Source organism: Anopheles gambiae, chromosome 2 (assembly GCF_943734735.2).
Source record: "Anopheles gambiae chromosome 2, idAnoGambNW_F1_1, whole genome shotgun sequence".
In the NCBI taxonomy this organism is placed as follows: Eukaryota; Metazoa; Arthropoda; class Insecta; order Diptera; family Culicidae; genus Anopheles; species Anopheles gambiae.
Genome location: NC_064601.1, coordinates 11,158,031 through 11,626,349, shown reverse-complemented (window position 1 = coordinate 11,626,349; position 468,319 = coordinate 11,158,031). Strand labels below are relative to the sequence as shown.

Below are 468,319 nucleotides of genomic sequence, written 5' to 3'. Positions count from 1 at the left end.
CTTTTTTTTTTTGGTTCTATGTCACAACGACCGTCAACAACAAACGTGCCCGATCCTCATCACCGTGCGCTCTGCTATGGATCATTTTCAATTTCATCGCGCCGACAGTGTGTGTGTGCGTTTGTTTTATGCACACGCACCGCCGATCATAATCTCACCCTCGGCCGATGCTGCGCGCAATCCCGCACCCCAAAACGCGATGAATTCGTCCTTTTCGTCGTCGTCGTCGTCGGCGCATCTAATGTAATAATGCAGGAGACAGCAGAGGGTGCAGCAGCGCCACCACATGTGTGCCACTGCTGCACCGGTGAGCGATTGGAAGGGGTTTTGTTGCTGTGCGATTGTTGTTGCTAGACGGCGAACGATCCCTGCAACAACAACAAAAAAAGGATACACGCTACGGGATCGAACATTAACCACGCCAATTCGATGTCGCTCGAGTCTATGCTTGCTTGGATGCGCCCCGGATTTACATCCACAAAGCCTGTCTGTTACGTCCTGTGCATCCCTGCCATACCTGCTGCACGTCGTTCGGGGGATGAGGCAATGGTGCAGCAGCAACAGACAACAAAAAATCATAAAACTTAATCTCCTTATGCAAGCGTAATGGTTTTCTATGCACCCTCTCGCTTTCGTTGCGTAGTTTTGGTTGGATTTGGTATGTACGTTTTCGTTGCTATTGCCCTCCGTTCCTTTCGTACCTTCCTTTCGTCATTATTTGTAGCCTTCCAGATCCCGTGCTGTGTTTGCGATTCCCAGTTCGTCTTTTTAAAACCCATCGCGGACGTATCTCATTAATACGCTGGTTTATGGCCGGGATCAAAATTCATTTTTCCATTCATTCAATCGCGTACCTTCCCGCGGAAGGGGAGGAGAAGGGAGAGCGCGGGAAGCCATCCTCTCACCCTACGGTACGGATACGAATTCGCGTTGTTTGTGCGAATCAGGGGCTTTGGGTTGAATACAACCATCGTGTTTCGTCTGTTTCGATGATACGCGTTGACTCTTGGGGCGAGAAATAGGTTTCCTATTTGCATTCTTCTTTCTTGCCTGGTGAGCCCCGGGTGCGATGGGTTCGATTGGAAATAAACGTGCTTTTGCTTCGAATAATGATGTGTCGACAGCTAGAACGAGGTGTCCTCTGTGCGATGGCAATTTTTTGTTGTTGTGGTTGTTGCTTGCACTGTATGATAGCACGGCGGGAAAAGGGTAAACTGTAGACGCTTTTTTTTTCTATGACGATTCTACAGTTGCAGCTTTGGTTGATTTACTTTTGCTGTCATTTTGTACTGCAATATTCTTCGGATGATTAATTAAATTATAATATTGTTCTAATTTTTGGCTATTTACAGCTGGCTGGCTGGCTGGCTAATACTTTATAGTGACTTTGGTCCTGGTGGAGTCTTTCGTCGCTGTTATTTTTTACGACTGATTAAATAATTATTAAATGTTATACAATTAATGAGTGATTGCTCCTAAACATGTATATACTTTAGCACCCACATTATTGGCTCACTCAAATTGATATCACTGCAGAGGATTTGTAGTGTGAGATAGCCTGTTTAGTTTTGTGAAAATTTAATTTGTTAGAATGACCTTGTTCTTTTTGGGATATTTATTTTGTTTTCGTTTTTGTAATTGAAAGAGTAGCTTGATTCAAAATAGTTGTTTAAGGGTGAATTAGATTTCATAAGATTAATTCCATAAACTTTTTTGACCACAAGTTAAACCTGTCAACAAATTGGGCCGTTATATGGCCCGAGACTTAAGACAATGTTTCTTTAGTTCTCTTTGACTTTTATTTTTATGAATTTTGTGGAACTATTGTTCAAAAGAGACTGTTTTCTTCTGTATGTTGTATGTAGCCTGACGGATTCTTACATATATGTAATTTATTCTTTCCGATTAGAAGTAAAAATAAATGACATATAGCATATAATGTACCATGCCCCACCAACGACCGCATATACAATATTTCTCTTCCATTGTCCAGAGCAAACGGTAATAATTAGAGTGTTTTAACCCCTGCTGTTTCTTGGCCACTTTACTTTTGCCTCCATGCAAAACGGACAGACTGCCATAAATTGTACATGCAAATTTGCCGCTTTCCACCCAACAATCGCTGATCGTGTATAATGCGAGGCAGCTTTTCTTGCGTGCTTCCGGGCTGTCCCCGCGCTGAATGTGAAGTTGTCCAGTGGCCCCGGCGTGGTGGCTCGTGGTCAAAAAGTCTACAGCACACTCCAGCCGGCTTGTGCCACCGGCTATGATTAGTGGCCTTTTTATTCTAACGAGATACACAGAACGCACGCAGATCAGCACGCGCGCGCGCGTATCCTTTGCATGCATGAACCGCATTGTTGGTGGGCTAACCCCCCTCGTACCCTAGCTTGTTTTAGTGGTGCACCGTCAGAGATTAGAGAGAAAGGGCGAAACTCTCTAATGCATGATGAAATGGCCAGCCAGCGCAACGTGCGTAACTAAATATGCCCCCGGGTGTGTCCTTCGGAGTTGTGTCGTTGTTCAGCAAAGACAAGCAACAACAACAGCAAGGAGATTGACGCTAGCCGATGGAAAACTGAAATTGGGAAACTTTATACGCCGTCAAGCCACGTCAAGGCTCATTTCAAAGCGCGACTACTCAAACTAATCAACGCGATGGTGCACTTATGGGTTTCTTTTCCCTTTTTTTTTGGTTGTTGTTGCTTTTTCTGTGCTGTAGTTCGTTAATTTAAAATTCAAAATTTTCATTCCACCCCATCCCCTCCCCCTCTACTGCTGTACTGTTTTGGGCGGAGGGCGAATAATTGAAGTAGTTCCCGTAGTGTGGTGGCAGGCTTGACATTTTCCCAAATTTTTAACACGCTTTTTCGGTCCCGTTGCATGCTTTGGCACCGTTTGGCTGTAGTGCCGTGGTGTGCTGTGTCCTTCCAGCTCCCCCCCCCCACCCCTATGGTTCGTCCGCGACTTGAAACACCACAAGAGCCATGCAAGCAAACACGCAATTTCCAGTGCGAATGGAAAGCGCTTGTAAGGAAGCGTGCGCGTTGCACGCTGTTGTTGGGCGGCGCTGCCTTCCAGTTGTTGGTTACCGTGGCAATGGTGTCCTTTCACAGTACTTCCCCACGCCAGCTTGATGGTTGCAATTTCCAGCAATTTCCCAAAATATTTTTGAAATGCAATTGCATCGTTCGGTGACATTCTTTGTGTTAGAGATTTATTGCACCGTTGAGAGGGAGTTTGTCTAATTTGTTTGTTTCTATAGAGAGCAGACGTTGAAGTTCCATTTTGTTTGGAAATTAAAAATATTTTGGGAAATTTGCTACATCTAGCAGTACAAAGAATTCCTCTTTTATAGCATTTGTCATTAGGTTTTATATGAGCTAAACGGTTACTTCCAAAAATTGTCTAAAAGACCCTAACATATGCTCAAACAGACACACACACGCACACACATGTCACCTACACCCGTGGAACGTTCCGCGTTGCATTTGCTCGTGTACATAAAAATCAAAATCATGCTTTGCAACCATGTCCCCTGCCCATTCTCTTTCCCCCTTTCCCCCCCTTCGTTGTACGTAGACATTTTGCCATTTAATCAATTGTGCTCCGTCATACAGCGCAACGCATACACGTAAACGTGTATTTTCCCTTCTACACACGCTTGCAAAGCGCCAGCCGGTGAGGGTGCCCGAGGGTGATCCTTTGCTCCTGTGCCATACTGTGTGTATCGGTGTATGTGTGTGTGTGTGTGTACGTGTGTACTGCTGCTAAAATGTTGATTAGGACGGCGTGGTTGGACGTAGCCACGCGCGTCACATTCCATTCCACACACACACACCCTCGGAAACAATCTCTCCACCCTAGCCGCTGGACTGCCTATTAAAAGGACACTCACGTCTCGGTCTCGCAGAGTGCAAGGAAAATGGAGTAGCAAATGAACAAAAAAATAAAACGCTATTCAAACGAGATTGTTATCCGCAACGGGCAGTAATGTAATGTTTTACAGTTTTCCGTCTACACATGTCAAGGCGGCGCGGCAGGATGACAGGGGCCTTAACCGACCGGGTCCCCCCCCCCCCCCCCCGGTTTCGTGCACTTTGTGGATGAAAGATCCTCATTCAGTACAGTAAATCAAGTCGCTTTAAATGTGTTTTTTTTGTTGGTTTACCATTAGAATGGGCGCAGAGGTTTTAGGGTGTTGGTGCAGAATTACCGTTTGCATAAACAAAGACTTTTCTCTCGGCTGGCTGTAGAACAACCAAACTAAGCGAGGTAATTTCTTTCAATGAACATACTTTGAAGCCTTTCGTTCCGTCATCCGGAACTTTCATCATGTCAGACTAAAACATGCGTACGTTTTAAGGTCATCCTTAGATTTCTATTAATTCCTCCTAAATTTTCGCAACAAAATTGTTGGAGCTTTTGCATCATATTTGTCCACAAAACAGTTAAAGGATGTTGGACCAATTCTCGGACTAGGGTGTCATATAGAAATTCCTCCGAAATTCATCTATAATGCGTGGCATTGAGTTTAGGCTTCATTACTCGCCGCTGCGAAGTCAGTGAACGCGATTTCTGCTTCCTGATATGTTTGTTCATGATTCCCAGGTACTATTTCAATGTTTGGCCGGTTCCATCGACTTCCTGGGCAAGCGAACGCTTGCTTCGGTCTTCATCTTCAGCATCATTTGGAGCTTCTGGGCTCTCTTTAAATGCTCTGATTGTTGTCTAATAGTCCCATGTTGTAGATACAGGAACCGGTAGGTTTATACGCCGTCCACAAACTACAGCACGGAGTCCGTTTAAGACGCTACGGGGTGTTCGTTCTTTGATGGCGCACGCTTCTAAAAGAAGTTGCCTCACTGGTTTGGCCATCACGGTTAGAGTTCGACTGATCGAGGTGTCGAATTTTGTCTGCTGACTCGTGGCATACTATTATCGAAAGTGCAATTAACGTTACATTAGTGCAAGTGAAGATACATTTATGAAAAATCGGCAATTTTCGCCCCTTTTTTAATGAAAACGGTAGCATGATGTTAGTAGCAGAGTTGAATTTTGAATTAAGATTTACATTTATTGGCTTAAAAACTGTGAAAACACATTTTTGACGTTGGGTCCAAACCTTCCTGGAAAGGGAACGGGTACTGGTAATGTCTTACAGGATTTTCCGCGAAAATTTACAATGTCTTCAACATTTTTCTTTGATTTCAAAATGGTTTTCAACAGCTGTCAAATGTTCACAATCACAATAATATTTCAGTTCTTACACATGAATTCAAAACGATTCAAGCTGGATTAAGTTTTACAGTTCTTTATGCTATGCTGAAAATCATGTGTAAGAACTGAACGTTTATTATGATGTAAATGCTCCATTTGGCAGCTGTTGAAAGAGCTTCTTGGAGGCGGTACATAATGATGTGCATATTCGAAAGTGACTCAGAAACCCTGTATTATAGGGACAGAAGCCATTTTGGAAGAGCTATTGTTGCTATTGAATCCATCCAGACACTTCACAGAATAGAGCGTGATACGGAGACAATAAGTCCTTCAAACCTGTGAATATCCACTGTTTCGAACTCCAATCGAATAAATTGTAGTGCAACCATTTGAGGAAAGAAGATCCTTCTTCGAACTACTACTAATAACTTCTGTTTATTCATAAAAACCGTAAAATTTAAAATTGTATTAGACCGTTTCCCCCAGCACTACTATTCATATCAAGCATAACTATCTCATGTATGCGCTTTGTAACCGATAGCTGCAAAACCATTGAGCGATGCGCTTCCTTCACACGCTCTTTCGAAACGGTTCGTCACTTGCATCCTGTTGATTAGTGTGTGCACACAATCCTGGCATGTGTTCGCGCCGGTGTGCCTACGGTCCATCCGGTATATGCATTCAAACTGGCGTAGCGATTCAATCAGCATGGAACGCTCACAACAATAGAGAGCGTAGCACGGAAACCCGTATCCTATTTCCTGCCGGGTGGATGGCTTACACGCTTAGACCAACGGTTTACTCCCTCTCTTTGTCTAGCAAGTATCTCTCCCCCGGACGTGTGCAACGCTCACTCTGTTTTCCGGAGCTGATGAACCGGGCCACATCCTGTTACTCCAACCCTTTCGCTACTCCATTGATCAGCAGGAAACTCTTCGTTCGCCATCTCGTTAAGGTTTAGTTTGACTGTGCGAGACGAGTTTCCATTACAATGAAGAAAAAAAACCCAAAATTGGTATGATAATTTTATTGATCTAACCAAGCCTTTCGAACAAAAAAAAAAACTTAAAACGTTCCCAAAGAGCATTCAACCAGATCGGAGCTGAGTCTTCCCCCCCCCCCCCCCCACTCGGCTATAGGGGCATCCGCTTTGTTTGCGAACCTCCTTTTTCGATCTTAGGTGCGTCCATTTCCCTTCAGAAGAACAAGAAAACGGAAGAACCATTGAAGAACGAGTATCTCACACCCCAGTGCCAGTGTGTGTGTTTGCGTTCCCTTGTCAGTGCTGCGCGTGCGCACAACATTATCCTTATCAAAAGCTAAAAGGAAGCACACGTACACAAAAAAACGGCAGGACGAGATTTGCAAAACCTTCGTCCACCCCTGCAGCAGGGAGATGTGTGATGAAGTCGTGTGTGCTAACGCGGAACAACCACGCTCCTAAGGACCTAGAGGGGAAGAAACGCAAAGTCCCCTCACATTTGACTGCGCCTCGGGAGGATGGTGTCTACTTGAACTGAGAAGGCAGCAGCAGCAGCAGCAGCAGCATACACTACTCTATTTGTGAAGCACTCGAATTTCACACTAGAAAGTAGCTGCTCTGAGTTCCATTTCAGTTTACATTGTTTATGCCATCTTAAGTGCATCGTACGAGGCGCTCTTTAAAACAAAAAACAATAGCTCCTATTCCTAGCTCTTTGCCAGCACAGGCACAGCCCGGTACGTGCTGGAGTGCTCAATCTGGCTCAAAAGCCTTCCAGCTGAAAGGGGCCCGTTCCGCCGGTTCCGTTGGTGCATTATATTGTTCTTGCATATGATATATGCACGAGGCGAAAAAAGGTGTTATATCTGTGCGCACCACACAATGCTGTGCCGTGCCAAAAAAAACCCCCCATAAGGTCTAAAAGGCACATGGTGCATGTGTGTGTCTCGCAGGACCTCTATAAGGAGAGCAAAAATTAAATGGCCTACCCGTTTCGATTCAGTTTTTGGGTTTCCCTCTATTTCCACCCTTGCTTGTTGTTGTCGTCGTCGCGGCACGATAAGGATAGACGGACGGACAACAAGGGTCCGTTTTAATGACTACCCAGCACACACGGTCCAGTGGAAATGCAAATGGAATTCGTCCAGTCCACAGCGCGGCGGCATCGTCAGCGAGTCAGCTGTAATAACAGTTACGGCGGAATCGAAATGGATATGTAAAACAAAAACGAAATTTTCACTTGCATTTTGTATGTTCCATCCCCCTTCTACCCGCCCGCAGCCACACTGCAGTGTGCACGAGTTTGCATATGTGCATATGTGTATGTATTAATGCTACTCGATAGCAGCATTCTTTTCTACTCCTCGCTTTCCTCCCCTCGGGTGGCATTGTATGTTTGATCCTGCGAATGGAGGAAACCGCGCATATTGAAGTAGGAAACGCCACCACCGGGTCTGGTGAATGTTTCAGGTCCCATTTGCTGCTACCGGTACAGCAGGAACAAGTTTTTGGGAAATGCTTTTTGTTTTCCAGCGGGGTTGAAATAGCAGCAGCACTCAACCCTTTTCCCGTTTCGGGGCTGTTTTTTGTTTTTATTCGTTTGAGTTTGCTTTTAATTCTATACCTTTTGCTTGTCGCCGCATCGGGATGGATGGGACCTTCGCTCGTCCTTTTAAATGTGGCTCATTAACCCTTGGATGGTGCTGAGAATGAGCGTTTGATGTGGCTTGAATTGTAAAGGTTCAGTTCGAGCACATGCTCCTGAAACTGTGCACATGAAGGATAGAAATTCAATAGAATTATTTTGGAAAATGAATTAAAATGCAATTAGAATTTTATTGTTGCTGTAAGGTCCTAGACCTCATTTCTACCTTAATTTGCTAATATGTTGTAATGAACGTTCGGACAAAGAATTTCCTTATTTTTGTGTGTGTGGAATATCTAATTCCTTATCAGAATCAGATTATCCAGCTTTTTTCTGCTTCTACCATGAACTGTGGAATTGAACTCCTTTTTTTGTAGAAATTCTTCCAAAATTCATACAATTTCAGTATCTTCCTCCTTCCATAATTCCACTCGCTTTGACACAACAGCGGGGGAAGTTGTTTCGTCCTTACGCTGTCAGAGGGTTATTGTTTCATCTCGCCATGTTCGGTTCAGCCCCTCGCAATGTCCTTTATTATTCCCCCCGGCGTGTTTCTGTCTGCGCTATCGTCCACAACCCCCTCGTACTTTCTTTCTTCCCTCTGTTCTAAGCGAACAGGTTTCCCCGCACGCTGAACGTCGGCTCGGAACCGGCGGATGGTGGTCCTGGCGGAAGCGCTCAAGGGTTCGTTGAACGCACAAACCCCCTCGCCTCTGCCACCAGAACACAGGGCACAGAACCATATCCTTGCTTCCTCTCTCTTGCTGCCGTGCACCACGGATCGGCGATCCAGAGCCCGCTGGGTGTTTGTAGAGCTGTGTGTGGCTGTGTGTGCCTTCGATCGACGGGAACAGATGCGTGGATGCAGCAAAAAACAAAAATAAATGGAAGAAACCTCTCGGGGATCTCGATGTACGATCCCGCTTTTTTTTATTTTAAATGGCACCGTATTGTGCTTCTGTTTAGGGCAGGCACACAGCACACAGTTGGGCGCATGCGTCTGTTACTAATTAGATTTTGTGTTCATTTTTTAAAGCGGTTTCTTTAGCCCAGGTTCGCATTATCCTGGTTCGTTTGAGAGGCTGCCCACTGGGACACGATTGCTTTTAGTAGTTGAAACCCGTATTGGGTACGGCCTATCTGAACGCGGCGAGAGGCCACATCCTGGCTGATGCTGTTCATGGACCTTTTAATTTTTGGGAGGAGAATAAAACGGCCTTAAAGAAAAAAACAAATAATCATCTCACAATAGCATCGTACAGATGCTGCTTTTGCTGAGGAACTGTACTATGTATCTGTTACGCACAGTAACGTACAAAGCTGCACGTTCTGTGGAAAACGTCAGATAAATTGTGCAAAACAGTAAATTATATTCAATATTTCCTCTGTTCGCATATTTGCTTCTCGCCGCTACTGGGATCTTAGGTTTTACTTCATATTTATGTCAGGGTAGTATTATCACTACTATTTGTCTTTAAAGAAATGTCATTTAAAGAAATATCAAATAACAATTTAGTATTTTCTATAATTATTTGCAATAAAGGAGATACGCCGGTCTCGTAGTACAGTCGTCAACTCGTACGACTTAACAACAAGCCCGTCATGGGTTCGATCCCCAAATAGACCGTGCCGCCATACGTAGGATTGACTATCCTGCTATGGGGGGAAATCAATTAGTCACTGAAAGCCAAATCCCACAAGTGGTACAGGCAGGCCTTGACCGACAACGGTTGTTGAGCCAAAGAAGAAGAAAGGAGATACACTTCGACATAAGTCGACAATAAGGCGGAGACATAATCATTATTGAAATTTAAAAAATAAATAATAAAATAAATAATTACCAGATGCTAGTGGCAATTGCTAGGATGTATCGCTGAAAGCGACTATAAGCACCCCATTTCCCTGTGTGCAGCGTTTTATCTCGACATCAGCTTCACCATGTCTCGGATTCTGCCATTTTGTGTGGAATGAATCGCCCGGGCTTTCCACAAAACCTTCCTTGCAGAAACCGGTCGCAAGGCGGCCGCGTGAATATCGATTTTCCGACTCTCATCCGTTCGCCCACGCCCTCCAAGGAGTGCCGGCAAGCCGCGTGCACACACACACACACCACGACAAGGAGGGCCCGTTTGCCCGGGTATGTTCATGCGCAGTTTGTGTCCTCGCGCGAGGTCCTTTTCGGTGCCGGGGCTGCTTTTGCCAAGCCCGGGAAATTGGAAAATTTCGATTTTCTAGCTACTGCTCGCAGTACTCACACTCTCACACACAAACCTAGTATGTGTGTGGGTGCAAGAGCTGCTTCCTTGTGTTTGTGTGTGTGTGTGTGTGTGGTAGATAGCCATCAGGACCAGAGCCAGCCACACCCAAAGAAGCGAGGACGACGTTATTTTTTTGTTGTTGCTTTTGCTGCTTTGCTCGACCGATGCGTTGCCTTTGTCGGGCCGGGCCGGGTATGAAACCACGCCGGAAAAGCTATTTATAGGAGGAAAAGTCAATTTGAAGCGGTAAAGATTGCGTGCGGCGTTGATGTTTGATTGATATTTATTTCACATTTCCAATCTGGTGCTGCTGGTGCCGGCGCCCTGCTTTTGCACAGTTTTTCTTTCCTCATTTCCACAACTAACCGCTCATTTTCGTAGTATGTATGTTAGAATTTTCTTTCTACTCAACGTTACTTGTTGGCTGTATGTCGCACCACAATAAAACAAACGACTACAAAACGTTCATATTTCATACTTCTTTTTGTTTTTACTTGCTATGATACAGAGTTTTGGCATTAGGGTTTTTGCTCTCGCTCTTCACGAATAAACACGATTTTTTCCCCCATTTCTGTTGTACGTTTGTACTATCGGTGAGATATGGTTTACGTCCTTTTGTCTATATGTATAATGATTCTCACGTGCCTGTGGCAGCACTTTCGTGCCGCTACAACAGTTGCTTTTAGCTATCTATATACGCGGCTATCATATAATTGGTAATCAGTCTTTGTTTTTCAAACATTTGGCTGGCCTTTTTTTACGGACGTCCAAAAAGGGGGTGAGTGCAGCAGCCTGCGGCTTTAATCGTTTGGCATTTGTTCGCTTGCAAAACAAACCGTTGTATGTTGTGTGTTACAAACGAAAATTAACTCTTCTGACGACTTTTTCACAGCCACTGGAGCCAATGATGAAAACTAACACAAACCAAAAGTAGGGCTCACTGTTGATAGATATAAGGGGACAATCACTGTACAATCAAACATAAAAAATAAACACAAACGATTGTCTACAATCAGGCAAAGAGTTGTAGATAAAGGTAACACATTTTGTACACAACTTTGCCTCCTAACTTTAATCTGTAACAATAGCACCGCTTTTTTCCTTTACTAAAACTGCTGTAAAAACTGTTTAACAAGTCTGATACAAGAACACTTCAAAATTTCAACAACTAACAAATGGAAAAGTGTTTAAAAAGGGAAGTTGCAATAATTTAGCGTACAAACTATGCCCTGCTAGCTTAAATGCATACATGCATGCTCGCCACAATCCTCGATTTTGACTGCATTACATCCCTATTTTCTTTGGTATGTACTAAAGCCGTCACCTTTCTGTTTTGAACAACTCCTTTTCACAAAATCGCTTGAACGGCTGAACTGGCTGCTGAAAATAAAGTGAAAAGAAAACAACAACAACAACAACAAGAAACAAACAAACAAATTATCTGATTTTGAAAATTAGACAGACTTAGGGTGGTATAAAACTGCACTTGCAAAAAAAAAACAAAGAAAGAAACTGCTCAAATCAAACAACTTTCGCAGCAAAAACTGAACTGAAAAGAAGATAATAGAGAGCAGCGGCAACGGCAAGCATTGTAGGGCTGCACTCTGCTATACTGTGGCCAGTAGTCCAGTCGATGGCAGAGAAACGTAATATAGATATATGGAACAATAATGACAACAATAAGTACACAGCTAACAACGTATGACGATAATGGTAAATGAAAGAGCAATACAGTAAGTAAGAGTAACAATACTTGTGACTAGATTAGAATGGTGTAAATAGTAAACGTGAACAAAAGAAGTAAATGACAGTGAAACTAGGTAGTAAGAACATGAAAAACAAACGAACAACTCTCACACGCACACATACTCTCACGCATACACACACACACACACCGAGTGTAAAAAAGGAAAGAAGATTAAGTGAGGCGTTACTTGGTTGAAACTATTAATATATAGCTGCACTGAAACACATTGACCAAGGCAAGTTGCAAGATGCAAAATGTTGCTCTTTTTTGGGATGGATGGAATGATTTTGCTCTGAGGGATTGAACTTGGGCTGGGCGCGGCATGCGTTGCTTTCGCGCGTCGTAAGTGAAGAGAAGGAAATCGGGAAACAAATGATTGAGGTTTGATCAAATATGATGCTCGAGGCAATGTTTTGAACAATAATAGAAAGTACTAACAAATACGATAAACAATCAAGCGATTATAAACTACTAACACAAACAAAAACATTAGTAAATGGTACCACAAAATAGTTTCTCTGCTTGCAAAATGCTTTCAATGTAACAATAAACCGAGAAAAAAAAATCATACAATTTGCACTAAACGATACAGTTTTTGAAAACACAAACAAAGTGTACAGTAAAGAATTTACTAAAACTAGCTCTGGTACGAAACGTGTATGCCCAACGATACAAAACAAGCAGGTGGTGGTGTTCTGTGTGGAAAAGTAGTGATGTTGTGAAAATGCGTTGTTTGCTCTTGTTTGTGTTCTATTCTTCGAAGAAACAAAATTTACTACTTGCTTGATTACATTGTGTGTTTGTTTGTTTTTTTATTCTTTGTAGTGTTTTGCTTTAGTGCCTTGTTGACTATGTATGCATGTGTGTGAGAATGATGGCGAGTTTTCACTTTGTGTGGTGTCATTTTCTAGTCCTAGTATAATCTTCTCTTTTTCCCTATTCACTTGTTATCTGTCGTATCTGGGGGGAGGAAGAGTGGGGGGGGGGGTGTTTGTGTGTGTGTGTGAGAGAGAGAGTTTATGTTGGTGCTAGAGGTTTGAAGATGGTGTGTTTTGTTTTTACTTTTACAAAATACAATAAATAAAACAATATTTATATATTTGATATGCTTCATTAAAAAATAACAACACATACAATCATGAATATCATACATATTTTGAAAAGCAGAATAAAATGGAATTGAAAGTAAGAGAAAGAATAACAGTACTTACTTACCCACAAATACAACCGAAACAGACACAACAAATGGAACCCAAAAGACCAAATGAAATGAGAGCGCAAATCGAAGGAACGAACGAACGAACGAACGAACGAATAACTCTTTGTACCGGAAACAACATGGCCGCGGATTGTGGGGACGGAGATGGAGGCATTTTTGTTTCTTATTATGTTTTTTTTTAATTTACATTTTTTGGTGGTGATGGCGGTTCCGATTTCAATTTGAAGACAGACTAACCAGCCGACCAGGGACCAGGGGGTAGTAGTACGGGGAGCGTGTGTGTGTATGTGTTTGTATGTGAGAGTGAACCGAAGAAACATAAGACACGCTTGAACACGGGGCACACCCCAATAGAGGACGCACACACACACACACGATTTAAGAAGGCAAAAAGAAAACCACGGGGTTTAAACAGGTGAAACAATAGTCTCAAAGCATTTTTTAGCAGCGCAGAGAATGGAGAACGAAACAATGGAAACAATCGAACGGAAAATCATGTGAAATGTTCGCGCGCGTGTGATGATAGGAAAGAGAGCTCAAATGGGAAGGCCACGCAGTTGCCCAAACATAAGAAGGAAACACACACTCTCTGTCACACACATACACATACACACGCACGCACACAAACACACACACTTTGATTGCAAGTGCACACAAGTGGTTGGAGCTGGGGCTGGCCCCAGAGCAGTTTGGAGCTGTGTGTGTATGCCAAACGTTCACAAAACATTGAAAGACGGACACACACACGGATCGGTGCTGTTTAGTACGACTCACCAAACCAAAAACAAAAACCAAACTGGGTGCCAACAATGGAAAAAACAAGAAACACTAGAAGAGAGGGTGTGTTGGTCTGTTTGTATACACCTTCCGCTTGTTCAGTGTCGGTGTGTCGTTCATGTCCTTTGAATGTCGCTGCCTGCACGTATCTGTGTTTGTGTAGCTGGGTTGGGTTGTACGGGTTGTGCGTGTCCTAATTTTGAACGATAGGCAACAGCAGCACGTGGCCCTCATCCTTCATTTCGTCCTACCAAATGGAGCGATCGTTCATGTCGATGATCGAGTGTTGATGATCGTAAAAGGAATTGTCTTCGCTTGTACATTGTACTAGTTAGTTGTTTGAAAAACTACTAATACAAACAATGTGTGCTATGTGTATGCGTGTGTGTGTGTGTGTCTAATATATGTATGTAATGTTTAGTGTGTGTGAGTATGTGTGAGTAAAAATTTTAAATACCACAACAGACGAAAAACCGAAGAGAGAAAACCGAATCAGGACCAAGAACAAACCGAAAACGTTTGATGATAAGAAAGGAAATCAAAAACGAATACGTACTTAAATAATAAGATTTTTATTTTTGTTCTGTTGTTTGCTTTTCTTCCCTTTTTTCCTTTTTTTTTAATCGGCTGCTTCTCTTGCCAGGTTATCAGGGACTCCTCGCCGCCACACCTATTCGCTCTATTTTTCTCTTAGCTTCTGTTGTTTTGCTGCTGCTCTATTATGATATATATGAAGGTGTATTATTTCTTTTCCCCTGGCGTTTTGCTGTATTTTTTCTTGTTTTCTGTGGGCTGTGTGGGTTGTGTTTTCTATGTTTGCCTTTTTTTGCCAGCTTAGAGTTTGATTATTCTCCCCCATCCCGCCATCGAGCTATTTGGATTGTTGGGCTGTTGGGTTTATAATAATTTAAAATTATTTACATAGTAGAAGAACATCGGGTTGAAAAAATGGAACGGAAACGGATTTTTAGAAGAAAATTGTACAAAAACCCAAACCAAACTCTCTCTCACTCTCTCTATTCTGTATGAACCGCTCCAAATACGACGGTGGTGTGTGGTTCGTTGCAAACTTCCATGCATTTCCAGTGCTATTTTGAACATGTTCACACTCATTTTAAATTCGTGACTTATATTGTGCTGGAAGTTATGGTGCGGGGGACGGTTGCCCCCCCCCCCCCCCCGTAGCTCACTTGTGTACACACAGCTGTGATACTTGGGCTTTTGCTTGCAAAAAACTACAATATTATTAGTAAGGAATCAGTTAGTAATGCCTCTTGCTGCTTCTTGTTGCCCGAATCTCACTCATCTGCTCTCGCTCGCTTTCTATTTTTCACTATTGCTTGTTACTACTGCACGTCCCAGATTGGACACTTCAGTGTGTTTGTGTGGGTGTATGTAGGACTATAAATAATAATAAAAGAAAATCTTGCAAACATCCCCAGCGTACACAGCACAGGGCTGCTGGATAAAATATATCGATTTATTTCGCAATAAAAATAATAATATTTTTTACCATAAATAGTCACACACTCTCTAGCATCTTGTAAATTAGTGAGAAAGGAAAGAAAGAAAAGAAAATTAAACACAAACAAAAATCAAACCAATCAATGTTACTCTATCGTGCGCGCGCGCGCATACACACATGCACATTTCTTCTTCTCCACATTCGCGTCAATCCTCAGAACAATATTCCCTTGGAAAGCCCAAGCGCCAATGTGTTCGGCTTCGAAATGATGAGGAGAGCAAAATAAACACTAATACCTTATACTACACAGATGGTATCGATAAATAATTAGATTGGATAAGATTAAAAGCGGCAGAGTAGGTAGTTGTTTGCAGTAGGAGTAGTAGTAATAGTATACTAGTAGTAGTAATAGAGTAGCAGTGTATATGACGGAAACTAAAGAACATTCTATTGCACACACCTCTCGTTCTTCTTCCTCTATCATTACTTGCTATTAAAAGAGCTCCATGCTGTGTCGCTAACACACGCTGCTGGCCCTCTTTTACCACTCCTCACATTTATGCACTAAGAAATCTTAAACCCCCATAGCGCACAGACAGTGGGTACCATCATAGTTGGAAAAAATAATATATCTGTTTAAAAAAAAAGAAAAGACTGACACGCATCGTAATGTGTAAAGAAAAAATAAAAATAAAAATCATAAAACTCGATGATAAATCCCCTTAACCATAATTGCAAACGAAACTCACGAAAACGTTAATACACACGAATAGGATTAGACATTGATTTTCACGCTAAATAAACAAAAAGTTTTGTGTTACAAACTAAAGCATTAACTAAAAGGGAGGGCCCGGGTAATATTACGAGAATCGTGAAAGTGTTGTGTAGAATCGAATGTGAATTGAACATCGCGCGCCGCCACAACGTCCTGCCTAGGACGACACTCTTCCTATCTTCCTTTGCATAATGCTTTTGTAGTTTTTTTTCTTTTTTTTTTTCTTCTGATTCCTGCTTTTTTGTTGCTGTTGTTTTTGGTATATGTAACGGGTTATTTACTGTTTCGAGTAATCGTTTCTTGTGTGTTTTCTTCTTATTATCTACTTCACTTGTTCATTTGTTTACACCACTTTTTTTCCTGTTATTCCAAGTTGCTTTGTTTGTAGTAGCGTCTGTGTCTGTGCTTTTTTTGACCCTTGTGGTTCGATTCATTCTTTGGGCTGTCTAATACAATCTTAAAACATTCTTCCTCGTTACAAAACCCAATGCACTAAAGTAATATGATGTCACATTTTAGTAGTTTTGGTCGCAAAAGATAAAAGAAAATGAAAACTCATAAGAAAGTAAAAAACACAAAACAAACGAAAAGCTAAACAAAAGTACCAATGTTGTTGTTGTTTTTTTGTTGTTTTGAAACACCACCACTTAGAAGTGTTAGAGAGAGAATGAGGCAACATAAAAAAAAAAAAAACAGTAAAGTTTGACAAAAGTATAAAAAGGGTGCAAAAGCATAAGCCAGGTGAGATGAAAGGGATACTTTTGGGAGAGAAAAAAGTTACCCCAGAGAGTAAAAAACAAAATAAAGCAAATCATAAAAAAACAATGATGAAAACAACGCTAAACCAGAACAAAACACTGGTCCTGTGAGTGGAACCGGTGGGCAGGATTGATGATGAGTCTCCCCCCCCCCCCCCCCCCCCAGTCATCCACGGGGAAACGGAACACTGTGAGCTGAAAGCATCCGCATGCTTATACAAGCGGAGGATGCAATTTGGTTGGGAAGGAGGAGGAGGAGGTGGCTTACAAAGAAGAGTTTTCGTATCACAGCTTTAAATGGAATCGTTTGAAGGTTTCAGTAAATCAAAACTTTAACTGACAAACTCTCGTGCACTGCATGCGTATAAATAGGGGCATCGGGAGAAGCTGGGAGCATATTTCGATACTCCGCTACTTCCATTGTTGGTGAATTGTTGGAGCAAACAACAATCGGCGTAGAACAATTGAAAACAATTGTTTAAAAAAATGTAACATTTCAATCCCATTCCAAAAAAAAGAAACAACAAGAGTAGAATGTCTTCCTTTCTCGCTCTCGCTCTTTCGATTGCTTGATAACTCACAGAGGAAAAAGGAACTCAAACAGGACATTTGGCTATTTTGTTGCTAGAGAGTAAACAAGCTACCCATTTTCACCGTATATCGCTCGCTCCTGGGGGTTCTGGCCGTACCTGACCTTGTATGTGAGTGTTGTGTTTGTATGTGAGCTGTGTTTGGCTCATTGCGTTTGCGTGTTTTTACTGTACATATAATAATCATGATTTATTTGCTTTTGTTCGTAATGTATGCTTGATTAATTCGGGTATCAAATGCCAACTCTGCAGTGGGTGCTTTTGTATGTGTGTGTGTGTGGGGATGTGTTTATGTGTATAATTTATATCTAAACACAGTTTGCCCTTACATTAGTTAGCCCTTTCCGGTTTTCCAAAAACCGAAGCAGCAAACACATCCTCATCGATGCCTCCGATTCCCATCTGCTCTCAATACTAATTAGTACGTCTATGCTACGAAGGGGGGAAGAAAGGGGGGGGGGGGGGGATAATACCATTATTTTCAAGGATTTTTCCTTTTCTCTACTATTTTTTCCTAACCCTTTTCAGGACCATTGTTGCTTTAATAATCGTCAAAACTATGTTTTTTACGTTACATATGCTGCTTGTTCTGCGGTTTGGATGTTGTTTTTCACTAAGAAAGAGTATTTTCATTTCATGGTTTTCATGCTTTCCTGTTTCCTTCCTTCTCACGCAAGCACACACTTTGACTATACGTTTGCCGCCCCCTCCCAAACAACTGCTTCCCTCCCCTCCAAACGGGTGTCGGGGGAGGGCAAGGAGCATGTATATAATATGCATGTAGAATAATAATTATATACCATATATAACATTTTTCCCCTCACTGCCTCTCCCTTCCGCGCTTTCGCCCACAAAATGCGCTGCGGAGGGAGGGAGGGATTCGGTTTGTTTCAACACTTTGCTTAAAAATTACTGTGCGATATTCATTCATGTTCAACACCATTTTTGTTGTGGTTTGTTGCCTGCGTTACACACACACACACACACTGTGGCTGGTATGTGTGAGTGTTTTGTTTGTTTGTTTGCTGCTGCTGCTTTTTTTCCACTTTTGGTATCGAACTAAAAGGAAAAAAAGAAAAAAAATAAATTGCCCAAGGTTCAGAGTGTCCTGTCCTAGGGTTTAGCCAGTAGAGCTCGGCTCTTTTTTTTTGCAGCCGGAGCAAGGCCCCCCAGCGCAAAATGCTTCACGCTGTGCGAGTTCCTTGCTAGAGAGTGGAGTGGTACGTTATTAGAAGATTGAGTCGTGCAGAAGTAAACTACTCTGTGGCCACGTGGTTTGGCCGCGAACGGATTGATTGCTTGCCTGGTTTTGCGCGCAAAAGAGCGCAAAAAGAGAGGGAAAGAGAGCGAGAATAAAAGTAAAACTAAACATAGAGATGCTGTTGGAAGGGACCAGATCGGCTCATTTCACAATTGAGATCGATATTTTCTCCATTTGCATTGCAGCGTTCGTGTTTTGTGTGTGTGTGTACGTGGTTTTGCTAAGTTTGCCTTTTTTTATCCATCATCAAGTAAAACGTGGAATTTTATACACAACTGTTCCTGCTCGTGACGAGGCTTTGCATGTGTCGTCGCATCTCAAATAATGTTTCCAAACGTGGAGGTGGTGGGTTTTACTCACTGCGATTCAACATTCAAAGTAGCACGAGCAGTTCGAAGGAGTCAATATAAGTAGATTACACTAGAATGCTTACGATCCATTGTCCTTCATGCTTTCCCTCTCTCTCTCTCCCCCCCGCTTTCTTTATCGGTTTCATCCCTACACGCTCATCTTTGTTCTTTCACCTGTTCTTCTAAATTCTTGCCCTTTCATCAGCATTTCGACTAGATTAGAGTAATGTGCTTCAGGAAGGGGAAGAAAGCTGTTTGTGCCATTTCCCGTTTTCATAACACTAAAAGTATAATGTTTCTATCGTTTCCACTTGTTTGTTTAAACATTCTCGAGACTCTCGCGTTCTGGTTGAGATCAAAAATTCAATGGATGGACAAATCGAGAGGAGTAGAGGATCACCGCATTCACCGCAAACATATTGGCGAACACGGTTGAATGTGTGCTTCTAGGTTTTTTCCCTTGCTCTCTCTCTCTCTCTCTCTCTCTGTCCTAACGGGGAAGAACAGTAAGTTTTCGCTACCAGCGTTTCACCAGCGGAATCCTTTGCTTTTTAGTACGTGTTTGTTTTTACTTAAGTACGTTCTGTTTAGTTTTCGTTTGTTTTGTTTTTTCTTTGCTTTCTGTTTGTCTGCTTTCATCTCATAGCGCGCGCCTTGTCCACTACTTCGGATTTAAGGGTTCTGCGCTTCATATATAATAACGGCCTCCTTTTTTTTTGGCCGATGCATTACAAGCCCTCTCCTTCATTAGTTTCTCTACCGTTTACGCTGACATCATTTTATACTAGCGTCTGTTTGAGATCAGCTGTTAAATGTGTGGTGTGGTGGTGTCCATTTGCTGTGGTATGCAATATGCTCATACTAACTTCATAGAGAGAGTGTGTGTAATATATGCGCCCATGCCCACGTCTTTCAGCGATTAAATGTGCTCAGCAGTGGTGCTGCATTCATAATATGCCGTTCAAAGAAAACGAACTAGGTGTAATCATTACATGGTTTTCCCGGGGGTTCTCATAGTTGTGGGACACTTCCTTGACTCTTTCTTATGGGAAGTGAACTACATATGATTGTAATTGGATTCTATGGCACCCATTTTGGACAGGCTCCTTGGAAATTCCTATCGGATTTGTCCAACAAGGGTGCTATAGAGTGCAATTGCCATTACATTAAGTTCATTTCACGCAAGAAAGCGTCAATAAAGTGTCCCACAGCTATGAGAACTCCTGGATAACCCTGTATATACTGCACACGCTGCCGTTATACACTGCTTATCTCCCGCTATGTGATTTGAATCGTGTTTGTATGCCATATTGTTCCTCTTTTTTTTGCCAAAGGGACATTTTCTTAGGCTCGTTTTACTGGTTTGACGTCGTCCGGGGATGAATTAAAATCAGACACACCGCACATTTAATCTTTCCATTTCCGTGTGAACCCCCCCTGCTGTGGGTTCGCGATCTCCAGTACTTTCGCCTTACGCAGCAGCAAATGTAATAGTGGATGTTGTGTCGTGACAAGCCCTTTAATTCCTCTAAAACCCCCTACCACGCACACGTGATGCATTTGTCTATGCGCCTCTTGCTTTTCCTACAAGTTATCCCAAATAAATAAGTTAAGCAAATAAATAAAATTCTCCTAATTCCAGCATTCCCTCCGCTCCCCTACAATCTGTTTATACATATATGCATATACTTTTATCATCCACCGGGGCCATAGTTCTAAACTGATTAGACTATTTCGACAATCGAGTTACACGGGGTTGCACTGCCGAACAAACAGTGTGTCCACACTTTGTTTTTCAAAGCATTTTCCTAAGTAAACGAAAGGTAATAATATATGTATATATTGCATGTGCCGGTGAAGGATTGTTTTTTGTTTTTCAAATTATTCCTTACACCACTATTGCAACGATATCAATATAAATCAGCTCATTTGTGATGTACTACCTTCTTCTGGTATATGCTGCTGTCCTCGAGTGGTCGGCTGGTGTGTATGTTTTTCGTTTATCATTACCATTTACCCATCTTGTTTTTTTTTTGGTAGCAAACGTTTAGAAAAATGCACATGTTTTCCTGTGTACAGTATACTAATAATATTTTTATATATAAAAAAACCTAGAGTTTATAAAATATAGGCAAAAAACATATCTTGCATGTTTCATCTCTGCATGCCACTTGCTCTCTCTCTCTCTCCCTCTCTCTTTCTGCCGGGGGATTATTATTCCTTCTAAATTGTCTCCAATGTTAGGTCACCTGACGCTTTCGTGTTGCTTCTTTCCATTGCTGGACTTTTGACTAGATTTAAGTTTACCTGCACACTACCCTCTCTGTCTCTCTCCCTCTCTCGCTGCAGCACTTGTGTGTAGGTGTTGCTTTCCTTGTACAGATGCACCGATGTTAATTGCCATCCTGATGAAAGTAGGTCCGATTCTTAACCGCCAATTCAAAACACTTGCAACGGTGCTCTCACTTGCATTTTGCATTTTGATTAGAGGGTGAGAGGACTGTACTGTTTGAAGCTTTTAAACGCGTGGCGGGATTTATCAGTGTTTACTATTTTTCCCTTCTCTTCTTCGAGCGTACAGCTTCGAACATATCGACGAAATGCTAGTTTAATGGGGTTTACCTGCTGCTGCTGCTGCTGCTGGTGGTGCTGCTTGGGACACCTGCGGTTCACGGGGTTTCACTCCAGACCTTCGCCACCCGCGCACTCACCAATCGCTCTCTACTGTCCGGCTAATAGTGTGTGGTTTTGGATTGTTTTTTTTTTTGTTACAGTTTCAATGATTTTTTGCCTGCTATTTGCGCCCAACAGTTTGCCATCCTTTAATGTTGCATACTAAATGGGGGAAGGGAGGGGATTGAAGAGAGAAAGAAAAATATATCATTTAGCGTGGGGTTAGAAGAAAATGGCATTGTTGTTGGTAAGTGAATTTGATTAGAAAAATATTGCGCGAACTCCTTCAATTGACATTTGATAAGTACGCTCTGTTATTAAGTGTTGTTAATGTTATCTGCATTCAACAGTTACGTACTATTGCACTCTGCCCGAACTACAAGGAGAGCGCGATATTGAGACAAAAGAGAGCATTACATTGTTAGGGGTTATAAATGAAGAACCGGGGTTACCGAGAAGACTGGGAACTATAAATTCTACTTGGATTTAGACAGATTAGTGACATTTGGGTTAGAAATGTATTAGACAACAGATACTAATAGCAAAAATCAGTTGGTTAGTTGAAAGGACAACAGCGAACAACACGCTCTTGTGTACTTTCTTTTACGCTATTGACTGTCGTGTTTAGGGGGAAGCCTGAGGAGAAAGTCGTCTACAGACCCCAGCATTTTCCGCCAACAAATCTCCGGCGAGGATTTGCGGAAAAGAAGTAGTGGGAAATATAGCACAACCCTCGTTATGTAGGAAAATTATAACCGCCACCGCTCATTTGTGCCAATGTGTTCAGACATAGAGACATCGCTCGTCCCCGTTTCGCACAACTCACGCTTTAGCTCCTTCCTTTGCGCTGCATTCTTCTCCATCATTCTGTGGTCACCCTGCAGCATCCTTTGCCTGCACACCTTCTTGTACTGTACCATGTCTGTGCGTAGTAGTAGTAGTTGTTGTTGTCGTTGTAGGGTAAGAGGGATGTGAGAGAGTATATGGCTTCTGGGTGTTCGTTTCTTCAACGGCTGTGCCCCCCGTTTTAGTTTTCACCCATATGGCCGCCGCTGAAATTGATCGTGGAGCAAGCAAGGAAGGAACGTTGGATTTATTATATTTACATGACACGCGGATTCACACTCCGGGGGCAGCAGCGGGGTGGGGGCTCGGGGGTAATAGCAAAGGCGCTCGCTCGGAGCGAGCCAAAGAGCACGGTGTGCTGACGTGCCACCCGAGGGAGGGTGGGCGAAATTGCACTAAATTAGATGAAATTGAATGGGACGACGAGCGAGAAGCGTTTTTGTGTATGTGTGTGTGAGGTTGTGTCTGATTGGGTGGAAGAGGACTAGAAGCAGCGGGAACAGTAAAGCGGAGCTGTGTGGAGTAGTAAAAGATGCAGGGAAATATTGATGACAGAATCAAACGCCCAGCAGTAAGTAGCAGAAGCGGCTGGTGTTGATCGCCCCGATAAGATTGAACCGAATGTAATGCTCTCTTTTGAACTTTTTTTTTTTGCTTTCTCCCGATAAAAAGGAGCAATTGGGCAAACATTGCTGCCACCGAACGGTCAGTTTAATATATCATGTCAAACTGACAGTTATGGAGGGATCCAAGCAAGCGACACTATAAAAGGTTCTAGTTTTTTTTTGCTGTTCAGCTCAGGAGCAAGTGCAAATAGGAGTTAGCAAAAGCGGGAAATAAGTGGAGCGGTGGAGCGGCATAGACTTGAGCTAGAAAGAGCGAGCAGGTGGGTAAAAAGGCTCGGCGTACCACGGCCTCTCGTCAGACGGCAACAAGCAGCTGAATAATTCAGTGCACAATTGTGAGTGTCGTATGGATCCAATTGCCCTTTCGGGCCAAAGAGGCGTAGCGCGGAAAAGGAGCATTGGGAAGGGGAATGGAGTATTTTTCGCTTGTTTGTGGAAATGTAACGAATAGAGAGAGAGAGAGAGAGAGAAAGGAGAATCAATTTACTTTGACTTGTTGGTCTTGAAGCTGACTTGCAGGACGCGCTGACCGAGCGTGTAGCCGTTGAGGGACCGGATGGCCAGCATCGCCTCCTCGTAGTTGGTCATCGTCACGAACCCGTACCCCTTGCACTGGTTCGTGGCCGCATCCTTGATGACCTTCACGTTCTGCACCGCACCGAACGGGCCGAACAGCTGCCACAGCGTGTTTTCTTCCGTCTCCGGTGCGAGATTGTAGATGAATATGCTCCAGCCACCGGACGGGGCCACGTTCAAGCCGTTGGCGGGTGCGGCGGGCAGCATCATGTCCAGCACCTCCCCGCCCATGGGCGAAAACCGGGCCAGCCCCTTGTTGATCGGATGGTGAATCGCGCCGAGCCGGCGCGTCAGCTGCGGGTTCAGGAAGGCGGGCAGGGCCGGCTGCACCACCTTGGCCGCCGCATTCTGGCCCGGCGTGTTCGAGAACTTGACCGTGATCGGATCGGTCAGCCCCTTCGGCGTGGTACCGTTCAGCGCCTGGATCGCCCGCTCCGCCTCCTTGCGCTGATCGAACCGGATGAAGCCGACGCCCTTCGGCTTGTCGTTGCCGTCCTGGATGAGGACGCGCGACGTGATGATCTCGCCGTACGGCCGGAAGATCGTCTCCAGCTCCTCCTGCGTGATCGTCTTCGGCAGGCCGGAGATGTACAGGTTCGCACCCTTGATGCCCTCCGAGCTGGGCCGGGCGAACGACACCTTCAGCACCTTGTTCTGTAACCGCAGCCCGTTCAGCACGTTCACCGCCTGCTCGGCATCCTGCGGCCGGTGGTAGTTGACGAAGCCGTACCCGAGGCTCTGCCCCTTCGGCTGCCCCGGGTAGATGACGTTCTTGTCGCGCACCAGCTTCACGCTTTCCACCTCGCCGACGCTCGAGAACAGCGACCGGATCTCTTCCTCCGTCATTGTCTGTGGCAGATAGTTCACGATCAGGTTGGTGCGCGAGTTGTTGTCCGAGCTTTGGCCACCGCCGCCCGCCGCACCGCCGGCCACCGTTTGGCCTGCTTCACCACCACCACCACCACCGCCACCGTTTGCGCCATTCTGCTGCTGCTGCTGTTGCTGCTGTTGCTGCTGCTGCTGCTGTTGTTGCTGCTGCTGTTGCTGCTGCTGCTTCTGGAGGTCCTGCACCGCCGCCAGCACCTTGTTCGTCATGTTTACGGTCGTAATTTTGAGGCTGTTTCAAGAGGTCCCGCGGCCAAGCGCACGGGAGCTAACCAGGGGTGTGTGTGTGTGTTGGGTGTGGGCTAACAGACCAGAGAGAGCGAGATTAGCGTTAAAAGAAAACCCGTTACACACCTCCTTAGAAGGTTTGTTGGCCTAGCCGAGCTGTGCGTTTGTACGATACGTCGTGTCTGTATGTGTATGTGTGAGAGAGAGAGCGACACGACGACGGTGTTTAGAAGACGACACGCGCGTGTTCTTTCGTGATGGGCCACACGGGAAAAGGGAAAACACTTCACCACTAATTCGCACCGCTTCAGTTCGGTGGCACACTATTTCACTGTTTTTGGGGCGGTTTTTGCACTTTGCACACACGCAGGACGGACGGCCACCGACCGATGACCGGGACACAAACACACGGGACACGGGGTACTGCCAGCGCCGAACGCACGGAACAAATGTGTGTGATGGCAGCGAAGAATGCTCAAGCTGACAGAACACAACTTTCCTCACCCCCCTTCGAGCGTGTTTCGATGTCTGCTGCTGCTGCTGCTGCTGCTGCTTCTGGCTGCCCTGTAGGGTAGAGTAGTAGGGTGGTAAAAAAAATGGCTGCTGCCAGAGAGGAGGAAAAACCAACACACAAACGCGGCGACGGATGCTTGCTATCTGCCTCTCTCATTCGCTCTGTACCTCACTTCTGCTATCTTGCCTATTCGCTTTGCCAAATGGGATTAGAACATTCACTTCCTTCCGACGAGCGAGAGATCACACCCATTCGCCGTGCTTCTCGCTCTTCTATACTCGCGCGACACACGCGTCAACTGCACGCACTATTCCCAAGCGCACCAACACTACGATCAGCTATTACTTCACACACGATACACACACACAGTCACACGCAACGCACACTCGTACACGTACTTTGCTGCTGATGGTGTGTTGGTACTGCTTGGTGCTGCCTATTTGCCCCTATGCGCTTTGATGCTCTAAGTCAGGCGATACTTTGTAGCGAGAAATTATTCCTTTTTCTGATCACGATTAGCTCACAAACGTCACTTTGCTCCAACAAACGCAAACGCTTTAAAGCCCCGTTGCTGCACACGCGTGCGGTGTACGGGTGAATTATGCCTTCGTTAAACCTACACAAACGAGATGACCAATTCTATGCTGCTGCTGCAAACTGCCGCGCTATGCACACACGGCTACAAACTATTCGAACACAATCGCTCACTGTGTGTGTGTGTGTGTGTGTTTCTGTGTATGTATGTGTGGCGTGTGTATTGCGGGAGTACACTTTACTGTGTGCTCCGTTCTCCTTCACTCTTGCTGCACACTGCTTTTACAAACCTCGCTATTTGCGCAATCAATACGGATGCGCGCACGGATGTGTGATGATGCGGCGTAGTATGGGGATGGTGGTAGTGGTTGACCGATAGAAAAAAAGAGCCAAGAGCGAGCGAGCGACGCACACCACGCACACGGAGGACTGCCGAAATACAATTGAGCAGAAGCTGGCCTGCAGGGTTGCGCTGCACCTTCGAGTTCGAGGGTTCGTGATTCCACTTGGCAGTTTCTCGTCGGCACGTCGGTGCGCATATAGGTTTTTCTCTTTTATCCGCCACATATCCTTGCGCACGTACGAGCAGGACGTGCAGGGCGTCCGTGGATCCTGCGAGTGTCGCGAGCTCTAAAACGCAATCCCCTTCGTAAAAGGTTCGTGTCAGGACGACGATATCCTATCGTCTGCGCAAAAGAGGTAGCAATTGGTTCTTTTTTTGTAATACGCTATTTACTCCTATCGTTTCAAACAAGGATACGGTTCTCGGTTCGATTGACCATGCGTGAGAGCATATTCCAGCGCTAGGTGCAAACATCCTTTTGTGTTTTTTTACAATTGTAATCCCAAAAAAAAAAAAACTGCGAAACATTCAACCATTCATGAATGATTTGTCCAAATTGTCCAAATTGTCTAACTATCTTCTACATCGCAAGTATTACTACATTAAACCAACGTATTTTTAAATTTTCTTAAATGAAGCTTCCGATAAAACAATTTAGTGTTTCTATAGACTTTTACGATGATGATGGTTTAGGATTATGTTTAAGTTCAAGGATTTTGGGAACTACGGGAAAGCATTTTGATGAGGTTAATTGAGTTGTCAAATCACATAGACAACCATGTAGTGCGGTTGACGATATTTTAGTGTTATCGCTTGATAACGATCATGTTCATCAAAAAAGCAAAAATTATCCACTGTCTGTAGAAATCAAATTCCATTTCTAGAGCACTTCCTCATTTCGGGCTGTTTGATTCGAAATCAGTTTTTGTCAATTTCGAACATCGAGCCGTCTGCGTCTATACGCCCGGTTGGCGAGTTTATTTCTTGGCCATATTTATCAAAACAAAAGAGTGTGTTTGCGGTGGGTGCATGTGAGAAAAACAGGTGAAAATTATCCGCATCGCTGACTGAAACCATTAATCTAGGACGGTACTGTGACCTATCAGAGCATGAGTGGGATGGTATTCTAATGTTTTGTTTGGTTATCCTTTCAGAGCAATGAATTTTCTGCGGCAAACATTCAATCTGACAAAGTCTATCGCCGGCGAAGGTAGGTGATAGCGAATAAGCATTGGCGGCGCATGGAAGATTGTGTAACAATAGACCTACCGGCACCTGGCTTTTATATCTACATTCCGCATGTGTGTATTCGATGCCGGATGCTGCGAATATGTCAGACATAATGAATTTATTGATGATAGCGAACGCGAGTGATAATAATATCAATGATTTATCCATGTGCAAGCAATTGATTCCGGTGTGATCACCATTGAGGAAATGGTTACAAGGTATCGACCTCGTAGATCATGAATCTAAATCGATAAATCGTTACTGATACTGCATTTTCTAATTCTTGTGGAAATGGTTGGTTGATACGGTATACCATCTTCCGCAGTGATTATTTGCTGCTTGCGCAATGTGAAGTGAAGTTGTTAGCGTTGCAAGATAATTAAGCAAGTCCGTGTATTTCTTCCTGTATTTAATTTCGCTTAACTATTAGGCAAATTCCGCGTTTAAAACAAAAGCTAAAACCCGTAGCAAACGATTGTAGTTCTTTTCCGTAAGCAAACATGTCATCCACGCGATCGTAAAATGTGCGCGCTGCAACTGACAGCTTCTTGAATGTCAGTGCGGGAAGTAAAAAAAGCAAAACAGTAAAATACCCAGGCGCTACAAACGGCAAGCCCAAAACAGCGAATGCAATAACGAAACATTTTCTTTAAAATATTGTATGTTTTGGAAGGTAAATTGAAGTACTCCGACCTATTTTGGTTTAATTACTGCAAAGTTGTTCATTTTACCTTTCGAAAACAACAAAACACGTTCAAACGGTTTCCAAAATAGACCTTATTAACGTCTTGTTAATAGCTCGTTGTCGAATGGTGGAATCAGCTGTCACCTGGGCGCGATCGAAACAGTTTTGAAGTACGGAAAGAAAGTGTCTGTCCGAAAGCACAAAACAAGAAGAGGCTCATATTTTTGCCGTCCTTCTGCTGTGTGGTGAGATACATGGAGACGGAAGTTAATCGCGAAACGGTCGACTGTACGTAACGAGCGTGAATCTCCCGTGTGCGTGGTGAACGTAAAATGGTGCTTTGGCTGCACTTGAATGTGGCGTGGTTCTGTTGTACTGTGTGACCGTACAATTGCATCAACGCATCCTCACCTAAGCCCTAGCGGGCGCGCGCGTGTGTGCGTGTGTGTGCAGAAGAGTTGTTGTTGCTGTGCAGTGTGTGCGCCCTAGATGATGTTCAAGGTTTGCACACAAGGTTTTCCGTTTCTGGGAAAAGCATAGCCCGTGGTGCTGGTTGAAAAATGCGTCTGTGGTGATGGGTGGTGTGCCTGCGGTTTCTGCAACCACACCGCTATACGCACCAACAGCACGAGAAGCAGGAAGAGTGTATGCGTTGTGTTGCGAGTAGTGTAAATCCGTGCGGCGTGTCTTGCCACTTGAACAGTTTCGAATAAGCAGCCACAAATGTGTTTGTTTTCCATCGTGAATGTTTCTTGAAGGCACCGTACAACCCTGTGAAGATGTGCTTCTGAACCCACTCCGTATCGTGCCGTCTTGTGTAAAGTGTGTCTTGGGTCATGTACGTGTGTGTGTATGTGTCTAGGGCTGACAATCCCTTTTTATTTGGACTACACACAACCGGATCCGATTCGTGAATGTCACCGACGCTTTGTTTTTTTTCCCTCTAAACACCATCCGGGTGTGCATTTCTGTCTAACTCTCTGTCTCTCTCTTTGTGTCTCTCTCCCGCGTGAGTGTGCGTGAAGGTAGGATGGTTTCAGGCACCAAGGCAACGCGAGTCACCATAATCTTCATCGAACCGGCACCTTATCTTACCCTCACCACCCCGCCACAAACGTACGAAATGAAGGGGAAAACGCATCAAATATCAATGACACAGCACACCCAGTCGTACGGCACGAAGGAGGTGGCCTCTGCATAGTCTAAGGTGGTTCAACGCCATAGTCAGTCTTGCTGTCGTGAATTTTAACGCATCACACCACAAGCCGAAAGAAGGAACCTACCCGATAATTGCGATACACGAAGCAAAGAAGCACGAAAACGTGTCGAAAGTTCGAAACATCGTTGACGCCGAGTGCATGCGTGCAACGGTGGGGGAGCGCAGTGGCTAAACTGTGCATTCAAACAGGTGTGCAAGTGTGCAAACCACCGAACACACCACCGATTCCAATGGTGAAAAAAGGAACCTGACGGCCTGACACTGAACCTGCAAGAATTGTCGCAATAAGTACTTGCCGGCCCTTCAGTATCGTTTAGTATAGTTCACCGCGGTGCTTCTCTCGGCCGTATTAATTATGATTGCTTTTTAGGGATCAATATTTGATGGGAAACAAGCGTCGATCATATACCCCGGCAAGCATCGTCGTATGCAGCGAAGAAGGAAAAGGAAAACATAACCCCCCCCCCCCCCCCCACCCCCCACGAGAGCGCAAATCCTTTTAAGGACAGAAACATATGCGCCAGTTACAATTACAGGGATGCAAGCAGTCCGTCATCCAAAAAAAATCAGCTCCTCCGCCTGCTTTTCGCTGCAATGTCCGATCCCGTTAGGCTCGCTGGCAGCGAACGCCAATGGACGAAGCAACAGAATACATTATTCCGACCGCTGATGCTGCGCAAACTGTCGCCCGGCGAAATGTTGCAAATTGCAAAAGGGTATCACGACCCGCTGCTGCTCTCCCACCTCCTCCCTCTTTAACCGTCCTTCATCGGTAGGAACTGCAAAACCAGCATGTAATGCGAAATGAGGCCAACGCACACACACACACCCGCGGGGGGAATCGAATATCGGCAAGACCTCTGCGCAGAGAAGTCACAGGAGGAGTAGCAGTAGTAGGAAGGAAGAGAGAAAGTGCCCCAGTGGGTTGGCGGGCGGTGCATAGCGTTGATGCGCTTCCTTTTTCTTGTCCCATTTTTGGGCATCATGCGTTTTTTTGTATTTGCATCTTGAAATAGAGATCACTTAAGTGACGTGATGGAGTGATCCTGTTTGCATCATGCTAAATCTACTTTTGATCATTTAATTACCTCCGCCACTAGTCGATAATGTAAATCACACTATTAGTGATTGGGTCATTTAGACATCCCCTTTTTTCATTGTTGTGCGAGACGTGTTTGAACCAAACTCGGCATAGGAACGTAGAACAGAACTAAACCGAAACGGTACCGAAAGGGTGCAATCAAATGGAGAAAGGTTATTGTTTGCCAAAGCACGTTCTTCTTTTGATGTTTTGATTTGGTTTGATCGTTTCTCGATCGTCGTGCCTGCAACCTGCCCTGGTGCACACGCAAAGGTTCGTCGGCCCGCTGCGCGCTACCAGAAGGAATTGCAGAGGGAATGATGTCCTCTTTGATTCACTCTCCTTCTCTCTCCTTCTCTCTCTTTTTATCTCTTACTCTCTCTCTCTCTCTCTCTCTCTCTCTCTCTCTCTCTCTCTCTCTCCCTCTCTTGTATGACCAGCAAGCGAACGGTTGCGTTTTGTGCGCTTTTCAGCGTCCCTTGGGGTGGATATGCTGCGTTGCGTGTGAGAAGGCAAAGGTAGAAGGAGCGTTTGTTCGTCACAAATTGTTCGCAATCGAGCCAGTACGATGATCGTGCTTTTGGGGTAGGTTTTTTTTTGTTGTTGCTTTCTTTCGTTTGTTCGGGGTTTGTTTTGTCGGGGACCGCCCCCCCCCCCCCCCCTCCCACCACTCCCTTTAGTGGGGTATACTTTGAAGAAGTTATTACCAACACCACACACACGCGCGCGCGCACATTTGTGTGGGACGGTCGTGTGCGAAGGAAATGGTGATGGGGCAAAGCGCGAAAAAAAGAGGGAGATAGGGAAAGGAGGAGGACACGGGCGCACAGATAGATGTAGTCACTGTTGCGGGTTGCAGATTGAGATCGCGAACGCCGGGTTGTTAGCTGAATGTTACCAGTTTTTTCCATCTCTCTCAATCCATCTCCCTCTCTCTGCTTTAGTTTCTTTTATTGCCTTCTTTTGTACTAAATTGTGGTTGCTTGCTTTCGTGATCAATGGAGCGCGAATTATGTACGCAAGTGTGTGTGGTTTGAAAGGCAGTGGAACATATAAAACAAATGAAACCACTTAACAAGCATGGTCAAGTTTATATTATACTCCACCATTCGCTTGCTCGTTGATATATTGTAATTTTGTTTTAATAATTGAAGAATTTTTATTTTGGAAGAAACTTGGCGCTCGAGAGTTTGAAAATGGCTTTTATTTAGAGGTAGAGACAAGATCTTAGGATACTTTTCTTTTTTTTGCACCATTTTCGTGTTGTGCGAGCAGTGTACATGTTTTGTCCATTGATGCATGGCAGTAAACCAGGTGCACCGATGGATATTAGCTTCAATTAGCTTTTCTCGCCCAATAAGCATACATTGCACTAGTAATTGTCGGCAGTTAAAAGGGCTTTTTCGCCTCATTCGCTTGATTACTTTTTTTAAAATACTTTTTCCCCACCGAAAGTCCTAACCCTCGCTCAAAACGAGAGCTGTCCACTTGTTGACATAAACGAGGCTTCCTAGAAGCACAGAACATACGCCTTGCACACCTTGCTAGGTGGGCTTAATGGCCATGGGTAGTACGTTTTGCTGTTTGCTGTGCAAGTTGCATCAAAAACAGGTCACATCTGTCGACAGCCCAAGCTCCGTTTATGCGACGACATTTTGGCGCACGATGATGTGTAGTAAAAGATCAGAACAGGAAGGACTGTTTTTTTTTTTAAATTATCATTTGTTCAACCCCTCTTATTTTCCCCGCGTCGTGCTGTGTTGTGCACTGGAGCGGGGCACAAGCGAAGAACAGTGGAGACAACAAAAAAGTCGTTTCCAAAATGATAAGAAACTGGCGGTGGGAACGTTGAAACAGTAGAAAATGCCGATGCCGCTGCAATCGGCGTGGGGTCTCGTTAACCCCTTAACCCTCAAAACCGCGTGTAAATGTGCCGTTGCTAAATTTCAACCCCCTTCCTTCCAACCAACCCTGCCCGAACGGCGCAACCCTATCTCCTCCAGAGCCCCTCCGCCGGGGTCCGGTCCGTCTGCTGCGGCGAAGGGAACGAACGTGAGTGAATGTGCATCCGCTGTCGCCGCCGGACTCGTAACCGTTTCGCTTTTGGAACGAAACAAAAAAAAAACGTTTTGGTCGACGGCGACGGGGGTCACACTGCGACACGCTCTGTGACAAGTGTCGAACCGGCTCGACGTTTTGGTGTAGTAGTAGTGGTGGTGGTGGTGCTGACAAAACAACCGACAACGCCGAATACACTGTGCTGCTGGCCTGTGTGAATCGATTCGAATCGAGAACTTTTCCCCCTCGTGGAGTGGGGCTACTCCCCTTCACCCCCCCTTGAACGAACGAAAGATGGCAGGGTGCGAATGTGTGCAAATTTGTGCCTCCCATCTGACCGATTCGTAAGACGTAAATGCCTCTCTCCTTCCACCTGTGCATCTCGCGGTCGCTTTAGTCATTTCCTCTTTCCCCCCCCCCCCTTGTCACACTAGGAATAGGAAACTTGATCTTGGCTCTTCTTGGCTTCTCCCCGCCATCGTCTGTGTGTGTGTGGGATCCTTTCCTCGGGTTGTGGAAGATTGGCACTGGAAGTCGTCCCGAACGCGCGCGCACACAACAACACAAAAAGCCCATTTTGCTCTACACGGGCCAGGAGGGCAGTGAGCCGTCCCTCTGGTTTTTTTTTGTTGTCTTTTCGCCCCACTTTGGGGACGATGGGGAACGACACAAAAACGCACACATTGATGCATGCATAAAAACACACACACACGCACACACACTCATACAGTGATCGAGGGAAGTGGGAAACAGTCTGCAAAAGGGAAAAGAAGAGACCGCGCTGCTCATTAATGCATTTCGCCGCTTTTTACTCTTCTCTGGCGGAGCTGGGGCCACCGCCGACTCGAGTGGGAAACACCGTGTGCGACCTCTCGTGCGCGCATATGTGTACGTAAGGCGAGCGACCCACTAGTTCATCATATCGACAGTTGCCTGGAAGGGTTTCGCAAGTAGCGCCGGCCGGCCTGCTGCGGCGGTGAAGAAAACGGAGGTGGCAAGCAAGCGTGTGTGCTCTGAATCGCACTCTGAAACGCCGAGAAATCGAACCGGTAAAAACGGCAAAGAAACACCGAGCAAGAGCTGATCAACCAACCTGCGTTGCTCCCTTGCCGTCCCCTCCCCGCGTCTATTCCGCTTACCGAAGGAGGAAGCGAATATGCTGTTGTACCCAGCAAGCATCAGCCTCTGGTGAGGCGGAAATGGTGGAGGGAGGAGCACACGTGAGAAGCTGGTGATGCCGCGCGAAGGAGCATCGGGGCAGAAATTTGCCAACGGGCAAAACATGAAGTCGAAAGAGAGGAACTCCCCGATCCCCTCTGGTCCGGTAGCAGCACACTGGATGCGTGTGTGTGTGTGTGTGTGTGCTTGGATCGATTTGAGTATGATGAAACAAGGAAGAGCTGGGGCCAGAGAATGAGGAAGATGGCGAGAGAGAGAGAGAGAGAGAGAGAGAGAGAGAGAGAGAGGATCTGATCCGGTCGGGCAACAGCGCCATCGGGTGCAATCGCCACTAGCGGGATCACGCTCCCGGGGCAGCAGTTTTCCCTTCGCCGTCTGTCCATCGCTTACAGTTGCTGCTGCTGCTGCTGCTGCTGCTGCTGCTGCTACTTCTTGCCCGTATAAACCTGCCGAAAAGGAAGACAGAATAAAAGAGGAAAAGCATATAAATCAACCAACGCTGCTCGCGCCGCTCTCTCGGTGGAGTTTTGCTGCACGCGAAGGAGGGGGAAAGGAAAGCGATGGTGGTGATGGAGGTGGTGGACGCATTGCAAATGAACTCTGGAAGACCGCAAGAAACCCCAATCCCTCCTTCCCCAGCCCAATCCAGCCGGCAGTGCACAGCGGTGCGAACGTGCGAAAATGGAGTGAAGCGGAACAGCGCAACACACACACACACACACACTGCGGGCATGAGCGGCAGCAGCAAAACCCTCCTTTCGGGAGCCACAACCACCGCCTCACCGACGACCACCTTCAGGTCCTGCTTCTCATCATCATCATGGCGTAGCGAGAGCGATCTTACCAAGCCTCCCCGGAGGAGCATTGATCGAAATCAAACTGGAGCTACTGGAGAAGAAAAGAGAGAGAGAGACAGAGAGAAAGAAATAGAGAGGGTGCCCCGGCGGGAGATCTTGTTCTCGTACGGGTGCTCTTCGTCCGTCGCGAGTAAAGGTGAGGAACCGCTGGCACACCGCGAAATCATCACAAACCCACTCTTGTTGTTGCCGATGATCATTGGCCGATCAGTGTGCGTGCGTCCGGTCGGTCGGGCATGGTCGGGTTGCGCGAGTGCTGCGCCCGCTTTCTTTCTAACGGAAGTGCAGCTTGTCTTGCAATTGGAGGAACAATGGGGGCTGGGGGTGGCAGTTAATTTTCATCTCCAATCGATGAGATGAGCTCTGCTGTTCAATGTAGTGCGTTTGATGCTGGTCTGGTTGGGGATACAGAAAAACAAATAAAAAAAAACTGTGAATAAACATCATCAATTGCAACCACTTTTTAGAGATTCGAAGCTTAATAACAGACACTTGAGCTGTGTGCACCAGGAACAGAAATGAATCGTATCAAGTGTCCAAAGTGGTTTTGTTGCAATTGATGACCGTTTGCTTCTCTTCGGTTATGGTAGTGCCCTTTACCCCTATTGTACCCTTGCTTCTCTTCCTTCCGGTTGTGCAGATAGCGTGAGCCTTCGTCTGTGTGATCATCTGTCTCTGTGTGTGTGCTCGTAGTGAAGTGCTGAAACGATCGAGTCTTCCGCTCTTCCCTCCTCCCCCACACCGGTCCTGCTATGGTGTTACGAGTGAAGTGTCTAGTGCTCAATTACAACAGCAGCAAGTGAAGGTGATTTGCAAACAAGAGTGATTCGCTTCCGGCCTCTTCCACTAGCCCTTCCCCCACCCGGGGAACCGCTTAAGCACGAGGGCGGGCTCCGTTTGTGTGGCCAGAGACGTCAGCCTCTGACGGCTGTGGCCACATACAGCAAACGCATCTTTCCGGTTCGTCTCTGCGCGCGTGTGGGTGTGTGTGTGTGTGAGTGACGACCAATCGCGTGCAGCCAGCGTGATGGGTTACGATCTGGCCCGCTTTCAGGGTGATGTCGACGAAGAACTGATCTGTCCCATATGCTCCGGCGTGCTGGAGGAACCGCTGCAGGTGAGTGTTCCGAAACTGATCGCGTTACCGTGTGTGTGTGTGTGCGGAATTGGGGATCAGCGACTACGAGGAAATGCTCTCCTATGGTGATGGATTGTTCCCACTACCACAATGTATTATTATGTGCTGTGGGTTTTTTTTAGTTTTACTCTGCCTGGGTGTGTGTTTCTATTGCATTCATCATCTTCGATCGCAAAACCGCCGGTGGTTTGTTGTTGCTTGCGGAAGAGAAAGTGAATGCAATTTTCGGTAATTTCCTAGCGTGTGGCGGTTGCTGTGGTGTTGTGGTCGTAGCCCGCCTTACACGATTGTTTAATCACCAACATCGGGCATACCCATACCCATAGGCCGGATGCTTTTTAGGGTGAAACCCAACACTGTTGCCTTTAGCTTCGCGTTTATTGGGAAATTTGGCATAAAATAGAAGCATACGTCTAGCAAAAGGGTATTGAAAGTAAATTAGTTTGTTATTTTGTTTTTTTTTTCTTTGTAATATTTCCTTTTGATTTGATTCTTTTTCGTACGCTTTAGGCGTATGGCTTCACACTAGAGCTACAGTCATAATTAAAGTCAGATTTTATTTATCGTTTTATGTACGGCTGATAAGAGTTTCTTGTTGATTGAGATAAGAAAGAAGCAATAGCTTTTTGTGGTGATTAACCGCACAGCTGTACATCAGAAGCCTACCACACTACTGTTGTTTTTTATGGCTTACATTACTTACTGGTGTTTTATCGTTAGCGATAAGCCCTTTTTCTAATAGTCAAACAAACCGTCATTTTTCCAACAAGAATTATAAACTAGTTGTTGTACGAAAAGCTTTGTGAGAGCATTTACTCCCCGACGCTACGATTTCTCAACAGTCCGCTACAGCGTGCACACCGGTATATTCGAATTCAAAATAAAGACCATGTACTAATTATGTGTTTTGCTCTCCAATTTCACCCTTTCAGGCCGTTGCCTGCGAGCATGCATTTTGTCGCGGCTGCATCACCGAATGGCTGTCGCGGCAGCCGACCTGCCCGGTCGATCGCAACCCCATCACCAACAACAACCTGCGCGCCGTGCCGAGAATACTGCGGAATCTGCTCTCCCGGCTAAACATCACGTGCGAGAACGCGATGTACGGCTGCACGCTGGTGCTCAAGCTGGACACGCTGGCCGCCCACATCGAGGAGTGCGAGCACAATCCGAAGCGACCGCTGCCGTGCGAGAAGGGCTGCGGGTTCGTCATACCGAAGGACGAGTACAAGGACCACAACTGCTTCCGGGAGCTGCGGTCGCTCGTGCACAGCCAGCAGCAGAAGATGGGCGAGCTGAAGAACGAAATCAACGATCAAAATCTGGTGATAAACGAGCTGAAGCGGGAGCTGAACCTGGTGAAGGACTTTATGCGAGCGATGCGCGTCTCCAACCCTGCCATGCGTGCCATTGCGGATCAGATGGAGCGGGACGAGGTGATGCGATGGTGCAACGGGCTGGCAAGGGCTCGCGTGACACGCTGGGGCGGCATGATCTCTACCCCCGACGATGCACTGCAGGTAAATGGGCAGTGCCGCGTGTGCGGTACGAGATTTGCTTCTTGCTGTAAACGGTTTGGTTTTTTTGATTGTTTCATCTGCAGCTCATGATTAAGCGGGCGCTTTCGGAGTCCGGCTGCCCACCGCACATACTGGACGATCTGATGGAAAACTGCCACGAACGTCGGTGGCCCCGCGGACTCAGCTCGCTCGAAACACGCCAAAACAATCGACGGATATACGAAAACTACATCTGCCGGAGAGTGCCGGGTAAATGTCTATTTATTAGTTCAGTTCAGACAGTCGTGTCCACGCAAAGGCAGCGTTACTGACGGGTGCGTTGGTTGCATTCATTTTTCTTTTTAGGCAAACAGGCGGTGCTGGTCCTGCAGTGCGACAACACGCACATGAACGAGGACGTGATGGTGGAGCCGGGACTGGTGATGATATTTGCTCATGGCATCGAATAGTTAGCGGGCGGGGAGTCGACTAGCACCGCCAGCTATTGAGGGCGTCTGCAAGATGCCCCCGATACACTGGCACCGCTAGGGAGCGGATGTGTTTTGTGAGAAACTACTGGCAAATGGATAGCATTTCTCCCCGCCCGCCACCTGCGTATCCATCGCCCGTTTGTGTGTATGTGTTTTGTTTTCTGTAGTGTGTGTGTGTGTGTATGATGTACGTTTTACTTTGTACCGTTGCTTTGTAACGACTAATACGAATGTTTGATCTCGGAATGGGTTTTGGTCAGCGAAATCCGTTCCCATCCTGCTAGCTGCGTTACTACCAGGCGACACTCAGTCCATTCTTGGTGGCGTTTGCGCCTGTCCACCTTCTCATAATCGCGCCGACTTCCCGCCACGCAACGTTCACTGATTGTCTTCGGTCCTTCGGTAGGGAAATTCGGGGCTCACACGGGCTGTCCGGCAGTACTTACAATTTTGGTTTAAGGAGCGAAAGGAATCCAAAGCAAAAGAGAAAGAGAGGGAGAGAGAAAAGATGTTTGCTTTGAAAACGTCCAACATTTGATAAGCCATCTGGATGCTTCGATAACAAGCGCAACACTCGACACCGTTTGTGATTTAATTACAGTTTGCTCTATACGTGCGTCTCGAGTGTGTATTGGAGAGATATAACATAAGCCAAAAGTATTTACGCTAAAAATGCTACAATTCACAACCCTGTATCTGGGCACGAGACGAATCAGAAGGAGATGCGCAGAGTGTAGGTTTAGGAGTGTATGGGAATTAAAAACGTTGTATATGGAATTCTCAAATGTCGCGACACGATTAATAAGGGTTTGTTTTAGTTATTCTTACCTAGCCATAAAGAAACTGAAAATGAATACATCGATAGAAGAAAATTGCATATAATTTTCAAATCTTGAAGACCGCCCCCCTCTCCCCCCATTGCGTCTAAAACAATTCCGTCGCAGGAAAATCCACTACTCATACAACTATCGCGCTTGCTTGCCTTACACAGAGTACTAAACAAACCGCTCCTAAGCCCTTGAAAACCCCCCACTAAAAACAAACCTGATCATAGAATGCTTTGTGCGCGTTATTAGTTTGGATTAGATTTAGTTTAAACTTCAATCGATAGAACAAAGGGGCGGCCCTCTCTATCTTTAGCGTTTGTGTGATAAGTTACGCAGAGGAAAGGAAAAGAGCAAACCAAGCGAATCATTAGTCCTCCGCGGCGAGAGTGTTGTTCTTCCGTTTTTATCGCAATCCGGCAAACCGTTACCGAGTTTACCTAATGCTCGTAACACCGACGAATAGCGGAGCAACTTTTCCGTTGCCTGTTGGGCATGTACTTTATTCACACTCTTTATTAAACACTAGACGATAATTAGAGCAGGAATTAGGTGGAAAGAGACATACATTATAATTATGTCTGTGTGTAGATGTATGTGTGAGTATGTGTGAATGATATTTTGAGTGCATATGAAATGTTTGAACGAGGCAAGTCCGCTTGTCGTGCGTGTGTGTGTGTGTGTATCGAGAAAGTGCACAAAAGTGGTCAAATGAAAACGTGATTTATGTTGAGAATAGAATGTCGAAAAACACAAGCAAATAAATGCACACCCCCACCGCAAGTGGGGATGAAAACTGCAAAAAAAAAGGTTTTATTTGGTTCTTCGACTTATTGTGTATTAACGATGTAAATAATTCTGTCAATTTCTGATTCTGCTAATTTACCTAGAAAGAATCATCTAATCTGATCAGGGATACTATTCCGTACCATGGAATTAAGACGTTTGCTTCGGAATAAGGACTACATTTGCTACCTATGGGTGAATTTAAACATTTTTTTTAACCTATTTATTGCTACTGACCCCAACAGCGGTTGGAGTATATTTTTAAATCGAAATTAATTAACAATAATGATAGCTTTGTAATCGATGGGATTCAACCACGAATCCTTGTTGCTCAAAAGGATCGAAACACTATGAATGAGCTTACGCTATTGGCCGACAGATGGCGCTAGTGCGTTTGTGGTGAATACAAGTGTGGTGAGAATATAGGGGAAAGCGGGGCAAAATGGGCATGTGGGGCAAAATGGGCACCCTCTATTTAAGCATTATTTGACTACAAAAATACTTTCCAATGCTCAAAATGTATTCATTAGAGTGTTCTATGAACACCATGTAAGTTTCATAACCCTAACACAACAAATAACCAAGAAAAGTGCAAAATAAGGTTTAGTAGCATATTGATGTAATTTTTGTCACTTCGAAAATAAGCTTAACCCAGTGTCACAGGGATGCGTTGAAGTTTTACATTATATATTATTAAAGATATGATATTTCTATACAATTTGTCTGAAGAAAGCAAGGCGATCGAATGCGTATTTTTACTAATATAACATAAAATACAAAAATGCTTCACGTGGGGCAAAATGGGCAGTTACGCTTGGGGCAAAATGGGCAGATACTTTTGACAAATGGCGTTTGGTGAGGCTATGGTGTTGTATTTGTCGCCTCAATAATGATAACAGACACAGCTTCAAAAGAATCGATTTTGTAGATTTAAACGTGTAAAAACTGTTTTAATTTTGATAACATATTTTTGGAAGAATTTTAAGGGCTTTTCTGACCAGCAAAACAAAAGATAGAACGAAAATACATTTCACGACACGTGCGCAAAAGCATAGACCATTACCTAAGCGCAGTTGTTGTGGCCCATTTTGCCCCAGTGTTTTGACGTTTCACAGTTTGTTTACATATGCCCATTTTGCCCCAGGGATATGCCCATTTTACCCCGCGTGTCAAAAATGCTTCTCGTAAAACATCAACTTTTATTTTACATTATTTACATGTTTTTAAGTTGTTTTCATTCTATGTGGCAATTTAAATCCATAGATAAATGGTGGAAGCATGCAATAATGAAAGAAAAATTGTGTTTTATGGCATATTCAAAGGAATATTCAGTAAACTGCTTAACATGCCCATTTTGCCCCGCTTTCCCCTATATGTGATAAAGAAAAAGGCACAAATGGGTTTCGGCAAGAGGCTTTTTTATTGCTTAGGAAAAAGTGTCAACGTTTTTTTTTTAAATAAAATCCGTGCTTCACAGCTCCTGGGGGGTGGTGGCCATCTGCTCCAAGAACTCTACCACTACCAAACCCTCCAGTGTGTTGAACCAGTTGAAATTGTTCTGCACCGTACTGCGGGCACTGGTGGCGACCGATTCAGGGATCTGCGAACCCAGGCTGACCAGCAGCGCATTCAAACGGTCCAGCTCCGGCTGATTGTTCGTACGGGAGGCAATGTTGGACACCGCACTGTTCAGTGCCGACTGGCCCAACCGCTGCACAAACTCCGTCACCCGCGACGGTACCATGAGGAAGTCGAGCACCGCATCGACGCCCTCGCGGCTTGCACCGTACACGGCGGATACGATGCGCGTGCGCTCCGTTGCGAGCAGCGCGTCAAATTCGGCCCCACTGCCGAGCGCCGTCGTGAGGAAGGATTCGAGCTGGGCGGGCTGGCGCGAGCATGCCAGCGCGTCGATCAGCACGGTGCGGTGCGCTTGGTTGCGCGAGCTCTTAAACTGCTCGTACACCCAGACGAAGATTTCGTCGGAGGCGTCGACCAGCCCGTTGCAGTACACGGCGGTCGCAATGTCGGGATGCACCGGCGTCCTGGCCTGGTAGGCCGCGGCAAGCGCTTGCTTTGTTTTCGCCAGACAATCGCCGTGCCCGACGCGACAGGCCCAGGTGGTGATGAATTGCTTGAGATAGAGCTGCAGCAGCGTCTCTTGCGCAGCGACACTATCGATCGCCAGCGTCGGATAGATGTCGAGCAGGAGATGATTGGCGTACACCTGGAAGTGGGCGTAGTGTGCCGTACCGCGCAGCTTGTTGTACAGATAGGTAAGCGCACTGCCCGCCGCCGTCCACGGTGCGTATTGCGTTTCCCTGCGCAGGTAGCTCATCAGCCGGAGCGGCACGGCAAAATCAAGCCACTCCGCGCGTGCCAAATTGTAGGCATCGTTCACGAGCTGCGCCCGGTTGCGGTGGTGGATCTGGGCCGGATCGTTGTGCAGCACCTCGATCAGCAGCTCCCAATTGTGGGCATCGTAGTTAACGCGATAGTAACCGTTCTGCTGGCGGTTGAAGATGATCCACTGATCGTTCGGTACGCCGGTGGCGATCTTGTCCGCCTTCGCGGCCAGCCAACCATACCCTGCCGGGGTCGGTTCGAAGTCGGGCGCATGGCCGCCGGTAAAATCGTACGGCACGTAGTACACGTGCCCGCTCGGGAGCCGCTTGCTCGAGAGGAACCGCTCCTGGGAGAGGATCGCTTCCTGCCGCTCGCCGTACGTGCGGTACACCGTCAGCACCGGGAAGCCCGGCTCGGACGTCCACGAGTCCATCAGCTGGCGTAAGGTGACGGTGGCGGGCAGCAGGGTGGGTGCCAGCGATACCAGCGCCTCCTGCAAACCGCCGTACAGATGGTCCGCCGTCGCACCATCGAGCTGGCGGGCGGTCATGTACGTCTTCAGGCCGTAGCGCCAGACCGGGTCGCCCAGCACCGCACGGAACATGTTCAGCACGCTGCCCGACTTGTCGTACGCAACCGTATCGAACAGGGCGGCAATTTCGCTCGGCGTGGCCGCGTTCCAGTTCATCGGGCGGACGGTTTCGCTCGCATCCGCACCGAACGCGCTGTGGATCACCTCGACCGTGAACAGCTCCCAGTACTCGCCCTCCGGGTACGCTAGCTGGGCGGCATAGTACTCGTACAGCGTGGCGAACCCTTCGTTCAGCCAGATGTACTCCCACCAGTGCGGGCTGACCAGATTGCCGAACCACTGGTGCGCGTACTCGTGGGCGATGATGGTCGTAACGCTTTTCCTGTTGCGATACGTGTTTATGGCCGGGTTGAACAGCAGGACGGGCTCACTGGAAAGGGGAAATGGAAGCAGTTGCGATGCGGGATATGAGAAACGGCCGATTGAGAAGCACTTGTAGTGGATGATGTGCTGATTGTACAACAATAATGCGATTGTTAACGACCAGATAAGCACCGATTGCACGCGCCGCAGGAGCATTGGTCCCCCAACACCACCCCACCCGTGGAACATATTGAGCATGCGGACATATCAGTTCGGTGTCCTGCTGGCGCACCTTCAAATCGCAATGAGTTGCCAGTTGGAGAATCAACCACACGGAAAAGCAACATTGCCCATGAATGTGAAGGTATCAGTATCAGTAGCACACACACACACACCCTGTTTACAGCATATCGTAAAATGACTATCACTATTCACTTTTTCCCAGGACAACACTTACCCATACGCGACCAGGCCCCAGTTTTCCATCGCACCGGTGCCACGATCGGGGATGGCAATTTGCGTCATCTTCGGCATATAGTCGTAGTACGAAATGTCCATATAATCGCTCAGCGCGTCCAGTATCCGGTTGCCCGCCTCGAGCGGATAGGCCGTCTCCTCAAACACGTTGGGGCGCGCGTAAACCGTCTGCCGGTCGGCGGTACGGATCGTAAAGTCGGTCACGGCGAACGCCAGCAGATAGGTGGACATTAGCGGCGTAACTTCGAACCGGCTCGTCACGTAGTCGGCATTGTCCGGATCGGGTGTGGGCGTACCGGCCAGTGGCATGTTCGCCACCGCGTTATACTCTTTGTAGTGCGTTAGCTCCAGCTCGAACGATGCCTTCAGAAGCGGCTCGTCGTAGCACGGAAAGGCGGAACGGGCGTGCGTTGGCTCGAACTTGCTCGAGGCCAGATAGCGCCGGTTTCCGCTGTTGTCCAGATAGGACGAGGCGAAGAATCCCATATTGTTGTTGTTCTGCAGCGCGCCCTCAAACTCGACGCGAAGGTAGTAGCGCGATCCGGGCAGCAACAGCTGCGACACGGCAAGCGTTAGATGTTCCGTGTCAGGATCGGTACTGTGGGCCACCTGTTCGATCTGCGCACCGGCCCCACCACCGACCGCTTCTTCGTGCAGAAACGCTCGCTGTACCGTAAGGCGGCGGTTGTGCAGCGTCACCGTTGTCGTTGGTTCGAGCACTTCGAACAAAACCTTAACCGTGCCACTGAACTGGCGACTGTTTTCGTGGATTGCCGTCCGGAGCGCGAGATGGTAGTGGATGGGTGAGGTGTTGTTTGGAAGACGGTAGGATTCATCGACCGCCTGACGCCGGTTGGGAACCGGAAGCGAACCCGCCAGGTCGCTCAGCTCTCGCTCGAAGGAAAGCGTAAAATCGGAAGGTTCACTGAGCCACTTCCAGGCAGGCCGGGTGGCGAATGTGGTGGGGCTGGCCAGTAGGCAGAGCAGAGCGGTGATCAGTACGGTTCGGGCCACCATCCTGCTGCCTTGCCGTGGCCGGTGGTGGGCTAGACACTACTAAAGCAAACTTTGCAATTCGATCAATCCCTTTGGCGGGATTAACACTAACTGAACAATCGGAGGTCGATCGTAGCCTAGTATATATGCTTGCTTTGGGGTTGTTCTATCGATGTATGACTATTGTATTGCTTGTACCGGGTGCATCGTAAAGATAAGATAGCGCGAGAGAGAGAGATACAGGATGATGGACGATCTCCGGATAGAGATAGGCATATAAACAGAGCGCTGCCCGTGCCCGTGTGTCCATGCAAACGTCACGCAAGCAATTTCCATTTATCATCCTACCGTTTGAAGGTAAATGTAATGCATAGCTATTTAATTTTAACTGCACAAGTTTCAGTAGCTTGGTACAATGTGGTGGACCATGCTTGTGGCAGTTACAAACGAAAAGCAATTGCCTTAAGCCGCTTGTTATCGAATGATGCTACTTTTATTGAGTAGCGAGATAAGAAGTGATTACGAAAGCCGTCTTCGACCCACTGGCGGCCGTCACGGCGCTTGTATTGTTTGTTTCATAAGTAAGTGACTTTTAATCGATTGCTGTGCTATTATGAATGAATTGTTCGCATAATTTTGTATCGTTGTATACTGCTCCTGATAAGAGCAGCAGAAACACTTGTCATGTGTAATTTATGTTCTGTGCTACCGTTTCTATCGAAGGACAATCAAGTAATGTTTGGCTCGTGATTTTAGCCGCTACAAGTTATACTATTTTTTAATCAAGTTGTATTTTTATTGCATTACACAAAATCAAACTCTGTCCTAATCAGTGTCGTTCAAATTAGTTGGTAAAGTCAGAAAAGTACGTCGTAGAGAGGACTCCTTCGTACGTTTCGAACCAAGCGGCATTTGTCTTAACGGTACGTACCGCAGCGGCAGCCGTTTCGGGGCTGATCAAATCACCCAGAGCGGCCAAGAACTGCTCCAGCTGTTCCAGCTCTCCGTCGTTGTTGGTACGCGAGGCCACATTCGAAACGACGTTGTTCAGTGTTCCCTGGCCGAAGCGACCAACAAACTCCTGAGCCAACAAGGGATCCGATAGGGCCTCAATCATCGCCTCCACGCCAAACCGACCGGCCGAGTAGATCGAGGAAACGATGCGGGATCGCTCACCGTTCAGCAAGCTGTTCAGCTCGGAATTGCTACCAATGGCAACGGTAAGCAGCGAGATGAGTTGAGATTGGTCCTGAGCACAGCCCAGCGCATCGATCAGCAGCTGTCGCTCGGCTTCGTTGTTGGAGTTGATCATCTGATCGAATAACCAACGGTACTCGTCATCGGTAGCACCCTTGAGACCATAGCAATACACCACGTACGACACGTCCGGATGCACTGGGGTGTTCGTTTCGACGGCCGTATGCAAAGCTTCGGCCGTTTGGCGAAGACACTCGGTGTAGCCAACCCGGCAGGCCCAGGTCGAGATGAGTTGCTTCAGGTACTTGTCGAGTAGCGTTTCGTCCTCGGGCACAGTAGCGATGTCACCGAAGCTGTCAAAGACTGGGCCAATGAGAGCATCGACGTACACGATGAAGTCGTGATAGTTGGCCGTTCCACGGAGCTTGTTGTAAAAGTAGTTCAGGACACCGTTGGCCGCAGCCCACGGGGCGTATTCGTGCTCGTTGGAGAGATATCGCAGCAGGTCCAATGTGAGGGCCAAGTCGTGACGGCCAGCCCGTGCAAGATTGAATGCGTCGTTGATCAGCTGTGCCCGGTTGAAACGATGGATAGCGGAAGGATCCTCGCGCAAAGCGTTCGCAATCATCAGCCAGTTGTGTGCGTCGTAGTTGACGCGATAGTATCCCGTCTGCTGCTTGTTGAAAATGATCCACTCGTCGGCAGAGGCGCCGGTTTCAATACGTTCGGCCTTGGTCGACAGCCACTGGAAGTCGGAAAGGTCCTCAAAGTCTGGGCTGGAAGCACTGGCGAAAGAGTACGGAATGTACCAGACGTTGGCGTTCGGGGAACGTTTGTCAGCGTAGAACCGCTCCTGCGAAAGGATCGCCGAACCATCGTTGTAGTTACGGCGCACAGTCAGCACCGGGTAGCCGGGCTCCGTGGTCCAGCTATCCATCAACTGCTTGACGGTGTATCCGTCCGGGAGTACGTCCTTATCGTCGATGGCGGCCTGCAGACCAGCGTAGAGATCGTCAGCAACAGCACCGTCCAGTTGGCGGTTCAACAAATAAATCTTCAATCCAGCGCGGAAATTATCGTCACCAAGCGCCATACGGAACATGTTCAGTACGCTTCCAGCTGGAATAGAAAAATAATAAGGTTATGTAGTGGATCAAGATAAGAACCAAGTAGATTGCAACAAATCCTACACTTGTCGTAAGCAATGATATCAAATAGCCCCGCGATTCCGGACGGTGTCGTAGCATCTTGAGTCATTGGTCGAGTGGAATCAGTCGCATCGGGTCCGAAGGCATTGTGAATATTTTCAATCGCGAACAGATCCCAGTAGCGCTCCGATGGATAGGCGAGGTCCGAGCCAATGTATCCGAATAGTTCAGCAAAGCCCTCTTTCAGCCAGACATAGCTCCACCAATGTGGTCCGACGAGGTCACCAAACCATAGATGAGAATACTCGTGCGAAATGACCACCGCAACTGATTTACGCACACGGTAGGTGTTTCGATTCGGGTTGAACAACAGAGCCGTTTCACCGTACTTTACTAGGCCCCAGTTTTCCATTGCGCCACCGCCACGGTCAGGAATAGCCATCTGTGTCAGCTTGGGCAGATAGTCATAATAATTCACATCAGTGTATTCGTTCAGCGCATCCAATATCTTGACACCCGCTTTCAAACCAAACTCGGCCTCCTCAATTGCATTCGGGCGGGCATACACCTGCTGGGTGCCATCCTCAATTGACACGAAATCGGAAACACCAAATGCGAGCAGATAAGAAGACATCTTGGGCGTTGGTCCAAACTTGGTCGTGACGTATCCTTCGTGCTCCTCCGACGGCACAACCTCTTCGACAGGCATGTTCGACACGGCGTTATATTCGGCAATGTGTGTGATCCACAGGGTAAAGCCAGCCTTCAACAGTGGCTCGTCATAACACGGGAAGGCCATGCGGGCGTTGGTCGACTCGAACTGCGTGGTACCGACGTACCGACGCTCACCGTCATCGTTGACGTACGACTTCAGGAAGAAGCCACTGTTGGAGGACGTTTGAAGCAAACCACTGTACTCAACAGTCAGCACATAGCTGCCGATCGGTAGCACCTGACCCGGGTGGAACGTAAGCTGCTCGGTGCGTTGGTCAAACTCGTGGTGCGGGAATCCAAACTCAACCAGCAGTCCATCTTGATCCTTGGCGTAGAGAGCAGCCGATGCGATCAGCAGATCACGGTTATGCATAACGATCGCATCAGTCGGCACAATGACGTCGAATTCAATGTCCACGATACCACTGAATGCGCGACTTCCAGTGTGCAGATCCGTATGGAGACGGATCGTGTAGTGCGTTGGGACGCTATCGGTCGGTAGACGGTAGCTCTGATCGATCGAATCATCCCGAGGGCTGGAAGTATCCGGCGCTGGTGCAAATTCACGATTGTTCCATTCCGGATGGGCAGCTGATCGCTGTCCAAAGACGGCAAGCGTCGAGCTGGACACCACCAGCAAGAGCAGCACAATGTTCTTTCCCAAATGTAACACCATCTCGTCTGGAGCGAGACACTGAGGTGTGCGTTGGAACACTGTCCATGTTTTATACCGTATCGTCCACCCATATCTTTTGCAAGATATGCTAATCGGAAGAATGATTGACAATATACAAGAGCCACTGAATTACACAATAGCGTTGTCTCAATCGGAGCTCAATTTCATCCCGACATGTTCGATGGTTCCGTTGGAAGAGAATGAGATAAGGATACAGGTCTTTGAGCAAATTCATTAGCCTATCATGCTCCGTGGGCTGGGCCGGTCTCGTGGTACATTCGTCAACTCGCACGACTTATAAACATGCTCGTCATATGTTCAATCCCCGAATGGACCGTGCCCCCCCCCATACATAGGGCTGACTATCATGCTAGGTGTAATCAATAAGTCACTGAAGCCAAGCCCACTAGTGGTACTGGCAGGCAGGCCTTGACCGACAATGGTTGTTGTGCCAAAAAGAAGAAGATCATATGTGCCGTAGTTATCTTTTATTGTGAACCAACGGAGTCGTGGTATGTTGGCTTCATCTGATCGATTGCAGCGCGGAAAGGTGGAACCTTTATTGACTTAGTCGATCTCTATCGAAACGATAATATTCCTCATTTGTAATCTCGATGATCCGTTCTTCCGTTGTAGTCACTACTGCAAATAACAGCTACCATATCAATAATGGGACAAAAATTAGTCGATAGCAATACTCAATTCAATACGGGAAGCTACAATTTTTTAAATAAACCTAAACAGCTTAAAAAGTTGTGTTACTGTCTGGCATAACAACCTATATCTTTGATTGGCTCAATGGTCTGAAAGGACAGTGAAGAAATTGATCTTGAGATATCAGAATGCATTAAATGGACGAGATATTTTTAATGCTTTACTTTGTGTATTCGCTACTATACAGCAATGATTGTAGTAATCTTACGTTGTGGAACTCACATGTTTTGTTTCTTCCTTTGATCGACTACACCATGTCATTTACATGAAGGAATCAATGTGTATTTTTATTTGCAATTTTTAACAAAACACCCATACTTTGTTCCAATTCGTGTCGTCCAAATTAGTTGGTAAAGTCAGAAAAGTACGTCGTAGAGAGGACTCCTTCGTACGTTTCGAACCAAGCGGCATTTGTCTTAACGGTACGTACCGCAGCGGCAGCCGTTTCGGGGCTGATCAAATCACCCAGAGCGGCCAAGAACTGCTCCAGCTGTTCCAGCTCTCCGTCATTATTGGTACGCGAGGCCACATTCGATACGACGTTGTTCAGTGTTCCCTGTCCGAAGCGACCAACAAACTCCTGAGCCAACAAGGGATCCGACAGGGCCTCAATCATTGCCTCCACGCCAAACCGACCGGCCGAGTAGATCGAGGAAACGATGCGAGATCGTTCACCGTTCAGCAAGCTGTTCAGCTCGGAATTGCTACCAATGGCAACGGTAAGCAGCGAGATGAGTTGAGATTGGTCCTGAGCACAGCCCAGCGCATCGATCAGCAGCTGTCGCTCTGCTTCGTTGTTGGAGTTGATCATCTGATCGAATAACCAACGGTACTCGTCATCAGTAGCACCCTTGAGACCATAGCAATACACCACGTACGACACGTCCGGATGCACTGGGGTGTTCGTTTCGACGGCCGTATGCAAAGCTTCGGCCGTTTGGCGAAGACACTCGGTGTAGCCAACCCGGCAGGCCCAGGTCGAGATGAGTTGCTTCAGGTACTTGTCGAGTAGCGTTTCGTCCTCGGGCACAGTAGCGATGTCACCGAAGCTGTCAAAGACTGGGCCAATGAGAGCATCGACGTACACGATGAAGTCGTGATAGTTGGCCGTTCCACGGAGCTTGTTGTAGAAGTAGTTCAGGACACCGTTGGCCGCAGCCCACGGGGTGTATTCGTGCTCGTTGGAGAGATATCGCAGCATGTCCAATGTGAGGGCCAAGTCGTGACGGCCAGCCCGTGCAAGATTGAATGCGTCGTTGATCAGCTGTGCCCGGTTGAAACGATGGATAGCGGAAGGATCCTCGCGCAAAGCGTTCGCAATCATCAGCCAGTTGTGTGCGTCGTAGTTGACGCGATAGTATCCTGTCTGCTGCTTGTTGAAAATGATCCACTCGTCGGCTGAGGCGCCGGTTTCAATACGTTCGGCCTTGGTCGACAGCCACTGGAAGTCGGAAAGGTCCTCAAAGTCTGGGCTGGAAGCACTGGCGAAAGAGTACGGAATGTACCAGACGTTGGCGTTCGGGGAACGTTTGTCAGCGTAGAACCGCTCCTGCGAAAGGATCGCCGAACCATCGTTGTAGTTACGGCGCACAGTCAGCACCGGGTAGCCGGGCTCCGTGGTCCAGCTATCCATCAACTGCTTGACGGTGTATCCATCCGGGAGCACGTCCTTATCGTCGATGGCGGCCTGCAGACCAGCGTAGAGATCGTCAGCAACAGCACCGTCCAGTTGGCGGTTCAACAAATAAACCTTCAATCCAGCGCGGAAGTTATCATCACCAAGTACCATACGGAACATGTTCAGTACGCTTCCAGCTGGAAAGTAAAATACAGAAAAGAATACAGAAGGAGTTCCCCATGAGTACGATAAGAATGTTTTTGCATGAAAACTACTCACATTTGTCGTAAGCGATAGAATCAAACAGTCCCGAAATGGCGGACGGTGTCGTAGCATCTTGAGTCATCGGTCGAGTGGAATCAGTCGCATCGGGTCCGAATGCATTTTGGACGTTCTCTACCGCGTACAGATCCCAGTAGCGCTCCGATGGGTAGGCCAGATCAGCTCCAATGTACCCGTACAGGTTGGCAAAGCCTTCGTTTAACCAGATATAGCTCCACCATTGCGGTCCAACCAGATCACCAAACCACTGATGTGCCAACTCGTGAGCAACTACCACTGCGATTCCCTTGCGCGTGCGGTACGTATTACGGGCCGGGTCGAACAGCAGTCCCGTTTCGGCGTACTTGACAAGTCCCCAGTTCTCCATTGCGCCACCGCCACGGTCGGGAATAGCCATCTGGGACAATTTCGGCATGTAGTCATAGTAGTTCACATAAGTGTATTCGCTCAGCGCATCCAATATCTTGACACCCGCTTCCAAACCAAACTCGGCCTCATCCATTGCATTCGGACGGGCGTACAACTGCTGGTTGCCATCTTCAAGTGCAACGAAATCGGAAACACCAAATGCGAGCAGATAAGAAGACATTTTGGGCGTTGGTCCAAACTTGGTCGTGACGTATCCTTCGTGCTCCTCCGACGGCACAACCTCTTCGACAGGCATGTTCGACACTGCGTTATATTCGGCAATGTGTGTGATCCACAGGGTAAAGCCAGCCTTCAACAGTGGCTCGTCATAACACGGGAAGGCCATGCGGGCGTTGGTCGACTCGAACTGTGTGGTACCGACGTACCGACGCTCACCGTCATCGTTGACGTACGACTTCAGGAAGAAGCCACTGTTGGAGGACGTTTGAAGCAAACCACTGTACTCAACGGTCAGCACATAGCTGCCGATCGGTAGCACCTGACCCGGGTGGAACGTAAGCTGCTCGGTACGTTGGTCAAACTCGTGGTGCGGGAATCCAAACTCAACCAGCAGTCCATCTTGATCCTTGGCGTAGAGAGCAGCCGATGCGATCAGCAGATCACGGTTATGCACAACGATTGCATCAGTCGGCACAACGACGTCGAATTCAATATCCACGATGCCACTGAATGCGCGGCTTCCGGTGTGCAGATCCGTGTGGAGACGGATCGTGTAGTGCGTTGGGACGGTATCGGTTGGTAGACGGTAGCTCTGATCGATCGAATCATCCCGAGGGCTGGAAGTATCCGGCGCGGGTGCAAATTCACGATTGTTCCATTCCGGATGGGCAGCTGATCGCTGTCCAAAGACGGCAAGCGTCGAGCTGGACACCACCAGCAAGAGCAGCACAATGTTCTTTCCCAAATGTAACACCATCTCGTCTGGAGCGAGACACTGAGGTGCACCACGAAGGATTGACCACGTTTTATACCATGGTGATATCATGAGGAAGATATGCTAATCGGAAGAATGATTGACGAGACATCATCGGTTACACAATAGCGTTGTCTCAGTTGATACTCTGTTACTCAATGTTGGCCTCAAAATGGCCGCGATCGATTCATTGGATATGTAAATGATAAGGCAGGCAGGTGTGTACATCCGACTTATTTGCTTATGAACAAATCACACTCTAGCTTCTTTTATTATGATTCAACCTTATCAGTCAGGCGCCGATTGACTTCACGTGATAGGCAATCGGAGAAGGTACAGCCTGATAGTTGTTGACATTAAAGATTGACAGCCAGAGAGATAGCAAATCTTAACCGTACATTCTAGGGAAGATTGTATTGCTCCAAAAACTCGCCCACGATTAGTCCCTCCGCTGTAGTGAACCATTGCGGACGTGCAGCTGCCGTATCCCTGGCATTATTGAGTGTACCTGGCGGAAGGATTCCATTCATTGCCGTGAGCATCATTTCGAGGCGGGCCATTTCCTCTGCTCCGTTAGTGCGCTGGGCAATGTTCATGACGGCATTGGTGATCGTTCCTTCCCCAACAATGCTGTGGAATGAGAAAGAGGTATAGTTGAAACATTCCTAATAAGCAGTTTTTGCATACAAACGGATCAAACACATACGCCAAAAGTTGCTGCACCGAGACGGGATCACTGAGCACATTCATGAGCGCAAGCGTCGGTGCTCTTCCACCGGAGTAGATTGCTTGGAACACTCGATTCCGTTCCTCCGACAGGTAGACGAACGTTGTGTCCGGTGCGGCACTGAACACGATTGTCGCTAGGAGTGAGGTAATGCTGTCCGCATTCCGAGCACAGCCAAGCGCGTCTATAAGATCAGTCCGCTCGGCCTGATTGCGCGACGCCATCAGCCGCTGGAAGATGAGCTGGAACTCCTCCGCACTGTCCTGCTGCAAACCGTAACAGTACACCACGGCCCGCACATCCGGATGTACGGCTACGGAGGACTCTCCCTGACCGGGCAGCAACTCCTTTCTGAGTGCCGCTCGCGATCGCTCCAAACAATCCTTGTAGCCGATGCGACAAGCCCAGCCGGTGATCAACTGCCGCAGGTACTTGTACAGCGTCGACTCACCCTGTCCGACCGTATCCACCGAAAGTGTGGCGTAAACCTCCTCGATCAGCTCATCTACGTACACCAAAAACGCGTGCTCATGCTCGGTGGCACGCACCTTGTCGTACAGGTAGGTCAGCACCTTGTCAGCCGCGTACCAAGGCGCATAGTCGCGCTCGGCGCGCAGATAGCGCATGAGCCGCAACACAACCGCCATATCGAGCAGATCGGCACGGGCCAGATTGAACGCATCGTCTATCAGTTGCGCACGGTTGGCCCGGTGTATGGCGTTACGGTTGGCCATCAGTGCCTGCGCCAGCAGGTCCCAGTTGCGGCGATCGTAATTCACGCGATAGTAGCCCGTCTGCTGTTTGTTGAACACGACCCACTCATCGTCCGGTACGGGTGTTTCCAGTTTGGCTGCCCGGGACGATAGCCAGCCGGCGGTGGTGAGATCGTAGAACGTTGCGGACGATTCGTACGCATAGTTGAAAGGGATGTGCCACACGTGGCCGGTCGGCAGAACGCTCTGCTCTAGGAAGCGCTCCTGGGAGAGGATCATCATGCCGTCCCGGTACAGCCGGTACACGTTCAGCACGGGAAAGCCGGGCGCATCGGTCCAGGAGGCAAGCAGATCGCGCACGTTTGCCGTTGGCGGTAGGATGTCCTTCCCCTCGACGGCACGCTGCAGGTGCAGCGCTAGGTTCTCTTCCGTTGCAGCATCATAGCCACGGTCGGTCAGGTACTGGGTCAAACCCTGGCGCCATTCGCTTTCCCCTAGTACATTGCGGAACATGTTCAGCACACTGCCGGCTGGAAGTACAAGTATTTTAATCACTCCCATCGCAATAAAGCATTCCATTCTCTTGCCCAACAAACCTTTCTGGTACGCAATAATATCGAACAAACTGCTCACTTCCGCCTGTGTCGCCGCCTGCCAATTGATCGGACGAATCTGTTCGTTCGCATCCTGAAGGAACGCTCGCTGCACGACCTCCACACTGAACAGCTCCCAGTACTCATCGCCCGGTTCGGCCAGCCGTGTCGCAAGGTACTCGTACAGCGTCGCAAAACCCTCGCTCAGCCAGATGAAGTCCCACGAGCGGGGGCTAACCAGATCGCCAAACCACTGGTGCGCGTACTCGTGCGCAATGACGGTCGTAACGCGTTTACGATTGCGATAGGTATTTACGGCCGGGCTGTACAACAGCGACGGTTCCCTGCAATATATCAGTCGCTATCGATGAGCATCGGTTCTAATAAAACCAATCCCGCGCTTGATTATGACACCACTTACCCGTACGTCACCAGGCCCCAGTTCTCCATCGCGCCCGTCCCACGGTCCGGCACGGCGATCGAAGTCATCTTGGGCATGTAGTCGTAGTACGACAACTCCAGATAAGAGCCCAATCGCTCCAGAATCGTCGACCCGACGGTCAGCGCGTACATCGCATCGTCCTGCGCATTGCTCCGCACCACTATCTCGTGCTGGCCGTTGCGCAGCGTCTTAAAATCTGTCACCGCGAACGCCAGCAGGTAGGTGGACATTAGCGGGGTACGTTCGAACCGGCTGACCAGATATTCCCTGTCGTTGGGATCGATGTCCGTACCGGCTAGGGGCATGTTTGCGATCGCCGTGTACGTCCGGTGGTGGGTGATCTTCAGGTCGAAGGTCGCCTTCAGGGCCGGCTCATCGTAGCACGGAAAGACGCGGCGGGCAAGTGTCGCCTGGAAGTGGGTCGTTCCCACCGAGCGCCACTCGTTCGCCTCGTTTCGATAGCGCGACACCAGGTAACCGCTCTGGTAGTTGCGCATCGATCCAGTGTACGCGACCTCTAGCGCGTAATTGCCGAGCGGCAGCATGCCGGCCGTGCGGAACGTAACGTGCTCCCGGACGATATCGATCATGTACGTCGGTGAATCGATCCAGATTTCATTGCCCCCGGTAGAAGCAATCCGATACAGGGCCACACTTGCGATGTTGAGCTCCTGCACATGCATTACGATCAGATCGGTAGGTGCCAGCACGGTCAGATAGATGCGCGTGATTGCACTAAACGTTCGCACATCGTTGTGGATATCGGTGCGCAGCGATATTGAGTAGTGCGTTGGGACGGTTGTATTCGGCAGGAAGTAAGTGCTGTCTACGTCCCGCGTAGCGGCGTTCGACGACACACTGGCGGCGTGATAGAGCACATCACCTTGGTCGGGTAGAGGGCTGGCTGCAAATACACCACGAGAGGAGTAATCACCAACGAGAGCCAATAACACTAGCAGTAGTATGGGACCGGTCGGACTACTAATCCACCGCCGGTACCCAGTTGGATGCCACTTAACCATTCTGTAAGCCGTCGAAACGGAGACTGAGCGAGCTTCGCGTACAGGTGCGGCACTTAAAACCTACATGTCGCGGGCAAGATAAGCAAATCAAGCGGCCCGCCGTTTAAATGCAGTCATAAAATTGGAATGCATCATTTAGATATCGAACCGAAACTGATTGTCCCCATTTTAGTGTGTAGTTTGGGCTACTCCCATTCTCACAAACAACACAAGTCTATGTATGTGTCTGTGCGATCGCCCTTTGCTAACGTCATGCGGTGTCTTCGCGGGAAACAAAAGCTGCTGCAATGTATTGAGCTTGTCCAGCAACGATTATCGCCATTCTTGCTACACATTCTGATAAGGACTATCATTGTCCGGGGATCCTTATGTATGTAAGCTAATTAAATTGAACTTGAACTGGAAAGATCTTGCACAGCAGTATCTAATCTTTCAGGAATTATTCAACAAAAGGAAAAGAGTGTGCTTGCGATTGGGATTGTATGGTTTTTAATGCTCTTTTTAGTTCAGTTTATACACACCAAAAATGAAAAAAAATGAATGCTAAAAGCGACCACAGTGAGAATGACAAACTCAGATCAATAGGTCAATTTTGGGAGCAGCTTTTGTCCCCGTCCCGACTCTACTTTAACTACTTTCTCCCGCGATGTCCCTTTCTAGGTGTAATTATGCACACCTGCATACACACACCCTCGCACAGGATCGTTTGATCCTGACCGTAACCAATCGCAAACAACAACCCATAACCCTCACCCGATTGTATGCAATGTGTCAAAAGCTTTACCCCATCTCTTGCAAAAGCTTCCAGCAAACAGCAAACGCGCAAAGACAATCCAACTGGAACGGGAAAACGCAGCAACAAAAAAAGGAAGCTGTGAAAACGCAGGAATGTTTGGCGGTCGGAAAAGTTCATTTACATATAGATTGGATTGCATTGTTCGCACACCGGCTAATCTCCGGAGCTGAACGAAAGCCGTTTTCGTCCTCTTTCTGTTTCGATTGATTGGGCTGACCCTGTTGTGGAGTTGACAATCGTGGTCAATGGTGCATTACGCGCGTCGGTTGCTGGGATTGCTTGTGCACGTGTGAAAATGGAAAGGATTTTAACGCTCGGTGGGAACTTGCGCATCTCCAGCAGGTGTGACTACTGGGGAAATGTTTTTTATTGCAAAAGCACATTGGGAGCTTTTGTGTGTTTTTTATCGTTTGCATTTTCTGCAATAATTTTGATATGAAGATAGGGTGTGAAACTGGGTCACTAAATGTGTCTTCCGAATACTGTTAATTCCTTTATTTTCATCTATTTTACAAGCGTCAGTTTTGTAATTAAGTGTAGAACCTTAATTTAATTAAAGTCACACAGAAAGCAATTACCTTCGATTTCGGACAATTCTGCAATTTGTTTGGCTGCTCGAACAACATCCCTCGTCACAATGTCCGGCAACGGGGTTGAACCAAACATCTGCCATCGCAACGGACGGATGCGTTGTGTCGTACACGGAAGCGTAATGACCACACGGTGCATGTATCACACCACCGGGGCCCCTTCTTGATTGGAGGCTGCAAAACAGAAAACAGAGCATTATGTTGCACTTTCTGCCCAGCCAAAGGATTAGTCAGTGGACGGGTGTGCAGGACGAATATATCAACCGGCCATTTCTGATGGTTTGCTTTTTTTCCTTCTTTCTTTGGTAGCTTTGTTGGGTAAGGAAGAACGGGGGACGGCTCAATGGCTCAATATGAGCGGCGTGTCCTGTGCAAGATTTAGCTGCGTCACGATGCTGACCGATAGCTAATTCGGTGGTCAAGGCACGAAAGGATGGCGTTGCGGAGGGTTAGCATGTTGGTATTGGATACGATTAACGGACGTTCAACAACCGAAAATGCCACGAAAGAGTGGCAACAAATGGCGAAAGAAAAAGGGACCGACGTCGTAGGAACGCGCGCTCTTCTTCGTGTTGCAAAGGAACGGATGGACGCTGAATGCATTTAAACCCTTCTAGATTGCGGACGTTGATGTGCTGTGTCCACACACACACACACACCGATGGACACGCATCGATTGACAGGCGAGTTCCCGTTATGGTTTACTGATTTCACTACGTGCCAGGTGGATTGGAGGATGAAAAAGCGGAGATGAAACAAAAAAGGAACCAAAAGCTCGATCTCTCGTCGCAACGTGACAGATGAATCTCGGCGAACGTGGCCACACTAAATGTGGACAATCGAGTCAGGCTGCTAATTTTGGTTTTTTTCTTCTGTCCGTTTGGCAAAAAGGGCGAAGGCTTGAGCGATTTCAATCACGATTTTGCGCGACTACCTGCGGCGCCCAGCTGACGGTTTGTTGTGTCCATCCCGGATTCGATCCGGATCCGGAGAGGGTTTGTCCTGTGGATTAGGGCGCATAACCTCCTTCAAAGTGCGCATTCCACAATCCAATCCCAGGGCACCGGTTGGGTGACGGTCAGATAATGCTTACGTTTCCGCGGCCAGTACCTGCCAGCAGCAGGCCTGTCCACTCAGATCGTGGCGCTCACACTCCTCCGCACTTTCCACTGCAATAATGATCGCTCGTGCGTTCGATTGATCGATCGATGGGGGTGAATGCATCACAAACACCTTCTTGCATATTGCACCTACCCTTTGCATTTTCAAACAAAAGACAGTAAATCCATAATATGGCTTTTGTTGCCCCGTTGAGAATGTCTCTATTGTGGCTTGACAAAAGGATGAGGTGGTCTAAAATTGGTCACCCCGTGCGGTTATGATGCAGCACCGTTCTTCTCGCTTTTATGCAAGCCCTTTCTTTTGTGACCACATCGAATGAAATCGAATTAACCGAACCACTGGCCTAGAGGAGAACGGTCCGATGCGATGGGTCCAACAGTAATAAGGGGCCAGGGAAGAATGGTGCCTAATCGATCGATCTGTCAAGAGTGTGTGTGGTGTGCATTGTTTCTTCGGAGCGTTTTGCTTTGTTTGTAAGCCCTACTACTACTATTACTAAGAAAAGCGTCCACAAAGCGTAAGAACAAAAGGGACGATGGTTAAGACACAGCAACGGCGGTGTCTCGCAAGGAAATAACATTGGGCTTTGGTGTGTTGCGCTTATTGTCGTCGTCCTTTATCGATCCTTCTTCGCTACCATCGTAATTTAGATGATCGGTTCGGAGGAGACGGGTTGAACATGGTGATTACAAGACAAGCCAGCCCGTTGACAAGCCGCCAACACAATCGTGCCGGTACGATCTTGGTTGGGTCGGGTGTGATCGATGTGTTTATTAGGACATAATTTATGAGAGATGTATTTGGTACTGAATTTGATCTTATAAATACGTTCCAATCCTGTAAACATTCTCCAGTATACAGTAATCCTGTAATATAAACATTCTTTCCAAACTTGCCTTTCCATGTATCCTCTACTGTAAACAGCTCTCAACGACAGTCATCTTCTGTCGAGTTGCAATGAAGATCTTGCTGTATTCTTCTCCTAAGACATAAGCAAATATTCATACCTAGGCTCATTACAACGATATATATTCCCAATCAAACTTGCGGTGTCATCTTAATCGTCTTCAGCAAAAGAGTTTATTTGCCAATAGACCCAATTGGCTGTTGGATATTAATCACGCAGCATCCCATTCGCCATGGATCGAATAGGCGAAAGGCAGCTGCGCGCTCGCCAAACAACAAAACCCTTCCCAAGTCCCGGAACGAAAGGCACACAAATAGACGACGCACGCGCGCGCGACCTCCGCTTCTTATAGCACTCCCTCTCGCGCGCACACGCACACGTGCCACCAATCGGATCGATCGTATCGTGATGCTTTAATGAACCCTCTTTCTTCCTTTCTTCTTTTACAGCGATCTCCTCGTTTCTGCAGCGCAGCACCATGGCCACCCTCAACCAGATGCACCGAACGGGGCCCCACTTTAAGGTGCGACCGCCCCGCCAACCACTGGACGGGAAACCGTTCGCGAAGGGCGTCGTGCTGAAGACGCTGATCAAGAAGCCGAAGAAGCCCAACTCCGCCAACCGCAAGTGTGTGCTGGTGCGGCTGTCGACCGGCAAGGAGCTGGTAGCGTACATACCCGGCATTGGGCACAATCTGCAGGAGCATAACATCGTGCTGGTGCGCGTGGGCCGCTGTCAGGATTTGCCCGGCGTGAAGATTAAGTGCGTCCGCGGCAAGTACGATCTGCCGCACGTGATCAAGCAGAAGTAGTTGTGCTGCACTGCGGCGCCAGTATGCTTTTGATTGCTGTAGGCGAGTTAGGCGAGTGACCTCTAGTTACTCGCGCGAAGCTGTCGTTAGAAGAGAAGAGGTTAACTGCCACGCTGTAAAATAAATCCTGGAAGGATTCCGGCATAGCATTACTACTACACCAGCACAGCGAGTGACGATCATTTGTTTTTCTTTTGCAGGATTTTTTTTAGGAAAATTGTCTTTAAAACACACTCTCCAATGAGTTGTTTCGTTTCTTTAGGTAAGAGAAGCTTTAAAGCGCATTGTGCGGTAAAGGAGCAATCGCACCTCCGCACCAAAGAAACCGACGGAAATTCCAATGAAAGAAAGTTGCCATCTCACGGTCGCAATGGTCGCAGTTCAAGAAAGAAAGTAGCGCTTTGAAAATCTTCCTGCTACCGTCCCCAGTGGTCCGACCAGCTGTCCGAACATCATCAAACCTCAACCGGGCAAAACGCAGAACATCATTTGCATGAAAATGCTTGCCTTCGCTACGGGGATAACCTTACGCAGAAGATCACCGTGCAAGATCTCTGGGGAAGGTGAGGCGGTGTGTGTGTGTGTGTGTGTCAATAGAATGGTAATTGTTTGAGCAAAAATTAGCAAATCATTACGAAAAGCTGCGCAGAGCACTGGAAGACAGCAATTTGCCGCAACATTTATGACTCTTTCCTAGTTACCTACCCAGCTCTACACCTAACTGGCCATCGAATCGAAGGATCGAGGGAAAAAGGGGTGTACGGATTTGGGCAGGGATTGTGCTCGGAAGAGCAAGCAGCTTTCTTTACCGATCTCTTCTGATTCCGGAGGGACTCGGACCCCGGGGTCAAACAAATCCAGCAATCTATGGTCAAGCAAACGGAGCTATGTGTGTGTGTTTGTACATTTCCTTGGAAAAGCAACCACTTTCTTGAAACTGTATGGCCCCCGCAAACAATCGCCCTGTTCCGAAGTGTTGTTCTACCTCCTAAGTGTTGCATCTACCGGCGGCAGGGAGAAGAAGGTGGATTATGCCATTTTTTGTGTTAGGGTTAGGGGTTTACTTTGCATCTTTGCCTTTCCTTGCAATGCTGTGTGCACCTTTCTATTACCTTTACCCGTGCGTAACTTTGTGGCTTCTTGAAGCAAAACGGAACGTTGCCAACAAACAGACAAAAGGCAGACAAAATCCCGTCAATTGAATGGTCAACGTTTTTGGAGTTTGCTCTTGCTCTGTTTGTTGCCTCTTGCCTACACCGTTGTAAGCGCACTGTTGAGAACTTGTCCTCCTCCTCACTCACTCACTCACTCACTCATCCAGGCTTTGCTCTTGTCGGGCAAGGTGCGTTACGTTATGTCAAAAGCAATAACGAGCAGATTAGAATCTAATCTGCGCAGCAAGAAAGACGGTTTAATTGGTGTTTGGGTTAGGGATTTTGTGGGCTCTGTTTTGTGGATAGAGCAGTGCAGATCAAACAAACGGTCGCTTAAAGAAACAAGAGCAACTGCATTGGAACTGCGTATCTGTTTGTCTGTCACAAGATGTGTTTACCGTTTTGTGGAAAAGATTGCTTTATTTAAAGTCTTGCATCCCACTGTAATTATTGTATTCGCTGGATAATGCATAGTTCTTGATCAATTCAAAATCGAACAACGCTTCAAGATGCGATACACGAGCACATTGTGGTTTTGTGTTTGATAGCGGGTTTTTGGCATCAAGTTTGAGGTTTAGGATGCAGTAGAAGGCACTGATTGATTCTTTGAAGAAGGAGTCTTCCAGACGTAGCAAAGAATAAGGTTGTACTGTGATGGAATGCGCGCTAATCCTCTAGTGGCCTTTGAACACCGTTTGAGAAGGTTTGGCGTTTTTGCTGACATAGATCGAACAGGAGCCAAAATTTTGTTGCGCGGATTGGCAATTGATCGTCCAGGCGATCATGGAAACCTATAAGAGGCTTCACTCACTGAAAGTGTTTGAGCTAAGAGGCTACACTTTGGACCAGGAGGACTTACCAAGCTCTTGAATTGAGATGATGAATAGATTTTTAGAGAAAGGGTATTGTCCTATTCTGACAGTTCGAACGATTTTGATGCCATGATCGGTGGTGGTTTTATTTATCCGGCTTATCGTAAGTTGTGTGTTTGAAAGTTATTGTTTTCTCCATGGTAGTTCCGTCTATATGGTTGACAAGAACGATGGTTCTTGCCACTAAGTTCCTGTTTTGGGTTTCAATATACTGTTTTTAGCTGTTAAGTGTTTACCTACGCTGCGCTTTTGGTGTGTTTAAGAAAGAATATTTGCTATTTACATTGTATGTTCTGTGGTTCTGTTAGCTCTAGTATGTGCTATGTGAACTGTTTAGCAGATATGCTACAATTTATTAATAGTACATCTTCAGCGGCCAAATCTTGTTGCAAAGAGATCTTTATCGAATGGAATTAGAACATTCTTTCAAGACCTTTCAATGCACAAGGCTCTTCGTAACGTTTGTCACTGTTTAAAAGATATCATTGAACTCAATGACCAACTGGCAAGCATCCTTTATCAATTTTGGCACTGTTTTATTTACAGAATAAGCAAAGAATAAGAGTAGCGTGAGATGCTTCCATAAAAACTCACCAAAGTTTTCACACTCAACCTTTTGTACCAACAAATCTCCCATAGGATCGATATTCTGAGGATCGCAACCAGCACACAGATTCGCAGATTTTGGTCAACTCTTGCGGCTTAGCTTCACCCGAGCTGTGCCGTGTGCACCCGTTCTTACGATTAAACTCTTTACAGCAGAGAACGACCTGGTTGCTTACTAATAAAAAAAGGATAAAGCTAAGAAAGGATGAACGTAAAAACGATGCTTTTATTGTGCCATTCTTCAGAACCACAGTAAGATAAAAGATATTTGTTTGTTTTGCAAGTGCAATGTGTGTGTTTGCACCTTTTTTCGTGGCAAAAGGGGCCTCCCGTTTATTGATTCTACGAAACAAAGCCACCAAATGCACATACAGCACAACGGCCTGACGACAAAGGTACGAGAGGGCGTTAACGAAGCGAGTGCGATTAGGGAATTGTGCTTGTTTGCACACCCTTTTTTTGTTTTTTGTTTTTTTTTTTTGTTAGCCGAGCTCATCTTAGGCAAATGTCACACAGACGCTGAGCAGAAAATTGGAACACGGTTACGATTGGGCAGAAGCATCTTCCTCCCAGCGGGTGTTCTCGTAGGAAACAAGGTAGAGTTGAGTTAATCTCTTCCAAGTAGACAAGCAAGAGTTTATCTTCTCTCTTCACAATCATTTAAGTCGGAGTTTGCGATCGGTATCGTTTTGTGATTTGAGATGTTATTGGTCTCGCTTTACGAAGGAAAGATGCATACGATCGATCGTACCTTAATGATGTTTTGTTTTAGCTTGAGCTAAGGTTAGATTGAATTACACGTGTTATGTTCTCGTTTGACATCTGTTTGGATATATCTCTTCCCAAACCTTTACCGTGCTACAACTGCGAACATCGAACACTTTCATACAAAAAAGGCTTAAGATTTATAGAAATGTTTTCCAATTGGTGTATGAAACATAGCGTTAACCGGCAATGAAAACCACCGGGTCCCACTGCACAGTGTTGGCAAGTCGTACGTGACGTGCGCGACGTACGCGTTCCAGGCTAGTCATTTCAATAATTCAGAAAAATTAGGGCAGGGCGCCGTAAATGTTACATAAACCAAGAACCGGATCGTCAAAAAGGGACGAACGCCGGGGCCCAGGTCGACGCAGGGACCTGTGCGCCCTTAATTAGCTACCCGGGGCGGCCAGTGTGTGTGATGCAACGGTCTAATGTTCCAACGAATCGTATCAGTCCCGCGCGACATAATTGCAACCTAACCCGTTCTTAAGCGATGTCTTTAGCCAAACGGGTGAAAGTGTTGCAAAGAACTGTGTGCGTGTTGCTTTAACGACCGGCGGCATTGGTGAAAGTGATCCTCCATTCATGGGTGGTCAGTGGACGTTGGACGGTGGTAATTCGTTACGCGACTTCCGTCCGGAATGTGTGGCCGGTACTACTAGCAGAAGCCGTTAAACATTAGCGACACGAATTATGATTGATCGATCGAGCACGAGCAAACCAGTGCAAATGTGTGTCCATTGCCTCATTGGCTACCGGGCTTTCAGCTTCCTTCGACGTATGATCCATTGTCACCGAAGGGTAGCAAGTAAGGTGCAGGTACATGCTTCCGGGGTTTGGTGGATGTTGTTTTTTATTGTTGCCAGTTTCGGAAACGAAGAGTTTGTTCCGTTCAAAGAAGTCTTCACGCTTCCCTGATTCCCACGGTTGCTTTGCGGGCGTCGATGAATAGACTCGTTTATCGCCGGTCCGGAAGATAAACCACAGCAAATGGACAACTCAATCTTCCAATTCATGTACAAACCGCTATGCAAGACACACAAAACGGTAAGCCGTGGTTATAGATCTGTGCTTGATCTCTATTGCCCTGAACATTTGGCTGCCTGATCGTCAGTTTTTGTGCTCGGTAGTAGGTTGACAAATGCAACCACCCAACCAACCAACCAGAGGACGGACGACAGGATCAACGAAAGATCAACACTGTCCTGGGGAAAGCAAAATCGCCTGTGCCCTTCTAAGATGGTTCGGAACACGTCGCTGCTGAAAGGTAAAAGAACGGCACTCCACCATGAAGGCACTTGAGCAACCACCACCAGGGCAAAGATCTAACCGGATTAACCACAACCTTTGTCTTAGCTCATGGGCTAGGGAGCATCCAAAAGCGGATAATTGATCATTTGCATGCGGAAAGCTCCTTGGTCCAGTGGTCAATTTTAAGCCCCGCAATGGTTGCCCATTAACGCCGGCATTCGCTTGGCATTGTGGCGTTGGGAGAGAATAAGCAAGAAGTGCGGAAGAGATCATAAACCAATAGCACAATATGCGTCTTACCTTTGGAGTGTTACTTCTTCACAATTGTAGTGAGATCGAGCATGATCCTGTACGCGTAAATTCCTCATTTGGTAACAATAGTTACCAAGATGTGGCACAATTTGTATTTTACCTCGTTACCCGTTCGTATTTCTAGAAGAACTAGCATCTCCAAATCTAAACCTAACTGCCGTCAGAAGTGCAGCAAACGTTTCCAATGTGACATCTGGCGCAGAATTCATCGCTTAGCATTGAGCAAAACAAATGCCGTTGGTGTATAACTTCACCTTCGTGGAAATTTGTAATCCTTCCACGCCAGCCTACCGTATGCATTCGTCTCGTTTCTCCATTTTACGATAGTTGGCTGTTTATTTATAAACATCCATTGCTCCCTTCACTAGCTCCCTGCTACCCAACAAATTATTCGGGCACGTGATCGTGTCCCGTGATCATCATCATCATCACCCAGCAGCCACATACATATCCCATGCAACAACAGGGGAAAAAAGTATCCTTTTACCCTGTGTTGTGCCCTCCTTTGCCGTCGTTTGTGTGTGGCTTCTTCAATCGCGTCAGCAGCCAGCACGAGCCAAATCATGAAGCGATCGGACGAATCTTCTCCACGCCTCAAGTGGTGGGCTAGATGGTTTATTTTTCTTCCAATCATCGTGCACTCCTTCGGGTATACAGCAACACACACGACGGACGGGTCCTTTTTCCTTTTTCCAACCGATCCCTGTTTGCTGTTTGCAGCAACTTCTTCTCAATCAAATAAACAAACGCCCATCGCGTGCGCGCGCGCCCGCTCGCCATTGCCCTCCCGAGATTTACTTCAAAACCCTTTCTACTGACTGCCAGGCGACGGTGTCTACCCAATGCCCATTTCAAGATGAAAAATGGTTTCTTGCTCTGACGTTGGTGTTGCTAGATATCTCCCAAAAACGTCAATGTTCTAATGCTTTCCTTCCGCATGCAGATGTTTTCGAACGCGCACATTCTCTACTTTTACTTTTGCAGGCAATATTAAGTTGACCTGCAGAATGGGTAACAAAAACAGGGCTTCAAAAGAAGCTTCAGACACCAGTGTGTCCGCCAGTAAGGGTGCCAGCAAAGTGATAGAACTGAGTGAGGGCAAGGGTAGAAGGAAAAAGCTTACAAAAACAATAAACAAACCGATGCAATTTCACTCAACAGTTCCGAGAAAGTGGGGGAAAACCCCCGTTCTTCCTGCGTCTGTCCGGTGCACTTTCTTCCGCTCTGCGAATGATGGATGGATCGACGGCTCGAGCAATTTGTCATCCAACAAACACTTCCGAACACTCCGGTCCGGTTGGAACCCCTTTTCTTTGAGCTCTTCCTTTGGGTCAAGCACAATGGCGGAAAGAAGGGCTAAACATTGTCTGCAGGAGGAGGTTTGAGGAATTGTTGTGCTGTAATTAATTACTTTTTGCTCCGAGTACGGCCTGTCTTGGCTGGCTGGTTGGCTGTGATCAGCTGCTATTGGCGCTGGAGCAAACCCATTACATCTTGATTTGTTTGTAGACTTGTTTGTTTGGAAGGACTGTAGAGTGAAGGGTTCATTTGAACGGATTTTTTAATTTAAATTTAAAAATGAACGGTTAACCCATTCATTTATCTCTAAAATAGGTTGCTCTCTCTCTCTCTTGTTGGCCTGCTCGCGATAGAGCACCGTCGATGTGACATGGCCCGGTCAACAATCATTCTCCAGGATGCTCGGTCGCTGGCTGCAGCCTCCCATTCATGCAGACACCCGATCTCCGTCAGGTCTCGCTTCACCTGGTCCAGCCATCGAGTTCGCTGTGCTCCCCTGCGCCTTATGCCGAACTGGGGATCGCTGTCGAACGCCTTCTTGGTGGGCCATCAAATAGGTTGCTATTCCTTTATAAAGTGTTCTTAAATTGTAACTGATTTCTTCACTAAAATACAATCTCAAAAAAGATCATCAAATGCCTCATTCTTAGCGACTCTTCGCTCCCAACAGTAAGGAGTGAGATTGAAGGATCAATCAACGGTACTTACGGAGATTGATAGCCGTAAATTCGTCCACAATCCGTTTGTTCCCAATAATAGAAAAAAGAGTTGCCAAAAGCCATCCCAAAGCCATCACACCCAAAAGCCACGCTCCGTTGTGGATGGCACTCTTTAGAATAGAAACTCTTTAGAACGAACAGAAACACACCTTCTCTGGCATCAGTGAGAAGAAGAAAAAAAGACGGGGGCAAGGGTGACAGTTTATGGATATTAATCCGCTTGCTTGCTTGTGCTCCATTGCATTGTGAAGAAGGTGGCACTTTCCCAAGGCTCGTTTGATTGAACACCTAACGGGAGTTTTGCAGCCACCGATTCGCATTACGGTTAATCTCACTTTCCCATGGCCCATTTGGCCCGGCCCGCTTTTGTGTGAGGAACCGCACCAGAAGGACCTAAGATTACGGTACCACCCGGATGGATGCGGCATGATGATGAATGCACACGCGAAACGGAACGGAAGCCCAAAGCTGGAACTGTCATTTCTCGTCAAATATTTGATCGTGGACCGATCCCACTGTTGTTGCGGGATTCGATCGGGATTAAACCCTTCGGGCGGGGTTCGAAAAAAGGGGTTCTCTTCTGTCGAGTGCCGACCATGCCCACCGGGCAAAGTGGAGTGGCAAATTTGCAACAGGCCACTGGCTTCGAATGGCTAGCAAGCCCTCCCAGTTCCCGTTCCCGCCTGGGGGCCATATAAATGTGCAAAAGCAGCAGCAGCAGCAGAAGAAAAACAACAACATAAAAAGGATCTTTATTACGGTTGTGGGTATAAGTGTGCGCGTGCAGGCAAGCGAATGCAAACAAATGCAAGAGCCCGGTTTCGGAAAAAGGTGATGCCAATGCTGTGGATGGATTCAATCGATTCAAGCCTTTTTCTTTTCGGAAAGGCCAGTGGCAAAACGGGGGTTTGACAAAGGGTTGACTGGCTGGCAGGCTTGCCGGCCACGGCAGCAGGTACGTTCGGGAAGTGTACCGGAATACGGAAAGGCAAGGTGACAACATGTACAGTTAGGTTCGGTTGCAACGGGGTGATGTTGGTTTTGGGTGGGGAATGCAAAAACGGGCACCAAGCTTTATTCGCACACACGTCCTCGTCCTTGAGCGGTAAAAGGAAAAGGTGTGTGTGTGTGTGCAGCAGCAGTGTGTCCTTCGAGTGTTGTTTCTGCTCGTGTGCCGGTTACTCCGATGAGTGGGTTATGCATAAATGAGGGTTGCAGTTAGAGAGCAAGGCTTAGTTTATTAGAAAATGGCAGCAGAAGAATGTGATGAAATGAGAATCCTTGAACTTTTTGTTTATTTTCATGAAAATGTCATCTATTTGCGCCGTCACGATCCCGTCGTCACGCGATCATGCAGGCTTTCGAGACTTATTAAAGTACCGGTCTCATACGGGGTTTGAACCGACGACGACGGGGATGTGTGAGTTGACAACTGCACCACGGGACCAAACGTGACATGTGATTGTGGCGACTAATAGCTGCTTAAACTTGTCAATACCATTAAGATGGTCCTACACCCAGAGGTTAATCTCATGCGTTATTTACATTGCATTAATTTTGGAAGTTCACGAAACTAGGAAATCAACGTATTCGTCCATCGCAAAATCTTTCAAGTTAAAGCCATGGAGAATATCTGCTGAAAGAAATTATCTACTTTTTGGTTTTAGATGCACAAACACTATGTTTTTAACCTTCGATTAATCACTTATATCTCTCAAGTAGTGGTGGGAGCTCGGAATCGGACCTACCCGATTCCAATTCCTAGTTCGGAATCAATTCCGGCGTTGATTTCGCGTTGCTGGAATCGATCCCGATTCCGGAGCCGATTCTGGAGATGATTCTGGAGCCGATTCCGGAGTTGACTCCGGAGCCGATTCCGTAGTTGAATCCGGAATCCATTCCAGAATCGGATTAGGTTCCGGAATCAGAATGGGCTCCGGAATCGGAATCGACCTGGGAATCGCAATTTGCTCCGGTAACGGAAGCAGAATTAACTCCAGAATTGGAATTAGCTCCGGAATGAGAATCAGTTCTTGAATTGAAATAAGAAGTTTCAGTAGCGAAATCAGTCCTGGAATCTCTATGAGTATCGATCGTTTACAAGTAAATTTTGATTCTTTGTGGCTATCAATACGTAGCATCATTGGATCCAAACGTCTCTTCTTATGGAGATGCCGAAACCGACTCCTATTTCGAAGCCGATTCTGATTTCGGAGCCAATTCCGATTCCAGAGCTGATTTCGATTCTGGAGCCGATTCCGAAACCAATTCCGAGGCCGATTTCGGGAACTGATTTCGGATCTACTAACCGGAATCGATTCCAGCATACTTTGGAGCTAGCCGGAATCAATTCCGAGGAAAGCTTCGTTTTTCCCATCACTACTCTCACTATTAAATTTTTGAAATTTATCTAAAAGATCTATCACAAATCTCGAACAAAGGTACACACGATCAACCATATGGCATACACATAACCTGTGCTTGTGCCGAACATGAAAAAAAAAAAAAAAGGAAAAGAGTTCACGATGCCAAGTTATAAATAATCTCGAACGATCGTAAAACTGGTGTAGTGAAGGTGGTGCCCATGGCGTACCCAAACACGCCATCCTCTTTCTCTCTGGTCATTTAAAGACATGTTCATCGTTCAAAATATTTAACCATGTGTTTAATTTTTCCATTTTTCAACCAGCACTTTGGACATAATGAGGCAAAAACAAGAAGTAATGCAAAATCCCCTTAAGGTATGCAGCCAAATAATGTGTACCTCAATCAAAGGCAATCGACACGACGAGGGATTCATATTTTTTTGGTCTAATAATCCTCCCGCTGAATCCTTTTCTGTGTGCGTTTGCAATGGAACGTGGAAAGTGCTTGCGATTCTAATCCACCCAGCAGAACGATCCCAATTCCCTAGGCCCGGTTAGAAGACACAGAAGCCAGAGCCGTACTTCCGTACGGGGAACGCTCATCCGTACGATAAAGAACGGAAACAAGATGGTCACTGTGAGATACCGATGGTGTGCGGTTCATTCATAAAACTGTTCATAAATTATGAAAGGCCCCAAGGCCAGAAACCAAAAAACAAAAAACAAAGCGAACGGTGGCTTTAGAGCAGCAAGTAGCAGAGGTAAGCCGTGTCCCGAAAGCCACAAAACACGACACACCGGAAAAAAATGAAACATTGCAAATCCGATTTCGTCCGGTGGTGGTTGAAGCACGCCATCGTACTAAGGCGCAGCAGCAGCAGCAGCAGTATAGCTTTGTTATCAGTCCGTACAGGAAGCAAGCAGCGGAGATGATGGGCAAAACGGGGAAACAAAGGGAAGCGCTTTGGCTAATAGGATTTAAGGCAATTACCAGGCAAAACCGGGCGCGCGGTCCACAACAAAGCCATTCCCGAAGTGTGCGATTTTGAAGAGCAGGATAATGTGGGCGCACAACCGAACAGAATGAAGCGAAGATGGCCCCGAAACATGGATCAACCCGATCTGGTGAGCCCAACTGCTCACGCGACCAAACGTGTCCCCGCTTCCGGTTACGGACACGGTGCGAAGCAGGCAGGCAACAGCAGAAGTAGCAGCAGCAGCAGCAGCACTTGCACAAAAGGTGTCTCCATTTTCCTTTCTTTTGCGCTTTACGGGCCCGCCCGGCTGCGCAGCAGAGTGTGCGCACCGGACGCATGTGCTTTCGGAGGCGTATGCTGGCGTGGCCCGCAAATTGTTTGAGGAAGAGATTAACCAAGATGGGACGATTTCTTCGGTTATTGGGCTACAGGTTGTTGAAGCAGATTTTTGAGCGCTCTTTTCTTGTCGATGTACCTTTCTGTGTACCAAAAGAAGAAGAAAAAAACCCACTCTCCACTCTCAACAAGTCTTAACGTTTTACCGCTCAGGAGGGGAATACCTCTGATTTTCATCCTTCCGTTCTTTCTCCTGCTCGCGGTGTATCACGAAAAACCTTCCGGAAATAGACACTTAAATCGATCTTAGCAGGCCAAGCAGCTCGCTTCAGCCCCCGGCCCGGAAGAAATAGCGAAGAAGTGCAACGTAAACAGGACTGGTTACCGTTTGCAAAACAACGGCCTACTACTTGTGAGTTCTACTCCGTGGCAGTAATAGCAGAAGCAAATGTTCCATGCTGTGTGCGTACGTTGAAACGTCACGAGTCAACGGGTGGAGGGTTTATTTGTTTGTAGAGCGTTTTGTGGATTTAAAAGCGTCTAAAATGGGCGATTGCTTTGTATGGTTGTATGTTTGTGGTATCTTCTCTCATTAGCAAGATGTAGAATCAAGCCATTCGTTTTCCATTGAATTCGCATTGAAATTAGAGGTGTTGCTGTTTACTGAGACATCAACAGTGGTTGAGTAAGTGTTCTTTGTACGTTTAATGTCGAGTTTAGATGTAAAGCTATAGCAGAGTCTTCTGTTTCGGTTCCAAAGTGTTCCGTTTTCATCTATTAAAACCTTTTAATTTCTTTGCAATCACTTTCTTTCCTTATCTTCTCAAAGCAATTACTCCTTCCAGAACGCTTTTCCCAGGTTTTGCAGATTTCCCTTCTACACTTCTCACATTGTGTCTCGTGGACATTAATAATCTTCACCGTGTCTGGAAGATTTTTTCCCGCACCCCTTCAAAACAATCGGGAGAACCACTTCTCCCACGACTCCCACAGGAAACCAGGGGCGCATTCATTCACTTTCATCCACATTTTTTCCACTTCTTTTTACTTTTCACTCCCTTTTCGAGCAACCTCCCAACAATGAGCCGTTAATTAGGTACATGTTTCTATTCGGCCCAGCGAAGCATTTTTCATTCCTTTTCTTTTCATGCCTCACGAATCACACGACCAACGCGCGGCCAACCTAAGCATCAACTCGTCCATCCGTGGGTGTTATCGAGCGGACACTTTCCCATAACCCCTTTTTCGTTTGCTTCTTGAAGGTAAAATCCTCGAATCCTTTTGCCTCGAAACCCCGATTTCAATACCTGCCAACAATTACTGTGTTGATCCTTGCCGAGCGAGATATATCCTTGCCGAACGAGAAAGGATCCGCAAACCGCCCCGGAGGTGTTGTGGGATAAAACGGACCGGGAGAGGTGGAGGTGGGACAATTTTTCGCTAAACCGGCCACATATTCGCACAAATTTCGGCGCAAACTGACCTTTTCCCATCCCGGGCCACAGTGCAATGATGGGCACCTTGGCCGCGCATTGTGTGCAGTGGATTCGATGCCTGTCCAGTAGGTCGAGCGTTACAATTTCGAAAAACGCGCTAAACCCCTTTTGCAATGCAGTTATGGGTTTATTGTTATTATTTGTACGAGGTTCGAGGCCGCCAGCTCTCGATTTCCCCCTTTTCCTTCGTCCCGGGCCCGGGCGGTCAGGGTCAGAAGGATGCAAGGGACGCGTGGCGTTCTCTGCGTGCGACCCAGCACTAAACGGGACCTTCGCTGAGGACACACCCCCTTTGCTCTCTGTGCATAATGTAGCTGATTTATGGGGCAAGGGTGTACGGGTGTGTGAGCCTTGCGACTGTACGGTTATTACGAAGAGGAAGCTGTTGCCTTTTTTGTGTTACATTTGGCCGATTTGCAACGTTGCTAAATCATGTCAAGTATATTGGGAAATATTGGGCAAATTATTGAGATTTTGATGAAATACTTTTAAATTTTGTATTTTTTTATGAGTTTTTGAACTGCTTTATCTTTTTAGGGCCCACGTGACTGTTTTGCTAATAAATGTTAGGTAGTCAATATTTTACACAACAAATTTTAGCGCAAAAGTTCAGTATGTGCAAGAGTTTGTTGTTCTTTTTTATCTAAATTTTTCAGCTTTTCAATTAAATTATTTATATCACAAGATAATAAAGCATGAAGTGTGATACCTGGAACTATATAAACGAATCAAAATCCTATTGGTTTAAAACTGTTTCGTGCTTAATTAATAAATTTAATGCACTTAATTCATCAAGCATCATTAAACAGACAAAAGAGATGAAAAATATTAATCTGTTTTTACTGTGAAGTTAACTGAAATGATGATTGATGAATTAAATTTAGTTTCTTTTTATATGATGTATAATATTTATTTATTTATTGATTTATTTACTTAAAATTACTCTTGTATAAAGAACACTCTTTCAACTGTTGCTTGACGAATAACACTTTGTAGTCCACTTTGTTTAAGGAAAAAAGGTTTTAAGAGGTTTTTTTTATTATCAATTGTTCACAAATTGTTAAAAGTTGTGCAGAGTTTACTAAACCTGGAAGATCTTTGGATTTTTTTTTTGTATAAAACTTGCATTATAAACTCTGATGAACCCTGTATTACTCTAGCTAAGTTGCAAACTTTTGCCCGTATTAGTTTTATAAATGGTTAATTATAGTTTTTTGTAAATTTTGTAAATTTTTTGTTACTTCATTTTTATAGACAAAGACTTTTTACTAAACTTCTTAAACAAACAACCCGCTCATCTTCATTGCGTGTGTTGCTTGATTATGGTCGAAACACGACCCATCTCTCCTATTCTGTAACCGCAAAAACTCTCCAAAATGCAACTGTCAATAACCATGTACCCATAGCCTGCAATCAGATTGATTAATCCATCCAACCCACTAACACGCACACACACAGTCGCCCACACAAGCTAACCCTTTTTGCTGGCATGCGGAAGCGGAACCGTTCTAGAGAAAATATTTCCGTAATTGACTTCCCTCTTTCTCTTACTCTCTTTCTATCTCTCTGTTTCCCTTTTACCTTCAGCAAATCCATAGAACCCCTAACCTAACTGTTCCGATTCCGGTCCCGGTCCGGCAAGCGGCGGTGCGATTTTGTTTAGTTTCCTATTTTCGACTCAAGTGCATCATCGTACCCGTCGCCAGCCCTGCGGAGGAACCCTTTTTGGCAAATGCGGGGCGATTGACATTGCTGTTGGTACCTGCGTGTGTGTCTGTGTGTGTGTCTGTGTGTGTTGGTGCATTGGTGTGAAGCTGATGAATCCATTTTCCACCAGGAGGGGGGGGCCCTGCTGGACGGTAAACAAAGCACGCGGTTGCTATGTTTGAATAGTAGAAGAAGCAGAAGAAGCGAGATGTCAAAAGGGATGTCATCGTGGAAGCAGTAGAGCAAGAGAGATGACAAAGCAAGCGAGAAGGCAGCAACACACAAACACGGAAAACGTTGATCGTGCGGATAGCAGAATGGCGAACCATTTTACTTACCCGGCTTTCGCCGGTCCCTTTTCCGGGATTGGTCGAGAGTAAAAGGGTGCCGAAAGGGAGAACGAACCCGACGGTCAGCAGTGGAGTGGCACAGATGGGCAGGGGGGGTAGAACATTCGGGGACTGTCTCTTTCTAGAAAGGGTTTCACACGAGTGAAATTTTGGCAAAGCCTGCTAGGCGAAACGGGAAGGGAAAGCGGAATAAAGAATTGCCCACAGGCAGCCGATTTAAATACGAAAAGGATGAGGTGTCGGACGCACACGGCACAATGGTGGAAGGTGGGCGAAACGGGGATGGGAATGAGAAGGGGCAGAGGGCTGGTGTGTAGGTGGATGGCCCTACGCTCGGTATAAAAGCAAACCGGTGGTCAAGTTCGGAGGTCAGTTCTATTCAGATTTCGAGCAGCGAAAGAACTTCTTGCTTGTGACATTGGGACGCAAGCGTCAAAGAGCGTCAACGGTGAATCGTTTGGTGTGTGCGGAAGCATTTGTCGAAAGCATTTGTGTGAACTCGTTCTGTGTGGTGTTTTGGAGCGAAGTGAAACCAATCGAACGCTGGTTTGCGAAAATGATGGCTCAATTTATGATGGACTTAAAAACAGGTAAGGTGGCCAGAGCATCCTTGTGCATCCTCTGCTTAAGCCCTTTCGACCCAGTTGAATGTGTACTAACCATGTGTTCTTCTCCCAACTATAGAACCGCGCCTCAGCCCATCGCTCTACTCGCCCGCATCGCCCAAAATGGCCGACTCGAACGGGCGGCCCCAGTCGACCGATTCCGGCGTGCTGGACCTGTCCAAGCGGCGCGACTCGCTGGACGCTACCCGCAAAACACCCTCGCCCGCTTACCACTGCTTCAGCGAGGTGGCCGGTACGCCGCCCCCAAGCAACCACAGCTCCCCGCAGCAGTGCGAAGTGACCGATTCGAACAACCCGGAAAGCACACTGCTGCTCAACTACAGCGAACTGGTGCGAGCTCGTCGCCTGTCGCCCACCAAATCACTGCTCCAGTTCGATGAGCTTGCTCACCACCACACACCGAGCGCGCAGCTCCCCCCGGCAGTCCAGCAAGCGTTCCATCGGCACGGATTGGGCCTGTCCAAACCGGAAACGGACATTCTTCAGCAGCATCTTCTTCAGCAGGTCCACCGAGCTGGCCCTATTCCGGCGTACCTGTTGCCTGCCTCTGCGCTTCATCATCACCATCACCAGCAGCAGCAGCAGCAGCAACAACAACAACAACAACAGCAACACCAGCAGACCTCTCCGGCACCCTTCTCTCCCAGCCCGATCCGTCTGCGCGAACTGGACGCACTGTCCGAGTCCGGTTCGGAGGGCACGTCCCTTGTCAGCTCGAGCCAGCGCAAGCCGAAGGACCTGGAAGACGGTACCGTGCCGAAGGACGGCCAGCAGCAGCAACAGCATCAGCAGTACCCGATGGTGGTCGGCCGGGACGGTAAGCTGTCCCGCCCGTTCAAGGCGTACCCGCGCGATCCGCTCAGCCTGGCGGCCGGGTTCGTTGCCAGCGACACCATCCTCGATACGAACTCCGCCGAAAAGTACAACCTGTTCCGGAAGCGCATGCTGGAGCAGATACACGCCGCCAACGGGGGCCAGCCGACCGTGTCCAATCCGAAGATGCGCCGGCTAGCCAACGCGTCCTCCTGCAAATCGTCCTCCTCCAATGCACCGTCCGCCGCGATGAGCGACGCATCGTCCGAATCGTGCGATGAAAAACCGCCATCGGTCGAACACGTGGGCTCGAATCGCGCGCTGCTACAGCAGCACCACCGTAGTATGATGGCGGGCAGTGAAATGGCGCAACATGTCGCAACCACCAATCAGCGCCTGATGACGACGCCATCGTGCAAGGATGCTGCTGCGGCTGCTGCTGCTGCTGCGGCGTGTGACGTCATTGGTTCGTCGGATGCGTCGGGGGCGGAGTCAAGCGCAACGATCGCCGCGGCACCAAGCAATGGCAGCAGTGGCAACACCAGCAGCACATCGGTGAAAGATTCGGCCTACTACGAACGGCGCAAGAAGAACAATGCGGCCGCGAAAAAGTCACGCGACCGGCGGCGCATCAAGGAGGATGAAATAGCGATCCGGGCCGCGTTTCTCGAGCGGGAAAACATTGAGCTAAAGTTTGAGCTGGCGGCCGCCCGGAAGCAGCTCGCACTGTACGGCGTGACGACGTCGGTTGCCGCTTCGTAGGACATTGGCCAATTGGGTGTGTAAATAGAGGGCACAGTTGAATTAATAACTATTGTACAGTGAAGTGCTGAAAGCGGTTAGAGGATGCATTCGCTTGACGCGATCGTCCGATGCACGCATTCAGCGCGTTAGAATAAGGGTGGTAACAAAGTAGGCGGAAGTGTTTATGGGGATTTTCTCACCTCGACTCTTCGATGACTGATACCTGCAAGCAGTATTCACTAGTTAAGGCACATTTAGCTTGTAAGAACCGCAAAACTGAAAATAGAAAAACCATTCGTCAGAAAATGTTTTGTTTAAATTTATTCCACATTCGTGTTGTTGGCTGTTACATTAATATTTCCTTAGAAGTAACACTTTTATGGTGTTATGGACGATGAATATTTGGTCACATTTTCCCATTTTTGTCCAATACCACCTCTCGTATTGGTTTGACTGGAATGGTCAGTGTTTTTATTTAATTCAACACATGGACATCATTCTACGATACAATGGGCTTACTAAATTGTAAAACGTTGTATTTGTGATTAAACAAATTGCTTAAAAATTTAAGAAATACAGTCAGAATTCAATAGTTGAACGCTTTTTAGTTGACATGCTTTTTAGTTGAACGCTCGATAGTTGGCTGACAGTTCAATTAAAAAGCATGCGATTGTATGGAAAACCCGGTTTTTGAAAATTTCACAAAAATCTCATGGCCGGCCGAGAAAAATTTCATATTTTTTTGTATGGAAAAACGTGCCAACTAAAAAACACATATTGAATAGTTGGCAGGGAATCGAAGGTCATCCAGTGAGTTCAGACAGTATAAGCTCTTATTATTCCTTGATGAGGAAGAAGTCCGATCCGTAGCAAAAACCAATTATACCGTCGCATGGTATAAAGAAAGTCTAGTAAACCTCTAGTCTACTAGCAAGATCGTTACGATCACGTGGTGGTCACGATTAAAAGGACAAACTGTACTTTATATTGAGTTTTGAAGTACATTTTCCAATTTTGTTTGTATTGCATCCACTTTGCAGCGATAACTTCCCCATTTGACTTCCGGTGCTTGTGCGGGGTTTTTTTGGAGGTCGTGGTCGTGATGCACAAAACAGACTGCGGAACAAAAACAACAACAACAACCCTACTAAACCCGATCCTGTTGTCGCTACTTGTCGCCAAAAACAAAGAAAACGGTCTGAGCGCCCTTTCAAAGGACGAAATGTGAACAAATAGAACAAACAAAAGATGTATTTCGTTTTTTCTTTCTTCCAACCGTTGTTGTGCCATGTTGACATAACAGTTCCTTGCGGCGGCGGTGGCGGCTACTTTCTGCCATCCCAATGCCCGCTGCTGCAACTGTCGCGTCTTTTCAACCCAGCACGGCAAAAACCAAAGCCTACTCAGACGCCATCCAGCGTTTGGAAAAAAAAAAACATCTAGAGCGGTAATGTTTGCCATTCAAAAGCGTCGGCGTATGTGTTTCCGGCTTGCGTGAAGAGTTTTTGGCGAAAAGCAGTCCCTGGTTGACGGAATGGGCTAAATAAATATTTTCTTTTTTCATTTGCCATACCATACCCCTCCACCCCTTTCGGGGAGAGGAAGGAGAGAATGGTCAACGCTGTGTTGGTTTGCTGGAGGATAGTGCAACACTAGAGAACAGTGGACGCGATGAACGGAGTGCGGAAACACCTACCCGCCTAATGGTTTCTTCCAAAAGCATTGCAATTTTGTACTAATTTTCCGCTTTTTACAAGTGATCAGTCAACGTTAGTGTTTCAGATTCGTACTTCGTACGCTGCACCGTACTGTGCATTAACAATTGAAATGACTGCCAACCTACAACTGTAACCCTTTCCGTAGGGTCAGCTTCGTGCCATGACCTCTCAGCTGGAGCTGAAGCTGTAAATTTCCGATGGTCAGTTAGAAATGGTGCGTATTCCGTACGCAAATAAACAGCTTCGTCCAGAGAGATAGAAAGAGAAAGAGAGAGAGAGTGTGAGAGAGAGTGAGAGACGTGCCTGGTTGCTGCACAGGAAGGGTTAGACAACAAGAACCTAAGAAATCCGTTTTGCTTGATCCTGCCTTCGACTGCTTTCGTTTGCTGGACGAAGGACTCAAGTTGTCCATCGGCTTTAGAGCCGCTTTTACCTAATCTTGCCATTTATTGGCTAAAATCGGCTACAAAGGACAGCAAACCTTGACCAGGTCCAGGCACTACGGGGTTCGCTTACGGGATAAACATGAAAGATGCAACTTTTTCGAAGAAAAGAAAAAAAACATAGAAAAGGACCAACAGATCCCTAAAAGGACACACAGCTCACGAAGTTAAGACACCGGTGCCCCCTGCCCATGCTGTCCATCGATTGTCCGGCATAATCCTTTTCGTTACGGTATGCAAATATTGTTTCCATCATCAACATTCTTCCAGTGTGCGTGTGTGTGTGTGTGTGTGTGTGTAGTGTTGTATGTGTGCCTGTTTGGAATGGGTGAAGTAATAAACGACTGGTCATTGCCGTGATGCTGGACGGATCCATCCACACAACGGTGATGTAATTATTCCTTCGTTACCTTGGTTACCACCCTTTCCCTTTTTCTCATGCACACTTTGTAGGGCGCGGCGTTTTAGTTGTTTATTGCCTCCAAACTCACTTATTGCACTTACACACACGCGCTCTTTCTCGCTCTCTCTCTCGTGCAGGCACTCTTTGTAGTTTGTGAATCTTTTACCTTCCATCTTGATTTCTTGGTGACAATAAGGAAGGACGGCGGTACAATACGGTTTTATGAGCGTTTGTTTAACTTTATTATTTTCCGCGCATTGCCACATTGGTAAGTCAACAAGTCGGCCCACCTTTTCGCATTTTATTGGCGTAGGTAAGGCGGTTCCCATTTTTGGTTTTGGTTTCCATCGTGGGGTTAATGAAGGAGGTGTAAAGTTAATATGTATGTATATGCCCGAAGGACACAGTCCCGTCAACGGCGGGTTTACGGGCCGGAGTGTTGCTGGAGGAGAAATTTTATGGTGTGCCTATGGCCTGACATTTTATTGTGTGACTTTGCGTCCAATGTGAACTGGGATAGATTTAATCCTTTTACCTTCAGTTTACAGTGTTGTATCCGTGGCGGAATCGTGATCTTGCTATTGGTTTTAGTTAAACTTGTATACGTTCCCATTCTCTCCTGCGTATTTTACGTATTAAATTTATTTTTGTTATATTTTTCATTTATATTTTTTTATCTGTTTCGACTAGGTAAAACAAAACCATTGTTCATTTCCGAAAATTTCTCCATTTTCGCTTAATTCTTCTGTGGAAATGCGCATCGCCCTCAAGCTTAGCCTCAGCATGGGCATCTTTTATTTCATTATCACTTTACTTTTCACCCTTCTTCCGCGTTGTTGGATGCAAAAATTAGGGAAGATTCCCCCAAACAAAGCTATCAAAGGGTGGCCCCTCCAAATAAAACGTTCACGTTGCGATGCATGCAATTCCTGCTGTGTAATGTAAACTTCCCCGTTCCACTTTCCCTTTATGGAGGGCATGCAGCGAATGAACAGTAAGTAGAGTCGGCGTCCCCTGACTGATTTCGCCGACAGCACCATTTCCTGGTTCGCATTAAACCCCGTTTGTGTGTTTGTGTCCACAGAGCACCGTTTGCCGGATTGGAGGCGGAAGCTGTCGTCCGAAATATCGAAAGTTTCCTCATTGTTTCACATGCTGGCACATAGATGCTCGGCCGTAGATGTGCAACCAATTGCGACTCTGCTCGCCCCCAGGACAACGATGATGAAAGGTTCCGTATTCCTGTCGCGTTTTATCGTCACAACCCTTTTCCCTTGATCGATCGATCGGTTTGCCGGAGGAGGCCGGAGCGCGAACCAGAGTGAGCGGTGTGCGGTGCGAACAAGGTTTCTTTCGGACGAGTGCGAGGGAAAGTGTCTGTCTGTTAGAGGGTTTTTTTTTCATCGAAGGGATGGCGTACCCTTTTCCGTGGCCAAACCACAAGATTATCCGACCCTTACTAATAACACTGGTGATGCTGCCCTTCGTAATGAGGTTGAAATTGAGGAAGAGTTGAGTAAAAGTGATTCCGTTCGAAAATCGCGTGTGCGGGATGCACACGCTGACAATAGTGTAGTAATAAAAGCAATATTAGAATAGGGGTCTGTTTCACAATTCACGCTAGGAGACAATTCGGAAGGGTTTGTGAGATGGAAAGGTACTAGGCTGCTATGGTTAAGATATTGGCTGAATTTGATTAAGCAGATTGAGTATGAGCTTAAACCATACATATTTTTCTTACAGTTTCGTAAAAGCCCTTAAATGATCGTAACAGGACTTTTATTAAAATTATACATTAACAACTTTATTCCCCAGCAAAGCAAAATTTACAACAGTTTGGTTGCAATTTTCTTGTTCCATTAGTGAGTTTTAGGATAATAGCATATTTTTAAACGACAACCCAAGTGCCACAAATCCACTAAACGACCACTAAACGGCTTCTAAACGACTCAAGCACTCCACCTAAACGGAATATAGAAAGACTTCGTTTAGCAGACGGCAAACGACTCATGCATTCTAAAAATAGCAAAAAAGGTGGTGGCGCCATCTGTTGGTGGGATACCCCAACCAGTTGAGCTTCATCGCTTGGAGGAGAGCTTTCTCATTCCCTCTGTACTGTTGTATGGTTTCACATTGAAGTTATGCATCGCTAGAACTAGAACGGCGATACGATTGTTTAAATACTAAACTCCAATAGAAACCACCAGCACTGAAGCATGTGAGATTTGAGTGATGGTCGTTGGTGTTGATACCCACGTATCTGACCACACGACCATTCATATAGATTTTTGCTCAGAAAGTTAGGAGGCTATATAGGTCATGATAAGATGAAACTTGTCGAAATACATTGCAAGAAAAGGATAGCAATATAATGATGAGTAGTAATACGCCATCTATGGATCAAACCAATGAAGCTGTGGAGCTTTCATTTTTTTCTATGGATATTCAATTTTCCAGTCGTTTAAGCTTAATCTGTGGCGCTTGGAATGGAGGGCCGTTTATCTGGGTACCTTTTATCCGGCAGTCCGTTTATCCGTGCTGTTGAGAAATGACAGTTCAATACAAAAGTGACATTGCGTGCTGAGGAGGGTATTTGCAAAAAAACGGTTACCACAGCCCGTTGGCATAACAAAAAACGCTGTAAACCATGGTACATTTCAAATACAGTGAACCCTCTCTTATTTGAGAGGCGATGGGACTGTCGAATAAGAGGGGTTTTCAAATTACAGAGGTAGAAAGTGAATGAAAGGTCCATCCAAACAAGAAAGAGAGAGAACATTTAGTATGCAGCCTTAACTGTTGCTATAGGAAACTGCGAACAGGATTGCCAATTTGAGCATACATCATTCAATAACCATGGCAACACCATACACAAATAAGAGGGACACAGATTTCAGAGGTTTTCCAAATTAGAGGAACAAAAATGTACTGGAAATCAAGGGACTGTGCAAAATGTTCAAATAAGAGAGGTTTTTCAAATTAGAGAGGTGTCAAATAAGACCCAAATAGCCAGAATTGCTTAAGCAGCTCATTTTGGCACGCTAAAGATCGCTGCTCTAATTCGCCTTTTGCAGTAGATAAACAGCATCAAAGTTCCAGGCAGTCCTTCTAAATAGCGCCTAAGCAGCTTCCTTAAGCTACGGTGCCGGGGATTATTTTTCTTTGTGTTTTATTTTCAAGCAAGTGTCATCGATGAAATAAACAACAGGATTTGTTTTGTTTGTGTACATGTGTATATTTTTAAACCCTTAATATTCATAAATTACACGAAACGTATCACAATTTACTGTACAATCACAATCACTTCCTTCAAAATCCCTTCTTCAAAGAACTAATCTAACTTGTACAGCAGCAATGAGATGATTGGCGGCGTCTGTCTTTGACACTTTGACAGGACACACCTTGTACCGATGTCATGCATTAAAAAGCTATGAAGTTCCACCAAGTTCGGTACACGTTCTTAACAAGCCTTAAAGTTCCATCATGAACCCTACACATAGTGCTAATCAGCCGCAAAGTTTCAAAGAGTGCCAAGTGCCTGTTAAAAAGCTCCAAAGTTCCGCAAAGTACCGTCTATCTCTTAATCAGCCACAAAGTACGACATTGGAACGATTTTTCGTTAAACAGCCCTAAATCAGCTATAAAGTACGAGCTGGCTATTTGGGGAGAGGGTTCACTGTATTCTCATTGGAAAATCATGAAATTAATGATAACTGCCTAGTTTTAACCAAAACGTTATATAAATTTCCAAAAAAATAAGGAACTTGTGATAAAATATATATTTCGACTCATTATCCGTGTTATGTATTCCAGTATACGGGCGTGGTCGAGTACAGATGCGCCCGGATAACCGGCGCTCCACTGTATAATCCCCAAAACAAATCAATATTTCAATTATAAACAATCTATAATCAGTGACATACGATAAACGCAGCATTTCCGCGATATAACCGGTAGCAAACATGTTGCATGTGTTTGACAGACAACCGGTTTTCCTGCAGTTGTCAGAGCGGTACCTAAGAGTGTGATGTTTGGGAAAACAAACGAGCGGCAAATTTTGGACCGCACTGTAGCGAATTTGACAGCTTGGTCGCTTTGTTTTGATGCTTGTTCAGAAGCGGCGCCATACGCAACGCAACCAGGTGAATTGCGTTAAAAATTTCAACAAAAACCATCCACTACCATGGAGAAACCACAGAAAATGCCCAAAGTGGCAAAGGTACGTATTGCTTGCGCTGTTTGGCAACAGTTTCGTTTTGTAACACGTCTCCATTCGAATGGTATTTTAGGTGAAAAACAAAGCACCAGCGGAGGTGCAAATCACCGCAGAACAGCTGCTGCGTGAGGCGAAGGAGCGTGATCTGGAAATTCTGCCACCGCCGCCGAAGCAAAAGATTTCCGATGCGGCCGAGCTGGCCGACTACCAGCAGCGGAAGCGCAAAACATTCGAGGACAATCTGCGCAAAAACCGCATGGTCGTCAGCAACTGGATCAAGTACGCCCAGTGGGAAGAGTCGCAGAAGGAAATTCAGCGCGCCCGGTCGATCTGGGAGCGTGCGATCGATAACGACCATCGGAACATTACGATATGGCTAAAGTACGCGGAGATGGAGATGAAGCACCGGCAGGTGAACCACGCGCGCAATCTGTGGGACCGGGCGGTCACGATACTGCCGCGTGTCAACCAGTTCTGGTACAAGTACACGTACATGGAGGAAATGCTGGAGAATGTGGCCGGCGCCCGGCAGGTGTTTGAGCGCTGGATGGAATGGCAACCGGAGGAGCAGGCGTGGCAAACGTACATCAACTTCGAGCTGCGCTACAAAGAGATCGACCGGGCCCGCACGATCTACGAGCGGTTCGTGATGGTACATCCGGAGGTGAAGAACTGGATCAAGTACGCCCGGTTCGAGGAGGCGCACGGGTTCATCAATGGGTCGCGCACTGTGTACGAGCGGGCGATCGAGTTCTTCGGCGACGATCACGCCGACGAGCGGCTGTTCATCGCGTTCGCTCGTTTCGAGGAGGGCCAGAAGGAGCACGACCGCGTGCGCGTCATCTACAAGTACGCGCTGGACCACCTGCCGAAGGATCGCACGACGGAACTGTACAAGGCGTACACGATACACGAGAAAAAGTACGGCGACCGGTCGGGCATCGAGGATGTGATCGTGTCGAAGCGCAAGTTCCAGTACGAGCAGGAGGTGAACGAAAATCCAACCAACTACGACGCCTGGTTCGACTATCTGCGCCTGGTGGAGAACGAGAACGATCCGGAGCTGATACGCGAAACGTACGAGCGGGCGATCGCGAACGTTCCGCCGGCGAAGGACAAGAATCTGTGGCGCCGGTACATCTACCTGTGGATCAACTACGCACTGTACGAGGAGCTGGAAACGGAGGATCTCGAGCGCACGAGACAGATCTACTGCACCTGCCTCGAGCTGATACCGCACAAGCTGTTTACGTTCAGCAAAATCTGGCTGCTGTACGCGCAGTTCGAAATTCGCTGCAAAAACTTGCAAACCGCGCGCAAAACGCTCGGCATGGCGATCGGACGCTGCCCGCGGGACAAACTCTTTCGGGGGTACATCGATCTCGAGATACAGCTGCGCGAGTTCGACCGGTGCCGCATCCTGTACGAAAAGTTCCTCGAGTTTGGACCGGAGAACTGCACCACGTGGATGAAGTTTGCCGAGCTGGAGTCGCTGCTCGGTGATACGGATCGGGCGCGCGCCATCTACGAGCTGGCGATCCAGCAGCCCCGCCTCGACATGCCCGAGCTGCTGTGGAAAAGCTACATCGACTTCGAGGTGCAACAGGGCGAGTTCCAGCTGGCGCGCCAACTGTACGAACGGCTGCTGGAGCGCACCGTCCACGTGAAGGTGTGGATATCGTACGCCAAGTTTGAGATAAGCGCCGAGAACGAGGAGGAAGGCCTGAACGTCCCACTGGCAAGACGCATCTACGAGCGGGCCAACGAGTGTCTGAAGGGTTTGGCGGAGAAGGAGTCGCGCGTGCTGGTGCTGGAAGCGTGGAGGGACTTTGAGCGCGACCACGGCGACGAAGCGACCCTCAAGAAGGTGCTGGAACGGATGCCGCGCAAGGTGAAGAAGCGCCAGAAGATCGTGTCCGAGTCGGGCGTGGAGGAGGGCTGGGAGGAGGTGTTCGATTTCATCTTCCCCGAGGACGAAATGGCACGCCCGAATCTGAAGCTGCTGGCGGCGGCTAAGAACTGGAAGCGGAAGCAGGACACTGACCCACCGGTGGCGGCACCGATGGAAACGAACCAGACTGAGCAGGTGGAAGGTTCGGAAGAGCAACAGGAAGAACAACCAGCCAACGATGAAGCTCCTAACGACGACGGAGCAGAACAAGAACCATCCGCGGAAGCGAATGAAGCGGCGGACGAATAAGATGCTTACCGATTTCCCATACTATTGCGGCGGAGCTAATGTAATAAATAGCTGCACTTTATTTTTTGTTCACTTCCACATTCGCTGCCTCGTTTGGGTCGTTATCAATCCACCTCTTCGGGCCGTACCGGGTGCTCCAGCGGTATGACGGACTTTTTGTGAACATCCCTCGAGCAGGCCTTCCGCATGTCGTACGCATCCTCGTCCGGATCGCCGACGTAATACTCGAGCACCGTCCGGTACACGATGTAGCCTAGCTTGGTGTACATCTCGATGGCAATTTTATTGCTCACGCGAACAAACAGATCTACAAAGTAGCACCGTTTCCTGGACGAAGAGGAAAAGACACAGAAAAAGCGATTTAGCGAAAAACCAATGCTCAGGGCAAGGTTAGGCTCGTGCATACTTTTCGCTCACATCCTCCAGGAAGCTCATCAGCGTAGCTGCTAGGCCGAGCCGTCGGTAGTCGGGCGACACGGTAAGAGCCGTTACGTGGCCGTGCCAGCTTTCGCCTTGACCTTCCGCCTTGCCCATAACTGTGGAAAGCGAAGTAGAAATATTTCTCCATTACAATCACACTCGTGCGATACGTTCAAAGTTACACGTTACTGTAGCCCATGATTTCTCCGGTCGGCGATTCTGCCACCTGGAAGTACTCTGGCCAATGTGCTAGGTACTGCATGTAGAACGAAAGACAGTAGGTTTCGGTCAGTGGGTCCAGGTTCCTGTGGGGCGGGGAAGAAAAGGAACAATCTTGTCGTTAGCAAACGCACTATACCAGAATGCGCTGCATCGCCAAGCTCTTTGCACGCACACTTTGTTGAACCGGAACATATCGTTGCAGGTGAAGGGCCTCAGGGTGGTCATGTTGGCTAGGTGTAAGTTTTTAATTGGGAAATTTCAATAAAAGTAAATAACTAAAAAGTGCACGAGCTCTCGCAGCCGGCTGGCAATGTTTTTCTTTTGCACTTTCTGTCAACTCGGTTGATACGGTTCGATTATTCACCGAGCGATTTAGTTCACTTTCAAAGCGATCTAATTCACGTTTGGGCAAACGTATCTAAATTCTATTCTTGAAGACGAACCAAGATGGATTCAAGAAACCAGGTGGTGGTATAAAGAGCATTTTGACAATTCATCACTTGACATAAGGTCTATTCAAACTTTTGTCTACGTTGCTTCAACTTGTTCATATAATTAATTTACAACATTTTTAAGATTTAATATACTTTTTAAACATATTTGGAGCTTTGTGAGTTCTTATTTAACATTCAAACATAGATTGAGAACAAATTTTGCAAGTATTTAATTATAGTGTTATTTCGTGAATGTAATGTGTGTTTTTTACATATTTAAGGATAAAAACCAAGTAATCTTTTATTTCCATATTTTCACATTCATTGATCAATATTTACGAGGCGCATGGACGTTTTAAATGAAATTGATACTTTAATTTACTCTATTTTAAATCTCCTGGGTAGCAAAATCATCTACTATATCGTTAATTTGACCTTTTTTCGTAAATAATCAAAAAAACATACAAACATAACCAAGAAATCTGTTTTTCTTGCTATAATTTGTGTGCGGGCCCCAGTGGTTAACGCTTTTAAAATGACGTAAGGTCCCTCAACTATGGCGATCGCCCAAAGGCGCTTTTCATCACCTGATCTATTTAATCCACCTTAAGACGAACGATAAGGCCATTTGGCAACGTATTGGTAATTAGCAAAGGACAAAATTAAAGTTTTATTTTACGGAATATTTACAAAATCTGTCTTCAGGAGTCCTTTCTAAAAAATGCATTTGAATGGCCTTTTGTGGAATCCGTTGAAACGCAAGTTATGAAGCCTTGAACGACGCACAATAAACGGAACAAACGTCAAACAGCAAACGTTTTCCAAGCGCGGTAGGATCATGAAGAGAAGCACAACATTCACGAAACAGAAGAAGAAAAGAAAGCCGAATTCACCGTACGGCGCTACATGTTCCTAGCTTGTTGGAGGCTTAGAAAAGTGTAGTTCAGTGCAACTATCATTAAACTCCCATAAAGCATCCTTGCAAACAAATCGGACAATCATACAACGCACCGTAAGAAGATCAAGAAGTGAGAGTTAGCGCGCAAACCAGGTCGTAAAGTGGATGAAGAAAGGTGTCGCCTACTGGAATTTGGATACATGGTAAATATAAAGACCGCTCTTTTCCGGGTATCGTGCGTGCAGTTCAAATTGCTTGGTGAAACAATAGCAACAAAGCCGACGACCGTGCCGAGGCAGTGCTGTGTGGTGTGCTTGGTTGGCTGTATCGGTGCGCGTGTGAGTAGCGCGCCTTCCCTTAACGTCAGCGCGCGCGTTTGTGTGCGTGCCTTCGGAAGTATCGAGGGCATCTCTTTGCGATTCATTCATCCCCACGACCTTCTTTCGGTGTGCTTGTTGTATTTTCTTTTGTAAGATCCTTTGTGCGACATTTGAGCAATTCGAGTGATTTTCGCCGATTTCTCCCGAGCCCATCCCTCACTAGTGCGTGTGTGTATTTGTGGTGTATTGAGTGGAGGCAGTTTCTCTGTGTGTAGGGAACATTGAAGACGGGGGAAGAAGTTAAGCCGTGTTGGGCTACGTACATACGCTCCGTACGTAGACACGCATGTGTTTTCGCACCATCCGGTTGAGTGGCTTCTCATAGAGCGCTTCGTTTAATTTTGTACGCCAAAAAAACGCATTTTCATAGCACCAGCATCGATGCGCCAGAAATCGGGCATAAAATCGGGCCCATTTTTTTCCACGGAGGGCCAATTGGCCACTGTCTGTCTGTTTGGTTGCGTTCAAGCGGGTTCCGAGAAGTGAAGTATTCAACCAGGTAGCAGCAACCCCGCCTGTCGCGCTGTCAGTGTGTTGGTTTTTTGGTGGTGTGTTGGTTGGTTTTTTGCTGGTGTGTTCGAGGGTTGAACTGCAGAAAGAAAATGGTCGTCGACATACGCAAGCAAACAGCAGCTTGCCCCAGCCAACAAGCACAGCAGCTGTGGGGTTGCGGTACTCGTCCGATCCATGTTCGACAACGTTAGCCCAGCAGCAGCAGCAACCTGCATTATTTGGTGTGGTAACGCCGACGTAGCGGACCCGCGAACCAAGCGACGGCCAGCTTTATCCGCACGGGAAAACGGGGAAAAAGTGACAGCGAAACATTAATCAATATAATAGTAGAGTGCGTTATTTGCTGATCAATTGTGTGCCCGAGTGTGTGGTGTATTGCATGTGTGTATACACATATGCTTGACTGTGGGTGTGTGTGTGTGAGAGTGAGTGTGTGCGTGCGTATCGTGTCTCAGAGGCAGAGCGCGTTGTACTGCTTCAGGTGGAACGGTGTGTTTTTTCTTTCTACGATTACCTATTGCTTCGGTTTTGGTTGGTCCAGGAAAATAAAGCAGCCAGTGTGGTGCAAAGATTGTGTGATGATGAGAGCGGGTCGGCAAAACGGTTGTAGAGTTGATGGAATGCGTGGGGGGGATGGTGGTGAAACGTAGCGCAATTGGCACGCAAGAAATCGCTAATAATTTCCCTTTTCTTCCCATTCACAGTGATGACCTCTCCATATGCACATACACACACGCAGGTGGTGTAAAGCTGTGCCGGATTGATGCGCTTACCGTTGCACCCCTGCGGAGCTGTAAACCTTCGATTTGCAATTTTTCCCCAAAATAAAGGCAAAAAGACCGATCGATCCCCGGCGGGTGTGCGGGTGGTGTAGTAGTGTCGTGATGATGAAGATGTCTATGGAGTGTTCAGTGTGAAAAGAAGAAAAGAAAACGGAAGAAACCAGAAGTGTGCAAACTCGTTGGGAAGGGGAGACGCGCGTGACGCTTTTCTGTGTGTGTGTGTTTGTGTGTTTTTGTGCCGGAACGGACAAAAGGTCCTTGTTTATATTCCGCAATCTCGCGTTAAAAGTGCCTAAGAGTATGAAAGCAAGTGCGAAGCATTCCTCCCCCACGACGTAAGCATTGTGTGAATTGTATTGCGCGAGTGTGTGTGTGTGTTTTAGTGTGCAAGTGATTGATTGGTTGGAAAGTGTGTGACGATATGCAGCAATCTCTCGCAAGGACATTCACTTGTCTGTAGACGAACCGCGCGGGGCAATGCGGTTGCTTTTGGTGGCAAACGTCATCGGCAAGCAATGGAAGCGTCCATCGTCAAGCATTTTTCGTCCTCTTGGAAGCTTGGGTACCGAGACCTGCTAGTAGTACTATCACGCCACGAGCGACAACAACACGACACGGCAGCATTTAACATTCGTCGCTAGCGCGCCGTCCAGCTAGGAAGAGATGAGCAGTGGCGACAACGATCTGGCAGCATTTGATGGACGAAGGATTCAGCGCGAAGTGTCGGACGAGCGGACGCAACAAGTAGCCAGTGTTGTTGGGGACAGTGCACTACTAGCGACTTCTATTAGCATCCCAAAGCAACCAGTACATTACCTAGACAACCAGCAGCAACAGCAGCCCGACGAATGGGCAACGGTAGTACGATCATACGGCGAAGCGAATCTTAAGCACGATGCTAATGCGATTGTAATGGATGGTTCTTTTCAACAGCAACACCACGCGATTATTAGCACACATCGAGCAAACGTCGACCGGAAATCGCCAGCGTGGCCACCAGGGTCCTCCCTCCATGCTGCAGCATCGAACGCGACCAGCGCACAGTATGTGGAGCATTCCGAACCGCGCGCTTTAACGGAAGGTAACGGTGTGCTCGCACCGGACGGATCGCTACTGAACGCAGCGCCACATACAGACAGCGTGAAGCAAGTGATTGATCATAGCACGAGCAGCGGCAGCGGTAGCAATAGCGTCATGCGCGATCCTCAGGAATCTCATCACCGGGCAGCTCCGTCGGCAGCACCGCTCGGGGAGGTCGAATCGGGCGAGGACGACAGCGACTGCGTGGTCGTACCGTCCACCGAGCGGAAGGTGGAACCGTTAAAAATTAACCTTGCCCGCGACCGGGAACCGATCCGGACAGTCATCAAGCTAACGTCCGGTGCCGCCGGCTCCGGTGGGCCGGATCACTTTCAGCAGCTGTCACCCACGATCCGGGAAGTGCCCGGTTCGCCCAAGATCACCATTAAGCCTCCGAAGCCACCGCCGTCCATGGTGGCAGAAAACCCGTCGATCAGCGGGCTAGCAGCGACAGCGTCATCGTCGGCCGGATCGTCCACCACGCTGACCGGTACCGAGCATCACGGAAACAATTGTGTCGGCTACAGTGCGGTTTTACCTGCGTATAGCAGCATTCCAAAGCTTACCATTAAACCGATCATCAATCCGGCCGACGAGCCGACCGCTACGGAAGGATCATCGTCGGCGACGGGTACGGGGGCGGCGGCGGCGGCCACAGTAGAGCAAATGCATATTATTCCTAAGTTACTCATCAAGGGTTCCGCTTCCTCGCTGGAGGCAAGCCACGGCCGGGACGGAGCGGTGGAACCACACATTGTGCCTAAGCTAACGATACGTGGCGTTAATAACCACAACCATCATCATCATCATCACCAACAGCAGAGTCCGCTGGACACAGCGACCTACCCCAGCGATGGACTACCCTCGGTCGGGGAGAGCCGAGGGGAGAGCAGTGGAACCGGCTCGCCAACGCCGCTAGTTCCGAAGCTAACGATTAAGATGGACAACCACCATCCGCATCATCATCACCACCACCACCATCACAACAGTTTGCGCGTGAAGGAGGCAGCGGACGGTGTTGAGGCAGGCGTCCCCGGTGGCCCGATTCCAAAGCTGCACATAAAGACGAACCAGCAGGACGGAACAACGACAGCGATCAATAGCTCCCTGTCGGCCGGTGCGAACTGTAGCACCTCTGCTACACTCGGGTCTTCCCCGGTGCTGACCAGCTTGGAGGGCGTCAAAGTTACCATCAAACCACTACCGGAGCCACCGAAGCTGCCAAAGCTAACGATCAAGACCACTGGCCTCGGCACGGTGGCGGAAACGAGCGACGTTTCGATGGTGTCTTCGACGAGCAATAGCTTCTCGCCCAAGCTGCTCCCTTCCGTGGTCGGCTGTTCCGGCGAGCAGCTGCAGCACCATTCGGTTGGGGCGGGCGGTGCGCCAGGCGTTTCTCAACTGCTGCAGCAACACCAATCCCAGCAACCGGCTTCCCCGAGCGATCAGCACTCCAACATCAGCTCTAGCTCGATCCCAAAGCTGACGATCAAGCCGATGCCGCCGAAGGAGACCACCCAAAACTGTTCCGCGGAAGGCAGCAGTAGTGCCGGAACGGCGGAATTGCCACCCACTGTACCGAAGCTGACGATTAAACCGATTCTGCCACCGGCGAAGCAATCCGGCGAGGACAGCAGCAGTTCCAGTGAGACCAGTATTAACTCTCTCGAATCATCGCCCATTTCATCGTGCTCGTCGGCACCGACGTCGGCCGCGGTAACGACCTCCCCGACGACGGCACTGAGAATGACAATCAAGGTACCTTCTTCAGCTCCACACCAGCAGCAGCAGCACGAAACTAACCCTGCGGGACACTCGGCGAGCACAGCACTGGCCGGGTCGCCCACTTCATCCGCAGCGGCTGGTGGTGCCGCGGTTGTCACAAGGCTTAACATCAAACCGATTCTGCCTCCTCCTCCCCAAACAAACGCAGAACTGATGCCTGGCACGGTGCACGCCACGGACCGCTCGCTGCTGACGTCAGACGATGGTGATTCGACTCCGCCTTCGTGTGACGATTCGCATAAACCGATCGTTATACCGAAGGTGACGATCAAAACGCTAGCCAATCCGCGTGGCCAAGAGACGGAAATCTTATCCACGCCCAAGGTGACCCTGAAACCGATCCCGAAACCGCAGGACGATGCTGCGGGCAGTCCGGTCGAGCGTCATCCGCCGCTGGCCAACAATACCGGCCACTCGCCGACGAACAGTGCCGCTGCCGGTATGCCCGATGGGACGGATTCGCCGAGAATTATTTTGAAAATTAACAAAGGCTCCTCGTCGACGACGACATCGACGACAAGCGCGGAACAGCTGGAAGGTGCCGCACTGGATGCTGCACAGCCAACGAGTGTAGCTCCAGCGGGCGGCAGCATTTCCATACTAGCGAACGAGCTGAAACGACCGGCCGCGAGTGCAATGGGAGGCACCGCAACGCTCTCCTCGTCTGGCTCATCCTCGTCGGTATCGTGCGCGTCGTCGACCTCCGTTTCGGCATCGGCCACATCATCGTCCGCCGGGTCGGATCCTGCCTCGCCGTCCTCCGGTGATGGCGGTGATCAGGGCGAACCCGGGTCGCCCGAGGTGAAGAAGAGCAAGCTCGATCACACGCAGCTGAAGCTGTCCCAGCAGATGCAGGACGCACTGGAGCAGCAGAAGGGCCTGCTGCGACAGTCGATGCTTCAATCGCAGCACCAATATCAGCTACAGACAGCACCAAACGCGGAACTGGGCCGGCGGCAACCAGCGGCCGCAACCGGCGCCACAATGTCAAACAGTGCCGTGGCCGATGTGATTGTGATAGACGACGACAGTAAGTCGGAGAACGAAGCGCCGAGGCAGGAGGGTGGTGCTAGGGAAAAGTTTGCCACTGCACGAGCCCCCCACCCGTCCGCCGGTGATCCGTTGGCCCTCAACGATAGGGAGCTGGCCGAGCGAATGTACCCGGCATCGTTGCTTGCCGACGGTGGCGCTGTTGCCGCGCCGTCCCCCAGATCGAGACGCACGCGAGGGACACCACGCGGTGCTGCTCGGCAATCGCGAAGGGGTCGCGGTGCTGCTGGATCAGCCGCCGCCGCCGCCGCTGCCGCAGCAGCTGCTGCAGCGAGACAGCAGGAGCTGGATGCTAGTGCTGCCGTATCGCAGCTGCTGGGGCTGCTGGCACAAGACGATCCCGAGGAAGGCTCCAGCTCCGACTGCATGATAGTAGATGAGCCGGCGCGCGCACTGAACGCGAACGCACCGACATCCTCCTCCGCGGCCGGGCTGCGTGAAAGCTTAACGCTTGAAAGTCTGCTGCGCGGCGGTTCGAAACCATCGGCTGCATCGCTGAGCGGAGGGGGCAGTAGCTTCTACAGCAGCGTCCCGATGGCTGGCGGTGGCGGTGGCGAGGTTGAGAAGAATGGCACCGCCAGCAACAGTTCGATCGGCAGCGTGACCAGCTCGGTTAGCAGCTCCGTCGCGGCACCGGCTTTGGCGACGCCGGCGGGAGTGGCGAGCGGCCGGACGCCGGCTGCCGGAGTGCGCATGAGTACGCGCCGTGGCGCTGGGCAGCTGCTGAAGGATGCACTCAGCAACAAGCACCAGGACCGGGACTCGGGCGTGGACGAGGCGCGCACGGACGGTGAGTGCGGTGGTGGGGCTACGCCTTCCAAGAGGCCGCGCGGGCGCCCCAAGAAACAATCCGTCGATGTCGCGACGGAAACGAACGGCGGCGGGAACAGCAACTCAGTGGACGGTAGCACCAACGACAACAACGTGCTGCTGGCGATGGCAATGATGGGAGGCGCTGATGGCGGTCCCGCAATGCTACAACCGGAGGATCGGGCGTTGCTTGGCGCACAGCAGTTGATGGAAGGTATAATGCCACTGCCCAGGACGCCAGCACGGACGCCAAGGTAAGTGTCGAGCAATGTAACGTAAACATTTAAACTAAGGCTAAACGTATGTGTCAAACTCTTCTGCTCTTGTTCACTTACTCTTCCCTCAACATATCTGATAGAATACCCCTTTAAAGTGCTCCGTCAAGATAAGATGAATGTTTGTGCAAAATAAGATAGTACTACAACTCGTTTCTTTTTTGCGGGCTACGATAACGCAGCTAACGCTTACTCCGGCTCGATTTCTCCCAACAAATTTGACACTTAGTACCGGTAAATCGTGTCGCATATTTCTATCAGCGCCCGAGACACTACCAAACAAAACAACTTCTGCCCCACATATACACACACACGCGCACATTACACGCTTCCTTGACCTCCCCGGCAGCGGCCGATCTCTACCGGTTCTTTCCAAACCCCCCACCCTTTACTACGCCCAACGCCCGTGCGTGTCTAGTAATCGAATGCTGCTGCTGCTGCTTTCTGCTGGGGCGATGCGCGCGCGCCCGCCTATTTTGAATCTCCTCCGGGCGGAAGGGGGGGAGCGATGATGTTTTTTTTCCGATTCCGTTTTGCTGCTTCCTTTCATAACAAATTTTCACCTTGCCGCGTCAGAGTTTAGGAGGCAGCCCAGCGTTAGGCTAAGGCAGCGAACCAGCCAGCAGCAGCCGGTGTGCGTCGTCCCTGGGCACCGCTCCGCATCACCGCATACTACTATCTCACATGCATGTGTACGGGGTGTACGCGTACTCGTATCATCGTACTCGCGCTGCTGGGGGTCGCGCTCTCTCTCTCTTTTCTTTCCTCTCGCGCACTTCTCTTCTCGGGGCACGGTTGGTGTGCTCTCGTGGTTGTTGTTTGGTGCGATGGGTTGTGGTTGCAGCAGAATCGTGACTCTCCTGCTGGCGTGATGACGGGGGGGAAGCTTTTGTTGGATATCGTGTGCAATCCATGCTACTTCCGTTTTAGCCCGTTCGTGCGAATTAAGAGCAAAGGTATTTTTTGTTTCCCTCTGAGTGTTGGTGTGTATATTGAAGATTATTTTGTAACAGTAAATGTGGTAGATTAATTACGTTGAATTATTAACAGTTTCGGTGATAAATGTGTCACCTATTACAGTTTTTCTTCCAAAATAAGCAAATGTTTTCCAATTACGTGTAGGGATAACGTTTTTAAGTTGATTAAAATGGGGAATATATAAAGAAATAGGCTTTAATAGTTCCTAAAATAGGAGTTAAATTTGCCCAATGCCCAAAACATGAATTGCAAATTTCACGCCTTTTCCGTGTCAGTCGTATGACGAGTACGTCTTCTGTGTCACTTAACCTACGGAGACAGCTAAAAATCTTATCCTGGAACGAGAGATTTTCCGAGATGTTTTTTTTGTATTGTCAGATTAGAATGATTTGTAGACGAATAATCGTTTTCCGATCTTTGCTTTTCAAAGTAACAAAAGTTTTTGTATAACGCATGGCATTTTATTTTATTTTGAACGACAACTGCAACCGTTGTACTCGCCTAAAGTCAAGAGCCCAGCAGAAATTCCAGCACTTGTGTATTATTGTGAGTAAAACTATTCCGACAGCACCCCGGGCACACGTGTGAGGAGAAGGCGGTCGGCCGACAGAAGTAACCGCGTGATTTTTCATGAGAGCGATGGTGCGTGCGTGGTGGAGGAGGAACGACGAATAGCGACGCCGATTTGCCTCTGACCAGCATTCGAGTAAAGCCCGTGTCTGTGCCGGTGAACTCTGTCACCGGCGGGGGTTTTCTATGCAACAGCAGACGCAAAAAAAACAACGCAAGAAGCAAGAGAGTGAACGCACGCAACACGAGAGCGAGAGAGAGAGCGTAAGCACGCGCGCGTCCCGGTAATTTCCGACGCATCAGCTGACGAGACGCTTGAGCGTGCTCGCATCGGTAGATGTCCTTGGCATCAACACGGCGGTGGGCCCGGCTGCCCGCCCGCTGGTCCGTTGGCGGCGGTGGTGGTGGTGGTAGTAGTGTGGGTTCTTCCAATCGGTCGTTTTTTGTTTGCCTCTGTCCCTCGCTGCCTTTTCGGAGCGCCGCGCCTCGATTCCATCCGGTTTACATGCAGTCGGTTCACTTCTCGACTTTCATCACCCATCATCGCCCTTCTTTTTGTGTTGCAATTTTTCCAATGCCTACTCTTCTCCACCTGTGTAAAAGGACAGGAGAACTCTGCACGAGAGAAAGCGGAGAGAGAGAGAGAGAGAGAGAGAGCGGAAAGGATGCTGCGATAAGGGAGCTAAACGGTATGTTGCACGATATGTTGTGCCGTGCCTCTGCGAGTTTTTTTTTTGTTGCTGTTTGGTAAAACGATAAAAAGAGCGAGAAAAATTACACATAAAAGTTAAAATTTTCCTGGACGTAATTATTAGGTTTTTTTTAGCAATAGCAAATAGCTGTCGCAAATAGTTTACTAAAGGTCTTCATTTTTTACATTTTCTTCACACAGGACAAGAGGACGTGGACGAGGCAGAGGTCGAGGAAAGCTGAGTTTGGCGGACGGTGCAGCCAGTGTGTTTGGCGGGACGCCCATAGCGGGAGCATCACCTGTCGATGGAAATGTAGATCCATTGTTTATCGGTATGTTGTAATTTGTACACCCAGAGCATAATATGTTTTACAGATTGATTTACATCCCTTTTGTCAACCTTTTCCTCTCTCTCTTTCTTTCTTTCTCTGTAATAGGCACGCCAAACAGCCACGATCCTTCCGCGGATGCAATGCAAGGCTTTCAGCTGTTGTTCGGTCACCTTCAAACGCCCCGCGGTGCTGGTGGTAGTGCACGCTCGCGGGGCGGCAGACGGGGCGCCGGTTCGCGAGGACCCCGCACACCCAGGGGCGGTCGTGGGGCGGCAAAGGCGGCAATGGCAGCAATGCTGGCCGCTGCTAGTGCCACACCACCGGCCGACCTCGTTGGTTCGTTTGCGGATCTAACGGCAGCGGAGGAGGCGGCAAAGAGCCAGTTGCTCGATGCGCTGCAGCAGCAACAGGAGCAGCTACTGCAACAGCAGATGCCACTTTCGCCGGTAGGCGCTGCTATGGTGGACGTGACGCCAAAACCGAGAGGCCGTGGACGAGGGACGCGCGGCACCAGTGGTATGGCGAGCAGACGGAAAGGGGTACGAGGAAGCGCTAAAGCAGGCCGGGGACGGAAGACTCTGGAGCTGGAATCGCCGATGCTGCTTGGTGTTGGTGGTGGTGGCGGTAATGCTGCCAGCGAGTTACATTCGGGACCAACCGTACCCGGTGACAGCAAGAACAACGCCATCTTCATGACACCGATGGCGGGAGGTTTGGTAAGTTGTTGGGACGAATTTGTTGATTTCGGCGCATGCAAAAACCGAAGGCACCAACTCACCCTCCGCCGGCTAGCTTCGAGTGGATTTGAAATCAAGCCGAGCGCGCGTGGTAGAAGGGCGATATGATGAGTGGTAGTGGTGGTTAGTGTACACATTTGGGGTTTCCTTCGGGAATTTATGTTTGCCTGGTAGTGGCACACGAAAGCTAGACGAACGCGAAACCGCATCGTGTGTGTGCTCTCTGCCTGTCATCGTTGCGGTGTGGATTCTCCGAAACCGAGTACACCGAGCCCCGGGTGAGATGGCCGGTTGCGGTTCGACGCTCGTGTTGTACGGTCGTCGACATTTCTCGCAGATCGTCGGCGCGGTATCGCGTACGAGTGGTTTGCTGCCCGACGTTTGTCCCAAAGCCGCGATGATGGACTCGGAAAATGCTCGGCTTTCTGGCCGCGGCTGGCTGCAGCCGCCGCACTGCTGACGAAACGGGCAAATGAACGCATTGACCTGTAGCATACATCACCAGTCGTGATGATAATCGGGCGGTTTTGTTGTTTTTTTTTGGTTCCCATTTTGGTATCGAGCACGGATTGCACAGTTAAAAGACAGCATTCCATAAATGCAATTCCATAGCTTCTTCATTTCAATCATATTCCGTATTTAGAAGGAGATTGTCGAATGGAAAAGGATGCGGCAGTGTCTTTTAAGCGGGGCGTGCGGGAGTGAGTGTGCTTGAAGCGTGCTGGCCAGAAATAGCTTCACACACAGAGGGGAAAACAATGATGGAAAATGGAAAACCTTCCTTGCTGGGGGGCGCTTATTTTCCTACTGCATTGGTGTTGGTTATGTCGGGGTGCATTAACCTAACGCACGCTAGAAAGAGAGAGAGATTCAGAAAAAGAAAAAGAGAGAGAGCTTGAAGGTTAGGAGAGGCTGTTGGTGAACGCATCTTTGCGGTCGGGCGTTCCAGCTTGAAATAGACACCGAGAGAGGCTTGTCTAAATCATCGTACCCCGTGCGCCCCCGGGGGTGCTTGTACATGTGGTGTAATGCCCCTTGAAACAAATCGAACTTAGACAAGAAAAAAAAAACAACATAACAACTAATTTATATCCACTTTCAACACATACAGGGGGAGACAGTTTGGTCGACAGTATAATGTTTGCATTGCGCTTTGCTTTATTGATTGCTATCGATCGTTTCTACTACACAAACCGAGTGTGTATTGGTTGCAATTTATGGAAATATTTTTTACGTGACTTTCCTACATAGAGTGATGATGATGATGGTGCACGTCAAAGGCGAAGACGTTGCTCAGCAGTTGTACTTTTGAAGACTGGCTGGGAATCGATCAAATTACATCATCGCCCTTGTGTGTTGGAAAGGCGATTGCCATTTGCACAACCGTCGGAGTTTCATAAAAAAATAAATACGGAGCGAGTGGAGCCAGCAGTCAGTCTCCCCTTCCCCCAAACACAACACACGCCAGGTGGTGTGCTGACTCGCGCAATTGCTTGCCAATATATGTGTGTGTGTCTGTGTCTGTGCAACTTAGAGTGATAATGAATGAGCTGCTGCTTTGGTGGTTGTGTTAGTTCGTATTAGTAACAATTTGATGTTACTGTTCCGGAAGCGCCATAGATGTACAAACAAATGATGATTTTTGTATGACATTAATTGTAGCCGACATGGGATTATTGCTTACACAAAAACGGTAAGCGATGAAGGAAAACCTTATAGTTTTAGTGGTAAAGGTTCGAGCGCCACCTTCCGCGAGCACCTGCTCGTTGCACATGCTTTCCACCGTTTGCGTCTATGTATGCGCCCCATTGCCATTACATATGGTCGATGCGACGAATGCAACATAGTTCAATCCATTCTAGCTTTCTCGCAATGGGGTGTTCGTGTGTGTTGCTTTTGTGTGAGTCTCGTGGCGTCGTGTGTGCGTTAGTGTGTCAAGAAACGAGTTTCGTTGCATTGGCCCATGTGATGGCCGGTATGGGCACGGGGAGACGGAAGGAAGGAAGTGTGACACACGAGAAAGGGAAGTGCAATTGTGATTTTCAACGCAATCTTGCCACACCAGTCTGCCGCTTTGCTTCGGTCTGTCCCCCCCAAACCAACACACAGCGCAACGGAACGAGTGTGAGATAATAGGGGGGGTTGGTGGGAAGTAAATACCAACACACATGTAAATCGTGCGGCTCTATTCGTGCGTTTGCTGTGTTTATACTGGGGTGTGTGAAGCATTCCACATCAAGGGTGTATTCTACTGCTATCGCGTAAACGAGAGTCGTCTTGACACAAATGTATTGAAATAAATTTTATTTTTTTTTTTGCAGGATCCCAACCGACCGAAGCTGCATATGCGTGCACTGAAAACGCCGAAAAATGAGATCAAAACCAACACACCGCCATCGAGCGCGGAAAACACGCCGTCTGCTGGCGTCACGCCTTCGCGCACGACGCCAACCGCGGATGGTGCCGGCGGCACGCCGGGTGGGCTGCAGGTGTTCGAGGAGGATACCCGCATGAGCGGAGACTTTAACTTCACCACCCCCGTGCGGCTGCTCAGCACCGGTGACGGGTGCTTGCAGCAGAACGAAGAATCCCAAAGCTCGTACCTGAGTAGCACCAGCGTTACGCAGGATGCTACCAACCAAACGTTACCGAGTGCGGCAACGGGTGCCCCGGTGGACGGAAAACCGGAGGCAGAACTGGGCACGGCGGAGGCACACGTATCGGAGGCACCAAAGGAAGCCATCTCGGGTGCGACGTCCGCCGGCAACAGCAACAGCAGTAGCAGTCGGCGGCCAAACAAGGGCAAAATGGAGGTGCTCGATGCTCAGTAAGTGATCAGTTTTTTTTTCACCAGCTCCACTCTAGGATTGTGACAACATTTACTTACCGCTCATGCTTTTTCCCTTTTTCCCCTCTGCAGTCGTGCTCAGTTTACGGTGGACCTGCTGGCCGAGTACGAGTGGCCGCCGCCCAGCCCGGGCACGCGGGGTGCCGACACGTTCATGATACAGGAACAGATCGCGGAGTATTTGGGCGTGAAGAGCTTCAAGCGCAAGTACCCGGACCTGATGCGGCGCCCGGTGGACATGGAGGAGCGCAACTTCATCCTCGAGCAGGGGCTGGCCTCGGAGAAGATGTGCGATCTGGGGCTGACGGCCGTGTACGCCTCGGAAATACTGGACATCATGTGCGCCGACTACCCGGACAAGTACGAAGAGTACACGCGGTACACGCGCGAAAAGCATTTCCGCGAGCTGAGCAACCGGCAGCGGCAGCAGCAGGAAGCGATCAGTGCGGTGGTCGCCGCTGCACCAGTGGATCGCGCGCAGCTGGCGAAGGAAAAGGCGATCGAATCGGCTGCTAATTGGAACTGTAGCTTTAACAAAGAGTGAGTATATTGGCCCGTTGAAACGAAAGCCTTTTTACTATTGCTTTCTTTTTTATTTCTATTGACATAATGCTCTTGTGCTTGCTTATTACCGACAGACGGCGAGAATCGAGGCGAGCGTGCATGGACCTGCAAACTTACGTGGTGCAGGTACCGAAGCGACAGGAGCTCACCCGCCCAGAGGGCCACCAGCAAACGACGCCGAAGGCACAGCCCACCAACTATCCGGTGGCGCTTGTACCCGGGCAGTTCAGCGAGTATTACACTACTTACACACCGGAAGAGTTGGCGTAAGTATTGATCTTTGGAATCCGTAGATACTTTCTATGTGCAGTGAACTAAATGCACTGTTTGGACCATTTGCAGGTGCTATCCAATCAACACAGTGCTGCTGGATCCGTTCGAGTTGCAGGAGATTGTTTCGTCCGAACGCTATCGCAAGCTGGTGGCGGCTGAAGAGGCGCGTCTCCTTCAAGACGATAGCAGCAGTAGCAGCAGCGATAGTGATAGTGACGACAGCAGCAGCAGCACCGACAGTGACACGAGCAGTGGAAGCAGCGGCAGCAGCAGCAGCAGCAGCGACGATGAAGCGGAAGGGGGGCGAAGTAAACGCGCGCCATCAAGCAGTGGATCGTCCTCGAGCGATAATGAAGGTGACGGTAATGTGAGCGTAAAGAAAGAATTACGTCGTCAGAAGCGCAAAGGACGCCCCAGTGCTGCGGATGGTGGTAAGGGCAATTTGGTGGAATCTACTCCTACCGTTCCTTCGGCGGCCGTTGCTGCTACTCCTGTGAGACGTTCGAGTCGAACGATGAGTGCCGGTGTGCCAGCAGTAGCACCTCTCACTGTCGTGTGTAAAGAACCTACCGATTCAGATGTAAGTACATTTGCATGATGTCTGCATTTTCTCATAACATTAATTCTTCGTTTCTGGTGCTGTTGTTTTTGGCAGGATTCCGATGTTCCGCTGATTGCCGTTAAGAAGAAAAATAATCTCGCCACAGGTGGTACGGTACCTTCGGCGGGTGGTGGTAAACGAATGCAGGAAACGGTTGTAACACCGGTGAAACGGCCCCCGTTGAATCCGTTCCTGTGCGCCGTTTGCATGGGACCAGAGAATAAGAACAAGTACAGTAAACCGGAACTGTTTGTACGCTGCACTCGTTGCCGTCGGAAAGGTAATTATCGCACTGCTATGACTGGGGTATATGCTCGGTATGTTTGATTGTGTGTTTTCTGTTCCGCTCCAACCCCTCCAATAGCCCATCCGTCCTGTATCGGTATGTCTTCGGTGATGTATAAACGTGTGCAGCAGTACAAGTGGCAGTGCTCGGAGTGCAAGCTGTGCATGAAATGCAACCGGCAACCGGCAGCAATCGACAGCAAAATGGTGTACTGTGATCAGTGTGACAGAGGATACCATTTGGCTTGCAAGGGGCTTCGCAATTTACCCGAAGGTAAGCTTTTTGGTTGTGTATGTTAATGGGACTGTGCCTAACCGAAACCACTTCCAATCAATTATTCTACAGGACGATGGCATTGCAACATATGCACCATTTGCGGTTTATGCGGCGCCCAAACGCCCGAAGGTCACCCGAACCCGCACCTTTCCGCCCAGCAACGGCAACAGCTGGCAATGGTCGCCGAATGGACGCACGAGTACGGCTTAAACTCGCTTACGAACATACGGGAGCACCTGCGAACGCTCTGCGTTCCTTGCGTGCGGCAGCGAAAACAATCTCAGCAGCAGCAGCAACAGCAGCAGCACCCAGTTCCGCCCAAGGGAAACAGTGAAAATGTGGCAATGCTTAACCACAACAATAATAATAACACCGAACCGAGGAAGCTATTGTCAGGAACAACTCAAGGGGTGAGTGGGATAAGGCCATCGCCGGTTGTTAGTGGTCCCGGCGGTGTGGTTTCCATGAAACCACAATAATCACAATTCTTGGATGGGTATCATCATGAAAAGTGAAGGCGAACATTATTACTGCTATGCCACAGCTGGGTGGGTACGGTTGGGGAGTGGTAAAGATGTTAAGAAGACGATGCTATTGATATGGCACGATGTTATCGAATGGAGGCAAAGTTAGGTCAAATGAAACAAAACAAACCAGAAGCGCAATGGAAGGACAGGGACAGGTTCGCATAATGATGTTACATTTTATTTTTTATTCATGTTAGTCAATAATCGTACTAATTTGAACTTGAATTTGCTATCCGACTTGTTTTTTTTTATATGCAGCTTATTGCTTCCGTTTTGTTTTTTTTTTACTCCTTTGATTCCTGCAAATAGCTCCGAATCTTCGTACTGCACGCGTAATTTTCTCTTCTTTTTTTAAATCCAAAGCATGTACAGGCCAACTCAACCACCTTTTTGTAAATACACAACCCGGCGGGGGGAAGAAATACTGTTTAATAATTGCACAGTGCCGCTCGAATGTGTGCTGGCAGACACTAATTCATTTAATTATTTTTAATGGTTTTATCCAACATGTATGTGCAGTAGGAAAATAGTTTGTTTCGTAAAACATGTTCGTTAGGCAATTAATCCAGGAGTATCGTTTCGTAATTACGGGAGGAGATGTAAAAACGGCTTGTTTCATTAACTTTGGCTCTAGTGTTTAGTATTATTACTATAATTTTATGAAGCTAGGAGCAACATTAGAACTTTATTTTGTTACGCTACGTACGTGGGCCTCGTGCTAGTTAGTTGGTCAAGTAATTTGGTAAGTCACAATGCATCTTGAACATTCACTCTACTTTCATCAGTCGTCCCCTTTGAATATAACCATGTGGTCCAATGTGGTGAGGCTTGTCGACAGAAACTGGCAGAATGATTGATGAGGGGACAATAGACACCAGCGGCATTAATGCTAGAGTTTAGATTAAGTTTGTTCTAGGTTGAACGGGGCTTGAGAAAAAGCTTTTCCCGACTTATTAGTTCCACATGCAGTGGAAAATAGAATACAGAACAGCTGCTATATAACCCCTGATCTGCTAGTTCTTTGTAAGTCTTTTGCTAATCTCGTCTTCTGTAAGACTCTCGTTTAGATTTAGTTAGATGTGTTATTTTGTCAGCATTGCCACTAATCCCACTACACCAGGCGACGGTGGAGGCGACCGTATGTATAGTATGGATTCAGCAAGACTAAGCGCATAATATGAGAGTTGTGTGTACATGCTTGTGTAATATGTTTCGAGCCTTGTTGAAACAATCAGATATCGTTAGCGTGTTCGCGGTCCCTGCGCCCAAAACCATGAGTAAGTGTGTTAACAAACGATGCATGGATTCCCATTCCTCTGACACGTGTTGTTGCTGAGGAGCATTTTCGTGTGCCACCAGTAGAAGAAAAAAACGATGGCCAGGGTGGCATTTGTTCGCTAGTTAGTTTTGGGGAATCTCGCTCCCGATTTCAATGGCTTACTGTAACGGGCCCGGTAGGTTAATGCTAATCAATTAAAAACAGAAGAAAAAAAACACACACACATACACAATTATTACTTGTATTTTGTGACAATGCACACATTACGCTATTTTTTGTATAAATTAGAAATCTAAAGCGCCCAGGCCATTGTAGAAGCTGGATATAAAGCATCAAATCTACAACAGCGGCCGGTGTCCAAGCAGGAGAGATGTGTAAGAAGAAATGCTTGTAGCCCAGAGCACACAGAGGCACACGCGAGACTTGTAAATGTGTAAGCTGCTTTGTGTTGTTGAATATCCGAGAGAGAAGATAAAATCATGTTAATAGGAATAAAGCAATCAAATCATCCCGTCTCCGTAGGTCCGAAGCCAGTGTTCGGACGGTGGAGATTGTATATATGAGGAGCACACATCCCCCAGTCAAAAAAAAATTAATGCGTACATCCAGTAATATTGTAAATGCACATATTCGGCGCGTCGAAAAGAGAAGTTTAAGAGCAAATTATAGATTGTGCGATTGGGTGCGAAATGTTCGCACAGTGCAAGTAATAATTTATCAGCTAGCGTTTCTTAACGTAGGATTAAACAGAGCTATCTAAACATCAGCTATTATTCACTTGTTAAGTGCTGCTACTGCGGTTCGGAAGAAAAGCATACGAAAAAAATGTAGGAAGTTGTAGAAAATGGAGAGTGAGTGTGCTGAGGCTTGCAAGGAGCATTATATGCACGACGTAACATTGGTTAAAAGAAGCATCAATGCACATTGATGAAAAGATACGCAATGATAGCATGTAATTTATTGGAATCCGCGCATTATATTGACGAATACATTTTTTAAAAAATATCCGATTCACTATCACGGAAAGTACCATCATGATGACTTTTGTAGTTTTGTTCTGTCTGGTTGCAGTTGGGAAACGCATGTGGTGTTACATTAGTTGTAATTTGTAAACTGTAAATTCGTAGTTCCATGGTTCAAATTATTTTACTTTTTCATCGTTTAAGTTGTGTCAATGATTTTGAGAAGGAAAACAGTTTAATTAGGGTTTACGTTATATTAGTGGTAACTCGGGACATTAAATTAGATTCATCAATGTTTCGTATTTAAAAATAACGGCCTTTATGTCGACCGCCATGATGACCACAGAGAATATGGGAAATGGCACACGTGCAGCCTCAACGAAGAAATCGCTCTGCAAACCTAAACACAACGGACGGCTGCGAAAAATCGTACCGTACCCAAGTAACGAGAAACAACTGCTGACCAAAACTAATCTATTCATATCCGGAATTTCTTAAATGTTTCTACTTCGTACTGCAATAAAATTAAAAAAAAACAGACGATTTAGATTATTTTATCAATTATCAAGATGTTTATTCTTACTATTCTTTACCAAATGTAGTATGAAAATTCGTACTACACAAAGTACGTTATTTCAAACGCGCTCTTCTTTTTGTCCGTCACTGTGTCCAAATTGACGCACTGTCATTGCCTCTCCGGATGTGAGTGTGTTGGGTGCTTTTTGCATTTCATTTCAACTGTCGACCGAGCAGGGTGTGCATTACCATCGTCGTGAGCATTCCCTCGAGCGCAAAGTGCAATCGCTTGGGAGATTTGAGATTACTTCCAATACCCTAAGTAGTGTGCGGTGGTCGAGTGAAGTATCGGGAAAAAGTGCCCCATAACAAAAGTGAGCATAAAACTTGCAGCAAGTGAATCGGTGCGGGTTTCGGCTAGCAACATTTGCAGGAAGTTTTCGCCGAGCAGCAGCAGCAGTGAGACACATCAGTGTGTGTCAGAGTGCGTGCGTACGTAGTGTGTGTGAGTGTGTTGTGTGTGTGTGCGTGTGTTGGATGCGTGCTATAGCCGTGCTGGAAGCTTGAAGTGGAGCGTGTAAACGGCAGTGCAAGCGAGAAGGTGAGCAATACGGCAAACGGAAGAAAAGAAAACGCAGATAGTCTGAAAGCAGCCGCAGCAGCAGCAGCCAGCAGCAATTCAAACAAAGAGCAGAAGAGCAGCAAATAGAAAGAGAGAGTGAGGAAGAAAACGAAGATAGTAGGGCTCGTGGACGTGTGTGTTTTTGTGTGTTTGTGTGAACAGAAGAAGCTGGTGGTCGGTTGTCTTCCTCTTGGGTGCGGTATTACAGCGGGTCTGTGGTATGAATGTGTGTGAGTGTGTGGGGGAAAAGCGTGAAATTTTCGATAAAGGTAGCGAAATTAGGTGAAAATATTGAAGCAAAACTACACTCCCGCGTGCAAGCAGACTTGTCCACCACCGTCGTTAGTTAGGTACGAGTGAGATCATTTGCTTAGCTGGTGAATGTGTGTGCGTGTGTGTGGCTGTGGGTTTTGCATTCGGTAAATCAGCCGCTAGAAGACGGGAAAAAATGTGCGCACTTGTGGCGGTTGTGGGTTAATTAAGCTCCGGAGGATGGATGTTGGATGGATGTGGATGCGGGTTCGCAAATTTGGCCATCTTTCAACTGGTTTGCTCAGTTTTGCATTTGTGTGTAGAAGTAACGAACGCCGTGTAACCGCGAGAGTGCGTTGACACATCGCACACATGCAGAGAGTCGTTCGGTGTTGGCCCGGTTAAAAGGCGAAGAAAAAGAAAGGAATCGAATGAAACTGGCTCCTTTTTCGCTTGCGGTGAGTCAGTCACTCGGTGAGAAGGCTCGGGCCATGAGATGAGAAAGGGTTTTTCGGTGAGAATGAAGCGTCAGTTGCACACGAAACACGCACGCACTCACACACACATACACACATTAACAAGCAGGCAGCGCCGTTAAACGAGATGGATCTTTTTTTTTTTGGGACCCACGCGGTTGTTGGTGGATCGCAACACATACACACAACCGCAGCCAAAAGTCAACCATGCGTCGATCCTCCACTGGATCTAATGGAAAGTGTATGAGTGTATATGTGTGTATGTATGTGGCTCAGTGTTTAAACGCGAAGAGGCCAAGCAATGGGCGATAAAAAGAAGAACTTTGTCGCCAGAAAATCCAGAATGAACCGCTCCTAAGCAAATGGTCGAAATTCTTACCGTGGGGTTTTTTTTTGGTCTGGTTTTTTGCAGTCGTCCTTCTATTACCATACCTAAACATGAGGAGGAGTTTTCTCGTTTTGTTTTAAAATGCGCCATTTGCTTCCTTTTCCTTTGCTACTCCAATTCTCGGTGTGTCGCGGGTGAACTGAACTGTTGAAGGTGCAATTCGAATGCACGAAAAGAAATATGGAGTTGTGTGGTATTTGTGTGTGTGTTGTTGAAGAATAGAGAATAAGAAATTAACAGAAGGTAGGATGGAATTGGAAAGGGCAGCTAAGCTGTGCTCCTCATTTGGCCCAAGACTACACGTACATGTTTGTAGAATTTCTTTTCTTAAGATTGTCTTCACTTCGATCTTTATTATGCTTGAAAATCAAATTTAAAACTACCAATTAACGTACACGCTCTGGGCGCTACTCACTGCCATGAGTAAAATTGGTAGTTCAAGATCATATTCCTCATGGCCTCATGGCATGGCGGCAAACCGAAGAGTAAAAAGGCTTAGACAATCATCTTCAATATAGGAAAGTTTCCCCCAAATGAACCAGTTCAATTTCTGCATCATCATCTTGCCAAAACAAAAACATAGAAGGCGACGAATAAACAATGTCATCGCGTGCTTAGATGCTCAAGTTTCAACAAGCAAGCGAGATCAGCAGTCAGCCAGCCAGCACATGTCATCCAGATCGAGCGTGGTGTGGTGAACGTCGCCTAGCGTCAAAATTCGATAATCGAATTGAACAAATTCAATTAGTCATTCCATATGCTTCATCCTTTGTCTCACACGATGCCTGGCCAAACAAGCCCCTGGATATGGCATGGGCGGTCTGTGTTTGGCGAATCTGGAATGGGGACGTCTCCCCCCATCGTCAACTGCCGGCATTTCAGAGGCGGATAAGAAGAAGGTCACATCAATGTGCAGCACTCCCCATTCAGCATATTATGATAGTGGTCATGGGCCGTCGGTCATTTAATGGGCTTGGATTCACACTATCATTCACCGTTGAAATGGAGTTGACTGTTCAAGTAGAGACGGAGAACCCCCGAACGCCACGTGATTGGGCAAGTTGGGTGAGCACCAGAGATTGGCGTTATCTGCGAACAGCGAGAAACTACCTCTGATAACGCAATATTGCATGGGTTGTACGCGTTATTGCATACACAAACACGCATACGCACACGACTGCGGCAATTATAGCAAAATGATTCTTAACACATGAATCATTCGATTGCCGTAGTGTGCATTCCTCATATCGGTCATTCCGCTGTGTAATAGGTCATCATAACTCGATGGAAAAATGCGCTTGGAATCCATTTTTTTGGACGTCCCACTTCATCATCCGCTTGGTACATTAATAGTATCAGCGTGGGAGCATATTTAACAAATTCGACCAAAAAAAAGGTTCGCTAGAGTAGTGATTTGAGACTGATTCATAGCAGTGCTTCATACATACATACATATTTGTCCTGCACAAGGGAAAGGCAACGGGACCGTCACGGAAAAGCTTGCTGCCCTTTTGCTGTAATGACGCGCAGGACACGTTGCTTATGAATATTGATGCGTGTTGGGTTGGTCTATTATCCCTTTAAAAGAGGGAGTCGCGGATGAGCCTACTATGAGCGTGTATATCCCCTCCGGGTTTCGAGAGCGCCACTAAACGATGCGGGTCTCTAAGCAAAGGGGCGGATGTGTGCGTACTTTGACCGGATGGGGAGGTGTATGCTTGTGGCATGGTGCCGTTGACATTGGCATAAGCCGACGCTAATTGTAGCTGTTAATTTTGAAGTCAATTTTATACGGGAAACGACCCGATCGGTGCGTCATACATTCTGTGGTGCCCTTTGCTATTAATCACCCTTCCCGTTTCATTGTAGCGTTAAAAGGAGTGCGGCCACGGGAACGTATTTTGGTGCGTAATCCTGCGTGAAGATTGATGATGATGTAATCCCGATTTAGGCATCTAACTCACACAACTCGAAGGACTCTCGATGATGATGCTGGAAAGGGGCAGATAACGGTGCTACTTTGGCCTGCGGAAGTCATCAGTCGCCCGTTGACGAAGGATATCCTTGACCTTCTTCCTTTTGCAATGGCAGTGGACCTGTTGCGCAGAGTGAAGCAAGAAAAGAAAAGGTGCCTCAGGGCTGTTCTTTTGTTGCCAAAGAATGAGCTTATCTCGGCTTCGGTTGGTAGAAGTGCCGCGGGCATAGAGCTTTTGCGGGAAGTTAGATATCGGGCACACGACGCATCTTCCGGTAACCGTCGTCAAACTATGCTCGAGGAGAAATTGCGTGCGTTTCGCTATGTCCTTCGTCTTACTGCAGCTACTAATGACGATATTTTTTGTGTGGTATTTTTGTCAAATCACCAGGAAGTTGTGTAGCTTCCGGGATTGGAGCCATAGGACAGGAATGTCATTCTTTGGCATAGAGGTGTACGATGGAAAGTATACTCACTTTGTACCTTGATCTTCATTTACTCCATGCAATTCTTTGCGGTGTCTATCATCAAATATGAACGATTTAAATTATGAAATGATTTCGTATCATTTGGTTGGTCATGGTATTAATTGAACCTTCCTCTTCATGGAAAATAGGCTTCACTACGGTTCCTGAATACCCCGCATTGACATGACATTTCACTTTCTACCTTTTACACCTTCTCAGGTTGTTTTTAGAAGCGGACGCCAGAGACCGGTCGTACGCGCGATGAGTAAATTAACGTTATCATCTTGGATGAGACAGAAGTACAGGTGTCGTGCACGATAAAAGAAACGGCAAGCGGCGATAAAAATGATTTCGCTGTGGATGAGTTGCTGAGCGCCACCATCATCTGGGAAAATTCGCCTCACCCCCAAAAGAGAAGAACGCTTGCAGAGTTCGTTCTTTTTCCTCGTTGCACGGTTCACGGCGGTGTCGTCTGACCCCCCCAAGTGACAAGAGCCCTTTTGCTTGTCATAATAATGGGCAAAAGTGTGTAACAGCATGGTCGTAACATGGTTCCGGGAAGGAACAATTGCGCCAATCTCACGGGCACAAGCGTTTAAATCATGTGCCAGCCAGGAAAGGGCAGCTAACACGGATACGAGATGATGTGTGTGTGTGTTTTTGTTTGTACGTGACCGTTGGAGGTGGGCTCCACGAGGGATTTTAATCGCAGGAGAGCAGGAGATGACGGGTGGAAACAACGCGCAGCTGCTGCCCACGGACGGGGACCGATTTTATCACAATCCCGGTGTGGTCATATTGCACCGCCGCGTTTCGAGCATGGTGGGAACTTTTTTGTACGATGGCGGTGGCTTGTGTTGCGGCCTGACGGTCAGAAGAAAAACCGACTGTTGCCAGAGCGATTGGATTTAGTGTGTCATGCAGGGTCGTACTAGCTTTTATAGTTTTTGTATGGCTTTTTTACTGTTGTTCAAGCATAAGTATTTTTCATCCATCCAGTTGATTGGCGGAGTGGAATAGTATGTCGATTAATGGGTGTATAAATCTTGCACCCGTTGGTTTTGTTAGCTGACGGAATTATTGACCAAAGCACAGGAGCGTTCTGTTATATATGAGCTACTAAAGCTACTAAATGCCTTCAAATGGACAAATTACTTAATTTCTCAATAACAATGCTTAGAAAGGATAATGAAAATATGCCCGAAAGAGTGTACCGGACTGAGACATCCCGATGAAATCGAATGAGTTTAGCTTTTCAATTGATTGTTTGGTTGTTGAAGATTTCGCTAAAACTAAACTCATAACACATTTTCCTTCCTTTGCTATGTGCATTACTGTGTGTCCATTACATCCAACATTTCATCGATGTCACACCTTCTCTGTGGTGTAACCGCGTAGACGCTGCTTAGGAATGATTAACGATTCCACAAACGAACTTCCGGTGGTGGTCAATTTGATCGACCGATGCAAGAAAAGAGACATTTCCGCCAGTTGTCTCTCTCTCTCTCTCTCTTCCCCTCTCAGTCTCTCTCTATTTCTCTCCCTAACGCTCTGTCTCTCACACACTCATTCTCTCTCTTTTTCTCACTGCTGCACGTCTATCAACTCAACCCTATCATGGGAGATTGTGTGTTGGCTTCACGGGTTTGTAGCATAGACACTTGTTGACGTGCTTTTTTTTAATTAATCACCTGCGTCGATGTGATGCACGTACATGGTGAGTATCGGTATGTGGATGAAGAATGTGTGCGAAACAGACAGACAATTTGGTGTGTGTGTATGTGTGTGTGAGTTAATTTGAGGCTTGCCCGTTCGTGACTCATTTGCATATTGCACAGTGAACAGCAGTACCAACAACATGGTGATCATGATGATTGACAAATGTTTACCGAATTTTCGTTTTTTATGGTTCCGGATAGTTACTCGGTTTTGGGCCCATTTCAACGACTTAGCCTATCATTTTTTACATCCTTATTTAAGTGTTTAGTTGGTGTAACTACCGCAGTAGTTTTACGCAGCAGTCGAGGCCTATTCCATGCTGCAATACAAATGGTATTGATTTTGGAATTGAATCTGTTCTGCACGTCTAAAAACCGGTGGTTGGGGGGAGGTATCATACTAACGCATAAACGATACTGTTTTTTTTTAGTTTTACAGTGTTATTATAACATGTTTTGTCCTTCGCCACACAAACTAGCTAAAAACAGAGCAACTAAAGAGTGGAGGAACTCTTCAAGGGCAATTTCTTCTTATCCTCCCGCGGGCAACAGTGCTTGTTCTGCACACGTTTGCGCATATTTTGTTTGTCCTGTGCTGTTTGTGAGTTGTTTATGCACCGTTTTTTTCCTTCCCCGGTGTTCCCTATTGTTTGTTATGATATCTGGGTACCGGTGGCACAAGCTAAACCCATGCGCATGGTGGTTAGCGTACGTTGTGTAATGATTTTTTTTTACTTTTTTGTCACCAAAAGAAAACACGACCCGGGCGCTGTCTTTTTAATACTGTTCTGCTATACTATGCAGCAAGAGGGGGTCGCGCAAAGTTTTGCCCATTCGATGGTAACGCAAAGCCAAGTGGTGAGCTTACGCGTGTGTGTTTTTGGGGTTCGGTGGCGAAGGTGTTGCTCTATCGCTATTCCTCTGTTTTGTTGTTGTTGTTGTTGTTGTGCACATCGCATGGTAGTGGTACATCAACGTCATGCAATGTATTTGCTCTTTTATACATTGCGATGATCGTCCTAGTATATGATGAGTTTTGGGGAGGGATATTTCGTTCCAGCGTGTACTGTACGAACAAATCAACGGGGATGTTTTCAACGAATGCTTACTCCTCACGCAGCTCTTTTTTTGTGCCTTATAGAACCATGTATGCTTTTTCGTCATTTGTACGTTACTTTGGCCACCGTAATCGCTCAACGTGTACTAAAAACTCCCACCATTTCAGAGGAATTTCATTCCCATTCGCTTCGTTTGTCGCGCTAAAGGGAAGACAAAAACAAGCGTTAGCTTACTGGACACAATTTGTAGCTGAACACCTAAAAAAATGTGGTGAATCTTGCACGGGGGTAGTTAATTTATCCTGAAAAAATCTTTTAATGAACATGTGTAGCACTTGTAATTGAAATTTCACTTAAAATATGACGTAAAATGTAAACCAACCGGCAAGCAAGATGGACAGAGTTCTTTGGAAACAACTTTCCTGTGGTAATGTTGTGAAACAATTTCAATCACATTTTAATTTGTTTATTGTATATGCTGCACACTTGCTGTTGTTGCTTCTATGCGGCTACCTTGAAGCAAACTTTATGAAGGTGAATTAATTTTCTCTCGATTGCATAAAAATTTCCTTACCTGGCTTCTGTTGCGGCTTTGCTGGTTTGGTTGAATAAAAACAAAAATCGACCCACCAGCAAAGGCCCGCACCGATACAGGTGAGGTAATGTTTTACGGAGAAATAAAAAAAAACAACATAACTTTGGCAATGTTTGGAATTATGGGCATTACAACGGCAAGGTGGCTGGGTTTTTTACCGGCGTTTGCCAAACAGTAAAATTGTTTCACACCATCTCACTCTCTCTCTCTCTCTCTCTCTCTATCTTTCTCTCTATTCGCTTTGGTTGCTCAAATTCGCTCGGATAAAGCTGAAATCTGATCGTTTTTTTGTTTCTTTTATCTTCCTCTCCATCAACGGAGCACTTTGACCGTGCGTTTCTTCCTCCCCCCGGCGGGCGTCTAGCTCATTACATTTGTTTTTGTGCTCTTCTGCGCTCTTCTGCGAATTGAGTTCTAACTTGCTCGGGCTCGGTTCTACTGTGGCTCGTGTGCCCTATGACCTTTGGATTTGCATTTAAAAAGCCTCTACTGGGGGCGCTCATAATTCATCCCCCTGTCCTCTAGAAGCGAAAGGAGGAGGCTCCTCCTCGAGGAGAGCGAAGCTCAAACGTGCATAACCATCCAGTAATCATCATTATTTGATCTGACCGTTAATTTGTGTGCTTTCTTCTCTTTTTGCAGATCTTGTTGACTATTCATCTCACACATTCCCTGCCAAAAAAGCATTAGAAGGGCCAGAGTAGGCGAGCTACAGTGCAGTGCCTATAGGAAGAAACGTGCGGGGTTACCACCAGCCGGTATCAAAAGTGTCGTAAACACGCTGACGATAATATAAGAGCACCAACCAGCCTCCTCTCTAACGACGGAATCCTTACCCGTGCCGGTGTATTGTGGTCAGATACAGCAAGAAAAGCCCCAAGTGTCGTCCCCCCAGTGTGTGTTCTCAGTGCTCAAAATGCGTGAATATAAAATCGTCGTGCTTGGTAGCGGAGGTGTCGGCAAATCGGCCCTGACAGTGCAGTTTGTCCAGGTAAGTGAGCGTTTGAATGATCCCCAATAGCGCGCGCGAGCGAACGACCGAGAAGTCGTTCAAGTTCTGTCCACTGTGAAGAGACACAAAAAGTGCCATAGTTGTTGTCTGTGACTGATCGATATGAGATTTGAAGCCAGAACGAGCACGTTTGTTAGATCGAACGACCTGCCGACTATACTACGGGACCGATCTAAGGAATAGTAGATTAGAAGCTGACCCTATATCATTCCAGTGCACACAAGGCAAGGATGTGGAGGAGCCTAGTAAACGGGGGTTTTGCAAAATATTTACCTCCAGCTGTTCAACTCCACTCTCTATCTGTCCTGTCGAATGCCTTTCCGTCGCTTCATCGAATACAGAGAAACCGCTTTGATGGTTACGTATCAGCATCGGGCTCATTAAAAGCTCCCGAAGGCTGTGTCTAACCACCGATCAATGCTCTCGATGAGGCTCGCCCGGTCGCTTCTAACCCTTTAAGCCGTCGCGTATCTCCGGCCGGTGCTGTACTACCTGCTACTCCACACAACCAACCACGACTGCTTGGGTGGCGGATGGTGGTGTACTGTATTTAGTTTGCTCTGTGCTGCTATTTAGAAAATTCCGCTACCATCCACCAACCCACGCCCAGGGGTGGAAAAAGAAGACGAAGCAGAAGAAGAGTACAACCCAACCAACGGTCGGGTTTCGGAAGTGGCTAAAACTTTGATTCGCTGCCAACACAGCACGGAAAGCTCCCGGGAAAATTGTTCGATGCTGCCGTGGATGGTGGTGGTGAGCTATTTGCATGGGAGACGGTCGAGTGCGAGGAAGAAGAGGAGGATGTGGGGAGAGAGGTTTGCACATTTTTGCTGCTACATTGCTGGTGTAACCGGCGGAAGCTGTGGTGGTTAATTTCATGAGCGTCTTCTTATTCTTCCAGTGTTCCAGTCGAAAGGATACACGTGACAAATCCGGGTTGTGCTTGTGGAGCCCTTTCCGCGAGGTTCTCCGGGTTCCTGCTGGGGAGCCTGCACAAGGACGATCACATTGAAGAGCGAGAGAGACCAGTGACATTCTGCGTTGTTTGTGTGGATGCGTGAGCGTGTATTGTTATACAAACACTCACACAGATAAACACGTAGGAAAGTTTAACCTCCCATATGTACTCGACAACCGCTGCTGCTGCCCGTCAATACATGGGTTGCATTACCATTTTTTTTGTGCAGATAATGTTTTCCTCGCAGTATGTGCTTCACATTCGCACATTAAGCCACTAACTACCGAGCTCTGAATGTTCGTCATTTTGGGGGAAAAGGGGCAAGATTTTGAGCCAGGAGGCAATGGCTGAAAGTTTCCAGTTCCCGTGGGAAATGGTGGAACACAGAACCATCCGTGGAACGGTACTTATTTGCATTTGGCAACAAACTCAGGTCGCACCATCGCTCGCCAGTTTGTTTGAGCAAAACTTTTGACAGCAAAATTCTAATTTCGAAATGAATTGCTGAGCAGATGAAAAATGTCACCGCTGCTGTGTGTTGTGTAAATATCGTGAAGGTGGAAATGGGCGAAGGCAAAACAAAAAGATGTGACCCACTCTCTGTGTGCGGGCACACTTTTGAAAGGATCACTTGATTTGGTTTATTTACTATTCTGCAGGAAAAGGGCTCCTTCATTTGGCCATCCATAGCATCGCTGAATGTGTGCAGAAGAACGAGGAAAAGACAATAACCCGCAACACACTCACCAGCAGCAGCAGCAGCAATAATCAACATTCTTTTGCCGTAATCCAATTCAACGAAAAAGCTCTTCTACACAATCTCTTTAAAATAGTTCACAGAGTTGCGCAGCAGTAGATAAAGAGAAAGGACAAGACAGGCAGGACAATGGGGAGGGGAGGCTGCACTCTTTGACCGAAGGGAGTGCAGAACTGTAGTAGCAGTGTGAGGCTCGGGCCCGAGAAAGTACATCATAATAATGCACAACACAGCGTGCTGGGAGGGAGAGAGGAGAGAGGGGTAAGGCGGTGGGAAATGATGGCTGCTTTTCCGTGATTTCAGCACCATTATTCAGTGCACGCGAATTCACTGCTGCCTGTCACTGGGCAAACACGGGCAAGGATTGTTGTTAAGCAATGGCCAAAGAGACGTGAAATCCTTCTCTCCCGCCCTCCCGAGTGTAGCAGCAGCAATGTAAAGACGCCATATTTCTTTCATAAGACACATCTTTCAGCCCTCAGCACACCCCCCTCCGCCTGCCAGTGGTCTGTGCCATCCAGTGTGCACACAAAACTTGCCTTGACTTTGCAACTAGCGGATGGAAGGCGAGCCTGGAAATTCCCTTGGGAAGATTGTACACACACACACACACACACATACACACACAAAATGACTGAACATGGAGAAAAAGGAAAAGTTCGCGTTGTGTTTTTGTTCTGCTAACTATTCTCGTTTTAGTGATGTTGCCGTGCTGGTGCTGTATGATGTGATGGAGTTTTCTTTCGCGCCCGTTTTCCTGCTTTTTGCACACGTCTGTCTCAACGCGATGTGGCTTTATGCTGCTGCTGCCGCGCGCCCTGCATTATGTGTTCTGGTTTGGAAACCATCCATTTGCAACTCGACTTAATAGTTCAGTTCCTGGGCACTTGTTTTGCTCCTCCTCGCTCCTGGTGACACTCTGTCGCTTGTCTCTGTGTACTGTGTGCTCTCTGTTACTTCTGCTCTAACCCTTACATACTTAATGTTGTACTGTTTCGGTTTCACACAAGTCATCTTGTTCGCTCCGGTGACTTGTGGAGCGAATAGTTAAGGCGAGAGAAGAGGTGATTCGTTCTTCGCCAGTGTGCTGTTGGGCACACAAAAACTGTAAGACGATAACACGCTTTTAGCGGTCTAAATGACTAAAAAATCGCTATTACTCTCAATGTAAAGTGTTGATCCGCTTGGGTGTGAAATTGTCGTTTGTTTGGAGGCGATTGCTTGCACACACAAAAAGAGAGAGAGAAAAAAAAACTTTACCACCAGATGACTCATCTCACGCGTCCATCGCTTTGCGAGCGTTATGAAAGAGCTTGTTCTAATTTGTCTGTGTACTTTGCCAAATATTTAAGACGGACAAACATCGCTATCAGACGCAGCTAATGAACACTGAACTAAAGCAGTTATGGAGTCGCAGTGGCTTGCATTGAATTGTATTGAGTGTTGCCGGATCTTTGAAGGTGAACACACACATACACACAATCGTGAAATTAAGTACATCTATTACTGATTCGTTGCTCTTCTTGCTCTTTCTTTTCAAAGTTGATCTACAAATACTATCGCTTGCCAACAACGTCCTCGAATTTAGTCATTATAAAAATCATTTATTACCCTTCAATAATACTATTTACCTGCAGCTTATCTGTCGGTCCTTCTGATCTGCTTGCCTCGCTTACGACCACGAGCCGCTGTAAGCCGCAAATCAAACAGCAAAAGGGATTTACTCTCCAAGCGGCAGGGGACAGCGGCAGCCCTTCTTAGCGCCGAGTAGCTGCCGCTCGCTACTGTTATCGTAATTAATACACGCTTTAGCACCCGTCAATGTTTATTATGCAAACAAAATCCGCTTGCCACGTTTCCGTTTTTCCCGCAGCATCCTTCCCTTTAACGATTGAAACCCGTGTGTGTGTGAGGAAGAAAACTTTGCATATGGGGGATGGCGTCCTTTGAGATATTCCCGAGCTGAGTGAGCTCGCAGGAGGAAGCAGAGCTGCCCCACCGGAACAAACGGAAACGAGCGCACACAAGCGCCTCCCTCATCCGGCTCTCGGAAAGAGGATGATGGTCCTCGAGAGATACATCTCTAATGTCAAAATGAGCCCCAGAGAGAGAGAGAGAGAGAGAGAGAGAGAGAGAGAGAGAGAGAGAGAGAGAGAGAGAGAGAGAGAGAGAGAGAGAGAGAGAGAGAGAGAGAGAGAGAGAGAGAGAGAGAGAGAGAGAGAGAGAGAGAGAGAGAGAGAGAGAGAGAGAGAGAGAGAGAGAGAGAGAGAGAGAGAGAGAGAGAGAGAGAGAGAGAGATGCGATACTTCTAAAAAGGAATAAAAGAAGGAAAAGCGATAGTCTTCTGGTATGGGGACAGACGATTGGACGGACGAAGATTCGATGCTAGCTGACGACGAACGGGGGTGTAGAAGGAGATCGACCTGTTGCGCCATACTCTGCAGTCGTGTGCTAAGCTGAAGGTATGGCCCCCATTCCTACACGGTTGTGTGGCGTGAAAGAATCTACGCGTTCGCGCGAAAGAGCAAGCATGAGCTGGGAAAACAAATGAAGACGTTTGGCAAATAGACACGAACGCCTTCCCTTTCCCTTTTGGTGTGGTGTGGTCGATAAAGCGCAGTAATATTGGGGAAAAAAGGGCATCGTTTGTGCTCGGTGCTCTTGTCTCATCCGGGCTCGAGTTTCATCGTCCTTCGGCATTAGGAGCAGGCAACACAACAACAATACCAGCAAACGAGCCCCGGGCAGTGGAACGACTGTGTGTGTGGGTGGTGTGGTAATGCGATCTGAAATTAGAATTATTTATAATACAAATTCATCTTGGTTGTGAGTGTGTCCTTCTGAGCGACACGAGGGCCGCGTGTGCCATGCAATGATGATTTTCGGTCACCGTGGAGAAAATTGCAAAGGAAAAGAAAAGTGGTTGCGTTGCGTGGGTGGAAGCAGTGCGGGGCCCAGTATCGGAAACTGAACCCACCACGACCGCTCGTCAGCTAAGCAGCTTGTGTGTAACAACATGAAAGATGCGGAAAATGAATTGCCAAATTGCGCCGGAAAGCAAACGAGTCGAACGATGAGAGCCCCTCGCCATGGAAATGTGTGTGTGTGTGAATGGAAGGAAAAAAAAATACAATTGACATTAGCACGCGGGAGTGTTATTTACCGTTTAAGATCCTCCATGCGTGAGCTGCCTGATAATGCATGCTGCTACCTGGGAAGAAGAGCATCGCCGACGACGACAATGACGGGTCGATTTGTTTGTTTGGTGTGTTGCTCTGAAGCATAAAATTGTGTGTCGGCCGGTTTTTTTTGAGGGGTGAGGGGCACGTTTCCCATCCATCCACGCGTGACTTCCATCGATCCGTGTGTGCGTTGTTATCTTGTAGCCCGCAGCAAAGCCATTGGCAACAACCACACCCACATTGCCCCGTCGGTGTGCTTTATAAGCTTTCCTTCACCTTCCAAAAGTTGCTTTACAGTCGAACGAAGCGACCCCTGCTTGTGGGGGATGGATGGATCCCGCTCCTTCCGTTTTCCCGCGACTGCTTTTGATTGCAATCGAAAGGTAAAGGTCAAGCGAGAGTGGTTGAACGCCAACTCACATCAGTGGATGGTCCATCCGCGGAGGTAGTAGGCTGGAGGGAAACCAGAACCAGGACAACCCGGAAAAAGGAAGTCGGCAAAGTGGTAGGATGCTGCTTTTAGTAAGAATTATCAGTGTTTGGAGGTTGGGTCAATTTTCCTGAGAATTGGGAACATCCCGGGGGTGGCGAAGGAATTGTGTGGGTGTGTTTGTGTGTGGGAAGCGATGGCACACAGTCCTAGGGACTTGGTGTGACTGGCAGGATCCTCGGTGTTTGTGGTACGTGTGATGGAAAACCAAATGGGACGACACAACAGGACGCCCTTCTATAGTGGAAGAGCACAACATCACTTCCTTGGGACGTTTTTGCTACTCCTTTTAAAACATTGAAAAAAAAACCCACCAAAGCTCTTCAGTCCATTTGTGAATAGAATGAAAAAAACAAACATTGTAACCCACGCAAAACTTCTCTTGGAGTCTCATGGGGCGTGCGGTAGCAGCAAAGAACCTGGTGGTAACATTTTCGAGTGTGCAACTTATGTGGTCCTTCAAATCCCATTTTCAAAGGTAAATGGTGGTCAGCCTAATATATGTATGTTTGTTGAGGGGTGTGAATGTGATTTCATTTATTAATTTATTAGTTTTTTGAAGCGATTCCAGTAGCTACATCCGAAGGAGAAGATAATGATCGAGCTTTTAATTAGTTTAATGTGTCCAACAGTGTGAAATATGTTTAAAAAACCCTTCTCTTTATCATTTCATTTATGGATTTGTTGATGTTTCACAATTTACCTTTAGCGGTATTTACTGAGTGCGAATGATAATGAATGGCGCACGGTACGGCGCCGGTACGGTTGATTCGAAGCGCTACTCTCATCTAAGTGAAAGTAATTAATTACCCTTTTTGATGAGCTATACGGCTATACCGTGCACTTGTGTAGAAACGAATCGCGGTTCATCAGCAAATAATTGATTGTTTTATCTATTGATGTTTATGGAGCTGGTTCATCTCATAAATCATTGTTAGTGAAATGAACCGTGGCGGGCTACTCGGTAATTTCCTGTACCTATAACCTATAAAATTATCATCACAGGGCATGCACACACACGCATCGATTTTTCGCCTCAAACCCTTGAAAAATAAACCAAGAAACGAACACAAAAACACTCGTTTCCTTTGCACTCTGCTATCGGAAGTGGGCAGCATTCTTACATTCGCACGTTCGCTCCAGTAGGCAGTAGGTCGTGCTAGTAGCAAGATTTAAAAGACAAAAAAATGCTCCAAAAGGGGAGAGAAGGAAAGCGAAACCAAATCTATTGAACTGTTCGGTCTGTGTCGCGGTGGTGTCGGTGGCGGTCGTATGTCCTTTTCTGGCGCTTGGGGATGTAGCAGGTAGTTGCGTCATCTCTGTGGTATTTTTTCGTCATCATCGACATTTCCGGAGCGTGCTTTTGTGTGTGTGGTCTTTGAGTTTGGAATCGGCTGGGCTGCTCTAACAAAACGCAACACCCACAAATGTGTGCTCTATTTCGTTGTTTGTTGATTTTTACTCTTCCGGGGGGGACAACACACCCGGGGCTTGTGGCGGGGGTTGTTGGTGGTGGTGGATTTGGGGAAATCTCGTTTGAAAAAGGTGTTCTTGTGCTGTGTGCACAAAGAATCAAACGCTTCGTTTTGCTCGCCCTCGTACCCATCGCGCGCAATGGAGGGCGTTGATGTTTAATGCAAAGCCAAAGGATTTTCGGGATCCGTTTAAAAGGATATTCTGTGTGCTGGTGTGTGGTGCAGCAGGTGTCTGTCAGCCTTTCGGTCCACCAACTGTGTATATGGCGCCCCATCAAGCGGCTTTGTGTGGGCTGACGGAGTGTGAAATTTGCATCGATTTTGACGGATGTGTTGGAAGGGATAGACGCGACGCGTAAGTCGTAAAGGGACACAGACGACTGTCACACAATTGTTATCATTGTTACCCTTTCACCCCATGCGTACAAATCCGGGGCCACGTCTGTGTCGAGTCTTTACACGAATAAATCCGTTTTTAGATGGCCGTTTCTATTGGATTTTTACACAGAAAAAAAACATTCTCTGCGACATCAATTGCGATGGCGAATGTACAGTTTGGCAAGATCCAAACTCGTTTGTGCAATGTTCAATTACTCTGTGCGACAAATTACAACTTTTGAACTGTTGGGGTTAAATTAAAAGCACCTCATTCGTCATTGAGCGTTCGGCACAGCAGTTTAGGTCCTGTTGGCGAAGCAGTTATGTTCTCCGCGAAAACGTTCGATGTCTTTTCGACATTTGTAGAGACCGCCGCCGCCCCCCTTTTGCCAACCTTGTGTTACGTACGTCGGTAAACTATTGTTTATTCTTCCGAGCACGGTTCGGTGCTACCTCCGTCAGCAGGGACTGGCCGCACACCATCTGCCGGAATTGAGGCCAAACGGTTGAATGACGCCCGCGCCCTGCCCCCGGGGGAGGCAGTAACGTTTCCGTCAAACGCTCTCTGTGCTGCCCGACGTATTTGTACGCGAGATGACTTTACCCTTCCCCTTTCCCCCACCAACACCCTCCCAGAAGGCCCAAACCAGCAGCACATATTTGTATTGGTTCGACAAATGGTTTGTTGGGCCACCACCATCTTGTCCCTGCTGGCCACCGTGTTGCTGTTGCTCCACCTCACGTACGCTCCACTCCTACGCTTCTACCGAGCCTCAGTGGGGTCGCCGGTTCCGGTGCGATGAGCAGCGCAAGTCGTCAGTTACACTCAACCCAAAAGCCGGTGCCGGAGGGTCGCCCGCTCATTGCGATGTGTTTTGATTGACTCTCTCTCTCTGTCTATCTGGTGCTGACTGGCGGTGATGATGGTTTACGTTGTTGCTTCGGTGTCTTACAGGAGCGATCCGGTTCAAATCATAACTTGCTATCGGTGATGGGAAGACTCCTTCTAGGAAAGACGCGCCACAGTTAAGCAGGCGTCAGTTCAGCATGCTTGTGTCAGTTCCATTTGTCGTCAATATCAACGGCGAGGGTAACGCGCGCACACTGCACCAGCAGGTATGTGAAGGTGGTGACGTCTACACGCACAACATTCTGCTCTGGTGCGTCATCCGCACATACATCCGGGGTGGAAGGGACACACACACTATGCCACAACCCTTCCGTCCAGGCGCGGCGCACTACTGCCATTCACGAATAGTGCTGCGGCGGCTGCTACCGTGCGAACGCAATTGCTCTGCAAAGCACGCACACACACACGACGAAGGGAGAGGGAAGTTTTGGTGGGACAGAGACAGAGACAACGGAGCCCCATCCTCGGACCAGACAGTCGTAAAAGAGTGCAGAGAATGTGGGAAGAAGGGGGTGAGAAAACTCACTCTGCGGCATATGGTTGGCTTCATCGTAATCGATAGATTTATTGGTTGTCGTTGGTCGTCGTCGTCGCCATCGTAGCGGGGATGCGGAATCGGGGGCTGTGTCCTGTCACGACAGCCGCCCCAAACGGTAATTGCTCATCAGCAGAGCAGCTTGCTTCTGTTTTGTGTCGGTTGCGCCAACAACTGCAGGCACTGGGGCGGCGGTACACATTACATCAACACACACATATATGCGCGGACGTATCTTGCCGGGAGGAGGGACGGTAGGAAACAACCCGGACGCGCGTCTAGTAGCTGCAGCAGCAGCAGCAGCTGCTGGCCTGCCTCCGTGTTGTGTCGAACTCTGTGTTGGTCTCGGACGGGAAAAAGTTGAGCGAACTTGTCCCACCTTTCTCGGTTCTTGGTGTGTGCGGTAAAAGGGAAAGCATTTACTACGAGCGATGAGCTCCTGTCACGGAAGCTGTGCAGTTAGGCAGAGAGAACGAGGAGGGAAACACACACACACACACCTAGAAACATACTAAGCAATGTCCTGCGGCATCGAAGTAACGAGCACACAGGAGGACGACGGTTTGTCACCGTTTTCTTTTTCCTCCACCTCATCTAATAGGCAAGGGCGGCCCCATGCCACCATCACCGGGGAATGGTTCCAAGTGTGAGCTATGTTTAACAGTGTGGTGCTGTGTGTGTTTGTGGGGGATGCCGTAATGGATAGATGTAGGTCACCCCGGTGGCATCTCGCATGAGCGAACAAACGAACAAACGACCGCTGTGCAAAGGCGCGCGTATGTGTGTGTGTCGCCCGTGAGAACGAACCGGATGAGCAGTGTTTTGGGGGGGATCCCTTGGCCCTTCGTTGTTGTTGTCGTTGTTGTTGTGTGGTCAGAGCTTATGTGTGGTGCGATGTATTGTGCGAGAGGAGCCTCCTCTCCAACAACATATCCTGATAGCGGCGTGATATAAACACGAAGACGATGCATCGTTCTTTGAGCAATCGAACATTTTGGTGGTCGTTCCTGTTTAACTGCTGTTTCCAAGGTTGGCTTTTGCTGGGTGATGTGAAGTTTATGCAGTAGGCGATGCAGCAGCAGCTCACAGCCAGCCAGCCGGGTACATTTGGTTGTAAAAGACTTGAGGAAACTGGGTACCAGGCGCCGATGTTTCTTATTCCTGGAATGCGAGCAGCGAGCAAACTGTGGAGATTTGTTACACTACAGTCACGAAATCAAAGAAGCCTGATATCGGATGGTGAGTTCAGAAGGGGGAGCGAAATCCTGAGAAGAGATTTCAGCTAAACTTTGGGCAGCGTAGGCAAAGTCTTCCAAGAACTTAACGATTTTAAGGAAACTTCTTCTGCTAGTTTACCTCTTAAAGAGCTGGACTTAGACCGCGGTCTCCTTGAATGCTTCTGTGGAGGGGAGCGACAATACCTGCTGCCCTTTGACCTTTGAACAGTTTTTTTAATTTAAATTTTCCGCGAACTAGCTCTCCCTCACACGTACCTTAAATCGGATCATATGCTGCGAAAGTTACCGAATTCTTCGTGTACCTACACAGTGTAAACGTTTGCTGGCTGGGATTTATTAGCACAATTTGTTCTGTGTTACGCTTATCAAGCGCGCGCGTGTGTGTGTGTGTGTGTGTGTGTGTGTGTGTGTGTGTTGTGGCGACTGTTTTCCTTTGCAGCAGTCCTGTCCCCCTGCCCATGCCAGGGGTAACAGTGATATTTGCTTTATCTTGTCCGCCCCGGGTTGGCGTCACGTATTGTAACCGGCGCGTACAATCACTGTCTGCTGCCAAACCGCCCACCCACCTACTCCACAATGGTGTGGGAGGAGATGAATGTGTGTGTGTGTATGTGCTTGCGCACCGTATCAACATCATATGGCTCGTCCGTGGGTATTTGGTCATGTGCGCGCGGGGCTCGCACATACGTGGGAAGAAGACCGTGTACGTACATTTGGCTGTGATTGATTTTTTTGTGTGTTCTGCTGGTGCTTCCCCCGGTTGTTTGTTCTTCTGCGATTTTTGTGGGGTTATTATTTTTTTTCTTCTTCTCTCGCTTCAAACGAATATTGCACTCACCCAACAATCCCCACCCCGTTCGTGTACGTCAGCTCAGACGTCAGCTGATTTTGGCAATCCATTACCCAACCATATGTTGCGCGTCGATGGTGGTGTACTGCATTCGCTTTGACCTTTGCGCATCACTTTGTATTGATGTTAGAAAGTTTTGTTTTGTCTGTTGTTGTAAGAGAAAGGAGTGGGGAGGGGGCGATCCTAGGCCAAACTACTCGAGAGAAAGAGAGATAACACGCTGCAACATAGATAAATGTCCATACTTTTCGTGATTAAAGCCAACGATTACTTTATCTGCTGAGTGTGTGGGGGAGAGTTTTAAACCCCCGTCACTACATGTCCTTTACAGCCTTATCGATTGCCCTTATCATCATCGCCATAGCGACAGCTCTAAACCCAAGCGTGTGCCACGCCAGAATGCTGTTTTACATCGTCATTATTTTATCATAATCGATCCGATCACTTGCAGCAGGTGAAGCAGCAGCAGCAGCAGCAGCGGCGGCATCAGTCAACTCGATTAAATGCAATCCCCGCTTCCCCCCTTTCTGACCTACCAAGAGAGGATGGAAGTGGGGGGAGAGCTTTGGTGTAGCGTAGCAACCGATTTAATGATTTTGTCATTCAAACCTACAACCGCCCCATTCCCGAAGAGAAGGAGAAGGGTGACATGGTGAAGCCATGCTTTGCTAGTTAGCATAAAATACACCCACCCAACTCCCCCTGAAATGGGTGAAACATTTCGCCAACGCACACACACACACACATATACACGCACATACAATTTCGGCTTTTTGTTCGGTTCGGGCGCTCCACACAACAGCGCACAGCAGACAACGCACACACACACACACACACAGGGTAGTGGGTTATTTGCATCGAGGTGCCTCTAGAAAAGACACAGGAAGTCGTAGGCGCATTTGAATATCAATTTGATGGAAACCGTAGCGCCGCCGTGTGTACCTGGCTTCAGGCGGCGCTTCCCATCCCGGAGTATAGGGGGCGGTAAGGGGAGGAGGAAGGGAAGAAGTTCAATGTGCAGAATGCTAATGCCGCCGGTGGTTTCGGTTCGGCTGTGTTTTGGACCTTCTCCCGTTGGTGCATAAAAGGGAGGAGGGGAGATGGGTGGATCAGGGGGTGTAGAGAAAACTGATCCAATGAATATTTACTTTACAATCCCCGGGACGAGATTTAGCACACATCTACGTGCCATGTGTGTGTGTGTATGTGTCGTGTTATCAATATACCTCCCACCATTTGGCCCCGGCAAAGGCTGGCGTCAATTGGAGAATGATGACAATAAGCTGACGAAGCAGCTGGCCAACCACGGACACCGTGTGGCACTGTGTATGTGGGTGTGTGATCCAAATTGTGAATCTAAACAGAACTACTTAATTTAACGTTCACGCCTGCCTAACCACTACACACGGCAACTACAGGCCAACCAGTGCAGAAAGAGAAGCGAACGGTCGGTGGAGAGGCAAATAGTGGCAATATTTGGGTGGGGTTTGGGTGGAGGAGAGCTGGCCTGTGAATAGGTTAGTTGTTTAAACAGTGAAGAGCCAGAGGTTCGTTTCCGTTGCTGCCTATAAGCTGATGGAGATTAAACCTACGCACACAAACACACATATACAAGTGTGCCGCTCGAAGGCTCTCTGTAGGTTAGCAGGTTTCGTCCTACAACTGACGCATCTTGTCAAGGCAATCATCCATCCAGAGCAGGGCACAGAGGTGGGTGCACATCAACATCAACAACAATTTTAGCTTTTTGTAGGACCAGCGTTTGTTGATCGAATTTGAATGAATGGATTCTGGTCGGAATATAGAGGATTTGTAGAAGATGAGGCTTCGTTCGAGCTTACCGGTTTTTGGAATGTGTGTAATGGACAAGCTTACCAAACAAGAACTCCGTACTCAAAAGGCTCTCGGACAGGGGGAAATAAGTCCGTTCCAAAAACTATGTACATTGGTCAGCTGCGGATTTTTGTTTTTCTTTTCGGACAACTTTGCCCGATTATCTGTTCATATTTTCCCGAATAAACTTTCGATCTTTGGGATACGAGCGATTAGCGAGTGGGATACGAGCAGGGATTTACTACCAATTGCAATAACTTCCTGCCAGTTACACATGGCGCGGACGAGAAACAGTGCAACGCGCGACGCAAAGGTTTATTTGATTGTGCAATGTAGGTGTGTTTCCACCGAGGTGTATGTGTCCCACATCTACACTGCACACTCGCCTGGTCACATTTTGCGTGAGTGGGACGTGTATCACATCGCCCACCGAACAAGTGAGAGATTGAGCTAGTTTTAGGCCACGGTATTAGAATAGAACCAACACCAACACGATGGAAAGCAGGTGTATCAACAACGTACCCAAAACTGCAATAAACGAACAACTGGTTGGGATTGGGATTACATCGCTGCAGGTCGAGTTCTGTAATGTTTACCCATCGGGAATATATTGGATTGATTAAAGTGCCTTTCGGAACACTTGCTTTGAGTTAATAAATCCATTCAAAGATAGACAGACGTCGTATCTGGTCCTCAACAAACTCTCAACATCAACTGACAAACTTCAGTATCTAATCCTTATCCAAAATCCGTAATTCCAATGACACTCTCTCTCTCTCTCTCTCTCTCTCTCTCTCTCTCTCTCTCTCTGTCTCTCTCTTTCTCTCTCTCTCTCTCTCTCTGTCTCTCTCTTTCTCTCTCTCTCTCTCTCTCGCTCTCACTATTTAACTTATGATTGAATCGTGACGGTTCCCTATTCTATACCATCCTGCCTAATTGGCTCGCATGCACGATTTATTCTGCGCTTCTGCCAGGTCTTCAGCGCCGCCAAGCTCACTCCGACAGCAGCTAGTACAAGTCGGGTTGGTTGGTGGAAAAAGAAGGCAAGAGGCATATAAATGAATCACTGATGTATGTGAATTCTCTGCTCCGGCGTGATGTGTTGGTGGCGGTATGTGGCCGCGCCCCCCCGGCGGGTTCATGACTCTCCCAGGATCATGCAGTAGCAGCAGCAACATTCCTTAGCAATCAGTTAGTCACCGTGTCGCTGATTGCATCCTTTTTTTTTGCGTTGTAATGCAATTTCAAACCTTGATTACGAAACACCATTTTCGTGAGTTCGTTCGGTTGGGTGGGTGAGTGGGGAAAACCCGGGGAAAACAGGACGTGCCCACTCCTCGTGTATCATCGTTTTTTTTTTCTCTCTCTCTCCTACTTTGGAATTCAATTTCGGCCGCCAATCCATCGGGAGGTTCACATTCGTTCATCGATCCCATTTTGCAAAAGCCTATTACACCGGTGTAACGGTGTTCAATGCGTTCCGCCTCATCCCCCCAGTTTACATGCTCACTTAATTTAACGGGGTCTTTTTATGTTTTGTGTTTTCAAGTTGTTCTTCTTTTGTGTGTGTGTGTTTTTTTGTTGTTGTTGGTCTGCTCCTTCCGATTTAGAAAGGGAAAGCAAACACACCCACCCTCCACGATGGTGTTGTGTACTACAAATTGGTATTGATTTTTGCGAGCTTCAAGCGTACTCCTTGGTTTGCAAAATCCGTTCCAATGGAGGTCCAAACAAGTATAGTTTCAAAGTAGTGGGGAAAGTTTTCTTTTTTTCATCGTAACGAACTTCATCGGCCGTTCATCTGCCGAATATTGGCGGCCTCTTCATTCGTTCGTTGTTTTAGTACTGCTGCTGCTGCTGGTGCTCTGCATTTGGATCATTATTGGGTAGTCCATTGCATTAATTAATCGCCTGACGGTTGCCCCTTTCATGCACACAAGGTTTGCAAGTCGGCGGGGTTTTGCGTTCGTTCGTTCTGGTGGCGTTCGAATTTGGCTTTGAGGGTAATGTTTAATCATCACTCAACACGCATACACATACGAGCCACAGGCGTCTTCCATCTTTCACAGTGCGCTTCTCCTAACCGGTTGCCTCAGCAGGGCACATCAAGATTCCTCCTTCTCGGTTCGCCTCCTTAAACCATGTGTAACTAATCTTGGATGTGGAAATCGTATCTACGTTAACGCGAATGTGGAGGTATTTCCTCCAGGTTCGCCAACATGCCTGTACAGTGAATCTGCCACTACAAAGCAATTCAATATCGTATCTCTCTGTCCCAGTAGTTTGTCAGAGAAAAGTCACCTACTGTTTGTTTGTTAAAGCAGCAGACATACACTGCATTGCATTGGCCGACTAACAACATTGTTTTGGAAGTTAATCGTCGGCTTGGTTTATATGCACTCACTTCACTCGCGCAGCCATGCCGAAATGTATGGACTGTTTGGATACTAAACAGGGCCGCGGGGCAGTTCATTAAAAATGCCTCTCGGGTTTGGTTAATGACTTGTAAAAGGGCGAGCATTTGAAACACACACACACACACACACACACACACACAGTTTGTTGCTCCCTTTTCTCGTACCTGATGCATTGCGTTCCACCGCTCCTCCAAGACAAATGGTGTGATCTCTTCCTGTTGCATATGCGCATGTTTACAACAAACACACCAGTGTGATGTGCATGATTGAACCTCCCCCTCGCTTCCCTTCTGTGCACTTTTACTTGCGCCTACCAAATGCAACGGCTATTTAATAGCTTAAGTAAACGAAATATTCAACGACCCCCGATCGGTTTCTCTTCGGTTGGCTGAGAAGAAGAGTGTCTTCGCCCCGACCCTGTGGGGTGGTGGTGGTGGGTTGATGCGTGTTTCAATGTGATTTCACCGCCCAGATAGAGTAGAGTTCAATGTAATGGCCGACCTGGGGAGGGATTTTAAGTAAATATTCTTCAAATACACACACACACACACGTCTAGCTCGAGGGTCTGGCTTATGTTTCGGATTCGGTTTGGAAAGACAAGCGCGGCGGCTACTACTACGCCCCGCGCTCGATCGAGTACCACCATCATCGGCCGCCGGAACTAGGGCAAACCGCTCGTTCTATTATACAGACAAATTGATTCTAACCATTAATGCCCTGCTTCCTGCTGCCTCACATTCACACACACACGTAGTTAGTCGTGTGTAGCGTAGTCTAAATCCCGGGCGCCTCGGTCCTCGGCGGTCTGCCCTGATGGTTATGCCCTTTCGTGTGCAAGACCATCAAAAGACGCGTTGCAGTCAATAACCTAACCCCCGATAGTGATGTTCCGATACGTGTGTGTGTGTGTTGTTGATAAAAGGGAGCGAGCGCGCGCGCGAAGAAATAGGGCCCCGTGGAATGCCCGTGGAATGCTACTTCTATGATGGCGCAAAGGGAAACAGAAAGTGAGTGGAACGAGTGAGAAAAGAAGAAGCATGATGCAATAGCCAGGTCCTATCCATACCAGGTTAGCAGCGCATGTACCTAGAGACACTGCCCTGTCATACCCACCCCTTTCTCTCTTCCTTTTTGGGTCTCTCTCCGCCCTTAATGCCCAACCACTTGACACCACCGATGGTGCCTGCGCGTGTGTACCGATGGATACGATAAATTTAATCTATTTTCCATTATTTATTCATTCATCGCAGATGGGTGGATATGTGATGCGATGTTGTTTACCCCCCGGTGGTGGCCGTCCGCTGGGAACCCTGGGGACGCCGGGCGGGACGTGAGGAGGAGGAGGCTGTACAGTAGCAGTGTATCGGCTCCTTTTGTGTGTGAGGGATTTTTAAAGCCCCACATTCACCTCACAAACTGCTGCTCAACTGGCTCAACGGAGGGGGAGGAGTAGTAGTGTGCAAGTGTGTAGTGAATGCCAGCAATGTGATAAGGAATGTGTGAAGGACCGGCATCGGTACGGCATGTTTCTGACTCTGCCTCTTCGGCTTTAACGCGAAAGGGATGTAACTGGCGAAAATAATGCAATATTCATGGTTATTTCTTTTAAATAGTGTGATGGAATGATGATGCTTCCAGACGAGCTTTATATTTCCATCTCTAGTGGGGTCGATTAGGTGTATCTACATTTTGAAACACAATTACTTCCTATGGACGAATAAATGGTTCCAAACATTTTTGGGGCAAATTTCCACGATTTTGTTATGTATTGCGAGAAAACCCGTTGCCAATGGAATGTTTTCCAGTGAAATCACGTTGGTGGGATTGAAAGATGTAATTTAGTGAACGACATTTTCATTTTCCATAAATAGCCAATGCGTCACGTGCCAATTTATTAATCGAATCAAAACCTCCTGAAGTTCGATTGTGCAAATAGGCGGCGAAAGTGGTGACGTTTCCACTTATAAAGTTAAAAATATTCCATCGCCTAGCATCTGCCAAACAAAAGGGCTTTCCAAAGGGGGGGCAGACGCAAAGGGCAACCATTGGAGGATGGCTGTGTTGGGGTGCGGGGTGGCGGTGGTGGTGGTTGTTGTGCTGATAAAAAATAATACGAGCTAAAAACGCGCGCGTGGTGTTGCGTTTCGTTATCAACGTACTGCAATCGATTCGCTTCGCCGGCCGTCAACGGCGATGATACGACGAACCGACAAACCCCCCACACACACACACACACACAAACAAAATGGAATGATGAACTTTGAGGGCTTTTTTGTTGTTGCTGCTGTTCCTTCCTCTCCTCCCTCCTCCGCATATTGCTTCTCTCTCTTCCTGTGTAACTGATAAGACGCACATGACAAGATGTCAGAGCAGCTTTGGTTAGTGTTGTGTGCGTGTCTCTCGGTAGGTCGTCGTTTCCACCCTATGTCCTGTGGAGCGGCCCAATCGGGCCTAAAAGCATAGATAAGCCCCACACACACATGAGGGCGCAGTAGTGCCCTGACTGACTGGGTGCGGAAGGCCTAAGAAAGCCAAAGCGGCGGGGCAGAGTAGACTGCAACTGCTCTTTTTTAAGAAGGTTTCCCTATCAGAATGCTGGCGAATCCAAAGCAATCTTCACCGGGAAATATACTCCATGTGACTCTAGTTTGGCTCTTTTTTGTCTCTCTTCCCCAAAGGGGCATGTCCAACATCCTCCCAACAACCCACATGGCAACGATTTTTGATAGTAATGAACACAGGGCAGTGAATGTGAACCGAAGCCGAAGAGATAGACACATTTCGATTTCCTTCCAAGCGGAAGAAAAGATATATCGTGATTTGATGGAGGTAGGAAGCGAAATGGGAAAGCATAAAAAAGTAAGGAAATCGCTCCGCGAAAACGAGAGGGTTATCTATGCTGTGGTTGGTTGAGGAAATAAATTCTTAATGTAATTGGCCCGGGGTAGATAATTGGGCCTTTCTGCTCCTTCGCGGCCTCCTCCTTCACGGTTTTCCACGATTTGCAGAATGGCATTGGTGGATGATGGTGGCGCACAGCACAATCCAGCCGATAATGAGGAAAAGTCGCTAGTAGACTGACGTGCGCGCTCCGGCTGCTTTAGGTACCACTGACGGTGGCGGCAATATATCCAACGGTAGAGAAACTCCCGAAAGAGGTAGGAGTTTCTTATAGAAAGGAGTAAATAAGTGATTGGTTGATTGAATGTATTGAAATCCATCAGGTAGAATGCTTATTTGTACCGTTGATTCCGCGGATTGAGCAAAAGAGTTTATGTTCCCCTTTTTAGCTAGTTTGGAAATTCTAGTCGTCTTCAATTAACGAGCTCTCCTTTAGTGAGGTGAGATGTCCCGAATTTTCTTGTCATTCTGCTGAAACCCTTATGCCATCTATCATGTCCTCCCCTTCCTCCAAACGACCTCCCAAAAAACCACGTGCCGTGCCGGCAACAAGTGAAGTTTATATAGGTACGTTTTCCCGGCACTACACACACGCTTTAGTGCACGATGATGTGGGCTGTGTGGTTTGCAAAAGGATTCCAAGATGTTCTGTTGGCTTTCAGGTACCCAGTTCCACCAGATCTTCGTCACACACCGAGCCGTAATTTGTCAAGGAAAGGCTCTCCACATTTGAACACGTCGTCCGTATCTTTCTCATGCATGCATTCCGACTGATTGCTTTTCGGATGTTGTTTGTGTGTCTTGTCTTACACATAGGGATGCGGAATATTCAATTTAATTTTCTATTAATTAATTTGTCTGGAATAGTGCCGACTCTTTCGGGCTTTTGTTGCGTGCACACGAAACATCTGTTCTTATTTACATTTACATTACATTCCAGGAGAGAATAGGCTCCACATTAAATCCCCTCTTTCCTGCTTGCTATGAGGATCATGGGCGCTATATTGCCAAGACGCGCGTCGGTGGCATCTATTAAGGGCTTCCGTTATAAATCCTGGCATTCTTCTCATTTGCTCTCATGGCGGTTTGGCATTGGCATGCTCAATGCGTGGGTATTTTCTATTCAAGTAGTACCTCCAACACATTGCCGATGTATTACACTCGATTCGATAGCACGTGGGCGAGATGGTGTCACCAAAGCCCTAATGTATTGCAACCGGAAGATGGTGTCCTTCTAGCGACAGCTACTCCCCATCACACGGAAGCATCAAATGGGACTTTGATTTCTCTAGAACTGATTTTATTTTAAACGTCGGGGTGTCACCTTTGAATTGAAATACATCTTTTGAAAATTTGTTGCCCTACCTACCATTTCAATCTTTGTCTTTTCCCCGTTTCATTTCCAGGGCATATTTGTGGAAAAGTACGACCCAACGATAGAGGACAGCTACCGGAAACAGGTCGAGGTGGACGGTCAGCAATGCATGTTGGAAATTTTGGACACGGCCGGCACAGTAAGTTTGGAAGCGAAACGAAAACATTCCATTAGAATGGAACATTAATATTAATCTGCTCTCCTCCCCTCCCTACGCGCTTTGCCAATCTTCTTTCCAACAGGAACAATTCACCGCCATGCGAGACCTGTACATGAAAAATGGCCAAGGATTCGTGCTAGTATATTCCATCACTGCACAGTCGACCTTCAACGATCTGCAGGACCTTCGAGAGCAAATTTTGAGGGTGAAGGTAAAAGGGCGGCGTTGAAAAAGCAACTAAAACATGCTTCCATCTTCATCATCACTTTAATCATTCGGATCTGCTCCTTTCTTCCTTCTCCCCGCATAAGGACACCGATGACGTTCCAATGGTGCTGGTCGGCAACAAATGCGATCTCGAGGACGAGCGAGTTGTGGGCAAAGATTTGGGCAGGAGTCTAGCCGCGCAGTTCAATTGTGCATTCATGGAAACGTCTGCCAAAGCCAAAATTAATGTTAACGACGTAAGTAGCCGGTGCTCACGGTGTTTTGTTGTGTGTCTAATTGGTTTTTCGCATTCACCATTCACAGATCTTCTATGACTTAGTGCAACAAATCAACAAGAAATCGCCCGAACGGAAGCCCAATAAAAAGAAGAAATCGCTATGTGTGCTGCTGTAAAAAGATCTACTTAGGCAAGGGAAGGGTCAAGAAGCTGATGGACAAAAGCAAAACCGCTCACACTCACACAAATCCACACACACGCACGCAGCCGCATAAGAACAATCCATAGGAATCGAACGTGGGGGATCTGCGTGGGGTGTGGTGTGTTGCTGGGGTGAGATATGTTAGATGTGCTGCAAAGGATTTAAAACAACAATATAATAAAAGGTAGGCAGAAATGAAGAGTAAGAAAGATGATAATCAACGTGTTAGGAGGAGATTTGGAGGAAAAGGACATGGCAAGGGTACATTGTATGTGCGTGTGTACCACATGAGATAAGAGGAGCTATGGGGGAGGGGGAGGGGGTTCGATCCACACTATGGCGAAAATAATTAGGAAGTTTAAGGACGGATGAGAAGAGCAGTTAGAGTGGTAGATATGGACACAAACAATTGACATACATACACATACACTCTCCCGAAATATACAAAAAAAACACACAAACAGAACACTAGACGAACTCAAAAAAGCAGACGCTACGAAGGACGGAGAGTAGGGAAAGCGAAGAAGGATAAAAAATGTAGTACGCACGAGAATGAGGATGTATTGGTAGAGAGAGAGAGAGTGTGTTAGCGTTAATTTAAGGGATCATCCGCGCAGAGCAAACACATCCTCGCTTGATCATATTCATGTGGAGAAAAGAGGAGGTGGATAAATAGGTTCAAGAACATAACGACTAAGCATATAACGTTTACACACATTAACCGGACAAGAGAAGCAATCCCAACACCACCGTAGTACCGGACCGTACACTGTCGAAGCATTGATCGACTGGAGTTTTTCATCGTGACGCTGAAACAGAGGAAAGCAGCAGCAAAAGTACGGTTAACAAACAAATCAAGATAAAACAGTCTATTACGGGAAGAAATACATTGACACACACACACACTGAAACAACTCACTGTGAAGGTTCGGTTCTTCGGTGAGAACAAACCCTCAATTGCGGGAAGATGGAGGGTTATCGACGATCGTATGTGCCGGCTCCTCCACACACCGGTGTATCCATATCCGTAGTTCTTCTCTTCCGGCAGAATGCCGATTCGGCCCTCACCACTGTTAGAATACACAAGAATTGTTGCAATAGATGACACAGGACGAAAACACAAAATAACAAGCAAACGGAATACGCTGATCGACCGCGAAATGTGAATGTTGAGTAAAAGAAAAACAGTCTACCTTATACATATATACATGTAGCTTCTATTTCTATTTCTTCTCTCCCTACCTTTCTCTTGCACATTCTCTCTCTCTCTGCTCTACCTTATTTTAAGTTGATTTTGAAAGAAGATTTTCTTAAGAACCCTGATCGTGTCTGTACCATAAGTGATCGTTGTTCAAGTTGACCAATTGCTTCACTAATCTATCTATCTCTTTCTCCATCTTTCTCTCACTCTCTTTCTCTTTCTCTCTCTCTCTCTCTCTCTCGTTATATTTGCAAACCTGAACACTCGGATGAAAGTTCGCGCAGATAGGATTATATATTTTTTATTCTTTTATTTTGTATTTGCTCTATGTGGACCGACGAAGTGAGATAATAAATCAAGCCGCATTTTGGCGAGGAATCCTGGCAAATGGAATTGACGGTATGTGTGTGTGTGTGATAACAGCAGACGCGTAGTTATTGTTGCTAACTGCAAGTAAGGAAAGGGTTAGCCGGTTGAAGGAATGGAGAACGGTGAAGGTGGGAGAGGGGAGGGGGTTGTAGGGTTCCCATGGTCTTTTTACAATCGCACCACGCAAAAGCTTTATTTTTCTACTGAACTGTTCGTGCAGCCTTTCTTCGACTGAATAAAATCGATTTACTCTATGTGTTAGAACAAGTAATGAGGTAGAATAGTAGTCAGATAGATAAGCAAGAGATCGTGCGCAACCCGAATTCAAACTGCGAGGGCAGAGATGAACTTGTCGTTAGCTTCGATCACAACAAGCAATGAACCAAGCAGAGGAAGAAGGTTTCCACGCTTTCATCTAATTGATTACATAAAACACTCCAAAGCTCGATTTTAATGCGCTAACATGTGAGCCGGTAGATACCACGTCCGTGTGGAACTGTTTTAAAACCAAACCTAGGGGAAGTGAAACACCTTTCCCACAGCTCTAATATATGTGTAGTGCATTACTGATGTAAGAAATGCTGATCATTTGCTGGGAAAAAGAGCAAAGTTAGTAGTCCTTCCTGGTGTGCTTGATTTTTTGTTGTAGCTAATTCGCAATAATCTGTTAGGCTTCCCACCATCTATAGTGAGGTTTGGTGCCAAACGTTAGAAAACGCCTAGCGGTTACTATAAACGACGGTGGCGCCATCTGTTGTATAAGCGAAGCATGATTATAATGCCAGTTTCTCTCTACCTGATCATGAGCAAGATCGTAGCAAAGGGGTAACTGATGGACTGTGCGCGTACTACATGTTGCACCATTTTCTTGTAAAATGCACCCTAACCCCAATCTCTATGGGGCTTCACAGGAGCACAGGAGCTCGCAGCAGTTAGCGATCTTTTACAGTGTAATGGACGTGGTGTTAGGATCAAACAAACCGAATCAAATTGCAATTACTATACATTCAAAGCAGTGCAGTGCATATAGCAGTTATGAATATAAACATAGCAAAATGTTACAAAAATACAGGAGGGAATGGTGGGTGTAGCGCAAAACAGCAAGGTAAAGAGTTATCTTCTCCTGCCCTGTCTCAAAGTAATAGGTGTGATCGTCTCGTTGTAGTGCAAACTGAAAATAGCAGCAAAACAAATCCGATATATTGTTGGCACAATCTCTTCCCATCCTGCCGTACCCTGGCCGAGTTTAACTGAGAACCGTTGCCCGTTTTCGAGCTCAAATCCTGTCGTTTTTTGTCCTGTCCAGCAGGCGGCACACGATCGTTATTGGAATAGATGTTGTTTGCCGAACCTCACGCACTACTGGCTCTTCTGGCTGTTCCTCAATCATCATTACAAACAAACGAAAAGGTTGCTGAAATGGTACAATTTATACACAAACATTACACATGTAGCGTTCTCAACCAGGATCCAGGAACCGCATGTATTAAAATGTATCGTAATGTTAAGCAACACAGATAGCGAACAATTACTTTTTTTAAGTAATAAGTTTGGGAATAGTACTTTGTGCCCATTCCCTCACGACCATCAAGGACTAGCGAAAGGAAAGAAATATCGAAAACATAATGATAAAATGGTGGGGTCATGTGGTTTAAGTTTATTTTTCATTAATATGTTTTTGACATACAGATAGACCCTACAGATCCAGTTGTTTTCTTGGATGTTCACTATCTATCTTCCTGTCCTCTCTATCTCTTATTCTCTCGCTCTCTCTCTCTTTCTCTTTCCTTCCATGTCTGCCTTGTCCAGTCACGTGTACGATGGAATAGTATTACTACACACATTCGAATCGAAAGTATCGAAAAGGTTAAACATAATTAAGAGAAGAAAAAAAAACACTATTAAAAGAACCCCGCATGCAATATGTGCGCAATCGGCGTGTAGGTATGTTAAATAGAATAAAAGCAAAACATTATTGCTCCGGTGTGATGATTTCTGGCCAGAGTCCTTCAACTCACACATTAATTCGGAGTTAAATCGGTAAGGTGTGTATGTGTACACTAATAGACTATCACCAGCCCAGAAACAGAGCGCAAAGGTAACGTAAAAGGGAAAGAACACTTCAATCGATCATTAATTGTGTAACCAACTGCAAACAAAACAATCTATTTTCTAATGAATAAAAGAAAATCATATACACATAAGTATATACAAAACGGAACACAAACCAGCGGAGCGCGCGTTCTTCATTCGGCCTTGTCGGAGTCTTACCTTCGTTTGATTGTCTGATTATCGATCCGAAAACAGCTTAGCACGTATTCTGTATGATTTATTTCAATGTTCAGGCTAATTTTTATTCACATTTTTACGAAGCTTTTGTAATTGCGCGAATCACTACACTCTTTCGCATGCACCTGTCAATTCAAATCGGTCGAATGGGACAGTTTGACAGATACGATCCGCGGTGACAGATCGGCGCTGCGGTGTGTATGTGTGTTTGCATGTGGTGGTGCATGTAGGGAGGGGTGTATTTTCTTCTGTGTGTGCCGTGTACGGTGGCTCGCGTCATTTAATTTTATCACCAATTCATCGTCGCATCACATTCGGCTGCACTGCGCTATTGTTATTGTGGAACGTTTGTTGCGAGCTACAACGCAAAGCAGCAACAACAGCTGGAACAATCGAACGGATCGAAACGGGAAGGCAAAATTCGGCAATTCAGTTTGTTGTGACACACAAAACCCGCGACACACGGACAGCACCAGTGGGTTATGAGTTTGCGTTTCTTGCGTTGTGTTTAGTGTGGTCCTTCGAGCGTATCCTTCCTTTTTTTGTTGCTGTTGCCGATTGAAGTGCAGACGGTGCTGTAAAGATATCGCCGCTCCAAAGGTCCAACTGTTGTGGGTTGTGAAATTGCGTCTCTGGTTGCGATAGTTTCGCAGCTGGCTACAAAGTAAATATTGACCCTTTTGGCTCCGATCCCCGCGGAGTTCCGGGCAGGTGAAGTGCACAGGTGGGAAAACCGGATTGCTGGTAGGGGGAATGTGCAGCGGGGGATAAGCATATTCATAGTGCCGCTGGTCGGACTCACACTGGCGTGTATTGGGTAAAGCCCGGAAAGAAGAACTAACTGTACTCGTGCATTAATCTGAATCGTCGTCGTCCGCTAGACACCGTAGGGTAAAGTATTGTAGGTCGTGTTTTGTGTCGCCAGCGATCTATGTGGAAAGCGTTGGATCCGCCAGATTTGTCCATCGCAAGCTACACGGGCGGTCAAACCTCTCAAGAGTGAAAGTGAACGATTCGAACCCGTAATCCAAGACGGCGCTGTGTTGATTTCTTTTTTTTTTTTCGTTGTGCCTCCTGTTCCGTGGCACTCCGGCGCAAATTAGTACGGTATTCCAAAATGTGTACCCCACCCCGGATTCGACGTGTATCGGTTTGCCGGGAAACGATTCCCGCCATGCCTATCGTGCTACTTATGCTAGCATTATTACATACTGGTAAGTGAAATTGAACCCTTGTCTTTTTTCGACGAAAAAACTGTCTCATTTCCTTCAACAAGAAAAGAACCAACCGGGTGGTGTGTTGTACAGTCTACTCACTACTAGCGTGGGCATTTTATCAGCATTACTCATCATAGTAGCCCAGCATTATCATGCTCAATATTTGTTGTTGTTTTTTTGTTGCTGATGTGTGCTCTAATTGTGAAAACCCCGGAATGCGGGGTCTGATTCTGTTCCTATTGCAGCCTATGGCACCAATTATCGGATAGACTTGACGTCCTCCGGATCGGTAGTGCTCGGGCTGAACCAGACGATCGAGTTCAGCGCCGTGCTGTATACGGACGGGAAACTGGAGAAGGATGATTACGTCGTCGACTGGTCGGACAACACTTATCCGCAGCACAAGCTAGAAGTGAGTAGGGCCGGAGGGACAGAACGACATCATGGAAATGGCTTATCAGAAACAAAGCTGAAAGCAAAAAAGATTGGGCACCACACTAAAGCACCAAATGTGCCAGCGATAGACCTCTCCCTCTCCCCAATGTCCCAGCAAAATAGAGCATTTTTTGTATTACTTTTTATTTCCTTTTTACTGTGTTGATTACAATACTTCTAATTAAAAAAGAGTTATGGCATTTGTTCGACCATACAGGAGTTGGGTGTTTGTGTGTGTGTCTGTTGTAATGCTTTTCTACCAACTGAAGGTCATGCTCATCGATCCGATACTCTAATTTTAGGGTGTAACGTCCAAGATTCCCCGCTTCAACTGGACGGTGATGTATGCACATCCGGTAAAACCCGGTACGTACCAAGCAACGATTACGGTGAAGAAAACTTTTGTCGTAATTCCATACGAGCTAAAGTCCGCAACAATATCGTTCAATCTTACGAGTAAGTATGCCTCAATGTGACTATTATGAAAGTTGCTTTAGCAATAACAACACTTTCAAAATCCCTCAAACCTATCCCAAGGTATGCTTAACGGGCAGCTAATGCTAACGCAGAACGATACCGTGGTCAACAGTACGTACGTGTCCAGTACGCTTCCGCTAAACCAAACGATCGCCCTTTCGGAGAGTGATCAGCGTGCGCTTTCCAGAGCAGCTTACGTCCAGACGTTCTGGTTCATAAACTGTCAGTACATTGGCACCTCGGATGAGCTTTCGACGCTGAGCAATTTCACCCAGGAAAATAGCACGTACACGGTAGAAGCTCTGGTTGTGGCATCGTTTGAAAAGGTAGGAAAAGCAACACACACACTGTGACCGTAACATGAAACAAAATGATGAATAATTTGCATGTTTCGTTTTAGCTTCCGGAACCTACAACGACCACAACGACGACAACAACGACTACTACCACCACTACTACTACGACCACAACAACTACAACGACGCCAGCCACAACTACTAGTACGAGCACGACGACTACGACATCCACGCCTACACCTCCTACTACGACATCATCCACCACCACACCTGCCACTACTACCAGCACTACACCCAAGTCGACCACCAGCACGACAAAGTCGCCGGCGGTAAGCGATGGGTCGGGGTCCACCGGACCAAGCGATGCAAGAAGGAAGCGTGATACGGAAAGGGAACTGTTAATTGGATCCAATCAAACGTCGAATGTGCTTGATGGCATTAGTCCTGCCCTGTTGAATCTTACCGATCGCAATAGTAAGTTTCGCTGGCCGTTGTGTAGAGTGAGAAGCATTGCTTGATGTATTTGATTTTCCTTTCTGTTACATACTCACCAGACATTATCCTGCCAGATGTGTCGAAGGAAACGGTCATGGAAGCTTCCCCCAACCAGGATCCATTTTTGCGCATTGCCAAAAAGTCGGACAGGTTTTACAATCTGGAAGACGCGCGCCAACCTTACATCTGCGACAACAGCTCGATGGTTGCGCCCGATCCGAAAAAGGTGTACGGATACTTCCAGCGAACCTTTACCGTGCAGCGTACGTTGAATCGGAATAGTGGAGGATTGGGTTGGGAATGGGTTGTACTAACGTGTGTCGTTCCGTTACCTCTTTCCACAGATCCCATTGCGAGGTTTAACGTGTCTGGACAGCAGTGGGTCAGACAGGGTCAGCCGGTTGATCTGGTGTTCCAATGCAGTGGCACACCTCCATTTGAGTTTTGCTACAATTTGAATCATGGTAAATATGGCAGTGATAAATTAAAACCGAATTACTCATATGCCCAGAATGATTTTGACACCGTTCCTTTCGCATCCGCGCAGGCCAGCACAATATGACGAGCAACGAAACGTGTAAGAGCGAATGGGAACCGTCGCGTACGGCTGAGTGTCGCTACAAAATCCATCGTTTCTTCTTCACCAACGATCAATACTCGATCGTCATTTTCGTACGCAACCGGGTGTCGAACTACTTCACCCAGATTGGCATACAGTTCTACGAGAGTGAGTTGCTAGAAATGCGCACCGTGTTGGTTTTGGTTCCCACATTATAATCTGCCCATTTTGCTTCTTCGCCCTTAGATCAACCAAAGTCCCAATTGTCGGTGATCATTGTACCGATCGCGTTCGGTCTGCTGGCCGTGCTGATGGTCGTGTTCGGGATGGCGTACTACATTCAAAACCGGGACCGCTTTATCGTGGAGGTAGCCGATTTCAATTTTGGCGACACGAGCTCGCTGGATGACGACATGGAGTACAAAACGTTCCACCAGCGATTGGTGGACAGTTTGCGAGATTCGGTCAGAATACCGCGCTTCAATTTCCGGCGCTCGAGCGCCCACGACGTGGATGACATTTCACCATCGTCCGGTGCCGCCGGTGAATCTTCGCTGCGGTACGGCTCTATGACCTAAGCTGGAACGTGAGGCAACAGCGTCAGGTAGGTTTTTGTTCGGCGGTTGCGTCGGAGCGTTTCTTTCCAGAAAGTGAGATCCTCTCCTTCTCCACCTTCCTTCAATCGTCTCCTAAACTCCCTCTCTCCCCCCCCCCCCCCCCCCCCTGCTATCTCTGATGATGGACGGGCAGTGAAAGTGGTGATTAGTCGTGAGGTGAATTTACTTTTCGCACAAGAGCTCGATCAGTAGTGATCGATTGGAACGGTGTACGGTTTAAAACGATCGGTGGTATCAATCGAGTCAATTTCAAGTCGTAGTCCAGTGAGTCTAGTAGTGAAGCCGTCGAACCGCTATGAATTGGATTGTTAATGTTTTAGTAAGCAGAAAAAAAAGATTACCATATAATGCTGATATAATAGTACGCGTATAGAAATGAACTAAAGTATATTGATATGAATGAAGCGCAGGTGTTGTTGAGATGGGAAATGCGGCATGGGACGGCATCGCGCATTGCACAACCATTGGAAGAGAATCAAAATTATGAGACTGCATTTTTTGCTTTCGTTTTCGCTCGCCATATTTTATTCGATCGTGCAACAATTTGTACCTTTCTTCCTGTTTCTTTCCGCGATATGAGTCACATTAATATGCAATGCAATAAGGGAGCGTGCGCACGGCACCATACAATTGGACCGTAACAGTTTGATGCGGTTTTAATTTAATATTGCTTTTGTTGCTGCTACCCTTTCTCAAAAGGGGGTTTCAAATTAAACGTAAAACACGCTATAGGCGAGGTCTACAGTGTGAAGCAAAAAAAAAAGGGGTAAGGGCAGCTCAAAAGGCTCTGTGAAAGGGAGAGAGAGAGAGAGAGAGGCAAAGGAAATGTAAGCTTACTAATCGAACAAAAGAAGTAATAACGTCGTAAAAAGATTAAATATTGTGATACTGATGCATCTACGGTTTATTTTACACAGTTATATTTTAAGTCGGTAGCAACGTATGAATCGCCAGGCAAATTCCGTTTCGCAAAAGAGAAAACAAATCATTAGATTGCAACACACAACTGCCAAAGTAAAAATTTGTGGAAATTAGCAATTTTCTATTGTCCGTTTCGTACAAAATTTTGAATATTACACAATTAGGTTTGGTTGCGCGCAGGCTCGAATATGTGCTGGAAGTTGTCCATAGGTGTGAAACGGCCAAGTGGTGTGGCAGTTCTGCTTGTAGCAGGTCAAATGCAGATAGCGAAATGAACCGCCAAGACGCAAAACAAAGCAACGCAAATCATTATTCAGCAGAAAGGCAAAAAATATCTGCGAGCGGGGATATAGAAGCAAATGTAAAAAAGAAAAGCAAATATAGTAGATAGTTTTTACGAAACCACTAACTGGCAGGCACCGTGGCACATTGCACCTAGAGCGCGCACTGTGAAAGGGTTGGTTTAAGAAGATGCAAGAATATATTTGGGTCCGTTTCAGGCGGGCATCGTTTGCAAAGTAAAAGACCGTGGCAAAAGTTAGTGTATCAGAGAAGATATGCGAGATATGTTTATGGGAAGTACATTAGTATAATAGTAATAATTTCGAGTCAACAAATCAAATTTAACAGACTTCCTTTGAACATCCGAATCCCCTGAAATCCCCTTTTTCGAAACGTGAAGTTCTCTTTTCTAAGCTTCAATTTCCCTTTTCGTGGTCATCTTGCTATATGCACCTTGCGGCTCGTCGGCTGTCAAACTTGTTTTGGTCAAGGGCGATCAGTGTTGTTGTTTACGTCCCAACGTGGTGCGATAGATTGGTTCAAACGAGATGATATCTTGACCAAAATGGCCAGCTCAAGTACGGTTCCGTTTGTTCCCATAAAAACCAAGGCTTCGATTGCGCTCAAGGACAAGGCAGAGGAGTCATTCAAAGTGACGGTGTTTGAGCCAAAGAAAGCGGCACTGCAGAAAAAGCGCTCCCGGCCACCACCGCCACCCAAGAAGGATGACAGTGAGAAGAACAAGTCTGACGACGACGACGACGACGATGAGGATGATATTGATGATATCTTTTCCGATGCGCCGCGCAAAAAGCCGAAGCGAAAGGAAGACCCGACCGTGTTCGATATGACGAAAGCCCGGCGCGACATCATGAATCTTGGCTTCAGCGGGTTTGACAAGGAAAGCAAACACCAGGCAAACGTTCGGCTGGCCATCAAGCTGGGCGCCAAGCCGCCGAAAAACCAGTACCGAAACTATCGGGAAATTCTGGAGGAAAAGAAGGCGGCCAAAGAGCAGGAAGAAGATACGACGACGAAGAGAAGGCAAGGGCAGCTGGCTTACGGGGCAATACAGTCATACAACAAAAATCAGCAGCGGAAGCGTGAGAAGCAACGAAACCCGAACGCGATCATGAAGCATTATGGCATTGCAAAGCCTCGTATAGGGAAAAAATAAATAATTTTGTGGAAAACATGTATTAGCTGTGCTGTACTAGCTTTCCCATGGCAATGATGACTCTTGCGAACGGATTTTCCACCGGTTTCGAACAAATGCAGTGTACCCAATCTCAACTCAAGTAGTTTATCATGCACTGTAAACGCGCAGTACATAAAATGTTAAGGTATTTGTAGACATAATGGAGTTCTTGATTTCCGCTGGACATTAAAACGCAAATAATTATTATGGACTGTTTCGAACATTTCCGTAAAGAAAGATACGCAAATAATATTTTGTTTCCACTCCTTCACAACAGTGCTCCCACCCGCTGGATCGAACTTGAATGACAGAACGTCAGAACGCCTAACCACCTTGTCTGACAGTGCTCTAGCTACCTTGGTCGGTTTTGTTGAAGCGAAAAGTGTTCAATGCGTGTTTTTTCCTCGCTGTAACAAAAGGTGCGTGCTACCGTGCAGGAAAAAGGAAGATGTCGTTACCGTTCGCTCCCAGCTCTGCGCAAATTCCATCCGGCAAAGCGGTCTCGAAGCAGCTGAAAAAGAAAGCTGCCGAATTCTTGGCATGCACGCGTGCAACCTCAACCCTCGTGGAGATCCTAGAGTACTTTAAGGTGAGGGGGCTTTGTCGCATCAGTTCCGCTGCTACCAGCGAGAACCAGTTCAGACTCCGGTTTGTACGAAGGATGTGCGTGTGGGGCAATGTGTGTGTGTGTGTGTATGTGTGCAAGCGCGTGTGTGTGTGTGTGCGTACGCATATTGAACAGCAGCCAGTGGAGCGCCGGGGTCGTCGGATGGACGACTGCCGCATGCTCATACGAAACGTGACATTCAATTATCATATGGTTACGTGCATCGTTCCTGTTTGACCTTTTTCTTCTCCCTTGCAGGAATGTCTTGCGCGGAAGGCACCCATAACGCCGTGTCTGCTCACCCTGGAGTATCTGTTCACGGAGCTGATCCGTCGCGGTGATATACGTCCGGCCGACACAGGCGCACAGAATAATGTGCCTTTAGGTAAAGATTGACGCCGCAGCTTTCGCCTTTCCCATCCCGAGACTGGGAGGCGCAGTGATGTCATCGTCCTTTGTTTTCGCTTCAATCTGTATTCTCTTCTCTCTCTACCTCTCTCTCCGGCAGCGAAAGATCCCCAAACGAACCACAAACAATGGCTGCAGGCTCATTACGGGGAGGCGTTCGATATGATTATCGACGGTATGCACCACGAGAAGGAGGGCGAAGCGAGTCAAGCGCTGGCAGCGGCCATGAAGCTGCTCGCGGTCGAATCTCACCACCGACCGGAGGCGGACCAATTCCCGATGGCGAGACTGAAGCAAATCCTCACGGCAATGCTATCCACGGAGTGCCTAAACAAGCATCTGTTTAACCGGTTTCTGGAGTACGCGTCGTATCTGGACGTGATTTTCTATTGCTGGAAAACGGTCCCGTCGCTGGTGCCGCGCAGCGGTGCCCCGCCGAGTGATGCGTTCAAGCACAACTTTCTGCTACTGCTCGACGCGATCCTGTTCGGCAAGGAGAAGATGAAGGAGGCGGACAACGTGCTGTGCGTGCCGCTGGGCGATGGGTTCGATTACACCCTCGTCCGGAAGCAGATCAATCGCACGTGGGGCTTCGTGATGAACTGGCAGCACAGCGTGGCCGTGCACGAGCAGCTGCTGATACTGCTGCTGGAAAAGGTGTTCATACACCTGGACAAACCGGTGCTGCTGACGGACTTTCTCATGGATTCGCTCGATGTCGGCGGCACGGTCAGCGTGCTGGCGCTGCAGGGCGTGTTTGTGCTGATCCAGCAGCACAACCTTACCTACCCGAACATCTACGAGAAGCTGTACTCGATGTTCGAGCCGGAAATTTTCCACACCAAATTCAAGGCCCGGCTGTTCTATCTGGCCGACATCTTCCTTAGCTCTAGTCATCTGCCGGAGGGTTTGGTGGCCGCGTTTGTGAAGCGGCTGGCACGGCTGTCGCTGATCGCACCACCGCAGGATATTGTCATCATACTGCGCTTCATCGGCAACCTGATCCTGCGCCATCCGGCCCTGAAGCGGCTGATCTTTCATCCGACCGGCGGCGAGGCGTCGAGCGATCCGTACGTGATGGAGGAGCGCGACCCGATGAAATCGAAAGCGCTCGAAAGCTCGCTGTGGGAGATTGCGGCGCTGCAAAACCACGTACTGCCATCGGTCGCTTCGGCGGCACGCTTCATCTCGAATCCACTTCCAAGCGTCGAATGGGACCTGTCCGAGGTGCTAGAGATTAGTGAGAACGATGTAAGTGGATGGTTTTTTCTTCATGGCGACCCCTCAACTAACGCAACTAATTTCCTTCTGTTTTTGCAGATTTTCCACAAAGAAATGATGTCGAAAACGCAGGATTTCTTTGTTAACATCGATCGTCCAACGGGTATGTTCGGATACTGCGGAGGTCAGGTGGCGTCTCAGTGCTGGAAGCTATTCTAAAGCGTAGCTGTTCACGTTCGATAATGGGTGAGTTTGCTGCGTTCGGCGAAACAACGTCTGTCGTGCGGTGATATGTCCTACCTATACTTTCCAATGCTGCGTCGTCCTGGTCGTTCTCATTTTTCGGATATGAGCAGAAGTGATATGCGCGCTCTAAAAGGACTGTAATCGCCAAAAAGGACTCTCCTGCTTACGATTCAAAGTGTGTCAACGAGGCAAGGATTAACCACCGCGAGGCAAACCCATTTCGTCATTGGATGAACGCTAGCGCTGAACGAGAAGATGGCATCTTATTTATTTGAATTCTTTTATCAGCACCGTATCTGGGTACCACAACTTAACGCTAATGTGTGTTATCTTGCGGGACGGTGTATTTGTGTGAAACCGGAGCACGGCAGTAAAAGGGGAGACTTGCTCCACAGCAAGAGCACTAGAGATAGTACTAGAATATTCAAATGATGCAGATGAATGCATCTTTCATGGTATCGTTTGTTCGTGTCAGGCTTCGTCAAAACTGGACCCCACAGATTTATGCACATTCCTTGTACGCAAAGCACATTTGTGTACGGGAATTGTAGCATTGTAAATCCGAGTATAGAGCTATAAATTGTCTTGTAGAGAACAAGCAAACACAACCCAGTCTACCACGCTAAGGAGCCACAATCATTCGAAAGTGTGCATACGCAACAAACAGAAAACGTTCCTAATAATCTCGTACACAACCGTATTCTATGCAGGATTGATTTGTTTTATTTTTCTTGTACCACACGTCAGCTGCACGTAAAGCATTTTGCTTTTTATCCTTGTTTTAACCACATTATTTGTTACTTTTTATTCGGCGATCTTTTAACGTCTAACGAAGATCGCCTAGCTACTAGGCTATATTAATATTTCTTAGTTTGATTTAGCAAACAGCAAGTGCAAAACGAAAAAGTGGATAAACTATCGCCATGTCGTGGATCGGTGGGAGCTAAGGCTGAGCAGGATACGGGAAGGGATCATCGTGGAAAGGGATAAGGAAGCAACGTGGAGCGTGGATGCGCTATGTGTGATAGAATACAGATCAAGCTGATTTGAAGGTTTTGACTATAAGTGACATAGTTATATAGAAACATTTGCGTGTGGTTCATTGTGCGGACGGCACACTTCATGCGTTGATGGAAGCAAATATTTTCGCCCGTTTTCCTCCTCCCTATCTCTCTCTCTCTATTCGTGATAATAACCGATAGGCTTGCGGCTGGCAAATGTACGGATGCCCTTCCCCTCCCAAGCAAAGCTAGTGCGACATTATCGTCCACATAAAAAAAGGACATTGAAAATGGCATGAAACAATAAAGTATAAACACATTCTTTAGGATAACCAGAACATTTCGACGGTTTTCGGTGGTCTTTTGAATAGTGAAAAAATGATGGTAAGTTTTTTTTAAATTATTTTGTTAAAACACACGTAAACAATCTTAAAGATGTGTAAACAACTGCTTCCGTAAACAGGACATTCAAACGAGGCAGCGACATCTTAGGAATGCTGGCAGCAGGCCTTGTACGCTGAATACGTTTCATGCGTGTATGTGTACGTGTGTGTGCGCATTATAAAGAAAAGAAAACTATTGGCAGTAGTGGTGCGGTTGCTGTGGGACCAGCAACAGCACGAACGAAAAGAAAGCAAAGATAAGAGTAGACAGTCAGACAGAGACAGCGATGGAGCGACCAAGGAAGCGCAGGTAAACATTTCGCCTGAAGTTTAGCTAACGTCTGTCAAAAAACGCACAAAAAGGAAGCATTTCTCGCGGCGTGTGCAAGCAGAAGAGCAGTGTCGTGAAGAACGTGGTCGAACAGGGTAAGAAGCATTCTCGTTTTTTGATGAACCATATAAATCCGCAACACTTTTGGGATGTTTGAAGAAATCATCTCCTGAAATGTGTTTTTTGGATGGAAGTTAAAGCATTCATTTCTTTTGTCTCTACAACCCTCGATCAATCCTCTTCTAAATAGTAAAACACGCACAGCTCCAATTGGTAAGCCAGAAATTAGATCTAGCGCGCTGCTTGACGTTTGACGTTTTGCCAAATAGAACGAGCGAAAAAAGAGCGAGAGGCAGTACGCAAACAAGGCAACAACGCACGTACGGCAACGACTGCTGCAAACATAGTTTCACGGTGATTTCATCCCTTTTCGCAGCACCGTAGAGTAGACAAAAACAACATTCCCTGTAACACGCACACACTCAACGACGACATTCGCCCAGAGGACAGCAGGTGCGGAATCTGTGCCCGAGCTTTGCTTTCATACCGAGGTTCCCCGCTATACCCCGCTACCTTTTTCGACAACCATCAGCACCACCACCACCACCGCCGACCTTCCGGCAACGTGTCCCGCTATTCCATCCATTTCGAATCGCGATGGATTCGGTGCTGAAACCGATCCAACGCTTCCTGTACATCGGCAGTGACGTGCCGTTTGTGCTGGATCCACCACAACCGCTGGATGTGGAGATCGGGAAGAAGATTATTGGGACAGTGGTGAAACCGGCCGCATCGGAAGCAGCACCATCAACCACCGGTGAGACAGTGCAGCAAAACTCCAACCCGAAAAAGAACAACCCAAAGACCGTGAAGCAGGAAGGCGAAAAGGGGGTGAAAAAGGAAGAGGGAAATAAACCGAACACGACGAAAGATGCAACAGCGTCAGAACCGGTGCCGGCCAAACCGCTGCATCCGGTGCTTGCGCTGATTAAGACGGTAAGTACTGTGGCAAGTAAAAGTAAACAGTGTTTACAAGCTTCTCTCTCTTTCTCTTTCTCTTCCTCTGCTCTGTTGGTAGACTTACAAAAGCAAAACACTCCGCCGGACGGATGAGTGTTTGTTTGCGTTGGCATACTGTGCGCGGAACCTTCCCACACCCGAGGAACGGCACACCGTGTACGATCTGCTGGTGGAGCTAGTCCGCGCCTCAAACGATCTGCTAGCGTTCGTCGCGTACTACATCCAGCTCGCCACCCAATCCGGTCACGCCGGGTTTGGGCATGGCTTGCGCAGCGCCATCACGCGCTGGTACGATCGTTTCTCGCCGACCGAGCTGGCGGAGGTGCTCGTACGCAGCACCGCGTACGCTGGCTGGACGCACAAGGATCTGATTGCGAAGGTGCATCCGAAGCTGCAGTGCGCCGACAAGCAGACGCTCATCGATGCGGCCACCAAGCGGACGAGCCAGCTGCAGCAGAAGAAAGCGCCCGAGAAGAAGGGCAAGAAGAAGAAGCAGAAAGGAAAGGCCGCTGCTCCGCTGCAGCAACAGCAGCAGCCTCCGGCGGCAAACACTTCGAAAGCGTTCAAGCGCTACCAAGTGCTGCTGCAGTTTAAATCGGTTATGACCGTTGGGAAGGCGCTGGAGCTGATCAAGCTTCATGGCGGAAAGGGGCGGCTGGAACTGCTTCCGAAACACCTGCGCCGTTCGGCCAAGATATGGGAGGCCCTGTACGCCAATCTGAGCTATCGCGAGCTGCTGCACGCGGTGCTGCCATTGCAAGACTTCCGGCTGCTGAAGGAAGGTGAGCCGAACGCGAAAGCGTACGCCGACTCGCTCACCAAGCGGATCGATGCGCTGGAAGCGGAACACATCCACCCCATCGAGGTGCAGACGGTGGCCATACTGTACGCAAAAGGGCGACGCTACGCGACGCATGTCAAGGAAGCGTTTCACGCGTTGCACCAGACGGAAATGTGCCCACCGGTGAAGGACATCCTGCTGGGGCTAAATGACGCTTTCGAGCATTCGTTTGATCACCATCCCAAGACGGGTGTGCGTTACTACATCGCACTCGATCTGCGTTGCGTCCACGACAAAAGTAAGTAAAATGTTCTTCTCAAGCCCAATGCAGCGCATGATGCGAACGATAATAATCTTCCGTTTGTGCGCTTCTAGAGCAAATATTTCGCAACGAGGCCGTGACCTGCTTTCAGGCTAGCGTAATGCTAGCATTCTGCATCTTCAAGCGGGAAAAGGCCGTCACCGTGGTGGCGTTTACCGACGAGGAGCAAACCCTCGCCCCGGTTGCGTTTGAACCGACCATGACATGGGACGACGCGCTCAAGCATTGCGTTGGCTTGATGTTGCCCAAAACGAAGGTATCGCTGGCCGCTCCGATCAAGCACGCCGATGCGCAAAAGGTAAAGGTGGACATGTTCATCACCATCACCGATTCGCTGATTCGTGTAAATCCCACCCGGCGTCCTCCGGTGGCCGAGATGGCGGAATATCGCAAGAAGACAAAGTTGCCACTGAGCAGGTACGTAACGAACGCACCTCCGCCCACTGTGGGCACGTAAGACTGATGGTTTTTATTCGATGCATTTTCAGATATCTGGCAATTTCACTCAGCCGCCACAAGCCGTCGCTGGAGTTTTCCCCCGACAATGATACGGGTGGAATCTTGGAAATGGTTGGTCACAGTGCTGGCAATGCCAAACTGATCGAGGCATTTGCCAAAAACCAATTCTTCTAGGATGGCGCGAGCAACGGAATGGATATGGTATGTCACGCTGTAAGCACACCCTCTCCCTCGCCCACAACAATCTGTTTTTTCTTCTTTCATTCAAGTTCCATTTCACGGCAAAACATGCTCGTGTATGGTCGTCGATATCGTACAGGAAGAGCCTTAAGCGCCACTTGTACTATATTTACTATATTTAGGTGTTATTGAGAAACTCAATAATTCTGAATTTCTATTGGTTTAATTTTACGTTATTCCGTTAATCAATTTCGGTTAATGTTTAAGTTCAAATGCTCCTTTAAATACTATTTTTCTTCTCAATCTTCGGTACGCGAAGAATCTTTATCTGTTGATCTGTTTATTTGGTTTTGAAATCTTCATCGTCCAAGATTATATTGAGTTGAATTGGGTTAATGTTTTACCGTCATTATGTGCGACCTGTGTCATTCAAATGGCAAATCTTTGGAATTGGCCTTAAAACATAAATTAGGTATTAGTTGTATTTCTTTTATGAAGTATATATTCGTTGAAATCTGAGTCCAACTGGATCATGTTCGCAAAAAAATACACGGTCTATCATCCTATTTACATTTATTAGAGTTGAATTAAATAATTCAGATATTATTGTTAAAATCTGCATAATTTCCTATATTTTTCTTCGAATTGAATTTAATTATTAGTTACTTTTGATTGTTTTCGTAGAATTTTTCGCCAACAATCTACACATGCCGATGCTCTGGTGGCTATGTTTACTCTGCGTACACCATTTTTGAATAATTTCCATTTCCATGAAACTGTTTACCTAGTCAGTTATTGAACAATGTCTAATAAGGACATGCTATTAAAGAACTATCCATATCGTCACATTACACGAGGCCGGTTGGTACCGCCAGTCTACACAAAAAAATAGAACAAAAGATTGAGTGAGTTTATCCATAGACACATATGTTAATGGGTCAAAGGTGTGCATCGGTCGAAAGCGTTTATTTATGTTTCGAACAAAGTTTATTTGCTTTCAACTGCTTACTCTTATTAAGCTCCTCTTAAATCACCTATGCGTATGTTGTGTGTATTAATGGTGATAGAATAGTATTCAACGTTCTCTCATTATGTGTAGGACGTGTGAGGTGTGTTAGCTGTTAGAATGTAAGACACTAGGTTTGTCTGTTGAATGCGTCGCTATCACGTATATGAGCATCCCGTATAAACAATCTTAACCTGTGCATACATCACCAAAACCCTGCACAAACCTCCGCTGAACACCTTTTCTTTTATCGTGTTTATTATTCATTCACTAATTACGTGTTAGTTCCTCTACTGATCGGCTAGATAGTTGTAAGGGAAAATTAGAAAGTAACGACTTAAAAAAATCCAAAAAACAAACACAAATCACAAGTGGTAATGGTTTTGTATCGTGAGAGCGAACATATGGAATGAAATTCTAAGCAAAATACCCAACCTTGCAAAACGAATCCAATCAAATTATACAATAATTGATAATATGCTGTGATCCACAAGAATGGTAAAAATTTACCGACCATTTTTCCCACGTAAACTGTTCTATATTACGTATTCTTCACTGTTAAAGTATGTTTTTGCTAGAATTGACATGTTTCATTCTTTTTTTTTACATTTATGTAATAGTTACAATTTTAAAATTTTTCTTCAAACAATAACGCAACTCTTATAATAATCCAATGTTCTAATAGAATTAAGATCGTAATAATTGAATGAAAACCCCTTGAATTTGTGAGATTATTGGCGCATTCATGTAGGATATCATAAGGTTTTTTTGTGTATGTAGATGCAACATGCAAATAGAACATAAATCCGAGGTCTAAAACAAACCAAACTGGGCTATAGTTTACGATAAAAAAAACGATAAAAAGTGCTTCTTAAATAATGTTTTAGAGCCGAATCTCAAAACACAGATTGAAAAATATCAACCCATGTACTATGTACTATTCCGTTCAGCCGTTAAACGATATCCAAATCAAAGGAGATGAAAAAACGGCACACATGCAGCAGTGTAGTGATGAATTTTGTTCAATTGAGTACAACATAAACGTACATTAATGAAAACGAAACATGGCACGAAAAAAAATAACGAAAGCATCAGAATTTGGAAGAAGGAAACATATAAGTCAATCGCACTTCACAAACTGCCGCTGCAAAGACGCTTTCTATGGTTGATACTAATTTAGTTAAACGAAAACAATCAAATCAAACGAAACACTACCGGAGGAAATGGTTAAAAGGACGTGTATTGTTATGTTTTACATTTTTATCGTATTAATGGCCAGTGACACTTTGAAAACGTTCACACACACCCAATACTACAAGAGGAAGCGACTTAATCATAATCATAGTGATACAAACAAATAACAATGGTAAAACCAATCATCATCTGCCAAGTACGGTGTAGGGTTGGGCCGAGCGGACCGGAAGTATAGCGACAAGTATTGTTTTATTAGTATTTTTAGAGCAACAAAACAAGCGCAACAAACAAGGCAACACGACAACACAGGCTATTCGTTACAATAATGCCGTTTGTTTGTTCTGTTTCGAACAAAGCCACGCAACAAAAGAAGACTGTTTAAGCGTTTAAAGTAAAACCAAAGGATGTAAATTTTCGTTTGTTCGTGTACAATATTTGGTGATGTAAAATGTACCCCTCTGGCAGCTCGTTTTACACCATTTCCGTTGCACCGGATGCACAAATTTGCAGCGAACGAAAATTACACAACACTAAAAGACGGGTATACCTTGATGATAACTATGTAAATTAGAACTGTACAGCAGGCACGAATTTAAACGTAAGAGCAACATTTTATTATTCGTACTCCGTGAGCTATATGCTGGCCGCTCGCCCACTCTTAGACCCTATCCGTCGCGCGCGCTCTCTCTTTCTATTTCTCTGTACCCTGTATGAATGTGATAAAACGCAACTACAAAAAAAATATAGCCAACTAAAACGGTTCCAAGCTCCAAAAACGGACTTAAAAAGGAAAATCCGATACAACATTTAGCAAAAAAAAGAAGGAGAAAGTGGAAAAGAAGAAAGTAACCAGCAAATGTTAAATTACCTTTTGCATTCGAAAACTAAATAGAACAATAATTAATTGCGAAATCCAAATGCGAAGGATTTAGGCATGGTGATATTTTTGAAGCAACATCAAACAAATTCTAAATGAAAGCAAAATAGCCTATCCATGAACGCGTTATGCTTTGATTTATCAGCGAAGGAAAGAGATTACTATTCACCCCCCGCGATTACACTGAAAACAGAAATCAATACAGATAAATATCGTTTTACGAGCATATTCGATTTCGCTCCACTCACTGCACACGAAAGTATTTAAACATAGGCATGCCTATCATATGGTAAAACCAGACAACCTGAAAACGCTTAAACATTTATTGTAGTGACATAGGAAGTGGAAGCAACCCCGTTATGAAATCCCTAAAACATACTTGTTTTGTTGTTGCTCTGCGGAAATGAGTTTTTTGTTTTGATATTACATATTTTAAGTGATAATTCAAGCGACCTTTTCGAAGCGAAGAACACACACACACTATCTGTACAATTATATACAGGTGATATGATTTGTCAGGCCGTTGGAATATTAGCTCATCACGTTGGAAGAAGACTGAAATTTGGTCAAAAATGTTCATATACCCAGCACCACATACACGTCACAAAGGACTCCGCGTCTATCACAAAACAAATCGGGATGAGCGATGAATAGGAATGTAAGAATCTTATGAAACAGTGAACAGCTCTAAAACTGACCAATTCAAACACACAAACCATAATAGACACAAGGGAGGAAAATTAAACCGAAAATCGAATCGATGATTTCCCCATATTCGAATAATTAATTTTCTTTTGTTTTGAGTTAATTTGGCACATTGGAGATTTAGATGGTTAGTAAAATGAAGCTGAAAATAATATTTAAATGTAATGTTTACTTTAAGCGTTTAAGTGCTTCTATTTCTTTGCGCGCTCTCTCAAACCGCTCCCTGCGAGGCGCATGCTGATTTGATCCTTTTGCGTATACTATTCACAAGGACATTCACACGCACGAGGCTGCAAAAGTATGTGCTTTATGTGGATGGAAGATGCAAATTTGCTAAGTTTGCTCCACCGCGTTATATGAATCTTTAATTTTTACAGTAGCATTAAACCAAGAATCGAATCATTTTGATAGCTTACTCTCTGCTACAAACTACTATTGGCTAGCAATATCTAGGCAAATAAAATTAACCCTGCGCACCCGAAACACGTGCGAAAGGATAATGAAGCAACACAAAATGCCATAACCTCTCGAGATAGTTAATATTTTTGAAGCGAAGAAAGTGTGTCAGAACTAACAAAAAGAAAAAATGAACTGAAATCGTTAAGAAAACTAAACAAAGGCACACCAACAAAAAAACATACAAACTAAAAGCAAACCAGTCAAACAGACCACCAAAAATGGAGGAAAAGAAAAAAAACAATGTTATTTTTGTACGAAAAACAAGTTTACGATAAACGAACAAAAAACAATAATAAAAAAACAACAACATTGGGCTTTATACAAATTCAAACCCTCAAAAGCAAATCGCCAGAGTTTGGGCTCGTTTTAATGCACGTGGAATGTTTTGAAAGAATGTATTTAAATATTTTGTATTAGCATAATAATCTTTACTTTACTTTTGCTTATCAAATCCTGACAGTAAAGTTAGGAATGCTCTGCGTTACCTTGCAAACATTAACCTTCCCCGACATTTCCCTCCGAGACGGGATCTTTTCGAGTGCATTCATTGCGTGGTAAACCTGCCGCAGCCGAGTAAAAAAGGAAACTAACGCTTCCGTGAAGTGTGTTTGCTCACGAGCCGTAAGGAGGAATCGTCAGCACAAACACACTTGACCGGAGCAAGGGTTTTCGCGCGAATCGGCGGCAGAGGAGGGATGCTTCTGATAGCCCAAGTCGCTGAGATAAACACACGCGTGAGCGGGACGTGAGAACACACTGCTCTGTGCCGTCCGACCCGAAAAGCGAGAAAGGCAAATACACCGTTCGGATTACTGAATGAATTGCGTGCTGGGGGTGGGGGGGTGGTGTAAGCCTAATAACGGAAACCGTGGCCTCCGTTCACTTGCACCTCCCGTCCTTCGTCCTCTCGCGCACGATGGAGCGCTGGAGGAGCGATTCTGCGCAATTAACTTGCTCTGTGTTCGTGCATTCTCCCCAATGTGAGCGGTGGCCGCCTCATAGTGAGAGGGACAGCGAGCAAACGGTGAAATGAGTAGGCTGAGGATGATGATCTCGGTGTGAGTGTGTGCCGTGCCGCGTCTGTGGAGCCGTCCAGAGAGTGGCAGAGAAGCGCTGAGCAGGTGAGCAGAAGCCGTATGTAACCGCTCAGTAGGCTCCGAGTATATAATCGGCACTTTTCCGCGCTGCGAGCTCATTCAGTCCGTGCCGAGTGACATGAGAGTAAAGACATCGAAAGTGATCGAGTGCAAGACATGTTTCAGCATGCTTTTCAAACAAATCAATTTGGAAACGGTAAGTAAAGGGGCAGGGAGCAAGAGAGGGGGTAGTGTAGTGTAGTGTAGTGGCATTGTTGTATCGAAATGTGTAAATTAGCAAACACTCCTTGAGTGGCGTGGCGTTACCTCCTGGTAGACGCCCATCGCTCCCAACCTCGGCGCGCGAACAGGTGCAAAAGCGGTGTGTAATCGTCGGACCAAGTTTGTGTGTGTGTGTGTGTGTGTCTCGGCTCGGCGTTCGATTGCATCATTCGAATTGCTTTGCGAAAGTGGGCGATGAAATATGCTAGTTTAGAGAAATCCATCGGTTCGTCGACGTTCCGTTGCGTTGAAATGCTTGCTGGACAGTCCTCGGGCCAAGCCGAACTGCTGTCCCACCTTGACGTCATCGTGCGACGTCTTTTCTGTGGGCGCGTGACGGACTGCAAGCGAAATAAAAAAGCGAAGACACCCGTCACGAAACTGACTGCCGCCGTGCTGCTGTGGCGGACCGCCGGTTTGCTCCATCAATTAGCGCCGATCGGCAGCGGTGATGTAGCTGAACCCGCGTGGTCTGCTCTAAAAAAAAAAAAGCCGGCCGTAAACCAATTTTTGCGGGGTGCCCTTTTGATAATGACGCAAGGCGGTGCAAGGCGGTATAGCTTTTTTGCTTCCTCAGTGTGGTAGCAGATTTGTGAGGTTAAACACACATAGGCGCTGGGCGGTGGGGGGGGGGGGGGGTGGATTTGGTGAAAAATGTGTAGCGAGAAGGGAGCAACATACACTCACACTCGAGGATAGTCGGTGAAGTGAGAAGCGACCCCAACGACTCACTGCCTTTGGCTGAGAAGCGCTTTGAGAAGCGTTTTCCACCTCGCTTTTGTCGCTCCTCCGCCACGCTCCACTACCACCGGTGAGGAGGAGGGGGGGGGGGGTCTTCATGCGGCGGTGTAATCCTCCTTCCTTACATGGCCTTACCCAACGAATGCAACTGTCGCCGCTCGGTTCTAGAGCGACCTTCACTCGACCTCGTGGAAAAGCGTTCCCCGGATCGGGTTGGTCCCCCGCACCACACATTATGATCAGCGTGGAACAGCGTCCGAAAGTAATGGAAATGGTTAGTAATTGCACTGATGGATTGAAATTAGTTCCCGCTACAAAGCGTGAGGGAGGGGGGGGGGGGGGGGGATATCAGTTACTACGGCAAGAAAACGCGCCATTTTGGTGTTTGCCAAATGCTAGATCCGACGATCCAATGCTGGCCCCACAAAAAGTGCCCCCAAGATATGTAGGTCAAGGTTTTGAGCGGTGTGGAGCTGGCTGGGCTGAACGGGCAGCATCAATTAAGTGTGTGCTTGATGATTGGAATGCTGTTGCCGCCGCTCGGTATTCAGGCACAGCCGCCATCTTGCAATTCTATGACGACCTCCCCCCAGTAGTAGTGACCGCTTGGACCACGCACCATTGGCAGGATCAATTGGCGCGGAACTGATGAATGGATTGTGCGGGCGGTTCGCCGCACGCAAAACTGGTTGCTATGGGTTGTGCCATTGATGGGAAATGCTTACTATAAGGGAAGAATGTGGGATGACAACGAGAATAACAATAGCTTTTGAAAGGTTTGTGACAAGGTTGATTAGCTTGTTGTTCGTTTTTGCTGTACGGAAAGCTTGCAAAATGTATGTAAAAGTGTCTATTGATTACTTGACAACGCGCACTTTCTTCACGTTTCATCTATTAGTTTTCCACATAATCAGAAATGTAATTTCACGTTGATTCCTCCTTGTGTAATCTCTCCTAACACACGCTCTAATCTTGACATTTGCTTACGTATTAGTGATATCTGATTTGCCTATCATAAATCCGGCACAAATCCGCCAGTGAGAAGCAATACAGCTGCCAGGCGGACGGGTTCTTGTTTGCCATTAAATGGCATACCGTGAATCCCGTGTGAGGCAACGTCGCGCGGTTCCAGCAGCTTGTGCAACGATGTAAGTCGTTCCTCTATTCACCTTGGGCGACTCGAGGCAAGCACGTTTCACGGTTTGTTTTTGCACATTTTGGACGAGCGAATACGTGCTCTAGCAAGGACTGCACACCCTGAATCATTCGGAAACGATTATTTTCTGCAAATTGTTCTGGAGAAGCGTATTACCATTTTCATTATTCGCTACGTGAAATATGACCTATACTGACACAGTAATCCTGTCCGCTTTTTAAGATTAATATCCATCGCCAGATTGGTTGTACAGGTCGAGGGGCGAAACTGGGGCAGACAACACACTTATTGAGAACCAATCACGATATTATCGTACCCCGCCCCTTGCGTGCTTTCTTTGCAACTCTGTCGCGACACTGTCCCGATCCACTACCCTCCCGAGATTTCGCTCGCCATAAATCTGCTCCCAAACCGGAATAAGAAAGACCAGGAACCAGGCGAACACAGAAACCATGGCGGCCGTTATGCCAAATGGTCCAGCATGCGCAGCTTTCCGAACCGCGTTTAGCTCAATTGACGTTCAATTAAAACTAATTGGTTCCAATCGACGCAAAACGCTCGACGACGAACACGATCGTCAAATGGCGTCAAATGGCCCGAAAGCAGGGGGGGTGAGGTTATGTGGTTTTTTGTTCATTTTCATTCTCATACCGTTTGCTAAACCGTGAACCTGAATAACATCCAGTTTGTGTGTCGTAGAGATCGTATTTATGCGATAGCGTGGCGCCAGTCACGGGATGGTCAGTAAATCTCCATCAACACCCCCGGTTTGCTAATGTGTGCGCTAATGGTTGGCCATGTAAGAGCCAACACGTGGCCAAGCTTTTGCGACACAAACCGCCCGTGTGCGACTTTCAACGTGAGCTTTCCATTGGCCGGCTTGTGTACTTGATCTTGAACCTGATACATCATTTATCATCATCATCATTCCTTCTGCAGTTTGTAATGGAAAGAACATAAATTATCCAAGGCACTTTGCTTTAGCGCCCGTTTGTCTAGGAAAGCAAAACAAAAAAAAAAACGCATCAACATGGAGACAAACAACTCGACGGAGCAATAAAACGAAGTGCATTTGGTTTTGTGTATTCAAATGACTTAACTTTTTCGCTTTATGAGCAACCCATTGTCGACTCTTTGATGCGCACCGAACAAGCACTGACGAGTTGCTTTATCCTTTCCTCGCCTTCCCATGCCCCGAGTCGTGATTGTCGGGGGTTGTTGTCGCTTTGTCAATAGACGCCTGCGCAACATCATTTCACTCCACTTGATTGTGGCTGGGCGAAAATATAGTCGCAGCAAATCTCTGCCATCCAGACACTGGCTTACAGAATGGCAATCGTCTGCGGACGGTCACAGCTCTCGACCGCGTAGTATGTGTGTGTGCGTGTGTGTGTTTGATGGTGTGTGTTTCATAACGCATTTCAAGCCATAACTCTTTACTGGCACGAAATGAGAGACGAACGCGCAATGAATTTATCTGATTGGATGCAATGGTGTGTAAAACTGGAGGGGGCTGTGTGTCCTCTTTTCCCCCCGTTGTTTTCTTCTTCTCTATGTCACGCCAATTTGAAAGCTGAACGAGCTCAAGAAAGCTACCCCTCATGTCTTCCATCTATCATGTCTGTGGTGACGTTTTCGTTCCACATTACGTGCAACGGAATGCCTCGTCAGCTTCCGTGCAGTCAGTAAAAGGTGCAAGGCTTCTTGCCACAGAATTGACCATTAATTGAACATTCTCGGGACGATTTTTTTTCTTCTTTTCTTATACATGGCAAGTCAAGAAGCGACATTCCGGCATGTGTTTTCTGGTGCGCTAGAATGACATTTTATTGGTCGTAACCTGGAACGTGGAATGCTTCTGACTGACGTGAAATGGGAAAAACTGTCTTCAAAAAAAAAACGGAGGGAACACACTCAGCTGTATGAATAGAGCGTATATTGCACATTTCCGTTCCACCCGGAAGCCAGGCAAAGAGTGAAGTGGATGAGAGGCAGAATGCGGAAGGATGCGAGAAAAGCGAACGACAAATTATGTGTGGAACAGGTTGTTTTGTGTGGTTGTGCCCACGGCATGGCTCCATTCATCACAGTTTCTCCCACAATGAGTGCAAAGTGTCGCTCCTCATCTCGAGTTCGATGCAGCATGGGAGGGGGAAGAGGATGTGACAGGTGTCAGATTTCGGGGCCGGTGCAATTGCATTTCCGCGAGATGAAAGTAATGCCACTTAATTGGTCATGAGCCATGAGTCGCAAAACGGCGTATGTTATGTGTGACACACACACACACACACACACACACAGATGTCCATGGTATGCAGTGGAATCATATTTCACGTGTTTCCATGCAACAGAAGCATTATATTTCATTTGTATTTTCCCTTTATGTTGCACCGCGCAATTAAATTTCTCCCAATCAATGATTCTACGAATTTGTAAATTGTGTTAGCGCCAGCAGGGACTCGCTCCTGTCCACTAGCCTTATGGTACCGAAGGCTACCAAAGCTTCACATCGCACCGAGCCTCAGCACACTACAGTGGGAAAAGCTATTCGATTTTCGTGTACGGACGATGGAGATGTGCAAAAATCCTAATCCAATTAAATCGATCGTTCGCAATGGCGGACGAGGCGGAGCTGCTGGTACCGGATCCATGCGGAATGTCTGGCGGGTGTTGTAAAACAATCGAATAAGCCTGTTAACAGCGTCTGTTTCAGTTATGATTACTTGGTGAAAGGCACTTAAAATATTTCCCATATTGCAGTTCTGTAAATAAAACACTTTTAAAAATGATCATTCTGCAATGGGAACAAAAGCCGTTATTCATTGGTTGATAATGAACTGCGTCATTTCGAGTCTCGTGGTGGTCATGTAAAAGCATCGTGTAAAAAAACGGAAATGTAAAATCAGAAAACAGAAGAATCCTATGAATTCACAGAAGAAAAAAAACTGTCCATTTGTATTGTCGGTGAACAATTACGCACAAAAATACACAAATTATGATCCTGGATTTCAATTTCACTACGAGTGACCCCACAACAAACCCTATTGTGCGTGTGCGTTCGAGTGTAAAAAAAAAGAAATTGCATTCCTTCCTCTACGAAACGGCTCCAAACGGTTTCCACTTCGGTCCAAGCGGAATGGGCGCCTCCATCCGTCCGACAGGAGAAGTGAGAAGTGAGAACCGTGAGCCAGCCGCCCGCCTCGGTGAGCGGTGAGCGGTGAGAAAGAGCTTCGGCAAACCAAATTCACCGCTCTTGTGCTTTTCCTCACGTTCTCTCTGTGGACTTGCGCCGTCAAGAGCACATTCACGACCTCTCCCTCGTATCGAGAGAGATGGAAAGAGCGAGCGGGAGAGAAAGAGAATGTGAGAAGTGAGTTTTGCCCTCCTGCTCCCCATTTCCTCTCATTCCCATCCTTCCGTTCATCTTGCCGAACGACCGGTGTACCGAATGGAATTGTTATCCTTTCGGAATGTGTTTGCTTGCTTCGGCGCCGCTTCCACGTGCACGCCTCGTTCGGTCTGCCGAACGCGTATCGCCCCCTTCTGCACACTCGCCGGCGTATCGCGATGGCCGGTTCCACGTGGTAGTGCTTGCCGTGCAGGAGCATGTCCGGATCGACGCTTCAAGGACACTGAACCGGGGACTGCCGGGGTTTCTCTGCCTGCGCTTGCCCGCGGTGTAAATGGAAATCGAAACCGCCGTTCTATTCTAGCGCTGCTCTGATTTGCTCTCAGCTAGGATCGACCTCTCGCTCTTTCAATCGTTGTTTGGCTCCAGTGCTTTCAACCAGCGCACCCGGAAACCAGCTGTAATGTATGGAAAGCTTCTAGCACGTTTTGCATTGCCTATAACCTCGTCCTGTGACTGCACGTTCGCCGAGCGAAAGTTTTATTCTACGCATCGCAGCAGCAGCAGCGTGCCTTACAGCTGGCAAATTGCGATGTAAGTTTGTGAGAATGCTCAATGACAACAAAAGGACACTCCATGCATGTGTGTGTGTGTGTGTCATTGTTGGCGTTCGCGTAAAGTGGGGGAAAAGGTTTCGAATGCGATGGGGCAACGCCGCCTTCCTTAATTAGAATATTATTAAACACTACTAGCACTATCAGCGTGATTGAAAACGGCGATATTTATAGTTTATGACTCGAGCTGCGGTAGTACCACATGGTGCTGTACGTGTGTGTGTGTGTTTCCGATGGCATGTGACGTCAGATATTGACTTTGTAAGCCATTTCATTACCAAATCCCCGGTGCTTTTCTCCCTTACCTTTGCCAGAAGTGGAAACTATCGTAAATCAATCCAGTAGGGGCCAGAGCGTATACTTTAATTGTTGTTCTTTTTTTTCGTGATGTTTGCCAACCGCTCCGCAAATCGTTCGGCGGGATTAGCTCGTGACGATCGCGCGAGCAGCAAATATAATAACAACACACGCTGCGTTGCGCCTGAATGACGCCGTTTGTTTCATTCTAGCGACTTTGGGCGGAAAAACGGTTCGCAAAACCAAACACTTGGATTATGGTGTGGTTGTGTGTGTGTGTGCGCACTAGAACAGAGCCAACAAGATGATGATTACGATTGAATCGGATCGCGCTGTATTGTTGTGGTCCCATCAATGTGTGCAGCGGTGTGTAATGGGTGTTAATGGATGCACCGGTTGGAATGGGCGGCTTTACCCGCAGCCCCGGTTGATGGATTAATTTTATAATTACACTTGGCACTTACTAGACACCCGTACCAGGCCTATTCCCATCCGTCATGTGCATTCAACACCAGATCGGCGAAAGGATGCGGCAAGCAAAGAGGAGAAACAGAAAAAAATAAAAAATAAACATGACAATTCAGTCCCTTTTTTGACGACAATCATTAATTGGGGGAAGAAAATAGCGCTTCGAACCACGGAGGAATGCATCTAGTGGATTGCGTTTTCGTTCACCCCGAGTATTTGATGAATCTAACGGACGGGAGCTGACAATCAACCGACCACGAGTCACGAGTTGAATTTTGAACGTGCAACACACGGGGCAGCAAGATGAATCGTAGGGATCGTGCCCATTACCTGTAGGGTAATGAAAACAGACAGTTAAAAGGGAACCATTAGTACACAATCATCCGCCTACCGTCGGGCTGAAGCTTACAAGCCTTTTGGGTGTGACAAATGCGTCCGAAGATCATTTTTCATTCAGCTGCTCGCTGGTGTTGGTGATGATGAGGATCTTTTCCCCCGTTTCTCCCCAAACATTTTTGTTATCTTGCATGAAATCGTAAGAAAGTGTGTCTTTCGTAGGGGGGACAGATGGTGCGGCTTGGTGGTTAAACCTTGGAAAGAACGGAAGAAGGCCAATGTCGAGGGGGAAACGGACAAGCGGAATCGTGGGTAAGCGACCAGGCGAGGCAGCGGTAGGTCACGAGGTTCCCAAAATAGACGAGATACGCACGGTCGACCTCCCCTCCCATAGCGTGAGCAGAGCATGAGCTGTCCGAACATTCCGGTCCAAATCCCCGCAAGATACGTTAAACTGAGGGAAAAGTATCGTCACACACACACACACACACACACACACACACACACACACACACACACACACACACACACACACACACACACACACACACACACACACACACACACACACACACACACACACACACACACACACACACACAAACCGACACATACGATTTTGTTACTGCACGGGAGGAATGAAATTCTTTCCCCCAAACACCCCTCCACCGATGTTATGCGAAAGGGTGTGACGGGTTCATTAATTCATGTGCACCGGATATGTGTGGCACGGTGACTTCTGGTGGTGGTGATGGCGCACAAAAGCAAGAAAAGCAACGGTGTAGTGCGTTTAGAACGGGCCGATTGCTTGTTTAGGACGGGCTTACTCGGTTTGCCCGTTGTTGCCTGCGTAGCTGGTGCTGACCTACGGTCACAAGCTGACTCACATACACACAGACACCGGTTAACCCGCTGCGAGGATGCTGCAGGCACCGGACCGAACCGGCTTCACTGAGAGGTGTTGAAATCGGTTTGACATCTGGCCGGCAACACAAAAAAGAGCCGGAAAGACGATCAGGAGCCAGTGCTCTTTCCATCCATCTCTTGCGCTACTGACGGTATCAATTATGGCACCATCCCTGGGGTTGGTTGGAGGTTGGTGGCTTTTAGAGTGACCTTTTACGAGCAATTTGCTTCCATGTTACGGGATTGTTATGGGCGCCATTGGGGCGACCGAATTTGACAGGTGCCATAACGTGTTACGAGCAATTGATTGCACGCATCGGTGTGTGATGCTTTGAAACGGAAGAGAAGGTGGTTTGTTTTGGGCACAGTGAAGTGGTAAAAGCAAAACTGAGAATAGATTGAATTGCTACTGCTATTTTTTGCTAAAAGAATCATTAAAAAGATAACTTTGTACTGCCTTTTGCATACATTTAGGCGGTTTTCTGTTCTGTCGAGGGAAATCATACAAAAGCAGCAATTCATGTCAAAATCGATACAACCACGAGACGCTATAGCTGTAGGCAAGGCTCCAACCAGTTTGATGATCGCTGATGATCATGTCACGTTGTTTATTTACCATTAACATTAAGCTAATATGCCGTCATGTGATACGGTGTAAACGTATGATCGCGGTCGCAAAATATCATCATCATCAGTTTGTTTAACAATATTAAGCGTGTTTACTGCTGTCGACTTGATTTGTTAAAATGTCTCTTGCTTGTAGTGTACCAGCTTGTGTGTGTGTGGGTGTGTGGGTGTGTGTTTGGGGGGAGGGTAGGCTATTCACACATCGATTGTGGCCGGTACTTGCTAACGAGCAAATACTCTACCCCGATGACGTGTGCGTCAGGTGTGTGGTTTGCTTTTTTTGTGTGTGTTCAACCTTTCGCTGGTTGAAGCGTGGTGCGTGTAATGCTTGTTGCTGCACCTGCGGATGCATCTCTCACGCCCCTGCGAGACTAGTCTGGCCGGGGGAGGTAGGAGGGCAGGGGGAACGGGAGCGAGATCCCCACACGCGCACACCGCCACGTACTGGCGCCACATGATCGCGTTTGCACGGAGAGCCACAACAGCGCACGGCACACGGTGTGCGGTGTCGCGCTCTCAGACAAGTCAGGCTATTTTTGACCGATTGAAATCCACTGAACTCGCCACAAATCCCGCCACTGGCTAAAGGTTTCTGCGAGGGGGAAGTTCAAATACTTCTTATCCCACAACCACACACACACACACACACGAACACAACCGTTGTTCCGCGCGCCTGGTGTTTGGCAATTCTGCGGAATAGTTTGGCGAACCGTGCAGCCGGGTGGCGATGGCACCATCTCGGTACCGTTTCGGGCTGTGAGTGTGACGATTCCGTCTCGGGCTGCTCTCTTTCGTGTGTTCGCTTTCTCTCTCCCTCTCTCTCTCTTTCTCTCTCTCTCTCTGTCTTGCTCGGGATTTTGGGGACGATCTCATTCCGAGCAGCCCGAACGACCGCCCGGTCTATAAAAACGAAAATCGCGGCTGAGAAATCTTTTCAGTTAAAGTTCGTACCCGACCGGAGCTAGATCAAGGTTTTCGGGGATCCTGGGCAAGCGTTCGTCCGTTTTTGAAGCTTTTTAGGAAGTTCGGCTACGATCGGTTCCTTTCTCTATTGGAAAGGTACAGGGGAGAAGGGAGTGATCGCCAATCACTGACTGTTTGTGGAGTGTATGCGTATATGTCCCTGTCTCTTTCTTGTGGGTGTGTGCGTGTGTGTGTAGTACGTGTCTTGCCGCTCGACTAGAGACGGATAATTGGTGCGCCACGTGGTCGTGCTCGGTACCGACAAAGTGTTTCCGTTGCGTGTCTCGTTGAATGTTTGTCCGTGTGTAGTGTGTGTGTGTGCAAGTAGTAAACCTATTTGTTTGACCGACCGCACCAAACAAAACGACATCACACAGCATCCCCACACCATCATTCTGCCCGCGCGATCACGGCCGACCAACACACCCGTCGGATAGCCAATTCGCTCCCGGACGCTCATGCCATGCGCAGCTCAATCTCTCAGCTCTTCTCGGCAGCGTCAGACCACGATGCCGGAGGGCGCAACGCACATCAGCTACAGGCGGCCGGTACGGGAACTCCCACACAGTGCACTAACGGCTATGCAGGTGCGTGTTTTCCATCGACTTTCTCGCATCCCCCGGGGACGCGTTCGCTTCTGCGGGAGCCGTGGTTCGGGTGGTGTTTGCCCTACTAGCCGGCTGTTAGGTTAAGAATGGACTAAAATAGCCGGGCGGTTCAACCAAACAGCCAAACGTCCGTTCGTCTGCCCGTCCGGTCGCGATCGGCTCGCGTGAGCTGGCGGCTGAAACAATTGCCAATTGCGACGAAACCGATCGGGCGATGATGGATGTACGTCCATTAGGACAGGAGTGTGAAAATCGTGCACAGTCGTTGAGCTCCATTTTGTGTCTGGTATGCTTAGTTGGTGTGTCCGTTTGTGTGTGTGTGTGTCTATGTATGATCTATTTATCTTCTTCCGCACATACGATAAACGGAACACTATTCCAACTGCGATTCAGGGTGGTTTTGGTGATTATTATCTGAATCCTCTTCCTCTGTGTGTGTGTATATGTGTGTTTACGTTTCGGTTGGGTGTTGGTGTACCATTCCGTTTACCAACCAGCCATCTGGGACGTGGTGGTGCTTCTGGTGATATAACACACAGCGCGCGTCCATTGTCTTCCTCGTTCCTTGAGCGGTCACCTAATGTAATATGCCGGCGTGCGTTGTGTAAACGAGGTCGATCTCACTCTCTCTCTCTCCCTCTGCCTGTCTGTCTACCTTTTAACAAAAAGTGGGACAGTGTCCGTGGGGTCAGGGTGAAATAAGCTTATGCGTCTGGAGGTGCCATAGACCGTTAAGTACTAGGCGCCTCCATGCGGCATTTCGCGTTTTCAATATTTTTAAAGCAAAATCGAAACGAAATGCCTAAAAAAAGAATTTTCTCAATACTATTGCGTAGGTGACGCGAAATAAATGAAGAATAACAAATGGTTCAAGGCCATCCTTCATGGCCGGTGGTGGTGGTGGTGGTGGTGATGGTTTCGATCGTGAGATTACGGCTCGCCAACGTAGTGTGAATCATGCCAATGAAAACAAAAACAAGATGAACGTACGCAGTAGTGCTCCCCTTCCATAGCACCAGCATAAAACGTGCTCATGCGCCGACGGGTTGATATGTAGCAAAAGACTATAATGTGTTTGTTCGTGCTCCGCCCAATGATGTTGGTTGTGGTGTGTTTAGGAGTAGGCAAATGGTTAATTTATTTACCCGTTCGACCGATCGAAATGTATGCTGTTGGAGTGACGTTTGAGCCGCGTTTGATCCTCCTGCGAGCAGTGATGCTGGAGGCATAATACATACCCGGCAAAGTTCATCGTCCGCACAGCGCGTCCGCCAGTTCCAATTTGATGGCAAATTATAACGCGTTCGCCCGTCCCACGATTGTGTGTGAACCGATTGGGACTCGTTAAGATCAATTTTGGTGTGCTGTTTGTGTGTGTGTGTGTGTGTGGATTGATCGCTCAAACACGAGAACCCCTTCCCGCCGCACCGCGCGCCGACGATGGCGAGACGACGAGATGATGATTTACGGAAACCGGTTTCAAGTGGCTTCGACGGATGTGGTGGCATCCGTGACGCTGTTAAATATATCCTTCGGGCAAATTAATTAGCACCCATCAAGCACATGTGCCATAATTAACATGAAAACACGTCCCCAGATCGTGGCTTCGACCGTCTCCTGTGTTTGGCTGTTCGGTTTCGTCTGTTTCGATTGAAAGATGGATGTCGCATGGCAGGAATGTTGCATCCTTTGTCACCGTGTTCGATTAGAGGCGATGACTGTGTTACTGCGCAACGATGGGCGCGTAGGGTGCATATGAGACTTTCCTTATCCTCACTAACCGTTACATCTTTTCTTTTCTCTGCTCTCCCGTCCACAGGACACAGTGGATCAATTAAAGATGTATCAAAGACAGACTGGAATTCCCGCATCGGGGACGGAACAGCGCAGCTCAACGGGACTCTCGGGCGAGGGACGTCCGAAACGGCAGAGACCGACTCATCAGGTAAGTGGGGGTGTAGGGTGGAGGGTGCACTTTGCGGTAGTATCGCGCAAGATTCGCGATCCGAGATTAGGGATCCATCCTGCTTGATGGCTCGTCGTGCCGCGCACGGAAATTTGCTTAATGGTGTGTAAATGATGAGAAAAACTGTTGAGCGAGCGAGCGGGCACACGATGAATGCCGTGCTCATTCAAGCAGCGTAATGGCCATGAACTTCAGTGTGTTTCCGGTACAGCTCCAGCGGCATCGCGAAGATTATCTTTCCGGCAAACTCGTTGCATTCCGCCCTGCGTGGTGTGTTTTTTCTGTTTTTAATTGGGGAAGGATAAAGTTTGAACGATTTCCGCCGTACCACTTAACAAGATCCGGAACCTGAGTGCTGTTTTGGATGGGCGGCTGGCTCTAATTTGTTAGCAAGAAAACTATTTTTGGAATGTTTGAAACTATTTTTGCTATGTTTTTCCGAGACGTTTATCGTTTTGTTTACAAATGTACACGTAGTAGCAGTAAATGTTCAAAAATAGTTCTCCGTATTTAATTGCACCCCAAAGTTGTAAGTAGTAAAGTAGGATCAAAGTACTGTTCGCCATTCAAAATAGTTCTCATCGATCTTTGCGAAAGTTGTTCGAAATCAAACATCCACCATGAGTGTACCCACCAACTGCTATTTAACATAATTTCCACGCTCTCTCTCTCTCTTTTCCAGGGACCGGGGGGATGCGGGACGCGTTGGAGGGGCCGGGCTCAGCGCAGAACGACGCTATTCACCTCAAGAGACGGGTGGGACTCTTCAGTGGGGTTGCTTTAATTGTCGGTACCATGATTGGTAAGTGGTTGTAGCTGTGGCGGTGGTCTGCGACGATGGCGTCGAATGCTTTCGTCTGATACGCTAATGCCTTGCCTTCCTTCCAGGGTCCGGAATTTTCGTGTCGCCATCTGGTTTACTGGTGCGAACTGGTTCCATTGGTGTGAGCTTTATCATTTGGATGGCCTGTGGATTGCTCTCGTTGTTAGGTAAGTACTACCCCGTTTTGCATGAAAACTCATTTCTCAACTCACAACACTATTCTTGTGACCAGCTTAGACCGTCGGTTGTTTGCGTCATCATGCGCGAAACCATAGGCAGTTGACAGACTGTCAAACAATTTACCAAAACATGGGATCGTTCGTTTGAAATCGTGCGAAAATTATTTGCTTCTTCCCCTTAAAAAGCCTCCCTAAATGGCCGCTCAAAGAATTGGGAACAGAAATTGCAGGGCGCAGGAAAGCAGGCGACATCCGAGAGGAATACAACAGAATCACATGGCTTGCCGGCTGTCACGTACGTACGTGCGTCACTTGCCTCACCGCTGAGTGTGTCCGCTTCTGTCCATTCCGTCCATTCCCTCCCAATGGGGTCGTCAGGTGATCGTTATGTCCGTTTTGTTCCGATCCATGCTTCACTGTGTTGACGCTTATCGATCAACCTGTCGCAGATCGGTAGTGATGCAACTCGCAAGGGAACGCAGGGAATTGTTGCATTAAAGAACGCGCCAGCTCAAGTCGTATCGTTGTGTGACACGCCACACGGGATATGATTGCAGCTAAAAATAGCGCCTTTTAAAACAACAGCCGATATCTTTTATTCGCAAAAACGGTCACAGCAAGAAAAAGAAGGCCAAATCATCGACACACACACACACACACACACAGGGTCAAACGGTGGACGACTTTGCGCTATCAACGCAAGATGGATGCGAAATGTGGCCGGTGCGAGAGTGCCATGGGGCTGGTTTGGTGAATTGTGACGATCATTTCCTCCCCGGTTCGTATGAAGGAGGGAGTGTGATAAATCTTGCGGTTGCGGTTCCTTCTAGAATGTGATGCATTATTTTTACGCCTTATTTAAATTTCCTCAATGAGCGGAACAGCTTTTCACACGAACGACGGGGTGGGCTCGTCTTCGGTCGGTTTGGGGGAATACGTAAATTTGACACCTAACGATGTTTGTACAACACCATCACAACGGGCGGTATAAACAGGCACGTCAGTAGCAAGCTTTTGAAAGGAGTTATTTTTATTTTATCTTTGCTGCTTATTTATCATATGCAATCACATGAAAAGTTTACATACTGTAAATTAAATTGTACCGAAACTTTTTTTTTATTAAATGTTAATTCATTTATATTTTTAACACTTTGACCGCCGGCCTGACGTCACAGTTTGCGAGTGAGCACGTAGCGCATGACAAGAGAGCGATGAGAGCGACAATTGTTCGTGCGACTATTATCACTCTTTTGTTTCATTTCGATAAGCGGCGAAGCACATGTCGTTCTCGTTCTCTCTTTCCTACCTCATTCGTTATCAAGAGAATTGGTGAGCGTCAGATACAGAGCTGAGCGGTGAACAAAGCTGTCGTGCGATTTCATATGACGCGGCGCTTAAAGTGTTAAAAGATTGGATCAGCAACATGGAGACGCCTAGTCTTTTATAAACTATTGCAATATAAAGATATTTGATTTTAAAATAATGGTGCGTTTTAACATTCACTAAAGTGTTATTATGTAAATAATCTACTTTTATCAAATGCAAGATTAAAATGAAGACAATTTTAATACCAATTGTGCATTAAATTACAAAAAAAAAACACGCCTCGATCAAAGCAGAACGCAAAGTTTCTCTCTTTTCAACTGCCAAATGGTCGTGGCTCGAAACTTTTCTATCACAACCGTTACAGTAAATATTTACAAATAAATTTACGATGAGACATGAATTTGCAAACGATCAACACTTGCCACTTGCCGGGGGTTCGTTCCCGGATTTGCCTAGCCGAACCAGCAGTAACGAAGAGAAAAGGGGCTTATTAATAGCGAACGAGCTGTAACACGGGGTTGTGACGTAGTATCATGTGGGGCTGCAAATCAAGAAGCACCACAGGGGTGCTGCCTTCACTCGATCCCTTCGAGTTGCCTCGAAACAGCGTGACGAGATTAGTGCAATAAATTGCAAAAAGAATGTTGTGCGGGTCTATATATACATATAATCCTTGCAAGGCCCATGTTTCTCTGATTGATGTGTGAAGGCGTGGGACATTTTTTCCCCTCCCTGTTCTGTAGTAAAGCACTTTGAACTTTTGCGTACAGTGGGAGAGAGAGAAGCTTTGCGTCGGCAAGTAAGTTCGATAACATTCGGGGCCGAAAGCGAAGTACATGCGCACGATAGTTGGAAAAGTTGCGCCTCAGCAAAGGATCAAAAACTTGGTCCCAATTTTGGACATGTTGTCCGGGAAAGTTGTCAAAGACGTGCTCGGAAAGTTGAGGAAGCTCGTTTAATTTATGCACCACCAGCTACTTATCTCTATCGCTCTTCGTTATGTTTCGTTGCCGGAATTGGTAATGCAATGACCTTCGATTGGAGGAAATATTTGAATGAGCATGTGTAATAAGTTGCCCAGTTTTCGCATACATCCTTACAAATTAAACGAGATTAAATAAAGCTCCTTGTGGATGCTGACTGCACCCAACGGTGGCAATAAAAATGTAATAATTCTTGCTTAATTCAAGCCTCAAAGATCAACGCGAAGGTGGTGATACACGTGAGCACGGCATATTAACATACGAATAGCTAAACGGCCCATAACTCCATTTCGAAACTGCCACCCTGGTTACGCTATTAAAACGAACGAGCCAAAGTTACCGATTGCCCGGGCCACAAACACGGCCACAAAAAGGGACAAAATGGCATCGTTTGGGAAGTTTTTACCCCGCTTGAACGCGTCGCTGACAGTAATTAAATCGGCGAACAGCGGAAGCATGTGCACTTGTCGCACTGCCAAACGGCCGGTAAGACATGGTGCAGGCAATCAACACACACACACGCACACTCACACAACCATACATCCACCCAACCATTAGATATTAAAACAAAATGAATACTTTTACCTACACCCTCTCTTCACCTCTTTATCACGCTGTTTTTTTTTTTGTTGCATTCCCTCCACACCAGGTGCATTGGCGTACGCTGAGTTAGGCACGATGAATACTTCGTCCGGAGCAGAATGGGCATACTTTATGGACGCGTTCGGGGCCTGGCCCGCCTTCCTGTTCTCGTGGGTGTCGACGCTGGTGCTGAAGCCGTCCCAGATGGCGATCATCTGCCTGTCGTTCGCGCAGTACGCGGTCGAGGCGTTCGTGTCCGAGTGCGATCCGCCGCTGAGCGTGGTGAAGATGGTTGCGATCCTTGCGATCGGTAAGTGCGCGACGGGACGCTGGCCGTCCAATACCGACCGACCTGAGCAGGAGAGAGAGAGAGAAAGAGAGAGAGAGAGAGAGAAAGAAACAGAGAGATTAAGAGTACCGAGACATGAGAGCGGCTGCTCTCGCGTTACACTGTCACAGCTGATTGTTTTGGCGCGCTCGTTCCCGGCACCCATCCTTCGCCTTCCGGGAATTGCGCCCGTGTGTGTGTGCGTACGCGCACGCATTCCGTTTCGTTTCGGTTCGTTCTGTTGCCTTCCGTTTTTCGGTTGCTTGTTGTGTAGAGCCGTGTGTGTAGAACCGTTCCCATTCCATTCCAGAGCATCGGACACGGGCACAGACATTATGTTCGTGAGGCCGATCCGGCAGTCCTGCGGGGGGGTGCCAATGTGGAGCACTGAGCACGGAGTAAGGACACACCGCACACACCGCATGAGCGTGACTTACAGAGTCCACCAAACAGAGAGCGAACAGAGAGAGAGAGAGAGAGAGAGAGCACACCCGTGTTGTGATCGACGGAAGGCAGTACAGTCTTCTCTGCGACCATCTTGACTCTGCTGCTTTAAAGTATTCTCTTCTTGTAGAATCCGCCGAGCATCTGGTACGTGCACCCCTCACACCCGCGCAAAAATGGGGTGGAGGGCAGGGGAGAGGACCAACGGTCATCCACAGCCACATCCTGGATCGTCCACGCCTCTGTGTGTGTGTTATCTCTCGTGTTTGGTGTGGCTCTTGCTCTAGCTCGAGTGCATGCGTACGTCGATCCTTCCTGCCAGCCACCTTTGACCCGGAGAAACGCGGGTTAATACCGAACTGCAACTGGAAGAAAAGAACGGAGGGGCGAAATGCTTCTTTTGCTCAGTTTTCATTTGCCATCATGCTCGCCATCATCACCATCCATCATCTATCCGGCAACAAGTAGGAACAAGTGAAGTAAAGCTTTCAAGATGTGGTTTTCATTGCTTACTAATTGGTGCATTGCCTAACAATTGTGGATTGTCAAATGGAAATCGAGTTTTTCTTTGTTTTAACAAATGTATTTCGTTTTAAGAACAAAAAGGACATTTTCTACACTCGTGTGAATTTTGGAAAATTTAATTGAGCAACTTCTTTTTGTGATTTAACTTTAACTGATTAAGAAAACTGTTTTTTTTTATCAAGTCAATGACGCAATTTGATGTTTGTTTAGTGAATTTCTTTCGAGCTCAGAAGTGCAGAAGTGAATTTATTTCTATTTTGAATCACAACACAGCAGATCAGACCCAAGACGCGCATCATCACCGCCTCATCTCATTAATCTTTTGTTGCACCGTTTTTTTTAATCGACTCTCTGGCGTCCTTGTTGCTAAAACCCTCCCCTCTACTGTTATTATTTTGTTGCAAACAAACACACACCCACACGTTCACAACACATTAATTCATAGAGGAGAGGAGTGGGAGAAAAAGTCGAAAACCAAAACACTCAACTCATCCTCAGCAAACGTCGCGTCGTCTCCGAGCGGGCTTATCGTGTGTGTGCACACGTGCAGCAAAAGGGAAGTCGTCCGAGCTGGTCGCTAATCGAGCCTTTCCGTTCCGCTTACCCCCCTTTTCATGTTCGCCCGATCGACGTACCTTCCCCCCTCCCCCGTCGCGATCTCTCAGTGAGCATCCTGTTCGTGAATTGCTACAGCGTGAACCTGGGCATGGCCGTGCAGAACGTGTTTACGTCGGCGAAGCTGATCGCGGTGCTGATCGTGATCTGTGGCGGTGCGTACAAGCTGTGCCAGGGCAACACGCAGCATCTGCAGAATGCATTTAGCGGCACTACGCCGTCGCTGGGTGCGATCGCGACCGCTTTCTACACCGGCCTGTGGGCGTACGACGGTTGGAACAATCTGAACTACGTGACGGAGGAGATCCAGAATCCGAGCAAGTACGTAAAGGAGGAGGAGGTGTAGCTTTTTCCCTTATCGTGCCGATGTCGTAACCTTGGTTTTTCTTCACCTGCAGAAATCTTCCCCGCTCGATCATCATCGGCATCCCGCTGGTGACGCTGTGCTACGCGCTGATCAACGTCTCCTACCTGGCCGCCATGTCGCCGACGGAGATGATCGAGTCGGAAGCGGTCGCGGTCACGTTCGGCAACCGCATACTGGGCGTGATGGCGTGGCTGATGCCGCTGAGCGTCACCATCAGTACGTTTGGCAGTGCGAACGGCACGCTGTTTGCGGCGGGACGGTAGGTTGAAGCCGCTCTGATCAAGCTGTACAGGTGCTGACATTGGTGTTTTCTCTTCACAGACTGTGCTTTGCTGCCAGCCGCGAGGGCCACCTGCTGGACATACTGTCCTACGTGCACGTTCGTCGTCTAACACCGGCGCCTGGGCTAATCTTTCACGTAAGTAATGGTGCAGATTGAGTAGGCGTACAATCGTTGAAGAGTACAAAATGTAGTACGCTGGAACTAATACTGAACCCATACCGGTACTGGAACTGATACTGAACCTAAATCGTTCCTGCAATCGATACTGAACTCATATAGGTACTGGAAATAATACTGAATCAAAACCGGTCCTGCAACTGATACTGAACGCATGCCGGTCCTGAAACTGCTCATGAACCCATACCAATCCTGGGACTGATACTAAACCCAATCCGGTCCTGGAAATGTTCATGAACCCATACCAGTCCTCGAACTGTTCATGAACCCATACCGGTCCTGGAACTGTTCATGAACCCACACCGGTCCTGGAACTGCTCATGAACCCACAACGGTCCTGGAACTGCTCATGAACCAATACCGGTCCTGGAACTGCTCATGAACCCATACCGGTCCTGGAATCGATCATGAACCTATACCGATCCTGGAATCCACGATGAATTCGTACAGGTCCTGGAACTGCTCATAAAACTATAGCGGTTCTGGAACTGCTCATGAACCCATATCGATCCTAGAACTGATACTAAACCTACACCGGTCCTGGAACTGCTCGTGAACCCATACCGGTCCTAAAACTGTTCATGAACCGGAACCGGTCCTGGAATCGATCATGAACCCAACCCCGGTCCTGGAACTGATACTAAATCCACACCGGTCCTAGAACTGCTCATGAACCCAAACCGTTACTGGAACTGCTCATGAACCCATATCGATCCAGGAACTGATACGAAACCTACATCGATCCTGGAACCGATCATGAACCCAAACCGGTCCTGGAACTGCTCGTGAACTCAAACCGGTCCTGGAACTGCTCATGAACCCATACCGGTCCTCAAACTGCTCATGAACCCATACCGGTCCTGGAACTGCTCATGAACCCAAAACGGTCCTGGAACTGCTCATGGACCAACAACGGTCCTGGAACTGCTCATGAACCAATACCGATCCTGGAACTGCTCATGAACCCAAACCGGTCCTGGAATTGATCATGAACCTATACCGGTCCTGGAATCCATTATGAATTCATACAGGTCCTGGAACAGCTCATAAAACCATACCGATTCTGGAACTGCTCATGAACCCATATCGATCCTGGAACTGATACTAAACCTACATCGATCCTGGAACCGATCATGAACCCAAACCGGTCCTGGAACTGCTCGTGAACCCAAACCGGTCCTGGAACTGTTCATGAACTCATACCGATCCTGGAACTGGTCATGAATCCACACCGGTTCTGGAACAGATACTAACCCCACACCAGTCCTGGAACCGATCATGAATCCATACCGGTTCTGGAACTGCTCATGAACCCATACCGGTCCTCAAACTGCTCATGAACCCATACCGGTCCTGGAACTGCTCATGAACCCACAACGGTCCTGGAACTGCTCATGAACCCACAACGGTCCTGGAACTGCTCATGAACCAATACCGGTTCTGGAACTGCTCATGAACCCAATACCGGTCCTGGAATCGATCATGAACCTATACCGGTCCTGGAATCCATTATGAATTAATACATGTCCTGGAACTGCTCATAAAACCATACCGGTTCTGGAACTGCTCATGAACCCATATCGATCCTGAAACTGATACTAAACCCACACCGATCCTGGAACCGATCATGAACCCAAACCGATCCTGGAACTGCTCGTGAACCCATACCGGTCCTAAAACTGCCCATGAACTAGAACCGGTCCTGGAATCGATCATGAACCCAACCCCGGTCCTGGAACTGATACTAAATCCACACCGGTCCTAGAACTGCTCATGAACCCAAACCGTTACTGGAACTGCTCATGAACCCATATCGATCCTGGAACTGATACTAAACCTACATCGATCCTGGAACCGATCATGAACCCAAACCGGTCCTGGAACTGCTCGTGAACCCAAACCGGTCCTGGAACTGTTCATGAACTCATACCGATCCTGGAACTGGTCATGAATCCACACCAGTCCTGGAACCGATCATGAATCCATACCAGTTCTGGAACTGCTCATGAACCCATACCGATCCAGGAACTGATCATGAACCCATGAACCCCCGGTTCTGGAACTGCTCAGGAACCCATACCGATCCTGGAACTGATACTAAACCCACACCAGTCCTGGAACTGCTCATGAATCCATATCGGTCCTGGAACTGCTCGTGAACCCATACCGGTCCTAAAACTGCTCATGAACCCGAACCGGTCCTGGAATCGATCATGAACCCATACCGATCCTGGAACTGATAATGAACCCAAACCGGTTCTGGAACTGCTCAGGAACCCAAACTGATCCAGGAACTGATACTAAACCCACACCGGTCCTGGAACCGATCATGAACCCATATCGATCTTGGAACTGATACTAAACCCACACCGGTCCTGGAACTGCTCATGAGCCCATACCGGTTCTGGAACTGCTCACGAACCCATACCGATCCTGAAACTGCTCATAAACCCATACCGATCCTAGAACTGCTGATGAACCCATATCGGTCCTCAAACTGCTCATGAACCCGAACCGGTCCTGGAATCGATCATGAACCCATACCGATCCTGGAACTGATAATGAACCCATACCGGTCCTGGAACTGCTCATGAACCCATACCGATCCTGGATCTGATACTAAACCCAAACCGGTCCTGGAACTGCTCGTGAACCCATGCCGGTCCTGGATCTGATACTAAACCCACACCGGTCCTGGAACCGATCATGAACCCATATCGATCCTGGAACTGATACTAAACCCATGCCGGTCCTGGAACTGATACTAAACCATCCCAAAAGGTCCCTCTTGGATAACAGGAGATCATGCGACACAGGAGGCAACATTTTCAGGTCAGAATGTCGCTTTTTTAATGCGGACCTGGTCAAACACAAAGTAACAGGAGAGTATGAGATAGAGCGGGCTACATTTATCACATTTCATGTTCACAAATTATCGTATCGTTCGGTGTGCTGCAAGTAACAGGAGAGCATGGCACTGAGAAGCTCGACGGGGAACAATTTCTTTTTATCGAAAATTTCTGACCGATTTTTCGATCAGCCGGGTACCAGGAGAGCATGCGACACAGGAGTTCAGTTTTATTAGAAAATTTTGAGTAAAAATTCAATTCTCAAAGTAAAATTTCTCATTTTTTATACCCCTCTCTCTCTCTCTCTTCCCCAACAGTCGCTTATTGCCGGTGCGATGGTGCTGTACGGTACGATCGATTCGCTGATCGACTTCTTCAGCTTCACCGCCTGGATCTTCTACGGTGGCGCCATGGTCGCCCTGATCGTGATGCGCTACACCAAACCGAACTACCCCCGACCCTACAAAGTAAGTGGTGGTCGCGTCGGCGTCCGGCGGTCGATCCGCTCCTGGCTGGCTGCCGTCACTCACAGACTTTTCACTCTCTCTCTCTCTCTCTCTTCTCGTCCATTCCCTCTCGAACAGGTCCCACTTATCATTCCAATTTTGGTTATGGTCATTTCCGGCTACCTTGTGGCGGCTCCCATCATCGAGAAGCCGCAAATCGAGTACCTGTACGCAGTGCTGTTCATACTGGCTGGGCTGATCTTCTACGTACCCTTCGTGCACTACGGCTACCATCCAAAGTTCATGGGTAAGTGGACAGTTTACGGTGGCTTACGGTGGGGAAGGAAAGGTGTGATTTTAAAAATAGCCACTATACTCTCACAGCTCTAGAATTCTGCTTTCCGTCCGGTCTTTCCCCCTCCCCCCCATCCGCTCCCCTCCATTTCCTGAACCAATTTCCCCACCGCAATCATCGCGTGAAGGTTATTGTGTGTCGGTGCAAAAATTATTAAACCCTTCCCCTCTTGCCTCTCTCGTGACTTTTTAAAGGCACAAGTTGAAGGGGCCGGTTTGTGTGTTGCACTGTTTTTTTTTGCACAAACCGAGGGAAAGCAACATGCCACCGTGCCAATTGTGCCATGCCCAAATAATGCAGCAGCAGCAGCAGGTGTAGAAATTAAATGATGAGAAAATGGCGGAAAATGACGGCGGTGCTACTTGCGATGCGTTGCTAGGCAACGTTCAACGCGTGTTTTTTTATTTTAATTTTTTTACTGTGCCGCTTAAGCGACGCCTACTGAAAGCTGTTTTCTTCGTTGTTTCACCTTTATTCGTGTGCATTGGGGGAAAATAATTACCTGTTTCGTTTAATAAAAGAAAACAAAATTAATGTGTTTTTCTTCCATCTTTTTTTTTTTGCAGACAACGTTACCCTCTTCTTCCAAATGCTGTTTGAGGTGGTGCCCACGACGTCGATGGCAATGTTTGACTAGGATTGGATACCACCACTACCACCCGCCACCCCCGCCGCCACCATATAGACCGGGGCAACAGACAAAAAGAAACTCCCAACACTGCTCAATGCATCCAATGCAGCAGCAAAATGGCACAAAACAACAACAACAACAAGTCGTCTATCTATAATCGCCAACGAACTTGCATCCACTCACTACTCCTGCTACTACTACTACGACTAGCGCATAACTTTCTCCCGCGTGTTTGCGCGTGGTACACCCGCCCCCAATTACGATCGTGACATTAGTAATACTTAGCTATGTTAGTAGTAGTTTTCTAGTAGTAGCAACGGCAGCAGCAGCAGCAGCAGCAGCAGCAGCAGTAGTTTATATATATGTGTGTGTGTGTTTGTGTATGCGCTGCGTACTTAACCTTTCAGGCGCTTCTTCCTGTGCGTGACGATGGCGCAACGTCGCGTGGAATACACGCGCGCGCGCGCGCGAACAATATGGGCAATTTATTCGCAACAAAAACATAGCAATAATGGACTCTGTCGTACTGTATACCTTCTCCCATTAGTCTGCTGATGATGCTGGTGAAGACTACCCGAAGGCAATAACCATTGATGGCTTTCGCTTTATACACTATTGGAGCAACGTAGCGTGACGATGATGATGATGGAAGGATCCAGTGTTTATTGAACTGGTTGGGAACAGCATAGGTTTCGGGAAGATGTTAGAGGAAGCTTTCTTTCTTTCGCCAGTAAGAGCGGATTCTTTTAGCTGCTGGGAGGAAAAAAAAGGGTCAAACCACAGTTGTAACCGACTGCTGTACGCGTTGCCAAACATTTACGGTGGGAAATTTCGATTTGAAATCCCAACCGGGTAAAACAGAACTTTTCGGAGTTGCTTTCAAGGGAGTTTTTGTGTGTTTTTAAAAGTTGCTTTCACCCCACAAAATACTCGTTTGTTTGGTTTTGTTTTTTGTTTTTAAGGACAACGATAAAGACAGGACTATCCACGAAGGGGCAGAGGTTACATTTAGTTGGAGAAGATCAAGAAATCATGCAATAAGAGGGGGACGACGAACACACAATTAACCTTTTTACTCTCTCTCTCTCTCTTTATGAAAGCTGCACGGATCATTCCCGAATGGTCGTTTTTGTGTTTAGTGTTTTATTTTTCGCGTTTTTTTTTTTGCGTGGAGTTCACTCCAGATGTGATGATGGACCAGAGTGAAACGACCATTTTCTGTCATCGGCTTAGTGCAGGAGTCGATGATGAGCACGTGCCCTCCCACCAATGCTGCGAAAGGGAAGAAAAAAGGGCAGTTTGGAATGCTGTGTGTGTGTGTGTGTGTGCGTGTGTGTTTGTTTGGATTCGATCGGTGCACCAACGGAGCTATCATTCCGCACCGAAGGATCCTGGAAGCAAACACACAAACACAAAGTGTCCCCTCCCCCCTCGAATGCCTTTGATTGGAGGAGTTCCTTTGTGCTTAAAACTCATCTTGGCTTACAAGCTCCAAATATTGAATATCGTTAATGAGCGCTGGTTTTTTTTCTGTTGGAGTTCCCGGGGCTTTTGTTTCTTAAAGATGCAAAACACACACACGCGGAGACACCGGGAGGAAAGTAGTTTGGAGTAGAAAACGACGGCGGTAGCAAAACCAAAGAACAAAACAACACCAAAATGGAACGGAAATTTGGATTTTGATGCGGAGGAGGGGATGGGGGGAAGGGGGGGAGAAAGCTTTTGCTGCGCGAGAGAAAGCAGCTAGAAGGGGGAGAGAAAAGGCATGAGCGAAGGAGAGGAAACGTGACACTAAAGATAACCAAAAAGAAAAGGAAACAAACCCATATACAATCATTAATTTATCAAACAATCCCCCCTCCCTTTTTGAATATTTGAAGCAAATGAGCGTTACAAGTGGCTAAAAGAAAAGGGAAAAGAAAGGGGAGGGGAAACCAACCCCCCGAAGAGTCTGTGTGTGTGTGGTGGATGTGTTGTAATACGGAAAGTGATGGTTGCGAAGGGGAAAAAACCAAGAAGTGATTAGTGTAAATGACGATGCTGATGATGATAATTATTTTCTGTTAACGAGTAGTTCTTTTTTGAGTTTTTGGACAATTGATGAAATAAAGAGACGTTATTTATATATAGAAGAAAAAAAATGGCGGAGGGAAATAATGAGGTGCGCAATGGCAGACCAACCCAGCGCAACATCCCATCCGAAACGGACGTTAGTTTGTGTAGGTAGCACTAAGAGATCACTACGTACTTTAAAAAAACGAATTCCTTTCTTTGTTGTTGTTGTTGTTGTCTGTTCTCATTCTTCCATTTTATTTTCTCCTACTTTCTGCTTTTTCCGCACACTCGTCTGTTCCTTCTTCCCTATTTTACATGTCTCTGTCCCTCCTCTCGCTATCCTTCTCTGTTTAATTACTCTTTCCACTAAGCAGCGTTACGAAACCACCTCTCTCTCTCTCTCTCTCTCTCTCTCTCTCTCTCTCTCTCTCTCTCTCTCTCCCTCTCTCTCTCTATCTCTCTCTCTATCTCTCTCTCTCTTATACATACACACACACACACACAAACCCATCACACTGTACCAACATAGAGCGAAAGAGAGAGAGAGATAGAGAGAGACATTCACTATTGCAATCCAATCTTTCGTTTTCAACATTCCCTTTTTGCTGCTTCTATCTAAACTCACATACTCTGTCGCATGGAAAAGTGTGCCATGTTGGTTTGCTTGTGTGTGTGTGTGTGTGTGTCCATCGGGGTCTGTCTGTCTATGTGCGTGTGTATGTGTGTGTGGTTTTCTTTTTTTTCCTTTATAAATAATCGTCCTACCACACTCTGCACTGCGCGGCCCCTTCGTTGCCGTGCTAGTGAGAGTTTGGTAGTAGTCTCTCCACACGTTTTGTTTCGTTTTTTTTCTCCATCTTGTTGCTTGTTGTTGCAATATTTCATAATAATAATAATAATAATAATAATAATATTAATAATAATAATAATAATAGTATTTCGTTTAGATAATAATAATTATAATAATAGATGACTATTTTTCTCGCTCTGTTTTTTTTCTTCTTCTCGTTTCGTCGTCGTTTTGATAACACATTCGCCACCGCCATCGTCGTCATCCCGTGGGTCACCCCGAGCTATCCTTTCCTTTCTGTCCATAGTTTAATCGTTTTGCGTTTCCACACATGTTCAATTTCTTGCTTTGTTTTGTCTTGGCTTTATTTCCTGGGGGGAGGGGGATTTTCCCCCTTACTCTCTTGCTTTATATATGTTTGTTGTAGCAGTTTTACAGAAGTATAGGAAAAAGGTATAGCGGGTGAGTAAGTAATTTGTATGCAAGGTGAGAAAGCAAAGCAATGTGGTACTATTGTACAAAATGTTATATGTGTGTTATATATATGTGTGTGTGTGTGTGTGTGTTTTTGGTTTTTGGGTTTTGCTCCCCCATTATCCATTCATTACTTGACTTGGTTCGTTTTTACAAAACGTTGTCAAAGAAACAGCAGAAGGTAACACACAGCAGGCCAAGAAAGGCGCTGGCGCGTCGTCTTTACCGTCTGGGCGGGCAGCAGCCAGTGGCACAAAGCCTGTGCGAACGGAGAGGAAACCTTAGCAACCGCTACTACAACACAATCGCTCATCAATCCTAGTAGGAGGAGGACGATCATCACATGTGTGGACGATGAACGATTCGCTGCGTTGGCGATGTGTACAAGCTGTGCTATTTTTCTACTACAGTTTTCTTACAAATTTAACACCCACCCCGGGGAGGCTTTAATTGCACAATTGTAACATAGCCGCAAGTGTGTGCGTGTGTTTCTGTGTAATTGTGTACAAGCGACGTGATTGATGATGAAGGACACTTCGGACCCAAGAGCGCACAATTGCGTAAATATAGCTATTGACTACAGTTTCATTTGTTTTAGAGCTGCGGATTGCGATTTTTTGTTTGTTGTTTGTTTTTGATTATCATACGATTTGTAGTGAGGTAATGATAGAATTTGGAAACACTGCAAAAGCGGACCGCAACAAGCAAACGGGCAAAAAGTAAGGAAACACACAGCTAGCAAGAGGGGAAGGCAAACAGAGTATAATTCCCCTGCCACAATCCTCACGTGCGCAAAGGACCGCAAAGGAAAATAAATGTTAAAAACAAAACAAAAAAAAAAAGCAAACCATCGAAAAAGGTCTCGTTGGTAAAATCTCGAAAGCTCCAAGCTGAACGATACACCATTATTGGGTGGTGTCCAAACTTTAAACATCACAATAACCACACCGGGCTCAAGCGTAATTACACGCGCGCAGGTACTAATGGGTGGTTGGTAGTGGTGGTAATGGTGCGATGGGCGATCGGCCGTAAGGATAGCGATAAGAATTGTTCTTACTTCGTTCCCAATTCGATAAACACGCTTTTTTGTATCCTATATAAACTACAAACGCAGCGCATGCATTGTGACGGTGCGCGATCGCCACCTGTCAGCTGTGCCGCATTTGCAAGCGTAATAGCGCAAAGCGGGTTTTGCGCCACCAAAATGTTCGCGTGTTCTAGCTACGGTTGCTTTGTTTTTGCTACTACCAATGGGGTAAATGGGCGCTGTGGTGGCTTCGTTTTTTGTTTTTTTTTTTTGGCGAACTGTTTACATACCTCCCAACACCACCTTCGTCAGCTCCATTCTCTCCCACGTGGCGAAGTGGTTGGGTTCGTTCGAGTTGTTTGTTCGTTTTTTGCTTTGTTTTCAGGCTGTTGTCTTTCGTATTGTTTCTTCTTCCGCTTCTCTTCTCTCTATTCGATTTTCGACATTTCGTGTGTGTGTTTGTTTTTTTTCGCACAAATTTGTTTCCATCCTATATATACCTGAGAGGCAGCGTAATTGTTTGTATGTATGTGAGCATCCTTCGCCTTACTACTTAACTAGAGCGCGTTTTGGTACAATTGTTTCTTAGCATGGGTGTGTAGTATAAACGGGAGACAGAGAGCCGTTTTTTTTCAATGGCAGTTCTTCTCCTTCTGTTTGCCTTTTTACCTTTGAAAAGCAGCATAATGGCAGCAGCTAGGAGGGCGGAGGGGAAGCTCAGCAGCCAAACTTCTGTCCGTCCGAATAAAGCAGCACCATCATCGGGTTCTCCAGCCTGTCCCACTACTCCAGAAAGGTGTACATCGATCACATGGCCAGGATTTGCAGTCCCACTCATTGCTCGATCGTCGTGTGATAGGGACGCCGGTGCGGTTCCGGGGTGTAGTTGATGCGGGCCCGCAAGTGTTGCGGCGAACCGGGAGCACTTTCCGACGCGCGCCGCGGCGGCAGGGGAGGTGACGGGGAGGTAGAGTTGAATCTACGAAACAGAGCAGGGCCAAAAGCGGTAAGGAAGTGGTTTGTCATGTTCTGTGCATAAAGAAGCAATACTTACGGCCTTCTATTCATCAGCGGTGAGCCGGTGTGACCGAGCTGTTCCAGTTTACGCTGAAGTAGCAGTGGCGATTGACCACGATTTAACCTACAAACAGAAGAAGCGATTGAAGAGGTGGTTTAGCGGTTTGGGATAATCTTTTAAATACAAGAAACCACTCCACGGCCAATCCAAACATGAGCGTGCGTAGACTCACCTGGGCGGTGGATCTGGGCTGCGGTGGCGCCGATCAGTCGCCGGACTGTTGAGCACATGTGCCAGCTGCGGTATGGCGGAAGGAGGTTGTACTATCGACGCTGCGGACGACCCGCCGGAAGGGTACGGTCCCGCACCGTACACCCCACCCATCCCACCCGCCGTCATACCATCGAAAGGATTCGACGACACATAATGCTGCTGCTGATGCTGCTGCTGTTGCAATAGAAACTGTTGCTGCTGCTGCAGCAGCTGTTGCTGCTGTAGATGTTTCTCCTTCAGGGTTAGCCTGTCGCCGGCGGTGGTCGTGCCCGTCCCGCTCGCTCCTGTAACATTGTTGCTGAGGTTTAGCTTCACGAATGAGGCAAACTTTCGCTTGATATCTGCAAAGGAATTGAACCAGCCTGTGTGTTGTGTTGTTTGTGGTTTCGGTTGTTTGGCCCACGTGGCATAGGGCCAGATTCCCCGAGCCCCGAGCAAAACAGATGAGCAAAAATACACGCACACACACACACATGCGCACACACAGTGGTGGATGTGGTGCAGCGCAGCAGTTTTTTTTTGTGTTGCATTAAACGAATTATTGTGCATTAAACGTTGGGCGAGTGTGCAAGATGAAAGTTGGCCAACCGTGGGTACAGAAAAAAGCGCAAATGATAATCAACAACAACAACAACAACAACGATTGGCCACGTACGAAATGATCGCGGGCGCGGCGCAATAGGCGAGCGAGAGCAGCATGGCGCGAGCAAGTGCATAACATAACGATGCAAACAGATAAATAAAACGAGATAGAAGAAGAAAAAACAAAACAAATAAACTAAATGAATGCATTCCGAATGAGTGTGCAGTGAGTGGAGTGAGCGGTTTGAGCGGAAAAAGGTCGACGAGCCGGCTTACATGGTATTCCAAGACACTTTTTTGACTCTTTCTTATGTGAAATGCACTTAATGTAGAGGGAATCGGATCCTTGTTGGACTAATCCAATAGGAATTTCCAAGCAGCCTGTCCAATAAGGGTGCCGGAGTCCAATTTCCATCACAGGAAGTTCACTTCCCGTAAGAAAGAGTCAAGGAAGTGTCCCACAACTATGAGAACCGTGTAATGGTAATCGATCTACCATACACCCTTCACCCATCATCCAACAATCGGTTCAGGACGTTCAAAGGGTAAAGGTGGATGGTTGCTAAGGTGTATGGCGAACGTCACGCACATACCTTCCCAACTCTCTATCGACCTTTTGCCGCAAACGTAGCAAGCCACACTACGAAGCCTAACGGTAAGCGGCATCTGTAGCAATGGTGCGGAAAGAGGAGCAACATGTGTATACGAAGCGGTGGGATTCACGTTACCTGCATCTTCTTTGCTGCCTTCCGGCATTGCAAGCCCTGCTCCTCCTCCTCCTCCTCCGTTGCTAATTCCACTGAGTGCACCGTGCCGATGCAGCATCGACGACGTATTAGGCTGCCCCTGATGATGATGTTGGTACAGTGCTGTTTGGTGAGTGGTGTTGGTGGTGGTAGTGCCGGCATACAGCGACCGATCGGCAGCACCACTCATCATGGTCGGTGGTGCGGCGGTGCCACCCCGATCGATCACCTTATCGCCCCGACCACCGCTCTTCATGCCACGGCTGAACGTGTTAAAGAAGGAGGAGGATTTGTGCTTGGGGCTGGCGGTGGTTTGCTGCTGGTACACCGGAATCCCGGAAGGTTGTGATGGTGCTAGCGGCGCCGCCGGTTCGTGATGCTTGTAGAGCGGGATGGCGCTTTGGTGAAGGGTGGTGGTGCCGCCGGTGTTGCTCAGCACCGGATGCACCCCATGATGTACGGTCCGATGGGAGGGTAGCGGACTGTAGCGGATTGGCCGGGGTGACGCTTCGCTTGCCGAGGGTATCGGCGATGGTGAGGAGTACCCGTAAATCACTTGCTGCTGTTGCTGTTGATGCTGCTGCTGCTGCTGCTGCTGCTGCTGTTGGTGGTGATGATGCTGCTGCAGCGCCTCTCTTTGTTGCTCTTTCAGTTGATTCTGTTGGTGGTAGAATCGCTGAAGAACTGCAAAAAAGTGAGAAAAAAGTGTTACAGCGCGGGATACAGAGCCAGGAGGACATCTTGTTCGTCCGCTCACCAATTGGACTAGTGTTGCCGTGCAGATGTTTATACTGCGTTTCCGTTTCCGAACCGTCGTGGTGTGCCTTCCGGAGCAGCAGCAGCGGCGAGGAAGGACTGCTGCCCATACCACCGGCACCGGCCCCTCCACCGCCGCCACCATTCGCATAGATCGTCGCGGACGCTACGGGCATCGGCGAGGGGGAGGCCGGGGGCGGATAGGCAAGCTTCGACTCGCCGGGCGGAAGCGATTTCCGCTGGGCGAACGGTGATGTGGTCAGGTTTTTGAAGATGCTCTGCCCCAAACTGCTCAGCGTCGATTCCTTCTTCGGGCTGCCGTTCCCATACTCGGAGGCGGTGCGGCGCGACAGGAACGGCGAGTGTTTGTACTTTCGGGCCGGTTCGAGCGAACCGTTGCGTTCGAAGGCCGGCCCACCGCCCGACGCGATCGGTACGCTGGTGCTAGTAATGGCACTTTTTGGCTGCATTTTCGCTAGATAGTAGGCCTGCGGGGAGGGCGAGCGGCGTGTATCGAACGCACCCGCCCCCGCCGCTGAGGAAGACGAGGTAGGCGTGTAGGAGGATGCTGGTACCGGTGTGGATCCTGCCGCCGCCGCTGCTGCTGCCGAGGTGGAGGACGACGAGGACGCTAGGCTAATGTTGCTAAGTTTGCTCTGGAGCAGCTGCTGTTGCTGGTTGAGCTCGTGTTGCGACCGCTGCTGCAGATCGCTCAGGTTGCTAGGTGCTTCGTTGGCAATGTGGGGGGATAGGATGGTCGCGGTTGACTTGATCGGGATCGACGAGGCGGCGATGGCGATGGTTTGCTTTTGCTGGTTCGACTGCGCCTGGACTACTTCCGTCAAGCTTCCGAGCGGGGTCGGTATTCTTCATTGGTGGGTACCGACGCCACCGCACGCACGCAGCAGGCAGGATGATGAAAGAAAGAGTAGTTATAACATAGATGAAGAGGGAAGAGACAGGAGCAGGGGAAGAGAAAGAGAAGAAGAGAAAGAGAAAAGGATAGGATAAGTGAAACTAGCGCAGAGGAGGAGCAACACGACACTTAAATCGACCCACATTGATATGTACAGTTACTAGAGCAACTGGTGATGCAACTGTCCCTGTTGGTATGGTTCTAAAATGTACAGGTGGATTGTATACGGTACGGCTACGCAACCGTTGTAATGCCTTTTCTGGAGAATGCAAGCTGTACAGCGTCTTTCGAAATGAAGACTAACCCTCCTGCTTTCGATAAAGTACAGGGAACGACTACAACTAGCATGGTACAAACACTTTACTCTACTTCAAATATCTAAGCTTCGGGTTAGTAGCGGGTCTGTGGCATGCACGTAATGAGACGAATTATGTATTGTCAGCTCATGGGTTTTGGTAGGATTACAACTAAAGACACTCATTCCGACAAATAAAAGCAACATAAATGTGTAACAAACTTAACCAAAGAGAGAGAAAGAGAGAGAGAGAGAGAGAGAGTTGCATATAGAGCGAGTAAGAAGCTTTTAGAAGAATCGTGCAGGAAGGTGGCAAGCAGCTAGTCTCTTTATGTCTGTGTGCGTGTGTGTGTGTAAGTGTTTGTATGCCTGCAGGTACGCGTGTGTTTGTGTTGGATGTAATCAGTGCACAGATAGTGAGCGTGCGATGTCGAATAGCAAGGCGAAAGGACGTTAAGGACGCATGTATAACATTCGTGATCGTAAGTGTTGTTGATAGTGTGGTATACTTACTCATAGAACAACTTAAAAATTACTAAAGAAATAGTTACCTACAAATAAGAAAAATCAAGTTTTAAAACAAACAAACAGCAAACAGACAGACAAAAAACGCAAAACGGAACGCAAAGTAACGTGACATCACACTGGGGTAGGAGGGGTAGAGGAAGGATCTGCGAGAAAAACGTCGAAACAGATTGGATATGCTTGCTTGGATTAAGAGAAAAAGATGATCCAATCATTCTAAATTTTACGGGAAAGCAGTGGTGGTAAAGATTAGTGTATCTTTGCAGAAATCGTTAAGGGAAAGTGAAACAATCGTGTAGGACGGTGAAAAACTCACACTAACAAACTTCATACAATCCAAACAAACAACGAAAAAGATCACACCTAAATCAGTCGCTGTGGAGGTGAAAATATTAGAGAGCATACAGAGTGCACAACTCGCTTGTAACGGCTATTTTTGAGACAAGCCGGGGAAAAAATTGAGTGAGGCGAACGCATCAAACCTCCGCGTAAGGGTACAACTTCCTCCAGGAGAGTTGAGGCACCGTGTACATCATGTTGGAACACATCAATTGTGTATCATAGTTTGAGAAACCAAAAATTGCAAGGAAAATAGCAAGGAGGGGTGACCGCGCAGCGTTCGCTTACCTGGTTTGTTCCGACGACGCGGTCCAGGTTGGGGGTGAGCTGACGGAAGCGGACGATCCGGCGGTCGGTGGTGGCGGCGTGCTGGTCAGCTGAATGCCGCAGTTAACCGCCACATTGCGGAACCATTCGCCCACGTTGATCGTGGTGTCGTGCTCGGCCCGCTGCAGGAACGCGTGCCGCAGCAGGTCCGGATACTTGGGCCGTGCCTGATAGTCCTTCTGCAGGCACAGCTGCACAAAGTCGCGAAACTCCGGACTAAAGTTCTGATCCTCGGGCAGCCGGGGCGGGTTAGAGGTGAGCACCTGCGTCAGCACCTCGAAGTCGGTCACACAGCCACGATAGGGAAAGACGCCCGTAGCCAGCTCGACCAGCGTGATGCCGAGCGACCACACGTCGGCCCGGATGTCGTACACCGTTTTTGCTGGATCGATTCGTTCCGGCTGCAAAAAAAGGTCCAGAGCAGAGGTTAGTGAATGGAGGCAATAGAGCAAGCGAGCCGACTACCCTGTCTTACCGCCATGTATGCAGCACACCCGGCCGAACGGGTACGGGCATTCGAGTCCACCAGCCGGCCGCTGATGCCGAAATCGCACAGCTTTATGTTGCCCCGGTCGTCGATCAGGATGTTCGAGGGCTTCACGTCCCGGTGGATGACCCGGTGGTTGTCCTTGAGGTAGGCCAGCGCGCGCACCGTTGCCACCGTTACCTTGCCGAGGATTTCCTCCGGTACCGGTTTTTTGGACTTTTTCTGCAGCTTGTCGAAGCACGTCGTCATCAGCTCCATGCAGATCCACACGTCCGCATCGGTGATGAAGCAACCGAGACACTTGACGATGTACTTGCAGTTTTCCGACTTCAGCACCACGTCCAGATCCATTATGATTCGTTTATTTTCTTCGTCGTTTCCGGTGCGTCTCATTTGCTGGGAAGGGGTGGAGGAGGAGGAAGGAGAAGAATGAATATCGAGCATGGGTATGTTTCGCACCGAGCACGCCACTGGGGCAGATTCCATACCTTGACAGCAATGATGGCTCCACTCGGATTGTGTCGCATCTTCACGACATGCCCGCTGGTTCCGTTCCCAAGTTCGCCCAAATCCTCCAGGTCGCTGAGCTGCGTACGGTAGATCTTGTCGTTAATCTTCAGCAGCCCGCTCTTGTCTACGATCTTCTGGAACTTGAGTTCCGATTCACTCCGCCGCGTCCCGGAGACAATGGGCAGATTCAATCCCAACGACGGTCGGTTGGCTAGAAGAAAAATGTGTGAGAGAGAGACGGCGTTCAGCACGGGAGAAGGGCAAGGCTGAGTGAGTGTTATCGCCGGCACTTACGTCCACCCATGCCCCCGCTTCCGGTGCGATTGAAGCGATTCGCTGGCGGCTGCGTCGAGATCGGCAGGGACAGGGAAGGCGTGGAACGGGGATTCTGGATCATCTGTTCCATCATCGTGATGCGGTTGTCGATCGAACTGCCGGACATGGTGGCGGTGGTGCTACCGTTCTTTCCGACCTCGCTAGCTCTGCCGTCGGACGGTGCGGTGGCCGGATGCGTACCCGTCGGTAGCATTGACTTTCCGTCCGGGTTGCTGGTCCCGGCGGCACCAAAGGCCAAAGTCGAGGAGCTCACGTCGGAACACGGGCGGGTAAACAAAGCACCCGAAGCGAACAACCCCGTTCCCGTTGGAGGAGGAAAAAGGCACGAAACCAGCGGCGCTCCTCACTGCATTCACTGCACCGCGGCACTCCGCATCTGAGGCTTACGGGGCGCAGTTTCGCAAGCACAATCCCGACCCTGCACGGAGAAATTGATGGCGTTTTTGGGAGCAGGAAAGATTTTCACCCGAAAATATATGATAAATATACTTTTCTTGTTCTTTTCTTTTTTTCTACACAATGATGTTTCGTAGCTGTCATTGCGAAGTCAAAGTCGAAGGGCTGGGCGCGCCCGTGGACATGCACATGACAAAGGAATGAAATAAATGTGAAGTAAATGAAAATCTTACAAACATAGCCAATGTTTTCTTTATAAAAAAATTAAATGTGATTTTAGCTGTATTGTCTCACCAACAGTAAAATGAATAATTAAATAAGTGAGAATCGTCCATTGTTCGAGGACGGCAATTCCCAGTGGAAAAACTACCACATGACGCGAACAGTGGAAAAACAAAGTATTGGAGCGTAGCTTATAAACAGCTGACCGTTGACCGGGTGTTTGCAAAACAGCAACAAACGTAAACAAACAATCACAAAATATCACTTTCCGTGCTCGTTCACGAATATTCTGTTAATTCTGTAGTAATAAGACTAAAATAAAAGCACAAACAACTTCAAAATGCATAGAACCAGCGGTACGGCCCGATCCATACTGTCCGAGATAAAGATGGAGGTCGATTCGCACACACAGCCACGGGCCGGCTCCTCGAAAGCCAGTACCGACGACGACGATCTTTACGAGGAGGAATTTACGCTGCTGGCCGATTTCGACATATGCCTGGACGTGGACGATCCGAACCTCCACATCAAGGTGGTCGGAATCGATTCCGAACATCCCGTGATCCAGGTGAACGACGAGGTGTACCAGGGCACAACGGACTTCGCCTTCGGCACGAACGTGTTCTTCGAAAAGGATGCCAAAGCGACGGCGGATCTGGATCCGGTGTTCGAGAACAACATCAAAGACCTGTACCGGCACGTGGGCAGTACGGATAAGGTGCTGCGGATGAAGCGAATATTCATCACCGCAAAGGAGCAAGACGCCCGCGAACAGCAGGACCACCAGTCGTCTGCGGCGAGCGAACGGAACAGTTCGGGCGATGAGACCCGGCAACCGGACGGTAGAAAGAAGTGGGAAGTCAACATGACGTACGAGGAGGCACTGAATATGCACCTAGCGGAGGGCAGTGTACCTAGCCGCCGCATAACGGGGACATTAAATGGAGAGGAACTGGTGCAAAATCGCAACATCAAGGGCGAACCGATGGATGCTGAACATGATGATGATGATAATAGTGGGGATGTGTAACAACACATGAAAAGCGCCATTCCTTTACGCATTCGTTAAGTACTCCCCGGAAGATTCTTTCAAACTCCCGCGTTCCACGTCTGCAACAAATACACTTTTTACATAAAATGCATTAAGACTGTCTTGTCGATAGGTTTATTTTGTATACGTTTTATATGCATTGTATATGTGTAAAAATACGCTATGAACGAACGGCTAAGGAATTTGCGGAAGGAGGAGCGGGAAGTGGCGACAACACTAGAACGAAACTTTCCATTTTTCCCGCCAATCTCGGAAGGTATTACACTACTTCACACACGCGACCCATCTCTCCGCTATTAAATGGAGGAGACGGGGATGGGGAGCACTTCCTTAAAATTGTAGTGTAATTTCTTAGCATACTACTACGAATACGAGTGGAATATGAGTTGTATGGTAGAAGAGGGAGGGAGACGACCAAGAACACTGATAAGCGAAAACCGAGGGAGAAAAAAAACTCCCCCCCTTTAAAAAGCGTCTTCACTACTCTATCACAACACGTCGTCGTAGAGGCAGCAGCAGGCTTACTTTTGGCGGTGGGCTTGGGGTAGCATTACTTCGGCAGACCCCACACCTTGGTGTTGGTCCGGCAGTGTTTTCGGTAGTAATTATTGCTCGCTTCTCTCTTCCCTTTCCTTCCGTGGCTTCAATTCCAGTACTGCAGGCATGTGTGTGTGTGTGTGTGTCTGTGTTACAACTAGCACCGATCATCATCAGAGACGCCCCGTGTGTGTCTCGTTGGTCGTGTTGCTACGGTTTGCAAGTCAACGAACAAATACGAAAACTCCCTCTCCGTCACTTGTCTTTTCTAATTCCTAAGCTTAATCACATGTTCATATGCAAAACGGTGCTACTACTACTGCTACTGTTGCTGATGCTGCTGCTGCTGCTACTAACTGCTAAAAAGGGCGCGCCCACACACACTACACTACCACTGCACGCACGTGTCGATCGTGGAGAGGGGATCGTCCTCTTATCATATCGTTTCCGAAGCCCATTTTTACTCTCCTTTTTTTTTTTAAATCCACGTACGTTAACAAAAACCACACAAATATCGCACCGTAAGCGTTGCAATGTAAAATGTAATATGGATAATTGTGGCATCAAATAGGTAAGCGCAACACAGCAGCATGATGATGCACACGAAGCTGATGTTTGCGGACTGTTTTTTTCTACGTTCCTTTCCTTTCTTTTCATCAGCACAGTTACCAGATATTGCATATTGGCGTGCGCGTGTGTGTGTGTTTTTATGTCCCAAAGCGGTTCCATACATTTTGGCGCATGCTTCTTTTCGCTGTGTTCTATACATTTCCAATCCTTAAAAAAGAGCAAAACCCTTAACCTAACCCGCCTATCGCAGAGACATCAATCATTTCCATCATTGGCGCACGGCAACATCGAGCTGGTTTGCGCAACTTCCTTCCTTTTCCGTATAAATTTTCACAATAATAATAGTTATAATATAATGATAGCAGTAATACGAGTTACGAGTAGTGATAGTGTAGCAATAGTACTTCTTACATCCTTGACCTAAACTCTTGTTTTGCTCTCACTTCTACGAAGGAAACGCTACACGCTCTTTATCTTACCTCCGCCCTTAAGCGTTTGCCGCTTTCTTATCGTAAAACAGGGCGATACGACCAATCACAATAGTGTTGCAGTGTTTCGTGCTAAGCTGTGTGTTTATTCGTTTTTTGTTTTGCATTTTTGCATGGCTCTCTCTTGCTCTCTTTTCACTTTCCGCAAAGCAGCAAACCTAAAAGGAGAAGAAAAGACGTCGTGCGTACGACTACTAAATGTACCCGGGCACAGGCAGCTACCGATATCCGAGGAATGTGTGTTTTTAACTTTAGTATTTTTCCCTTTGACTTTTGCTTTGCGTTGTTCCTCGTTCTAAGCAACGGGCAGCTGGAAAACGATCATGCAACACATCGTCCTCGATCGCTATGCAAAAGCGTAACAGCGTGTCTATAATTTCTGTATTCTCGCTCTCCCAATCTCTCTAATTAGTTCATATAATGATGTCACAACGGAGGGTGACTAAAGAAGGAAGTTCATTGTGTGGATGGTGTGTGTTTGTGTGTGATTTTTGGCCACTTCTTTCATGACGGCACACGGGTGTACACGTGTTCATCCTCTCTTTCAGTAGGGATGTGTGGATGTAACTCCAAACACAATAATCCAGAAAAGAAAGAGAAAAATTCATAAAACTGCAAAAAATGGAATGTTTTTCACGTTATATGTTCAATTACAGACCACTACAAAAGAGTACAACTGCTAAGCGACACTCGCCCACATGTCCCGTGCGCCCCAGCAGTTTGGGACACACAGCAAATGGACTTAAAATGGTGGAAAATTTGCAATTATTAGACTGAAACTGTTTACATCCCGGGAAAGCAACGACACGAGCGCTGCTCCAAGTCGACTTTTGCCAATGAAAAAAAAAAAAACCCCAAAAGAAACTATGTATATGTATCGTTTCGGCACACAAACCGACAGAGAACCGGATGTGGCGATCTGCGATCTTCGCTTGATGGAGGAGCCGCTATGCTTGTCCTCGCGCTACACTATTACACTGTGTGTGTGTGTGTGCTGTCGTCTGCAGTTCGATTCAACTAAAAACTAAAGCATAAACTCTGTACAAAATGTATGTGTGTGTGTGTGTGCTGGACCCTGTGTGCGAAGGTGTGTGCCTGCCCTAGAACAGCAGATCCGTAACGCGCGTGCCCTGGCTCCAGTTAACCGTCTGTTCGTCCGAGGCCGGCTTAAGGTACTGAATGCTTTCCGGTTCGCCCGTTGCCCCATTGAACAGCGCATCGCCGTCGGCTGCGCCGGTTCCGCCGTTCAGGAGCAGGGTGGCACCACCGTCCGGTGATCCGCTATGGCCGTTGCTGCTGTGCAGACCGTTGCTGTTCGATCGGTCCACCGGATGGTGATGACCGTTCGGTACAGTGTGCGGCAAATGCTGCTTCTTCTCACTGCTGGTTGAGGATGAGGCGGATGTGGCGGAATGATGACTATTGCTGCTGTGGTTCGAGGCGGAGGTAAGGCTTCCGTTCGAGCCTGTGCTGCTGGCCGTACTTGCTGCCGACGGGGACGGTGTACGGGTCACACCCAGCTCGAAGGTCGTGTCTATGGCGGCTTTAACTGGGGTATAGCTAGCGAACGGTGCAGAACCTGCAAACGATGTGAGAGAGAGAGAGTGGAATGGGAAAAGAAAAGTGTAATTAGTATAAAGGTGTACTAATTGTGAAGGTTTGATACAAATAGAATAAAATTAGCAAAACAAGAGAAAAAAAAGAATCTAACTCATTTCAAGATGCGCAAGACAACGAAAGACAACTCCAACACACACGCGCGTTCGGCGCCCGTTGCTTCTAAACAATCGATTCATTGCCGATTGGAAGAACGACTAGCCGCGTGGTGGTAGTTAGTGTAGACCGCGGTTTCTGACGAACCGTCCGGAAGTACACGGTCGTTTCGGGAGCACGCAGCACGAACGGTGCCGCTACCACCACCGGGCCACCAACTGGACGATGCTGGCGCAGGGGCTGGTGGTGAAGGTACTGAGGATGATGGTTGCGGTGCGGATGGCGGTGGCGTGCTCTCTGCTGAGCCCACCAATTTTCATGCCGCACCGCTGTGGTGGTGGTAGTAGTTGGTGCTGATGCTGCTGCTGCTGGCCCTGTTACTACTACTGTCTGTTGGTTAGTTTGGCTCGCTTTCACCAGTCGCGGCGGCGCAGCAGTAGGCACCACCACTACCGGGCGACGGTGGCCAGCCAGGCCCGGAATGCTTTGGTCGTGACCGTGGTGTTGTTGGCGCTTCAGGACAGCTGAAGATGCGCGCGTACAACGCGTTGGCAGCGTGTGGGAAAGAGGTCAGGTATGAGTAAAAGAACACAGAAGCAAATTCTTCGCTGGGGTATTATTCCCGAAGGTATGCGCGCGAAATGGTGCGTATGTGATTGACAACGCAGCGCGCAGCAGCGTGTGCAAGGTAAGGCTGAGCTTGGTTGATGTTGGGAGGAAGGAAGAGCAACAGCAGCAAGAAGGAGAAATTAGCTTAGAAAGGCAGGGCGCGTTATGGCCAACGTGTGCTTAATCATGATTCGCAGGTGATGCACAAGAGAGAGAGGAAGAGAGAGAGAGAGAGAGAGAGAGAGAGAGAGAGAGAGAGAGAGAGAGAGAGAGAGAGAGAGAGAGAGAGAGAGAGAGAGAGAGAGAGAGAGGGGATGGCATATTTTGCAACCCAGCGCTACTACTAGCAGAATGTTCATGAAAAGTAGCATCAAGATCGTTTCCCCTATATGAATTGAAAACACAGGAGAGGCGATGGGATGCATTGTAGCAGAACTACTATGAGATAAAATAGTTACATTTGGGCCAGGAAAACATGTTCATTAAACCATCTTTATCTTTTTTTTTCATTGTCTTACAAGATTATCAATAATTAATTATATCATGTATGATCTGACATTCACATCGGCCGTGGTTCAGAAGAGAATCAATCTTGTCCGGTCTTGCAGAATTCGTTGCACCTATCCAACAGACCACCGGGCCTTGAGATCTAGCAAACGATTAAGATTTAATTTAAACCTTTCCTGTTACTGATACAACTAATCCTCTTCTGATTTGGTCATTTAGAATGAAGATAGGATATTATATTAACACGTAAGGCCGCGGGGCCACGGGGCTTTCTCAAGCTGAGAAAACGTTCTTAAGCACTCATTTAAGTTTCTCAAGCACTCAAAACTTGTTCTCAGACTCAAGCCCGTGGCCGTCGTCAGTTTTTCTCACTCTGAGAAACTGATATAGACACTCAAGCTTTATTTAGAGCTTTAAATAGAAAAACAGTTTTTAATCGCATATTTTTTTAACGATTTCAATTATAAACATTGAATACATTTTCCAAAGTGATTTCCGATCAACAAATAGCACAATTCTCCATATTTCAGTTAGCCGATCGCTGCATCGTCGACTTTCTCAAAGATTCTCAAAGATTCTCAAAACCGATTTTGTTCCGATTCGACAAACGCTGAGAACGAGGATTTCTCAAAAGCACTCATGAGAGCTTGAGAAAATGAGCGCTGAGAATCCTCATGGCCCCGCGGCCTAATGTCGCTGATATGGGTGATATCAATGCTCGTTTTATTTGTGACATATTGTTCGATTAATTTTACACAATCGCGAGCTCGTGTGTGAGTGTATGATATTCCAAAGCACTGCAACACACGTTAGGAGCAACATCAATCACAATAATGCGATAAATCACCTGCTTCTAACCTCAAAACAACGGGCACGACACACATACTCCCCTACGCCCCGCCTCATCGAAGAAGTTTGCCAGCAACATCACCGTTTCCAGCTGAGTGATCATCAATCGGTCACACATACACACACACACATACGAACAAACAAGCTACAACTCCAAAAAAGCTTCCACAACGGTGGGTGGCTGAAGCTGATGTTAGTTTGCCGGCGCGTTGTGAGGTGTGGCGCACAAGGGTGATGTTAATGTAGCTTCCTCTTGCTCTTCCAGCTCCTCTTCTCATGCATACCAGAATCGGGAGGAAAGCGGAGTGATTTACGGTACTTTTTTGGGGTGAAATACCCACACACACACACACACACACACACACAATATGTGGAGCCATAATTTATCGAACACCGATCGGGATGATCTTGCCCCGCGTGCGTTCGGTTGGTGGAAAGGTACCGTTTTGAGCTCTTTTTTTTTGGTTGGTTTTCTAGCTCTTTCAATGCCCTCGCCCCTCCTCTCCTCGGCCACCGGGACCAATTAGGCACAACCGAGTGGGGCCAGAGAAGATGGTGGGAGAGCTGCACGGGGTCGCTTCATGCATCATGCATCCCGTTCTATTTTCCTTGCTCTTGTGGTTTTGTCATGCTGTGATACACACCCGTCCGGGGGTCAGATGAAACGGAAATTTTCTCCGGTGAAAGCCGTAAGCTGCACTGCTTGGACGTGGCCTTGCCCTCAAACCTGCTGATGAGTCGTCCATTCAAGCGTGCCTGCTGGCTAACTTTTATGACAAGCAGCGCTCTTTCCATATGACAAATATGCGATCAAAGCGCGGTAGCTGCTGCAGCTTAGGTGTGCGCAAAAGGTTGTAGCAAACGCACACGATCATCGTGCCCAGTACGCACCCGTGTATTCGCCGCCATTCTCGATTGGCTCTGATGTGTTGTTATGCTGCGCGTACTTTGCGATACACACAAAACTAACCAACTTCCCGATGGAAAGCGATACTGTGTGCTTCTTTGGTGTGTGTGTGTGTGTGCTTTTCCCTTTCTCAACTAATACTTTATTTTCACTGTCTAAGCGCGGCTGCGGACGACGATGTTGGCCAATGCAAGTGAAAATTAAACAAACACGTTCAGCGCGATCGCATGCCACCGACCTCACCGAGCAAAAGCAGCAGCAACAGCAGCACCAGCGCCCAAAGATGGGCTAGACAACGACGCGATCCAAGGAGAGTAAAAACAAACTGCGCCTGCACACATAGGGCTCAATTAAAATGCCGGACCATATTTCCTCCCCAGCTCACACACTGCATCATCATCCCCCATTTGTACTTTTCCCCCCCATTTTCCCAAACAGACGGCGAGCCGGTGAGCGAGCTTTCGATGTGTCTCGTGTGGTGGCACGCCTTGTTGGGAGTGAAATGCAGCAAAAGCTGGACATGGATGCATGCCGGCAGCATCAGCAGCAGCAGCAGCAGCACTTGGCAAATGGGCATACCGTGAAGGCAAACTATTTACACCTCGTGCTTTGGATGATGGCGAAAATTAGCTCCGTTTGTCTTGGAGGTAATGTATTGCTAATGGGCAATTCGTTACTGTTTCAATCTAATCGTAGTTTTAAGCTGCTCGATCATGCGACGTACCAAATGGACCTAGGAGTTTATACAAAAACCTTTCCACAGTGAGAGAGAGAGAGATAAATAATGAAATCAGTTACATCAAAGCGAAAGAGGTAGATTGAATGAGTTTTAACACGAAAACTTTGCACGATAAGCATCTTACTGTTTAGATTGACAGCCATCATATTCTAGGCGACAAAGCAATCCCCGTGTTGAGGAGAGAGAGAGAGACCAATAGAACCTTGGTTAATGAGATATTGGTCGCGACGTGCTAATGATGCGTCATCGAAATGCTATGCAACACCAGAACACAGTACAGCCTAGACAACAGACGACACACGCGTCAAGGTTGCGAGGTTGCAATGGAGGAAAGAACTCCTATCCCACCGTGTCGCCATGGTCCCGGCGTCGGAGGTGTTCGGGCGGTGCGTCGAAGGGAAGCCTCACTAACAAGTCTGTTTCCGCTTTGGCGACACACCAATAATCTTACCCTCGGGCTTCCTGTCAATGTTACACACACGCCGAGAGCTTTTGGGCCACTCGTTGGGCGACCGCTTGGGCGGAAGCAACGAAGAACGATTTCCTTCGCTTAAGTACCCGGGGCACGGCAACCCGAACGACCGTCTCGAGGTGGATAATTTAGCGCTGACTGTGCCCTGTGCCGATTGTCATAGCATAGCAAACCTCAACCTGAACCGGCAAAAGACCACAGCGAAACAGTAGTTTTCACGGGCTGGGTGCGGGACAGCTTCTACTCGGCAAGTAGACGTGCCCGTAAAGCTTTCACGTGGTTTTGTTGCCAATGTTTAAAGTGAAAGAAAAGAAACACACACACGGACAGACCAGTGAATGTCTCTTTTTTTTCACTCGATGAGACTTTTCTTTGCTAATTTTTTTCTCTCCCGGCATAGCGAATAGAGGTGGAAAAAGACACACACACACACACACACACATACACACACACACACACACACACACACACACACACACACACACACACACACACACACACACACACACACACACACACACACATTTCCCTACCCAGTTGGCCGGGCTTAACCGACACATTCGTTGTTCCGGAGCTTACGGTCGTCGGGTTTGGCCGGTCGGTCTTCCTAACGAAGTGGCCACCGTGCAGTGCTGGACACGCATTTTGCGCTCATTAACCCAGTTTTTTTTTGGGGGGTGAAGACCATTCCAGTTGGCATGCATACAACGTGCGAAATAATACGTCAGCAGGTGGTCAGACTGCAATGTGCCATCCCCTAGGTATTTTAGTACCTCTCCTTGTTGCCTAGTGATCTTTTTTCTTCTTCTCCTGATCAAACCCATAATAAACCATCACAATTAACATTTTCATTAAACAAATTGCGTAAAGAAAACCATGCATTGGCGCTTCCTTTTGGATGCACTTTCTCTCTTTAATTTCTTTCACATCTTCACCTACTGCGCAAAACTAGTTAATAAACTGAACCGTCAGCAGCCAAAATTGGAAACGATAATCATCAAAACAAAGAAAGAAGTTGACGTCAAGCTGGTGCGCGCACGGTGGTGGTGATGACAGAAAAAAACCAACAAATTTTCCGTTTGCAAGCGATCGCACACACATACCTACGATTGCATCACACTGCGCGAGCAGGCGGTGCAATTGCACTAATAAAATGCAGGCCGCAGTTCCGCAGACCGGAGGGCTGATAAAAGTTTCATTTTCGTTTACGAGACACATTCGCCACCAAACCCAATATTGGTGGGAGATGATCTCGGACAGACGGGCGGACGACAGCCAGGCAGATAGATAGATAGGTGGGTGGTTCCGTCATTGTTATAGCACGGTACTCTGCAGCTTCTTTCTTCCGTTCCAATCAGTCTCAAATTTCGGATCGAATTACAGCTGATGCAATATTGCAATATCACTTGGTGTGCGGTCATCCAATGGAGGAAGCGACAGCAGCTTCGGTTGGATGGGCCCTCGCGTTCCCGGGATACGGATCTCGAGGTTGTGCAATTAATTGAGCCCACTCTTGACAAGGAATATAAGCACTGGATGATCATCGGATGATCGCTTTGTGTGTGCTGGTGGCGGCCGCTGGCTGTCCAGCGAGACGCGACCGTGCAAGTGAAGCTGTTCCTGATGGCGTGCCACATATCTGATGGCAGTAAAGGAAGATGAAACATTCTGACAACCAACCAAACACCTCAAGCTATAGCAAAAAACTTTATCCTACTGGAGAAAACGTCTAGGAGTGCACACCTTTGAATGTTCTTAGTACCACTCGCACGTAGAACAGAATAAGAATAAAACGAAACCGAAATACTTTCAGAATATTTTAGTTATTTATTTACGTTAATCAATATAGCAAATGGTATACTGCCACATAAAATGCTCGAGTAAAAATCGAGTTTTGTTTCGCTTGCTTCTATTTTGGGAGCATGTTTATGTGTTCGTTATTGTTTACTCCAAAAACCGGAAGCAAACTAAACGTTACCTCGGTAGTAAGGGGTAAGAGTGGCGTTCTATCGGGGCAATAAAGAGATAGTTAATAAACCATTTTAATCATACGATCGTACATCTTCTTCATCTTAAATATGTTGGACAATTAATTTCAAATTCTGGATTACATTAACGCCTTGTGAACTTGAGAGTTCATGGGCCAATCTCTTAACCTATCAAAACAACTAAAAAGCAGCGCATCTTGATATCGAAAACAACTTAAACACAAACACAAATCCAATGTGATGCTCACTCTTAACAAACAATTATTTCTTCCAAACTGAACGATAAGAACGAATAAACTAAAAGTTACTATTCTACCTAAAGCGTGTAATAAGAATGTTACAATAGTACAGATGTTTAAGTGTGTGTTTGTGCTTGTTATGCTCATTTGCTTACCGAATCACGACGTTATCCCAGAATGAATGTCTAGCGATGGTGGTTGGAAGGAGTGTGAGTGGGTGGTGGTGGTGGTAGGGCAGTATTCGGGTGCGCGCAAGTAAGTGCCGACAGTTTACGCAAACGGCCGTTTAGCAGCGTAGAAACGAAATTACGAACGCACAAAAGTGTTACTGGACACGACGACACTCGTCTGGCTACTACTCTACGGGTGAGATGGAGGATCTTACGGGAGGAGAAGCGGATCTACAGCTGCTACGGAAGGACATGCAGAGGAGTTTTGTGGGTATGGGTGTGTGTGTGTGTGTGTGTGCGTTTGTCCGTAAAGACATGCCAGGGAGCCGCACTCTAGGAGCGAAAGGAGCAGGATACTTTTGTGACAGGACATAATCGAGAGAAGGGAAACAGAGGACGAGAGAAAGAGAGAGAGAAAGAGAGGGTGGAGAGAGAAACAATTTAACGGGATTTGTTGTTCGGTTTCTGTTACGGGTAATGTTAAATCAACTATTACTGCCTAAAAGAGCATGTGACGATGATGATGATGATGATGATTATTATAATGATAAACGATGTACACAGGTGTACCCGTGAGACTTAGCCTATTGCTTGCCCGATCCGAGCGATCGGAACGATCGGATCGTGTTGGAGCACGCGGGAAGGATTCGGCGGGAAGCAGGGTTCGTGGACCGGCGGCCGGTTGGTGGGATGGGAAGGTGTCGGACACTTACCAAGTGGCACCGAGGAGAGGAGTTTGTTCGTGTGCGAAAGGAGCCCGTTGTCGGCGAAGGCGCTGGCACCGTTCGTGTCCGTCCCGTTGTCCACACCGTCGAATCCGTTCGTCTCTTCCAGCAGCGACGTTTCCGACGGGTACTCGTACGTGGAGGTAAGCGAATCGTCGAACTGAATTTTGAACTGTAAATGGGAAAAAAAGCAAAGAAAAGGAAAATTTAGATAAGTTTTGAAATATTGATCTATGATGGTACGCAAGTTTTACGGGGTTTTCCAGGAGTTCTCATAGCTGTGCGACACTTTGTTGCCTCATTCTTACTTGAAATCAACTTAATGTAATGGGAATTGGACTCTATAGCACCCTTGTTGTAATCAAATAAGAATTTTAAAGGAGCCTGTTCAAAAAGGGTTCCATGTAGTCCAATTTCCATCATATGAAGTTCATTTCCCATGGAAAACTCAAGAACTCATGGAAAACCCTATATCCCCACAAGGATTTCGAGGATGGAAAACGCTTTCGCGTTGGTTCGCGTTGAGCTCACGTACACTAAAACCCAAACAGCAAACATTAATTATATCGTTCGTATTATTGAGGTGTAGCCGTCCTATTGATTTTACAGCAATTAAACACTAAACCAAAGCAATCGTATCGAAACAATCCCCGGCAGGGCAAACAGAGCAATGCAACAGAAACTGAACTATTAATTACTGCTGACCCACGCCACCCGGCGCACATGGATTGTTTACACAAAACGCCAAAGGGGAGGGGGGGGGGGGAGAGAGTGATAAATCCAGGGGATCGTAAATTTACAATGACACCACACAGGCACAACCGCACCAGAAGCTTGCAAATGCTGTATACTTTAACGTGTACACAGCCATCGTTGTGGCCGCTGAGGGTATCGCACTGTACCCGGTATCAATTTCATATCGGCAGCGCACACATGGAAACGTTCAGGCAAGCGTCGGATTGCCCGAGTGGCCGAAATGACCGACAATTGGGGCACTAACAAAATTCAAACCAACGCACCAAAACCCAAAAGTCAGGACGAGCGGCAGGCAGAGCGGATCTCAGAGACACACAGAGTGGTAACAACAACAACATAAAAAAAAAAACGCAAAAGCACACCAGCGATAGGAAGGAAGTTTTTATTGTGTGTGCGCGAGCGAGCATTCATATTGGCGCCTACCACAAGGGGGTAGAGGATGAACGAGGGGCAATGGAGGATTGTTGTCTATCGCTGCTTTTTTGCCTGATGATTGAATGTGGGTCGCGAAAAGTAAAAATTACAACACCACACCGGGGGTAGCAGCAACAATACCGAGCAAAAGCTTGCCTTCTCATTACACGCTTACCCGCGAGCGCGGCGCAGCGTTGAGAGTGAGATGGTTACAGCGTTAGCCATTGGAAAGACCGAGTGCCGAGATACACACACGGGGCATGCATTGCCAACATGCTCTCGGAAGCCCCAAAACAATTAGTGTTGTCTACTGGAGAAGGGGGGTGGGGGGACCGACCCAAACAACGGGGATGGTGGTGCCGTCCGAGTAGGCGCAAAAGAGCGCTAGGCGAGATGCTGGATGGTGGTGGTGGTGGTGATGAAAATTGGTGGAAAACAGAAGTAGGGAAAGCAAGCATGCAGTGTGGCCCACAGACCGAGGCGCGCGTGTTCGGTTGCCGCTGGAAAATACAAACGAGTCCACCATGCGTCAAAATGGCTCCCCCAAAGCCTCCACCAGCTGCGCCAGGCGCTGGTTCCACCCGTTTCTCTTCTCTGCCCAGAGAGAGAGAGAGAGAGAGAGAGCGAGAAAAACAACAATAAACAGCATATGAAAAGGAAGCAACAGAAGAAAAAAAAAACACATCAACTATCACCCACTTCCCAGTTCCAACTCCATTGGGTGGGTGGTGGGTGATTGGGGTGCAAAAAAAAAAAAAAAAAACAGTGGTACCCCACCCTCACACAATCCACAGCTAACCCACCGATAGTGTCGAGTGTGTGTGTGCGTGAGTGTGACTGGCTGTGTTGCGTTATTGTGTGGTCACTTCCGCCAGGCCAGCAGCGGCGGCGCAAGAAAAATCACATCACAGCTCTTCATGCGTCTCGGCACTCGAACGGAGCGTGTTTTTTTCAGTATAGGAAGTGTACAGCATAATTGGGTTGCATGTATAGAGTTGTGGATGGAAAATAGTGTCAATGTAGAGATTATGTTTCCTCTCCCTTCTTCCCATCATCCCTTGCAGCAGCGGGTGCTTATGACCTATCAAAACATAATTTACCACTGTTAACTATATTGTTTTCACTGTTTTCGTTTACGCCCCCCTTGTTGGGCGTGGTGGTGGTGCTGCTGCTGCGTTAGTACTTTCTTCTGCTCCTCGCACGCAGCATCACACGCTTGATTCACTTTATCATTTGCGCCAGAAAGCGTGTGCGCGTTAGAGTACGTCTCCTCTTCAGTGAGTGGTTGTGTGTGCGGATAATATATGACCTTTTACTTGATTTGTTTTTTTCTCTCTCTCTCTGTGTCTTCTGCTTCCGGTGTTGATCCAGCTTGACTTTTCCACTATACAGTGCAAAGACAGGGCGACGGCTATTTGTCAGTGATACTTCACCGGAATTAAAATGCATAATTTAGAATGGTTTATGAGGAAGGACACATAACTCACTCTCTGTCGCTCTCGTGCGATGTTCCCGTTTCCGGCAGCCATAGCAGAAACCGGCCACGTTTTGGAAGCGAAGCAAAGAGCGGTTGAGTTGGGGATGCAGTTTTATTGACGTTTGAGAGGACATTTCTGACAAATCTGTGCAGCTTGCTGACTGAATATTAGCAATTATTATTATAATTTATAGCCCATAAATTTATTTCTCTCCGAAACTAACGCTAAGCTAATAAAAGCTTTTGCAGAAGCTCTGTTTGTCTTTTTCTCTTTCTCTCTTTCTCTCTCGTTATTGTCCAGGAAATGATTAATTATACGTAGAAAGCATTCTGAAGCAAACCTACCGAGAGTAAAATATTCCGGCAAACGGAAGTGCAAAAATAATTAACTTTACCACCACCACACCGATTCTCAATAAACAAAATCGAGCTCAATCGAGGACTGGCTATGTGTATGCAGCAGCATATTCGAATTTGATTGCATACATTAGAAGCACTCTGAGCAAATGAGTGCCACTTTACCCGCGCGCTGCTCGTACACGCTCAAAGTGCCTCTGGAAGTCAATTTGGTCAATCGGTGTACACACCACCCCGTTTGCACACCACAAAAACCGAACCGATGTAACGGGTATTATGCTCCCCGGGAGCATTTGGTTTCGTTAGCGTCCATTCCCTCTCCTCGAAAGCGGGGAGGGAGTTGGGTGGAAAATAAAATTCAAATGGAAACCAATCAAGAACATCAATTTGAGGCAGATTCTTTTCTACGGTATTCTCCTCCGCATGCTGCTCCGAGTGCGAGCATTGGGTGAATGGCGGTAAAATCTTCTTAGAAAACAACCCCCCAGTTAGACTCGGATGCGTCTTTAGAGTTCAATGGGGTACTGACAAACGGGTGAGCACACACACTTACAGCTGAACTCATCAATAAGATTTCTTTGCTGAAATGAATGAATTGATTTTGAAACGAATGGCCAGCATGATGATGGGGGTTTTATGAGCAAGAATCTGCTTTTCTCAAGATGACAAATCCTACTAGCAAGTGCATAAAAATCATTCAATAGAACACGAGTTATGCAGGGTGGAACGGTGGATCAATTGAAAAAAGAGCATGAAATGGAAGATCGAAAGGGAAACCCTCTCTATTCATCTTTTCCACTGAAATTAAATAAGGGCATTTATGTAAGAGGTTGTAACACATTTTGAAGTAGAACGTTAATTATTTCGAGTGTACGGTATACAGTGTGCATTTTGGAGCAATAGCATTTTGGAAATGAATAAATCAGACTGAACTTACATTTAATAAGCAGATTTTGGACAACCTTCAGGGATATTTTATCAAATGAAACAGTAGTACGATAATTCTTCATTAGTTGTATAAGAATCATTGTATTCTGAATTCTGAACAGGGAACTTCTTGCACACAAACAGAGCATTTCAAAATTGAAAAGTAAACCAGCTGCACCACACCCCAATCACAGTACATTTTACACCTTCATAAGGATCCGCATGGCTGCAATTTAATACCATAGCAATCCATTTCCATCCAGTGGACAACAGGTCAAACAACTTCACTAGATGTGATCCTCCTCCTGTTGTCCCGTACTACACCAGCAACCTGCAAGAATGGTAATCTCTTCTGACACTCCATATTTTCCCAACCCAGGCACGATCGAGCGATTGACGCAACTCGAACCAGTGGGGTTTTTGCACATTTGCTGTTGAGTATACGCGGATCGACGCCTTACGTGACTCCTTAATGCCACCTCTCCCCTGTGCCTCCTAACCTTTCTGCTCGGGCGCGTGTTTCCTTTACAATTTATACGATTCTGCACAGTAAAGCCCGCTCTCGCAGCTTGGTCACGCGGACAGAGTTCAGCAAAACTTTAAAAAGTGGATTTCAATCACGACCAGCAGCGTAGAGAGCGATGAAAAGGGGAGGGGCACTAAACAAACAGGAAAGAAAGGGGTAAACCATTGATCTGCAAATGCAGCCGTGTGCTGTTGTGAGTGAGTGGACTGCACCCGTGCACCATGACATTACTTAAGTGCATCGATTTGTCCACCCGGTCGACGATATCTATTGTGACAGTTCAAGTGGAATCGGAACGTTTGCGCACTCGCTATCTTTACTACAAACTGCTTCTCTATTACAACCCGTAACCCGCAACCAACAGCCGCACACCCCTGCCCTCGCTGCTGAACACTGATACTGGTGGAACAGAGGTACGAAAAGTAAGAGATGGCGCAATCAATTCGATTGCACTGTAACCCACGAACGGCGGAACGTGCAAAACCCCAAATCTCTATTCATCACACGACCGATCGGAAAATGAAAGTGGTTGCGATTACATTGCCAACACACAACCTCCTCCTGGGTAAAGTGTAACTTTCCCAACATAAATGCACATAACAAAAAGTGGGCAAAGCGGGGGCATATTTTGTTGGTATTTCGATGGGTATTTATTTTTACGCATTTGCACTTCGTTTGCGACTTTCATTCATATTCCACTCACATGGCCATTAAGGATGAACGTTGATGTAATCGAAAAATTGGTAAGTACAACTAGGCGGGCGTGTTTTGTAGTAACCCCGCCACGAATTTCGTGATGCGCTGGGTGCGAAAGTTTGTTGAACTGTCCAGGCTGGTCTCTGATGTCACTTTCTGTGGCGCCAAATACCAAACAACGTGTCCAACGTGTTGGATTGGCTATTTGCTCAAAATATACCTGTTTGTTTGCCCGTCCTACTAGAAAGTTATTTCATTCGTAAGAGGGAAGTAAAGGTACAGCAGATTTTTAATCAAGAGCCACTAAGGACATTGGGTTAACAGCTGGTCAATGTATCAAAGGCAACCACCTGGTTTGTTTGATCGAATCGTAACAGCATGACGCTTTTCCATCTCGATCGCTCAGCATACTTCAGAGCCACCAGTGTAAAGGTGCCATAGCAGCACGTGCCCTGCTGCAATCCAATTTCAATGCATGTTTGCGAAATTGTAACGACCACGACCGACGCCAGTCAAGTCAAACCTCACCGGGAAACACGTAGCCGGGCTCCCCCTTGAAGGAAACAACAATGGGTCGCCTACCGAATGAAAGCGAATGCAACTGCTGCAGCCTAAGCATTCATTGCCATTCGCGCGGCCCTCACACCTCACCTTGCACGCTTCTTGAAGCAGTGTGGTTCGGGTTGATAAGAAAAGGGGCTTTAAATGGCTGCAGGCGCGCATTGGTTTCGCATTGCTGGCGCATGTAGTGTGTTATAAAAATAAGGGGGGAGCCGTCGTTCGAGCAGTAGAACTCCACCATCTCCCTAAATGGAACACACAATGACGCATAGGTTCGTTGGATACTGTTTGCTGTAGAATTTAGCGAAAGCAATGAACCGAACGAAAAAACGGGCAGCAAGTGGGAGTTGTCCCGGGCGGTGTTGTCTAGTGCTTTGTGCGAAATAAAACAGGGGAAACAGTAACGAGTAAGTGATGCACTTGAATGTATGCTAAAATGGGCAACAGGGCATGAAGTGGCGTTTGAAAAGCGTTGGTAGAAGTAAGTCTACACTGAGAGAGTGATTCATCTGTGAGTTTCATGTTGCCATCTCACAGGCAGTAAAAATTCATTTTATGAGGAATATTTTTAAAATGATTTTCAAAACTGTTTGTTAGTTTACATAGACTTTTTAGTTACACTATTAAGCTTCTTTGCAACGCAGTATTTCTATGGCAATTTTCATTTCTTAACGGCCTTTCTCAACTACGTTCTACCAATTTTGCAATCCGCTGGAAGCGACCTCCAAATGCAATTCAATTTAAAGCGCGTTTGTCACACAACCACCTCCATACGGCCAGTCCCTGGCCATTCCATCGTACCTCAAGCTTACCGCAATTATCAACGAAGTTGTAGCTGCTTCGAAAGCGAGGCGACTGCATGATAAATGCTTTTGCTGGTGCAGCACAATGCCCCATGCAGCGTACCCATTATTACCACATATCAAATGTACTCTCCGTGAGTACGGACACGCTGTGCCAGTAACTTTAACTTCCCCTTCCACTTGATCTGTGTGTGTGTGCCCTTCAAGAAGTGAAGACCCTTCGGGGACCTTCTTCTTCCTCGATTACTCGATTGCTCGGTTATGGTTGAGTGCAGTTCGTCGTGGACGACACGGTAGTGCATCGTAGGGTTTCGGCACGAAACTAGCCCGCTGGCAGTGGGGAGCTTTGCATTTGCACTTAACGCGCATGACACCCTTTGTTTCGCAGGTCTGAAGGAAACCCACACGGCGATGTGATCAAAGGAAAGGACGAGATAGGAGTGCAGGGCCTCAGAACAGAAACAAATGCAGCCAAAATCGACAGCACAATGACAGCGACAGGATGAATGTACCTTTTGTGTCGATTTTGAAACGTACTCTACACTCTTCCGCAACCCCTAATCACGTGAATGCAAATTTAAAACTCGCCAAACAAAAAACACCCCACGTCTCATCACAGTCAAATTAAAAAAGTCTTTCCTTTTCCTTCCACTCAAAAAGAAGAAGGGAAAACAAAATAAAACTCTCTTTTTGCAAACATTTGCATATGCGACAGCACACTGGCCCCGTACATGCTGCTTTTGCCCGTCCGGGTGAGATTTGGTTGACTTTTTGTGGTTTATTTCCCCCCCCCCTGAATTGTTTTTGTTTCTCATTTTTTGCGGAAGAAAAAGACACGTGGTGACAGTTGCGACTGACACGCACACAAACACACAGCAAAGCGCAAAAGCAATCATAAGATGGATGACGGAAAACCAGTCTACGACACCACTTTCCCCCAGGAAAACGAGGCAAAACTGCATCGCCCAGTAAGTTTTCCGGTGTACTTTGAAGGGGTTGTTTTGCTTTTGTGTTGACATTTCCATGCCTTCGGCCAGTTCCCCCCCAATCATCGTCATCATGATGATGCCGCCAGCCACACGACACTGGTTGTGGTAGTGTATTGCTGTAGTAAAACAACAGAAAGGTGTCACACCGGCCGCGGTCCTAAACTCCAAAGCAGACACGTTCGCCGTGGCAAAAATGCGACGAAACGTTTCGTTTTTGCAAATAGAGCAATTTTCGTGCCCGTCACGCAAATTGAGCCCCGCCCCGAAGCTTCGCGAAGTGGCTCGACGACGCACTCCGCCGCCAAATGATTTGCATGAGCTCAGCAATCCCGGTCCCTTTGTTGCTGCCCAGCATAATGTGCATAACGCAAGGCGGGGGGATATAAATGGTAGACTGACTCTCCAATCAATAATGGAGCAGTAGAGTACAAGCTACTAAGAGTCGTAATGAAACCTAGCCAGCTCCGTCACTTCCTGCCGTTTCGACAGCTTGGGCTGTGGTTAGCTGGAGCCTTACGCGAGCAAGAGACGTCGATGTTTCGTTGGTTTGGGCATGCTGCTACTGCTACGCCAAAAAGCAGAACAGGTGTGACAATTGTATGTGTTTCAGGTTTTATGGCATTGTACGTCTGTACGCGACTGCCGTGTCTGCCCTCCCCACTGTCAAGCAAAGTCAACAGCAGGCTGGGAAAGTCAACGAACAAATCAAACACAACGGACTGATGGAGAAACCAAACGGAACGCTTTTTCCAATGATCCAATTTGTGTCGTTACATTTTTCGATGATGTCATTCGCAGGTTTTGATGTCATCAACATATTATGGTTGGCGTAGGACGCAATAAAGTAGAAGTAGGATAATTGATGACTTTGCAGGAATATTCATATTGATGGAATATTGTCTAGAATAACTGCAACAAGCACTATATGTGTGTTTTAAAGCGTATCTAGGCATTAAAAAGCATACGACGCTGGACACCTAAAGTTGTGAATGGATGTATTAAGGAGGCTTCCAGACCTGCAGTAGGTTCACTGATCAATAATTAAACTCACTCAACGGGCCATAAATTTAACCATAATTAGCTCCTTCACCAGGCAAGCAGATCTTTACTGTCAAAGCGCACGAGTAATAGTTTTTCAAGGCGCTGCTAATCTCATATCTTAATTAAAGACCTTGAAGCACGAAGCACTTGATCGACTTCACGATTCCAGCAGACAACAAATATAGGAGGCGTTGGCGAGAACCTTTTCTGTACATTCGAAGCACTACAGAACCACGGATTATTGCCACTTAATAAGTTGTCTTCCTACTCGAAAAGAGGCCCACTGGACGCCTGGAGGTCTCAAGGCCATAACGGACAAAGTGTCTGAATGATGCCGACCGGGTTTGTGAAGGGGTTTGTGTAGGTTTGACAGTTTTGGACAGAAGCCGAAAATAAACGCACGTATCGTATCGGGATGGGTTTATAGTTTATTAACCGAATAAATGATCGTTATGATTGCGGTGTGGTCTTGACCTCAGTCACTACCACCTACTTTTCTGTTTAGAGATGTGATGTCATTCTCCCCGGTATGCCCACTACATGGGCTCTTCTTATGGAACTTTGTTCTTGTTAATCAAACCTATCGACCTATTTCATGGAATGGTACACGTTTGACACATGCGTTGAGCTTAAAGTATCATATTTATTGTTAACAGACATCTTCGTTGCTGAAGATATGCTGAAGAAATTTCTACAAAATAAATCCTATTGCTACCTTTCAGATAAATGAACTAACATGCTTCACGTGTACAAGACGTGACCGAAACTAAGAGCAGCGGCAACAGCGTTAAGATCTTAGTTACAGATATATGGCATTATGGCATTAATGGCTGGCACGCATCTTTTCATTATACCATTTTCTACTCCCATACAGCTTAAAAACCCATTCTGAAGAGTTGCGGAAGAATTTCCAAAGAATTGCATCCACATAACATTCAAACAACACTCGCCGTCTCTCACCTTATGTGCGAAGGATGGCCCAAAAGCAATGAAGTTACCTAAAACATTTTCCTGTCCCAATTTCTTCCAAAATCCAAAGAGCATTTTTGACACTATAATGAAAACATTTCCATCCACTTTCTGTCAACGGGAGGGACGGAAAAAATAAAGCAATTCCCATTACTGAGAATTCTCACATGGACTTGGGCCAGTCACTGCCGCCAAGGAATGCCAACACTCCCACCAAAATCTTTCCAACAGGAGGGAAACAAACCCAATGCAACGGACAAACCCTTCCCGGGGTCGAATTCTCATGGAAAACGTGAAGAACGGCACACGGGAACATGAATGTGAAATAAAAAAAGAGAAGGTGTGACCTCTGGTGTTCGACGTTCCCTGGCCTGTCGTCTTCTCGTAGGAGTTGATTTTATCAGAACTCAACGATGAGAACATGAACAACACACCCCGTCGTCCGCCTCTGCTTCGTTACTGACATTTGACCTTGTGTTTCTGTGTGTTCTTGTCTGAGTGCCGAAACAGCTCGGGAGCGTAGATCACTGAACTTGGCTGAACTTTGTCACCGAGCAGCAAGAGCTCCAAATATTATGCAAAAATATGCCACCCCTTTTCAAAATGCGGGTGTTACTGACCGATGACGCACAAGTGGTCCCGTGGTTGGAACATCGAAGTTTTGCAGTGTATAAAATTTGTTTAGTAGACCTGCGTTGAGTGCACGGGAGGAGTTTCTGGGAAGTTTTATCATCTGGTCGGTGGTCTGTTTCCCTTCTCGAAACGGCGGAACGGGATTTACTTCAAAGTTATGGCTATAAAAGGATTGGATAGTTTCGAAACGTATCATTTTGTCGAGTATCCGTTAGAAACTGGCGTTAGAATGTCATTACGATAGATTTTGTAACTTTCCAACGGTTGCCAAGCTCATTATCATTAGCATAGCGCGCACACCGGGGTAGAGTAACGAAATGGTTTGCCGACTCTTGGATAGCTCGGGAGGGAATGTTGTACACTGCAACTTTACATCATCTGCATAATGGATCAAACGAGGCGAGTGATTTTGACTGCACTTTACTACAGCCAGCTTCGTTCCAGCCTCCGTCTAACCAGCAAGTGTGTATGAACATGGGTTTATTATTTGCATCCAGTCTCGTGTGTGCTTCGTCGTTCTGCGAGAAGGACTGCTTCTGCTGGTGCAACCCAAAACGCTCCGTTCAGAATAAGGAGAGGCCGAAGGAAGATGACGACAATGCATCATTTTGTACAGCACATTGTAAAGTCATAAAATTGTGCTCGCCCTCCTCCTTGATTAATGTGTTTCCACATACACGACGAGCAGAGAATTCCACCACACATACATTACGCAAACACATAATGTTCTTTCTCTCCATCGCATCCATCACGTGCCCATATACGTGGCAACGTGGCAGCAGAATGTCAAACAACCCATCATAAAAAAGGAATTTTCTCGTTGTTCTTCGGTGTTCATTAAACTCATGCAGTATTGCAGCATGTGAAGCACAATACTGTTGGTTTCGTATTTTGATTGCGTGCATTATGGGATGTGAATGGCCTCGAAATGCAGAGCAGATGCTGTTAGCAACAGACGCTACTACACATTTGATTCTGATATTTTACTGCCAAAGCACGTGCACATGCAGGAGATGCACAATTGAAGGCAAATTTTGTGAACCCAATGATCAAGAGCATGGTGATTAAGTATAGTAATCAGACTACAGGTTACAGGACGGCTGTTGACCCATTTTACCGGAAAAAAACCTGAGCTCTGCGTTTGTTAGTGAAAAGTCAAAAGAAAAGTGTGAAAAGACATGAGATGGAAAGCTATACTTTGATAGGTTGGCACATAATAATAGCGTCTCAAGTTGGCATACAATCACACCGTATCGTTACAAATGGCGTTTGCAGTCGAATTTATGCAACACAAATAGAAAGGCCCAATTCTTTCGGCACCAAACCTGCCACTCTTACGGAACGGGGATTCAGTAGAGGGCACAAGACAAGCCAAAAATTCACCGACTTTCTCCCCCAGGGCGTCAGCCGTCGTGCACCGACCAACCCTTTAAACAAATTAAGCCACAATTAATTTATATAATCGAAAAACGTACGATACTGTTTGTGTTAAATTAATCGTACTTTTGCGTGGTACGCATGTTTGCTTTCGGTAGCGATTTTTTTAATACTATTTTGCCGCCTTTCACACCCGCTGCACTGTGCTTGCATCACACATTTGCATCTGCTGTGGATCCATCATCACTTCCGCGGGGCAGTTGGGATATTTTGGAGGGCCGGGGGGCAGCGTTTGAGGGAAGTGGACAAGAAAGGGGCATGTGCGCTGCACCGCATGTGCTTCCGCAATTCGTTTTCGGCGTACGTGAAGAAGTATGGGGAGGATGCAGTTTGCACATTACCACCGTCCACCGGGTTACATATTTTTCGATGTTCCATTAACACACAAACATACCAGATTGATGCAAAGCTTCTCGTGTTGATTTTTAAAGCTTAAAAATAGACCGTGCAAAAGCATTATGCAAGAACCCGTGAACGAAAATATGATTGAACTGTGTAAATACAGGTGGTACTACCGGAACAACAAATCGCCCCGCAGCTTGTTTGATAATGAAGTAATATAAATTCTCTTTTTTGAGCATGGCGCGAACGAAAGGAACCGAAGAGCTTTAAATATATTTCAGGCTCCCTTCTCTCTCTCTCTCGCTGCACTTTTCCATCCGGCAGTGTGTTCCGGCAGCATGGAGCATTTGAAATATGACGTTGATAAAAATGCATGACCAGCAGCATGACCACTAAGGCTAGAGAAAAAAGAAGGGTTTTCGTAACCCGTTCTGCTGCGAGCATCCTACACACACGAATGGCCACAGAAAGGAGCACATGTTGATAAATGTGCGAATGGACGAAACGCTGAGGAAAAAATAGCACACGAATTAACGCGTGTCAGATGACGCGCTCTACCCATCATCCTTCGCGGAATCCAAATTTGACCACCCGTTACGCCACACTAGTAGGTAAGGTTGTGTTGAACTTTTTTGTTGGTCCCTTTGTGGTTCTACGTCTTGTTCTCGTTTTGTTATTCTTGCACTACGCGAAGTTCTGCTGCTGCTGTTGCTTCGTCAGCTTTCCACTTCCTCATTTTTTCGGCCATGTTTTGCCACTCTGTTGCTATCAATTTCCTTCCGTAAATGAATCACTTTTTTTGTCACACGAATTTAAAATGTTTTTTTTTTGTTGCTGGCGCGCGTTCTTTTGAAGCAGAACCGCACACGTTTAAGTAATTCATCACATCGTGCGGCGCTGGGCAGTTAACTGTTGTTATGGACACTGATAAAGTGCTTTAATTTTGCAGGGCTTGATGGTGGTGCTGCCTGCCACTGTATGCTATTGACGGTGCATTTATGGGATTTTTTACAGTTAAAACTTATTATACGGTCACTTTAATTTATGCTTGATTCTTCACATTTTCAGTTCTGTTGGACAATTGTTGAAGGCTTATTTAACTTGTTTTAACTATTTCTAGTATTTTAGAAATTAATTAAAGACATCTTGATTCTAATTCTCTACGTATAGTAATAAATCTTTTTGTGTATGTCCCATTATGTCACATAATGAAGGTCAGAAAGTATCCCAGTTTTCTTCATAATTGATAACAGCTTTAAAATAAGAAGTGATTATTTAGCATTAAAGCGCCAGTCTAGTCCATGTTTGAAACATTGAAGAAGACAGGACGGCAATTTCCCTTCTCTGCAAGAAAGAGACAACGAGCCGACGCCATCCATACTACCAAGCCATCCCGATTCGCGACCATCTGGTCAAGATTATTGCTCGTTGCGCGTAAATGGGTGCACGCTATTAAATTTGCTCCCTCTGCTATTAGCAGCAAGAAGCCAAGATGATCCACCACCAACACCACCACTGCTCAGCCCTAAAAAGACAGCGAAACATGGAACTGGCAAGTAGAAAGATAAAGTACAGTTAGCCGCGCCGCTGTCGAAACCAGAACAACAGTTGGGGCCCTCCGGAGGTCGCCAAACCGCGAAATGCTGCACAAATGTAAATGGGGCTGGCTTGTGTGTGTGTGTTTCGCTGTGGAGATTATTTTTCATTTTTGACTCATTGCTTAACTTCCAGCATCTGGGACACACACACACACATATATAGGCGGGCAATGTTTCATGTGCAAACGAAATGTGCAACGGGTTCTGGGCTGGAAGACCCGCAGGAATTGATTGACTTCTTCCGTTCGTAGGGAGTTTATTCCAAGTTCTCTCTTTCGAAGCAGTTCTGTGTGTGTGTGTGCGTGTGCGTGTGTGAGGATCGTATTTCTTCGTAGCACCAAACAGAAACAAACACATACACACACTCAAAGGGCCAGCGCAGAGTTCGTTTGAGCCATGGGTATGATTTCACCCGAAAGGTACACGATCACAGACCAGGAAGCAACGCTGGTTAAAACGATCTTTCCCCTCATTCTACAGTCTTCAAGATCTCGCGATCAGCTTACAGACGTTCGTTCTTCGATTCGCCCAACATTCGCCTCCCCACAATCCCCTTCTGACTGACTTTCTCCCGGCACATTGGCTTCCACCGGATTGACGCGCAAGAGTCAGTGGCGATGCGTGCCTTCGCCTTTGGGGAGAGATTTGACTCTTTCTTTCTTGCCTATGCTTCTTCGGTTTGGTAATGAAAATGTAGCAGATCACATTCCCGTTAGCGTGGCGAGGAGACTTACCACCACCGACAGAGTGACCTTCTTCTTGCGTCTGGCTTTTGTTTTTGTTGTTGTAAAACCCTTTCTCGAACGCGATCGAGGTGCTTTTTCCCCTCGGTTGCGTGCCTTTTGCTTTCGATCCGCACCCCAACAATACGTGGCAGCAATCGGGTTGGGGGGTTCTTCTCTGTCCCACACGCACGTGCTTGTGGTGCTCTCTCCCTTACTCACCGCACTGTTCCATCTGACTGGACACAGCACACCGGCTTCCCGGGGAGCAGCAGTTGGCCAGAAATTACGCCATCGGTAGAAGATACTTCCCCCCCCACCGGGGACAGGGACAAGTAGCGGGGTGGACGCGGCAGCACATCCGACTAATCGAGGCGGAAAACAAGTGAGCACCATTTAACAATACTGCACACAGAGCCCCCACATGGGACGTACACATACACACTCAAACGAGTTAAGCGACATTTCCTCTTGGGCATGCGTAACATGCGGGGTGAAAGGAGAGTTAATTCTTCGCTTAGTGATGATTCGCGATGAACGGATCGTTGTCCCCTTGTATACATCTCTCTCTCTCTCTATCTGCACGTAGGGCAACTAGAGGGTTTGTTTTTAGTGTTGCTTCTCTCGCCCATTCCAGCACGCACAGAGGTGCGTCCTCGTCTTCGACCTAGTTCCCTGTGGTTGGGTTTTGCTGGGTGAACCAAAACCTGATTTAACTGTCCCTTTGGGAAGAGGAGCGGTGATGAGACGAGGGTCATGTACCCCATCGCTCAAGCACACCATGCATGCGCAGTGGGCAAGAATGTGGCTTTCTCATTCTCGTGGTTATTGCTGGGTGATCGTGTTTCTGGTGCCTGGTCTGCTCGATCCACAAGCTCTTGCAGGTTAGATCAGATTTCGAATATGAAAGCTGTTTCGTAACCTAATTCTTGTGGCGTTTACAGTTTGTTGCGCTGAGGCTCCATTATGACTTTAGGCTCTCGCTCTTAAGGCTGAGTGGGTGAGTATAAGAATGATACGTTCGGCAGTTCTTAACTCTCCGCCCGAATAGGTTAAGTGCGCAAAAGTAGGCCTCGTTCAGTCACACAATTTCTTGTACAATATTTACCACTCCTTCCGCCATTTTTTTTGCAACCAGAAAAGACAAGCTGCCAAGTTGTGCTGCAGACAACCGATTACCACAGCAATCAATATGCAGGTTTTTCTATTACCCAATTGCAGTCATGCTACACACCATTGTGTGCTCGGTGGTGGTGCTCGGTCTGAAGTCTACGCGGAACCTTTACATTTTCGTCCAAACGCTTGCGCAATGGTCGGCTTTATTTTTTTTGTTCGATTGCTCAGTTTGAAGGTGAGAAAATCGCAAACTAGGGGAGCGCGCGACTGATATTAACCAAAAGCAATCATTGCCATGATGCAATCAATCACATTAGATGAACCCAGCCCAACATAAACCCTTCGTGCTCTTGCGCCACGTCGGGGAAACTGCGGCTTCAGTGAAGGAAAACGTCATTCGAACACTTTCACCTGAACGATGACCGGCCGATCTGGTGATCTGATCGATTATCGCTAACGATCTGTTGATACGACTATATACTCAATGATATTATCTGATCCGCAGCTATTGCTATTGGCGTGTGGCTGTGTTCAGAAACATTACAAATTACACACCTACAGCCTCTTCTGTCTTCGCCTCTCTTTGGTCTTGAACGAACAGATGCTGTGGCAGATTCCACCGTTTCCGCATCGCAAATACCCAAACATGCATACACACAGACGCACTCAACAAACACTATTTAGTGGTTCGATTTGGACCATTTTCACCAGCTTCTCCACAATGCTTTAAGAGAGCAATTTAACGCGATGGAAAATTCAGCCCCAGCTCCCAAAAGAAGCAGCTTATGCGTGATGGCAAGATACGGCGAGGGAAGACGGAAAACGTCGTGAAAATTCGTTCGTAATCATCGTGTGCTTTTTCTTTGCCGAAGCTCGCACGCACCGAGCCCATCCAAGCTGCGCTAGCGGGTTAACACACCACAAAACCGCCCGGCGGAATAGTACCCCATGTCTTGGGAAAGAAAGACGCGCGCGGCGGACGGTGCTGAGTTCGCAGTTCGCACCCCCCCCCCCCCCCCCCCCCCCCGAAAGAAAAACGCCCGCCCCAGCCCTGCGAGCTCAATCGAACTCCTGGGGGGGGGGGAAGAGGTTTGCAACAAAATTAACGCTCAATATCGGATCGTTTCCCCTTTGCAGAAGGTGAATTAACAGCATGTGCACGTATATGCGTCGGCCGCGTGCGCTTTGCTTTGCTTTGGCGGCATTTTCCCAGCAACATTGTTACACAGCGCGTCACCGAGGGTCGGGTGTGGTGTATCCATCGGGCTTCCTATGTTTTGCTTTGCATAGGCACCCCCGAAGCATATGTGGAGCAGGCTCGCGCGCGCGCGCGTGCAGCATTAATGTGTGTTATTTCATCGTATGCACGAACTTCCACCTTTCTTCGCAGAGAGCGGGATGCGGGTGGTGGTTGTTGATTTACTACACGCCCCTGCCTAGTAGTGTGCACGTGCATTTCGTAAGTATGTTCTCCACTGCCGCCATCGAACGGTAACAATTGCACTAATTTGCCGGTTTGGCTGGTAGCAGCCGTCTGTTGGATGTATAGATGTGACGAGATACTGGTACTTCCCTTTATTTATTTATTTAAAAAAAAAACGCTCTTCTGCATGGAACTTTGCAGCAATTTTAAGCTCATTCTACGCTGAGAAAAATATCTTAACTTTAGAGGGAAGAATGGTATTATGAAGCTTTCCTATCAGGGTAGTAGTGATCCAAGAAAATTAAAATAAATTGCCAATTAAGTAAGATACAGTTTAAACCAACTTTATTTAAACTAATGATTGCTGCTTAAACATAATATAAATCTACGACAGCCCATCCGTGACGGTTGAACCCAAACGCGCGACTTTTTAGTTTGGATAAGGTGGCTCGCGACATCAAAAACCAGATTTTGATTTACAATAATCCGGTGCATCATTCAATGAAGTTGATGCTGGTGAACGCCTCGACGCAACTGTAAAGTAGGCGCATCAGCGCACGAAGCCTCCGAACGGTATCATCACTTTCACTGAAGGGATTAGCTTTTCGATATCGAGCATTAAGGGCACACCGTAGCCCGAAACGAAGATGAGCTCTCCGTAGGGCCGCCAGCATACGAAACGTGTTGTTATCAGCCTGTTTTGAATGCGTTTGTTTAGTGGTGGTTTCATTCGTATACGAGTTTAGCGGGAGCATAATTAGATAGTCTTTGATGCATGGAAAACATCACATGGCAACATGAATAAATCATTTACAGCTTGTGATGATTAATGTTTGTACCTTAACGATATTTATATTTTAGGTTGAATATGTTAAAATCAAACACTTGTAACGCTTTTAACGCCAGTGCTGGTTATGAATTCACACGGCTATTTCATCCCCATCCCTCAAACTGTACTCTGTACGCTTTTATTCCAATTCAGAGCATAGATCTTATCGGGAAAATAATTTTAAATTTATATTGCAACCATGCGTCGGTACGGAGTTTACGGAGCGCGATTTAACTTCAGTAATCGTTTAAACCTGTTGCACTGAAACACGACTCATCGCGGTTGCCAAACGGACCTTGATACACAAATATGGGGAAACGAGTCACTGTTTCCGGACATGCGGGCTTTTGCAATTTTAATCCCAGTGTTCTGCCTGACAGTTGCTGCTGCTTATCACAAGAAACAGTTGTTTTGCCACAAAACAAACGCAAAAAGAAAAAAAAATAATGCAATCCAAGCGCAACCAGAGCTCCGTCTGTCAGTCTACAACAGCACACACTAGCAGCGGTCAGGGCATGCTGATATTTCTTATCTTGCGGTGGGAAACAAAGCAAAGCTAACACACACATAACGAATGCCGTTCGCCCGCTGCGCAGTTGCACTCGGAACGGCGTGAGTTGTCATGAGTCTAACGGGGAGATAACAACATAAATTTCACATTCTGTTTGGCCCGTGCAAGACACCATGGGACAATCAAAGCAGTATCAGATTTAACTAATATCCATTAAATCGTATCTATAAAAGCCAATGCTTAAAAGGCAAGACTGCTCACTGTGCGATCACTTTCCAATAAAATAAATAAAGCAATCGTGGCCGGTGGTGGGTGCAAGAGTTTCACCCGGGTAATGTCATCGCCATAAAGCGTTGATCGGTTTTCAATTGACAAGTTGTTAACCGGTTCGGGGGCCATCAAGGATCAAATACCTTCAGCAGGCCACTCCTCCGGTCCGGGTAGCTCTGGGCTTCCTTTTGCAGACATGCACTCAGCCACGTGTCGGCCACTCGATCCGATCACCAAAGATGGAAAATTGCTAAACAAACAGACGCAGGGCGAAGAGGATTTCTCTCTGCAGCTTCCAACGCCAAGAAGTCCACGCGCCAAAGCCCGTGGACTATCGATCAAGATGGAACGACCCCAGGGCGCGTTGGACATTATTTCTGCTTCGCGAAGATGTCCATCGCACCGGAGACACGGGCAGACACGCAAGAGCAGATGGTACGGTGTGCAAGTGTGTGTGTGTGTGTGGTTGCAGTACACTTCACGACGTGACGTTCCATTGCCGGCAGCTCAGTGCGGGCGGTGGGCGATGATTGCTCTCTTGAAGGAGAAATTGAAAACACTGTTTAGAGAAGGATTTGCCTCTCTAAGCTCCCACCAGCCTGAGATGTTATGCTGGTATGTATAATAAGCTTGCCAAACGCTAGTGGTTGCTGCCGTCGCCGCAGTTCATTAGTCTTTTGTGGCTTTACACAGATTTTACGGCCGATAGATGGCCGTCAAACCGTGGTCAGATACTGTGGAATGCGCCGCAAGTATTTGCCAGCGTTCGATGTCAATCGAATCGCACTCGGACAAGCAAACTGTCAAGTGCATCTCTACTGCACGAATGTTAAGTAAGATGAATGATGCTGCAATCGTGTTTGCACAAGCACAGAAGTGTATTTGTTTGATTCGTGACGTGAAATGGACAAGGAACAAAACCAATTAAAGAATGGAGGAATGGTTAGTAATGATCTGCTAGCAAACGAATCAATGTTTTGGACTGATTTCGAGTCACTCCACCTCATAACATTACTTTTCGTGTTCTGCTCAAACTCCAGTTAATGTAATTAACTTTCGCAGAGCCAAATAAACTGATTTCTAATTCTCATTGGCCTTCCCTAATCTTAAAAATAAACCATTTAAATCGCTGCTTATTTATGGCAATTGTTTCACTATCTGATAAAGAGTGCGCCATAAATTCTACCAAAATGTCTCGTGGGCAAACGGGCCAAAGAAAAGAAAACTGCTGCCATTGGATACTATTAATTTATTCTCTGCCATTAAACACCAGTAACTACCAACGATACGCTACCGAAGCCTAATCATTTATTTGCATCTTCCATTCCTTCTGGCTTCTGGCGGTGGCCTTGGAAGCATCGCCGAACTACTGTCCCAAAGCTCCCCCCCATCTGTACCTTTTAGCGGCGATTCCAATTTTGTCCAAGCGGCTCTTCTAATGCCAGTGTCCAAATTTTCGCTCCAGAGCTTCACTGCCATCGCCATCGAGGATAAATGGTGCCGCAACATTTTCCCCAAACTCCCACTGCGATTCGCTTTCCTTGCGAGCCCAAAATCCACCGACAGTGAACGTCAACTCGCGGGGAAGTCGTCTTCGTCACACTACATTTGCTGCCATATGTGCGGACCCCGAACGGGAGGGAAAATCCGAACGCCGACATAAGGAAACGGAATTTTACACGCGGCAGGGGCATTGCATAGCTCTTATGCAGCCCCTACACACAACTGCTGTGCTGGTAAAATACAGGTCTAACAGACGCACGCACACCTAAAAATAGACGCACACAGAGACAGCCAGACCTGGGATCTCGGCTGTGCGGAAAAACGGCGGCGCAACATTCATTAAGAAAAACCATCTTCATCTCCAGACAAGAGAGCGCTGGAGAGTTGCCTGCGCGATCGACGGTTATGATGAGCGTGGTTGGCTTTTTCCCAACCAGTTTCCAGTTCCTATCTTCTTCTCGCTTCCTACTCCACATACATACAGGGATTTTGCACCCTGATCGGTGCCGTCATCGGAAGAGCGTCTGCAGATGCGTGCTGAAGCGGTTTGAAAACGGCAAATGTTGGAAGCATCAGCGCCAACAGCAGATGGGCTCTTCCATCAGCGCACGATGGGTGTAACAATTTTCCACCCAAAAACCCCCACTTCTCTTCCTCCTTAGCCGCTTAGTATCGCCCCGTTCGCTCACACACACTCACCAGAAGTGGCCAACCCACTCAAATGTATGCTCAAACATTCACACCACTGTTTGCCTCCACTGCTGATTTTGGGTTCCACCGTAGCAAACCCGCCGCCACGCGTCTTTGGGGTGCTGCTTTGGTTTTCCTTTCCACGGAGGCCACCAACTACCACCATCGAGCAATGGCTTTTCCGTCGGCGGAACCAAGCGTTTTGTGCTGTGCCACGTTTGCGAAAACCGGGAGTGAGAATGGTGAAAAATTTCACTTTGGCTGTACGATTTGCACGCCAAATCTCAAATCACTTGCAGCAAATGTATTTGTGTGCGAGACAGCGAGTGAGCTTGAGTGCGTTTACGTGCACACACCGGGAAGCAGAAATGGTAACCAGACCCCGGCGCTTATCAGGAGAGGACAGGGGCACGACGCAAAACGGTGGGAGGTTATGTTTGCCAGCGTCTCACACACATGCACGTGATCGCGTAGCGAGAGAGTGCTGAAAAGCCATCCAATCACCCAAGTGCAATGGGGGATGAACATGAAGCTGCAGCGAGGGGTAGGAGAGGAGCATTTGAGCTCTTGAAAGCGCTGTTTGCAAAACGAGCAGAAATATTTACCATTAGAAACGTTTGTTTGAGGAGAAAATGAGAGCGATAGCAGCGAACGCTCCTGCTTCTTGTTGACACAACAATCCATAGCTATTGGCAAAATATTGTATAGAAACCTGCGAGGAAAAAGGCACAACCTTCGGATAGGGTGTGTGTGTGTGTCTGTGTTTGGGTGTGCGAATTTTACGTTTGTTTATATTTACTAGATGCGAAATTATTAATGATAAGAGAAAATTAAACAGTTGTGCAAGGTTAAACGACGAACCCGTTGCCTATTTAGCAGTGAGTCACACTGGAACTCAGGTCATGTTCAAATGTAAATCATTAGATTGCTTTCAAATTTGAAATGAATTAGACCACATCATATTCAATATTAATTATGACACGTCTTTTAGACAATTAACACATGTGCATGCTAAAAATGCTTGTAATATTCATTTTCAAATTGCCTTTGCATTAAAATCCACAATTTGAAGGGCTTGTCGCTAGGCGTTGGACTGTCTTAGCCGTTGCAACAACTCCTTCCCACAACGCCTCAATCGCTTGCCCAAAACTCTTAACGACCAACAACTTTTTGGGCTGCTTTTTCCCCCAATAAACTTGCTCATAAATCGCTACTAATTGGATTTCAAAACGGGGCGATAGCCAAAAAGTGTAACTTACCTTATTATTACTTCTACTAGTCTTGTTTCTCATGCTCGATTTGCCATTGATCACGATGTAGGCGTTGGCGAATTCACCGTTGCACGGCGATGGCGGACCGGCGGCCCACGCATCGTCCGGATCGGTCGACGTTTCCAGGGTTAGGTCGCCCAACACCACGAAACCGGACTCGCCAGGCTGTACGAGGAAGGAAGAAAGTAGACAAAAACCGAAGAAAAAAAGACATTAGTATTTTCTCAAAGCACTAAGGGATAGTAGCGGTGTTTTATTTTATTTTATTTTTTGCTAAAAAAAAATTCGAATAAAAGTGTGTGAGTTCGCCCCCCCTGACTTGACAACAAATTACACTGTCCAACATCCGAGAAGGGCTGGCTGGTGTTGTGATCGAGTGCTCGGCGCGCGCGAAACAAAGTAAAGGTGAAAGAAAAACCTTGCGGCACCAACAACCCGTGAGTAAATTAGAAATTCTAGCAAAAGTTATCAAACAGCAATTAGCGCGGACCCCCGTGCGAATAAAATTGAGGTCACTGGTGTGGTTTGGGGGCACACGCCGCTGGCTCCCTACGTCCCATTCCATCTCCCTGTAATCCCCAAACAGTTTATCCATTTGGGCGATCCCTGTCAGATCGTGTTGTTTTCGTGGAACATGCGCCCGGAAATGGTTCCAGAATCGCCTTTTAACGCTTTCAGTGGCATAGCGGGAGGACATGGGGGGCGGGAAGCTTTTTCGCCCTCTCGAACTGTTCGCGTTTTCGTGTCGTTGCTTCCGGTCATTGGGAATGATTCGCACATTTTAATGGAACGCTTCTTTATTTTTTGATGACGAGGGGAGGATTCTTGGGGATTCGATGGCACTGTAGCTGTCACACGGACGGGGAATGCGCATTTTTGTGAAGCGAAAAATAAAAGGAAAATTAAAATGACTTTTAATTAAAATGAAATTAAATTGCTAAACCAAGGCACAGCGGGCTTGGATACGAGGTTGAGAGGGATAGCGCGAGCAAGATAAAGAGCAAAAAGTGAAAAAAATGATGACACTGTGCCGTTAAAATAAAGATAGCACTCAGCAAAACATCTTAATTGACAAAACTAATGAACTGAAGCACAGGAAAAAAGAAGTGGTAAATTGTCAAAATTCATTTCGATTGGAACAACTACCCTGAAGCTGCTACATCTTATCTACCATCTTCTCGCTAATGATGGAGAGTAGAGATCAGTTCGATTTTACCGGTAAACCGGAAACCAACATTGCAAAGCCTTGAGAGGCCACCCCACAGTACCAATATACAAATTGTTTACTTCTTTCCGAATGCAATACTTCACAAAGAATGGTCATTTTTGAAATGAATCATCAAACCATTGAAGGTTATTTGTGTAATACGGACGGTAGCGGCTTCATAACATCTCCTTCGGTTTGCATTAGCTTAAAGAAGAAACGGTTCCCCATATACTCGCGGGCAATTGCGAGAATAATTATCAATCTAATTATGCCATCAAGAGAGAGATAGAGAGAGAGAGAGAGATACAATCGGTAAAGAAGCGAGTGAGTATTGCTTTAATTAAGACGACATTCAAGGTTTTGTTGGCTTTACGGATACAGCGTAAAATCTGTTTAAAAAGACACACACACCATGTTTGAGTAAGAAGAAACACCGTATTCGAACCGGAACACTTACACAAAAAACACGTACACAAAAAAGGAACTGTACCAGAATTTAACACGAACGTAACGACGAACGTAACCAAACGTAATAAGCGGTACAAATGTACAAATGATTACAATAACCGTGTTCAATGGAAGTGTAACTGGGTAGTGCGTCGGGCAACGACGCGAAAACTTTACAGTCCTCCATTGTACGAGTGCGATGAAACGAGTTTATTATCATTTTTATGGCCCTAGAACGGGAACGTCATAAAACTGGGGGGATTCAATGCATATATTCCACCACCCTCGAAACGTATATTCACACCAACTTGATCAATTTGAAGTTTGGAAACGCGACAAGCGACGAACAAACATTGGACAGAATCGATCGAGACACAAACGCTCCTCGGCCATATTTGTCTAACAAGCGTGAACAGCAACAACACATCATCAACACATTTTGGAGTTGCGAATATGTGTATACATATACACCCGACTTGGGCGTAAGTGAAAGCGCGGTGTTGTTGTGAAGGTTTCCCCGCCTTATGCATTGGATGGCGCAATGGAGCAATTAATATTCATTGGCGTAAAACTTCCATTCCAACTAATGGTACGACGCGTGCGAGAGCGGCAGCATTTCCTGTGACACCTTCAAGTTTAGGCGGAACACGAACAAAACTACGCCTCACCCGTTCGTTTGTGCCTGCAGTATGTGATCGATCGATTCGTGCTCCGATGCATTCCATCGCGTAACCCTGTTAACCTTTTTTTTTCAAGTTTTTGCCACTACACCAAGTAAAGCGACACTAACTGTGGTCACTTCGGCAGTGCTACATTTCTGCTACATTCCAACGAATGGAAACCGAAGTGTGTCCAATGTGTTGGGGTGCGTCTATTTCTTTTGCCCTACAACAAATAGTCTCACGTGACACTATTTCTGTCTGCAAATGGCTTCCCTCCTGCGTTCGGGTGTATTCTATTCTGGTTTGCTGTGGTTGCCGCCTTGACCGCCCTGTGCTGGACCACAACTAGGAGGACACATACAAATTGGATGTTGCAAAGACGCAAATTGTAGCTGGCACGCGATCGGATCCACTTTGGAGCACGAGGATTTTGGACGATTCCACCCCTTGAAGCTTTGCTAGACTCCTTCAGAGCTAGCTATTAGGTCGCGCAAACACGCACGAGTGGAAGATGAAATCGTCCGAATGAGATTGCAGTGCAATAAAGCCCCCATACGGACGTAAGCAATGAGTTAAATATGGCGAGGATAAGGAAACGTGGGCGAATCCCTAGCAGCCCTTGCCAATTGAGCGATGTACTTTTGCATTGCCTTTTTCTTGTTTCCCTTTTGCACGCGTCGTAGTGGACCGACCGGTCACACAAACGGACGTGACTAATGGATGCCGCGCGCGCGCGTCCGCGTCTTGTATGTTCGGCTGTCAAGAAACCAGCCCCTGTGGGACATCTCCCGTTTGGTACCAAATGGTGCGAAAGTGTCCGATAGCGCATAATAAATAGCCTAGACGCGAATAGGGATGAGAGTATTGCCGTATTGTCTCAATGTAGAGGGAGAATCGGCAGGAAGATGGCGCATATCCTCGGCTGTTGGCAAGGAGTGAGTGGTGCACGATAATGTAAACTAATGGATTCCGTGATTGTCGGTTGATTGTTTTCTATACGGTTGGTTTTTCTGCACAACTTCTGATTACAACTTATGGTTCAGAGTTATCGGTTATCGCTCAAACCGTGCATTTGTTTATGAAATCCGGTTCGAAAGACCATTTTTGATACTTCAAATTTCAAATAATGCGCCCTCTACTCGTACCCACACAATGGAATGTGTGGCTCGTTAAGCAGAGGTCGTTGACATGGTAGCGGTACTCAATCCAATTCCGGCTAAACGTCAAACCGGATGACGAATCTGTATCTTTCCCTCTAATCACCTCAAATGGAAGTGGCAAAATACCGACCTCGAATTTGTTTTGCGTGTTTTCCACGTGCGTTTGTGGGGCCTGATCGTGGCGGCGACACATTTAACAAGATCTGCACGAATACGATAAGCCGCCCCTGGGGAGGGGGGGGAGTGTAGAAAAGCCCTCGCGATCACGTAGATGTCATTGTCCTCTCTCGCGCTCAGCCGATCGCGGATCAGCGTGCGTTGTGAGTACCTGATCATTAGCGTGTCGCGTTGTGGACCCAGGCAGGTTACATGGGTGGATTATGATGGGGACGGTAGGCAAACCGGGAAAAGCAATGTCAACGAACATACCCTTCTTCTCCGTCGTTCTGACTAAGCGGTACAAAGGTTGCCAAAGGCAGTGCCGCCCGTTATTACAATGGCGGTGCACATTTTGTAGCTGTGTGCGTGCGGTTGTTTGCTCACGCAATAATTGCGTATGGAGCAGTACGAACTGTCAACCGGTTGGCGCTGGTTGGCTTAAATAATGACAAAAAAACGGGATTTAGATCGGCAAGCATTATTCAGCAAAGCAAGCGCACTGTCAAAACCATAGTTCGAATATTTTTACTGTTAAGCGAAAATTTAATAATATATAGTTAAAAAAATATAGAATTCCTATTCATTTTTAGCTCCATACCTTATGTATGGTTTGATTAAATATGCTTAACAATCAAAGGAAAGGAAATTTCACAAGAGAAACAAATTAAATCCGTTTTAATACATATTTGACATTTTTCAATAATTCATCTCTAAGCACATCATTAAAACCAGCATCTCTTTGTGTCTCGTAAAAACTCACTTTTGCCCCGCAATTTCCAACAAAGAGTCTCTTCTTCCACCTTCCTGCAGTTTATGCTCACCCCTCTCCACGGTGCCAACACGCCGCGCCACCGATATGAAATAAGTTCAAGGCAGTTCGCGACCCTCCCCCCGTCATCCACTCCGGCTCTCTTCTTCTATTACCCATCGGCTGGGTGTTGGTGAGCCTAGCGACTGTGTTAAACCCTTTTCGAACCGGTTGCACTGAACAAAGAGCCATGCGTACCCACACACACATACCGCCCGCTGTCGATGATGATGTGTGAGCCAGTGCGCTTCCTTTGCTGTGCCGTATATCTCTCTCCGCAGTGATCGGTGTTTTTTTCGCTTCATGAGAGCGTTTCCGCCTTTTTCACATCGCCCAGAAGCTGCACAAAAGGGCAAAATATCTTCCCCGCGTATTATATGCAACGCACGTCGCTTCTTTACTTCTTTATTGGATAGAAATTTGCACCTCCAGCGCCTAGGGTGTAGAGGCAAAATCAGACAGGTTGCTGCAGTTACAGCTTGGACTGACCCACAGCCCCAGGGCGAATATGAGCTCATCCATCCCCCCGTCGGAGGGCACAGATCGGATATCGTTGTTTTGCTAGGGTTTCTTTCAGTGGAGTTCTCCACCCCCACACCAATTGAAGTTGCACAAAGACAGACCGCGGTGAAGCGAATGACTTCGCGACTGAGAGTTCGACAACTTCGACCAGTACATCATTATTACCTGGTTTGTTAAACAACATCGCTTTTGCAGCCCCCACGCCGGGAGGAAAACATCGCTCGCCCTGCCGCTCTTTTCCAGAGGCATGCGAGCGCGCGTGGAACGCCACAATCGATGCGTAACTAATTCCAAAATTTCATAATAATATTTCACCCACCCAGGCTAGTGCGCCCCGCCCTGTGTATGTACATTCGGCTGGTTGGAAGATTATAGTGCGTAACGGCGACCGCCACCCACCAGGCAGCGGGTGTACTCCGAGCACAGAAGGTGTGGTGAGCGGTGGCGCACACGAATCGTCAACCGGAAGGACTGAAATCACTGCGGACACACACAATTGCGGCAATAGCTTCCTTTCGGCTGTACTGCTGCTACACTAGGGCCACCATACGCGGTTGCATACTCGCTCATAACTCCGCTGTACACACATCGAACAAGGGCCCCGTCAGGCGTGACACAGCTGAACTGGTGAAGGTGGCATTGAATTTCCCTGGCCTGGGCCGGTGGTCTACAGGCCCTTTTTTATGTGACAATGTCACGTAATCGCAGGGAATAATCCACTGTACGTACTGTAGGCCTTTGAAGAAAAGCTTCACAGCACAGGGGAAGTTATGTTCCATTTTAGGAGGCAGACGGTACACCACACAAACAAACCAGTGCACTTTCCTCGGAATCGATACTGGTTTGCGCAATATATGGACAGCGTAATACATTGTTACGAATTGTGGTGTGGCGGGAAAGGAAATACGTGTTGAAAGGACAAAAAAAAAACACCAAAGAACAAGACTTGAGAAGCACTTTGTCGCGATAAGACATCGAGAAAGCAACTTTGTTGCAGTGGAATCTATAATTATGGCAAATGCGAAAACAAACAGCACGCTTGCACATTCGATTTCGTTGCACGGGAATGTCCAAGAATAGTGTGTATAATTGTAAAAAAAAACAATGCCAAGAAGTCGGTTTGAAAGTAGTCCTGTGCTGAGGATCTGGAAGAGCTTGATGTCCTCGAAATTTCCAGTCTCAAAATTTCAATTAAATTGAAGCGAAGCTGCTCCAGACGAACAGGGTGTGGAGACAGCCCAAAAAAGTGCCTCGCGAGACAAGCGATCGTACCTCGCGCTGTCCTTGAAGCTCGCGAATAGTGACAGCTCCATCGAACTTATAAAACAAACCAGCCCGCAAACACAGCCCCCCCCCCTTGACTCAGAATCCACAGAATCCACAGTAGTTCCCCAGCTGCTCGCGACTGTTGCAAACAAGAGCGCCGACGACCAGCCTCCGGACTCTCTGGGTAGAGATTGGCCTTTGCACTGCACTAGAATCTTTCGCTAACCGGATTCGAATGTTGCCCCCGGTACCCGTAACAAGAACAGGTTTGCAGCAACCGCCGGTTGGTCTCTTTGTCTGCCGCACGCTCGGCAACAACTTAATTTTCGCCCCACCACAAACAACAGAGCACGGCCACACACCGGGGACTTTTTTGTTTGTAAGAGTGTTGTGCTAAAGTACACCAAAGTGAAGGGCTAATACCAAGGCTGATATTCCTACTGCGAAGATCAAATACTGAGAGTCGAATGTAAGCAACTGATAAAGGGACAAGGAAGCTTCATCTTCCCAGTCCGGTAGGTAACAAGGCGACCCCCCCCAACAAGGGGAGATTCAATATTTAAATTCTAATTACAAAAATACTATCATCTGCTGAAGGTGAGTAGATCATCCCAAAAGCATCAGAAGGTTGGCCATCGCTCACAGTGAGCGCGTCTTTAGTAAAAGCACGCTCAGATGTCTTTGTTACCGCTCCCGCTTAGCATCGTTTAATTTCCCGCACTTTCCCAACATACACACACACAAGCAGCGTCATTTCTCCCGATGTCAAAATTTTATATTTGCACACACACAGCGCAGAGCGCCATAAAATCAGCGGATGCAAAGTTGCCAATTTGCCAAACCATTCACCACTTGACCCCAAAACAGCAAACGAAGAAAAAGGAAACGGGATATTAGAGATGCTGCCGGTGCCGCTGGTTCATCGTTGCCGGGCGCAAAAGCAACGTCCTACTCGGGAAGGAGATAGCCACCCCTTCGCTGACTTCCGGTTCGGAGTATGGAACAGTAGTTCTCGCCCTCTCGCTCATTGTTGGAGTTCCTTCCTATGGTAATGGAAGCCCCATCAACACACCGACACACCCAAACTGATATGATCTGACGTAGGTTTGGGCTCCCCCGATCATCTCCGGCCCCATCTTCCAGAAGAAGAAGGCATTACATCGGCGAGCAAGATGAAGAAAGATAATCGCAAGTCAGATTTGAGTGCTCATTTTCGGTTATCGATCTCGGGAAAAAAAATCAACGCCGTAACTTCCTTCCACTACCCTCTGGTTTGCACACAAGTGTATTGGTACTGACTGAGGAAAAAGGCACCCGTGCACCAGACACGGAGAGTTTATTTTCACAGCATTCAATCACGGACCGGAGAAGTGCGCATCTTCAGCCCTAAGGTAAACGGCCGCCGCCGCCGCAAGAGATTGGGGAAGATTCGGCCGGTTTGCGTGTGGAGTGGAATTAAAACACGAGAAGATGGGCCCACTTTTCCCGAGCCAGCACAACGCGCGCAAGAAGGCTCTGGAGAGAGGGATAGAGAGAGAGAGAGAGAGCAGTGGCGATTACAATCCGCCAAGATCGGGAAGCGATCGATTGTTTTCGGTGCTGTGGTGGAAAGTTTGTTAAGGAAAGGAGCTATAACAACTGCCACGGTGAACAAGTAGATTAAGCAAGCATTTTCACTGCTCAAGAGCATAGTGAGTTGAGCAGCGAGGCAAGAAGCGTGCGTGCATGTGTACTCGACGAGATGACCCACATTGGATGGAAAGAATGTGTGTCATAGTACCTATATTTCAACGGACGTTCTGGCTTGCTGGGAAGGATGGGTTGTTTCGGAAGGTACAACAGGTTTCTGTACACACGACATTTAACATATTTTTCATGCTACATTCATTACCCACCGAACCCGAACCAGAGTGCCTTTCCTTTGCCGAATGTACACAACAACAACAGCAACAAAAATCCACTGGGCACTTTCTAATTCATATCCAAAGTAAAAGGGCCAAAGGTGTACCCTAACTGTGCTAATCAGCCTGTCTGTCTGGCTTGATTATACAGTAACAGGTGCTAACCTAATCATCTCACCACTCCGCACTACTCGCTCTGTCATTTGGGAGTACATTTTGGGGTTTGGCACTTTATCACCCTATCCACGCCCTACAAATAATGGGCGGTGAGTGCACTGCGCCATTTGCTTCGTCAATTGGACCTGATGATGGTAAGTGTGATTGCATAGCAGATTGGGAATGGGAATAGGGTAGGTAACAACTCTACCCGTTGGACAACATTCTGGGTTACAGATAGGTTGTATGTCCTACCGTTTGTATGTTTATTCATGTCGAAGTGGTGGCGTTTTCCCCAACTCATTTCACTTCACAGGTGAGCGCATGTTTGGCCAATACGTTCGTTTGCATGTACAATATTTATGACTAGCATATCTTTTATTGCCAAACAAGACTGGCGAGACTATTTGCCGTGGACACATTTATCTCCTGCCGGCACACTTTACCCACGCACATGAGCTACACGATCATTTGGCGAAGCCTGATAGTAAACACACACGTTGTTGAGTAATTAAACGCATGGCACCTTATGCTCCATCACATTATATCGTTGTACAGAACGATAGCAGTGTGCAAAAAAATGACAGGAAACTCGTATTTGAAGTGCTACGTTTTAGTTATCCATTAATTGAATTTGTGGAAAAAAAATCGGAAAACTCAATTAAAAATACAATTATGATCTACGTCAAACCAAACACGGTGAGTCACGTAAAGAACGTGGCGCTATTTTATCTCCGGAGCGAATTGTGTTTTTAGCAGTGCTAGGAGTAGAAAATCTGTTCCGTACACGATCCGGAGAATCGGCTTTAATTACACACTTGGTGATTTTCTTCTCTGTTTGCCCACACTGAAGCGGAAACGGGGCAATCTATTGCACAGAACGGAGGAAAGCGTCTCGATAAGTCATCGAACTGCCGCAGAACACAACAGAGCATTCGATGCGTCATGATGGTGTGCGAAGGGGTTTTGTTTGCTCATTACTCACACGCCAATTAAGGGGGGGTTAAGTCACAAGCTTCTGTACAACCATCTTAGTAACGCTTGTGTATCCAGGCGAAGAATAAGCCATAGAAGCAGCAACAGGCAGATCTGTCACGTGATGTCTTGTTTTACTAAAATATATTTTATCTTCTTCCCACCACTTCCTGCATGTGGCTCGAACGTACGATAAAATGCATATCGACAGCAAAAAATAGCCCTACAGTGAACTGCAGCACAAAGTCAGTTGACAGACACAAAGCGACCCGGCTCTCCGTTGGTGATGATAAACAAAAAATTGCGTTCATCCGGGAAAATCCAAGGTTGTGCCATGCTTATCGTTAAAACTGTGAGTAATCCACACATGATGACAGGTAAAAAGACAATTCCATCTTTCGCTTTCATGCTGAACAAAAAATTAGCCACAAAGTTATCGAACGAAAGTGAAACTGTTAGGCACAAAACGCCTCGTCGTGAAGCCGTTTCACTGCCGTTTTTGAAATATTTAAATTCTAACGCACGCAACGGTGCGATGTTCAAACGACCCGCATACCCCGTTGCAGATTGACGATCAACTTCGCAACGCACAAAAACAAAGACGCACCTCTTCACATGCGGCTTGAATGAATACATTATTCATTTCGATAGTTTTCATGCCGCCGTCTGGTGACTGGAATAACTTATTGGTTAAGCGACGTCGAGGGGCCGATACGCATGAATGATACGCCGAAACGCATCGAGAGCCGCAGCTAGAACTCAACCATAACCAGGCATGAGAGAGACAGAAAAAAAACATTTCACGGAATGTGTGCAGAAAATCTGAAATGCAAATTGGGCACGTCAATGGACCAGCGATTCAAAACAGCGCTTGATCATGGAATGTGAAGATCCCCTCTCTCTCTCTTAACGGCCTCTTTACTGTTTCGTTCTGACTTTTCGAAAGACATGAAAAAGGTAAAGATCATATTTCACAACTCGCCCAGCGGTGTTGCGGTTGCCATTGGCGATGGTGTCTCCGGAAAGGTCTTCTCCTTCCAGCTACTTATGCTAGTCGCCTTCCCTCTCCCCTCAAAGTCGTGCACGACAGTAGTGGGCAACCTCAACACAATTCTTGCGGATGATGATGAATCGTGACGGAACGATGCACAGGAGGTGCCCGCAGCATCTATCGCTCCACGCTCTCGGGTTGCTTGAGTGTGTTTAAGGCCCATCGAAAGGGGAAGTGGTTTGCAGGTGACGTTCAACGTTTGCCTCACGAGAAAAGTGCACACCCAGTGGGGCAACAACGCCCGGAATGGTTTGACATTTGCATTTGCTACACAGTGTGTGTAGAAGGGAGCGTGTACTGGGAAACCTTTGACACTGTCCCGTGCAGCAGGACCCTTAATCAAACGATCGATCTTGATCGTGACGCGGTTTATCGAACGTTAGGCACTGCAAATCACACCACAATGCAAAATCATCTTGACAATTGTTTACACTTCTGCGCTGCCAGTAAACAATCGCGTCGTGACGGTTGTAACTTGCATAATCCAAGTAACCCAAGAACACAGCAACACAGGTTTGGGTTTTTTTTTTCTGCATGTTCTCAGTAGACATTCTTCAGGCCGCAAAAAAGCCACCCATTCCCGCGTTTAATCCCAGAGACGCTGCCGCAACTCCGCCCGTCAAGAAGGACATGGATGTCATCTGCACCATCTGCTGGGATTCGCTGGACAGTGGGCGCATCTACGCCACCACGTGCGGGCACATCTTCCACGAGCGGTGCATCGTGAACTGGACGATGCGAAGCCACTGCTGCCCGGAGTGTCGTCACGAGCCGACCTTTCCGATGCGTGTGATACACTTCACCTGGCAGGAGCAACTCGAGGCGCACGAAATGCAGCCATCGCCGGACGGGCAGCAGGATGAAGCGAACTCAAGCGACCAGGAACACCAGCCGCCGGTACGGAAATCCGTTTCCACGGAGGATATGTTCTCGTGCGCCGGTGGAGCAGAGGAGCCGGAACGCAACACGGTCGAGATGGCGGAGCTGACGCCACCACCGCCGGAGAGTTCTCGTGCTTCGCAGCAGTCGATCGACGGCGCGGAGCTGGAAGGTAAACGTAGCGAAGGCTGCGGCGTGTGTGGCCGCTTCCACTATCTGCTGGAGAAAGCGATCCAGCTCAGAAACACCATCAAGGAGTACGAAAAAGCGCACCGGGCGGGTTCTTCGCCCCCAAGCCCGTCGGCATCGGAACAACTGAAGCAGGCCCTCTGCTCGGGCCCAGTAGCCAAACGGGCACGGCAATCGAGGCCTCCGCTGTGAAGTGTGACTTGTCATCGCCATCCAAATTATACCGTCGATTGATCTGTTGAGAGTGGATATTAGTGACTGACCGTGACTGAAGTCCACATATGGCCATCGATACAGTAGGCTCGAAAAAAAAAACGCGCGGTAAGTGTACTGTGGTGGGAGTGTTGTTCAGTAGCTATACGGACAACCTTCACGTCAGTCTGTCAGGCTTCATTTAAATCGTTTGATTTCGTGCCGATCTTTTCTGCGGTAATTTCTCAGCAGACAGAAAGCCCAACACACATCCGGGAAGTGCGGTAGCGGAAAAGTATCACAGGCTGCGCTGATGACTTCTTGATGCATAACGCGCGATGAAAAAAACCCATCATCTTCGGCAGGCATCTCGGTTGGGTCAAAGCTTTGAAAAACCTCCTTCCGATCCGAGTGGATCAAATTTGTTTGGAACTATTTTTTTTTTGTACTGTGCAAACTCATTTCGGCACTGACGATCTATTGCATCCAATGACCTCTAACATATTTGGATACGATTTCCAATAACCTTATGGGGTTCGCATTTCGTTCACAGGGTAGACGGAATTCCATTAGTCACCAGAATGTTTGGAATATTTTGTTACGATCAGCTATTGCAATCGATTTCAAGAGAAGCATACATTTTTACAACTCTTATGTGTTAGGTTCTTAATCATTTTTTAACTTTTTTCACATTAATAAGGAGACATCTTAACTGTGCCATCTTTTGGGAAAGAAAAACGTCCCATAACATCATGCCAGGTGAGTAAACAGGTAACAATACTACACCAGATTATTACCAGTTTCACAGTTGTTTATTTCCATCATCTCTGATAATTCTGAGCTGTCCCTGTGCTGTTGATAATTCTATTCTGGCCAACACAACAATCGTGAATGTCTATTTCTGTCCAGAGCAGCTCAGCAATCAATAAACACCTTGAGAGCAGATGAGTGAGAGAGATCCTGTAGTTTCCAGTCCGAAGCAGATCATTCGACCGATCTACCTGGGAGGTCGCAAGTCAACCCAAGACCGTTAAAAAACACACGCACACACACATCACACTGCATGTGTTTCTATCATGACCATCGCGAAATCTCAGCGTTCGAACCATAATCTAATGCCGCCATTCTACGAGTTCACCGCCTGTCTGAGAGGGGGGGATATGATTTCCGGTGAACACGTTCGCGCTATGAATCACCGCGTTAGTCAAACAAGGTGCAGCCCCGCGACATTGAACTGAGTTACGAGCACCACTCGTCAGAACACGCATACACGGCGGTCGCAATCATACATACATCCATAGCATGAATGTTGCCGAATTAAGCACTGCGTAGGGGGGAAAGAAATTAGGGTCGATAAGATACCAGAGCCCGATCCCTTATCGCCCACTGACTCTCCCCATCTATTCAGTGAGTCGGCCCACTGGGCTGTGATTGAGTGAATCCATCCAGCGCCGCCCTTTATCACCACACATGGTCACAGGATATTGCGTGGGCCCCGCCAGTGCCCCCATATCGCACGCACACTCACACACACACAGACGGGTTCAATCGCATCGGAAAGGGCACACTTACCTTGGGCAGCTCTCTCGGGCGTGGCCGGATGATGACACCATCGTTCTCGATATAGTCCGGCACGTCCTTGCGGTCGCTAAAGTTGAACACCATCGTGTTGGTGCCCTCCTGCTGGTGGCTCGGCGGCGGTTTCGTCTTTTTGCGCACCGGCACCAGCCCGGCCAGGGGCGACGACTGTCCAGCAGTGGCCACCGCCGCTACACCGCTCCCCACCACCCCACCGGTACCCCATTTGGCCACAAACGACGTGGTACTGTCGACGGCACTGGTCTGTTTCGCACCACCACCACCACCACCACTCGCACCACTAGGATTCGCGTTGTTAGCATTATTATTATTATTATTCGCACTTGCCACTTGCACACCACCACCACTGGCCACACTACCGTTAATGCTGTTGGTGCCGGATGATGCCGCTGCTGCTGGCACCGCGGGTTCACCACTCTTTTCGCGATTGATTTGATTCTTCTCGATCTCGCGCCGCGTCAGGGAAGGTGGCGATGGTGCCGTGGACGAGCCAACGGAGCCACCGCCGCCCTGCTGCAATAGCGCACCGGTAGAACCACTGCTATGTTGTTTTGCACTGCCACCACCACCGACACCATTTACACTGTTGTTTGCGGCGCCCTCTGGCGGCAGGCGCCCGCTGACCTCGATCGCCTGGACCGCTGCTGCTGCCGTGGAAGCACCGTTAGCCTTGCCGGCGAGACTCTCGCGGGACATCGGGATCGGGGGCGCGGGTGCCTTGGTGCTCGGAGCGGGAGCGGCGGGCTTCCCCATCGCACCGCCGGGCAGGTACGATTTGACAGCGCCATTGAATCGGAACTGCGTCGTAGTGCCGGCGCGGGCAATGTTCTCCATCGCGGTGCGTGAAATCTTCCGCACCGAACGCTCGTCGTCGTCGTCGAGTTCAGCTTCCTCGTCGTCGTCCGCGTCGTTCTCGCTGCCACCACTGGCCGCACCGTCGCGTGCGTCCTCGCTCTCGCTCGATTCGGGATTGACCTGGTAGGATCGGGAGCTGTTGTTGCGCCGTCCACGCTCGTTCTCACCGTCCACGTTGTCGCCCTCTCCTTCTTCGACGTCTTCGTCGTCGTCGTCCTCCTCCTCCTCCTCGTCGCTCGTTACGTACTCGAGGTTACGGCGATCCTGTACCGAGACGGCGGATCCATTCGCAGCGCCAGTCGGCGTAGAGGTCGCCAGATGTAGACTGCCGAGCTTGGTCGTGAGCTGCTGGATCGAAGGCGAATCGCAAATTCCCGTCGTCGGCGATGACGCGGCGCTCGGTACTGCTGCTGCCTCCAGTGCTGTATTGCCGTTGTGCTTGTGTTGGTGGCCACTGCCGCCGTTGCCACCGTCTGACCCTGGAGCCGACTGCTTAGCCGATGGCGTTACGGCTGCCGCTGTCTGTGTCGTGCCGTTGCTGCTGCTGTCGTGGTGTTGGTGGTGATCGCGCACCGTACCTACGCCGTTCTTGAGTGCGTTCGTCGTCTTCGCGTCCGCCGTCGGGTCGGCAGATTGCGTACCGTCGTCGTCGCTTTGCATGTTCTTCGAGACGGCGACACCAACACCAACACCGTTGAGTGCTGTGGCGGCGGCGGCAGCTGCGACTGCGGCCGTATGTTTACTGCGGGCCGGTGGAGACGGTGGTGTTGACTCACTCGTCGCACTGCCTCCTCCTCCACCGATTGGTGCTTTGTTATTGTTTTTGACGGCGACGATTGGAGCTGCTGCTGCCGTCGCCGGTGCATTCTTGAGGTTGTTGACAGCTTCGAGCGATTTGGGAGTTGGCGGAGGCTTAGCGGCGGTGACTTGATGCGGCTGCTGCTGCTGCTTCGGACTAGCGGTGCGCGGCATGATATTTGGCTTTTTGGGACTGAGCGGTGGCTTCGGATGGGTGATGGGTGGTTTCTCGCCCGGCCCGACGGCAGCCGCCGCCGTGGTGGCACCGGCCGTCGCCGACCCGGAGATGATGATCGATCGGTAGCTGGCCACCTTGGTCGCCACGTCGGAACCACCATTGGTGGACCCGTTAACGCCGCGCCCACCGCGCCGGTTCGCGTTCGCCTCGAAGATCTTCATCGTCTGCTTGACCACGTCCGGCGGTGGCCGCTCGTCAGCGTCGATGATCGAGGTCAGCCGCTTCGGTTTCGGGTCGCCCTTCTCGCGCCCGTTGATGATCTTCTCCTCGATCGTCACGCAATCGCTGACCAGCAGCGGCAGCTCGGTCGGTGTGGCAGCAGCGCCGCCACCAGCGGCGCCACCACCCTTGCCACCGTTCATCAGCATCGTGGCGGTCGGTGAGACCGAACTGGAAATACCGTTGGTCGTAGCGTGCCCCTCGCTGCCACCGCCAGCTGGCAGTACTGTCGCCTGTGCTGTCGTCGGTGCCTGTGCGATCTCGTCCAGTATGATCACATTGCTGCCCACCTCGGCAGTGGGCGACACGGCAAGGGCCGCCGGCGTTGGAGCAGCTGCGACTGCTGCTACTGCTGCCGTTGTTGTTACTGCTGCTGCTGGTCCGACGACTGGGCTAACGCCGTCCCGCTCCCAGGCCTTGTGATCGTAGCGCACCAGAGCCTCGACTGAGCGAGCACGCTTGAGCAGGACCGCGTCGGCACCGCCAGCACCGCGATGATGCTTGGTGTAGCGATTGTACTCGTTCTTCTTCTCCACCTGGCGGCTCGCTCGCGTATAACTGTTTTGCACGCCGCGCAGAAACGGTGCCGTCTTGACCGCACCACCACCACCGTCCTCCTCCTTGTGCAGCTGCTGCTGAATCCACGGCTGTTGTTTCGGGGCGAAATGGTGCTGCGGCTGCTTCTGGTACGGTGGCTGCAGAACTACCGTTGGATGAAGCTGCTGCTGCTGCTGATGGTTATGGTTATGATTGTTGCCGTTTCCGTTGGCGTACTGTTCGCGATGCTGCTGTTGGTGGTGTTGGTAGTGATAATTCTGCGATTGATATTTCTTCTGCTGCTGCTGCTGCTGCTGTTGCTGCGGTCCACCACCGTGGCCCGTACCCTCGCTGCCGATCGACTGTTCCCGTTCGCTCAGATCTTCGCTCTCCTCGTCCAGCAGGTTGTTGAGGCTGGTCGCACGGCGCATACTGTTCAGCGACGGGCGCTGCTTCGCGACGGACTGGCGCAGGGCCAGACTCAGGTAGCGGCAGCGCAACCGTGACACGATACCGGGCCCGTACTTTAGCTCCTCACCGGCATCGCCGAGCGCAGTGATACCGCCCGCGCCAACGCCGCCACCGCCGATGCCGCCACCACCACCGCCAGTTGCATCTGCCAGGCCACCGAGCACGGAACTCTTTTCGTAGACGACGACGATCTCCTCCGCGGCCGTGGCTGCGACCATCTTCCTGGCTGCGACGCCGCCCTCCCTCACGTTACCGTGCTGCTGCTGCTGCTGCTGCGCTGAACCGTTCGCACCGGACACTAATGATTTGACGCTGGTGCTGCTGCTGCTGCTGCCACTGCCAATGCCACTGGTCGTATGCGTACCTGGACCGCCACTACTGCACACGGTGGACGAACTTTCACGCTCGACGATCACGCTGTTATTGGTGCCGGAGGAGCCCGTGCGGTTCGTTGCGATGGCAGCACTACTGCCGCTGTGTTCCGAACCGGCATTGGAATGCGAATGAGCTCCGTTAGCCGTCGGGACCGACGTTGGCGATGATCCACTTGCCGACGAGGACGGCTGCACCACCACTGCTACGGCTTCGCTGGCACGCAGCACACCAACACTACTACTGCCGACGCCGCGCGCCTGCTGCTGGTGTTGGTGGTGCTGCTGCTGCAGATGTTCATTCGCCGCGAAATGAACTCCCATGAACGATCCGGGGGCTGTTGTGGGGGATGTTACAGCTGCTGCTGCTGCTGCTGTGTGAGCATTAACGGAAGGTGGAAGGGAATCATTACTGCTGTCTATCGCTGGCACTGCGGTGCCGTGGCTATCGTGCTCAGTTTCGCTGTCGGGCACTGTACCATCGAGCGGGGTGCTTGTGTTTGTGGGTTGATTTTCTACATGTACACACACACACACACATTGAATGGAATGAACATAACGTTGGAAGGGTTGTGCAGGGTAGGGCAATCAAGGAAATAAACAAATTCCATTGCGTGTGCGAACGGTACAGCGAGCGATGAACGAGCATACACAACACCAGATGATCGCAAGTAAAGTGCAACACATAACGTGGAGCGTTAGGGGGCATGATGGTATTAGTGATCACACAATCGCCAGCAGAACCACCACCATCACACAGTTGTAGTTGGATAAAGATATTAATGTAGGGAGGCCCGACCCCCGTTTGGTGGTGCGTTGGTTGGATGAAGTGTTGATAACAGTACAATTTGTTACACGACGTGGCGCGACGTGCAGTGGTGAGGAGGGGGAGAGAGTGCGCGGTGTGTGAGTAATGTACACATTGCCGAATGCCACAGGGTGACAGATAGGGGAAGAGGAAAATAAACAACAATGAATGATTAGTTACAGGGCAAAACCATGATGAACACGGGGTGTTGGAGTTTGCTATAAACTAGCCGAGACACAAACCACAAACAAATGAATTTCTTCGTTAAGTTCCATGTTTACACTCGATTTGATAACGTAGCTTGTGCTGTACATTTATTAGTGGTTACTAGAAGTCCATTGTAGCATAAACATTATGTCTGAGATGTATTACTTAATACGCTTATTTCATAAAACAATTAATTTCTCTGTTTTATGGCATAAAATACAAAAAAAAAGTTAGACATTAACATTACTAGGTTACTAGGTTACTATTGGAATTTGTTATTCCCATTGAAAAAAAAATCCATTAAATCCAATAGGATGATGAAATCCAATAAAGATGATCAAAATAATAAAACAAAAATATTTTAACGAACAATTTGCCATAATGAAGCCGGCATGAGGGTTAACGTTTTATAGCACACGATCGGCGTTGCTCCATTGCGAACGTTCGTTCAAAACACGCCGAAGCAGAACGACGAGATCGTGTGCACCTGGGCAGACGCGTGAGCAAGACATCTCCAGCACAAGCGCGCATGAGCGAGAGAAATGAAATCAAAACATAAATCAAAGTACCGCTGGTTGAGTTCATTGGCTTTGGCAGCATAGGGCAGCACGACACTGTGCGGTGGCGATGCTGTGTGGGGGGCGCTCTGGGGAGCACAGGTTCATTGAAGCGATCTCCAACGAGCGCCAGAATGAATGAGTTTTTCGCCACCGCTGGGGTAATGAACACAGAACGGAAGGGTAGGCACACGTTTTTTTCCCAGTGAGAAGAATAGAACCAAAATTTCGCAACTCTGAGTGAATAATTTATCGTTGGATGTGTAACGTTATTGGTTTTGTTATGATCGCTACACTTCGTTCGAACGATTTCAATGATAGGGAAACCAGAAGAGTTTTTGTGTAAATGTATAGTGTTTTGCATCGTATTTGTACTTCTTTTATTTTTAGATTGAATGTAAACACATTATGGGACCGTTCTCTATGTCCACCCAATAGCCTAGGCTTTGTGTAAGGGACGATGAAAAAACAAACGTCCCAAGAAAAGATAGCAATGGAAAATAGGCGGTGAGCTGCTAGACAACTAGCGTAATACTACATAACATTTAGCTCAGCAGTCCGGCACTATCTGGGACTGATTTTCCTTCCTGATTATCCCATTTACATAGTGTTTGAAGCAAGTAGGAGATGATCACGTTTCAAATGATGCACCGTTCAATTGCACCATGTGTGTTCGCTGCTTGAAAGGCACCGTTTATTAGAAACGCAATTAAAAGAAGCTCCACATTTTATTATCTTATTTTAAATTAAAGCATTTCGATAAACCTATGAACAATGGTTACCATAACCGTACAAAGGTGCGATGGACAGCTCAGCAAAAGCGCTGGAAATATGGGAAAAATGGACAATTTTGCTTACGCAGCGGCAAATAACGCAGCTTTCCAAACCAACCAGCACCAAGACGACAAAAACTGCGCACGCAGACTTTTTTTAATGCAAACGAAAAAAAGAGCAACAGAACCAAACAAATAAACATCCGATTAATCGCGTGAGTTTATGTGCTTTTTTGTTGTTGTTGCTCCAATGTATGCATAAGTGTGTATGTGTGTGTGATGGTAAGCCGTAGCTCCCTTTTACCCGGAATACAATGCTTTCGTCGTTGCCGCAAACACATTGAATGCCAAATTTAGTACAGCATTTTTTGTTTGCACCATTGAAGAGCGATGGCATCGATTGAGATTTGTAGGAAAAAAGTGTGTAGAAATGCTACGGCAGCGACCCAAACACGCATCACAAACATTCTTTCTCTGAATGTGTCTCTCTTGCTTTCCGTTGATCACTGGCACAGTTTTAAAGGTTTTAAAGTAACAAAATAAAGTGAAAATCCCTCGTCATCACATCGTTTTCTTCGGTTCGACTATTGCCTTCCCCCCCCCCCCCCCCCCCCCCCCCCGGCCACTGATTTGCTACAATCGTAACACACATGGCACATCCTATCGCGTCCACACACATTTGCATATGAACGCGTCTCGCGAAACGCTGCATAACAAATAAAACTAATTCCCCCTCGTTTTCCCTGCTTCACCAATCATCTGCGCGCCCATGCAGACTGCTGCTTGCTTTTTTACTGTCACAACATACAACGACAGCGGCGAAAACAAAAAAAAAAGGCCGATTGCCACACACTACACACGCAGAGTGAAGAGCATTTGCATGCCCCAACCAATTTGCATTGGTTTTGTGATGGGTTTTTTTGCTTTTATTGCATGGGGCTGGTGTTAGAGAGCTCTCTAAGCATGCGCGGTCCACATATTGCGACTCTCGAAATCAAACCAAACCGGGACAGGTTGTCTTTAAGGTGGTTTGGTTTTATGCATCGGATGAGATGGAAAGGATGACAAAAAGCAACAATTTAACGCAAGATCAATTGGATTGAATCAATTGAAAGTAACGCAACGCGAATGAAATTTACTTTTCTTTGCGATTTCTATTGTTAAACAGAAACTTCGATGGAAATAGAGACATGTTTTTTTTTATGAAACAATTGACAAAAATGACAAATAGAAGAAATCTGCGTCGAAGTGGAGGCAAAAAAGCAACAATCGACTGGTAAGAATTCAGTAAAAAAAAAGAAAAATTACACTCCTAACTACCAACGACAGTTACCCCCAACTAATGGGTTAAGTGTGGCTTAATTTAATTTACTTTAAAACAAATAACACACCTCTTCGTGTACTAAATTGGCCATGCCAGAGCAGCACACCGCTCTTCCCAGAATTTTAATGAAGCTCCCCGTGATACTGATACTCGGAAGGCTCCCACTGCTAATGAATTTTTCATCACACTCAGCAGAAGAACTTTGGATTTTTCCCTACCAGTGCCTCCCTGTGCCTCCCTCCCCACGTGCGCTTGACACTTGATGACGCGAGTTTGCCCCTGGTCACCAGTCCACCCAACACATCTAATTAATGAGCGTGCGCCCCCACCGTCACACCACACACCACATGAAAGATATCCTGCTATACTAATGTGGCACACCATCGCGCGCACCGCCATAAACCTAATGTGCCAACAGCACTAAAAACAAAGAAAAAAAGATCACTAATGCTGTCGGGCTGCGCGCGCTGCACAACAAAAGCTAAAACCAAAAACCATCGAAAAGCAGCGACTCTCGAACGCAAACCAAACACACAAAAAAGCACACACGCACATATACACAACATTGTTCCAAAAAATGCATAATCAATTACCAACAGTGAAGTGAGTTGACGACGGAGAGCACCGGGTGGTGGCGGAAAATCCGAGCTCCAAATTTAATTGCAAGCTCGAAGTCAAAGCAAGCGCAAATTCCATTTCGTACTTTCTATCCGAAGGCAATCGGAGGGAACGGGGGGTCCATTCGACCGCCGTCCACCTGAGTTTCGCTGCCTCTCTTTGTTTATTTATCCAAGTACAGCAGCAAAAAGAAAACAAACGGAAAAATGTAGAATTGAACCGGCCGGAGTGCGCGCCCCCCAGAGCCAATGCTGTTCGGTTGGACATCGCGCCACTCATATGTGTTTTGGTACGTGCGAAGGTCGAAGCCACCGTCGTGACGGCGACGAAGACATTTCGACGACATTTTGCAACGGGGCGGGAATTGCACACCGGTTCGCCTAGGTCACCAGTAGTAAATTGAAACAAATCGACGACACGTTTAGTGCGCGCGCTCAATGAAATGAAACGCTTGTTTTAGACCCCACACGGACGGGGGTATGTGAAGGACGCCAGTTGTTAGCAGAGACAGAACACTTCCTAATTAGTTTTGTTTAAAAGGTTAATCTCTGAGTTGTTGCGATAGTTGATTTAAGGATTGTGAGGGGATCGATAGTTGGAACAGGTACAAGGGCAGGATTCTGGATTGTTATAAACAAGTAACATTGAAACATTGCAGCGCTCCAGTGGTCTATTCGATCGATGCGTCGGCTCCTACAAGGTTGAATAGGACCGAGGTAAGTTTCAAAAGCCTGTAATAGGCTGCGCTTTTAAACCGCGTAGGACTTTACGCAAAAAAAGGAATTAAATAGGTACAGTAAATCCATTCAACAACGTGTAGTAGCCGCACTTGATCTAAAAACTCACGATGCTGGCAGAAATGTACCACCCACCCCGACCCTTGGATCAACACACCGCTATCACGCGCAAGTTTGCAAACCTAGGGTCAGAACCGCTACCGGGAGGATCTGATAATAATGTGCGCTTAGCCGAGGAGGCAATGAAGCGAACCTACATCCAAGTGAGCCCTCTCGCCCCGCTCGATAAGATAATCGCCGCTAAGCCGTCACCCGGGAGAAGAGCAAAAACAAACATGATGTGACGGATTCTTATCACTACACCGTATACGGCCCGCTGTGTGTCGTTGTGTTACACTTGCGCGACACTCGCCCTTCCCGACCCCCTTACCTCACTCTTGTCTCTTGCCTCCGAAAGCAAAGCGAGCCCTTGCAAAGGATCAATAGTTTGGCGGCGCAGTCACTTCGCAAAAAGGGCTTAACAGGCGACAGAGAAGTAAAAGGGTTGGTAGAAAGTTGGAGTGGAGCAAAAATAAAACAGGGATTACTGAAGGCAATACATTATCGACACATGCATGAGTCAGTGCAGCAGGTTTGCTGGTGAATGGTTTCTACCGGCGATGGGTAGCGTTGGCAAAAATCCGGAGACGACTCCGATCCGACTCCGAAATTGTCGAAAACAATTCCGGGAGGTACATCCGCCCAGCAATATCTGGAGACGTTTCGAATCGCCTGGAGCTGTTCGGAATTGCCCGGAGTCGTCTGGAGTCATCCGGAATCGTCTGGAGTCATCCGGAATCGTCTGTAGTCGTCCAGAGTCGTGCGGAGTTGAGGTCGTTTGGAGTTGGCGGGAATCGACCGGAGTCGGAGTCGAAGTCGTCCAGAGTCGGAATCGTCCGGAGTCGTCCGAATTCGGAATCGTTTGGAGTTGTCCGGAATCATCAGGAGTCGTCCGGAGTCGTCCGAATTCGGAATCGTTTGGAGTTGTCCGTAATCATCAGGAGTCGTCCAGAGTCGTGCGGAGTCTAAATTGTTTGGAGTTGTCCGGAGTCCGACCGGAGTCGGAAACGTCTGGAGTCGTCCGGAGTCATCCGGAGTCAACCAGAATCATCTGGAGTCGTCCGGAGTCTTCCGGAGTCGGAATCGTTTGAAATTGTCCAGAGACGTTCAAAGTCTTCTAGAGTCGGCCGGAATCGTCCAGAATCGTCCGGAGTCGTTCAGAGTCGTCCGGAATCGTCCAGCATTGTTCGGAGTCGTCCGGAGCGTGTTTAAAAAATGCACAAGCAAAATGAATAAAGAAAAAAACACCGTGAAATGAAATGCCCCCGGACGACTCCTCACGACTCCGGAGCCGTAACTTTACCAGAGTCGAAATCTTACTTCAAATAACCGAATTCGGAACGGAGTCGTGGCTGCACTCCAGGCAGCACACCACTAGTCTCCACAGAGATAATAATGGGGGCCAGCGACAGGCACGAAATATTGTCATGTAATTGCAAGCAGCATCGAAAAAACCTCCCCCCCCCCTCCAAATCCGACACACATTATGCACGAGAAGGGAAGTAGCGCAAAAGCCAACCATGTATGATTTAATGTTTGTCTACGAATCGATGAGCTCATTGCGAGAGATTTTTTTGCTGGTCGGTCGTCGTTTGTAGTGGACCGATAACGTTAATCTCAATCAGAGGTGAAGTACTCAGAGTGTTTTGAAACAAGTGAATATGAATTGCAGTCTCATGGAACTGGAAGCATGTATCATTTTAAAACGAAAAATTATGCAATCGATCACATCAATTAACAAACAAAATGATTTCATTTCAATCATTTTAATGTAGCCCTTTGAAGAACAACACAAAATATGTTTATTGCACTAAGTATGCAAATCGTTAATTCTTTCCAAATTCTGAGCTTAACTTTTGAATGGAGAATTTAAATGTTAAATGAATTTAAATTTAAACGTTAATTTAAAGTCAGTAGACAATATTACACCATTTCGATGTGTTATCATATCGAGAGAAAACATGGATTTATAACGAAGAAATTTCAGAATGAATATGATCCACCAAAAACAAAAAAATTGTTCTATTTACATGTAATACCACACACATGGATACATACATACGACCATTAACCCAAATAAATTAAGATTGAACAATTTGCCAGCGTTTTTTTTTTACCTTTCGTTCCGGCATAGAACGGACTGCCCACGGGGAACCCGCCGGTCGGTGTGCGCGGGTGGGCCAGCACCGGCGACGAGGCGGAAGCCGAGATGGCCGCCGCCACGGTCGACGCCGAATCGTGCACCTGTGTCGCGACGGCACCGATCGTTTTGGCCAGGTTCTTGCGCCGCTGGATCAGCTCCTTCTTCCACTGGGGGATGACGTTCGGGTCGAGGGCGCCGCCGCTGCCACCGCCCACCACCGAGGGCGACCCGGCGGCCACACCACCGTTGCTGGTGGACGTATCGGCCATCATGCTGCTGGTGTTGCCAGTGCAGCAGCGCAGGGCAGGATGTGCGGCACGCGGCTACCACGCGGCTTCTTGTTTTTCTCCTCTCCACCTCCTCCTGCGTCCTGTAGCAGGACGAGGATCGATCCTTTCGCCTTCTCCGTTCTCTGGGCGGGCGTAGCGACGACTGGATTGCGACCGCGAAATCCGTGTTCCTTGCAAATGACGAGCGCTGTTTGTAATGGGTAAATATTAGAGGAAGAAAACGTCAATTAGATTAGGTGTGGTGGTTTATTGAAATTTGCGATTAATTTATGGTTCATTTCACATTTAAAGAAAAAAAAGCACACGGACGGGCAGAATCTCAAGCAAATAGGTTAATTGTAGCGCCGGCGTACCCATCCCCCGGTGGCTGTTGTTGATTTTAACGTTTGTGCTTGTGTCCCGGCTATTACACACACACACACAAACATACCACTCCCCAGTTCCCGCTCACCGTTGTTACATTCCCTTCAGCTATTGCTAATGCTGCGCTGTTGACGGGTTGCTTTCACTAAGTCTAGTTTTTTTTTCAATTTCATTGCTGTACTCTTCCGAGCTTTTCCTAAACTTAATTACTTTGGTGCGGCTGACACTGTTTGAAATATATTCTCTTTGCTCTACCCCCCCCCCCCCTCCCCCACCCCCTCCCTTCAATCTGGTCTCTTTCCCAGCTGCACGAGCCACCAACAACTAACACACGCCACGGGGAAGAGAGGCGTGCCCCGACTAGTGCCTCTATTTTCACTCGATGAAACCGTGAGAAAGGTACAATAATAATCGTATCAACAGCATCCACAAGTGGCGGGGTACACCGTGGTACACTCTCTTCACTCTGTACCTCTGCCCCAGTCCCCTGCCGGGCGCATTGCAACCATTCAAATGTAAATATGTCATTATTTTCTACTAAAAATCGGAGCGAAAGCCCCCTTCTATCCGCAGGTTCCTGCTGCAGCCTTGCAGGCGGAGTACGCGAGAGTAGAACACAGATTAGTTGCTGTTGTTGTTGTTGTTTGCTGGTCCAATTTCCCGCAGTGAAATGTGATATGCCATAGCTTAAAGGGGGCGGGAGGGTCAGTCATCGGTGATGGCAATTGCAGCCAGTGGGTGGACGTCGCTCCCTCCTCCTCCGCTTGCCGGATATTTCGGAATATTTTAAACGGTTCCGTTCATTAAGAAAAGCTTCGAGTGATAGCTTCCAGCAGCAGTGGTGCTTTGGAAAACAGGAAACAGTTTCATCATCATCATCATCATCGAGCAGGTTGCTGCTTTACGTTTCCACCATTCCCGCGGGGCGTGGGTGGGTTTGGACGTCGGTCGAAATAGGTGAAACAAAAAAAAAACCAAAACAAATGCAATTTGGGAAGGGAATTTCCCGCTTGGAAAGTACGAATTAGCCTCCACCCATCCCCAAAAAAAAAGGTGATGGCTTTCGCGGGAGAAAGTTAGACCGAGGGTGGCGATGGGTTTTTAGGCAAATCGCACAAAGAAGATTTGTTTTATTTGACGAATTTTGTTCGATCGATTGGGAGGATAGTTTAGAGATGGGTTTTTATATGAACTAATCCAGCGGTAAAGTCCGGCGGGCCGCCATCACATTCAATCCAGCCCACCAAAGGATTAACCTGATTTTGAAAGATGAGAAGAATCTATTGAAATCACTGAACTTCGTTTTGGTATGACATTGCACACCGTCTTTCAACTTGTATTATCGTAATATGGATTGGTGGGCTTACCATTATGGTCAAAATCCCCGTATGATTGTTGTTTTTATGAGTACAACGACTGTATAATAGCTTGTTCATAAGGAATCAGTTATCAATTTGTCTGACATGGCATTATTTGTCCGCAAAGCAATTTGTTTTATTCAGGAGGAATGGCTTTGCTACTTAAAACATTTTGATAATTACTACTCGATTATTGTTCAATCGTAAAGGCTTTTAAATCATCGCCAGAATAGCTCCAATCATTTTTGCGCCATGCGAAGAAGCAATATTGCTCTTGCTTTTTTGTTTTGACTGATCACGCTGCTGCTTTTGTGCACTCTGTTGCCGATTCTTAACTAATAATTTTGTACAATTAGTTTTTGTGATAGGAATTACCATTTTTTAAACCTTGGGTGATATGATCGCAGCAACACAACACTATCACCAATCGTATTGCTTGACTATTCATGTTTTTTTGTTAATTCTTTTAAGTTTTATAATATAATCATTTAAGAGGAAATATTTAAAAAATGCAAACAGTGCATTCTTCTGGCCCGCGGTTCTGGATCAATTGCTAAATTTGGTCCTTTAACTCGAAAGGTTCGCCGCCCGCTGCTCTAATCCATTGTAGTGCCTAAGAGATTGGAAACTGATGGAAAATTTTTCCTCGTCGAGCCAAATAGAAAATCAGTGAAACACACTAAGCAAACGTAATGTGGAAGTAAAGTGGTAGCAGAAAAAAATATCCTTAAACCAACACTAGCACGGTTTAGCAGCTTTTTCGATTGGGTCAACCAGCCCACATGTGTCAGTTGCATCCAATACTCAAAATCAAATTCAAATTTACCTACTGAAGACTAAAAAAAACAGGCTAAACCTGACAATCTGATACAAAAGACGTGTGAGGAAAAAGTCATAATCGGCTAAAAAGCAATATTGACAACCAACCAACGACCATTGTGGACGCTGGTACACTTCAAATAGTGCCTTCGACGACTCGTAACAACCGTCGGTAGATTGAAGTGGCGAAGGAAAAATCGTTTATAGAACAATGTCACTCGATCGAGCACCGAAAATTCGGCAGAAAAAAATGGAACCATTTTGAGTGTTGTCACTGTCCAGCCGGCGCGGGGGGGCTTACTTATCGTACGCTGCCGATCTACAACATCATTTGTACTACGGTTTTTTGTTGTTGCCTACTTTACTCCACCATTTCAAATGCCAAACGCCTGCCCCTTGTGTCCGATAAGTGGCCAACGACGGGGTGCGATGACATAGAAAATGAGCCCACCGATGGTGCTTCGGTTGGAATGTGTCACACACCAAAGCATCCTCCCTTCGTACAACCCGGTTTATTTATTTTTTGCTGCTAGAGTGGATTGGAATTTTTGTTTTCCATTTTCTCAACACAATAGGGCTGTAGTGGCGGGCAACTCTTACAGTGGTGGTGGTGGTGGTGGCGGCGTTCATTGACCGGTTTGTAAGCAAAACAACAAAATGGCACGTCAGCATGAACAGGCGGCTTGAGCGCGCGATTCGCGTAAATTTCAAACCTTTTCCCTTCTCAACATCTCGACGACTTGGCTGAAAAACCGGCTCTCCGATGTTTTTTGGGTTAAATATTTTCAAGGACAGTTTGGTGGCGCTACTCCACACGCTTCTCTTCCTTCTCCTCGCACGCCATCCCCGGCTTGCAAAGAGTACTTTCACCTGCACCGGCTCTCCTCACAACAATTCGAAGTTGGATGGCCACTCGACGGGCATACATACTCCAGCAGCAGGGCGGCAGGCAGTGCCAGCGCACCGGACACGCACCCTTGTGTGCAAAAGGGCACCCCCGGCAACTCGGTCAGTTTATTGGCTTAAAAAAAAGCGAGACAAAAAACCGGCGGCAAAAAAACGAAGAAGATAGAAGTACCCTCACCCCCGGGTAAAGGTGTTTATGCGCGATTTCATGCGTAACAAATATGTTCTGCTACTGCATGGGCGATTGGGTGGATGGAAGCGATACAAAAAAAGAAAGAAAGAAAAAAACGTAGCACCCAGGCCGCCCACCCCAGACCCACACCAAAAAACGGTGTGAAGGGGTGGTTGGTGCTTTCCTCGAGGGTGAGACAGACTTCACTTTTTTTGTTCGAGCCCATATCGAGTGTGAACGAGTGTGTGTGTCCGTTTCAGGGGGGAGGGGGGGGGGGTGCAGGGTGGTTCTCTTAATCTGTTTCATAATACGTAAGGAAAGTAATGAGCAAGCGAAAAACAACAAAAAAGGCCAACAAACAAAACACAAACCCAATGGGAATCAATTTCCACCGTCCACCGGTGGGATGGGGGAGGGGTATATTATCCACCGATTATTCGCTGTTTCATCAGGGCTCGATGATACGTTTCCTTTATTTCCCTTCTCCGGTTTTTTTTTTGGGGGGCCTTGTTTTGTACTTTATTGCCTTCTTCTCGCTGGCGTAGAAAGGGTGCAAGATGTACCACTACCACCAACACACCATCCCTAATTGATAATCTTGCCGGCCATTAGGATGGACAAGTCACTGAACTAAGCGTAATGTAATGGGCTGATTCAATTTGAGTGGTGGGGCGGGAGGGTTAGGTAGGTGTGTGTACGCTATGGTGCAGAAAGGAAAAACTAAATCAATTACATTCCAGCATTCCACTACAACTACCAATTGGGAACAGAAGAGGGGCTCTACTGTACCTGCTTTCCGGAGATGGTATGATTAATTAGTAGTGAAAGTGATAAATAATCTTTCGCAGAGTTTAGGTAATAGGCTCTAACTTGACTAAACTCAACCGTACTCCAGCTACAATATAACAAGAAAGTATTTTACTGAAGTATTCGTTCGGTCTTGTTTGAACTCCATTTTTTCCATATAAATATTTATAGGCGTTTGAAAAATAATATAAAAAATTGTCGAATTTTTATGGAATTATCCGCACTAACGAAACGTTAATTGCAATAATAGTATCCCAAGAGCCAGCAGACAAAATTTGAACGGACAATCACTATCAGTCGAACTCTTACCATGATTGCAAAAAGGGTGAAGCAACTTCGTCTAACACGAACTCCGTACGGCAGTTTCTGGACGTCGTATAAGCCTTTTACGGCGTCTACAACATCTCGGCACCAAATTCGACAACAATCAGTGCATCGAAAGCAAGCCCTGTTCCGAATGGCCCTGACGGCTCTGACAAAAAGCTCCAAAGCGACAAAAAGCTCCAAAGGAAGCTGACGATGAAGACTGAGGGAAAAGCCGCTACATCGCTGCGTTTGCTTGGCCGGGAAGAGGATGCAACTGGTTGAACAGTGACAAAGTACTTGGAAAACATGAGCAAACATATCAGGAAGCAGAAATCGCGTCGACTGGCAAGCAATAACGCCAACACTCAGTGCGATCGGAAGTTCGATATGACATCCTAGGCCGTGAACCGGTCCAACATTTTCCTGCCGCGTTCCGTCAACATTTTCTGGACCAAATATGATGCAGAAGGTCTACTCCAACAATTTTGTGGCGAAAACTGAGGAGGAATTGATACCAATCTAAGGTAGATCTAAGAAAAAATGACCACACACATGTCTTTCTCCGTCATGGCGAGGAAATTCTGAATAATTGACAAAATGCACCTCGCAAGGTCGTAGATATATTTTTGCTAATAAGCTTGAAAAATTACCTTTCAAAGAATGCTAATTGAAATAAACTATCTCTTTCGTTTTTTTCTTCAGCTAGCCATTTTTACATGCAAACGTTAATTAAGCAACATTTTAAATGCAACATTTAAATATCCCAAAATCCTAACATAGAAAAACAGCGAAAGAGAAAAGGAAATTGATCGACCCTTCCCAGTACGTACTGCACCAGCGGAACTTGGCTCAATATGAATCCTTGCCACATTAACCCTTCAGCACCAATAAACAGGTGTCGGCGATGATTCATCCTTCCCTGGGCGATGAAATATCCCCCTGGAACTGTTGTCTGTGTTCGTTCACACGTCACACCTACGTCCTACACTTCCGGGAACCTGCACCCCGCTGTTACGCAGCTGTCTCGCGTCTCTAATCAATTTCAGCCGCCACGTGTTATCATTCCGATAAGCGATAGGCGGGCAAACAAAAAATCAATAAAAAGAACACATGAATAACAAAAGAACTTCTCGGGTGGTGTGGGTACAGCGATTCCTAACTGGTACAGGGAAGCGACGAATGCAACGTCTAACGTTTCTAACAGCTTCTTTTCAGGGATCTTCTTTCATCTTTCATGCGAGAAAGAAACATTTCTTTCGCTTCTCTCCTTCATCACGAAGGAATGCCGCTGCCGTGTTGTCCGGGTCACCTGCGAGCTGCATGGCTGTGGCTGACACGGCCGTCTGTGTTTTATGTTTATTGAACGCATTATCAGAGCCGAACGCGTTATCAATCGAACGGGGTGCGCGCATTTGGCGGCCCCGAAAAATCATGCCGCGTCTGTCAATCATGATGGCCACGTTCGGTTGATAAGATAAATCAAAATGACCGCTCCAGGCATCGGGCCAGGTTTGGACGACTTCACCAACTGGCAACATTTGGCGGAGGTGGTGAAAAAAAAAACGTTTCGATCGATTTTTGTTCATTGAGGTCACGAAACAGTGACAATCGCACCATTTCGTTGCTTCCGGAGCCTCTGTCAAGGGCGGTGGGGCCAAAGGCAAGAGGAAAATGGGTGTGTTGATTTACCACCCCCGCCCAGCTGGAAAACTCCGCCCGTTCTACAACCGAATCACCCTCCCAGGCTCACGCCACATTGGTGAAAAATGAAACAAACACGTACGAAACAGCACACCAAACACTGGCAGGAAGTGTAGCGACTCCCAGGGGGTGGTGGGTTTGGTGGTGGGCAAACAATATCACACCAAACACAGAAGCAAACGTATCCACCAACAACAGCGATGGCGTGTGCGTGCTGGGAAAAAGCTGTCAAAAGTTCGTAACACACACCAACCCCCCCACACACACACACGCACACACAGGTGTACAACAAACGAAAAGCGTGCGGTGGAAAAACATGCCGCCGCCGTGTGTTTTGTGTGTATGCGCCGGCTCTGCGGTATCGACAACAAAAAGGGAAAGAGTGGTGGTGGGGAGGGGAGGGGTGCGTGGAAAGGCTCACATACTGCGTGTGTGTGGAAAATCGCACGCAATAGAAGGGTCGGTCGGTTGTATTGTGGGTGGCATGGGGATTGGACAGGGCGGTTTGTTGATGAAAAGAAAACGAAGAAAGGAAAAAAAAGGGAAAACACAACAAGTGCTGCCGCCGTGTCAGTCCGAGTTCGATCACAACAGAGCAGCAACAGCAGCATGAGGCGCGAAAGAGCAAGAGCATCCCATTCCCGAACGGGCGACAAGCAAGGGCGCACGAGAGAGAGAGAGAGCGAGAGAGCGCGCTCCACGGCGCAGCGAAGCATTGCACGAAACCAACAAAAGCAACAAAAGCCAGCAACAACAGCGCAGCAGCTGAAGAGTTCAAACAACTCTTTTGCGGACCCCGCGCGCCCTATTCCCCCCTCCCGCTCGACGGCCTACCAACACACACACACGCACACGCAAACCAGAAACTGGATCGAACACAACAGCATTTGCATCATGGCGCACACAGGAGGGGTTCAGCGCACTTCTCGCTGGGAGGCTCACAAACACACGCATCTGCTTCAAGTTACAGCCACACATACTAGCGCGCGCTTGTGGAGGAAAAACCCGGCACTTGTAAATTGTGTGTGTGTGGGGGTGTGTGTGTGTGAGTGTGTCTGGAGTCGTCTAATTTTCCTGCCCAATTCGTGGCTGTGTTCTAATGGCTCAGTACTACCTGCGGTGCTGGTCGGATGGAAAATCCTCTACCCAGCACATACACAAAAATCGCATCTCTCTCTCTCTCTCTCGCTCTCTTTACACGCAAATTTCTTCCATCCCGTCAAAAACCTTCCACCATGCCACAAGGAGAGCCACACAAAAACCAGACGCACACAGGGCGAAAACGGATCAAGAACGCAGCAGCAGCGGCAGCGAGACGGGGGCTAGACCGCCCTCTAGCCATCTCCCTTCCACCGGCACGGACGCACAGGTGTGTATCCGCCGGAGGGAGAGCAGCATCATCGATGGCGGATAAAACTCATCATCAAGCGCTTAACCGCTCCTTCCTCTCGCTCGCGCACACCTGCTTCCCGTTCCCATTGCGTGCGTTCGTTCTAAATAGCGCACTTTCTTTCTCTTTCTTTCTCTCGCGCGCGCGCTTTCCTCTTTCATCTTGCTGCACACACACGCAAGAGCGCGCGCGCGGCCACACACAAAGGGAGGAAGAGAGCGTCGTACCCGGGCGGGTCGATGGCTGCTGGGATGGATTCCAAACTAGTCTCGCTTCACCTCGCTGCGTTCAACTCCTCCCCCAACCCACTCCACCACGTGTGCGTGAGGGTTTTGTGTTGTGAGTTGCATTGTGTGTTCTACACGCCGCACACGCATATTGGCGGCCCCCGCCTCCGTCGTTTCGGTTCTTTGCTCCCTCCCCGGGGACTCTCCCTCTCTCTTCCGGTGATTTCGGGGTGGCCTTTCCATGTTCTTGTTTTGTCTGGACACTGTAAAAGGGTTGAAAAAGAGCATGACCAACGCGTGCTGTTACATCTGTCATCGTTCACTTCATTGCGTAAATAAAACCTCCTCATTGGACAACCTGTCTTTTCTGCACAAGACGTGGTACACGTTGAATAAAAGCATCAAGGTTTTCAAATCTCCGTCTCTTCTTTTTTTTTGTGGGTCGATTCTAATAAAAGTGTTGCATTTTCTTCCCGAGCGCTCATTCCCAGCCCACTTAAGGTACACATAGGCACACACACGAGCGCGCGGGTTAGCTTTCCCAACACACCTTTAGAGCATTTTCTCAAGCCATAAAGCGGATGAAGATTTAACATCGCATCGTTTTCCTTTTGCCTCTCTTTCTTTCTCATCTGGCCGCGCTAGTGGGTGTGCGTGGATAAGTATGCCCTGCATACTTATGGTTCTATTAAAACAAATGCAACCCGGAACAGCCCGAAGGCACCAGCGGCATCAGAAGAACAAGAAGAAGAAGAAACCAGCGGAAAAAAGGTGACAGCTTTCGCACTATTTTGCCCCCTTTTCCATTGGCTTGGTTCTATGGTGGTGTGCTGCTAACGGACGTTGGGGCAGGCGTCACATAAATGGCACCCGCGCGTGTGTGTCGTATACACACAGGCAAACAGACACACAAAAACACAAGCTTCTAATCAGAACAACAATCCCGGACATGTAGTATAACCCTTTTGGGGGGTTGGAAGGGCTACAAGCACACAAACACACAGCAAGAGAGAAAGGATACACTTACAGGTCGCACAAGGTGCACACACACGCAGTAGGCAGTGCTATTGTTGGATTGCTTCCTCGCTTCCTCTGTCGTCCTTTCGTGCAAGTACAAGCAGCAGCAGGAACACTTTTCGGATTTCTCTACCCGCGCGTCAAGCAATAGTATATATTGGAGCCGCTTTTCTTGGGCGTCTGAATCGTTTACTCCTGTTGTTGCCCTGGGTAGTACACGTCAACAAACACACACGTTGCTGGTTGGCTGGAAAAACACGTCTTCACGGCTTTTCCTCACTCTCGTACACAGAATAGAAACACTTCTTTCACACACTCTCTCCGCTGGCGCTGCGGCACCACACAACAAAAAGGGGTTGCGCAGAACGTTGATACTTCACTGTCTCACTCACTCACTCCAGCACTGGGATCTTTACTTTTAGATTTCAACACATTCCCATCACATCCTCCGCCACCCTTGTGGATGTGTGCGTGTGTGCATTCACTGTACACCCAAAACAACCAAAAAAAAACACCTTTGTATTAAACTTTTTTATTGGAGATGCAACAAAAACTTGGCCCCGCGTACACAAAAGAAACGCACTCCTTCCCCGGTACACACGCGTGGATCGATACGTTTTCCGTGGCACAAGCAAACCACAGCGCGCAGCGCAGCACCATCACCACCACCGGATGCACAACTCCCTGCGTTCGGACGTTCTACTCCGGAATAGGGGGGGAGGGGGTCAAAGCACGGGGAGAGAAATTTTCTGTTTGTTCTGTCTCCACGGAGGCTGTGCGCGCGGCCGACACGCTGGACCATCGAGCAACGAACGCAGAACTGGAATTGGCCAGGCGACTGACCGGTTTCGAATCACGGACAGAACGCGACACACACACACACACAGCCGAGGACCCCGTTGCACAAAGCAAGCGAGCGAAAGAGAGATGGACGCACAGATACACCAAGAGAGAGGGAGAACGTGATTGCGTGTGTACAAGTGTGTACGTGTGTGTGTGTGTGTGTTTGTGGAAATGTGCAGCAAAGGATGAACAGTTGAAGTAAGCGAATACAATATAAAAACAATCAAATTTTATAATCTTTTAAGTTGCTATTAACATGAGCCACGCGCGAGCCTTGCACTGCTGATCCTTCTTCACATCCACGCACACATACACTACACAACAATACCGACACTACAGTGCACATACGTTTACAGAAGCGAATAACACTAGCGACGCACACCACACTGTTGCTGGTTCGCGGCTTGGTAACTTTTGAATTAGAAAACATTAGGAAGACATGCGGCAGGCTTCGCGTTTCGTGGAGCCAGCGGTAGACTCTACTGTTGGTGAGAGTGAGAAGCTGAGCGATAGCCGTGCTGCTGCGTGCGAGAAGAGTGCCGCTAGCGCTTGCGTGCTGCATTATGGGATTAGAGTGAGTAGACTTTTGGCCAACGGATGGATTTGATGTGTTTTGTTAAGGGTACAGCAATGTTCTTTACTGCTTTTTATTCGGATTTAGTTTAAGTGCTACACTGGTCATGATGCAATTCACACAAAACTGGTAAACACACGAACGTTCATACGCAAATTATCGTAAAAAGCTTCAAATAAATAATGTGTACAAAGCGAAGCAAAAAAAGCGTCCCACTGACAGACCTACCATTGTGGTGTGTGTGTGTGTGCGCAGCTGTGCGTTTGACAGCTGATCTGTCAACGAGGCCCGTGAGCCGGGCGAAAGAAATGTGGTGTGTTTTGATTGAGTAACAACAGTACCGAATGCCGGGATATTGGTGAATTTTCTCCTATTAAGTAAAGTGCTTTGGCATCCATCCATTAGCGATGAATCAGGCGGAAGTAACGAAGCTGATGTCGCAGCTGCGAATTGCGGTCCGTCCGCGGCACCGCAACCTCAAAAACATCGACGGACCGGAGGGCCGGCTGGCCAAGCTGCGCAAAACGGTGACGGAACTGGTGAGGCACGAGCGCATCGAACTCAACTACCAGCGGGCGGACGAGGCGCGCGGCTACGCGGAGCGGCTCATCTCGGACGCGATCCGGCACGGCGACTGCCACAAGCCGACGATGGAGATGGCCGACTACTGGCTGCTGGAGAAGCAGCTGGTGCACAAACTGTTCAAGGTGCTGGTGCCCCGGTTCGAGGAGTACAAGGTGTCCGCCACGCGTATGTACAAAGCCCCCAAGGAGTACCCGGGCTGGTACCGGAAGCGAGCGGTGCTGGAGCTCCGGGGCAACCCGTACCCGCCGCTGCTGCCCAACCAGTCCAACAACCGGAACCTGCTGCACAACGTGCTGATGGACGAGGCGAAGAAGGACTACCGGCGGGAGAAGTATGCGGAGATAGCGGCACAGATTGGCACGGAGGCAGCGGTCCCTGGCAGCGGGGAGCAACCAAAGGCAGTTTAGTTTTCCCACGTGTACATAGAATAGAGTATCATTCATTTGTTTAGAGTTAAAGTAGAGTGGCTCACGGAAAATAATAATAAAAAACTTCCCTTAAAAAGGAAGGGCGCGCGAGCAGCGACGAGTTTTGCTCGCATTCGCTCAAACCAAATGCAGTATGGTGTCGTGCGTAGTTATACTCCGTTATTGATTTTTTCCTCCGCGCGGGTTGTGGATGCTGCAAGGATTACATACAATCGCTATCTAAGGACGCGAAACGCAATCGCATAGGCGTGTAGGGTACAAACACACACACACACACGGGACAACCCCATCGAATCGACCACACAAACAGAAGACACACAATCGAATCTGTGTCAAGGATATGGTTCGCTAGTGCGTTTCCCCAAATTGGAAAGGACATTCACGGGTGAGCGGAGGGGGATGGTAGATGCTGCGGTTTCCCACACTGGGATGGGATAAACACGCGGAGGGGGATGAAATAAATTGGATGTAACATGATCCCCGCTGGAGGATGGGATTGAGCGCAACGGGGCCGGGCAAATTGGTCCTTCCGCGTAGGCGCAGAATGGCGTTAAAGAGATGCTGCTGCGGCGTTTTGCTATGCGCTGACGCGGGGAGTGTTTCTTTCCTCTTCTTCTTGTTTCTTGCTTGATTGATCATAAATTTTCCCATCCGTCCTAAGAGGCAACACATACTCAACGCGGTGCGCGTTGGCGGCAAGTTGGATACTGAAAAGCGAAGGGAAAAAAGTTTCCGTCACGCTGTAACGTGATTTTTTGTTGCTCTCTTCTCCGCCAAAGTATACTGTTGGTTTCGTGGAGTCATCCTATAAACACCAAAAAAAAAAAAAGAGGAAATATTGTGCATGCAATCAACATTTTTATGCTCAGTTCATTATATTTGGTCCACGCGTGGCCTTCCCACCCCGGAGCATGTCAGGTTGCCGGAAATTGCACCCATAACGCACGTAAATAGACTCCTCGTTCAGTGCCAGGCAAGGGTGAGGGGAAGAAAAGAAGGAAGAGGACATGACGGGAAAACATCCTGAATGATAGAGTTCATAAAAAGTCCGCAAGATATCAATTTAACAAACGGGCCACTCATTCCCCCCAAAAAAAATGGAGACGAACCGTTGTCGTCCTTTTGGCATTCGTTTTTGGATTGAAGCAAACGTAAAGACACATGGGATGGAGGATGGACGTTTGGCGCTGCCAGTATTGGGAGCGTAATGTGCCGAAAGCGAGTTGTCTGTACTTGATGTTCGCATTTGATTACAACCGGACGGGAGTGGTGGACAATTGTGCCCATCAGCTCTCGTTCGTCTCGACTTTGGATGACGCCAACCAGACCAGACAGCCAACAAGACCGCAACAATAGCCACCATCGGGGATGGGGAAGGAGGACCGACAGTTATGACAAAGTGCAACGGTCTCATAATTATGATGGGGCATACATTCATAACTCAGCCTGGGCACTAAAATACAGCCAACGCACGATTTGGAGCACACCATATGGAACGGCAAGCAACCATCCCGGTGATGGACAACGTTCGTCAAAATGTGGTTCGTGTGCTATTGCTATTGCCTCTAATGTCTAATGCCTATCCACCAGCTTGACGAACGCCCCGTGGTACGGTTTGAGCGTAAGGTTAGCCTTCACCTGTAGCGCGTTCTCCTCGCCGCACGGGACAAATCGGAAGCGGGACAGCAACCGCACCAGCACCGTTTTCATTTCCAGCATCGCAAACCGCTGCCCAATGCACGACCGTACGCCCGTGCTGAACGGCAGATAGCTGTACGGTGGTGGCTCTTGCAGAAACCGTTCCGGCCGGAACTGGTCCGCGTCCGGGTAGTACTGTGGATCGTTCTGCATCACGTAGATGTTAAGCATTACTTCCGTACCGGTCGGTATCGTGACACCATCGATCTCCATATCACCAGCCGCCATTCTGCCAATCATCGGTACCGATGGGTTCAACCGTAGCGTTTCCCTGATGACCAGCTCGGTGTACTTCAGCTCCATCAGCGTGCCGTACGTCAACACGGGCGCCTTGGCCATCGTCGCGATTTCCTCGTACAGACGCTGTTGAACGTCTGGATAGCGAGACAGGTAGTACAGGGTAAAGCTCAAACAGGACGTGACGGTTTCATGGCCCGCAAACATGAAGGTGTTCACCTCGCCCCGGATATCATCGTCGGACAGCAATTTGTCACCTGCGAGGCGTGTTTGCAGTAGCAGATCCAGAAACGTGCTACGGTGTTGCTGTTCCTGCGACTCTTCCGGGGCGGGCTGTTGGGAGTTTGGGAGGACCGCTTGCATTTGTTTCACGCGCTCACGAATCACGGAACGGGTAAATTGGTGCAACGCCCGTATGGTGGCATTTGCTCGACGCCCTGCCCTGGTGCAAGCGTACACCAAATCATACGTAAGCAGCGGGTTAAAGATGCGTTTGTATATCAAGTCAAGCAATCTGAAGAGGGAAGAAATTCAGAATAAGCTATAAAGATGAGTCCCGGCTAACGCCCACACACACGTGTCACCGCCTCTTACTCTTCACAGTCCTTGAAGAACGGAACAGCCGGATTCGACTGACAACCCAAACGGACACCCATCGCCGTCTCGCAGATAATGTCCATCGCCATGCAACGCAACGGCTCGTCCACGTCAATGGCCGGACCGCCTGCGTGCGGTGCCAGCTTTGCCACCAGCACAGCCGCCTGTGCGTCCATCGTGGGCAGAAACCCCTGTAGCATCCGGTAGTTAAAGCCCGGATTGATCACCTTCCGTCGGTTGTGCCACCGGTGTCCACTGACCACCACACTGCTCAATCCGATCCATGGTAGCAGAAATCGATAAAAGTTCGATTTCACAATGGTTTTCGCCTGCAGGACCTGCTCGATGACGCGCGGATCACACGTGAGCAGCTTGAACTCGTTGCCAAGCTCCTGCAGTAGGAGATTCCGGCCGTACCGTTGATGGCAGTCCACTATCGTGCGCAGCGTGCCGTCCGGTGTGGTGTCCAGAAAGAGGTGTGCACTGCCGAGCAGTGGCACCGACGGCAGGGCACGGAAGTTGGGTAACTGTTTGAGCAGCGCTACAGCCCGGTTCCGGTTCCGGACGACCTTTAGTGCGATGTAAAGAGCTGAGAGTAGGAGCACGGTGGCTAGCAGGAACAGGAGCAACACACTGACCGCCATTGCAGGGCGTGTGGGGCAATCACACTGAAATGTGCATCTGCACGGAGCCGCATTTATGCATTTTCTGTGCAGTGATTGTAGCATTATCTTCACTTGCATCTTCAGGTCAGTTTGGTCGCTCGGTGGTGGTGAGCGGTGGTTATCGCTAGAAGAGATAGAAAGAAAGGCAACAGCAGACAACGCAATGACGCGTTAATCCGTTAATCCGCACATTTTTACCATCGATCGCTTCCGCAATGTTAAACGCATGGAGGGTTCAGTTCGTAATAAATTTCTACTTTATTTTTCTATTACAATCTCTTGCAAGATTGGACTATACTAAGACACTGCTACCTAGAAGTAACTTCAATTTCTTTATTTAGTTTGACTAATTAGTGTAAAATTTTTGGTCTGTATTTTTCCTCAAATGCCATGTTACGTATTTCTTAATCTGGAAAGCCTCTATCTAGGAACAATTTTAATAAAAGCACCGTCTACCGGCTTCAGCGTCATGTCCGTTTTGATGCGCAGCTTATTACGTTCATCGCAGGGCAGCAATTGATAGTTGGCCACCAGCTTCACGAGCATCGTTTTGATCTCCAGCATCGCATACCGCTGTCCAATACAGTTACGAGCGCCGACACTGAACGGAATGTAGCTGTATGGCTGTCGCTTTTCCGAAGCTTCCTCACTGAACCGCTCCGGATCGAAACGGGCCGGTTCGGGGTACAGCTCTGGATCGTTGTGCAGCGCGTAGATAAGAATACCGAAATCCATTCCCTTCGGAATGGTAACACCATCGATAAGCATGTCCCCTGCTGATCGACGTCCAATGATCGGTACGGATGGATTGATCCGAAGCGTCTCCTTTATCACCATGTCAAGGTACTTCAGTTCCTGCAGTGTGCCGTAGGTAAGCTCTTGAGTTTTGGCATCCGGGCCCACGATAGCAAGAATCTCATCGTACACACGCTGCTGGACGGTAGCGTCACGAGAGAGATAGTACGCGGCAAAGCTAATACAGGAGGTGGTCGTATCGTGACCCGCAAACATGAACGTATCAACCTCCTCTCGGATGTCCGAATCGGAGAGGGGTTTTCCGTCGATCGTGACGTTTAGCAGGAGGTCTAGCAGAGTCATCCGACGCTTACCGTAGACGTCCTCTTCCTCAAGCTTTTCTTGAGTCCGTTTCCGTTCTCGTTCGTCTTCCAGTTGCTTCTTGCGTTCGCTGATCACCTGATACGCGAAACTATGAATGATCTTAACCAGCTCTTCCTGACGACGATGGGCTTTGGTGAACTGGAAGGCCCACTTGTACTCGCGTAGGAAGGAGAATAGACGCTTCAGGATGATATCCGATACTCTGAAAGATGTTACAGAAAATTGTAAAATATTTTTCGTACTTTATATTGAGTCATTCGATGCTTACTCTTTCACTGCCATCACATACTCCGAGTTGGGTTGCTGCTGCGTGTTCAGCTTCACGCCCATGGCAGATTCTGAGATGATGTCCAACGCACAGTACGTCACATGCTCGTAAATATCGAAATCCGTGCTATTCGCGTTCTGTTTCAGCTTCTCGATCAGCACATCCGTCTGATGGTTCATGATGACGAGGAAGTCTTCCAGTATCTTGAAGTGAAACGTCGGCGTAATGATCTTCCTACGCTGGGCCCACTTCGCACCGGTCGATATTGCCAATCCCGTCCCAAGCCAGGGTATCATAAAGTCGTAAATGATTGTCTTTTCAATCGTGCGCGCCTGCATGATCTGCTCGATCACCTTCGGGTCAGTGATCTGCATTGAAGGGACGTTAAACAGACCCTGGGCAATTAGATTCCTGCCGTACTGCTTATGAAACCCGGTAAAAGTATTGAAGATACCTTCGGGTGTCGGATCTTTGAAGTGATACGCCGAGCCAAGCACCGGAATCGCTGGAATAACCGTAAAGTGGGGAAGCTGTTTCTTGAGTTTCGACACGGTAGCACGGTTCCGCATGATGGTTACAGCCAGCCAGGTGATGGCGATGCCGAAAAACGTTGTTAGAAGAACCAGAAACATCGTGATCGAATTCAAGGTCACGCACGCTCGCACAGAATCGTGGGAAAATGTGCCGTGATGTAAGTTTTTAGTCGAATCGATAAGCACGAAACCGGCAACCGTCACGGACACTCTCACTATTGGACATCAAACACCACACTGACTCCACGGTTAGCTGAGCCCGTCAATAAATTGTTTCGGTAAACACTGATATGTCATTGTGTGTGTTTCTATGTGTGTGTTGCAATCAATTCAGCTGATTTTGTCAGTGTATGGATGTATGGTTGGGAGCATAGAATTTGTTTCGAAATGTTACAGCATACAGACAAATCCCAATTAGCGTGGTTAATTGGCTTCGGACCGAGTCATGCATCCGTTCTCTTGTATGGATTGTAAAATTTTACGCAATATCATTTTTGTGATAAATAGAAGTATACATCGGTGAAGAATGATGGTATTCAGCACTAAACATTCAAATTGGTTATTGCTTTGCAGGTAAATTAGGCATTTTTGCTCAACTAGACAACTTGTTTGTATGCTCCTTAAAACATTGAGAGTTTAATAGGTTTAAAAAACAAATCTGTGCTTTGGATGATAAAATTGTAAATTGTCCTAGGTGGACATGCGCTGGTCTATTTATAACCATAGGTTTTCGAGACTTTATTTAGTACCCCACAGCCGAATATTCAGTCCTTTGCTACGGTGGGATTCTAGGCTTGAACCCACTACGGACTTGATGTAAAGTCGTGCGAGCTGACGACTGTACCACGGGACCGCTGCTGGGGCGATACTTTATGGATTTCAATAACGATCTTACGCAATCAGATATGAAATAGTTTTTGTACAATAGTGCTTTGCGAATATACATAAGACTAGTCCTTTCGGCCAAAATAACTCTTAAACTCCTAATAAGTGCATAGCCTGGCAGTCAATAGATAGTTTCGAAAATTTTGAAAAGCATAAACCTAGTTTGTTTAAGCAGAAACTCTCTGAAAATGTGGAAAGGTATTATGCTTAAACCAAACTATAATTCTTATCCCGCAATACGCCCATCATGAGGAAAGGTGTTATGTTATGAATTGTATCCATTTGGCTCTTTAGATGTTCAGCCCGTATTTAAACAGCAGCTGCAAGTGATCAGCTCGCTCTGTAATATTTTTATATTATGCTTCAGTTATCATTTTATCATCATTCTATTTAACACCGAAAGGAAAACGAAAACGAAGTGTATACAATAATGTATTTATTCTTTTATATAAATCATTTCCGGATTGGCTCCAACATAGCATGTTTATCGACACAAGTGGATTTCGCCTACCAATGATTAACTCCTACCCTAATCGTATCTTATCGTACGTTACCCATTGAGCGATTTCAACCACCCTTATCTTGGGACAATCTTAACAAACGTACCATTCACCGGCTTCAGCGTCATGTCTGTTTTGATACGCAGCTTATTACTTTCTTCACACGGCAAGAATCGATAGTTGGCCACCAGCTTTACGAGCATAGTCTTCACCTCGAGCATCGCATACCGCTGTCCGATACAGTTACGAGCGCCGACACTGAATGGAATGTAGCTGTAGGGCTGTCGCTTTTCCGAAGCTTCCTCACTGAACCGCTCCGGATCGAAACGGGCCGGTTCGGGGTACAGCTCTGGATCGTTGTGCAGCGCGTAGATAAGAATACCGAAATCCATTCCCTTCGGAATGGTAACACCATCGATAAGCATATCACCGGCCGATCGGCGTCCTATGATCGGAACGGATGGGTTCATTCGCAACGTCTCCTTTATCACCATCTCAAGATACTTCAGTTCTTGCAGTGTGCCGTAGGTAAGCTCTTGAGTTTTGGCATCCGGGCCCACGATAGCGAGAATCTCATCGTACACACGCTGCTGGACGGTAGCGTCACGAGAGAGATAGTACGCGGCAAAGCTAATACAGGAGGTGGTCGTATCGTGACCCGCAAACATGAACGTATCAACCTCCTCTCGGATGTCCGAATCGGAGAGGGGTTTTCCGTCGATCGTGACGTTTAGCAGGAGGTCTAGCAGAGTCATCCGACGCTTGCCGTAGACGTCCTCTTCCTCAAGCTTTTCCTGTGTGAGCTGTTGTTCTCGTTCGTCCTGTAGCTGCTTCTTGCGTTCGCTTATCACATTATGAGCAAAATCATGTACAATCTTTACTAGTTCTTCCTGACGGCGGTGGGATTTGGTGAACTGGAAGGCCCACTTGTACTCGCGTAGGAAGGAGAATAGACGCTTCAGGATGATATCTGATATTCTGAAACATGTCAAAGGAAATTGTAAAACATTTTGTGCACTTCATGTTCAGTGTATATAGTAACTTACTCTTTCACTGCCATCACATACTCCGAGTTGGGTTGCTGCTGCGTGTTCAGCTTCACGCCCATGGCAGATTCTGAGATGATGTCCAACGCACAGTACGTCACATGCTCGTAAATATCGAAATCCGTGCTATTCGCGTTCTGTTTCAGCTTCTCGATCAGCACATCCGTCTGATGGTTCATGATGACGAGGAAGTCTTCCAGTATCTTGAAGTGAAACGTCGGCGTAATGATCTTCCTACGCTGGGCCCACTTCGTGCCAGTCGATACAACCAATCCCGTTCCAAGCCATGGCACCATGAAGTCGTAAATGATCGTCTTTTCAATCGTGCGCGCCTGCATGATCTGCTCGATCACTTTCGGATCACATACTTGCATGGAAGGAAAGTTGAACAGACTCTGGGTAATGAGGTTCCTGCCAAACTGTCTATGGAACCCGGTAAAAGTTTGGAAGATGCCTTCGGGTGTCGGATCTTTGAAGAGGTACGCCGAACCAAGAACCGGAATTGCCGGAATGACGGTGAAATTATGAAGCTGCTTCTTAAGCTTAGCTACGGTAGCACGGTTCCGGATGATGGTAACAACCATACAGGTAACGGCAATACCGAGAAGCGTCGTCAGTAGCACTAGAAACATCTTGATCACTGTCAAGGGCACACGCGATTAGGAAGAGAACGGCTGTAGCGCTCAAGTGCGTCGTGATGTAATTCCTTAGCCCAAGCGCTAGATGGGTGCTGTCGGTCATCGGCACCTGTTATTACCACTGCTGCCGTTCCACACCAAACACAACACTGACACTGCGGTTTGCCGTGCCCGTCGATATAATAAACCGGGCGTACTGCTATCTGGTTGCGTGTGTGTCCGTAGCGGAGCATCTAACCAATACAGCGCAGTTTTTTTGGGGATGGTGTGTGTGTGTGTGTAATCGGGTAGCATATATGTTGTTTTGGAATGTTCCAAAGCAGGCATAGATTAGGTCAGCAGTTGTTAGGTGTGGTTTGTTGGATTGATGTGTATTTTTTTTATTTATTTGACACGAACTCTAAACACAATGTATTTACAAAAGTGAGGGAAATAAATTCATTGTGATATTTTTCATAATTTTCTTGAACGTATTAACAATGAAGTTTAAATTAACAGCTTTGCTCGTCATGTATTGAGAAACGCTGAACTATGAGTACGATAGTCCATTCAATGGATTAAAACGTGTTGCGTTATCGTCGAATCGTGTGAAATCTTGGATGATGAAATGATATTTCTTTACATGAAATGATTTGTAAAAAATTGGTAGCATGCGTAACTAAAGCTACAACTAACAAAAAAATAGCTATTTCATATTAAACTATTCACTCCGATACTATATCTTGCTTGCCAGTTCACGCATGTCATGCATAGCGTTTCCAAAACTTAAAGAAAAAATGCATAACTTTTTGCTTAATTTACAGTCATTACACTCATAATTTACACAAGATCGCTTCAATAGAGTATAATTTAATCAGGTGAATAACAATAGAAGCAGCAGTTACACAATTATTCGCGTAGTAGAAATGATTTGAATACATTTTTTCAATTCAATTCATATTAAAATTAAATAAAATCAATAAAATTCGACGACACGATATATGAGGGTTTATTTATTAGTTGTATCTTAAAACGGCGACAGTTGTTATCACATCAATGATTCGTTATTGCAATTTTGTGCTTTTATAACAATCCTGTATCGCATTACAATTCTGTATCAAATATACAAACGGTATCGCTATTCGCTGTAACAGAACCGGAAGTGTATCTTGACATGAATCCTGCTTACTTGCCTTCTTATTGTATGACAACAATATGAACAATCATTGAAATGGTACTGAAGATAGCAAGAGAAAAAGAAGGTTGATGTGATGGGTAGGTAGAGATGTAAGTAGAGAAATTGACTGCAATTTTTACTTCCGCTGGATAAGGCATAGGTATTTGCACCAGTTAAAGGCCATGCAAACAATCATATCTATTGCTATACGTTTTATAATAAGGAAAGAAAGTGAAACCGAGTTCGAAACCTGTACAACTTAAACTTGCAAGGTTGTTTTTTGTAGCGAAATTCTGAGACAAATTATATAGAATCTAAGGAACGGAAATATTTACTATCGGGAGAGCATACATCCTTCGGGAACTCCAATATTGTGCAGCATTGGATATTTTATATTTGAATAAAAGAAATGTGTGAAAAGGACAAAGTACAAATTTGACCGCTCACGGTACTCGACGGGGTCCACCAATACAATGTTTTTTTATTATCTTTATCCATACTTAACAAAGATCCGGGAATTCATACATTTGTTGAAATCTGTTTGCCGATCCACCCAAAAAAAAGGAGACGCCACTCCACTCTTTGCAGATGAATGTTTTATTTATCAAATCATCCGAAAGATTGAAGATTCGAGATTATGTGCGTGTGTGTATGTGTTTGGGAGTGTATCGTATGGGTACACAGTAACTACCAAAAATCACTTCCGCCTAAAGGTAAGAAGGTAGGAAAATCAATAAAAAGCCCCTTGAAATGCGATGCCCTCATCGCTCATCCGGATGGGATGTGATTTTATTGTGTTACTCCTGTTATGCTCGATATTTCCCCATTGCAAGCATAGAATATTTATTGTTTCACCCTAAAAAGGATACAAGATACAGGGTACGGTTATGAATTTGTTGTTCGCTTTGTGACGCATGAAGGCATTGCAGTGAAGCGATTTGTGTCGATTTCAACACCGGCGCGGATGCGGATTGCCCTAAATGAATTGCTGCCGAAAGAGCCACTTTTCTGAGAAGTCTTTGCCCTCTGGCAACCCGGCTGGCAATGTACAGTGTGTGATATTTCGGCGCGAAGCAAACATCCATCCAATAGATCGGTTAGCCAACGTTGTACACGCCGTTCCACCAGACCAAGGCGAAAGGGGAAGGAACGTTGATTTTAACGATATAAGCGCCGGACGTCCGGACACTGGTGGTGGAGGGTAGCCTGCCGCGTGCCAGAATTTATTGCAATTATTTATCGAATCATCGAAAAGCGAGCCGCAATCTGAGCCCATAAACAATGAGCTGGAGCATCGAAAAGCCTCTGCCACTGCTACTTCTACTGCACCGACGTCGATGATGAATACCTGTGTATCGAACGGCGGCCGCTGGTGTATTTGTGTATACAGTCTTAGTTATCGCCACCGGGATGGCTCCTCGACGTTCAAAGACACCTCCATTCCAGGCGTTACATTTCGGGCCGCCTTGGCTGGCCCAGTGGCTGGCTAGCTGGCTGGCGAGCTGGATTGCTTGGAAAGCTTTGATTATAATTTATAACATCAACCGCCAATAATTCGAACAGAAAGCGGACAAGATAACACACAAGCCCAGACACGGCGAAACACCGCAGCGGAATATACACCAGGACGATGATGTCCTTAGCACAACATACCTGGCTACCCTAGGCACACGGTTCGAGCAGGTGGCGTCTTTGTTGGTGGACAGAATCGCCGTAAATCAGGATTCCGTTCGTCTTTGGAAATGAGAGTATCGCGGTGAGGGAAGCAGAAGAAGCCCTGTCTCTGTTGGGTTGTTTGTGTTTGATTTATCTGCCCCAGCCCGTCAAGGCCGAAGCGTGGAAGCGTCAGGAAAACTGGGTTCTCAATTGTCTTCGATCATCTTCGTTGGCCCACGGTGGCTCGAAGGCATCGAAGTTGGAGGATGGATAAAATGTATGCACCACAACCAACGAGGGGAACGGGAGTGTTCGGTGCTGGTCAGGTGTTTATTGGGTTGAAGTTTTGACCATCATTCGTCCACCCGTGGCACGGCTCCAACCCCAAACCAGCCGGTTCCGGCGATCCTTCGGTGAAGGATTCCGAGAGGATAGTGTTTGATCGATGGTGCTAATAAGGTAATTGAGTGGAAAATATGGCAAATATTAGCAGTGAGTTCAATAGCGCTGATAAATCATTCCTCGAAAAACGGCGGCAAACCATTTGCGAACTTATTTCGCAGCCTTACTGTGCGTGTTTTGCCTGCAAGTGGAAGGGGCAAACCATATGGCCAAGCAAATGGCAATAAAAACGATTTAGCGCCACATTTGAAATGACAAATTGAATCGTATTTTTAACCGAATTACGGTACCGCACACCTTTCTAGCTAGCTTATCCCCAGAAGGGCGAATCCCCAACCACACCAGGTGTCCGAAAGGGCACGTCCTCCTCTTCAGAAAACTAATTATTCAACACGAGTGCCACCGGGACGGCGTGCAAACCTAAAAATCAAAGTCATACCTTCACGAAAGACAACCGTAGGCGTTGGGGACCGTTACGTATCACGGTTGACAGGGCTTCGGCAGTCCGGGAGCGACGAAAACAATCAAATAACAAATTTACCGATTTCCAGAAACTGGCCCAGACTTGTTCCCTTTTTTTCTAGTGGACAGCTGGCTCGAGCTCCACACGATTCGCACACCTCCCGATCGAATGACAGACGAAGCTTATCCGTCTCCTTTGATGTCACGTTTAATTCCTGCTCTCGTGGATCTATTTAATGGGACACTGACGCTAGATGGGGACTCGAATAGATTGAAGGCTGATACTCGGGGCAGCGGTAATTCCGAAACCGATCCTTTCCTTTGAGAACGGGCAAGGTATGCAAGAAAGGCAAGCAAAACAACAGCAGCAAAAAACCTACATCCAGCAAATAACAATACCAGCAATCTGACAAAGAAAACGGATTTGAAATTCCGTGGAAACGCTGGCGACGCTGTTGTCTGGGCCTGGGGAGTTAGTGCGTCTACCTAGCCGGATAAAGCACAACCGAATGTAATTTAGCAAACAAATCAAATTATTGATTCCTTCAAGCGCAAGGGTACGCTTCGCTCCAATCTCGAGCATGGCGCGTGAACATCTTCGGTGCGCTTCACGAGCTAATCCCGCTCATCACCCAGCACGGGTAAGCACGGGGGGAGAGTTTGTCCTGTGGCTTAGGCTCCGTAATCTTATTACTGCCATCCTGCCTTTTTGCTTCACTAGCGGGCAGACAGACGAGGTACAACACAGCCTGTTGTCTGTTTTGGCACGAGCTGCTTGAAGTTTGGTGTCAGGTCGTTACGCACCGTGTCTAGCCGCGCCAGGCAAAGCCAAAGCACGCAAATAATTAAAAGCCATCTCAACGGCAGAATGGATAGGAGACTGAAAGGTGCGTTTCCCCGTAAGCGATCAGAAACTTTTGCTCCAATCCAATCACCCCTCGCTAACAATAATAATCGATCCATCCCTTAAGACATTACGGTTCTTCTAGGCACACACAAAGCATCACGCGCGCAACAACTTCTCTTCCAACATTCTTGTTGCGGTAAGTTGAAACTTACTTTTAATGAAAAAAGCCATTTCAACCTTTTTGCCTCACCTTTTGAGCGGGGGGAAAAAAACATTGCCAAGCGTCCAAAAGTTTAAGTGGCAAGCGAGGACGCGCGGCGGCCCATTGAATGGTGGACAAGAAGAGCGAAGCTATTTCGTTCCCTGCTAAGGGTGCAAAAAATGTACGTTACATGTTTGCATATTTTCAATAGATCCACCCGCACCACCACACCTTTGGCGCCTCTGGCGTACTCGTTCATCATTAGTTTGACGCTGAAGGAAGGAAAGCACAAAACCGATCCGTCCTGCGTCATCGTCCTGCGTTATCCGTTCACGTAAAGCCTGCACCAATCAGGAGGATGGCAATGAAATACTGTACCGATAAAAACGGCGGCCGTGGAAGGTCCTAGAAGCATCAACCGAGGGCCGGGCGAGGTTTCTTCAATATTTAGCTAAAGTTTTGCCTTTTGACGTACTGTTTTGCTTTCTTGTGGCTTTTTTCTTTAAAGATCCAACAAAGATTCCGATTGTTCCGATCGCTTTCAAGAAAGCTATCGAGAATAAGCTTCCCGTCAGCATAATAAAATCGATCCGAGACGGTAGAAAGATGCTGGTATAATAAATGGAATTATGGAAGAAAAAACCGGAACAGACAATATACCATTCAAATGAGCTGTAAATGATTCGTGTACGGTGGATGAGTTTTGGGTAGACGTTCTTGCGCGCTGGCTCAATGTACAGTGGTTGATGGTTTAGTAAACGCTTGATAAGTTTTTAATCCAATGTCGAACATATTTTTATGTTTTAAATTTGATTCATGATCAATTTTCGTTCCTTCTCTTATACTATCTTTGACATATTTTGCTTAGACTTTCGCTAGCTTCTCTAGCTCTCACGCTTTTTGCTGTTCAACATAACTTAACATTATTTGTATCCTTTTTATATCATTTAACTTTTACTAGTTTTTCAGTAGTTATGTTCTTTCTTTCAATATTTATTTAAGGCTTTTTTGGTATTACTTAAGATCTATTTCCCCAAACGTGTTATGTCTACTTCCACTTTCTTTTTTCTTCTTTGACATGTTTCATTATATTTATCACTTAATATAACATCTTTTAGTTCCTGTTTTTTGAAAGCCCTTACTTACTGATTTTAACTTCTTTTTAGATCTCATTCTAAACACTCAACATAACTTTAATGTGAGTGTCATGATTTTCTCTTTCGTAATTCTATTCGTTCTATAGTTTGTTCTCTTCTGTTCTTTATTATTTGCTTCCATCAGTCACGACGTCAAATAATCATCATTTATTCGTTTTTTTTCTACGCTTTTTGTTAAGTTTTCACCAGCTCTCTATTCCATTTTCATTACCCACATATTGTCTTTCATATATTTTGAATAATTTTAATTTGTACATACATGTATATGAAGTGTTCACCGAAGTTTTAATCATTGTGTTTCGATTGACAGCAACGACATTGAAATTTGTGTTACAAACATCCAATATTCTCATCCATGATGAATATTTATTGCATTTATTTCATCCACTGTCCTTCAGCTGCGCTCCTTTTAAGCCGAACTTCCGACCTTGAAGCGACTATAGAGATAAAGAATTGCCGCATTGGTACCTCCGTTCAATCGTATCGATGCGGTCTATTCATGTTAAAAACGCGGCACAGACACACCAAAAGCATTGACACAACAAAACCATGAGTGTGGAAAAAATGTACGTGCTGTTCGAGTGTGCGCGCTCCATGCCAGATCTCAGCAGATCTCCGTTATGCTTCATGCTTATTACGATACAGCTTCCCCTTCCCCGGCGGGCTCGTTTCACCGTAGGCTCATTGCTGACACAGGCGGGACGAGGCACACTGGCGGCTAGGACCATTTTATCGCACCCTAGACGCCCGTCAAAATGCGTTCATCCTTGTCGTAGGCGCCTTTTTCGCTTCTCATTCGTTTCCACCCGGTCTGTTCCGTCATTTGGATGTGAAAACAAAAAAAAACATCCCTTATGATGGTTATGCTGGTAAGGGGATGGTCGCAACTTTGCATAGCTTACAGGTTGCGTTAATAAAGCAGTCGTTATCACGTGTACGGGTTTGCGTTGGTAACGCCAATCCATAGATGATGTGGTGAAAAGTTTGCCGGAAAAGATACAGCCGGAAGGATCGAGGTGGCGAAAGGTCAAACGGTAGGCAACTGCCAAGCGATCGAAGGTAATCTAACACGCAAACAGTGTTTAATGATTTGGCGAAATCTTAGACACCTTTTCATTATAACTTTTTGTAACACATCTCGAATGGTAGATTTTTTTTCCATGCCCATTTTTCTCCTCCGTAGTTTAATTGGGTAAACTTTTACCAAAACTTCCCTGCCGCCATCTCTCTTTTGCACATTGTGTGTTTCATTTGCTTTATGGTCGGCTGTCGCCATACTGTCCCTTGGCAGTCCTTCTCACAGCATGAAGCCATCTCGCAGACCATACAGAAACGGCCCCACGGATGCCACCAGCTTTGACAAAGCAGCAGCTCAGCACATCAGCACAAAAAAGGAACAAACTCTCGCGTGCAAACACTGTAACGGCTATGTTGTCACAATTAAACCCCAATTAACTGTTGGTTTTGTGACAGCCCGAAATGGAAGGAACCGGCGAGGGAGCATGGATGTAATGGAGGCGAGGAAAAAAAGGGTTAGGTTTAATTGGAACCGATTTGTTTTCATGGTCAACTAACGAAATTTCGTGGAAAGCCACGGCGGCGGGAATGCTCGGGAAGGGTGACACTGGGGGTGCTGTACCGAAACGGATAATCATTTGCCGTTTGAACAAAATGAGCACCACTTTAGGGGTACACGGGGCTGCTGGGTGACCGATATCTAGCGCGGAAGACAGGCTTTGCTGATGGACCTGTGTCACAACTTGTTTAATTAACCGGTTGAATGGGCGATGAGCTGGTGCAGGGGCAGCAGTAGTCAAAAAGAAGAGGGTTGACTTGTAAACATTAGTCGAAAGGCTGTCACACCTTTTAGCTTATCTTTTGCGAACGAATTTGAAACACAAGAGCAGCTTTTGTATAGTTTTTGACTTGTTTGATTATGGCTCGAAGCAAGGACATTGTGAATTTAAATCAAACTTCCTTTTAAACATGTTTCTATTCAATTCAATTCAATTATTGTTGTACATATTAAGAACTGCTTCTTCCTCTACACTTCAAGGACTTCACATTCTTCAAGAAGCTATGATGAAAACGCGATCAAACGATCAATGCTTAGCAATCGTTCCATCAAACTGCTACTGCTGCTTGCCATTGCCGTTGCCACAATCTTCTTTCACAATTTCATTTCACCTTTATGCAAAATAAATCAGCTTTTATGCGTCGAAAAGTAATTGGTTTGCCTGTTCAGCGTTTCCATTTCGCTTCATTTCCTGTATAAAGTGCAATTATTGAACCACATTTGACACGATCATAGAGCAGGAGTCAACATTGGAACCGTCACTTGTTCGAGCTCGAAATTTCTCATCCGACCCGCGACAGTTCAATGGTAATGTTGGGGGTTCCTCCCTTGCGGGAAGTATGGGGAACGAAAATAAGATTACCATCGTCACAATGACGGGAAGCTATTGCTGCCATTTTTCATCACTCTGGTGTAGACTCACAACTGTTCTGTTTCGTCTCGCGAGTGTGTGTGTGTGTGTGTGAATGTAATAACTTTATTGCTTGCTTATGTTGATTTTTCATCGTCAATTCGCGCTGGCAGTTTGCGCTGATGCAATGAAAGTAAAAAGCAGCTGGCCCATCCTTGCACTAGTTTCCATTCCTTACCTTGACGTTCCTTGACTGGTGTGATCGTTGCAAAAGACGGTACGTTTTACGTACGTACTCTTCAGGAGTGTGCAAAGCCATGGCAAATGTCTTCACAACAAAGTTGGGCGTATTGGCGCGCAATGTGTAAGCAATTTCGCGATGCGCCCGTGAGTAGCACCGTTATCCCGTAGAGGAGAGAGTGTTTATGGAGAATCGAATTAAAAGCAATTTAATTTCCTTTCCCAATTTGCCCGGTGGGCGCAAAAGCACGTGCAGCGTAGGGTGAGGTGTGGAATCCACACAGTGGATATCGATTTGCCGTAGACAGTAGCAGTGGCAGAAAGTGGGAGAAAGGGCAGCAAGGAAAAAAATGCACAGAACATACCAGCATCCGATTTGCTGCTGCTGTTGCTCTGGTGTACGGTTTTAAGTGGCCCGTTTCAAGAACATGGGTGTACTGATGATGAAGCATAATTGATTAAATTAATTGCTTGCTTATTGGATTTTTGAAGCTGCAATAGGTTCCGCCTTACATGCCAACGGTGCTGTGCAAGGTGAGCGCTCTTGTGTGGCTTACGTCGCACCTGTTGACATGTTGAACCACATCTTTGAACTGTACAGGAATCTTTAATCTCAAATCTTTGAAGAAAGCAGTTACAGGGTTTCCTAAGGGTTACGGTTATTACGGTTATTTCCTGTAAATTTTTGGTTGCTTCCCATTTTTTGTGTATTCTCATGATTTTTTGGATGATTCCCAGATTGCTCGGTTGAATTGTATTGTTGTCCAATGGAACGATACCAATAAATCAAACGAACAAACTTTAAAATCTATGGGAAACGATGAAAAAATCATAAGACGAGCCCAAAAAACTACGGGAACCAACCAATAAAATGATGGATATTAGCTTTGATGTACGTGTACGTTAGATGTAATAATGTTGCGTAGAGCTAATAATTTGTTAATGATGAAATTTCAGAGTATTTAATGTTTAAGGTATAGGAAAATACTAAAATGATATATAAACGGAGTTTAAGTTTGATAAAAGAACGGTACACCTTAATCGCAACTATATATTCATTTGTCCCATAGTTCATTGCGTAATTCATTACAAAGTTCATTCGTGTAGTTCGAGCAGTTTACTTCAAGCAGTCTAAATGAGTAAAGTAGTTTAATCTGTATACTGTTGTTTAGTAGCTTCTAATTCATTTTTGTTTTCTAATTTGAAATCATATTCAAAATATTTACTATATACACCCAAAATCCAACACTATTGTTTGTGAAGTGATAAAGGAAAAGCCTTCGTAGTATGAATAATCTTTAAACTTATTATACTTAACAACAAATAATATATAAATAGGAAAACTAAATGTTTTCAGTAGTAAAATAGTCCAAATGGCCAGATAACTGCAAAGCTTGAAACTTCCACCGAACGAAAGAAAATAAAAACATAATCATTCGGCTAAGATGAATCTTTCTGTTTAGTTACACGTTGCATGTATGGCGATGAAAACTAAACAGATACGTTGTTTCTGTACATTATTTTTCTACATTTTCACTCACATACGTTTTGTAATTTCCTACCAATTCTTGGCAGCTCTTGAATGCTCAAACCCGATGGAACCATTTTTTACCAATTTACACCCACACAGACACACACACTCTCTCTCTCTTCCTTCGTTAGTTCGCTTCGAGGTCGAAGGATGTAGTTTCCGGGTGCATTGTGGTTTTGATTTTTTCCTCTCTTAGTTTTTTTTCTAGCTGCATTCAAGCATGACACTGACAACGCCATTGCTATTGCTAAAGCAACGTAAAACCGGAACAATGCAATTTAAACAGTAAATCCCTTGCCGATATTGTCGGATTGACAATTTAACGAAAAGTGGGATTATGAAAACCCTTGAGATAAGAATTGAGATATTGGTACGCCTTTACCGTGCTCCTTCGTTTTTCGATAGCTGTAGATTTTTATACAAAAAAAGAAGTTTTCTCTGTGTTTGTGTGTGTGTGTGTCGCATGCAATCGAAAGCTTTTCCGATAATGTTTAACCACCGGATAAAGATCTCAAACCTGCTAAAGACATTCGCTTGCGAGACCATTCGTCATCAGTTAGTGGGCACAGAACATTGGGACAAATCAAAACCACAAACTTCATAATTCAAACTATCAAAGATCATCCCCATTTCTGTGGATATAAAGCACCGTAGTGTTTGCTGAGCAAAGTGGCTTTCATGCAAGCCGCCAGCGTCAGGCACAGAGAATCGAATGCAATCGAATGATTCTTTGGCATCGCCAAGGATTAGGAGAAAATTCGTGACCAAGAAAGTTAGTCTTTCGTCTACGCTGCGCTGTTTGTCTTCACGCTCTCTCTCTCTCTCTGTGTATGTGTGAGCTTTTTGTTCCTTTTGCAAAGCAACCGTACGGTCAACAAGTTCTGAAGTGGCAGAAGGTCCTAAACTCAATGTGCTTCCAGGAAGCAGACGTTTCATGCGAATGCTTCCATTGCCTTGCCTTTCTGAGAAAGAAGTACGAACCACGGAGCGACAAAAAGACAAAAAAAAAACATACAAAAAGTATCACAAGAAGCTATATTTCTGAAAATCCTATGCTTGTATCATCTTTTGAGCAGTGGCAGTTGAGCAGTATGTCGTTTTGTGAGTGTGAGAGTTTTGTTCGCCTTTTCCATCGCGATGCAGCATCCCGTGACTTATTTCGTATTCATAGATACCAAAGAAACCACTGATGGACAGGATCCTATTTATTTTGATTGTACAGTGTGTTTTTTTTTGTATTTTATTTTTAGAATTTCCAGCAACAGATGCAGTACGGTATGTTATGCTCATCTATACAAACACAGACGTCAAATGTGTGCTGGAAATTTCCCTTCAAAGGCAATTTGTTAGTGTCTGTTTTCGTTATTGGTAAAGCACACAACCAATGCTTCTGTTCTGGCTGCTTTGTCACCCAAGCGCATCGCTTATTCAGTGAAAGCCCACATCGTTTGCCCACATGACTAAGAGCGAAGTCGTGGTTGTATTGTACATGGTACTCAGTGTATGCACCGACATACATACCTGTAGTGTCGCCACACCAGACTCATGCATTCAATTGAACCAGCTAGTGTGTTGAAAATGCATGCATTATGAATTCTTCATCATCTTAATCCACTTGTACCACAAGCTAAACTTCACACACTGACACTCTCTTGGAGGATGGTTATGACATGCAAGGAAACTCGGTTGGGAGCATTTTGCTCACAATTTTGTTCCCAGTTGTTTAAATGGAGAACTTCTCGCGTCCTTAAAATAATTCCACTTTCGGCGCAAAACCTCATGCTCTGGTGCGGAAGTGTCGGAAATGGAAGGAGATTCATCATCTTCACCATCACCATCGCGATAGCACGCCATACCATGGCGCGCCGTGCCGTCTGCTGTGGGATTTCTCCTTTCTACCGCGAGCCGCAAGCTAACCAGAATACGTAGGAAGCTAGCTTTTAAGCGCGTTTCCGACAGCGCGCTTGGATGCTGTGAAATGAAGCATGTGCAGCTCGGCAGAGTTTGTGTGTGAAGCGGCTTTTCCGGTTCTCATTAGAACAGTGCTGAAAAGTGGATCTCTCGGATCTGTGAGAAATATCATCGATGGAGTTTGGGATGCTTTAAACCACAGAGCAACGTAGCAGCAGCAGCAGCAGGATCTGCTGCTGGGGTGTGTTTGGATTTGTAAAATTAATTTGTGGCTTTTGTCGTTAGTTGCGGCCGGTCGGCGAACCGTCAGCCCAGTGGCACAAAAGGCGGCAGCGTGTTGAGTGGTGCAAAGTTATCTGCAAATCAGGAGAAAAGCGTAAGCCTGCTCCGCCCGATCGTGTACGATCGTGTGCCTTTGGAAAGCACCCCAAATGCCCACAGCCTCACAGCCTAAACCACAATCTCGTTACCCGACTGCGGAGGACCAAATGGTTCCACCACGTGCAGCTTTGACAGACAGATAGTTTATCAAGCGCTTGGAGACATCGGAGATAAGTTTGGTGAAGTTCCCTGCTCCCTTTACGTCCCTTACTGCTGGACGACATGGTGAGCTGAAGGAAATTAATATTCGAACCAGTTTCTCAAGCACAACGACTTGAAAGGTCACCCAAGCAATAGATGAATTGATCGGCACGCGTATTTGGAATTTGGTCCAATCATTTATGATTGTCTTAGGCTTCTGGTTTCTCCCCGGTTTTTTCATAAGTGTTGGCGAGGGTCATCTACATGGAACGTATTCGATCCAGTCGGCTAGATTTTGATATTTGTTAACTGAAGTTTTATGAAATTTTGCTAATTAATCAAAGAAATAGGTTTCTATCGACAAATTTTAAAGATTCAAATGGCTGACTAGACGCTCAATCAGCTCCACTCTATGCCCTCCAAGCAACGTCCTGCTTAAAATTAATCGTTCTACTTTCTCTCTTTACACTAAAAGGGCTTAATTAATAACTCCCATTCACGTGCCTTTGAACACGCCCGTCCAAACCCCCTTTTTATGTATTGCACCCATCAGTACTGCAGCTGAGTTTAGGTAATAAAAAAGAAACTAGCGCCATAAAAAACCTACCCCATATTCATTTCAAAACATTTACATAACGAATCAAAACGATCCACTCCCGGGCCAGTTTCGGTGCCCTTTCGATAAATAATACTCGAGGAAACTAAACCCATCTGGAGCCGGGTAGTGAGGGAGCAATTCTCGTGCCATCACGCACCTTGTGGTATAATAAATTTCTCCAACAGCTTCTTGACTGCCTTTCCCGATGCCACTGTGTGATGAATGTCCACTACGGTCCCAGGGCAGGCGGTTCTTTACGCAAGCGACCTCAAGGAAGGGCAACTTTGCTCCCCTCGCCAACATAGGACGGAAAAAGCATTTGCATGTTGCTGCTGCTGCCTGTTCACACCATCTGCTTGCTTCACACGAATATACAAAGCGAGACATATTTATTGATATTCTCACCGTCACCGGTTAGTAACAGGTGGTCGAATGATCCGGCACGGTCCAAGCGGTTTGCTACCACGTGGTTTCGTCGAAAGTCACGTGGCGCTTATGTACGGTCTAATTGGAAGCCAGCTAACCTGCAGAAACGACCGTGCAGCCAAGGGGAGATTTGAGTCCTCCAAAAGACTAGCGACTACAATACACTCCACAGCGGGCGTGTTGGCATTAGACCGCAGCATGATTTCGGCATCGTTTAGCAAATCGTTAAGCCATGCTCTGAAATTCTCCGGGAAAACCCCGCAAAGCCCCGGGTTTCGTGTTGAAAATCGAAATTATCTTCCCAATCGAGAAGTCGAAACGGTAGCCTCTCATTGAAGGAAATCTTACGACAACAACACCGTCATCGTCACGGCTTCTCGCTTCATGATAAATGAACCCTCATCAATCTACAACCTCGGCACGCAAACGGCAAAAGGGCACACAGATGGAGTTTACCTTACACGGCTCCTCGCACTCCGGTCGACACGTAGCGAAGTGTACGGGGTAGAAAACCGAGAGAGGTAAGACGAAAATAAATCGCTTCATCGACTTTTTGAGACCGCAGCATCTGCACCCACAGCCCCGTAATCTACGCACGCAACTTCAAACGAAATGTCAACGCTTTGCTTCGAGGGTGAAGCTGTATCTATGTACGGGTCGGCCGGCCGTGTTATTTGCGGTTTTCCTCCCACCCAACCCATTCGTTGTTCGGATCTTCTCATGTACGGAGTTATTGTAAACGTTCTTCCAAATCAATCCCAAATGCCGAGTGCGTAAGATTTAACCATTACATCATGGCCACATTTAAATCTACACAGACAAGCTGGAGAGAGGCCAGATCGCGCCCCAAATCAATCAACCCGCTCACTGACCACAAACCGCTTTTCCAGTGTACGGCTAAAGACTTCTAGCATTTGGGGCGTGTAATGCGCACCTGTTGTTTGCTCGGTTTTACATCACCATCAACAGGCAAGGCTTCTTCCAGCAAGCGAAATCACTGTAATCACTGTGTAGACATAGTGCCAAGTTCCAAAATATCAGCTCCAAAGCATCGTGTAAGAGCTTTTTATGGCCGTTGTGATAGGTTGTGGGTTGGTTAAATCATTTACCTACGACTCCCCCGATGCCATTGCCCGGTTAGATTTTCGAGCGAAAAAGAATCAATCAAGCGCATTCCCGAGGCACGTGTCGGTGTTGACGACGGTGATATCTCTTCAGCCATTGCCCCGGCTTGGTAAGGTGTTACCACCGTTGGTTGATATGGATCTGTTTGGACACCATTGGGCTGTGGGCGCTAAGCATCCAGCCGTACGCTGACCGGTTCAACTTTGAGGCTTACTGAGTTTATCGTATGTGTATGTTTGTTTGTGTATACCAAATGCGTGGGCCGGTTGACGGACAGCCTGCCCAAAACGTCTGAAACCTGTCTCTTGATCGTGTCCGTTGTCTTTGTACCTTCCTGTACTCCTTCCCTCAAACAAACTTTTGGTGGCGAAGGCGTAACATATGATTGATAACAAACCATCCGGCTGACCTAGTTTGTTTACCCTGGCGTATATGTCTTTGTGTGTGTGTATGCATTATCTCCTGCTTGGGAAAGACTTCTTTTGCTTCCGGTCAAACTTCAAAGGATACGGCTACGCTCAGCAGGAAAAGAAGTCCATAACTCAAACCCTGACTGGCGTGGCCTAACTGACTCACCCACGAAGGAAAGCTTTATGGAGTGAAAAGTTCAACTTTCGCCCGGTAACACTTCCATCATAAACCTTGCCACGCTCGTCCCACTCCCCGACGGCAGCAGTAGGACGATTGATGGGAAGTCATTTGAGTGTAGAGCTGGGCTGGGAGCAAAGCAGGTCGTGAAAATTACGTTTCCCTTCGTTCTAGCGGACGATATCTGTTTCCGTTTTTTTGGCGCTTGTTTTTCTAGGTAATAAAATTTCGTCTCCCTTATAAATGGCAGTAGTTTAAAGCGAGCGGCATCAAGATCAGTCAAGAAGAATTTAGAACACAAATGGTAAGTTAAGTTTACTGAATAGTTTTACTCAACAATGATGGAGCAAGCGCCACGGTAGAGCGCAATTGAAGGAAACACTTACACTGGAAAGTTCAATGTTTCAGGGAAAGTTGAACGTACCCACGGCGCTGCACCCTCGTGTGTTTGTTTTATTGCAGTTTGAGCGTGTTTTAATATCTTTTTGATGCCTTTGCTACGATTCTCTTCGCACTGATGAACTCTTCCGAGAGGTCATTCTCACTTCATTTGGACCCTTCTCTCGCACACTTGGCATTGTGCAAACTTTTCGGATGTACCTTTCCAGTTTGAATGCAACTTCAAACACCCCACTTTTCAATAAACACATCATCTGGGGATAAAGCATAAAGCGCTGCTGTCAATCCCTGCACGAGCAGCGGGGCAGTTATGTGTTGAGCCAGCGTTTTGGTTTTCCATTCGCTGCAGCTAATGGAGTTGGTGTTCGGGGTGTTCAACGCGGACGTTTAAATGCCCATTAAGATGGAACGGCAGTTAGGGGGGAACCTCTTTTTTTCTTTCTTTTTTTTAATAGATATATTAAGACACAACGCCTTACAACAAAACCCCCTTCAGCGAGTTAGGCGACGCTCTAACCAGCTGCGCTGCTCATTCCGGCGCTTAAAGTGGGCCACCGTGGCGGCGTTGGAATGCCAGCAAACCTGTCTTGGGCGGCTTACATTATACCGCCCGGCGCACGTGCCTCCCGGAAAGCTCATTTTTTCGGGTCACGCTTTCAATAACGCCGGCCGAAAACTTTAATCAACCAGTTAGAACCTGTTCTGAGGCCAGGCCGATTCGATGCGTTCAGTGCCGGGTCCGAGTCGATTGGAAATCGATCGCCCGCAGCAATGATGACCGACAAATCTGTCCCAATTTTGCCGTTCAGCTGACCCCATCAAAGCCGATGATGCAGCCATATTTCAGCCTCCCCCCGTGGCGCATCCACGACGACGACGTTGACGACGCAGTAGGAAACGGAATCTCGCTTCCGGTGCGCTCGATCGGCCGGAATTGATTTATATGCTTGGCGCGCACACGCGGGCTCACCCCATCTTTAGTGCACACGTTGTTGTCGCCGTCAAATTGCTTACGTGCGATACTGAAACTTTTACTTTTACTACAATTCACAACCCATCCCTCTCCCAGAGTGGGGGGGAGCGCGTAAGAAAAAGGGAAAGGATTCGTGAAATATGGTCATAAATTGTGGCAAAGCTTAATGCTTCGCTCGGCATTCCTTGCCTCGCTGCTGGACTGTGCACAGACCCTTTGCTACTTCCCGTCGCCGCCGCTGCTTCCTGCGCTACCGGAATATCTCATTTTTCACGCCAGGAAGTGTGAAAGCGTGTGTGAGTGGTGGTGTCTGCGTGGGACAACGGAGTGGCTAACTAGAACTTTTTCCATGATTCATTGCACGGGGTACTGAAGTGAAGGACAATGTTTTGCCTCTTCCCACACTCCCGAACTAAAGCTTGTAACTTTTGCTCAGCTCTCTTGCCGTTAGCTTCCGGGCGCTGGGATCGTAATCGTAACGTCTCCGTTTTCCCGGAAAATGAAAAAAAGGGAAGCAGTCTAGAAATATAGGAATTGATATCACTTTCACTTTTATCGCGTTCTTCACCGCCGTCTTTTGGGTGACGCAAAAATCGGACCGTCGGTTCTGCGCCGTTCGGAGATTATCGTTCGCATGAGTAGCTACGATGGAGGGATTGAATAAGCTGGCCGTTGGGAGAAAGTTGATAACCTTTCACACGGATGTGTCGGTACTAAGTGGTGTGTCAATCCTTCTTTGTTCGCTGTGGGGAAGTTTGAAAAATTATCCAATGCGCGAAAAGCAAAGATGAAGCACAGCATTGCTGGGCTGCGAGGCACTCAAGTCGTTATCTTTTATGTTTGGGGAAGCTTCGAAATCATCATGTACGACATTGACGGGTTTGGTTTTATTATTTATGAAACCATCAATCGTTCATTTTTTAACGTTGTGTATTGTCTGTTGCCTATCTTGTTGCGTGTTTCCATGTGTAAAACAGAACAAAGTTATAATGTCACAAAATACGAAGTTGAATCTTAGGCAGGTGAAAAGAAAGAGGTTTTGCATGTGTTGAAAATAAAGAAAATATTTGAAAACTATAACATTACAATTAATTATAATAAAAAAAAAACAATAATTTAACATATAATTTAAACATGACTGAGAATGATTACTACAATTCATTACAAGAGCAATATAACAAGCGTTAAAAACACATTACATACCATAGTGAACTTTTCTAAATTTAGCAAACTGTAGCGAATGCAATGTAAAAATTGACATTGACATTGAAAAGGTGAAGACGAGGTACTGGAAAAAAACATACCAAAAAACCTCGACAAAGAAATAAACAAACACATCTGCTTTTGGTCCCTCGTCATCATCCTGTAGCCGTTTGCCGCCTACTACCACTACACTTGAGCACACACCAAAAAAAAAAGAAGCGACATGACAAAATCATATTACACCTAACCTCAATCAACTTTCCATCCGCCGTGCGTATCTGTCCGAACACTTGTCAAAAGTTAGACAAGCTTCAGGCCGCCTTTCCCGAGCCCGATGCACTCCAAACGTCGGGAGCACAAAAAATAAAGCTTCGAAATTGCTTTCCGAAAGCTGGATTGGCCGGCTGAGCTCGATGGAGGATGAACGACGCACCAAACCACGTCCTTGACGGAGTTGACGGGCCGAAAGCTTTGGCCGCTTGTTCAAGAATGGACAGGAAAATAGCTCCGCAAACAAACGAAGGTGAAGAGTGGGTACGTTGCCACCGGCGTCCTGGGTGGCAATGGAATGGCGCTTTAGTGTGCGCCTGCTAGGACACGTCTGGAATACATTTATCAGCTTGCCCAACAGGACGCAGGAATGGTTCAATTCCGAGCGCATCGTTCCGTTTTTTTTCCTTCCTCACTATGTTGGCAGACAAATATTGAATTAACTACTCATGACAATCTTCCATGAAAGATGTCAACAACAAAAATAAAACACCAGAAACCGGGAAGTGAAGCAAAAGTGAAAACATAAACAAGGCAGGGCGAAAAATAATGCTTTTTAAAGATTTCCTTCACGCAATATGCTTTTCCCATTGTTGATTTTCATGTTTCCCGGTCTCTAGCGACCTTGATGACAGCGGACGTCACGGCAAGTAAGGTCACAAACACCACTGCCTTTCCCCCCCACCCCCCACCATACACTTTCCCGGCACGTACTTTCGTCCTCTTTCTCTCTGTGACGTCACAAGTGGGCGTTGCTAGGCGTTGCTGTGGGAAGGATTTATTTTCCCACTCTCCTTCTACACACTTTCCTTCTCACCAGCACCACCAGCAGCACGACCAGGCAGCCTACTTAGTGGTGACTAATGAGCGTCATTATTTGGAAGCTAATCTTAACCTTATGCCCGAGCGCGTGTATGTGTGTGTGCCATCGTGCATGGGGAGCGTGGGAAAAGATAAAGCGCCAACGGAAGACGCTGCGATGGTGACGGATTGTAAATTGGAGACAGTGTGGGAAAAGGCTTTATTTCGGGTGTAGCACGTGTCTCGTCCCCGCTTTCGATGCGAACGAACGGGAACGGAACTAACAGGGAAGGAGTGTGGAACGTCGCGTTACATTACCCGTATTTCTCAAGAGAATTTATTCCTCCGGGGGGGAGAGAGAGCAAAAAATGAGTTCATTATGCACAATAAGCGCACGTGGGTAGAATGTCATTCTTGCCATCCATTTCCTTTTTACATATAAAAACGAAAGCTCATCAATGCAATTTTAAAATGCGTTTAATTGAGAATTTAACTCTATGTTAAGCAGTGCCACAACATTGTAAACTACACCAAGTATCGCTGCACTGGGTTTTGTAATTAGATATTCCTTCGCCTAGTTTCATTACACTTTGATCATACTCCAATGTCAGCAGCATTAATTGAGCTAATCGTAGGATGGAATAATTGCCACAAGAGCTTATATAAAATTACCTGTACAGTAACCACAAGTATCCATTTCCTGTGCAAATACAAGCTCCACACCACACCAGCAAAAAACCGCATTAAAAATATCATAGCGGTAACAAACACACCCGTAACCACACGCGACACATATACAATGATCGCTGTAAGTAACTCCCCGCTTTCACCCAAACAGCAAGCACATGCCTTTTAATTATAACCCCTTCAGTGTGGCATCAGCACGGGAACGTGTGCATGACAAAAAAGGAGCGAAAAAAAATCTCACAGTGTGATTTTTCCATCAAAACATTATAATGACATTCTCCTACCACCCACTCTCGCGTGGCACGTGGTGCCCCTCGTGTGGTCTGGTGTTTAAGAAAGGGAAGAGAAATCTTCACATCAGCTGCCTTTCGCGGTGGCCGCCCCATTGCCGCCGAGGGCTGACGATGACGGGGTCGAGTTTTAATTACTCTGTCATGGAGTTATCAATGTGCTCGTGACCACGACCACCAGCGTACCATCCCTGGCAGGGGACAGTTCTTAAGAAGATACTGCAGCTGCAGCTGTTTGCTTGCTTGCCTCTTTGTGTTGAAGGTTTTAATAGAAACCGGAAACATTCTGCACTTTTAGAAGTACACACAAAGAGAGTGTGTGTGAAAGAGAGATAGAGATAGAGATAGACAGAAAGAGAACGAGAGAAAGAGAGAGAGAGGAAGAGGTGAGAGAGAAGATAAAACTTAGATGACGTAGCTTTGATTCCGATGCGGTCGCGCGCGCTTGTGTGGGAGCTCACTTCCATTGACGGATGTTGTTTAAACCTACCGCATGACCGAACAGCACCAGTGTGCCTTACTTGGGGATGATGCACATTGGGTGGTAACGTGCTAAAGAAAAGTAAAAAAAAAAGGACGTGTTCGCGTTGGCGTGTTGCTAGGCTAGGCATGACAAAATGAGCCGCCATCTAGCCGCCCTGCTGTGAGTGGGCAAAGTGAAAAAGGCATCGGCAAGTAGATTAGCGTAAGTGGGGGGGAAGCAGAGAATTCATGCACTAAAGATGACTGTTTCCTTTTTAACCCCTGCATCCACCGGGCCGTGGACCGTGGTGCACTAATGGATGAGAACGTTTAAACGAGCCGGAGCAAGGATGTTTGCAAAAATAGCGTGAGCGTGCAGTCGCGCCCGCGGTTCGAAATGATACGTGCCGTTGGAGCAGATTGGAGCAACACACTCACGCAGTGGAGCGTTAGTGGAGTGAGAACAGAAGGATTAGTGCGGGAAAGAAGGAGCTAAGCAGGATATGGACGTTGCTGCTTAAGATTGCGAACACGAAGCGATTTAAGGGAGGAGAAGTACGGTGAGGCTTCGGTGGGTTTGTTGCAAAGCAATGTTCTAGTTGCGATGGACGGTGCGCTAGTGGTGGAGGGTAGGATTCTATGCATTTTAGAAGCACTGCATTCCGCACAGTTCGGCATACGTGAGAAGCAAAACAATGTCATCGTCTTTGTCATTTCCCGTCTCTGCTTCGCTCTGCAGTTGCATGTTTTGGGGGTGCGGGATTTGGGTACATTAAATTCGCAAAGGGAAGCACGTAAACGGCAAGGTTGGGGACGGTTGGAAGCCGACACCGTATTGAGTGGGATTGCGATGTATGTTGTGTGTCCTTGTATGTATGATCCTTGTCATATATCCTGCCCGGTTTGTGCCTTTCGATGTACAGGAGCAACAACAGGATATCGAAAGCCTCTAAACGGCACCATGATGGTAATCTTGAAGACGGTTATCTGATATACAGCATTATGGGAAGACAGCATGTGCCGGTTTTGCACCTAGATTGAAATCTAGAATAAGCTTATTGGCTATCTATTTGTGATATCAAGATATCATATGCAATTCTGAAGGAGTCATAATTCAGATTCGCTGAAGTAACACAAATCTTGATAATTAAACAACTATTCAATACTATAACTGTAGAGTAAGTTTCCATCCAGAAGAAAGAAATAAACTCTCTAAAGTATAGCATTAATGGCACATGATACAATTGTCTTTGGTGCTAGGAAAAAAATGGTAACAACATCGAGCTACACTGTGTACGTGGGCGATCGGTTTCACCATGCCCTATCCGTAGCATTCCCTTTTGTCCAATCCCTAGTGACACTCTAGCCGGGCAAGGAAATTGATAACCGCTCGTGTTCGGTAGTGTTTTGTAGCGCTGGGAAATTGTCCCAAGCAAAATGTACCATGCAGCGAAGCGGTTACCTTGTTTGCATTCTATTTGAATGTTGCCTCCTACTTGGCACACCGTCCCGTGAAGATGTTACAACTGCACTTTCTGCGTCACCGGCCCGGTGCACCACCGAGCGAACTGATCAAATATAGATATGCACAAACAAATGCACTGTTTGTGGGTTTCTCGGAAGCCAATGGATGGATTCTCGCTGTGGGTGGAGGTTTGTGTAGCAGGCTCTTGTCCACGGTGTCACACACGCCATCGACAGAAATACAACTCCAAAGAGGTTTATGTATTTCCAGAAACACTTTACCCTTTCAGTGAGTTTTGTGTTCCATTCCGTTTGGCATGCACTAAACATGCAAAAGGCGTTCACAGAAGCCCCGTTCAACGAAACTGCTACTGCTCATTGTGCCAATCCCTTTGAAACAGTTTAAGCTTTTTGTTTTTGTCATCATCAACCTCCAAAATCTCTGCTCCAATTAGAGCAACATAAATGATGAATTTTTCTTATTGTATCAGCAGTTTCTCCAAGGATCATACTGCTCGGTTATCATCACACTGCTGCTTCTATTCCATCAAAATCAGGCAGCGAGAAAAAAAGTGTAAGATAGACAACCACGACGAAATACTCACAAATGAACCTCATTACAGTCGCCAGACTCGGCCGTCCGCTGCGTCCCTGCCTTATGCTAAACAGTGTGTTAACAAATGAATATATTTATCTGTGTCAGCAGCAAGGCAAAACTTGCTCCCGCCTTCGCCGAGCGTTGAAGCAACGATGCTACACGAAAAGAAACGCCAAAAAGATGCTCTTTTGGCTTCTAATTTTAGTGTATGTATGTTTCTGTGTGTGTGTGTGTGTGTGTGTGTGTGTGTGTGTGTGTGTGTGTGTGTGTGTGTGTGTGTGTGTGTTTGTGTCTGTGTGTGAATGTAAGTCAGTCGTGTTATCTGGCAGAATCGATTGCATTTAGGCGAGCATGTATGCCGCCGTTGTTATTTATGGAGCTACATTTTCCATATTCGAACGATAAGTGAACTGCGGCAGCAAGATGCGGAAGCTTCTTTTGCATTGCTTCTCGCCACACACTTCGTTCGTACTCAACTCAAAGACTTTCTTTTTATCAAACACAAACCCCCAAAACCGAGTCCGGTCCCAAATACTGTGACCCAGAAACTTCACAACGCGAGCAGCACACCAAACAGCGGTCTCGCACAGTAGGGAGAACTCACTCATCTTTCCTAAACATCAGTGGAAGCAGCAGCAGCAGCAGCAGCAGCGTGCGTCCAAGAAAGATGTGAATCTCGTATGGCGATGACCCCATCCATGGTCTCGCAGTAGCTCGCAGTGTATACCCCACCCTTCCCTACCGAAACCGAAACCCGCTCGCACCCGCTCAAAGTCGCACATTCTTTATGGCAATTTGCCAAAAAGTTTGGCGCGTAGCGTAACGCGCCGTTCAACATTCGCGACAGCATGTCGACCTTCCCCTCTTATGGTCTGGGGCTCATTCATTGTTTGTGTCTTAGTTCATTCATATCCGCACGTACTGGTGGTGGTGTTGGTAGTGGTGAAGAAAGACGGTAGCGATTTCGGCAGTTGGACCCGTCCTTGCAGCGCTCCGCCGTCACGGACGATTCATCAGCGTATGTTTTTCAAGGGTGAAAATGTGGGACGAGCCAATGGGACGAGGTAAGGAGTGTTTGTTTATGTGTTTCGTTGCGATAAGTATTGCCACCATTTGGGAAGGGAAACTGGTTTTTTTTGTTTGCTGTCGTTCAAACTTATGCTGCTCTTTGTCCAGTTGGTTGGGCCATCCTTATCATGGCTCAGTGCAGGAGATATTCTTTGGGTGTTGCTGTAAACAGTACTCTTTAAGCGACGATGACAGAGTATAAATGATTATTGATTATTGAACGTCACATAAATCAAACGAAAGAGAAGTATCTAATTAGAGGAGTGCAAATTGCAGTTATGTGTTCATGCATTCTTTTAAATGAATTAATAATATTGATTAAATTAAGGATGATTTCTTTGCATTTACTGAAACTTTTAACGAATCGTATCGAGATCTGCACCCGCATTGCACCATTACCAAGCACACGAATATTCTTTTTATTTCATTTTAATTAATTGTTTGCCTTCTGTCTGTATGAACCGCACAACGATTTCAACAACGGGTAGGCGGGCCCACACTTGCCCCGATAGTCGTCCAAATCTAGCGCGACAGCATACACCCCGGCCAAACCTTTCTCTCGCGCGATCTCACCCTTCCGGCCTACCGAGGCCTCATTCTCGTAAGCTGCCCAATAATCGGTCTGGAATGCGTGCGGTGCCATTCCTTCCGTATCGTCCCAGCCCATCGTCCAATCGCTTTCATTAAACTTCTGACACATCTCAATGTAAGCGCAAAACGGTCCTTCTTCCGGAACGGTGCAGTATGTCATTGGCGTTTTAACGGTGTTCGGTTTCTTCAATTGGAAGACTTGTGCAATGAAGACCACACCAAGCACAATCTTGTCCGCCGGACAGCCTTTATCGATCCAGTACTGCAACGCATCATTCAAGGTCATATTTGTCTGGTCATCTACATCGAACAACGCGTTGGCGGACGGCATCGTGCTATTGTTGCCATACTTTGGTTTACGCTCGCCCGCGCCTACAACGTGTACGAAGTCAAGTAGCCTGAAAAGATCAAAATTCTACACAGATGCTCCACTACACACAGCCGCATGCTACCTCAACTAAAAACTATGTCACTCACCTACCCAACCGTGCATGATCGATTCCCTCGTGATCGATTTCTACGAGTATGGTCACTTCCCACGTCGGATGGCCGGCTGCCCGGAAGCTGCTCTTGAGCTCCTCCACCAGCAGGTAGAGTGAATGTTCAGATTGTATTCCATACCCACCCCAAAACAGTTCAACACCATCCAGTTTATAGTCTGCCATATACTCGATCAGTACTTCTATGAGTGCTTTTCGTTGGTCTGATTCCGAAGCGGCTTGAGCAATTAATGGATTGCGAATGCTGATTAACAGCTTCAACTCTGGTTTGATGCTTTTTAGTGCGGCGAACTTTCGCCAACCACCAACCGCCACGTCGGGATTGACGAGCAGGATGTTCGGAGTGTCGTTCGAATGGACGTCGATTGCCAATTGTAGACTATCGTAGACGATATGGGTGCAGAGTGAAATTGGTATGTCCGTAATTTCGAACGCATATTCGCCCGTTCTATCTGCTGCCGAACTTGAGAAACTGCACACAACACGTTCGGCCTCAACGAAGACGTTGAAAACTGCCAGCACAATAAGCACTACCCCGGCAAACATGGGGGCCAGTCCTGCCGTATCGTCCCAGCCCATCGTCCAATCGCCTTTATTAAACGAAGGACACAGCTCTATGTAAGAGCAAGACGGTCTATCCTCCGTTAGGGTGCAGAATGTTCTTAAGTCTTTAACATAAAAGTTAGGTCTAAAAAACGGTTTCTCCAATTTGAAGACTTGTGCTATAAACGTCACCCCAAGTACGATCTTTTGAGCAGGACAGCCTTTATCGATCCAGTGCTGCAGGGCACCGTCCAGAGTAAAATTTGTCTTGCCATCTATATTGATCAATGCGTTGGCGGACGGTTTCGTATTTTTGTTGTGATATTTTGGAATACGCTCACTCGCACCTACAATATGTACGAAGTCCAGTTGCCTAAAACAATCAAACGGTCAGACAGCAGCTTCACTTTTCACAGATTTACACTGTCTCAATTAAAAACCATGTCACTCACCTACACAACCGTGCATGATCGAGACCTTGATGGTCGATATCAATGAGTATGGTCACCTCCCACGTCGGATAATTGGCTGCCCGGAAGCCGCTCTTAACCTCCTCTAGTAACAGGTAGAGCGATTCCTCAGATTTGAACCTTTCATCAGCCCAAAACAGTTCAACACCATCCAAGTTATACGTTGACATGAACTGGACGAGCCTTTCTATAAGAGCTCTTCTTTGGTCTGGTTCCGACGCAACTTGAGCAATAAATATACTACGCAGACAAATGATCAACTTCAACTGCGGGTTGGTTCGCTTTAGTGCGGAGAACTTTTCAAATTCATCGAACGGCTCATCGGCGTCGGGATTGGTGAGAGTGAAGTACGGAGTGTCTTTAGAATACAAATCAATTGCCAAACGATCGTAGACGACATGGGTGCACAGTGAAACTGGTATGTCTGTCATTTGGAACGCATACTCGTCCCTTCTGTACACCGATCCACTCGTGAAGGAGCACACAATACGTTCGGCCTCAACGAAGACCTTGGAAGCTGCTAGCACAGCAAGGATAAACCCGGTAAAAACCCTACACATCGTTCTAGACAAGGCAGAACAGCCTAGCCTACAACCGAACGTTAGAACGTCTAAAAACCAACTGAATGGCGATTGCAAGCTTCAGCTAATCGTGTGTTATCGTTCAGGATGGGTGGCATATGGTCAGATTATAAAGGACAGCGAAAATTTAGAGGTCATCGTAGCTAGACTAATTTGTAGATAGTACCGGTTAGTTTGTTTTGATGAAAGCTGAAGTGACGGTTCGAATTTTGTGTCATTTGTCTTATCAGTAAAATTCAAAATGATATAATATGTTATATTGTTCTGTTGTCAGTGTTTGTAGCAATACCGCACTGATACGGGTATGGTCTGACGCCTCTCGAAGGCTAATATAGGATCTCCATACCCTACTCCGACTCAATACGTCCACGGCGTACAGAACGGTAACATATTTCTCCAAATATCTGAGCTTGGGTATACGGGGAAACCCAACCCCTTGGGAAGATGGGCTATATGGCTAAATTGAGCGGGGGGGGATGACCAGCGTCTGTTCTCCATGTTAGGGGCGGCTGGTTGCCCCTTCTGTCCTGGCATCCTACGGGACTTTAATCAGCTAGGATGCGTAGGCCCTACGACGAGACTGGAGGTTGGGGGAGAGGCCTTGCAAGCCACCCCTGGAAAAACATAAACGCAACGAAAGGAAACCAAAGAATTTCGAACCGGACCAACCGATACCGACCCACGCAACCGAACAAGGCAAACGATTGGAAACTCGGAACATGGAACTGCAGATCTCTCACAGCACCCGGAAGTACCCGCATTCTTTCGGACGAGGTGAGGGCCCGTGGCTTCGGAATAGTAGCACTTCAGGAGACGCGCTGGAAAGGAGTGACGGAGCGCCCCTATCGTAGCGATTGCACGATCTACCAAAGCGGTGGTGAAAAGCATGAACTCGGTACGGCGTTCCTGGTCATAGGTGAGATGCGAAAGCGAGTGATCGGGTGGTGGCCGATCAATGAACGGATGTGCAGGTTGAGGATTCGTGGCAGGTTCTTCAACCTGAGCATCATAAATGTGCATAGTCCGCACCTTGGAAGCACCGATGACGATAAAGACAATTATTATACGCAGTTGGAGAGGGAGTACGACCGCTGTCCACAACACGACGTTAAAATTGTCATCGGGGATTTTAATGCTCAGGTCGGACGGGAGGAGGCATTTAAACCGACGATAGGAAGATTCAGTGCCCACCGGCTGACCAACGACAACGGGCTTCGGCTCGTAAACTTCGCCTCCTCCAAGCACATGAACATTCGCAGCACCTTCTTCCAGCACGCACCTCGCTTCAGTTACACCTGGAGATCACCGCAGCAAACACTTTCCCAGATCGACCACGTTCTCATCGATGGAAGGCACTTCTCGGACATAATCGACGTAAGGACCTATAGAGGAGCAAACGTCGACTCAGACCATTTTTTGGTTATGGTTAAGTTACGCCAGAAACTGTGCGTGGCCAACAAACTGCGCTATCAGCCCACCCCAAGGCTCAACACAGACCGGCTGAAACAAGCTGTTGTGGCGAGGGACTTCGCAATCGCGCTTGGGGAAGCGCTGCCGGAGGACACCACTACCGAGGCGATGTCTCTCAATGACCACTGGCGCATGGTGGAGCAAGCCATCAGCAGCACGGCCGAGCGAACAATTGGCCGCGTGACCCATAACCAGAGGAAGGAATGGTTTGATGATGAGTGCAGGCGAGCACTCTCCGAGAAGAACGCCGCGCGGACCCGCATGCTCCAGCGCGAGACCCGGCAGAACGTGGAAGACTACAGACGACTGAGAAGGCAGCAGACCCTACTCTTCCAGGACAAGAGGCGCGGCTTCGAAGAGTCGGACGAGCAACTCATGCAGCAGCTATCCCAGTCGGGGGAAACTCGTAAGTTCTACAGGATGCTGAATGCGGCACGGAGCGGTTTTACTCCCATGACCGCTATATGCCGCAGTGAGGAGGGAGATATCCTGTCGGACGAGCGAGAGGTGATCGACAGATGGAAGTGCTACTTCGACAGACACCTGAACGGAGCAGATACCAGAGCAGACGCAGGAAGCAGAGGAGAGCAACCCTACGACAGCCAGCATGACAATGACGAAGTGCTCCCGCCATCTTTGGACGAAGTCATCAGCGCCATCAAACAGCTGAAATGTAACAAGTCAGCTGGCAGCGATGGTCTGGTGGCCGAACTGTTCAAGATGGGTCCGGAGAGGCTTGCCGTCATCATGCATCGGCTGATTGTTAGGATTTGGGATCAGGAAGAACTACCGGACGAGTGGAAACTGGGTGTCATACACCCAGTGTACAAAAAGGGCGACAGGCTGGACTGTGCTAACTTCCGGGCCATCACAGTCCTGAATGCTGCCTACAAGATCCTGTCCCGAATACTCTTCTGCAGACTTTCGCCTCTTGCTACAGATTTCGTCGGCAGCTATCAAGCTGGATTTGTTGGAGGCAAATCAACTACCGACCAAATCTTTACTCTACGGCAAATCCTCCAGAAATGCCGAGAGCACCAGATCCCTACGCACCACCTGTTCATCGACTTCAAGGCGGCATACGATACCATAGATCGGACCGAACTATGGAACACCATGCAGCAGCACGGATTCCCTGGGAAGCTGGTACGACTGTTGCGGGCCACTATGGACGGGGTGCAGTGCAAGGTGAGAGTGACAAACATGCTGTCAGAAGCGTTCGAATCTCACCGGGGTCTGAGGCAAGGGGATGGACTCTCCTGTTTGCTGTTCAACATCGCTCTGGAAGGTGTCATGCGAAGCGCGGGCTTCGACATCCGGGGCACGATTTTCACCCGAACTCTCCAATTCCTTGGCTTCGCGGATGACATCGACATCATCGGGCGAACATCTGCGGCGGTGTGCGAGGCGTACACCCGACTGAAACGCGAAGCCGCTAGGATTGGATTGAGGATCAATGCGACGAAGACAAAGTACCTGCTTGCCGGGGGCTCTGACCGTGATAGAGCCCGACTCGGAAGCAGAGTATCAGTTGACGGCGACGATCTCGAGGTGGTAGAGGAGTTCTGCTACCTTGGCACGATCGTAACTTCGGACAACAACGTAAGCAGCGAAATCCGAAGGCGCATTGTCCAGGGAAATCGTGCCTACTACGGGCTCCACAAACTCCTGCGATCCAGAAGACTCCAGCAACACACGAAATGCGCGATATATCGCACACTGATACGTCCGGTGGTCCTCTACGGGTACGAGTCCTGGACTTTACTGACGGAGGACGCCAATGCACTCGCCATTTTCGAACGGCGGGTGCTAAGGACTATCTTTGGCGGTGTGTGCGAGCACGGCGTGTGGAGAAGGAGGATGAACCACGAGCTAGCTGAGCTGTTTGGCGGTGCAGACATCCTGACGGTCATCAAAGCCGGAAGGATACGCTGGCTGGGGCACGTGATGAGGATGCCGGACTCATGCCCCACCAGGAAGGTGCTCGTCAGCGACCCGTTCGGCACGAGGCGTAGAGGAGCACAGCGAGCTCGCTGGCTGGATCAGGTGGAGTCGCACCTGTCGGAAATCGGATGCAACCGTGGTTGGAGGACTGCAGCCCAGGACCGAGTTTCCTGGAAACGAATTGGCGACCTGGCCATGTCTACGAGACGTGCTCATTGAGCAGGCCAAGAAGAAGAAGATAATATGTTCATAGAAATTTGATTGAAGTAAAATATAAATGTAAAATGTAGGTAAAACCGGAATAAAATCTGTTCCACTCGTTATGGGAGGGACGATTTTTCATATAATTTATCAAAATGTAAACAAATTTGTTATAGAACTGAAAATGTGCATATATGAATTGGAAAAACTGAAAAATGTTTTCATAATAATAATATTTGGGAAGATATTCTGCTCCTGGCAATAGTTTTATATTAAACGATTGTTTGTATTGAAAATCATTTGCCTGAACAATAATTAAAAAAATGCTCAATGTTAAGAATTGTAAACTTGGGTTCGCCTCGGAAGCAAAAATTGTATCAGAAACACAAACGATATTGTTCGTTATTCGAGATTTTACTCGTTAAGAGAGGTATTTGTTGAGCATTTAGATTTGCTCGTGATACGAAAGATACGTATGGGTACTTCTTATGGTTCCATTCTTAACATTAATGTCGAGTGCTAAATTAGAAAATTACCTACTAAATCCAGTTCCAACTTGTTAAATTTTCTCGCATGTTCCGCGTCAAACAATCTATTCACAACCCATAAGTATATCTCAGTCAGATTAATCCATTTGCGTGCAAAAACTACTACAAACTACTACTTTTATTCGTGTATCAGATGCTTGTTGACACGAAATCCAAAACGCTACACACCACGCGGTTCTTCTTCAACAAAATGCGCGCGAAAATTGTCGTGCACTCACGCAAACACGAAGTGGGCGAAAATGAACACGACACTCACGCGGAGTCGTCGGTTTGAGTGGCCGTTTGTTTACACTGGTGAGTGTCTGATCTGGGGCAGCAAGTTGGGGGACGCGTATATGGAACAGAATAAGCAAAGCTTGCTGCAGGGTTTGCGACATTGTTTGAAATTACACTCTATTACGCTCTTCTTTAATCAACGAATTTTTAACAGATCTCTAGAAGGTCTAATTATTAAATTCTGTACTGTACGGCCAAAACTAGAACTAGAACATGTTCGTCTTTAGTTTTATGTAACTTAAAGATAAGTTCTTTTTATTCGATTGTAGTAGATTTCAATCTTCCCACATCGAAAAATAATCTATTTTAATGGACGGATGACGTAAAATGTCTAGAATAAATGTTTGCTTTTCATTTCCAACAATATAAGCAAGCTTCCGCTACTAGTCGATAAACGATGTCGAACGAAAACAGACTCTCCAAACCACAGCCTCCCAGCACACAATGAAACTAAGAAAAAAAACTCAAATTAATCGTTCCGCAAAGGCGAACCGATCGTAGCTGATCAAAAGAAAAATAAACAGCCACGTGCCCCACATCATCCGGGTTGCGCTGCCGGTTTCTGTGTGCAGTAACGAATTTGTTTTTATGTTTCTCGTTTTCAAATGCTGCCCTATCCATCCCGCTATCACGTCGCATTGATCACGGCGCTTTCGCTTGCGGCCTCGTAGCAAACAAACTAGACGAACCGGCAGCAGCCCATTTCGAATCACCCCCCCCACCCAAAACAGTGATCGTTTTGTGCAAGATAAAAAAGCAACGAAACGCGCGCTGGTTCATCAGCTGGTTGGTAAAATTAAACCCGAACACTCGCTCTCCCACTCATCCGAAGTGGGCACTCCGCGCGGACGGCGTTCACCCAGTGGCGGCGCCCGGTGAGTGCCCTTTTTGAATTTCAAACCGCACTCTAGCACCGTGAGCGCCCCAGTTTTCTTACCAACGCGCTACGGTGCGGACGGATCGGATATTACCGTGTGCTGCCCCGTTCGGTGGTGGTGCGTGTCACAAATTAGGAAGAAAAAAATAAATAACGACAAACATACTGGCGGCTACGGACACGATCACTTGCCAGCTGCTGACGTACCGACTGGGTCAGAGAATTGCTTAGTTGTTGAGGGAGGCGAAAGAAAGGCGTTGCCGTTGGCGGAGGCGAAGAAAACCTGACCATGACAGTGGCCCGCTTGTTCGTCGTGTGTGTTAGATAGAAAGGTTTGCTAGTCCCGTGCGGAGAATACCGTCTGAGTGTATATTTAAATTTATAAGTATGGGCTTGGTGCTGTGGCAAATTTGGATGTGAAATGAAATTAAATAAAAAATGAAACAAGGAAAAAAGCAGAACCGGAAACAAGAAAGTGATCAATTTGCCGCCTTGTGATCATCGTCATGATTGCCCGCGAACCGCGGTTGATACGTTCGATCGAAGCAGTGACGGTGACATAACATTGTGTGATTTACTGCCCCTTGCCCTAGAACGCTTTCGATCAACGTCCGCCGCCTCCTTCTGCTTCACCTCCCGGGAAATGTCATCCGAGTGTCCGTCGTTCGGTCAGTGTCCGTCGGGCGGAATGTGTGTTTTTAGAAATTTCCCAACTAATCCGCCCGTCACATGGTTTAGCTTTTACTCCGTTCGTTATCAAACGTATGTTTAAAAAGCGGGATACCAGAGCGAGAGCAGAGAGAGAAAGAGCGAAACATAATCAACACTTTTATTGATTCATTGCCCAGTGAAGTATGCAAACGAGTGATTAGTTTGATTGCCAGTTACTCTACCATCGGTGGAATTCGAAATCAACTTCCTTTTGATGTGCACAGTGCTGGTGCTCTTGGGGGTGTTCTTTTTTATTATTATTATTTTCGCGTAATTTTAAATCATCCCAAAAGGGATCCTCCTTTGCTGTGTAAATATGAGGCGCGATGTGAAAAAATCAACTATTTTTAGCTGGGCGTGTCAAAGCGCCGCGAATTGTAACACTGTGTAGTCATATATTGGTGTGTTTGCGTTTATACAAACGTTCTGTGTGTGTGTGTATGTGTGTTTTTTTTTTCATTCCTTCAATATTAGTCTCTATTTTTGTGCCCCTTTTGCTGCCGCTCTTGGTGATCCTTAACCTTTCCTTTTCGTTTCGATTTTTAATTTGCGTGTGTGTGCGTGTTTTATTTTTCTTCGTTTTGTTTAATTTCCTTCAAAAGTGTCGCACGCTGCTACTCACCAACCGATGGCAAATGCTCTTGCTCTTGCTATCTGGTACGATGTGGATGATGAATAAAAATAATTAGCAAACGGTGGCCGCTCCCCGATACTTGGATGGTTTGCATTTGTCCTTGCGATGAATACGTTATCTTTGGTGTGATCTTTTGGGGGGTGGGGCGAGCAGAAATGCAGAAAAAATACAGTGCTTTGCGGTGTGAAACGATGTTCCTCAATCCGAACGATATTCATGACCAATAACAAGCGGGAAACGATTTGAGTGATGTGTTTAAAAGATGAAAAGCTCAAAATATCTGACAGATGAATTAATTGTCACCGATTCCTCTCACCAACGTCACCCCCGTGTGTATCGAGTGTTATTGTTTCATTCAGAAAGTATCGAGGGGACGCAATTGGCCGCTAGCTAATCGGCCGGAATGGATATCCCTTTCTCGGCTTAAGGGAAAGAACACGAAAAGGAATGGGATCCGGTAGAAAAGGGATAGATTCACGAAGTGGGTTTAATGCGGTGGAAAAAAGAGCTTATGATTAAATCCTACTACTTTCAGTTTGGCCGTGCAAGCCCTAACTATTTACAACCCGACACCAGCGAGTTAGTTTAGGTTGCAAATCCAATCCACGATCGCAATATCTTTGCTACGGGGCGGCATTGAAGAACCCCGTCCGATGGTGTGTCGTGAAGTTGCGAGCCGGAGACGATGATCGGGCCCGAGGCCGATGATTGCTGTTTGTGGTGTAGTTTTAATTAAAAAAGTAGTGTCCTCCAGTGTGCTGGTGCAGTGAAATAGCTCCCATCTCCCGGAAGTGTCGGTCGTTTGCCGATGGGAAGAGCAGGAAGAAGGAAGACGCAGTATTGGCATAGTCGTGTTCGTGAGTGCGTTCGAATGGTTCGAATTTCTCCCATCAGGCAGCGCCGGCTAGTGTGCGATACTGTTCAATGAGCTAACTTTTGCTCGTTAGGCCACAGGCCGCGGCAGTTCGTGGCCGTGGCTCGAAATGCGAAAGCGAAACCGCAGCATCGAAACATGCTTGGCTGGTACCAGCTGCTCGAAAGGCTCGTAAAAGTGTTGCCATTTGCCCGATACACTGTCCTTGTTGGCAGCTAATGATGTGCCGCGTCAATTAAAGATTTACAAACGGAATGTGTACAAACGATCGAATGGAACGAATGGAACGATTGAATGGGACAGCACTGCTTATGAGCCCGTTTTATTTCAGTTTGCTGTAAAAGGAAACACACCATTCTTCGTCAAATTCACACGCCACGCCGTTCTATTTCATCTTTCTCTTACGTCTTTCCAGTCTAGCAGTTGTTTTGGCTTCCGTTGTGTACCACGGTTTTGACACTGTGTGTGCGCGTGTGTGTGTTTGTGTCAAAATGTCCGCAGCAAATGCCTGCCCTGAATTACTAATCAACCATAAATCAGCCACGATGTAACAAGTGATTTTCCATCTAGCGAGTGAGCACTGCTGCAAAAAATTGAATCTGTGTTCTGTGCGCGTACTTAATAAAAACGAGTGATAATAATCATAAATTTAAGCCCATTGAGCAAAGTGTGTTTGTTAGAGTGTCTGCCTGTATAGTAGAAGCGGAAGAGCGATAAAAAAACCGAAAAAATGCGTTACGCGTGAAGCAGGCAAAAGTGTTTTCTTGCTAACTTGTCGTGCTTTTCATCATTTTGGAAGCAGCTTGGATCGCCACCTCCCCAACAAGCGCCCAATCAGCTCTAAAGAAATGAAAATACGAACCACCCGAACCGAAACGACGGCAACGAACAGGTAAGTTATTACGAGTTGATTTCAAACAAGAACAAAAAAATATCATAATTAGGCAAAGGTTAAACATCAGCAACAGAGGATGGATAACATCTCCACTTACCTGAGCGGAATTGCCCGGAGTGCCGCAGCTGGCTTCATCTTCACACAGTCCATCCATTAACTGCAAAACGGAGAGAAAACACAAACGGGGTTAAAAATCTGGGTGCGACTTACAAATGAAAGAAATGATTATCTCACACTGCGCTTCAGTTATCGCTTCTCGCATTTCTGCCCGGAAGGGTTGGTTTTTGAGCGAAACGGTTTTATGAAATTTTTGGTGCTTGTTTTGGTTGCTGCAACAAACATTTCATACACATTTTTGAACCCTGCTCGGCAACATCTTTTCCCTTCGCAGGCTGCCGTTAATTAGGGTAAAAAGAAGGCTTCTGCACAGGGTGAATTGCAATGCCATTAAGATAATGTAGCAAGGCAGAAAGCGACCTTTAGATAGCGCTTGCGATGGTAACCGTAGATAGTGTGTGTTTTTTGTCTTTTTTTGCTGATATTTCTTGTTTTTTGTAAGGTTGAATAAATATTGGCTGAATTTAAAAAAAAATAAAAAATGTTAAAAGCAACCTCTCTCAAACAGGGTTCTACACTTGGCTGTCTTAAAATTCGCCAGACCCTTGTTCTCAAAGATGCCATCATTTGTATTTTAAACTTTGTATGGTACAACATATCTATACACATTAAGCTCAATTTCTCATTAAGGTAACACCTGGACGGAAACAATTGTCTTGTCCATTCCATATACCAAACACACGCATAAAATGAACTTGAACTGAACGACACGATATACCATTACACCTAAGGCATACACCTCTAAAAACAAGTATTGAAGTACCACAAAAGAATCATAAATTTCATGGAAAGCAAAAACCAAACACCAAATAACTACCATTTAAGTATTTTGATTGCCACGCTCAAAATAAAACCAAACCCCACCGAAATGCTTTGATAAGTTTCACACCCTTACCAATGGAGACGCCAGGTGGTTCACGTTCTCAACCACTTGACGCGACATTATATTCGGAGGAATGATTTATCTATAAATAGTGGCTGTATTTTATGCTGACGGCATTCGTTTTCTTTCCTTTTTTATTTACTCTTTGGCACTCTTGGTCTAGATGATAGTCGTTCTTCGAGCAGGAGTGCCACAAGCTAAAGATACACATGCCAAATGGAAGCCTCCATGCTTTGAATTGTTTTGACAATCGTTTGACGGAAGGAAAGCGCACCTTGAGCATATTCGATTTTATGTACACTCACTTTCATCTTAGCTGTGTTGACACATAATCATTTGGTTAAATCGTATCCAATTAAACCTTTACACTTCTCCATATATCTTGTTTATGGGAATTCCTGATGGCAATGTTGATCACCACTCGCGTCTTATGAAATAAAACACATACTGTTTATTCGATGGAGTGTTTCGCGTTCTGTGTCCCTGAACAATCAGTTTAAACCTACAGCAAAATTGATCGTCTTAAGGCCACCAAACAACAAATCTTTCCCAGTTGGTAATTTCATTTTATTTTTTTTCAAATACCAATAAAAGGTGTGTGTGTATGTGGGCGAGAAATCGAAAAAAAAAACATAACAAAGAACAAAAAACCAAAAAAAAGAAGAAAAATTACCGAAACTCTAGAACGATTGGCAAACTTTCCTGACCACTTGCAAGTTTACGGATGGCCCAAAAGAGTTTTCGGTTTGTTTCGAGTTTTTGAGTAAATAAAACTTCTCTTCCCCCTCCATCAGACACAGACACAAAGCAAGCGGCGAAATCCTTAAAGCAAAGATCGCTGATAAGAATGCAATAAAAAGAAGGGTAAATCAAAGCGACTTTCACCTTCGCCGGGTAGCGAACACACGATCAATAGGGACCGCGAACGACTTGTAGAACTTGAAGCTTGAAGCGTGAGTTAGCACGTACCGCTTTCGCTTTATCTTTATCGTTATAGGGACAAGAATATCCGTGGAATGAGAAAAAAAGAAAACTAACCAATATTATTAGGAGAAAGGAAACATTTCCGGAGTCATTTCCTGCGTACGGTAATAAACGCCGTTCCGCTTTGTTAGCTAAGTATTATTGGCAAATTTGTCAAGTCTAACTTTTTGATCAAAGCATCGTAGATTGGCTTGCAAGCACAGGCTGAGGTGCAGGGTGTAGGGCGATTATCGTGTCTGGAGCGTCGTGTTTGTGGCCGTATGTAACGATGCTAACGCCAATTCACGGCTTGCCTAACGATCTGTTCGACCGCAGCAGGACACTACCATTAAAGGACGGCACGGCAGCTGATGGGCCCGATGATAAACCCCGTTCGTTAGTTTCCATCACAGAGGGGTTGTAAAAGTGCACAGGTGCATGCAAACAAATCATTTGTGACATCATTTGCGGGTTGCTTCCATCGGCATTGCGCGCCCGTTCGCTTCTCGTTCACTGTGGCAATTTAGTGACGAGTCCGCAACAACGGACCACACGACTGCTTCCAGGCACTGGGGACTACATACATTTTCACTTCTTCTTCTATTTTGTACTCGCCCTACTCGTCCCAAAAAACACACACACACAGAGACTCACGCAAATATGTGGCCGCGGGAAATTTGGCGTAATTAATTTTCCGCCATTTCAGATAGACACTCACGTCGAGTGATGTGATTAGCCTTGTGATTTGACCACGTTTGTACCGGGCGGTTGAAAGTAATTAACGATGTTGCGGTTGAGTTCCATGTAATTGCGTGACTGTGTGCATGTGGACTTACTTTTTTGTGTCGAATGTTTGTAAGCTGTACTTTAACATTTGCACCGATGCTACCGCACATTTCAGCGAATTAGATTGTGTGATTATTTGCAAAGAATGTGATGGTATTAGGATATTTCAGAAGATTCAAGCTCGAAGCTTTAATGGTTGTAAACCGGATTGAGAAACAAATCCTTTACATTGAATCTGTTATTGCCTAAAATTCTGTTCCTGTAAGCGTTGGCATAGACCCAGCTTTACATGAATAGTAATGAAGTTCATCTTTGGTGCATAGACTCTTTTTACAGGTTTATCAGAAACCATCCACGGGTGGGCGCTGTGAAGACCTCCTCAGTTAAAACATTCCAAACCACCAAAAAGTACAAAGGTTTTGGACAACCCAAACACTGCTCAAACAGCCACAAATTAGTAGATGATTATTGTGTTTTTTCTTTTAGAATCGTTAACCACCACAATCCTCTTCGCTCCTTTCGCCCAGCGTTAAAGAAAAACAGCGTAAAACCGTTCGAAAACCATCCGCTGTTCGATGAAAAAAGGATATCCCTAATTGCGTCTAATCCGGTTCGAGTGGTTTACAGACGAAGCATAACAAAGCAGCATCCTAGGGATGGTACAAAAAAAGGAAGTCTGTCAAACACCCATAATACCACACAAAACTTCCACAAAGTAAAGCACTACGGTCCACACCAAAAGGAGGAACGATTGAGGGTCTGCTCTAAAAAAAACGTTCAAGAATGCTGCTTGAGTTTTATTCGTTTCCAACGGCGGTAACCACCGGCTTACATCAAGCTTGTCCGTCCTCCAGTCTGTCTTCCTGTCCATTTGCTCGAACCAACAAAAAAACGAACTGTTTGCGCTAACAACAACACATCCAGCCAATTTAGCATTTGACAATACCGCGAAATTTCTAATTAGAAACGACACTGTAACATTTTCTGCTCCGTTTGTGTGGTTTCCGTTCATCAATCACAGCTGGCTGTTGATGTTCGACTGTTTACGCAACGGACGGGACATTCTTCCACACTTCCGAGGATCAATGCCAGGATTTAAGGACGTTATATCACCGTCTGAAATGCGATAACACCGGAAAGCTGATTTGCCCGGAAGGGATGACTTTTGTTTTCGACCTTTCGCGGTCTAATAATAGGACCACGTGGGTCGATAGTAGTCAGTGTGCTGTGGTTAGAAAACGCAGCCCTCCGAAAGGTCGACATTAAATGCCCATCCATAATTCATTTGTTTCGTCAGAGTTTGTTGTTTCGTTGAGATGCGAAGCCATCGAAAATGGGTAACGACTGGCAGATAGTTTTCTAACTTCAATTACTTTGTGGAATCAATTAGTTCGTGTGCTGTTCCGCTCGTAGCTTATGCAAAACTGTTGTCGCTGTGATAATGAAAACAGTGGCACTGCACTGGTCTGTAGGAAGTGCATTTGCATTTGATTCTTAAGCATCACTAAGCTGCTTACAAAGAGTGCACAATATTTGCATCGCAAAGGGTACAGTAAGTTCCATAAGCTGACTACTGTACGAAGTGTAGCCAATCAATTGGGATGGGAAGAAATAAAAACTAGTGAATCAGTTTAAGATGGGCACGAATTTATAAATTACTTTGTTGTTTTGGTAAAGAATGATTTGGCGAAGAATCATCGTGAATGAATTGAAAGCGGATGTTGATGATTTGAAATTCATAGTTCCAGTGCATTAATTTTTGAGCTCTTGCTAAAGCCGTACTGCACTATTAACACACATCTTCTGCTTAGTACCATCCTTGGATAGAAGAATAAACATTCTAATTTTTAACCGGAACTAACTTTTAAATGCTTTCTGCCTCTCAGACCAATGCAGGCAAAACTTTCACATGAAGTACCAATAGAGGCTAATACAGTTCACCGGTTTGTAGGGGAAACCTTTGCCATTGGTTGAAACTTGACCATACCAGGCAAGCAAAGTTACTTCCCCCTTTCATCGGTAGTTTTGATTGAGCAAAGTTTTATTGCTAAAAAAATCTTGCGCACCTTAGAACCTTTCCCTTTTCTCCCGAACTTGCTGCTTAGACATTATGCAAAAAAGATTATTTGAAAAAGCTTTCTACCGTAACGGACAGGATGTTTTACAGCCTATTCTAATCCTTGGCTAGCAAGCTTGTTTTATTATGCCGCTTCGTTTTCAAGCACAGCGGCATCTGGCAAGACGAAACAACATGCTGCTTTGCATAATCTCAAGCACATTATGCACAATATTGGGCGTGGGCGCAAATCAAACTTATTAATTTTTCGGATCCTTTGCTCGATTCGAACTTCGAGCAGAGTTTTGGGTGAAAATTCTTACTACTTGAGCCGATCTATACAAATATAAGCATGAACCATAAACGTTTAAAAGTAATTAAGCTTTCCTGGAAGGGATTTGGTTTGATAGAAGGCTCAACTTTATACCTGCAACGATATAAAATCAATACAAAAACGATAAAAGATGGTCAACAATGGGCATAATTATTCCACAGCAATCGTTTGAGGTTCTCCGAAACAATAAATGATTTAATATGCTTGATGGCGTTATTGATGTTGCACCAGACGGGATGAACGATTATCCACGGCAGGGCAGGATAATGTTGTTAAATTCCATACCGATGCCATGCTTTTTATTCAAACAAACGTTCCATTCACGACCGGACTCAGTGGCCTTGCGCAAGCAAACATTCAGCCCTGATGCGCCAAAAACCCTCGCAATCCTTTGGCAGTGAAAGTTTTTGCAAATTCCATTCGACGGTTAAATTGTTTGCTTGTTTGCCCGTCGCGCCCAGAGAGCCCGGAGAACGAACATGGCGTAGTAGAGGTTCCGAAAGGTTGTGGTTAGACATTCAACCCAAAGCGAATAACTACACAAGAAGATCAGGGAAGATAAATGTTGTCTGCGTTATTTCGGACAGCAGGCACATTAGCTCTTCAATAGTATGCACATGTACCAGTGAGAAATATGAAAACTTCAACGTTCCTTTGTTGCGCTGTAGACCTTTGCTGATGTATCAATTCTTGTTATAACTACCTGCTAAAATCGCCAAACATTCATCGTTTTTAGTTAAACTACAACCAACTATAGACAAAAACACTTGCTTTTAAAACATCTTCCTACACAGTACCCAAAACCTAGCCCACCGTATCCTTTACCCGAATGTTTACTTACACACTAAAGCGTCACCATTGCCGCTCTGGGAGGGTTAAAAACCTTTTCGTGCATGGTACCATGGCAAAGGTTTGAAGAACGCTGGCTCCATCCCGCCGGAAGCAGCCAAGCAGCGCGGTTTTGCAACTAAACATCCGCCAGCACTGCCGAGATCAATCTTGTGTGCTGGGAAGGAAATGGGCTCCCCGGACAAAGAAAAAACCACACAGACTGACTGATGTGAGCGCTTCTATTCAAACGAATTTTTACAGCTCTCGGAAAACACTCCTGCTGGCCCTGTTTTTTGCTCTCCAAATGGTTTGTTTTTGGTTGGTTTCGGTGGGTGTACCGCCGCCACGGGTCGTTAATTTTTGCAGACCGCCGCCTGCCCGGAAGGACAGCGAGCCATAACGTGGTCCCGGACTCACCGTACTAACCACATACTAACCCAGACGCTCTCTGCTCGCTTTTAAACGAATAAAGACTTTCCGCTCCAGCACGCGCAGAGGGTAACGCTGGAGAGTTGGAAGGAATAGGGAGGAGAAAATAAACACCAGACGACGAACCTAACATCAATGGATAAGCATGTAGTATTAAGCCTCCGCTAAAAATCAACATCCTTTCATGAGCCCTTCGGTTAAGGTCAGTAAATCAAGTGGACAGATAAAAGGAAAAACGTTCACCTTAAACATCCCTTGCCGCAGGCGAAGGGTTTTGTTGCGTACGAGCCCGCACACGTAACCACCATGCCCGTTCAGCAACATAAGCTTTAGCTGAATAAAGAAAAAAACAAACAGAGACGACGCAAATCGATCCAGAATGGTCCAAAGATCGACAAAACGTGCCGCCCTCGATTGATCGCTATTATTTGCTATCATCAGCCAGATTTTCACACCATCCGGCACCACCTCCAGGCACTGTTGGGGCAGCCCGCGCGTTACCGGAACTGCCAATGGGAAGGTCGTAATTTTCACTACTTTCCGTTCGTCGCACCTTGCACGCATCGTTTACGGCGAGTTTTGTTGCTGTATTGCTGTCTGCCGGTATAAAAGCTGATCTACTACGACTGTTGGGTTGCTTCAAAAGAAAAAGAACCACAAAGCTACATAGAAAGAACGAACCAACATTTTAGGGGCAGGAGTTGTGCTTCTGCCTTTTCGACTGCGAGCGAGAACGAGAGACGCTGTTTGAGGAACGACCGAAACGAAATTTAGGGAACCCTGTTCGCGTTTATAGCTCCAGCCGGATTACGGTACGCCGGTGGCTAAATTTATTAAGCTGTCCATGGCACACACACACACTTGCACCACGTGTTTCACCTTTCACCCAGACCTCCATAAAAGGTAAAACATTCCCGAGATGGAGAGTGGAGTTTTAAGATTCCTTTGCTATTTTACACTTTTACATGAAACGAAAAAAAAACACCCTGAACTAGAACAAATTTGAACATTTCGTGCAGTGGGGAAAAGGTTCACCAAACTACACTCCCAAAGGGGGAACCGAAAGACGCCAGCCGCCTCGCACGAGAGATGCGTTAGCGACCGTTTTTGGCACAGTGGCACTTTCAGCGAATCCACTCAGTGTGTCAGCGTTTTGCTACAGATTGATTCTTTTTGTGCGCATTTTCCGCTTCCACAAGGGTTAAATCCGCCAAGAAAGGCTGAGATGAAGCTACCGCGTACTTGCTCGCTGGTACCTAAAGTCCCTAACCCTAAGGACGTGCCTGTTGGCGATTGATTTGCATTAGGATGCAAATGTTTGCATACGATGCACACCACCATCGATCGTGGAAAATGGTGCTATCGGAATGCTAGCCGCGATACCACTGCTTGCCCGCACTGTACTTGCATGCGTCAAGCGCTGTTGCATATGTAATAAGGTTCAAATAACACACAGATTCAATGACGATAGTGGCGTGATTGATCAGCGCAGGGTCGTATGCTGTGAACGACGGAAAAACGAATGGAATACGCAAAGAATTGCATCGTATTAAGCAAAGGGAGACCCGGTGCTGGGGTACAATTTATTCTCCTCGGAGTGTCTCTATACTCTGGATGGTTTGCTCTATCTATTCGCCTGTGACGCTAGCGTCAAATGGCGAATGAAATAAATTCTTCTACCCGTAAAAATATCGGCAGCACTGGCAACTGAAAGAGCAGAGCTATGAACCCCCATCGGGAGATACTGCATGAACGACTGGCACTGTCATCTGGTTTACTCTATTATGAGTGAGATGTGCCAATTTGGGGACAAACTTTTCTGTGGCCCAAATGAGATGTGCTCGTTATCGAGTTAGAACTTTTCTACCGTATCTTGCTGTGGCAATTAAATGCAAGAGAAAAGATTACAGTGAACCGCTGAACATTATTATTCATGTACACCGAGCTTACTCCAATTAGATGCTAATTTAAACATACGATGTTACTGAGCTGAATACAATATTCTTCTTGTGTCTTTGACAGTGCAACGTGCACGTCAGTACAGCGAGACCTCATTGTCCTTGATACATGTGAACAACCACATAAAAAATCGATCCACGTCTGGTATTATTGCCATTAAGTGTTGACTCAAGTTACTGCACAACGCTTTCCTAAAAACATGATATTTTGAAATTACTATACCATTGATTCCTCTCCTCAAGACTGTAGATAGATATAGCTCTCTCGATAGAGCATATACGGAACCAAACATTATCCTGATGTTGATCCTTCTTTTGAAATCTTCTCCCCGAAACTGCAACAGTCATCAATTACGTAGCGAAGCTGGTAAAGCTTCTACCGTTGCCATTACAGGGCGGTTGATTCTACCCAAGGGACGTACGGTCACTCCGGTGCCAAACGATACCCGCCCCACAGGACGCTTCTTTCTGATCCCGTTCCCAAACCGTTCCCGCAACGTAGCTGCCTACCCCTCCCTCACATATGATTACGCCATCAATTACGCACCGTTGACAAGGGCAGGTCATCCATTCGGGTGTGTGTGTGTGTGTGTGTGACGACAACGTGCAAAACAACAGTATGGTTTACTTCTGCTGGTCAACACAGACGGTTTGCCAACGGTTGGCCACGATCTGGTTCCACGAGTTGACGCAACCACACAACGAAAGCAAAAGTCGTGTGGACAAGTAAAGAACTCAGTACTCTGGGATGTGAAGGGTCCAAGAATGATCGGAGTGTGAGGGGGAGAGGGAAAGGTAAGCAGGTCATCAGATCCATTCATTGCCGTCTCGTAGTGCACACTCACTCACCGCACACATGTAATTTCTGTGCTAATCTCTTGTGGTGAAACTGGCCTCCGCAGTGACAGCGCACAGATTAGTGCGGGTGGCAGCGCGTTTTTTTTGTGTGTGTGTGTTCCGAGACCTCTATCCCACGAGCCAATCATTCATGCGATAAAACTACGACTGCATACATACTTGAGCCAATTAGTGGGTTACGCATCATCGTCCCAAACTGCTACACTGTATTCCGTCCTGTTTTGGGGGGGAGAATCAATGAACTACTTCCGAACCGTACCATGTAAGTTGCCAATTAAAAGAGTTTTGTTTAACTTTCCGAAGCGTGACAATTAGGGTGTGCAACTTTTGCAGCAGGCCACTACTGTTTCTTCAAAGTAGTTGAATTTCTAGCCGAGCTATTCCACATTCGTTGTGCTTGGTTGTGCTCTTTTCTTCCTGAGAAACCAACGCAAAAGACTATAAATTCAATTTAAATTCGAGGAAAAAGATGACCATTTCAGCAGACGCTTGCACTGTAAACTACTGGTACACAGCCCGCAGTAATTAGCATGTAAAACAAGGCACTTCGGAAAGGTTCTCCTGTGTGTTTGCCATCGCTTCTTGGTGCGCCGTAGGACGCTTTCTCACCGTACAACATAGACTGGCCCGATGCGTAGTTGTTTGCAGGAAGAACTTTTGCTTCAAAACTACAAGCATTATTACATGTTGTAAATTACTTTTCTTCAGCTGTTGCGAGCTATCACCAGCACATGTGCCATGTGGTGTGCAGCGTCCCCTTGTGCTTGTCTCCCGAGAAAAAGTTTCCTGCTTTTATGCATTTCCATGCAAAACCACACGCACACTGTAAAAGGCAATGTACAACATTGTTTATTTGCGGATAGACTAGCAGCCCCTTTCGACCGCTGGCCGAATGGCAGCTGCGCAAGGATTTGCTTCTTATTTATACGTTTAGCATTGCCGATTGTGTGCGGTCTAGCTACCCTTACGTCATCGGTGCGTATCGATAAACATTAAAGCCATTGCTGTACAGATTCCCTGGAATGGTGTGTGCCCTTATCTGTCATGCCATTGCCCGAGCGTTATCTTTGCGGAAGGGTTACGCAGCAATGCAAGAGCAAAGGTTAAAACTCTTCCCCAAAGAAACCCCACCCCAGAACGCCCAGCCTTGCAGAAGTGTTTTAATACGACGTTCTGCAAAGTTCACACACGTCGCATGGGTCGAGACAATGTAACCTTCCGATGGGTGCATCCTTTCAATTACCTAGTGCACTTTTCAACTCCTGGCAACCGTTCGTGTGCTGCGGGCGGTAACGAGGTTTTATCGGAATGGGAGAAAAAGGATTGGACAAATGTGGGCGGTGGCCACAGTGCTATAAATCTTACTACAAGCTTGCTCCGTTTTGCTTACTCCACCACCACGTGGGAGCTGTAAGGGGAAATGCTGTAATTGAACGCTATCGGTATACGATTGCTTGTTAGCCGTGCCCTACCACCCTTTAGACAACGGCTGTTCCCATTTCATTCGGAGGCTTCTGGGTACGGTAAAGAAAGGCAAAATCGACAAAAAATAAACAGAAACGTACATCGAACACTCATTATCATTATTTTATAAATGTGTTCAGAAGATGTTTCGCCAGTCCAGGGAGCCCTTTTTAAATAAATATTTCATTAACTTAATTGCAAAGAAATATAGTGGCGTAATTTATGGAGAGATTCTCTTCTCATCCATTAATGCAACTTTTTTTTATCGAGTAAACGAACCAATCATCTGTCCAACCACTACTATTTTGCTGTACAGAAGTGCAAACAATCTCGTTCACTGCCCGACGACAGGAAGGTTAGTTCAACAGCATGAACTTGCCGAGCTTGAAGCGACCAATATGAAGAAGCAAAAAAAAAACGCATTAACCATCCGCAAACATCCTTCCTTCGCGTAAAGCTTCATAAAGAAAATCGGACCCGTTTGCGTCTCGATCGAAACCCCCTAGCAAAGGCAGAAAACGAAAGTTTTCAAAACAGGGAAAACGTGCTGCAGCACTGCCACACGTTCGCAACAAGCGAGACGCAACAAGCGCGCTAGAGCGAGTGAGCGAGAGGCGTGCACGGAGCGTCCGGTACACTTTATTGATGACAAAATGGGAGAAACTTTATCACATTCGCCATTATCGAGACCATCATCGTGCACGACCACCACCCAACTCCCTAACTAAAGCAGGGGAAACGGGAAGAGAAAAGCCACTGTCATTATATTATATATGATGTGTACACGGTCGCTCCAATGGACGCGTTACACACACACACACACAGCCACGGGGGCAAGGGGTGGCAAGGATGTTTTATACGTTGGAAAATACGTACAACTTCAATTGCGAGAACGTTATTCTTTTCATATCGCCATCGTTCACTTTCTTCACCCCCCCCCCCCACCCCCCTCTTTCCTCCGTTTGCACCGACGCACCGAGCTGGTCCATTAAGGACAACAAAAACGGCTAAGTGATGTAGTGATCGTTTAAAATTTGCTCCAAACAAACAGCATTATGAGCTGATGAAAGCGGAGTGCTTCATGCTTTGCTTAGCCTTCTGTATTTATTGAATGAATTCAGTTAAAAGCACTTCGGAAGTGTGTGTGAGCGTGTGTTATGGAGTTGGTTGATTGCTGAATGGTTGCAGAAATAAACAAACAGAATCAAGTGGCAAATAAAGTTTGCCTTTGATGTGCTCATTCATCTCACATTTAGCATGCTCGGAAAGGAGTTTACGGTGGAAAATGATTTTTCATTTATTGAAAACAGGGCAACTCTTAATGTAATCACATTTAAATGATATTTAATAACGATGATGCTCTAATGGGGCGATAAAATGGAGCGAAAACTGTTGGAGTACCACTTGACGCGTTAATTAAATTGTACTGTACGTACACACCTTCAATCTGAGCACCTAAACATCCACATGTCATGCTTGGTTTGGGTTATTATTCATCTCCACCAAACAATGGCATGTTTCGTTCCTCCCAAAGCATAGTAGCTTCATAATTATACAGCAATTCTTAGAAATCGTATGTTTGGAATTCCATCTATTTCCAACCATCTCCGATCGGTTCTACTTCAAAGAAGCTAAACAGTTACGACTTATTAGCAGTTCTTGAGCAAAGTATGATAGTGATCAGCTACACAACACCACCACACGAATTCTCGCATTCCTTTTATTTGTACGCGAACCTTGTACAGTTCTTGGAACGTAGTAGCAACATCTACTAGGGACATACTTCAGTGGCTTTACTATCGTACGCCCCAAAATTCATCACAAAACAGACAATACCACTCTTGCGCTCTGGCAGTTGACCAACGATGCTTACACACGATAAGATGACAACGCTACCGTGCACTGGACAGACAGGACCAATCATTTCCATTCTCACCTGCCAATATTTGGTGTGCGAGAAAATACCAATATTCAACAACAGCACCACGTACTGACACGACGCTCGCAAATCAAAATGTCTTAAAAACAGACAGACCTCCCTATCGCATTACTCAATCAAATAAGTCGGCGAGGCAAAAGATTCACTTCATTTTCATCATTCGACCCAGTCTGAGCAGTACCAGCCCAAAAACATGGATGTAAACATCGTGTGGTGGTTTTTTGGTGTTTTTCCCTTTTTTTGGCTTCCCTCCTACCCTTCACCCTGGGCCAGATTGCTTGTGCTGAATTATTTTGTCACACATGCGTTTACACTCGAAACCGGAAACGGAGGCCGCACAAAAAAAGAGAACACTGCCGTGACTCGTGCTGTGCGCTTATGGCAAATGGCAAAAAGTTTCTCCACTTCCGAGAAAAGCGGTCCACAAAATGAATAAATAAAACATCTTGTACCGCACGGTTTATGGGGGAGGTGGGCTGCGCGATAAAACACAGCCCACAGTCCGGAAGCCCCTGATGTTTCTACTGTCAGTTGGCGTATTTATTTAAACGAAGCACACACATACACACCGGCACATACGGCAAGGAAAAATATCAAATTACCTCTCACAGATCCGCTTCCGCTGTGCATCTCTCCCATTCGGATAAGGAGGAGGAACCACTCAAACTGTACCACCATATTGTTGTTGTTCATTTGTTGTTGTGTTTTATTCTTGTATTCGCACAACACATTTTTCATTTCCGCTAAATGCAATACCGATCGATGTGCGGGGTCGCGGGGCAGGTAAGATGGGTTCGCGTTGTTTTGCAAATCCACCATCAACCAAATGGAGCGTCGCAAGATGAAGATTGCCACGTGTTCCTTTTGCGCAATAATTCTCCATCATCATCATCATCATCATCATTCGCCTCTTTTCGATCTCATTTCCGTGCGCACTCATCGCAACCAGATGAGGTGCAAAAGGGGGGAAAACAGGGTAAATGCATAAAGCACCCTTCCCGCTCTGACAAGAATGAATCGGAAGAAAATACGCAGCGCGCGAGCCGTGCAAAGGTGGGCGTCGCGAATTGGTTAGTTTTTCACACGGATTTTTAACCATTCACACACCACTACCAACCAACGGCATCGGAATATCACCTTTTTTTTGTAACCCAAAGCAAGCGACCATGGCATCGTTTTTACACGTTTTTTTTTGCTTACAGAGGGCAATCATTTTCACCCGACTCGGTCCCAGGCGTTCACCCGCATTCGGTCGCGCGGGAGACTCGCGCAATGTCGCACACCAAGTGACAGGTTTTCGTCACAGGTTCATCCATCCTCACTCAAGGTGGTTTTTTGGGGCCGGCCCTGTCGCCCTGTTGTTGTTGGTATTGTAGTGGTTGTTGTTGTTGTTGTCATTGTCGTCACCGTACCCCCACACGCGGCCATAAAACCACTGTCAAGCTGGTGAGCGATAGAGATGGGCGAGTGAAATCTATGGTTAGTGTGTGTATATGCACGCCTTCACTTTAGTGGAAACAGATGCGACCAAGTGCAAACGTTCACACACAAACACACACAACCACACACACACACATGTGTGATCTTTGCGTTGATCGACTGTGTAAAGAGGATTGAAATCATCACCAGAGGGAACGGGACGAAGGTAGGTCCCCTGATGTTCCGCGCGGAACTGTTAAATGTTACAAAAATAACACACGTAAGCCGGTGGTGTACATGACACCGGAACGGTGGGAGATCATTGGGATTCTTTTTTTTGTGTGTGTGTGTGTTGGGGTCTGCATCTCCCGTGTAGATATAAAATCTCGTTTGGCATTGGCATTTCAGGACGATGCAGTTCTCAGCCGTAACGGTAACAATGTGACTCGGTAACGCCACTGGTTTATGGCCAACTCGACTGGGTGGTCCGATAGTATCGGCTAGATAAATTGAGCAAGTAATTGAGGGAGCCTGACAGTACTGAAGAGATGTATGATTTGTAAATCATACGCTCGTAGTATGTGTATGCCTGTCATTGTTACAAGGACTACCATTTAAAGCCACAATGGATACTACCCGTCTGTACAATGTCTGCTGTCATTTTGTAAATGGAATGATCATTAAACATTACAAGAACGATTTATATGCAGGCTTGGTATAAACTTGGTAAAGACATTGGAGAGGAATTACAAATAAATACTTAGGCACGAGCCTATGATGTAAGTCTAGCGAGAATTGGGTCTTTTGATGTTTTCCCCTTACAGTTAGCTTACATACACGCGATTATTACAAAACGGATCCTTAATTTACCACCTTGGCATAGAACAACAGATGTACACAGACTAGCAAATTTACCAAGTTTGTTTGAATACATAAAAAATACTATGGCTAAATATAATGACAGACAACTAAGACTAAGGGAAACACAATGAACTACTTTTGACGTAAATAAAATAAGTTAGTATAAGTATTAATTAGAGAATAGTTAAATACCTAAGAACGTAGAATAATTCGTTAGTTACGTAAGAAGGAAATTTAAAAATAATAGAAAAATAAACAGGTACCAGGGTTTTTTTGTCAATTTTTCCCAAAGGTTGGATCATCCTCCATAATCATCCCATAATAATTAATTTCAAAATGGCATAGCACAAGAAAGGCAAAGTAGTAGAAAGGCAGTTAGTATTGAGTTAAGGTGCGAATAATGGAATTAAGCGACCAGAACCAATGTAATTAATTGTGAAGAAAATTAAGTTTATGTATAAATAAATACTACTACTACTACTACAACTACACGCGATTTGATAAGTATAAAAATCAAGCCTTCACCACATAAACATCTTAAAAAAATTATCGAGCTTTACAGCAAATATTCGCAGAGGAATTGGACTAAATAAATAAATAACCTAAAGAAACTAAATAAATAAATACATAACCTAAACAAATAACTACTAAATAAATAAATAACCTAAAGAAAAGCTGCGCTTTGTGGTTGCGATAGTAGTGGCATACCGTAATATCCAAGAATCGAGTAGGATCCAAAACAGCCAGACGGTTAACTACTAAAGTTTGATAAAATAGTCTATTGCAAATTAAGCTTTGAATTACCCTTGGTTCGTCTGAGAACATTGCGCATGTAGCAAACGCTCGCAACTAGTAATTAACTTTTTCTCTGCCTTTAGATCACTCTACTGATCATTTTAATCAGACACGTGAAACATAGAGAGATTTAACATTGTCAACACTAAACCAAGCAAATATCCGTTAATTATCATATTTTACTTCTTACCTCTTCCTATTTAAATGACGAACCTCATAACCATATTGTAGCTTCCAGCACAGCAAGCAATCGCGCAAACATGCCGCACTCTCACGCCTTCAACCAACGCCTTCAACTGGCACGGTCCAACTATACATCGTCTATCCAACTATCGCTCGCAGCCATGCAGCAATAGAATTAAATTCAAAAGTTGGTAAATATTGAATTAAAGTTTCTCCATCTCAGCTCGCGTTGGCTGACGCTGGCTCAGCCGCGTAGCACAACTTTTTAATCCTTTATCCATTTGGCTGGCTAAATTTCACTACACACAAAAACACGCACACACACATACACTCTTTTAGCGGCATAAGCCAGCGAGCTGCAGCAGAATTTTCCCCAGCTTAGCGCCCATCAAGCACCCGTCAGAGGACGTTTTGCACGAAACGCGCACAAATAATGGAGATGGCGTGAGAAGTGTCACCATCAGTGGCACTGAACGTCACCTGCAAAACAACCTGAACCAAACCAACCCGAACCTCCGCCTCAAGCTGCTCCGGCAGCGTTATCTTAAGGGTTTGCCGCTGAATGAAGTTTCCCACACAAAAGGTGTGTTTACTTGCTCGTTTGCTTGGAATATGTTGGAGTCGGGCACCAAACGCGACGCGACTGAAATGACGGCGAAACGTTAATCAATGTTTATATCTCGCTAAGGGGATCTGATTTCTCAAGGCATTGGTCGTTTCGGTGGTTTCCCATCGCATCGGTCTTAATGCATGCCGAATCCGTTGGCGCACGCGTTGCAAATATTCGTTTAAGGATAGAACGGAAAAGCTTCCTCCCAGTTGCGGTTTCGAGAGCATAATCTTTCGCCTCAGCACGAATTGCTGCACGAACTCGATTGCATACGGTCGCACGTGACCGCATGCACGGTCGTGACATTTCGGACTCCCGGCGCACCGTGTTTGGTCTGTGGAAAGTTCGACGGCGCTGTATAGGAGGGAGCCGTTTGCGTTTCTTGTGCTTTCGGACACGATCAACGCAAATAAACGACGGTGCGACGCTGCCAAGGACTACGGAGCGAAATTAGAGAAAAGTGGACCAATTTTATCAACGGCAAACTATCTCGATAATGATTTCCACACCCGCTGCCAGGCGGTGCACCGGGAGTGAGAGTGGCATGGGTAAACTAACGAAGCAATAAGCACAAGACGGTACCGTTGGCAAATCTTTAGAGGACTATAAAATAATCATTAGGTCGAGAACAAGCGGTGGTTTTTTCTCTTCTTTTCTTTTGGGTGGGCAAGTTTTGAGGTTTGGCGGCAAGAGTGGACTGTGGTGGGGTGATTGGTCCAGCTCCAGGAGCAGGTTTCGGGTTCAACGTGTTCGGCGTACTGAAAGGGCGTACCCACCTATTCCCACAGCGCCACTGGGCCACTGGAGCAAATGGCGCTCGGTGCCAAGGGTGAAATTCCCCTCCGGCGCTAGTCGAGATTGGATTGTACCGGCGCTAGCAACAAACAAAACAGAACGGCATCACCCTTGGTGATGAAAACGTAACGTAAGCCAGAGTTTATCACGAAAAATGTAAACGTTTTCCCCCAAGGGGTGCACCCGGCGCAGTGAGGTTACTCCCTTGCCAACTCTCCTTGGTTTGACTTTTGGCCTCGGGGTTTTCGCTCTTTCGCTCCTTTAACGCGGCCGGGGGGAGGGGGGGGAGGGGCAAAAACATTGTGAAGTGAAATTGATACGGCGTGGTTCTCGCTTGCCTGTCCCGGCTGCTCCCGCGCCACCCCTGGTACCATCTCTTCCCGCACTATCATTTTTCACCAGCGTCGAATGAAAAATGACGAAATAATTCATGTGTGAAGATGAAATATTTCCACCGCTCTTCGGTTTTGTGTACAATGCCCCTCACTCACCCTTCCCACCCGACCCCAATGCGCCAGTCTTATTACATTTACCCATGAGTGAGGATCGCTTAGGGATCGTGTCCCGGGTAAGAAGCACGCTTTGTTTCTTTGCACACTACTCCCGCTAACTACTTCGCTTCGCTCAGGCGTGTAACGTTGCCGAACGGCTTGCGGTGGAGTTTCTTATGGAAGGGGTGTAAAAAGCAAAAAAAAAATGGTAAAAAAAAGAACCCACCTTCCACAAACTCTTTAGAACACGCTGAAGCTGACGTTCCCGCCTGTCGCCTGTCGGTGCTGTAGCGCTGGGCGCTAGGTAAATTATCGAGCGAACAAAAAGATGCGGCGAGATGAACAAAAGTTTAATTGAGTCATCGTGGTATGCAACTTTCTAGCCCGGGGACAACTACAGCCCCGGGCGGGTTCTACAATAGGGGCCGTCGTTGGAGCGCCAAAGTGCGGTGCAAAGTGGGACGGAAGCGGAAATGCGGAGATGGACAGGGCGCGGGTGAGTAATTTTACAAAAACGAAGTTCCCCGAACAAAGATTTATGATGTTTGCTTATGCTGGTCGTATTGCAGGGACACGTGGGCGAAAACTTTAAAGCGATTTTTTTTCTTTTACTTTTTTGTAGTTTTTTGTGCTGAGTTGCCCGATGACAGAGCGACCGAAGCCAATTTGGTCTGGGACGGTGGTGTACATTACTGTTCAACTTTTGCTCACATAAAGCATGGATTATAAAGTAATGTTAAGTTGCGAAAGCATTGCCTCATCGAGTTGTTTGAATAGGTTTTGAAGCTCATCAGTAGTTGTGTATGGTTCATTTTCACCAATTCGTCGACTCCCGCATAACTGATGCGTTTGATCACGATCATGCAAACCCTCAACTGTATTCAAACCCTCAGCAAATGTACCGCACCGGCGAACAACAGGAAGGGACGACCCATACTTACCGTACTGCATCGTGCCAATCTTGCTACAAACTTGCCGTGTCGCTAGATTGACTCTAAACGAGTGAAAGAATGTGTCACTTAGGCTCTACTCATCACTTCAACTGTTGCAGCTGCCCTTAAACGAATCACAAAACACCTCCTCACCCCCCTCCCTCTGAGCGCAAAGAATCGGTAACGAATAGCGTAACTCTTTAGCACTTACCGCACAGCACGGCCCTAAAAGCAATGCCGAAACGTAACACATCACTCATCACCCATCCAGCTCAAGTGGGATGGCATTATTTCATTTACCAATTTCGGTCAATTCTTACACACTTGGCCGGTTTGTTGCTTCTGTCTGTGCACCATCAACCAAGCGGCGTGCTGGTTGTCCAGTCCAGCCCGATTGGCGAAACGAGTCGGCGACGAGAAGCATCGTTCCGAAATTTAATATCATTTTGTCTGTGTACCGGACACTCGGACCAATCAACACCGACCCATTCCTCTTCCCCCTTCCCCCTCCCTCCCAACATGCCCCACTACACCGGGAAGTGTCCGTGTGGCGGAAAGACGGAACCGTAGTGCCGAAATCATTGAACCATACAGCCCACAGCAAAGGGGCCCAAACGGCAGATTGATTCCCGATTCGATCACGACCGTTCGCACGCCCGTACGGACGATTCTGTCTCGCCGTATCTCCGCCTCCGCCCATTAGGAAAAGGGAAAGAAGTGCACACCACGCAGCGTCAACATGTTGGGGCAAATTGAAAAATATTTATGCGTTTCGGCAAAATAGATCAGCAGACTCGGTGTTCCAGCAGGAACTTGGACGTTTCAGCACAATCTCCCCTGGCGACATGATGAAAATTCATAACGCTCTTTCACGTGCATCGTGGTCCACTGGGCGCCACGGCTGGGCGGCTGTGCATCGTGCATCCGGGCTGTGTCCGGGTCATGGCCGGAAATGCGCTTGAAAGCAGCCCAGAGGATATTTGCTCCGATTCCATCGATTTCAGCAGAGCGGTCATTGACGATGGGCAGTGGGCGTAGCGTAGGACAAAACAATGCAAAATTGAATTTTATTTTACGATGAAAATGTTAGCAAAGTGTGTTGTAGAACCATTATTATCCCTTTTATTTTGTGTTTTGTTTTACAAAATAAATCTTTTGAGGATTTTAACAACATTTTCGCTCATCAGATTGTTGTGCATTAAGTCCTAGTCCGCTCGGTTGCATCCGCATTCCCATTGTGCGCCGAAGTTCAATTGCACCGCAACTGGGCGCAACACATGTTTGCAAACACGTTTACCTGCACCTCGAGCGACACCTGGTCGACAGAATGGTAGAGGAAGGAAAGGGGAGGAGAAAAATAGGGAAATCTTTCCGCTTTAATGGCGATCGTTTAATAATTTTGTTTGCAAAACCGGATGACACAGGTGCGCATGATTTGTTCCGATGCGCTCTATTGCACACCCCTATACTTGTGCACAGGTACGCACACAAGAACGGGGTCCACAGGTGCACGGCATCAGTGCAATCATTTGGTTAAAAAAAATAAAATCAAACAATCGATCAATGGATCCCGTGGATAGATAACAGGGTTGAAAGTGGTGAAAGAACCGCCAAAAGCATAATTAATATCACCAATTACTGTGCTGCATGGGTGATGGGTGCTGCATGGGCAGGCGTTCCTCGTGTTCGTTTTTCATTTGCCCAAATGTTATGGTTCAATTTGCGCTTCTTTGTTTCCCGGCGCACCGGCGCAGGTGAACAGAGCATGAAGAACGATTAACACGAACATTATGATTGCATTCAATGGCTAGATATTAAAGCTCTGTTAACATTGAATAATAATTGTTGCAAGCGATCAGCAAACAATGTTTCACATCATTTTCATATTTCATGTTTTATTATTGTTATTGTTAACACACAATGTTCAAGGAGAATGTGGAAAAATTGTTATGATAAATGGAAGAACATTGTATTTCCAATATTTGCGATGCATTAACCAAAGGTCACCCTGCACATGGTCGGCTCTCCAAACCCAAACATATCATGCTAACGGTAAACTGTTTGCAATCCATAAAAACAGGCCAAACTTTAAATTTGATTGCACCTTTCTGCCTGCCTGTGCAGGTGAAACTCCCGCGAAGTCGCTAGGAAACACTCACCCAGCAAATTGGTAGTAAAAAATCATTTCAATCACGTAGCCAATCCCTTCGGGTCGTACGTACGCGCAATGCAATCCACCAATCACTCACCTCACCGGGGACCGGGGCTCTGGCAAGCATGCAACGTGTGTATTTTCAGCATTCAGGAATCCATTACCCTCAGTGTGTGCAAGGCACCCCCGCCACAGTGGGGCACAAAATCAACAACAAAGCAATAACATTTCACTTCGTCACGGTATGGCCTTGGGGCAGGGCCGCGATCGGTGAGGCTTTCCTGGTAAGGTGCCCTCCGCGCACCTAGCGTGGCTGATGCCATTTTCCAATGTAAGTCGTTGATTTGATGACTCGATGTGAGCTATTTACCCATCGACCAGTTTCAGCGATATCGATCATAAACCACACTCCCGGAAAGCTATTAGCCCTCGACGATGATCCACCACCCCCGGAGGGAGAGGGCACTGGTAGTTCGTGACGTTAAGAAATTTGAAGTATAATTTCACCCCCTCCCGCCTCAAATTACCTCTATTTGAACAACCGAACATCAACTCGTTCCTATAATCCCGGGGGGAAACGAAATGGGCGGAGGAGTTGAAATAGAGTACGAAATGTCGCCCCCGAAAAACAATTGCCCAGAGCTTTGGTCGTGGTGGAGACGCTTTTGCCAGCCCAAAACCGAACGCCAGCGGGCTCGGTTTGGGATCCCTTTTCTTAGCAAAACTTCGGAATCGCCCATAAAAACAATTCGACCGAAATTTGGAACAAACAACTTGCCTGCCGTTGGCTATTCCGGATGGCCCGTAGCCCGTTGCGGGCGAAATTATCCTTTTCTTGCTTTTCTCAGTTTCTTTCCGGTTGTCATCGCTTCATCTTCAGCACGCGATGTTGCTGTTGGTTTGCTTCGTGCTTCGATGGCTCGGTTTCACACACACACACGCGCTCACACTCACACACTTGACACACATCCACAATGATGGCTGAGGCAGATAAACTTTCTTCGCAGGAAACGCTACGAAGGAAACTAAGAGCGGCATAGGATAAGCGGCAAACTTTCGCACACAAAACTTCACTGCTGCGTCGCTTAACTTCCGCATCTAAAGTCACTTTCCCGTAACAAAAAGGGGAAAGGAAGAAAGAGCAACGCCAAATGGGTTCAAATCCAATAACAATTCCAACTACATTGCCTTCCAAAAAAAAAAACTCTCCGCGCTGCTGGTCGAGAGACCCTTCAAGACGGGGTTGCCTTGGGTACGCTTAAATCCTGATTTAATCCAGGCGTGGCTATATACGGGGCCAAAGTGGCATCGGATCCGGGTTTCGGGAAGCTTTGGAGATGGAGGTACGATAAGAGGAAGAGGAAAAAAAACCATATGCCACAGGTTTCGGATAGCGGGAAGATCCACTTATAACACTTTATCTGTCCCATGTGACACCGTTTCGAAACGAATTTCCATAATCTGCCTGCCGTGTGTGTGTGAGTGTGTGGCTAAGATGCTCGTAGGTAGGTGCCGCTCTGCCAAACGGCAGTTAAGATAAAGGACAGCAGAAGTCAAACAAATGAGAGCTTGCCGACATCCCGCTCATGAAAAGCTCCCACGGAAGACACGGCAGTTGTGTGAGTGTGTGTCAAACGACGTTTTTCAGCTGGTTGTCAACCGGAATCGGATGACCGGTAGTGACCATGTCCCCACCCTTTGCACACTGTGTGTAATCTGCACAATCGTTCTCCAGTTGGTACTGGTGTTGGTGGTGCCATTTTATTGGACGCATTTCCCGGAAACCCGTACACCCGACGTTGCGAGATAACAGATGGGCTAGATGACGGGCCCGGTCTATGATATCTTAGTGAGATTAACTTTTTTTTTTGTCTTCTCCGCAAAAAGGCACAAAGATCTAAAAAGGCTGCAAACGAATTCATTTCATCCGGTGGTGATGAATAAGAGAAGCATGATTTATTGCAACCATTACGTTTTTTTTGTCGCTCGCTCGATGTTATGAGCATCCTTTCCGGGTTTGCAGTCATGTTGCAAGACACGTTTGCCTACAAAAACACAAAACTAAAATCTGTCACAAAAAGGAAAGCGTTTTCTGTTAGTGGAAAATGAAACGGCAATAAAGTAGAGAGTAGATGTCGCTGGTGTGTAAGTAAAATGTGTAGCATGCGCTTCAGTGCTGGTACAAATTGCCCACCGCGTAATTGCCACGGGTAAATAAATATACGATTTGTAGTGAGCAGGTGAACAGACAGAAAGGTAAAAACAGACTGCCCATTTGTGTGCGATAGTTGCGGCTCACATCCCTACCGAACAAATTGGCCTTGTGTCAGCAAGAAATTGATCCTCAGACTCTGACCTGCCCAGACAATAATCATCAACTGTGGCTTTTTATGAAAGGATTACCGTCCGGTGGGTTGAAGGAGGTTTTATTCCCCCCGTTTTTTGGGAAGCATTCGATATCCTCTGCCCTGGAAGCTATGCTGCCCTTTTAGCGGACTGGCCGACAATCGCAGAACGGCGAACTCTCGCCTTATTCGCTTACATCCGCTTCCGTGGGTATGCCAATCGAGAACGTAGGATCTTTCCTTTTCTGTTGTGCGTCGGTTCCTTTTACTTGGAGGCAATATTGTGCCCGATCCCTACCCGCAAAGATGAAGCATTTGATGGTTTTCAGTCGTCAGCAAACTCATCCCGGGAGTAATGTGCGGCCAAACTCCAAGCAATTGGAAGCTCCGGATCCGTCGGATTAGCCTTCGAGCGGATGAGGTAACGCTAAATCCACTACCGACACAAATGGACACTTGAGCGTTGGATGGATTTTGGTTTCACTTACGATTCTACATCGTCTAGGCTTCTTTTCGCTTGGATTTCACATCAACATGGATCAACTTTTGGAGGATGGAGGAAAAGACGAGGTTTCCCGCTGCGAGTTCGGCGATTGGTCAATTAAGAGCGAAAGAAGTATGTTTACAAATCTCCTGTACAGTTGAATTAATCTTCAATTTGTAAGATTTTTTTCATGGAATTCTCTGAAAATATATCTTTGAAAATACTTGGCAGATACTGACGATCCGTTTCCTAAAAATGATGAAGGAAACAGTTTAAAATTACATTTCTTTACCAGTTCCAGGGGCTGTAGTGAATAAAAAAGATTCATTCTTGGAAAATATTCAACTTTGAAACGAGAAAAGTTTCATTATCGATTATTTGCTATGAAAACTGCGAAATGTGTTTAGTACCAAATTTCCTGCCTTAAATTGAACCTCGTCCAGCAAAACGCTCCAGGTTGGTTTATTTGCTAATTCTTCACACCTGTGATTCTTCCAAATGATATGGAAGCCTAGCCAATAAGTGTCGCATTCTGCTCATCCCGAGGATCCAATCGGGGTACGTCTAGTATAAAAACCTGCTCCATTTCCCAGGTGTCCAATATCCCATTACGATCCGGCCTTATTCGTTTGCCAATCAATTTAACCTAACTCAAGAATGGTTTTACTGGAAACCGGTGGGTCACTGTAATCGGTTCACAATGATTCTACGTACGATTACAGCCATGCGATAGCACGATGCGAGTGGGATGAATTCGAAACAGCGCTCGGGGACTGAATAAAATACCCTTCGTGCTAACAAATGCCATTCGCTCCGGTCCGGCTGCTGGTGTGTGAACCTTTTGCAAGGACTGTCTGGCTATTGAAGAAAGGGTTTCGCAAGCATTATTGGTCACACAGGGCCGAAGGCAACCGGTCCCGTGAATGTGAATCGGATCCTTTGTGAACTCCCATCCCATTGAACGGTTTAAACTGGCATTAGTTTGTTTTCGTGCAAGCAAAACTAATGAAGCTCGGAATGACGTACGCTGGCTTCGTAGATTAGTGAGAAGCTGAAAGATACGCCACGGGTAAGTAGGTGTAACCCGTGTGCCTTCCAGCATGAACTGACAGCTAATTTTTCAATCCAATCCTTTTGCAAGTGACGTGAAGAACGCACGCACACACACACATGCAGGGTTGGAAGTTGTGCGACTTCGTAAGAGCATTACTCAAAAAGCCACGCCGCCGGAAGGTATTCGACTTTATCAAACTCCTCTTTGCAACGCTGCCCCAGAAGGTGGCGAGGAAGTAAAATCGACCTGACATAGAATCCCGCGTTCCAGGAAAAGCGCTTCGAAGCAAATTATCAACCTCCACGGAGAGGTGTGTAAGCAAGCAAACTGTTCATTCGAAGCCAGTGCGCGCAGCGACGGGTACCGGGTGGGTATAGAATATGGTAGGAACACGTGGCACCAATGGCGAAAAAAGGACACATCAATGTCAATCTTGTAAAATTTAATATTTCTTTTATGCGTGAGCTTGCGTTCTTGGTGCGCCCCATGGCCGGAACTCCCATAGCCTTTTTACTGGGGCGATGGTTTCGCTTGCTTTTGCATCTTTTTTTTTTTTGCTTAGACACTCCATGGGAGCCTTTTTGGCAGAGGGGGGGGGGGGGGACAGAGCTTCACTTTGCTTCTGCATTTGGTGCCCAACGGGAAAACGCCAGGGGCAAAAGATAAGGATTATATTTTTCCGCTCGGCGAAGGGCAAAATAACGGCACCGGAGTGCCATTAGCGCGCCGATGTGGCAGAAATGTGATTTTCCAGCTACACACGAAGGCAGCCACGAATGGGGGCGAGAGAGTAAAATAGAATTGTGTGACAATTGTACAATAGAAATTACGGTTACAGTGTCTTTTTTTTTTGGGCTGTGCCTCTCGTGCCGTCGTACGTAGATTATGGATTATTATGAGGGCGGAAAAGAGATAACGAAAAAATAATAATAAAAAAACGAACAGAAAACGGGACTCGCAAATTCCTCGTACCCGTGGTATTTTTTTTTTAAGCGATGCAGATCAGAGCAGAGATGCTAACCCGCTTGAGTGGCAGGTTTTTAGAACTTTTTTCTTAGCTCACTGTACCTCCAACTAGCTAATCGGAGCCGAGTGGTTTGCTGATGGCATTGCACTGGGCAAGATCAAAGCAGATCGTGAGCAATTGCACTCAACCAGAACATATTGCAGCGCACTGGAGTTGAAGTTCTGAAGCGAGATTATGGTGATGCAATCTCATTGTGCGTCATCATGGACGGAGAGCGTATTCAATGGTGAACTACTTTTTTTGTTAACTTATTCAAGGATAACTTTTGTTTTATATTTGTTACTATTATAGCATAAAACACTACTTAAACTAGCAAAAACCAATGTCAACGATGCTTGCAATTCAAGTGAATAGCTTAAAAGGGATAAACTAACATCAGCCATCAGCAATTAAAAAACGAAGAGCTATTCAAAAAGTATGCCGAACGATGTTTCCCAATTGCAAACGATGACATCGCGCAACAATTGGAGTTGGAGCATATTTGTTCAACATGCTACAACTGCTGCACTTAACACAAAAACGATGTAAGAAGCATTTAATACCCATCTACTTTTACCCAGCGTCTATAACGTGAAGAGCATTTTGCAACCTTTTCAACCGTCCCATTTTCAATTGCTCTTTTGTTTTACAACGGTCATGGTGGGTGCCAAAGAGAACTGATCTTCTTTTTTTGCCCTTCCCTGAACCGATACCGCAAACAACAACAAAAAAAACCACACACAATTCAATTCTTCACTCGTTTCGGTTTGCCAGTATTCAACCCTGCAGAAGCCACAAATTGCGATGGTTGCATTTCCTCGGAAGCACAGAGCTTTTTGTTCTTCCGTTTACTGAGCTCCGTAAGTCTTGCTGCAGGAACGCAAGGCGCTCTCTGTGCGAATTATGTGCTGAAGCATGGGCACGTTGGTGCGCTCCGTTTCGCACAAAAACCCGAACCCAACCATGGTGAGCAATCACATGAAATACAACGCATTCCGGAGGCATGTTTCAAAGCGCGCTCACTCGATGACGCAAAATCCCCGGCACAACCTCCGCCCCAAAACCCCACGGCGGACACAATGCAAGCCGGTAATAGTGCCGGGAAGCCCCGTCTTGCTGGAAACGAACTAACAGGAACGGGACATTCGCCTGATCTCCGGATGGATATATATTTCACCATTAGTGGAACAGATATGACCGAGCGCTTTGGCGCATTCGGGGAAAGCAGCTCAGTGCCAGCAAGCTTGGCAAGCCGTCCGAGCGGATGCGAACTTTCAGCACCCGTGCCCGAACCCCCGGTCCGAAGCATCCGGGGGTCCGGACATATGCTTTAGGGTTAGGACAATGGGGCAATGGATGCCCAAAATGATACGCTACACCCTAGAGCGTGTGTGTGCTACACACAGTGCCATAGTCGCGAAAGCTTTCGGAAGCCCGCAGCACGCTTTAAAGTGTACATTTTATTCGATTCGCACTGGCAAGCAGGCAAGCAACCGTCACAGCGCGCCCTTGTGTGTAATTGGGAAAGAGTTGGGCAGCGCGCGCGCGGGCGCCACCACTTTGTTTTGCACTTCTTCGTGTGCGGTGCCACTTGGGCGGAGGCATCTCGTAAATTTCCCTACTTTATGATGACTCATTTTGTGTCGCTTTCGGTCGTACGGGGTCGGGTACGGTGCTACTTAAGCGAGCGGCCAATGGAAGAGCGCTAAATTTCAGGTGTCACACTTTTGCCCATTGGTATTGGTGGCGGAAAAAAAAGAAATACAAACGAAATGTGTTTAAGGTGCAATGAATAGATGGCGCCGGGGAAGTGCAAACTCCAACTATGGTTGGAAATTTATTGCACGTAAAAGCGGCGCTTTAGGCTGCCGTCTATTCGCTTGGAAAAAATCAATTTCTCAATCCGATGGTTTCCCTTGGTGTGGTGAATACGGGTTTAATTTGATTCATTCACATTACTTCCATCGCATACATTTCCAATACCTATGAATGGCATTATTTTAATATCGGGTTTAAATGGAAGCTAGGGAAGGAGAAGTTTGCAGCACGTACAGCTGTACACTTTACTATATTTTATTTTACAAAAAGAGTTTTTACAGCGTTTCTCACGATTTATTGTTCAGTTCATATGATTTTTTGGTACGTTCCCACGATTTTTTGATCGTATCCCATAGATTTTTGGTTCGTTCCCATAATTTATTGGTATTTTCTGATTGGATATCAATACAATTGGACCAAAAATTGATGGGAACCAACCAGTAAATCGTGGGAAACCTTGTATTGAAAACCAATCTCAATGTTAAACACCCCAATGATGTTTTCATACCCACCATATTCTGCGAACTGCGATGCGTTGAAAGCTACCACGAATCGGTAATTGCATCTAGAAACACGCCGTAGAATGTTTTAATTCCCGTATGTGAAATTCATGTTCATCGAAATCTATCGCATGGCAGCTGCCAAAAATGCGTCCATCTAAGTTCTTCTCGGAAAGTAAGGGAAGCCTATCGTGATGCGCATTTTTACGGCAAACAATTCTCGAAACCACCATTAACAGCGTTCTTACTGGTACTATGCTTTTTTCTCCCTCTGTTTTCAAATACAGGTATTGAAACCCTGGTTCGCATTCGATTCGTCTTCGCCTAGTAGGCTTGCAGACACCCAGCCGCACCCGGTGCAATTCGTAGGTAAGTCTCGCGAGTGTTCAACATCAATAGACGAAAATCATAACACAGCGAAGATCAGATACATTCTCCTGCCACTCTGCCAGCCTGTTCTTAGACAGGAGCACACATTCGAGGAAAAACGTCCCATTGCGCATGAATCAACGCAGCAACATACTGTTGCCGGTATTGTTGGACGTGTGCCAGTGAATGTGAAGCTAAGAAAAAAAAAAACAAGCATAAAAAGGGAAAAATGCTGAAAATTGAATTACTCAAACAGCAGCATGTTGCACACATTTTTCAAATGGCAAAGAAGGAATCCACATTCCCAAGCTACAGTTTGGAGCCTAAAACTGAACAAAAACAAAACGACTGTGTACAGTTAAATTTGCTGTAGACTGTCCTGCTTCGTCCTGGTTGGAGAAACCGCACCATATTCGGTGACAGGTTTCAAATTTATTGCACTTTTCGCGCCTTACGCCTCCGTAAATGTTGCTTTTCAGTGTGAATAATTGAATAACTTCATTGCTCTAGCAAAAACTAGTTGTTGAGTCGTTAGCGCTAGGGAAATGAGTTAGTACTTAGTTTAGTGACAGATATTTGCTCCCGAACTATGCACTGTACTGTGAGCATTGAGCAAACAATTTAATTAGCCATAAATATACCCATCCAGAGGATTATTGCTCTGAACATTTCTACACTCAAATTTTCAATCAACACACTCAATCCACAACAAATTTTTGAACACGTTTTTTAGGCTTTGCTGAAGCTTCCTGAAGGTTAGGGAACATTTTTGCATATAAATTTAGCCCGGATTAGCGAACGACCGTCGCACGCAACCTGCGCTTTTGGTAGGATTTGCGTTTCGTTTTGCGTGTGCTTATCCTTCCTTCCACGCAACCCCAAAATCCCCACGCACTAGCACGAATATTGCGGATACTCCCCGAAAAAAGAAACTAAACTTTGTACTACTTGAAAGTGTTGCAGCAGTAATAACAGCACGAACGCGTACTGGAACGCTATCATTAGAAAGGATGGGCGGACACTAATCTTCTTTTGCGCCCATCCCCTCCCGACCCCGTACCCCCCGATAGCAGCCGTGGCCGTGGCAGCGTAGCGGCAGCAAAAAAGAAACGCACAAACAAAGCTATTCCATTAGTGAGAGAAATGGAACATTGCGACAGCGGTGTGTGCTGGAATGAAGAAATTAAAACCGAAAAATTATAATAATGCTGCTGCTTTCCCCGCTCACTCGCTCACACACCAAACAGAATTTATCAGAACCTTGCAGCTTAGTACCGCAGCGCCAGTAACGCTATCCGCAGCTAGCAGTGACAGCAGTGCGTGTGTTTGAGAGTATTTTTTTTTGTGTGTGCGTTCCATTTTTTAGTTCTACTTTTACGGTGCGCTGTCGCCGTAGTACGTCGCACGAAATTACTCCCGAAGAAGATGAAGAGATTATGATGTTGTTTTCTTTTATTTGTGCGCTCGCCACAAGCCACCAGGCTTCTCCATCGACGGTCCGGGGTTTGTTTGATGGCGTGTGCTGGATGTATTTTTCTACTTTTTTTTACCCTCACCATTTAAAACCGGACCTTTTTTTGGTTGGGTTTCATTTTACTCACTCGACACGCTTGGCTGTAGTTTTTGTTTTCCCTAACCCTCCGTCATTTCTCTCACGCCGCCAGCAAGCGTGTTCTTGGGCGGGTTTACATTGAACGGTCAGCTAATAAGAGCCACTCCTCGTTGTGTTGCCTGCCTGCCTGTATAAACATAGCCTTTGTTTGTGGCGTTTTCTTTTGGCATTTCGTGTTTCCGCATTCAGGAAGTGGTTAAAATTCACTGATAAATCCTTCGCCCCAGACTGAATCGCCACGCCACATCGCATCAATCCAGCCCGGCGACGCTCAGCAAAGAACTGCGCCACGCAAGAAACGCTCCCAGCACAGCAATAGTGGGAATAGTGTTTTGCCCGCAATGCTCTTTGCACGAGCTGTTTGTTTATTGTTAAATTGTGTGAGGTTTGGATTGGCGCAGAAATTCGCATTCGCTGCCGATTCGCTTGCTTCAGCTTTGTTTATTCCCGAGCCAGAGCGGGAGCGGCGCGGCGAGTTGGCGAATTCACTTTCGTTAATTAAATGATCATCACGGTTTCCATTGGTTTCCGTTTGCCACTGATTAGGTTCATCCTCACACCGTCCAGTTTGTTGTTTTTTTCGCTGTATAGTTTTATCCTTTTTTGTTGAGCTGGAACTCTACTCGAAACGTTCAAAAAAAAAAAGCTACACTAGTTTTTCGCCAGACAAAAGTTTCCACGTTGCTGGTTGTTTTCCTCGCACGTCTGGTACAGTTTACTACTTCCCTTTTGCGAAGGTCAATCCTTGCCTTATTGGTGGGAGGAGAAAAGTCTTTTTGTTCTATTCCGCAACTGTTTCTCATAGAGCAAATTAATAGCAAACTTCTGTACGGGATCCGCTCCATTCTTTGCGGTTCACGATTCGTTAGCAAGATGGATTGGAAGTTGGTTTGGATGAAACTGTGCAAGAAATTCTGCCCGCTAGTCTTGATTCTTCCGATAACAGATGCTCGTCCGTTTGCAATGCATTGCATTTACCCGCCGTTCGGTTCACTGATGCGTCGAGACAGCATAAAAGAAAACCTTCACCTCGCACTTTTCCCCACCGGCCAGTTGAACCCGTGACCTCAAAAACTTTAAAATTGGTTTGTTTGCGAAGAGAAGCATGAAACTATCTCGTACATTGGTACGAGCACCGTAATGAGTAGCCTGTTGGCAATTTGATTGCTTGTTGTTGTTTAAGAAGCCGTCAAAGCTCATGTTTGCATGTTTCATCTTGTTTGCGCTACGATGATTCATGAGATGAATACACAAACAACCGAGCAAGTTTTAAGTAGTTTTTATTTATTTTTAAACACATTTTTTTTCTCCTATAGAGTCAATAAAAATACATACTAATGCACTCGGAAACATAATCGACACGTGCCTATTAAGTAATGCTTTTAGTACAATTCTAGCACAACATAACCCTGATTGCTCTAAGCGCCATCACGTGTAATTAATCCACCCTGTGAGATGTGTTGTTTCTACGTGTCACAAATGTTTGTTTTCCCTCGCAGCATCAGCGCAGTCGCCTTCCCGATCGACTGCGTATCAAACGCTACTGTTTAGATGGACGAAACCCAGCCGACAGAGTGTTGCGCACACGAGTATGCACAAGAGTTGCATGGGCCGCCACCATCGGCAGCAATAGCGCGTGTGTGTGTTGGTCCGCGGTTCATCACCGGCACAGGGCCGTTCTAAAACTAATCGTCTAGGACGTTAGGCGCTCCATTCGTCCGTAATTCAAACTCTCGGTCCCATCCAAGGGGGGCCAAACATGACATGAGCAGGGCCCCGATCCGCGGTATATTAATAGTGCCTCTATTTGCTCGACCGCTGATGAGTTGGTTCTCGCACCGCTTCCCGATTCACCTTCTCCCCCAGGTCCACCGAAATTCTACGCGTGATCGAGCGAAACGGGTAATGGCCCTGATGGTGGATCCATCACCTTCAAAACTAGAAGGATGATCTATATATCTAGCCCTACCGCTCCGCGTGCATGGTTCATTCCCATTACGGTCTGGCAGCTACACACACACACACACGAAATTTTGGGACAGCTTCTAAAACACGCATTTAAGCGCACCGCAAGTACTTCACCGTATGCGCTGTCACAGAGCGTTTAATGGACGTTGGACAAATATTTGATGTATGTTGCCGTGTCGCTGAAGTACTGGGGCACTGTAGTACAGCACACACGCCAACATTGCATACCCGCAGCCAACATGCCAACCACCTCAACGCACGCACTTCTAATCGGGGATTTTTTACGTCGCTTTTTGTTTTGTTGCATGCATGTGTTTGACACGGGTGGTACCACACCGGCGGGTTCGATATGCATAATGGAACGGCGAGTTCAATTATTGCGTACGGGAAAGGTCGACAAGCTTTCACGTCAATTGATCTGCTTTATTCGCTTTTAAAAATGAAATAGAACTAGAGAGTGAGACCGAGAGCACCAACAAAACAAGGTTTAACAGCTTTGTTTTCTGCATAAATGCGATGGAGAGCGATTAACAAATAAAACAAAACAGTAACATACACACGTGGCAAAGTCATTCAATATAGGTAATTGAATGTGTTTCGAGGTATCGTTTTTTTTACGCCACTTGATCGATATTTGTTTCAACTTGGTATACATGTATATTCATTGGATTAGACGAAAGAGCCAGTTTGTTTTAATTTGCTCACCACATACGTGGAACCACAGATGGAAGTTGAAACAATTGAAATATTTGTATTCATTTGAACTGAGTATGTTTCTAGTCCCCGACCGCATTATTGTAGGATGCTTCGTATCATCACATGAGCATGTCGCTATGTTTATTCGATACCATCTATAGGGGACGTACAAAAGGCTGCATTTGATCTTTGAACTACAAAGAGCAAATTAATAATATGTTTGCTTTGCTTGGAAATCATCATACATTTGATTTGAAAAGTATCTACGCGAAAACGATTGTACACAAATAACTTATGAACAGCTGTTTGTATGTTATTAGTACCAAACAACAAGGATTCTGCCTCAAAAATGTCTGTTGCCTACTACTATTTCAGGCTTTTTGGAAGTACCACTGGTCTTGGAGACAAGGAAGCCTCTTTGGTCCATTATGATGTTCTCTCTATGTTAACGACTTAACATCTGTGATACCTGAAGATTCCTGCCATGATGTATGCTGATTTTGCATGTCTCCTCGTACACTGACTGCTTGACATTGCAATCTATCCATGAAGATTTCTGTGATAGGTGTGTTAAAAATGATCTCTGTATTTCTATCGAAAAGTGTGAGGTAATAACATTTCATAGATCAGAGAAGATTATTGACTTTTCTTACAAGCTATCAGGTTCAATAGTTCAACGTAGCAATGAGATACGTGACATAGCAATTATCTTAAACAGTAAATTGAGTTTCAATCGTCGCTACCAACACTCCTCTAGCAAAGCTTTAAAAATGCTTGGATTCTTGGATCTGTAAAACCATCAAAGACATTATGATCCGACTTGCCTGAAGGCTCTGTATGTGTGTTTTATGCACATCCAATGCTGGATATGTATAATATGTATGCACCAAGTTGAACTCTAGGAGACCGCGGGTTTTCGCGCCTGATCTACAGTTACAATGATCCTCATCTTATTGAGAAATTTCAATGAATGCTATAACTTGAAAAAGTTTCATAACTTGAATAAATTGAAGATATCCATTTGTCGACATTAAACTTCTAAAACAAATTGCTTCTTTTATATTCGGCGAATAGTACATCAGTTGAACTTAAGTTAGTGCCGAGGCCAACTATACGGCCATACACTTATGAACACTATAGATAAGTTATTTTCGTCTTTTGAAATAATCCACCATTATTTCGATAACTTTCTTTTGCTAATTATTCATTCCATACCCTACAGACCTTGTTAATGGATCATTACTTTTTGCCCCCCCCCTCCTCTCCTCCCACGCTGGTGGCAGCAAATGCAAGCATCATTTGGATTGGACCAATCGACCGTGGGTGAGCTGGTTGACATTTAATAAATCACGTTTTGCTGTGTGCGAGAGGCCCCCATCCGTGTGTACTTGCGACCGTGTAAATATAGTCCAATAGATCGATTTGCTTCGGATTGTATAAGATAACATTGGATCAAACCCCAGAACCAGCAGTGTTGTGTGGTGTTGTCGCGCTTGGAATAATTAATTACAGTCAGGTGAATCATAATTTGCGCCTGAGTTATGTCTCATGGTAATGAAGCTTGTAACGGAAATTTTTGCCTGTAAATTATGTGATTGTTTGCAATCCCATTATCAGGTCACGCATTCATCCCGATGATCAGCTTTATGAAGTGGTGAATATTTAATTTAATATTATCATTATTATTATTTATTCACTTATATTACAATATATTACAAGGTCTTAAAAACAGTCTCAAACATTGCAACAGAAACCTCAAATGATGTAATGTAAGATTCACTTTAAAATTTAAACCATACCCAAGAACGCATTGAAGTGCCACAAAGTGGCATTGCTGTTTCACTTTTAAACACCCATCACGCCATAAATAACTCATTCGGTTCAATTTCGCATACCATTCAAGGCTCCAACGGCAACGGTTACCACCTTCATGCTCATAAACGGCACCACCCCATGATGTCTTGCGCGTGTTTGCACATTTTCACGTTTCACGCAGCAAGTTGGCGCGTATGCAAACGAATGTAAATTGTTTCCGATTCTAATGGGATCCAACCTTCCCTATATCCTCCCCGCCAATCCATCGGAAGCAAGCTGTAGCCGCCCAGTGCGAGAAGTTTCTATAATTTTGCACAGATGAAAATAAGAAAAAAATCCCCCAACACAACCGAGTGCGCTACTGCCATCCAGTGCTGACCGGATTTGTGTCTTACCTTGCCGAACGCAAACGATGGGAAATGGATATTTCCCGTGCCAGTGTGGCTTACACTCTAACCCCACAGCCCGGGTGTGTGTGTGTGTTCGTCGGGTGCACAAATTGGTTCAATTCGTTGCAATACCCACCGAGAAGTGCGCACGGCACACGAAAGGTTACGAGGTGACAGGATAATACATACCGTCCGGGGACCGGGCTAACCCCGGGGTTGCTAATGTTAGTCAAAACGATGGAAGTCGCACAGGCTCGGAAAGCTCTTTGTTTGTGAGGTTTGCGCGGTTGTTTTTCTCCCCCCTTTTTAGCACCGTGGTGCGGTATCTACGACACCCATTCAGCACCACAATAGCAAACGCACGGGAGAAAGAAATGCCATCAACGAAGCTAATCTCCGCTGCCCGAAGCAATCAAATAAAGCAACAAAAGCTTCCATTCCTCCGCGCTTTGCCCGCTTTGCCCGCAGCCGGCAAAGTGAAGAGGGAAAAGACGAACCTCCTCCCGACGCAAAAAAAAGAGAAACAACAAAAACATCCTTCCTATCTTCCCACTGAATGCCAATTGAGGTGTTGCTGGCATTCAGCGCCAAGCTTCGCCGCACGGATGTGTACCAATAAAATTGACACTCCGATTGTGCGCATGGTGCTGGCTGCATCGCTTCTCGCACATTCCCTGCATGCCAACGGTTCGAAGGGAAATATCGGCAAATCGAAAAAGGGAGAATCGGCTTCCACATTTGTCTTTGTCTTTCGCTTGCCGATCATCACCACGCACGCACGCAGGGGCGAACTGGTTCTGGTTCAAGCACACTCGGGATGGAATGTGGTCATGGAATTGGATTTGCTGCTCCTGCCCATTCCATCACCAGCCATCACGCTTCGACCGAGCGATGGTGCCAAAATGCCGCACTAATCCTTCCGTGCCCTTTTTCGGGCAGGGATCGGTCACGAGCACAAGAAATGCCATTTTTAGGCTCCGTGCTGTATACACACACACACACTCTCACCCGGTTCCGCTCATTACGCCCCCGATCTGCAAGCACCTACACTCAGGCGTACATAAATAAACAGCTCGGAGACAATGAAGCATCCTTTCGAATCGAATCGATAGTTTGCTAGGTCGTGTGTATGTATGTGTGTGAATGAGCTCCACCGTGGCCAGGGTAACCGACGAACCCTTGGAAACGTGGGCCACGCGAGCAGCCAAAAATCCCATAAGAAATGCAATCAATCGTAATCTCCTATCCGCCAGTTGCGGATTCGTGTGCTGCGAGCTGTGTGCGTTGTGTGCTGTGCGCTGGTGGTGGCGTGTGGGTCGCGCTGCGAGCGAAACTCAATAAATCATCTTCCCATCAATCAGCCAGAAGTTGTGGTACAGATTTTCCGCTCCTGCCGGGATTTTGTTTTTTGTTTTGGGAGGGAGGATGTTTTTATTTCTCACAGCGCTAGTCGCAGCCGTGGCGCAGTTGGTTCGATTTATCGCTTGTAAAATATTTGACCATCGTTGCTCATAATGCCATAGCGCGCGCCCGTTCGCAAGGGAAGCATAAAATTAACCAACATTCCTTCGCCTTTACGACTGGCACGCAACGGTCGATCGGTCGAGAGCTTTAAAATTATTATTCTTAGCTCCTCGCCGTACGGAAACGGGCGGCGACGAGTCTCAATCACGGCGAAATGTTTTTTTGATTAAGCGTATTTTTATTAAGGAAGCGTACAAGCGTAAAATTGTAATCAATTACTCACTTACCCAAACTTTGCATGGGTTGGGCTGAATTGTTTTTTTTATTATTGAATTTCGGTGAGTTTTATTGCATTGAAAGGTTTTGTTCGGCCCACAATGCTGCTTACAGAAAAGTATTTTAGACTTATGTTGCAAAAAATTAAGAGTTATCATCTTTATCCTGTAACGTGCTGTGGAGCAACGTGTTTATTATTTCTCGTCCTGAGTACACATGGCTTGCGGCTATCGGCTCATTACCACTGTCACAGCCGATCCCAACAGTTCAGCATTCAACCCCCCCCCCCCCCCCCCCCAAAATGCCCTTTTGTTCCATCCGGTTAAGCGCACACGTACAGTTCTACCCTTAACGGATGATGATTTTTGTTTTGCTCATTTCGATTTCGACCCTTACCATCCTTCAACATCAGCTGCCAAGCGTAGAGAATCAAATAAACAAATAGAGCACCGAAAAACACATTACACGGAGCGCACCCGACCGGCACCACCGGCCATCGAGGGGGGGGGGGTCTCTTCCGAGGGTCCCCTTTCACCCGTTTGTTTGCTGTGTACCCTTGTGTTGTGCGCTGTCAACAATCGTGTAGCCTTTGGCAAAGCACCGGATCTAATGTATCCCCCCCTTCCCCCTCCTCCTCCCCCCTCGGTCACAGCGTTTAGGGGACATTTGGGGATGTATCATTTTGGGAGGGGACAGCATTATGCAGACCAGCATACCGCACACATTGATGCTCGCTGGCATAGAGTAGCCCCCATTGCGGGGAAGAAAATCGTTCCTTTATTTTGGCTAGCTGTTTGTGCAGCGGCGGACAGCACAGGACAGGACACATGGCGAATATATTATTGCCTTGTGAGAACCAAAATCTTGAAGGAAGCTTGAAACAAAATCGATCGACATTGATGGGTAAACGGAGGCAAGACAACCCGTACAAACAAAACTCGTACACTTTTGTTTGATGTGCCATTCTGCCCATTCCGAATCGGTTTCGTACCCGAGTCGGCGCTACTAAATTCAAGCACAAAAAAGACACTGTCGAGGCGAGATTTCAGTCGATCGATAGCAGAAGCGAACGCTTTCCCGCGCTTGAAACGTTCAACCTTATCAGTGGTTGCCTCGAGCTGATGATGAAAATGCAATTTGTTCTGCATTTGCCAAGCTCGCGCCTTTTTTTCCGGTCGGCTCCACCGTGTCATCGTTCCGTTTGGCTTTCCGCAACACCGCACGCCACAAAATATTGAAATGCTTTGCGATAACACCGCGACAGGATGCACTCACATCCTTCTTCCTCTTCGCCTACCACGACGATCACAACGATGGCAACGACGACGCCGACGACGACGACGATGATGATGATGGTGATGAAATGCGATATTCTACCCCAACAGCAGTATGGTAAAGAAAATTGAATATTTTCTCGTCGCTCGCAGCGCATGTAGTTCCCAACCACCTTGCCGTCGAGGCGAGGTGCTGACGCTCTGACGTATCGCATCCCCCTACCGGGTGTGTTGGGATGCTTTCGATCAGATTGATTTTGTTCCGGTACGCTTTGCCGGATGTGTCGCACAACACGTTCCTACTGCCCTCTGGCGTACACCAAACCGACGCCAGTATCACGGACACGGTGAGTGTGTGTGTGTGTGTGTGTGTAGTTCAATGCACAAATTTAACACATCAAAACTTTCGGTGGTACGCACGATACTTGCACGATGCCGCGTGAATGCAATCGACCACCAGCAGGGCGCACAGAAAGGGACAGTTAAGCGCGCACACTTCCATAGCTCGTACGAAGATCATCCTTTCAGCACTGTACAACTTGAACTGAATTTTACAAGAGAGCAAAGAGCACCAATAAAAAAAATCACCCTCTCTCACACACACCGTGGCAAAAATGCGGTCTTTGCGCGAAAATTATCCCATCCCCATTATCGTCACGTTCCGTTCGGTGGTTCGGCGGGGGCCAAAAGAAACTTCCAGCAAAAGTTTTCCTTTTCATAGGTGATTGAATTTTAATTGCTTCGCTTCATTACGATCACGAAGCCGCGTTTCGAGTGAAACAGCGTCTGGTCGCAGACCGCGCCATTGCTGTGCCAGCTCAAACCGTTCCAATGAATTTGAATTCTTTTGCTAATTGAAAACCGGGTATCATAACTTTAAACGATGCCGGTGATTCCGTGATGCGTGATCGAAGTTGGGAGGTTGGATTCGCAATTTGAAAACAAAAAAGTTTACGGCTTTTGGTTGAGTAAACGTAAAGATAGGGGTACAAATTGTTGCCAATGCTTTATTTAGATCCTTCATTTACATCCTTCGGTACGCACAAGACTGAAAGAAATGAGTAATCAATTAGCACTTGCATATAAAGTCCAACAACTAGGACAGGGAAAATAATTTAACAAACAAGAAAGCAGAAGAGTAGGTATTTTTCTACATTATATCCTTCCCATCAAGCATTACGTCGTCTCAACCTTTGTTCTTTGAAACCCCTAGGACTAAAAACCAATTAAAATCAGCCCTTCGATATTAATTTGCCTTCCCATTTGGCTCATCAATCAAAACGCTCCCCTTCAAGCACGTGTCGGTCCCCGGCACCTTTTCAACTTGAAGGTATTGAAAGGGCGTCAAAATCTCGTCCTTATCTGCGCTCACACCGAAACAACGGTCTCATTTTTCCTTCGAAAACACAACATCGCACCCCGCCGTACCTACCGCACGTGGCTACTGCCAGAATCCAAACCTCACCGCCGCAGCATCCGCACCACCATCTCCGTGCGACAAAACGGTGACAAACAGGGACCGGAAATGGAATGTAAATAAATCGAGCTACATCCGCATTCGTTCGCTCCTCTGCCTTCGCACGCTGTCTCCGCCAAAAGGAACGCACCAAAATTGAATATTTATTTGCGCTTGTCTCTGTGTAATTTCATTCGTTCGACCATTTATCACACCGTGCCGGATGGAATGCTTACGTTTCCGCGTTTTCACAGGGTATTAGGGTATGTTTGTATGTGTGTGTGTGTGTGTGTGTCAACTGCCAAAATTACTCCAAACGATCCGTCAACCCCCCCGAAAGAAGCAGAACACGATTTTTACCGAACAAGACAGGTGATTATTATTTTTACCTTTAACTTCCCGACACGAGGTACCGAGAAGAAAGAAGAAAAATAACGCAAATAGGCAGCATCTTTCGCCATCAACCGTATCTGTCTTCCCGCGAAGAGGCAAATCTGTTCCGCTTCGTTACCATTCATATCATTTTGTCACCAGTGTGCTCGCGCCATTTACCAGGGCGAACCTTTTCCTGCCGTGGTGTTCCGTGGAAAGGCCGCCAGCGACACTGTCGCGTAAGACAACAGCAAACGTGTCAAGATGCAAATGATCGGCTTACGCACGGGCAAATATTGGTCCCTTTTGCGGCGCGTGTTGTTTAGCGGTTAAGGGTGTAAGTAGAATAAAGGAATTGTCTTTTTTTTTACTGCATTTTGATTCCTTCCAGAAGGTGAAGGGAAAGTTTAGAAGCAGCTGATGAACTTGATTGGGCATTTTAATTTCCGCCAGCAGTGTTTGATAAAGCGCCCGTACTGATTGGATCGACTTTTTTTGTTGGGAATTTCTCGGCAAGGTCCTTTTGTTCGTGAATAACACGAAGTGATTGGTGTGTATTGTTTAGCGGAAGCTTATAACAGAACAAAGTGACTGAAGATATCGACAAAATGTCGAACAAAAAAAGGTACATTTGATTCTGTTTATAACTTCCTTGTTGTCAACGTTACACTTACCATTCGGTATGGAAAAAAAAACAGTATGAAAATGGTTTGAATACAGTCGTTTGGTGAAAAAAAAACAAATGAAATTTAATAAATTATCAAGACATTGTTTACACCTGAAAATACATACCTTTTTTTGTTTCACTACATTGCAACTTACAAAATTGACAATTTCTATAATTTAAATGCTATCAATTAAATGAATAATTACTTAACTTCAGTTGAATAATTTCAGAACACACAGTTTCAGATATTACAAAAAAAAATTGTAAATAAAGCGACTTTAGTCAAAAATTCCCCGTCACCGAGCCGCCATACGTAGGATTGACTATCCTGCTATGGGCGGAAATCAATCAGTCACTGAAAGCCAAAGCCCCCACTAGTGGTACAGGCAGGCCTTGACCGACAACGGTTGTTGAGCCAAAGAAGAAGAAGAAGAAGAAGAAGTCAAAAATTCATGACTTAGAGACAAAAGTTAATGCGCCCTGTTAAAAAATGGATGCATTAATATCAAAAATAGATCAGTTAGAGCCAATATTTAAGGACAACGACTGTAAGTAAAAGTATAATTGGACAAGTTTCGATATTGCCGCTAAATATAATTGAATTGATTTGTTTTACATACTTAAAGTATACCGACGAAATCAAACTCCGCATTCAATGCATAATAATGCAAACCCATAACATCATCCCGATGGTACGAATTCAATCACACATCAGGCTCGTACCCGACGATTTGCCACCGACCAGGCGTCTCCATTAATCCACTTGCCGGTGAAAGCAACAGACTTTCTACCTTTCCACAGCCAGTCATTAGCTCTCCTTGCTTCCCTCTGCCAGCCAAAAAGCCATGCAAACGTACTCAAGCTCTACCTTCCACTCTACGCTTCCCGCCCCGCTCCACAACTGTCCAGCAGCTTGAACGGCCTGTAGATAATGCTTCCGGCGGTCGGAGTTTAATCTCTTTATCCCTTCATTTTGTTCCATCAGATCCGCTCCTCCCCCCATTGCTTAGGGCGCTCGCCGTACACGCTAGAACCCCGTTGTGAATTCCCTCGCAGCGCACTGTGCTGTGCAGGATTACCCAAAGCACCGTAGCATTCTTCGAAGAGGAGTGTGTTTTTTTCGTTCTCCTTTTCCTCTCCGCTGCGTTCCTGGCAGGAGTGGATGAGTCTTAAAGCACCCCCGCTAAGATATCGCACAAATTCCACTTCTGCGAAAGCGTGTACTGCTAAGGCCCGGGAAAGGGCGGTTAGGAAGCGTTGGCTAGAGAGGATTAGTGCTACTGCGTGGTGTGGTCGCGGATGTTTTACATCTAGCCCTTGCCGACGTGCCGCCGCCACCGGGCTACCGTGCCCTATGCATTAACCTCACACATTGTTCTTTTCCTTGGCCCCTGCTTTTCCCCTTCAGAATTCCACAGTGCCGGTGTGGGAAAGATCTTTTCTTACCGCCGGTGATATTACATTGGCGTTGCATAAAACCCTGCTGTAAGGGATAATCCTCCTTCTCGTGAGGTCTTTAGCCCGAAGGGCACGTTTAGCAAATGTATCAACTCACTTTACAATGGTCCGATTATCGTGTGCCGTGTCGCTGATTGGAAGGGTTCCAAATGGTGAAACGGTGGTTCACGATCCGGAATGCAAACAGCACACGTCACGTAGAGCCCGGGCGCTTGTAACACTCAAAGTCGCTGGAAATGCACCGACCGGAGAGCAGCATTGAAGCTTATCGGTGCCACGAGGTATTGATATGAGGGGTTTTACAATGGTATTATCAATAGTGCGACACTTTGCTAAAGGGTCACCATAATTCGCTTAACATGTGGCACATTATGGCTTCTTTATTCGCGTGGAGCAGCGACACAGTCGCTCTTATAATCATACATTAAATGTTCAGCTTTAACCGCATCAAACTTACATTTCTTCACAGTAATGTATGTGTTTGTGAACACACTGCCGATAAATGATGACGCTTATGACGCTTATCAATGGCAATGAACACACTTTTGCCAATCATAACTCCTAGAAACCGTCAAATTTAGTCTAAAACCAGACCAGCGGACGATCGGTTTGCTCTAAAAATACAATCTCTTTTCACTGAACTTTCGCCGAACTTGCAACGCCGGTCGGTCCAACATTAACCCCCGAATCAATGCCGCGTAAATCGTAAACCATCTCATGATCATTTAATTCATGAGTGGCACTCTCGAATCGAACCGTCATTGATTTCTTTTCCGGCAAAGAGGAGATAAAACCTTCCAAGAACCCCCTGGCTGCTACCAGATAATCTGTTCGCATAAAAATCCATAATCCTTTCATTGCCGCTGGCGTTCGCACAAACCGCGCCCATCATCCATCTGACAGTGAGCCGTTCAATAGCAAATTGGAGAAAGAGAAAAAGGCCACAGTTATTTTATCTGACGCAAACAACTCCGTCCCGCAATCGTGGAGTTGGCAAATCCATCCGAAAAAAAAAGTAACAGGAACGTAAATCCTACCAGAAGAAATGCAGATTGAAATTTTATTGCCCACGTCGGCAACTTCTCTTCCGCAATCCACGTTGCCAGTCGTTGTGTGAGATCTTGTGGTGTTTAAAAAATACAAAAAAAAAATAACCAAAAAGTTGTTGAAAAAATGCAACTCTGAAAAAGTGATTGTACCGCATGCCATCGATGTGTCCCTTTCTCGGTGAAGATTGCTCTGAAAATTGCATTTAATTTCCATCAATTTATAAATTTGCTATATTAAGACTTGTCTGCTTTCTGTTCCGTTTTCGATACCCAAACTCAGCTAACTCCATTTGGTGGGTATTTGGAAGCATTCCGAGAAGCGACAGAATAAATGGAAATATAAACGCGACCATCACCACCGTTCCAAGGCCCTTGTGAAACCTGCGAGGCGCACACGCTAATCGGCATTCGATTTCTTCGAAACATCGGAACAAGTGTCAATTACAGCCGGTGCCAGCAGCAGTGCTTTGGAGTTCCCCAAAACCCCGGTTTTTCAAATTACCACTGGAACTGGCTAATTACAAAATCAAAGCTTACATTCACTATGAGCGATTCCCGTTGCGAAGCAGAACGATAGAAAATGTCCCATGCAAATCCCGCCGATGCTTGCACAGCAAACCAATTGTTGGGGGAAAAAAACCTAAGCTTATGAAATTGAAATTTCATTCAAAAGTGCGTAATTCAAAATAATTTGAAAATTTTATTTAACAATCAATTGCGATTGCCCTAATTTACATTTACATGCCGCAATAATGAAATCTGTGCATCACCCTTAAGCAACAGATTTATGGCCAGTATCGTTTCCCATTGTGCCCGGTACGCAAAGTTCTTCGCGTACGAGGTTCCGTTCCATCTCCTAACTGCTCGGTTCCCGAGAAATCTAACCCAAGCCTGTGTGCAGCACGGCTCCCAAAGGGCTCCGAACCTGGCCCCTGATGCCATGCAATAATTACGTTGGAACGGGAGGGGGGGGGGCAGGGGTAGTGAAATTTATGATTGTCATTATCATCGCCGAACGTCATCCGATTTCCGATCCAAACTTGCCCCGAGAGCGCAAAAGTGGAAGAAGTGGAAGCAAATTTATCGTCCACTAACAAAACACATCCACTTTCGGTATTTATTATTTCGACCGTCATCGGTTGGCTGGTTCCATTTGCTTGCCCGGCCTCTCCGCACAACCGAAATGGATTAACTGCAATCAAAATGATAATTGCCTATTTGTGCGTTTGGTTGTGCCGTGCCAGGGGGCCCCCAGAACAGTGTAAGGGAATGCCGTTAGGTTTTCCGCGGGCTTTGTTGGTGAGGAAATTCAATTTTCGAATGTAACTTTCGTTTGAAATGTAACGTTTTTAAGTTGCAGATAATGGTTGGCCATTTGATTGTGTTTTTCCCCTTCCTTAGAATGCTTTACCAGCGAACGAACCAAGAGTGGCAGTGGTCGTTTCCGCTGCGATTGATAGTACACTTAAAACGAAGGCAAGACAAAGCGAACTAAGCATACTAAACGCACAACACTGACTTGTTCTTTTTTCACCACATTTACCATACGAGCGAAATGCGCTCGACCGAATATTTACGGTTCTAGCTGCACAGATACACTTCAGTGTATATGCTACCAGCCACCGGAACTACCATAGCATGCAGCTTGGGTCGCATTACCATCGCAAGCTCATCCGGGTGCAAAAAAAAGGTGCAGAAATCATGTTGCTTATCGTAACGTGTCTGTGTTTGTGTGTTTGTATACAAAAAGCTATCTCCTAACTATCTCGTCAAGTAGCAGGATCAAAAACCCATGAACTGTAACATTCCAGCGAATGCTTTTGGAGAAGAATTGCTCCAACAATGTGCTCCTAACACAAGAGATACTTGATGCCTTACTGTGCCACAGTAACGGAGGGTGCTGGCTGGCTAGGGTTCGCTTGATGGAGGATCGTGAAAATTGACAGAATTAGCATAGGTTCCCAATTTGAGAAAGATGAACGTGAAAACAGTATGGTGCAGTAGCAGTACTACGGTTTTGCCCTGCTAAAACAAACCGGTTGAAGCGCGCATGAAACTGACAGGTGTTGATGGGAGAAAGACATCCCGGTATCGTTAGTCCACCTGTACACCTGGATAGAAGCCCGAGCGATGAGCATGGCTAATGTCAAAACTTTTCCAAATTATCTTTCCATTCCCGGAAGGTTACCTTTGATAAGCTGACAATTTTATCGATCCGCAGGTCATGTCGGTGTCAAAAGCGGAAGCAAGGCGCATTGAAAGCTGTAAATGTGCTCCTTTAAGCTTAAAGCGTCATATAGATGGTAGCTTTTAATGGAAATGTATGTGTAAGTACTCATGCCAGGTGTGGTGGTCTGTTTAATAGGCGCGTGGGCTCACTACAAGGTCGCTTGCAATCGATTCCCGTGCGGACCGACACCGTTCATTGGTAACAAGGTTTTCCAATAAGATTATTCGTAGGTGTGAGAAGAAAAAGTCATGACAGGCTTAAATAATAAATATCATCAAAATAATCGATTGAACGCAATAAGTCCTTTTTGTATTTACACAAAAAAACTGCATAATCTACCAATGCATCAAACCGTGTCTGAAGCAAACGCCCATGTCCAATTGCTAAATACATTCAATCGCTGTTTATGCCAACGAGGATGTAAAAACGACAACCGACCGACGGAACCGTGTTCAGGCACATTCCCCCATAAACTCTTTCAGCTCAGCCTGCTTGCAGCTTCAATTCAAGTCTAACACCATTGGATTGAACATAGGGGGGAAAACCCCCACACGATAAACATACAGCAACCAGAACCATTCAAAGTAAGCTTAATTGCCGATTTTCCCGCCGGGCGATGGCTGTGACGATCGAAATAAATATTGACCACCACCTCCACCCAGCACGCTTCCCCGACGCTGCCGCAGTAGGCAAACAACGTTGAAAGTTAATTTAATTAGTAAAATCACACAGTACAGCTGGCAGTAGCAGTATGCTAGTACACACACGCCCCGAGACACATCGCTCTGCAGAATGGACACGCTAAAAGGATGTAATTGAAATGGATGCCCCACAGTGGTAGGGGTAGTAGATGTGCTTTACTTTGGTGGCTATTTTGTGATGTTTCTTTTTGCTACCGAAGCTACATTCATTTGCTACAGGCCACAGGCTGAGATTATAATACCATCCAGTGGGAGAGTTCAAGCCCGCCACAGTGGAGCATTCGTTCGTCCGCATTCGTAGCGCAAATGGGAAGCGTCTTTTAAAGAAGCGAAACTTCATTATGCAATTAACGGCCGGCTGGGTGCCGTCTGCTCTCGACTCAACTTCCATTTTGCACCGACGCCAGCACACGGTCACTAAACTGACCCATGCAAACCGTTCCCATCTTCCTTCCTTCTACGCCCCGAAGCGTAGTCGTAGAAATTCTAAATTAACCACTAAAAACAGAAACCAGTGTGTAGGAGGCGGTGTGGCGGCTGCTGCTACTGCTCATTGTAGAAATGGACTTTCCGTCTTGTCGTGCTTTCTTTTTTTTGAGGGTACAATTTAACGGAAGTACCGAACCGAAGTGGCGCACGTTTTTCCCATTGCCATTTATCTCCGTCACGCACGTAAATGCCATTGCGAGCAGAGATGGCATCGTCTGCATCGTCGTCAGGGCTGGTCGACCGTGCGTCTTCTTTCCTGCCGCCATGGCTAAGATGCCGGCTACGAAATGCTCATCGTGCCATTTCGGTCACAAGGGACGGTGGCGCCATCTGATGGGGGGCAGTAAACGCACCATGAAACGAAACCGCTCGTAGATCTTAATCATAGCGATCGAATCAGCGTTCAATCGATCCTGTAGTAGCTAGCACAGCTAGATGAATGGTCGCTTGCCAACCATTTCCACCTGCTGGGTCACACATTTCGCTGCAGAGTCGTTAAATTATTCCCGCAACGTTTATGTATCGGCGGTTTCTGCACCGGAACGTAATTAAAGTTTCATGCCATTTCCGAAAACGGTGTACACCAGCCACTGTCGCTTTGGTTTGGCTGGTGTGAAAGAAGTGTGAAAGACGTTTTTGCCACCTCCGTTCGTGATTGCATCGATTGGTGATTTGCCCACTGCCAGCGTACAGCGGTGGCACATTTTTCGCAAATCGTACCACCCACCCCCAAAACAACAACCGATAATTCAATTGAAGTGTCAAATGGCGCGAATATGCGCACACCGGCATATTTCCACTAAATGGTAATGCATTAAGCACCACCGTTCGGTGTAGTTAGTTGCTAGTCGACGCTCGCTTCCCAAAAATTAACCTCACTTCAAGTTGACACGATCGTAAATAAATTGATTATGGCAAGCGAATGCGTGATTGCGCTTTCAGAGCAGGTTCGACTGGCAGCTTGTGGGTGTGCGTGTGTGTATCATTGTGTAAGTGAATGGTGGAAAATCGTGAGATGAATAATACCGAAACGTACCGATACGATTCACTGTCCTCCTCAGCAGCGGGGAACAGGGGATACAGCTCCGGTTCTTAAATGGAGCATAACAGCAGTTCAATATTTGTCTCATCGAAAATCGGTATTGAGCGCGTTTTAGTTCGATTACTCGAAACAATTCAGCACGTCGATGAAGCTGAAGCAGTAAATAAATATTTTCCAATGCCAAACGTCAACAAACTGCGCGTTGGTCTTTTCTTTCGCAGCATTTGAAATTAAATTATTGAATTGAACAGCCTCAGCACTTGAGAACGTTTCCTCTTGGTTGGTTTCGTTTTTGTTGCTTTTCTGAATGAACGATTTTCATTTCCCTCCTACCAACATATTGTCTACTGAGTGGCCCCACACGCTGGCAAAGAAATCGAAAGTCAAACAAAGACTTTGTTTGCCACCCCAGGTCCCCGTTCGAACTCGCCAAACTCCAATCAAACACGCATTAAAACAGACATTACCTGTTTTCGGCAAGAGTCGACAAACTCTGTCTCGTCGCCGTCACGACCCGCACAACGACGTTTTGTCTGGCGAAAAGTTTCGACAAGGACAACTTTTTTACCGATTATTGTCTTCCAATGTAATATTCATACGAGAGCTTCTATGTGTGATATGTGTGTGTGTGCACGCGGTATGTTTCCAGACGACTCGTCGTATCAAAATCTATGTTACACATATTAGTGTGACGCTTGCTTCCGCCCGTGTGTTCCGCCCCGAAATGCGCCTCAGGTTGCTGACATTTTGTAAAACACGATCTTTAATTCCTCTCTGAAGTGCTGTTCACACGGCGAAAAGTATGCAAAAAAGCTCCTACCACCATGTTCACCGCCGGGAACGTCGCCGGTCTAGCGCACCACGGGCACCGCTCGGCACAGCCGGAACGGAACCATCACTAATATGGGTCCCCATGGAGCCTTTCACCGATAGCTAAGATGCTGGGTACCTTTTTACTAAATTAAATTCCTTTTGGTGGGTGCTGAGCGTGGGTAACGGGATGGGCAAAAGAGAGTAGTGGGGGGTTTGGAGACAATTTAACACAGATTTTCAGTATCGTCTCAGCCTGCAGCACTGCACCGGTGAAGTGTGGCGGTGTACAGGTACTGGCAAATGGGTTCATCGGATAAGTGTGCACGAAACTACGATGGCGCACTGGTGCTCGATGGAAGGAAGAGTGGAGTTATAGTGAAAAAGTTTGTTTAATTTTTTTACATTTCATTGCAAGCACACTGTCATCGCTTGAATGGACACCTTCGTTGGAGCGAAAGAATTCAAGCGATAGAAAGTTTTGCATTTGTAATACTGAGCACAGACTAGTTCACATAGATGTTTGGAGAATGCTGCTATTTTAATGACACGAGCTGGAAGAGTCAATGTTTAGTATACATCAAGAATCGTACAGAATTCACACATTTTCAACTGTTTACTGTATTTTTATATAACTAGTTAATTTGGCCCGGTTACGGGGTTATGCAAGATATTTTAAGTACTTTTATATTTTTAGGATGCGAGCAACGGATTTTTTAACTCCAAGGGACACATTAAGAGAAACTGGTTCAGAACCCATACCGATCCTGGAACTAATCCTGAACCCATGTCGATCCAATCCCATACAGGCCTTAGAATTAGCCATAAACCCACACTGGTCCTGGAACTGATTATAACCCATTACCAGTACTTTAACTGACATCATACCAGTCGTGGAATTGATCCCAATCCCACACCGGTCCTGCAATTGATCTTGACTCTATACCGGTGCTGGAATTGCTCCCAAAGCCGTACCGGCCCTGGAATTGTTCCCGAACCCATACCAGAACTTACACTGAACCCATACCGGTGCTGGAACTGATCCCGTCCCCATACAGATCCTGAAACATGTACCTACCGGTAATGAACAATATTCCATACCCATACCGGCCCTAGAACTGATTAAGATTCCACATCGGTCCTGAAAGATACCCTACCCGAATTGCAGGCCCTGATACTGCTTCATTTTTAATTTGGGTCCAAACATAGTACCAGCATCTATCTCAGTCAAGGAACTATCCAGTCTAGTAGCTTTCGTATTTTTTTATTTTGTTGGAAAGTTCTGCTGTATAATCGTCAACTCGGAAGACTTAACAACATGCCCGTCCTGGGATTAAGCCTCGTATGGACTAAGCAAGGATTGACTTATCCGTCTGTGTGGTATTTTTAAATTCTCGAAAGCCTGACACGTTTTTGATATATTTCAGCTAAAAATTAGGCCTAATCTATTGAATTCTGACTGTAATTTGCATTATTCTTCTCCTAACTTTTTCAATCTTACAAAATCAAGTCGGCGTTGCGATTTCCATAACCAAAGCGGTTGCCATTGTATGGATATAAACTAAGCAAAAAACATCCAAGCATCCGCTGGAAAGTAACGCTGATCAGCCTTTACTAGAATTTTATAATAGAGATTTCAAACCATACAAGACGCAATAACAGAAAGAAAATAGCATTTGTGCATAGATACTCTCGCTCATCGACACGCATACCGTTACAGTTTATTTCATTTATTCAACATTGTACCATAAGCACACCCCGTTCACATTCCCATGACATAGCAACCAATCAGTCCATCCCATAAGTCATTAAATCAGCTGCACGCCAGGTCCGGTTCCATTTAGCGCAAAGCGCTCGTCTGTCGTATCCATAAACGTCCGCCTTAATGATCCACCGGAGAGCATTTGCTAATAATTCAATCAGTGCGGTTCCACAGGGTGCCACATATGATCGACACACACGCCTCACCCTCGAATGATGCCACCGGGCACATCCACTGCGTGTCTGGAATGTATTTGGCTCACGCTCAAAGCCGGGCCGGCGGCATACTTCCAGAGAGAAAGAGCGTGATTTGGATGCTCACGATGACAGCATGAAAAGCGATACGCTCCGTTCGTTACCCACCCATAGCAGCTGCCGGTATCGACCGGCATCTTCATTCCACTGTTTGAGCCAAACGAACCCAAGCGTCTATTCGCTGCCGCCAGTCGTAAACTGTGCGTGTCATTTGCTGAATAGCATAAGTGATTAAGCGACCATCACAAGAGAACGCGGTTCTATTTCTTTGCTATTTTCATTTTTGCAAGCCCACCGCAGCCTTTTCAAGTTTTCAGCTCGTTTGCTAACAACATCCTTTGCTTTTCTAATTGTAAAACACGATGTACAGCTAATGAATTGTAAATCATGTTCGTGAAGTTCAAGCGAATGCAAAAGTATGGTTGTTTGTTTTTTTTTACCGTAAAATATGCTCACTTATCGAGCGTTTACATTTAAAGTGATGATGACAAACACTGACACAGCATGGCATGATAGGATAAGCTTTCCATCACGCCACACTGTCAGCTTGGTCTGCTTGTTTATGGTTGAATAATTCATATCAAACCGGGGGTGAAAAGCTGTGGACACCACTTTAGCAGCGTGGCATTTTGAAGGCATTTGAAGACGCAAAGCGCGTATCGCAAGAAAAAGGAAACAATTAATGGGCCGCGGGTCGATGGACTTTGGGCCCAAAGTGTGGCATGAAAAAGTGATACATTAATCGCTGTCCATGATTCAATGCGGCCGCCGGTGGCATCTGACAGCAGGACAAGCTTCGGGATGGAAAAATGGAATGTTTTGAATAAAATGAAACAGACTCTCTTTGCCTAAAAGTGGGACAACCGAAAGTCGAAGGTATTTCGTCTATTTTTAATATTGTCAATTTTTCTTTCTTGATTGTGTCGAACGGAACAAACTCCGAAGTAACGCACCCGTGCGGCTGGGGTCATTCGTCAGAAAAGTGGCTATAAAATTACTACACTTGCAAAAGCAAGTTTTTTTTTTTTGCTACTTCCAGCTGTTGTCCTATATCCCTGGCAACCGGACAACTCATTTGCTTGCGATTAGGCTTGAGCGGTGTGAGCGTTGCACAGTCGCGAGCCGATGTCTCTGATGCTTCTCGTCAAAAACGATCCCTCCAAAGCATCTTTTACACAGATGCCTGTCGTGCAACAGCATACTTGTCGACAGACAGGAGAGAAGAAAAAAAAACAAACCCCAAGGAAGGCCGATAAACGCAAAGTGGAAAGGACATTCCATGAAGCAGCTACCACGACCGCTCCCCGCTGCGAGCTTTGATTAATGAATATTTTGTGTCACTTTTTCGAGGAAGAAAAATGATCGCCCCCCTCCACCGCTGGCGTCGCTGCTTTCATCGGTCTGCCAGCGCCAGTGTCTGCAACAACAACAAAAAAATGGAGTCGAGAGCGTCGAGATCGAGATAATGAACGATATCAAACTCCGCGGGTGTTCTTCTATCGAGTGCAAGTGTCGATGACAATTTCATTCCCGCATCCGATGAAAGGCGACATCAATAATTTTCTATTAAAAGGATGTTTCTTTTTTGCTGTTGCTACATTTCAAACCAATCAAATATTTACTTTAAAATTGCTTGACGTAGAGGCTTAGTTAAGGAAAAACTTTAAATTATTTTAAAATATAATTATAGACCTTCAAATGAACAATTTAAGAACAAACAACACACACAAAGGAACGACAAAACGGGAATAAATCAATTTATAACATTTGCTTCTTTCCTCCCTGATGCTCTCACCCACGAGCCATCAAAGAACTGAGCGATTCATTTTGAATGAGCTACAGCGGATGCTACGTTTTTACTGTGTAGTACACCTTCACACTAATGGAAAAGCTTTTAAGCTAGTCTGCTTAAGACTCAAATCTGATCAGTTTTGTAAAGTCTGCTGTGCGTTAAATATGCATGGGCAAACAAACGTTACAAGAGACTTGGAACTTAAATTGTGCGTAGATATAATGTTTTGCTTAATTTTTAAACACTATGGCTCGTGTTATTTCGACTGCGCAATGACATGAAATATCAATAAAACTACTGTAAAAACACAACAACAGTACCGCAATATTTTACATTACCAACAGTTTCCACTACTCTGCAAAATATCATCATCAATTTACAATAAACTGTTATATACTCCTGTCCGTACTGCATCGACTACGTCAGACTGATCGGTTCAAAACACTCGCACTCCCACCAACCGACAGTACCAGCGAAAGTATTCCAAAGCTTCGCTGAATGTTGCATATTTTACCGTGCAAAAATATTCAATAATTTTCCCTTGTTTCCTTCCCTTTTGCGCCGAACGCACACAACGGGCAGAACGGTACAACGACGCGAACAAAGCCGAGCATGAAAGCGCGTTCGCTTCCCTTTTTATGCTGTGGAAAGCAAATTTAGGGACGGTGGCTTTTGAAACGGTAACAATCGCCCTTCATCCCGTCGCCGCGCGACTAGCAGTAGCTGCATCGTAAATTCCAAATAAATTCTTTGCTTTCCCCCGGAACGGCCGTCTTTTATTTGTTTTCACTAGCAGACATGTGTGTGTGTGTGTGTGTGTGAGGTAGCGGGTCCATTGGTTGTTTTACTTCGTTTTTACTTTTTTTTTTTTGGAGCAAGCCGTTTTTGTTCCGGGCGGTTTGAGTTCGCTTAACAAGTGAGTGGTGTGCGACAACATGCTGCTCCTGGAACGTAGTAGTACAAGCTCGAAGCTGGAAGATATGCAAAACTGTACTGAGAAACGATAAAAAAGCCCCCGCAACAAAATAGGCACAGTTGGTAATCGGTTGCTTTGTACTTTTATCCCCCCCCCCCCCCCCCCCAGTCCATGTTGGGCGCTGGGAATGGCTACATGCAGCGCATGTACCGCTTCCCTCCCGAAAACCGATGTTTCGCTCTAATCGATCTCCTTATCCTCGGGAGCGTTCCCTCAGCTGCCAAGTTGAAATTCAATAGACCAACAGAGTGCATGGCAGTTCGGCGAATCAAGTGCTGAGCGTACATATTCCAACCAAAGAACCCCCGGACACATACACATCCTCCCCGTTTTCCCGCTCAGCACTAGCTGCGGGCCGAAACAATGCCAAAACCATCGAAGAGGCATGCTTGTTTCACATTCTTGCATAGATCCGCTCGTGTGACACAGCGTGCTGTTGCTCTGACCGCGATATGAAACCGTCAGGATGTGTGTCCTGTCCCCCCCCCCCCCAGGTCCCGGGTGGTTGTTTAAAATGACATGACAGCACCGAAAAGTTCGGAACCGTGCAAGAAAAAAAAAAAGAAATAAAAACACACACCCACTATCGAAGAACCTTCCCCCTGCTTGCAAGCTGTTAGTGGAAAGAATTATCCACCGAAACAGCTTTCGATGTAGCCGTGCTTTTTGGAAGCTACCAGTTTCTTAATACCTGCACATGCTGCACTGTGTGGTACACATCGTCCGTTTTCCGCGTGTTCCACCTTCTGGCCCTAATCCTGATCCCACCGCTTGCAGGCCACAGCTGCCACGATGGGTGGCTACAACGATAGAACCAGCGCGTGTATCGGAACCAACGACGGAAATATGCTTAGTTCATGTATTTCTTCAATCTCCATTTTTCATCCACGGCCAAAGTTTGGCTCGGTAGCTTTGTTTTTTTTTCTTCGATGCGCACATAACGTGTTTGCTAACTTGCCTTCTGTGTAGTTTCAAGGTGCTGATGCTGCTGCTTTTTTTTTGTCCGCGATGCCAACTTGTTCGGGTGCGGAACATGATTTTGCTTTCTACAATACGATGTCAAACTACAGACTAAGTGGCTTATCGTTGTGTCGGTTCTTCTCTTACTTCCTGTACTTGTCTATTTATAATAGAACATAAATCGATGCTTTGTATTTATCTGTTGGCAACCCACAACGGCCACGCATGCTGAACACCTATACTATGCGTTGTATGCTAATGAATAGCGATCAATTACACAAATAGAACCATTTTGGTAACATTAACTGTAAAAGGAAAACGGCAGGAAAACTTACCTCGTTATTGTGCGCTTTATGTAAATTATGTACCCCGCAAATGGTAATCACACACGTCTTAACGAGTGCAATTATTTGCACAACATCGTTCCCGGGTGGAAATAATTCTTCAATAAAATGCACATACCCAATTGTCGAGTAAACCGCAGTGTGCTACCCCCACGCGTGTTTGCTGTTAAATGTATTGAATTTATCACTTGCTTCCCACTCCACTTGTGTAACCCACTACAAAAATGTGTAACAAGAATCGAAAAAGCCTACAAGGATGTGCCTAGGCCGATCGGACGCGGGAGACAAGCAAGCGCGCAGGCAGCAGCAGAATCACGCCAAGCTAGAGTGCGAGCGTGTTAACGAATTCAATTCCAGCGTGCATGCATTATTGAACCAATCGAAGCAATAACCACCGCAGCCGCACATCTCAGCGCGCTAGGTTGTTAGGGGGTTGAGCTGAGCTTGATGGCATAAATTTAACATTTTCTATAGCACGAAAGCACTGCAGAAAGGGTTTGGCAGATAAAAATACGCAACAGAAACCATTCCTTTTCAATGGGAAAAACCGCACCGAATGAAACAGCAAAACACGTGTAAAGCCCACTCAGATTTGATGATGCCGGGCAAGGCACTCGTGCTACGTTCAACAAGTGGCTGCGAGGGAGGAAACTTTAACCTTTTTTTTGTATTTTTCCTTTTTTTTCTCTCCGCACAAGAGCCCCTGTTAAAGCTGTCACTCACGAACCAATAATGTAACGAAAATAATGTATGCATCTTGAATGGTAAAGGGAACAGCAGCAGCGCGTTCGAGTGCGAACAGATTCACCCGAAGAGCCGAATCCTTTTTTTTTTCTTCTTCTTGCCTCTCGATTCACACCCCAAACACATAACCTCATTTGTCACGCGGGGCCCCGTGATGCGACTGAACTCTGACTGTCACTGTGGTGGCGGTAATGATGGGGCAATGTTGGCAAACGCTCTACGCTTCTTTACGCTTTCTCGGTAAAATTCTTCTTGTTCCACGTAATGTGCTCAAGCCCATCACACCGGCATCAAACATTTTCACGATTAATATTTCAGAGGCACTTCCGGCTGTAAACTTCCGACCCGAACAGGTGCTTCGCCTACTCTTGTGTGTGTGTGTGTGTGTTTTTTTCTTTCAAAACGCCTGAGAGTCCTTGGAGGGAAAAGAGGGCAAATTTATCGCCTCGTCCTATGGCATGTATAATGGTACACGCGATAGGCAAGCAATCTTTGAGCCGGCTGTAAGTGGAAGAAAGACACGGTTTCGAACGAAGATAAGGTTAGCAGGAACACACACACACACACACACACACACCCACCATGTACGTGTGTTTCGTGGCGAACGTCGTGAGATTATTTGCATGCAAATATTGGAATTTCTTACCAAACCGGCACAAATGCTCGCCCGTAAGCCGGCAAGTCCCCCCTGAAGGTAGGTTGGATCGTATTCATTTCGATACACAATCAGCACATACCCTCACAATCATCCAGTGTATCGTCACGGCAACGGTCGTGGATCGATGAGGATCATCCGGTTCCGGGCTAGCGAGTCCCGTCAAGCACCCGTCGAGGCGTGCACGCTATAAAGCCAATCCCACCGTAAAGAATACCCGTCGAAACGAAATTAAAATAAGGATGATGGTTCGCATCCCAAGCGTACGCCCTGCCGCCTTTGCCAGCCTGCCTGATCGGAGGTCATCGTTGAATCGAATCGTTTCAACCCTGGACCGTGCGCAATTCAATACCTTTTACATGCGTATTGTAAAAGCCCCGTCGAGGGGCCGCATGTACGTACGATTCATTATGCGTTGTTTGGATTGATTATGGGTGCGAGATCAAAGTTTATCCATCCGTGTTGGGTAGCGGGATTCACTAAGGTCCGCCCGTATTTTACAGCTACAACGCATCCGAACGAAAGTGTGCTATGCATTGGCAAGAAAATGGCAGAATGTAATTCAATCTTACACACCGCGGTCTCATTTGATGTGGTACGTTGTTGTGGAGCTGCATCGGGCGGGTTTGGTTTGCTTTCAACGTTGCAGCAAGACAATGATGGTCGCTTTGTTTCATTATTAGTTGGAATTTTGATTTTGAGCTGATGGTAGGGTTTAAAAATTGAACAACATTTTGAGTAATTTAATGTAGCTGTGCAAAGGTCAACAAACGATATTTATCAATCTTTTTAAATAAAGTACTAGGTACCAGGCGTCTCCATTATGTTTTACTAAATGGATAACAAAACTGACATTTTACACTGTAGCATGAAAAATCTATTCCTCATTCCCTTTATTATTAAATATTACAAATAAGTGAAGTTCTTCTGAACAATGCTTATGTAAAAGAGTAATTTGCCAATTGATGCACAATTAAAGAGAACAGCTAACGTATTTCATATGTTAGAAGTGGGTAAAGCCACGATGCGTCATGTTATGTGGGTCTAGTATACATCATATGTGTTTAGAAAAACATCATCATTTGTTTTAGACAGAAAAAAAACACGAATAATAAAAAAATACTGATTTTTAAAGCTATTTAAACTCTTCGCAGTGCGTCCAAAAAGTAATCGTCTAGCTGAATATTTTACAGAGCAAGACGAATTAGTGCCGAAAATAGGCACGATTCGCTAAAAATAATGATGAGGTTTGAAAAAGGCCTTGCATTTTATGTAATAAGATAGAATCGAACCACTTCATTAGTTCAATTTAAGAAACAGTCGATAAAAATTCGTGTTTTGTTTGTACAAAAAGTTCAAAATTACGAAAAGTTAAACTGTAATTGCAAGCTTTTATTGAAAATAAACAGCTTAATGGATACAACATGGTTAACAGAGTAAAATAAATCTTATTTTGGGATGCACAATTTTTGGCGCTTTACCAAAGACATCCATTCACTTTGAACGGAATCAGTCAACATATTTTAAATTGCGTTTAAAAAAAATTCAAGTTATTCTTATAGAAAATAAAATAACGGATTATGCGGCAGAAATGCACAATATTTGACAAAAAATGCCAAGTTTCTTTGATGTTTTATAAATATTTGAAAAACAACATTTAACAATAAATGTTACAAATCTGATCTGAAAGTGTATTTTGACATTGATCCGACATATTTGACCACTACACTGCAATTCTAATTGCCCTGGGTTTACTAATGCTGCATAACTAATTCCCGTCAGTCAAATGAAATCAAACTTCAAAGCAGCGCTTCGTGTAGAGCGCACTCATTAACTCCTCTTCATTGTACTGTATCAGGTCAAACGCCAGGCTGAAAGCTTGCATACAATGTATCCAGACAATGCATTTTAATATTTCCCACGAAAATTACACCGCTTGGCACGTTTACATGTTGCTGTTAGCTGCTTTTATGTAGCTCGTTATCGATGCTACAAAATAGTTGATAAGGCGGAGGAAATTGTTTCCAATGTAGGTAGGTAAAGGTAGAAAATTACTCCCTTCATTTAGTGCTGTCCATTATGGTTTGACGTCAAACAGGACAGCTAATTAAATTAAGCCGAAACATGCAAACTTCAAATGTTGCATCTAATAAGATTTGTTTCACAGAGCAATCCAAACTAACTGGTGCAGAAAATTGCATCTTTCGTCCGGTTTCATCACGGAAACTTAAACCGTAGCAGTATGATTTGATGCAGCAAGCGCGTAACACGTCCATTGTTGCATTTGAAATTGTTTGTTAAGTTACAAAATGGTGCGAGAAATAGTTCGTAATCTTATTGCTACAAAACCAAACTACTGCTGCCGGAACAATTCGATGAAACAATAACGTTATAAAAAAACATTTCCTCACAATGCTTCCAGCATACGACGCTGCAAGAGGCTGCTTCAGAGTTCAGAGCGTTTCGCTTATGAAATTCCTCTCGGGGAAGACATTTTTTAATTATTTTCCGCGCTCGTTCTTTAATCACCTGCCAGGGATGCAAATTTGCACCGAAAGCGTCAGCTCGCCACTTGTGTCGTGCCTCTCGCTTTCCGCCAGTTTCTCTTTCCGCAGAAAGCATTATGACAGTTTTTATTTTCCCCTTTTGCCACCATCTCCTCCGGCCCGAGTGATGTGCGCGTCAACAACAATCAGACAGCAGACGAGCAATTGCTCAGCATCATTTTCCGCGGGCAAGGGCAGGTTTTACACGCAGTGCCCGTTCGTCCCGTTGTTCACGCACGGCACTGCACGGGACTGAAACAATAAAATTACAACAGCAAACTTCGTACCAAGCGGCACCAACTGTCGGCGCACTGTCTGGCCAGCAGGCATTCATGCTGGCACCGAGCACAAAGCAGCTAGCGCAAGGGGCAGCGAAAGTTAAACACAATACCGGCGTGCTTTTGGGTGAATGAAAGATTCCTTCCCTCCCCCATTCTGCTGCGATTCTGTTGAAGGCAATGCAATGCTATTTGCAGGAATTTCACAGCAGCCCTGCACCTGTAAGCGTATTATTCGGCTACGGCTAAGTTTTTTGTTCTGCAATAATGCCTGCCATAATAGCCCATTAACTGTAGTTGCTCATTAAATTTTGCATTGGTGAATGGCGCACGTTTTTTGGCCATTTTTTAATTACATTTTCCACAAAAGGTTGAAGATTGCTGTTTAATGTAGGTTCTGTCGGTTGTTTTGAGTTTTGTTGGTTTAATAATTTAGATATTTTTGATGCACAGGCAAATGAAACAAGCGTTTTTACACAGACAAACAACATTAATTGGATTGGATTTGGATTGGAATCTGACCAATTGGATTTTAGAGTGATTCTGAACAATACCAACTCTATTGGAATAGCAGGGGCACCAAATGAATATATTTAAACATTCGCACACACACGACCGACACTTTCAGCACATTGGCTAGCGCGGAACATCATACCAGAAGCTAAGCAGTGAAAGCTCCCGAGTTTACCGCTCATTAACGCGTCGGATAAGAAATGAACGAGCCACCACAGCAGCGTAGAGATATTTGCAATCTTTCACCCATCGCATCCCCTTCCCTTGCCCGCAAAGTGGTAACGACCCTGGCCGCTTACTCTATCATCATTTACGACACCAGTTCCTGCACCGGGCAGTTGCAGCAAACGGAAACGGTAGACTTCCCGCCCCGTACGCTTGCTGGACACTTTTCTCACCGACAATAAACATCCTCATCATCGCGACGAGGCCCTACCACCACCCACCCACACACACACACACTCCCACTCCCGCGGGGGGCAATGGAAGATGACAAAACTGGGCGCTTTGTAGTGGGCGCGCAGTGCTACAAAGGGTGCTAAAGTGCCGCTTAAGCACGAGTGTTTTTTCCCGTCTAATGTTCCCGCCTCCGTCCTGGATGCTTTCCATGCTGATGAGAGGAAGGGGGGGGGGGGGTGCTCGCGGGTTTCGCTTTCCGTCACCAGTGCGCGGCGGCTCCGTTGCGTTTGTTTGCATTTATTTTTAGTACACTTTTTGTAGCCGTTAAAGACGCACTTGTCCCCCCTGCCCGTGCAAGTTCGCCTGAAAACTGCGCGTAATGAGATGCATTTTGAGCGACCTGAGGGGCTGACAAAAAAACTGACTGCAAAATTGTGATGGAAGCACAGAACAGAACACGGCTCGTAATGTGCTGGATATGTGCTGGGTGTGCAGGACAACACGAGTCTGAAATAATCCACGGAACAAACATGAAACATGAAACCACGCGAAACCCGACCCAATTCGGTTGCTGTTGCTTGCAGCCATAAAAATCAAGCAGAAATCGCACAGCTCATGCATTATTCTGAGCAGCTTGATTTTATTCATCTGACTTTCGAAATTTATAATTTTTTTAACCGTCGAGCAATGCTCATGCAATGAGGTTAAGCGTTACAAAACAAAAAAAACCCAGGAACACAATCATCATTATGTGGACGCCGCATTATTATGCAAGCCGAAGCTGCTGCTGGTACTTTAGCAAGGATTTATCAACCACAGGTACACACACACACACGATTGTACTATTGGCGTCAGCGAAAAATGGAAGTTTTCCACACGTTTCCGCTAAAAAGGATTGCGGTGGTCGATTTCGTTCGATGCACTGTAAACACACTTCACATTCGTTGCAAATTCATTGTATTCATGGTCATACTTTTGAGCCCGACAGCTGAGTCCTCTGGACGCGCTCGGTATGATGGTCACGGTTGCTCACACGACGCGCCAGTGTGTTGGGGTGCTTTTAAGCAGTGTCCAGAGAGCGGGCCAGAGTACCCAGTCGAGTGACACGTTCCGTCCCATTTTGCACTCATGGGGGGATTGTAGTAGGGTCTGAGAGCTTGAAGGACAATGTTTAAACAAGTCGTACGATATAAGGATGAGCAAAAAAACTGACACAAAGCTCGCGCAATAACGACAGGACAGGAATGGATGCTGTTTTTTTGTTTCGGGAAAAAAGGTTTCAATTTTACGCTTGTTTAATTCCATAATTTTCCGTCGCATAAAGCAAACAGTCGCTTTTTCTCTACCACCAGCTCGCTTGATCCCCCCGATAGATGATGTACACTTATAGCTTTTTTCCCGTTTCATCTCTCCCGCAGCGCACCACCGCCGTCATGAGGGGGACAGCGAACAGCTTGCCACTGGAAGGGCTCTGCTGGTGGTTGGACCTGTACTTCACCACGGTTGCACGGACACAGTGAAATTGTGTGTGTGTTTGTGTGTTTTTTTACCATACTCAAACAGCCAGTGAAAAGAGCATCAGAAAAGGAGAAGGAGAAAAGCAAGGTGTACCATCGAACGCCCGCGGTATGGAACGAACTGTCTCGTGCCGCCCAGTGACAGAGTTCTCCCGAAACGCACAGTGTAGAAACTATTAGTAACCGTGCACTTGGTACAGTGAACAGTAACGAAACGAAACAAAAAAAAACCACACCAGAGCACATACAACGCAAGCGTCAATGCGCGCGGCATCGCACACGGAGCGCTCACAATGAACGCGTCGAGCCTGGACTATGAGGTGCGGCACCTACTGCTTGGCAATGGGAGCAGCAGCAGCGGCGGCGGCGTCGGCCTCGGCAGCGGCATTGGCGGCACCGGCCCCAGCAGCCCGGGCGAGGAGTCCGCGCTGGTCGGCAACCTGACCGCGCGGATGGTCGGCGCCACGAACGAGAGCGTGCTGACGGTCGTGTCCTGCTACGACGACTACCTGCCCAACGAGCTGCTGGTGGAGTTCGAGTTCTGGATCAGCGGTGTGGTGATGAACATCGTCGCGCTGATCGGCATCCTCGGCAACATCTTCTCGATGGTCATCCTGTCCCGGCCGCAGATGCGCTCCAGCATCAACTACCTGCTGATCGGGCTGGCCCGCTGTGATACGGTGCTGATCCTTACCTCCGTGCTGATCTTTGGCCTGTGCGCGATCTACCCGCACACCGGCTACCTGTACTACTATCACTATCAGATCTTTCCGAAGATTTCGCTCGTCGTCTACCCGCTGGCGATGATCGCCCAGACGGCGAGCGTCTACCTGACGCTCACGGTCACGCTCGAGCGGTACGTGGCCGTCTGCCATCCGCTGCGGGCGCGCGCCCTCTGCACGTACGGCCGGGCCCGGCTGTACGTGGTCGGCATACTGGTCTTCTCGATCCTGTACAATCTGCCCCGGTTCTGGGAGGTGACGCTGATCTCCTCCACCCACCCGGACACCGGGCTGACGATCTACTGCGTCAAAGCGTCCGACATGCGCACGAACGAGACGTACATCAAGGTGTACATCCACTGGCTGTACATGATCTTCGTCTACTTCCTGCCGTTCAGCTTGATCTCGTTCTTCAACCTGATGATCTACCGGCAGGTGCGCCGGGCGAACAAGGAGCGCCAGCGGCTGTCCCGGTCGGAGAAGCGCGAGATCGGTCTCGCGACCATGCTGATCTGCGTGGTGATCGTCTTTCTGCTCTGCAACCTGCCCGCCATGATGATCAACATCGTCGAGGCGTTCTACAGCGTGATCATCGAGTACATGGTGAAGGTGTCGAACCTGCTCGTCACGATCAACTCGAGCGTCAACTTCTTCATCTACGTCATCTTCGGCGAGAAGTTCAAGCGCATCTTTCTGCTGCTTTTTTGCAAACCCCGCGGCCGCCAGTCACCGGACGACGGTCTTATACACGACGACAGCTCCTTCTCGAACGGAGACGCCAGCAACCGGAACTCGGGCCGGTTTCAGCGCGTCGGCACCACGCGCAGCACCTCGACCAAGCTGAGCAACTGTAGCATGCGCACGATCCGCACGACGGTCCGCAGCACCCGGGCCCCGTCGCCCGGCCCGATCGTCTACTACCCGGCGCGGGAAACGCTGCCCCGGCTCGCCCAGCCGCCGACGATCACGCGCAGCAGCTCGATGTTTCCGGACTGGAGCGCGCGGGAGAACGGCACGAACGGGGGCATCATGATGGCCTCGTCCGGGTTCTAGAGTTTGCCGGGCATGCCGGGCGCCACCACACCAGCACTGAGGTTTCGAGCTTTAATCTGTAGCCGTACGCCTAGCGAGGAGCGAGCCCGCGCGCGTGGGCCAGCTGCCCCGTTTGAAAGGGAAGAAGCTTTTTTATGTATTTGTTTTGTGTTTTTTGTGTGCTATTCGTCCCAAAACAGTTGGAAGCAGTGGTGTTAGAGCGAAAGGATAGACGTACAGGTTTTTGAGTCATCAATTGCGAACAATCCCAGCACGTGATGAAATATCCGCCTCAAAGTGGCGAAAGTCGCACTGGCAATTTTAACGCAACCGGTACACGTTTGCGAGGAAAGGCAAAAGAGCGAACAAAACGAATGATAATTAGTACACCTCAGTTTTCCTTTCGTTTGCTATCCACCCGGGAGCACGATGCTTGGGAGCACTCCATAATGCGCGTGCACAGCATTTTCACAGTGCTCGTCTCATTTTTCAACCCTTGATAGCGCGTTCCACTTCAGCGCCTTTTGGCGCGTAGCTTAATTGTGATTAATGAGGCGCACGTCCTGCAATCCGTGGCACATCCTCCTGACGAACGGTACTAATCGAACTTGGGGAGGGGTTGGGTTTGGAATGAGGTTTTTCTCTTTATAATGGAAGCTATTCAACGGTGGTGGAATGATCACTGCTGAAAGTTGTTTCCCGGCAGTCCAGGGAGCAGTCCAACGTGAGCTGATGCTGGCGAACGGTGATTATTTGATAGATAAACTTTGGCACAGTTTTGCGGAACCGGAAGACGAAGTGCGTCTGGCGTTGAATTTTGCAGAATGCTTGAAAAGATTGGATGATCCTTCCGCTATGCGTGCAAAAAATGGGTGAATCGTTCATTCGGGTAGCTTTATTACTCGAGGTTCATTTTTCTGTTGGCTTTTTGCAGCGATTTCAAATTGGAATTTATCTAGCCAAAATCATTCGAAGTCAAGAGTCCAGTCCAACTGTATTCCAGTAGCCAATGCGATGTTTTATCTGCTCATCAATTCCCAATTTGTTTGCGTAGTTCAAATTACTCTTGGACGTTCCCGTTCGCTTGTTACGCTTTCTTCCTGCAGCAGCAGCAGCAGCAGCAGGAAATGGACGATTTGTTATTCTTCCATCTCCGAGTCTCACTTCCCAGTCAAAAAGAAAATACCGATTTCATCACCACCACCAAACGTCTTTCTAATTGCCGTTCTAAATTACTTTTTTCCTTCGCTAGAGCTTCCTGTCTGCACTATATTATCGTTGCCGTCGTTTCGTTTCCCTTGTGAGGCTAACATAAAGGGGATAGAATGGAACGTTGCTCCAGCGCCAGCCAATGTTTGGTCTATATCAAATCTCACACGCAAAGCATAAAAATACCGAAAGCCGGCAAACGAAAAAGTCTGTTCGACATTCAACGAATCATTTTCTTTGGCTTTGCTCTTGATTCGCTCGATTGTTCCACGTGATAGGGGGAGAAGGAAAACTTTTAATCCTCCATCAGCCATCGCCAAATGCGATCCGTGGGAGATATCTCCAACGGAGCTGCAACATCCAACGACCATCTCTCTTCCGGTTGCCTTCAACGCTCAACATGTTGAGGTCCTGCGTTTTTATCCTGTCCTTTACCACCCCGCAAAGGATGTGGGCTTCGTGTCGTGCTGTGAATGAGATTGTTTCTTTTTTGTTTGTGTTTTTAATTTCGCTTCGTGTTATTCATTTTGTTTGCCTCGTCGACACGGAGCTGAGCAAGCTAAAGTTGGCTGAACGCCGTTTGGCGTTCAGAATTTAATCTAACCAAGCGAACGGTGGGGAACAATTTGTCACCGACCATTGCCAGTACGCGGTAAAGATACTCGTGAAGTGTTCGCTTGGAAGTAAAAATCAGATTATTAATTTTTATTTAATTTTTTTTTTACGTTTTGCGAAGTGGGGCTAAGAATGGGACGAATATTTCGAGTGATTATGCTTAGTTAATGCTTTCTAGTGCGCAAAAACGATCAAGTTTCCTGTGTACGCTTGCGAGTTGATTTCATAGCAACACACTTGCAATCGTTCCGATAGAAAAAAGTGAAAAAAGAGCTAATCAAATCCCTGAGCACTGCTGCTCAATGCGCATTAGTGGCGCCAATATGATCGATTGCGTAGCGCATAGGTAGGTTGCATTTGTTTCCGTTTAGTTTCGTAGTATGTTAATGTCTACCTCATTAGTTTACTGTAGTTCCAGCAAACTGTATCAGCCCGAGCATTGAGTGCAAACGGTATCACATAAGTTAGTGGTAGGATGAGATGAGTTTTCACTTTGTTTACCCAAAACTTCCCCCAGCCCCGGTTTGGTTGCCATTTGTGTCCGTGATATGTGCTGCTGCAAAACCCACTTTAGCACACCTTTTGCTTTAAACTGCAAACCTTCAACTATGCAGCTGTGCGATGCTGCGAAGCAAATTGTTTGTGGCGGTTCCGTGGGGTAAAATGCGAAAGGTGATAGGAGAAAAGGAAATCACTAGAAATCAAACGCCTGAGCAGATAAAACACACACACACACACACACACACACACACACACACACACACACACCCAAACACACACAGACACACTTCAAATTCGAAAATATGAAAACTATTCAATTAGCTAAGTGCGGTGGCAAAAAAAAAAATGGTTACTATCGTGTAGTGGAAATGTATTCATTGCAGTGGATAGTTTCTATTACTGTAAATATTGTTGACCCTATTGTACATACACAGTCCCTTTCTTCGCCCGGAGAGGCCACAGTGAAGGAGTAGCAGCGAACCGTGCAGAGGTAGAGATCTTTTAGAAAGGATAATTAGAAAATCATCCCCCCCCCCCCCCCCCCTAAGTACAGTTGTTGATAAGACAAGTAGCTTAAGAAAACAAAACCAAGCGATCGAGCAAGAAAGGCGCTCTCTAGAGGCGACGATATTAAGGAAAACAAGCGAAAAGACCAAAATCAAAATAGTCATGTAACGAGATAAGAAAAGCAAAACGATCAAACCTAGAAACATGGAGAAGGAAAATAATAAACACACACACACACATTCACATTGAAGCGAGATACATCACACCACTCAATCCTGCTGTATCTATTACTGTTGCTTTTTAAAAGATGTTTAACGATAGGAAGGAGAAGAATTCTTTGGTAATGTATATAAGATGGTGTGTGTGTGTAAAAACAAAAAAAAACAATCTGCAAAATATTTATTTCAAATTTCCTCAACCACAAAAAAGAGAAGTAAAAAAAACACTTTCATCTACAAAGCAAGATTCAAAACAGGGGAATAGATAGAATGAATTGAACCGACACAAATTCCCTTCCCTACCAATCAACGGTACCGTTGTTTAAATTGTTTGAAAAAAACGAGAACTTTAAAAAAAGCACTAAAAACACTATCGAAAATAAAACATCCCTTGCCGGAAACACAAACAAAAACTATTTCCGAGAAAAAAAAGAAACCAAACAAAATTGAGACTTTTTCTTAATCCGAAGGTATCTATGTAAGAGGTAAAAGCTTCGAGTGGTACGTGTTCCGAGCGACATGATTCCAATCAAAAGCGATGGACCACCATCTCGAACCATTTTTCGCCTTAAAATTTCTACGTTTTTCGAGTGTCCCACGCTGCGCAAGTGCGACTGATTAATTACAGCTGCATTTCCAGTTTCTGCAACACTCGCACAGTGCGGCGCTGTTGTCGTGCCCCAAACGAGTCCTTCCTACCCGCCCCATTGCGGGGTTAGGGATGCCCTGTCAAGGATGTACTTGGCACGCTTCCCGTTCCTTGCAACCGGACCAGCTACACAATCGATTAAGTAAGTTACCTGGAAAATGGAAATTACTTCGCCGACTAAACTTTCCCAACCAAACCAAAGCACTAAAAGCAGCGGCTCGGAACATTTGGAGCACTCCGGCCAGACAGATACTTTGCATTTACTCAGGGGCATGTAGCTGCTAAACAGTACTACCTTTGGTTGCACTTTGAGCTGAGTTGTACAGAACCCGGCACCTCATTTTAATTGAGTGACGCATTCGTTTGTGGGGTTCTTTTTCCGTTCGGTGGGGCAGGCTTGGTCATGCTTTGGTTTTTGTGGTATAGAACTTAGGTTTTTGCAACTAATTTAAAACGTAACAAAGTTCGAGCTAGAACAGCGATGTCAAACTCATTTGACTCCGCGGGCGAAACTGCCACTGAAAATAGTAGCTCGGGCCACGGCCTAGTTTTTGCATGATATTATATGATACAAAAATCAGATCCTTAGCTGTTCTTTGCATTTCATTTTGGGATGATAGTTACGTTACAAAAGATAAAACCTTAATGTAAAAAAGTAAAAAAATATATAGTTGTAGCAGATTGTTTTCAATTGTTGTAAAGTTGATATCAGTATCATTTTGATTTTGATTCAATCCAGTTAAGATCCTCTTTTTACACCGGAGTATAAGGTGTCACACAAGTCCTTCGTACTCGTTATCTTTTTCCTGCCAATCTGCATACAAATGTTCATTCATTATGGCGACCAAAATCAGTATCATAAGCCTGTAGTTAATTTAATCACATTGGTCTTGGTAGGATGCCTGATGGAAGTCTTGAGATCGTTTGTAACATCCTATCAAAAGTAACACGTGTTTGTGCTGACATCTGATATCTTCTGATTTCTAAACGTTTTGTAGTTTTTTCCTGAACAATATGCCAAATTGCCAAATTCTTGTTGGTTGAGCGATTTTGTTAATTTGACAAATTGTTAAATCTTTTTCTTATAGAAATTGCTTAATTGGTCGCCAAGTGCCTTGATTGCTGACTTAACAATAAAAAAGTAATGTTCCAAAACTTCATACATATGAGTAAGCCATTTACGATTTTGAATGAGGTTGATACTAAATCGTGAGTTGTTTCTTTTAAGAATTGTTCATCAAATATGTGTAGCTAGCAAAAAATTTAATCATCGGAAAGCGTTGTAACATAATTTTCATCGATTTTTATTCATTTTACTAAAATTGTGCGGAATTGAAAGCTTAGATTCATCATCCCTGCGGGCCATCAGTTTGACATCTCTGGGCTAAAATGTCGTGTATGGTCGTCGCTTCTTTAGCTTTCAATCTCGTACTGTGGCTCAGGATGAAGTTTTCTGTACAATTTACACAGTACAGCACTAATGAGAAATTGCTTTATGCTTTGAAGAAGAAGAAGAAGAAGAAGAAGAAGAAGAAGAATAAGAAGAAACAACACGGAAACACATTTAATTGAATAAATTGGACACTTTTCAAAACTTAAGTCTCGTCCATTTGTACCCAAAATGATCCCATCTCACCACAGTTCATTGCTCCACATTTTCGGGCACAGTGCCGTTCGATGTGATTACGATTTAATGACCATAAATATAGCGCGTGAGATAACTGCCGGGTGCCGTAATCAAAATAGAAACTTCAATCATGATAAACAAAAAAAATTGACGCACCTTTCCGTCACCAACACTAGCACAATTCGTCACCTTATCGTAATCCACTGTTTTGCCCAAAATTTACAACTCTACCCCCCACCCCAAAGTGTCGTTCCCCCCCTAGAGTGCTGGATTTTAGCAGAAATTTTAGCGATAAGTCTTTAATTTCATTGATAAGATTCGATAATGGCACGACGCACACGCAAACACTATGGCTACCGGCTGGATGGGGCCGGTTAGTAGTGTACACAGTGGTTGACCGTGCAGGTCGTGATCGGCGATAGACAGCAGTGTATCTGTTCCAGAGCGTAATTAGCTGCAGCATAATGATCCTGCAAGCTTTGCTAATAGCGGGCGTCGTGTATCTGCTGATCAGCCATCTGATCGAGCGGAAGAAGCTGCAAAAGATTAACAAACACTTCCCGGGACCGAAGCCGCTGCCGGTCGTTGGTAATTTGCTGCAGTTTGCCTGGTTGGATATACCCGGTAAGTAGGCTGGGAAGGGAGCAGAATTTTAAATAAAGCAATAGAAAACAGTTGCTCAGATCATGAAGGGAATGAATAATGAAGATATTTTAAAGGACTTTGTATAACCGTATGTTGTGATGCAAGCTCCAGAGCCTTCCATGCGAACTGCCCGTTTCAACCTATTTCCTTTGCACAAGTTCACAAGTAGGCTTACAGGGTTTTCCAGGAGTTGTCAAAGCTTTATTGACTCTTTCCTGCATGAAATGAACTTATTGTAATGGGAATTGGACTCTCTAGCACCCTTGTTGGACAAATCCAATAGTAATTTCCAACGAGCCTGTCCAAAAACGGTGCCATAGAGTTAAATTTCCAACGTACGAAGTTCACTTCCAATGGGAAAGAGTCTAGGAACTGTCCCACAACTATGAGAGCCCCTGGAAAGCCCTGTAACCATCGACCCCTGCCTAGGCGCTTACACCCTTTAATCGTCTGTGATTGTTGATTTTCGTCCCGTCACGTTCCGTTATCGATGGGAACGGCGTGTAAACACCCACGGACGCCAGCGCCCCCCTGCGTAGGGATTTGTGCGGTGTTTATCACCACACAATGGCAATTTATCGCGTGCGACAGGGAAAAGGGCAAAGGTGGTAAAGCAACTAAGCCACTTGTGCTAGCGAAAATAACTGATCGGTCATGCCCCTCCCCTCTATCTTATGCCTCCTAATTCTCTTTTCCCTCACGTAGGCGTTTTTGAGAAGGTGGTGGAGCTGCATCAAACGCATGGACAGGACTACATGATGTGGTCCCTGTTTAACTGGACCATCCTCATGATGACGAGCCGCAAAAACGTGGAGAAGGTGCTGCTGGCAAAGCAGACGGAGAAAGCGCTGCTGTACCAGTTCATCGAGCCCTGGCTCGGCACCGGTCTGCTGATCGCGAGCGGCGAGAAGTGGTTCCAGCGGCGCAAGATCATCACACCGACGTTCCACTTCAAGATACTGGAACAGTTCGTGCGCGTGTTCAACACGGAAACGGACACGATGGTGCAGCTGCTGCGCAAGCACGTCGGCGGCAAGGAGTTTGACATTTACGACTACGTCACGCTGATGGCGCTGGACAGCATCTGCGAAACGTCCATGGGTACGACGGTGGACGCACAGCACAATCCGGACAATCAGTACGTGCAGAACGTGAAGCGGTAAGTAGCGAATCGCGAATCATGGCTTTTTTTTGTCAAGATCATCTCACTTCTCTAATACACAACGCGGAATAATTCCCCAGAATGGCCGTGCTGGTGCTGCTGCGCACGATCAGCATCGTTGGACCGTACCCAACGCTGTACAACTTGTTCCACCCGAACGCCTGGGAGCAGCGCAGGGTCATCAAGCAGCTGCACGCGTTCACCGACAGCGTGATACGAAGCCGGCGCGAACAGCTCGCCAAGGAGAAGGCACAAAATGTGGCGTTCGATTTGAACGAGGAAAACCTTTACTCCAAGCGCAAGCTCACCTTTCTGGATCTGCTGCTGAACGTCACGGTTGAGGGTAAGCCGCTGAGCAATCTGGACATCCGCGAGGAGGTTGACACGTTCATGTTCGAGGGCCACGACACGACGACGAGCGGCATCTCGTTCACGATCTACGAGCTGGCCCGCAACCCGGACGTGCAGGAGCGCGTGTACGAGGAGATCGTATCGATCCTCGGCAAGGATCACAAAACGGCCGAGCTTACCTACCAGAACCTGCAGGAGTTCAAGTATCTGGATCTGGTGGTGAAGGAAGGGCTGCGGATGTATCCACCCGTCGGCATTATTGGGCGGGCGCTGGTGGAAGACTTGGAGCTGAGTGAGTAAATGGGACACCTCATTTGCCTTGAACTTTCCCTTCAATAAGCTCCCCCTGAATTCATTTCCCTCCACAGATGGGACCACAGTTCCGGCGGGACAGAACGTCCTCGTGCCGATCTACGTGATCCACCGCAATCCGGAGATCTACCCCAACCCGAACCAGTTCGATCCGTCCCGCTTTGCGGAGGACGCTGAGTCGAAGCGCGGCCCGTTCGACTATCTGCCGTTCAGCATCGGGGCGCGCAACTGCATCGGCCAGCGGTACGCGCTGATGGAGATGAAGGTTACGCTGATCAAGCTGATCGCCAACTATCGCATCCTGCCGGGCGAATCGCTGGGCAAGCTGCGCGTCAAGACGGATCTGGTGCTGCGTCCGGACATTGGCATTCCGGTGAAAATTGTGCTACGCGAGTAGAGCGAAGACTGTCGATAGGATGTAGTGCGTGTGTGTGTATGTGTGTATTTTTTTTACCTTTTTTGTGTGCAAATAAACAACGAAACAAACATGGGGTGCTGAAATCGTCAGATCGACGTCCCGATCGAATCAACTGTAATCCAACCGAAGCGAACCGAGACCGAACGCACAATCAATTCCCATCAAATGCCCATCTGACGCATGCTTTGCCGCCGGCAAACCGCTAACCCAAAACCACCAGATTGTGTGCTCTCTCTGCGGGTTCCGGCCGGGTAGCGTCACATCCCGTGCGTTTCCTTTGTCCTTGAAGCATGATTGATTATCGCTTTATATCAATTATGGGTCCGGCTTTTCGGCTTCGCGCACGGTGACAAGTTTCGGGATGCCACCGAAAAAGCAAAAAAAAAATTCAACCTCATCCCGCTTCTCACCAGCCCTCCATTTCGGCCAGATCCAATCAATAAAAATGATGATTAATAAATTTAATGTCTCACTCCGCCATGGCAACGGATGCTTGCGCGGACGAAAGCAAACCATCACAAGCGAGGGCTGCAAAGTGGTCCGCGTGATATGGACAACATTCAATTAACCATTTAACGCCAATCGACACACACACACCCAGAGCATGGACGGGACCGCGCGCACTGCTTCCCTAGATGACAATAAATCCCATCACTTTCAATCAATTCGCGAAAATCGAAATCCACCTTGCCGTGCCGTTGTGGGGGGGGGGGGGGCTTCTGCTTCGGGTGTGAAAAATTAATTAGCTCCAGCATTAACGTAATTACTTGCGCGACCAGCAGGAAGTGGCACCCCCCCATTAGTGGCGTGGAAGTTCATTGGGAAGTTCATAAATTAATGCACCACCATCGGGTGGTGTTCTGGTAGAAGCATCAAAACGTACTACTACATCTGCATACACACAGGACACACATACGCAAGGCAACGTCTGCAATAAATTACACTTTCCCATAAACATTTCAAATAACTCTGTTTGTGAGTGTGTCCGCGGTACCTACATCCAGCAGCACCGCGCGCGGTTGGAGCACGTGTCAGAAGGGGCAGAGCTGAATTTACGAGTTTGACTTACGACAACAACATCACCACATGGGTTGGCATGTTTCATTCCGTTCGATTTGGAAGCAACGATCGGCATTCGAGCTAGACCATGAAACAAGAGTGCCGGACCGGGGACCGCGATTCATCATTTCTTCCGTGATCAAAAACATACACACACACACATTAAGCGGAAGAAAATTGGAAGCTATAACTCATCTGCCGTCTGCGATCGTGCCTGGGAAGTGGGGATCGTAAAAATGATAACCAATAAAAGAGGCAAACTATCGCTAGCTAGCAAGACGGACAAAGGGTCGAGGAATGAAGATAACTTATTTAAAGACCCTTTGTCTATTGAGAGATGTGTTGTCGGTGGTAAGGGGCACTCGGAGAAAGATAATCTTGGTTTTAGGGGGAACACTGAAATCCGATTTGCTTGTATCGCTAGCATCGCGTACTATCATCATTCAGCATGAAAGCAGTACGAAGTGCATAACCAGTTCACAATATCCTAATGGCGCAAACGGCATTGATCACAGCAAAGTGGGATTATCTGTGATTGTAAAGCTAAATTACTTCATTTATCTTCGTTTTAGACTGATTTCATGTCTGATTTCATGGCTGAAGACAAACGCTTTGCCTCCTAGTAAAGTTTTTTTAGACGAACTGCACGAATTTATATGAATAAAGCATTGATTCCTCTTACTGTCAATTTATGTTTATTGAAATGACGATACCAATAAAAAAATAATAACCAATCCGAAGAAACCCGGCAGACAAATAGTGTGGTCCTACAACTGTGTGCTTCTTACAGCGGTACTGATGACTTGAGCTCACTGAGAAAACGAACTCATACAACCAATTCGGCGACCTTTGGAACAAAGCACCATGTAGACAAAAAAAAACATTAATATCCTAAAAACTGGCTAAGCCATCTATAGAGATAGATAGTACTTTCGCAACCCTGGCAGCATGATTATCCTTCCAGCTCGCCTCAATACTGTACCACCCCAATGCCCAACCGGTACAGTGCTTCGCACGACGGCATCTTTAGCTGCTGGGCCTGCTGGAACTGTGCCCGGCTGCCGAAGCTCTTCGCCCGCCCAATCATCGCGTCCCGATAGGTGCGCTCATTGCTGCAGGCTCGCTTCATGTACGTCACGTACTCTTCCTCCACCGAGTGTTCGAGCCGGGCCAGCGTGCCCTGATACTCGCTCAGGAAGTTGTTCTTCACGTAGTACGGTATCTTCAGATTCAGCGTGCGCCGTTCGACCGCAAATTTGCCCGTCTGCTGCAAGCTGTACACCGGATCGGACGCGAAGAACGTCGACAGCAGCGATACGACGACGAAGCACAGGATCAACCCAAAGATCAGGCTCGGCTGGCTAACGTTCCGGTCGTCGTACTGTGAGCCGCGGCCGGCCCGCGCCCGATAGTAATGGTGCTGCGTGTGCTGCTGCTGCTGCTGCGGAAAACCGCCGCCGAAGAACATGTTGAACAGATCGTTCGGATTGATGCCCGTATCGAAGTCCGACTGGAAGTTGAACCCATTCTGGCCGTACGTGTAGCCACCGTTCGATGCGCGCGCCCGCGTACCGGCTGGCCCCCCGCCCGTGGTACGGTACAGATCGTACGCTTTTCGCTTTTGCGGATCGGTCAGCGTCTCTACCGCGTTGCCGAGCGATTTAAATGCTTCCATCGCACCGGGCGCCTTGTTCTTGTCCGGGTGCAGCTGCAGCGCGTGCTTTTTGTAGCACTTTTTAATCTCCGAATCGGTTGCCTCCTGCGTGACGCCCAACACCTCGTAAAAGTCCTTACACTTTTGCACGCGTTTGACCGCGTTCGCTTGCTCCTGAGTGTAGTCAACGTTAAGCTTTGGTTCGGCCGGTTTCTCCTCCTCCCGATGGACCGGGCGTCTGCGGGCGGCGGATGGCCCATTTGTGGACCCGCCTCCGGTTCCTCCGGCTGCACTGCCGGCCGAGGGGCCAGTTCCTGCCGCTTTTACACGCTTCAGCAGCTCTTCCGCCTGAGCCAAGGGATAGAGGTTTTGTGATTTTTTCAGTAACTTTTCCGCCTTTTCCAGATTGCCCATCTTAAGGGCGGCCGTTGCCAGCTCGATACACCGCTTCGCTTCATCCTTGTTCACCTCCATGATTACGGGCCTGCCACTTCTAGCTCAGGTTTTGCAGACGTGTAGCAACTTCGGGGACGATGTTTTGCCTCTCCGTGATTGGTTCGATGTGAGCGATGGGTCCGTCACGATACGAGCCGTGTTTGCCTTTCAAACGTGACTAGAGGAGATTTACACGTGTCCGTAATCCAGCGGCTCGCCTCGCATAAGCATTCGTCACATGCAAACAATCCCCCGTGTGAAACTGAACACGGACAGCCAAAAATCGATATCAATTACATCAGTTACAACGGGCTATGTCGTCATTGTGTTCCTCTGCCACTGGATCACATGAGCAAACACACTCCAGTTTTTGTTTCGCTGGGTGAAGCGAAACCTGCCTGCAACGCACCACGTACCTTTGAGACAAACAATACTGAAATTAGTTGACTGTTTTTATCGGCACCTTTCGAGTGTGTTCGTACAATTAGAGCTATTAAAATACTTTTACAGCAGAGGATAACAATTCCTGTTCCAATAGAATTGTGACAAGTAAACAAGAGATGAGTGTTGTCAGTGTGGCCAGATTAATTTGGCAGATTTCGGTAGGAGCGCCAACATTTTATCAGTAGTTTTCGGTAGGTTAAAACTCAAAACTAAGTTAAAAAGAAGTGTTAAGCGGGAGGGGGGGATGCTAAATGATTAAAAAAAATTGAGATTTTTCTTTCAAACTAAGGACTGTGTAGGAACGAGGTCTAGTATACTAGTAAACATTCAATAACCAATTTACAATTTCCTTCTGACGATCAGACTAATTAATCATTATTATCACAATTAAAATTTGAATCGTAAAGGGCTCTTAGATATCAAACTGCCTGTAACGCACTTATGGCTATTTTATTTGTCAAATAGTTCTACATTACTTGACCTCGTTCCTACACAGGCCTTTTTTCAAACCCTACATATGAAAATAAGTATTTCTGGCCACTCTGGTTGTTTTGTGTCATTTCGTTTACGGTGTCTACTGCAAAACTTACAAACGGTATCTATGATGTCTGCTCCTAGTTTGCTGACCATTGAGGTCTACACTGTAAATGTGAACTTAAAAAGAAAATAAAAATCCGTTGTTTCCATTTTTTCTTCTTTCCAAAAATCTTGATGGCAAAGTTGTTGGTCGCAAAATTCTTTACCGCAAAGTTCATGGTCGCAAAGTTCTTGGTCGCATAGTTCTTGGTCGCAAAGTTCTTGGTCGCAAAGTTCTTGGACGACAATTCTTGGTTGCAAAATTCTTGGTCGCAAAATTCTTGGTCACAAAAATCTTGGTCTCAAAAATCTTCGTCGCAAAATTCTTGGTCGCAAAATTCTTGGTCACAACAATCTCAGAAGTGTTTCAAGTATATTTTATTGGTGGTATACTACTTTCAGTTACTGATTCTCTCGATTTACTCTCGTTTATCATATGTTCCCTCGCGTTCTCTTCTTCCACTTGATCCTCTGTCAATTGAAACACGTCATACACTTTAAACTTTCATAATCCTCTTTTATCCTGTGTCAGGCTGTTTAACCACTTTTACTATCTCTTTGATTTCGACTTCTCTCTTTACTCTCTCCATAACCGTCTTCTTTCTTCTAATTTCCTTAATTCTTCTTCTTAGTTTCCTTTCCTCTCTATTTTGTCTGTAAGTTTATGATCATCTCTGCGCTCTACCTGTATTTTTTTTTCTTTTCTTTTTTGGTGAGTCAGGCTTAATTTATTTAAGCTTAGGATTTCAAAAATAATTTTGTTTGTTTGTTAGTTATTAATTAGTTTTAAGTCTGCGTAATTTAGCCTTGATGGCGGATATTGAATAAACGAAATGAAATTAAACAAATAACATATTGTTATTTTTTCCACATTAAAGTTTACATTTTCAACAGAAATGTCAGAAATAATATTGAAGCATATTTTGGATCAAAAAGCTTTGAAAAAAGTCTACAAAATATATGCTCTTCATGTATGTGCGCCACGGTATATGTATTTTCATACACAACTGGTCCGTGGTCCTAAAAATGTTGGAGCGCACTGGCTTGAATACTTAACATAACTTATAAGAAGAACAAACTAATCATCTTTCGTGGCAACCTAACTGACCTTTATTCATCATCATCATCATGAACTCGATGGTTTGGTGCCATTCGGTACACATGCACCGAGCAATCATTGAAAGAGAGAATCAGTGTGTGTGCTCTTTCAAACCATATTTTCCTTCCCTATTGCACGAATTTGCTGCCAGCTTTTCTACTGTTGTTCTATCTTTTTCACCCCATCTCCGTACAACCATGGTTCCACCTCTCGTTCACACCACCAGCTAACAGCCGGTCGAAATGATTCAATGGCAGCTCGGTACAGCTGCACCGAGAAACGGGGAATCCCTGAAGCGAGCAATCAGCTGTTCCAAGTACACTTGTACCGAACGCACCAGCAAACGCACCCTAACTCACCACACTGGTTTGCTTCTATGTCTCTCTCGCACGCCCTTCTCTTTAATGCTCTTTCCTGCTTCTCACTGCTACCATACATTGGCCATCCCGTTCACACATGGACGCATTTCCATAAGCCGCTGCTGCCTACTTTGACACACGTTCACTTTGTTTAATCGGTTCCCTCTCATAATGTTTCCCACCCTGTACATCCGTCACGAATCAAACACCAAGCCGGCGCTCTGCTCCCCCCCATCAATGTGTTACGTTTCCTCCAGCAGTAGGGTGAAATTAATAGAATTTCTAACGTAATCATCATCCCACACACTCTGCACTGGACGGTCACAAACACAACCGGCCGACCATCAGTAAGTTCCTCGTTGGCTAGTTTATCTGTACTTTTTCCACATCACTAACTAAACGCATTGCAACCTACTACTTCCTCCTCACTCCTAGCAATTCACCCAGTGAGGCACGCAATCGATCGAGACAAAGAACTAACCCCCGGGGGCACCACCGAGGAGCAACAGAAAGAAGAACAAAAACAAAACTGCTAGAACAAGCGATTATAAGCCAGAGGAAGGCAATCTTCTGGGTAGAGCCGTCGTGATTCAGCTGATTTCATCCCCGGCATACGTTTACGGTGATGAAGGGGAGGGGAGGTTGCTTAGGTGGTAGGATGTGCAATTTTTTCCCCATCTTTGCTAGCGTCATCTTCATGGATTTTAGTTTTATTTATTTCCTCTCTCTCTTGTTTCCCTCTCCCTCTATCGTTTTCAAATCCCAGTGCAAACAGACTAGAGATAGGAGGCGATACTAACGTCCCGGTCCTAGAGGTCATACTGTCACGAATGAGTGCGGAATGAATGGTTTTTTGCCCCTGTAGTTGTTGTTGAAGCACACTGCGACTGAGAAAAAAAAAGCCTCCACCCGGAAGCCTGATGAAGTCGTCGGCTTAGAAGATGACGCAAAGGTGGTCTCCACGTTTGTACCCTTTGCTAATGGAGAACGGCCAGGCGTTATCCACTCTAAGCAAACCTCCGCCAGCATTCGCTAAGGATGGGGCGGCGTCGTTATGAAACGATACTCTCTTTTTATTTTATTTTTGTTGAGCTGTTTACTCTTCTAAGTCCATTCTGATGAGGAAGCAGCGCTGTGGTCAGTTACGAATGACAGGTTCGGGAGTTTGTGCTGTTTTGTAGCGTTTATTTTTTCCCTGTATTGCAGAGAGTTGTGTATTTTGGGAGTGGTGTATATTGGGTAATCAGAATGAAAGGTTTCTACTGGTAGAAGAAGGAAAGTTTCATGTTTTAATTTTGTACCGCCGCTTATCCGGGGCTTCTTTGCTTGACTTCGAACTTGTACGACGCCACGTAAGGATTAAACAAGAGTTTAACAACGATTTCATCATGCTTTCTTGGCACATGTAATAGTGAATTTGTGCATGTTAATACAGTTGCATCATCTATAACTGCCCTTAAACTTAATTTATCTTGATTTTTTCAAAAGAATAGTTAGTCACACTGCGTTCTATTACTGGAAAACATTTTTTTTTAATTTTACCTCAATCGAGGTCATTAAAACGTATCTTTCTTTTTTAAACCCGCTCATCATGCGGCCAGATCTTGGCAGCTCCATCAACGACTGCTCCAAACAAAACACACACAAAGAGCGTTGCATCGAAGTTGAACCGTACCACCGTACCGCGATCGTGTGGACTTTGATCGGCAGCGTTCGCCCTTTTATCACCACAAAACCGTCTCCGGTTGCATGCGTACAGCGTGAACGTGGACCAAAAATTAACGTCAAACACAACCCTCCTCCTGCTCCTCCTAAGCTTCTACTATCGCCGTCACAGATTGAGGTCAGAGCTCTCTTCTTAGTTTGCAACACTCTCGGGCTGTTGATCGTTGGAATCACTTTTCGTAGCAGCTCCAAATTGCCTGCCGAGTAGCAAATCAGTCAACCCAACCCCGTACGCAAAGCCCTTCGCGCGTGCTAAGTAAATTGACCCTGAGCTGGGAACTAAGCTAGCGATTCGTGTAGCAATCGTACAAGGGTGCCAGGGTGTCTAGGGTAAGATGAAAGTGAGCTAGCTTTGGGATGGAATTGAGGGCAAGTACTTAGAACACAGTTGGACGATTATTACGCACATTGATCAGTCATGTGTGCAGTTCCAAGTAAAGTAGGGTAAATCAAAACAAGACCATACGCTTTTGTTATAGCTAATAAAGCTCCTCTGAAAACTCCCATCATACAGATCGATCGGAAAATAGCTTCCCGTTAAATCGAAGCAATATTGCACAACACGTGTTAGTAAGTTCAGCAGCATACCGCATAGCCGAGCCTCTTTTTCATGTGCTCAAAGCATAAAGAGCATTGCACGAAATGATGCAATGCCGTCACCACAATAACAGAGGAATGATCAGGCCCACTGGTCCGTCTGGATTAGCATGTGACAGACACAGATGAGTTCAAACCAAGGCAAACACCGAAAGAAGTGCCAGTCTAGAGAGATAACCTGTGTCTAAAAGCTGTCCCAACCACATCCTGATGCACGTAATCACAAGCACGAGGAAAAAGGTGTGTGTGTTTTCTCCAGCTGAAGGCCAGATATACACGTTACTTAACAGATATTTTCCAATGCAATGTTTATTATTATCTAAGGTCCTGTCTCCAGCAACAACAAAAAACTGTACACGTGGGAGGATGCATCAGTCAGTGGAATTGTTTGTAGTTATAAATATTACGCGTAGGATGGAGTTTGGAAGTGAAGTATCCATGTTTTTTTTTCATTGCGAAAAGGACACATCATAATAAGTAAGTTTCCTTAGTTCTCGTGCCTTACGCAACTTGCTCGAGTTCCGAGGGGGATACTTTCGAATTACGCTAAGCGAATGTTATGTAAACAAAGGTAAAATTAAAACCCCAAGTCCGCTGTTTCGTGTTTCTTTGATGCTGTTTTTAACGTTTGCCCTTTGATACGTTACAGTGTCCAAAGTTTGTCTACGCAGTTTTGTTTTGTTTTCGATCCTTTTATTTTTAGGAAATAAACATTGCATAAGAAGTTGTTAGTGTTAAGATTATCGTTAGTAGAATGAGAAAACATATTACCAATTGCGCACAGCTTTCGTTTTCCAAGACCCTTTTTGTGAATTTCACAACTAAGCAATCTGGCTAATAAAAGATAAGAGGATTCTATAATCTCTTTATCTCTTTAGACAGTCGGAAAGCCATTTATATTGTTCTGGACTTTAAACAAAAAACTAAAAACATTACGCCCCAACTGCACGTGATAAACAGAGTAAAACAAAGTGCAAGAACTTGTGCCGTTCGCTGCAAAATTCCATGCCGAATTTATGCATTACACAAACTGATGACCTCAATACGCAAGCCAGTTTATCATGCGGGAAAAGTTTACGTTAAATCCCACCTCGAAAGTTTATCTTTTTCGTTGCATCCTTGCCTACCTCTCCTGTAGCTCCTGCCAGCCCTGCTGCTCTCGTGATTCGGTGCAATTGCAACCGAGACTTTCGTATCGACGGGAGCTTAAACTTCACATTCACACACACAAACACACGGTGAGATCGTTGAACTCCAACCCGATCAACACGGGATGGATGGAATTCTTTGTCCTTCGGGCGAAGGTGGCACTGGAGCGGTGCAACAGAATGAGAGATTCGCCCTTCGCTGGCTCGGCTACGGGGGATGAGACCCAGTGAGATGGTATGGCAATACGGGCCAACAGAAAAAACACAACCTTCTGCAACACGCTTATGGGACATCATGCAATGCCTGCGACTAGCTTCTCTCACTTTGTCTCGTGTGGCGGGCGGCTGTGCGTATTTGCGTTTAAGTTTCTTCACCTTTATTCCGTACGTTTGCTGCACCGGGATCTTGTTGCATCTGAACCATGCCAGAGGGATCTGGTCTCTGTTTTGAAGGGCTGTATTAGTTTTACAAAGAACTGTGATGCATTGATTTAGTCGTGTGATAGCATTAACAAATTACATTCGCTTCAACGTGTTTTGTCTTAGAAGATGATAAAGTTTGGCGTATTTTATTATTTTAAAATTAAGTCCAGTAAAACTAAGCTCATGTTAGTGTTGCAACAGCCGCTTATGTTAATGTTCTCTCAAGCTATAAATACAAAAAAGCAAACCTTTCTATGACACACCACCACAGCTCCCATGGCTGGCTCTTCCGAAAGTGACCGATATCCGCAGGTGATATCCACCTAAAAGTGGGCAGTCGGCTCGTTAGAAGTTTAGCTACCACGTATCTCGTTTCATTTCTTCCTCTTTTTTTTTTTGCTCTATTCGGTAGGTCACGAAACACACCCTCCCCCTCAGAGTCTGTCTGCTGCTCCATACCGCACACAGACACACACACACACACACATAGTGCTCCCCGAAACGCTTGTTTTGCATGCTGCTAATGTCAGTGATGACGGTGCCGATGATGACGGGAGCGCATTCGCCCCATCCCCATCTGCTCTGCAACCCCTATTACTCGAAGGGTGAAATCACACAAAGCAAAGAGAGAGAGGGAGAGAGCCCGCGTTCCACATGCGCGTATCCGAACGCGTTTTGTGCTCGCTCTCTTTTTCGCATTCGCTCCTATTGGCGTGCTCTCGCGCAAAATTGCTCTCGCGGGCACACGCGCGCGTTGTTGTGCGCGGATGAGCGAGCGAGTGAGCGAGCGCTCCGCGAGCCTTGAGTCCAGGCGTGTGCACGTGGGGGTAAAAGTTTCAGTCTCGCATTCTCGTCTCGGTACACAACGGGCGTGTGTGTTTGTCTCGGTGCGCGCAGCCAGTCTCTAAACCCCCGGAGCCCATCTAACGCACGGCAAACAAGCGTGTACCACAAACAGTCACACACGGGCCCCGAAGAGCAGGAAGAGTTCATAACCATCACCACAACAACAACAACAAAAAGCAAACCTTCAGCCCAGCCCGCCCCGCCACCCCAACCCACAGTGTAAACGGTTGTGATCATCTCACGGTGCGTGTCGGTGTGTGTGTGTCTTTCTCTTTTCTATCCCACTCGGGAGGGAAGTTTCGTGCGTGCAAGTGTGTGCTTTCTCCTTTCCGTCGGTGCGTCGTCGTCGTCGTCTTCTATTGTGAAAAGCGTTTTGCAATGCTCTAGCAGTGTGTGTCGGGTCGGTGTGCGCAAGAAAGAAAAACCCTTGCTCTCTTCTAAAACCCTACATCGAAGAAATGGATTTTTGTGCGACGCAGTTTGGTTCGTGTTTCGGGAACAAGCCCTTCCCTGTACAAACGCATTTTCGCTTCTTTTGCTGAGTTTTGGCCTCCAGCCGTAGCTCTTCGCGAGTGACTACTGTGCGGGGAACGGGAGCTGATGGATGCAGACGCTGCAAGACACATTAGTGCGACGCCTGTATACTTTGCTGCACGCAACAGTGCATTTCCCGTTGGCCAGCATTGGCCTCCCATCCCTCATCGGTGTGTCCCATCCCGCTTTGTTCGTGGAAGGGGTTTAATGGCATCGATTTGATATTGAATGAACCCGTTTTTTTTTTTTCGACAAAACCTAAAGGTGTGCACTACAAACTAGAGCTATTGTGAACAAACATCCGTTTTGATTGACGATTCTTTTGAAGTGAAAAATGAGAAATAGAAACACAGTCTAAACCATTCTTTTTGTCTTGCAAGCATCCACATCTTCTGCGGGTTTCGTTCACTTGGTTTCATTCCCACCCTCTATCTCACTCAAACACAAACATACACACTCACACACTCTATTTCTCTCCTACCGTACACCCACACCCACCGCCGTAAACCGGCTCATCAGCTGCTGGTTGGGATTGGATGTCGAAAAACATCTGCTTTTCGAACTCGAATCGACCCCCTCCTTTTCCATACGCTTTCCCCCATTTTTTTCCTTCCCTAACCATCTGCCCCTTACTGGCATGGTGCTGCTAGTGCGCTGGGCTAATGCTCCTACGGCCATCTCCCAGAGCAACCCGCTGGGGTTGAAAAACAACAACAAAGCAGGCGTTCTCGCGGCACGGTTTCAGTTTGCGGTTAGAGTTTTGCTCTCTTAAAAAAGGGGTATCTTCTCTCTTTTCAAACCTCGGAGAGAGTTGTGTTCCTTTCCATCATCCCCTTGCGTAGGAAAAGGAAGAAGAAAGGATGCTCTTTACAATTTCCAACAATTTTCGTACTCTGCTACGACCTGGGTTCTTTTAGAGACAGTGTGTGATTGTGTGTGTGTGTGTTCGTGTGCAATTCTAGTGACCTCTAGAGGGATTCCCTATCTTGAGTGGTTAAAACCCCCTACTAGTTGGAAATGTTCTACATCACAGGGGCATCAAAAGATGAAGAATTTGTGATCCATGTGTGACCGATTTGTTGGTTTTTTGTGTTGTTTCGTGAGAATGCGTCTCTTTGCTAGGCAGCCGTAGTAGAGGAGCGGATTTAGCTCACGGAAAAAAGATGAACGCTTTACTCTGGGTAAAAGCGAGATGGATGTAAAACAAATCACTCTTTGCGTACCTAACCGCAAACGGAATGAAGCGAGAGCGCATACAAACGATACTGCCACTCTGCGCAAACGGTGGCAATGATGGGAAGACGTGTACCGAGCTTCCTTCTACCGATTGTGCCCACCTCCCATCAGCTGTGATCCCCCGTAGTTTCCATACATATCTTAAGCAAACGCGCTCGCTCTCTCTCTCACATTTAGGAGCTGTCAAAACGATTGCAAATTTTGTTTGAGGAACATCAAAGTTTAAGTTAGTAATAAGTTCGTTGAGTACAATTCCATAGTTTTGGGAAAGTTGGGCATATCGTGCAGGTTGAAATGATCATTTAAATCTAGATTCTAGATAATGTATGATATGAAGCTATTTCTTCCAAAACGAAGAGAGAACACCCGCAAGAGAGCGACCAGTTTCATAACTTGGAGCGAGCAAAAATCGGTCCACGGTGGTTCGAACAAGCGCTCCCCCGAAATGTTGGACCCCAGAAAGCAACGATTTCGATTTTGACAGCCAATCCGACGGCCTCAGACCACAAAAATATTCCTTCGAAAGCGTCCCGAATCTCCATCTGATATCTTGCGTAATGTATTCCCATAAATTTATGTGCATCATCATCATCATCATCATCATCGTCATCGGCGTCAGCATCTGTACACAGGTGTACAGTTTGTAAGGATACAGCAACAACAACAGCATGACGTATTCGATCTGTCAAAAAGTGGTCGCGTTCCTTGATAGTTCCGGATTTAGAGTTTCGCAGCCACCAACAATCGTTCAACTATTTCTTGTTTTCCCCCATCATTTCCCATAGGTTTTGCAGTTCATTGCCAAAAGTTCACGTGAGTGAGCTGCAGCTGTGTGCGATCTGATTGAAAATGAAAAGTTGATCGACGTTCGGGGTTCAGTTTTGAGTTGACTGATGCGAGCAATTCCAGCAAAGGATGCAAAAAACTATGTAAAAACAACCGACAGAGTGTGCATGTGTGTGTGTGGAAGTGTAGTGTAGTGGTGGTATACAAGAGGTGTATGCAAATTATCGTAAAGTGTGTCATACATACCGCAGCCACCCAGCCCTGTTGCGAAGTGTATATGAATGGGTGACGACGCTTGGTAAACGTGCTGCCGTCCTAGTGCTCCCCGTATGACAGGTTCGCTCGCAGCACGCCAGAAGCATCCTTTTCCATAAATCAGCGCAAAACCTAAAAATAGGAGAAAGTGCTTAATAACACAACCACAGGAAGAAAAACAAAAACTCCGTTTGCATCGTCCTCGGTGGTGTAGGTTTTTGGTGCATTTGGTGTGTATGGTGCGGTGTACCGGCGGCAACGCAAACACATGCGCGAGTGTCCTTTTTTCCTCTGTGCAGCAAGGTGGTTGTGTGCGTGTATGTGCGTGCGGGCTGTGTTGTCAGCTTGTGACCCAGTGGTAACTGCCAGCAATCCGCCCACCCGAAGTGGAGAAACAAAACCAACGCTAGCAATAAGCAAGAAAACAGAAATAAAGGGAAAACTCCGTGCTACGCGATTTATTATTCAGCAGTATTAGTTAGCTAGCTACCCGGTAAAACGAGGTGGTGCGTAGGTGTGTGCAGGCCTATTTGGAGGTTAGTGGAAGCAGAAACGGGAATCGCCAAAGCAGCGCCTGGAAACCACCGAACACGCGAGGGAAAAGCGCTTTTCGCACCACCATCACCATCATCACCCGTCTGGTTGGTTTGGAATTCAGCGATTCAGTCGAAGGAAGGATTGTGTATTTCGGAACGCTTCCTTTTCCTGTGTATTTCCGAACACCAGATTCCTTTTGCTAGCTGAGGATTCCTACTATAAGGTAAGTTTGGGTTTTGTTGCTATATTTCTCGGAATAGGGAACTCGATTGGAATTAGGGATGGGAAGCAATAGTGAAATGTAACACGTCTAACATGTACCTAATTAAATGGACATTGAGAGCTGTCACACGTGTGCGAGGACACTCCATCTATTGCAGATTAGGCATAAGTATCCATTTCTTTTTCGAGTAGATATTTTCCTTCGGTGTTAACTAAACTACCCAAATCGTAGTTGCTGATAAGGTTCGATGCTAATCTCGGAACCGTCCTACGTAACATTAACTGGCCATTCGATTGTGTGATCTGATGACTTACCGGATTCTGCCATTTCGAGCGACAGACAACAAAAAGGGAGCAGACATTTTGTACGTTGGGTTTCCCTAGCATTAAAGCACTTTCAGGTCAAAAAGATGATCATAGCAGATGAAATCAATTCCATCCTTAATCAATGTATTTCTTCCAAGAAGCTCATCAACTCTTACGCCGACAGCAGGGAGGTACCACCTCTGATTGTCCTGCGCGTTCAAATAGTGACTCAATCATGAAGTCTCCAGCTCAGCTTCTGCCTAGCGTAGCTTATTGTTACGCTTATTGCAATTTCATTTCAATCCCTCCGAACCCCCTCCACATCACTGCGGGTCGAATGAGTCATCTTGGGAACAATTTTCTTCCCATCGCTCCACTTTTGTGTTCCATGCCTCCATGCCTTGCCTTAGGAAGATGTGTGCGGCAGAAAGCTAAAAGCTTCCAAAACTTTATTTGCACAGTTTCGACTGTTCACTATCCATCACGGCGGAGCGGAGAAGTTTCTGTTTTATTGCCCCAAAACGCCGAACGGGGGAACGCCGCAATGACCGGTAAGTTCGTGAAGCCCCGGCAGTGTGCGATGGGTTCGTTTGCTAGCCACCTTTACCAATCAAGACACCGCCGAACGAATGAATCATTTGGGAGAGGTGGGACAGTCGCAAAAAGTCACAAAAACCGGTTCAGAACCATCGAAATGAAGATGGCCAATCAATGTGTTTTGATGTTCTGCTTTGTTCTGCGCACAGCTGGATTCCATTTAAATCTGTTTCAATATCAAACGATAGAAGCTGTTCGAAGCACTTTGCTCTTCAATCAATGTGCACGAGTCGATGACCGTAAAGGGATGGTCGTAACTCTTAGCCAGCGTTATGTCACGATCGGCCTTGAAACCTATATCAGCAATAATCGAAAAAGCAACGAATACTTTGGTAAATGCTTGCTATCAACGCTCGCTAAGCTAATCCACCTCACGCATATCACGACGCTCGAGTAGGACTTTCAACTCAGATTGCTCGGGTTAGCGATAAGTAACCTACTTTTAGCACACCTGTTGTCGCACTGACCGCCACCGAAGATTCGGCGGAATAGGGAATCCGGTACATCTTATCTACGCAGCACTGTATCATTAGTTGCGCTTCGTTTTTGGCTTCTTTCTTCAAACAATTCAGTGCAATCGCACTTAACGATTATCAGCGTAATGATCGGTGTTTATGTGTGTGCGTGTGTATGTAATCGCACGCAGTAAATCAACAACCAACCTCTTGCGGCGTCCTTTTTCTCCCAACACAAGTTATTATCTAAAATCAAACACAAAAACCGTGCACCAAGATAATAGGCCAGATAGCAGCCAAACACACTAGTGCGTTCGATGTCAATGGACCGATAACAACCCGGCCAGTACTGCCGCCATCGATGACCGCACACCGTAGCGAGCCCCCAGAACCTTTGACCGGCTTCGCGAGTGCACCGTGCACTGAGCTATCGCTAAAAATAAGTGCGCCGTACCGTGACAGGACCGGCACAGGTGCGTCACAATATCAGGGAATACCTTGTGCGCCAGGTGTGATGTGTGTCCTCCTAGGGGCCCCTAGGCTCGTGTGCAAGAGTGATTGTTACTGTTATCGGCTGTTATCGAGCCGCGTCGCGCACCGAGGGAAGCAGCACATGGCGGTTGGCCAATGTTTGGGTGGTAGCTGATATCGATAAGCAACAAAACACGGAAGAGGAACTGCTGCACCAGGCCACCAGGTGTGCCTAGTAACGTGCTTAATGATTGGGAGCTGATTTGAACGGTCTCGCACGATGAAATGTTGTTTCGCAAAAAAATCAGTTCAACATTCATCTGAATCTGTTGTTTTCGCAGAACAGACAAGTAGTAGCATATACAAAGCAATCATACAAAAAAGGGTGGGAAATCGATTAAAGAACCACGTTGGAATTGACGAATGACTTTTTTAGGGTTTAGGAAAGGATTTCCAAGAATTTCATATTTGATGTTATTATCGATTGAATTCGTTGAATCAGTATCCAGTAGAAATGATTATAGTAATATCAATCCACCCATATAGTAGCATTTAACAAGATAAACCAGTTTAACAGCACAATATAACACGGAGGATTCCAAGCATGCATTAGAGTAATCAAAGATAGGAAAAAATACCTTGAAAAACGACAGCTTTGTAGTAGTGTTAGGTGGTGAAATATGTCAAATGAACCATCATTACATGGCTGATGCATATGTTGTTAGCAAATATTGAAATACAATAGCTCAGATTAAATACATTCCCTCAGAAACCACAACACTGCCTAACGGAATTAAGAAAGTTGTGATGATATTAATGTCTATCGAACGATCACTATGCTCTCGCCCATGGATGGAGTTTAATCAATTTTGATGATTCTTGCCTTCCAACCGCCTTGCGGGTGCGCACTAAAATTGGGCAACTCATAGACCATTTAACAACAGGCGCCTATCCACAACCCCCTTCAAAAGGGATCGGGGGCAACAGATATGCATGCCTAGAAGGAAGTGGAGTACATGAAGCAAATCCACGCTCTACGCCATTCTCGCCGTGATTGATTTGATAATCGATAGGAGAACAGCACAACCACACGGCGGCAGATAAAGCTGTCCGATTTTTTGCCACACACACACACAGACACACACAGTGCTGCAGTATAGCAAATTCATCGACGCTCAATGGTGGCCATTGCGGTTGATTTATCGGCAACGATATTGCAACGACCGGTACGAGAGGTTTGTCTTGCTTTATTGACCATTCATCCACCGTCCAGAAGAACGTCCAAGCACCGAGCACCAGCGGGCTAGATATAGATGGATGGGCGAAGCTAACGTGCAATTATTATGCCCTCACGGTACATGCCACCCCCGTCTTTTCACGCCAGTCTGTCCGCCTACGGTATATGTCGAAAGAACCCTCCACTGATTGAGCATTGTTTAGCAGAGCGGACACCTTAACGCCACAGGAAACACAGTTGTGCTATCGTGTGTCACTGGCACGGGCGCGAAATTCCTCCACTCGCTAATCCGTCGCTCGCACTTTTGCTTTCCGTTGGTCGCTTACGCGCTTATTTCGCTTTTCCCTGTTACGCCCGAGTCTGAGACAGCCTGACACTTTTTTTTGTGCCACCTTCTCCAGTCCTAAGTACACTTGCACTTGAGCAGCAGAGCGCAGCTCCGAAGAAACCTCTTACCTTGGGCCCCTCCTAACGTTCATAAGCAAAGAACGCTTTTCCTGTACGGGTTTCTCGACCGTCGCCTCGTGGCAGCAAGGTTAGCATCTTTATTTTTTTATTTTTTTTACGTAATTCCCATTGCCATTGTGGCGTTTCCTTCGATTATCGTTCCGAAATGGCTTCCCGGTTTAATGTGCAAGCGGCGGCTCCGGTTCCGTGGGTGGGTGGGGGTGTGGGGGCGATGACTTTTGCACGAGGACCATTTTTAACGTAACCGTTAGAGGCGAGAGCACGTTGGCAGGAACTTCTTGCCTCGTTGGCTCGTTACATGAGGTTCTTCGGTCTATCTGTCTGTAGTCTGCTCACAGCTAGCTTCTGTTCGTTAATTTTCTTGTTCGTTCTCCTCTAAGCCCACCGGTGATTGGTGGCGGTGGAGGGGACACTCCCGGGAGCATCAGATTGCTTGCGTTTTGCGTTGCGTAATTAAAAGATGTCCTCGGGTGTGATATAAGATTTCTTTCGCCAACAACCCACCCGAGCGCTTTGAGGGTTTGCAATGGGAACATAAAACACTGGTAAAGGTCAATTACGATTTCTCGGAAACCATTGTAGGGAAACCCTGGGAAGGATTTTAATAAGCAATGTATTGGGCAGGAGGATGCGATTTGTAGGGCTTAGGATACTCGAAGACACCCATGCTGCTTCTTCAATGTTATAATTCTAAGGTTCTAATAGATAAAATGGTCATGTTACGATGATTAAACCAAATGGCTTTAAATTCGTTTTTACTATTATTGCTAATGTATGTAAAAAATAACAAATGCAAATAAATATATTTGTAATAAAGAAGGCGGATACTGGACTAAGCCACTAAGCAAAGTATGAAGTCAGAAAATAAATTCCTCCCAAATCCCAGACGAGCACACAACCAATCGCATAATATTTCAACGATCAACTAGCGGAGAGATTGAACGAATATTTGCGAACTTAGTCATGCCGGCGGTATGGCACACATCACGAGCTTTGTTAGCCTACCTCAACAAACGATTAGTCAACAATTTGCCCATTGATTGCTCCACCACCAACCGCAGCTCCCCCCTACACTGCTCGGTTCAGCTACCGTGCGGCGTGTGCATCATATTTCTTCCTGTACCCTCTAACCACTATCAATCGAATCCATCCCCACTCAGACCCAGACATCCATTTCCGATGAAATACGGTACGCCGGTACAAATCATGGGAAAATCGCACAACTGTTTTGTGCTCGCGGCAGGAAACGGTTTGCTACCGTTGTTTGAATGCAATCGATCTCCGGCACGGCGTGTTGGATTTCTGGCTTGTCGTCGCGGTGTCCTGTTTACTGCCTACACGGATAGTGAGTGTCAAGCATGGCAGATAGGGCGTGGATTATTGCTGTGCATTTTTCATGCATCAACTAGCCACTCCCCACTAGCACATTCCATAATTGTTTTCCCTTGCACTTCGGTGCACTTTTTTGTGTGCCAATTGCACCGAAAACGATAAGCGAAAACTACAACAGGAGCGGATCAAAATGAAACAAAACTTTCCCAAAACTATGAATCAAATGCAGATGAATGCACTTTGCAGGATTATGGTTGCTAAAAATATGCGATACGACGAATGGCGAGAAGCGGAGAAGAGCACACGAAGCACGATGTAAAGCTTAGGATACGATATAAATTGCAAAAAAGAGAGAGAGAACACACCACAACATCTGCTCTGTCCGCCTCCGTAGTTCAAGTGCAAACCTCTAAAGCCCACACTTTCCCCTCCACCTGCATGGTACAGTACAGTGAGAGTTTTTTTTTCTTCACTGCCATACCAAAGCAGAAGTGGAAGGACGCGAAACAAATTACTTGCTTCGCAAAACGTTAATGATTCAAAAGCGTAACACTTTTCTGTTGGCCGGGTTGTGTTGGTTTCGTTTCTAAGCTGCCCCGGGTGTCTGTGTGTGTGTGTGTGTTCCGTTGTACAGCGTAACGTAAGCGAATGTACACTCCCCGTCCGTATCGGTGACTAACATGCAGCCTCCATCCTTGTGCCCCGACCCAAACCGACCCGAAGCGCAACGCCACTCTTTGCTGTGTGCACTTTTTTAACCGTACCAGTGGAATTGGGTCCCCATCCTATGTGCTGCAAGCGTAGCAAATGGAGAACAAGACACACACAGAGCGAACCGATAAAATGGCTCAGACACAGCTGGGCAGGAACAAAAAAACCCGATCTACGAGTGCAGTTGCACTCGGTGCACCAGGAACCAAACCGGCCGAACGGGGCGCGCGAGAGTTTATCATCCATGTTGGTGGTTGGTGCTGGTTGGGTGCTACCATCATGCTGTGGCGCAATGGCGTTGGCAGGGAGAGGCGGCTGCTTATGATTCTTTGTTTTCGGTTGGGTTTCGCCGGTTTGTGGGTGCGGCGCGCGTGTATCTGCTGGCGGGTGAGGGGGGGCTCGTGGATAACGCTCTCAAGGGCACTCTCAAATGAACTTCAATGAATGGCAAAATGTGCAGAAATTGGAAAGCTTTATTCCGAGGAGACAGGGAAAAGTGGAAGTGTGGTTTAGTGATGTGCTCTCTGGAGCGCACCCACGACTCCGATCCGACTCCAACTATTGTTAGTCCGATTCCGACACCGGCAAAATGGAACAACTAGATCCGCCCGGAGTCGGAGTCGTTTGGAGTCGTCGGTAGTCGTCCGGAGTCGTCGGAGTCATTCGTAGTCGTTCGGCGTCGTTCAGAGTCGTTCGGAGTCGATCGGAGTCTGAGTTGTCCGGAGTCGTCCGGAGTCATTCGGAGTCGACCGGAATCGGAGTTGGTCGGAGTCAACAGGAGCCTTTGTGCGTATGATCAGACCTTTCCTTTCGTTGTGTTTTTTGTCTTTCACTTTGCGCGTGCACTTCTTATACAGGCCTTTGTTTCAAAGGCCGACCTCGGCCGACTCCAGATGACTCTGGATGACACTGTCTGTAGCCGATTCCGGATGAATCTAGACGACTCCGTACGACTCCGAACGACTCCGGAAGACTCCGACTCCGAACGACTCCGAACGATTCCGGACGACTCCGAACGATTCCGGACGACTCCGAACGACTCCGAACGACTCCGAACGACTCCAAACAACTCCGGACGACCCCGAACGACTTCGAACGACTCCGGACGGCTTCAGACGACTCCGGGCGTTTCTGGATGATTCCGGACGACTCCGAACGGCTCCGGATGATGCAGGGCGGACCTATCTTCCGGAGTCGATTCCGAATTAATCGGAGTCGGATCTGAGTCGATTCCAGATTTTTGCCTACTTTACCCATCACTAGTGTGGTTGTTTCGCCCACTGTTTCGCGAGTCGAGTGACTTTAACTCATTTTCAATCACCAGAAAACTGGAGCCAAGCGTGAATTATACCAAAAATCTGAATTCATTTGCAAAGTAACCCGGAATGGGGCTACATTTTCTGCAGTTAAAGCTAAGCACGTCCTAGCTTGTTAGTTTTCCTCAACTCGCAAACCTCAACCTCAAGCTCAGCTCATCCATTTCTAAATAGTATCGCGTTTCTTCGTCAACACGCTGCTCGGAACAATCCTCCGCTCTGTTTCGTACCGTGATGTAGAAGAACAGAGAATCAATTTAACCTTTCATTTTCACACCGAAAGGAAATCAGTGCCAACAAGGAATGTGGAAAATGTAAACGAGCATACCTTTTAAAAAATTAACAACACCACCAATCCCCGCTTTCAATCGTACGCCTCGATTAGCTTTTTATCGGCAGCCACAGGTCGAGCACAACCGAACTGTCCAACTGATGATAGGGCACAAACTCGCTGTGTCCAAACCCCATTTTCACCAACCTCAGTTTGGGGTAAAGTGACACTAACCAACGTCAATTTCAGGGGTTTCCTCCTTTTGAAAACATGTTTTTTTTTGTATCAAACTCTTCGCTCGCACAAGCATCCGCTTTGTGCTTCACGTTCCGCGTCTGCTGTTTTTCCCACCTTTCGATGCCGGTTTTAGCATCTTTGCATGTTGGTGCCACACGATGCTACGGTACAACAAATACATAAACAAACAAACAAAAAAAAACACACACACCAACCCATAGCTTTAATGGCACCAGCGCTCTTGGGCCAGTGGCAAAGTGTCATCAAACGTTTCCCATTTCTGGGTAAAGCCTCTGGTAGGGGGACGGTAAAGGGCGGCAGGCAGCAGCAACCAGAACACGGAAGGCGAAACTGCCATCTCGGGGCGGATAGCTGTCGGTTGGTCTAACCGGCGCTATTAAATTTATCACTGTCACCCAGTGTCAGTCAGGTCCGGTTTCCCTTCGGCCAGGTATGGCCACCCGTCCCGTCGTTTTTCCGATGATCTTCCGGATGATCGAACCGATACGTTTTCCTTGCAAAGGGTGTGTATGTGCATGTTCTAAAGCAAAACTTTAGCAATAACGTTAAAGAATAGAACGAATCGGCAAACAAAGAATTTAAACCCACTTCTGGCTCTCCTATGCTCAGCCCTTCCGCCAGGCAATCCGGTTGCAGGAGGACCTGCTAAAATATTCCATCCTTAGTTTGAGTTCGACTACCGGAGCGGGCGCTCTCTCCTTCTCTCTCTCTCTATGGTTTAACGATCGAAGCCGACTAAAAATTCGTTTTGAAGTTCAATGTTCAAGGACCTGCGGGAGGCTGACTGGTTCAACTTTGTGTGCGGGTTCTTTTTGTCCTTCGCGACCAAGCGCCGGTTGGAAGTTGCCACCAACAAAAAAGACGCTACCCAACCGAACGTACGACCAAACGACATACGCTTTTATGAGCTTCTATGAATAGCGGATCGGCAAACTGACGGCATAATAAAGTGCCGCCCGGTTGCATGCAGCGGATGCATCGGTGGCGTACATTCTTGGCACCACACATCTATGTGTGTGTGTGTAGGAAAACAACATGCATCCTCTCTCTCTCTCTTACGTTGTTGCATGCATAACGGCTGGAGTCATTTTGCTCTTAGAATAGTTCTAAACACACCATTTGGGTACCAAAGCGTACGGTTTTCAGATGTCACTGTTTTGGAAAACTATTTCACCTGAAGGTCTTTCTACAGTCGGTGGCTGGGGAGTTGACGTGTGTGCTCGTGACCCTTTTGGGTAATGGGGAACGTGTCCACAAACGACCACTACCAGAGCTCCATCGCCCTTTTTGTGCACCTCCGGTGGGAATGCTTCCAAGTTGGGGCCGCATTACAGTGTCTAACAAAAACACACAAATCGATATGCAAATATTGCTCCCTCTCGTCCTCTTCCCTGAAGCTACTGCCCTGCCCAACTTCTGCAACACGCCACCTACCTTCCCGTGCTCACATTTCCTTCCGTTGGCACCGCTCGGAAAGGTGATCGCGTTTGCAACAGAACGGCAACACAAGCACGGCCTGTCTTGTTCTGTAAAATGGATAGCATTTCCGGCCGGGCTCCAAACTGGACCTCCGAAAGCGCACGTCGTCTCACGCAATGAGGAGAACGCGAAACAAACGCTCGACAACAATGTTCAGCAGCCCGGCTTCCTTCCGCCCTTATGAGTGCGAATGAGAATATGTGGAGAGCCGTTTTGCCTACCGGAAGGTATGATTTTTTTGTTTTTCTATCCCCCGTTTCATCACTTTTCTATATTGTGTCCACATTTGCAATGCTGGCTGAACCGACAATCGGACGCTGAGGGACACTTGACTAAAATGGGCATGTAAACCCCCAAAGGGGGGCATATTCACAGCGTCTTTCGAACACACAGCAGGCAACAAGAACCTCCTAAACATAGCTGTTCTCCACCGTTGTCACGAACTGTTTCCTGTTCACTTTCTGCAACTTCGCCTGTGACACAAAACAAAAATGGCGGAAGGCATTGCTTCATGTTCCAAAGTGTGTAAAACACGGTCGCACCATACCGCCCACACACTCGCACTGTCGGCTGCCACCATGCTTCTTACACCACGCACCCGCTGTGTGGAGATCCTGGAGCAGAGGCAAAGAGAAATTGCATCGAAAACTTGTCGCTGCAATAAAGTTCCCCTTTCCTGCGTACCGTGGTGTCAGGGGTCAAGGCTTTGCGGATCCGGTGGAAGAGACGAAAAGTTAAAACTACTAACATTTGCTTCCAACTGGTGGTTTCCAGTGTGATTGGATTTCTTTCAACACGGACGTGCAGTTTGTGCTGAGAACTTACTATCCCCCTTCCCCCCGCCTGAGGGAAAGAAAGTTGGCTTTGAAACATTAACAATCAGGCTAAGTCGAGCTGAGGCTGCCTTTTACAACAATATTCTTTGGCTTTCAATAAGACGTAAGGCATATTGTAGAAGATGCTCATTTCTGTTCTGTCATGGAAATTGGAGCAGTAGCACTCGCCGGGATTAGAGGGTTTTCCAGGTCAGTTTCGAATATGCACTTCATTACAGGGTTATCCAAGTCAGTTTCGAATGTAAACATCGTTATTCACCGCGTGCAAAATGTTATTCCACATCGATTTGACTTTACTTTTCTATTAATGATAATTTCTTGAGGGTTTTCCATATCACTTTCAAATGTGCACATCATTATTCATCGCCTACAAGATGGTTTTCAACAGCTGTCAAATGGTGTATTTGCATGATACAGGGGTTTTCAAGTCACTTTCAAATGTAAACATTGTTATTTACCGCGTGCAAGATGTTAATCCACATCAATCTGATATTTCATTTCCATCATCATATTTTTTTTATTTCTTCAGCATGGTTTTTAAACCCTCTCTTGCTGGATTAAATTTGACAGTTCTTTGTTATGTGTTGAAAATCATGTGTTGAAACTGAAAATTCTTTTTGAAGCAAATACACCATTTGACAGCTGTTGAAAAACATCAAAGTGACTTCGAAAACCCTGTATCATCTGTATTCCAAGTTGAAATTTCCGTTTTTACACATGATTTTCAACACATCGCAAAGAACTCTCTAATTCAATGCAGTTTGAGACGTGTTGAAAATCATGCTGCAGAAATTAAAAATTATGATGATGGAAATGAAATATCAGATTGATGTAGATTAGCATCATGCACACGGTGAATAGTAACGTTTACATTCTAAACTGAATCCCCCTACATTCCTTCTTACTTACTGCGGAATTGAAGTAACGCAATTTGATAATTGCAATTTACTATAACAAAGCAGCAGATGGAAGAACAACAAACCCACATCAAAGTACTGTGTTTATTGATATTTGATTATGACACATGTTCACCTAGCGGGTAAAGCGGATCGATTATGCTTATCGTCAAAATCCTTTCAATGTGATTGGTTATTGGCGTGGTGCATAATTTAACATAAATCGCACGTGCGGTTAAATAAACAGAGCACCAGCTGGCAGCTACCGTTCCGCTACATTAATACGCCCATCAGTCGAGTAGCTTTGCGGTTCACAACTAAACCACACACACGATACTTTAAAGCTTTTTCTGTTCTATTTTTTTTAATTAAATGATATTTCTCTATCGCTTCGTTACAGTCTGCGTTACGTCTCCTCCCAGTGAAGCATCCTGGAAGGATAGCCGCACGGTGCGGGTGGTGTAGTGGCGATCACCTCGCCCGGTCAGCACGATGGACAGCGGTATGATGACCGGCAAAACAAACAGTGACAGTGCTATGCTCGGAAGCATAGGTCATACCCACGGTCACCCACACAATCCGCTGCGACAGCATTCTCATCCATCACCGGCATCACTCCAGCAGCAGCAGCAGCAGTCCAACTCCCAGCAGCATCTGCACCATCACCATCACCATCATCACCAGCAGCAGCACCATCCCACGGACAGCCTGACGGAGGTGTCGGTCGTGGACATTAACGCATCGTTGGCCGCATCGGCCCCGCTCATATCACCACACGTTGCGGTGCATCCGATCATCGTACCGGCAGCGGCCGCGTCGACAGCGACAGCAGCCCCAGGCACTGGAGCCAGCGCACCCGGACACGTGCCCAGCTTCTGCAACATTCTGAACGCCTCCAACAGCAGTGACCTGCAGGCGGTGGCGTACAATTCGCTCACGCAAAACGTGCGCTGCAAATCCCCACCGACGCTGGTTGATAATCTAAAGAACGGGACAATCGGGTAAGCAAACAACAAAAATGCCAAATGGGAGGATTGCTGAAGATAGTAGTGCAGCGTTTTGTGGGATTATCTGCTGAAGATGATGCAATATGGCTGACGAAGGTCATACTTTAAAGCTACGTACTTTATCTAGCGCTAAACGATTGTATTGGAGAGGCAATGTAAAGCATTTCGTGCTCTTGACCTACTGCAAGGGATAGACCCATGCGCCCCTTGTGCACTACCTGCCGTGGTAGCAGGCCCTGCTGTAAGCCACTGTATCAGGTGAAGCGCTTACAGAGATTAAGACGTACATCAAATAAGCCATACACTTCATCAAATACCTGCGATAAGATAGCTGCAAAGCACAAATATTGCATAAGATGATAATCATGAAAGATGCTTTCCTTATTTACAAAAAATGTCGGCTCCATCAGCCGCTATTCAGAATTTACCAAAACAAATTGCCAGCACACATGTTCACAGTTGCCGATACGCCAATGTTCACAGTTGCCCAATTCTTTCCACGTACAGCCTACAGTGTTTACACTTATTTGCCTCCAGTGTTTCTCACACTATAGCCTCCCTCGGATGGAAATCAATGTGTGTTTGGGTAGGGAGAAAAACAGACCATCAGAAATGCCGCGTTTTTTTGTGCAGATCGATGAAAATAGTTTCCCCGCATAGTTTCATTGCTGTGTGTCTGCAATGCATCAGCGGCAGTAGCTTTACAGTTTTCAAAATAAACAGTAATAACTTTTCATTGCTCAAACGAATCCATTGGGATTGGTTTTTACTTCCCTTACTTTGTGCTTGGTTAAGTCAAAGCATAGCATAGCATCGCATCGGACATCGGAGTACTGGGGAATCAGTGGCGCAATCCGTTTTACTATATGCAGACAATAAGGTATAAGACAATCCTGCCGCAAAGGGACATCCATTTTCTCTAGCGCTTAATTATTCACCAAGCATTTCCATTTTTTGTTCGCCTTTTCTTTCGAGGTGGAAGAACAAGAGCAAGCGATAATGAAGGCACACCGTCAATATGCTAGGAAATAGCCCACCTTGTATCCAAGCTAAGACATTCTGTGACGGCGGTCGAACATAAAGCACCCGTTAGTCCGGCAAGTCTTCAAGGGCTGCGGCATCAGTTTGGGAGCAGGACGCCATCGACGGAAAGGCTGTTTCTTCCTTCACATTTTACTTGAAAGCAGATTTCATGCAATTCGTATCACTGTGGATCATCACTGTGTCATCATGTAAAGCATCACTGTGGATGTAAAATGTCATTTTCATCCGTTTGTTTTATCACAAAAATAAAATGAAGCCATGATAGTTCCTAAATGTTGGGCTATGCGTATGCAATTCCGTCACGAAGGATACGCCTGGTGCCGCACTGCATAGATGCCGCCATGTTTTGCCGCCATTGCACACAAACCATAAGTCCCAAACAGCACAAAAATGCAAATCTTGACACACTGAGTTAACTCCACCGCTGGGAGAGAAAAAAGCCAGCGCGACTGGACAACAAGCTAATACGTGTCCGCCCAGAACCGATGACGCATTCAGGAAGTTTCTGCAAAGCGAAGAAACTCGATTGAAACTGAGACCACGATTCCTTCAATGGTGGTAGACACATTGCTAGGCACGCTGTGTCGCTTGCCAGGAAGGTCGTTGGGAATGTGGGGATGCGCTTAATTCGATTGTACTCGTTCTGATCCGAGCAGTGCGGGGCTGGCGCCGTGTGCATGTGTGACTCTGCAAGTGCACGGCCGATGGTCGCAATAATATCCCGGAAATTGTACCGGTGATGACGGTGGAAGCGGTGATGCTGCAATTTAATTTAGAGTGCAATCGTGTCCCGACTAACGGTGCACGGTGCAGTCGTGTACGGGGCGGGTTGGGAAATGGGTTGAAGCAAAGGTTTTCACGTCATTTGGCGAACACTGCATAAACTGATAGGGAAAGAAGGAAAGTGGGCGGAAATGCAGGAAAGCCAACGGCGTATAAATGCATCATAACTTTGAGGTAAACTTAAGTTTTCTCATCTCTATTGAGTTGTGCTGTTGAGAGCTATAAGCACGATCAATGGGGGAAAAATATGATTTAGTCGCACGTGCAAAAACGTTTATTACAGCTCTTTTTGACACATTCTTTCCGTTAATTACATACTTTTGTAGGGCATCACAATACAGCAGCTTTTGTTGGATGAGACTTTGATATGCCCATTTTGATACGTTAATTACTTGTCCAGTTGTCAGATAAGAACATCATCTGTTTAATGATATCACGCTAACTACGTTATCTAAACTTCAGCTATATATTTATTCAATTAAAAGTTACCAGACCACCTTGTGCCATAACAAACTCTCACTTAAAACCAAACAATCACACACCTATGATGCAACGATGTTTTTTTGTGCACCTTGGTACGAACTTTGAAGTCGTTGCGGTTCCTTTTTGTGTGTATGCCGTTGGCTCCACTAGCCGGCACCACTGCAAGAAGCACTATGCTCTATCAACCATCCACCACCCACACGCGTCGTCAGCGCACCCGGGGACACCGATAGGAAATTAAATCTAAATTGAGTTTAATTGACTCCAACAAACCAACACACGGCACGGTGTCACACCGTTGACGCGCGATGCACCGCCATCAAGCAAACCAAAGGTGATGTGTGTCCATCAGAAGTCAATTACTTTGCACCGGCTGGGCCACCCCAAAGGGAAGCTCTCGGTGAGCTATCGAAGCACTTCCTTCGCTTATTCCTTGCTTCATTTTACTTCGGTTAACTTCTTCTTCGCTGCTGTTGAAAACAGTACCACATCTTCCCGGTTCGTGTACGCCAATGCGGCACAACTAATCGAAGCCGTAGTTTTCACTGCCGGGAGAAATCACACGAACAGTTCTTTGCTTCCCAGACCAGCACAAACACTAAAACAAAAACACTCAACACACACACCCACTTGCCCTCGAGCCTAATTGAGTGCGATCGAGTCCAATGTGAACGATGGACTCATGATCTCGGGCGACAGAACCCGGACGCCAGATCGAATCTTTGCAGCAACCACAGTATGTTAGAACGGTTCCAGTTGATCGGTGGTGCTCTGTTGAAGTGTTTTGTTGTGTGAACATTGAAAGTGCGATCGACCACATGGACATGGAAGTGGCTGTCGACGCCATGGAGCATCCTCACAGTGGAACACCAGCGGACGGTTCGGTGCGTGAGCTGCCCGCACTCATTTGCGTACGTCCAACTTCGCCCGGGGGTGGATCGGCGTTCCGATTAGGAGCATTACCACCGTCGGGATGCAGCAGCCTGGAAGATCTGGACGACACGGTCGAAGGGACGACGATCTATCAGCTGAGCTGCGACAACCACTACAACCTAAACTTTTACGCCAACCGGTGCGATTCCGGGTCGGATGCGGGCAGCATGAAGAACTTCAAAAACCATCCGACGACCGTCTGGGTGAAGAGGTAGTTTGACCCTGACTCATTTCTAGTGTTGGTGTGTGTGTGTGCCAGACGATAATGTGTTTGGGTGCGTGCATTTGATAAGAAAGTAGTGCACACTGCTATGTCCTCACACTCTGCCCGCTGGGTTGACTAACCCAATTTGGGAACTGGGGTAGGATTTGTTTGAAAAGCTGCTGCTGCTGCTGCTGCTGCTTGGTTGGGTTGGAAAGGGTACGTAAATATCAACACCGATTGGACGTACGCACCTCCAGCTGACACCCAAATGCGTTTAGCATGTTATGTCTTGCTACACAACAGACTACCCCTTCATACCAAAACCTACACACCCAGGGTGGTACGTGACGGCAAAGGTCCACGATTTCCATCACGTTCCTCAAGCTGCGGGTCAATGCTACTCGCGGCGGGGAAGGTCGATTGAGCGCTTTGCCCTAAAAAAACGGAACTCACTTTCTACGCCAAACGTACCCGCTTAGTGTTCGTTTATCGAGGAGCCTCAGTGCGTCAATTTCGTGTTATTTTCCCTGTTTAAATGATTTCAATATGAATCAATATTTCAATATTCACATGAATCAATATTTCAAATAAAAATTACGCATGTTTTCATTTTTAATTGTTTGTTGAACGAGTTGCAACGGAATGTTGAATGATTCACCCAACCAGTATTGACTAGTGGCTAATTATTGTAGCCATACTTTATCGTTAAGCAATAGCATTTCTAATCTGCGTATTTTTTAGGTAAACAAATATCTTTCTTCTTCTTTTTTTCAATCACCTCCTACGGGCAATATACAGCATATGTACCAAGAACTAACCAAAAACCGTTTCATTTCAATTGTACTGTAAACAACCCAATATGAACCCAGATCGAGCACCTGGTTTCCCCCGTTACACGATCAAAAACAATTCAGGGTTTCTTGCCATTTTTCCTCTCTTTTCACGGTACATGGCACACCACAGCGGGCAACCGCAACCTACCCAAAACAATACTTCAGAATTAAAATAAGAAACAGCATGCCATCGATCGCCTGGTCGGTTGGTTCACTGGCGTTGCGATCCGTTCATTTGCTCTTTTTTTCCTCGTTTTGCTCGTCAGTTGTACAGTGCATCAACGGCCCCCCGGAACACCCCGCTCCTCGTGGCTGAAGGTGCGATACGGCCGGTCACTTGGTGTAGTTTTATTTTTAAAATTCGGCATTCTTCTCAAACCCCCTCTCCTTACGTTTATACACGTTTGATCGGTTAGAAGTGCATGTGTACCGAGCTAGACGGCAAACCTAGGGCAACGCATAAACAACGAATACCGGAAATTTATAATCGCTCGCGAGCGATAGTAAAAAAAGCCAAAAAATAAAACATTATTAAACCACGCAGCTTTTTTTTTTTTTTATTCAGTAGGGACGGCTTTGCCGTATTGCTAACCACGCAGCTTTACAAACACCAAAAAAAAAAAACAATCTCACTGGGTGACGTACCCCGCCTGGCAAACGGGTCCTGCTGGTGTAATTCCAATGCATGTCACGGTCGTGGTCGTGTGAGGGTCACATTTGGATTTTGTTTTTTTGTATATGCCGAGTGCTTTGCTTTGCTGTTCCTCGGTTGCCTAACCTTAGCCGTCGTCTTGGATTGTTCAGTCTTCTTCTCTTCAATCGATTGAGTAATGTGAGCGAACTTTAAGCGGCTTCTTATCAACGGGCCTTCTTGCAATGTAATTGAACCCACCGCGCCCGGTCCAGTGATTCCAGAGACAGCACCGAGCCACCAGCACGACTCCCTTTGGTTGAATTTACACATCATCATTCCACCTGGTGGACCGGTGGACTTCCTCGTTGTTTTTTTGTTGCCACTAACAAATCGATTCATTTCGTTTGACATCACCTCCTCGAAAACGGTGATGCGAAAATCGCGTTTTCAAACCGTTTCACATATCTCCAAGAGCCTCTGAAGGTCTGGAGGTGCTCAAGGAAGTATCCATTCATTGCTGATAGACGCCTCCTCCATCGTTCCCGTCAGGTGATCGGGCAGGGGAGTTAGCCGTCCACGACAATAAGTAATCAGAAATTGCTGCCGAGCGATTAGCGCAGTACCAACAATGCCCCAATATGCTGGTCGATGGTTATCAGCAGCAGCAGCAGCAGCAAACGGCAGGACGCGTCCTGCTGCACGATCTTTGCCTTTTAGTGTACCATTGGCCGTTTTAAGGTGTGGACTGTAGTGGCGTTAGGTAGAGCTAGGCGACGGAAACGGTTCTTGAGGCATTTCGAACCCCGGCGGGGAAATACAAAAAAAACGGAATGACGCTCCCGTCCGAACTATGGTGAGGTGAATGGTTGGTGGGAAAAAAAACAGTTGTATTCTGAAAGTGAGCTTGTGTAACGTTGTGGTTGATGCTCCTGTTTTGTAGTTTTTGGGTTAATGAGCTACTTCAGAGCATCTGGAAATACGCGTACAAACATCTAGATGTTAACAAACATCCTATCTGAATCAAGAATTAGCGCTTGTTACACTGTTCCGAGAAGTCGAGTGAAGTAGTCCTCTGGTATGACCCCATCGTATCCAACAAAAACGCCGCAGTGTTTATGTAAATACACTAATTAGAAATGATGTCACTGTTGGTAACGCGTGGATAAGCATGATACATGATCCTGCTTCTGCTAACTGCACTGACGTGTAGCTGGTGTCACACGGAATCGTCCATCCGCTGTGAAACGAATTCGGGATGGAGAAATTTAATCGCCTCCGGTCACGATTCCACCTCCCCCGCATTACTACAGGGACACATACACACACGTACCACCTCCCGGTGTGATGGGCAAAAGTTTGACACGGTATGAAGGACGGTGGCATAATGTTAATTAAAATTTCCACTCAATGTTTCTACCTCTTCCACTGAGGACCCACACATCCTTTCGGGTGAGCGCGCGTGCTGAATGTGGAAATCGATTTATTACTTTCTAGTTATGTTTTGCTTTCTATCGTTTTCTTACCCTAAATAAGGAAACATTCTAACCATCGCCGCACGCCAAAGCTTCTCCTCAACCCGCGCACGGACAGTGAGACAGAGCTTTCAAAGCATAATGTATACCACCCCGCTACTTGCATATGCTTACCATAACATCGAACACAAACAGACAGAGGGCAAACCAAACTCTACCTCTTATAATTAGATCGATGTTTCGGTAGTGTGTCGCGTGGCGAGGATCCATTTTTGTTGTTGTGACTCCGGCTCCGCTAGACCGTAAAGTAGGAAGTCAGCCTGTTTGCGTAACGAAAGGCAACCAAAGCAAAGATTTGCGGTCCATACCAGTGCCAGTTCACAGCGTCAGGTCGGGAGAAGGAAAAACCTACCGTTAAAGCGTTATACCAATCATTCCACTCGCCGAAAACGACGAAAGCGAGTTGTAATTTATGCCCGTCTAAACGGGCTTACGGCGACACACACAAACGATCGCATTATGGATGGCTACCACCATGCCCGACCATGCTTTGGCCGGCTTTTTCGCGCCCGTAAACAGGTTAGCACAGGGCAAGGAAACTTCCCTTCCCGGTGGAGAATTCGAATAAAAATCATTAGCAATGAAAATATCCTCCATTGTGTGTCGCCTCGAAGCGCAACGATAAAACGCAAAGTTTACGCAATTTCTGCCGACGCCCAAATGAATTCTAATGGGCCTCCTTTTCAACACCCCCAAAACCTGCGGGAGGGGATTTTTTTGTATTAATTATTATGAGTCCAATTCGTCACCGTTACTGTACGCCACAGAAAATTGAAGGGGAGAGGGGGGGGGGAGGGCCAGGGCGAACTGGGTAATCGAGATTAAGCACCCTAATATGCCGGGAGTGTTCTACCGGCATGACGAATTAATTGACGCTTGGCAAGTGTGCTTTTTGCCTCCTACATTACACACACTAATTGTTGATGCTCATTAAACTCTCATCGGGCTGGTGCCTGCAACCGGTTACCGGGAGGAGAGTTTCAACTCCATTTATGAGGTTCACATTATAACGCACCCGTTAAGCGTGAAGCAAAATACACAACAAAGCTTTTAGAGGTTTTGCTTTGCTGTGTTTTAACAAACACGGTTTGCATCGAAGTTTCATCGAACTAATCGCTCATTACGGTTTTGTTTTTGTTTTTTTTTCCTTTTTCCCTTCTCCAGGAACTCCCAAAGCGCTCTCTGCAACGGAGCCATCATGACAAACGGACAGTCGAAGGACTCGAATCTGGCGCACGGGCTGGTGCGCAAGGTGCTGAACAACAGCGATGGAAATGGACAGAAAAAGCCAATGGTAAGCGATGATAGACACTCTACCCCTCAACTCGCTCGATCAAGCTAATCTTTTCGTAACTTCGACTCCGCGCTATCAGGTATCACTCACGCATTTACCAAAGAGACCTCCGATCGACATCCAGTTCATGGACATGTCGTACTCGGTGTCCGAGGGGCATAAGCGAGGCTACAAAACCATACTGAAAGGCATCAACGGGAAGTTCCGCTCCGGGGAGCTGACCGCCATCATGGGACCGTCCGGTGCTGGCAAAAGCACACTCATGAACATTCTCGCCGGCTACAAGTAAGAACTTCGCTTTGACCCCTTTAGCTTCTCGGGCGCTTAAATGCCAGGACTCATATCTTTTGCTTCCAAAACATTGCACAACCCCAAACATTGCAGAACGTCGCATCTCAGCGGTTCGGTGCTGATCAACGGCAAGGAGCGCAACCTGCGCAAGTTCCGCAAGCTCTCCTGCTACATCATGCAGGACGACCGGCTGCTGCCCTACCTGACCGTGCGCGAGGCGATGATGGTGTCGGCCAACCTGAAGCTCGGCAAGGATATTTCCGTCTCGGCGAAGCGGGCCGTCGTGGAGGAGATCATCGAAACGCTCGGGCTGCTCGATGCGGCCAGCACGCTCACGCTCAACCTGTCCGGCGGCCAGCGCAAGCGGCTGTCGATTGCGCTCGAGCTCGTCAACAACCCGCCGGTCATGTTCTTCGACGAGCCGACGAGCGGGCTGGACAGTTCCACCTGCTCGCAGCTGATCGCCCTGCTGAAGTCGCTGGCGCGCGGCGGCCGCACGATCGTCTGCACCATCCACCAGCCCTCCGCCCGGATATTCGAGCTGTTCGACAATCTGTACGTGCTGGCGGAGGGACAGTGCATCTATCAGGGGCGCGTGAACGGGCTGGTACCGTTTCTGGCCTCGCTCGGGCTCGAGTGTCCGAGCTATCACAATCCGGCTAACTATGGTAATTCGTAATTCGCTTGCAATTGCTATGCGTGCGTTGCCCAAATGATAATAACCGGCTCTTCCTGCTTCCCTTTTTTTTCCCAGTGATGGAGGTGGCGTGCGGGGAGCATGGCGACTGGAACAGCAAGCTGGTGACCGCGGTGAACAACGGCAAATGCAACAACTACAATCAACCGCTCGCGCAAAGCAAGAGCACCTCCAACAAGAACGTATCGCTGGACGGCACGGCACCCGGTGCGACCGAGCGGGAGGACGAGCTGGCGCTGCTGAAAACGGTCGTCAGCACTGGCGACTACACGGCCATCAGTATGCCCCCGGCCGGCAACGCCGCAGCACCCGAGGCACAGCTGAACAATGAAAGCAAACAACCGGCGGGCGGCACGGACCGGAAACCAATGCTTGGCAATGGGGCAGAAGCGGCTTCTGCCGCTTCCCAGTCCACGACCACCACCACCACCACCGCTACGACCGCTGTCGGTGCGACGGGTGCATCGGTCAACCCGTCGTCCGATGCAACTGGCCCACTGCTGCCGGCCGTGGTGGTACCGCCAGCCGGGCCGGCGCAAACGCAGCCCGGTTGCAAGGCGACCTGCACCACCTCACTGCTCGACTCGACCGAAAGCGTCAGCATAACGGTGCCGAAGAAGCAGGCCGGCTTTCCCACCTCGGGCTGGATGCAGTTCTGGATACTGCTCAAGCGTACCATGATCACGATCATGCGCGATCAAACGCTCACGCAGATGCGGCTGCTGTCGCACGTGATCGTCGGCGCGATCATCGGCATGATCTATTACGACATCGGGAACGACGCGTCGAAAATTATGAGCAATGCCGGGTGCATCTTCTTCACCACGATGTTCACCATGTTCACCGCCATGATGCCGACGATACTTACCTGTAAGTGTGGAGGGAGGTTGGGTCGAAGACCATACTAACGACCGAACTAACCTATCCTATCTGCTTGTTGTCCCACTTCACTCCTCAGTTCCGACGGAAATGGCTGTGTTTGTGCGGGAGCATCTCAACTACTGGTACTCGCTCAAGTCGTTCTACTTCGCCAAAACGATCGCAGATCTTCCATTTCAGGTAAGGTTTGCTACATACTGTGACTATTGTCGCTGCCTGAACGGCGCAGTCTCATCCACTTCCCACCTTACAGGTACTGTTCACCAGCGTGTACGTGATCGTCGTGTACTATCTCACCTCCCAGCCGATGGACCCGAAGCGGGTGGGCATGTTCGTGCTGATCTGCATCCTCACCTCGCTCGTCGCCCAAAGCCTCGGGCTGCTGATCGGTGCCGGCATGAGCGTGGAAACGGGCGTCTTTCTCGGCCCGGTCTCCACCATCCCGATCATCCTGTTCTCCGGGTTCTTCGTCAACTTCGACGTCATCCCGAGCTACCTGCAGTGGGTCACGTACGTCAGCTACGTGCGGTACGGGTTCGAGGGCGCGATGGTGTCGGTGTACGGGATGGAGCGGGAGAAGCTTGCCTGCACCGAAATCTACTGCCACTTCCGCAGCCCGAAGAAGTTCCTCGAGGAGATGTCGATGGATAACGCGGAGTACTGGATCGATGCCACCGCCCTGTTCGGCTTCTTTATCGCGCTGCGCGTCATCGCGTACTTTGTGCTGCGCTGGAAACTGCATTCCATCCGTTAAACGTTAAACCGCAATCGGAAATCGCTCCGCCCCCTCCCCCTCCAACTCGATACCAAAGCCCCTGGACAGAGAGCAAACCGTAAAACAAATCACATCATCCAGCACTAAGGGGACAAGTGCTCCACGGAAGGATACCGTTGGGAGTACCCATGGCCCCGCACCCTAAACACTGCTCGCCAGCTCGCTCACCACCGCTAAAACCACCACGTGTTGCTTGCTTGCCTGCCCATATTGCTGTTCTTGCCCCGCCGATCTACCGACTTGAAACGGAAGTAGCCAAAGTAGCGCCCCGAGCGACATCAACCTTACACAATACACACACAAAAACACACACACACCACAGCCTTTCACCGTGAAGGAAGCAGGAAGCGAAGGTGGGTCTTACGCCTTCGGTTTTGTACTTGTATTTACCGACAGACTAGCGACAGTGCATCTGGGTCACCTCCGCTCTGCACCACTCTGTCTATTATTAGCCTGTGCATGGGGCCAGGATGCTGTGGGAGTGTTTATTTTCCAGCTCCGTTACACAACCCGTCTCCATTTTAGCAAGGCAAAGTCTTTTCCTACTCTAGATGTATATTTTAACTGACAGAAGCTCGTGCTCTATGTAACGTATCGCATTGTCGCACCTCCAGCAGACGACAATACCCCTTCTTTTCCCGGTAGTGCAATATAGCAAGCAATAGAGGAAAAGAGGGATGGTTAGGGCGGCTAAATAGCGAATGTTCAACCCTGTTGTACAACAGACCATACAAAACAGACCAATCACATAACACACCCAAACATTCACACACATACACATGCTCACTCTTTCTCTCTTTCAAACCCCCATAACGGCTACACACATTTAGAAGCAGTCGCGCAGTCACATTAATCGATGTCCTTTAAAAAGAAAGTATTACAGTAGTATTTATACCTCCCCCCGGTTCTGAAGCGTGACGTGAAGTGGGGAAAGCAAAAGTCAAACCGTACGCAAAGCGCTTAATAATAGCATGCAAGCATTACTAGAAACAAAAGTATAGTAAAACTAAACACACACACACAAACATCGTATAATCAAGAAGAAAGAGGAAACCATAAAACCATAAAGAACACACAAATCACATAAGCGGTGAGTCCCCGAACAAAACAAAAAAGTTACAAAGAAAACAAAAATAAAAAAAATGAAACGAAAACAAAACACATTTATGCATATAAGGTGGGATAGAAAGTTTTTTGAATCCGCTCGTATAGGCAACCAAAACCGTATATAGAACAGCGTAGCATATAGATGAAACAAACGATTGCGAGAAAGAGAGAAAGAGGGAGCACGAGAGAGTGAGAGAGAGCAAGAGCGAAGAGATAAAAGCGAAGGAACCCGATATAGTAAACAACAAGAGGAGGTGCAAAAAGAAGTTAGTTATCCGGTACATAGTTTAGTGCAAATTTTAGTCAAAAAAAAAGTTTTACTTTTACACAATTCGGCAAAAAATGAGACAAGCAAATATAATTAAATGATGGAATTAGGAAAACAAACAAAATCGTTACTTGATTGCGGAAAATCATTAAGGAGGTGAAGAAGAATGCAAAACAAAACGAAAAACTAAAGAAAAGATAACTTTTGTTTTCTTCTTCGAAATGGTTAAGAAACAAAATTAACACAAAATTTCAGTTTGGTAAAACAAAATAACATGAAAAACGTCCGTGCTATAGAAAGGAAACGTTTTCTTTCCTAACTTTATTTCTTTCTTTTTAAGGTGTTTGCGATTTGCGGCAACACAAAAAAACAGCAACAAAAAAATACACAACTACGCAAGAAAAGTAGCAAAACAGAGATCGTATGCATAAAAAGAACCAAACGTAATAAGAAAAGCGAGACCACAGCGCAACCCACACATTAGGAGCCAGCGGCGGCAGCAGCTGGACGATATCAGCCAATGAATGAATCATGTTGTTTTTTCCCGCCCGACATAGAAACATAGGAAAAGGGCACGCCACTTTAGTTTAGTATGTAAGTCCCAGCGTGTGCGTGTGGGCGTGCGTGGGCGTGTAGGTAGGTGCGGCAGAATATTCGGGAATTGAAATTTAAACGAACCGACTGCAAAAAGAGACGCAATTTGGCAGGGGTTTTCAACACAGCTGAAAAGTAACGAGGGTTGGGTGAGCCATCGAAGTGTGCGTGTAGAGCAACCGAGGAACGGTAGGATAGGAATGTGTCGTCGGGAGAAAAGACCTTTGTTCCCCTTTCGGAATCGTTTATATTCGTCTTTAATTATTTCCTCTCTGTTTGCGATATCAATCAACGTTAATAGTATTTTCCTGTGCACTTGCGTTTGCTCTGCAAAAGGTGTGATGTTTACGAGTGTACGGGGAGAGGAAAAAAGTTCTTCGAAACGAAGCCATTTTGCTTTTTTGCACTATCAAACGTATTACTTTATATAATCTTTTTGCGCAGAGCAGAACTATACCCCTGCTCTGAGTAGCTATCCGTACGGTCAGCATTTTAAGTGATATTATTTTTCATTAGCTAAAGAATCAACAACAATCTTTTCGCGAAACCGACTCTGATTCGGGTACGGGTTACTCAACCTATATAACATCGTCCCCCGTATGGTACGCACGCGAAACTTTGGATATTTTGTGCTTTAAGTTGCCTATCCACATGCTACGTAGTTTTACCACTCTTACACATATGTACAATATCTAATTTTAAGCTGATAATTAGTTATGCGAGCTGTCCCGTGTGTACGTGCGGGGAGTCGTTTAGTGTCCTAATTTGAAAACAGAAGAAGAAAAACCACGGTGATAGGGAACCAGTGTGAGCATGTTTAAAGGAAAGTAATTTATTTTATGAATTCTCCAAGCACGAAGCGCAAGCGCCCGGCAGTTTGTGTCCGAGGTTACTGCCGCGAAGCACGAAAGCTAGCAACAAAGGCGCTATAAACAGAAAGAAGTATGTGTAGCAATGCAAAAAAGGGGAAACCATTTCTGCGTGTGATAAGTGATAAATGATTTCACCAACCAAACAAGTTATAAAGTGCACGAGAGGTTTTGGGCGACGAAAAGGGATTCTGAAACCGGAACGGAAAATAACGGATAAGGACGCGGCGTCGCGAGGCGCATTTGCTCTCACGATCAGTACACACGCGTGTCACATTTTGAGTCGCTCGTGCGTTTAGGATTTCTAGGAGCATCATATTAGGAACACATTGTAGGGCACTAGGGTTTGGGAAGGTATGGAAAGGAAGAAAAAAACATACAACAACAACGGGATGATGGGATGGACAAAATAAAGAACCCAAATTTTGAAACAATCGCGATGAGTGTGGTCTTTTCGTTTTAATGGCGTTTTCACATTTTTGCCACAGTTTGAAAGAAATAACGTATGTTTGTTGTGAATACCGAATTTTAGACATTATAGGTAAACCAAAATGGCAATCCTGGCTTTACAGGGGTTTCCAAGCCAATCTCCAATGTGCACAGCGTTATTCATCACTTGCAAGATGTTTTTCAACAGCTGTCACATGTGTTTGCATCACAATACAATTTCAATTCATCCACATGATTTTCAACACATAATAAAGAACTGTCAAACTCAAAACCAGCTTGTGATGTGTTGAAAATCATACGAAAGAATTGCAAAATATTTGTATTGCAAATACAACATTGACATTTGTTGAAAAACATCTCGCAAGCAATGAAAAATGTTGTTGACATTGGAAATTAACTCCAATTCCAAATCAGTTTCGGCGCGTGCAAAAAGTTATTCCACATTACTATGATATTTCATTTTCATCATAAATATTATTTTAATTTCTTCAGCATGATATTCAACACTTTAACGGTATGTTTATATCGGGTTTTCCGTGGCGTCACTCATCCGGATTACATTACTCGTTGAAATTGTAAGTGTTGAAAATCATTTAGAAGAAATGATGGAAATTAAACGTCAAATCGATGTATAATAACATTTTGAATTATAACAATTATCAGACCACAGAATCGGCTTTTCAATTATGCAATACATCGAATAAATAAGTGGTTTTAATAGGTAAATAAAAAAACATGCAATGTTGAGTGTATTGTATGGGCCAGACACACAATAAACTTAAAAAAAAAACGAATTTTGCGAAACAAATTTATTCACCTAAACTATTCACCTTTTTAATGATATTGAAAATTTTAAATTTTTCGAAATTCATTCATATTGCTTTGAATGCAACACAACTGTACCAATCAAAACCTTCAAATCTCCAATGAATCAAGTCTTTGTATGCTCGAAACTGACTAAATCGAATTAATTAAACCATCCCAACTGCACGCATTACGGCATCACCCAAGTACGGTTGGAACGCAAGTAAATGAATCAAATAATTTCCTAACATATTAACCTTTTCACTACTGAAACCTGCAATTAAACCACCCACCATATACCGTTTGTTCGGTTTTAATTTTATTACACAACATAATTCAACTCCTGTTACATTGGAAGCGATCGAAGAGTAATTATCAGTACTGCGATAGCGCTCTATTGCATTTTTTCTGCCCCAAAAACGTCAAATATTTTTTTTCTCGGTACAAATTAAAACGCTGCCCCATTCACGACACCGATTCAGCAACGACATCAGCTCTCACCCTCCCACCCTGTCGGCAAAATATGCACACTCCAGCACATCCGAACCCCCATGTGCGTGTGTGAAGAGTAGCACATCCGAGCACCTCCAGTGCGAAGAGCAACACAAAATGAACCCATCCCGGTCGCGGTTCGTTTTACCGGTCACGTTGCAACAGACGTGAATATCGGTGACAGACCGAGCAAACCCCCCCCCCCCCCCCCCCCCCCGCAATTTTGTCTTTCCGCTGGAGAACGAAACCGCCACCATAAACACACACCAACGGCTCTTCCGTTTTTTTTTTGTGTGTCTTTTTCGTTTCTTTACCAAACAACACCACACGAAGAAGACATAACAAAATTAATACCGTCCAATACGTAACCAACCTTCCAAATCCGCCTCCCTCTCCGCTTGAACGTGCAACAGAAAGGCGACGGTGGGTAACGGCCAAGAAGTCCTTTTCTAACAGACACGCTACCAAACCCACTCTACTTGGTAAATTTTCCACCAAACCGGGAAACCCGACACACACACACACACACCGGCACAAGTTCATTGCTCACGGCAGGGATGTTCATTTTCTTGCTACCATTGCGGCAGGTTTGTCAAACCACTTGCAACTACGCTCGTATGTGCTCAACCCGCGGTTGCCCACTGCTCTAATGCTACACAAATTGATATAGTAGTCATCGCACGGAAACAGAATGAACACCAACCGATTCATTTGTCGGCTACCACCATTCCACAATGGGCATTTGCCGGGATGAAATTCAAAAAATCAACTTTGTAAAATCGTAATTCCAAAAATGAGGTCTTAAATAGGAGGATTTAACTAAGACAAATTCCAAATATAAGCTCTCTATCTGTTCTGGTTTTCGAGAATGGGGCTCTCAAAGTCAAAATTTGTTAAAAAACACACAGAAAATTCTTATTTTTTTGGAAAACTTTGAACTAGTGTAACTTTTTAGAATGACAACCGATTTTGATAGTTTTATGCAATTTGAAAAGGATATTTAGTCTACTTTATGAAAAAAAATATTGAGTTTGGATTTATTTGCAATTTTACAAAAAACTATGGTAAAAACTGAAAAAACGTCATGAAAATTTCCATATTTTTTTATTTTGACATGATGGAATTATGGAAGTGGCGTCGAGTGGTGTCGTCTCATATATATCAAATTATAGTGTAATATGTATACTATCAATCTATGAAGAAATATTTTGCGAAAGTTTGCGAACGCGAATTTTATTGAAGTTTTTTCAGATCAACTTTTTCTAAAAACAGGCACATGCGTAACTAGGCGGCTCCATGTTATTTTGCCTGTTCAAGCGGATGTCATCTATCCAGCAAAAATCTATGTTATACCGTATTTTTGCCATGTTATTTCCATTCATTGGTAAAACACTCTTTTAATGTACCGTGTATTCTCTCTTTAGTGTATACGTATACCCGGTTTTAAGTTTTGTCGTTGGCTTAAGGACAGGTGCCTGTTTAAATATAACAATGCGAGTGGCTAAAACATAACCTGACTCAACGGGTAAATAAAGGCGGCTGTTTTTTTACTATCGTTAGTCAAACAAACATTCGTTTTATAGGTATTTTCTAAGATAGGTACGAAAAAAGCAAAAATCTATGTTATACCGTGTTTTTGCCTTGTTATTTCCATTCATAGGCAAAACACTCTTTTAATGTACCGTGTATTATCTCTTTACTGTATACGTATACCCGGTTTTAAGTTTTGCCGTTGGCTTAAGGACAGGTGCCTGTTTAAATATAACAATGAGTGGCTAAAACATAACCTGACTCAACGGGTAAATAAAAGCGGCTGTTTTTTGACTATCGTTAGTCAAACAAACATTCGTCTTACAGGTATTTTCTAAGATAGGTAGGAAATATCAATTCATTTATGAGTATTTAATGGTTGATGGAATTCTTGTTAGCTCATTCTCACAATTTCGTTCAAAGTGTCAAGATGGTGTCGATTACCTATAACGATATCTTTCAACATTTTCATAGTGACAAAAATTTAACTTGGAACGTTGGCGAAGCTCTGAAATTCATTCAGAGTAAAGTCAGCATTAAAGAAAGTGAGAAAAAAAAGGTTGTGATTAAATTGAAGACCTTAGTTTCATCTATACAAAAACGTTTTAAAAAGAATGGAAGAAACAAGTCTCGATTTTTGAAATATTCCAGGTTGTGGCTGGAAAAAAAATTCAATATCAATACGTACATTGAAGCGCAATCTCGAGTGGGTCGACCAACTAAAAAGTTCAGTGATTTGTGTGTGCGAAATAAGCGTCGTCGTGTGGCTATTGAGTGTAGTAGTGATATAAACGGCAATTTAGAAAAGGAGTTGTATACTGTGAGAATTTTAGCACGCAAAGAGAAAAAGATGCAATTGATGGGAGCAATAGACAAGCTTTTGCAACAACCAAACCAACTTTTGAATGTTTTTGATGTCAATAACACTGGTGTTACTCCTGAAGAGGCACTGGCATGTTTTATAGACAATGGATTTTCAAAGTCTCAATACGTGGATATATATAAACTATCCAAAAAGCAGTTTCCTTCGTATGGTTGTATTACGGCTTTTAAAAAAAAGTGTTCACCAAGTGACGAATTCATCAGTGTCAGTGAAACAAAAGCTAATGTAACTCTTCAAGCGTTGGTAAATCATACAGCGGAGAGAATTGTGAAAATGCAAAGTGATGTTATTATTCAGCGTATTATGAGCGAAGGATCTACTTGTGCAAACCTTGTGTTACTGTGTTCTTGGGGAATTGATGGATCTAGTGGCCATAGCATTTACCATCAGAGGTTTGAAGCTGCTGCTGAAAATGAAACATCCGATAATCATTTACTTGTATCAGCGTTAAGTCCTATACGTCTTTCATTCGATTCAAATGAGGAGGATATAGTTTGGCTTAGTCTACTACCACAAAGTGTACGTTTTTGTCGACCCATTGAAGTAGAATTTGTTCAAGAAACAAAAGAAAAGGTATTACAAAATGTGAATGAAATTAAGAATCAAATAAGGTTAATTGTTCCTTTTAAAATTAGCTTGAATGATACAATTGAAGTGACAGTGTCTTATAACTTTTATATGAGCCTGATAGATGGGAAAGTGTTGGCATACGTAACGAATACTTCATCAATGCAAAATTGTTGTATCTGTGGAGCTAAACCAACCCAAATGAATAACTTGGATGAAGTAGAAAATGGGTTTTGTGCTGATCCTGAAAATTTGAACTTTGGTATTTCCCCGCTGCATTGTTGGATGCGTTTTTTAGATTGTCTACTACATATTTCATATAGACTTGATTTCAAGAGATGGAGTGTTACAAAAAATAACAAGCCGTTATATCTAAATCGTAAAAAACTGGTTTTAAAAAGAATTTTTGAACAGTTTGGGTTAAAAGTCGATGAACCGAGGCCGATGGGAGCAAGTAGTACGACTGGAAATGTGTGTAGGAGGTTATTTATGGATACAGCAAAATTGAGTCATGTTCTAGAAATCGAAGAAGAGCTTGTTGATAGATTTCGGAATATTTTAATTGCTATTAACTGTTCCCAGCCTCTGAATCCTTTTGTTGTTGGTAAATATTGCAAAGAAACATATCTTTTGTATTTGAAACATTACAATTGGTATAAAATTCCCTCTAGTGTTCATAAGGTTCTTGCTCATGCCGGTGAAATCATTATTAATGCACCAGCACCAATTGGCGCTTTAGGAGAGGAAGCTGCTGAAAGCCGTCACAAGTTTTACAGACGAGACCGACGGGAGCATGCTAGAAAGTGTTCAAGAGCTTTGAACCTGATAGACATTTTCAAAAATGCTCTCTATTCATCTGATCCATTTATCAGCTCAATATCGCTAGGCAAACGACTGAAAAATAAGAAGGAGCTAGAATTTCCAGAGGTTGTAAAATCTTTTTTTGTAACTAAAAGCGAAACAAGTGCTGCTAGCTCTTTATCCGCACAATCACAAAACCAAGAAGACGAATATTTTAGTTCTGATACCGAATCTGAAGACAATGAAGGACTTGGAGAAGTAATGGATGAATTAGATACAGTCAACATAAGCTTTTCTAGTGATGTGAATGCATAAAATAATCAGCAATTCTCATCTTTCTAATACCACTAACAAATGTTAACCCCAGAATTTAAACACTGGCTTTCAAGGACAAAAAAACGTTTGTTGCGTTTTAGTGCGCTGTATGTTAGAACAACTTTTTGGAATGTTCCTTTGTTACCAAACTGATATTTTTTATATTGATGCCTATTGGAACAAGATCTAGAGGCATGTAAAAAAATTACCTAGAATGTGATTTTATATGTATGTGCGTGTTTTTTTAATTTTTACCACAATCAACTAATCTTTCCTATATAAAAGATAAAAATAATGTTTTAGTTTAAAGTTTTTAATAAATTGCTTATCAAATAAATCGAAAATCGAAAATAAAAACCATGAAATCCATTAAAAAAACGAGACAAGAACTTGCAACGCTTAAAAACATAAAGTGGCGTTGGAAAACCGCTAAAAATCCTATTTAATGCAGCGCCACCTGGTGGTATGGCTCGGAACTACATATAAAATATGTTTTACTATCATAATACATGCCTTAAAGTTATAAAACCCAACAATCTTTCGAAAAATAATTTTATCCCGACATTTGTTCGAAACTGCCCATTGTGCATTCCAAACACCAAACAGGGTGGGGGAGTGGGAGGAGTGGGCAAGGTAGTGAGAGGTCCCCTTTCGAAGCTTAACTACTGGGTAGGGGCAGCCAATCCGCCCACCGCCCGCTCGCTCAGCTCGCTCTCCTGCACGCGAAGCGACAAGGTTTGACACGTGAAAGCACCGGCAACGCGGGGGTAGGGAAAGAAAACAAACAGCGAAGGAAAACCTTTCAGCACAGCCCCGAGAGATTATGATGGAACCGGCGGACAGACGGCCCGGTCTACGATCAGTCCGTTGTCAACAGTCGTCCGGAACGGATCGGTTTTCAGCCCGCTCTCTCGCTGATTAATAGCCGTGTGCGCGCGTTAGTCGTTCGTTCGACGTTTGTGGTTTAGAAGACCATTACACACCATAGATACACCCGGTAGGGATAGGTGTGCGAGTGCTTGTACGTGTGTGTGTGTTTGTGATTTTTTAAATTGAATAAAACGGGAAGTTTTTCTTAATATTAAGTACCATACCGTAACGCCGAATCAATGGCCGCATCGCCGACCATACAAAAACGCCGAATCAATGGCAATTTGAAGTGCGTGGAAAATGGTGTGATGAAATGAAAATTCATTAAGAGTGTGTGTGTGATCAACCCAACATAAGAGGCAAATGAAAACCCCACCTTTCGGCAGGAAAAAGAGCCATGAAACCCCCATCGGTGTGTCTTGGCAGCGCTGGGGACGTTTATTAAACATTAGCCCATCCTTTCGTTGTAATTACCATTCCTAATCAACTTCCCCGCAAGGCTTCAGCCATTGATGCAAAAAGGAGTTTGGCGTCCTGTTTGTGACTTTAAGCATGCAGTAACGTATCAGCACACCCATCGCGCAACTGCGTAAGCGCGCGTCGAATGCGAATCCTTAGAAACGGGATTTCATTTCCTCGCACAAAGCGTCTGTTCCATGTGTGCCGCGGTGTTCAAGTGTTCGGTCGAGCCCCGTGCCGTGAAACGGTTAATTGAGCAGTGATTCAAACGCCATGTCGTCGTGTGCTTGAGAAGTGTAATGGCATTCACTACTTTGCGGAAGCATCATCAGCCACAGAAACCGTGTGACGCGAGCTCCAAAGACAGTCTTTAAGCACATTTCACACCATTGACGTCGCTTCACAGATGTTGTTAATCGCTCTAGAGAGAGAGAGAGAGAGAGAGAGAGAGAGAGAGAGAGAGAGAGAGAGAGAGAGAGAGAGAGAGAAAGAGCTTGGAATGCCGCAGGGAGCAGGAGTTTGTGTCTAGAACATTCCAACGATCATGGACGGCAAGATCAACGATGATCTGCTGTCGCTGCTGCTGCTGCTGCACCATTGCCCTAAGGATTCGCTCGGTTGGTTGAATTTCAAATGAGCACACACCTCGGGCTCCACCATCTCTCTCTCTCTCTTCCCGAGTACGGCCCCCAAAACGCTGGTGGTAGACGCTGTGTGCATTTGCATTGTAAGGTTTGACACGGGACAACTATCCCCTACCCTCCAAAGGTGGACTCTCCCACCGATCATTCAAAAAGATGGTGGTGTGTGTGAAATTCGACAGCACTTTTTGATGACGGTTATGAGGGACGTGAGCACATCGATCCTTCCAAATGCGCAAACGATTTATACATTTAAATATAAAAAGCGGAACGTACGCTGACTACAGTCGTGCGTAGCCTGACATCGTCCCTTTTGGGACGAGTGAGGGGATGCTGCGTGCCATTGTATGACGTCCGTGTCGTGATGGAACCGAAAATAAGATGCCGAGGCGTCTCCAAGACAACAGCAGCTCATAAAGTATATAAAGGCAGTGATGGATTTACATATCCTTCTACCACTCGACCATCCCGCTAAAGGTTGCTATGGTTGATAGCGGAAAAAAGGTCGTCGCTCACAGCCGAGGGACCGATCGCGGCTGCATTCTAATGCGATCTTTGTTCGTTTCTGTCCAGTTTTGATATCAAGCTAAACCCATTACTGGCTGAGACATCATGCCACATCATCATTTCAGACCGCACACCGTTGGCTATTTATATCTCATCCCTTGCGCTGCGCTTTTACTTTCAACAATAGCAATACACGGTCGGCTACAATTGTTTGTTCAACTTTTCGCTTTCATGATGTTTCAAAATAGAACGACACTTTTCGACTTCCTCCTGCCGGACATTACGCCCTTCCAAGCAAGGAGCAAGGAAAACAACCCACCGGATACAATGTTAGGGCGGAGGTAGCTACGCATTTATGGCATAATTCCACCCCCTATCGACCTCCGCCATGCGTGTTGGAAAGTTGGACACAGCGGGTATGATAGCGTTCATAACACTGTACCCAGCCACACCACTACAGCATCACGAGCTGTATCGACAAAATCGGTAAAATTACCCTTGGCATGCTCAAGTGTTCCAATTGTGCTCTCCATCCGGATCCCTAGATGGGACGTGAAATTATACATACGTGGGTGTGTGTGTGTGTGTGAGATACTGACCAAGTTTTTTAACCCACCCACCCTTGCTACATGCATCACTTGCAGGGACAGAGTGGAAAAAAGTGGTGTGGTGAGTAGCGGGACACAGCTATAGCTTTACGCGCACGTTTTCCAACCAACGCTACGTTACCTAACGACGCGCCACGGGGGGAATGGAGAAGGGTCACGAAATAGAGCATAGACTCAGATTACGAGGAAAAGCGATAGAACGACGCACCATACGGGGGTAAGGGGAGGTCGGAAAAACTGGTGCAAATGGAGAAGCCTGGTGTGGAGCGCACGGAAACGCAAAGGGACAGCGTTGCGGCTCGGCCCCGAGAAAATTGTCTGCACAAGCAAGCAGGGATCTGGGCCTGCGGACAAAACAAAAACAGCCGAAGGGAGGGCTACCATTGCCACATTGTTGGAATACAATTTCATTCGACTGACGGTGAAGAATGTTTTCATCGAACCGGGACGAAGATATTGCGGCACTATTTTAAACGCAAGGACACAATCGACATGCTGGATTCAGGTGGATTCATTGAAGAAACTTTCAATTGATTTATTTCAAGATCTAGGCCGAAATAGTGAACCTCACTTACTTCAGAACAGGTTATTCATATCCAGGACACATTTGTGTATTGCTGAAGTGGTAGTGGAGAATGGAGGACAGACTTTTGTACAATTTTTGGGAACAGATGAGTGCTCTCGAGAAAACTCACCATCTTCGGCACTGTTTCGCATAACAGCATGCCTTTAACAAGCTAGTTTTACAGCGTTTTGCAGGAGTTTTCATAGTTGTGGGACACTTCGTTAACTTTTTGTTATGTGAAGTGAACTTCATATAATGGAAATTGGACTCTATGGTACCCGTTTTGGACAGGCTTCTTGGAAATTCCTATTGGATTTGGTGGTTGGATGGTGCTATAAGGTCCAATTCGAATCACATTAAGTTCATAGCACTTAAGAAAGATAACCCTGTAAAAGTCGTTTGCTAAAGACATCACAACATCTATTGTAACTCGTTATGCGTTACGTTATGTGACTTGAGGGACGCTTCCCCCGTAACGCTCCGTTTGGATCGATCAGCTGAACTTGAAATCGCTACTTAATCGCACATCTTCCCACCGATCTTCCATTAGAACATGCTCTGGCGTTCTGGCCTGTGCGCCCTGCAGCACACCAACACAACTACCGGTGTCTGTGTTCGGGCCTAACAATGGCCGCCCGTTACGACACTCTCGTGGTGCAACATGTGACTTTCCGGTGCATGACAATGAAAGACACCGATGGTAGTGGTGGTGGTGGTATAGGGTGTGTTTTTATGGAGACCACCCCCACCACTACCGGACCCTTCAGCTACCCCCCACTCAGCACACACACCGAGGGATGGTGTTGGACGGGTTGCTTACCATACCACGTAATCGATCGTGTGTGCTGCTATAGGCTCACTAAGTGTCTTACACCGTGAGGAGGTATGCGTAACGCTAGCCCCGGCGCGCTGTTTGCAATCGCTCGCTCACACGTTCTACGCCATGCTGTTCCCATCGTTCCCTCCCCAAGTTCTACACTTCACCCGGCTAGACTTTCATTTTGTACACCGTGGCTCTCTGTGTGTGTGTATGTGTGTGAGGGGTTTTTTTCTTTCAACTGCAGTAAGTCCCCAGGGTAGAGAAGGAACGGAAGAGCCCCCGCGTTGTACACTTTGGTCAGCAAAATCGAGGGCAAATTTGCTCCATTCCTGGGTGATCCGGACAAAAAAGGGAAAAGAGAAGCAGCTTAGAGTTTGATATGTGTGTGTGTTATGATGATGAACGTTTGCCGCTTACGCATACCACCCTCTCCCTCTAGTGAGCTTCTCTGGCAGCAATCGAAAGGCAGTATTGCCTGCCTAGTAACTAGTCAACGGTCGTACAGTGGCCGTAACGGATGTGCATTCAGCACCCTCAAAGCAAAGTGTATCCTGGGTGCAATTTTCTAGCTTAGTTTCCAAGTGAATACAATCCAGATAGCACAGCCATTATTATACATCAGCATGTGCTATATTGTAATTTGAGTAAGTTTACCACACAAAAAAAACAACAAAAAGAAATAAACCATTTCTGTAAAAGCAACATATCGGTAACGACTTTCAAACAAGCAAGCTTTTATGCAACATTAAAAATACATTCGCCACTGCACTGGGCCAACACCAAAGCTCCTATGACCTGGGGCAAGAAAATCAAACGCAATTCACCCGCGATTCTGTAATGGTCGCCAGCCGCCGCCCGCCCAACAAACATCCAGCACTATCACCTCTCTACTCTCAGCCGCCATCATCGCGCATCACGGTGGCGCAACGGTGCACTAGAGGACTAGCGCGCGAGCGAGGGTAACCTCGGACAGCGGTAAACAACGGCGACGGCACATGCCGCGACATGTGAGAACGATGCGCGAATGACGCCGCACCACGCACCCATACAGCTGGAAACAGACACAGTATCATCATCACCACCACCACCACCACCGATCAAGTGTGTTGTACAGCGGCAAATGCAAATAAAAGTGCTGCTAGCGCTAGTGCAATTGCGCTGGGGGCTCTGCTATCGCGTTTGTTCGGATGCGGTATGCGGTATAGAGTGGAAAAAAGGTGGCTTTTGTTCGTTTGTGATAGTTACAACAGGTGGCACACGCAAAGCGTTCGCGACGTTGGTGCAATCAGTGTGAAGGTTAATCGTTTAAATTTGTGATAAAATATATTTCAAATGTGTTGCAAAACGCAAAAACATCAACAGAACAGTGAATAAGTCGTGTCGTGTTCACGTGTTTCCTGTGTGATCTAGGTAGAGCACTACACACATTACACTACTTCCTGATACGTCCGCCCCATCTTCTAATCAAAGAGTGCACACAGAAAACGTACATTGCTGTGTCTGCGCTTGTGTGCTGATTGTGTGGGTGTGTTGTGGTAGAAAAATGGACCTTATTGGAGAATCGCTCAATCACTTTAAAGCGCCGGAAAGCATCCTGCAATGTATGCACTCAGTGTTTAATGAAAGTGTGCTTACTCTGTGGAAGAAACACTTCAGATGCCTTTTCCTCCATTCGTTGCCATTAAAACGCTCAACTAATCAAACCAATCTGTGTGGCTATTCTTGTTCCTATCGTACCCAACCCTTTTCTAATATAGCTAAGCAGAACCAGACATACGGTAGCCGCGTGCCGAGGTGCAGTGCAGTGCGTTTTAATGTTTAACAGTGTACCGTACAATCCCGAGTGCGAAGTGGTCGTACGCTTACGACAAACACATAACTCTAGTGTAATTTTACACTAGTGAGTGAGCAGTGATTTTTATTTTCAGGAAGAAACGATAGTGCAAGCAATAGAAATCGCCTGATCAGGGCAGCACACAAAATGTCCACCACCGGCATGGAGAACCTTGAGGGTGCGGACTCGACGCACAACACCAAGGTGTCCGATTCCGCTTACTCCAACAGTTGCAGCAACAGCCAGTCGCAAAGGAGGTGAGTCGATCTTTGCTTGAAATGTGTATCTTGAGCTTTTACTGTAAAGTAATAGCATTTACATAACAGGTCTGCGGGGAATGCACCTGAGTGGTCCACCTGAGAGCAATGCACGGGCATTTCTGTTTTATGTCAAACTTTTTTTTTATATATTTATAGTACAATATTGACCCTAGTTTTATCGCTAACGTGATTTCTTAAGGCCGGGCTACATTGATCGTACTCTCTGGTGTAATTTTGATTTTCACTAGCGCACCTGGCGGGGGCTGACCGAAGCATTTTTCCAAACAATTTGGAGCCGCTTCAGAAAATATGTATTTTTTCCATGTTTTTAACTTAATTTGGACGAGAAAAGTTTTGTAAAAGGTAGATGCACATGTCTTGCACGCATTGCATCCATTTTCATGGCAAAAAACGATTCAAAAACTACTTAATTTTGAGATTCGGCACGACCATTCCCTCGATGATCAAAAAAAGCTTCCAACAGCCGCCGCCAGATGCGCTAGTGAAAATCAAAATTACACCAGAGATTACGATCAATGTAGCCCGGCCTTTAGTTATCTGCGTTGTTGGGCATCCAGAGGGCGCCACCTTTCAGTTTTTTTTAAATGATTTTTCTTGTGAAAGGACCGTGCCCCCATACGTAGGACTGACTATCCTGCTATGGGTAATCAATAAGTCACTGAAAGGCTCTTATATGTTCAGCTTTGCTCTTTACATTATCCTTTCCATTATCTTATATTCAAATTGCTTTAATTCTTGGAGGTGGCAAAAGGGCATCGAAATGATTTCACAGAAGTTCAAGCAGAAGTTCAAGCTAAACTAGAGTTCAGAGTACATAGAAACAACAGAAAGCTTCAGGAAAAAATGCACTCTGTCATGTATTATAAAATAACACAAGTATTATAAAGCATTATAAAGTTTTTTTTCTGTGCATTTTGGATAATGGCTTTCATGTTTAAAACATGATGTCTTTTGAAAATATCAATAAAATCAAATTTCAAACACTACACATACACACATCTTGGTTTAAGTTAAAACTTAAAGACCGAGGCCATACACACCGAAGAATCACAGTAACGAAAACGAAATGATAACCGAAAAATAATGCTTATCAATATCCACAACTAGAGGCGTTACGAGGCGTTACATTTCATCTGTCATATGTTTCGTTACAGTACTTGGTGCGTTTTAATAGTTTTCCATTTTTTGCAACAAAAACTTTCAACCAATTCAACGAAAATATTAATGAACGGTCAAATCGTAAAACAATTGCAACAAATTTAAGCAAACACTGCAAAATCCTTGTGAAGCCTTGTGTTATTTCTCAGTTCTTGAATTACACACGAGTTCTGGGAAAGTTCCATTTTACAGTATGGAACCTCGTTATATTTTAGTATTAATTACGTAAATCATGCAAGCGAGCAATTAGAAAGAAAAGTTTTTATTTTGTTTAACATGGAAGGCTTAACTAAAAATGACTGTCGAAACACATACTTTATTTTCAAAAGCCGAGCAGAAATACTTTTGTATGTAAGAGAGCAGCACCAGCAGCGTAATGACATGGGTGACAACAACTGGTACAAACACACCATCATTCACCAAAAAAACAAAACGTATTAACAGCAGCAGAGCATCCAGCTTTCGTAAATAAAAAAAGACCCATCAAGCAGCCCCTAACGCCGCTGGCAGACACGTTTCGGAAGCCCGTTTCCACGGGACTCGTGTCACGTGTTGTGGCGTTGACGAAGTTTTTGCTCTGCTCCGCTCTTTAGAGAAGGACGCGTATTGCATGTGTTTGGTGCCGCGCAAACGCCACCCGCAATCGCTAGATGTGACACGATTGCGATGAAGATTTCCCAAAGTTAACTTTTAAATACGTTAACGCGAAATGACGTGCGCATGAAACAAATTAGAAACAGGGGAGGACACTTTCTTTACCTAAAACCCCATTTCATAGCACCATCATTCAAATGCAATTTTCTTAGGTGTTTCTTGTTCAATTCGCTTCATTAAACTCCCCGCTTTGAAATGTCGTTTTCTTTTCTGAGCAAAAAAAAAGCATTCCGCAAAAATCATTCACAAATTACACCTTCGCTCGATTTTTTCCGGAACCCATTTTGCACTCCCAAACCAACGTTGCTAACCGTGCTTGACATTTAACGTTCCCTCTTTTCAGCGGCAGCTCCAAGTCACGCCACAGTGGCAGCAACTCGTCCGGCAGCAGCGGTTACGGCGGCAAGGCGTCGACGCAGGCCAGCAGCATTGCGCCGCTGCCCCAGGCGGCAGCCAAGCGCACCAAGGACAAGGAGCGCAAGAAGAAGAAGCTAAAGACGTCCACCGACAGTGGCACCGTACCGGCACCGAACGGTTCCGCCGGTCCCGGTGGCGTTACGGCCGGCACGGCACCAAACGCAGCCGGCACGGTTGCCAACGCGAACGCCGTCAGCGATGTCGAGCAGCAGACGCTGGCAGCCGGTGGCTGCGGTGAGCCAGAACCAATGGAAACGACCACCGGCAATTCCTCCGTCGCCAGCGTATCGGGCGAGCTGGGTGCCGTTGGTGCCGGAGCTGGAGGAATGCAGTCGGCGAGCCACGGTGGCGAGTCGAATGAGCATCACGAGCTGGGCACGGTCAGCGGGGGCAATGGGACAGCCGAGCTGGTCAGCGTGGAGGTGGCGGCCGCAGCCGCCGTGGCGCAGATTATTAATGAAGAAAACAGTAAGTCCAGTCCACACTAGTGTTGTGTTTCATGAATCTTTCGTTGGGATTTATTCGCTTAAATCTTCGAATCGAAACTCCAAAAATTCATGAATCCCTAAAGATTCATCAATCTGTAGAGATTCATGGAACATTGGTTAACTCGCACGACCTAACAATATGCCCGTCGTGGGTTCAAAAGCCTCGCCTTGACCATATATTCGTAGCAAGGACAATTCTATCCGGCTGCTTGTTACTTGCTAAATAGTCGCAATTCTTTGAATAAGCTGGTAGGACCACGTAGGTCGTTACGCCAAGAAGAAAAGGAAGAAGCTCAAGCTCTATAAATCTTTCGACATTCATAAATCCGTAGAGCAAGCTCTATAAATCTTTTGACATTATTCAATCCGTAGAGATTCGTGAGCTTTTGAGATGCATGTATCATCTGAGATCTTCATTAAGATTTCATGTATCTTTTGAGAGATCGAATCTTGAGAATCGTTTTATTCAAGAATCGTTCCAGATTCAATTTGAATCAAAAGACTAATGAATCTTTGACCCATGAAGATCTCATCAATCTGAATCTGAATCAGATTCCCCCAGCACTAGTCCACACATACCAAATATGCTGGTTCAATTGAACGCTTACTAACACACTGTATGTTGTCCTTCCCTAATGTGTCCTTGCAGCTAAAGATGACCGCAAACACCTGTCGCAGGAACAGCTGCATCGTGCGGGTGGTGGTGGAACGCATGACGGTCGGCAGAAGAGTCTGGTCGCGCAAAGCATTCTGCCTGGGCCGGCGCCACTACCAGCCGGTGTTGCCTCGATCGTGAATTCGATCGCGACCGGTGCCGGACTAAGAACTGGATCCGTGTCCAGCAGTGGCACACTGCTGGGAGTGGTACAGCAGCAGCAGCAGCATCAACAACACCAGCAGCAGCAACAGCAACAGCATCACGGTGGGTTAAATCAATGCCAACAGAAGCAAACGCAGCATCATCATCATCACCATGGCGCCCATCAACATCCCAAGCAGCAGCATTCCTCTATGCAGGATCCATCGCTGGCGAACCAAAAGCATGTGCCACAGCAGCACTCTGCCCAACAGCCACATCATCAACAGCAGCAGCCGCTGGATAAGCAGCACCTGCAACCCCAACAGCAGCCGCAGCAGCAGCAGCAGCAGCAACAACAACAACAGCAAGCCCAACCACAATCAAACACTCCGCGCACCAACAAGCCGGACGTGGAGGATGGCTTCTGCTGTGTTATCTCGATGCACGACGGGGTCGTGCTGTTCACCACGCCGAGCATTACGCACAGCCTCGGCTTCCCCAAGGACATGTGGCTCGGCCGATCGTTTATCGACTTTGTGCATCCGAAGGATCGGGCCACGTTTGCGAGCCAGATCACGTCCAAGGTGGTGGTGCCGCTCGGCGAATCGAAAAGCGGCCAGAAGGATCAGAAAAACTCACTGTACGTGATGCTGCGCAAGTACCGGGGGCTCAAGACGGCCGGCTTTGGCGTTACCAAAACGACGGTCAACTACGAACCGTACCGGCTGGTGCTGACGTTCCGCGAGGCACCGGCAGAGAATGCGGAGATCATAAGCGGCCGCAGCATACTGCTGATCATCTCGGCCACCCCGGTCAAGAGCGTGTACAAGGAGCCGAACGAGTCGCTGTGCGAGCGGGACCTAAAGTTTAGCACGCGCCACACCACGTCCGGGGTGCTGAGCTACGTCGATGGCAATTCGGTCGAATCGATCGGCTACCTGCCGCAGGACATTCTAGGGCGCTCCATCATGGAGCTGTACCATCCGGACGATATGCCGATCCTGCGCAAGGCGTACGAAACGGTCATGGTGAAGGGGCAGACGGCCGGGGCTTCGTTCGTCAGCCAGCCGTACCGGTTTCTGGTGAACAACGGGTGCTACATCGTGCTGAGCACCGAGTGGACCAGCTTCGTGAATCCGTGGTCGCGCGAGCTGGAGTTTGTGATCGGGCACCATCGCATCCTGCAGGGGCCGTCGATAGCGGACGTGTTTGCCGTGTCGCCGTTCTACTGCCAGACGCAGAACCAATTCTCCGACGACACACTCAAGGAGGCGAAGATGGTGGAGGAGCAGATACTGCGCCTGCTGAAGGAACCGGTCGCCAAGCCGTCGGACATGGTGAAGCAGGAGGTGTCGAAGCGGTGCAAGGCGCTCGCCTCGTTCATGGAGGAGCTGATGGACGAGGTGGCCCAGCCGGAGCTCAAGCTGAACCTGCTGAACGAGTCGGACTTTACGTTCTCGGAGCGGGACTCGGTGATGCTGGGCGAGATATCGCCGCACCACGAGTACTTCGACAGCAAGAGCTCGTCGGAGACGCCGCCGAGCTACAACCAGCTGAACTACAACGAGAACCTGCAGCGGTTCTTCGACAGCCGGCCGGCCATGAACATCGAGGAGCAGATGAAGATGGACTCGTCCGGCGGCACGAACACGGAAACGATCGGGGACGAGCAGCAGTCGCACGCGGTCAGCCCCAACCAGCGCGGGTTTAGTGCGAGCGGCGGCGGGGGCAGCGGCGGGTCGGCGGGAAATTTTAGCTCCGAAAGCAACGCGCAGATGGACAGCACGACCAACACGACCAGCAACACGGGCGGGACGGGCGGGACGGGCACGTCGTCCGGCGGCGGGGGCAGCTTCCAGCCGCCGACGCTGACGGAGGAGCTGCTCTGCAAGCACAACGAGGACATGCAGAAGGTGATGCTGAAGAAGCACCGGGAGGCGCGGATGGTGGCGCGCGGCACCGACAAGAACAAGAAGGGCCCCCCGGACAAAGCCGGGTACGGGGGCGGCGCGGTCGGGCACGGGGTCAAGCGGGGCTCGTCCCACTCCTGGGAGGGGGACGCACACAAAACGATCAAGCACCAGCACAACCCGGACGGGGGCGGTTGCTCCGCGATGCTGCAGCAGCAGCAGCAGCAGAAGATGGGCCCGGTGGCGCCACACGCCTTGCAGCAGCAGCTGCTGATACAGCAGCAACACCAGCAACTGCAACAGCAGCAGCAACAGCAGCAGCAGCAGCAACAACAGCAAGCTCAACAGCAGCAACAGCAACTGCAGCAGCAACAGCAGCAACAGCAGCAGCAGCTTTACCAGCAAACGAACATGCACATGCACTACAAGACGCAGCACGTCTCGCAACAGCTGCAGTACCATCACGCACTACAAGGCCAGGGGTCGGCCGCACTGCAGCAGACGGGCGGAGGGATGCAAACCCACCTCCAACAGCAGCAGCTGCTCCATCATCAACAGCATCAGCAGCAGCAGCAGCAGCAGCAGCACCAGCACCTTTCCCATCCCGCGCCTAGCCAGCAGCAGCAGTATCCGTACCAAAGCCCGTACCACAACAACGGTCCGGTGCAGTCGACCGTCGCGGGCGAAAGCCTCCTCGCCGGTGGGAGCAACCAACGCTCCACCTTCACGACACCCTCGATACTCGCGCCCCAGATGGCGTACGGGGGAGCACACACCACCGGCAGCAGCCTGACCGGGCGCACCGGCGACCTCTGGCCACCGTTCAGCGTGAGCGTCACGACGATGCAAGCGTCGGCCGGGGCCGGTTCCAGTGCCGCCAGCTTCGTACCATCGCACAGCATATTTCCCACCCTGTACTACATCCCGGCGGCGGCGGCGGCCGCAACGGCCGCACCCCAGCCCGCCCCGATCACCGTACCGTACATGGCGGCCGGTGTCATGTATCCGCATCCGCAGCTCTACCACCAGCAGTCGCTCCTGTACCCGCCGATGATGTACCACGCGATGCCTTACCAGCCGCTTCCACCACCGTGCGGGCTTGACAGTGACACCCGAAATGTAAGTGGCCCGGGGTAGTGAAACAAAAGCGAAACCAAAGTGACACACATACACACACACATTCACACAAGTTCACACAAAACCATGCGCACACACACACACACACACACACGCACACATGCTCTTCATCATCAACAACAACAAACAACAAACAACAACAACATCAACAACAACCACCACCACCACCATCATCACCCCCCGACACGTGTGTCACGGCAAGAGGTCGGCGCCAAGAGGGCCGCCAGCCCACAAGTGGTTGCCTCCTGCTGCCTGGGTTGCTTCCGGCATCCAACCAGTTTCGTGGGGACGGATGGGGACGTCAAAAAACGGGGAGGAAGCGGCCACCCCGCCCCGCGTATCAAATTGCGTACGAGAATATGAGGTAAAAACAATCCTGATGAGGAGCGCACTTTCGCTTCGTGGCGCGCAGGCGATGGTCGCTACATACATTTAAGGATGCTTAGGCCGGGACTCTCGAACGGTGTGTAGGAGAGGCCCGGGGAGAGTGCTGTAGAACACTCATTGCAGACACTACACTCTCGGGTGAAATATCTGTACGAACTGTTTCTATTTTCTAGGAGCAGCATCGGCAACAGGGGCATGCAGAATTTCTAATGGTAGATTCGGTTCACTGGTGATTTTTTCCCCGCTTTAGGTGCAGATTTGGTCGGGTTCGTCGCTTGGTACTGCTGCTGAGCACTGTGCTGCGGATGACATTGGCGCACTTGCATTGATCTTTCCCCTGTCCGAGACCGTGGGTTTTGTGGACCCCGGGGCGTCGTAAAGGCAACCGTTGAAACGTCCCAAGATCCTTGCACTAATCCCCATTTCTTCATATGCCATCCCTTCCCCGTAGCATCAACACCAGCAGCACCAGCAACAGCAGCAACAGCAGCAGCAGCAGCAACAGCAGCAGCAGCAGCAACAACAACAACGACAGCAACAACAGCAGCAACAGGCACAACGACTTCAACCCCAGCCCGGCCACACCACGTCGACTGGCGGTCCCGGGCCAGCAGCCCCCGGCGGGATGTCGGTCGGTCTCGGACAACCGGCGACCGGCGGTCAGTCTTCCGCACAATCGGCCGAGGTGCCAGGTGTGCCGACCAACGCTGGCAGTGGTGGTGGCAAACATCCGGCACACATGACCGTGCCACCGTCGGCCGGTAGCGGTTCCCAATCGCAAACACCCTTCCAGCGTCCGTCCTCGCAGGCCACTTCGGTCAAAGCGGAACCGGGTTCGGCATTGGGCAGCATCGCGTCCGCTTCGATCGTCGTCAATCGGGTGAGTAGTGTAGTGGTGTGCAGTGGCGGATTAACACGAGTGAAGGCCCTAAGCGATCACACGAATGTAGGCCATTTTGTAGTGTTGAGCGAGAAATAGTAAGAGGAATTCTAAACAAGAGAAGGACTGAGAAGCAAATTTAAATAAGAGCAGAGGGTGGGTCCCTTTTTCGGCTCCCACGCGGCCGCTTAGTTTGCTTAGTGCGTAATCCGCCCCTGGTGGTGTGTTCTCCGGAACGCAACTACGACTCCGATACGATTCAGGCTATTGTTAGTTTGATTCAAATTCCGACAAAAACCACTAGATCCGCCCGGAGTAGGGGTCACTTGGAGTCGTTTAGAATCGGAGCCATCCGAAGTCTAAGTCGTCCGGAGTCATCCGGAGTCGGAGCCCACTTCTTAAACAGGCCTTTCGTTCAAAGACTGGAAGTTTGAGTCGCCCAGAGTCAGTAGGAGTCGGATATTAAATGCCTGACCACAAAACATTGCAAATTGCAAACATTGCTTCGGACTACTACGAATGACCCCGGAATACTCTGAATGACTCCGGACGGCTCCAGAAGATTTCAAACGGCTCCGAATAGTGCTGAGCAGTACCTCCCGGAGTCGGATTGGAGTTGAATCTAGATTTTTGGCAACTTTACTCATAACTAGAGTAGTGGTGACAAGTCGTCTCATACGCGGCACACAAAAGCAGCACATTCCTGCCCCCCTCTTCTCATGTTCTCCCGTGTTGTGTGCTCTCCGTCTTCCGCAGGCTTTTTCGGAATCATCCAAGAAGGATCTCACCGATTCACCGCTCATCTCCAACGTCGACTGCACGGACTGTGCGCTGGACGAGGTGCACGACAAGCACTGCGATACGACCGCGACCGGCATTGACCGGCGGGTGAATGGCGCTGGCACACGGCGCACCGGCTCCGGCCAGGTGGATAAGCTCCCGATGGGCACCGGGATCGGTGGCACGGCCGGCAACAACGGTGGTGATCGCAATGGAGGAGGTGGTGGCGGTGGCGGCGTCGTCGGACTGGGCGAGGTCAGCGACGATATGGACGAGTCCAGCTTTTCCAGTTTCTACTCGAGCTTCCTCAAGACGGACAACTCGTCCGAGGGACAGAACGGTGCGGAGCGGAAAGAATCGAGCGAGATGTGCTGGGAGAGTGGTTCGAACAATGCCACGTCCACCACCAACCGGATGCACGTGGATGGCGACGGGTCCGGCAATCAGGCTGCGCGTGACCGGGGCGGCAATGGGAATGGGGCGGGCGACGGTACGGGCACGCTGGTGCGGCCCAGCGGTGCCAAGCGGCGCCCCAATCCGCCCTGGCTCGATAACGTCTGCCAGACAAAGGATCTCATCTATCGGTATCAAATTAACGAACGGTCGCTCAAGGAGCTGCTGGATTCGGATAATTTGGCGTTGAAAAAAATCAGCCAGGTAATGATGCACGCAGCGCACAAACAGTACCATACCAATCAATGATGCTTACACGCAAGAGTATTTTCCCTTTTACCGTTTTCTTCCGCGACAGCCCATCCTGGTAAACGATCAGCTGGGTCAGCTGTACCTGGATCTCGAGCTGGAGGGCCTGTCGGCGAAGCTGTCGCTGAGCGAGGCGACCTCCGGCAGCAGCAGCGACGACTGCGACACCAAGGACAAAGCCAAAGTGAACAAGCGCAACATGAAGTACAGCAAGCTGGTGATGATCTACGAGGAGAATGCACCGTTTCCACCGCCGAACGATTCGGAACCGTAGTCCCGTGCATGCCGCCATGGCCGGCAGTGGTCTATGCCAGTATTCTAGTTTCCGCGTTCGATTCCGCGGTTACACACAGAAACATGCACCTAACACATAGAACAAAATGAGGATGATAATATAGATAGATAAAAATGAGGGGGAGGAAGAAGCTAGAGAGATTGTTACAGGGTGGGGAAAGATCGCTTTTGTGCATTTGATGCATTTTTTTACAACAAAAGACAAATAATGTTTTAGAAAATCGTACGTTCCTAAACGTTAGTTTACCTTTGTATGGAAGAGTTTTAAATAGTACTAAGTATTCAATAAAACAAGTGTCATTTTTAAACGTATCATCTTGCCCATTCTTTAGCCTTTCTTTTTGCGTTTTTTCTTCAGCTTGGAAGAATCCTCACGCTCCCCGTTACGCTTGGTACGTTCGCGAAACTGGCGCAGATCGGAACAGAACAGCACCGTCTGGGCCCAGCCCGCGAAAGGCCCATAAACCTCGCGAAACTTGTCCGCCACCGTGACGTACTGCCGATCGGTCACGTTCTTCGATATGTTCAGCGCCGGCAGGTAATGTTTCGCTAGCTGAAACACGTGCGTATCGACCGGTATGGCCTGCAGGTGCCCCAGCGACATAAGACAGATGCAGTCGGCCACCTTCGGCCCGATGCCGGGCAGCGACACCAGCTCCTTGTGAGCCGCTTTGTAATCCAGCTGGCAGAGCTGCCGGAACCATTCCAGATCGCCGAGCTGAAGAATTTTCTCCGCCGACCGTTGAATGTATTTGGCCCGGTAGCCGAAGCCGAGCTCGCGCAGCTGCCCCTCTACTGTGGGGTCAGCGAGCGAGCTCACCGATGGGAAATTGTAGTAGCAGGTACCTTCGTGTTCGCAGATTTTCTCCCCATAGTTGCGGCAAAGCTTTTCCACCATGTCCGAGATGCTAAACCGAACGAAAGGATGAGTACAAGAATGGTGACATTAACCATTGGAAGGGGGCGCTCAGCACAAAGCGTTCTGCTCTCGTTTGTGTGCTCACCGTGCGATGTTATTGTTCTGCGAACAGATGAAGCAGAACAGATTCTCCACCGGATCCTGATCCAGCTGGCGGACGGCATAGAATTTGGTCGCACTGTTGGCAAAGTGCTCGTGGCACCGGATCCATTGCTGGTACTGCTGCTCGAGGTCTACGTCTAGGCGGAAGTAGATGCGCAGCAGCTGTTCGTAGTAGCTGGCCGGATACAACAACTCTCCCCCGGTGGCATACTCGGACGGTTCGGCCACCTTCAAGCGCACCTCGGCAAGGTTTCGCACATTGCCCGGGGGCTGCTGCGGCTCGGGGATGGGTGATTTTGTTACGTCCCTGTTCGCTTTGTTCGGGTACGGCTGCTCACCGACGATACGGTACTGTAGCTCGCGCTCCGTTTGTCGCAACACCCACACGATGTTGGCAAACACGCCAATGAATTCGGTTTCATGCTGGTCCAATGCGGTAGGTTTATAATTTTTCCAGCTACAAAAACGTGTACAGGCAGGGTTTGTTGAAAATCCGAAGACAACAGTTCGCCGGAGATGATGCTTACCGGAAGCTCTGTCCTCCTAGTAGGGTGGCCTTTAGCTGCAGTTGATTGTAATCGCAAAGTAACGATCGCCACTTGATAGTGGCGGCCATTATCTTGCCAGAGGGTTATGTGCTATCCTCAGAAACTGTTACCACGCAAACGTTGATTTCGATACAAAACAGAACATTTTGCTCTGACTTTTGTTTACGCGCGCGCGCTTGTTCAAATGTCATTTGGCGGAGGACTTTTGTGCAGGGTTGCTTTCCTTGTCAATGTGCGTACTGCACACTGTTCCATCCAGTATGAAAGCCAAAAACTGTTATACGATTTGTTTCTTTGAATAACTGTACAAATCTGTGCTGCTGTACCAGAAATAGATCGAGTTAGTTGAACATTTTCATTTAAAAAATTGAAATACAATAATGTTCATCGCAGAAACTTATAATCTAAGTACGGTTCGTATAATTTCCCTACATAATAATTTTACAGACCACTGTACTAAAACTTACATACTGTGCTACGTTGAGATTGCAGTGGGCAGCTAAAGGTAAATGTTATATTGTGTTTAAAATAACAACAAAAACTATTGTTTTTAAGGTTACCGGATAGAACTAATAAAAACTTAATTGAAAGATTGATTTATCCTTGAAATTTCGTTCTAATTGATACTAGCCCGTTTAAATACGTACAATCTCCCCCTCTCAGCAGAAGGCAGCGTGGCCGAGTGGTCTAAGGCGCTGGTTTTAGGCACCAGTCAGAAATGGCGTGGGTTCGAATCCCACCGCTGTCAAAACGCTTTTTTGCGACACCAACTTTACTAAAACATCGCTAAAGCAAAGCGCGTTTGCCCCTCTCTAATTCCGGATCATCCACATTCCTAAGCAGTTATGCAGATAGCTTCTTTGACTCTTCTTAATTCAGACAAGCAGCATTCCTAACAATTGCTATTTCAGTTTTAAGTATCCCTTCCTCCAGACATTAAAATATAAAAAATAGAAAGCTTCCTGGAGATACCGGGGATCGAACCCGGGGCCTTTCACATGCAAAGCGAACGCTCTACCACTGAGCTATATCCCCCTCACACTTTACCCCTCATATATCCACACCCCGGTGGCCTATCCATTTCTTATCTATTTCATTGCTAATTCCAGCTGATACTGATAACAGCACTGCAATGAACCAACTTGAAAACAAAACAAAGCAGAAAAACAACAACTATCTTTTTTGTTATATTGTAATTGTAATTGTAATTGTAATTGTTGATTTCTCGTTCAATGGATAACAATGCAAAGCCGTCCCTTCTGATTAAAAAAAGAATAACAATGATTCCTGTGAATGTCCATAACTCTAGTCTTACGTTTTAATTAACAATATTACCACGGTAGCGGTAATTATGCAATATGTATTGCACAAGTATCTCTACTATAGCAATAGTTCTTCAATTCATATCGTAAATTCTAAATGCTTTTCATCTCTACTAGAAATATCTCATAGCTTTCTACACTTTCTAGTGACATGACCTTGTTGAAACATTAGCATTATTGTTAAAATCAAAAAGAAAATCGCATTTTTTAAAGACGACGCATCATATTATTAATTATCTAAAAACTAAACAAGTTTACAACATTCGATCATACTACAAATATCTCTTTGGATTCCGCTAAGAATAAACGTGACATGTGTTTAATTGGTCCTTCGACTTAATCTTCACAAACACACAGATAGGACAAAATAGCCTCTAAGACCTACCCCATCAACAGGGGATGTAGCTCAGTGGTAGAGCGTTCGCTTTGCATGTGAAAGGCCCCGGGTTCGATCCCCGGCATCTCCAGAAACACTTTTTTGTCTTGTGTCGTCTCTTTGCAGACACACCATTCTTTTAGTATTAACGCTACTAGTTTTGCTTGGGTTAGTATAACACATTTAAGCAAACTAACTCTTCAACAGCTCCAACTTGGCCCTGCCATGTTTATGTTAGTGTTTCAGGCTTTTAATTATCTAGAGCAGGGGTCGGCGATCATTGCGATAAAAAGAGTCAAATTCTACAAAATTGCTCGTACAGTTCTACGTCAAGAGCCAAATCGATAATTCATGAGAAAAAACGTTCAAACGTTCAATGAAATATACGAACGGCAAAGAGCAGCCTCTAGACAGCAAAGGCCTCAAAGAGCTTACGAGCCGTACTTTGCCGATCGCTAATCTAGAGTAACACCGATTTCGTTATTTGTATGAGTTTATTCAATTAATTGTTAAACAAAAGTTAGGAAAATTATTTACAATAATGAAGGGCCTTTTTTAGTGAAGAAGTTATTTTTTATTGAAATTTAGATCACTTTTCAGATCACAGTTGCAGTTGTACATGATCAATAAAGAGACTTTAAGCCTCAAAAGAAAGATTGCTGCAACGGAAACGTAAGTAAGTAATGAGTAGTATTGATGTACTAGTCAACCAAAATACATCTAATGCCCGATTACTCTTGGAAATTTGTACACGGTACACTTGCTCTCTCACATGCCTCCCATATGGTCTAGTGGCTAGGATAACTGGCTTTCACCCAGTAGGCCCGGGTTCGATTCCCGGTATGGGAAAGACTTTTTTGTTCTCATCAATTCAAAGCATATTTTGCGCGTTCCGAGCCCTTGCACACGACGCATTTCTCATCGCCAGTCTAGAGCCCTTTCAAACTCAGCTTGTTAGATATAGGAAATAGGATTAGGCAACGACATGCTTTAAACATTGTGCACTGCTTCAATGCCGTGCAAGAGCAAAGGATAATCTGATACCAACGTACTGACATAATATTATGATTTAGACCTGAAAAACATAAAGAGATGAATATAGTTGAAGGACTCAAAATCTCTATAGCAAGACTGCCTATTACCTGAAATTAAATTCTTGGATGTTACTACATTCTTTAACAGGGGTCTCAAAAGTAAGGACCGCAGTCCTTTGTAAAAGTTAAAATAAAGCTATTTTTGTTCAATTTGCATTATTTTTTTTTTACTTTTAAAAGACGAAAATCAAGCATTTATAATATAAAGCTATAGAAATGAAATGTCTTATAACAGTAGAATAATGTTGTATCAACATAAGATTTTAACGTTTATCTATCAGCTAAAGATAACGTCAAAATAACCATCAACAATGTTATTTGCAAAGCAATGCGACACCCGAAATAAGAAGTTTAGACACCCCTGACCTATACACTTACCTAAGACGCATACAGCTCATCGATGTGACATAGAAGCTATTTATATACGGTTGCCATTGCCCGCTCACTAACTGGGTCCTGTGGCGCAATGGATAACGCGTCTGACTACGGATCAGAAGATTCCAGGTTCGACTCCTGGCAGGATCGCACCCAAAATACTATTTTACACGCAGCCCTTCATGAATTCACATTGCTGTTTACTTTTTCTTTTTTTTTGTCCGTTTATTTGAGTTGAACAACTGTTCTGTTTAGGGCGTTTTTCAGTATGTATGACTTTAGACCTTCAGATACATCGAGAGATAGTAAGTATCGCATTATTAAACCATTTTGCAAATGCTGTTCAACACGGCATTTTGATACCGAAGCACCATCTCTCATCAGACAGCATTTTTATAACACCAGTCCAAACAAATGCTGAAAACTCAATATGGCTTGATTCTTTCAGCGATAATCTTCGTTCTTATTTGATTGCACACGCATGATTTTCCGTTAGTGTTGCGAATGAAACGCCATCTTGTGATAATCATTCTCTTTTCAGTCGTCTACCACAAACACACACAAACAACACGCGCGCGCATCTCAAGTAAATCCCGAAAACGACGCTGTTTTTTGATCAAGCATTCGCGAATTTGAAAATGAAACTGTTGAAGGGTTTATCCGTGCCTCAAACAAACATTTCACATATGAGTAAATGCAAATTATGCATCAGAAAGTACACAATTAAACTATATCCAAGCCGGTAGAGGAACGCGTTTTCACAAACTAATAGACAATCGAACTGTGACTACTCGAATACTTCCCCTCGGATCATCACACCACTACAGACGCACCCCGGTTGACAGTTGCTAACAATTGATTGTGTTGATTCAACCGGAGCTGTCATTGTGCAAAGGCGTCCGCACAGTTGGTTTGAATATTTGTGCTTCCAAACGGTCTTCATTTGGAGGAAAATTATTCATTAAAACAGGCCTGGATCTTCAGCCAACGATGGGAAAACATAGCGTGTGATAGAATAGTCACAGATTTGTTCGATTCGCGGTGTATTAGCTTGTATATTTGTAGTGAAAAGTCTGTTTTCTATCACAGGTAGAAGTTGCATGTTCTTGTGCGTGTAGTTGTCCACAATTGAACAATTCCGCAAGCTTCCCGGCACGGGCAAGTGTTTCGCACATCATCATCTGTCCAGCATCGATCTTCCGACCGGAGGACATAATTGAAAAGTGTGTAAGTAATCTCAATTAAACCCTTCCAAACCGTCTCATTAGCAAGCTGTCATCGTCGTCGTCGTCGATCGGTCATCGGTAGATGGCTTGCGTGCGTCACACTTCCCTGTCGATGGTTCCGGTGCTCCCGGCACACCAGCTCCGCCATAATTTGCATGCTTGTTGTTGTTCTTGCGCTGCTCTGGTTCTTCGAGGGCACACGCCAGCCGGGCCGATAATTATGACGCATTCGTTCTTCTGCCGTTTTGAGGTACGGCGCATACACACACACGCACACCCGCCGGCCTGGCGAGAGAGGGAGTGAAAGGTATGATTGCTCCGAGCATCGTGCCCACTGGCCCAAACAAAAAGGGACAATTTTCAACAGTTGCTTTGTTGCTTCTTTTCGTTTTAGGTGCATTTAAGAACGGTTGCTAGGCGATGCACTCAATCACACCTGTTGTATTGACGGGCGGGGTGGTGCTTGTGGTGGATGGTTAATTGGTGCAGAGTGGCAGGAAGATGTGCCCACACTCGTTTGCAACTCCGGGAAGCTATAGGCCCCGCCGCCAGATGGTCATTCGCTGTGACATTGGAAGTTGACCAAAATCTTCACTGAGAAATGAAGTGAAAAGCGCTCGGCTCCGGCTGGATGTATGCGATGCCGCCAGCAGGTGATTGGATGTACTGATGAGGGCAGAAGGATGCTACTGCTACTGTTCGTTGCCGTAGCTATTTGGATGCAACTGTACACGCCGGCATCGATTACACGTATCGAAATGATAAGCATGGCCACAACAGACCAAGAACGTGACATGTAACATGTGTCCAATGGATGTAGCAGGGACACCAAAGAGAGAACCATCATTTGGGGTTTGGAATCGGGTTAATGCGAGCAAGATTTATGGCCAAAAACACACAAACACACACAGAACGTGCGTGTACAAGCCATCTAGCTTTCGGAGACGGGCTGCAGCTCACACGGATGATATCTCAAACACATCCCTTTCTTCTGCATTGTTGTCCTGCGCTTTGTTGCCACTAGCGAAGGGATAAACGAGCGTTTGACAATCTTCCCTCTTTTGCGACTCCATTCCATTGGGTGTCACCATTCGGCAGTGTAATGGTAGTATAGTTTTCACGTGATTTCCTCCCCCCTCCCATCAATGGCGCGGGATGTTGATATCCCTTTTTGAACTCAATTGTCCATTTCGGGTGTTTGGTAGTAAGCTGGGGAGGGCTTATGGGGGAGCTTTTGGACGCGTACCGCATCTTAACTTTTCCCACGACGAATGTTGATTAGTGATGTTGTGTCTCGTTTTAGGTGCTGCTTTCTACTGCTGCCCTTCAGTACGTTGGCCGTACCGGTATCGGCAGAAGCGACAAGGGGCCGTGCCGAAATCCTGTTTTATAGCGGGTAAGTAACTTGGTTGATTACGATGGTTTTTTCTCTCGTTTTTTTTTGGGAAGATCACACTCACACAAGACATGGTGAAAGCGTATTATGCAATTGTTGGTGACAAAAGCGGTGCAAAAAAACCTCGAGAAAACTCCCCAACGATAAGAAAGGATGAAAATGCCGACATAGACAATTTACACTAAGGGTGAAGGAAGATCGTATGAGTCAGGGTTGAAGGGACAGTCCTTTCAAAGGATTTCACGATGACGGAACAAAAAGCGAGGGGGTAGTTTTATGTTTGGGAAATTGTATTGTTAGGGTTGAGAGAAAGCACTCGGATCGGATGTGTGAAATTTCTTGTTAAATTTGATTGCTCGCCTTTTGCTGCGAAGGGATGGTGAGTGTGACCCGTAGGAGAAGTTGTCAAGGTTTACAGCTATTACAATTTCCACACAATTTCATTCAGTGAAGGACTCTTGAGCAATATCAATGGGAGGTGTCTGAGGTAGGGAGTTATTCAGGGTAACAGTTGATAATAGGTATATCTGGCTGTTCAACGCAGTGCAAAGAGTAGTACAAGTGAACATTTTTAATTTAAATAATGTTATCAATACCAACATCTATCAAGATTATGTAAGAAAGTGCTTTAAATTCGAAAACGAACTAATGTCATCATTCATGATGTTGCTCAACTATTCATTAAGGTATTGCACTTTAAGTAAGCATACATTGTGTGTTATGCAGCATTAACTATATTTAGTATCAGCTTTAATGCAATCGGGCCACTGTTGTTTTGATACCTGCAAACTCTTATAATTTCTTGACTTGTGGGATTTCCCTTCCCATCTGTTATTTGAAGGAAAGATACCTCCATATCGTTGACTTTCTATCACGGTGCTCGGTTTTGTAGCATCATGGCTGACTTGTATTTCAGGATTTTTCTATACTCTCTTTTGAATTTTTACAATGTTCTGGGACGATTTCTAACTTCCCTTTGTACAATGAGTTGGCTGTTGTGTAGAGCATTTCATTAATCCCCAAAACAACAACGAGTGTCAGCCAAAAGTGTGTAAACTGAACACGTTATTGGTGAGCCATTTTTCGAACGGTTTTGAAATGGGAATAATGGGTTCTCTGAGTTTGTGTCGTTCAACAGCTTTCAAACTGCTCCCATCTGTTCGATCCCAAATCCAGCTCTCCGTTTTCTGTACGGTGAATGTACCAACACGATACATAATGTAATTGACATCATTTCATCGAAAATGCGCAGTCTGGGACGAAGGGATGCCAGAATGAACTCAAAACTTACAGCAACAAAAAATCCAACGCGCCACTACAACAGGTGCGCGAGGGTTGCAGCACACCACACACACGCGAGGAGAGTTGTTCTTCAACATGTTTCGATGCTGCTATTGCTGCTGTGCTGCTGGCGATGCAATCCTCCATCTGGGCAGGCAGCATCATCCATCTCGTGTTACTTGTGTATCGTTGTCGTGTCAGTCAAATGAAATCCTGAACCAACAACAACACTCTTGTCCTCTGTTTGAAGAACTGTATCCATCTTCTCTCACCTGCACACAACAACGGCGGATCTCGTTTAATTTTCTTTTTGCTTTTTTGGAACACAGAGCCGTTCGCGTTCCCTCGGAAGAGCAGCTTCCTTCCTTTGGGTTTATGCTAGAGGACTCACCTCTGTCTGGTGTGTTGTCCCCACTGGCAGACACTTGCTTCCCGTCGTCTTCATCCTGTTAGTTAGCGTTAGCGCTAAGCGATGCTTCGGAGACTGTTCAGTTTCGGGGTTCGGTCGGGCTTTTGCCGTCTGGTTTGTTCACCCGCTCTCTCTAAAGTCTGCGAAACCAAATCCCATCCCAGCAACGATGGGCGGCGAGCGAGCAATGGCAAGACCTGTTTCCGTTTGGACGATCTCGTTTCAAAGCAACGACCACGTTCTTCTCCGCACCACCATCATCCATCCACCCTGCGGTATACCCTGTGGACCTTCCCCTGGCGGCAGCGCAGCATCACTGGGCAAAAGTTCTGCCAAGCTTTTCTCCTCTGCTGCATCGAACGCTGCGCCTCGCTCACCGAGATCTGTTCGTCACCGTTGCATGACCTTCTCAACCGGCAGACGATGGTGTACAAAAAAAAAAAAAAACAAAACAAAAAATAATAGAAAAAGTGTTAGAATTTGTTTCTTGCTCTAACACAGGAGGACGGCAAGCTGAGGATGGAGTAGGAGACGTTAGGGGATGAAAAGGACTTCAGTGTATGCTCGTGCTACTGATGCCCGACATTCCGCTAAGAGTGAGCAAGAATGGTGCAGCAGCTGTGGATTTTTCTAGGTTATTGGTGTTACTGTCCTACGATACGGTCGCTTGCAGTGTGTCCTTTCTCAAGTTGTTGTGCTCGAGCATGATTAAAACCAACCATTCAACACGTATACACCTACATAACAAACACACACGCACACATTGTTGGGGTGAGGTCGCAGACGGTTAAAGTGGGTACGACCGGGTGTTTAACCCGGGTCGGCGACGTGATAAGTTGGATCAATAGTATTGAATTAATTTCAAACACAGGGGAATTTGATGAAAGTTGTGACGTTACTGGAGAGCTGGGGGAATATAAGAGTGTTCGTAAGAGTAATACTGTTTGGAAGTGTAATACTTCATCCAAAAGAAAAAATGTTTCAAAAGTGTTGGAGATAACTGGGTTAGAACGATTAGTAATGTTTATAGATATTTAAGAAACAAAAAAAGTTAATCGCCATCTCTCTCACGTCAGCGTGGAATGGCGATAGGCTCCGGCGAGATTCGAACTCACGATCTCCTGTTTACTAGACAGGCGCTTTAACCAACTAAGCCACGGCGCCAGTTGTGTGCAGGGGAGAAATAAACTGCGTTTTGTGCTGTGTACTTCGACCTGCTGGAAGCGAATTGCGTTGCTTCAAGGGTATGTCAAAATACAAAATTTTCGATGAGGTACTCAAGCAACCAATACATAAATGGTAAATTAGTCATATAACATGTTCGGATTGTTGTTTTTGTTTACCTGCGTTGTGTTTGAGGTGCGTAAATAAGCGAGGGTCTGGTTGTTTCATTTTGATTGTACAATTCACAAAACGTTAACTGATGGCTACCTCATCACCCCTAATACACATTCTTGGCTTGTCCGAGTCTGTTGGTGTTCAGGTTGCTATCAATTGTAAACCCGAAGCGTTGTTTCTGTGTATTTTCGTATATGTTTAAACTGTATAAATAAATAATACTATCGCATAACGGATTTCATCCGTTCTAGTGACTCATTCATCACACTACGAACTTGTTTTGTGAAAAGCTATTTGATATAAAACTAACTGGTCCGGTAAACCTAGTTCCACATTCCAAATAGAATAATAACATATACCATACCTGCTTTGCTTGCTGCTTGGGATATTTGAGACAGCATCGTAAACGGCTACGCACCGAGTGTCTTCACTACACCGAATGTCAAAATGCTGTATACAACAACATAAACAATCTTGTTCTATGTATGGGAGATAGAAAATTGCAATTAATTTAAGTGTAACATCTGAAAATATTGTAAGTTTTAAAATCTATTCTGATGCCATCATAAGGTGTGCGCAAAGTTTCGCTAATATTGATCCAGCAGTTTCGCGGAGGGTGCTGGCAACAAACACCGTGACACGGGATTTTTATATGTGTAGAGATTTTTATGAGGAGTAACAATAATGCTTAAATAACAACACTAACAAACTACACGAGGGCGAGTAGCAAATGTAGAATTAATCTCATTTTTCCGATGGTGCTCTTGACTTAGATTCTTATTCAAACAACATTAGCGATCAAGAAAAAAAAATCTATCAATAGTGTGCTGGGTTCGTTGTGTGACATTTGGGCTAGTGGGGTGCGGTAAACCAGGTCTTTAGGCGCAACATGCAAGAAGTGAGGTTATATTGAAATAATGAGTTAATGCTGCAAGGAGATGCCTGGCGCCGTGGCTTAGTTGGTTAAAGCGCCTGTCTAGTAAACAGGAGATCGTGAGTTCGAATCTCGCCGGAGCCTAGAGTGTCACAATTGATGATGCTCTGTAAACCTTTTTTGTACAGCTTCATTTTGTGGCTCGTTTTTAAGTTAAGTAATTAAACCAAAATTGATCTGATCGGGTGAATTTGATTTTCATTTATACGATTTACGGACAGTATATGCGTTAGATTGTCGATGGCTTCTCCTTACGGACCAAATTGTTTGACAGAGCATATAGATACATTTTGATGTGAACAACATGCATATCCATGTAGGGCTTTGTTTAGATTTAAGGAGTAAGTTATTTTTATTTAGCAAATTTATGGGCGATATAATGTCATGGAAATATTTGCTTTTATGTTTGCAAGTAATGAGTGTGGGAAATGTAAACAATATAGATGGTAAAACGTATGTTCTCGGATGTGTTAGGTAGATGTACAAGTTGACTGTATTAGTTCGATAGGAAAATTGGTCAGCTAGACCAACTCTTAGCATATTTGAAAAATAGGGGAGAAGAATAAATGAAATACCTCGTGTGTCATAACCTAGTAAAAAAGTTCTCACAACTCTTTAAAGTTGTTCTGTGATAGGCTCCGGCGAGATTCGAACTCACGATCTCCTGTTTACTAGACAGGCGCTTTAACCAACTAAGCCACGGCGCCATGTGTGCGTGAGGGCAATATAATGGCGTATAGTAGCAGTGCATACGACATTGATTAGAATGTTTCGAGTCGCCATGCGATGATAAACACGCACACCAACTTGTGTGGAATGATAGAAGGGCGGCTCTTTCCCTCTGTTTACGCTAGACTTAGTATACGAAACGATCTCCTTATGGATATTGCGTTTGTGCGATGGGGAACTTCATTGCGATGCTTGTTCTGTTGGCGTTGTGTGCGGTAATTCGTAATTCCTTCGGCATAAGGAGCATTATACCATTCCATAAAGTAAATAAGAGCTCTATTTGGATCTCTCTAATCAACCAATTGTTGTTGGTGCGTGACGTGAAATGAATATATGTTTGGAATGAAGGGATAGAGAGATAGGCAGAGATAGTGGTGATACTTAACGCAAAGCAAAGCAGAATTATGAATATCTTAAAACAACTAGATTGAAATAAAAAGTTGGCCTTCTTATCATCTGGTGCCTTTGTGTGTGTGTGTGTTTTTGCTTGCATGCCAAATATCGATTTCTTGCTAAGCACGAGGGGACCAAGCACGTACGGAGCATAAATAATCCGATATGAAAATGAGCACTGAGGATGAGGGAAGAAACCCCTCACCCATTTTTGTCGGCGTATTCTTGTTGCGTTGAAACGATGGGAGACAAAGATGAAATTTTGCGGAAGTATTTAATATTGAGCGACGCATACAGCAAATGTATTTGCAAATGCAAAATGTTGTCTACATGTTGTCAAAGTTAATATTATACCACATTGCAACAGAGAATAAAGCCAACGGCAACCAAGCAAAACGAGCGTTAAGGGGCGGCGGCCAGTGAAGGCGAAGAAGAATAGCATTGTGAATGTCGAACTCGATAAAAAACTGGAAAGTACGCTGTAGACAGGATTCGAACCTGTGCGGGTAGAACCCAATGGATTTCAAGTCCATCTCCTTAACCGCTCGGACACCACAGCAGATGTGAGTGGAGGCACTTAATGCATTATACAAACTTGTTGTGCGTTGTTTGCAATATGGCTCAGCCAGCGGTCGAATTTCATTCCTCGCACGTAGTGATGGGTCAAGTAGCACAGTGCTACCACGCACGCACAGCACATCAATATGTGTGAGCACATTTGCACACTAAACAAAATTGTGGTACCACTTTTGTGCAACCGCACAATTTTGTGCAACCGCACGATTTTGTGCAACCGCACGATTTTGTGCAACCGCACGATATTGTGCAACCGCACGATTTTGTGCAACCGCACGATTTTGTGCAACCGCACGATTTTGTGCAACAGCGCAATTGTGTGGTACCGCACAATTTTGTGCGCGCACTATCTTGTGCTATAGCACAATTTTGTGCGCGCACTATCTTGTGCTATGACGCAATTTTGTGCGCAAGCAATTTTGCGGTAGAGCACAATTTTGTGGTAGTGCACAATTTTGTGATAGAGCACAATTTTGTGGTAAAGTACAATTTTGTGGTAGAGTATAGTTTTGAGCTATAGCACAATTTTGTGTGCGCACAGTTTGGCGCAACTATATTAAGTGTTACCACATTGAATGTGCGTTTCTATATTCTCGTGCTACGTCGGTTTGGTTCTGCCGATAGTTTTTGTGATGCCACAATTGGGTCCCTTGATTTCTATTCGGGGCTTGTGAAGAATGAATAGGGCATAGTAAAGAATTCAATCTAAAACTAAAAACTATGCTCTACCACAAAATTATGCTGTACCATAAAATTGTGCTCTACCGCAAAATTGCTTGCGCACAAAATTGCGTCATAGCACAAGAGTGCGCGCACAAAATTGTGCTATAGCACAAAATTGTGCGATACCACAAAATCGTGCGGTACCACACAATTGTGCTGTTGCACAAAATCGTGCGGTTGCACAAAATTGTGCGGTTGACAAAATTGTGCGGTTGCACAAAATTGTGCGGTTGCACAAAAGTGGTACCACCAAAACACCGCACACTTAATTGTGTGTGGTAGCACCGCACCACACAGTAAAAAGTGCTACTTGACCCATCACTACTCGCACGTGGCTGAAGCCGGAGGCGTGTAGTTGTGTAGCGTAAAATTAATTTCAAGCGTGCTTGAATGTTGTTCATCCCCGTCTTCTCCTCCTGTTCTTGTTTTCTCATTCGTTGTTCGTTCCCGTGCTCTCCACCGTGCTTTCAAACCATATCGTTCTGCTTGTCTCTTTCTCTCGCTCTCGCTCGTTTAGCAGGCGTTGAAGGGGGAATAATGTCGCGGGAAAAAGGTCACATCTCGGCGCCGCGTAAAGTTACGCGACAAATAAGGGGATGGATGATGGGCATATGGGAGAGAAGAACGTTCAAATGAAATCCGCCGAATCGGGGGAGGGGGTGGTGTTTGACAGGAAGAAGCGAGAGTCTCTGTCGAGAAAGGGAGGGGGCGACATGGACGGCAAGGGATAAAAATGTTAATTTTCCGTCCAGCTACTAGCACCAGCGACGGGGACGAGAGTGGAAGGAAAAAGCACGCTCGCGTTTATCGTTTTCCCATTCTCATCCCTAATTGATTGAGTGCGCGTCCGATTTGACCGGGCGGAAAAATGATAAAGCGTAAACGATGATGTGTGCGTGAGGGGGGGGGGGGGGAGGGAAGCGAGTGGCAGGAGGATGAAAGTAAAAGGGAGAAGCGTAATTATGCGCTCGTCGTTTCGTCGCTCGGACCATTTGTAGGTTGTGTTTTAGATAAGAAACGCCGTGCCGGAGAAAAAGGGAGAGAGAGTGTACGTCACCATTCTATGAAATCTTCCACTAGCTGGGTAAACAACATCTTGCGCGTCCGAGATTGATCGTTTTGCTTCCAGGCTACAGTTTGAAAGTCATTTCATCACTTTTAATAGCGTTTTCAATAGTATTAGTATTAGTATATATTATAAACTCAAATTTCTCATATCTGCTAACTGCTACACGTTTCTAGACTCGTGGAAAAAGGTATCCCATCACTGTTCGTTTTCAAAGTCGATTGAACAATCTCTAAATGCATGTTGATCGATTGTGATTGATCTAGCCCAATGCCAGATTTAATGTTACACTCCCAAGTGGTTTACATCGTCGCCACGTATGGCTGTCCATTTTTCTGTTTGTATTTAACTTTTTTTTTGAGCGCGAAGAAACGGTTTCAAAACCCCATGTGTAACCCCGCCGTGTGCGCGGGCGCGCTTTGATACGCGATTGTATCTAATTTATTCGACCCCCGCCCAAACGGGGGCCATTCCCCTTTGCTGCTGCCTCGCTTACCAGCAGCCGTGCCACAATAATTTGTCTTCGTTTTTCCCTCCAGCGCGCCGCGTAGAACAACGAAAGGCGACGACTCGGTGACGATTTTTATAGCGCTCATAAACATAACCTCCCGAACCAGGGGGGGCTCCTTGTCTCGATCGACACACACACACGCACACGTGTGACGCCACATCATACCCCCCGACCATCGAGACACACACATGCACACACGAAACGACAGTAAGATTAATGCTTCCCTACTGCGCTTTTTCGTCGCCCCCTTCAGTATTTGGCGCGTGTGTGTGTGTGTGTGTGTGTGTGTGTGTGTGTGTGTGTGTGTGTGTGTGTGTGTGTGTGTGTGTGTGTGTGTGTGTGTGTGTGGAATTGTTGTTTGTCTCTTCTATCGTGCGCTGTTCGATTTGTTTTGTGTCATTACTTATTTTGGCTCATTTGCATCTTGACAGAAGTGCATTCACTCGGTGTTCTCTCCGGGGTTGGTGGAATCGGATGAGACGCTCTTTGATGGTGTGTGGTGTGTACGGTGGTGCAAGCGCCAATGTGCATTTGTTGTTCTGGTACTGGGCAGAAACCAGAAACGCCGCCCGCACGGAGTTGAGGCATCGATGGATACTTCCTGTCACACAGCACCGTCGGACGAGAGTTGTCTTCCGTTCTGTTCGAGCTCTAATCGAAGCAAACTATCTTAAGCAACGGTAAAAAGGTCAATGTCGAAGTGTTGTCCGTCTGTTGGATTGCGTTGCGGTGCAAAAGAGGGCGGAAAGGGAGGTGATGTGCAGCAGTTGGGTTTGCTGCGGTGGTGCACCCACTCACACGGCTTCCGTGCGCCCTCCCACTTCCGGTGCGGATGGGTACACAAGCATCAATTTTGTTTGTTATGCTTTGTACACTGATATCGATCGGTATTGTTTTTTTGGTTTTATGTAGAAAGCGAGAAAGTGAGATAAGTAAAGTAGAACGTTTCTATTTGCTTTTATTCCATATAGGCTGTAAAAATTTTTAATTGTTTTAATTATCGTCAAGGACTGCAGTATTTCTTCGACAATTTTTGAAAAACTATCGTACTGCCGAAAAGTGTTGAGATTTTGGGATAAAAGTGCAACGAAATGATGGGTAACTTCGTACATACGAATAACAAATGAGCATATTTTAATTTCAAAATTGTGTTCTGAGACATTTTCATTGCATTTTTGCATATTTTCACGTTTATAGTTACTTTACGGAAAATAAATACACTGCCGATTTAATACTGGATGTATATTTATTTGTTTATTTTTTTATTTGTCATTTTGTATCTTGCATAGGGTTGCTGGGACACTTTTACTTATATAATAAAGCCTTAATTTATCTACAAACTTAGCTACAGCACAATTAATGAGGAAATAAAGGCAATTGTTTTTTGAACTGGTTTATACTAATGTTGAAGTCAAAGAACCTTTGGTATTTGTTGAAGCTTTTTATCATTTGCGTTATTGGCAGATTATAGGAATGTGTAGATCTTGGGAACGTAGGTATTGACAGTTCACGTTACCTGAGAGGTCAATCAGGAGCATAAAAAAGTAGATTTTCGTGACCAAAGTAGCCCGCAATGCCTGGCGTCTATGTTCTAAGGTTTGCACACCAAGAAGCATGCACCACCGTGACAAGAAATATAATTGTTGTGATGACGGCTATTGTAATCGGTAGCCTGTCATGTGTGTTTCAACATCTCTCAATCACGGATCTTTGCAAGTGAAGTTCACTTCACAAGCATAAAAGTTGAAGCTAAGTAGCTTTAATTGTTTGTTGCACTACCCCCGTTATTGTTTCATGATAATTCTCCCTTCCTGTTTGGTTGTAGCCCTGTCTCACCACATGCGTTTGATGTGACAGTTTGCCGTGTACGCGCCTCGTATCCCTTATACACATCAAATCTCCTTGTGTTGGACGGATTTTGAGACATCAAATTCTCTCAAGTACCACCATCTCCAAGAGGACGTCAGTTTTTTTTTCTTCATTTTTGTTGTTGTCATTGTTGTTACCAACATTCCAGCTTAATCAACATCCCCCATGCTCCCCTCCCCCCACTCGCAACATTACCTCCAACATGGGATAAGGAAGGAACAACTTTGCTTTTACCTTTTTTTTCTTCTTTTTGTTGAAAACTTTTCCGCTGTGATGAATTGTTTCGACCATAAAAACTCTTGTCTTGTCTTTACGCGCTCCTGTGCTGGGTTTGATGAACGGCCCGCCCTAATATCTATGGTGCGTGCGTACGTGTTTGTGCGCACGTGCTGAGGTGGTGGTGGTGGCGGAGTTCTGTTTCTATTTTACTTAATCATGATTTTCCACAGCCCATCCAGGCGGGGGGGGGGGGGGGGGGGGGGAGAGAAGATTCCCGAGAAGCGGTTGATTTTCATCGGGGTTTTTTTTTTGTTCAACGTAAGTCGCAATTTTCTCTTCCGGGTTGGTCGGTTTGAGATTTGCGTGTTTGTATTGCTGCAGGGGAGGTTGAATGCGTTCTGTTTCGTTCCCGTTCGGTAGGAAACGAGGTAGCGGTGAAGATAGCTTGCAGTCATTTATCCTATTATTATTGTTATTGTTTTTTGGTCTCTTGAGAATGGTGAAAAAATGCTGCCACCAATTTTGTTACTTTGTGCGTTGGCAAAATTTCCACTTTCCAAAAAATGTTCCGATACCGAGTGAAGTTTAACGCTTTCCTTTGCCCCGCGCATATTTTGGAGCTGATTTTCATCTGCTCTGAAGCGTGTTTTGGCAGAAAGGAAGCGTCAGGAGGAGACGAACAGGTAACAAATCATGCCAATTGTTGTTATCTCTCCTGAGGTTAGAAAATGTGCGCTAATCAGCCAGGCTAAACTTTTCTGTAGAATATATTTTTAGGAAAATGTATCTTTCACAGTAGCCGTGTGAAAAAAAAACCGCCCGCTCAAACCGATAGCGTGTTAAATATATCCGCATGTGCCAAAAGGTGGGTGGAACTGAATATGCTCTCTCATTCATTTCCGTTCCTTCTGGTGTGTCGCTTTACTCGCAATGGAGAGAAACAAAACCTAAAACAAAACAACTCCTTTTCAATATACACACACATACACACACGCAGACACACTCACGCAGACACGCACTCTCACAGATGGGAACTATTTTTAATACTTCCACCACCGTTGGACCAAGTTCGCCTAGTGGTGTGGAGTATTTATGGACGCGTTTTGCTTTGTTTACATCGCATAGTTGGACTTTTATTTTTAGCCATTTTGGCGGTATGAAGGGGGGGGAGCATCAAGAAGCACCATTGATTTTTCTTTGTTCGATGTTTTCCCCGTTGCCTGGAACTTACGGGGTGCGGGAAGGTATTTCCCTTTTTGTCGTCGCCTTTCAGTTGTGAATGAACAGGAAAGATTATAATGTGGAGACTTTAGGGGATGACAAAATGTATTAGTTTCGTTGCTTTGTCTTTTAATTACTTATGGAGCTCACATTGACTTTTGACTGTTAAATAAACCCAGCAATTTATTATGAATTAAACAATTGTTGCCCAAATTATTCATTGCTTGGCGTTCGTGCTTCATTGCAGCCGCTCAAATAACAAACAAATCAAACCGAATTGAACCTTTCGATACACTTGTACTTCCAATTACAGCCGATAATGAAGGGAAGATTTTCCCCGCTCTCTTCACTTAACAACCAAAAGACAAACAGTGCTTCCTGTGAAAAGAACGTTCACCCAGGGCCCGTCCAGCTCCCCGACAATCGGCTCTTAAGGACAATCCACTCCGGGTTGTTGGTTGTTCCGCTCTTCCGGAAAACGCCAATCGACGGCACAACACTCAGTGCTCTAGGGGGGAGGCAAAAACCGACACCCTTGCGAGGAGGATGTCCGTGGGTACTAAAAATCCAAAAACGCCACCAGTAGCACGTCCCTTTATTGTCAGTGTGTTGATGTAAAATGAGGGAGGGTATGGTGTCGTTGCATTGTTTTGCTCCGGGTGGCAGTTGAAGGGCAAAAATTTCCAACTCCAATTTTCTTACCATATTTGACCCGACCGCGTTGCTGCTATGCTGCTCAAGGGACAGAGGCGTAAAATAACGACGACGACGGCGACAAAAAACCGCTTCAGCTTCAGCAAAAAAAAGGGTTCTTCAGAGGACATACAAGTACAAGTAAACATGATTGCGTGATACTTTGGCTTTTTGGTTGAATGTTGTATGCGGGTGTGAAGGTAGTGGATTGTGTAGGGAAAGCGTTTAAGGCGAAATTCGCGCACATGATTTTGTTTAACGGGATATTGAATTTTTCCTGCCCCGTTGTGGGTCGGATCGGTGTGAAATTAATAGAAACATGGTTAAATGGTACGGTATGGAAATTGCGGCCAGGTGGAAAAGGCGCAAGTGCTAAAGACAATGAAGGAAGAAGTATTTCTCTCGATTGAAGTGAGTTTAAAATATAATTATAATTTGCATTTACATCACGTTTTTTTGTGATTGACAAGTTTATAGCATTTTGCAGATTCAATTCTCATATCATTTCGACTGGGTTTAGCTCCTCAATATCGGCCAGCTTTTCTCAAGCAAAGCCGTTTGTCAGCAACAAAACAAAACCAAAAACAACAACCCCCAACAATTGGCTGTTGTTATCCATTTAACCCGAAGCGAGATGCCTAGCAGCAGAACGGAAACAGACAGCACACGGCAAAAGGGGCAGGCAGACAGACGATGATTTAGTTGCAAATATGCTTGTGAAAATAAATGAAAATCTACCAAACCATGGGCGCAAATTCATACTGCTGCTGCTGTTGCTGGTGCTACTGTTTCAGCCTTGCTTTTGCCCGTCCGGCCATTTTCATGTTGTCTAACACAGTAGTGACCTTCCACCTTACAACGATGGGAATGCGGAGAGGCACACCAAGCACGACACAGAACAAAGGAACGGCAAGAAGAGGGACCAACAACATCGGGAGCAAAATACCGAAAACCACCCCCACACGCACACCCACAATCTCTCCCACACTGTCATTGCCTTTTGCCAGTGTCTGTGGTGTGTGTACGGTACGGCAGCCCAACGATGCTCTAACGATGGAGCCGACGCAACAGAATGTCGATGATGGAGGACGCCCCCGCCGGGGTTTTGAGGAGGGATGGATGGCAAATGATGGAGCAATGGAGAGGGAGTGCTATTAGGAAGAAAATGGAAAACTTGGAGTAACAACAACCAGTAGCCTCGGCACTAGCGACGCCAGTCTCTGCGATACGGCGGTTCGTTCGGATCAGGAAGAGGAGCGTTTACCCATCCGAACTGCGTGCGATCCTTTCAGGACTAGACGACTGGCGTATGGCGACGGTGTACGATAGGCTAAAGATAGTCCAATCGTCCGCCAACAACAGTGCGGTGCAAAATTTAAGGCTTACAACATCTGGACAACTTCTTCGTACGCTGAATTTGTTACAGTTGAAGAATGAATGGTATAATCGATGTGCTTTCTCGAATTTTTATCCATTTCACTTTTTGTTGAAAAACTGAACGGGCTAAGCAGAGGGAACGCGTCTCGTTTTTCACTGTGGCGGCTGAGGATTCACGGTGCGTCCCAGTGTGAAACGTCTTTACTCAGCGACAGCAAAAAGGGAGCCGTTCGAAGTCCTTACCCAGCGTGATTTAAACTGTTTTGGCAAACGGCAATACCGATAACCCAAACGCCTACCAGTGCTGGAAGAACTCCCCAAGGGAAAAGAAAACAAAAAAAAAAAAACAAGCTTAAACTTATGTGTGTTTTTGTTCGCAATTTTCCAGCATGAAGCAGTTACATGAACTCACCCGATCCAGTACAGACCTAAAAAGGGAGGCCGTCACACGGGCAAGAGGATCTATTTTATTTCCACACATTTTCATCGGAAATGGAGGCGTAAAGGGTTCGATGGAGGGTAGAGGAAGGATCCAGCACTCACTTTGTCTGGGTGGGTTGGAGGATGGGCGGTTTTACTCCCTTCCCTGGTGGAGTGGCCCCACGGCGTTGAAGTAATCGCAAACTACTCGTCATGATGAGGACGACAATATATATATATATGTGTGTGTGTGTTTTCTATTGGAGTTTGTGGCATACACCAAAGTGAGATAGAGATAGAGAGATAGAGGAGAGTAGTAGTGTGTAATAGCGGGTGAATTCGATGGGCGGATTATGAAAGCGAACGAGTCTGGAATTGGTACTGCTACACCGAGTCGCCGGGTTTGATAGGATATCAGTTTTATTTGTTATAACTGGCAGAGCGTACTAGCATATCACTAACTAATTATTGGACCATTCCCTAGGCCCAAGTGCTACGAGTGCTGACGGTGATGTGGAACTCAATAGATTAGCCATGTTTATGACGTGTGCAAATGAGTATATGTTTGTGTTATCAAGCGTCTGGAGTTGCTTGTTCTTTTAAGTTCGATTGCAAAGAAATGCCTCTGGGATGGATTTAGCGGAAGTTGATTTTCGGTTTTCTGGAAGCCTTCTCAACCAGATTGATGAGCAGTAATAGTGCTAGTTATCTTGCTGGTACATTTAATTCATTCTCAAGCTGTCCGCATCCAGATGTTTTCACATAGCACAGTACTTCGCATTGTGTCGTAACATCCCAGACGCGTGTGCAAGTGAAAGGTAACGGAAGCGGCTCAATATTGTCTCCCTTCTACCTGCTTGCAATTCGATCGGCAACTGGTGCAGCCGATTCCGATCCATACCACACCGTGTGCGGGCTGTACACGACCAATTCCGATCTTTAGACGATGCTTGAAGGCTTGTCGCTTGAAAATAGAAAGCCAAAACAAGCAAACCCTTATACCATCGGTCTCGGTACGCGGAGAACTGCACACACTGAGTTTGACAAGCCATTTAACGATTAGTTCGAGGCGGCTAGACGAAGCGAAAGAATTTGATAAGCATTTACCTTCCACCTGAGTGGTTGTGGTGCTGCAGCTGAAATCGAAGCACGGGGGATATGGATTCCGTTTTTCTGTTTGATATGGATCAGGAAGTGTAAGAGAAAAGTTGGAGCTTTTTGAAGTTGATAGTTTTGCTATTTTAAACCAATAAAAATTGATCGAAATAAGCCGTTCTTGGCGTTGTGACATTCGCTGGAAGCCGAAAGACAAGCATACATCTTAGCTCCTATTATCAACAGATTGCTCGCTTTGGGGGCACTGCCGCTACAAAGCACAGTTCACTCGAGGTCAGGCTCTGAGATGAAGACGACAGTGTTATGATGATAATCGCGCGCTGTGCAGCGCGCAAGGACACCGAAAATGACAGGGTTGCTGTAGCTGACATTAGCAGTAACAGATTGTTGCTTCTTCGCTGCCAATTCTAAGGATATGATCTCGTACTCCGTCTCGGAACTACCCTCCACTGCAATAAGGCTGCCGCCCGAGTGTGTACAAACAAACATTGAAATTTTGGCAACGGATTGCCTTTTTCTTGGATCCAAACATACATGCGGGAGGAGAAACGAACAAAGGGAAAACGGCGGAACCGAAATGATATATCTGTTGAAATTATGGCCCTAGTTTGATTACCCCCCCAAAAAGGCTACGACTTCCTGATCGCTCGGTCGGGGCCAGTTCTAGACGCGCGTTTTTTTCTTTCCACAGGATGAATAGAATAAGGGATGTTGAAATCATAATCCGCTTCTTTTTCCCCCTTGTTTGCTGTCTTGTGGCAGCACCGCACTCTCAGCGATTGGATGTATGGCACTGGCAAAGGGGATTGCTTTTTCCGAGACAACCATGGCTATGCGATGATCTGTAATTGTATTTTGCCTATAAAACGCAACCCTCCAACAGTGTGGAAAGATCTTTCAGTGTATGATGTGCGAAACCATTGCGCAAGAAAATGGACAAAAATCATTGCGCAAAAAAAAGTATTATTTGAAAATCTCCCACTCCATTACACGAATTGAAATAACATCTTCTTTTGCGATTGTAGACACACTATCTGCCGCTACGGATAAATGCCCTATGGGGAGCTAAAATTATGTTGCTTTGGTCTTCGTCTTCGTCATTGTTGCCAGCATCGGGTGGCGACGTTTGTAGAACTCAATGTAATACTATTCGTTATGGCGTGGACCGGATGAGTGTGTGAGGGTTTTTTTTCCTCTTCTAACGTTTGATTGCTCTTCGTACCGTGTAGACACACTACTGCCATTGCACTGATGCGTGATTTGCATACCGTGCAATAGAACGGAGAAGATACAGCCAGTCTCTATCGATCTAGGGGAAGGTGGGTAAAGACGGATACGTTAAGAAAAATATTTTAATATATATGTTGAAAGTTTTAAGTTTCTACCACATTTTATGTTTTTATAATTAATTAAAAACATCGTTTATTTTTTCGAGCAGTTTTGTAACGCTCGGATAACTCGGACACCTATGAGAAGGACGCCTAATGCTATGGCAATGATGGACATTATGAAGAGTCTGACATCTGTAGAAATCGTTGCAATTTTAAGAGTTTTACTATAATTTAGCATTACCTATTGCTTTTTACTACTTGGTTGGCATAACAATTTCATAGCATCGCTTCAAACACATCGTTGAAGACAGAATCTGAGGCATTATTGAAATATACAGGACTTTTCAGTTGACGTTGCTTCAGCTTATAAATAGGACTTCGTATTAGCTTAGGACTTCCTATCAGGAAGTCACACAAGCCGATGACCTCAGCAAGTTGGGTGGATTTGTTGATAGGTCCTTGAGGCCATTTTTTCCACCAAGTCAAAATTCAAATTTTTAAATCAACTGTAACTCAATAGAAGCTCTTATCAGTTTCGGAATGATGTCGTATCAATGCATTTTCTTCTTTTGAACTGGCATGAAAAGTAAACAAAAAAATATAAATCGGTGTTTCATCTTTCCCACTTTGGATTTAGGATGTTTAAGCCATCAGAAAACAAGATTTTGTAATGCTTCCATTGCCGTTTTTCACCAGTTCTTAGCTGAATAATCACGACAACTAATTCATTTAATAGCAAGGTCAAAATATAAACAAAACTAGTTACAGAACTCAAGATCCGTAGTAGATAAATTAGATCCACAAGCGTGCGCACGAATGAAAATTTGTTTTGTTCATGAATATAACCCATTCCATTCAGTTTTGATGCTACATTGTTGAGTTATTCGGTAATTACTTTTAGTATGTGTGTATGTAAAGTGTCTATCTTTACATAAAATACCCCCTACATAAAAGATACAAAAACACAAAGAAAATACTTACAAAAATCAAAGCAAACGACGAATTTCACGAGTTTTGTGGGTGTGTATGCGTTGTATTCTGTTGCTGGGAAAAAGTGGATCCGCCTTGGTTTGATTTTGACTAACGCTCTAAAAGATTGTATTCTCCGCTGGTAAGGGCTGTAATCATAAGTGCGGGGATTGGGTTGAAGTTTAGCATACCCTTGAGACTGGAGTGGATAGGAATGTTTTTTGTCTCCTCCTATCCTTCTCTCTATCAAGCTTTTGCGCGGGTGCTATGCGGGTGAACAGCGGGAAAATCAATGAACAAACAACGATGCAATGGAATACTTCCCGCCCGGCAGCCCGGACGTGGTCGAAATGATTGCAAAGCCAACGGTGAAACCTAGCAGCCCTTTGTTTTCGCTGCGGAGGGAAGTTTCGAGTTTGAGTACTTGTGAGTTGTGTCCTGTTACTGCTGCTGGGGGATGATTTTCCACCGTTTAGTGCTGGATGAGGACGGACCGACATGACGGAGGGATGTTGTGGAGAGAATATGATGAGATTGTAACATGAAAGGAGTTTTTGTTGTCGTTTTGAATCTGCCAGTCCTTTCAACCGGCCTTGATTATTGTTCGATTTCAAATCATGCGAGTTGAAATAGAAAGAAAAAAACACATTGTGACTGTTCTCTCTCGTACAGCATTGACTTGATTAAATTATTCACCAAGCGTATGCAAACACATAGACACACACACTGCTGCAGCAGCAACTTCTTTGTCTGAGTCTAAGGGTGCTGGCAGTGGCTCGGTGTGGCTTTTGTTTGTTTTTGCTTCACGTACCCACATTAAAAAACTAGAAGGATGTTTGGTTGTTTTTTTTTGAAAACCATTTTCTTAAAAAGCTGCCCCAAGTTTACATAATTTAGCAAAAGCAGCGTTGGTGGCAGTGGAAACCTTCTGCGAACACCCGGAGCCTGCGTAATCGTTATACGAATCTCTCTCGCACACCACCCGCGCGCCACCTTTTCTTCTTTCTTTGTGTGCGCTTCCTCTTAATCCACAAAAAAAAATACTTAATACAAAAAAAAGAAGAAAATAAACCCTCTGCGACCCGTTATGTGGTGTGACCGGAAGTTGACAAATATTGTAACGAAATTTGCAAAACGTCTTTCGTCTGGGATCTGTGGGTCCTCTCCCCTTGGTGGTGGAAAAAATGGTTCTTTGAAATCGAATTGATGGAAAATTAGTTCTCTCTGTCTGTGTGTGTGTGTGTCTATTTTGAAAGGAAAACAAGAATGGAAAGTGAGGGGAGTGAGGGGAGTGCAAACGACACAATTATTATTATTATTATTATTCCTACAGTTACACCATTTACCTAATGACGCTTCACAGTAATGATAATAATGACGATGATGATGATGATGACGTTCATGATGATAACAAATCTACATTCCGAGGCTCCCTTTCTCAACTTTTGGCTTTTTCACGTCGGGATTTTCCTTTATTTTCTTTTTCTTCCTAACGTGCTCGCCAACATTACTACGGTTGACCTAATCTTTGCTTCCGGTTAAACCATGGGCCCGGTCCTTCCGAGAAACGAAGCCCATTTCCCCCCTTGGGCCACCCATGTATCCTTCCCCAATTTGTCGATTAATCCCGAGCAGGCGCACGGCTGAAAGCTGGAGCAAATGGATGGATGTTAATTTTCTAACAAAAACGTACACACCGGATCGCGGACAAGGCGGAAAATGAGCTGCTGCTCCTGCCTTCTGTCCGTCGCTGATATTGAGGAGAGCGCGAGCGACAGAGACTTGACTCTATAGCTACTGAACGGTATTCTAATGTTCGCGTATTGTGTCCACCCCAAAGGACCCTTTAAATGACGTGGAAGAAAGAAAGAGAGGGAGATAGAGGTTCCAACGAAAGAGACACCTGGGATGATCTTAACCGTTGCAAAGGATCTCTACGATGCAAGGAAGACGACGGAAGTGTACGCGCGAACCGAAACGCGGAACAGTGTAATCGAGAGGAACGTAAATTAATAATCATCGCGCTCCACATTTTCCACAACTTCTGGCTGTCAATATTTATTACTCACCCTAAGGGTGGGGTTTTGCGTTTTGGTTGGCGGGGAGGTTGTTTTTTTTGCGTATTACTATTTTAAGGACGAGTTTTTCTTTTATTCGGGTTTGTTTTACTTTTCTAGTGCGTTTTGTTGCCACAAAAGGTCATTAAACAGAAGCAGCAGCAGCAGCGACAGCGTTGATCACACGCATATACCTCCTGATGGAGATTAATTCGTTTCTAATCAAATTGAAACCATCCGGCATGAATGCTGTCCCTTTTTTCTCATTTCCGTCTACTTTGTGCCTGTTTTTTTGTGGCAGGGTAAGAAAAGTAAGGATTAGCGTGCTTTCTTCTGACCTGTTCATTGTTTTGTATAGTGTGTGTGAGCCTTTTCTTTTAGATTCACTTCTTAATTGTTAAGTGATTATTTTTTAAAAGAGGTACAGGTTTTTTATTAATTTTATGAAATGTTGACCCTTTGGCGGTGTCATTAGGACCAACCACTTACAGGGTTTCCCACGATTTATTGGTCAGTTCCCATGATTTTTTGGTGCGTTCCCACGATTTTTTGGTCGTATCCCATAGATTTTTGGTTCGTTCCCATAATTTATTGGTATTTTCCGATTGGATATCAATACAATTGGACCAAAAAATTCTGGGAAACTATCAAAAAATCGTGGGAACGCACCAAAAAAATATGGGAACGTACCAAAAATTGATGGGAACCAACCAATAAATCGTGGGAAACCCTGTATCATGAGCATTGTAGACGCATTATTACACTCTCAACGATGTCTCCTATGCTGGATTGTTTAAACTGGCATACTAAACTTGTAATGAATCCTAAAAGAAATGGGATAAAAGTTCATTAGTGCTACGTAGGGACGAAAAGTACCCGTTCAGCATTGTAAGATCCGGAGTTAGGCTACAAGACAACCTCAAATACAGATATATAGTTTTACCTATATAAGATATAAGATATTCGGTATTTTATTTTATTAATTTATTTAACAAGATACCGTGATCTCTTACTTATTAATGTAGCGCAGACCTTCACTAATGTTAGTTTATATGTGTGGAAATCAACTCCTGCATTGAATATATAAAACGGTCGTGGCCTTGATGACATCTGCTCATTTGCTGCATAATTCCTGTTGGTTATAGCCTTTTCGCGGTGCTTCTCTTTCTTCGATTCTACACCTAACAATGAAATATATTGTGTTATTAGGTAATGTGTCACTCTTTGAAATGAGTCAGTTTTCTTTGATCAATTTCAAGGCCTGTTTAATCTAGCGGTCAGTATACGGGACAGCACCACCACTACCAATTGATCCATATTCTTCTACACTTTTAACTAGACTGTCAAAAAGTGTTGTGATACACAAAGGATCATTAGACTATTTCGTCATTTTCCGCACTAAACTTAAGGTCCTATTGGCTCTGCTGATAATGTCTTCCATGTGCTTTTTAAACGTTAACTAATGACCGCCTTTCTTGTGTTGCTATCAGTATATCAATAGATACATTGTCGAAGGCAGCTTTTAGATCATTACATATGGGGTCTATTTGGATACCTTTGTCAATACTTACTCGTACATTCCGAGACCATTTCAATTCAAATTCTGGATGTCGAGCTATTTGGCAAGATATACCTATAGGTTGTGGTGTTAACCTTCTTGTCTAAAACGACATAAAAATAGAAAACTGAAAAAACAAGTCAAATTCCATTCGATACTCTCCAAACCATTGTTTTAAGTCTTTCTATCCAATTAACTTTCAAACACACACGTCCTACAAAATTATACTGTAAAGTTTGGTCCTTCTAGGGGCGAGAAAGCATTAAATGGATCCACTTCACTGTACTGACCTCGCTCCGTTCCACCCACAACTTCGGCGAAACATCGGCGGCGACGAAATCACGAACGAGAGACAGTGAGCGACGAGCAACGCGAAGGATTCGGTGAGGTGAGAAATGTTTCCATTCCATTCCATATTTCTCATATTTCTATCTCACTTTCTGTCGCTTCTGTGAATGGGGGAAAACAGGCGAAAGAGAGAGCGAGAGAGAGAGAGAGCAATCATCATTTTTCCGTAATGGGAATGATGATGTTGAGTGGATGTGGGATGCTGACCGGACCTGCCCGGAGGAATGCTGGAGGAATGCGTTGTGCTCGTCGCCGGCTACCGGTTGCGGACACGCGGGGCTACGATGAGGGGGGTGTGCATTGTGTGTGTGTGTGTGTGTGTGTGTGTGTGGTGCAGCTCATAAAACATAATCTTGTTTGGAATATCAAATGGAGTGTCGAGCTGCCTGTGTGCTGTATGAGTGTGTTGGCGTTTTTGTTGGTGGTAATGTTGGATGCTGCTGCTGCTGCGTGTGTTACAAGCTTACCATGTACTCGTGTTTTATTTTTTATCGGGATTTTATGCTTTTGAGCACGAAACAGTGTATTGTGCACACAGCAGCAGCAGCAGAAAGGGATGGCAAGGATTGTGGCAAGGCACGAAAAAGGACCGGTGGGGTGTGAAGGGTACGTGGCTTTGACATTCCGCTTTTCCCACACGATTAGGCGAACGGCGGAATGGTAAAAGATGTTGGAACAAACAAAAAAAAGAGGGAAGGTTTTTCTCGCTCAACTTTCGGGAGGAAGGAATTCTCAAGTGCGCTTCCTTTGCTGGCGTGTGATGTTGCCACGACCTCTTTCTCCGCTCTCTCTCGCACTCTCTCCTGGTTTTTTGACCGTGTAAATGGTTGCAAGTTTTAAGAAGACCGAGAGAAGACGGCTGAAAGCGACGGTTAGTGTGAGATTTGTGTATGATGTTGGTCGTCGGTTCCGCTACCTTTTCATCGCGGGAAGAAGGTTTGCTATGCAGGGGAGGGAGCAAATGGTATGTGTGTCTGGGTGTGTGTGTATTCATATGAAATTGATTTTAAAATGCTTAGTTTTCAATCGCTTATAACATGATTGAGGGGGGGAATGATATGAGTATGGAAGGCTGTGTCTGACATGTTTATTATATTTAATGGGGAATTGGTAACATGTTGTGTTTATTGGTTTAGCGCGTACCACGAACTTTATTACTGATTTAATTGCTATTGGTATTATGTTGAAATTTGTACAATTCGAGCGATTGCAAATGGCAGGTAAATATTCGATTTAAAATTAACTTCAATTAAACCGGTTTATGGAATGTATCGGAGGACTGATGGAGTTACCTGAAATAATAATCAGTTTATTCATTTATCGATGGATGATAGATCGGTGCTGTACTGGAAGCAAAAACAGTTTTTTTTTTCAATAATGTAAAGTCTTTCATCTTCATGATGTATTCAATTTAACTAGAAAAATACCACAGCTCTCTCTCTCTATCTATCTCATTCCCTCGGTCGGGCTCTGTCATCATCTTTACAACGTTGTACAATTAAAATCACGCATCCAACGACATCTGGTACCCCGGGACAAACGTTCAACATGTGTGCATGACCGTACACACCCCCTGTTCCACAGCGGTCAATGTGCACTTCCTCGCAATGGAAATTAGCTTCACCGAATTAAACCAATCTCCGAATCATCCCCGATTTGCAAGTTCACATCACATACACACCCTCAACTGTCATTCTCACCCCTCAGCCCCGTGCTTGTGCATACGTTTTTCTTGCTGCTTGCGGTTTTGTGACGATGATTGCGCGATTAAAAGATAATTTTATTCATCGATTCGTTTCGAGTTTCGTTTTCCAAGTTTTCTTTCTCGCCTTTTTCTGTTGCTTTTTTTTTGTTGCTCGCTTTTAATTCTTCGCTTTTTATGCGTCTGTGTTTGCTTATCTGTTTCCTCCACCCCGTTCATATGTTCGCGGTTCTCGGTGTCCGTGCATGCGTTAATCGCTCGTAAAGTGGGCGATCAAAACAGTGTGTGGTGTGTAAACCCGTCAAATAGAAATAACTTCAGCGAGCGAGTGAGCATGAACACCGCGATTGACACGTTCACGGGGGTAAAGTTCTACTGATCTTTCGTGTCCTCCGAGCGTGTGTTTTGAGCGGTTGTGTGTGTAGAGACATCTGTCCAGGTTTGATCTGTCTCTCGCTCTCTCTCTCTCTCTTCCCTCCGTATCTCTATCGTTATTTATTTTCCTCACTGGAATGACCTTTTTTTTGGTAAATAAAGTTAATTTATATTTCGTTATTCATTGTACGGGGAGGGATCCCCGCATCATAGGGCGTCTGGCATTGGGGGAAAGGAACTACCCAAGGAGTGCTTAGCTTTATTTCACTGTTGGCATATCAAATCCAAAGAATCGAGACCTTTAAAGCCGAGGCCACGGGAGGTTTGAAGCTAGCAAATGAGTCTCCCAGTTGGTAGTTGGTTGGTAGTCTCGGAAAAATGTTTTACTACCGTACCATCGTTTTACAGATTTATCATCTAATATTCCCCCCCCCCCCCACACCCCCGTTAGTTGATGTATTTTAAGGGGTGGGGAGTGAGGGGGGAAAACTCAAAACATAAATCCGCTCCGTTTTACGATCGGAACCCGATTCCACTTCCAAACTTCAACACACACGCCGCCCCAAAAGACAGTGGTGTGAAGCGTTTCCGTGAGGCACGGTTTCCGCTTCATCAATGTGTGCATGTTCATTTCTGTCTTTTTTTCGTTTTCGTTTCGTTTCTTTGCCTAGTTTGCCCCCTCATGGTGTACTGTAGGTGCTCTCTGATGAGTGTTTGACATGGTTTTTTTTTCTCTCTCTCTCTCTCCCTTCTTTCACTGCTCCTGTTGCTACGTACGCTTTTGGTGTTGTTAGGCAAGAAGTGCGCACAAATACACTCCGGAACAGTTCTTTTATCGCCTTCTTTCCTCCTTCTTCATCGGACGCATCTGATACACACAAATACACACACACACACACACACACACACACGACCCCTTGTTGCTGCATCGCAGAAGGAAGGTTCAATGTTTCACCCTGATGGTAAGTGCGGAGCAATGGTTTATTTCGATTTTCGAATTGATTTTAACGAATGTGCACGCAAGATGTCTTTCTAATGTTTCGGCAATAACTGCACCCGGGGAGGGGTAGTACTGCCAAGTACTGCTTATGTTGTTCCCCCACCCCACCGGTGTGTAGTAGAGCGTGATGTCTCTATATTTACAATCGTGTTGTGGAAATACGATAACTAGTAGTGGGGAAGATATTGGGGTACTTTCTCACCCGGAACGATTGCTGCTTAGGAAGAAGCCACATTGGAATTACCGTGCTAAGGTTGTGTTTTGTTTTTTTGTTTTGGCTTTGCTATGCTCTTCATAAAAGGGAGAAAAGAACAGGAAGTAATATCGATTTTAATTTCCCCGTTTAAGTGGTATTGCTTATTGGCATGTTTAATAGTTGTCTGATTGTGTTGTGTCATAATATATTATCCGAGAGCAGTTTTAATGTAACTTTGAATATGGTTCCAACAACCATGAGTCCCTTTATAACTGGAGCAGCCCCCTAATAGCTTCCTCTATTAATCACGATGCGATGAGTCGTGCATTTTCAACAATTGCAAAGTATAATTCAATGTGCATCGTGCTTCCGATTTAAAATCTCCCCAACTATTTCTAGTCCCCGGAATCGCTCCTGTTTGTTTGGTAAACACTTATGATTCAACCAGTTAATCCAGTTGGCGGCTGGTAAGCGGCAGCCGTATGAGTCGCCCGATTTCTGCAAAAATATGACGAACGTACACACATCAGCAACGGCTTCGCATTAAGAACTACTAATCGCTCGTTGGACATAATGTTTGATTGTGGGGAAAAAAACATCTCGCCATCACCAGCAACGTAAGAAGCTAACATTAAGGGTCATCCGCCACCTCCCGCCACCATTCGAGCCCTTCCCCGCGGGGGGTATGCGATGGATGCGAGTGCGTTTCGACGAAAACCACCCCCCCTCCCCCCCCCCTCCGTTGGCGCATAATTGGTTACATTTGTGAAGCGGCCAAAAGTCGATCACACACCATCATTGGCAGCACCCTTCACGCACCCTTTAACGCAGCGCGCTCCCGCCGTGTAGCGCTAACTACGCGTTCTCGAGTTGGAGCGTGTGGTATCAATTCGGTTCATTAAATATTTACACATGGCGCACTTTTGTTGTTGTTGCGGCCGTGCCGCTGCTGCTTCTCCTCTCCTTGTTTGCTTTGTACGCTGAAGGCAAGCCAAAAGGTGAGAAAGTGCTTCAGAGAGAGAGAGGGAGAGAGAGAAATTACACCGTGAACAACGCGTGAAGTGAGATTTTTTTGTTCGGAATTTATCCGTTTTTGACGTTTTGTTCGAAGGAAGGGAAGGGTACGACGGGAAAGGGCCAAAAATGTGAGCCAAACGGAGCGTTTGTGTGTGTGTGAGTGCCCCAAAACTGGAAAGTGTGTTAGTGAGCTCCGGCATGCTCCTTTTAAAGTGTGTGTGAGCTCCTGTACGGTGTGTGCGTGAGGGATCTCAGACTCACGCACACAGCCTTTCTCACTCTCTGCAATCGAAGCTGCGGCGGTGTGAATCTGTTTGTTGTTTTATTGCAAACCACGCGTTCTCTTTGTCATTTTTCCGGACGCGCTCTCTCTCTCTCTCT

The 468,319-nt window shown here is 46.5% G+C and overlaps 30 protein-coding genes, 1 long non-coding RNA gene and 9 other non-coding genes across 106 annotated transcripts; 23 read left to right on the top strand and 17 right to left on the bottom strand.

The window, feature by feature from the left end:
- Window positions 1-14,401: 14,401 nt before the first annotated feature.
- LOC1281239 (protein elav) lies at window positions 14,402-26,374 on the bottom strand. 8 transcript variants are annotated; one of them, XM_061646312.1, is made up of 3 exons: window positions 26,220-26,374; window positions 23,680-25,445; window positions 14,402-21,882 (listed from the first exon to the last, which is right to left on the bottom strand). In XM_061646312.1, the coding sequence occupies exons 2-3, from the start codon at window positions 24,861-24,863 to the stop codon at window positions 21,870-21,872; spliced, it is 1,197 nt and encodes a 398-aa protein (XP_061502296.1). In that variant the 5' UTR covers window positions 24,864-25,445; window positions 26,220-26,374; the 3' UTR covers window positions 14,402-21,869. The 8 variants fall into 8 exon arrangements, with proteins under 8 accessions (XP_061502296.1, XP_061502298.1, XP_061502297.1 ...); XM_061646314.1 differs by having other exon boundaries at window positions 23,680-24,955; window positions 26,220-26,369; XM_061646313.1 differs by lacking the exon at window positions 26,220-26,374 and adding an exon at window positions 26,016-26,213.
- Window positions 26,375-26,445: 71 nt separating this feature from the next.
- On the top strand, window positions 26,446-59,610 carry LOC11176150 (small ribosomal subunit protein uS12m). Of its 4 annotated transcripts, none has more exons than XM_061646325.1 (3): window positions 26,446-27,361; window positions 27,427-27,482; window positions 59,086-59,610. In XM_061646325.1, the coding sequence occupies exons 2-3, from the start codon at window positions 27,431-27,433 to the stop codon at window positions 59,445-59,447; spliced, it is 414 nt and encodes a 137-aa protein (XP_061502309.1). In that variant the 5' UTR covers window positions 26,446-27,361; window positions 27,427-27,430; the 3' UTR covers window positions 59,448-59,610. The 4 variants fall into 4 exon arrangements, with proteins under 4 accessions (XP_061502309.1, XP_061502310.1, XP_061502311.1 ...); XM_061646326.1 differs by having other exon boundaries at window positions 27,243-27,361; window positions 27,415-27,482; XM_061646327.1 differs by lacking the exons at window positions 26,446-27,361; window positions 27,427-27,482 and adding an exon at window positions 28,371-28,475.
- On the top strand, window positions 28,360-39,284 carry LOC1281240 (E3 ubiquitin-protein ligase NRDP1). 9 transcript variants are annotated; one of them, XM_061646319.1, is made up of 5 exons: window positions 28,360-28,432; window positions 35,222-35,698; window positions 36,652-37,239; window positions 37,323-37,488; window positions 37,585-39,284. In XM_061646319.1, exons 2-5 carry the CDS (start codon window positions 35,609-35,611, stop codon window positions 37,686-37,688), a joined length of 948 nt encoding a protein of 315 aa, XP_061502303.1. In that variant the 5' UTR covers window positions 28,360-28,432; window positions 35,222-35,608; the 3' UTR covers window positions 37,689-39,284. The 9 variants fall into 9 exon arrangements, with proteins under 9 accessions (XP_061502303.1, XP_061502304.1, XP_061502302.1 ...); XM_061646320.1 differs by having other exon boundaries at window positions 28,360-28,475; XM_061646318.1 differs by having other exon boundaries at window positions 28,404-28,501; window positions 35,172-35,698.
- On the bottom strand, window positions 40,721-44,165 carry LOC5667739 (aminopeptidase N-like). Its single transcript, XM_001689265.3, has 2 exons — window positions 43,018-44,165; window positions 40,721-42,627 (listed from the first exon to the last, which is right to left on the bottom strand). Exons 1-2 carry the CDS (start codon window positions 44,052-44,054, stop codon window positions 40,791-40,793), a joined length of 2,874 nt encoding a protein of 957 aa, XP_001689317.3. The 5' UTR covers window positions 44,055-44,165; the 3' UTR covers window positions 40,721-40,790.
- Window positions 44,806-47,768, bottom strand: LOC133391522 (aminopeptidase N-like). Its single transcript, XM_061646308.1, has 2 exons — window positions 46,421-47,768; window positions 44,806-46,349 (listed from the first exon to the last, which is right to left on the bottom strand). The coding sequence occupies exons 1-2, from the start codon at window positions 47,766-47,768 to the stop codon at window positions 44,878-44,880; spliced, it is 2,820 nt and encodes a 939-aa protein (XP_061502292.1). The 3' UTR covers window positions 44,806-44,877.
- Window positions 48,743-51,770, bottom strand: LOC11175890 (aminopeptidase N-like). Its single transcript, XM_003435919.2, has 2 exons — window positions 50,380-51,770; window positions 48,743-50,297 (listed from the first exon to the last, which is right to left on the bottom strand). Exons 1-2 carry the CDS (start codon window positions 51,725-51,727, stop codon window positions 48,826-48,828), a joined length of 2,820 nt encoding a protein of 939 aa, XP_003435967.2. The 5' UTR covers window positions 51,728-51,770; the 3' UTR covers window positions 48,743-48,825.
- On the bottom strand, window positions 51,948-55,252 carry LOC11175588 (aminopeptidase N-like). The gene is made up of 4 exons (XM_061646307.1): window positions 54,179-55,252; window positions 53,761-54,101; window positions 52,431-53,694; window positions 51,948-52,354 (listed from the first exon to the last, which is right to left on the bottom strand). The coding sequence occupies exons 1-4, from the start codon at window positions 55,219-55,221 to the stop codon at window positions 52,126-52,128; spliced, it is 2,877 nt and encodes a 958-aa protein (XP_061502291.1). The 5' UTR covers window positions 55,222-55,252; the 3' UTR covers window positions 51,948-52,125.
- A 10,741-nt stretch (window positions 59,611-70,351) lies between the features above and the next one.
- On the top strand, window positions 70,352-76,146 carry LOC1281243 (protein giant). The gene is made up of 2 exons (XM_321187.5): window positions 70,352-74,247; window positions 74,342-76,146. Exons 1-2 carry the CDS (start codon window positions 74,214-74,216, stop codon window positions 75,856-75,858), a joined length of 1,551 nt encoding a protein of 516 aa, XP_321187.5. The 5' UTR covers window positions 70,352-74,213; the 3' UTR covers window positions 75,859-76,146.
- Window positions 76,147-82,222: 6,076 nt separating this feature from the next.
- On the top strand, window positions 82,223-84,898 carry LOC1281244 (protein crooked neck). Its single transcript, XM_321188.5, has 2 exons — window positions 82,223-82,623; window positions 82,694-84,898. The coding sequence occupies exons 1-2, from the start codon at window positions 82,588-82,590 to the stop codon at window positions 84,818-84,820; spliced, it is 2,163 nt and encodes a 720-aa protein (XP_321188.4). The 5' UTR covers window positions 82,223-82,587; the 3' UTR covers window positions 84,821-84,898.
- LOC1281245 (N-alpha-acetyltransferase 20) lies at window positions 84,840-85,828 on the bottom strand. The gene is made up of 4 exons (XM_321189.6): window positions 85,635-85,828; window positions 85,430-85,545; window positions 85,227-85,356; window positions 84,840-85,147 (listed from the first exon to the last, which is right to left on the bottom strand). Exons 1-4 carry the CDS (start codon window positions 85,685-85,687, stop codon window positions 84,925-84,927), a joined length of 522 nt encoding a protein of 173 aa, XP_321189.4. The 5' UTR covers window positions 85,688-85,828; the 3' UTR covers window positions 84,840-84,924.
- An 878-nt stretch (window positions 85,829-86,706) lies between these two features.
- Window positions 86,707-104,436, top strand: LOC5667740 (mucin-19). 11 transcript variants are annotated; one of them, XM_061642182.1, is made up of 12 exons: window positions 86,710-86,997; window positions 88,392-89,327; window positions 89,403-93,448; window positions 95,910-96,040; window positions 96,146-96,756; window positions 99,099-99,604; window positions 99,698-100,165; window positions 100,264-100,455; window positions 100,532-101,042; window positions 101,118-101,343; window positions 101,428-101,622; window positions 101,695-104,436. In XM_061642182.1, exons 2-12 carry the CDS (start codon window positions 89,133-89,135, stop codon window positions 102,102-102,104), a joined length of 7,491 nt encoding a protein of 2,496 aa, XP_061498166.1. In that variant the 5' UTR covers window positions 86,710-86,997; window positions 88,392-89,132; the 3' UTR covers window positions 102,105-104,436. The 11 variants fall into 11 exon arrangements, with proteins under 11 accessions (XP_061498156.1, XP_061498166.1, XP_061498163.1 ...); XM_061642179.1 differs by having other exon boundaries at window positions 88,392-89,330; XM_061642180.1 differs by lacking the exon at window positions 86,710-86,997 and adding an exon at window positions 87,607-87,908 and having other exon boundaries at window positions 88,392-89,330.
- Window positions 104,437-104,878: 442 nt separating this feature from the next.
- Window positions 104,879-135,173, top strand: LOC1281247 (ras-related protein Rap1). Of its 11 annotated transcripts, XM_061642910.1 has the most exons (7): window positions 105,112-105,283; window positions 106,672-106,890; window positions 113,103-113,451; window positions 132,804-132,911; window positions 133,015-133,143; window positions 133,244-133,396; window positions 133,464-135,173. In XM_061642910.1, exons 3-7 carry the CDS (start codon window positions 113,377-113,379, stop codon window positions 133,551-133,553), a joined length of 555 nt encoding a protein of 184 aa, XP_061498894.1. In that variant the 5' UTR covers window positions 105,112-105,283; window positions 106,672-106,890; window positions 113,103-113,376; the 3' UTR covers window positions 133,554-135,173. The 11 variants fall into 11 exon arrangements, with proteins under 11 accessions (XP_003435964.1, XP_003435963.1, XP_061498891.1 ...); XM_003435916.2 differs by lacking the exon at window positions 106,672-106,890 and having other exon boundaries at window positions 104,879-105,510; XM_003435915.2 differs by lacking the exon at window positions 106,672-106,890 and having other exon boundaries at window positions 105,080-105,283.
- A 2,309-nt stretch (window positions 135,174-137,482) lies between these two features.
- Window positions 137,483-143,077, top strand: LOC1281248 (serine-rich adhesin for platelets). The gene is made up of 9 exons (XM_061642906.1): window positions 137,483-138,652; window positions 138,901-139,067; window positions 139,393-139,546; window positions 139,628-139,893; window positions 139,968-140,337; window positions 140,418-140,621; window positions 140,703-140,822; window positions 140,906-141,085; window positions 141,164-143,077. Exons 1-9 carry the CDS (start codon window positions 138,556-138,558, stop codon window positions 141,493-141,495), a joined length of 1,890 nt encoding a protein of 629 aa, XP_061498890.1. The 5' UTR covers window positions 137,483-138,555; the 3' UTR covers window positions 141,496-143,077.
- A 127-nt stretch (window positions 143,078-143,204) lies between these two features.
- LOC11175815 (uncharacterized protein C1orf131) lies at window positions 143,205-143,934 on the top strand. Its single transcript, XM_003435914.2, has one exon. It carries the CDS (start codon window positions 143,303-143,305, stop codon window positions 143,912-143,914), a length of 612 nt encoding a protein of 203 aa, XP_003435962.2. The 5' UTR covers window positions 143,205-143,302; the 3' UTR covers window positions 143,915-143,934.
- A 192-nt stretch (window positions 143,935-144,126) lies between these two features.
- LOC1281249 (nucleolar complex protein 4 homolog A) lies at window positions 144,127-147,756 on the top strand. 2 transcript variants are annotated; one of them, XM_321193.5, is made up of 4 exons: window positions 144,127-144,524; window positions 144,801-144,927; window positions 145,051-146,201; window positions 146,271-147,756. In XM_321193.5, the coding sequence occupies exons 1-4, from the start codon at window positions 144,384-144,386 to the stop codon at window positions 146,388-146,390; spliced, it is 1,539 nt and encodes a 512-aa protein (XP_321193.5). In that variant the 5' UTR covers window positions 144,127-144,383; the 3' UTR covers window positions 146,391-147,756. The 2 variants fall into 2 exon arrangements, with proteins under 2 accessions (XP_321193.5, XP_061498889.1); XM_061642905.1 differs by having other exon boundaries at window positions 144,274-144,524; window positions 145,051-147,756.
- Window positions 147,757-148,007: 251 nt separating this feature from the next.
- On the top strand, window positions 148,008-154,591 carry LOC1281251 (RNA-binding protein RO60). 2 transcript variants are annotated; one of them, XM_061642900.1, is made up of 6 exons: window positions 148,008-148,227; window positions 148,383-148,405; window positions 148,569-149,128; window positions 149,211-150,231; window positions 150,309-150,672; window positions 150,744-154,591. In XM_061642900.1, the coding sequence occupies exons 3-6, from the start codon at window positions 148,790-148,792 to the stop codon at window positions 150,886-150,888; spliced, it is 1,869 nt and encodes a 622-aa protein (XP_061498884.1). In that variant the 5' UTR covers window positions 148,008-148,227; window positions 148,383-148,405; window positions 148,569-148,789; the 3' UTR covers window positions 150,889-154,591. The 2 variants fall into 2 exon arrangements, with proteins under 2 accessions (XP_061498884.1, XP_061498885.1); XM_061642901.1 differs by lacking the exon at window positions 148,383-148,405 and having other exon boundaries at window positions 148,022-148,227.
- Window positions 154,592-156,310: 1,719 nt separating this feature from the next.
- On the top strand, window positions 156,311-181,998 carry LOC1281252 (b(0,+)-type amino acid transporter 1). Of its 3 annotated transcripts, none has more exons than XM_061642903.1 (11): window positions 156,311-156,428; window positions 168,378-168,503; window positions 169,207-169,326; window positions 169,413-169,514; window positions 172,485-172,727; window positions 174,380-174,650; window positions 174,728-174,955; window positions 175,018-175,114; window positions 178,323-178,472; window positions 178,590-178,758; window positions 179,373-181,998. In XM_061642903.1, the coding sequence occupies exons 1-11, from the start codon at window positions 156,389-156,391 to the stop codon at window positions 179,441-179,443; spliced, it is 1,617 nt and encodes a 538-aa protein (XP_061498887.1). In that variant the 5' UTR covers window positions 156,311-156,388; the 3' UTR covers window positions 179,444-181,998. The 3 variants fall into 3 exon arrangements, with proteins under 3 accessions (XP_061498887.1, XP_061498888.1, XP_061498886.1); XM_061642904.1 differs by lacking the exon at window positions 156,311-156,428 and adding an exon at window positions 165,929-166,046; XM_061642902.1 differs by lacking the exon at window positions 156,311-156,428 and adding an exon at window positions 165,929-166,537.
- Window positions 181,704-191,587, bottom strand: LOC1281255 (dual specificity mitogen-activated protein kinase kinase hemipterous). Of its 2 annotated transcripts, none has more exons than XM_061642898.1 (9): window positions 190,852-191,587; window positions 190,536-190,768; window positions 190,036-190,443; window positions 189,522-189,961; window positions 187,160-188,025; window positions 186,385-187,086; window positions 185,034-185,436; window positions 184,838-184,924; window positions 181,704-184,762 (listed from the first exon to the last, which is right to left on the bottom strand). In XM_061642898.1, exons 1-9 carry the CDS (start codon window positions 191,084-191,086, stop codon window positions 184,618-184,620), a joined length of 3,519 nt encoding a protein of 1,172 aa, XP_061498882.1. In that variant the 5' UTR covers window positions 191,087-191,587; the 3' UTR covers window positions 181,704-184,617. The 2 variants fall into 2 exon arrangements, with proteins under 2 accessions (XP_061498882.1, XP_321199.5); XM_321199.6 differs by having other exon boundaries at window positions 185,034-185,415.
- A 124-nt stretch (window positions 191,588-191,711) lies between these two features.
- On the top strand, window positions 191,712-192,657 carry LOC11175925 (uncharacterized). Its single transcript, XM_003435912.2, has one exon. The coding sequence runs from the start codon at window positions 191,852-191,854 to the stop codon at window positions 192,539-192,541; it is 690 nt and encodes a 229-aa protein (XP_003435960.1). The 5' UTR covers window positions 191,712-191,851; the 3' UTR covers window positions 192,542-192,657.
- LOC5667753 (homeotic protein female sterile) lies at window positions 192,645-259,542 on the bottom strand. 10 transcript variants are annotated; one of them, XM_061642895.1, is made up of 8 exons: window positions 259,412-259,542; window positions 258,231-258,704; window positions 248,839-249,341; window positions 238,083-242,113; window positions 224,925-225,101; window positions 203,064-203,247; window positions 202,336-202,365; window positions 195,596-195,736 (listed from the first exon to the last, which is right to left on the bottom strand). In XM_061642895.1, the coding sequence occupies exons 3-7, from the start codon at window positions 249,134-249,136 to the stop codon at window positions 202,340-202,342; spliced, it is 4,716 nt and encodes a 1,571-aa protein (XP_061498879.1). In that variant the 5' UTR covers window positions 249,137-249,341; window positions 258,231-258,704; window positions 259,412-259,542; the 3' UTR covers window positions 195,596-195,736; window positions 202,336-202,339. The 10 variants fall into 10 exon arrangements, with proteins under 10 accessions (XP_061498873.1, XP_061498876.1, XP_061498877.1 ...); XM_061642889.1 differs by lacking the exon at window positions 202,336-202,365 and having other exon boundaries at window positions 192,645-195,736; XM_061642892.1 differs by lacking the exon at window positions 202,336-202,365 and having other exon boundaries at window positions 192,645-195,736; window positions 238,083-241,972.
- LOC133391188 (uncharacterized) lies at window positions 236,547-237,183 on the top strand. The gene is made up of 2 exons (XR_009764670.1): window positions 236,547-236,639; window positions 236,760-237,183. It is a non-coding gene; the product is annotated as an uncharacterized LOC133391188 (long non-coding RNA).
- Window positions 259,543-259,856: 314 nt separating the features above from the next.
- Window positions 259,857-260,777, top strand: LOC1281259 (large ribosomal subunit protein bL17m). Its single transcript, XM_321202.5, has one exon. The coding sequence runs from the start codon at window positions 260,045-260,047 to the stop codon at window positions 260,627-260,629; it is 585 nt and encodes a 194-aa protein (XP_321202.4). The 5' UTR covers window positions 259,857-260,044; the 3' UTR covers window positions 260,630-260,777.
- A 709-nt stretch (window positions 260,778-261,486) lies between these two features.
- Window positions 261,487-263,889, bottom strand: LOC11175708 (cytochrome P450 4d2). Its single transcript, XM_003435910.2, has 2 exons — window positions 263,180-263,889; window positions 261,487-263,099 (listed from the first exon to the last, which is right to left on the bottom strand). The coding sequence occupies exons 1-2, from the start codon at window positions 263,824-263,826 to the stop codon at window positions 262,223-262,225; spliced, it is 1,524 nt and encodes a 507-aa protein (XP_003435958.1). The 5' UTR covers window positions 263,827-263,889; the 3' UTR covers window positions 261,487-262,222.
- A 378-nt stretch (window positions 263,890-264,267) lies between these two features.
- On the bottom strand, window positions 264,268-269,007 carry LOC4577054 (uncharacterized). Its single transcript, XM_001238446.4, has 4 exons — window positions 268,199-269,007; window positions 267,233-268,130; window positions 265,235-265,992; window positions 264,268-265,168 (listed from the first exon to the last, which is right to left on the bottom strand). Exons 1-4 carry the CDS (start codon window positions 268,828-268,830, stop codon window positions 264,268-264,270), a joined length of 3,189 nt encoding a protein of 1,062 aa, XP_001238447.4. The 5' UTR covers window positions 268,831-269,007.
- A 23,670-nt stretch (window positions 269,008-292,677) lies between these two features.
- On the bottom strand, window positions 292,678-295,212 carry LOC1281262 (endochitinase). The gene is made up of 3 exons (XM_061646796.1): window positions 294,387-295,212; window positions 293,369-294,307; window positions 292,678-293,289 (listed from the first exon to the last, which is right to left on the bottom strand). Exons 1-3 carry the CDS (start codon window positions 294,962-294,964, stop codon window positions 292,734-292,736), a joined length of 2,073 nt encoding a protein of 690 aa, XP_061502780.1. The 5' UTR covers window positions 294,965-295,212; the 3' UTR covers window positions 292,678-292,733.
- A 5,121-nt stretch (window positions 295,213-300,333) lies between these two features.
- LOC1281264 (FMRFamide receptor) lies at window positions 300,334-368,974 on the top strand. Of its 4 annotated transcripts, none has more exons than XM_061648777.1 (4): window positions 300,335-300,686; window positions 302,936-303,412; window positions 331,766-331,847; window positions 364,257-368,974. In XM_061648777.1, the coding sequence occupies exon 4, from the start codon at window positions 364,649-364,651 to the stop codon at window positions 366,128-366,130; it is 1,482 nt and encodes a 493-aa protein (XP_061504761.1). In that variant the 5' UTR covers window positions 300,335-300,686; window positions 302,936-303,412; window positions 331,766-331,847; window positions 364,257-364,648; the 3' UTR covers window positions 366,131-368,974. The 4 variants fall into 4 exon arrangements, with proteins under 4 accessions (XP_061504763.1, XP_061504761.1, XP_061504760.1 ...); XM_061648776.1 differs by having other exon boundaries at window positions 300,336-300,633; XM_061648778.1 differs by having other exon boundaries at window positions 300,342-300,419.
- Window positions 368,975-371,819: 2,845 nt separating this feature from the next.
- On the top strand, window positions 371,820-374,431 carry LOC1281265 (cytochrome P450 4d2). Its single transcript, XM_321208.6, has 4 exons — window positions 371,820-372,059; window positions 372,786-373,239; window positions 373,323-373,885; window positions 373,962-374,431. The coding sequence occupies exons 1-4, from the start codon at window positions 371,900-371,902 to the stop codon at window positions 374,300-374,302; spliced, it is 1,518 nt and encodes a 505-aa protein (XP_321208.6). The 5' UTR covers window positions 371,820-371,899; the 3' UTR covers window positions 374,303-374,431.
- A 1,623-nt stretch (window positions 374,432-376,054) lies between these two features.
- On the bottom strand, window positions 376,055-378,101 carry LOC4577058 (dnaJ homolog subfamily B member 14). Its single transcript, XM_001238448.3, has 2 exons — window positions 377,954-378,101; window positions 376,055-377,887 (listed from the first exon to the last, which is right to left on the bottom strand). The coding sequence occupies exon 2, from the start codon at window positions 377,508-377,510 to the stop codon at window positions 376,353-376,355; it is 1,158 nt and encodes a 385-aa protein (XP_001238449.3). The 5' UTR covers window positions 377,511-377,887; window positions 377,954-378,101; the 3' UTR covers window positions 376,055-376,352.
- A 6,558-nt stretch (window positions 378,102-384,659) lies between these two features.
- On the top strand, window positions 384,660-413,554 carry LOC1281268 (ATP-binding cassette sub-family G member 1). 7 transcript variants are annotated; one of them, XM_061648769.1, is made up of 9 exons: window positions 384,660-384,931; window positions 387,244-388,259; window positions 399,292-399,892; window positions 407,510-407,639; window positions 407,719-407,924; window positions 408,024-408,598; window positions 408,685-409,497; window positions 409,586-409,686; window positions 409,760-413,554. In XM_061648769.1, the coding sequence occupies exons 3-9, from the start codon at window positions 399,384-399,386 to the stop codon at window positions 410,258-410,260; spliced, it is 2,835 nt and encodes a 944-aa protein (XP_061504753.1). In that variant the 5' UTR covers window positions 384,660-384,931; window positions 387,244-388,259; window positions 399,292-399,383; the 3' UTR covers window positions 410,261-413,554. The 7 variants fall into 7 exon arrangements, with proteins under 7 accessions (XP_061504753.1, XP_061504754.1, XP_061504755.1 ...); XM_061648770.1 differs by having other exon boundaries at window positions 384,660-384,941; XM_061648771.1 differs by having other exon boundaries at window positions 384,660-384,945.
- A 6,259-nt stretch (window positions 413,555-419,813) lies between these two features.
- On the top strand, window positions 419,814-435,464 carry LOC4577060 (uncharacterized). 6 transcript variants are annotated; one of them, XM_061648764.1, is made up of 7 exons: window positions 419,814-419,958; window positions 425,189-425,522; window positions 427,702-428,243; window positions 428,913-432,091; window positions 432,948-433,376; window positions 434,133-434,813; window positions 434,908-435,464. In XM_061648764.1, exons 2-7 carry the CDS (start codon window positions 425,413-425,415, stop codon window positions 435,130-435,132), a joined length of 5,166 nt encoding a protein of 1,721 aa, XP_061504748.1. In that variant the 5' UTR covers window positions 419,814-419,958; window positions 425,189-425,412; the 3' UTR covers window positions 435,133-435,464. The 6 variants fall into 6 exon arrangements, with proteins under 6 accessions (XP_061504748.1, XP_061504751.1, XP_061504752.1 ...); XM_061648767.1 differs by having other exon boundaries at window positions 419,814-419,982; XM_061648768.1 differs by lacking the exon at window positions 419,814-419,958 and adding an exon at window positions 420,040-424,075 and having other exon boundaries at window positions 425,360-425,522.
- Window positions 435,453-436,957, bottom strand: LOC1281270 (N-glycosylase/DNA lyase). Its single transcript, XM_321213.6, has 3 exons — window positions 436,701-436,957; window positions 436,157-436,630; window positions 435,453-436,060 (listed from the first exon to the last, which is right to left on the bottom strand). Exons 1-3 carry the CDS (start codon window positions 436,787-436,789, stop codon window positions 435,481-435,483), a joined length of 1,143 nt encoding a protein of 380 aa, XP_321213.5. The 5' UTR covers window positions 436,790-436,957; the 3' UTR covers window positions 435,453-435,480.
- A 432-nt stretch (window positions 436,958-437,389) lies between these two features.
- On the top strand, window positions 437,390-437,469 carry Trnal-uag (transfer RNA leucine (anticodon UAG)). The gene has a single exon. It is a non-coding gene; the product is annotated as a tRNA-Leu (tRNA).
- A 215-nt stretch (window positions 437,470-437,684) lies between these two features.
- On the bottom strand, window positions 437,685-437,756 carry Trnaa-ugc (transfer RNA alanine (anticodon UGC)). Its single transcript has one exon. It is a non-coding gene; the product is annotated as a tRNA-Ala (tRNA).
- A 682-nt stretch (window positions 437,757-438,438) lies between these two features.
- Window positions 438,439-438,510, top strand: Trnaa-ugc (transfer RNA alanine (anticodon UGC)). Its single transcript has one exon. It is a non-coding gene; the product is annotated as a tRNA-Ala (tRNA).
- Window positions 438,511-439,196: 686 nt separating this feature from the next.
- Trnae-uuc (transfer RNA glutamic acid (anticodon UUC)) lies at window positions 439,197-439,268 on the top strand. The gene has a single exon. It is a non-coding gene; the product is annotated as a tRNA-Glu (tRNA).
- Window positions 439,269-439,965: 697 nt separating this feature from the next.
- On the top strand, window positions 439,966-440,038 carry Trnar-acg (transfer RNA arginine (anticodon ACG)). Its single transcript has one exon. It is a non-coding gene; the product is annotated as a tRNA-Arg (tRNA).
- A 5,252-nt stretch (window positions 440,039-445,290) lies between these two features.
- Trnat-agu (transfer RNA threonine (anticodon AGU)) lies at window positions 445,291-445,364 on the bottom strand. The gene has a single exon. It is a non-coding gene; the product is annotated as a tRNA-Thr (tRNA).
- Window positions 445,365-446,482: 1,118 nt separating this feature from the next.
- Trnat-agu (transfer RNA threonine (anticodon AGU)) lies at window positions 446,483-446,556 on the top strand. Its single transcript has one exon. It is a non-coding gene; the product is annotated as a tRNA-Thr (tRNA).
- A 549-nt stretch (window positions 446,557-447,105) lies between these two features.
- On the bottom strand, window positions 447,106-447,179 carry Trnat-agu (transfer RNA threonine (anticodon AGU)). Its single transcript has one exon. It is a non-coding gene; the product is annotated as a tRNA-Thr (tRNA).
- An 892-nt stretch (window positions 447,180-448,071) lies between these two features.
- Window positions 448,072-448,153, bottom strand: Trnas-uga (transfer RNA serine (anticodon UGA)). The gene has a single exon. It is a non-coding gene; the product is annotated as a tRNA-Ser (tRNA).
- Between the last annotated feature and the right edge of the window lie 20,166 nt (window positions 448,154-468,319).

Coding starts and splice junctions, on each gene's coding strand:
- LOC11175588 (XM_061646307.1), bottom strand. CDS start 55,221: ATGGTTAAGTGGCATCCAACTGGGTACCGGCGGTGGATTAGTAGTCCG. Junction 53,695..53,760: donor TATTATTGCGTACCAGAAAG/GTTTGTTGGGCA, acceptor TTGTACTTCCAG/CCGGCAGTGTGCTGAACATG. Junction 52,355..52,430: donor TCGGTGCAGCAACTTTTGGC/GTATGTGTTTGA, acceptor CTCATTCCACAG/CATTGTTGGGGAAGGAACGA.
- LOC1281251 (XM_061642900.1), top strand. CDS start 148,790: ATGGATTCGGTGCTGAAACCGATCCAACGCTTCCTGTACATCGGCAGT. Junction 150,232..150,308: donor GCGTTGCGTCCACGACAAAA/GTAAGTAAAATG, acceptor GTGCGCTTCTAG/AGCAAATATTTCGCAACGAG. Junction 150,673..150,743: donor ACAAAGTTGCCACTGAGCAG/GTACGTAACGAA, acceptor ATGCATTTTCAG/ATATCTGGCAATTTCACTCA.
- LOC11175815 (XM_003435914.2), top strand. CDS start 143,303: ATGGCCAGCTCAAGTACGGTTCCGTTTGTTCCCATAAAAACCAAGGCT.
- LOC11175890 (XM_003435919.2), bottom strand. CDS start 51,727: ATGGTGTTACATTTGGGAAAGAACATTGTGCTGCTCTTGCTGGTGGTG. Junction 50,298..50,379: donor TTCTATCGCTTACGACAAAT/GTGAGTAGTTTT, acceptor TTTACTTTCCAG/CTGGAAGCGTACTGAACATG.
- LOC1281252 (XM_061642902.1), top strand. CDS start 166,414: ATGCGCAGCTCAATCTCTCAGCTCTTCTCGGCAGCGTCAGACCACGAT. Junction 169,515..172,484: donor TGGATTGCTCTCGTTGTTAG/GTAAGTACTACC, acceptor CCTCCACACCAG/GTGCATTGGCGTACGCTGAG. Junction 178,759..179,372: donor CTACCATCCAAAGTTCATGG/GTAAGTGGACAG, acceptor TTTTTTTTGCAG/ACAACGTTACCCTCTTCTTC.
- LOC1281265 (XM_321208.6), top strand. CDS start 371,900: ATGATCCTGCAAGCTTTGCTAATAGCGGGCGTCGTGTATCTGCTGATC. Junction 373,240..373,322: donor TACGTGCAGAACGTGAAGCG/GTAAGTAGCGAA, acceptor ATAATTCCCCAG/AATGGCCGTGCTGGTGCTGC. Junction 373,886..373,961: donor GGTGGAAGACTTGGAGCTGA/GTGAGTAAATGG, acceptor TTCCCTCCACAG/ATGGGACCACAGTTCCGGCG.
- LOC1281259 (XM_321202.5), top strand. CDS start 260,045: ATGAATCAGGCGGAAGTAACGAAGCTGATGTCGCAGCTGCGAATTGCG.
- LOC11175925 (XM_003435912.2), top strand. CDS start 191,852: ATGCATAGAACCAGCGGTACGGCCCGATCCATACTGTCCGAGATAAAG.
- LOC4577058 (XM_001238448.3), bottom strand. CDS start 377,510: ATGGAGGTGAACAAGGATGAAGCGAAGCGGTGTATCGAGCTGGCAACG.
- LOC1281244 (XM_321188.5), top strand. CDS start 82,588: ATGGAGAAACCACAGAAAATGCCCAAAGTGGCAAAG. Junction 82,624..82,693: donor AAATGCCCAAAGTGGCAAAG/GTACGTATTGCT, acceptor ATGGTATTTTAG/GTGAAAAACAAAGCACCAGC.
- LOC5667740 (XM_061642172.1), top strand. CDS start 89,133: ATGAGCAGTGGCGACAACGATCTGGCAGCATTTGATGGACGAAGGATT. Junction 96,757..99,098: donor CACCGATGGCGGGAGGTTTG/GTAAGTTGTTGG, acceptor TTTTTTTTGCAG/GATCCCAACCGACCGAAGCT. Junction 101,344..101,427: donor CACTCGTTGCCGTCGGAAAG/GTAATTATCGCA, acceptor CCCCTCCAATAG/CCCATCCGTCCTGTATCGGT.
- LOC1281240 (XM_061646319.1), top strand. CDS start 35,609: ATGGGTTACGATCTGGCCCGCTTTCAGGGTGATGTCGACGAAGAACTG. Junction 35,699..36,651: donor TGCTGGAGGAACCGCTGCAG/GTGAGTGTTCCG, acceptor TCACCCTTTCAG/GCCGTTGCCTGCGAGCATGC. Junction 37,489..37,584: donor CATCTGCCGGAGAGTGCCGG/GTAAATGTCTAT, acceptor TTTTCTTTTTAG/GCAAACAGGCGGTGCTGGTC.
- LOC1281262 (XM_061646796.1), bottom strand. CDS start 294,964: ATGTGTAGGGTTTTTACCGGGTTTATCCTTGCTGTGCTAGCAGCTTCC. Junction 294,308..294,386: donor GATCATGCACGGTTGTGTAG/GTGAGTGACATG, acceptor TGATTGTTTTAG/GCAACTGGACTTCGTACATA. Junction 293,290..293,368: donor GATCATGCACGGTTGGGTAG/GTGAGTGACATA, acceptor TGATCTTTTCAG/GCTACTTGACTTCGTACACG.
- LOC11176150 (XM_061646325.1), top strand. CDS start 27,431: ATGAATTTTCTGCGGCAAACATTCAATCTGACAAAGTCTATCGCCGGC. Junction 27,483..59,085: donor AAAGTCTATCGCCGGCGAAG/GTAGGTGATAGC, acceptor CTTCTTTTACAG/CGATCTCCTCGTTTCTGCAG.
- LOC11175708 (XM_003435910.2), bottom strand. CDS start 263,826: ATGGCGGTCAGTGTGTTGCTCCTGTTCCTGCTAGCCACCGTGCTCCTA. Junction 263,100..263,179: donor TTCTTCAAGGACTGTGAAGA/GTAAGAGGCGGT, acceptor TTCCCTCTTCAG/ATTGCTTGACTTGATATACA.
- LOC5667753 (XM_061642889.1), bottom strand. CDS start 249,136: ATGATGGCCGATACGTCCACCAGCAACGGTGGTGTGGCCGCCGGGTCG. Junction 242,114..248,838: donor GTTCTATGCCGGAACGAAAG/GTAAAAAAAAAA, acceptor GTGTACATGTAG/AAAATCAACCCACAAACACA. Junction 225,102..238,082: donor GCCCGAGAGAGCTGCCCAAG/GTAAGTGTGCCC, acceptor TTCCTCGTACAG/CCTGGCGAGTCCGGTTTCGT.
- LOC1281245 (XM_321189.6), bottom strand. CDS start 85,687: ATGACCACCCTGAGGCCCTTCACCTGCAACGATATGTTCCGGTTCAAC. Junction 85,546..85,634: donor ATGTTCCGGTTCAACAAAGT/GTGCGTGCAAAG, acceptor CCCGCCCCACAG/GAACCTGGACCCACTGACCG. Junction 85,148..85,226: donor CTGGAGGATGTGAGCGAAAA/GTATGCACGAGC, acceptor CTCTTCGTCCAG/GAAACGGTGCTACTTTGTAG.
- LOC4577054 (XM_001238446.4), bottom strand. CDS start 268,830: ATGTTTCTAGTGCTACTGACGACGCTTCTCGGTATTGCCGTTACCTGT. Junction 268,131..268,198: donor TATGTGATGGCAGTGAAAGA/GTAAGTTACTAT, acceptor GACATGTTTCAG/AATATCAGATATCATCCTGA. Junction 265,993..267,232: donor TTGTTAAGATTGTCCCAAGA/TAAGGGTGGTTG, acceptor TGTGGTGTTTGA/TGTCCAATAGTGAGAGTGTC.
- LOC1281268 (XM_061648769.1), top strand. CDS start 399,384: ATGGACAGCGGTATGATGACCGGCAAAACAAACAGTGACAGTGCTATG. Junction 407,925..408,023: donor AACATTCTCGCCGGCTACAA/GTAAGAACTTCG, acceptor CAAACATTGCAG/AACGTCGCATCTCAGCGGTT. Junction 409,498..409,585: donor GATGCCGACGATACTTACCT/GTAAGTGTGGAG, acceptor TTCACTCCTCAG/TTCCGACGGAAATGGCTGTG.
- LOC1281239 (XM_061646309.1), bottom strand. CDS start 24,863: ATGACGAACAAGGTGCTGGCGGCGGTGCAGGACCTCCAGAAGCAGCAG. Junction 22,773..23,679: donor TTCAAGACCAACAAGTCAAA/GTAAATTGATTC, acceptor GATCAATTTCAG/CGGCGGCCATATGGGTGAAA.
- LOC1281243 (XM_321187.5), top strand. CDS start 74,214: ATGATGGCTCAATTTATGATGGACTTAAAAACAG. Junction 74,248..74,341: donor TATGATGGACTTAAAAACAG/GTAAGGTGGCCA, acceptor TCCCAACTATAG/AACCGCGCCTCAGCCCATCG.
- LOC1281247 (XM_003435916.2), top strand. CDS start 113,377: ATGCGTGAATATAAAATCGTCGTGCTTGGTAGCGGAGGTGTCGGCAAA. Junction 132,912..133,014: donor TTTTGGACACGGCCGGCACA/GTAAGTTTGGAA, acceptor TCTTTCCAACAG/GAACAATTCACCGCCATGCG. Junction 133,397..133,463: donor CCAAAATTAATGTTAACGAC/GTAAGTAGCCGG, acceptor CACCATTCACAG/ATCTTCTATGACTTAGTGCA.
- LOC4577060 (XM_061648764.1), top strand. CDS start 425,413: ATGTCCACCACCGGCATGGAGAACCTTGAGGGTGCGGACTCGACGCAC. Junction 432,092..432,947: donor TTGACAGTGACACCCGAAAT/GTAAGTGGCCCG, acceptor CCTTCCCCGTAG/CATCAACACCAGCAGCACCA. Junction 434,814..434,907: donor CGTTGAAAAAAATCAGCCAG/GTAATGATGCAC, acceptor CTTCCGCGACAG/CCCATCCTGGTAAACGATCA.
- LOC1281248 (XM_061642906.1), top strand. CDS start 138,556: ATGTGTACCCCACCCCGGATTCGACGTGTATCGGTTTGCCGGGAAACG. Junction 139,894..139,967: donor TTGTGGCATCGTTTGAAAAG/GTAGGAAAAGCA, acceptor GTTTCGTTTTAG/CTTCCGGAACCTACAACGAC. Junction 141,086..141,163: donor TGGCATACAGTTCTACGAGA/GTGAGTTGCTAG, acceptor CTTCGCCCTTAG/ATCAACCAAAGTCCCAATTG.
- LOC1281270 (XM_321213.6), bottom strand. CDS start 436,789: ATGGCCGCCACTATCAAGTGGCGATCGTTACTTTGCGATTACAATCAA. Junction 436,631..436,700: donor CTAGGAGGACAGAGCTTCCG/GTAAGCATCATC, acceptor ACGTTTTTGTAG/CTGGAAAAATTATAAACCTA. Junction 436,061..436,156: donor CAGAACAATAACATCGCACG/GTGAGCACACAA, acceptor CGTTCGGTTTAG/CATCTCGGACATGGTGGAAA.
- LOC1281264 (XM_061648779.1), top strand. CDS start 364,649: ATGAACGCGTCGAGCCTGGACTATGAGGTGCGGCACCTACTGCTTGGC.
- LOC1281249 (XM_061642905.1), top strand. CDS start 144,384: ATGTCGTTACCGTTCGCTCCCAGCTCTGCGCAAATTCCATCCGGCAAA. Junction 144,525..144,800: donor AGATCCTAGAGTACTTTAAG/GTGAGGGGGCTT, acceptor TCTCCCTTGCAG/GAATGTCTTGCGCGGAAGGC. Junction 144,928..145,050: donor ACAGAATAATGTGCCTTTAG/GTAAAGATTGAC, acceptor TCTCTCCGGCAG/CGAAAGATCCCCAAACGAAC.
- LOC1281255 (XM_061642898.1), bottom strand. CDS start 191,086: ATGCTACCGACGGGTACGCATCCGGCCACCGCACCGTCCGACGGCAGA. Junction 188,026..189,521: donor GCGTCGTCGGAACAAACCAG/GTAAGCGAACGC, acceptor CCACCAATGAAG/AATACCGACCCCGCTCGGAA. Junction 184,925..185,033: donor AGCCCAGATCCACCGCCCAG/GTGAGTCTACGC, acceptor TTCTGTTTGTAG/GTTAAATCGTGGTCAATCGC.
- LOC133391522 (XM_061646308.1), bottom strand. CDS start 47,768: ATGGTGTTACATTTGGGAAAGAACATTGTGCTGCTCTTGCTGGTGGTG. Junction 46,350..46,420: donor TATCATTGCTTACGACAAGT/GTAGGATTTGTT, acceptor TTTCTATTCCAG/CTGGAAGCGTACTGAACATG.
- LOC5667739 (XM_001689265.3), bottom strand. CDS start 44,054: ATGGTGGCCCGAACCGTACTGATCACCGCTCTGCTCTGCCTACTGGCC. Junction 42,628..43,017: donor TGGGGCCTGGTCGCGTATGG/GTAAGTGTTGTC, acceptor TCCCCTTTCCAG/TGAGCCCGTCCTGCTGTTCA.